Source organism: Pygocentrus nattereri, chromosome 3, assembly GCF_015220715.1.
Source record: "Pygocentrus nattereri isolate fPygNat1 chromosome 3, fPygNat1.pri, whole genome shotgun sequence".
Lineage (NCBI taxonomy): Eukaryota > Metazoa > Chordata > Actinopteri > Characiformes > Serrasalmidae > Pygocentrus > Pygocentrus nattereri.
Genome location: NC_051213.1, coordinates 14905899 through 15471096, shown reverse-complemented (window position 1 = coordinate 15471096; position 565198 = coordinate 14905899). Strand labels below are relative to the sequence as shown.

The window sequence follows — 565198 nt, the reverse complement described above, 5'->3', positions numbered from 1 at the left end:
TGGAAGTCATAATTCATTTTGGACGTTCTGATAAGGAGCAACTTCTAAGACTTGAAGAAAAGAAATACAGCTCCACCAGAGCAGCTGAAATGCTCCTGAGGCCGAGCAAGGTGCAGAGGCATTATTGCATTGACAAGGCCATTCATTCAGACTCAGTCTCACACCCACAGAATGCCCAAATTTCACCTCTTCAGGAATAGATTTGGATCTTCCATCCAAAGGAATGATGGCTTCAGTGACTGGGCTAAATTTTCTCACTTCCTTTCACCTCTCTTTTAACTTAATTTCATAATTAACCTAATTTCATTTTGTTCTGTTGGTTCAGTGCCTGTTGCTCACATATCTCACTAGTTTAAGAATTTTGTTCTAGACCAAAAGGACTGCTTCACAAAACTAAGTTCCTCTGCTAAAAGATGCTGATTGAACAAAGACGTTCCACTGCAGTTCTATAGGAACCCAATACTCAAGTCTTTTTGACCTGATGCATTTTACTCAAGCCACAACATTTGAGGCTGTTGATACACACTATAGGCTAAAAGCAACACTAAACTTTGTAAAAGTTTACATTGGACTTATATCTCATATTCACATGCTAATGAAGGAATGATGACCTGAATTAGAGGTTTTAAATTAAGAGTTTGTAAGTTGAAAACTGGTCAACATAAAGAATTGTTAAAATGTCCACTGAGTTTTCCAAATTTATGCATAATTCAGTCTTGATCAATTTAACCCCTTAAATGGCCAGGATCTACCAGTAAGCACAAAGTTTTATTACACGCTTCTATAACCTAAGAATAGCTCAAAAGCCCCTGAAGCCCCTGTAGGTACTAAATAATAAGCATTACAATGCAACAAGCCTGAGGTTAACAAAGGCTGTGAAATAAGTTTGAGTAAGAGTACAGATCAATGGTTCAAATCAATGGTTCCTTTGATTAAACTAGTCATTAGTAAACATGTTGTACTGTGCTGCTTTGTTTGCAAGTTGATTTCAACATTTTAGAAATATATTTTTGCCACTGTATACAATAACCATTGGTAACAATGAGCGAAAAACAGTATTCTTACATTGTCTGTCTTAAAGATGGGGCCTAAACTAAACTGGTAAACCCTGAAGAACAAAGAAGTCCAGGTTAGACAGCAAATAACTTTCTGTCAGGTTTACTTCCAATGGGCAATGCTTTACTACCTTTTGGATTCTTGAGCTTGCATTTCTCCTGTGGGCTTCAAATTTCTCTCAGCTTCCTCACTGACCCCAAAGCCATCACAGGGGAAACACACAACTAATCGCAGCAAAACACAGCTTCAACCCCCACTGTGACATCAATCCAGCCTCGCTAACTCTTAGTGCAACTCAAACAATCTGCTGGACTGTTTACTGTTATACACAAGCCAAAACAACATAGGAGAGAAACACGCCCAAATGAGCTAATACTCAGATATCTTGGCAAGTAAGATAGATAGATAGATAGATAAGGCTATCTGAAGAACAAAGAAGGCTATAGATAGATTAAGATCATCTTAAACTGAGTCAACATATGTAGCATTTTTCTTTTTTAAGTATTTTAAGAATATTATTTTGATGTCAATTATTTCTTATTATCTCGAGCAAGCCAGTTTAGCTGCCAATAAGGCCAAAAAACCTATTGCCTCTAGGCTTATAGTTAGAGGCAACCACATACAATGTTTTTCTTTAAATAAGCTTAACTTGAGTAAGGTCAATGTAAACTGTATTGCATATTGAGAAGCAGGTGATGACCAGATTTGAGATGATTTTACTTAATAAAAAATTTTTTAGTGTGAAAGAGAAATGTGAAGAGAATGGGAGGGCATGTGTATGTGTGCTTTTTGTGTATGTGTTTATGCATTACTGCGAGTGTGTGTAGTGTATGTTTGAGGGTGTTCGTACATGTAGAAAAACACAGCCCTGTTTCCGTCTGCCACTTCATTTTCTGCTTGCAGAAAGCCTGTTTCCTGAGCATCAGCCCAAACAAGCCTTCTCCCACAGGGAAGTAGAAAAGGATCAATTGCACTTGTTATATCCAAAGTTTTCCTCTGGAGCTAAACCTCCCCTCAACAGCCCTGCTTCAGTCACTCTGGAGCAAATTCTCAGCTGCAAGCAATTACTGTGAGGACTCACTGACTAACACTTTCCAGATTGCTGCACAATGGCTCCCAAATTAAGAGGGACAGTTTGGAGTATGGACAATGTAAGTCCATTTCTGGTTTTGTCAGTTCCAGGCAGTTGGTCACAGAGAGACAACCAAAGGCTACAGCTTTGAGGACTCAAAGGACCAAAAATCTCAACAAATAAGGACAAATACTGAGTAACCTTGCAGTATTTGAAAAAGGTCACTGCCTTCTGTTTCTCACATCTACAAATGCACTGACTCAAGAGAATGTTTGAATGTTCCTTCTCAGTAGTTCACAGTCAGCAATGCATAAAATTAGAAACAAATAGCTTGAATGCCTTTCAGTGTCTCCCATTTACTTTAAGATTTAACTCACAAAACGTTTAAAAGTAAAATACCAAAACGTTTAACTCCACAACTTGTTTTTAGTAGCTGCTTTTACATCTACTTGAATCATTATTTCATTGAAGTAAGAAGTAACACTTGAGGTTTGGTTTGAGATTTTCTAAACAAGCAGTCCAAAAGTTTGGAAGCAACACAAATTTTCGGCAAAAATAATCATGAAAAATTATGCATTTTATTCCAGACCTAATGTATACACCTGCTTCTTTCATCCAGATGCTCTTGATGTTACGATTAGATGTGTTAAATAAGGAGTTTGTAAATTACCCTTTAAAAGGCAGTTAAAGCATTCAATCAGTGTTCAGTCAGCTAATCAGGATTTGATTTTGTTCAGAGATTCAAGAATGTAGAAACAGGATCTGAAGAAGTGAAACCCTAAACATGAAATCATTTGTTTTTTAACATGTTTAATTTGCTTTAATTGCCCACTAAAGTCTTAACAAGCCAGAAAAATGAACAACAGATCCTTTTTATTTTTTTTAAGCTTAACAGATTGGACAGAGTTTAATTAGCTAGCTTGAAAGACTGAAGCTCTCCACTAACAAATTCAAGACTACTTTTTTAAGAATGTAATGTTAGACTACTATTCTTAAACTATGTAAAGTTGTCTTGAATCTTTATCCCTTTATACTAGAAAGCCTTTCTTATTTCATTTTAAGAAGTCTATATAATTAGTTTGTCTGTGTAAGATAATTGTTGATCAAGGTCCATGAAAACTGGTTGATTAATTGTAAACATTCACATCTAGTCTAGTCTGATAATCCCCTAAATCCCAGGCTTATTACACATTACGGTTTATTGTTCAGTAACTTAGTAACTTTAATGCAAACTGGCTGAGTTATTCTTAGGTTATATAAGAGTGTAATAAAACTTTGTTGGTAGGACCTGGCCATTTAAGGGGTTAAATAAAAAAGCAAGGCCATTTGCTCATTTTTTTTTGGTTCGTTAAGATTTCATTTCTTGTAGAGTAATATTTCTATTTTCACTGTATTTTTCTCTCTTTTGTCTCCTCTTTCTTATTTTTTAAAAACATTATGTTTCATTGTTTGCCGAGCAATCTACTCAGTCCTGAAGTTAGGCTTTCTGAGGTATTGTGAAATTTAAAATCCCTAGCACTTGTGAAATTTTTCCAAAGAAAAAAAAAAGAACTAAAAACAAATAAAAAAGCATTGCCATATTTGTTTACATACTCTAGTGAGACTGCAAAGAAAACAAGTCACAACACTGACAATGCGATGACTGGAGTCATGCCATAGTGCTAGAAGCAATCAAGGCAAAGAAGTGGTACGAGTGAAAGAGCATCAGAGGGTGAATGGCAGGCAGCTGAGGCCTGTCTTACTCAATTAGTGAGCTGTCAAAAGAGAGGGGACTGGTGCTTGGCTTTCATAAACAGAGGGGCCTGCTTTCCTGGTTCTACTGGAGTAAAAATGTTGTGTAGGGAGGCCAACAACTTTGTTCGTCGTTCACACTATTAGAAAAAACAGCACTATTCAAGTCTATTTTATCTTTGTAGGACTATTTATACTGTCTGAGAAATACTCAAAAGTTAATTTGTGGAGATCTATGTTAAAGATATATATCTAGTTGCGTAGAATAAATCTCATCATCTTGAATGAGTTATTCATTTTTCAGTTCTAAAGAATACAATAATGCATACACCATACATATCCTATACATATCCTAGAACAGTACATTACTCTTGCTCTAAAGTGGTTAATAAATGTCTCTTAGGGGACTTAGGTGACTATTCATGATGCATTTAATTGAGTAACTATTTTGTGTAAGTGAAATAGGTTCAAATACTCTTTATTTTGTAGGTTCATGAAAGCTGGTTGATTAATTGTAAACATTCACACCTAGTCTAGTCTGGTAATCTCCTAAATCCCAGGCTTATTACACATTATGGTTATTTAAGAGTGTAATAAAACTTTGTTTGTATATATATATATATATATATATATATATATATATATATATTTCCTTTAGAACTTCTTAAAGCAGCACACAGCACAGAGTACCAGCTGGTAACTGCAAAAACAGACAAAATGAACACTAAAAGCTCAATTCAGCTTTGTGACATTTTTGCCTGATAAATCTACATAGTACAGTTTGTTGCTATTGTTCATTCAGGGTCAATTTTACATTTCACTGTGTTTTATTAGGAGAAACGTGCTAGACATTACACATTTCGCACCAAACACCTTATGATCTGTACTCTCTTTGACATGATAATGACTCTAAAGCCTAAGTACAGGCTGAGAAACAAAATGAGGCTGACTGTGGCTCAGCCACGCATGTGAACTGTCTCATTTTCACACACCGTATCTGATCTCATTGCCTAGAGAAAGCAAGATCGCTCAGAACAGCTTGTGAGGCCTTGGGTTGGGGGGTTGTTTGGGAGGGGGCATTGAGAACAGCATTTGGCCCAGGCAGCTTTTAATACACCGATTGAGAGTTCAAAGCTGCACAGCTGTGAGGGAGAAAGGGAGCATGAAGCTCAGAGGGTCAACAGACTGTGTATGCGGGACTGGAGCGGAGTGAAGGCCGGGGGGGGCAGACAGCAGCTGCAGGGTGACAGTGAGGCCTAGCAGGGCTGTACTCCTCTCTACTGCACAAAGACATCATGCCCCAGCGCTGTCAGCTCTGTCAGCATGCCGACCTGCTTGTTAACAAAGGGAAGTCCAATCAGAGCCATCATACACCCAATATTGACAAGAGCTCTGAGGCGGAGTCATATGGTGGCCAGTACACACGTCGAAAGTTTAATTGACCAGTCTCTCCATGAATGAAAGATAGGAACCAGACTTCTGATTAGACTGGACAACCTGGCAAAAATGTAACACCACAATAATTAAAAATATTTTCAAAATACATGACGTATATTACAACATTTATCTGGTTTTAATTTTTCAATATTTAGTCTTGAACATGTTAAAATGTGTGGAATGCATGAGTAAAACAGCATCATCCACTGTAAAAAATTAGAGGTCAGCTCAACTCAAAATGATATAGTAACTGAATACATGGCTTTTCTTGAGTTGACTCAACTTGAGGATACACAACTCAAATTTTTTAGTTGAGTCAAAGGTTCTCTTAATGCTTTTAGTACTGGATCTCAGTTATGTAAATAAAATGAACTTGTTTTTAATACTCAACTTCCTCACCAGCCAAGACTCTCTCCATCATGCCATTCTGCAAGACATTGAGTACACACTCATGGATGGCTATGGCATCACTTTGGCTCAAACTCACAACCTCCTGTTTGGTAGATGGCTCAGTCCACTGCACCACTGTAACGCCGGGGAGCGATGAGGCGGATGCACGTGTGAGTAAAGTGAGTTTTATTACGGGCAAATCCAAAATCAGGGTCAAGACGGTCCACATTCATGTAGCCAACACAGAGAGATTGGGGTTCAGACATGACAAAAGAAACACAGACTGAAATACACAATGTAAAAACACACCAAACAAATCAAACACCAAACATATCAAACAAAGACCAGCAAACACAAGGGGTAAAACACCCGACTTAAATACAAAACAAGGACAACGAGGGACAGGTGTAAAACAGGTGGCAATGATCAGGGGCAGAGTCAGACAACAAGGGGGCAGGACTTAGACTCAAAACAAAGAAGAACGTGGAAGATAAAAAGTAAACAAAAAGCACATGGAGGAGAGGGAGGAGCCAATCGTGACAACAACTCAGGAACACATGAAGTACCTTATATTTTGTGTCTACACATTTTTAATACACTGTAGAAAATATTTGTTGTTTTGACTTTGAAGCGTGGCATCATCTCGTGGTGCAGCTGTGTAATAATTCATCCCAACATCAGGAAATTGTGAGTTTAAATCCCAGCAATACCACAGTGGTCCATTTTCCGGAAACACAAGAGGATAATATGCCAGATGGGACTGTGTGATAGAAGTAGCGCCAGCTAGTGGAGAAACTGAGTTAAAAAAAAACACACACACATTCCGTTTAGTTTATCTAACCAAGATGCAGATCTAGAAACAGTAACCTGGAGAATTTTTGACTCAACTAAGGCCTTTGAGTTGGGTGAACTCTGGTGTCCTCAAGTTGACTCAACTCAAGAAAAGCCATGTAATTAGTTACTTAATCATTTTAAGTTGAACTGACCTCTCATTTTTTATAGTGTAACTACACAAAAAAAGACTAAGAAAAACTGAGTGCAAATATATATTATTATTTAATTATGAATTAAATAATGAAGAAAGAACAAACAATATGAAACAACAAACTAATAAGCCTTCAGTTTGGGCCATAATGTCAAAACATGGTCATAAATGGGGGACAAACAACTCTGTATTAAAGCTATCTTCTGCTAGCACCACTGTGGAATTCTAATTGTATATTAGTGCTAGGCTAACAGTGATTCACATTATTTTTGGCCATTCTAGATTAAACACTGACCAATACAGCTTGTAAAATACATTCAATGCTACATTTAAGTCTTTGAAACAACACATTAACATATACACTGTTCAGGCATTACATTATGACCACCTCCTTGTTTCTACGCTCACTGTCCATTTTATCAGCTCCACTTACTATATAGCTGCACTTTGTAGTTCTACAATTACAGACTGTAGTTCATTTGTTTCCCTGCATACTTTGTTAGCCCCCTTTTACTCTGTTCTTCAGTAATCAGGACCCCCAAGGACCCTCATAGGGCAAGTACTATTTGGGTGGCGGAGCACTGCAGTAACACTAATGTGGTAGTGGTGTGTTAGTGTGTGGTGTGCTGGTCTGAGAGGATCAGTCACAGCAGTGCTGCTGGAGTTTTTTAACACCTCAGTGTCACTGCTGGACTAAGATTAGTCCACCAACCAAAAATATCCAGCCAACAGCATCCTTTGGGCATTGTCCTGTGACCACTGATGAAGGACTAGAGGCTGATCAACACAAACTGTGCAGCAGCAGATAAGCTACTGCCTCTGACTTTACATCTACAAGGTGGACTGACAAGGTAGGAGTGTCTAATAGGGTGGATAGTGAGTGGACACAGTGTTTAAAAACTCCAGCAGCCCTGCCATGTCTGACCCACTCTTACCAGCACAACACACACTAACACATCACCACCACATCAGTGTTATTGCAGTGCTAAAAATGATCCACCACCCAAATACTACCTGCTCTGTGAGGGTCCATGGGGGTCCTGACCACTGAAGAGTAAAAGAATTATGTTCAGGGTAAAATAATTATGTTCCCTGACTAAGGTACTGAGATGTACAATTGAGGGTACCACCCCAGTGACAAGCATTTTCTTTCATTGCAACTGCTGTTGCTTAGTTGGGCAAGCTTTACAGAAGACTGGCAAAAAAGGAGAGTGTGTTATTAAATTCTGGCCTAATTATCCACAAAACATGATCCATCTCAGAAGTGATGCTTTTTAAATTGTAAACTCAGCATTATGTAGGTGCTATAAATAACCATTGGCCCAAACATAGGCCCAAAATAAATCATTTACATTTTCTGACAAAAGGTTCGCAACTACAGTTTCTCATTATGGTTTCAGGGATTTTTACCAATATTCTGTAAAGTATGCCCAACACTGCAAGCCATTACTTTGAATTATTGCATTTGTGGATGGAACATGAACCGGCCAATCAAATAGACAAATCTGTATTTTTAACAATACACGCAATTCAGTCTTCTGAAAGTACATAACACTTTTGTTGTCATGTCACAACATAATGTCTCATGTAACAAAATATTAATAAAGATAACATAACATTGTATTGCCTACCTGAATTTCAGATTAAGCTGTAGTACAATATTAGTTTGCTGGCCAATTTACTTATGAAAGAAGTGCACAATGAAGCACAGTATATCACTGCAAAGTTTCAAAGCAAATAGCAAAACGTTTTGCTTTCTGAATTCACATTTTTACATGCTAGCAATTTTATGCTTCCATAACCATAAAGCATACACAAATTAATCTAATTCACTTGTTGGCCTTTCTCTCCATAGACATTCCCAGGTTGAGGGCACTCAGAGTTCAGGCACTTTCAGATTGAAGGTGTTGTTTTTTCCTACAGTGGGATGGGAGCATGTAGTCACTGTGGAGTCTTGGAGACACACCGTGTATTTATTTGTTGAGGGAAACGGCTGCCATTAGTAGACGTTCAGCTCTTTAAAACAACTCACTTGAGTCTCTCCTCAGTTAAGTATGGTCAGTCATGCAGTCTTTGACGTAAATTCAGTCTGACAATACCAATGAAGAAATATATGAATCATTGTACGGTAAACATTACCTTTAGCACTGCGTTAAATATCACCTCTGTACAAGATACAGACATGCACTCTGTTTTTCACATTTCTACTTTTAGTCAACATACCACAAAAACAAAGACGAAAGATGTAATTTTGCAGACTTCAGAATGACGTTCAGTTGGACCCAAAGAGCCCCTGAGTAAACCTGTCTAGCACCACCAATTCACTGCTCATGTATACAAATCTGACAGAAACAACAGAGCACTACCAGTGTAGTCTTCTGAAGGTCCTACCTTATACTCAAAGGATAAACTAACTGAATTGTATTTATGGACTCTTAACAGAGGTACGAGTTTGAGTTTACTGGGGATATTTAATGTCTCTTAGCAACACTGAAAGGGCTGTCAATTCATTTTGTTAAGCTGTTTATGCTTTTGGCCATAGGGCTCTTGAAGAATTTACTATTAATTAAATAAAGAACAATGTATGTCATTTCAGTGGAGACAAACTCTTGGATTGAATCTATGTCTCTGTTGAATTTAACTTGGACAGAACTATGTAGAAAGAGACTGACATCAAGTCTTTCCTCCTACTAAACAGAATTATGACATTTTTTGCCAGTCATTCTTTGCCACAATTGCCCAACACAAATCAAAGTTTCTTTGGTTGTGCCTAAACTACAACCAGGGAGATGCAAGCTGCCATTTTAAGTATTATGTCTAAAACACCCTTTTAGCCCCTGCAAATGATAGCTCAATTAAGAAAAGTTCTTGCTTTGCTTGAAAATGCTCATATTTGTTTACATGATTTGTTGCCTATCATAGCCACTTGTCCACATAACTACATTTCAACAAATACTAAGTTGCTTGCATGAAATTCCTATTTGAGTTAGTGAAAAAAACATTTACCAGCATAGTTACTATAGTCACTCCTACACAAACTTAAAATTACCTCTACAGTCCAGAGATTTAAAGTCAGATTCCTACCAGAAAATAAAAGCTTAAAGTCAACCTGTAATCACAATGTACATTTTACCTTAGATTGCTCATGTGCCTGGTTAAATTAAGCCACATTCATCATTTAACAGCCACAGTTATTGTTTTCCCATAAGGTTCCATGATATAGTAATAGTTCTATCCACCTCCAAAGCATCTTCTGAATTTTTATTACATTACTGTGCACTAGCAGCCAGAGAAAAAATATTTTAACCAATAATATCATGTTTTACCTCTCCCTCCCACCTCCCCCACCCATTTCTGAGAGAAAACATTGTACTTTTGCAGAGACCCTCCCTGACACAGTGTTTCCCTCAGGAATACATACAAATCCATAAGAAAAATGATTTCTGATTAATGTTAATTTTAACAGAGTTGATTTTAAACTGTGTGCTGGTATGGGACAGTTTATACTGACTTGGCTATACCACTGATAACCACTGTAATCACTGATCTGGCTGAGAAGTGAGCTTTTCTAGGTTTTATTTCCATATGAATCCTGATTTAGTTTTTATTTTTGTCTGAGTCACACAGATATTGTATCAGTAAGATTTTTAATATTTCTAATCAAGTTGATAGCACCTTTAAAAACCTTTATATACTATTCTAAACCCATCATAAAGGCATTCTATAAATGCTTAAACAATGAGTATGGCCTCTTTGCAAACTGCAAAATACATTAAAACAATAAATGCCTTAAAAATACCTGACTGAAACATACACAATTTGCACATTCATTTTAATAAGATAAATTTCATCCTATAAAAAGTATATTTTTATTTCCAAAAGAAATTGAAAGACAAAAGTGTATTGAGGTAATAATTTCAGTTGGAAACGATGTACATATGTGAATGAGGTCATTTTAACACATCACTTTTTTATAATTTTATAATTTCCATTGCGTACTTTAGGATTGTGATCTCCAACGCTGAGCAAGAGATAAGAAGGGGTTTCCTTCTCCTGTCTTGGATTACATTTGCTTCCCCGAGACTGAGAAGCACTTGAGTTGCAGAGTCACGCATGCAGCCCATACGCTGAGAGGCCACAGAACTCACCCATTCCCAGGGTTTATTATTACAAATAAGCACTTCCATCTGCAGGCCGACACTCATTGAGGCACAGAGCCAGGGCAGATGCATGCCAGCCTCCAGCTCAGCCCCGGCCTGGAGAGAGGCTCTGTCAGCAAACCCCTCCCTTCAGTTCCTCACTATCAAACCACTGGGGCCATTGGGTATACACTGATGAAAGATGGGTGTACAGTATGTCCATGAAGGCAGGACTGGAAAAAATGCTTTGAATTTACTTGATTCAAATAAGTACATAATTTCCATGTGAATTAAACATATTAATATAAAATTGTCTTTCAGTTTCAATATATCTGGCAATAAATGTATTGATGTTGTACGTTTTCTTTTTTCACTTAAAACAGAAGAAGAAATCTGACATAAAAGGGTACATGGCAGATACAAGTTTGCCTGTAAGGTACAAAATGGTCTTTTAGGTCCAGTTGTGTACCTTAGATGAGTTACACTATGTTCACTTTCACGTTAACATCAATAAGGAACATATTTGTATTTTCATAACCTTAATTAAATACAAGAATAAAATACACTGGAGTGAAGACAGAGTGTAAAATTATATGTGGTAGTTATGTTAGTTATATTCCCTAACTAAGCATTTGTATCCCGAAGAATTTGGGCAAAATATTTAATTGCAAATTTTCTGATCAATATTGAGACTGTAATTTAAATTATGATTATTTTCTATCATTTGTCCAAGTTCCTTTGTTTTGGCCAAGAAACACAAAGTAGCCACCTTATCTGGTTATAGGCTTGAACATTGAACATACTCTGTTGGACTGCCAGTTTGTTGTGGTTGTGATGCCACAGGACATACATGTATGGTTGTTTCTTAACGGTCTAACTCATCACAAGCTCAGAGTAATTAACTTCAATTTCCCACTAAAAATGTCTTAAGACAACATTGTTAATATAAGCTGTTATTAAACTTGCACCTCTCTCTGACATGCAGATTTTCATACCTTGTTTTTCAAGTCAAGTCAAAGTTTAATTATATAGCACTTTTTCCTTTGTCACAAAGCAGCTTTACAGAAAAACAATCCAGATCCGAGCCCCCATGAGCAAGCCAATGACGACAGTGACAAGGAAAAAACCCTCAGAGCAAGAGGAAGAAACCTTGATGCCAACCCATCCTCCTCTGGTCGACACCAACAATGGTCAAACAATAACAGCAGAGAATAAGGTTTCAGTATATGATACAGAAAAGAGAAAAGCAGGAGAAACGATGCCTATAGTTTAAAAAAAAGCAATATGATAATTTTTCTTAGAGCATAAGGTCTTCATTAACATAAAACAGCTTTTATTCCCCCTATTACTTAGGGTATACTTTTCACCACCCATTTGTGTTTATCTGAACATCTTTTCTAAGCTGTTATAGAAAACATACATTGGAAGATTTTGCCCAAGAAGCAGCTTAAATGCCTGAAAGTTGAAACTATATGTGTTGGGCCTTATTTCCAAAGTAGTACTGTGACCTATATTTAAAGGTGCTTTTTTCTCAGACCTCTTTAGTCTCTAACATGTGATATGTAAGCCATTTTTGTAGGCAGTACATATCACCTTAACATTGACTTTAGAGACTTGATTATGCACATGCAGGACCACTTTATGATACTGTTTCACAGTTAGTAGATTCTACAGGAAATTTGTAAGACTCATTAATTGTTGCTCAGTTGACAGTGAACTACCCCAATCATTTGCAATTACATACCAAATAATTAGCCAGTATTTTTGCTAGTTAACAATGGTGATTTCATTCATTTGTCCCTGCTGAATCCACACCACAAACTATGAAATGGTATTATATAGCGTTAGCATAAAATCCTATGCATCCTCGTCCACTCAGCCTACCCTGACCCTAACCTTCTACCCTTAGCCCCTGCAGGGAGGGGAGCTGTCAGAGAGTGCTCCTTCTGCTCAGCTGTGATTGGCACTCTTTAAAGGAAGCTCTTCAGGCGGAGTGGAGGAGGCTTTACTACAAAAAGGAGTCACCCCAAAGCAAACAGGCTGATAGAAGCACACAGTGCTCCTCCAGCCAATAGCTCAATACACAAGAGAGCAGAGGGGATTTGGCAAGGCAGCACTTTCAGAGAGAGTTTTTTTTTTATACGTTTTCTAGTTTGGTGTACCATGAGGAATTTCAACCCAAAAAATGACTGCAGGTTTAAATATTTGAGAGCAATATTGTTTTGCACTCCTTACTTATCACACATTGACATTTACATTGTAGATTAGGTAAATGGCATTTAGCAAACAAAACTGGGGCTTAACACACAGAACTCAACCTACAGTTGCTGTAGGTTGCTGGGAAGGTATAGGTTGAACACCCTTGGTGCAATTGTGTGTTTCATCGATTTCCTAAGTGAAAATAAGTTAACACATCCTCAACGGAGAATAAATGTAAATGTGGTATTTTCCTGCAAATTTTAGTGGACTATTTCTGTTTATTTGCTGGGTTTGAATAAAAAACAATATGTGCCATTACATTTACACAGGTTACATTTTATTTTCCCTCCCAAAATATTAAATTCAGCAGTTATTATTAAATAAACAGTAATTGTGCATTAAAATGTGCATAAATGTGTTCTCTGTGGGGGATGTGTTAACTTCTTTTCTAAAGTTTTGCAAATGACAGTATATTGATCCTGGAACTATGTGGACATTATTTAATTAAAAATGTAACTTTTGGGAAAACATTTCTAAAAATATTTTAAAATAATTTTTAATCATTTTAAAATTTAAAACTCAATTTTAAGTTTAATCATTTTAAATCATAGATAGAGAATTTACAGCAGGGCTGTTGAACCTTTGTGAAATGATGAAATAGTTCAGAGTGGCCTGTGAGTGACCCTGCGGTGGGTCAAGGGGATGGAGGTGTGGAGAGGTAGCTGGGAGGACTATACGAGAGCTCTCTCGACTTCTGTATATAGAGTGTGTGTCTCCCTCTTTCTATCCCCTTCTTTCTCTTCTCTTCCCACCCACTTTACCTCTCTCTTGTCTCTCAAGCTTTCCCTCTCTCTCATTCTCTTTTTCTATCTTCCTCGCTCCCTTTCTTGTTCTATTCCTTCTCCTCTCTCTATCACTTTCTCTCATTCTTCTTCCCTTTTCTTTCTTTCTTTCTTTCATCGAGAGGGCCATTCACTGACTACAAAGCGAAGGCCACGTAAGTAGCGCCAAAAATAGTAACGCTACATCTAATAATGCTAGTGTTACTGCTGAAAATAAGGCGATTGCTAGCACTTCTACTGTAAATAAGGCACATGCTAATACAAATATTCTATAAATACAAATGCTCATATCACAAACTGCCTTGAGATGCCACTTAGGTTCCTCCCAAATGAGACTGCGTCTGTTCCCCGAATAACACAAAGCATCAAAAAGCCTTGAAAAGTTTGCTCTAGCAACCTGATTAATATCAGACCAGTTATACAAGTTTGCAATGACTGCACCTACAGCTATGTGCATAGCCCTCATTTAAGCGGCCGGGGTGGAGGTATAGAAACCATCCATACTAAAGCTTTAGGCGTGAGCCAGAAAGTAAGCTATAAATTGTCTTCTTTTGAAGTTCTTTTACTTAGTATACTTGATCGAGGAACAAATAAAAATTCTTTTTTTTAACTACACCTCGCCTGGGCCATATTCGCAGTTCTTATAGGAATTATCTGAGTTTCTATCAAGCTTAATAACGTTTTCAAGTAAAATAATAATTTTCTGAGATTTTAATATCCACTTTGACAATCCTCACGATGCACTAAGTAAGGCATTTATATCTATCATAGACTCCATAGGTTTCACCCAAGTTATAAAAGGACCCACACACTACCTCAACCACACTCTAGATTAATACTGACCTTTGGTGTAGACACAGATAACTTAGCCGTTCTCCCCCAGAGCACAGCCGTCTCAGACCATTACTTAATCTCATACGAAATTCAGTTTAGTGGTAATGTGAGTTCATCACCATGTTATCATATTAAGTGGACTATAACTTCCCCCACAGCTGGCAGCTTTATCAGAAACCTTCCGCAGTTATCAGCTTCTGTCAGCTGTCCATCTAAGCCTACCGAGTTAGATATTATGACCAAGTTCTTAGAGGGTACTTTTCAATCTACTCTAGATAGTGTGGTTCCATTAAAAAATAAAATAGCAAGGCAGAAAAAACTTGCCCCTTGGTATAATGATCATACTCGAGCTTTAAAAAATACTGCCAGACAGCTAGAGCGAAAATGGTGCCTGACTAAAGTGGAAGTGTTCCAAAAAGCCTGGAAGGAGAGCCTTATAGACTATAGAAGAGCGCTTGCTACAGCACGCTCAGCCTATCTTTCCTCTCTCATAGAAAACAATAACGATAATCCTAGATTACTAGCACAATTTCTAAAATAACAGAAAACAAAACAGTTAGTGAACCCCAGATGATAGCAGCAATGACTTTATGAATTTCTTTAGTGATAAAATTGAAAGAATTAGGCAGAAAATTCAGAACACACAGTTAAACTCTACAAACCATCTGCCTTATAATGCCAGTCTAGATCCTGAGAATATTATTATCACTGCAGAAAGGCTGGAATCATTTACCTTACTTCAAGAAAATGAACTAGTTAAAATTGTTTCTTCTGCCAAATTTCTCTACTTGTATTTTGGATCCAATTCCTACAGGTTTAGTCAAGGATATTTTACCAGAAATAACCAAACCAATTCTGTCAATAATAAACTGCTCTCTTAGCCTTGGATACATCCCAAAAACTTTTAAACTTGCAGTAATTAGACCACTGATTAAGAAAGCTAACCTTGATCTCTGCGAACTATGAAACTTCAGTCCTATCTCGAATCTCCCCTTTATATCTAGATCTTGGAAAAAGTGGTAGCAAAACAATTAAGCTCCTATTTGTATAGGAAATATATACATGAAAAATTTCAGTCTGGTTTTAGGCCACATCACAATACAGAAACAGAACTAGCACAAATTCTAAATGATCTTTTATTATTCTCTGACCAAGGAAATGTATCTTTGCTAGTCCTCCTTGATTGTGCAGCATTTGACACAATAGACCATGGTATCTTACTAGATAGACTAGAAAACCTTGTAGGGGTAACAGGAATAGTTCTTTCCTGGTTCAGGTCCTACCTCACTGATTGTAATCAGTTTGTTAATGTAAAGGGTTCTTCCTGCATCTCCACAATATTGCTAAGAAACGCATTATCTCTACAGGATGCAGAAAATTTAGTTCATGCATTTATTACTTCAAGGCTAGATTACTGTAATGGCCTGCTATCTGGATGTCCCAGCCAAAGCCTTAACAAGCTTCACTTAGTCCAGAACGCTGCAGCCAGAGTCCTCACAAGAGCCAGAAAGTTTGACCATATCAGCCCAGTTTTATCAACCCCACACTGGTTACCAGTGAAATTTCACATTGATTATAAAATTCTATTACTGACCTATAAAGCTCTAAACGGACTCGCTCCTCAGTACCTGAGTGAACGTCTTTCCTACTATGAACCATCACGCCTACTCAGATCACAAGGTGCTGGCTTACTACTAGTACCTAGAATTAATAAAATTACATTAGGGGGAGAGCCTTCTCATACAAAGCCCCCAAGGTTTGGAACAATCTTCCTGTTAATGTTCGGGACTCAGACACAGCCTCAGTCTTTAAGTCTAGGCTAAAAACTTATTGTATAGTCAAGTCTTTGGTAATTAATCTTCCCTATCAGATCTAGACCTGACAGAGTCTCTGCTGCTCTGTTAACACTGTAATCTGTGGTCAGTCACTCATTGCAGAACTGACTCTCTGTTTTTCTTTACTTTCTTTGCCGAGTGGAATAGCTGCCCATCCTGTGCGTCTGATGCTGTTGCCTCTTTTGCCTTGATCGGGTGCCACTGCTCACCAGCCTTCTGGACCGGCCTGACCACCACTGAGCTTCTTGCTGTACAATGCTGTACAATCCTCACCCTCAGATGCTGGTGCTGCCGCTGCATAATCATAAACTAATCAAATTAACCACTGCCCCACATGTTTTTTCCCACTTTGTACTATAATACTTTATACTAACAATGTTTGCTATCCGGTGTAGACCAGAGGAGGATGGGTTCCCCTTCTGAGTCTTGGTTCCTCTCAAGGTTTCTTCCTCTTTTAGGGAGTTTTTCCTTGTCACTGTCGCCACTGGCTTGTTCATGGGGCCTTGGACCCAGATTTTTCTTTTTCTTTCTGTAATACTGCTTGTTCTGTAAAGCTGCTTTGTGACAACACCCGTTGTAAAAAGCACTATATAAATAAACTTTGCTTGCTTGCTTGCTTTCCATTTTGCTCACTTCCTCCATGACTTTCTTCTCTCCTCTGTATCACTTGTCTCATCCACCCTCTCTCTGTCTCTTTCTCCTTATACCCTCTGTCTCTCTTTTTACTTCTATCTCTTTTTCTATTTAATTCTTTCTCTCTCCCTACCTACTCCTTCTTCTTTCTCTTTCTCAGCTCTCTCGCTCCATCTCTCTCTCTGTTTCTCTTTCTCCACGCCTCAGTTTTTTCCTCTCCCTGTTCCAGCAGGGCTGACAGATCCAAACAACACAGGGCCAATAAGCTGACTGACGCGTTGCGCTGGTGAAAGGCGAGCATTTAACACGCCTGACTCTCCCTCCACTCTGCCCACCACCACACACACCCACTGAAACAAAACGCCGCAGAGGAGAAAGGAGCGCAGCGGCTAGGAGGTCAGGGGGAACGTGCACCTTGAGGAGAGAAAGAGGGAGAAAAGGGCTGAGAGAGAGGGAGGAAAAAGATTCTTTTCAGGTTCAAAGGCGGCCCATTCTCCCGCCCGCACCCTGTCACTCACTGCCAGCCGGCTTGGCCTGCAGGATAGTGGGCCATTCTCATTGGTGTCATTCACCCGTCTGTCAGCCTGATGGCAGCTCCAATGGGCTTCGTGTTGTGCTACGGAAACTTCCTGTCAGCCACTGCCATGGGATCAACACCTGTTGGAGTGAAAGAGGACTCAGTGTTTCCCACTAGTGCACTCCTTTCCACAGCCAATTCCTTTCACACACACATACACATACCTAAAAATATTTTAACTTTAGTACATTACTTTTTTCTTGTTTTTTCAACCCCTCAATCACTATATTTAAGGTATTACGTATGGCACAAAACCAAGAATATCTTGGACTTCAGTCATCCACATACTGCTTATTACAAATAATGAATTAACCTTCAGTCAGTGTTTCCAAGGATCTAGCTTTCCTTACTAAAAATTCCATCTTTTAGCATATCAGTGAGTAGTAGATTGACCTAAACAGAACAATGACAGTAAAGTAAGACACTGCTGTATGTGTTGACTTGTTTCCACCTACATGCAGCACTGGGCTGAGCAAAACGTTTTCTTTCCTATTGTTTAAGAACAAGATTAACAAGATAAAAGAATTTTTATTTCTGTTACACAATTTTTTATAATCCATAGCGAGAGCCTGATGGAAGAAGGTGAAACTTTACATTTTTGCTTTTTCACATTTTCATGCAAATTACAAGGACAGTCATATAGTATGGTTATTAATTCAGCTTTATTTAAGGTGTGTCTCTGAAAAGGCTCTATGACACATGTTATAAGCTGTAAGTGCAACAGTCATCCACACTCTTCTTACAGATTTTGCAAAGCATCAAGCCAGCATCCTTCTGACATTATCATTTGACACATAAATCACAGTGTTCAATTCTATGACTGGATTGGTGAAAATGATGACAGTTCCCAGATTTTATTTGTAGCTTAGCCCCATGTCTCAAAACTATTCAAGTGTTTTTCTTTGCATGGCAGTAGAAGACAGAGCAGTGTATGACAGAAGTCCTTTCAAATGATGGGGACAGATTTGATGACACAGCTGTATACAGGTTTGGAAAATACTTAGATGATTGTTTTTGATTCTAGTTTTATTTGTCAAATTTGTACTTTACTCAAGTACTAATGAAACTGAATACTGGTCCTTCTACTCAATTACATTTCCAAGATAAACTATTTTTACACATTCATTTAGACATTACACATACTCATCAAAGGCCTGCAGTTTTTTTTGTCACATTCCTGTGCATTTTAACTTTTATTTTTATAAAACATCCAATTAAATGCATATTAGTATAAAATTAAACAGTCCATAACTTTGCTTATTTATGTGTGAGCAAGGAGCTAGTACCAGTCTTTTGTCCAAGGACTACAAACCACTGCATCACACACCACCATACAAAGAAAGCCTTTTTACTTTTTTACTGAAGTATAGTACTGTGCAGAAATAAGACACCACATTTTAATTTATGTAATGTCCAGTCAAAAGAGTTACATTTTTCAGCCAAAAAACAAAACAAAACAATACACAAAACATAGCAGAAAATTAGACATAAGGCTGAAGAGCTAAATATAACATTTAAAAAAGTCAGTATCTAGTGTGCCCACCCTTTGCCTTTATTACAGCTTCGGTTATTTTCAGGAGACTTACTTTCAGTTTTTTAAAGAAACAGCAGGTATATTTTTCTACATCTCCAAAGTTCAGTCTTAGAAGTTAGTTGCATTTTCTGCTTCTTACAATCCAAATAATCACAAACACATTCAGTGATGTTGAAGTCTGGACTCTTGAATGGTCAGCTAATTGTTCTAAGAAACCCAGCAGCTTCTTTAGCTGATCTCCTCAGCAATGTGCTTGGGCTTGTCATCTTGATGTAGAATTAATTTCTTTCCAATCAAACATTTTCAAGAGGATATTTCATACTGCCCTGTGTTTTAACAAAGATCTCAAATGTAGGAGTACTTAAACTCACAGTGGAAACTGGGCAGAAACACCTATGGATTTTTTCAGATCTGAAGCAAAAGTGGAGCTTGATTTTCTACTCTCTTGCAAAGATGAAAACTTTAAGTACTGCTTATCTGATACGATGGCTTTGGTGGTCTACCAGGTTTTGTACTTTTGTTAGGAGTCTCACTCTCTTTGTCTTCTATTCCAGTTAAAGTCCAGTATGAAGCTTATTAGTCACTAATTCCTCATCCTTTAGGAAGAAGATTATCTTATGTCACCAATGTAACCATTATCCATTTTAGATTCACATAAGAAAGAAAATTTGCAAGGCAGCTAAGATGTGTTTGGGTAGTTGCTTGTGTTAATGTTAGTACACTGTAAAAATCTTCATTTACTGCTTTTAACATTATGGTTGTGTAACACAAATGTAACACAAAGTATATTCTTAACTGGTCACACAGATGTATAGAAAGTGTACATACATTTTGTTCTGTTTTGATCACTAGAAGCAAAAAATGATTAATTCAGAATAACAATTCCACCCTTTGCACTGATGACTCATAACATTTTAAAATCTGTTACAGAACCGCAAAGATGACACTGATGTCAAACAAAGCTCGATTAACACTAAAATCACAACAGTGTACTCTGCCCTTTAGTCTTGATTCATTCATAATTCACAATGATATTCACATAACCTCCACCTTAACCATGCTAAACATTATACTTCCTGTATTTGTGACCCATGAAACGTGAACCGTGTGAGTTGTCATGCAGCAGAATGCCACAGGTGATGTGAAGATTAATGTGCATAGTGACCGCAGTGGTCCGGTCAGGTGCTTTCAGAGAGACCATTAAGCAGCCTATCCCTGGGGCAAGACTGTGAATAATGCAGGCCATGTGGGAGCAGATCCTGACAGACCCCGGCTCTGGTTTCCACTCCAGAATATCCTGCAGTCACAGGTCAATACACCATCCTGTCCTGCATGACAATGTTGTGCACTGCATACATGACCACACATATCATGGCTTCAAAGCAGAGAACACTTACAGAAAGTAATCATGGACCCCGTGGAACAGATTGGAAAAGGAAAAGATAATTGTTGACTCAATATGTATTTGGTCCTTCCTTCTTCTTTTAACTCTCTCCCCCTAGTCACCTCTTTCATTTTCTATTTCTGCCAGTCTGTCTCTGTCCAGCTTCCTCTTGGTCCCATTACTGCTACACTACTGCGTGCATACTCAAACACACTCATGCATAAACAGGTTTATTTTTATGCAATGTCATAAGGTGGGGTAATATTTATGTTATATTTAGAATGTATCGCTGTTGTCAGAAAAAAATCTTGTATCTTGTATCTTGTATTTTTTTGTCAATTTTCAGTTTTTGACATAATGATGCAGCGATATATAATTAATGTACCATGTAAGAACTGATGCTGATAATAATGTCTCATATGTATTATATACATTTCTGTTCAAAAGTTTTAGGTTCCTAAAGACATCACATTTAAAATTTTTTTATCTAGGCAGTAAGCAGTTATTTTTATTTAAAACACTAATAGGTATACCCAATAAGCACAAATAACATTAAAGCAGTAAGTAGTGATTTTAAGTATGTCACTGTGTCAATTTAACAATGTTCAAACCTCTCCCCAGTGAAGGCCAGTGTTCCTTATTGTTGTCATCCAGAAACTACATCAGCAAATCAATCCTTCTTTAAGTTAAATGCTGATGATGGATTTAAATGCATACGTGAGGTGTCTTGTTACTTTTTACTGCATTCTGTGTTTGTTATTTTTTGCGGACAGGAAGAACCTAGGGGATATGTTGAGTTGAGGATGAGAGCGGAGATGCAAGTTTCAGTTTTGAGAGCAAATTCTTCATAAAGGTTTTTGTGTGCTGCGTGGCTGGGACCAACTTCAGCCTGTTAATAAATATAAAATAAAGCACAACAACTTCTGCATACGCTGTGTCCTGTTACATTCATTGACATACATTAAATGTTAAGACTGTAAAGTTTTCTATTTCTATTTTTTTATTCAATCAGTCTAACTCTAAAACAAATCCGAATCTTTATCACTAACAAAAAAAAATCTAACTTAGTCATATCTCTCTATAGTTTTCCTACAAAATCAGGATGAGTGCATCATAAAATATACAAAGCACACACACACACACACACACACACACACACACACACAGTTGTGTCTTAATTAGAGTGATTGAGGGGCTTGTGTGTGGCCTGGAGGGGGAAATAGGTGGAGTGCTGTGTTGAATGTGATCCCTGTCAGACGCAGGATGTCTGCACACTCTCTCACAGCCAACAACCACCCACCACCCCACCCCCCATTCATACAGCATAGCCTTAGTACCTCCTTGTAACTAATATTGAGTACCTGCACCAACTGAGAATACTGCTAGAGAGAGAGAGAGAGAGAGAGAGAGAGAGAGAGAGAGAGAGAGAGAGAGAGAGAGAGAGAGAGGTAAATAAGATAAGGAGAGAAACAGAAAGAAAAGACAGGGAAATCAACAGAGAATGATGATAAGAGACAGAAATATTGAGTGAAAGAGGGGATATAGTGAAAGAAGAAAAATAGAGAAAGGGGGGGGGGTTGATTCCCACTGGCTCTATTCTGTATTGAATGATCTTCCATTCATGTATGTTAAGTGCCTTGTGGTCTGTTTGAGTGAGCAGAAAACTCTATTAGTCTGCAGTCACACCAACACATCACTCTTTGTTAGTGTTTTCACACTCATCTACACACACTGCTGTGACTGAATTGCTAGAGAGGCCCCAACTGTCAAAGACAGAAACAACCATTCACACATGCACATACACACGCATGCATTCACACAGGACTCTCGAAAAACAGCACAGGAACAATCAACAAACCTTTCACCAGTGGCCACAACTTGTCAGCTATGATGACAAAAATGCTTTGACCTTTCAAGTGAATGCAAATTTTTAGCGCTGACTGATATGACACACTAAAAATGGACTTTTTATTGGACTCAATATTTTTACTACATAAATCTGAAGCATGTTACACTGAAGTAAAGAATGTTTTTGTCTTTCACTCCTTTTGGTTTATAAAGCATTTGTTAAGGAAGTTAACAAATGCTTTATAAACCAAGTTAAGGAAGTGTTTCCTGAACAGTCTTTCACTTTTAACTCAGGGTTGTGGTCAATATGAACCCCAAAATATTTAAGTCATAATATTGCTTTTAGGTAATAATTTGGCAATCAAGACATCAATCGACTGAATTTGCACTGTAAGTGAAACCTTCTGAATCTACATCACATTCATATTAGCAGGCCAATTTAGAAGACACATTCATTTTAGAAATGTAAGGATTTTCATAGGAGAATCCCCTTTAATATTGTAATTGGCTTTGTGACTAAGTTTAATGTACAGTTGCTGTGTCTCCTGTAACAGAGTAAGCAAGAGACATGGTAATAAGCAGAACGTTGCAAGCCTAAAAATAAAGTTTCTTTGACAGAAAATAACACTAAACAACCTTTAAAGTGTCCTTTTTTACAAGATGCAAGAGTGTGAAGAACTTTTCTAACCTTCCCATAATGTAATGGTTTTATAACAATTAAAGGTTTTTCCTAGAGTATAAGCCAAAAACCTTTTAGATACCATTATTTTAAGACCATATGAGTACATGGTGCTGGGCTGCAGGAGACGTCTGTTTGAAAGCTAACTTCGGTGGTCTCTCTTCATCCACTCCCTCCCTTTCCCTCCAGGATGTCAGTTCCAATCTAAACCAATTCCCCGGCCCCCGACCCAAATCATCGCCCAAGCCGCAGATTGCACGAATATGGGCCTGAAAATCTGATACTCTGTTGGGTTTGGGGCTCAACAAAGGTGCTGAGCGTTAGGTGATGAGGGGGCCCAGCCGGCCGCCATATTGCCGCCCAGTATGCAGTGTCATGTTCGCCCAACAATCACCCGTGTCCCTGAAGCAGGGTAAACAACAGAGGCTGTCAGCCGGTGTCAGGTTCGGCCTTTTCAAAGCAAAGCGGGGCAGAATGACAGATGAGTGCTCTAAGTGTGGCTGACATGCCGCTGATAATGGCGATTTGAGTGCTGATATGGAAAGGCAAAGTGAGATGTGTGAGGGAGATATTCTCCCCCAAAACACACACAGCCCACGGTTATTACAAACACACTGCTGCGAGGACTGCGAGGTGCTTTCACTGAGAGCCGCCCGCGCACTGGATTCTGCAATTCAGGTGGAATTTTACAGCCATTAAATTCGCTCCATGTTGAAAGTGCAAGGTTGCAGTAATAACACGAATACTGCCTAATTGTTGGACTGGGAAATCTAAACAAATAACTTTCTGTGACATAGCAAAACACTGCATTTTGTTGTAAAATGTTTGATTTGAAAATTATCAAAACATTCAAATGGAACATTCAGCTATAAAACAGTGATTACTTAGCAACATTTTTGTGGTCAATTTATGTGACTCTTATATCAAGTGTTTTAACTGCCTTGACTTTTTTGGCATTTTTTTATTTGCATGTAACTTTGGATGCGTTTAGAATATTGAATTTGACAGATGCTGAATGTCCCATCTTATAAAGTCTTGGTTGGCTGACCAACCTAAATAAAGTGACATACTGCACTGGGCAAAAGTCTTATGCAACCAAAGGAATTGTTTAAACTATTTGTCTTGGCAGTAAGTGTGTTTGCCACATCATATAAGATAAAAACACAAACAAAAGACAAATGCAGTAAGGTTTTCAGCAAAGTTCTTAATATCTTGGTTAGAAGCACGCAGTTAGAGGAACACAGGTTTGGTTCCTGACATCTCTGTAAACTCCTGTCATGCATGGATTTGTTAAATACTATCAGCAGCACACCTGATTAAATTTGATGAAGGACTAGTTAGATGAACTAAGTAGTGAGTGGGACCGGAAATATTTAAGCGAACACACTGACAGACATCAAATTACAGTGTGTTGTTTTTGAACAAATAAATGCACATTGCCCATATATGTGGTACATACCATTTTCTCTGGCCTAATACTTTTGCACAGTACTGTATTTAATTTGTTTTTCTCATGCAGAATGACATTAATATGCATTATATTACTATTATGCACTCTTTGCTCCATACACATCAATTCATAGTGAGTAAATCCTCTCTGAATCTTCTCATTCCATGGCATTAATCAGTAAGTCTTTCTGCATAACTTTGACAGCAATCAATTGACTCAATTCATGAGCAAAGTAATGCATAATTTCAGTGGAAATCTACTGAGCATGACATATGTATATATGAGAAGAAACAGCAGAATGTACTGTATGAGATCTCAACCACCCTTAGGATCTGCTCACTGTAAATCAGTTGACCCTTTCAGAAACCTCTCCATGAATTAAGATAGCCTGCAACACACTCATTAAATCAACTCTGGCTAATCTGGCCACGGGTTCATGGGGGCTGACATGCTGCAAAAACAACATGTCTGACACGGACGGCACGAGTGTACCTGTAACCTGAGCTGAGCGGTTCTGGCCTGCCAGGGTTCGTGAGCCCTGCACGGAGAGGGAAAGAAAAAGCTCCAGTCAGAGCAGACCCCCAGCCTAAGGATCAACTCTCTGGACCCCCAGGGTGCCAGCCAGCCACGCACAGCAGGGCCCTTCCATCTGGACACATTTCCAGGATGACAGGGCCCATGGCTGCAAGTAAAGAACACATTCACCCATGGCACGCTGCAAAACTGCCACTAGATACACAGCAGACTGAGGGAGAGGGGACTGCAGGGAAAGAGCTGAGACTGGACTCTTAAACACAGAAGCACTTATACACCACAGCCCATCTGTCAGCTATTATGCACACAGCTTTTAGGCTGACAAACACTTCCATAGTGCACAGGAAGAATGCACGTGCTTTATTAGGCACAATATATCCCATCAGGCTGAGGTGAACCAAGCAGCCTAAACTCACACTTAAGTAAATGTATTGTTCCTTTGGTGAAATAATGACTTCACTGCAAGTAAAATAAGTCAAGAAAAAATAACTACAGCAGGACTGAATAGATACCCCATACAAAAAACTTCTCAGGTATTGAGTTGCTTATATCACTGCAGTCAAACTTTTCAACACATCCAGCTACAGTACAGGAGCTAAAGTTGGAAAGTTTGATGATGTTACTGGGCAAAGATGTAAATGTAAATGGGCAGCTGTAATCATTTACTACCCATCTCCACCATCAGAGTAACTAAAAGATTAACTAGTTAGTGCTGTGTGAGAAATTGCTAAAGGAATCACACATGTTCTGTGATACAGAAATGCCTTAAATCAAACAATAAGCTGTGACCTAACCCTGGACACCTTCTGTAAATAAACTAAATCAGTAAAACACAGCCAAAGTTATATGCTAAAGACATCTAGATTCTACCTGATCTCTTATCTGATATGGTCCTACCTAACAGCTTTACTTCAAGCTCATGTAAAATGCATTCAGAATGGACACATTCATGCAAAACTGTCATTTGATAAAATAAATGTCTTTGAATTCAAAAATGTGAAAAAAAGACTGGATTTGCACTGATTTTGTTCAAGTAAAAGAATTCCTGTGTCTGGAGTTTGTCATGAATGTAACAGATTTAAACATATTAGACTAAAACAAATGTTTTTTTTTACACAACTGTTTTCTATTTATTCAGTTTTAGAACTAGCTTTAGTATTTTATTATGCTTGCTATTTGCTGGGTTGCTGTAGAGTGTTTCATAAGTATAATGACAAATCTGAACTCTTATGAACAGGATTTACAATCCAGTACACGTGAAAAGCCACTGAATTACGGCAAAGATTACCCTCTTGTGGACCAAATGTAGAATTACAATATGAGTGATCTAAATAAGATTATGGAGTTTCATAATTGTCTATTAGTTTGTAAATATCTATTGACTTCTTTTTGTAACTGTGATAAGCAGTTATATTAAGTATGCCAATAATAAGGTGATCTACTTATTGATACTGGGGAAAATAATAAATGAAAGCCTTAAAAAGTTACTTAAAGGAAACACTGAACTTAAGAACACAGTGCCTCATTCTCCAAAACTTCTTATTTGGCATTTATTCTTAGAAAAGAACAGAATTTACACACTCAACAGCACGAATGTGAGAACAATGATTTAAGAACACATCACAAATCCGATGTAGACTTTTTCTTGGGATCTTTCTCAAGAACAAATTTAAGAAACTTATGAAGATATTGGTGTTTGAGGTCCATAGCTGTCGTGCCTGATTAAATACCAGTGCAGGTGATGTTAAGAGATAAATGTTATGGAGAATCATAAAGATCTGCTTTGACTTTTTCATTTTGAATGTCTTCATTTTGGGGCTTTGATGCAGCTACATTAATGGCAACTATTGTGAATCTACTGTTTAATACTGGGGACACTGGTGATGAAGCATTTTTTTCTTTTTTTGTCTTTTTATTTTTTTTTTTAAGAATACAGTTTTGCCATTGGCTAAACACTGAAACCAATCAGATGCACTGTTCTCTCTGATTGGATGCTGAGAGACCGTCAATCATGTTTTGAGGTCACCATTAGGGAGGAGCCACAACCTAACACAAAATTTCCTGGTCAGTTGTAGCAGGGAGAGCTGAGAGAAGGAGCTCTGCACTGACAGCCAACCTGACATGACAACACTTCAGCACAAAGATTAAAGAAACTCACTGTGTTGCAGACTATGATGAACAGTTATATTAATTATAATAATTTTGAAGTGGTCAATTGGTTAAAACTATAGGGAAACTGATTATTTGGTATTATTATTATTATTAATAATAATACTTTTTATTGTAGTTATGTATTTCGTAATACAGTTTTGCAACTGATTATTAACAAAATACAAATTAACAAATACAAAATACAATATAGGTCAGCAGGGATGACAACACAGTTTGTGCAGTTAAACAGAATGATATTAAACAGAATGAAAAAATAATATGGAACACAAATAGAAAGCATGAATATCTATTTGATTTTTAAAATAAAATTACAGATTAAGAATCAGAAAAGCCAAGTGCTCATCTCATAATTCAATACTCACATAAGCATAATTTAAAAAATGATATATAATAAAAATATTTAAAATCTAACAGAAAAAAAGATGTCATCTGCCCAAACTGCCTTTAAGTGAGCTGAGAGTCACTGAATGAAAATCTACTCTTTGTTTAGTGTTTTGTTTAATGTAAATTTCTCAGTAAAAGGAAATGCATTAGTTATCTAGTAGAGAACCAAACAAAATCAAGGGGCTTAAACTGAAACTGAACAACTGATTCCCCTCTAGTGGTCACCTGGTAATACTGCCAGCTACAGTTTGTTGTGGTCTGTTGAGACTCAGTGCTCTGAGAGCTCTTCAAATGGACAGACTCCAAATAGTAGACATGAGAGATTTATGGACCCAGAGTGGCTACTGAAACGAAGTTCTCCAAAGGAAGGAACCAGACGAACTGTGCTCTGTAGAGTTCTGGGCACTTACACAATCTGCATCACAAGAAATGAAATTACTGGACATCCTGGTAACAGTAAAGTATTGTCTCTGTGACCACCCTGGTTTCTTCCTGCTGAGCTGAGATGCGGAGCTGGAAGGTGAAGAAGTACAGTTCGCATCAGTTCCACACCCTACACATAATCCAGTCACTATGCACAGGGACACTGTAATATCATCTTAATATATTACAGAAACGCTCTATATAAAGTATATTATTAATGAGTTTCTTAACTAACTCAGAAAACTACACTCATTCACCTATTTATCATTGACTCACTGCTATGATCACTAACTTTCATAATATTTAATATTTCAATACTTAGGATATTTAGGAGGATATTTCCATCCTACTTCTTATGTTCAGGTTTTAATTGAAGTTCTATTATATTCTTTAACATATTTATCTTTTTACATTATTTATCCTGTTGATTTTAAATTAGATATTTTATACTTTCCTTGTGTTTATCATATTATTATTATTAGTAGTAATAACTCTTAATTGTAAAACACTGAGCTCTTACCTGGTGCTCAGTAAAGTGTAGTATTATAGAAACATTTAGCTGATGATTGAAGCTGACTGAATACTTTTTGCCTAATGACAACATAAAAGTTTTTTTTCCCTTTTCTTTGGAATACCTAAGGCTTCATGTACAGTGTAGTACACTTTTTTCCTAGTCATGTGCCTTCCTGCTGTAGTCAGTACTTCAGTACCTTCCCCCCTTTACATGGTGAGGCCTGGCTGATGCAGTGCTCTCAAACTTGGTGTAAAATTCATTATTTGTGCTACTTCAAAAAAAAAAAAAAAAAAAAATGTAAAAAAAAAAAATCCATGGGACTTTCTGGGAATGAAGTAATTTACATGCTAAGGATTTTTTTTAAATGTAAAACTATAAATATGGCAACAAGGATGTGTTGAACTTGTTTTCATCTGACTAAGAGTCACCTGTGCCACCTGTTTGTGTGCGATATATAAATAACGTGGACTGTTAAGCTACACAATTCAAAAAGATGGCTCTTCAAGGGTTCTTTACTAAAACATAAAACCACGAGGTCTATATAGAACTGTTTCATGTGTAAATGGTTCTTCGCATGGTAAAGCGTTCTTCAGATTGAAGGAGCATGTGTTGTATAGGACTGTATATAACCTGTGTACAAGAACGTTTTGCCCATGCAGAACCATTTTAGCACGACACCGTTCTACATAGAACTCATGGTCCTAAACAGAAGCATTGCCTTTAATAAAGAACCCTTGGAGAACCACCTTCTGTAAGTGTGTAGGCTACAGTGAGTAACTGGACCTAAAAGTGAATCGTTACTGTGATCTTCCAGCCAGATCAGTGAACTCGCGCCGTGTTGTGCTGAGCTGAGCTCTCCTGCCGCTTTAAGGCCCCCGCCTCCCCCCGCACTTCCGCCGCCGCCTCTCCCAATCGGCCATTTTTAATTTCACTCATTCATGAAAAGTTATGTAAACACAACAAAAGCCGTTAAAGCCACGGTGGCGGCGCCGACAAGGAAGCGGACACACTGCGAGTGCTGAGAGCACAGCGGCAGACAGCGTTACCCTGCCGGAGCGGTCACTCTCTGTTTAAAGTCCTCAGCTGCTCTGGGAATAAGAGAGAGAGACGGAGAGAGAGAGAGACAGAGAGAGAGAAAGCCTGCTGTGAAATAAGAGCGACAGTCAGGTGGGCTAGCAAGTAACGTTAGCTCCCAGATACTTCTTCTTTCCGTTTAGCCGTGCCCTTCGTTTACCCTCTGTCACAGAAACCAGCCCTGAAAACCTGCAGAGGCTCGTATCGCACTTTCTCCGCGCACCGCGCTGTCCGTGTAATGACCTCCGAGGCTGTGTTCGAAATGAAGCTGAAGTTAGCTTCTTACTCGGATTTTCCGTTCCACCTTAAGTGGTGCACCAGTTGTACTCAGTCGCTCGCCAAGGCTCTCGCTCGCAACTAATAAATATTGGAAGGCGACTATCTGCAGATTTTTTCTATGGTGACCACGTTGCTACTCCTGTGTAACTCTTGAGCAGAGGGTATTTCACAAAGCTGGATAAAACAAGACAGGAGTGAGGACTACACTACCATAGTCCTGGTCCTGGAGATCCACCTCCAGCCCTAATCAAACACACCTGATTCAGGCAATGAAGGCCTACAGGGGCATCTGAATATTAGACCCCGGAGTGTTGAATCTGCACTCTCTGGGTGGTGGATCTCCTGGATCTGGAGGACTGAGCTCCCCTGTTAGAGAAAGATGCCTTACGTCTACTGGATCCAGTTATTTGACAAATCCCTACTGCTGTTTTGTGTGCAAGCAAGTGGGATAACAGAACCTTTTAGAGCAGAAAAATCTAATAAACATAATCAACTATCAACCAAGACACTTTTGGCACCCAAAGTTTAATTCCTTATTTTAACAGTGGAGCCAAAAGATAATATAATAGAAGTCTCAATAGAACTCAAATTATTTTGGGTGACCGACCTTCATTATTTTTTAGCTACATTGCCCAGCTTCATAGCTCCAGTGCAAAATTAAAAACAAAAGGGAAACTATGTTTGGTATAAGGAAAAATTTCAAGTTTCTTAATTCTTTAAGCAAGCTGTGACACACTTTTACAGTAATGTTTCAAAGTTTGGAGCATGGGGATCTCCAGTATTTCAGCTCACTGTTGTTGTGCATAAGCATCATCCTTGTTTTACCCAGCCTCACATGGTGATTAAGACCAGGAAGTTTCTGTTGTTGCAATCCATACATCTTGAGACTAGGAAGTTCCAGATTTTTTGACTGTACAAAATAGGATCTTCAATTTATGTCTTAAAGCGCAGCCCTGAAATGAGTCAAAAATACAATACTGTTGAAAATGTGGCTTGACATCTTACATATAATCAGATCTACCAAGGGTTCACAGCGTTTTGAAATAACTCTTGACACGTGTTTCAGGAAAATATGAGGAAAAAACAGAATGTGAAAAACAGGAAGGCGGAGGAGACGACAGTTGTCCAGGAGTTTGCTGTGGAAAAAATTATCCGGAGAAGAGTCAACGATGGAAAAGTGGAGTACTATCTGAAGTGGAAAGGCTTCACTGAGTGAGTGTCAAGGAACATTTGACAGTGTGGCCATTTACACCCATGTCTTTTTTCCAGTATATAAATCTTTTAGGCTCCTGGCAGGTTTGATTGGATCTGTTAGGCCCTGGTCAGGTGATTTACAAACGGCTGTATTGTCTCTGATTTGTATATGAAATATGTGAACTGAAAGTTCTTGCTCAGTAAATAAATAAAATCTGCAGTCCAAGAGGTGTATTTATAAAGGGTCTCTCTGTGCTGTGCTGTCCAGCCTAACATTTTTCCCCTTTTCTTGTTGATTGCTGTTCAGGTCAACAACATTAACTCAGACTGCTGTCATTTGTGGTTCACAGAAGGCTGAAGGTATGGTGCAAACAATGACGTTGGTTCTACTACTACTTTGTTTCCTCAGTGCTGAAAACACTTGGGAGCCAGAAGATAATCTGGACTGCCCTGAGCTGATTGAGGAGTTTCTCAGAAACATGGCGGTTTCAGGAGAGAGAGAGGACAGCAACTCTCTAGAGCCTGTTATCCAACCCAAAGAAGAACTAACTGAGCTGGATGCTGACACAGTAAGTGTCTATGCCTGTTTGGTCACATTAGGCCAAATAATGAACTTTGGTAAATAAAAATGCTCTCTCTGTGCATAACTTTCCTCTGTTATATTAGCAACATTAGGCTGGAAACATACACACAATAACATCAAGGGACGATAATGGGGATGATAACATGGTTTAATAACATACTAATTATATTATTCAAAGTATTTATAAAATAAGACACAGTGAAGGTTTTTCCATTTCAAAGTTATATATTTCTGACAACCTTGTCTATTAGTGTGTGTTAAAAAAGACAATAGAATAATTACTGCTGCAATGTTGGGGTGGTCACTCAAAAAAGGAATCTGTTACAAGTCACTAAGTATTTGACTCTCAGAATGTAATCTGATTCCTTTTTTCACGAAGTACTAAGTAATGTAATCTCATTGCTTCTGCTCTACTCTGTGAAACCCACTTGTACCAGCTCTACAAGGGAAAATCATGCATTCTTTTCAGTATTTTTTAAAGAAAGAAAGAATAAATTAGTCATCATTTAAAATACATGTCAGTATCAAGTTGCATTGTTATGGCCTTTTTTCATAGAAACTAATCAGAACAAACTAAACAGTAGAAAAGCAGCTGCCGCCAAATAAAATCTTTATATATATTATGTATAGCTTACAGAGCTGTTTCTGAAAGAAAGATTGTTTATGAGCCTTGTGCGTTTATGCTGTGTCCCTTATATTCACAGTTATAGTCAAGCAGTTAGCAGATGCAGGCTGTATATATAGAGGTAATCTTTGATTAAAAAGCATTTAACGTAATTTTTGTTCTCTTAAAGACATACAAGTAAGGCAGTTCTTATTGATTGGGTAATTGAAACTGGATTACAAAAATTTAAACTGTAGTGGCTTACAGTACTTTACTGTAGAAAAAAGTAATCACATTACTGTAATTACATTACTTTCTACCGCATTACCTCCAACACAGTACTGGTGAAATGATTTCCTTATCCATTAATAATTCTTAAACATTTATCTTTTAACAAGACTGAAGTAATAATAATAATAATAATAATAGCAAAACAACTGATATTCCTAATCAGACAATACTCCACCAGGTCCATCTATTCAAAAACTTGGTGTAAACCTCGGCATGTTTATTAACTATTAACTGCTATATTTTTGCTTGTAACTGGCAGGTCCATCAGCAGCAGTGTCAGAGTAAGCAGACAGAGAGCAAGACTGGCCAACCAGGTGATCACGACACGGCGACTGCCGATAACCGGTCCACTTCCCCAGAGCCAGAGCGCATCATCGGCTCTACTGACCGACATGGAGAGCTCATGTTTCTCATCAAATGGCACTGCTTTTCTGTTATATCTTTTCTTGACATTGTTTTGTAGACTGCTTGTAAGCTGCTTTTCTTTTAACCTTTATGGTAATATTACCTCCATACTAATCCCTTCTCTTAAATGATTGTGGCTTTGCAGGAAAGACACAGACGATGTGGCCCTGCTGTCAGCCAGGGAGGCCAGTGCAAGATGGCCCCAGATGGTTATTGGTTTCTATGAGGATAAACTGACGTGGCATGGAGAAGAGGAACCGTAAAAATGAAAGAGGACAATGCCTCGTGCAAGCTTTTAACATTTCCCCTCATTCGCACTTAAGATGTGTTTTACTGTGTGACTTACCATGTTGTGAAAGTGTGTGAATCCCTACACCACTGTGAAACTTGTCTTAGCACACTGAATTTGTAGAAGTACTGAATTATTTGTTGAGATGCACTGTAAGTCATTGTTTTGCAAACCAGATGACATAGATATCAACCGGTTAAACAATACTGTATTTTAACTGTAGACTGCTGTTTAGAAAAGTATGTCATATAATCAGTTTAATGTGTCTGAAATTTGACTGCACTTGAAAAGACTAAGGGGAGCACAGCATGTGCTGTGCCCCAGTCTGATTGAATGCTGGTGATAAATGGTACATGAGGACTAGTCACTCATATTGTCTGTCTTGGTGATCTCCCGGTTTTAGCACTTACTATACTGTGATTAAGACCAATAATCTGTGAGCTTAGAGCTGTAGTTTTCTTCATTTGCACATACAAATGAAAATGTAGCCTTTAAAACCAGTTTTTCTCGAAAAGTTCCAATAATATGTTGTGCATAATGTTCTATTCCATCTTGAGAAAGGCGTTTATGTGTTGCTGTCAGGATGATAGTGTTTTTAGTCTGTTTTTCTTTCATGTTCTCATGGTAGTCCATGAATGGGCAACTCCAGGTGCTTTAATAAATGTCAGATTACCTCAAAAAATCATCTCTTTCCTTTCACTTAATTACTTCTGCACAATTTCACTGAATTTTAGATATGTTGCTACATCACATCAAGAAATGAGTTTGTGTCATCAACTGAATGTAGTGTAAAAGTGGGTTCTCTGAAGCTTTACAGCTTTATTATATTAATGATGGGAGTCATCAAAGTGCTCCAGTTTTTTATACCTTACTTTCTAATCTATATTAATCTTAAACTTGCACAGTTGACAGTTGGAGTCCCAAATTGAGAAGTCTTTCTCCATGAACGGAAACTCCAGTGACAGCCCAAATGAGCCCACAGTTGCTATTAAACTTCCCTATAACTTGTCAACTTCTCATTTTCCCAGTCAGACATTCTGATCTTTTCTCCACATCAGCTACATAACGCTGTTGCTCCTTTTCACTCTGTAGTCCTATGCAGGAGTTCATCAGTGTTTGGGTGCGGGATCCTCGCATTCAGAAAGAGGACTTCTGGCATGCCTATATGGATTATGAAATCTGCGTACATGTAAGTGTATTTTGCATATGAGATCGCAATTGCTATTCAGGATTGGAATTAGCACATACACAACTGTTTGCTAGTGCAATGGTAGAATTTGACTCTCACCTTTCTCATAGACAAACAGTTTGGCCTTTACTAAGAAGAGCTCTTGCGTGCGGAGGAGATACAGTGAGTTTGTGTGGCTGAGGCAGAAGCTGCAGGATAATGCCCTGCTCCTGTATGTACGCACAAAATAACCCTTTAAAATTTGAATGTATTGTTACATGTTGCCAGCATATTCCAAATATTAAGAAAATACATTGTAATATATTTTCAGTATATTATTTTTAAATAGGAGGTGCCCTTGATTTGGGCTCTCGCAACTCTAATGAGGTGTTTGTGAAAAAAATGTGGTATTCACTGTGAAGCACTATTCTTATGTATTTACATTGTGATCTGTAATTTATTTCTACCTAGCCATTTTTTGCTGATTTACCTCCAAGATGCTTGCAGAAACATGTATTTATAACCTTATGATATTGACATGAGATAGTAGTTATATCATTATTAAAAACACTGCCTGACACAGCTGTCTGACTTCTACTGACTTAGCAGTATAAAACTCTGGTATGTCAAAACAGTATTTCACAGTCTACTACACTACCACCATGGAAAACACACCTGATTTACTGTGTACATGGTTGCATATGACATGGATAACATGGTAAATGTAAACCATGCTGCTAACTGTTGGTTGGACTGCGATGTGTCTTTCAGAGTGCATCTACCTGAGCTTCCCCCAAAGAACCCCTTCTTCAGCCTCAACAATGCCAGACAGATTTCTGCCCGCATGGAGGGATTGAGGCACTTCCTGGAGGAGTAAGTGTCTGAGAAAAGCAGACAACATAGGTATTTTCAAGACTGTTAAATGCCAAACTGTGCCAGCTCCCACTGTTGGTATGACATAGCTTGAGGTGTTTCCCCATGGAGCTTGAGTTTCTTTGAGAGAAATCAATGACACCTTGGGAGATTGATTTAATAGTTTGACTGTCTACCATATCCTTGCACTGTTGTTAGTGTCCCATTTTCTCAATATCTATTAATAATTTTTTTTAATGCTAGTTTTGGACACTCCTGTTGTCCCTTTGACTTTCCCCTCTCTGAATACTATGATCAAAATCTATTTAAAGAACCATCCATTCCACAGTTATTTAGGAAATTTTTTCTGGCATCACTAGAAACCCTGTTTGGCCTCTAGATTTTGGCACCTAAATTTTTTGTAAGACTTTCCTAACATTCTAATGGGCTTTATTGTATAGAACTGGCAATCAGTTATGGACAGTAACTTTCATTCCTGTGTGTGGTCTGCAGGATTGTGGGCAGTCCAGTGCTGCTGTCCGACAGTTGCCTGCACCTGTTTCTTCAGTCTCAGCTGAGTGTGAAGAAGATTGAGGCATGTGCTGAAGGCAGAAGCCGATACACCGTCGCTCAGGCCATTCAGAACTCCAGTTCCCAGGCCCAGCGTTTTGGCTCTGATGAAAACACACAGGAGGAGGGAGAGACTGACTCAGGGTGACTGGGTTTATGTCACATTCATTCTGGGCCATAGCTTTTAAATATACTCTTGACTAAAAGCTCATAGTAGCACATTCAATCATACTGCAATCTATTTGCAGCTGCCTGAGTTTAGGCCAAATGTGAAGAAAGCAAGAATGTACATGCAAGGAATGAATGATAAATGATAGTTTTTAAATTGTGTGTTCTTTTCCAGAGCTGCTTCTTCTCTTTCCTACTCATGTCAAGATGTATCAGAATAACATATAATGTAATTACTTATTACGTTGGCTTAAAAGGCTGAGTTTATGTAGGAATACTCAGAATGCAGTCTCACTCAGAACAGCAGACAGTGGTTTATTGGTTTATTTATTGGAAATAATTTACAGACTATGCTTGAAAATAATGTCCCTAAACTGCAATGTGCTGAATTAAGTGAGGCATCTGAGAACCAACACCTAATTCGTTTTGCAGATCATGTGTTAATTGCAGATCACATGTTTATTGCAGAGCTAAAAGATCATACCTTAGATGTCTAAAATGCAATTTGTCCATTGTTAAATTTGATGATTATTTAAAACGATGTACATTTTTGACCAGCAGATGGCGCTTCTGCTATGCTTGTTTCTGTACGGCCAGCCCACTGGTCTTCAGTCATTTGTTTTTGTTCAGTTTGTACAAGCATCCAACATGTTATGTTATGTTGATGTGAGTGTAAATGTTTTACATGTAGAATGATCTGACAAGTTTTAGAATAAATAAATATATAAAAATGTGTGTTTTATCTTTGTGACAAAGTTTGGTGGTTTTGTAAAATATTCAGAAGCCGAATGATACACAAAATAGACAATTAAAAATAATCTTCAACATCCATACCTTATGGTTGATTACCACAGACATATATATTCTACATATTTCCCTGTACTTAGACAAGAACGGAAACCTATTGAGTTGCTTAAACACCTGCCTATTTACGTCCATTATAAGAACATATTTAAAAATGCTGTACTTTTGCTTTAAAGTCAAACCCAGTCCTGTTCTCTTTTGTTTTACTCCCCTCTTTTGTAAGCAGATTCAGTTTGAGAGAAGTGGCCCTTGTCTTAACTGTCTTGTCCTGCACTGTCCTATTCAGATAAAGACTTGTATGTTCAGGTTTGCCCAACAGGTTGAGATGACTTCCTAATCTCCTGTCTTCCTGAGCATCTCTCCCACTCCCAGTCACTCCAGTAAGGAGGTGTCACTGCCCGCTGCTGCCTCTCTAACGATGGAGAGTGTCTTAATAGTGTCCCCATGCAGTCAGCTGCCTCTTAGCAAAACTGGCAGCTCTGAGACCCAGCAGCTCCCAGTGGAATACCCCCACAGCTGTGTATGTCTGTAGATTGTATGAAAGCTGTGAGATTTGCGTGAGTTGTATGTTTGTTTGTTTTTTTTACATTTTGAGGACAAAAATGTCTAACAAAAAATGGTTACTGTAATTACAGTAAGATTCAGACTTAAAGAAACATTCAAAGTAACTAAATATCGTACTTATTCATTATTTGGTGTGTCCACTCTTTATTACAACTGTTCTTTTCGGGTAAACTTGCTTTCAGTTTTTAAGGAATATTTTTCTACACTTCCAAAGTTTAGTCTTGGTCGCATTTTCAGCTTCTCACAATCAACATAATCTCAAACATATTCAGTGATCTTGAGGTCTGGACTGAGAACATCAACAGCTTCTTTGTTTAATCTATAAATGGTCTTCTTTTGGTCTATTTATTTTTCTCAGTAACAGCTTCTTGACAGCTCCACATCCTTTTAGACCCATACTGTTGAGTTGTCTTCTCACAGTAGAAGGATGGACACTTAATATTTGTTTATTTGATGGCGACAGTTTTGGTGGTCTACCAGGTCTTGCATGGCTGTTAGGAGTCCTATTTAATCTATATCTTTCAAAAGCTTTTTTGACTCTTCTTCCTTATGCAAGTAGACTTTTTATCTTACATCTAACCTCTTCACAGAGATCTCCTAAAAATGGGTAACTTAAGCTTAATGGCCATTTTTACTGGAAATTGAATAACTGAAGGACAGTCTCAGACTTTTGCACAGTTCTGTAGTTCACTGTGTTAGGAAATAAAATGTCAAAACTGGTCATTATTTTTAACAGACATTTTCAACACTAGTTTCCTTTTTGGCAAGGTACTTTTAAAAGGTGTCTGGCATGTTTCAGATCGTTATTGTTTGAGCAGTTTTTTGCAGACTTCCAAAATTCCTTAGTACACTTCTGAGTTCATGATCCTATCAATGAACAAAAGCTCAAAGACGCCACTGGAAGAAAAAACAGCCATTGAACAGTCACTGAAGTTTCCACCTCTATGTTTTACAGCACTCAGTGCAGTACGGTTAAAATTCTTCTCTAGGCCTTCACCACACAAAGCGTCTACCATCAGTTTGAGCTTGTGCTAAAAGTGTTTTTTTTTCTCCTGAAACAAAAATCAGTTTGTTTAACATTTCAAGTGTAACCTAAAGAACTTGATTACAGTTTACCAATGGTTAACTAATTACTCTTCAAATGCCTCACAGGCAACTACATTTCTAACTTCATCTTGGCATTGTACAAGCGTGTGTGTGTGTGAGAGAGTGAGAGAGAGAGAGAGACAGAGAGAGTGAGAGAGAGAGTGAGAGTGAGAGAGAGTGTCAGACAGTTCAGCAGCTCTAGCGGCAGTGTGAGTGGTCTGCCACACTGACAGGCCTGCTCCCTGTGCGGTTACGGTGTGTGTTGGTTAATGTCATTAAGCTGTCATTCTGTCCACCTACCAGGCTGACACAGTCGGCCCTTCCACCGACTCCTTCACGAGCTGAATTAGTCATTCTGCAGCCCAGTCAGAGCAGGTGACATTTGAGTCATGCTGCAACATCCACAGCATTCGTTTTTCCCCTGAGTTCTCTCCAGTGTTCAGTGCAGCTACAACTCATACTGACGAAAGGACAGAAAAACAAGAAAGTGAGATGTTTAGTTTACAATGAGCTTTGCATGAGTTAAGACTCCTTACACTGCAAGAAACTGAGAAGGTGATTCATTCTTTTGTTTTTCACCACTAATTTTCTTGGATTACATCAAACTACTGACAAATTACAGCTTGTTTTGACATCTGAAAAATATAGATAGAAAATTAATTTGTTTTTATTTATCTGTTGATTTAGACTCCTCAAAGACATCCAGGAACATCACAAATTATGTTCTATAATGTAAAAGAACAAGTCAAGGTGAAATCCAGTGAAATGTCAAAAAGTGAGGAATTAAAAATTTTTTGGGACCCACATTTGAAACTTATGACCCTCCTGCTTTCAAACTGCTGTGCTCTACTTCAAAAATTCTAAATCCTATTACCAGAAGATGTCTTCTCTGTTTATTTGCCTGTTTTTCCTGCTCCAACGCACCTCATTCAACTTATCAGCTAATTAACAAGACCTTCCTGATTTGAAGTTGGTGTGTTAGAGGTGAGAACGACTGATAAATGCAGAGCAGGCGTCTTCCAGCACCAGGATTGAGCGCTGCGGTAGTAGAGCAAAACAAATTGAAAACAGGGGGACTTGCCTGATTAGAATCATAATCAGCTATTTACCTTTTTTTGTTATAGTTTTCATTTCACTAGATTAAATACATACAAATGTTTCCACTTCTTAAATTTACAGTCAAAACAACCTTTTAATTTATGTTATTCATTTTCAGCACCAGGAAAAAGCAGAAAACACACTTAAAAGAAAATTAACCAGAAGCCTCAATGACTATGACATATTTTTGTTCAGTATCTAGTTTGTCACCCTTTAACTTTATTATCTGTTGTAAAGTTCAGTCTTAGAAGGTATTTGCATTCCTTACAATCCAAGTAATCCAAATTACAAATCTAGACTCATCAGTCCATGAAACCTTCCTCCATTTCTCAGCTGTCCAGTTTCAGTGATCTAGTGCAGTGCAAAGTCTATTTCTTTTTCAGTGTCACAGCTTCTTAACCTCCACACATTCTATCAGACTCACAACATTCAGTTGTTCTCTCAGAGTGGAAGGATGGACAGATTTTTTTTTTCAGATTTGGGCTTGATTTTCTCCTCTCTCTCAAAGATTAAGTGCTGTTTATCTAAATGGTAAAATTTTCAATGGTCTGTCAGGTTTTGAACAGTAGTTAAAATCCCATTTTGTCTTTTTAATCTTAATCATTTTTTGAACTCAAGTTTAGGAAACTCCTGAGTTTTTTTCCCCACTTATTTTCCTCTGATTTCCTTTTGACCCTTCCTGCAAGTGGATTATTTGATCTTCTCAGAAATATCTCCTTTCACCATTTTAGATGCCTGTGAAAAAGATGTGTGGCATCTAAGGTGAGCTTGGGTTGCTTATGAGAATGTTAGTGTTTTCTTCCTCTTTGAAGGGGAACACATTGTAGGTGACACCTTTGGGAACAGTTTTTACTGGGAGGACACAGCTGTTGGTTTTAAGATTGGAAGGATGAAAAAAAATGTATCTGGATGATGATAATGGATTGAGCTGAACTAAACAATTAGGAGAGAACTAGTAGTGTCGTTACAACACTACTACTGTCCATTAATGATGTTGACTTATTGTCAAAAAAAGCATTGAGCAGTTGGATGTAATATTTTTTTTTTGTTTAACTCTTAGGTGCTGCACTGCCAATGAAAGCTCTGTATATGGGTGTGGGTGGTAGCAGAGACTACACTGTGTAATGTCACACGCCACAAGCTTTAACACGTCTGACACATTGGCTACATTAATTAGATTATTGTGTCGTCCTGAGGTGATGGTGATATTCATTATAAATTCATAATGAGGAGAAATAAAGGGCTCCTCGCTCCATGACGGACAGGTAAAGGCACTTCTGGCCCTCCTCTGCTCACTATGGACTAACGGGGCAGGGGCGAGCGCACCAAATTGGAAATAGGAGGATTCTCTACTGAAGCTGTCTTATTAATCCTCTCAGGGTCTGTCGACTTGCTCATAAAGAGCATGTGAGTGTGTGTCTGAGCGCGAGTGTGTGTGCTGCTTACATTACCCCTCCCGTCCCTCTTCACACGCAGTGGTAATGAAGATGTCATGGCTGCTGCTGTGTGGACGTGGCTGATATTCAAATGGGAGAGCCGTCATCTGCCCGTGACAGCACTGTCCAATTAGAGGCAGAGGGCAGAGACCAGGGCCAGGCACAGGGCCGCCTACTATAACCATCACCCAGAACAGCACACATGCTCTGACACTGTCTCAGGGTTCACTGTGGACTAACACAATGGTCCACGGCCAGCACTAACAGCATAACTGCTTTCCTATGGTGTGTAGAATGTGTGGCTATTACAGACTGTGGACTGTAAATCTGTCTTAGAGCTCAGATACTCTCCCTGGGATGCAGGCATGTGGACATATGGTTGGAACAGAATGCCAGTGGCTGTTAAGTCAATGTCTTGAATGCACATATACGTTGGTATTATTTTTAATTTAACATCCTTTGGTCACTCTGGTGTTGCGTGCCAAGACTAAGCACAATGAATATAAAGCAATGCGGTAAACTTACGTAATTCAAGTGTGTAGGCCAGGTATTTTGGGACATTTTAAAGGCAAACTCTCTCAAATGTTCTATCAAAATGTAGTGACTTTTATCAGCCACTGAACCATCTTGAGCTTTGACTCTGTCACTGACAGAAAACAACATTCAGAAAGGAATGAAAGGAAAAATTCATTGTGATTTACAATTCCCACTGATTTTTACTTACAATTTAAGTGCCTTTACATGAGCAAAAGAAAAAAAAATCTAAATAAATAAAGTGAAATAATTAGTTTATCATTCAGGTCTGCACTGTGCTACCTGCAATAGCTGATTGCATAACTTTGATTGTGAATGAGAGCAGCATGATCCATGTTCAAAAAACCTTACACCACAGTACACTTGACACACAGTACACCCAAATTATAAAGGGGACCACACACTACCACAACCACACTCCAGACTTAATTCTGACATTTGGTGTAGACATAGATAACTTAGCCGTTCTCCCCAGAGCACAGCAGTTTCAGACCATTACTTAATCTCATACGAAATTCACTTTAGTGGTAATGTGCATTCATCACCATACTATTGTGTTAAGTGGATTATAACTTGCTCCACAGCTGGCAGCTTTATCAGAAACCTTCCTCAATTACTAGTTTCTGTCAGCTGCCCAACTAATCCTACCGAGTTAGATATTATGACCAAGTTCTTAGAGGGTACTTTTCGAATTACTCTAGATAGTGTGGTTCCATTAAAAAGTAAAATAGTTAGGCAGAAAATTTTAGCCTATAGCAGCAATGATTTTATTCATTTCTTCAGTGATAAAATCGAAAAAATTAGGCAGAAAATTCAGAACACGCAGTTAAACTCTACAAATCTGCTGCCTTATAATGCCAGTCTAGATCCTGAGAATATTATCACTGCAGAGAGGCTGGAATCATTTACCTTACTTCAAGACAATTGACTAGTTAAAACTGTTTGTTTCGCACAATCTTCTACCTTTTATTTACTCAAGGAAATTTTGCCAGAAATAACCAAGCCTATTCTGTGAATAATAAACTTAAGATTAACTTAACAAAATTAAGCTTCTATTTGTATAGGAATCATATACAACCCCAATTCCAATGAAGTTGGGACGTTGTGTAAAACATAAATAAAAACAGAATACGATGACTTGCAAACCCTTTTCAACTTATATTCAATTGAATACACTACAAAGACAAGATATTTAATGTTGAAACGGATAAACTTTGTTTTTTGCAAATATTCACTCATTTTGAATTTGATGCCTGCAACACGTTGCAAAGAAGTTGGGACAGGGGCAACAAAAGACAGGGAAAGTTGAGGAATGCTCAAAAAACACCTGTTTGGAACATTGCACAGGTAAACAGGTTAATTGGAAACAGGTGAGTGTCATGATTGGGTATAAAGGGAGCATCACTGAAAGGCTCAGTCGTTCACAAGCAAGGATGGGGCGAGGTTCACCACTTTGTGAACTGCGTCAGCAAATAGACCAACAGTTTAAGAACAACATTTCTCAACATGCAATTGCAAGGAATTTAGGGATTTCATCATCTACAGTCCATAATGTCATCAAAAGATTCAGATAATCTGGAGAAATCTCTGCAAGTAAGCACCAAGGCAGAAAACCAACATTGAATCCCTGTGACCTTCGATCCCTCAGGCAGCACTGAATTAAAAACCGACATCATTCTGTAACGGATATTACCACATGGGCTCAGGAACACTTCAGAAAACCACTGTCAGTGAACACAGTTCGTCACTCCATCTACAAGTGCAAGTTAAAACTCTGCCATGCAAAACGAAAGCCATATAACATATAACTTGTGCCAAAACTATCATGCGGATCACAAATATGATTGCCATACCGGAACGGTCGAGGCCCGGGTTAACGACGACCACCTCCGGTGCTGTTGACCAGCAGGGTGCCGGTGGAAATTGGACTACTGTAGGTCGAAGACCATCAAAGAGGAGAGGAGGAAGGCGGGTTAGAAGGCAGCGAGAGAGAAGGAAAGGCAGGAGTGTGGAGGTTAGAGTAGGGACTCTGAACATAGGGACAAGTGAGAGCTTGCAGACATGATGGAGAGAAGGAAGGTAGATATTCTGTGTGTCCAGGAGACCAGATGGAAAGGAAGCAAGGCCAGGAACATTGGAGGTGGATTCAAACTGTTCTATCATGGTGTAGAGAGGAAGAGAAATGGAGTAGGGATAATCCTAAAGGAACAGCTTGTGAAAAGTGTTCTGGATGTAAAGAGAGTGTCAGATAGGATCATGAGCCTGAAGTTGGAGGTTGATGGTGTAATTTTGAATGTGGTCAATTCATATGCACCACAGGTTGGTTGTCAGAGGAGAAAGAGGAATTTTGGAGTAAGATGGATGAAGTGGTAGATGGTGTCCCTAGAGAGGAGAGATTAGTGATTGGTGCAGACTTCAATGGACATTTGGTGAAGGAAACAGAGGGGATGAAGAGGTGCTGGGTATGTATGGTGTGAATGACAGAAATGCGGAAGGTCAGATGGTTGTAGATTTTGCAAAGAGAATGGAAATGGCTGTGGTGAACACATATTTTTAGAAGAGGGAAGAACACAGGGTGACATACAAGAGTGGAGGGAGGTGCACATGAGATTAGAAACAAAGAAGAGGAAGAGAGTGAAGACAGAGCCAAAGATTACATGGTGGAAGCTGAAGGAGGAGGATGGTTGCAGGCAGTTCAGGGAAAAATTGCAACAGACCCTTGGGGCAGTGAGGAGCTACCTGAGGACTGGGAAACTACAGCTAAGGTGGTGAGAGAAACTGACAAAAATGTATTGGGTGTTTCCTCTGGTCAGAGGAAAGAAGACAAGGAAAGTTGGTGGTGGAATGAGGATGTCCAGGAGAGTATTCAGAAGAAGAAGGCAGCTAAGAAAGAGTGGGATAACCAGAGAGATGAAGGAAGTATGCAGGAGTACTGTGAGGCTAGTCGCATAGCGAAAAGAATGGTGGCAAAGGCAAAGGCTCAGGCCTGTGATGAGCTGTATGAGAGGCTGGACAGTAAAGAAGGAGTAAAGGACTTGTATCATTTGGCTAAACAGAGAGATAGAGCTGGAAAGGATGTACAGCAGGCTAGGCTGATAAACGAAGAGAGGGAAATGTACTAGTGAGTGAACAGAGAGTGTTGAGTAGATGGAAGGAGTACTTTGAAGAACTAATGAATGAGGAAAACGAGAGAGGAGGACAACGGGGGGAGAGATAGTGGATCAGGAAGTGCAGACAATTAGTAAGGTGGAAGTGAGGGCAGCTTTAAAAAGTATGAAGAATGGAAAGGCAGTTGGTCCAGATATACCTGTGGAGGTATGGAGATGTTTAGGAGAGAAGGCAGTAGACTTTTTTAACCAGGTTGTTTAACAAAATCCTGGAGAGTGCGAGGATGCCTGATGAGTGGAGAAGCAGTGTACTGGTCCCCATTTTTAAGAACAAGGGTGATGTGCAGAGCTGCAGCAACTACAGAGGTATAAAGTTGATGAGCCACACCATGAAGGTATGGGAAAGAGTTGTTGAAGCAAGGCTAAGGCGAGAGGTTCAGATCAGTGAGCAGCAGTTTGGTTTCATGCCCAGAAAGAGTACAACAGATGCAATTTTTGCGTTGAGAATGTTGGTAGAGAAGTACAGAGAAGGTCAGAAGGAGCTACATTGTGTCTTTGTGGATCTAGAGAAGGCATATAATAGGGTGCCAAGAGAGGAACTGTGGTACTATATGAGGAAGTCAGGTGTAGCTGAAAAGTATGTTAGGGTGGTGCAGGACATTTATGAGGATAGTGAGACAGTGGTGAAGTGTGCAGTTGGAGTGAAAAATGGTTTCAAGGTGAAGGTAGGGTTACATCAGGAATCAGCTTTGAGCCCCTTCTTGTTTGCAATGGTGATGGAAAGGCTGACAGATGAAGTCAGGCAGGAGGCTCCATGGACCATGATGTTTGCAGATGACATTGTAATCTGTGGTGAGAGTAGAGGGCAGGTGGAAGAGAATCTGGAGAGGTGGAGGTTTGCACTGGAGAGGAGAGGAATGAAGGTCAGTAGAGATAAGACGTGTGTGAATGAGAGGGAGGCAGGTGGAAAGGTAAAGATGCAAGGAGTAGAGGTCGTAAAGGTGGATGACTTCAAATATCTTGGGTCAACCATCCAGAGCAATGGACAGTGTAGAAAAGAGGTGAAGAAGAGGGTGCAGGCAGGATGGAGTGGGTGGAGACTGGTGTCAGGGCTGATGTGTGACAGAAGGATAGCAGCAAGAGTGAAAGGGAAGGTTTACAAGACAGTAGTGCATCCTGCTATGATGTATGGTTTGGAGACTGTGGCTCTGTCTAAAAGACAGGAGGCTGAGCTGGAGGTGGCAGAGATGAAGATGCTGAGATTTTCGTTGGGAGTGACAAGGATGGACAAGATTAGAAATGAGCAGATCAGAGGGACAGTGAAGGTGGAGCAGTTTGGAGATAAAGCCAGAGAGGCCAGGTTGAGATGGTTTGGACATGTGTTGAGGAGGAATACTGGATATATTGGTCAAAGAATGTTGGAGATGGAGCTGCCGGGTAGAAGGAGAAGAGGTAGACCTCAGAGAAGGTTTATGGATGTAGTGAAGGTGAACATGGAGATGGTTGGTGTAAAAGTAGAGGAGGCAGTGGATAGGGCAGGATGGAGGCAGATGATCCACTGTGGCGACCCCTAAAGGGAGCAGCCGAAAGAAGAAGATTATCTCTACAGGACGTAGAAAAGTTAGTTCATGCATTTATTACTTCAAGGCTAGATTACTGTAATGCCCTGCTGTCTGGATGTCCCAGCAAAAGCCTTAACAAGCTTCAGTTAGTCCAGAATGCTGCAGACAGAGTCCTCACAAGAACCACATATCAGCCCAGTTTTATCAACCCTACACTGGTTACCAGTTAAATTTTGCATTGATTATAAAATTCTATTACTGACCTAAAGCTCTAAATGGACTCGCCCCTCAGTACCTGAGTACCTGAGTGAACTTCTCTCCTACTATGAACCATCACACCTACACTTAGATCACAAGGTGCTGGTTTACTACTAGTACCTAGAATTACATAAGGGGGGGGGCTTCTCATACAAAGCCCCCCAGCTTTGGAATAATTTTCCTGTTAATATTTGGGACTCAGACTCAGTCTTTAAGCCTAGGCTAAAAACTTACTTGTATACTCAAGCTTCTGGCAGTTTGTTTTCCCCGTTAGATCTAGATTTGACAGAGTCTCTGCTGCTCTGTAATCTGTGGTCAGTCACTCATTACAGAACTCTGTTTTTTTTCTCTCTTTGCCGAGTTGAACAGCTGCCCATCCTGTGCTTCTGATGCTGTTGCCTCTTCTACCTTAATCGGGTGCCCACTGTTCGCCAGCCTTCTGGACTGGCTTAACCACCATTAAGCTTCATGCTGTACAATGCTGCGAAATCCTCACCCTCAGATGCTGCTGCTGCCACTGCTAATCATAAACTAATCAAATTAACCATTGCCCCACCTGTTTTTCCCACTTTATACTATAACACTATAATACTTCGTACTAACAATGTTTGCAATTTGGTGTTGACCACAGGAGGATGGGTTCCCCTTCTGAGCCATTGGCTTGCTCATGGGGGCTTGGACCTGGATTTTCTTTCTGTAATGTTGATTTTTCTGTAAAGCTGCTTTGTGAAGTCAAGTCAAGAGTCAAGTCAAAGTTCTATGAAGCAACCAGATGTAAATGGGTCAAAGTGAAGGGTGCAGTTGAGGTAGAAGAGACCTTGCTACCACAAGGCTCTTCTTTGGTGTTCACTCACTCATATTCGAGATCAACTGAGCAGGATGTACCAATGCATCATGGCTTACTAACATAAGCAACACAGGACCTTAAAATATTACAATTAAAAACATTAAATTGAGTTTTTTACATGTCATTATATTTCTGTATTCGCCAATTTTGAAGGTTTTTGGGTTGTGAGTGAAAGACTGCAGGTGATTGAAGGTTAGAAAGATAAACCAGCTTTTGAATTCTTTAATATCATTTGAAGCATCCTACAAACCAGCAAGCCTTCAGGTCTGTAATGTTAGAGAAACACAATCTTCCTTGGCTGCATCCTTGTCTTTGAGACATGGCTAATACATATTCACCAATAAATGTGTTCATGATGTTTGTTACGCTATGCCTTAATTATCTTGAAAGTTGGCAGCTATCAACCTAAAATTAATTGTCTTACAGATATTTGGGTGGTTCCTAGTTTCAGCCTCAGACACTCTGCCAACATACTCTGCTTCTGATATCTTCTGCACACATAGCTGGTCACCACTATCTGGGTTTTTTCAGGCACATTCTAATGGGCACATCTGTGTATCATTCAGACAGGAAAAAAGTTTTGTTTTTCTTTAGCTAAATTCTAGACAGAAATAGTGAACGGTTGCCTGTAGTGGACATTATTATGACAAATATACCTTTCAGATGAAGATACAAATTTCATAATTGTCTCCCTCTACATGCCACACCAAAACAGTGGGCTGTAATTTTTCACTTTACATGTCAATGAAAAAAAGATATCTACATCAAGTAAATTCAGTGTATTATTTTTTCACTTCTTAACATTTACAGTTTGTCACTGTTCTCAGATTAATAGCATCATTACAATCACATATTACAAAACTTCAACCATTCAGTAAGTCAGAGAACTCGGTCATACCTTCGATTCAAAAATAAGATCAGACCTTCCACAGGAGGAGATTCTGCCCCTCAGGATGTTCCGCTAATCTAAACTTTTACGCTAGCAGTATATTTCACAGGACAGTGGAGAACTATTGACTGCTCTGTAATTGTCTGCTTCATTTGTCTATAGACAGTTAACCTTGAGCTGTCTGGAGAGAAGCAGAGAGCAGCTGAGACCTCGTCTGTTAACGCCAATCAGCTGCCATGACAACACTAAAAATCCTCCATCAATCGATGAAGGAGAAAGCCTGGCCAAGGACCAGACCACAGAACTTAAACAATGTCCAGAACAACTGTTCCATGTATGGATGAGCGAAGGCCAACTTTACAACATAGGTGAATTAGGCAGCTCTAGTTCAGCATTTTACAGGGTTTTTCAGGGTTTGGGATGTGCCTCTGAGCAGGGATGGCAGAGTAGTGCTAAATAGTGCGCTACTTTTTGTACTTTTTTACTTTTTCAAATATTTGTAGCTGTAGCCGATACAGTTGTATGAAATGTAGCTAGCAGCTGTAGCGCCTACAAATGTTTTCGCTACAGGCTTCAGTCAATCTGCGCAAAATGAACCACAGAACACGGTCATTTACTGGGCTGGTGGCAACTGTGCAATTTTGACTGAGCCACGGACAGTTGGGGTAAACGGGTACGCGTGTGCCCCACGTGCTGATCACCCCTTACTAGTAGGGTTATCTCAGGGGTCACAACCGAAATGTTAAGAAGAGCCCCCCACCTTGGGAGGCACATTTTTTCTGTTTTACTTTCCTGGCTATAAGTATGTTTCAGTATGTGCTGACAGTAAAGGCTAAACATCAGACTCACTTTTCTCTGCTTTAACCTTCAGTTCAGCTGTAGTCGCTTTTCTCACATCTCAGGAAATTTCTCCACAACTTTCTTGTAAAATGTCTTTCAGTGTTTGACTTTTTACGAGGCTGAAGTCACTCCTCATCCTCCAGCTCCTCGTTCAATTCTCCCGTTCCACTTTAAATGGTGCCGGAGGCATCAAGACTGTCCTGCTGGGCCATTTAAGGTGGAACAGAAGAATTGGAACAAGAAGCTGGAGAAAGAGAAACTGATTTCAGTTTTGCGAGTTGCTGCAAATTAAACATATCAGGAAACCAGAGTGATTTATAAATGTAAATAAGTCCATTTATCTCCAAATTATTGATGTCTGACTCAAATCTGTCTTGTCCATTTCGTTATCTGCATTGATGTGTCCAGCAGTCTGCGTGTCAGTCTTCAGCATTAAACTCAAGTTAGGCATTAACTCCAGCGTTTAAGACCATTTATTGTGACAACTGTGTTAGAACTAGGTGTTATAGCGATTTTACAGCAAAGGAGGATTATTATGTTATTTTACTTAGAAATCTAGTTCTGTTGTGGAGCTGCTGCAGCTCTGCAGCAGTGGAGAGACTATTCAGGCCTGATTCTCACCCCAAACAGAGCCAGAATCACTGATGAGGATTTTGAGGATAAAGTATTGTTGAAGTTTAATAAAGACTCTGAATGTGAATGTCTGTCTGTACACACACCGATCAGACATACCATTGTGACCACCTCCTTGTATCTATGCTCACTGTCCATTTTATCAGCTCCACTTACTATATAGGTGCACTTTGTAGTTCTACAATTACAGACTGTAGTCCATCTATTTCTCTGCATACTTTGTTACCCCCCTTTTACCCTGTTCTTCAGTGGTCAGGACTCCCATGGACCCTCACAGAGCAGGTACTATTTGGGTGGTGGATCATTCTCAGCACTACAGTAACACTGATGTGGTGGTGGTGTGTTAGTGTGGGTTGTGCTGAATGTGAAGGCCTGATTGGTGTGTCTTGCTGAAATGTTTAAATTGGAGCAGTTTTATTTTAACAGTTGACAACGCTTTGCACAAAATTCTTTTTGCTGATTTTTGCTAGGAAGAACCTGGAATGACTGACTTTGCCTTTAGTCTTAACTTTTGTTGGATATCACGCCTTTGGTTGTGTAACTTTGATTGTTGGTTACACTTTTTGGTGATCTTGTATATTTGCAGTTTTTCAGTTGTAGGTTTCTTTCTGGCACAGGATTAAATGTCTTGCTCACACTATCAGCTGGGCTGGTTTGGTGCGTCAGGTGGAGATTAATAAACGTTCTGATAATTGCGCTTTTCAAAGTAGCTAAAAAGTAGTGTACTACTCTTCAAAAAGTAGCTAAAAGAGTAGCCACTACTTTTTCTGGAAAAGTAGCTAAAGTGTAGCTAGCTACAAATTTTTGGAAAGTAGCTACAAAGTAGCTAACTACTAATTTTTCAGTAGCTATCCCAACCCTGCCTCTGAGTTACAGTGAAGGGAAATGTTAATGCTGCAGCATACAAAGACATTCCAGAGAACTATGTGCTTCCAACTTCATTGCAGCAGTTTGGAGAAAGAGCTTTTTCTATACCAGCATGACAGTGCCCCTTAACACAAAGTGAAATCCCTACAGACTGAAGGCCTCATTTACCAACCATTTTTAAGAAAACAATTCTTCTTAAAATCAACTTACACAGTTTTTACAAAGAATAAGACATTTACCAGATGTTTTCTTATTTGGGATTTACAGCATCTACGCACACACAAGAGCACAAAGGTGTGAACAATTCTGCTCTTTAAGAACATGTCATGAATCTGACAGTTATTCTTCGAAACTTTCTTAAGACCAAATTTAAGAAAAACCTTATGAGGCCTAGAGTTTTCTAACGTTTGGTGCTCTAAACTCATCCAATACCTTTGGGATGAACTGGAATGCAATGTTCCCTGCACTCATGTTCCAAAATGCAGCAGAAAGAGAGCGCAGACTGCAAAATAGGACCAACTCTTTCTTAACGCCCATCGTTTTGGAGTGAAATGTTCAGCAAGCAGACTTAGTTGTGATGTTCAGGTAATCACATACTTTTGGACAAACACTGTATTGTAGACAAGCAAACTCCATAAGTGGGGCAGACAGCTGAAATACATCTAGGAAATACATCCTAGAAATATCAAGGAATGAGGCTAGGGCAGAACAACCTGCATTCATTCAATATAGATGGGGTGAAAAATCCCATTAAAAGATATTGAGGTGTATGTGTGTGTGGAGGTCATTGGTTAGTGCTGAATGAGCGTAATGCTTCTCCCACAGAAGCTACAGAAGGTGAGAGAGAAGAGAAAGACTCCACAGGGGACTCAACCATCTGCTGCAGGGCACATCAGCACTGTAGTCCATTCCAATCACAAATCAGCACACCAGCACACACACACACACACACACACACACACACACACACACACACACACACACACACCCTTTGTATCTGACCTTTACTTTGTCATAAGCTGTAAAGTTGGTATAAAACATGCCATCTTTTTGTGCTTTAAGATCAGTATCTTGACATCTTTCCTGAATAATCAGAATCAATGTCAATTTTTCTTTTGACCCAGAGAATATAGTGTTCATTATTTCCATAAGGATCTGAAATGTTGACTTGTCAGATCACAGCACACTTTGCCATGATACATCAGTCCACTTCAGATGAGCTTGAGCCCAGAGAAGCTGCAGGCGTTTCTGGATATTGTTGACATTTGGCTTCCACTGTGAAAAGTATTGCATTTGTGGAGGCAGACAACAAATTTATTCAAAGTCCAAGTATTTCAAAGTCCATGTGGTAATGTCCATCATAGAAATATGTTGTTTTTTAATGCAGTGCCATCTGAGGGATCAAAGGTCACAGGTGTTCAACTGTAGTTTATGGCCTTTTCATTTATGAATGGAGATTTCTGGATTCTGGGTTCCCTGAACTGATCTTGTAATTGTACTTTTTTATTCAAGCACTGGTCAAGGTAGATTCACAAATCACTGATTTCTGTTTTATTTGCATTTTACCTTCATTAATCAATAAGTGTTAATTGTTTGAACATTAATAGCCGTTTTGGAGACTCACATTTCAGTTTTTTTCTCTAATAACTACGTAACTTATATGCCTGCTTTATAAAGTTACCAAAATTTGAGGTGGACTAGCTAAATTGGCATTAATGTCCTTCTAAAAAAATAATAATAATAAAAAAAATTACCACTCACTTTTCTCTACATCTGCCAACTCCAATTTCCAGCAGGCTATTAATTGTGTGTAAATACATTTCTTGTTAATTCTGCCATCACTGACTTAATAAGTGGTCGTGTAAATGGTGGCATAATTCACAGTGACCAAATCACAGTTATGATGTTATTTGCAATAACTCATGACCTCAAATGTTCTACTTTTAAAATTAATAGTAATTACTAAAACAAAAACAATTTGTCAAAAGTGCTAGATGTTTCAGAACACTAAGCTAAAAATCAGCTATTTCCATAAAAACAGTAGTTCAAAAAGTCAATGGCTAAATCAAACTAGTTATGGTGAGGTTGCAAATCACTTGGAGAATTAGATGGAAAGCATACACACGTGTCTGAATATGCACACAGAGATACTCACTCACACACAAGTTAGATGCAAATAGAGTTAAGAAAAATGATCTACAAGCAGAGTCCTTTACATCACCTCCCTATCTTTTACACAAAATATATGCTGGCCTGATGCGATAACTCATTTGTCTTTCATCAGAAGCGAGACTCCACTGCTTCCACTGGTGTGAGGGGGGGTTGAGGGGGTGTGCTGTCTCTATGTGTCCTGTCTCTACATTCAGCTCAGTCTGAGAAACAGCTCTCTCTGCCACTGCTACCGCATCCAGACATTTTCCCGCTGTCAATCACATGTCGGGTGGAAAATGAATCTGGATGTAGCTTGTCCCTCGTTCATCAAAGTCTGACAGGCTACCTTTGCCTGGTTCCGCTTGGGTGGGACCGCAGTAGAAGGCAGCGATGCTGCCTGAGATGAAGAAATTATGGAGAAATGATGTAGGGCAGATCATGGCTGCAGTGTCGTTTGGTTGGGTGTTAAATGTCATCAGCAGCTGCATTTTACAGCCCATAGATTATCCTAGATAGTGACTCATCCACACACACAGGCTGCATCTTTGTATTGCAGACTTCTATCTGAGCATAGCATAGACTTTTAGATGTAGGTGAGGCATTGTTATAACCTTTGAAAGTTTAAGAACAACTATATTTGTAGATAGCTTAACCTCTCATAAGTCACTATTATTGTCAGCAACAAGAAAATAATGGTATTATTCAATTTTTTTTTTCCAACTTCCAACAAAGTCTATCAGGGCTCTCAAACTGCAGCCCATGGACATCTGATTATGTCTGCCATTTCCTCACCCAATGAGATAAACATATTTTACATTTTATATAGCTTATTAAAATCTAGGTTTTATTTTAAAATAGCATTTTAGTATTTAATAACAAAATATAGTGAAATGTTATAAAATCAAAAAACCTCAATTTAAAATCTTGCTTTGTCATTCTGGTCCCTGGCCCACCACAAACATTGCACAAGACAAAAGGTTTGGGCAATCCTGCTTTACATTAATACCACATTTGAGTCTGAATTGTAATTTAATGAAAAGTTATTGTTTTGTCTTGTTTTGCCAAAAGTTGTTCTGGCACTACATTATTGCTGTATTTTGTCATTTCTTGGGGAGATCCAAAGCTGCATTCATCCCTTACTCGTGTAACTGAATATATTTCTACATGTATTACATTCTACATATATTTCTACACATATTACATTCACTACATATATGTACATAAATGATAAGTTACTAGATAATAAGCCCTAAAATGAGCTGGATTTAAAGAGTTAAATGTCACCATCAAACGGCTGCTGATTACTAAGGGGACAATGAGGAAATACAGCATTGGATAGAGAAGTCTCAAGGTCATGTCTACTGCACATACTCATAAGCAAGTCATAAACTTAAAGCCCTTCTCCTCCAGGGTCTGTCCTCTTTACATGATAAGGGAAAAACTGAATTGGACACAGCTGCCTTGCTGCCTTATCAACAGATCCAGTCTCTCCCTCGCTAGGTTTTGTCCTGAATTACATTTTTTATCAGCACACTGATAGTCATCTCTTCTCAGTATTTAACTTGAGCCTTATGAAACCACAGATTGCTACACTGTTGAGGACAAAGATCTCTTCAGAAGCAAGCGCAACACACAAAAAGGGCTTCATTATACCCTGAGTTTGAATCAGCGGGTGTCTGTGATTTCCTTTGGCACATTTTAAATGGGTTTGTGTGCAGGCCTTTAAGGAGCACTGTTTCCTGCAGGTCCTCACCCAGGGCTGAATAACAGCGCTACGCTAATATCTTGTTAGAGGCGGGAAATACGGAACAAGGCTGGGGGGTGAAGGTAGGTGCACACTAGGTGAGACCTCTGTGTGTGTATGTGTATGTGAGGGGAGGGGGTGCCTGGGAGAGGGCTCGGTCTCTCGAGGGCCCCTTGTATCCCTGCCAGGTCATATAAATCAGCATGCAGCTTGCGGCCGCAATGAGCTAGAAAATAAAAAAAGCATAAAAGTGTCGGAGTGAAATAGAGGGAGGGAGAATTCTTTTATGATGAGACTAAATTCTCCTTACTCGGCAATAGATCCACTGCCTTGGTCTGATTGTTTACTCCAGACACCATTCATCATCTCGCTGCCACAAATGACTCAAATTACCACACCTGCTCCTCGTATAATACTCTTACTATGAGTACTTCACACTCAGGTAATTGTTTAGGCTGAAATTCCTAAAGGACAGCCTAATGTTACATGGCACACATGGGCAGAAAAAGAAGTGTAATAATATGTTGAGGCACCAGCATTGAATATGACTGATGCAAGATTCCTAATGGTTGTTGTCTTGAATGTATGGTTCTAGAAAAAATCTTTCATTGCTATAGAGTCTTTGATTGCTTTACATTACGTGGAGTTCCATTAAGTTTTAAAAAGGTTCTTTGCACTCACAAATACCACTTATAAGAACCATCCATTTAAAGGATATTTAGGGGACCAAATGTGGTTCATCCAGTGCATTACTTCAAATACCTCTTCTGTTCCTAAGACTGTATTGTTGAATTATTAAGAGAATTTATCTAATTAAAGTAATATTAAGGCCATATCTGGGGTTAAAAATGGTCTTTGTCTATGTTCACATTTTAATTGAATTGCTCTCTATGCATTATCTACAGATAATAGAGTTCACGTTATTAACAAGCTATATGGTAAACTATGAACTGTGTTGGTATTGGGGTTAGGATTTGCATCAGGGTTAGGGTTTGGATTAGGTTTTGGGCTATGGCTAGGGCTGTGCTAGGCATAATTTGTTTGCAAAAATGGAAAGAAATAGCATTAGGAGAGAAAAGGAAAAAACATGCTAAAATATGTCATTTGTGTGCTGCTGCGAGTCGGATTTCACAGGAGTTTTTTGGACACGTCATGTCTATGTATTAACGTTATGCTCACAGGCTTAAAAATGGTCAGGCTCAATGTTTGGATCTCAAATGTAACATCAACATTATACTGAAGATCTGATAAGAATAGTAGATCATTTACTTTCATCCTCTGAAGATATGTCCTTCACCAGTTTTTGACTGAGTTCTCCTTAAATACCCTTTTAATCTGCTCGCAATCATCAGATTCATTTGCTTGAGGGAGGGGTCTAGGCAACAACAGAATGTTCATCCATTTTCTGTGCAATTACAACAGAGAGGTCTCCAAATCCCCAAAACTTACTTAGTGTAGGTTTTAGGGTTAGATGGAGTGCTATGTTTATGGCAAGGTAAAATTAAAGTGAATTTAATAAATATTTAGTTAAATGCAAGCTAATGACCAGGTAAGCATTTACAAAGCATCTGCAGTGGGCGGTTTAAGTAAAGCATTACCCTAAATTGCCCATCCATAAAACAATTCCAACTTCTACTGTGTGGACAGTAAAAAAGTTGCTGGCCCAATCACTTGAGTGTTTCCTACATGGCAAAATTAGAAGAGTACTACAGGGCAAGAGGCCTGGCTGCTAGCCCTTACTTGGAGAGACTCTGTGCCTGTCACTCATACCAGATCGTACATCAAAGCCATTGCTTGTCCTCTAGCCTCGTTGAATTTTGACCTGGCCATGGCCTGAGTCGGCACCCAGCACCTTCCCAGCGACCTCCAGCAGATGCTAGCTTCCCTGGCTTTGGGGTGCTAAATCACCTCAGGGCACTTGGCAGCTACTCAGAGGAACCCACCCTGGCCGTGAATGAAGCATGAACCTGGCAATGATGCTGCTAAGCTCAGTGCTTCCATCCTAAACACGACTGAAGGTTTCTGCATTTCCGTTCAATACATGGGATTTTTACACGGCTATATCGAGAAGGACGACGCTGAGCTTGAATTTGGACTTGGGGTCAGTTTGAATTTGACACCCAGAGGCATTTGTGACAGTGTGAGCATGCACACATGTGTGAGTTTTACAGCCATACCAGCTAAGAGCGAGGTAGGCAGTTGATCACCTGTCTCAAAGAGCTCTAATATCATCTGACATTTTAGGCTACTCCTCACATTGGCAAGCTTCACCCCATGGGCATGCAAGACCATCAGTCATCTGCTAACAAGCACTAGGCCTCTAAGCTGGACAGCTGGCATGCAATCAGATTTGGGGACTCCATAAGAGTAAACAGGATCATAGCCCAGTAAATAATCACACCATGATGGGCCAGCCGAGTGCATGGGCGAGATGTTTATAGCAGGTGGACAAACACCTGTCATACTTATAGCTCTGATTTATTCTGGGAGAAACTTCTGCACATATGTCTCCTTTGACTGCCAAGTCAATTTCTTTCTCTCTCTCTCTGGTTTCTCTCCTAGTCGTTGTTAGGAGTTTATCAAGTATGGGATTGATGAGATGGCCTTCTAAGAAAATGATTCTCTTTTAGTTTAAATTTGAAACTGAAACCTTTTATTTTAACCATATTATACTTCAGCTGCATGCCTTCAGTGTAATATGTCACATGCAGGATGAAATTGGCATGAAGAATCTCGTCTCTATTTCAAAGTACAGCACTGTGCAAAAGTGAGAAGTCAGACTTCATTCAATTTCCAGTCAAAATGGTAAATTTTTATTGTTCCCTCAAAAACAAAAGAAAATTAAACAGAATTTTCCAAAATTTTATCTTTATTAGCTTTATGCAAGTTGGTTGCTGCTTCTTACAATCCCAGTAATATCAAACACATTCAGTCAAGTTTTGTTTGACTTACAAATGTTATTTTTTGTCTATTTCTTTTATCAGTAACAGTTTCTTGACAGCTACACATCCTATCAGACTCATATTGTTGAACTGCCTTCTGATAGTGGAAGGATGGACAGAAACACCTGTGTTTTTTCTCAGATTTGAAGCAAGAGTGGAGTTTGATTTTCTGCTCTCTCAAAAAGTTTAGTACTGGTTATCTGATGGTGACAATTTTGGTGTTCTTTGTCTTTCTCTTTGTTTGTAAAAATGAATCATTTTACTTCTAATCTCCTTAGAAATATCTCCTGAAAAATGAATAGCCTGTACATAGTTATGCCTGAAGTTACTTTTGACTGGAAATTACATAAATTAATAGTAGTATCTGACTTGTGCACACTTGCAAGATGATTTGGGCCTGCCAGACTTGGATGACTATTCCAAAAGCTGAGGCATTGGTCAGGTCTCTCAGTCAGCGTGACAAATGTGGTACTGCTAAGATCTGGCGGTCTGCTGCTTCCACTGGCAAATTAACAAGCGGCAATTAATAACTACCAGCGACCAGTGGGAGCAGTACTTTTAACAAATTGCTCATCCATTCCCTCAGCATCACTGCCCAGAGAGGAGACGAGTCCTTGATTTGAAACAAAGGAGCTGACCGTAGACAATGGCTTATGAAATGATTACTCGCCAAAGCTCTGTGAACATTAGGAGCTGTGGAAGTTAGATTTAACCTTACTGCCTTCATATACTTTGTTTTTTTCAGGCCTTGGTCCACACAACAGAAAACCTCATGAGATAGTAGTTCAACGATCACTGGGGTTAAAGGCCAGTTGATGCCAGTTTAAAATTTTACTGCCTTAAAATGAACAGGCAATATAATAGACAAGTCACACCAAGTCTAAAGTTAAAGGCTTCAAATCACAAGAACACCCCCCCACACACATACCTCCAGCATTTCTTCTTAATTGATAAAACACTCAGCAGGTAAAATATGAAGGTGGAGTTCAGTGGTCACTATGAATCATCACAGCTGTGGCCAGCATTCATGTGAAATGTAATGCATCAGCATCCCTGTCTGCATCGCTGTGGCCCTAATAAGATATTTTACATTAGTCTCCTGCATGAGTTGCGTCTACAGATGATGACCCCAATTAATATTTGCTTACATTTCTGCAGTGTCTGCGTCAGATTTAGTGGGGAAAAATGAAGACGTGCCTTAATGGTATGCTGATAGAAGGCCAGTTAGAAAAGTAACATATTTCCCTGAGGAATGCCTCAATATACCAACATAAATACACTCCTGATATCCCTGAGAGGGGCAGAGAGTGAGTCACAAAAAAATAAAAAGGCAGCTCAAAGAAATGAAAAAAGTAAAAAGTGAAGATGAAAATAATTAGAAAATGTGATGAGCAGAGGTATGTTATTTCTTACAAAGAACAATAGATCACAATTTTATCGACTGTGTCTTCTCTAAGAGTCATAGCCATGCTGCTTTATTCTAGTTGTTCAGTATCACAAGCGACTGCAGAAAATAAATACACAACAAAAAAACTATTCTAAGTGGCCATCTGCTCTAAACTTGCTGTTCTTAGCCTTTCTGTCACCCTTCTTTCTTTACCTGTAACTCTCTCTTCTTTCCTGACAGATCAAACTTATCCTTTTATAGTTTCCCGGGTTTTAATCAATGGTGTTTCAGAATCATTAATGGGATTTAGTGGTCGCAAGATTAATAGTTTAATGGCATTTATCTATGAAACCTTATATTTTAGGATAAAATTGTAATAAAAGAGTCAGAGAAAGAGCTGTCCAAAGCTGGGCACAGGACAGGGTGCGAATCCATTAACAAAATCATTTATTAGCATCATAAAACCGAGGGGCAATATTTAGCCAAACGGCTCTTGACAGCATAGTTCTCGCAGCATCAAGCAAAGTTTGCCGAGGGAGTACAGGAATAAGTGAGTAACACTGCCCCCTGCACACAGGCTCTACACAGATGACCACAATAAAACTAAACATAAAAACAACCTCTTTCAAGTCAAATTTTTAACATTTATTGTGATTCAGATGTTTTTTAAGACCTGCTGAATGGCAAACTGCATTGCAGTCTGAAATCTGAAAGCACCTAATCAGTGACTACCCATTTAGTATTCTGGCCTGAAGTTCAAATCAGATTACACATGATCAATATCAATGTAAAGATATTTCTAATGTACATATATACGGATTACAGAAAAAGAAAAGCCTGCTTAATCCGAAACCTGAACCAAATGAATCTTTAGAGAGAAAACAAAGCTTATATCAGATCAGCAGGTTGGGTCAAATTCCTCCAATACCTCTATAATGTGGGCACACAGCACTTGCTCTGCCATGATAGAGTAGTCCCTGCGGCACACACACCCTCCTTTTAATGTAATATCGCCTATGACTAATTATGGTAATTCATTACACCTCCAATTAGACTTTGGGATTTATGGCAAGCTGGACCCATAAAGAACGGGATTTATAGAGGCTTTGAATGTCACCCAGAGAACAGCGGGCTGGCTCCTCATCATTCAGCCCCCAAGCCTGGAGCTCCGTATATCATCAAAGAAAGACACAAAGACGCCCCATCCTGCTCCACACAATCCCAAACTTGTCCGTTCCTACCACGGACACAGTATAGACCTACCCATCAGGTCATATGTATGTATATCTGACTAGTGAAACCATAGATATTATGGAATCACTGCTCAAAAGTTGGTAATCATTTTCAATGAATTAAAACCAATTTTGTTGCAGATACACATACAAGATTTGTTCATTCGTGAGTACTTTAGTGCTTCACTGGTTTGTAGGACAGTGATAAGCATGGCCAGAATGTCCAGAATGATGGATGGAGCTGTAGAGGATTCTAATGGATAAAGATTTAACTGCTAAGAACTAATAAATTACACACACACACAATCTTTGATCATTTCTTCACTACCTAACCTTTAGTTAAAGTACAATGAAATATCTTATGAATACCAATTATGAAAGAAGTAGTTCTCTCAAGTCTGTGTGCCACAATTGGTGGCAGCCCTTAATTTAATTTGTGTAGTTAACAGCTCTGAGACTTTTCCTGTATTGCTTAATTAGACTGGAGAATACATGGCAAGTGATCATAGACCATTCCTTCATTAAAAAAAAAAAAAAAAAAAAGTAAAAAAAGATCTCTCCAGATTCTTCCAATTCTCATGTCCACCCTTGTGGAGACTCCTCTATGGGGTTAAGGTCAGGGGACTAGGATGCCTGTGACAAGACTTTAATTCTGTGGTCAGTGAACCATTTTTGTGTTGATTTTGAGGTGTGCTCTGAATCATTATCCCGCTGGAAGATCCAACCATAACCAGTTTCAACTGTTTTCAGCAGTTTTCTTGCTGCCACTTCTTGATTAGAATTAGAATTTACAACCATTTGTCACTGTGTTTGCACACTGTGAAATTAGACCTCTGTTTTTAACCCCAACCGTGCAGTGAAACACCCACATACATGCACACTAGTGAACACACACTAGGGGGCAGTGAGCACACTTGCCTGGAGCAGCGTGCAGCCCTATCCACGGCGCCCGGGGCGCAATAGGGGTTAGGTGCCCTGCTCAAGGGCACTTCAGTCATGGACTGTCAGCCAAGGGGATCAAATCGGCAACCTTCTGGTCACAGGGCTGGTTCCCTAACCTCCAGCCCACGACTTCCTCCAACCTCCAGCCCCCAACTGCCCTGATTGGTGCATTTACCAGGGATGCCAACATTTTTTTTTGAGTGCACCATGTATGTATGCATATTATTTAACATATTTTTTATTATTCAAGTCTTACTATATTTACATCTTTGTTCAAACTTGTATTTGACTATTGAACGAATTAATAAAAGCTATTAAAATAATTAAATAATAACTCTATCTAAATAATATCTTTTTTGCAATGCTATGTGTACAGATGTACCTGATACACCTCTATCAGTGTGATGCATATGTGAGGTCTATGAAGGCTTAGGTTGTGACATATCCAATAAAGGCTCAACCAAGGCAGCAAGCAGGTTTGTAAATGCTGCTGGATTCATTGGGCAGGGCTCAAATGAGCAGGCCTTTGCTGCCCCTGACAGAGGCCAGCTCTGTGCAGCAGAGCCCCTGGGAAGCTGATTTGTTTCCCCACCTTTGCTGGTGCTGACAGGAGCTGGGGACTGTGTTAGGAGTTCGCTCCAGCTCTAGCATTTCAATCAGGCACACAGCAGGGCAGCCCATCTGCTGCCTCAAACCCTCCCAGGTCCTATAAAACAAGACCAGTGCAGTCAGAGAGAGAGAGAGAGAGACAGAGAGCGAAAGAGAGAGAGAGAGAGAAAGAAAGAGATGGATGATACAACTGTACTATGCCAAGTAATAATAATAGTAATGCTTTTCTAAAACTCTTCTTAAAAACACCCCGACTGTATAACGTGAATGATTTACATCATGTTTGTTATATAACGTTGCTTTGTAATGCCAAGGTTATACAACAATAAGTCAAAAGGTAATTTTAATGTTTTAATACCAAAACCAAGCAATAACAGTACTAGCATTCCGATACCAAGTAATACCAATGCTGGCTTTCCCATAGAAAGTAATAGCAACACTAGCATTATAATGCCAGATTAAACCATTACTAGCATTACTATGACAAGCAGCATTCCAACATAAAGTAATACTAATGCTTGCATCCCCATGCGTGGTAATAACAACAATAATGGCAATGACATCTCAATACCAAGTAATACCAATGGCAGAATTTAGTTACCAAATGTGGTGCAGAGTGAATCCAAATGTTTAAGTTTACTTTTCTATAAATTTTTAAACATGGTAGTGTGTTTATTTGAGCTATTTGCCCCTTTGTGGATAAGTTAGGGAATGCTAGACTGCAACATAAAATAAACATAAGTGTTTAAAACCTCAGTATCATGTGATTATTAAATTATTTTTGAAAATAAATGTCCTCTTCTTTAACACTGAAGTTTTGTCCATGATAAAGTCAAGCTGTCTCAAACATTACCAAATAGTTACCAAATAGTGGCAACATCTCAACTAAACACTGTTCCAGAAAAAAAAGAGGTCACAGAAAAGTTACAAGAGAAAACACTTGGACCTTAATTCTTCAAAAAAATAGAACCTTTATTGTAGTCATCCGCCCATCTTTAAGGCTGAGCTTTCTCGTCAATTCAAAGAAGACAGCGACAGCAGACACAGGATCAGCAATTGTTGTAACCTTGACTAATGCATGATGCTCATAATAAAACTTTTACTTATACTTGGAAAAGGAATCTGCTTTCCTGCCTTTCTGATACTACTACTCAACATTCTATAGAGCTACTCAATATTCTACAGAATTTCTCTATATGATGTTCCATATAATAGCACTATTCTCTCCTTTGTTTTAGTCCTTTATGTCAAAATGCAGAGCCAGTTGGGGAGGACAGATGATTCCCCCCTCATCTCCCGCCTCTTTCTGTCTCCAGGAACTGGAGAGAAATATATAACGCATACTAATGAACCCCCACCTCCCACCACAGGTGTCTTACAGCCTCTCTGCTACTCTCTCTTGCTCTCTGTGACATTCAGAAGTAAGCTGCTGAAAGGTACAGACCGTTTTTCTTAGTGGTCATGGGGCATTTCTCTAAACCAAGTTTTACTGTGTTCTCCAAAAAACATTTCAACAGCTGTTTATAGAATTCAGTCTGGCACATAAAATGCAAATTAAATATTTCTTACATTTTTCCTAACATCTGTTAACATCAAGTTTGCATGAGATCTACATTCTGCATTTTGCTTGATACTGTACATTTACAACATACAGCGCCACAAAATAAGAAAAGAAATAATAAATACAAAGATATATCTTTATATCTACAAAAACGTATATAAGGTGTTTTGTTTTGGAGGTTGTGATGATCCAGCATGAAGAATTCAGAGCTGTGCAGGAAAGAACATAACCTAGTATTGGCTGGAAAATCAACAACAACCAGGTGAACCAAGGAAAATTCCAGATAGCAGAACAACTGTTACTGTAATTAATAACAACCACTGGTGCAGAGACAGCAGAGACTCTGTTGTGTTGACAGAAGTATAGACTACATTGCAAATTTAAATCCTAACAGTAAAGCCAGATTAGGGTCAGCAGAGACAAATAATCTTTAATGTAATAGAAACGTTAAGTTTTGAAGATCAAAACTCCAAATCAGACCATGCGATACCTGATTAATACAACACAATGCATGCATTAAAGGGCTTCAGGCATGTGTCCATGCCACGACATTGGATCACTCATTATTAATGATACTGTGTTAAAATGACTGAAGCAAAACATGTTCAGAACTAAACATCTTGTCTGGGATGAAACTGCCTTCTGACTTTATAGCTTGCACAAAAACACTGCCAAGAGAACCAAGAAGGCCATTAAGGAAAAAGTGAAATGTTTTGTACTTAGTCAATGTCCTGATTTAAATTGTGCACACATTTCGCTAACATCAGAAACAGAACGTGGCAGCAGCACAGATTTGGCAAACTGTTACAAAGCAACATGGTGTAATGAAGGTGCTGTGAGTTATTCACAGGCTTTATGCAGTTAGTGCGTGGAAGTGATGAATTGCCAAAATACATTTATCCTCATTTTCATGAATCTGTCCAGTTAAAAAAAATGATCTCACTGACTTAATTCTTATTAACGGTTGAAGTGCCTTTAGTTTGGCAAATACATCGTTGTTTGAGGTCCTGACAGGTGTGTTGTGTGTTTTAGGGTCTTTAACTCAGAGTAGAGCCCTCAGCTTTCAGAACTGCTCTAAAGCACTTAAAATGTGCCACTGGAATGCAGCCAGGTTCCAACGTATAGACTAAACACCCATTCTTCCATTACAGCTACTCTTCCAAACACACAGGCCAGATAAGCATTAGATGTGTAGTCATTATTATCTTAATGTAACCCAACTATGGTCAATCCTGAAAGCATAAGCAGCAATGGAATGTGTGAATGACCAACGTTACCAGAGCCTACACTAATAGGTTCCTTCTTGGTCACAGCCCTGCAGAATTTAGCATTCCTCCTCATCAAAGACACACGATTTAACTCATCAACTAATCAAAAAAATCTTCATAAGGTGAATTCAAAGTGCTAGAAAAACAAACACTAACATCTGCGGTACACGAGCCTGGAAAGACCCTGTTTGAAACCCTAATGCTTGTAGCACACTGGCACTGCCAATTTGTCGGTTGGAAAAGTTGTTTTTCTCTGGAGCTACAAGGCTAATAAGACGGCAGCTAACTAAACTAGCTAACGTAGCTATTAGTTCCTAAACTAAAAAAAGTATAAAGCCGTTAGTTCTCTAGACACACAGCTACTTATCGGTTTGTATAGGTAATGGGGCCAAAACCCCAGGTAGCTAAGTCTGGAGTACTACAGCCAAAAACTTGAATAAGTGACGGTAGTGTACAGTCAGCGACGGTAACCAGCGTTCAAATACTTGTTGGGAAGCAGGTAAATTGTCCATGTAGCGTCAGTAAAAGGTTAAAAATCAAACTTCTCGCTGCTTGACCACATTTTTACATTTGATTTTTGTCAAACGAATGCGTTTTACTAGCCGGCTGACCCGTTTAACACTATGGTCAGCTTGCTAGCTAGCTAGCTAACTTGATAGCTATTTCACCATTTGGGGTTTTATTTTACGCTTTTCTACCGTAATTCGCGAGCGAAAAGAATTTTAAAAAGAGCTCGTGTCTAACGTATATTAATTAATTTCACTAAACGTAATATGACACAGCACCAGACACTGATAATTTATCAGTCACTTACTTTCTTCAGCTCACTCTACTGCCACGGCCTCCTCAAACGAGCGGTAAGCCGCTGTTGAGACGTGACGTTACGTGCATGTTCCCTTTCAGATCCGCCGTGCCAGCCGGGCAGCACTGGGTTTTCTGAACCCGTCCAACAAATTACAACATTGCCAATATATTTGACCCAATTTTAGTAACATAGTTATAGTTTTAGTTGTGGTAATAACCCAGGATTTTTTAGAGTATAGGACTGAAAATGCTACATATAATTTGAAACCCAGAATTGGCCTTTATTTTTCATATCATATTGAAGATGTTTACAGACACAGAGTAAGACTGGTCCTGAATGAGAACTCTTTCTGTTTCTCTGATCTAATCTATTGAGTTGCCAGATTATTAGCTTAGGTCTACAGACTGTTGCTCATCTCAGCCCTCTATCCTATCCACCTAAAAAAAAGGGACTACCATAGGGCCCACTACTGACCAGTTCTTATTGGAGTGGTACTGCCCACTTTATTACACCTTCTACCTTGTTGGTGTACCTGACAGGTGTACAGTTAGACTAAAGCTTGTTCATGCACAATTTATTTTAGTTATCCTCTTGGCTTTCGTCGGTGGTCAGGTCCTGACCCCAGGATTGCTGTTAACCATATTTTTGTTTCTCCAACAGGGATACTAAAGTGTTTAAAAACACCAGCAAAGCTGACATATTTGTGCTATGTTAGTGTCGCGGCTGTGCAGAAAATGGTCCAGCACCAAAACAATAACTGGTCAGCAGTGGTCCTATGGTGGCACATTTCCATTGATAGATGGGGTGGAGTTAAGGGGGCCAGGTGATAAACTGTGCAACAAATGGGCTACAGTCAGTAACTGTATACCTACACAGGGTACCTATACAGAAGGTACCTCAAAAAAACTTGCCAATGAGTGTATATTAGGTATATACCTAATAAACTGGCAAGTCAGTATGCATACGGGCCCAGAGTAATCAAGGAGAACTTAAGGATGGCAGACTATCCACACAAGTGGAGGTATATATTAAGTAATACTTAAAGTTATTCAATTTTAGTGGAATTTTAGTGAGTAATTCCTTGTTTTAATGTTGTTTACTGTTGTTGAATTCAAGCAGTCATGGAAGGATAAAGGTCAGTTGGATACACAGGCTTGAAGACCTGCATTAGTATACATCACAGCATTATGTAATCAGCCATTTAAAACGTCTTCAGTATTTATTGCATGCAGCCTGGCTGAATGAGTTAATATGCTAATAGAAACAATTCATTTGGGAACATTCTGAGAAGGTAACGGTCTGACTCGTGTTGTTAATTAAGTTTTTCACTCCAGTGCCCAGACATTCTGTGGATGTCAGTGCAGTGGTGCGTGTGGACCATGAAGATACAATCCAATATACCAAGCAATTCCTCCACACAAGATAATCAATCCAGAAGCTAAATAAGTGCTGTTTGATTTGTTTGTATGTTTGAGCATAAAAAGGTCAGACGCTTCCTTCAACGTATGTTAATTTTAGTACATATCAAAAGCATGAATGGAGAAAATAGAATAGATCTGATAAAACTTGATTTCATGCATCAGAGACAAAGAGGGACAAACAATCACTGAGCCAAGTTTTCGCTGGTGTTATTACATTTATTAAATTAAGGCATTTATCTGGAATTCAAAACAAAGAGCCTGCCTGAAATTCTTAAAAATAAATCTCTACTGCCACCTGGTGGCTGAAATACAAAATCTTCATTATACAGACACTTCATAGCCAGAGCCAAACATGAAAACCCTCAAAAATTAACACATCTCTCAAACTTGATTTTATACAATTCTTAAACACCACATTTAACTTTGAAAAATACTGTTTGAATATAAAATACAAAAACGAACGCAAACAGTCTCTTCAAATCATTTTAATACAGCAGAGCCTATTTGAATGAATGAACTTGGAGAGTCTTAATTCTTCCATTTCACATAAATGGGTTTTATCTGTACTGTTGAGATTTGGTAATTATAGATACAGTCAGCAGTAAAACTGCCACGAAACAAAAAGGAATTAACATGAAATGCAATAACTTGAGAGGAGATATATATAAATATATATGATGCACATCTGCCCTGCGATGTTCTGGTGACCTGTCCAGAGTGTATCCTGCCTTCCACCCAATGACTGCTGGGAAAGGCTCCAGCACCCCACCTGCGACCCTGAGGGAGAAGAGGCTTAGAAAATGTGTGTGTGTGTGAGATGCACATCTTGCATTGTGAAAAGGTCCTGAAGTATCATAATGTTTTATTTTGCCATATACCCTATTAATGTTTCTTTGTATCTTCAGTAAGAATGTTGTAATGAACACTCCTCTCACTTACTTCAAGCTCTTCAGAGAATGTACAGCTCTGTCAGGTAGTTTTTGGGCACTATGCCAATCACACCTCTCATCTCCCCCACCCACCAGCCAAAGGTATCGTACTCCTGAGGAAAAGAACACACAAAAAAACAACATTTAATTTCTCTTCATTTCATGTGAGTAAAGCCTGTTTGTTCATTGAACCCAGGCTCCAGTGTGACTCAACCATCAGAGCTATGATACAGCTGTGACCAGACACAAGGGCAAATCTTCAAGGTGGTCAGAAAGCTAGTGGCTGTCAATGTTTTAGAATTCATGGATTTGTTCACCTCCAATTTATTTTGTCTTCCCTCCTGTCATCCTTCAGCCCCTTAACTCTGTCTTTCAAAGAGCATCTCAGGGACACATCTTAACATTCTACCATTGTGGTGGCAAATGGCATTACACAACTTTGAAGCAATGAAAATGAGCTAAAAATAAAATGAAATCACAAAGTTGATGCCTGTGTATTCTTTGGAATATTCCTAATTTAACTAAAAGGTTTTCATAACTTTTTTTTTTTTTGTCATATTGTGCATGAAAACCAGCTTCTCATGCACTGAAATATTATTTTATGAAATAAAACTTTAAATGATTGTTTTAATTGTAAAAAAAATGCATTTAATTGATTGTGTATGTTCAAATTAGTTTATATAATTTTGTTTTGATGAAATATCTGATGGATTTCTCAAAGCAAAAAAGTCAGTTAGTGAAATCTTAAATTAATTCTTAAATCTCTAAAATATAGCTTCACGTGTCGCAAAATATTGTGAGTGGTGTTACTCGCGAAACGTTGACAAACTGAAATAAAACACAAATGTAATTTTCTATATACAATAGGACTTTGAAACTAAAGTGGCAGAAGACGAAGTTTAAGGAAAGCTCAGATTTTAGTAATGTCAGTAGTGTTACAGTCAGCAGTGTTACAACTTTACCGACATTGTTCAGCATAACTGATTGTTTTACACTTGACATATCAACATTTATTCAGCCCTATGTATCTCCAACAACAAAAAGCAGTACCTTATCATGGCACCACTTTCAGTTACAAGGTTCCGCTATGACATCGCTAATGTAACTTTGTGAACAACCTAAGGTTTGGCGAGAGGCCTGCTTTTCCTATGGGGAGCCTCTATTAAGATGGATGCTTGGCACTGTACAATCTCATGGTATAGAAGAGCACAAAGATAAAAACACTGGTGTCTCTCACACACTGCATCACTTTTATGAAGAGCAGGTTTTGGGCTGACATCATTGGCTATGCGTGTCTGACAAACGTTTTGCTGTCTGAGGAAAAGTAGTGCAGCACAAATTAGAGACATCAGAAGAGGAGTCAGCCAAAAAGAAGAGAAGTGGGGTAGTAGCAGATTAATTGTGTGAGTGCCCAAGGAAGAGCTTACGACGAATGGAGGACCATGGGAAGGTTCGCTTAGACATGAATCAAAACTCCATCTCCTAGCAGACAGTTTGAGGGAACTGGTCAGTATCAGTCTCATTAAATACGAAGGGCTGGTGGCCAGGCCAACATAGTCAGTGCACAGGGAATGTCTCACTACTGTAGTGAACAGCTGCACTCAAATCTTTCAGCCATTTAATCCACCTTTGGGCTAAAACACCATCGATGCATCTACAAAATTTGGGAAAATAAACAGTCAAAACAAAAACATTAGGCAAAACTTGCTCTTCATGTAAGGAAGACACTTTGGTGAACACGAAGCTGAACAAAAAGCAAGTCCATAAATATTTGTTAAGGGTTATAAATAACAGTTGTTTTAGCTGTCCAGTACAGCATATTAGAATTGAAATTAAATAATAAACAGGAGCTCAAAGTGCAGACTTTCAGCTTTGAGGGTACATCCAAATCAGGAGACTGGGGTTGGAAATACAACCAATTACAAGAATTTTTCTGTCATCCATCACAGTTGCTTTCCATTGTTTTGTTTCTTAGCTTTTTCTTTTGAAGAACGTATCAAATAGTTGATTTGACCACACCTAATGTTTTTACTATATTTCTGATGGATTTATTTAGTTTTTATCAGCCTAATAACATCTCTTTGGACTCTTTGGAGCCATTTTTCCAAATATTTCTCCCAATCAATTCCTAAACGTAACACTAATCCAGGCAGACCTGGATTCTACACTTGATCAATTCTTATGAATGGGCATCTGCAGATATACACATGAAAAATATCAGATATTGGCATTGGCCCACAATACCCATATCAGTGCATACCTGTAGATTTGTTAGAAGGTGACCATACAAAACTATTTAAAGCTTTCATGCATGGTTTAGATAAGCCTTTTTAACTAGGTTAGACTTCAATTGGAAAACCTGTCCCAAAAAAAGCTAAAATGAACATCTCTATCTTGCGTTTTCCATCCCCAGCAGCCGGTTCTTTGTGGTGCTGACTGACTTTTATAGCCTTTCTGCTCTTTGACACAGCAGGCTTTGATCTCCACTCGGCCGTGGAGATTCTTGCCCTTCATCCATCCTCTTCCTCTGACTCACTGCTTTTCTGTCTGCATGGCATGGAACAAGGGATGTGGTTTGCATCATACAGACCCAGAAGTTAAATATGAATTTCTGTGGCCCTCTGCTTGACCCATATGGACTTAAGTAGTTCAGGGTGTGCTGTAGGGACATATGTAAAGATTTCGGGTCCAGCCAGCGAAACTCTTTGTGCCTCTGTACACAGATCAATCTATAAAACACACAGCTGCCTAATGCTGCTGCTGACAGCTCCCACAGACGTGCTGTAATGGAGGGGTACTGTGCAGCACTGTGCTTTGTCTTTCTGCTGAAAGCAGGAACAGACCATTCTTCCTTCATTAAACTCAGAAAAAACAGCAGAAATAACAAGGTAGAGTAAAAGAGGTGTAATGAGAAAACAGGCTTTTTAAAAATCCTATTCGATAAGGAAGCTCCATCTGATCCGATTCTGATTTCTTTACAACTATACTAGCCTACCAATTTTAATTGGCCATATTTTTAACCAAAAGCTCACACTGTGTGGGCCAAAAAAAAACATACTAGCACTGCAGTATTTTCTATTAGTCAAAGTTGCAATATAAATATAATTAAAATACCATTCAAATACAGTACAAGTGTACTTACCTGCCTCACAGTATTTACATAATGTTCAGCTAAAATAAAAATAATAAACTGATAAAATGTTTGGAACAAAAATTTGCCCATTCCAATTGTGCATTCCAAATTTGAGTGCATTTAGACATACTTTAAATGTAGTCCCAAAAAATACGTCATATTATTTAATATATTTTATTTATTATTTAGTGAATTCAGTCTAAGAGGTGAAGAAGTCTACATTAGAGAGGTCAGTTTGATAATTCTTTAGGAGATACATCATGAAACCTCAAATTATATGACTTATTTTGGTACAATACAGAAAAAAAAAAACCCCACAAAACCTACAAATGTGCCTGGATTTTACAGTAGAACACAGACAACAAAAACAATACATCATTTTAAAAAAGGTTAGTAAATGGTTCTTTGCTTAGGCTTTAGGTTCTAGGAAAATTAGCAACCTTTACATGTGGAGGTTCTTAAACTTTAAAAAGGTTCTTCACACGTATCTCACTGAAATTTTCAAGTCTTGAAAATAGCCAGAGAATTTTAAGCTGGCCAAAAAAAGAACGGGCATATACTTCAAATGAGTGATATTATTTTAAAAAATCTATAATTGATTCTGATCTTTTTTCACCCCTAGTTTACGTGAGACCTCACACAGAGTGGCATTTAACAGAACAGCACAGTTGTGCAGGCCATGTGAACCAGCTCAGGAAGTAAATGTGGACCGTGGGAAGGGAAAGCTTCCTGTGGCTGTCGTTTGAAACAGCCACACCTCATTGACAGGGGCATCAGCCGGTGCCTCGGATCGCCCCCACTGATCAAGGCCCTGTGGGTGTGCGAGTGTGTGTCTCGGTGTGCAGGAGCGGCCGCACTCACAGATTAGCAGGCGTGTGTGACGAGAGAGACAGCAACAGGAAAAGAGAACAGGCCTCACACTCCACCAAAACAGCTCCGCAAGTCCAGATACACACCATCACACACACATACACAAACACACTCACGCACCTAATACTTAGTAAAGACCAATTATTTTTATTTCTATCAAGAGGAGCCAATCTTAGAGTGCTGGATTATGGTTTATGGTCACTGTATGAACTGTAGAACTGTAATATTTAGTTTTGATTATAGAATATGTATAAATATGGGGCACACGGTTTCAACTGCAATGTCCTGTTAGTGTGGAATAACTTTCAACTGGGTGCTTAAGTACAATATATTTTTTTTCTTAATTAGTTTGAACTACTTTTAAATATAAATCATGAGAGCTTTTTTCTTGTTTTTAAATTTTAAATTGTTTTTAATTCCCAACTCAACATTTATTTATGCTGTATTTTTTTTATTGTGTATATTATGTAAATGCTTTATTTTTTGCACGTACCTCGCAATGAATTAAAAACACAACAAACAAACAAGTAAATAAGCAAATAAACAGTAGTATGCACTAGTTTGGGTGCCCCTTGTCGAATGACATGTTTTACCAGTTTTCTAAGTGAAAACATATGAACACATTTAAGTTAAAATTAAAGTAACCTATATTTAAAAACACACTTAAATATGTCCTTATTACGCAATTGTAGTGCAAACTTCCTTTTATTTGCTAAACTGAACCTTTTATATATTATTTTCTTCATCAATATGGTATTTCAGGAAATAAACAGTAATTCTTTAAAAGAGTGCAAGTGTGTTCTCTGTAGATTTATTTTCACTTAAAACATGTAATTTGACCAGGGCACCCAATCTTTTGCATACAGCAGCAAATAAATAAATATTTGTCTCTTTTAAAAGCTTGCATGCTGCATATATTTGTTCTCTTTTCAAACAAGATCGGAATCTGATGAGCCTTTGTAACTTGAAGCAGTTATTACGGTCATAATATGCAAGGCAAGCATTCCTCTAGTAGGTCACCTAATACAGTATTTACAAAGTCTTTACAGAGAGTGACTTATTGTACTGCACAGCTTGTCATCAAACTCACTTTAACACATGGTTTTGCTTTGAAAAGAGAAGAGTGTGTGTGTGTGTGTGTGTGTGTGTGTGTGTGTGTGTGTGTGTGTGTGTGTGTGTGTGTGTGCGCGTGTGTGTGCAGCAATGTCTGTCTGTGTGATTTAGGGTCCTGACACCTCCCCATGGTCTGATGGTCAATACCCTTTCAGAGTGGCTGTGGGTCTGACTGGGTAATGGTGGGGAAAGTGGGGGGGTTCTGCAGCTGCTGCATGGCCAAGGAGAAGCAGCCTGGCCACTAATAGCCCCACTAGTCTGCTCTCCAGACTGTGCTCAATTGGCTGTAAGCCACAGCTGGACACTAAACCCAGACCAGCTTTATGGTCATCCTGGCTGGAGTAGGGGAGTAAGGGGGGGGGAAGGGGCTTCAGTACAAAGAGCTGTAACAACAAACCACACTCACAGAATGACCAGCAACAACAAACTCTACACTACACATGTACACGTTATATTAACAGAAAAATAATACTGAAATAATATTAATAAATGTTTAGGTAAATCATAATGTTTCAATGTATTTATTCTTAATTGTGGACATATGAAATAATGAAATCCAGAGGGGTCTTCATTTACTGAAATGCTTCATCATTTGCAGCCACAAGGTGGCAGACTTGTTCTTAAAAAGACAGGCACTACTGACTCATTTAGTCTTCCATTCTGTCATTTTCTGACAGCTTGCTGACTTCTAACAGAATGTCCTGATTTCCCCACTGCCATGATATGATATGATATATGATATGATATATATACATACGTATCACACACACATACATACATACATACATACATACATACATACATACATACATACATACATACACACACACATACACACACACACACACACAGAATTATGGATTTTTTTTTTTTTTACATTTCTGAAAAAGGGGGACCATCTGCACTTCTTCTAATGATACATTATCTAGTTTTACAGAGATGGCTAATGTATGCTTTCTTTGTATGCCTCAGAGTGTTTAGAGAATGCGAATGAACTGAGGAAAATCCACAAGCATAATGCACCCACTGTCTCCTTTTCACCTCTTTCTTCATGTCTAAAAGGCAATGGGTTAGAAAACAGCCCAAGATATTAGACTGCTATAATACCTTAGTCATGATCCATTCAGACTCAAAAGATGAGGCACAAAAAAAGAGGGAACTGACATATGATAATGAAAGGAAATGAGAATGATAATGCAAAAAAAAAAAAAACTTAAGTTTTTTTTTTAATAATATAGATCAAGGTCCCAAAGACAGGAGTGCAATGTTAAGAATCAAAAAGTCAGCCTTATATTATGTTAACCTGAAGGTTATCTAGCTAATGCTTTTAGCCAGGTCCAGACCTCAGTGCTGGGCTCTGCACAGCTGGCCTGCACATCACAGCTGACAGGTTATTCTCCAACACACCTGGTGCAAATCTAGAGCTGAATTCAGAGCTTACTGAGAACACAAACTGGCATTAAAGGCATAAACAGTGAGAGGGAGCGACACAGCCCTGCTAAAGGTCTACGGACAGCGGTCCTAACCTAACATGGCACTGAGCTTCTCAGCACAACACTGCTGAAAAACGTGTGCGCGCACACACACACACAGATGATGGAAGGAGAAGTGGAGGTGGCAGAATGCTACAGGCTGCCAGCCCACTAGACTCTAGGCCAAAAGCACTAAAATGGTTTCCGCAGTGACAAGACTAATCCCATCACTGCACACTGGGAGAAGGTTCATCTCAGTCTGACACTCTGACTGTAGCTCAGTACCACTGACAGAGTCACTAATCCTTAGATTAACATGCAAAACACTGCAGTTTATGAAGCTGCACATTTACTATCATCATATCCCAATAAATTGATAGTTATAACCAGAAATACAGAAGAGGAAATACAGGGAGCATATGTCCCCCTTTAAGAACATTCACTGTGAATCTAAACCATAGCTGTGCATAAGTGTAGTACAGGATGATGATGATGATGATGTATAAACCTACGCAGAGTTAAAGAAAAAAAAACTAGAACAGGAGTAAATTTTGGTTTCATAGCCTAAAAAAAGATAATTCGGGGCACTACTGAGGCAAGCAATGATAAGTTATTAGACAACGCAAATTAGATGTGTGCAACGGCAAAAGTCGCATACAAACTTGGCTTCAGCAAGACGACAAAAAATGTTTTGTAATTTTAGCTAACAATTACCATAGCTAGCATGTAACATGATTGCCAATAATATTTTTGGGGCAATATGCTAAAGCGGGCATAGGGGGCTTTTACCTCCCACAGAAGAACCCTTCAAACACGCAGACACACACTTCATTTAAATAAAAACTGATGTTTATGCTGTCATACCTTGCTGAGGATGTAGATGGTATCTCCTCTCTTGAATGATAGCTCATCAGGTTGGTCTCCACTGCAGTCCCACAAACCTTGGAAGTAGTTCTTGTAGTCAGTGTTCTTATTTACCACTAAAGAGTGAGGGAAATAGAAGTTATAAACTAAATCATTTTAAGTACTCATGTTAATACAACAATTAAAAAAAATCGAAATAAGATTATTGGCTTTTATGTGAGGTTAAAGGACAAGAAATAAATCAACCGAATGAAATTTTAAGGCCTAGAACATTTAGCCAAATAGCAAGGACAGTCCCATTACTACAAGTGTCCAGCAGTGGGCAGCAGAGAGCAAGAATTGATCTGAGCCTGCGGAAGTAACTAAATACAAGCAGCATGCTTCCCTGGCGCAGCAGATGCTGTTATCAGACTGCCTACCAAAAGAGACTACTTAGGATTTTTTTATGAGACAACTTTATAGATCATAACAGATTAACTATATAAACTAGAAATAAAAAATTCAAACTCAAAACACTTCACAATTCTACAGAGCGTTAATCATTGTTCAGAACATTGATAAGCTTAAACAAGATGGAGTCAAAATGTTCGCACTATGACTATGTTTGGTTATGTGATAGTTATCTAACATTTAACCATTCAAGTATAAGATACCAAAAGCTGATTGTGCACTTCCTTTCCCATTCTTGCCCATTTTCACTACAAGGGAACTTTCCTCATCTTGTGTTTTGAAAGACTGTTAAAGACAGCCATACTAGTATTTGTGTTTTAGTAACTGATGCAATGTGCTCTTCCAAATGCGCTTAGTAAACAGTAAATAACAAAAACAAAACAAAAACAAAGCTAGCGGTTCACTAATGGCAAAACTTGGAGAGAGATGCCTTGCTGTCAAGCTCTGATCCATATCAAACTGATTAAAATGAATTCATGCTTTGCCAAAGATAGGAGAGATCCCACTGATTGTAGTTTATGGCGGTAGCTGTAAGCCTTTTTTTGTTTTACCAACACCATGCTTGTCTCTGCTGCCTTAGCTGGCCTCCTTTCCTAAGCATCTGTCATGAGATCCTGCCTGAGCCATGGCTCCTGTCAGCAGGACTTCCTGTGCTGTGAGCCGAGAGCAGAGGGCCAGGGAGGGCCACAGCGCGCCACTGGCAGCCCCTCCACTCCACTTCCTGTCAGTGCCTACCCAGCCCTGCCCAGCGGCCAACACTCGCCAGGGCACACGCTGCTCTCAGACAAGGCCACCAAACCCCAGAAAAACTGCCTATAAACCAGTATGCACCACAGCAGAGCACAGCTCTAAAACATGTAGATCATATTTTATAGGACCCACCGCATGGAGAAACAAACATTCCTCAATTTTATAAAATAAGGGTTTAATTCAGTATGTGAACATATTGCTAAAGTTTTTAAACATTTAAATACTATTCACTTCCCAGTCCAAACAGTCCGAATACAGAAACTAAGCTGAGAAAACAGTCTGTGTTGTATTCATTGTTTTGTGATGTCATGAAAACCAACACATTTACATACATCCATCTATCCAGCCTACAGCAGTTCAGCCCCATTCAGCTAAGCTCATAAGAAGTATTTCAGCCTAGACTGCTTTTTGAATGAGGCACAGCCAATCAGAATGGTGCTTCTTTGCATATATCAGTCTTAAAGGCAGAGCAACTAAAACAGCTTTTTTGTCTCCAAGGAATAAATAGTGGCTGGAAAATTGCCAAGAAAAAATAAATAATGACTGTTCCTGGAACATAAAACCACACAAACATTACAAGATGGCCTTAGGAAAGAAAACTAAAATGCAAGAAAACCTAGGATATGGGCTCTTTAAAGTAAATCAGTTTATAACCAAAATGTAGAAGAAACTGCTCTATGATGCAGTAAATGAGAAGGGAAGGCAGCATTTACAGTTCTGAGAGCAATCCAATGCTGCTGAACCTCAAAGAGCTTCCTAAGGGGCCATATCTTCCTCCAGCTGGTTCCTGTAGTCCAGACAACACTCCTACTAATGTCATCATCAATGTTCATTTCACCCAATCCTCTACCTCTCTCAAACCAATCATCTACTCATCGTTTCTACCTCTCATCTCTCAGTTCACCTCCCTCACTCTTCCCTCCACTACCTCAATCACTCATTCTCTGGCTCATGCCCCTCCCCATTTCCAGCACTCATACATCCACCTCTTTTCCAACATCTCTTTCTACCTTTTAATGAAGCACTGAATTAAAAACCCACAAGTACAGGCAAAGCAGGCAAAGGCCAGGGTAAATCTGTGATGGCCAGCATACACAAGTGGACAGTGGGACGGCACCACAGCAAAGGTCTGCAGGGCAGAGAGAGTATGGAGAGGCTTGGCGGCCTCAGCTTAATTACCTGTCACTGGTGCTGCTACAGGGGGTTTGCTGACTGGCTGCAGTACTGGTTTCTTTGGAAGAGGTATCTCGTCCTCTACAATAGACAAGAGATTAAATTTTATGCAAAAGTCGAAGGAGAACAATAAAACATTGAATTTGTTCTAAATTTTACATTTAGGTAATGGACATGCTAATGTCATCTATGAAAGAGGGGGATTCATATTAAATCATACAAGCCAGTACAACTATCAGGAACTGCAGTACTTTCCTTTGTAGGCTCATGGTCCTAAATCTCCATATACAGTCAAATCAGCCTTTTGTACTGGTTATCTAGGGTCCTTTCTTCCTCTTAAACTAAACTTTAACAGAATGAGTTTTATAAAATGGCAAACCAGGAAGTTCCTCATAGATGTCCTCATCAATTGGTTCAGGCATGGTTGCTGCACTCAAAGTTAAGCAATCATCATAGGTTTCTCCCTCTTCCTCCAAAGGAATGATGCCTTCCATATCTGTGCCACAATACAGATATATTTACTGGCTGACCCATAGTGTACTATGAGAGCAAATGCCTAACAACAGAGTTAATCAAAATAAGAAACAATCCTACCTTTTATGACGAAGCCTATCTGCTCCACCCACTCTTCTGCTTCTTTTTGTGAGCCAGCACAGAACTAGAGGAGGCAAGAGCAGGGTGGGGTAATGATAAGCTACAATAACAAAAGCCCCAAACATACATTAGAAACCTCCATATTACTGTTTACACAGGTAGAGTCAAGTTGACATTAGCAGATCATATCTACCTGGTAAACACGTTTGTCGGGAGCGGATATCTCAAAGCAGCAGTCTTTCTTAGAGTCCTTGCGAAGGGTGTTGTTCAGTTTGACAGTGTAGCCATCAATATTAAAATCTCCCTTCTGCTGCTTATCTAACAAGATAATATCAGATTTGTTGTTCGTTACATTGTTAATCTTACACATCTAAATTCTGCTGTGCAAATATCTGAAACCTCCCTTAATGTATTTCATTTCTAGTCAAAATGGCCAGTAATTACAATTTTCAAGCATCAGGAAAAACAGAAAACACAGTGAACAGAATTACACAAATGCCAAAAAAGTTCAAAAATGAATTATAATTAAAACAAACATATAAAACATGTTTCACAATTTACTGTTTTCTTCCTGTACCTTTGTTATAACTTAAGGAAACATGCTTTCAGCTTTTCAAAGAAATCTGCGGAGAGACTTTTCTACAACTCGCTCTTAGAAGTTGGTTGAATTTTCTGCTTCTCAAGATCCAAATAATCCCAAACAGATTCAAGCATCCCAAACACCAGCAGCAAATTTTCTTCTTTTTTGTCTATTTTAGTAGCTCAGTAATAGCTGTGTGACAGCTACACATCCCTCAAATGGGAACTTGCACTTTTAAGGCTGTTTTGAATGGAAATAAAATCAACGAACGCAGTCTCTGATTTCTGCACAGTACCGTATGTCGACAGTAAAATTGGAGAAAAAAAAAATCAATTTATCAGTGTGAAAATGTCATGTTTGCACCTTTCTCACTGCCATAATAATAGAATGTGCGGTTGCTCAAAGCACACCATCTCTTCTGCCACTCCGTGCCAAAAAAGCTGTGATCTGCAAAAAGGCGAAAGTTATAGGTTACAGTACATGAAAAGACACTGTCTGACATGCAATATGTTTACAAAATTCCTGGTTCCTCCCACCTTTTCTGCGTTTCTCTAGGTAGCCACTCTTGAAGACAGCTTGGAGATCTTGAGCTGCCACAGGAGGTGCCTGCTGAACTCCTGAACAAACCCAACACACAGGGTCTTAAAATACAGTGTGCTGTATGAGTACTGGTCTCACAGCTTTAGTCACTGAATACGGTAAATCAAAAAAGCATTAAAAAGCTGTAAAACAAGGTTGCTCAATCATGCCTGCTGGTTTGCTCTGTTTGAGCAGAATGGCAAGGCCTATACTCTCTATACTCAAAGATTCATCGGAATACAGTGCAGATGCATCCCACCTTTGCATTGCAAAATTGGGCAATCCACCTAACCCAGTTGTTTATTCCTCTATTTGCATGACTGAGTGAGCATGAGAGAGCGGGTGACGTATGAATGACCTTTGAGATACACCTCCCATATCACCATCACTACTGTTGACAAAGAGGCAGGAAATACAAAATGGAGAGAAGGAACTAGACAAGTGGGCCTTGGTGTAAGCATGCTCAGAAACAAGCTCAACAAACAGTCAGTAAGACATGCATGAAAATGTAATCATTTTAACATCATACATTCAAGCAAGCATTTTCATTTACGGCATTCAAGGTTCATCAAAGATAAAGTTTCATCGCAGTGTATTCTACTACTTTTCTAATGATCTAGAGACAAGCCTGGAGAGAATATACATAAGAAAAGCGTGTACTGTCATTATCAGAGCTGTAGAGTGGAGACATTTTGAGAGTAAGCTGATAGCCACATCCTAATTTAGCTGCTTCTACAGTCACATAAAAAAAAAAAATAGCTCTATTAGCTGCACACAGAAAATAGCAACAGCAATGTGTGAGTACTCACACAATCTTGTGCAGGAACAAGAAAAGGGGAAAAAAAAAAAAAAAAAAAAAAAAAAAAAAAAAAAAGACAAGCAGCAGTACATTGCCTCTTGGTGATAATGTGACTAACCTTGGCAGTTGTGAACGTTCTCACAACACATTTTTGCTTTAAGAACGTCCAAAAAGAGATATTTTAGTCTGTTTATGTTTAATCAGGAAAAACAGTTGTTCATTTTAATAGGAGAGAAGCCAATTGAAAACATTTTTCCCTCCCTAGTTTGATCTGTACGTTTGCTTATTCTCATCCCTCAAAAGCAGCACTAGTTCATGTGTGCAAGAGCAGCTGTGCTATCAGGCAGGCTGAGGGCAAAAAGCCCTATAAAACACCTTAATGCTCCAGAGCAGTAAAACTCATAGCACACCAGCACAGCCACACAGCTACACAAAGACAGACACACATACACAAAATACACACAGAGAAAACATACATGCTGCAACGTCCATCTGCATGCTCTAACAAAGCAGACAGAGCCTACAAGTGGCTCATGTGATAAGAAATGCATCCCGATTTGAAACATTAGATTTACTGGTTGTTTTCTTTGGTTTAGACTCATCCAATAGCGTTCTCTGAGATGTGCCCAATAAAACCAGGCGACTGAAATGACATTGGCTGTGGGCGGCATTGTCTGAGGTTCATGTCATAAAGCATTGGTGCCTGGACAAAAGGAGCACTCAGTGTCGCCAGTGCTTTTAAGTCATTCCCAGGCCTGTTGCTGGGCTACAACACCCATTGTTTCAGCTCATGTACTTTTCTACAACTCCCTGAGAGAGTGTTTAATAGAGCACTATACTGAAATACAGTCTTTTCAGCTGGGTTAGAAATGTTGACATAAATTGGAATTTGTGCTGAACTAGATTCTACTGGTGGACTATTTTGGTGGTAATGAAAGCAACCGTGTTCATTCCGCAGTGTCCTGTGTCCAACCAGTCATCATAGAAACAGTCAGTGTTGGGTAGATTACTTAAAACATGCATTCCAGTACAGATAACCAATTACATGACCAAAACTGTAAATAGGAAAATAACTGTATATATATTATACAAAAGGTCCTATATTCTACATCCTAGAATCCTAATTTCCCTCACTTTTTTGGATGAAACCGTTTTGACATAGTATGGAAATGTTGCCCTTGTCTAAAAACATATAATTTAAACAAATGTCTCTATGATGTGATAAAAATTATTTACAGCCTGCAGCCATAAGGGGACAGTAATGAAAAAGAGCATGGTTAATTCTACATGTTAATCTTAAAGTGAATTCCGACTGTTTTTGGTACAGCAAAAGTTTAAACACTCCAAGTCTGTTTCCATTATGTTGATTTTCTAAGTAAAACTAAGTTAATACATTCTCTACAGAACATAAACTTACATATAACACTTCTGCACATATTAGTGCACAGTTTCTATTTATTTGTGAGTTAAACATATTTTTAAAAAATGCTATAACTTTTGCACAGACTATGTTTTATTCATCAAATAATCAGTAATAATGCCTTAGAGTGTGCAGCAGCATGTTCTCTGTAGAGGATGTGTTAACTTAGTTTCACTCAGAAAGGCAACATAAAATGCAGCATTGGCCAACTGAAAAATACAGGAAAAAGCAAATCCAATCAGAATGTTTTTAACTCTTTTTGAAATACTTATTTGTAAACTGCTTATGTAAACATTTAAGCAATTGAAGATATTGTACAGCTAATATCCAATGCTGTAAACAACACTTCTCTGACAACAAAAATGAAAGCATTTCATCTCATGTATGCCATGTGCTATCTGGGGCCAAGAGTATTTGCCTTTCAACCTGTGTACAGACATCACCGCTGTACCCACCATCATATGCCGTGTCTTCATCTCTATCCGTTCGCTCTGAGTGCAGTGATCCGCCATCGTTGTTGCTGTCTGCTTCATCAAGATCATCCCACTCTTCATCTCCTACATGACAAAGCCCTCATCAGTCCACAAAGCAGCAGGCATACCACACGATCAACTCACAGTGGAGAGGATGTTTAACAACAAGCTGCACCTTCTCCATTGCTATGAAAAGTTGCGAGACGGATAGTCGTAAATCAGATCACCTTCAGAATTTAAAGTCATGCCTGAAAAGCACACAGCAATGATTTTCTTAAACAGGTATTGTGTGAACAATAGCGATCAACCAAACAATGCAGATTACAGAAGACACAACACTTTGCATAGAGTTTGGATAGCCAAATGTAGGCTATGGGTAAATAGTGCACCTGTTACACCAGCCTTGTCATACTATTACAACTAAAGGAATATATAGGTTAACTATGATAATCTATTTAGGGAAATATGTGCAAATAGCACAACCCTTGGGGAAGTGGCTTCAACGTCACATTTCTAACATCCACCACTCTACCAGCACGGGGAAAAGTCTATGAAAATGCTTTTGTTTTAGCACAGCTGTTGCAAAAGACAAACTGGAAACATGTAAACCTTTAAGCAGATTTCTAAGGCCAACAGAAGACTGACCTCTGCTTGTAGGAACAGAAGTTATATCTTTTGAACAGAGCTTAGTGAAGGCAAAAGTGCAAGCACTTGGGCTCTGGGGTTTCGGTGACAATGAAAGTACATATCAGCTTCCTCTATCAAGCTTGACAGAGAATCACCAAATATGTTTTCTTCTCATGTATGTTACTACTGAATAGCTCTGAATAGGGACTTTTCTAACAGTACACATGTAATCTGTATAATGGCCAACATGTTTCAAATTCTTTACAAAGCATTTGGTTGATAACGTCTACATGGACAATGGACAATCTGGTTAAAAATAGACAGTCCTCCACTTCCCTATTCCTGTAATACCCACCAGTCCATCAAGCACAAACGCCCAAAAACTTACGTTTATCCTTGAAATCCTGAGGGTAACTGGGGGAAAAATGGATATTTTAAAACTTAATTAATACATCAACAAGGCAGAAATCGTTATACACTATTACATGCCATACTTTAGCATGTTCCTCATACCTGGCTTTGATATCCTTGATCCTCTTGATAAAAGCGTCCTTTTTCTCTTTTGCCTTCTTACTCAAATTCTCACCTTTCAGGACGTCTGCCAGAAAGGTTTCCAAATCTGAAAACAGTTTATCTTTAAAATATAGCTGAAATATAGCTGCATCTTTACTAATGTCAGTTGTGCTAAAGGACTGTGTGGCCTTAGACTATCAACTAAGTATATACGCCACCAAAAAGGGTCACATTTACAGCATATAAATCAACAGAGCATCTCAGCACACCTGCTCCTCTGATACCGAGCCATGCAGAGCTGATACGCAGCCACTGACTGCTGATTCTAGGTTAACCTACATACATACAACATAAACATCAATGCTATTGCAATGAAATTGTTTTTAGCCGCTGGCTCTCCTCAGGCACTACAACAGTTCACTCAGGAGTCAGAATAACAAAACTGAACGCTAGCCGGGTTAGCAGACAAGCACTTTCCAATTCATTCGGGCTCGCTTTGCGTTTTAGCACTTCTCTCACACATCGTCCAGTACTTGGTCTCAACTTCCTCTTTTCTGCCAAGTAAACGTGAACAAAAGTTTCGGCGCTGTGTCTACAGCCTTAGCTTAAAGGTTTCTGGTAGCTGCTACATTCAGAGTCATCACCGAGTCGCTACCTGAGACGAGTGCAGCTAAATCTTCGGGGATGGACCGCATATCTCCACAGCTCTCCGGCCACGATAGCCTTCGAAACACGGAAGCTTCAAGTAGCCAGACTGCCTGAGGGACACGGAAGTAACCATGCATGTAAAGTGCGACTTCGGGGAGAAATTGCTGCGAGCATCAATACAGAGGTCAAAAACGGAACTGTGGCTACATGCGCTCACTTCCACGGTTTGGCAACCAACAGTGCAGAAGCCTCTGGGGGCCATAATTTAGGATTCATGTCTCACTAGATTACTCAGCTGTGATGACTGAGGTCATTCATATTAATTTGTCCACGAAATCTGTTTATCTTCTTCAGTGTCCGTGATTGTCAGTGGCTTTGGTTGGAAACATGACACCAGAGGGTTTGGATCACTGCTGAGAAAGATATATAGGTTTGTTCTGAGTGGAAAGAAATCTGAGAATATTTTGTTCGTTCATAATTATTTTGCCTTTACTCTGCATACATTGTGTGTCCAAAAGTATCCAGAATTCAGCTACTTTAGAACACCTTTCTGAAGAGTTTGTGACATCCTACCATCTCTCAACCATCTCAGTCTTACTACTTTGTATGCAAGAAATTATTTCTGACCAGGAAGGAAATGTGGTAAAATTCTAAAATAGACACATATACAGAGCTGTGTAAGTGTCAGAGATTACAGTTGTATTTATTTGTTTATTGGAATTACACAAAACCCTCAGCAACTATATCACATTAACGTTTTCCACTCTTTGCCTTTATTATAGCCTCCATTATTTCCAGGAGGCTTGCTTTTAGTTTTTCATCTAAATCTGCAGGGAAACTTTTTATCAAATCCGCAGGCAAACCTTTCCGCTCCTCCAAAGTCCAGTCTTAGAAGTTGGTTGAATTTTCTGCTTCTCAAAATGCAAGTAATCCCAAACAGGTTTAGTGATGTTGAGGTCTGGATTCCGGGATGGTTTAATTTGCCAATGTTCTATTTTTGTCTAAGTAACAACTTCTTGACAGTTGCACATCCTTACAGACAGTGTTGTTTTCTTACAGTGAATCTCTACATACTCTTTATCTGATGGTGACAGTTTTGGTCTACTAGGTCTTGCACAGTTGGTAGAAATTCCATATTCATTATATCTCTTAAATGTTTTTGTTTTTTTATTTGCATTTATTTTCCTTTGGCTTCCCCTTTCCTTATACAAGTGCATTATCTTGTATCTAATATCCTTAGAAATATTTCCAGAAAAATCCATAACTTGTCCTTAAAGGCCATTTTGGCTGGAAAATAAACAGATGAGAGGTGGTCTCTGACTTTTGCGCAGTACTATATTCAGTGGAGAGCGGATAAAGAAATAGTAAATAATATGAAATAGATTGAAAACAAGAAATGGCCCTGTATCCTTTACTGCCACAGGCATTAGGATACCGTCTCTATAGTAAAGTATTTGCAATAGAATGGTACGCACTGGAGCAGCTACACTAAGTTCACTGTGTCCAGTGCCATAAGAGAGATATAAAGCCCCCCCAGCATTGGGCTGTGGCGCAGTGGTGTGATCGAGCTTCATCCAATAACTTGCATTGGGGTTTGTGATCCAGATCTAATCATACAACATCAGTAGCTGACCTCACTTGTGCTTTTGTGGCTGAAGGCAATCAAATCAGGTCAGCAAGCTGGAGACCTGCTGTTTATGGAGAGGTCCCAATGAGAGAGGCAGGTGAAGGCTCAAGGTGATGTAGAGCTTCCACAGCAAAACACACACATAGCTGTCCAGCTCCATCTGGCTCTGGCTCGGTCTTGCTCCCTCTCTTTGGTCCTGCACTTATTCAGAAAGATTACTGCAGTGTACAGAACCCTGGCGACCTTCCAGGAGACCTGCACTGTGTCATTACCCAATACCAATACTCTCTCTCTCTCTCTCTCTCTCTCTCTCTCTCTCTCTCTCTCTGAGAAGACAGAAGAATTTCCAGAATTGCTATCTCATTCTGTTCATGGACAGATGCATTTTATTAAGAAAAGCCATCATGAAACATTATCACATTTCATTCATCACTGATAAATCTGGCAGCAGAAAGAAGAATTTTGGATATGATTTTGCTATGTAAGCATATAGTTAGAAGAGAATCTTAGCACACTATTAAAGTAGCTTCCTACAAAGACAAAAGTTGCACAGTATATAAGTGTGACAACAAAGCACAAAAGTGTAGCAGAGTTAATGTGTTCCTAAAAGTGCTCTTGTGCCATATGCACTGAGAGTCGGTACTCCCTCTGCTTTATTACTGTTCAGCAGTGCTTGAACCTCAGTTGACCTGGCTACAGCTCCATCCGGCATGCAGGGGGAGAGGAGAGGTGGAGTGACCTTTAACCTTTTGAAGAAGAGGGCCGCACATTCGTGTCTCATCCCCTCTGAGACAGCCTTGTTTGATCTGGACTCACCTCAGTTCACGCGTCTTAGCTTCTGGCACCAACCTTCAGTGGAGGAATGTGTGTGTATATGTGCATTGTAGTTTCCCGGAATTATCATAGGCAGTGCAGTTATGGTGCTTGATTGTATCAGAATGTTTTTTTAAGTTCTGCATCACCTTTTTCCCTCAGTGCACCAGTACTTCACTATAAATAGCTGCACATATACAGTACTGTGCAAAAGTCAGGGTGTCCAGTCTTATCTGCAAACGGCTGGTGAGGCTGCAGGCTTTTATTCCAAACAAGCCAGAGCACACCTGACTTGATTACTTGATTAATTAGTTGGTTACAATCTTCAAACAATGTATCATGTGTGCTCCTGCTGTTGGAATGAAACCTGTAGCTTCAATGGCCTTTTGTAGATAAGATTGTAAACTTCTGTCTTAATAGGCAATCTGAGAAAATGATACATAAGTCTGTTCATCAGGGCAGCAAGCATTTATTTATTTTTTTCAATAACATTAGTACAAATACAGATAAACAATGCATTGTGATTTAATGTCTGTCAGTGTGTTATTTTAATCATTTCTAAAAATGTTCTCGAAAAACTGCAGTTACAATCGAGTGCCTGGTTTGCCTAATCAATCCCTCGTTTAATTAAATCAGATGCAATTTAACAAATACATGTATATCATCAGGAATATCATCTTTGAAACAGGAAATCAGATTTGAAACAGAAATCAATTCATCACAATTTATTAAGGACATTACACATTTTCCTACTCTAGCATGCCTTATTCAGCTCATTGGCTAATTAATAAGCTTTTCCTGGATCAGCTAGGTTAACAGTTGGGATAAAAAAAAACAAAAACAAGTTTAGTAGCCAAAACAGCATAGCCTCACAGCATTGAAGGGTATTGAAGCAAGTAGTGTGTAAAAAATAATCTGTCATTAGTTAAAACCCTCACTACCAAGTTCCAAACTGCTTCTGGAAAAGTCTCAAAAACTGAATCCGAGCTTATGACTGAAGGACACTGCCTGCCAAAGTGTCCAAGTTTGGTAAAGGAAGAATAATGACATGGGGCTGTTTTCATGGACTGGGCTACATACTAGAAGGTGTTGTTCTAGTGAAAGAAATATTGATGCTTCAGCATACATTCACATTCGAAGAACTGTATACTTCCAACTTTTAGCTTGGAGAAGGTGTTGTCCTGTTTGAGCATGATAAAGACCCTATGTGCAATGCAAAAACGAGTTTGGTGTGGAAGGATTTGACTGGATACACAGAATACAACCTCAATATGTATACACAGCCCTGTTTCTACAAAGTAAATACAAAATGTGCAAAGAAGTGCAAATAATATAAAACTCATGTTTAATTGTGTCAAAAGATTTTAAAAAACCTGAGATATATTATTGTTTTTTTTTTTAATTGTTTTCTTTTGTTTTTAATTTGATGCCAGCAACATGTTTCAAAAATGTTGGGACAGTGGCCTTGTCTATCCAAAAGTAAATTTGTGTAGTGCTAAAAAGATTTGGTGGAACATCATAACATGTAATCAGTAATATGATTGGGTATAAAAACAGCATTCCAGAAACTGTCTTTCGGAAGATGGGGAGAGGTTCACCACTGTGAACCACTGCACGGGCAAATAGTGTAACAATTCAAGAATAATGTTTCTCAATGTAAAATAGCAAAGAACTTGGGGATTTCATCATCTACATTTCATAATATCATTTAAAATTTTTAAGAAGCTGGAGAAAGCTCTTGTATGCAAGGCCGCAAACCAATATTGGATGGCCATGATCTTTGAGCCCTCAGGCAGCACTGCATTCAAAACAGAGTCAATGAATTCAAAACAGATTTGATTCTGTAGTGGTAATCACTGTATGGGCTCAGGAACACTTCCAAAAACCACTGTCTGTTAACACAGTTCACATGCAAAGAAGAAACCATATGTAAACTGGGTCCAAAAATGCAGCTGCATTCTCTGGGCCTGAGCTTATTTAAGGTGGACTAAGGTGAAATGGAAAAGTGTCCTGTAGTCTGACGTATCAAAATTTGTTGTTCTTGGAAATCATCACCAGGTTCAAGAGGAGAGGACCATGAGGCATGTAATCAGCACATAGTTCAAAACCTAGCATTCGTGATGATACGGATGCATTAGTGCACATGGCATGGGTGACTTGCAGAACTTTGAAGGCACCATAAATACTGATTGATATATACAGATTTTGGAGCAACACGAGTTGCCATCCAGACAATGTCTTTTTCAGGGAAGGCCTTGCATCTTCAGCAAGACAATGCAAAACCACATTCTGTACATATTACAACAGTATGGCTCCGTAAGAGAGTCCAGGTGCTAAACTGGTCTGCCTGCTGTTCAGACCTGTCACCCATTGAAAACATTAGACAAAGGAGCCTAAAATGGGCATATATTTTTCAAAAAACAATAGCAGTCTTTGTACTATTTTCAATTAAATATAGGGTTGTAATGATCTGCACATAATTGCATATATATATATATGTGTGTGTGTGTGTGTAAATTCAATGAGAGAGAGGGAGAGATCCTGAAAGAATGTATGAGGTTCTTTTCTTTCCTCTGTAGGCAGGGATCTTTTAGTTTTATTTGGCAAGAGATAAAAGATTTTCATAGAGTATTTATTAGGCACCATTAAGGAAGGCCTCTACCTGGCAGTTAACAGTTTGTCATATCATCATGCTTTATTCAAAGGTCTAATGAGAGTGGATTTTAGGACCTTCAGGTCTCTGACATTAAATCTTATTTCTTTAGTGTAGCATGAATAGATTTGAACCTGTGACCTGTGCAGATATAACCATGACCACATAATAACAAGTATTTCTTTGTATGACCTTGCATAATCTTTTAAATATTGTTATCATTAAGTTGTCATGATTCTAGACTGAAAAGAAGTGTTAATGAAAAATCCAAAATGGTATATAAACTTTGAGATAATTTTTAACTGTGTAGACTTTGAAAGCATTCTGCCCAGAAACACTCGACTGAGATGCATGAGGTCACTAACATTGGCTTCAGAATTCTATACAAAGCTCATACCAGTATCACAACATCTGAGCAGCCTCCAAAGCCTTGAGGCAGCACATGTGATGATCTGTGCTTCCCACTGTAATTAACCCTACCTGGAAGGTACAGTGGTACCTGTGAAGTGAAGACTGTGGTGGAAATGAGGGCCCTTTGGCCCTTTGGCCTTTAAAGGATTAGGCTGCTCAGGTGTTGTTTTCAAATAGCTTAGAATTAGCTTACATGGAACATTCGGCTTTTTCTTTTGATGCTAAAAAAGCAGAAGAGCCAGGTGAAGAAAGGGGCAAGTTGACCTTGTATGGACACTATTTTAAGTGAAAAAATCACTTTTGTTCACTTCTGGACTGATACTAATATGCCTAAGGTTACTACTCTGTGGTGTTTTGAGATTCACACTCCCTCACTGTCTGGATTTGCTTGTGACACCTCTTCAGAGGGTGGCGATGAACTCAGCTCAGTCCTGCAGGGTGCATGCAGCTGTGAGCGACTTTCCATCCAGCTGTCATGCTCTAAAGTCTTTGAGGTGAATTCTCTCTATGGTGTCTACCATTAACTTCAATGTGAATGATAACATGACATAGCTCAAAACTAGTAACTCAGTACATTTTTCAAAACTTCTGTATAAGCAAATGGTTAAGATGTAAACAAGACAATTCAGAGTGGGTTAATGGGAACTTTTTTCTACTTTATCTATTTATGTTGCTACATACAGCTTTTACATGAAATGGTTATGAATACGCTGCCTGAGGCCTGAAATACTGTTCTGCCATAGAGTTAGGAGTTTGACCTAAAATATCTATCTATCTATCTATCTATCTATCTATCTATCTATCTATCTATCTATCTATCTATCTATCTATCTATCTATCTATCTATCTATCTATCTATCTATCTATCTATCTATCTATCTATCTATCTATATCGAACCCAGACCCTCCTTGCTGTGAGGCAACAGCACTACCCACCACGCCACCGCACCGCCATTTGCTACAATATACGCGGTGGCGTGGTGGGGTCTGGAGGGTCTGGGTTCGATTCCCCTGTCGGGTGACCGGGGTCCTCTCTGTGTGGAGTTTGCATGTTCTCCCCGTGTCTGCGTGGGTTTACTCCGGGTTCTCCGGTTTCCTCCCACAGTCCAAAGACATGCAGTCAGGCCAGGTGGACGTGCTAAATTGCCCCTGTGTGTGAGTGACTGTCTGTGTCTGTCTGTCTGCCCTGCGATGGACTCTCACTGAGAAGTGGCTTAGAAAATGGATGGATGGATATTGTAGCAGATAGATATAGGCAGGGCGTGGCAAGATAGTTCACAAAGAAAACCACCACTATTTTACCATCATCATTTATGTATAAACCTATGGCCATTGCATGAACATATAAAACACTAGTGATTTTGGATAGTAAATAAAAATTACTATATATGTGTTGTAGACATTGTAAGCTCTGGTTCCTCTCACCATCACTACCATCACTATAACAAAACACTCAAAAAGGTTCTCTATAATCCATTTACATCAAATGACTCTACACTCTCAGAAAAAACAAAACTGTCACAGAGGTGGTGCCCTCAAGGGTACATCTCAGTACATTTAGTAAGGAAACATAATTGTACTATAATTAATTGAAATGATATTTTCTATGTTGTTGTATTGACTCCACACACACCATCTCGTTGCCAGGCTTTTTATTTTATTGTTCTGTTTTTTTTTTTTGTTATTTTTTAAAAAGGTACCTTTTTAAAGAAAATATGTAGTTCTTCACTGGAAAAAAAAATTAAGGTACATACACTTTGAGGTACATGTACATTGTTTGTGCCTTGATGAACAAAATAATTTACCTTTATTTCTAACAGTTTAAATGAGTTTGGCAATGATTAACCATTAATGAAATTTTGAGAAATTGGTGGAATTCCCCTTTAACACAAACAATGCAATAGAAAGGCCATTGCTAATTCATTCTGCAAATGTTACCAAGGAGTCTGTTCCTGCAGTATTTCTGGGTAAGATGTTTATACACCTAATGCTTTTATGATTACTTACTGTTGTACTGATCCCTGCATTATATAATAATCATAAAGGCTCCTCCTATGCTTTCAATGCAGGATCATTCCTTTACTCATCATACGAATAGTCTAAAATATGCTAACAACAGCCACTGCATATGTGCATGCAGCTAACCTGGGCCGTGCTACCCTAAAGCCTCACTGCATGATCATCCCTATGCTAAGAATTTAAAGTGCGACTTGCTCTATTATATACTGAAGGTCGTTTTTTGTGATGCCTTTGGGAAGCCAAGCTCTGCATAGGAATGACGAAAGGGACTGCAAAAGCAAATGCTGTGTTTCCATGGAAACCAGCTGAAGGCTGACCACACACACTTTAAATGGCTGCATAGGCATAAGAGCCCACGTCAGTGGAACATTGGTGGGGTTTTCCCTTCTGTCAACAGAATATTGCGAATAACTATCTACTGTTCTTTACATCCTCTGCGCATAAAGCAAAGTCTCAGTGATGAGTTTTGCTTTTTATTGTCATCAAAGATTGTTACACCCATACACCAGCCACTGATGATGTCACACTGATCAGAAGATGCTCTTTTAGAGATCAATCACAGGGTTAGCTGCAGACTCACAGAAGCTCCAAACTATAGGCTCAGGAAATGCAAGTGAAGTACTGTGCAAATGTCAGAGACCGCCCTTAATTTTTATATATTTTTTTTCTTTGTCAAAATTCAGTTCATTCAGTACCTGCTATTTATTTTTCAGGAGACATTTCTAAGGAGGTTAGTTACAAGAAGAACCATGCATAAGCAAGCTGAAAGTCAAATGAAAATAATCTAAATAAACAGAGTTTTCCAGAACTAGATTTGAAAATGTGTTTAAAAATATAAAGAAAACAGGACTAACAACTGTGCAAGAACTGGTAGACCATTGAAACGGTCACCATCAGATAAGCAGCCCTTAAAGCTTTCATTTTGAGAGAGAGGAGAAAATCAACATCTACTTTTGCTTCAGATCGGAAAGAAAAGTGTTTCTGTCCATGCTTTCACTGTGAGAAGACATCTCAACCCTAGGTGAGTCTGAAAGGATGTGTAGCTGTCATGAAGCCATTACTGATTAAAAGAAGTAAATTAAGAGACCCTTATTAGTCCCACAACAGGGAAATTTCACCTCTACATTTAACTCATCCGTGAAGTGAAACACCACATACACTCTAGTGAGCAGACACACCAGTGGGCAGTGAGCACACTTGCCTGGAGCGGTGGGCAGCCCAATCCGCAGCGCCCAGGGAGCAGTTGGGGCTTAGGTGTCTTGCTCAAGGACACCTCAACACCTTCCGGTCATGAGGCTGGTTTCCTAACCTCCAGCCTATGACTGCCCCACAAAAAAGTAGGCAAAAAAAAGAACATTTGCACTAGAATGCTGAAAGTGGACCTCTGAGATGTTGAATAAGGTTTTATGGACTGAATCTACAGTTTAAACTGGCATCACTTTGACAATGAGAAATGGAAAATGCAACCATGTCTGAACTTTGAAAGTGTGAAAAAATATCCCTACAGATTTCTGAAAGCAAGTCTTCTGAAAATAAGAGAAACTGTAATACAGGCAAAGAGTGGACACACTGAATACAGAAAAAGTTGATATTTTGTGGTTGAGGTGTTTTGTGATTTTATGTTTAATATTCACTTTCTGCTTTTCTTCACACTGAAAAAACCCAAAATGTACTTAATATTCATTTGGACTTAAAATAAAATAAATAAATCTCTGACATTTGCATAGTACTGTTTGTCATATTCACTGATCAAATGTGCCAAGATGAAATTAGAATTTGTGTCATTTGTTATGACTTTTACAGGGCTGTAAATCACTGTCTTTGACTACATTGCACAGCTGCTTGTCCATCCAAGTGAGATGGTGCATGGGATGTGACCATCAAACTTTATGGCTAGTCCTAATAGGTATGACTGGAGCATTACATAGTTGAAAGTGTCAACATAATATATCATGAGTGAAAAACAATATAGCTAGAAAGATCAATGTGAGGGGTATACACTACTGCTACAGCTTGCATTTGACAGGATTATAACTTTCAGAATCCATTCAGTGTTATAGGCAAAAGCAAAAGAATGTCTTACAACGTAGATTCTATTCCAATGAATGGCCAGAATGTAAGTATTTCTGCCTGTCTGTGCTTTAGACTTCTCACTAGCCCCTATGGCATATCATATTTAGCTGTTGTAGAGCTGAAGCCACCTCCTGCTTCCTCTCGCCACCTTTTCCAGAATACTGTGCAAATCTGTGAAACTATTTTGGTCAATTTTTGTGCTTATTAGCATTGTTAAGGCATTTATTACAGCATAGATCAAAAATCTGAAAAATCAATAGGTATAGAGTATGTGTGATGGTTTGAGGCTTGACTGTTCTGTTAAGCCCAAGTAATAAATACATTATAAAAGTAAAACTTTTTTTTCTTTACATTAAGTGCTAAAGCTGAATGAAAACCAAGAACATCATCCAAGAAGCCAGAAATATGTTCAGTTAATATACCTTAGTAGATCAACTATTAACAGCTTTACTGAATTATGCTTAACACTAAATGAAATTGTTTTACATCCGTTCTTATTGTACATTCTACCCAGCGTAAGACATGATTGTAACCTAAATACAGCATGTCTTCTGCTGTCCAAGCACGTCAGTCACGTTGTTCTGCCTCAATCTGGCTCTATGCCGAGCGGGCTGCTTGTGATTACTCCAGTTTGATCTTCCATAACTTTGAAGATTCTTCCAAAAACAAGGACAGTTAATATGCCACCTATGATCTTCATTTCTGCATTTTATTATGCTTAAACATTTCTTTAGGACACTTGAGTGCATGCAAGCAGTGACCTGAAAAACAGCTTCTGGCTATAAACAAAAGCTTGCACTACCTACTAAACTCTGACAATGAGTCCTATACAAAGGAAATTTTAGGGGTGCAGAGTTAAATGGGACATATCAATGTCAACACAGATTCACATCATGCTTTGGAAGCTTAACCTGTAATTGCATCACTGAGGTCAAACGGAGTATCATCAACAGAAAAGACACTGTGAATATAGATTTCAAGTGTATTTAACAAAAAGCAAGTGGGCCACATGGGTATTTTAAATGTGCTAATTTTGGGACACATTACACAAATTAAAATATGATATAATTCTGAAAACAGCAGAGTAGAAGCGTCCTCTACAGCCCTTCATTTGCTAGTCTTCATTTGCCCGTTGTGTATCGCAGGAGGTGTTATGCTCCATGTGAGTCTGTTGATGCAAATAACTTATTCAAAATTTTGCAATCGCTGCAAGCAGTGGCTGCATCCCAGTGGTTGAAGAAAACTTCCTTTCCTGTTCAGCTTGCCCTCATTTTGCCTGATCTGTAGCCCATACAGTCTCACTGCTTATAAATCACTAGAGCTGACTAGCCTGTGGATCCACATGGCTACCAGATCAGGCAAAACCAAGGAGAGCAGATAGGGAGGGAAGTTCTGTTTAACTATTTGGAGGCAGCCCATCAGGTGGGGGTGAGTAATGGCATCTCCACAGGTCACACCTCTTGTGTTCAGCCAAACCCTGAATAGGCCTCGCTTTGAGCACTTTGAGCACAACCAACATCAACAACGGCTTAAAACATTTAATAGCTTGCATCATCAACCAGTGAACGCCATTTCGAAATGTGTTGAGCCTCCATGTGACTCCAGCATGATCAATCAATGATGGTTCACAGTCAAAGTAATCTGTTCTTTAGTGCTTAATTAAGACTGTAGGAAAATTGGTCGTGGTGAATTCTCCCTCAGACGAGGTTCATTAGTAGCTCCCACTAAAAGCCTGGAGCCAGAGCACTGGCTGGTAGAGCTCATTTCCATTTTAATACTTACCTCGGGACTGCGACGTGGCGTCAGCTGTGGGGAAATGATTAGGTCAACGGCCCACTGTTGAACATGACGTGCAAATAACTCCATATAACAACATAGGCCTGCATATGCTATTAATTGTTTCGGCAGGCCAACGTTAGGCCAAAACTGACATGTGGCTACGTTTATTTCACTCTCGCGACACGAGAACCGAACGACTGCGTTCACAGCTAGCGTTAAGTTACATTGTCTTTTCAAACCCAGCTTTATCAAACCAACTATGCTAATAAAAACGTGAGCAAACTCACTACAGAGGCCTTCACAGATCAACAATGGCCATACTAACTGAAAGGGCAAACCACGCAGCCCACAGCGCTCCACTCAAGCGTTTTAAATGCGAATGTGAAAAGAATCGTTTCTCTCAGATCTAGCTAACACTGAGGACTGTAAGAAAACGCCAGACATTAGGTGGTAAACCAAATGAGGCATTCCTCACGCTTGGGCCTACAGCACTGGCGCGGACAACGCTCGGAGTGGCTTTATGTCAGACTAAAGAGCTTTTTAACATGCTTTAATATGAACCTACACAGACTGGCCTCAGCTGACAAATGGTGGTTCCCATAAATGTTCCTTATTGATTTGATTAGTATAATATCTGTTTCTGGCTGCCCCTGGCGAAATCATATTTATTGTGGTGGGATGTAGTAGACATGGGGGGCTACAAGAAAACACGAAACATTAAATCAGGAGAAATCTAGGCAGATTCTCATTTCTCGTGTTTGGGAAAGAACATAAGTACCAGTATGGTACAAGCGTGGCTAGTAAATGTAGCCTAAAGAAAGCTTTTTTGGACAAAAACTCGTCTCAGCTGTTTCCTAAATTATTAATTCTTGGAGCAATAGGCAAAATATGTGGTTCCTATGCGCATATATATATATATATATATATATATATATATATATATATATATATATATATATATATATATATATATAGTTTGTGTATGTGTGTGTGTACATAAGGTGTGTGTTTCTATAATAGCTAATAGCTAATCTACTCCAACTTTAAAAATCGAGAAGTCTACGAATTTTGATTTCCCGAACAAATTGTAAACCACGTGAATATAAGCTGAATAATGCTGACTGGTTTGAAGCTGAAGTCTGTGCACATTCTCGGGAGCAGATTGAATTAGACTGCTGCCTCAACACTAGGCCCGTGTCGAAGGTTTAATAGGCTATAAAATTTAATTGCTAAACTCCTAAACGTTACAGCTCTTGGCCAGGGAACTCCCCGCGTTTTCCGATACACTCAGAGTTTATTTTCTATAGGCTGTGCACCAGCAGGGACATCCATCTCTCCGGACGCTTTCCTTAAAATGATTTCTCTGCGCATTTAAATGCATCTAAATACCCAGCGCAACAGTTAAGGCCTCTGCCGATCTCATTAAAGGCAAGTAATATATATTTCGGCCTATGTTTTGCTTATATAAAACTGCTCAGCCCGTGTGGAGGTTACTTGCAATAAGCTTGTATTTGGGAATATATGTACAGAGGGTCTGGATGTGCACTTTATAATAGCTCAACAACACCTGCTTTAAAAAAGTTCTCGTAACTGCAAAAAAATGTATGAAATATTATTATCACCTACATAACTTAATAATATTATGTTAGCACCTGCCAATGTATCCATTCACCTCTCTCTCTCTCTCTTTAAATTAATAACACAAAATTACATTTACGGTTGACCAAAGCCCTTTGGCCTGACCCAGCATATACTACAAATGGGTTATTCAAATTAATGCAAAACACAGCGGCCTGCTTTCTCTTCGATAACAGGTAAAAATTTATTCTAGGAAAATACGGCGCAGACGGCCGAGGGGTGGAAATGATACAAAAATAAAAACGAGAAAAATATCATTTTTTTAACGTTGTAAACACAAACGATCTTTCAATTTCGAACAATTAAACTGAACACATCGTAAGCTAACGGTCTAGGTCTAGTTTTTATTAGTTTGAAAGTCATAATTAAAACACACTGACCATCAACGTGAGAAAGATAGCGACTCCTGTTTTTGCGATTGAAACTTTTTTTTTTAGAGTTAGTAGCTCAAGTGTTGCAGGTCGATAGTTGTGAGCGTCTCGGAGAAGAAGTCAAAAGTCTCCGCTGATAAACCAATTGGAGAGTCTGACAAACTCGGGGATATGGCATCTGAAAGATGAAGGCAGGAATCCGAGGAGAAGACGTGAAAGTCCAGGGCCGGGGGAGAGCCATTGTCCGGGGCAGATGCGCTGTCCGAGGCCATTGTTGCTGGGCAGAGAGGAACAGTGGGTGACGGGTTGGGAAAATGTTTCAGATTTTTCTCATTGCTGTTCAAAGAAGAAACAGTAGAGCCTTGTGCATCCCCATTGTGTCCATTCTGCGAATGCTGGAGAGGCGATGCGTTGTGCTGGAACGCGTAGCCCTCCCTCTCCGAGAGAGCTCCAGAAGAGGCTTGCGGCAGAAGCGCTTTCCCGTCAGCCGAGGCCTCCAGGCTGGCCTGCCGGCCCTCGCCGTGGTGGTTCTCCTTGCACTGCGTCTGGCGCTTGTGCTTCATCCTGCGGTTCTGGAACCACACCTTCACCTGCCTCTCGGTCAGGTCGAGTAGCGCGGCGATCTCCACCCGCCTCGGCCTGCACAGGTACTTGTTGAAGTGGAACTCTTTCTCCAGCTCCAGCAGCTGCGTGTTGGTGTAGGCCGTGCGCAGCCTGCGGGTCGTAGCCCCGCCGCCTCCATCCGAGAGCTCCGGCGATCCTGTAAAGCAGGAGGAGGTGGAGGAGGGGGGTGAGGATTGTTGGAGGAGAAATCACATCACTGCGTTATATATTACAGAGATGCCACTAATTACAACACAGCGCAGTGGGCTCTACAGCTCACCTCGCAAACTTGTCAAATATATGGCGCTTCTCGGGGGGGCATAAATTGTTTGTGGGACTCGAGCCACGGCGCTGGGAGTAATTTGTGTCCTCGGCCTCCCCAAAAGCCAGAGCGCAGCGATGTGTCTGGTGTGACCAGCCCGAGAGGAGATTAATGAACACGGCAGCTGCCGACTTGAGGAATACCTCAATCTATCACTCTTCATTACTGTCAAATATTAAAATTCACGCCCCGAGGAGCGCGAGTGAAGTTGAGGAGGCAACACCAAACTCGATCCCTTTGTAAAAATGAATGGTTGCGCAGTTAATTTCAGTTCTTTTTTTTTTTTAAACAAACTACTGTTTAATAAAGTCAGCTTCAGTTGCAAAAATGACACCTTAAAATAGACCCCATAATCATTATTTCGACTTTAGACCGAGTAACAAACCTTAGTTGAATAATATCAGCTTAAAATGGACTTAATCAGACATTGGTTGGAAAAGTCATACCTTAAAATTGATCTACTGGTCATTAATTGCTAAATTGTCAACTTTAAATTGACTTAGCAAACGTTAGTTGAATGATGTCAGACTAAGATTCTTAAAAACAACAAAAAAGTCAAATAAACAAGCAACATTAAAGTGGGCAGAACTCTCATTTTACCTTGAGGAGAGAAATAGACCGGAGAAGGTTCAGTGGTGGCTGCAGCCGAGCTCTGGTTCTTCTTTGAAGCTTTTTTCTCCTTCATCCACGGGTATTCCGGCGGTAAGGAGGCGGCGGGCAGCGGGCAGGAGCCATTGGGGTTCTGCTTGGGGCGGCTGTGGCGAGGGTGGCTGCCCGGGTTCAGGCTCGGGATGGTCTGCTCGAAAGGAGGAGGAATCAGTGTCGAGCGTGAAAGCGTCGAGCTCTTGATTGATGAACTTTGAAATGCATCAGCGACAGGGGGAAAGGACGTCAGGCACTCAGCGAGCGACGGCTGACTGTTGATAAAACCCGTCTCTCGCTCGAATTCGTAATTCATCTCCGAGGAGTCTTCACAAGTCACCGCTCACGGATTTATGGCTCGAGAAGAAATAATGAAATACAGTGTGTGTGGTGGGGGGAAAATAATAAATAAAAAAAAATAAAAAAATAAAAAAAATAAAAAAAACTATATTGCTGATTACGGCCGTGTGGGAACGGCGATACCATTAAACTATTGCTTTCATGGAGACAAGGTTGAAATTGGACCGTATTGCTTGTCACATGATTACCTCTGTCCAATGACAATTTGGGGTTTAATCAAAAGAAGCCACTGTCTGTGTGATTGATCGAGAGAAGTCTGAGAGGAACGCCTCGCGCTCGGGGACGGGCCAGTTTATTCGCGCATTTATGGCCAGTTTGTCCGCCGCTCGGTAGATCATAAGAAGCTCTGGCTCTTTCCGCAGACAGCTCTATCTGAGCCACAGCGTGTCCGTCTCCTCGCCCCCACTCGTCGTCTCCCACTGCAGCCGGACTGCGGGCCAGCCCGTCTGCTCACTCTCTGCACCAGCAGCACGCGACGACCGTCCCGACCAAAGAAACGTGCTCATCCTGCTCACGGGTTTTACCGCAACTTTGCTTAGAAAAGTGCGCGCTCTCGTACGGGGCACGCGCGCGGGGCAGAAACGTAGAGGCGCGTGAACGCGCATTGGGAAAGGGAGGAGCGCGTGGACTCGCGCAGTTCTCACTACAGCAGTTCATGCCGGTTGGAAATGTTGACGCGCGCATGCGCATCTGCATGGGCTTTGTCCCAAATCGATGCCTTTAACTGTGTGTAAAACTCAAATGTGTGTGGCTTTTATAATTCAATAAAAAAGCTCAAAAATGGGATATAGCCCCTCCCGTCACGTGCACATCCATGTGTGCACAAATATATGTATATTATGCATAAATATATATTTAGTTGATATAGTGTATATTATATACATTTATATCTGGGATATATTTGGGTATCTATCTATCTATCTATCTATCTATCTATCTATCTATCTATCTATCTATCTATCTATCTATCTATCATTATGAGCTCATTTTCATAAGACCTTTATTTTGTTATTTAATTTAAAAATCTCCCTTTTTTCATTTTCAATCTAATAGTGCCAAACTCCCTTTAAGCTTCACTCCTACACTAAAGGCCATGTAAACAGCATGTAAAATAGCTTATATACTGTCTTCTTCTCTGACCTTACAGTGACTTTGAGAATTTGAAGCAATGCTTACTGGACGCCCTGTCTGCTCTCTATAGCTCATATTTATGAATGCCTGATAAACGTATAAATCCAGAGCTGTTTTCAGCTGTGATGTGGGTTTTTTTCCCCTTCCTTTTGCCTTGAGAAGAGCTCAGCTAAGCGGGTGTAGGCCATGAGCACTTTATTGCTTATATTCCAAACAAAGAGCCCTGGAAGCCTGCACGCTATCAATCTTACTCGCCAAAAGGTCTGACAGCTTCGTGCCCTAAGAACACATTTAAACCATCTAACACTCTCTTAGATCATATGTGGCCAGGGAGAAGGGAACAACATAGAACTCACCGTGAAGAGTTTCTGTCCATGTATAAATACGTTTATAAAAAATATTTTGTTTGGGGGAATACATGGACTGACCTTAACAAGAATTTCAGACCGGATATGCTCGAGGACGACACTGGGGATCAAATATTCGTTCACTCTGCATTATTTTCGCTTTTCGAAAAGGGAGACTTTGTGGAGGAGAGGATTTAAAAATGAATAAGGCTGCGAGACACAAACCGAAAGGTTCTGCCGTTGCACAGGAGCTTTGTATATAGAGCATGTGGGTGTTGGCATTCTTCAAAAATACCCACTCCGTCCTACACATTTTTCTACAAAAAGGCAGAACTGCTGTTTTTTCTCACTATTTGAGCGCGCAGAAGAACATGGACTCATTAAATGTAACGAATCAGTGCTTATTCCGTTTCCTCCACATTCATCGGTTGCCTCGTTACTCTCCGTTTGTTTCCAGACAGTTTATTCTAACTGTGTATTATTTACATTTTTATTGCTGTGTTGTTTAAATGCTATTTTAGGCTGTGTGTGCTGGAGATTCGTGTACAGGGCAGTCTGTGTAAATTATGTGCTTATTCATAGAATAGCTCAGTGGAAGTCGTTACGATTCAGTATAAACACACATTTAACGTTATTAACTGTTTCCATTGAACGTCACTTTCATTAATTTCAGTCAGAATTACTGAATGTAAATTTGTACTGTAAATGTTTTGATTGTGTTGTAAATGTATGAATTGCTTTATGAAGGGACGCCTCGATTGCAACTGGATTTATTAATCAGAAATAGGCAACAATAACAATAATAATAAAAAAATGCTTCTTTGTCATCAAAAAATATAACGTGTTCTCCTGCAGAGCTAAATTGAAATAAATCCCATATGTTGATTTAAATGTATTAATGGAGCTGCATCTGTTTTAAAGAGGGAGCCAAATGTGAGCCATACATTGTGTGATAAAGTACAGCGTTTCCATTGAATTCGGTGACTCTGCTATCTTTCTGTTTATGATCTCATATTGAGAAGGTTGCTTGTTCATGCAGTTTCGGGTCTAAAAGCAGTCTATGGTTATCGGCCTTTCTCTCTGATGAAGCTTCCAGCGCCGTGTCTTTGTGAACGTGTCTGGCACGATGCAAAGCCTCGCTCACCGTCTGTTACACTTAAGACTGAATGCTGATCGCTGACATTTATAAACTCCTGCAACATAAAAAAAACGGGAGAAAACTTGGACCACAGTTTTACTCAAAAAAACGAATAAAACTAGTCAACGAATTTTGATGAACACAGATCATCTTCCGAATGCTGGACATGCATTATTAAATTTATCAGTTCTTTTCATAAATTAAACTTAAATATATAAGCATATATTATGCACAGAGTTTATTATTATATTATTATTGTTGTTTTGTTGTTGTTGTTGTTGTTGTTGTTGTTGTTAAGCGTATGCTGCATTTGTCCATATTCTGACCAAGAACAAGCTAAACTTTATAAAATCAACATGGGACTATTTTATTCGTGGATGTTATAGAAATAAAAAGACGGTGGCCTACCCAAACAACATGTCCATCTCAACCAACAGCAGAGGAAAAACAACAACAACAAAAAAGTCAGGCCCGTGCCTCCTGCGCAAAACAAAGCCACCACCAAGGTGAGACCACTGTCTGACTCCGAATCCAGCACCTGGTACACTACAAATCCTACCCGTGCACACTGTTATCATTTTAAACGCTCGTTGGGATTCTGTTGATGGAGCTATTCGACACTCTTGTTGGGTTTTTCCTCTGCGCATGCAGTGTGAATGAGCGCGGCTGAGGCGTATATTGGGTGTTTATGGTGTCTGCAGAGGCAGCAGCCCACAGTAGCACAAGCACGCTGGCGTTTGATGGATGACCCTCTACCCACACACACACACACTGCTCTGGGTTGTAAATGAGCTCCATACTGCCATTGTTCATTTGGAGGTGTGTGTGTGTGTGTGTGTGTGTGTCATTTCCGGCCATATCAGCTATAAGACACGGAGACAGAGCTGTGCACAGTCCTGTTCAGGACGTGATGTTGCGCAAGTAGCCCTTACTGAAGAGATATGATGTTAGCAAAATGCTCAGTTCTCGTGGCTAAAACGAGGTATCCCCATATTTATGTAAGTGGTATGAATTGATAGGACCCCCGTTTGATCTTTCACAGTTTGTATCCAGCAGAGCTCTTTCATTTCCTCCTTATTCACTGCTTTATCGGAATTTTATCACATTTGTGAAATTTTGTATGTATTCTGTTTCATGCTATGTTTATTCCTGCGACTTTCTATCTATCTATCTATCTATCTATCTATCTATCTATCTATCTATCTATCTATCTATCTATCTATCTATCTATCTATCTATCTATCTATCTATCTATCAGCGGTCTAAGAAACCACAGCTGTATGCTTTCAAACCATATGTCCCAAAACACGATGCATTCTTATTGAAGAATAGACAAATGTACATTAAACTTAAAGGGCTCATTTCATGCTGAATATATGTATGTATATTTCCATGATGTCCATATATGACGTTTGTACATATTTCGTGCTGAAATTGCCATCATTTTACATTTCTCCATTTCTACATGGCCGTTTTCCAACCTGTCTTTATCCCTTAGAATTAAACATGCTCTTTTTGTAACTGTGCCTTTAAGAATGATTTATGTAAATGAGACGTGTTCTGAGTGGCTGCCCTGCATTGTACTTTATTTAATGTTTTTATGTACCTTATTTAAAAAGCAGATCAGGCTGAAACACTCCTTAAAACGTCAATGTGCATGGTCAATATTAAGCTGCTGAAAGCTGAATATAGTCTGATGTAAGTGTGTTTGTCAGACAACACAATTCAATATAGGCTGTTTTGCAGCTCCATATATGAACTGTATGAACTTAAGAGTTGGTGATATACCATGACATGAACCCTTTAGTGCAGTGCAGATAAACGAGTGCTAGGCATATTAGGAAGCTGAATGATTGCATTCATTGTTCACTGAAAAATTATGCTCTGAATGTATATTATGCAGATGTGTCAGTGGGGTTGAACACGAAAAAATGCATTACATCAACACAGTTCTTGCCAAAAAAGTCAAATGAAAGGCAATAATTGTGTTGGTGTAGCATTTGTTATTAACGTGCAACTGATTTACACGACTGAATCATAAGACATTTTTTCCAGCATACTTGATCAATGTTGAGTTATATAAATGCTTCTCCACGTTATGCCAGCATGTACCATTGAAGATTTGTGGTTTCTGGCTCATTTGCTAGTTCAACGCTATGTCTAACTGTACCAGAACGCTTTTGGGTCAGTGGTTTGCACCAAAACCATAAATAAAAGCAAAAATTGACCAGCAAATGGCCATGGCTTTCTGGAATGGGATGTGTTGGCGGTGTCACTAAACCTCCTGAACCCAGGTGCTGATCCTTATAGGCACCACTTGAACATCTTGCACTAGACCACAAAAAATGGCCCTGCTTGTCTGGAGTTGACCTCGGGTTTGATGTATTGCGGGTCGTGGGGTCAGGAAAGAGCACTGAAAACCAGCCCTCACGGAAGTCTCCTGTATGCTGCAAGGCTTTTGAATGTGAGCGTCTTTTCTAAAGCCCTGACTTGGAAACATGAGCCTATTTGACATGAACCATTGCGAGACAGAAGGAAATAAAACTAATCACCAGTTTCAATGTACAAATGTGCACGGAGAATATTCCAGACAACGCCTCATTCCTCAGAACGAGACCATAGAATGGGACTACGTTTGTTCTGCTGTAATGCAGTGCAGAGTTATTTCTGTGTGAGACCCACTGTGGTAGTAGCGGACTCCTTTCTACATAAATCTGAGGTCAGTTTGGTCGTTGATCCAGTAATAGCTTTGATTATTTAGGCAGACGGGGTGTTCACCTCAGCGGGGAGTGGAGATAATGGAAGCTGGGTTAAAATGAAAAGGCTCAGTACTGCCCCTAGCGGCAGCAGAGACTCGATCATTTTTGCATGGGATTTCTTAAAGTCACAGTGGGAATGTTAAGTGATTAGGTTCTTTTGGACATTACTAAATACAAACATTTACTTTCTCACTCTTTTAATCCAAGAAGTACTGAAAACGTAACATAAATACAGATTGACGACTTGTAAACAGTGGAAAATCTTCAAATCTCAGCTCGACAGCTCCAGAAAATGCAGTGATAACGCAAACATAACATAGAGTATAAAAACAGGATCTGAACTTCATCAGGATACGGAGTAGCGCTTGCGACGTCATGGCGAACTGAGGTTTATTCACGCTCTATTCTTCCATTTTTGGAATTATTTTGGTCTGAAATGAAATGCTAAAGGTCCAAAGTCAGAGGTGTGACCAATAGTAAAACTGCGTTGTCATCAACAAAAATTTCCACACAAAAAGGAATTACTTACTTAAAATGAATAGCTAAAATGCAACTGAATAATATCCTTTGCTCACAAATATACTTGAGTGATTCCTCACAATACTCAGGAGGGAACAAATCATCAATATTTTACTTGAGAAAATAATGACTATTGCTACCCACCTCTGATTGTACTCAAATACAATAACGTCAAATGCACTTTTAGAAACAAAGCTGTGAAACTGTCACTGGGATAGCACCCTCAATGGTACTTCTCAGTACCTTTAGTCAGAGAACATAATTGTACCATAATCCATTAAAAATATATTTTCTAAGTTGTTTTGACTCAACACACATCGTCTCCTCTCCAGGCTTTTTGTTTTATTGTATCGTCTTAAAACGGTACAAATATGTATATTTTACCTGTGAAAAACTCATTTAAGGTACACAGTTGGACTTTAAAACCACTCTTGTACCTTTGAGAGAACATTTACATTGTTTGTATACCTTGAGGAACAAAACATATACCAGCACAGAACCTTCATTTCTAGAAGTGTAAAAGTTTAATTAAGTTTAATAGTAATATTTAAATAGGTTGAAAACTCTTTTCAAGCTAAAACAATGCATGTTTCTAAAGTGACCAAGATAGTAACTGCATTTAATGGATGAACATTGAACTGTAGCTTGTCTGTAATTATACAGTAAGAACAGCCAGTTAATGCAACAACTCTTGTCTTTAAGTAAACAGTGTACACCGTGAAAGGTGATTCTACAAGTGTTCTTTAAGGCAATGGTTATACATAGAGCTGTAATAACGCAATGAACCATGAATGCATGGTTCTGTGCATAGTTAGATTGATATTGTGTATCACACACAACATGATGTATATGCTTCTTTAAAGAATAGTTAAAGCAACAAAATGGTTCTGTTACACTTACAAGTCAAAGAACCTTTTTTGAACGCTTTTGTAGTCTACAGTAAGTGAGGGGTACTGTTAAAGTGGGCTTTATGAGCTTTATGAAGACTCGAGTTGGCCTGAATCATGTTTTATTCATTTATACTGTGGTACAGTGCGGTGTAGATAAAGAACGTAAGTTTTTTTTGCCTTTACGGTTTAAGTCAAAGCTGGAAAACTTCAGAAATATATGCCTGGGCAGGTTTAACTTAACCACTGCAGACACTGATTGAAGGCCTCAACGTTTCGTTCAGTATCTCTTGGACAGGTTGGTCTGATCACTGATTATGCATAAGGGAAATTTGATTGATTATGTATGTGAGTGCATTAAGCACACTAGACTTAAACGGTTATTAAACTGTTATAATGAATAAACACAGGCCTACTGAAGAAGTTTCTTGTTCCTACTCGAGTCCACTGATGGAGGATAAGGTCGTAGTAATCTCTTCCTTCGAAACGGGGCAGTTCTTTATAGAAGAAATCTCCTTTGGCCTATAGTAATGGTCAGCAGACGAGACATCCCCTCTTGCTTAAATTTGCTGTAAAGCAGCGAGCCCTGCGGTCAGTCAGATTGCTCTAGGATCGATGACCCATTCAGTGGTGTTAATTAGTTTCATTGCTGAAGGTTCACGTAGGCGTGGCATTGGAAGTTTTAGTCGGAACACTGCCTCCGCCTGCTGGATACTAGTGGTCACAGCAGCACCGCTGCTCTTCTGTTGACAATCACTTCCTCTATGCGGATACCAGCTTATGTTACACACATTCCACATTGGCAGACTGCCATCAAGCTGTTAGTTTTGAAGCATCATTACGCGCAATATTATTTTGTTATTATGCTGGTGTAGTCTATTTATCTGTCTGCTTGAACTAATTAAGAACAGCTCTGAAATCGAAATGTTTTTAGCTAGCCTCGCGGTACGTATAAAGACTGCGGTTCAAAGTAAAATAAGCTTCACATACTGCCATGTAACTGAGCCTGTGTGGGCATCAAATCCAGGATATTCTTGTTTTATATTTTAAACCGATTGCTTGTGTTCCCTTCATTTCCTTACGAGGCGAATTGTTGATGAAACTTGAAATTCAACTGAGCGCGATTAAAGAGATTCACAGGGCCAATGGCAAGAAGTAGTCCAATGGCTGGATTTGTGGCTTTCCGCTGCGTCTTTGTGCTTGCCCTGGCAACAAATGGGTGGTCTGGGCTGAAACGCCGGAATTGTTGCAGTAATAAAGTAATTAGTGCAGAAATCCAGACAGTTTGCGCATTTTATTGCACTGTCTGCGACGGGACCCTGGAAAACAGGCCTATTATAGTCGACCAAGCAAGCAAGACATTCCAGCCCCCCAAAAAATCACCATATTACCATGATCTAAACGTCAGATACTGAAATCATCAAATATGTGTTTTTGTCTTTTATTCTTTTTCTTTAATTTTCCATTTTTTCTATTTTTTTTTCTTTTTTTTGCAACTAAAGAATTAAATATATTTTATTGGAAAAACGAAGAGCCATATTTTATGGCGCTGCCTATGACGGGTCCCTTAAAAACAAACACATCATGGTCGACCACGCAAGCAAAACAGCCCCTCAAATAAAAGCTGCAACTGCCAAAGATAGAATGATCACCGACAGACCATTATCTAAAATATGCATATACATAAAATATTTATTATCATTTTTTGGTTGGGTTTTTTAGATTTTCTTTAAAAATAAGAGCCAAAATTTTATGCCCTTGTCTGTAACGGGGCCCCTGCAAACAACAACCTAGGCAAGAAAACAACCCACGCCCCCTACACACACACACACACACACACACACACACACACACACACACACACACACACACACACACACACACACACACACACACACAATAAAATAAAATGAAAAAAAAAAAAACTGCCAAAAACAGAATGCGCACCATCTTACCACCATCTTAAAGTATCATTGAGAAAACTTTTCTAGCTTAAATTTAGATTTTATTTGAAAAATTAAGATCCAAAACATTTGTATGTTCACTGAGGCTAGACTTTGGATTCAGGCACAGCAGCACTTCCATACAGCAACCCTACAAAGATAAAAATACACAAGCAAGAGGCGCGCGCGCACATGTTTTGTGTGTTAAAGTTTTATGGTGTGTGCGGTAGACCAGCGTTCCTGTAATTGCCCACCTCCTATGTTTGTCACACGGAGAAACCCGTGTTGTTATATTGATGTTGATAAGGGAGGGTGGCGTCGGAAAAAAAGTCCCACCAGGTCGACCCTCAATCGCACCCCATAAACAGTTAAGACTATGATTGTGGTTTATTGCCGTATGGTCACCAATATCATTTGCGAGGGCGCGTACATATAACACACACAGGCCCGTCCACAAGCAGCGCACTCCAGCTTATTTATGCAGGCAGTTAACGGGACACTGTGCAGTCCGGAGGAAGAGCTTGAGAAGAAGACTCAACGGTGGACAGGCACAGTCTGAACTCTAATTCCCAGCACACTTTATTTTCTCTCCGAAGGTCTCCTCCTCACGATAAACGGGCAGTTTTTCTGACAGAACGTCTGTCGTGGCTATTATTAATCACAGCGCTGGAATAGTGTAAAACAAACGTGAGAACTTGCGCTATAGATAGAAACACAAATAATATCTTAAGATTTAATCTGGCAAATGAACAGAAACATCAGTGTTGTGCACTGAACCTCTGTACGAGTCTACTGTTAGCAGTCAGGAATGCAACAATAACAAATCTCACATTTTCACAACTTTTATTTTGTCATCTACACAGATGATCTCTCATTGGGAGACGGCTGATCTGATCATTTGAGGTATTTGTCGTACAGGCTTTTTCTTGTTTTCTCTAATTCACAAAACAAAACATAACAAATTCAAGCATGTTTACGATACAAAATTCACTGATGTCTTCACGACAAAACACGAATATTCTCAATGCAAATAGGTAGTTTAAATACATCTAGGTAGTTACATAAAACATCGATATCGTGAGCTGACACTCATGCAAACGAAACTAGCTAGCCTAGAACATTTCAGAGCATTTCAGTACAGATCCCTGAAATCAGTAGCCTACGTGGACAATTCCCCCAGAACTGAAAAAAGCTCAAAATGTACACAAAGAAGTAAACATTTAGACCTAAACAACAAGCAAACACAAGACAAGAGGACTGGCAAACAGTCTAACACAAAAACGCCACTAATATTATTATTCTATTCTTGTTATTACACGGGCACATTCTCAGTCCGAGAGACTGTGCCCAGGAAATTGTTGTTTTTGTTGTTGTTGTTGTTGTCGTTGCTTTACGTCAAAGCAGATGCATAAGTCCGTGTGTGCAGGAAAGAAAAGCGGTTCAGACCACTGCAGTGCACGTATCCTATTCGCAGCTGTCTTTTGGTCGATTTTTGTTGCACTTCTTCATCTTCATCCTACGGTTTTGGAACCAAATTTTGACTTGTCTCTCGGTGAGATTTAGAAGTCTTGCCACTTCGTATCTACGGTCTCGGGACAGGTACATATTAAAGAGAAACTCCTTTTCCAGCTCGAGAGTCTGGTGCTTAGTATAAGGGCAGCGTTTTTTTCGGCCGGACTTCGCGTGTAGCCAGTTGGACGCGGGGTTATCTGCAAGAGGGGTCGAAAAGGGAGAGACAGAGGCTAGTCATATTGCCCTGAGGATTACACACTGCGGCCATTTTATGACCATTTTATGATGGTTGGACTGTTGCTGGCCTGTAGGCCTGGAAGCAAAAATATGTGCAGCCAAACAAACGTCTTTTCAACTTAAATGCAGTTCTTACATTATTTTCAGACTATAAATCCGCGCGTGAAGCAATGCATATTGTCAGTGTTACATGAGCAAACAATTCGCCTTTTTCTCACTGCTTATTTGCCATCTACAAGATGTGAAAACGGGGGCGTATGAGCACTTAGCTCTCTCAGGCAGTCCAGTGTGGCCATGTGTCTGTTATTGTTACAGTTATAAGGCCTTTATATTGGATCTTTTTGCGTCAATAGACGACCAGGTCGAAAGACTTTATAGGAAAATAGAAGACAACTATCAGCCAATTGGTGTTGCAGCTAAACTGTGACAGACAACACACTAATTATTTATTTTTCCGAATTGTCTGGATTAAAATTCACGCAGGGAGACCACCTTGGTAAATCCAAAAATCAGTTCGACGAAGCGCGAAAGGAAATATTATTTGGAGAATATGAATCACTGACATTTTGACCCCAGAGTTCAGGAGTAAACGAAGAAATTCTGACATTTTTACTTTGAATTATCTAAAAAAATTAGATGCTGTTTTATAATTAATTACCCAGAGAGCGCTCTGTTTTTATTTATACAGTCATATGTTTGTTTGAAATACTGTTTCACCCTTTCTGGTCTGTGAATAAACTACAGCCTACGTCGTTTGCGTAAAAAGTCCGGAACATGCTTCAACAAACAGCCGCACTTACTTGGGTCCAGCTCTGGTTTGGCGTCTGTTGACGTTTTCTCGTCGTTCGGCTGGGCAGGATCCGCCTGGCCGGACACCTTCTTCACCGCGAGAGTCGCGTCGTGCTGCTCCATCTCAGCGCCCCCGAGCGCCGCGCACTCCCCGGGCCGGAGCAGCGGCTCCAGCTTGATGTCGTGCTGCGTATCCGTGGGAAGCCCCGCGAAAGGCAGGGAGGCGGACAGCGACTCGGGTGCCCAGGGTCGGGCGCACGCCACCTCAGGTTCCGCTGTGGGGCATGCGGGGTGGACGTAAGGCTGGTAAGCGACGGACGCGCTTCCCGGCGGCTGCACGGGAACGGGACTCCATGAGGCGCCGAAAATAGCCGACCTGGCCTGGAAAGGGTAGGACTCCTGCTCGCCATAGTCGCACAGCGTCAGCTCTCGCGCGTGCTGGAGCGCCGGCGCTGCAGAGAAGCTCGCTGCCAGGGGGTGATGATGGTGATGATGATCCTCCTCGTCGTCATCCTCGTGTGGAATGTGCGAGTCAGCGTAATACGCCAGAGTGCCCAGCGTGGACATCACAAAACAGCGACCCTGGCGTCCGCTCCCACCACCAAATGGCCACAAACGCAGAATCAGTGCAAATGTACAATTGCAGTAACTCCTTGACTTCGCGGTGAACTACAGACCTGGGATAAGTTGAACCGTGGCCGAGACTGGATTGGAGGACGCAGACACGTGACCATGGAAGAGAACAATAAAGGGGCACGCAGTGACATAGCCTCCATTTTGCAGTAAAACTGTTAATGGAAGAACCGTATGCTTTTACGAACGAGGCTTTGATTTTATCCTCGCAATTAAGTTCATTCCTCCTCGTGAGGTGGATGCGTGCCGCCCTGTGTTTGATAAACCCTGGTATTATGTGTGCACCAGCACATCAACGAAACCAAGCCTGAACTAACAAATATTTAAAGCTTATTCTTTAAACTAAAGACTAAGTCTTGCAGCCAGCGCATGATGTTTATAGCAGGCGCGAGGTGACATAAAATATTACAGACATATTTAAGAAATCAAGTCAATCGTTACGTGAGCCTTATGCAAGCTTTATACGGCAATAAGTGCCATGGAATAGTTGAGATATGATCTACTAGCAGTGACCAGTCATTCAGCAGCGTGTCCAGAGGTGTGTGCTGCTGCTGTACTGCATTTAAAGTAAATTAAATCAAGCCTCTAATGTGTCATTTTTAAGAGAGGTTCAAATGATTACAACTTGTTTGACCCCCTCAACAAACCCTTCAGCGTTTGTTTTCATGGTTTAGATTTCAGAATGAAATTCATTCAGCAGATTTTGAAGTGTCATTGATGGCAACTAGTAGCCTAATGAGCTAGTGTTACTGCAGGGAACTAGAGGCGATGCAGCAGCAGCCCACACAAGAACACAGAGAGAGAGAAAGAAACTGTAATACCTTCATAACTTTAATCGATCTCATTATTAGGATATCAGAATAAGCGAGCTGTCTGTTCCTCTACTGTGGCTGCACAAAGGGAGAGGTTCTCACAAACAAACTGCATAAAGATCTTAGTGAGACGTGAGAACAAGCATTTATTTTATTTTATTTTTGTGGATTCCTTAAAGGCATCAGAGTAGATACACAGTCATGGGCACGGGCTATTCCGTATAAGATGATCTGTAATTCATTTGGGTAACCTGGCTCAGGACTCGAGCTCCATTGCAAGCCATGAGATTCAAATTGTTATAGAAGACACAATGAAGTATTTGTGTTAATAACGTCTCCACAGGGCAAATGATGTCCGAAGATCATGGGATGTAAACGGGTTTGGCTGCTTAGTAAGCATTTAGTTGTTCGAAAAGCACCAACTTTTTAGTGAATATAAAACAAACTAATGCACAAGATCATTTCTACTTGTATGTTTGTCAGTGTGTTATCTTAACTGTTTCCAAATCTCCTATATCCATTATTTACAATTACCATCTAATATCCGCGTTATGTAATCAGCCTTTATACAATTGCATCAGAAGAGCTATTGTTTAAATCTACAAACGCTATATAAACTGAACTAAACAGTTTTTATTGTTTTTCAAACAAACTTTGTATGTAACGGTGTATTAAATACAAATAAATATAAATGCAGTAAACCTTTTTGTTTTAAATGTTATTGATATGTCAATATTGATATTTTACACATATAAATAATAGTTGGTGGTTTTATATAGTGGTGTATATTAGTAATATGCATAATCTTTGTTTAAAAAAGTCCTAGCTGTACAAGTGGGTATATATATATATATATATATATATATATATATATATATATATATATATATATATATATATATATATATATGCTTTTTTGTCCATTGCATATCACTAATGTTAAAACACAAACATAATATAATTAATATAATAATATAATTAATAAATAAGGATGTAAATACAGTATAAATCATGTATAAAGAATGTAATTATGTATAAATTACCTTTTAGATGGTCTTCCGTGTATAGATTAACTACAGCAGGCTAAACTAAAACTACATATAATCAGATCTAGAACAATCTAAATTAAAACTACATAGAGCAAATCATGGTCTTTTACTGGCTCCTGCGTCTTTTTTCTTTCTAACCTTGTCCTGTTGAGAGTGCGGACTGCTGAGTGCAATAGCAGGCTGCGTTTATAAGAGGGCTATTAGGCTGTTTTCCTGCAGGTTATTGCTCGGCTGTCTGGACTGAATATCACCAATAAAGCTTTTGTGTTGCTCCTCCAGAGAGGTAGAAACATCCGGGCGGTGTGGGCTCTATACAGGCTGCAGCGCGCACACGGCTTTGGCCAAAGTGCTTTGATCGTAACCGAGGCCTTGCGGTGGCTTGGCTGCATCCACGGCACATCCAATCAAAACGTTTCCCTTTCTTTTCCTCTCCGCTAGTGTTTATACACGGATCCCCCTATAAAGTTCTCAGCTAAGGCCGGGCACTAAACAAAGTTAGCATCAGGCTATTCTAGTAATTGGAATCGCCAAATTGCGCTGAACTGTGATGAGCGAACTCCTACAACACAGCGTACTGAGATAACTCAGCGTGTAATGATGCGTTGTGCTGTTGAATTTACTAAAGGAATTTAAAACGCCCAAAGACGACCGTTAAGACTGACTGAGTTATTTCCAGTTCTGTTGTTGATGAGGTCGATGTCGAGTCGAAATTCACTGCGAGGCAATTCAGACAGTTTCGTGTTGTGGGGGATACAAAACAGAGCCCAACAACATAAAACTACCTAAATCACTCAGCAGTCCTCTCTCTTCCTTCAGAGCTAAACAAGAGAAAAACAGAACTAAATAAAATTTTTAAAAAAAGTTTATCAGCGTCCAAAAATTGAAATTCTATTTATTTTTTTCTCCAGACACACATTTCACAGACGGCTGAACACGCCTTCGCTTTTATCAACGTATAAACAAGTTTTTTAAAGCTGTTTTCAAATATATATTCACTTCAACAGAATTCACAGGGTTTTCATACAACAGAGTATTTCATCTAAAGTACCAGAAGACCGAGAGAATGTGATGACATTACTAATCCAGTCGATCAGTGAGGGCTGTTTATTTTTCAAAGATTTGCGCAAACAGGTCTTTGGAAGCAAATTAGACCATTTGAAAATCAGCATATTGCACCCATACTGTCTGTTTGGACCGAGAAGGCTATTTCTACCCCCTTCTTTATGAACACAGACTCCAATAAAATGGACCGACCACAAACATTCACTGTAAGAGACAGGGGGCTATGTGGTCTTTAAACTGCGTGGATCGTTTTAAAGTAGGATAACCTGCCACGCAGTTTAAATGTATATATATTCTGTTTTATCCTTACATTAATGATTCATTCACAGTTAATTCCAGCGCTCCATCTGCTGCACTGCATGTCTAACTTATATTGCAATGCTGTAAAAACATAAAACGAGTGGGACTCGTCTGGTGCTTCTAATAGTAAACTGGATACAGATACAGATCTAGTTTGGTGCCGTTTTTTTGTTTATTAGGTTTTTTTTTAATAAGAATTCCCTCTTTTTTACCCCCACCGCGGCCACCAAAGTAAAACAAAAAGGCTGAGCGAATGTTTTTTTTTAACAGGGACATAATACTTCCGCATTTTTAATTGCTGATTGTAAATGTAATTAATATTACATCATGCAAATATTGCAAATATGTACAGTTAATATATACCACTGTCTGCCTATTTACAATTGTCAACATTTTACGCTTGGCGTTGACTACGGCAAAAGTCCAAGCGGCATTTTATAAATAATGACGTGTTACCACGAAAAAAAAGTGAAGTGAAATAAAAGCTGATTCACTGACGGATAAAAATCTCCAACGACACAATAACTTATCAATAGTATCCTGCACACGTGGAATATGCACGGTTTGCATCTGGTACCCCTTCAAGTGGTTGGAGGGCGCCAAAGATCTCCTAGAGGCCTTCACGAAAAGCTGAAGTTCGCCGACAGCTCTCGAATGCGGTTTTCCCGAGTCATTTTCTTTAGCTTCATGCGGCGGTTCTGAAACCAGATTTTCACTTGTCTGTCCGTTAAGTGAACGCTGCGGCTGATCTCCAGACGACGCTCCCGAGTCAGGTACATGTTGAAGAGGAACTCTTTCTCCAGCTCCAGGGTCTGGTGTTTGGTGTAGGGACAGCGCTTCTTCCGACCACTCTTTGCAGTCAACCAGTTTGCCGTGTTCTCACTTTTGGATTCTGCTGTAAAAAAAACAACGTAGAGGAAGCGTGAGTCCAGTAGCTCAACCCACATTTAACCGTTTAGCATTGCTATCTATTAAGTAACAATAACACGGTTTCAAAGAGGAACGCGTCTTTGGGATTTCATTGCCAAGCACAAGGCTATTTCTGTAGCCGCAGCTCTTAAAAAGAACCGCAATAAATAATTCGTGAGTAAGTGGCTTTATTTTAGCTCAGTATTTCAGTAGAGTAAAAAGTACTGGTTTCCAGAACCATAATTACTTACTGTAAAAGTGATAATCGTACGTTGTAACTGATTCTTAGCAAATGCTATGTTTTGCATTCCATATAAATGGGTTCTGTAACCTACAGGCTTCCTAACAAATTCCCCAACAGACACAGCTTGACTTGTTAGTTCAAATGAGCAAAAGCCAAGAGTCAGTACAGTCCTTAATAAAGCAGTGTGTGACAGTTCAGGAAATTCTTAGGTCGTTATCAAAAGCGTGATAGCACGCACCTTTCCTCTTTATGGCAGGATCAGGTTAGCCTCCGGCCGTAAAGGTTTACAGGATGACTTCAAACATTGTAGTGAAGAACTGGATTGGGCGTGCGATCCCTCGTCATATAATAATAAAACCGGCGAGAGTAAGCTCGCCCCGGGATTGTAGAGTCAAGCAGGCTAACTGCAGCTAACACTACTGCAGAGGGAGCGGTGGAAATTCCAGACAGATAGATTATTCTGCCCTAAAGGAGAGTCCGGTTTTATCCAGCAATCGCCTGCAAACAGAACCAGTAATTAAGACGACACTTACCTTTATTCGCTTTCTCCGGGCTGTCCGCGCCGCTCTCCGGAGGTTCTGGGGATGAAGCGGGGCCGCTCGGCGACCTCCGGCTCTCCTTGTCTGTTACCGGGGCGCACGGCGTGCAGACGGGCTGCTCGCGACTCTCTATTCCGCGCGCCTCCGCGGGGATGGTCGCGTTCGCACCGTCCAGCCGAGCCACAGCGAACTGGACCGAATCGGGCCGTTCGTCGCTAGGATAACCTTTAGCAGCCGAGTACGCCTGAGACAGTCGGAAGTAGCCAGGCACGGGGACACTGCCGTCGTTACCACTCGGGCACGAGCTCGGCGTGAGCCTCGAGTACGAGATGTCCTCCCTTACCGTGTCCTTTTGAGCTTTCTCCGACTCGTACAAACAGTATGAGTTCTCCTCTTTTATGGCCGGGGAGAAGGACCTTTGGCCAATTTGGTGGCCAGGTGGCTCGACGCGACACGATCTTGAGGTCTCCAGCCAGGACTCCATGCCCTGCACGTAGGGGCTGGACGTAGGTACCATGTTTTGGCTCTCGTTTCGTTTGAGTCCGGGAAAATAGCCACAATTAGACAGTCCATAGGAATACTCGGAGCTGGGGGGCATGTACACCCCACTGCTTTGGTAGTAGTGAGCACTACCCTCGGCCCTACCATTGATCAGCGAGTCCACCAGGAATGAATGTCCAGATGGGCTATCGGAGCATGACATCTTCGTGGTATAATTTGACGGGCGAAGAAGATAGCCCTTTCTGGATGACATTTCTTGTGCAAAACATGCTGAATATAATTACTGATAACCGTACAACTCAGGGCGAGCTAACAGCCAATTAAAACGCAACCAAGCAGGAGACTCCTCCCACTGCGCGAACGTAGCTGCTGTGTGCTCATGTCCATTTCTGGCTACCAGATTGTTTAAAAGAAGGCAAAATAGTTTAAACTGCATCCGTTTTTCTTTATATTATCACTTTTCTTTATTTTGCTGAGAGCTCAAAGAGATTTTCCTCACTTTTCTTGCCACTGCTATGTCAAGTCAGGCGGGGAGTCCCCCAAGCTTTTAAACCACACAAAAATAAAGAGCAGTCTGTCTATAAAGACGACTAGTGTTAAAATGGTAAACCCTAATGATACTGCGGGCTGTAATTGAACGGCAAATTACACTTTGTGTTGAGGGTTCCAAACTTGTAGCTATAAAAGAAGACTACCATTGCAGAAATCATCCAAATAAATTTTAGCTACGTTTTTTTTATTAATAAAACTCGTAATCTGATAAACATGTTGGGAATTTACCTCCATGATAGCAGCACATCCGTCCAACACGTTTTTGGGGGTCTGCACTTTGTACGCTTACCATTTACATTATTCATACTATTCTGGCTTTTATATGAAAAGAAAGTCCAACTTGGAGTCCAATCTATAAATAAATAATGAATGCAAATAAATACATTTTCGGCCATCTGGTGTACTAAAAATACTAAAAAGTATTTATGATACAAGATATGTGTAATATGTGTCGAATTCTACTTCACAGACAACCACTGCAGCATGGACGTTTGTGTTTGTGTGAGTGTTGATTCGGTGATCAATTCATTTAGAGAAAATTAACATGTGTTCGAGGTTGCGTTCATGTGTGAAGTTTGATTGTAAATTTGAATGAAATCTGAATAAAAGAACTTCTGAATGTCACTTTGTGTTGTGAAAGTAAAATATGTAAATAATATGCACTGCAGTGAAATGCTTAAATCTCTCTCTCTCTCTCTCTCTCTCTCTCTCTCTCTCTCTCTCTATATATATATATATATATATATATATATATATATATATATATATATATATATTGCAATTGAATTAATGTATTATTTTAAGTTTATGTGCATCATTTTATTAATATATTAATATTTAACCATATTACATTTTGCTTCATTACCGAGAGCAGAACAGAACTGTACTGCACTCTTATTTGGCCTGTATATAAAACAGTTTTTTTAAAATACAAGTATTATAATAATTTCCTATAGGAAAACTGGTGGGAGATAAACGCGCTAGTCTGTTGGCTCTAATTGTGGCCTGCATGTATGGTACATGGTGTTGCATCTTTATTTCAAAATGAGTTTCAACATAATTTGGTTGATGAAATCAGCTGTAAGAATCCGCGCGCTGATGTATTATTACATTTCAATAAGGGTCTGTTTTCGCCCCCAGCTCGTGCTTTCGGCCACAGTGTTATATTCACAAGGAGTTCACCATTATTTTGACATCCAGTGCTCTTCCCCTTCCTTTTCTCTGTGCTCTTTGACTCGGATTATTTTTGCATGTTCAGAGCGGAGTGGCGTTCCGTCCTGAAAAATATTTTTCTCGCAAATTAAAAAGTATAAGATTTTGCTTCTAAGAATCCAGTATGTGCTGGTTGACATCCACACAGGGCCTGCGAGTTTATCCTCTCAGCTGAAGAGAATTACATTCAGATTTTTAAAAGCAAGAATAAAAGTAATTATAAACCTTCCATATTATTTGTAGGCCACATTGTACAACATAATGAGCCACAGCTCAACATAAAACACTCCGACTGAGAAACATCATCATCATGTAGGCAAAATGGTCATGAATGGGCGCAGCAGATGAACATCTTATAGCTGAACAACGATTGGATATTTACCTTTTAGTATCACGAGGAGAGGTCCCTCTCCGGAACACAACGCAGATTGCATGTGGCATTATGTTTTTTTCTTAAATCCACGGCAATGACATTGATCTGAAGGGCGCCACCGTGTGGAGGAAGCGTCACGTGTCAGAACTTCTAAGCCGTCCAGCCGAGCAGCCTGCGCTGAGACAAATGCCGGAAAAGTCAGAGAACAACAAGCTTTCAGTGGTTCCAGTGGCCGTTTTCAAGCTCTTAGTCACAGTTAATAACCTTGGTTCTCAGACAGTTTATTGCACCCGCACTCCAATTGTACAAATGCTCCAGACTAAGTCGGGTTTTATGGCCGGGCTGCTACAGCAGAGCTGGTGGGGGTTGGGGTGCGTGTATGTGCCGCAATGAGCTCGGGAATTCCGCAGAGCCTCAAAAGGATGCGCAACGCAGGGCGATCGAGTAAAAAAGCAGCCCTTATTAAACTTGTGGTTGCCTTTATTTATTAGACCTGAGAGCCGTTAGTGGGTTTCTGACCCCTCCCGCCACGGATAGTCCATTTGATACAGGGATACAGTGAATCTGCAAAACGGTGTTTTGAGGCTACAATGGAAAACCAGTTGCAGATAAATGTCTTTTCCTAGATTTCATAGATTTCTTAGATTTCACGATGAATATTAGAGCTTTGAAAGTCCTGTCAGCCCCGCATTAAGTTATCTGGGAGGTGGAAACTGGAGCAAGTGTTTTTAAGAACCCATTTGATTCACTGGGCCATCCATCGCCATGTTTTGGGCAGTTCCGTAATGGATACGAGGCATTAATGATGGCAGCTATCTGATCCCCGAATCAATTTAAACTCTCGCCGGGCAATAAAAATATCCATCAGACATCTGATCCTACATAAGGGGAGAGAGAAGGAAAAAAAAGAGAAAAACAGGTTTTTTAAGAGGTCGATTTATACAACGAGATGTCAACGTCCTTCAGAGTCATACACACCAAATGTTTCTGCAGCATTACGCGTCACATGTTTTGGAAAAATGAGAAGGGATATGACAGTTCAGAGACTGGCCGATAGGATTTGGGGATCTTGGCTATTGATTTTGAGTCAGAAACAGTTCTAATTTGTATACGTAAAACCACCCCAACACCAAATAACACCCATCAATAGGCCTCTCTGTGAAAGCCTTTCATAGAAAAACACTCAGAAAATTCAAGTAAAATCTTATCTAAAAGCTGATAAATTCCAGTCCCTTCTCGAAAAAACAAACATATATTGCTTATAGGTTTCTCATGAGTTGTGCGTGCATTATTTAAACAAATGCGACGGCTGTAATGTACAAAAAGAAGAAGATAAATGAGACTAAATAACACTTTTTGGTGGTGTAATTATTGCCCTTCTCCACGAAGAATTTACACTTTTAAAGAGCAGGTCTTCAGATATATTGCCACATTTATAAATATGCACAAAGTACACGCCTTGGTCAGAAAACAAGATCAGCAAAAACACCAAAAGACAAAAGTAAAAACTTAAAACCCTGTAACATTAATCTGAGATTGATTGACAATAATAATAATAATAATAATAATAATAATAATAATAATAATAATAGAATATACATGGTGAAAATGAGGTTCGTTGAAGATATCTGTGAGATGAAAGGGGCCTCAGATCCGCTCTCGCTCCGGGAATGTGATTTGCACCGGCGAACTTGAAATTAAGCATGCCTGGGTTCTTCTCACGGACGGTCGAGTCCAGGGCCTCTACAGCAAAGGGTTCGTAGAATAGTACTGTAAGCGGTCCCTGTTTAACTTCTTTTCTTTCATTCTTCTGTTCTGAAACCAGATCTTGACTTGGCGGTCGGTGAGGTTGAGCATCCTGGAGAGCTGCAGCCGTTTCTCTTTGTTGATGTAAACACTGAAGAAAAATTCTCTTTCCAGTTCCCTGATTTGGTACTTGGAGTAGGGGCATCTCTTTTTGCGAGTTTTCTGTCCAGCTGAAAAAAAAATGGCACATTGAAACATTTATAGAGTAAATAATCCAACCTCGAAAATATGTGAACTGCACGTAAACTGTAAATTTGTGGATTACTTAAGTTTACAATTCACCCTTTTAACATTTCAACATAAATTGCCATCTCATTTGTTATTTTACCTTTAATTGGTTAAATTTGGAGAGGTCGAGGTTACTGAAGTCTTTTGCATTACGCATCATGGAGTTTATACAGCATATAAACTCAAATATGAGCAATCATTTCATTTAAGATGACAAATGAACTTGTAACTTCCACTGCTTTAGTATTTTTCTTTTGTTTTGCCCCCTGCAGTTGTTTGTCTTTGTAGATGTAATAAAATAAAAATGTTTTATTAAAGGAATTGCCAAGTATTATTCTACTCTAAATAGGTTTTGGAAAATGCTAAACAAAGACTTACAAACTTGATACAGTTCACTCTGCGCCTGGAGAGAAATCTGTATTTAGCATTTCTATGCTGAGTAAATATCTGGAGACATAACATGCATCGCGTGTTGTTTGTGAAGCAACAGATTGGGGAGTTTTAGCAAAGCCGTTTGAATAACTAACAGCTCCAGCAGACTTGTTATTCGATCAGAGCTGGAACTGTACGCTAAACGTAGTGAGAATCCCGCCAAACGAATCGCAAATGTGACAGACAGTCAAAGCAGAACATCTCACCACCGAGCAAATCTGAACCTTAACTACAGCCGCGCGTCGAGCTGCATTAGTTCGGTTAGCCGCTGCTATTTCTACATAATTCAACTGCAAAGGAAGACTTCAAAGTCTGTCGGGAGGAAATGCCCTATCATTCATGGCCAATTTCAACCTTAGGCACGTGATCTCGCTTTTATAACAAAGTTTTGTTGGGGTAAATCTACAGGCCCTCTATAAACCTTATATGCTTATAAAACAGCATATAAAACCTTTAACGGCGGCGTGCGAGATTGGAAACTCTCTCTCTCGCACTCTCGTGGCCGGCTCGGGGTCTTTTCTTACGTACTGGCGTTGGTGTTGAATTTTTCCTCGATGTTACCGGAAGACGACTCCGGGCTGCTGGTCTCCTCGCGGCGCTCCGTCTCCTCCTCGTCGCGGTCGGGATGGGACCCCGGGGCTGGCGCTGGTGGCGCCTTGCTCGCGGCGCCGTTGGCCGCGTGCTCGGCGCTTTGGTTCTCCGCGCTCCCGTAGGCCGTTTCGAAGAACTGGTCGAAGGCTTGGGGCAGCACGCCGTTCCTTCCCACGCTGCCGTAGACGCCGGGTGCGTGGCCGGACCCCGAGTGGTGCACCAGAGAGCTGCTTTTTGAGAACAAGTCCCCCATGTTGGGCAAGCATTCTCTGTGCACCACGTCCTCCGCCGCGTAGCAGTGAGGCACGCTGTTGCTCCGATGGTGGTGGTGGTGGTGGTGATGGTGCCACTTGCCGGACGGGTCAATGGCATAGTCCCTAAACGTCACCTCCCTCACGGACTGGACCTGGGGCAGATTGGACGAGGGGTACGAGTAGGGCATGGGACAAGAAGACGGGGTCTGGGGAAGAAAGGGGGGAAGGCTAGAGAAGTCCGTTCCCGAAACATAATAAGTGCAGCTAGGCAAATACATATTGGACCCAACGGGCACCCTCTCATCATAATCCATCATCTGTCTGGCCGCTCCACCAGGGCAGTCCCTGCTTTCACATCGTTGTGCCGAGCTGAGCCCTAGTGGGTTTCACGAGCTGAATCGCCGAGCAGAAATTTTGAGACGTGAGGTGACGTGGAGATCCATCTCCATCCATTCCAGAGAGCGCCAGTCATGTGACCGTGGGCAGAAATTGACATCTACTTGTGAGAGTGGGCCACAGTGTGCCAGCGCGGTGTGAGTGTTCGAGTGTAGCGCAGTAAGAAACATTTTATTGATTTACGCTGGACTCCTCTCTTCTGGACGAGTCTCTCTCATTTGCAATTCCCCGCCTATCATTTGTGTTGATCCGTCCTTAATCCAGTCAGTCCGTGAAGGCTTGAGGAATTGCTCCATCTCTTCAAATGCACATCATCGTATATCACGTTATGTATTATTTATTACTTGTTTATTTATTTGTTTGTTTATTTATTTATTCATTCACCTTTTTCAATAGCCTGGTTGGTAGTGCGCAACTACTTGTACAGCGTAGGACTTGCTCAAAGGGAAGCTCTGTCATTAAATCCGTTCTACAACCTCGTATATGATTTTTATGACTTAATTATACGAATTAATGAATCCAGCTCAATTTATTATCGAACGTAACAGAGTATGAACGTGTATGGGGGTGGGGCGCAGTCTGGGTGTACTTTTAAAAGCTAAGTGGGGTAAAATGCACACGGGGTTCATGTTCAGTGGTGTAACTTTTTTATTTGGTTTGTTTAATTATTCTTATAGAAGTTTTTTTTTTGTTTGGATGGTTTCTATTGAAGGGTTTTTGCAAGGGTTTAGGGTTCAGGCTTACCGTGTATTTTCGAGTATTCTGTGGAATAGTAATAGTAATAGTAATAGTAATAGTAATAGTAATAGTAATAGTAATAGTAATAGTAATAGTAATAGTAATAGTACTGCTTTGAATGTACATATGAGCAAAATGTAACACACCAACTCAAATTTTGCCAGAAAGAAAAAAGCCAACTAAGACAGCAACTGTGTTTTCCACTGCAGTGTGTAAAACAGAACAAAAACAACAAAAAGCAAACCTCACTTCGCCTCTGTGCACATCTATTAATAGCAGGAAAGGCTAAATGAATAACATTACATAACCAGGCAAATGCAGCTAAGTAAGAATACATAAACAAGCAGACGTAAGTGGATAATATTACAGCTGCACTAAAAACACACTGGGTTCAAATGTGGTTTCAAATGAATAAAGCGTGCTACATCAGCACAATACTGCCCAATCAAGAAAAGGTATAGAAAGCAATTGTGCTGAAAGTATTGTATACGTCAGCAACCACATTTTAATAATGAAGCATATTTTTCAGTGCGCGCGTTTCACTCTTTACATCTGCACCAGGGTTGCATTAGTTAAATCTGCATTAGCTACATACTTTATTGAGGGCCGTTCGATTTAATCTGAGAAAGCCACCGACATTTTCAAGCCCTTTGTTATATCTTTAACAAAAACGAGATTCAGGTGGTGCAGGAGCCTACCAACTGCGGAATAGCTGGCCTCAAGCTGCAGTGAAGAATCCGAGTGGTCTAAACACGGTTTAGGGCCATAAAGTTTTAACTTGGACTGTGGCCCTTTTAAAATTACATTGGCCTCCATAGGACGGCTGCTAGGGTGCTCGCGCAGACGTTCGGGCCTACGGAGAGGGATGTGGACTGCTTAAACACGACCCCCGGAAAAAGGAGGTGACAAACTCTCCAAACCGGTGGGTTTTCGCTGGATGAATGATCGGACTGCCCTATTATGGGTCTCATTTTGCCGCACCGTCTTTCCACACCGTCCACTGTCTCATCTTGGAGACAACAGCCAAATCCATTTACTGTTATTGTGTCTAAAGCCTGAATGAGTGCTAAAGGAGCACTAAAGGCAGTCTGAGATAGGGTTTATGGGCGTCTTTGTAGCTCACTCCAGTTGCTCCAGCTATTGTCTGCACAGACGAACCTCGGCTGATCATGAGACGCCACTTACTCGCACTTCGTGAACTTCAATTAGACCTGAAGTCCTGAAGTCACGGGTAACGGGAGAGTGAAAAGAGTGAAGAGAGCAGATCTTGCGCACCGGTAAGATGCACAGCACCTTATAGCGATCTCAAACCTTTAAAGGTCAAATATGCTGCAGAACAGACGTAGCCCCCATTCTGCAATGCTCTAATGACTGTATGTGTAGATGAATGATGTTCTAGTAATGTGTAAAGCGTATAATGGCCCTTTTAATATAGAATTTGTGTAGTGGGAGAGCCAGGCCCGTTGGGGTGTGGGTGTTGATCATGCTCTACAGATTACCTCAAGTTCGGGGGAGGGTTCAGGATCACTTGGACGGAGCTTACAAATATCTTGTGCCCCGGATGAAGTCCGCGTCTATACCGTGAAGAATGCGCCGCTTTTCTGTTACTTCTATTATTTCTCTGTGCCATTGCATTCATGCTGAATTTAATAGTGTTTTTGGATGGCATTTTCTAATTGTCAGCTTACAGTCTGGACCAATTTGCCAAATCGCATGAAAGAATAGAAGCAAATTTCCTTCACCTTTACAAAGCCCCCCTCAACAAGAATGCCAAGTAAACTAGATTACTAATTACCTAATGCATCTCAAAATCCATCCTTCAAAACGTCCTGCATACGTTCTTTAATGAAGACAAAGCTTCTGTAATCATTTGAATGCTTAAATGGTTTTGCACGTAGTCAACTGGTTCCTCTCTATAAACAGAAAAACAGTTGCATGGGTCTTTAAAGAACACCATAAAAGAATGGTTCTATCTGGTGGCAAAACGGGTTCCACTATTGTTACCAGTCGAAGAGTCGGAACTATGTAGAACTCTTTTTGCTAAGACTGCAGGTGTAGCACTCAACTGTTATTTTTGAACTATGGTATTTACAAAATATCTCATATCAAACTGAAAATCTTACAGTGTCTCTTTAAATAATAAACTTATAAACCTACGTGCAATAAAACCACACCAGAGACTTCGTGTGGCCTGAATAAACCTGTAGCCCGCATAAACATCCAGAAATGGCCTATAACATCCCCCACAAAGATGGATAAAAAATCTATTTTTCTTTTTCATTTTTTTAGACATTTTAAACAGGATAATCAGTCTGATTTACTGATTAATTGCTTTCAATTTTTCGTGAATAGTATATTTGAGAAACAACAGAGAAAATGTTAATAGCAGGTTTTGAAATCTGCTCTGTTATTAGACGGAAGGAAACACTAGCCGATGATCTCTTCACGCTCTTTAAGGAACACTTTTTAAGCGGCTCGACTCGGTGCCTTTTCTCCATATTTCCCGCCGCAGGGCTTTTTAACAGATGTGCACAGTAAGTGTTCAGGTGTTTTCTTCTGTCCCGCACACTGAAAAAAAAACCTTTAAATGTATAAAAATGTTTAAATATCACAGCAACACAGTTGCTTTCGTTGAGCTTATTTGTTGTTGGTGCAGCGAATTTCATTGATTCGACCACTCGAGCCACTCCACATATTTGAATCCTTAAAAAATCTGAACATTTTTTCGTGCGTCTGTAACTCATCATAAAGGAATATGACGTTATACTGAAAGGTTGACCGAAAACCATATTTTTAAGATACCAATCATGTGAAAAGAGATATACTGAGGGCTGGATCGGCCCTCAGAGTGTGGAGGAGCAGAGCTGGAGGTGGGGGATGTGGTGCTGGGGCCACGGACACTCCCTGAACCCAAACCCAACCTTTGCCTTGCACTTGCTCTGGCTCCACTAATGCGGACAGTACGATAATGGAAAATAGAATAACATGGAAATTCGGTAGGTAGACAAACAGCTTGACTTATTTTCCCTTTTGCTTTCCTTTTTCATTTTCATTTGATTTGCAGGAAAAGACGTCCAGTTATGAAGATTAGCTAAAACCACAATACTGTTCAAACAGTAACTTTACCACTCGTTCATTTAGTAAGTCCGATGGAATACAACGCTAAGCTATTTGGCATTGAAATGAATATGTATAGTAACAACAACAATAATCATAATCTAAGAAACGCAGACTCTGTTAGATTAGCATATTAACTAATAGTAAGCAGCGATGAACGTTGACTACTGGTTCATAACATTTGGATTCCTCTTGATTCAGTTACCTGGAAAAATTGCGCTTTGGATTTATATTTATAGAAGTGTGTGGAGTAGTTTTACACAGTTATGTCACAGTTTAATCATGAAGCATTATTTTTTCCTTCCACCAGTGTTGTACTTACACAACCATCAGTGCTGTACTTGTGCAATCAAACAGAGAATCCCACATTATGAAGCCCCCGAAATAAATTCCCATTTGAAGACCCAGTTTATACAGTCCCCGTACAGGAAGCTGGAAGGTGTCAGGGTCTGAGATGTCTGAATGGAACTGTCTCTCAGTTTGTTGTGATGATACTTGGCCTGGAGAGGGAGGGCATTGGGGGTGTGTGTGTGTGGCGGGGGGTTATAAAAATGGCTTCGTGCTTTTGAGTTTTATTTGCTGTAATTGTTGACCGCTGCTGTCATTATTCCAGCCAATAATAATTATAATAATAATAATAATAATAAATAAAATGCTATGTAAATGCCAAGACTAGGATGCTAACTCCTGATCCTCGCCACGACAAGGGATTAATGCGGCTGGAAACAGACATTTCTGAGATTTTAGGAAGGTATTTTAATAAGAAACGGATTAGAATGTAAGAATTCAGCTCTTAAAGCCAGAGCGCAGCAGTGAAAGCCGAACGTCTCTGAAACAGAATGAATGAAAGAAAATTCGCTGTCGTTTCTGTCTGTTTGTCTCTGTGTGTTTGTTTTTTACTCTGTAGCTTTTCTTTCGCTGTTGTTATGTTTTGCAAATGTCGTCTGCGTCATGTGATTTTACAGTGATTTTACAATTGAATTCAAGAGCAAGTGACTGTACTAAACTAGACTTTAAATGTAATGGGGAAAATGACTAGCAGATCAGGAAGACGTGGTGATTAAAACTTTGAAATTCCCCGCTGGTCTATTAACTGCAATGCGGTTATTCTCAGGATCCAGTGAATGTAATATTTAATACCCAATTCCATTTTGTCAGCAGAGTGAGATGCTGAGTCATTTAAAACCTACGTAAGCCCGCACAGCAGCTCTGATCAGATATACGAGGTCACAGCTGGAGTCGTGTGACAGTAGAATAAATATAGTAGTTATTAATGTGGCGGCGGGAAAAGCAGTAACATAATTACCAGCACCAGCTAAAAAAATCACACTGATGATATTCAATAACTGATAATAAACCAACTCCACACATACGTGCATGTGATCTGTTCGTTTGAAGCCGTTCATTACACTATAGCCTCGTTATATATGTAATATAAGTTTTTGTCTCTGGTCGTAATAATATGGATTATATAGTTTGTATCATTTGGTTTTATCTGAGTCAAGGGGAAAACTGTAACTGTGAGCAACTGAGCCTTATTTCCCCAGCAACACTGTTCAAAAAGCGCGATGCAGTGTCTAATCGTGCCTTTAGGTGGCAGCAAATGCCACATTTTCTTCCCATCCGGGCATTTTCTTACGGCCTCACTAATTGGCTGATTCTGAAAGCCACTCAGGCTGTGCAGACATTGGTGCGTTTCAGTGGATCATCAGTGTGGCGTCAGTTAGATCTGACCCTCCACCCGACGCTGAAGGATGTCATCACAAGTATGGCCTTTATGGAAATCTGATGCATGTCAGTATATGAATATATTTCCGGCGTATACACATGCATGGGCATATATGTCAACCTATCTGAAATGAAATTGACACATGTATTTAACAATAATATTAACAATATTAACAATAATAGTATGGATAACATTTATTACTCATACATAAAGCTTCATGTTTTATAATGCGAGATTTCCATGCATCTTCTTTGTTCCTTCCAAATACGTCCTAATGAAGTGAAAATGTGCTATTGCTGAGTAACTGATGGTGCGCGGTGAACGCTAAGCAACACAATCACAAAGACATGAAATAAATGAAAACACCGTTCTCTGACATATTTAAATAATCTAACAGACAAGTAGCAGCTGTACTTGGATGTATTTAACCATAGTTAAAACATATAATATCCATATATTATGCATATATGTTCTATATTTGATACTTACAAATATGTACATAACGTGTGTTGAAATTATATGCCGGATCCTTTATGATATATATGTGCATATATGGTCATATATCTGATTAAGGGCTCTTCTAAAAGAGTGTCTCGTGAAATCACCTACAACACTATACAAACAGGCTACTCGGAAGCTGTTGACGCCTCATGTGACGCTGATTGTATCAGTTTATGAATTCTGAGAGCTGTTGGTTATAAAGAGCAGACTCTGGATAGGCAGGCGGATTAATTGCGTGCCATATTTTGACCATAAAGATGCTTATTAACCCTTGGACGTCCAACAACGGCATGTTTCTTACTACATTTCTTTGTTGCATCTTTATAACAATGTTATTAATGTGTTGCATTTTCATATTTTTGTTCGCTTTAAATTAAATTAGGATTGTCTTTTGTTTTGTTGAAAATCACATTCATTTGACCAAAACACTAGAATTGTCCTGATTTCCTACATTTTGTGATAAATGCTCACTTTTAAGCTTCATGTTCATAATTGAATATTTTGTTTTCTGCAAGAGACGAAACATTGAAGAAATAATCAAATAAAGGAACATAAAGGAAAATTCAGATAAATACATTACTGAGTCCAGTGCCTCTCGACCTTCAGTTTAAACCACAGTTTCTACCTCATCATGTATTTGGGAAAAGTCATTTTTATTTGCGACCACAGACCAAAAAAAAGACGTTCTGCTATATTTCTGTATTTGCTGCTTTGGAGCCTTTTGATCTGCACCATCTTCATCCACGGCTATGAACGTCTTTAACATCTCCACAATTAAAACTACTTAAACAAAAGTTTCTGCGTCTTAGCCAGTGTGGTGACTGAATGTCCACTGTGGCTTGCTGGACTGTGCTCAATCCTAGATGTTCAATATCTTTAAAAATGCTTTAAACCCACAGATCAGTAACTTTCCCAAAACAGTTCCAGCGCTTGCCTTTCTCTTCATCTTTAATCTTTCACGTGATAACACAGCATTGATGTGTTGATTCCACATCAGTCAGACTGTGTTGGATTTGTTTTCTTGATTGTTTTTTATTTTTTATTCAGTTATTTATTTTTTACTTTGTAAAAAGCTCTTCTGCATTCAGCTCTGCACAATACGTTCTTTATTCAGTCCACTTTTGTCCTTCATCTTTAGTTTTTGTAATTTGTTTGTGTTTAATTTCGGTTATGTTGGTTCAGCAGTTTGTATTTTCAATAAATGGATCCTAAAATGAGGAGAGGAGTGCCTGACGAACCTCAGCTCGTCTGGATGTATCAGGAAGTTCCAGGGCAGTTCTATGGGGAACTGAGTACTTTGGAAGTTTCAGACTTCTGATTCAGTCGTATGTGAAAGTTTGGGAGCTCCTGGTCTGACGACATTATTTATTTATTTATTTATTTATTTATTTATTTATTCATTTATTTATTTATTTATTTTCCTATGTGTAAATAAGTTAAGAGAGAACACATCTCTGAACATCTAAATGCACAATCACTGTTTATTTGCTGAATTTAACATGTTGGAAAAACATTTAAAACATAAAACGTGCAAAAGCACATTTTCTGTTTAATCTTATATAAAATGCAATATGTTCCTGTAAACTTTGTGTTCTCTAGAGGATGTGTTCATTTAAATCTTATCTTATCTTAACTTATCTTATCTTATCTTATCTTATCTTATCTTATCTTATCTTATCTTATCTTATCTTATCTTATCTTATCTTATCTTATCTTATCTAACTGTCCTGTAAGATGATTACAACTTTAGACACGCTTATATACATTTTTCCTGATTTTGGTTTATGTTATTTTTCATTTTTAAAAGTACCTGGGGAAATCCAAATTCCGAGTCCTAGACGTTCTGTAGCTGAGATAAAAGAATGAAAAAATCTGACCCTGTTTTTATTCTTAATCTTAACTCTTATCTTCTTTATGTATAACTGAAAATGATATGATGGCAGTTTAATGCCTCTAATTAACACTTTCTCCTTCTGGATGAAAGAATAATGAATGAATGAATGAAAGAACGAACAAAAAATAATCTGGTGTGCAAATTACAAAACATCTTTCCTGCAGCGCGCATAGCGACACATTTATTGTCCTGCTCGCGAGTTCTCTTCTCTTTCATCACTTTCATTAATGCTCCCCTTAATTCCATTAACGTGCTGCTTTTAAAAAGACAGACTAGACTGACCGCTTTCCCTTCCCACTAGTGTGACCACTAGTGTGAACACAGATGAAACGGCTCAGGCTGTGTTATGTGTAAACAGACAAACTGATCATCATTATATTCTATTCTAACAAAAGGTCTTCTGTAACTGAGTCTAATTACTGTCTCATTTTAATCATCTTAATAGTCGGACTTGTCTTTCTCACCAGTCATTCTAACTGAAATTTGAATCTCAGAGTTTCTAAAAGTGCCCCGGATGTTGGCCCTCGTTGAAGAAAACGGTGTTTTGAATAGTCATAGCTCGATTATGTTAAGTGGCTGCGAATGAATCAAACGTGCTTTATCAATTATTGCCAAAACAAAAAAATTGAAGTGAGCAACTGTGTTGATGTGGAATATTTTACTCGTGAGCGTTTTACTTGCTACCTTTAATTAAAGAGCCACTTTTGGTGCAGAATGTCTATATGTTGTTTAACCTAAACAATTTGGTAAGTTAACAGAACAAGAATCTGTGCCTTATAAACGTATTATTTCAAGTTCAAATAACTCAGATGTTTAGGCAACCCGGACACTAACTCATATCTTAAAACAACTACTTTTTGTAGTGCAACACGTGTTTTCTAGTTTCATACCCATATACTACATATTTAAATACATAAATTAGTTGCTGTAAAAAAAGTCAATGAGTGAGCATTATGTGCAAAAGCACTAGTGCAAAAGCAAGTTTCTCAATACATTCTCACTTAAATAGGTTACCAAAACAAATATTAATTCTAAATTAATGAATCGTTAAATTAAGCTGACAGTGTGACAGACTGCCAACACAGGCCCGGTAAGACCCATGTTCATTATCCCCTGATAAACAGATGAAATGAAGGTATAGTCTCTTGCTAATGAACATCCTACATAGTCTGTAGAGAACTGAAAACTGTAGCAAAGTTATTGTATGATAATAAATTAACTTATACCCTGTCAGACATCATCATCTATCATTTCCTCTTAACAGGAGCCAAATAAACCAGCGAGTGTAAGAGACACCGGTTAGATTTGGGCTGGAGGATGGAACACCAGAGGGACTGCAACGAATGAAGTCCGTCGCTAGATGGCGACATTGTGGCGTTCACTGGGAAAAAGGAGCCTTTTAGACTTTCCAGTGGAAAAGACTTTTTAAAAGAGCTTTTACAGAAAGAAAGAAAGAAAGAAAGAAAGAAAGAAAGAAAGAAAGAAAGAAAGAAAGAAAGAAAGAAAGAACTTTTGCTATTAGCAACACAGTTTTCTTATTAAATCCATTTTCTTTTCAATTAAATGAATTAATATTCAAAGAAAACCGCGGTTGCTTTGTCTTTTTTGTCATTTTTTTCTTCTAGTCTCATCAGCTTCGCGATACTTAAGTACTGTAGGCCTGTTTCAAATATAGCACCTTAAAACTGTGCTCAAGCAACGTGGGTTTAGGGATGAACACTTACAAGGCATTAAGAAATCGGATTTGAATAAAAAAAATCATTTCATTTGGGGTGTTTTATTGGAATATCGTTGGCAGTAACAGATGGGAGTTTAAGATTTCTCCTCCAGGCGCTCCGGCCACAGTTCCAGCTGTACAAAGTGTACAAAAAAAGTGTGAATAAGAACATTTTCTACATAAAACGTTTAAAATGCCATATAGTCGTAGCTAAGAAGAGAAATCTTTATTTACACAGTATCTGAAGAGGATCTGCCGCCTCCGCCGCATGTTCGGGGTCGGGAAGGATGTGATCTGCTGTCTACAGTTTCATATAATTTAGCTTTTTTAATTACTTTTGCTAAATACACTCGCTGCCACACTTCAATTACAATTAAACGAATAGTCTTGCGTTTCACTGTGAATTACGTCGAGGGTGTTTGTTTATGTGTTGCCTCAAAAACAAACAAACATCAAACAAAAACAAAATAAAGGAATGGAGGATAATGGTGGATTTCTAGGCATAATTTTTAGGCGAATGTTTATGGTCGCCCTGTGTCTCGGTATAAATCCGTGTGCCCACAGAGTTCAGCAGAAATGTTTCTTTTCGCCTCCACGGAGCTTTAGGGCTACATATCTCGCAGTCACTCCAGGCGGCCTATAATAAATAACCATGTGGGTCCTTCCATCTGTACATGTATGTCTTCTTCAGTGGCTCCGCGCTCGAGCTCGTTTAAGTGATGCTCTTGAACTTGTTGACCACTTTCTTCTCCTTCACCCGCCGGTTCTGAAACCAGATGGTGACCTGGCGCTCGGTCAGGTTGGTGTGCGCTGATATCCGCCTCCTCTTGTCTTTGGTGATGAACTTGTTGGCCGCGTACTCGCGCTCGAGCTCCTTCAGCTGCACCTTGGTGTAGGGCACCCGCTTCTTCCTGCCGCGGCGCGCGGAGCCGCCGTCTGCCGCGGACACGCTGTCTGAGGGACAGAAGCGGAGAGAAACACAGAGCGTCAGGCCCAGAGGTAGACCCATCCATTCAAATGACCGCTCATCTGCCCACAACAGCCCCCTAGAGCAGTGTGTTTGTGTGATTTCACCTCTCTGCTTAATTCGCTCTGTTTTCAGTTAAAATCTTCAGTATATATCATACTTGAGCGCGGTCCTGCTTCCCAGACCCAGACTAATCCCAATCCTAGAGTAAAAAAGAATTCCCAATAGCAATTCCCCGCTGACTCAGAGATTAGGTTTAATCCAGCACTTTCAGATTTTGATTCATGTGTCCGGTGGGCAGCACTTTGGTCCACATGTGGTGCCTTAAAAGTGCTGTCTAAACATCCTGAATTCACCAAATAAAGGCAGCCTGCCTATAATCACTTGCATAATCCACAAAGGTCACGTTTGGGTGGAAAAGAGTTGGTTTAGTGTACAAAAATGTTCAGGGTTTACATGTAACGAAGCATAACAAAGACGTTTGTATTTACTTTTACACCACCGTATAATTTCTCTTCGTCTTAAATGATAAACAAGAGTTTATAATTACATCCTACAGATTCACTGGAAATATGGTTCATCATTCAAATGTGTCGATGTATGAAATGTAGCAGTTAAAAACAAAACACGGTCTCTCTTCACATTTACCTGTTTGGGCAACAGCTGTGTTGATGCAGCTCATTTTATTCGTTTGCAAACAGTCGACACGTTTAAATCACGACGGTTTAAAGCACTATTTTTTCATTCAAGTGACCTAAAAGGAAAGACCAGGCACGTTTACCTTGTTGTGTAGTAAAATACACTTTAATTATTATCGTGTTTGTTAAACGTAGCTGATCTTTCTTTTTACGTCATGTGAAAGATCGGGCACGTTTGCTTTGTAATAATACAGTAAGATGATCATCATGTACACTGAAAAAATGGTGCTTTAAATTTTCATGATTTAAATGTGTTGACTGTTTGCAAATCAACCAAATGTGTTACATCAGCACAATTGCGGGCCAAAAGGTAAACTTAAAGAATGATTGTGTTTTGTGTTGATCTACTGTATTTTATACATTGTCACGTTTGAATACTGTTAAATAACGACCCCCTCTGCTTTTGTCTGTGCTGTATTACAGAGAGAATATAGTTTTCTTTTTTTCTCGCTTGATGGTTAAACGATCAGGACAGTCCATATCCGGAGCTTACTGTCAACAACTGGGCCTATTATCCAGTTATATATCTGAGTTATTGTTCACTACCATGAAACTACTAATGGAACTGAAGCCTGGGCCCACATACGGGCTTTTTAAAGGGTCGTTTAAACAATAATCCACTCATTTCTTCCAACACGTCACAATTCTCAATCACAGATTAACTGAAAAGCCCCCCAAAACAGTAATGTAGCACATAGTATGCCCACCTTGGAGGCTGGTCTTCCACAGATGACCGGGCTGGCTCTGCTCCTTGGGGCAGTACACGGGGCTGTTCCAGCTGTTGGTGATGGCCCAGGGCTGGTAGCTCTCCACGGGCAGGATGGGCTCGTGTCTGGGCTCGGCGGGCACCACGGGCATGTCCAGATAGCCTGGCACGTGCTGGTAGTGTCCGGCTGAGTAACTCGGGTAAAAGGCGAGCTCCTTGGCCCTGGAGGAGAATTCTGCCTCTCCGGAGACGGACGCGTCCGCAGAGAAGGCAGTCACGGGCTGCGCGCACGGCTTGGCCATCCGGCACGGGTAGTATCCACCGCCGAAGTAGCCGTAAGGCAGCGCGGGCTGCGGCGGAGGGCACGGTGGCTTGGCCGCCTCGGCCGCAGAGGACGCAGGCGCCTCGCTGGGCGCGTAGCCGAAGTGTGCTGCCGCTCCTCCTCCGCCTCCTACGGCTCCTGCTCCTGCTCCTCCACCTCCTCCCGCTCCCCCTGCCCCGAAGCCCTCCATGCCCGCGCCCACGTCCTCCGACCCGCCGTCGTACAGGAACATGACCGGCTCAGTCCAGCGCGAGGGAAGGAGCACGGACGCTGTCATAGCACGCGCAGCGGCGAGCCCCCTGCTTTCCCCCAGCTCTCCTAGAAAATGCCCCGCCACTGGGGGGAAGAAAAAAAACAGAAAGAGAGTGGGAATGTGGGAGCGACAGCGATGCCCGTGCGTGAGAGTTGATTGGACGAAGGACAGGCACGTGATATGTAAAGAGGACGCGATGGGTGTCCAGAGTGGAGATAACTCCAAAAAAAAGGCTGAAGGGGTCAGTTTATTTAGACTGCAGAGCACGTGCTGGTCCAGCGGAGGGAGCTGATTTTTTACATTCAGCGCAAAAACACAGAGATTGGTTGAATTAAGTAAACAGAGAGATTCGTTACTTCAGCCTTCACAACAGTCTGCGCGTGTTAATGAAATCCAGCAAAACCCCGTCACAGTGTTCAGCTGTATTTCAGGTGTGAATGTGTTCTCATCCTCGTGCTTTCGCCTTTAGCTGCCCTGTTGTTGGAGATCGCTTCCGCTGGTTAATCTGAAGAAATTGGCGGTGAAACTTCTTCTGAAACAGAAAAAGATGCTCTCCGTCCGTTAAATCTGTACAAGCTTAAGCAAATGTTTAAAACGCACCCCTGGTCAAAATATATATTTTTTGTCTATTTTGAAGTGAAACTAAGTTAACGCCCACTCCACCACACACGCCTGTACGTGTTAATGCACAATTGCTATTTATTTGCTGAATTTACAATATTGGATAAGGTAAAATATGGCGTGGTCTGCGCCAAAGTTCTGGCACATTCTGTATTGTGTGCTTCATTTTTTCCCGTTAAACTCAGCAAATAAAAAAGAAACTGTGGAACAAATTCAATGTGTTAAGTTTTCACTTAGTAAATCAACGAAACATGTCATTTCACTTGGGATGCTCAGAATTTTGCCTACGACTGTAGCAAGTAGCTACAGTGACTGCTCCCCAACGACGTCGCGACCAAACAGAGGACAAAACGACAGCGCATCCGAGAAGGCAGGGATAGAGAAGTATGAGCTGGTCGAATCCAGTCAGTCTCACCCTGAGAGTGGCCCAGTGTAAACACTGAGGTGTCCAGCAACAGGTCCAGCCCCCCGCTCCGGCTCGGCTGGAGGCCAAGGTCAAGGTGAAAGAGCTGCAGTCCAGCACTGGTGACACTGCAGACCTCGACCGTCTGGCAGGAAGCGATCACATATCTCCCCCTGCGCTGTAAAAAAGAAAAAAGAAAGAAAAGACATCAGGCATCAGTTCAGGCGCTGCAGGGCTCATTTTCATCAGAGGATGCCGATTTTGTACGTTTCTGGTTTCTGGAGCTCCACAGCTCTGAGGAGCTTATGATGCAGTGATTGTGTAAAAAACTGTAATTACAGAGGGAGCAGATAAAAGAGAGACGGGGATTTCGCTCTGACGTGACAGGAGAGGGATTTTTACGAGCTGTAGTCGCATGCGAAAAAACCTAGACACATCATTACAGATACGATTTCAATTTAAATTCAAGTCAACTCGATCTTAACGGTTCGGTATTTCTAACACGAAGCTGAAAGGAAGACCTCAGCGAGTCTCGACGGCTGCTTTTGTTTCTTTGATGAGACTTGAAGCTGAAGATGAGCCTCAAACTCTCTCCAGCAGCGCTTTCATCAATGATTCATCATAACAGCTACTGCTGTACGCTTCAAACTGCTGACGGTGAAGGGGGTTAATTAATCCGTCTGTTATAAAAGTTAATAAGGCGACAGAAATAACGAGGAGACAGCACAGCTTGCTGAGGCACTAAGACGAGCTATTTTCATCGGTCTGCTTATTTTCTTTATTTAAATAGATAAACAGCAACATCTTCAGAAATTATCATTAATATGAACTAATGAAACATCATGTGAATTACCATTACTATAAGAATAAGAATAAAAATAAGAATGTATAAACTATATAATTGATAGCAAAATTTACAGAATATGTAGTTTATTGATTACCTTGTTGTGTTATAATAATAATAATAATAATAATATATATATATTTTTTTTTTTATTAGTAGTAGTAGTAGTCGTAGCAATACTCTTTAAAAGATTATTCAAGAGGTTTTCAGTAAAAGCAACGGTTCTGTAAAGAACCACGAACACTGAAAGAATAAATGGTTCTTTGCATGGTCATGTGGTTCTGATGGAAAATCACTTGTATTAGCTCTTTTAAAAATCCTTTTAATGGTTCTAGTACTGAAACAAGGGTCTTTGACTCGTAACAATAATAACCTTTGGTGCTATATGGAACCATTTAAATGGTTCTTTGCACGGCCATGTGGTTCTTCTCTATAACAGAAAAACACTTGTATGCAGCTCTTTAAAGAACCCTTTTTAAATGGTTCTGTACATCCCCAACAGCTGTTCCGTGGTGTACTGTTGTTACGAGTCTAAGAACCTTTTTTTCAGTACTGTACAGAACCCTGCTGCTAAGAGTGTAATAGTGATAATAGGTAATAGGAATAGAAGTCGTGCTTCCTCAAACCACGAGGGTAAATATCAATTGCAATACGCAGCTCATTGCATGTTGTTCAGGCTCAGCTTCGTCTTTTCATTTGCCAAAGTCTAGACTTGTTCGCCACCCAGGAGATCGGAGGAAAGTTCTCCCGCAGACACACACGAGGAGCCAGGGCGCTGTCTGCTCCACTACCAGCCTCTCCGAAGGTAACGACTCACACATTTTTCTGAAATGTAGCAGAAAAAAAGCTCATTTGCAGAAATGAGATTAGATGCGCTGCCCGAAACATCTGGGTTTGGCGCAGTTTTTTTCTATATTCGCAGAGTGTTCGGTTTAATTCCATGTGCAATTATCTCGCTTTGCTTCTGGCTAGCAGCTTAAAGCAGACTGGGAACAGGCCTATAATAATGCGAAAGGTAGAGCCAGAGGAGCTCAGAACAGCATTCAGATAAAAGTGTTCTAGAAACGCAGAATCAATCCAAGGAGATAAGCAGTAGATATTACAAACATTTTGAGCAGAGGAGTGAAAAAGTAGCAGGTCAAAAACCTCCTCAAGTCCTGGGTTCCCTGCAGAAATGCAGCCACACCTCTCAATATGTAAAGCATCGGTCTGTCAGGCGAAGTGTAAACAAGAACAGAGTGAAAATAATAACAAAGAAAAAAGCAGATTCCTTACACATGGATATCTAAAAGTATTATCGTCTGCACTCAAGTCCATCCGCTTATTACTTGAAGATAATGCATTTAGTAAATGTAACCATACACTATAAAAAAACCTGTTCGTCAGTTCAACCTAAGGAAAGGCTCTTCATGTGGTAACAAGCAGTTTAATAATTTCTTCAGCTCAACTCATTTTTATTTAGATGAATATAAGTAATAATTAAAATCAGTTTTAAGCTTTAAAACATTTAATATCAACTTCTGGCCTCCTCCGCTTTCACCCACCTCTAAGCCGAAGGTAGTAGTTGTGGTATGTGTCAGTACATTATTGTAATATGTCTCAAGGACACTCATGTTTATGGTCCAATCAGCACGGACGGTGCAGGACACTATAAGCGAAACGGAAAGGAGCGTGAGGGTCGGTCTTAAACGGGTGACTTTAGGAAGCGTTCTGAAGAAAAAAGCAGAACAATTAAAAAATATATGCCAAATTTGTCAATTATGTGAAGACTCATTCTGCGGTTATCAGAGAATGAAGTCAGCACAGCTGTAGTGCAGTGTGGCTTGGTGTAATGAAGAGGTTTAACTATGGGTTGAAGGGACAGCCACGCTGCTCTTCTGCGTTTATGTACCATAAATGGATATGAGTAACTGACTGTACGGGTGTAGTGTGCATGATATGAGGCAAGTGTGGCTCGTTTCCCTTTGGGTCCGTTCTGGCTCCGACAGGGTGCATCCGCTTCGTCTGTTTTTTAATAGATTAAAATTTATATTTGTGTTCTGTGATCCGACGCCTTTAATGTTGAAGTGTGCAAAATGACTAAATGACTAAAATGACTGTGCATTAAGATTTCGTATTGACATACAATTAAAAGTAGCTCATTTATAAATAGTTGATCCCAAATTCATGTATTTAGTAAATAAAACATGCCCAATGATCTCCTTGGTGTTTATTTTTGACAACCTGCACATTTTGGTTTACAATTCACTGGAGGAATGTGTTGATCTGTGTACTTGGATCCGAAACTGGAAGCAAATCACTGTTTATTGTTCTGTTTACTTACAATTAAAGTTAAATTAAAAGTTTTAAGGCATCAAGATTGCTTCATTTTAATAGTAAAAACATTGCATTTTTCACAGTGAAGAGCTTTATGGTTTATTTTAAAGACAATTTGCAGCACTGAGTATCTATTTGTCCCTTGCCAAAATTCAAAGGAGCACTCATGAGTTTGGAAGGAGACTAACAGTAATGCTTACATGGAATAAACAAAAATGAATTAACGGTTTGGAACTTTAAAACTACTTATAATCATGATCATTATAAATATTACCGACAAAAAACAAATCGATTAATTAATCGATTAGTTTATCAGGCTGCAGTGCGAGTAACAATTGTTGTGAGGGACTGTTAAATACGACCATCAGCTACCTCTAAATACTCTGAACACACGTCTTCAATTCTTTTATTCGCGGAGTTTACTCTGGATTAGCTTTCATTTTCCCGTTTTCATTAAGTGCAGTTTCACTAGCGTCTCAAAGAGGGAACGCAATAAAATTGTGACCGTCTTTAATTTTAGGCTGATCGGTTTAACGATACTGATACTAAGGTATTATTTGTCGCTTTTAAATTAAGCCATAGTTTACCATTCTTCCCGTTGGTACCCTGATATCAAGCTTAATTGTAAGAGACACAGAGCAAAATTTCCCGTGTTAATGATCTGTTACGTATAAAGCCTGTTACATAAGGAAAACCTAACCCATACACATCTATAACCTGCATTTTATTTATTTATTTATTCATTCATTCATTCATTCATTCATTTATCTCCTTTCACGAATCTAAACCTCAGTGCATCCATTTACAGCGAGCTTAGTTCAGCCTGCCGCCGTACTGATAAACGCTGATGATCTATCAAACAACTGTCTGAATGTGTGGGTTTTGGTGACGTAGCCTCAATAAACTTAAATCAAATATTTTAACATTGTCCAAACCTGTGTAAATTAAATAATTAAAAAATGCACATTTTTTAAATTACTAAGATTAAATGTCAAGTTTCAGTTTGAAGTTTCTGCAATATATTTGAGAGTCGCTACAGTCTGCTCGGCTTGAACATTCATTTTTGTACAACTTTTTTTTACATTTTTGTAGAACTTTAGCATTGCATTTATACAAAATTTGGTTGACAGTGTACGGGGCAAAGTGTTTTTAGCTGTCTCTTAAAGAGGTCGAACTCGATAACCCGCTGTACTTTTAACCAGGAGATCAGGTAGTGGACAACCAGTCTGGTCCTGAGCCCAGACCCACCCAGTTAAAGGCTGGCTGATACAGAAACGCTGACAAAACTACTGCATGATGCGTCTAACTGCTGAATGACCACGAGGGTTTGTTTTTGACACACAGCAAGTGTTACTGCACCAACGCAAAAAATCCAGTCAGTAATAATTTAGTCAGATTTGACTGAAATTCCAAACATTTTTGATGACAGTCACTAATCCTTAGACTAAAGTTGCTATTTCAGTTCATGCAGTCAGAAGCAACTGAGGAGAGATACCTTCAAATAAATTCAGTTGTTAGTCAGCCACAAATAACGAGCTAGTTCAGTGGTCTGCTCTGTTTAAACAACTATTTCATGGAAACTGAGTCATTGCAGTATTTTGTACCAGCATGCTTGTTGGCAGTGCGCATGTTAATCATCAACAAGTAAATATCCCTTACAGAGCATAAAAAACACAGATCAAAACTACAGTCCTACAAAATGGTTTTAAAGTAACCACAAAAATATGGCCAATTCAATGAGATAAACGAGATGCCAGGAATTGAGGAAAATCTTTTATTTAAAGACTGAATTCTGCATTTTAAGCAAGGCAGCGCAGGTGTGAAAAATAGGTAATCGTAAGTAATCCTGAGTCTATGAAGAATGCATGCCATCTGGTGACAAGCTGACTTGCAGAGGAAAACGTAAAGAAAAGAGCTAGAAATTAACGAACCAAATGTCTGAGAGCAGACCAGCTACGTCACAGCAGTGCTCTGTTTGGAAGAGCTGTCAGCCAGATAACCCAGCACTTAGGCCTCCTAGCTTAATGGACTTTTTATGGGTTTGTCTTGTGATCATGTGACATCTGGCATTATAGCCTCTGTGTGGGTCTTTGCAGATCTTAACCATACAGCCACTTCAGTTTCTCTACTTTTTCCTAATAGAGAGAGAGAGAGAGATAGAGAGAGAGAAAGAGTGGCTGTGTTGTAACTAATGTAACTGAAGCTGAATTGCTGTGCACTAAATGAAGTGTCACTAAGGATAATATTTTCTACAAGTTTTGGGATCAAGTAATAAATAAATAAATTTAGGGGAGCACAAAATTGCTTTAGATGGACATTCATTGCTTCAGCGGTATCAGCGGCTTTCGCCTTTGGAATCACTGGCCTTAAATCAAAGTTGAGGACCTAAGAGCTGTCTTTAGGAGACAAGCCAGCTATCTGAACGGTGAGAGAGAACAACTAAATCAGAAGTCTAGCTATGGCTCAAATCAATAAAATTTATTTTTTTCAAAAAGAAAAAAAGAAATACACTGACAAAAAGCTGCCTTGATGTTATATCATTCAAATGTGTCGTTGCACTTGAATAAAGGATGTTACATCAACTCAATACTTGCCCATATATATCAACTGAAAGACAGCAAATATGTTGATGTAACACCTCTTTGTTGTTCTAAAAAAAAACACGTATTTCCAGAAGAGTAGCTTTTCAGAAGACAAAACCATCCTCAACTTTCAGTGTAAGCTAATAGCAAGAATGTATTCAAAGTCATTTTTGGTCCCTCCATCAATTTTTTGGACAGCATGTGCGACTGCTTAACACATTTGAATCATGTAAATTTCTAGCACCTTTTTTCAGTGTTGCATGGCTGTGGAATACAGCTGTGGTTGTGGGCAGAAAGCTCACTGAAGCAATGAGGAAAACATCCCAGTAGTGGTCAGTTCAGTCACAAACACAATAAACTGAACATTCACATATCTTTCTCATTTACAAATACAGAGGCTGCATTGTAAGATGTATGCCTCAGAATGTTTTGTTTGTCTAATATTTATCCGCAGCTTCTTTTATAGGACTGCTGTGTTGGGAAGAGGAGAGTGCCTTGCTTGAGGCTACAACAAAGGAAGGATACTTGTGCATTAAAAGTCTCTTGAGCTTGGTTAACATTCATGCCCACCCACTGATCTAAGCAGGAACCCTTCAGCTCCACTATAGTCCATTTTCTCACATTCCATCTCACTTCACCAACACCACATCACAACATGCTGAAAACAACAGAAAAAACAGCCCAAAAAGCTCTAGAATTATCTTTTATGGAAAGATAATGTGAAGATAAAGTTGTTTTCATGTAACAGAAAGGTAGGAGAGTATAACAAAAAAATAATGAGACAGTTCAAAACACAATTTCTTCATTGCATGGCAGAAGTAGTGCTCCGGTTTAGTGTGAGAGCCGTATGGTCACTACAGCAGGGTAGAGAAACATCTCATATGCCTGCTTACCTCAAACTGCCTTCACACTCATTAGGCAGTGGTTTAGGCTACTATGCAGAAAAACAAAAGACACTGCTAAGGAAACCAAGGACAACAATGGACAGTTTGGAACATATGAGTCTCTAAGTATAAATATCCAATCAAGCTTGTCTTTAACTAGCTAATGTCAGGAAACCTTGAACACAAACAAGAAAAATGTACAGCACAAAAACATCCCAGAAACAACAGTGACAAGATGGTGATTTGACTAGTCCACAGTTTAATGAGGTGCCTGGAATGAGCTCCTTCTCTGTTCAGTTGCAGTGGTGGCGATAAAGGAAAGGAATTTTAGAGGTCTCAAAATAACGCAAAGAAAAACCACGAAAAAGTTGAGTAAATTATGTTGATGTTATGATGTTTTGTGAAAATAAATGTACAAAACCTAAATATGTCATTTGTCTGCTAATTCTCTCCTTACTTGCTGAGTTTAACATATTGGAGAAAAAATAAAACATAAAATTAAACATGCGCCATAACCTCTGCGCAGTTTTTATTCTTCCAGTATGTTAAATACAGCAAATAAAGTTTTGTGTGTTAAAACCTGCAGAAGTATGCTTTCTGCACACTCTCAGGAAAAAGGTCTTCAACTGTCACTGGGGCATCAGGTTCTGAAAAGGTACAAATATGAACTTTTCACCTAGCAAAACCTATTTAAGGTGCACAGCTGAACCTTAAAACTGCTGGAACATTTACAAAGTTTGTACCTTAATGAATGAAAGATGCACCTGCACAGTACCTTTATTTCAAGCAGTGTACATAATTTGACCAGGGATGCTTAAACTGTAAGAAAAAATATATAAATAATAATACAACATTATATCTTATGTATGTTTACACCAAAGGTATAAAATTGAAAAATTCCATTTAACTAAAAGGAGTTGATTGTGTGCATAACATTTGAGGCAAAATTCAAATGTTAGTGCTACCTTAATTCACTTGCGCTCACTAAGAATTTGGGGGATTAACATGATAAATGCTACAATTGCAAAACAATAACAAATGACATTCTTCACTTTTGCCTTTTCATGTTTACTCACATTCACAACAAAAGACAACCAGATAAACAATACAGCATTTCACCGTTAAGTAGCATTACAAATCTTTACAGTAAGTAACCAATTTCAACAGATGTTTTCATTGTGATCTTGTTAATCCTCACTGTTGGGTAAAATAACATTCACCATCATATTACAGTGAACAATGTGTACGAAGGTGATAATGAGAGAGGAGGGTAGGAGTTCCTGTTCAGCCTGTTTGGATTTGTCATTCAAAGAGCTTCATAAGTGTTTCATTTGACAGCACACTTGCTCTATGGAACACATCCAAGTACAAGTTCGTAACAACAAAAATATGAAAAAAGCAAACATCACATAGCAGTCAGGTCACCAAATTTGCAGTATGTCTACAGGCCTACACAGTTTTAAATTTATATGTACATATTTAAAGCTTCAATTAAACAATTGCTCCTCTTATTGCAATGATTCTCTTTCTTAACCCATGACTCACATAAGCCAGTGGAAACATGGTTACACCACTGAGAATATAAGACGAAGATTTTAGTAGTGGGACGATTGGTCACACTTTTATTGGTTTCATTTGCAACCAATTCATTTGAGTTTTCTCAGCTGCTCATGTTCATGGTTTTTGTAATTCTAGTTTGTTATTATTTACTCTGCATTGTGGCTGTGTTCAATCAGTTGTACTTTCTAATAAATGTTAATATTTCTTTCTGTTTCTGTAAATGGAAAAAGTGGCCATCATTAAAAGCTACAAGAAAAAACTTTTATTCATTCTATTTAGATGAAGAGGGGAATATTGGAATATGGATGGAATATTTCCCTTAAAAAAGGTGATGCACAAGTTTACTTGATTCAAATTGGTCCATTATTTCCATAGTAACAAAATATAAACAATAAACACAAATATTTTTCAGTTACTTTGATACGTATTATGCCATCTCATGCTTTTAATTCATGTGGAAATTATGTATATATTTAATTTTTTTGATGCAGCACTTTTTCAGTGTTTGAACCAGTGATGAAGAAAAAACAACATCAAAAAAAAATTTTGGAAGCAAAAAATCAACAGGAAATTTTTGGCACTCAAAAAGCAGCACTTTGACAGAGATAATTAACTCCATACATTTCACACTAGCATGACTTTCTGCACAGCTCAGTTGTGAAATTTGTGTTTTCAGCTCTTAGACAATGGGGTTATTTATTTCACTAAAGCTCTTTTCTGATGTTCTAAATAAACTGTTAAATGTTGCATTTTAAAATGTTATTAAGCTATAATTGAAAATAAAAGTGTGAATGCCCTTTCTTTCAATATATTTCAGAATTTATGGCGAAAACCACTGGGTTGCTAAAATTGCTCATAAATTTTTACATCCCAATCATGCCTGAAGCATGTGAAAGTTGTCACATTTACACTGAACCGTACACATATGGGCTTATTATCCACAGATCATTTAATCCAAAGCCCTGTGATCATGGCAGGACGTGGTACGGACTGAATAGCCTGCTTCATTTCCACAATGTTTGTTTGAGAGCTAGTGAGCGCCCCACTAGAAAAATCACCATAGACAAGTGTGGCTGGTCACCTGCAAAACCACTTTACACACCTCTAGCCGTAGCTGATCCTCCCTTTCTACATCTGCATCATGAGGAGACACTGCCAAATCACTTCTCACAGAACTGTGTGATGATCCCCAATGATGAAAACAACTCCAAAGTTTGTATTTGATCTAGATTAATCAAATTATCATCATAATTTACATGTACACAATACTAGTAATATATCACAATAGGAATGATTTAAGATTAGGCTTTTTTCCTTGCTACAGAGCAGGGGAGCACAAATCTGGTTCTGTAGCGCTGGTGCCCAGCACAGTCTGGTGATTTTCATGCTCAAGCACACCTCAAAAACTCATTCACACATCAAAACCATATTCACGTCCTCCATGTTTGAGTAGGTGAATTACCAAATTGTGGACACCAGCCCTTCAGGACCCTTGGTCTAAAGCAATGGACTCCAAGCCTGGTCCTGGAGAGCTATTTTGCTGCAGAGTGTAGTTCTAACCCTTGATGAATAAACTGTGCAGCCCTTTACTTAATTCTAATGCATCTGATCCAGCCAATCAGTGAAGAGATTGATAAGCCTGAGCAGGTGTGGCAAGTTGTGGTGGGATACTAGGCTCAGCAGGATCAGGGTTGAAGACCACTGGTCTAGACTTGAACACCAACCTTTCTTAAGCTTGAACCATAATCCACAACACCTTACCCACCCAATTAACCTCTGTAGAAAACTTTGGTCACCTGGATAAAGTGTGTAAAATACCATTAGGGCCAAACTCTGCAGGTAGGTAAATCTCCAGGAGGAGGGTTAGTGTCTTCACTGGTGTTTACATCGGCAAGCAAGAAGAAACTCTTGTAGACATCTTTCTTTCAGCACACTCCAATATAATCAGTACAATTACTCAACCTGTTGACCCCATGCTCTGCACATTTTGTGTTCTCCCTAGTCTACCTACCTGACTGGAGGAGCTTGTTAATCAGTTAATGAGTTGAATCAGGTGTGCCAGATGAGACACTGCACAAAAAATGCAGATTGGGAAAGTCTGCTTTAAAATAAAACTTGTATTTCAGTCCCTAGTTTACACATAACTATAACATGTAAAACATTATAATAAACCTACAATAAAGGTAAGCGTAGCCTACAAGTAAGTGCTTATATAAAAAATCAATCGGGAATACTACCTTTGGCTATATGTGAGAAAACACCTCAAAAATCCGCAAAAAATAAAAGTCACCACGTTCTGACCACCTACTGCACCTTTCCAAAGAATCCCATTAGAAACTAGAAAGGGAAAGTTTGTGAACGAACTTCATGTTGGCTTGAAAAAGCCAGTTAATTTTGTTAAAACAAGACAAAGTGTGTGAGTATTTGTGTTGTGGGGTGTGTTGACTGTGAACTGTGTGTTAATTGTGTGTGTGGTGTGTTGAGTGTGTGCTGTTTGATTATTATGTGTTGAGTGTGTATTGTGTGCTTACTGTGTGGGGTGTGTTGTGTGTTTATTGTGAGGGGTGAGTTGAGCATTTATTTTGTGTGGTGTGTTGAGTGTGTGTTGTGTGTTAAATTCTGTGCCACCTTAAAGAAAGTTCCCCCTTAAATTCTATGCCACTGTAATTTTACATTTTTTATGGCATTTTTTGCTGACACTCTTATCCAGAGCGACTTACAATTTGATCATTTTACACAGGTAGGCCAAGGTGGTGTTAGGAGTCTTGCCCAAGGACCCTTACTGGTATAGTGTAGGGTGCTTGCCCTGGTGGGGGATTGAACCCCAGTCTACAGTGTAAAAGGCAAAGGTGTTAACCACTACACTAACCAACCACCATTTTAGTTCCACCTTGAAGAGATTTCCACCTAAAATTCTGTGCCACCTTAAATTTAGTGCTATATTAATTGCAGTGCCACCTTAAAAGAAGTTCTACCTTAAATTCTGTGCCACCTTAATTTTAGTTCTACCTTAAAGAGGGTTTCACTTTAAATTCTGTGCCATCTTAAATTTAGTGCTATTTTAATTGTAATTCCACCTTAAATTCTGTTCCTCCTTAAATTTAGTGATATGTTGATTGTAGTTCCACCTTAAATTTAGTGTTACCTAAAAGCAGTTCCACCTTTAAAAAATTATAATGTGTGCTGATACTGCTGAGCATGAGGCTGTGAGCATGTGAGACTGTGCTCCGTGTGTGTGTGTGTGTGTGAGAGAGAGAGAGAGAGAGAGAGAGAGAGAGAGAGAGAGAGAGAGAGAGAGAGAGAGAAGGGCCCAGTGTGACGTCACGTGTGACTTGCTGCCAACATTCCGCCCATTCATTCTCTATGGGAAAAAAAATCGATGATTATCTTGAACGATAATTTTAAAAAGTCGGATCTCTTAGAAAAGCACAAGCAGCCTAATCTGGTGTAGGTGCTAGATCCCACAAAGTTTCGTGGTTCTAGCTCGAAAACTGTGGGACGAGAAACATTTTATATTTTGAGCGTAGAATAATAAGAAGAAGAAGATTACGAAGAACAGCACGCTGGATGCTGAGGACAAGCCAGCAGTGAGGACAAGCTCGGAGTGACCCTCAACCTTCCTAGGCCAATTTTAGCGACTCTGTAAGGAAGCGACATGATCTCGATCTGCTCCAGGCGAGATTTCCGCTTCTTCACGTATTGGATTCAGTTCGGGTTGAGCGCTCTAATCGGAACGATCTTTACCTTCCTGTCCCCGTTCACTAACATTGGTTTTCGTTGCAATTTCCGTTTAGGAAGTTGGTATTTGTACCTTTTCATAACCGAATGTTTTAAATCAGAACAATAAAATAAAAAGCCTGGAGACGAGACGGGGTGTGCTGGAAAATAGCAGTTCAGAAAATGTCAGTTCTGGTATGTTCCCTGACTAAAGGCACTGGGATGTACCCCTGAGGGTACCACCACAGTGACAAGAGGGGCTACCGACCCAGTGACAGTGTCATACCCTTTTTTATGAGAGTGTATATTATTTATTAACAGTGATACATTTATTACTTATTACATAATATGTAGTTATGGTCATTTTTTTGAGTCTAATATTTTCTTCTAATTTGTAAATTGTAAAAAAACTTCTAAATTGACAACAACTCTAAACGTTACAACCCCCCTTTCTCCACGGTATTGGTTTCTTCTAAAATCTGTTCGCAGCGGCAGGTACAGACACACACGGCACTCTGAGCACGTTAGTTGACCAGTGTGTTGCCGAAGTAGTTAATAGAGCATCAGTCCCCCTTCCAGGCGCGTGAAAATTAAGTGCAATTAGTTAAACACGCTTAAGTGCATCTGACAAACATTAGCAGTTTGCTTTCCAAGATAGTTGGCTATGGCTAATACCGGTGTTTGCAGCCATCCCTCAGTCTGGTTGTTCAGCCGTTCTGGCTCGCAAGCCAATCCTGACTTGTGATAGCATAGCACCCTATATGATAGTGGTAAAGTACTGTGTTTGAAAATACAGCTATTTACTATGTTGGCAGGTTCCTTTCATCTGTGGCTCTATTATCTATGTTCTCTAAATTGATTTGGATTGTGGATATAATTTTTGTGTGAATTTATGTCCCTTAATTAAGTAAAACACATGATTTAGTGGCAGCAGTGTAAGGTAGTGAATGAGCGTTAATGTGAAAAACTCCAAATATACAGTTTTGTTTCCCTAATATAAGGGGGTGGTCGCCGAGTACTGAGGCACATAGTGTATAAAAGTCACCAATGGTCTGCAGGGTTCCAAACCTCCTCTGGCATTAACATCAGCGCAAAGCATGTGCACCGGAAGCTTCAGGCCGTGCAAGCCGTAGATCATCAAGCACAACGTCAAACGTCAGATGGAGTGGTGTTAAGCACGCTGCCCCTGGACTCTGGAGCAGTGGAAGCGTATTCTGTGGAGTAACGAATCTGGCAGTCTTGATAGACAAGTCTGGGTTTGGCGAATTCCAGGTGAATGTTACCTGCCTGATTGCATTGGTGGAGGAGGGATAATGCTATGGGGCTGTTTTCCGTGGGTTGGCATAGGCCTCTTCCAGTGAAGGGAAATCTTAACACGTCAGGATACCAAGACATTTTGGACAATTGTATTCCAACTTTGTCAGAACAATTGAGGAAGACCCTTCTCTGTTCCAGCATGACTAGGCCCAGTGCACAAGGTCCATAAAGGAATGGTTGGCTGAGTTTGGTACGAAAGAACTTGACTGGCCAGCACAGAGTCCTGACATCAACCCCATCAAACACCTGTGGGATGAATTAGAACAGAGATTGCAAGCCAGGCCCTCTCCTCCAGTGTCAGTGTCTGACCTCAAAAAGGCTCTTCTGGATGAATGGGCAAAAATTCCAGACACAATCTTGTAGAAAGCTTCCCAGAAGAGTGGACGCTGGTATAAAGGACGCTTAACAAGCTGCTTAGATAACACCTCACACCCCCTGCATGCTACACTGAGTGGTATGAGATTTGTTACCCACTGCTTTAAGGCTCTACGAGCCTCCTTACTGCAGAGACAGTACCGATCTCCTGCTGTCTGATCTTTGCTAAACCACATAACTATCACCTCTCCTGTAAATACTCACTGTGCAATATATCATAACCTGCTGCTGTAATGACTTTCACTATGCACTTTACTGTAATACTGCTGCAACTCCTAGTTGTCTATATACTCATTGTGCTTTTAGTTTACTCATACCACTCAGTACCTGCCATCATGTAAATATAATAACTGTCTCATATGCTATGTAAAGATGCAAATAGATATATTTTATTTACACTGTAATACTTAAGTCTATTCTTTTATTTTCTGCATAGTATATGTAAGTTCATTTGAAATTATGTCTTGCTACTGAAACACTGCAATTTCACTTCAGGATCAGTAAAATTCTCTCTTTCTCTCGTCTCATTCTCTATCTCTCTCTCTCTCGGAGGGAGGGGGCAACCCTATATTAGTGCCTATTGATTTAGAATGGGATGTCAAAAGCACCTGTAGGCGTAATGTGTATCCAACTACTGGTAATGTGCATGCAACTACTAGCTGTAATTTCTAGTTTTGGCTTGCATGACACCCCTGCCTGTAGATACCACTGCAAAGTTAAAGCTGTCAAGATACATAAAAAACTAAACTCTGTAGGCAGAACACTTGAACACAAAAACATGGAACACTACCAATGTTTAGAAAAGACTAAAACAAATGAGAAGAGAAAAAGATGAGCAGTGTCGTTTACTGAAACAAGTTAAGGTGAACCGTGGCTCACTTGCAGGTGTACTGAGTGAGATTTTAGTGGACTCTAAAAGGTGTGACTATCTCATTGCAGTTCTCACTGCCAGTTCCTTTGGCATAAACCATCAGAACAGTTGTAACAATGATTATACTCATAATAGTAAAGTCAGTCTACAAAACAGACAACAAACAGTAAAAAAAAAAGAAAGAAAAAGAAAAAAAAAAAAAAAAACAAGGCAACCACTGCCTCAGCTTCACAGTGTCTAGAGTCAAATATTGGAGTGTGGTTTGCACAGGGCAGGCCCAAACAGGTAACATGATTCAAAAACAAGTTATTACAGACTTGAAACTTGACATAAAACTTTACAGACTTAAAACTTTAATTTTAAACATTCACACTTTCTACCCATTCACTCATTAGATGAGTCTTCCAGAACACACATTTCAATGCTGCACAAACAGTGTGCAAACATTACGCTCGCCAAGTCCTGGAAAGGCAGGCTGAGTAGGATAAGGCTATGTACAGGGATGGAAAGTGTCGTCCCTACTGGCCCTCCTCCTCTCGCAGGAACTGGAAGACGGAGGAGAAGTCTTTATTGGCATAGCCACGTGCACACATCATGCGATATATCTGATGAGCCACTGAGCCCAGTATCACTGGAGTCTTCGTGTTAGTTGCTGTGTTCTGTGCAAGTCCCAGATCCTGTGGCAAAACAGTATGTTAAACATTATTTTGAACCAAATATTATTTTAACAATATAAGAAAAGCTCATAATTGGATGTACTGCTGCCATAGTGAATAGACTAAATCAATAATGTCAGTAATAAAAGTTGGCTGGCATTAAATTTTATCAGTTGACAATGCTTATGCTGATTAAAACAGCATTTCACAGGCCAATGCAGATCTGTTGCTATGTCTTTGATAAGTCTTGCAATTCTGTAAATGTGACTTCAAGTGAATGTTATGTTTGAAAGAGCATTGTGCAAAAGAGAAAGTGCTACAGGCTAAAGCAAATTTGTTGGTCCTCGTGGCATCACGAAAACAAATTCAAAACACTGTTTTCGCAGCTTAGTTTCTGTCTCTTACTCTCTTTTATACTCTGTGGATCTTGTAGGGAATGGTACATTTTGAAACTTTAACAAGGTTTACATACTACTCATATTCAAAATATGCAATGTTTTAATTGACAAAATAATAATGGTACATTTCCTTATCACAATTTACAATCCTAATTCAATCCACTATAGGTTAGGTCGAAGGGAAATTACCTTGGCAGAGTATTAAAGAGCATAGGAGACCGAACAAGAGAAAAGACAATGGAAAATTCTTACCTTGGTCATTAGAGTGGTTGCAAACCCTCCCTGGTAGTTGTTTACTGATGGCACTCCCTCCATCACTCCTGGCACTGGATTATAGGTGTCACTAGACCAGCAGCGGCCCGAACTCATGTTAAGAATCTTTGCCAGCAGCTTAGGATCTAGCCCAAGTCTGCTCATATAGATCAGAATAGAAGTTACTTAAATCATTCAATAGGAACATAACATTTTATCAACAATATCTGCAGAAGAAATTCTGACTCCAAAACATTCACATCCAAAAGGAAAACATCAGTTTTCTGGAAAAGTTTGGACACTTTGGAAAATGCAATAAAATTAAGAATGTCATGTGTTAATTCTCTTGAACAAAGTAATTATATATATATATATATTATATATATATAAACTGACGTCTAATGTTTTAGCTGGCCAATTTGTAAATCTAAACAAAATCTCAATTGATGCCTGCAACACACGAGACAGGGGCTTAATACGAGTGAAAAGTTCACAGAATATTGAATATTCAAGTTATACCATTCACAATAAGCAGATGAACTGGTAACAAGTGAGTGTATCATGACTCGGTATAAACGTGTGTCCACCAAAGGCTTAGTCTTTGCAGGCAAAGATGGCTCCTGGCTCACCACTTTCTGCCAGACTCTGTAGGAAAATTGTCAACCAGTTCAAAAAGAACATTTATCAATGCACAACTGCAAAGAATTTAAGTCTTTCACATATACTGTACATAAGTGAGTGTGTATACATTCACTTAATCCAATAATTTGACTTTTTGTCAGTAATCCACTAAAACTTACAGCATTGCTCATGCATTTTGTTGGAATCTTGAGGGTGCTGTATCAAACACTTCTTGCATTATTTCCACATGCACAGACTGAGAAAACAAAGAAATCAGAATAAGGGTATATATGTGATGAAAATCGTGTTACGCAGCAACATGGGCTCTACACAGAAACGCTGCTGAGTACTCTGGGGCTGTCGAGATGACATCTTTTCTGGGGAAGTCCATGATTATTTCAGCAAAAAAATCCTAGGCCTCATTTTGTACATGCTACAACAGCATACCTTCATAGACACAAGAGTGATTGTACTTGACTCGCCTGCCCACAGTACAGATAGGTCTCTTGTATGGCACATCATGATGAGTATCAGACAATGACAGCCACAGACCTTTGAGCAACTGTAGTCTTGTATCAAGCAAGAATGGACAAAATTCCATTTGAAATTGTGCAACAATTACAATTAGTATTCAGTTCACAAATTATTAAAAAGTATATTTAAAAAGAAAGGTGATGTAACACTAGTAAACATTCCTCTGCCCTAACTTCTTGTTGAGTGTGCTACAAGCATCAAATTCTTATTATTTATATTTATATTTAATACCATTAAGTTGGCCAAGGAACACTGGAACTCTTTTCTTTGTACTTTTGTCATTTCGATAAAACGTTCAAGAGAATTAACAAAATCACAGATTCTTGTTTTTGTTTTTTATAAAAGCTCCAACTTTTCTGAAAACAAGGTTTGTTGATTAAATGCAATCAAAGTGAGAAAAATCTTAATAAATGTGATTGGACTACCATGCCTTATTAAGTCACTTTTACTGGAAAATAACTTTTGTCAGCAATACCTGATGCCCAAGTTCATGGTCTCAGCAGTCCCAATCATTCCTATTGCCAACAGCATGTTGTTGCAGATCTTGGCAGCCTACAAGAAGAACGTGAGAAATGCAAGATTACACAAGAAGAATCAGTAATTCATAAGTTGTGTGTGAAGCACAGCAGAAAAATTAATGCACTGTCACAGGCATACCTGCCCTGTTCCAACCTGACCGCAGTACACCACGTTGGCACCCATGCAGCTCAACAGTTCCTTGGCTGCTGTGAACTCCTCCTCTGCTCCGCCCACCATGAAGGTTAGCTTACCAGAAGTGGCAGCTCCCACACCTCAGAAAATCAGGTAAATAAAAAGGTGGTATCAAACACACACACACACACACACACACACACACACACACACACACACATTATATTATATATGTATGTATAATAGGGTGATGTACACACACACACACACACACACCACCCTATATAGGGTGATATATACACTGCTCAAAAAAATAAAGGGAACACTCAAATAACACATCCTAGATCTGAATGAATGAAATATTCTCATTGAATACTTTGTTCTGTACAAAGTTGAATGTGCTGACAAGAAAATCACACAAAAATCATCAATGGAAATCAAATTTATTAACCAAATGAGGCCTGGATTTGGAGTCACACACAAAATTAAAGTGGAAAAACACACTACAGGCTGATCCAACTTTGATGTAATGTCCTTAAAACAGGTCAAAATGAGGCTCAGTATTGTGTGTGGCCTCCACACGCCTTTATGACCTCCCTACAACGCCTGGGCATGCTCCTGATGAGGTGGCGTATGGTCTCCTGAGGGATCTCCTCCCAGACCTGGACTAAAGCATCCGCCAACTCCTGGACAGTCTGTGGCGCAACGTGGCATTGGTGGATGGAGCGAGACATGATGTCCCAAATGTACTCAATTGGATTCAGGTCTGGGGAACGGACGGGCCAGTCTATAGCTTCAATGCCTTCATCTTGCAGGAACTGCTGACACACTCCAGCCACATGAGGTCTAGCATTGTCCTGCATTAGGAGGAACCCAGGGCCAACCGCATAAGCATATGGTCTCACAAGGGGTCTGAGGATCTCATCTCGGTACCTAATGGCAGTCAGGCTACCTCTGGCGAGCACATGGAGGGCTGTGCGGGCCTCCAAAAAAATGCCACCACACACCATTACTGACCCATTGCCAAACCGGTCATGCTGAAGGATGTTGCAGGCAGCAGATTGCTCTCCACAGCGTCTCCAGACTCTGTCACATCTGTCACATGTGCTCAGTGTGAACCTGCTTTCATCTGTGAAGACCACAGGGCACCAGTGGCGAATTTGCCAACCCTGGTGTTCTCTGGCAAATGCCAAGCATCCTGCACGGTGTTGGGCTGTGAGCACAACCCCCATCTGTGGACGTCGGGCCCTCATACCATCCTCATGGAGTCGGTTTCTAACCGTTTGTGCAGACACATGCACATTTGTGGCCTGCTGGAGGTCATTTTGCAGGGCTCTGGCAGTGCTCCTCCTGTTCCTCCTTGCACAAAGGCGGAAGTAGCGGTCCTGCTGCTGGGTTGTTGCCCTCCTACGGCCTCCTCCATGTCTCCTGGTGTACTGGCCTGTCTCCTGGTAGCGCCTCCAGGCTCTGGACACTACGCTGACAGACACAGCAAACCTGCTTGCCACAGCTCGCATTGATGTGCCATCCTGAATGAGCTGCATTACCTAAGCCACTTGTGTGGGTTGTAGAGTCCGTCTCATGCTACCACAAGTGTGAAAGCACCACCAACATTCAAAAGTGACCAAAACATCAGCCAGAAAGCATAGGTACTGAGAAGTGGTCTGTGGTCCCCACCTGCAGAACCACTCCTTTATTGAGTGTGTCTTGCTAATTGCCAATAATTTCCACCTGTTGTCTATTCCATTTGCACAACAGCATGTGAAATTGATTGTCAATCAGTGTTGCTTCCTAAGTGGACAGTTTGATTTCACAGAAGTTTGATTTACTTGGAGTTATATTGTGTTGTTTACGTGTTCCCTTTATTTTTTTGAGCAGTGTGTGTGTGTGTGTGTGTGTGTGTGTGTGTGTGTGTGTGTATGTAGGTATATATATATATATATATATACACACACACACACACACACACACACACACACACACACACACTCACACACTCACACACACACACACGAGCTTCACCTAAATGTGGTCCTAAATGGCCACAAATTTTGTGTTCTCCTGCTACAATGTCAGCTTATACATTAATTCTGACAAACAGAATGTTATTGCATGCTGTAAGTGAGAAAACACCTGTGCATTGTTCAGAAAAACTGAATGGGTAACTACTTAGGTTAACATTCTAGAACTGAGAGCAGTGCAATTTTAACTGGGCTGAAGTTCAGGACAGGTTAGACAGTGTTCAAGCCTATTTACTGTTAAGTTTCTTTCCAAGGAGGACAACTGTCAGTAAAATAAGTAAGACACCTTTTTCTGATGTTACAGTACAAAATGACCTGCAAATCTCAGTCCATAGAGGTCAATGCACATTCAATGAAATCCATATATCCTGACAAGATATGCAAAAACAAATAAGATAAACAAATGTATATAAACAGGAAAGCTTAAAGCTCGTTAGAGCTTAGAACTCCATTGCAAGCCCCTAATTACACAGGCAGGGGAAAGTTCTATAATTACCACAGCATAGCTCCATCTGCTTTCACACATGGACAACAGTGACGTCAGGCTCGGTTTTGTTGTGGCTCGATTTTCATTACAGCGTGTTCGCAGGCGGCGCGACCCAAGCTGAGAATAATACTTACCGGAGCGAGTAAGTACAGAGATCGAGCAGGTCTGTGGAATTCTTATGACTATTTTGCAAACCCAAAAGCCATTTCAGCGGCACTTATGCCAAACCAAGCTGACGCAGTCTAGTTGGGAGAGGCAACAATTTAAGGAAAGAGAACTAGTAGCACGTTGCTGTTTACGTCCCCAAAAGCCAGAGGCAACAACGTCCTGATTAAAAGAGAATATTGGCTATAAAGCAGAGTGGGTGCTGGCTGAGTATAATATACTAGGCTGCTTTAGAACATGAGGTTTACCTCACGCACTCAGCCAAGCCTACATGAAAGGACGGCTGGGTGTCCACAGTAAATTTCTGTTTAGGAACAACTGTAAATCTGCAGAGATTACTTTTTGCTACAAATTCTACAGCACAATGTTATGATTCTTTTTTTTCCCTAGCCACACAATGGCTAGATGTGTACAGAGGGTCTCGATGTCAGTGCTGTTGGTGGCCTACATTTGCCACTGCACAAACCTGACACCTTTGTGGCCAAAGCAACTTTCAAAGACAAAATCAAGAACAAAGAGGGTCCATATATCTTTGTAATGGCAGAAAACAGTGGTGTATTGTGTTAATTAACCAGCTGATCCTGGAATCACCGCTTTGTCAATCAGGCTGCAGATCCTGAAGCTGATGACACAAGAACTGCAGAGGCGGCACTTCAAATCAGAAGCTAATGTAGACACTGCAGCACTTAGAGCAGTGTTGTTTCAAATACCCTATAGCAATTAACCTGCCCCCCCAGTCAAGCTGAGTGTGGGAAGCTAGACAGCTTTAATCCCACTGTAGTGGGAAGGGAAGAAAAGGCATAAATCTCCATTAATCTGCTGGGGCTGGATAGTAAAACCTGGCTAAGGAGCTCAAAGAAAGTGGGCCATATTAGGTTGAGAGGTGGAGAACAAACAGAAAACATGCTTGAAGGATGTGAGTATATACTGTACAGTTATATATGTGTGTGCACATGTGCTTAGACTCCAGGAGTCAGTCCATGTGTGGGAAATTAGCTGCCTTCCACCCTATTTCTCCTATGACAGCTATGCAATTTTCTGGACTGAAGTGTTAGACAGTGCTCTCTACCACTACCATCAAAACACCGCCAGTTAATATCTTTTGGAAGAATGGGGCTCCATCTCTCCAGTATAGTCCTGGAGACTTGTAGAATCTATACCAAAGCACTGAATATGTTCTGGCTGTTGATGATGGTCCAACACCTTGATATGTTGTTTTTACCTTTATTACCCAGCTTTATGCATTAATGCTGTTTTTTCCTGACGTCACATACTAGGTTCACATTCCAAACCTCACTGCTCAAATCAGACTTTTTTTGCTCAGATCCAATCTCTCTGACATGATGGTTCACATTTGCCTATCTAAGTGACTCAAATCTGTGTATTGAAATGACCCACATGTGCAAATCATAATCAGTAACAACATGTGAATGAACCACATGAATCATGAACAGCAAACAAACCAGCAGAGCAAGCCTTCGCTGTGAAGATAATCAGCTCATTACTAGAGTGAGACATAGATGAAAAAGGGATCAGATTTGTTGCTTTTCCACCTTTTACTGCCAATTGACTTCATGAACTAGCTGCTGCCACGTTGACACTGAATGACAGTGCACATGCAGTGGAAAAGAAATACATGAATTCTGATCTAAGCACTCTCACAAATTGGATGTGTATCCCATCTAGGACAACCATATGAAAGCGCCTCAGATCTGATTTAAAAAGATCAGATGTGTGTCCCCACCCTGCTCTGGAAACATCAGGTCTGTGTCACAGTAAGGCAAAAAACCTCACTGTATAAGTTTAAATGTGTTCTCAGCACATGACTGAATCTCCATGTGTAGGTCACAGGATCACTTCCCAGATGCTGCACACTGGTCTTAACCATAACTCAACTACTCAACACCAAGGGCTGGATTTAGGAAATGGAAACACAAGATGAAGTATAAAAAGCTCATTCCTTTCTCCAGAACTGTGCATCACTGACTGAGGACTGAGAAAGAAAGACCTGAGAGAGATTGCTTTAAGCTTGCAAAACTCCATGTAAATTGTACTCTGCCCTTAGTTTACTTTTGAAAGGTAAGCAAATCTCATGGTTAGCAAATCTCAAAAAAATATGCCATGATGTAAAAATATTATTCCATTTTAGGAAAGCCTAACGAAATCTAGGGATTGAACAGGTTAACACTTAACAAAATATAAAAGTATAGCAGACCATTAAAAAGACTGAAAAATGATTTAATAAAGTTATGAAGAAACTGTTGCAATGCACGTTTTGCACACCCTTACCCTGCTTTTTATGTCATTTTATTCGTAAAAAACTGCCAGTATAGCAGGGCTATCCAATGACACAGCAGCACATCCAATCATCAGACAAGACGTCTAATATGAATAAATCCTGCCCAGTCTTCGTTTTGGATTACCAGTTAAAAAAACAAGAGCTCTAAATTCTGATACCAGGTTGTTTAAAAAAAAACACCTGAAATACATATATGACTGCATGCATGGATTGACTTCTTATTAATGTGCCAAGTTATTAAAGCAAAAAACATCTTAGACCATTATGTTCCTCAGCAAATATTGCCTGCTAGCAAACACTGCTTTGCAACAGAACTGTTTATTGCTATTATTAATAATAACCTTGTTTTTATTTATAATCTTTTGTCAACTGATACATTATTGTTATACCATAGTCACAATTTTACAGAAGAAAATAGCTACACAAGGCTGTGTTTTATAGCAGCTGTACCATGGTTAAATGGGCTTCACATCATACCTAACAATACCCCTTAACCATATATATTCCTGTAGCGCATAACTTCTCATGGCTTTTTGCCTTATTTGGCACCTCAGTGCGCCTTGAGCAAAATGCTAAACATTCATCTACACTCACTGGCCAATTTATTAGGTACATCTTGCTAGTAAAAGGTTGGACCCCCTTCTGCCTTCAGAACTGCCTTAATTCTTCATGGCATAATTTCATCAAGGTGTTGGAAACATTTCTCAGAGATTTTGGTCCATATTGACATGATAGCACCACGCAGTTGCTGCAGATTTCTTGGATGCACATCTATGATGCGAATCTCCTGTTCCACCACATCCCAAAGGTGCTCTATTGGATTGAGATCTGGTGACTGTGGAGGCCGTTGGAGTACAGTGAACTCATTGTCACGTTCAAGAAACCAGTTTTGTAGCCCATCTTCTTCAAGGTTCGACGTGTTGTACATTCAGCAATGGTATTCTGCATTCCTTGGTTGTAACAAATGGTTATTTGAGTCACTGTTGACTTTCTATCATCTCGAGCCAGTCTGCCCATTCTCCACTGACCTCTCATATCAACAAGGCATTTTCATCCACACAACTGCCGCTCACTGGATATTTTCTCTTTTTCTGACCATTCTCTGTAAACCCTAGAGATGGGTCTGCATGAAAATCCCAGTAGATCAGCAGTTTCTGAAATACTCAGGCCAGCCCGTCTAGCACCAAGAACCACGCCACGTTCAAGGTCACTTAAATCACATTTCTTCCCCATTCTGATGCTCAGTTTGCACTTCAGCAAGTTGTCTCGACAACCTCTACATGCCTAAATGCATTGAGTTGTGGCCATGTGATTGGCTGAGTAGCTATGTGTGTTAACAAGCAACTGAACAGTTGAACTGAACTGTACCCACTAAAGTGGCCAGTGAATGTATGTGTCAAAGCGAAAACACTACAGCTGAACAAACAGGCCTGTCTTTTTCTGCTTTGATTATTCATGTTAGTGCACAGGCTTGTACCTCCAGATACTGGGGCATCCATGAACACCGCCCCCATTTTCTCTGCAGCAATGGCCATCTCCTTGGACACAGCAGGATCAATGGTGCTGGAGTCAATCAGTAATGAGCCTTTCTTTACTTTTCTGGGGAACAAGAGCAAAGACTTTTAAGATATTGGTGTTACATCTAAACAGTCAAGACAATAATACACCTGTCCATTCTGTCCCTATTAGCTATAGTTGTTGTATAGTTTCAGACAGAACTAGAGTTTAACAAAGCTACCAGTCGGAATGCCAGGCTATGAATACATAAGGCTGAAGTAGGAATTTTCTGTAAAACTGCTGTGTGACAATATCTGTCGTAAAAAGTAATATTTAAATGAACCAAATTACTTCAGAATGCCGTTTGGGCCGGTGTACACATCCATAACATTAGGACTGGAGGGCAACATTGTGATGATGCGGTCTGCTTTGTCAGCCACATCTGCAGGGGTGTCCAGAATCTAAGACCAAAAATGTGAAACAACAGTAAAAAAAAAAAAAAGGAAAAAAAAAAAAGAAAAGAAACGCTGTGCTGTTCAGTTGAGTTGTGTACTGATAATTGTGGACTGGCTCAGTTAGAAAAAGACATGAAGGATACATGAAGAGCTTTGTTTCTAAAACATAATACTAACAACTTTTAAGATTTGTTTTATACTTTAATGACAGAAATTGTTGGGGGTGGCCTTTACACATACCATAAATATCAATGTTACATTACTTCCAAAATGGTTGCAAATGAATATACAGCATCTTCATATTTCACCTATACTGGTGTATTGTAATTCTGTTTTCCAGCTGTAGTGATTTTTTTACTGATATTTGATAAAATGTAATACAACGTAATGCAAATTAATTCCCATAAAATAGCATTGTTTCTGCTGCCAAGCAGTTTGGTTTTAGTTTTAAATTCTATTGTATTCTGTACTTACTAATGTTACCACTGTCCTTACAGTCAACTGCAATGCATGGCACTTTTGCGGGGCGACTGATATTATTTTGGAGAAGCAGGTTAAAATTCATAAATCTCAGTAAAACAGTAGGTTTTCTATCTGGAAATATACTCTGGCATGGATACAAGGAGGTGTTTTAAGTTGGAGGTGCTGAAACAGCATATACATATGCATACACAGTAGGGCTGGGTGATTAATCGAATTTTATTTTGAATTATTTTGGCTTCTGACAATTAAAAAAACAGGATAACTGAAAAAAGATTACTGTGCCACATTCCATTACGCAGCAAGGCTTTTTTACTTCTCCACTGGGAGATTTAGCTTTTAATAGCTAGTCCTCTATAGAGTGTCCTGGATTCTGGAATTTACTTGGGTGTGACTTGGCCATAACAAATCCCTTCTCTCATTTACTTCAAACAAAAGGAAAGAGCCACACTTCATATACTGAAACACAAGACCTGGAAGTAAATGAATTTGTAATGCTCAGTTAGTTTAATACTGAGATGTAGCCTAGATGTAGCCCACAGATTCTTTTATTTACTTTTAGTATTATGAGCCATGATAACACCCATGTTTTGTGAAACGCACAAGTGCAACCTGCTATTTAGCCTACCTATGGCTCTTTTGTATTATTTTATATAATTTTTATTTTATGTGTTTTAAGAAAGATACTTGTGACACGTGTTTCTTCAAGAAACACTTGTCTTTTTTTTTTTTTGAGGGGGAGGGTTTGGATTTGCCAATCAATTGATAAATAATTATTGATTATTTATATATATATAAATAAATAAATAAATAAATAAAAGTGAATTGTGTTAGCCTTCTATTTTATTCTTGTATGGAGAAGGTATTGTAATGAGTTCCAAAATGGCAATACGTATCGTATCGTGAAATTTGAGTACTGTCCCCTATAAGGACAGTAAAACCAATTCTGCTGTTTGGAAACACTTTGGTTTCAAGAAGTCAACAAAGTACAGGAAATAATGTGTAAGGTTTGTTACATGGTGGTGTGTAATCATCTGAAATTCAAGTTCAGGAAATGACTGACGTTTCTAAAGTCATGATGTCAGGTATGTACAGCATTCCTTCAGCAGAGAGGCCCAACACTAAAGAAGCATGGGTTCATTAACTTTATAGATACAAGCCAAAATATCAGATACTGTGATCTTTTAGGAAGTTATCATAATTTCAAATTTTACCAATATCGTCCAGGCCAAATAACAGATAATAAAGGGTTCTGTCAATATAATGATGGCTGATTTGTCCCCACCTGAGCACCTAGTTCCTGAAGCTCTTTACAAGACTCGGGAAAAACATCAGAGGCAATCACAGGATAACCGTGCTTGATGAGGTTCTTTGCCATTGGGTTTCCCATATTTCCCAGGCCAATGAATCCCACCTGGGTCTTGGAGGCCATGGACCTGGAGACTGAGACCGAACAGCTAACTGTAAAAACATGCATGCAAGCCCTTGTGCAGTAGTGCTGACCTTCAGGTAATCTCAAGGTGAATGAATGAAACCAATGTTTATTCAAGATTTCCACTTGCAGAAGCTGACAAAGCTGAGTGAGATGAAGGGGAACTTAACTTTAACTTTTCTATTTACGCATAACTAAATAGTTAATATGTCAGCAAACCCATTCAAAGTGGTTTGGTGTGAAATGCTTCGTTCTAGAGAAAGCTGCAGAGTCAGAATCATTTACAGTGGTTGCAATGGGAACCAGACCTCTGAGTTTAATACCTCTAAAAGCTCATTACCAAAAAGTTACTACATAAAATGCTTATGAATACACTGCCTGATATCTGAAACACAGTTTTACAGTAATTTTGGTGTAAAACACATTTCAGTCCATTTGCTTTAATCCATTCATTGCGGGGGTATATGACGTGTGTTCTAAGGCAAAATATATTTTTTAGATTAGCCATTATTTTACCATCATCAACGTTAGAAAAACTCAAAAACCACATGCAGGTTCACTGATGGTTGTGGATAGTAAATAAAATTACTATATCTGCATTGTAGACATCAGGGCTTCTAGTGCCCATCACAGTCACTGTAAAGAAATCTGAGTTGGCAAGTTTTTGATTTTTTTTTTCTGAAAATCCATTTATCAAACCAATCTGAACGACTTTGTTCATGAGTCACTGAACTACACTGATATGTTAAACTTTTGAAAATCGGTGGAATTCCCCTTTAACGCTGGACATTCTGCAGGCTTTGAACCACTGCTCGCTTCTCTACAGCTAAACAAGCTAGACATCGTTTAACCCGATATATCATCTCTGAAACTCACTCGTCACTCTGAAGTGACGGACAGAACTGACCGCCCCGCGACGTTAGTCGTCGGAATAGCCAATAAACTAACAAAACGTTAGCCAAAAAGTCTTAGCTAGCTAACCTAGCTAGTCGATTGGCCATAGGCACCACAGCTTACAGCACTACCGAATAGCTGTCATTTACTTTAGAGCTGTGGTCCCAAACAGGGCACACATGCACAGTGTCTCTGCAGAAGAGGCGACTCAGATAAATGTGAGACTGCATAGCTTTACCCTGCACCGAGACGACATTGCCGTGCCACCTTCCCAAAAGATTCCGAGACCCCCTTAACAGCGCGGCCATGCTGCTGAGCTGCTAACCTCCGACTTCCAGAGCGAGCATTGGGTGGGAAATGACTGACGGCTCTTCTGGCCAGTACAGTGTGGAGATTACTGTCTCCACCTCCAACAGCACTGAAGTGAAGGCGGGACATCCTTCGAGATCTCAGTCCGATTGGCTGGATATATTAGACCGAGTGAGCAGATACAGAAATAGCTTATATTTATTACACGCACATATAGGGCTTGAAATGTGATGTCATAACGCGGTGTGTTATGGATTTAAAATACCTTAACTTTTCAAGGCGGTACATCCCTTAAAGTCATACACGACGACACAAACCTCATACATATATTACCACATACTACTAGAAGTCTTATTCTGAAGGTGGGGCTAGTCCACTTTTTTCTTTTTTTTCCCTGTTCGGCGTTTGTGTTTGTTTGGGTAAGTCAGAGCAAAGATTATACACAAGCACCCTCTCTGTATTAATTACTTTTGTAAATAAGAAATTTTGCAAAAAGTATAAGATGGCTGAATGGAAAATGCTGTTTTTCTCTTCCTTTACAGATACTGTAAAACAAAGTTTTTGTGAGGTCTATTCCAAAAGAGATAAGATACAGTTTCTATACCAGCATCACAAAATAAACATCCAGTAGTTAACATTCAAGATTTAAGAGTTTGTTGTCAGATGCACAGTGAAAGACAGTTGCACTGTGTCTGCACTACCTCTCGGAACACAAGTTCCAAGTACCATCTATCTAAATGCACAGTGCTAACAATAAAGTTTGGTTAATGGTCTTGGGCTGTTTCCACGGTTTGGGCTTGGCCCCTTAGATCTAATGATGGGTTGTGTTTATGCTACAAAATATAAAGACATTTTGCACAATTACATGCTTCTAATTTTGTGGTAGCAGTTTGGAGAAGGCCCAGCATGAGTCCAGCATGAGTGTGCCCCTGTGCATAAAGTGAGGCCCATAAAGAAGGTATGATGAGTTTGGTATAGAGGAACACCAGTGGCCTGCACGGAGCCCTGACCTCAACCCCACTGAACACCTTTGGGATGAACTGGAACACTGACTGTGAGCCAGACCCTCTTGTCCAATATCAGTGTTTGAACTCACACATGCTCTTTTGATTGAATGAGTAGAAATTCCCACAGATACACTCCAAAATGTTGTGGAAAGCCTTCCCAGAAGAGTTGAGGCTGTTATAGCCGCAAGGGAGGGGGGCAACTACATATTAATCCCCATGGTTTTGGAATGGGATGTCCAACAAGTTCATATGGGTGCAGTGTAGAGGTGTCCACACACTCTATATAGGGTGTGTGTATCTGGGTCTGTCTGTTTAGAAAAACAGAACACATGTTCACAACAGCTGAAGACAAATTCAGATGTCCATAAATATATACATACATACACATACATACATACATAAACATTATATATATATATATATATATATATATATAGTTCACTACTAGTGGAATGAGGGTGCCGATCCAGGGAAGGTCAGTTTAAATTTCAGGCTCACTTTGAGAGACGTAGCCATGTTTTTATTTGGCTGACCCTTGCAATTCTGTATGAAGTCTTTCAGAAGTTGAAGGAAGTTCCTGACTATGGTCTATGCAGATGAAGTAGCAAGCTAAACCTCTAAGAGAACAGAACAGTGTTCACAAGCTTTTCCAGTCTTTTCAGACTTTCAGACTTCAGCATTTACAGAATCCAAACAAATCCCGAAACCGAACTACACCCTGTGACATTAACCTCTTTTGTTAGAAATATGACACTTGACACGAAGAACTAACTGGGCTTTCCCCCTTTTCTACATCTTGTCTATAACAGTATTCTAATACTGCTTTCGAAGAAGCGGCATATTTGCTTTCTGTAAACTGCCCTAAAAAATTCCCATGTTTTCAATTCAAAACATTGAAGGTCAGCGTTTCCAGTGCGTGTGCGGAAATGACGCCTCTTCTTCGCTCACTGTTGACTGTGCGGAGTAAAGTGCGTCAACAGCAAAGTGGAGGATTTCTGACTGCTGAACGTACAGCATGAGGTAGGCCGGCGTTTATTTACCTCTACAGTAACACCGTGTCCATTCTCCACAGCACAAAAATATGTCTCTGTAGTACAGAATGGATTTCAGAATGTGTTTGGATGGAGCCGAATTCGCTGTTAATAAGAGCAAACAACTAACCAAAACAATAGATCGCTAGCAAAAGCTAACGCTAATGCTAGCGGCGTAATTCGAGTTTTAGCTCTCAGTAAACCAGGTTATTCAATATTTCCCAACCACAGTGTCGAGATATTGGGGTCCTTCACGAGTTTAATAGTCATTTTCATCTGTGTATAGATTGTGTCACGTCTCTGGTTTTCACTGACTGCTGTCTGTTCGTTTGTTATTGTTTAGCTAACGCCAGCTAAGTTAGCCAAGCTAGCTAGCCCACTTTAGCAGCTAGGTTTGCGAGGTACTTTGTACTTTAGTAGATATGAGTTAACTACTTAACTAACTAACTGTTACCTACAGCGATAAATAATTGGCTAGATACGTTGTTCGACACCGTTCATTAGAATTAAAAAATAGAGAAGTCACTTGTTAATTAGAATAATTAACCCATAGCTCCGGTGTTAACTGTTTTTTAAACTTTGTTGACCATTAAGCCACTTTTTTCTGCACACGTTACTGTTTTTGGCTGTCCCGTAGTGAGCTACACTCTTAAAAAGGTGGCTCTTCAAGTGTTATTTGGGAAGGTGAGGTTCTATTTAGAACCACTAGCTCCATAAAGAACCATTTCATGCTTAAATGGTTCTTTGCATGGTGAAATTCAGATTGTTCTTCAGCTTGATGGCGAATGTGTTGTATATGGTTCTATGTAGCATCCAAAAAGAGTTAATCTATTGTTACGATGTCAAGTTTGTAACAATAGATGATCTCTATTTGGTGCTATATAGAGCCATTTTCAAGAAGGAAAAAATAGAAAATAGAATAGAAAAAAATCACATTCAACACATACATCGATCAGAAGAACCATTTCACCATGTAAAAAACCATTTAAACATGACATGATTCTATATTGAACTCATGGTTCTAACTACAACTGTTGCTTTTACTAAAGAATCCTTAAAGAATCATCTTTTTCAAGAGTGTATATAAGGAAATTTCATGTTAGTAGGTAAATCAATTTAGTTGTCTAATATTAAGTTTAAGCAGACTGCAGGATTGCATCAGTTATTCATTATTGTTAAATCTAGCAAAGCTAAATTGTGAGTGGTTAATCTCATTTGTTTTTAAATTATCAATACTTCTGAATGCAAACAGAGTTATGACACATGTCATAGCACTGATGTGTATTTAAAGGAGATACATAGAGAGAAAGAAATCTAAAAACATCCATGACATCTTGTCTATGTGCTCTTGTTAGTAACCAACAGGAAGTTCCTGTTTCAACAGTGTGGATATTCACAGTGATGCTATCAGTTAATCAAATGCATGTTAGACATGGGAACTGTTTTTTTATCTGCTGTGATACACAGTCACGTTACTTGTGGTTGTTGCTCAATTGATAAAACCAGCACAAGTGGTATTTTTAAAATTTAATTTTCATTAAAATTATCTTTAGAACAGCAGTGTGTTGATTGCCAACAGAGCGTGTTTATGTCTGCCATAAGTCATCCTATCTTCCTGAAAATTTCCCCTGGCTGTGGATTACCATGATGACAAAATAAAGTGCATATCTCTGCTTCTTCAACGGTTCACAACTAGATAGGCCCGAAAAAAAAACTCCTTAAGAAATCCTGTGCTCACCCCTCCCAAACATCAGTAACTGCTGAGTCACCAACATGTGAACGTGTTTCCATTTAAATTTGAACCTTTCATTGTCTTATCTGTTAGAATGTTTTTACACTTGTGTAGTATCAGCTGTCTTCACAAAAAAGGGAGCGTCTTTGTCACTTTGTCAAGGGAGAGTCAATTTCTTGACTTTGACATGTAGGCCGTTCTTGTTGTAAAACCAGTAAAGAGAAAGTAAGTCCCTGCCATGAATTGAAACATTGAAACATGGTATATAAAACTAAATGCATTTTAACAAATTTACTCATGAGAAAAATTTCAGGGAAGTCTGTTGTGTTTATGGCCATGGCCTGCTTCATGGTGTAATATGGGGAAGTGCTAAGCTTGAAATTAACCTCTGTGCTCTTTCATTTCTCCTGATTGGTGTTGTTCTCTCACAGGCCCAGCTGCTGACTGACAGATGGCCTTATTCCAGGAAGGGACATTAGTAAGCAGCGCCATGGAAACATCTAACTTTGCCCACGTCATCTTCCAGAATGTGGGGAAGAGCTATCTGCCCCATGCTGCTCTGGAGTGCCACTACACGCTCACGCAGTTCATTAAACCCCATCCCAAGGACTGGGTTGGTATATTCAAGGTAAACCCCAGTGTTTTTTAATAAAATATTTGTCTGATTGACACCATCATCAGTGGTATGGCTTATAAATGTTAAACACGGATATGAATCTTGAAATCAGTCTTCATTCAGTACAGTACTGAAACTGCTTTATGCCCACTTTGGAACTCATCATGGACAATTCGTCTAAATTCAACCAAAATTCAGTTAAGGTGGTGTCTTTGCCTGCCATGTTGCTTGTCCACACCGTATATATTGGCATGGTGTAAATTGGTTGTAAAAATGGCAGAGAAAATAATTCCAAAATAGTTCCACCTCTTCTTTTGATTCCTTGCACTGCCAGACAAACTAAGAAAAATGAAAGAACTGAAAGTGATTTGAAAGTGGCTGATCTAGACCAGCAACTTTATCCAAGATTGAACATAGTTGTGGTTTTCCAGAGCTGGAATGTGAAGATATAGAAGACTGATGCATATTAATGTTCACGGTTTAGGAATGGTACGTCCAATAAGCTCATACAGGTTTGTTGGTCAGGTGTCCACATACCTTTGGCCAGACAGTGTACATAGTAGTGTATAAGGAGACAGAAATGGAGTTTGACAGATTGATTGATTAACCTAACTACTGCAAGTGAATCCCTTATGACAGGAAAGAAAGCATGCTCAATAAAGTGACTGTAAGCCAGAGGTCCTATTAGATGCCTGTATGTAATGAACAATTTCTGCTGTTGTTTCAGTCAGTTAGTTAGCATAGTGCTGAAGTGGGTTTGAGGGAGTCAGTCCAACAATGGCAATGTTAGGCACACAGTCAAGGAAAAAAGGCACTGTGCAGGTACATTTTTCATTCATCAAGAAAAGGGTTCCGTATAGCACCAAGATGGGTTCTTCTATTGTTATAAGCTCGACATAGTAGTAATAATAGAAGAACCCTTTTTGATGCTATATAAAACCCTTTTCAAAAAGGTTCTTTGCAGAACCATATACAGTATGTTCTCTATCAGTCTCAAAAATCATTTCATGATGTAAAGAACCCTTTAAGCATACAGGCGGTTGGTTCTTTAAGTGTTTTTGGCTCTATATAGAACCATTGTCTTTACTAAAGAACCCTTGAAGAACCATCTTTTTTAAACATGTAGCTTTCTCTGCTTCAGTCTGTCTTTTGGAATGCAGCTAACATTCGTCCATAACAGTCGTTCATTCCAGCTAAGTTAGCCTCATCAATTGGGCGTTCCAGCCTAGTCTGTTTTGGGGACAAAGATTTTGATGGAAAAGCTAAGGGAGTCCTGAATTTGTCTGGCTGTTGAGTTTGAAAACAACAAGCTTCAGCTACACTATATTGCCAAAAGTATTCGCTCATCTGCCTTCACACGGATATAAACTTGACATCCCATTTTAAATCCATAGGGTTTAATATGATGTCGGCCCACCTTTTGCAGCTATAGCAGCTTCAACTCTTCTAGGAAGGCTTTCCACAAGGGAAGGAGTGTGTTTATGGGAATTTTTGACCATTGTTCCAGAAGCGCATTTGTGAGGTCAGACACTGTTGGACGAGAAGGCCTGGCTCGCAGTCTCCACTCTAATTCACACCAAAGGTGTTCTGTCGGGTTAAGGTCGGGTTGAGCTCTGCGCAGGTCAGTCAAGTTCTTCCACCTCAAACTTGCTCATCCATGTCTTTATGGACCTTGTTTCATACACGGGTGCGTAGTCATGTTGGAACAGGAAGGGGCCATCCCCAAAATGTTCCCACAAATTTGGGAGCATGAAATTGTCCAAAATCTCTAAGGGGCTGAGCCCAACTCTTGAAAAACAACCCCACACCATAATCCTCCCCTCCACCAGGCTGTACACTTGGCACAATGCAGTCAGACAAGTACTGTTCTCCTGGCAACCGCCAAACCTAGACTCGTCCATCAGATTGTCAGACGGAGAAGCATGATTCATCACTCCAGAGAATTTGTCTCCAGTGCTCCAGTGGGGACATGCTTTACCCCACTGAATTCAACGCTTTGCATTGTGCTTGGTGATGCAAGCCTAGGATGCAGCTGCTCAGCCATGGAAACCCATTCCATGAAGCTCTGTATGCTCTTTTCTTGAGCTAATCTGAAGGCCATATGAAGTTTGGAGGTCTATAGCAATTGTTGGCAACCTCTGTGCACTATTCACCCAGCATCCATCATTTAACGTGGCCTACCACTTTGTGGCTGAGTTGCTATTCGTTCCCAATCTATTCCGCTTTATTATAATACCACTGACAGTTGACTGTGGAATATTTAGTAGCGAGGAAATTTCACAACTGGACTTGCACAGGTGGCATCCTATCACGGTACTACGCTGGAATTCACTGAGCTCCTGAGAGCGACCTATTCTTTCACAAATGTTTGTAGAAGCAGTCTGCATGGTTTGATTGGAACACCTGAAGTCAGTGATTTGGATGGGTGAGTGAATACTTTTGGCAATATATTTAACTTTTGGCAGAATTACTCTTTGGTGCTCATTTTTTACCTTTGATGCATGTGTGGCAGTTTGCAGTGCATCATTTTAGACTGCTGTTGGAGCAAGTGAGTGACACAGGGAGACACAGGGAGACATAGAGAGACACAGGGAGAGAGACACGGAGAGACACCAAGAGACACAGAGAGCCGAGCTACTGTAGCTTGAAGGCCGTGGGAGCATGTTGGAGTGAGTTATGAGTGTTGGAATTGTGGGTGTTTTGGCTTGCTTTGCCTGTTGGAGTTCCCCCTGCCATTGCTGTTTAAGGCCAAAAAAACAAAAGAAACGACATCAGCAATATTAAGGGGACCACTGCTTGAGAGAAAAGAGCTTAATAGTTGCTGAAGTGGAAGGAAGAATGGTGACTGTCAAGATTTGGTGTCTGGGTTGTGGTCTCAAGAGATCAAAGATCCATTTTAAGGGCTCTTGGGGTGTGTATGTGTGTCTGTTTGGTGAAACTGTTTTACAACGAGCTGTCAGGCGGGCTTCTGGTTCTTTGCAGCTATGTTGTGAGGCAGGCAGTGTTCTTTATTAAGAGTCATGGGATTAACCCACTGTGAAACACAGTGCAGGATCCAGCCCTTTAGAATTAAGCTAAACGGCTTCAAAGAAAATTGATGCTGAAAAATTTTGATTAATGGAAAGACTTTTATGATCACTGAAATTGCTTTCCTGTCGTTCTTTATAGGCCAGAGTAGTTTAAGAAATGAGCAAAAAAGATGGAGACAAATTGCTTTGAAAAAAGGTTTATTAAAAAAAAAAGCAATTGATTTATTTTCCTGTGGAGAAGTTATTTTGATGACTTTGGAACAGCTACTTTGTCTTGAAGTGATTAAGCACTATGAAGAATCGTGATTCGAGTTGCCCTTGAAGCCTGTTCTTGGCTTACAGTGTTCTGCAATGGCCTGGAGGGAGATATGTTCCTCTGTTCCTCTACAGTGAACACAGACTGCCTGACGCAGGAGCTAAACCTGGGGAGGAAGAGCCCACAGCCCGTAAATCCTTCACATGGCCACAGCTTTGCTGACAGACGAGCGGGTGCCATGCCAAACACCCTAGACAATGGCAAGATGGATACCTGATCCATGAGTCACTTGCCTGAAGCTATGTTATGGTTGTGGGCTGCCAGTAGGGTGTTGTTGCCACCTGGTGTTCAGGGGAGGAGTTGAAACTACCTGTGCTTCAGTGAAATCACTGATGAGACATTTCCATGGTGGTAGCATTGTACTTGCTTTGCGGCACCTGAAGAGAACTTTCCATCTTTTTCTTACTGTTGTGTGGCACAAACAGTTCAAACCTCAAATTCAAAAGTGTCATGTCACATTTTCATGTCAAGATTTTTGATATTGATATGCACTTGGCAATGTAATGCCACTTTTCCTCCCAGTAGTGCAGTTAGTGTTATTCAGTTACTAATCTGAATCCAGATCTAATTTATGTGCATGTTTCCCATGGTAAAATGTACCATTGAAAGTAGGAGGAGTTTTGTGGCACACCTAGTACTGTTGGGAAGAGGGGTAACCAAATTCAGCATTAGCACGTAAGCCGCTTTTTCACTGCATGGTAATGGCTCGGCTCTACTCCTCTCTCCTCTCTTTTTGGCTTTCCATTAGGCAAAGCTGGTACCTGCCACCTGGTACTAAGTACTGTTTTTGGTATCACCTCTGTTGAGGTTCCAGGCAACTGAGCCAATACTTTAAGGTGAAGTAGAAACGCTGCAGACTACTGTCTAGTTGGAGAGAATCGAGCAACCAGAATCGTCTCATCGCCTTTACACTGATGTAGTATTTCCCAAACTCTTTTTTTAAGCAGTGTTTTGTCTTGCTGCTACCTTTTCTGAACAAAATTTGTCTCCACATCTTAGCAGTTTCATGAGGCATCACTATGACGATCAGCTGCACTGAGAGAGTGCTATATCTGCAGTGAAAAACAAAGTAGATGGTACCAAAAGTGAGTAGAGTTGAGCCGTACAATGCAGTTCAAAGGCAGCTTTAGTTGTGTTGTTGGTCACTTGGCAGTGAAATTAATGACAGAATATAGGATCACATATTTGTCACCCTACTGTGTCATGCCACATTGTCCACTGGCAAAATGCCAAGGAAATATTTATGTTTGAGCTTGCACAATGCAGCCTGTAGCTGTTTGAAAATGGATTGCTTGCAGAAGACCTAATTTGAAAAGCTGAGAACGTCATGTTTGGAGTGTTGGGACACGCCATGAGAGTGAAGAAGGCGGACAGTGCTTTATAATTATGCTGTCAGAGTGGAAACGGTGATCAGTAGTGTGCCCTGATATATGTTCTTCCCACTGCTGCAGATAGATAGCTCTGATGTATGTGTGCATGTGACTGAGGGCTAGAAACTTTCCCTCAGTTGTGTAGCTGTTCCCAGGTGATTACCCTCAAAGAGTTTACTTTGCAGCCAACATTCTGTTTACCACATCCTTTCAGTCAGTAACAGAATAACAGTAACTGTTTGTGTTCATCTTTCTGGGAGTTTTCATATATGAAATTCATTTCCCTGATTTGGTTCCCTTAAACATTTGCAAAGGTAATAAAGAACAAGTGTGTCTTTTACAGTCAAACTTAAGGGCGGCAGCTGTGATGTATTTCAAAATTCATGCACACCAAGCTAGCTTGGAAGGGACTGATGTTTCTTTGGGCTTTGATTGCACTTCACATATACGTATTGAAGTCACCCCCAAAGCCTCCAGGACGCATGTCTAACGTAAAAAGGGATGGTTTATAGGGACATTAAGTCTCTACAGATAACATCTGAATATGTTAGGGGTGCCACAATACACATACTTCAAGATATATGTACTGTGATTCATGATTCATGTTTTCATGCTTCAATGTTATAAAAACACATTTTTCCTATAGCCTGCCAGTTGGCAGCCATTAAGGATTGTGTTGAGATTACATCATCTTGTAACAAAGGAAAAGGGCTGGAATTCCAACGAGGCGTTTCAGGCAGAGGAGAAAAGTGGTTTCTGTGGGAGAGTTACTCCCTCTGGTGTGTACCTGGAGCTTTGTAACTTTGCAGACTGTTTACATGCATAAAAGGCTGTATAATATATTAAAGGAAAAGGGAGAACCAAGGGAAGCATAATAGATCCCCCATAATACTGTATATTTGCTCAATACAACTAAACTATCTTATAGCCCTATTAAAACAATGACATTTCACAGATTTTTTTTTTTTTTTTTACTTATTTAATTTTTTTAACTCTAATTTTCATTGATGCAGTATAGTGAATATCTGATGAGATTTCAGTGTTCGAATACTGGCAGTTGCAGACTGGAAAGTTCCAGTACCCATGGATTTCCCTAATGTCCCATTGCCAAAACAAGGCCATGCTGGCTGATAAAAGCATAATTAACTAAAGTCATTTTTAGAGGGCAAATAAAGTTAACTTTATTTATTTAAATTTATTTAAAAACATACAGCATAAATGAATTTTGGCACAGTGCAAGGGAGTTTTTCTTTTTCTTTTTGTGGCTGTCTGTTTTAGGAATGCCATAAATTGTTTTTGTTATTAGAACGGTGGAACCGCTCCACTTTGTCAGTATGACTCGTATAAGAATCTTTTTTTTCTAACGTGAAATCCCAGGGTATTGAATTTACAATAAATGTTGTCTCACAGCCCCCTATATTGGAAGAAAAAGAGTATAAATGTACATAACACCTCTTATAGTTAATTATATTTTGCATACTTCCTTGTTCTACAGCTAGTTTGTAATGGGTACCAGTTCATAAGTAAGGCTACACAAAATACCCCTCATGGACTTCGCAGTCTTCATTTGAAGGGGATTTCCCCCTCTTGGAAGAAATGTGATTTAAGCCTAATCTGCTTTATTAACCTATAGTAACTTGCTCTTGTTACTTTATGTTACTTACATTGAAAGTTAGTGTGTATTTTTTTTCCCCTTATCCTCTAAAGTTTCTTTTATGGAGATGCAAGGTTTTGTTCTATTAACAACATAATGTTAGTACATCATAATCTGAAGCAATGCCTGTGCTTAGTATTTAATATTAGATTCTCTTCTTGCATGCCTGCTGATCAGCCATTTTAGTTCTCCTTGGCTGCGAGGCCTAAATGAGAAGCATGGAGGGGTTTGGTTCCGCCCTCCTTAACTCCAAAAAGGCCTAATGAGTGAGCTGTGTCCAGTGTGCAGTAATGACACTGCCTTTAATGACTTCCTGCTCTTTATAGCTCCAGTACCCCAGGCTACGCTCCTGCACACAGTTCAGGAATTACAGCAACATTCTCAGTATTGTGGAGAAGGGCAGAGTGAGAGTGGATTTTAAATATGACTGTTCAGCACTAACTGTATTTTTGAATTTGTGTGTGTATGTTCAGATTTGTTGCCTCACCACTTCTGCTGTTGGTTTTCTTTGTGAACTGTGATAGTAGAGAGCAGGCTTGTTTAGAGTGTGTGCGTGTGCACGTTCCAAAACACAGTCAGTCCAAAGTGAGGCTGATTTTGTTTGACAGCTTTATGGCAGAGTGCTGAAGTTATGGCTGTATTTTCTGTACACCCCCTCATCAGCCATCAGTTAACAACACATAAAATTCATATAATTACATTTTTGTTTCCATTTTGAAGTATGTGTAAAATTTTCACCTATTTTCTTCTTCCTGTCAAGGCTGAGTTGTAGCCATGCTTCCTCAACCGAACATATTCATGAGGGTTTGGCACAACAGTGGCAGCCAGGAAGAGCTATGTTTCATTCATTTCACTGTAACTCTTACAGAGTTCATGCATGTGCGCACATTTTGGAACGTTTCCCTTTGGTTTTGGTGCTGAAAAGCCTAACAGCAATGTAAACAAGCGAGTCTGGCAGTGGGTTAGACCATGACCATCTGAACACTGAATTTATCGTCTTTGAATTAGACTGCATCTGTGTGCAGCAGCGTATATAAACACTTAAATCACTTTATAGAATTAGGTTGTCAAATCCTGTTCTCTTTATGGGCTTTGTAGTGGGAAGGAACAGTTGATAAAACTGTTGTAAGGTATTTCTTTGAATTGCAGATTTCCTGAACGGATTGCGTTGAATGTCATACCCAGACAACATTGTAGAATTATACCATTTGCATACCCATTTCAGTTTGGTTTGTTGTGTGCTTGCTTGTTTATGAAACCTGTCCTTAATAGGTTGGCTGGAGCACAGCTCGTGACTACTACACCTTCTTGTGGTCTCCTCTACCAGACAGCTATTCAGAGGGCACTGCAGTCAACAGATCAGTGGTCTTTCAAGGTAACACAACATTCAAACAGAAAAAACCTTCCTTCAAGTTTTAATAGCCAAATGACAAATGCAGTAAAATATGAAACACTGGGGGCCCCCTATTAAAGAGCCCAAGTGTTCATGGGCCAGTTTTAATGCAGTAGTTTATGTCTTTGGAAAAAAGCATGAGAGGAAGTTCACTTAACTGCTGTGCCCAAAAAGTATTAGGGTAAAAGAAAACTAAAATTATGCAACTAAAGTTTGCACATGTGGATTATAAAATGGGGTGTTGTTTGGAAGCTACTAAAATGTTTCATATGATAATCATTGTTTGACACAGCAGTGAATTTTTTTTTATACCCTAGTGCATCATTTCTTAATCCTGCTTCTGGAGACTTACAGTACTGCACAGTTTTGATGATTCCATGCCTTAACACACCTAGTCCAACACAATAATTGACTGGGCTATTTTCACAAACACATCGAATACTGGGATCCAAGAAACACAAAAATGACTAAACTTTTTTTTTTGTACAAAACAATGATCCCTAATTGAATAACTAAAGGACGTGAGTGGTTTTTAAATGAATATTTTAGTAATATTTTCCAGTTCAAGTGTCTAAAATCTCATTACAGCAACTCAGTCAGGTTTGGAGATGTATCTATGTGCATGTTTTTCTTTCTTATTACAATGAAAAACAGCAGTTTTTTCTTTTCTTTTTATAATTATTAAATATATGTACTTTGCAAAATATAGAGTTCTGCAAATTTATCTCATGACCACAACACATTGATGGCTATCAAAGTGTGTCTTTGTACTTCATAAGTTTGTTGTTTTGGTTCACATAATTACAGTTTGCAAGGAAAACAATACAGAAAAGAGATTCAACAGTAATACAAATATATATTAAAAAAACTTAACGCAAAAAAGTCAGTAAGGTCTGTACGTATTTAGCAAAATCATAATCGGCCTAAACTTCCCTTCTCTGACTATAATGTTTTAAAAACATATTATTACAGGCTACTATGTTCCCAACGATGATGGAGAGTTCTACCAGTTCTGTTATGTAACTCATAAAGGAGAGATCCGTGGGGCCAGTACCCCATTTCAGTTCCGTGCTAAAAGCCCCACTGAAGAAGAGCTGCTGACTGTGGAGGATGAGGGTGGATCAGACATCCTGGTCGTCACCACCAAGGCTAGCTACCTGGAGGTGAATTACTGTTTTGGTTATCTAGAGAACACTTGGCTATGCTATCGGAAAGCAAATACTGCTTGGCACCTGCTCATAACTCTTGTTAGTGTCTCAGGCAGCATTCATACTAACCTGAGTGCAGCGTCTCACTGTACAACTAAGTGTTGTGCAGTGTCTACATTGAACAAAGTGTATGTTAAGTCACCATGTCTGCTCAGATGGAATTATTAGCCACCTTCTGAGTTTTATTTTGCGTTGTTTGTCAGCAAAAGATGGAGGAGGTACGTCTTGAGAAGGAGGAACTCCTGAAGAGCATGGAGCTCTTGCAGAAGGAGAGAGATGATCTGCTGAAGGAAAAGGACAGACTGCAGAAGGAGTATGAGCAGGAACGAGAGAGTGGTGCCCAGCTTAGGAGAGAAGTGCAGGTGAGACATCAAATCCCTTTATTTGTCCTCCTCCAAAGATAGTAGAACTCCAACTTGTATGAATATTGATGGACACCAAGGGGACAGTTAAATGACCAAATTTCACATTCTGTTTATTGTGTTATGTTAAGGTAGGCTCACTTTGTTTTGCCAAGAGTTGTTGTACATAGTGTGTCAAATCTTTGATTAGGGCCTTTTCACAGCTTTACATCATACTAGGTTTTGTCACATCAGATCAAGAAGTGATTGGCTTGTGCATTTGCACCAATTATTGTTCATTTTCCCTCTTGTGGAATTTATGTACAAGTGTTGAGTACAAATCTAGTGCAGTCTGTCAGCACCCCCTAGTGTGAGGCTTTACACAGTCTGCAGGGTCTCCTCCACATCATAAAAAAGCATAATTCATGAGTGACACGAATGCCATTAGTATCACTGCTGTTGGGTGGCTTTCTGAATGGAAGAGTTTTTTAGAAGGATGTGTATGAGCACTGGGGGAAAACTGAGTTAAGATGAGTGTGCCTACCCGTTTGCGGCTGTTAATTTTATGACTGCACTTTTATATGTTGTTTTATGTGCTGCTACAATAATTCCAAAAAAAAATTGCTCATAAAAGCATACTGTAGAGGGGAATTTGGCAGGAATGGCTTTTTGGGAGATCTTACTGCTAAATCTGATAGGTCTTTCCCCAGGTTTGTGTAGGAGCTAAAAAGATTCAGCTCCTTACAGTTTAGTGTTATTCTCTGGTTATGTTTTTAAAATATAGTGTTTAAAAAGAGTTTAAAAAATGGCTTTTGATATTGCATTTGCATCAAGGAAAACATTGGTATGTTTTCTAGTTTGGTTTCCTAGATTTTTTTTTTTTTTTTTTTTTTACTGGATGATCTGCATTAGCTTTTTCTCTGTTGGTATTTAACTTAGGAATTGCAGCTCTCCTCTCAGAGCCTGCAGGAGGAAAGAGAAGAGGTGAAGAAGAGGATGGAAGAAAACACAGCACGGCTGCTGCAGCTGGAAGAGGACTTGATTGGGGTCACTCAGAAAGGATTGCAAAAAGAGACTGAGCTGGACTGGTACGTTTTTTCCTCCCCATAGAGTTGGAGACATGCTGCCATTATTATCTGCCTCACAGCAATTTTCAGCATGGTCTTCAATCTGTGTTCCTATTTTTTTGTTTTTGCTCAAATTACCAAAAATTACTTGAAGTTTTATTGGGTGATATAAGCATGCATGATAAATTTCTTGATGTTCTGATGGACAGCCTCAAAGATCGGGTGAAGAAGCTCACTCTAGAGAAGGAGGCACTGGAGTCTCAGCTGAAGAATGAGAAGGATGAGAAAGAGCTTTACAAGGTACCACCACTTCCTTTATTTTTAAATGTGAAGTGTTAAGGCCCCACTTAAAATCACTATCTGTGTTTAATAGATTGATTTGATTATTTGGAATTATTTTCAGGTGAACAAAAGGGAACATAGTAATCCATTTCACTCAAATGTAATAAATTCAACCTGTTATATTCTTTGAACAGACCTTTGTATAGGTTGTGCATCCCCTCCCTTTAAAAAAAAAAAACTGCTCTCTGTGAACAGGCCAGGCTCTGTGCACTCAGGAAGCTCTCCCTGTCTCTCCTGCGTTTTTGTGGTAGGCCCAGAAACTAGGTGTGACATGGAGCTGTAACTACGGAAGTAGAGGCTGCCCCACACCTCCTTTCTTTTGCCTCTGGCAGTGGGGGTTAGCCTAGCGCTGCTGTTTCTCTCTTATTGCTGTTATAATTAGAGTTAGGCAGCACATTTCCCAGCAAAGCGGAAATGCAGGCTGGTGATAATTACTGAGTGTTTCTGCTCAAGTGCCAGGACAGTGAAGTCTTGTGAACCCAGTGGGTCTCTTATAATGATTTGTCTGTTCGTGAGTATGTGTGTATATGTTTGTGTATCACTTAGATTCACCTGAAGAACCGGGAGCTGGAGAACACTAAGTTGAGTGCAGAGCTGCAAATGTTGAGATCAGTGGACGTGAATAAAGAGAACACCATTGCCCAGCTAAAAGAGGAGCTGGCTCGGGCCAAAGCTTGCCTGGCAGAGAAAGAAAAGCAGCACCGCCAGCTTTTGGCCAACAGCTCCCCATCGGTAATATACGCTGACCACTTATCCTAAATATCGTGCTGTGTATTAGGAGCTACACTGTTTGTCCAAAAGTGTCCAGACACCCTTTCAAATGAGTGTGTTCAGCTACTTACGAGTTACCCATTATTGACCCAGGTGTTTAAATGCACACATGGGTTGAGTCCTCTCCATAGAAAAGCATTGCTAATAGAATGAGATGCTCTGGAGCAGCTGCGCCTAAGCCTAAGGTCCAAATCAAGTGCTAACTAGAGGCATACAAGTTTCTCAGCACTGCGCTGTGGAGCAGAGGGACTGCAGTCTCTGGAGTGGTAGATCCCTATCCAATACCTTTTGGGATGAGCTAAAGTGCTGTTTCATGTTTTGTGAGCCAAAACTAACCTTCCAGTGTCAGTACCTGACCCCACTAATTCTCAGGTGACGGAATGCAATCAAATCTTCACAGCAGAAACATGCTTTGTAAAGCATTCCAATTAGAGTAAGGGCTATTACTGCTGTAAAGACCCTTGATTTTGTAAGAAACTTTAGATGAACAAGTGTCTGCAGACATACAGTGTAGATTGTAGACTTTCTGAAATTATTAAATAATCAAGAATAATCAAGGCATTAAAAGTAGTTTGGTAGTAGTGATTATGGAAGACCCTAAGTGCAAAATAAATTAATGAACAAAAAAAATGCATTTGTCTCCAAATGTTCGTCTTAAATCTGTCTCTTTGCCTTTTCGTTAGATACTAGCTAGGCGAGATGATCTGAATTGTTATGTGACCTGCAGTCTGCAAGCCATCCTATAGGGTTATAAGTTGTGAATTAACAGCATTTAAGATGATTTACTGTGAAAATGGTGTTGAATGATCAGCAGAGCTTTATTTTACTGCAAAAGAGGATTGTTTTATCTGTACCTAAACATCCAAGTCCCCTGAGCTAGCGTATGGAAGCACTTTGGCTTCTATTAAGTTGAAGGGAAGAGGACCTGGACAAGAGCCACACAATATGAATATGTTAAGTTGCGTCACCTTAAACTAAAGTATTTTGGAAATGATAAACATGAGAAACCATATTATATGTTTCCACCCATTTTCGGAAGTGAATTACAAACACTTGCATTTTTATTGCCAAGGATTTGCATCCATACTCGGTCATCGAGAACCAGGGCTTTTGTTCTGTATTGGACACTCTGGAACCAAGATACAGCGTCCTGTCTCAAAGATATTTTACTGGCACAGTACCTAGAGATGCCCACCCCTAATGTATGTTCATATCTGCGTGTGTTTGTATACGCTCATAGGGAGAAAGCAAGACCTTGCGAGAGCAACTGAGGCAAAAAGAAGAGCAGTTGCAGGCCACTCAGCAGCAAGTTGCCATGCTATCTGCAGAGTTGCGGGATTCATCCAGTGCGCGGGACCGGGGCATGGCCGAGCTGTATCGGGCCCGGCTTGAGGCTGACTCTCTTAGGCAGGGCCAGGCTGAAGCGCGAGCTGAGTGTAACCATCTGGAAAAACAGCTGGAGGAGATGAGGAACTCTGCCAAGCAAGAAGCTGTAAGTGTACTAGAGGATCTTGTTTAATATCTATCAACACTCTGGATCACTTGCTAATACCAGTATCTGAGAACTATATAAGACAGCGTAACACACTGTTAACAGTGACCCAAGTAATACTGGAATCTCATTATATCTCATTCTCCATCTCCATTTAGTGAGGTTATTGAATCTGAATGCATGTACAGTAAGGTGAAGTGTCTGTATTTCAGCAGTGTAAGGAATCTGAGGTTTTGGCTGTGGCTGAGCTGCAGAGGGAAGTAGAAGATCTGAAGCTCAGACTGCAGATGGCTGCAGAACATTATAAAGAAAAATACAAGGACTGTCAGAAACTGCAGAAACAGGTGGTCAAGCTCTCTGAGCAGCAAGGGGTGAGCTAACCTACGTCTTCACTATGCTGTCTAACTTGGTTTTGTCTAACCTGACTCTGGAGATCTGCCGTTTCCAACTCTAATTTAATCAACCTGTCTTGGCTAATGAAGATCTTTAGAGGTATTGTGTTGTTTGTGTAGTTTAAAAATATTGTATAAAATTTGTAAAAGTACAAATATTCTCCGTAAAGTAGGGCAGTAAATTTCCAGAGAAAGCGTCAGGCAATGCTTATTTAGTGGCAGTGATGCTCATTGCTCAAAGAATGTACTGTATTACTGTGTTTTTACATTTCACCTACATTTCTCCTGAAATATTTATGAGTACTCCAGTGCCACATTGCTTACATTAATATACAGTTCTATGCAAAAGTTTGAACCCCCTAGTCAAGTTATATGTATTGTCGATTTTCTAAGTGAAAAAAATGTAACGTTTTATACAGAGAACAAATTTGTGGCATTGTACTGCAAATTTTAGTGCACACTTTCTGCTTTTTGCTGAGTTTAAAGTATTGAAAAAAATTAAACATGGGCTGTGTTTAAAAAAAGAAATGGAGTCACGCTACTTATTATTCAGTCAAACTAGCTCATATTACTAACTACGAATATAATTAAAAGAAAGTGACTGGCCTATAGAAAGAGGAAAACAGGTGTGTTTGGAAGGCACAGAGACTAACCCAAAGCTGTCATTTTTTAAAAAGTATTTTTGGCTTTAAAGATGGGAAGAAAGCAAAACTCTCCGCTCTGTCATGTTATCTTTCGGAAATCAGGAGGCATCTCTTGACCAAAATATATCCACACATGTTGCTAAAGATTTGACCTTAAAAAAAGCTTGCTAGGCTGAGGAAAATAGGGCGGGTTTTGAGATCAGTCTAAATGGCTCAGGCCTGAACGTTAACAGTTTAGTCGCACCCATTTCATGTAGTATGGCACAAAGATTTTGTCGTATACTGGATACTGTGCTTTTTATACTACTTTGAAGACTAACATGCAGTATGCAATATATACACAGATTTTGTTGTATGCTGGTGTTACGTTCCCACAAAAGGCTACAGTTCAGGGGAGAGTGTGAGGACAGTAACATGTGCGGTGTGATTGGGTGGAGATGGCCAACCAGTGAGGAAACCGGAGTATACAGAAAACAGATTTAATTCAAGGACATCAACATTCATACACAACCGTATAAAATGGACACAAATGATTACAAAACACCAAGACAACAAACTAGGATGTTGAAGAACTGGACCAGCCTGGGGGAGAACACAGACAGCACCAAAGAAAAGAAAATAACAAAAGAACTACACTAGCTTGTATTTTTGTATCTTGTCTAACTAGCAAAATAAAAGAGCTGACTACTACTCTAGCTAAACTAGACCAAAAGTACAGGGGGTGGTACCCGCCTCTAAACTAGTGTGTCTAGACACTCAGACTACCTGCGTGTGGCAGTGTAAGTGCGTGCACGTTCTAAACCGTTTTTTCCTCCCAGCAGGAAACCAGCTCAAACACAGTGGGGAGAAAGGGGAGACAAGTAAAAACAACCAATACCAAACGGTTAAAAATGACAACAGCAATACATATAACGATAACATATACATGTAATAGCAAAGAGCTAAACTGGGGCACAAGCGACTTCACAAAACAGCGTTATCTAATCAAGCAGCACAGCATGAACACAACAACAAGTGAGCCAAAGGCTCACGAACAAGTGCCGCCATGCAGCTTTTGAACTCGAATTCCCGCCTCTCTCTTGGTCTGGACATGCCCTCTGATTGGTCAGTAAGTGATGAGCATCGTAGGATGATGAATAACACCCCGATCCACCTATAAGGTGAAAGATAGACTGACTGGTGCAGAAAAGAGGAGAGAAAAGAGAGCTAACGAGCGAGAGGGGGAGAGAGAAAACACGCACAAGGTGCTCACACGTAACAGCTGGATACTGTTCTTTATACAACTATGAAGACATAACATGTGATGCACAGTATGTAATGCAGTTTTTGCAGTATGTAGTATAGTAGGATGCTATTTTTATTGCACTAATTAAATATAGTGTGCTATAAATCCCCACCCCCAATAGGTTAATTTGAGAAAATAAACATATGTACCAAATATATACCTATAAATGTACCAAAGTGTGTTCTAGGTAGAGGATATGTTTTCTTAATTTCACTTAGAATATCAACGAAACACATCATTTGACCAGGGATGCCCTAACGTTTGCATGTAACTATAATACAAAAGGTTTCACTCACAGTAGATTGTCACATGGTAACTGGAAAGCCCTCCTTTATATTATTTCAGATAAAAAGAAGTCCTGGTTCAGATGGAGCAGCTGGTCCTCTGTCTGCAAGCCCTGAGGCATCTGTGCCAGGTAAGCATTCTTTTAGCCAAGCTAAACACCTTCTGTTTGATCCCAGTAAGCATTTGGATCTATGACTTAGTAATTTATTGGTCTATGTGTTTGCACTTTTGATTGCTGCCCTTGAATCAGTGTAATCAGTGTAAGTTTTTTTTTGGCCCATAGTCCTGACTGACTCCTGACTGGAATTTAAAAATTAGGCCTAGTAATGACTAGAAAACTGCAACTCTTTTGGTCTCTGTGTGACAGGAAGCCCAGGTTCATCAGACAGTGTTTTGGATGCCATCATCCATGGCAAGCTGAAGGGGGTTAATAAGGAGATGTCTGACAAGAGTGACAAGTACAGGAAGTGCAAACAGATGTTGAGTGTAAGTTGGTATTTTCTGTATGAATTAGCTGATCACGTGATTTCCTGTAATTAGATTCAATCTTGAATTCATGTTCAATACGTGACATGCACGGTGTGGGGAAATGTGGGTTATGAAGCATTTGCTGCTAAATGTAGAAAAAAAATTGTTTAGTCACTTTTTTATTTTGCAGCAATGCACCTGTGATGCTGAGAGTAGCAGTAATCAGAGTATATTTCTGCTACTGTTTTATTTTTTTGTAGTTTTTCTAGTCTACAATCTCACTAAGTGTAATGAGGTAGGCCTTTGCAAGTTTTATTATTTTATCATGGCATGCTATTCTGTTTGTTGATTGAAAGAACAATAATATTGAGTAAAGGTGGACTGAAAGCTTAAGGAAACAAGGACTTTTTGGTGGGTCTCAAGACCAACAAAGTTTCTACATATTGGTCTTGTCATGAAAAAGTTTGCCAACCCCTTAGCTAGTGCATCAAGCTACATTGAATTAAAACCACAGATTTACGATCATAGTCAAACAAGAAGCAACTTGTGTTATGAATGTGGCCTGTAAGCTGTAGTGCCGTATAAAGATTCTGTACTCTCCTCCAGGAGGAGAAGGAGCGCAACAGCATGTTGATGGATGAGCTGGCCAAACTGGAGCTGAAGTGGAAGGAGCAGGTGAAGATAAACGAGGGCTTGAAACTGCAGCTGGCTGCCGAGGAGGATCGTTACAAGGTCAGCACCTACTACTGTTCCTGTGTCTAAGTTGACCACTCCGGAAAGAAGAAAAAAAAACACAATACATTAAAATCTTTGTGTTCTCGTTTTGCCAGTTTCCTTGTTATTTCTTATTCCAGCATTTAACAATCAGCTTTGAAAAGCTTTCTTTAGTATGAATTATTTTATAGAGGTATAGTTTGGTGACCAGTTCTACAAATTCATGTAGGCTTTTTACATTGTAAAGTTGACACAGACATGGCAAACTGCATCTGGTATCTCCATAAAGTTATGCAACAGCACAGCGCAACAGGGTGAATTCTGGTGACAACTGCCAACATCAGTAGCCTGATGTGACTTTGTGAGAATGTATTTTGGAATGTAGACAGGCTTGCTGTAGTTTCATGAGACGTTCCCAAACAGCAGCTCAATCAAAGATCAATGAATAAGCTGAAAGTGCTGTTCAGAGAAGGCTTCCCTTGCAGTGTGTTTGTGTAGAGCAGCACTCTAGGCAAAGAACAACATCATGGCATATATAATGAGAGAATGAGCATCTGAGACAATAGCTTTTTTTTTTGTTTTTTAATTGACCAGTTCTTTTGTGTAAAGCGACTGTCACTTTTACTGACCAGTAGAAATAGAAACCAATAGAAAAGTCTTACTCTTAGTTGGCTTGTTAATACAAAGTGTTGGGGCAGTTCAGCCTTGACTTCTTCTCTTGGCTGTTTATATCTGCTGTGACTCAGGGCTCTTCCAGTGCTCTTATGAGGTAGGAGACAGGCTTTTACTGCTGTTTACATGAGCGATGAAGACAGCTGAACAAGGAATGAGAGAAATAGTCAAGGCAAGGCCATGTCCAGGTTTGATCTGCCTTCACAGACTGGAAAAAATGCTGCTTAGTATTTCTCCGCTGATATTTCTACTCCCCAACCAAATGTGAAGCCCATGTGATATGCTCTTTACTAATGCATTTCCATTCTTTTCATCACACAGAGCCAGTTAGCAGCCAAGGGCCGGGAGCTGAAGGAGCTAAAGGACAGTCTTGCCGCTTTATCCAAAGAGAAGGAGAAATTGGAAGGGGTGCGGATTTTTCCTTCATAGAGTTGTGCCAATCTAAAAATGCCCCTGGAATGCTTGGCTTTTTTTCCCCCCTCCCAGGGTCTGGTTTGGGTTTAACGTATCTCTCTAATTGGGCCAGCAGAGCCAGCAAGGCCTTATTTTCCATTCAATTACTCTGGACCACAGAGGGATGCACAGCAGCCTGGAAAAAAAAATTTAAAAACTGCTGAGAGGTACCTAGAGTGTAGAGCTTGACGCTTCAGCAAGCAAAATGATCCAATTTGAGGTTGCGACTGTAAATGAAATTGGCGCCTGCTGAAAACTTCAATAAAAGGCCGAGTTCTGCATCCCTTTGAACAGGCAGAGGAGTTTTTAATTAAGAGGCTAATTAAACTGTTTGTGTGAGGGTGGCTAGTACGTCCACGCTGCTGTAGCTAAAATACTGTGGCGGATGATGTATTGTCTGGCGCTAAAGATGGAGAGAGGAGGGAAACAAAGGAAATCGGAACAACTGTCAGTAAAAAGCTCTCGGCCTTATCTTAAGCTTTTCTTTAGCTGTTTTATTGCCTGGCTGTACTAAGTAAAAGAATAATTAACATTTGAGTGGTGTGTTAAGATGTATTGTCTTGGCAAGAGTTGCTGAGTAATACTTTTGATGTAATTCTTTGTCAAACGTTTAATGAAAGTGTCTTTTTGTATTAGGAGATGCAGAGAAGTGCTAGCCGTGAGGAAGAAGAGGATGATGGTGGTAGTTTGGATGTGCAACCAGTTTTTCTGCAGTACCCCTTGCCATATCAGCAAGATGCCCCCTCTCCTCTCCTGGTGGCCCAGCGTCCTACTGATCTGATGTTTGGGAATCCTTACTCATCTGAAACCAGGGGTCAGTGTCTTGTCCACATACGTCACAGCTCAATACATTTCTAAATGGGAAAGACTTTAGATCGGGATACATCACTCATTTTCATATTCATGTTTCTCAATTCAGACAGTGCAGATGGGGAGTTCTCTGATGAGCAGGCACCGAGATTGCCCCCTGCAGGGCCTCCGTCCTGGGATAGTAATGTGGTCTGCAGCCAGCCCGCACGCAACCTTAGCCGACCTGATGGTCTGGAAGAGCCCGAGGAACAGCCAAGCACAGTGAGTTCATCCCAGTCATGTGACAGTTTAAACTTTTGCATTGTTCATTCTTTTATTGTGGTATGGTACTGAGCTTGTTGATGGAAAATATGTTGAGTAAAAGTGGAATGGCAGCTTAAAAACTTTAAGAATATTTTGACCAGTTATTGTATTTTGATACAAACACAACCTCAATGCATATGTCCTGGAAAGAAGGCACTTGGGGAGCACTGTTACAAAGCATGGTAGAGTGGAAGGTAAAGGTAATGGCAGTCCTGCTAATGGCAGAAACTGCTAAGTTTAAAGGAATGAAAATGATTAACACTGGAGATTACATGTGTATCAGTACATGGGTGAGAAGTGATATGTACTGATACGTAGGACATTAAATAATCAGTTCTAATTATCTGCAATATTCCAAGAATACTTTCCATTTTCCTGTTTCCTATCATTTTGGCTATCAGAACATTTGTGTACTCATCCTACTAAGGGCATGTGTGACATGCTACAGCTAGGCAATAGTGTGTCACTGAAGGAACACTTTCACATTCTGCAGGTTTCCGTTAAAAAAACATTGGTGGTGTGTTCATTTCCTATGTGCTCTCATTTCAGCAAGCTAATGACCAGTCTACAGTCAGCGACCCACCCACTAACTTCCTCAATGACGGACAAATGCCCTTCTGCTTTGACTCCAGGTATGGTGCGCACCCGTTACCTCACACACCCTTCTCTACTGCTTTTGTATCGCATAGAAAGTGAGGAATTCTGTCATGCTGCTGAGGTCTGCAGAAGATTTGTTTGTAATTGGATTAACTACAGAGGCCACCCACATCGCCTAACACACAGATGCTCTTTTACTGCTTCACTCGCCTGGTGCTTCAGCATCATCAAAACAGCTTACTACACACAAACACCCCTTTCTGTTTTACGTTGCTCTTTTCTCTGGTTCCCTTTCCATGTCCTTTTTATCTTTTTCAGTTATATGAATTTTTTTCATGTCAACTTTGTTTTTTTTTTTATAAATGTTTACAGTCAGGAGCTGCAGAAGCGCTGTCCGCTGTGCGAGGTGATCTTCCCGCCACATTATGACCAGTCAAAGTTTGAAGAGCATGTGGAGAGTCACTGGAAGGTGTGCCCCATGTGCAGTGAGCAGTTCCCCCTCGACTGTGATCAGCAACTTTTTGAGAAGCACGTGCTCACCCATTTTGACGGCAACGTGCTCAACTTTGACTAGATCCAGCAAGAGAGGAAGAAATACTCACCTCTGTTCCATTTAATCTAATTTTCTTGCCTCTCACCTCATAACCGCTGCCGTTAACTCTTAGCCACATGTGAGCATCTATCTGTAGGCAATCAGTTAAATAGCTCTTCACTATCTCTGCGCTAAGGACATTTAAAGCTCACATTACCCATAAGCAATGACAAGAGCAGATGATAGTCATTAAAATGACATTACATGAGGTTAGAGTCAAAGCAGAGTGACTGATTGCTTTTGGGATTACTATTTATTTGTTCTAAGTTTGCTTCTCTGAAGAGCTTTGCACAGACTCACTGTCACTTCACCAAGCTGGTCACAGCCAGCAAGGTGTAATAGTTTTATGAACATTTTAACGCAACGAATCGCCAGGCTTTATGGAATATGTCAGGTATTGCCTATTTTTCCTCTGTGCCGAACTAGCACAGTTCTGTACTGTCAGGGCAAAATATTAGTTTATACGCAATGAACTGATGAGCTGATCCTATATCATAAAATAATCTATTTTAGAATAAGCTTTTAAGATCAATGAGTAAGTACAGTAAGGCTTTAACAGGCAAATTAATGGTTTGATAAGTTTCTTTTTGTTTATCTAAATCAACACGCAGACAAACCATTATTATGATTTAGTTGCATGCCTTTCCTCTGTTACTGTGCACTGATTTTAAGACCTCTCCGTTTGGTTTTCTTGATACAAAGTAAGCCTGGTCTTGGGACTAAAAAGAATGTTTGATGGAAAACCACAGCTTGATGCAAGTGATTTAGATCCAGGGTTAAGTTCAGGAGGATTTTAGGATACAGTGAGGGCTGACCAAGCAACCTTTTTTATATAGTTGAGCTGTAGAAATCTTAGGGGTGGGCAATATGGCAGAAACATCACAATACTCAACTTTTGTTGAAGTTGGAACAGACAAAAAGCACTAGTAGTGCAACAGCTATCAAAAAGTTACTTAATGTCTCATACTGCACTGCACTAAATCCAGTTAAACAGCACTAGGTTGCACTGTCTTTGTAACATCATGCAGTTGGTCAATATTCTTTGGGTACTGAAGACATCTACACTATACTTAAAAGAGCAGATACAATAACAATAGTCATATTGCCTACCCTTATTTAATCTCACCCAAGAGTTCACATTCACTGGTGTAATGGTGCCAGACTTAATCTGTATCAGTTATCCCAACTCCTCATTTTTCATGATTTATGTTCACGATGTATGGTCCTCTTGATATTTTTTTCTTGGTATGTATGTGTGTGTCTTCTATATCTGATCTACCAATAAAGATTTTGTTTGGAAAAATAACTAGTTGAATTGAGTTGACAGCACCTTGCATCCAAGAGAGGCTGCAGCAAACTGAATTGCTCCTTTTGCTACTCATGAGCAGTTTACAGTGATGCTTAGTTTAGTTTCAGCTAAAACATGCTAACGTTTTGCAAATTGTGATAAACACACACACACACACACACACACACACAACTCTCCAAACACATCAGAGGCAATTTATTATTTAAATTGGAACCAAGTTTACATTGATGGAGCAGCTCTTTTTTTTGTCAGTTTTTTCCTACTTTTGTTGAAGGTTACCAATTTTAAAACAACCTCTGTTGTCAGCTTCATTACACGTAGGAACACCTTTCTCCAGAAACATACGAAAATATAATTTAATGCACTTACACAGAGACATAATACATAAACTATGCACAACATGTCAAATACTTCCCTCCAGACCGGCAGTATAATACTGTCACAATGTTCATCTAAACAGATAATGCAGTTCCATTACAACAGTGACGTCCATGCAGTGATGTCATGATGGGTGATTGGCAGGTCCATGATCTGGCTGCTCTCTGGATTCTTCGTTAATGTCTTTTTTGCCTTTTCCTTGAGAAATGCAGCAAATATTTAATCAGTCCTCCCAGAACAGAACTACTGCTTAGGATCAGGCCACCTCTTGATGTAACTGCATTTAATAAAATGCAAAAGCAAAAACTGAGCTGAGATCATCATCATTACTCTGAGATGTTTGGTAACCTTGCTCCTGAAGACAAACTGTTCTGCAGTTTACAGGCAGAAAAATTGAAGCTCCAGCACTAGGGTTGGGTTTCCCTGAGTTACCCCAATCAGTTGATAACTCCTACAAAATCAAAACTCTGTTGCTCCAAAAAACACAGCACTGAGATCACACTAATGGACGACTGCTCCACTATCAAGAACTGTATTAATTTACTTGTTTATATGGGCACAAGTCCATCCAGAAGGCCACTCAAATTACACCAGAGGTCAGCCAGAGTCAGAGGATAAACACATCTGGATCAATTCATCATACCAACACCTGGCTACACATGAAGTTAAACAAGTCTACTGTACTGGAATGCTGTGGTCTACCACAATTCAAGGCAACCAGTCTTGATAATTGCAACCAACTTGCACTTTGGGAGTCTAATAAAAATAAAAATCAATTCTCTTGGGTGGAAAGACAAAACTCCTACAGGTATTCCGACCCCCAGAGTGGCATGCTAGTCTTTAAACTTTACTCTGTCACTTGCAGGTTGGACTCTACAACCCCTGAATTATTGGCAATGGAAACCTCCAAACTCTGTTGGCAACTAGTCACTACAAAGTGCTTTAGTTATTTTGCCAGGCAATTAATTCAGCTGTGGAGTTCTAGAAGGCTCCAGAGATTCTAGAACACACCAGCCACAGCCGGCCTGGAAACCGTAACAGTTGACTTAAAAAATGGCGTCGGAGTACGTGGGCAGGTTAATGGTTCTCAAATGCTGGCAATTTTTCACCTGAGAGGGTTGTTATTAGGTGTGGAAACAGGACCTGCCCAAGGATAACAGAAACGGGCCAAAACATTCCCAAAATGAATTTTTATACTCAATATCTTGCTTGGTATAGGTTTTTAAATGGAAATGTAAAAAAAAAAAAAAAACTTGGGAATAAAGCATAGATTTAATATCTGAATATGAAAGTCTATATATAATTTATATACAATCTATAACTAAAAATGTCACTTATATAAGTATTGGGTAGTTGAAACATTAACATTCAGGCTTTCTTTGCCCTTCCTCTATGAGTATCCAAGAACTTCAGAGAATCTTAGGAGCCATGGCAAAAAGCACCAGAGTTGTGGTCAGGATTGATGAGTTCTGACAGCCTGGCTTTGACTCTGAAGCTTCTACACATAATGCACCACCTCTAGTGACAACAACTTTTGGGACCTCCTCCCACAATGACACCAAGCCATCCTCTCCAAGCATACCATAATTATTTTACAATAAGCACCTTATGTCAATAGTAATACAAGACAAAAAAAGAATGATAGTTGAATGTGCAAAAGTACAAAACTGTGAACTCTAATACGATACATCATCTCAGATAGGCAGAGAACAGATAACAGGATACAAATAATGGAAAAAAATGCATGCATTTAAAAGTGTAGTGTAATAAGAACACAGATGCTCCTTGAAGAGGCGTGGAATTAAAAGGGGCATAAAAAATGTCCTCTTCATGAAGAGATGGAATGAGAGAGGGATAAAGAGAACCTCCTAATGGAAGTATGAAACGATGGGCAGATAGAGGGAGTCTTCCTCATGGAAGAGTTAAATGAAAGGGTACAGGATTCCTCATGGAGGGGTGGAAAGAAGGGACAGAGTCTTCCTTGTGGAAGAGTAAAATGGAGATAAGGAATGAGAGCATAGAGAACTTCCTCAAGTAGGAGGTCAGAATTATTAGACACAGCAACAGCTCCTGGTGATGGTGAGTGAGTGTGCAATAAGGTGTGTGAGAATTTGTTGGCACAGAGGCCCGCTCTACTGCTGCATCTTGCGGATGATGTCAGCTGAGACGGGTGGGTGGAAGTTGATGGTGTGGTGGCGGAGACCCTGCGAGCTCTTGTAGCTCTTCCCACAACGGCACTTAAAGGGCTTACGCACACGGATCTGAGTGCGATGGCCGTTCTTGGCATGGTACTTAATACCATTCACATTCTGCAACACACAAATTCAGTACAGTGACTTTCTAGTACAGTGTCATTCAGGGATATTCAAGCAGTCCATAATAGCAAGTTTATCACATTCGGATACCAACATACAGACTAATATAAGTATATATGGTATTTCTGGACATCTTGAACGAAAGGGTTAATAAGTCTGCTAGGCCTTAATAAGCACTGCTTATGTTTATAATAGTTAATGACTTCTGAAAGAAAAGTTACACTGCAACATCAAACTTCTGCATTGTGGTTGGCCCAATGGCACGTTTACTGAGAAAAATCGACATCAGTTAAGGCTATTATACAACTAATCCGGCTTAGCTAAACTAGTTTTGGCTCATGAGTCATAATTATTTAAAACATTAACTACAAGTTTGCTCATTTTTCTAAAAATTATCATTTGATGAAAAGAATAAATGAATTTTGACCTGACATTACAGTGTATTGTTAAGTTGAACTAGTTGTTAGCTACAGACCATCAAGCTAGATTTAACCTCAAAGAACCTATTGTGAGCTAGTTTTTAGCTACACTGAGCACAACATCAATTTCTCAAGACATGTACAGTAGAACACACTGCACCTAATAAACTTGTCACTCAACTGGAGGCAAGACCAGGTATGTGGGGAAGCAGCCCAGTCTAAATTAAATCCACATCTAACGGCCTATCTGAACATGGAAAGTCTCGCTTGTGACTGTCACCAGCCACTTCCTGTGCCTCTTAATGAATACGGTTCACTCAAGCTGTACATAATTCATCGCGGCAGCGTGCGCCAGATGCCAGCGGAAAAACCCATAAAACCGTGCAGCCCTTTAAGAGGACTGCATGGCCATATTTACATTCACTCGCATGCAAAAACGTTCCCACTAAAAAATGCCTCACAGGAGTCTGTTCTCAGAGCTTTCATCAACCTCGAGTCTACTCTATCAATAGCTTCAAAAAAGCCCCCCGCTGTGTCTCAGTCTGCAGCATTACTGTTTTCAGAATATGCTCCCAAACAGATGGTTTTGGTCTGTTGCTATTGTCTAAATTACTGATAGTCATTCCCTTTCCCAATATCACTTACAGGCCTCAGACCCACAGCATGTCTGGATCAGCTCTTTACCTTGTATCTCTTTTTGCAGCCAGGAACGGGGCAGGCAAAGGGTTTCTCGTCGCCTCCATTCATGCACATGGAGCTTAGGATGGACTCGGAGCTAATGGCACTTTCGGTGGTCCAGGATTCATCACTGTCTGACTCCTCATAGTCTGCTTCCTCCTCATCGTACTCACTACCTGCAGGGTGCACAGAGCCAAAGCACTATATTTCCTATGGGTCCCCAGCTATGCAAAAGAATGGGTATTATTATCTTTTTTGCAGACCTTCATTGCTTTGTCATTATCATAGCTTCTAATCCCCCAGGACAGACTGCCATTGTACTTTTAAGGAAAAGAATCTGAGCTTCCCGTGAGGGGTTATGGGTTAATGCGCAGTAAGGGTATGATGCCAGCAACTAGAGGCTATTCGGGTTGCGCTCCAAACCCACACAAATAAAATGCCCTGAAAACTTCTAATTGTGGTGGAAAGAGAAGAAATGACGCACCAGTAAGGACCATGGGAAAACAGAGCCATGGTTTCAGCAAAGCAAGAGTAGATGCACAAATCAGAGTAATTTTTCACTCAGTTCCAATAGTAAATAACTGAAACTGAACTGCTGACAGTCCTGGAGAATTGAGCAAAGGATTTTACTTGATCGACACAAGAGGGGGGGAGGCAACGTAATATGATCATGAAGACAGGTGTGTGCTGTAGCAACAGCCAGTGTGTAAGTTTGTACCTGTAGGAGTACTGCTCCTGAATGAGGAAGAGGGTGTGATGGGCGGGGTCACAGGTGGAGTGAGGTTGCCGCTGTTGTTTCGGGGGGGCGTGGATACATTGTTTCGTGCTAGGCTGCCTGTCAGAGACAAGGACAACTTCGGCTGGACTTTCTTCTTCAAAGACTCATGCTCTCTCCTTGCTGCATCCGTCATGAACCTAGGCAGAAAGACAGAGACAGAAAGAAGGATTAAGAAAATGATGAGAATTTCTTAGTGAATGAATGCAACAGTTCCAAATCAGTTAATCTGTTGTGGTCGCTCCAATGTCAAATGGCATCATTCAGCACAAGCTGTTTTGTTACACTGTAAATGCTTTAATAAATGTATGTCATAAAAATAAAAGGTTCACACAGACATTATTAAGACTGGTGTGGAATTAACAGATTACAGTCTGAAACCACATCAAGTGCAGACAGAAGCGACTCCTTTGTTACATAAGCTGTCAGTCCAAAAGCTTATGAAGCCCTAAGAGGCTCCTGGCCAAGAGGATTCTTGCAGAAACCACACTCCACACAGAATGTCATGACACAGGCCAATGCAGTCTGAGGCGCATATGTAGTCTCCAATGCTAGTTTGGAGTCACTAATAGAGCCATAAACAGACTGGAGCCATTCAGGAAAATCTAAACCACTACAATGCACAGCAATATTGTTGTGGTCTCCAACCCTGGTCATGAAGTTACCTTCCTACAGAATTCAGTTCTAACCTTTGTCCAGTACGCTGCCAAGCCCCTGACTCTAATGCATCTGATCCAGCCAATCAAGGACACTGGAAGGGATTAATTAGTGGGAGCAGGTGTGGTAAATTGTGGTTGTTACTAGGCTCTGCAGAAAGGTAGCTCTCCAGGACCAGCACTGGAGACCACTCCTGTAGCGTATATTACTATAAACATAAAAAAGTAACACAGGCCATTTTCAGCATGAACATGCACTTGGCAAAAGTAATTAAGAATAAAAAATTATGAAAGGTAAAAATCACCATGAAATGTGAATAAGGCAGGGCAGTGAGTTGATCCCAGGGAGCGAATTCTCTGATTTCAAGCATTTGGGAATCAAGAGTAGACTTTGAACTCAATTCCACACCATGAGGTTCATGACGGCACCCAGGTACACACTGACCCCATTTACACCTGGTAATTTCACTTCATGAGTATTAGGATTATATCTGGATGAGGCTGAGCCACATAAAAATACAAATGTAAAACACACCCAAAACACATTTAAAACGGATACAAATCTGACCACTCAAACCACTTCAGGTGGGCCGAGACGCGGCGTCAAACACTTCCATCTCTCCAAAACACAATTGACAGCCAAAATCCCTCCCTGTACAACCAAAACTATTCCTCCTGCAGTCCTACTCCTCATTGGGCATGTGATTTGTGTCAGCAATCTGTCTTATGACCCAAATGTTAAGGTGACCATGGGGTTGGGGATAGGATGAAATTAAATGCTTAAAAGCAACACAGACAGACGCTACTGTGCAAACTGCAGATGAAGAGGCTGCACGGATAAACAACTAGTAACTGGTTGCCGCATAACCAGCAGATTTGCATTTTTCGTCAAACACCATTGAGTGTGAGATATTCCGTGTATCAGAGCATATCTGAAAAAAAAAATCCTTCCACAACATACACAGCAGTAGACTGGCTGTAGTAGACTGACAAATATATAAACTAAATGTGAAATTTGTAACCAAAAGTGTTTGACAGGTGATTTGTTCCTTTGTGGTAAAATCAAAAGCCTCACAGAAATATTCTGCTTTGCTGGGTACACTGTGTATTCACACATGCTCAAGGGGCAGATTTTGCTATTTCTATTTAAGTGGTATGCAACAGGAATCGTATACAACATACACTTTCACTCATGAAACCTGAAAAATCGACACAAGCAACAAAGTCACAAAAACATTCAATTTTTCTAACCACACTTAATCACTGTTTTTTTCTTTTTGAAATTGATAGCATTTTGTACTTTTCGCAATCCAAACAATCTCAACTACAAATGTAGACTTTACTATACATCTCAGCTGTCCAGTTGCAGTATTCTAGTGCAAATGCTTTTCTTGTTCATCTGTGACAGCTACACATCCTTTCAGACCCACGTTGTCTTGAGTTGTCTTCTCACAGTGGTAGGGCAGGCAGACACACTTGTGGACTTTTTCAGATCTAAAGCAAGTGTGCAGCTTGATTTTCTCCTGTCTCTTGTTTTGACTTGAAATAAAATAAATTGTGGTCTCTGACAGCATGTATTACATGTATGTTAACACCTATATGTAATAAGACTTATTTAAACGTAGTTAGTCTAACTCTAATCTTAACCTCCATGACCAAAATAGTTTCCTCTTTAATTGTATTCAAAATTACATGCATCTTTTGTGAAGGATGGACATAAATGTGTGGATTTTTAAAGATCTGAAGCAAGAGTGGAGATTTCATCGTCTCTCTCAAAGAAGAAAGTTTCCATTTGCTATGTATCTTTCAGTTTTTTGAACTCCTGCTTCAGAAACTGTTTTTCACTTATTTTTCTTTGACTTTCCCAGTGTTTATGCAAATGAATTCTCTCATTCTAATCTCCTCAGAAATATCTTCAGAAAAATTAATAACATACTTAATTTTATAATTATTTTATTATTATTTTATAATAAAGACTGGAATTGAATTATGTTTTGTACAGTATTGTACATTATGTTGATTTTGTGTGTGGTGGTGTGTGTCACCTGTTGATGTAGCTGAGGGCTACATATGTAGGCTGCTGCAGCTCCTGTTTCTCCAGCACACGAGGGTCCGTGTCTGAGGTGGTGAGGGAGATGTGAGAGGGAGGGAGGGAGGAAGGGAAGGAGATGTGAGAGGGAGGGAGGGAGGGAGGGAGAGAGAAAGAGAGAGAGTCACTGACTGGTAAAACATGAAACAGCACTGTATGAGCAGCCCTTAATTTTGTGTTCATACATAATTACAGTTTCTAAGATGGCAGTGCTGCAACCTCAATGCCCAACCACTCCAAAAATCACCTTCGTGCTAAAGTCTAAGAGTGTAAGAAGCCCACTGTCTAAATAATTTTCAACATCTTGTTCTGAGCCTGTGCTGAAGCATCATCTCTAAAGGGCCCTCATTCCATATACATGAAAAAACTGCTTGGATTTTGAGCACTTTGCAAAAAAGATTTTCCTTAAAAGTGAAAGATGAACGTAATCATCCTACTGGTTTAACTCAAAAACAGCTTGATAGAAGTTTACTGTTACCTTGATATTTGTCAAGTTCATTTTGATCTGAAACAGAAATTAAAAATGTATTTGCTGTTTGTGTGTGTGTGTGTATATATATATATATATACACACACACACACATATATACATATATACATATACACACACACATGGGGAAAAAAGCATTTAGTCAGTCACCAATTGTGCAAGTTCTCCCACTTAAAAAGATGAGAGAGGCCTGTAATTGACATCATAGCTGCACTTCAACTATGAGAGACAAAATGAGGAAAAAAAATTCAGAAAATCACATTGTCTGATTTTTAAAGAATTTATTTGCAAATAATGGTGGAAAATAAGTATTTGGTCAAATAACAAAAGTTCATCTCAATACTTTGTTATATATCCTTTGTTGGCAATGACAGAGGTCAAACATTTTCTGTAAGTCTTTACAAGGTTGGCACACACCGTTGCTGGTATGTTGGCCCATTCCTCCATGCAGATCTCCTCTAGAGCAGTGATGTTTTGGGGCTGTCGGTGGGCAACACGGACTTTCAACTCCCTCCAAAGGTTTTCTATGGGGTTGAGATCTGGAGACTGGCTAGGCCACTCCAGGACCTTGAAATGCTTCTTACAAAGCCACTCCTTTGTTGCCCTGGCAGGGTGCTTGGGATCATTGTCATGCTGAAAGACCCAGCCATGTTTCATCTTCAATGCCCTTACTAATGGAAGGAGGTTTGCACTCAAAATCTCACAATACATGGCCCCATTCATTCTTTCATGTACACGGACCAGTGATCCTGGTCCCTTTGCAGAGAAACAGACCCAAAGCATGATGTTGCCACCCCCATGCTTCACAGTTGGTATGGTGTTCTTTGGATACAACTCGGCATTCACTCGCCTCCAAACACGACGAGTTGTGTTTGTATCAAACAGTTCTACTTTGGTTTCATCTGACCATATGATATTCTCCCAATACTCTTCCAGAACATCCAAATGCTCTGCAAACTTCATCCAAATGCTCTGCAAACTTCAGACGCACCCAGATATGTACTGGCTTAAGCAGGGGGACACGTCTGGCACTGCAAGATCTGAGTCCCTGGCAGCGTAGTGTGTTACTGACAGTAGCCTTTGTAACATCGGTCCCAGCTTTCTGCAGGTCATTCACTAGGCCCCCCCGTGTGGTTCTGGGATTTCTGCTCACCGTTCTTGTGATCATTTTGACCCCACAGGCTGAGAACTTGTTTGGAGCCCCTGATCGAGGGAGATTAGCAGTGGTCTTGTAGGTCTTCCATTTTCTGATTATTGCTTCCACAGTTGCTTCACACCAAGCTGCTTGCCTATTGCAGATCCAAACGAGGTCAAACAGGTGCCATTAATACAGGTAACGAGTGGAGGACAGAAGAGCCTCTTAAAGAAGAAGTTACAGGTCTGTGACAGCCAGAAATCTTGCTTGTTTGTAGATGACCAAATACTTAATTTTACAAAAACTTAATTTGCAAATAAATTCTTTAAAAATCAGACAATGTGATTTTCTGAATTTTTTTTCCTCATTTTGTCTCTCATAGTTGAGGTCTACCTATGATGTCAATTACAGGCCTCTCTCATCTTTTTAAGTGGGAGAACTTGCACAATTGGTGACTGACTAAATACTTTTTTCCCCCACTGTATATATATATATATATATATATATATATATATATATATATATATATATATATATATATATATATATATATATATATATACACACACACACACACACACACACACACACACACAGATCATAAATAACATTATGACCACCTCATTGTTTTTACACTGACTGTCCATTTTATCAGCTCCATTTACTACAGGGGTGTCCAAACTTTTTGCAAAGGGGGCCAGATTTGGTTAGATGAAAATGTATAGGGGCCGACCATTCGGACTGACATTCCTCGAACCATTACCTTTGTAAATTAACTTGTAAATATGTAACTATATCCTTTGCTGTCTGCAGATAGGTTGATATTGTAAATGGGAATCTATTGTCAATTGCATTACCAGGATAGTTAAAGATTAAAATAATAATAAATTAAATATAGATGAACGATTTTATGAAAGTTGAATGAATTTTTTTATTACATGTATTGAGTTTGTTTTATTATTGTTATTGTTGTATTAATGAGAAGGGTGATATTGGTGTTTGATATTGGACCTGCAGTAAACAGGCCAGGTCTGGCTCAAAAGCAGTGGTTTTGATGCGCAAGATGAAAGTTGCGCAGGTGAGAGTCACTTAGTCTTGTCCTCACGCGGTTCTTGTTAATGTTAAGCAAGACACAGTTGTTTCGTATGTCAGTGAAAAATTACTCCGACTTCCACTTGTCCTGGAAACGGCGGCCCTCGTTATCAACTTTCCTCTTTTTACTCGGTTTCGCACCAGTCGCCATTTTAGAAATGCGTTAAAAAAATACCACAGGGGTGAAAGTTCACACAGGGCTCACGTTATGAGAGTTAAATAAAAAATTGCTTTTTTGTGTGTGCATGCCTGTGTATTGTTTACTGTGGGAAATTCACATTGTGCCAGCGGTCCACATATTATTGATTTTATGACACATGCTTCGGGCCGGTCTAAATTTAGACACGGGCCGGACTTTGGGCATGTCTGACTTACTACATAGGCGTACTTTGTAGTTCTACTGTAAAACTCCAGCAGCACTGCTGTGTCTGATCCACTCGTGCCAGCACAACATTCACTAACTCACCAGTGTTACTGCTGAGAATGATCCACCACCCAAATAGTATCTGCTCTGTGAGAGTTCATGGGAGTCCTGACCACTGAAGAATAGGGTAAAAGGGGGCCAGCAAAGTATGCAGTAAAACAGATGGACTACAGTCTGTAATTGTAGAAGTACAAAGTGGTTAGAAAACTCGATTCTTATATGCGTCGCAAAGTGGCATGGACGATTCGAAATTGATTCACAAATGTCCAAAATCGATTACTTGAAAATCTATTTTCTGAATTCATAAAGTAATGCTGACAGAAAGCAAAAGGTGGAACTTGGAAATGCAGCACCCAGACAGCCTGTGGCGACACATAACAAAGACACAAATAGAGGAGCGAGAAATCCCACCGGCACCCTCTGCATTAAAAGCCAGGTTAGGTCAGGAGTCACAACCCAAATGTTAAAGAGAGCCATTTTGTCCTTTCCGCACTTTCAAATCGCACCTTTTGTGTTCTGTCAATATTATGTTATGAATGAAATATTGAGAAAATAAATTTTTGAATCAATTCAGAATCGACCATGCCCGCACCATGACGCATCCAAGAATCAAGTTGTCACCCCACCCCTAATATTACACACACACACACACACACACACACACACACACACACACACACATATATATATATATATATATATATATATATATATATATATATATATATATATATATATATATATATATAAATATAATTTATAATTTTTCAGTTTTTGACATAATTTCAAAGGAACTGTTGCCCTTTGCATTGTGTAAATTTCATGATGAATGGACCAACAGAAACGGCCCAAAATTACTTGGAAAGACGTGTGGTTACACTGACTTACATTAAAAGTACAGTATGTTTTTTCTTGGTGGTCGATGTGGTTGCAGTCAGGGCTCTGTGTGGACCTGTCAAGTTCTTCCACACCACACTCACCCAACCATGGACCTTGCTTTTTGTACTGGAGCTCAGTCATGCTACAAAAGAATAGGGTCTTCCTCAAACTGTTTCCAGAAAGGTGGACGCATTCAATGGTCCAAATAGTTTTGGTATGCTGTAACATTAAGATTTCCCTTCACGGGAACTAAAGGGCCTGTCAACCCATGAAAAACAACCCCATAGCATTATCCCTCCTCCACCAAACTTTACAATTGGCACAATGCAGTCAGGCAGGTAACATTCTCCTGGTATTTGCCAAACCCAGACTTGTTCATCAGACTGCCATATAGAGAAGTGTGATTCATCACTCCACAGAATACGTTTCCACTGCTCCAGAGTCCAGGGGCAGCATGCTTAACACCAGTCCATCCAATGCTCGGCATTGTGCTTTGTTATGTAAGGTTCGCATGCAGCTGCTCAGAGATGGAAAAATCATGACAAATCATGACATTGTGCTGATGTTAATGCCAGAAGAGGTTTGAAACTGCAGTTATTGAGTCAGCAGAGCGTTGATGACTTTTGCACTATGCGCCTCAGCGCTCTGCGACCCCGCTGTTAAACTTTATGAGGTCTGACACTTCGTGGCTGAGTTGCTGTGGTTCCCGAACGTTTCAACGAATATATGTTTTTGTATTACATTGTCTCGTATGTACATTTCAAGCATCTTCAAATACTTTTTGCTGTACAAATCAAATTCTTTCTGTGGCAAAGCTTAAAGTTCACACCCCTAATGTGTACCATCCCCAAAGCGAATATAAAGTGAAATTATTACTCATTTCACTGTCTCTGTGGTTCTCTAAAACTACAGAGAATTCCCACCACTCACCAATGCCCAATCACTCCCAGATGGCAATTACCTCCATTAATGAAGTTTTTGTCATTAAATGTAAATTAACAGGGGAATTAGTCAGAGGTCCTGACTAAATATGTGGAAAGTGGAGTAACATGGTTGGTCTTTCCAAGCATTTTGGTTTCATTTCAACTTAATTGTGAAAAAGTTAGTCATTTGGGTTCATGTTAGACCACATTAGACACACTCTTTCTGCATTCTCCATTGTGTTCCAGCCATCTGTTCTATTACACTGTAGTGCAGCTCTTCATGGGCAGTCTCTGCTTCCAGGAGCCAAATGCTGTACCCTTTTAGACATCTAACCCCATTGACTTGAGTCTGAGTAAGAGATACTTAGGAATGCTAGCCTGAAATCAGTCCAACCTCCTCGCTCCTCACACAGAGAGTGCAGCACTGATCCAGGATCAGAGCTGTGGAGAAAAATGTTTTTAAAAGTGCCCTTTGAATGAAACGTGCTGGAACTGTATGGAGCAGGCTGTGCTGGGCTGTGTGCATCTACTGCCCCCTAGTGTGAACAAAGTTAAAACATTCATCAGCTCCTTTGGGGAATAGTTCACAAAACAGGATTGCTAAAGTAGCTGAATACAGTCTCAGGGTCTGTCCAATAGGAATGTATCTTACCTGCTGTTCTTTGGGACAGGTTTGAGTCTGTGTGTTAAATTAATACTCAGGGTGTTCTTCAACACAGTGCCTTTCTGCTGCATCTGTAGTGCATAACTGATTACCACAAAATGACAATGTTTATTGTTATTGTGAAAAATTACATCACAATTATGTCAAAATATACATCATGTACATTTGTACAATGTACATCATGCTCATCCTCAGTACATAAACACTGTAGGCTTCATAACAAAGAAAGCATTATTAGGGCATTATTAAGAACAGTACAGTCCAGTATTTTATTACATGTGGCACCAGTGGTTCTTATTTATATGTACACACACACACACACACACACACACACACACACACACACACACATTATATATATATATATATATATATATATATATATATATATATATATATATATATACACACACACACACACACACACACACACACACACACACATACATACATTTTTTTTATTACATAAGCCTCCAGAGAACGTCCTCCTTCTGCTCAGTTTTGCCCATATTTTTTCTGGGTAATCACTTTCAGATGCCCACCTTTCCGGGCATTCTCCAACACCATTAACATAAACGCTGCACAAAAAGGACTTCATCTAATGAGGCTTTGCCTTCACCTAGACACACACTCACATACGCGCACCCCACGATGCATCTCAATGCCTCTCTTTATGCTTCTACTGTGAATAAACACATTTCTTTCTGCCCCGTTTAAACTAAACCATATTTGTCTCAGTTCTCCAGAAACCACACAACACCCCTGGAGAGAGAGCAAGAGTGTGTGTGCGTGTGTTTGTGTCTATCTGCAGCGCAATTCCGGCCAGCATGGCATCACACACTCTCCAGCACCTCATAATTACGCAGGCATGCAGATGCTACCACCTGGTAGTCGCCTGGGCAACCGCTGCCAAACAGAGTGCTCTTTACACTGCGCCTGTAGGCAGGACAGTCGCTCATACCACTGGAGTTTCTGTCTGCCCCAGGTAGCAGGAGGATAAAAATGCAAAAATGCAAGTATCATGAAGCAGCAATCTGAAGGTGGCTTCAACTTCAGAATGTTAGAACTGACTATAATATAATAAAATTGTAATATTACATAAATAACATAAGTTAGTTACATACTACATGTATAAATAACATAATACATACAATACAGTAAAGTTCAGTAAATAGTGGGCTAATTATTAGGGCCTAACTAATATTCTCAAGTTATTTTCGAATGTAAAAAGTCACTTTATATATATATATATATATATATATATATATATATATATATATATATATATATAAAAACACGTTTTTTTTAACAATAATTCTGAATCTATGGCTTGCATTTTTACTACTATTGCAATATGATGAAATGATGTAATAAACACATTGTTATAGGCCATGATGACAGAACAGATCAAAATGCACAAATGCAGGTAGATTGGTGGGAATGTAGCATTAACAGCTATGTCTAATATTAGAGGAGCAGCTTGAAACCCAGTTACCAACATTTAAAACAAGTGACTTAACCACTCAGCTAATATGCCAAAGTAGTAACAGCAAGGCCTACTGTCACTGCAAACAATAAGGACCATTATAAGTATTTAAATACATTTTGAGCATTTTTGTAGGCCTAAGTACAAGGAAAAAGAATAAATGAATAAATAAATAAATATATATGTATATAGAAAAGGTTAGTAAGGGAAAACAGCCTTACAGTGTCCAAAAATATTATTGCAAATTTCATAGTAGTTATTGGTATTTAATTTTTATTCTGCACTTTGCACAACAGTGAAGTCTATACTTGTTCCACAGCCACTCAGAGACACATTATTTTAATTATAATGTATTGCTCCTCATTTAGTCTTTGCAATTTCCAACAGCTTTATTTTATGTTAATATCATGCAGCCCTATCTGAATGGCACCAAAACAATAAAAAAAAATTAATGATACCTTAGATTTCATTATGTACTAAATTGTTTCCTAAAGAATCACAACTGAATCAAATCGTGAGGTCAGAGATTTACAGCCAGGCAGTGTGCTGTTCAAATCTACATGCACTCCTACTGAAGTGTTTCATTAGAGACATCTGACACTTTTCAGTACCACACACACATACGCAGAGGCATTAAGATCAGCACTATTCTTCTACTGAAGAACAGAGGGTGGTATGTCTGGATGTCTGAGAGACCCCAGACGCAGAGGGGGAAAATCCCTGGTCCTCCTGCACTCTTACAAGTACAAACGATTAGAGCTACAAAAAAAGCCAGTGCACACACAGACAGACACACACACAGACTTTTGCTCAACAGCCATGCAATTAGCAGTGGATCAATCCCCCGCGCACTCTGTAAATCACAAGCCAGCGTCCGGAGGCCCTACAAGACTCCCCCAGGGCCAGCTGCCAATCAGGGGCCTGCAGCCAGAACCAGCACAGGAGAAAGGTGGTCCAGCACACAGACAGGTGGTCCACCACGGTGGTCTCTTCCCCTTTTCTCTCTCTTTCTCACTTTAACACAGACTCACATATTTTGCTCCTTAAAGGAATGTTTCAGCCAAAAATCTAATTGGCAAAGCTTAAGTTCTGTACTGGAGCTATAAGAACAGAGTAGCTAACAAGTAACAGCAGCTTGTAACTAACTAACTAATTAACATCATGCAAATTATAAGGCTAAATCAACACACCTGCCTGTAAGTACATGGTGTTGTTAAGTAAGCCTTGATTTTAATCAACTTCATCTTTCTCAAAAGTCGACACTTCTTACTGCCTGGTGCTCCGGGTATATTTTACATTTTGGCCAGTAAACATGCAAAGATTGTGGCATGACCGGCCATTTTCCTATTAGAATTATTTTTTTTCCCCCTTTTAATAAAACACAAGGTATTTACAAATATCCACCATTAATAACAAAACCACTTGGACACAGCGCCTGGTCAGACACTGAACTAACTACATCAAATCACCACAATATATGAACCACCATAATAGCTAACGTGAAGGAAGTGGTTTTATTAATGTAAAGCAATATTTCCTTTTTCAGTTGAACATCTGACTGCTTTTTGGTACTAAAGTATGTTTGCTAATTACAACTACAATTAATATGAGCATGTCTCTATAGTTATGGCCACAAAATTCATTGCCCTGGTGGCGCTGAAGACCAGTCCGAATATTATACCACTGGACTGCTTTCTCACACGTCATTGCATTACCCTGTAGCTCCAGTGCAAAACTAGTGAGAAACCGATTTTAGACATCAAAAACGCTTGACTACATTTAAGGTAAGGGGGAAATCAGCCATAAGTAGGAGTGAATGAGTGACGATGACAGACGGAGAAAGGTACATTTTGACCGTGGGAAAGGCACACAGGAGGGAGTGAGACACCAACAAATGTTTTCTGGTCTTGTTTGGCTGCAACTAGTTTCGCTTTCAAAATGGTGTTCTTACAGTCATAATGATACTAGAACCAATATCATCACAGTATAAACATGTCATTCACTATGACAGCTAAGGGACTTGTGTTAAATGTAACCATACTCCCCTCATCTTATAATTCCTTTGATTTCTGTTAATCACCTTGCATTAATTTTCTTATAGAAAAAAGTTTCTTGTGTAATGTTATCCTTGTGCTAAACATTATGTGTTTCATATATGTTGTTCATGATTTTAATCATGGTCACGTTTTGTGTTCAAATTAGGGGTGGATGATCAGGCAAAAACACAATGATACTTGACATTCTCATGATACTTAATTCTTCTTTATAAGTTGGAACAAAAAAGCCCCAGTGATGCCACACACAAAAATACTATAAAATAATTTTTATTTAAAGTTTTACTTTGTTGCCCTAAATCCAATTCACTAGGCATATTTATGCCCTCTTTGTAATGAAACGTGCAGCTGTTCTACAAGTACTGACCTATATAATATATACAGAAGAGGAAACTGTGACGTAACTCATCACTTTAACAATAAAACATCATCACATTGCCCACCCCTCGTTCAAATGAACCACTTCAGCCAGTATTGCTTTGATAGAGACTGGCAAGTGAGCAATAAAGAAACTGCTAACTTTTTAAAACTGAAGGGTGTTTTGACATTTCATTCATATTCGAGGTTCTTTTAGTGATGCTAACAAAAATTATTCGAACCTTTTAAGCCAAATGACACAACTGCTCCAATCTGATCTGAAGTTTGAAAACCTGGGTTTTTTCACATGGCCCGCTTATATATCAGCCATGCAAACTGACAGTTTGGACGGCCACATACTAATATTTTCCATGTGAAATGACATCCCTGTTAGAAATTGTGTGTGTTGAGTTACAGAAGCATAAAAATTAAAACAACTGTAAAAAATAATGTGCACTTTGAGTGGTTTCAAAACTTCTGCCTTGAGTACAAGTTTCAAAAAGAATCCAAAATTTTGAGGATTGTGACATTATAATACAAGATAAACCATTAAGCAGCAGTTCATTATTGGTAGGAATTTTGCCTTTTTTTTTTTTTTTTTTACAGACTTTTAAGTCTGTCTGACCTCAATATTCACCAACATTATCAACCACTGGCTTTACTCTTCATGTACCTCAAATAGTTTTTCTCTCTCAGGATCCTTCCATGTCTGCATGTGGCCCCTGTCATGGTGATATGTTTACAGGAAGGCCTGTGTGGGGGAATAAGAGCCTATGATTGTTCAGAAACAAGACGTTCAAAACCGACATGGAGTCAGACTAGTGGACTAAGTTCGTGAAAGTCTAAATTATTCACAACTGCTGAAAAACACATTTATGCAGTGTATCACCGTGATACATTACCACAAACATCAAATAAACAGGCTCACTCAAACCACTTCAGTAAAGTAGGCCTACCAGCACCTAAATAAGAGGAAACCGCCCACTTCAACCAGTAGAGGTAATCCAAGGCCTTCCAGTCATTAGCTGATGCTGACTGATAACCATTGCGGACTGGACTGGAGTAACCAGACAGGGGGGGACATGGGGTAGCGATAATTAGCTCCACCAGGTGCAACTCTGGGAGCACCAGTAACTGCTCCTCAAATTTATTATTTCCGCAGAGATTTCGGGGATGCATTCCAGGTGCCCTAAATGAGACCCCAGTGCACCGAGGCTGAAAAAGGCTCATTATTCCAGAAGACTGAAGATACAGTTTGGAGAAAGCAAGCCATCATTGCATACTGTGAGAGCAGCACATCTCTGCCCTGCATGTACTATAAATAGAGGTTAGGGCTTAAAACATGACATTATCAAGCCAAGCCAGTAAAGCAACTATCAAACATTTTCATTTACAAACACACTATCTTGAATTTTCCATATATACAAGACAAACTCTTTAGATGTGTTTCATTTCAAAGATTGCACAAGAAACAAAAGAAAATAATTAAAAAAAAGATTAATACTTATTTCATACATTATCACTGCTGTCTTTATTTTTTACATGGTATAGCTATATTTTTTATGTTGGCATTTTTACATAGCAAAACAAAGCCAAATTTATTTATATAGCACTTTTTACAACAGATGTCACAAAGCAGCTTTACAGAACAATCAGTATTACAGAAAGAAAAGAAAAGAAAAGAAAAGAAAAGAAAAGAAAAGAAAATCCGGGTCCAAGCCCCCATGAGCAAGCCAGCAGTGACGGTAGCAAGGAAAAACTCCCTAAAGAGGAAGAAAGCTTGAGAGGAACCAAGACTCAGAAGGGGAACCCATCCTCCTACGGTCGACACCGGATAGCAAACATTAGTAGTATAGAGTATTATAGTACAAAGGGGGAAAAAGAAAAGCAGTGGTTAACTTGATTAATTTATGATTATGCAGCAGCAGCATCTGAGGGGAGAACTGCACAGCGCTGTAAAGCAAGAAGCTCAGTGGTGGTCAAGCTGGTCCAGCTATGTGCTTTTGAATGAAGCTTAACTGAAAAATTATTTGAAAACATAGAAAAACATTGATGGGCCTCATTCACCAACTGTTCTTAAGAAGAAATTTCTTCTTTAAACCCACTTTACACAGTTTTCACAAGGATTCTAGCATTCTCCAAAGAGAACATTCACCAGTGTTTTCTTGTTTAGGATTTGTTCGTAGGTAAGAATCTGAATCTGCACACACTCAAGAGCACAAAGGTGAGAACAATTCTATGGTTTGAGAACATGAATCTTACAGACTTTTTTCTTAAGACTTTTCTTAAAAACAAATTTAAGAAAAAAACATAAGACAATATTGATGAATAAAGCCCATTGTTTTCATAGTAAATTTCATAAGATGCTATGGGGATCCTAGCAACACTGAACAAGTTGCTAGCACAGTTTAAACGCGTCAGAAACAGCATCATTTTGGCAACTTTTACAGTTAGTGATCTGGCAAGTGAGCATGTTTCTATATCCTTAATAAGCAGCTCAAATACTGCTTTTATCAGTGTCAGCACATGATAAACAAAATTGGCTCACAAAGAACTCTAACATCATTTATATTTGGGGTTTTTGTTTCAAATGCTCAGCTTCTAGACGACAGTATCACCTGCACCATCAAGCTAAAAAGTCTTTTAAATTTGTGGATGTGGAGAACATTTTGAACGCTTAAGCCTTTCTGTCTAGCACAGAGGTGTCAGATTCCAGTCCTGGACAACCAAAGCATGTCACAGTTTAGTGCTTATCCTGATTTAACATCTCTCACTTAACTCACCATGTATTTCACGAGGGCTGCATGAACAGAATAAAATGACTCGGAGCTCTTTAGGGCTGTGGCCCTCCTGGAGTGTGATCATGCTGAGTCATCAATAATGAAGCATATAGCATCTCATATCAATAGAGTTCAATTTGATTACAATTTTTAAAAAGGGTTCAAAGCATCATGACATCTCAGACTTCATCATGGCTCAATTCAATTAAACACTCAACACATAATGGAACCTCCAGTCATACTTAACATAAAAGTGGAAAACTGGCAACAGAAAAATATCTAAAATTTACCATTACTCAGCAAAAGTTGCAACTGATATTGGAAAGTTGCCATTGAAAGGTTGATTTTTGAAAAGCCATATTCATTTTTTTTATTTCAAATTTAACACATATATATGCAAAAAATTCACTGCAGTTCAATTGGTACCTTCAAATTTTTGGTCAGAATGCATCAATGTGTTTTTATGCCCTTAGACATTATCTAATGCAATAAGTTGGACAGTAAAGGCTTAAGTTCATCTAGAACGCAAACTCTGAAAATCATCTTTGTTTGTACATTTTACCCATGCAGCAAACCACTTTTTGAAATGCTTGATTTTGCCACTTTTTAAAAATTATACTCTGCTGGAATTTTAGTACAATAATTAGCAACAGACATCTGTTAAGAGACAGAAGCTAATCGTTAGGTGCGTACAGCTGTTACTTAGCTAGGTGCATTAAGCCTCCATTATAATTTACAGTGACCACTTTGTGATTTCTACTGACACTTCACTCAGATGCACTGCAAAACTGTACCAGATCCAGAAATGAAAACTAGGGTCAAGCTGTATTAATGTAAAATATAGCACTATCTGATACATGGAGCCCCATAAGATCTCTGAACTAACAGACGTCTCATCAGGGCTGAAGAGCTGATAAGACATTGGCCAGTTAGACTTAGTGCTCTTAACCAAAACCATTTTATGGTCCATTAAAGCCCAGATCATGAATTATTGCAATGGCTCCAACGTCAGAGGCATTACAGAACTGATTTACTCTTAGTGCTGTTACAGTTAGCTCTGAGACCAAGAGCTCTTCTGGCAGTTCCTGACTCCAGTCACTTTAACATCTACACATTGAATCACACTGTAATGCTTTAATCTAAAATGCCTTCGAGGGCAAACGCCAAAGGCAAGCCATCAAAAATAACCAACTCTAAGAGCAGCTGGATGACATTGAGTCACTTCTGGTTTCTAACCCTGTTTCACCCTCACTCCTACAGATGAATATGATTCACACACAGAGAGCAAGTCTCAACGTGAGCATGTCTCTACACTTACAGCTTTACCATTATTTCCCCCATTTGCCTTTTGGTTCATTCAACTACCATTCCAGAGTTTTGTTACGGAAACCACTAAAATGAAATTGTTTTCAAAATATTTTGTTATACATTAAGCGTGAATAAAATATTACAGCCTAAAAATTTAATGAGCTTGTTTGCTGTATGTAATGAGACCTGTCAGCATCACTGCTACAGCTAACAAAGAAACAGTGGAAGGTCCAAAACTGCTTTGAAAGTGAGGCAGCATCACCTACTGGCCCTGTACCACCACTGCACCTGAGCAGAGAGGAGCTCGCTGCTAGAATGTGGGCCTTGTTTAGCCTGGTACTAATTAAAGCAGAGAATGTGTTTTAGCAGCAGGTCCCCAGATGAGGAGAGAGGAAGAGAGGCCAGAATCTGCCATCGCTCTCTGTAATTAGGCTTCCCTGGTGCTATGCAGGGCGTGCCAGATTTCGCACTTCACTAGGATTGAGGCGGGAGGAAGGAGTGGTTCCAGGAGAATTTTTTTTTCCACTCCAGGGCCCACTAATTACGTCGTTACTGACCAATAAGGCCGATCTCTCCTTTAACTCACACCTCTGACCCATACAAGCCACCTCATCTAGGAGACAGAGCACAACAGGCAACTAGGAAGAATCCAGACAGAGGGAGTGACAGGTAGAAAGGAAGCCTTTAGCAGCTTCTATTACATTTAACAAACACATCACAGAGAATAGTCACATTAAAGAGGAATTCCACCAGTTTTTCTAAATTTCCAAAAATTTGCAAAATTAGATCATTAGTATGTAAACAAAGTCACTCAGAATGGCCTGATGTGAAATCCTTTGTTCAAGAGAAATGTGCTGAGTCAGAAGTGATCACAGTGGTGGTGATAGGAACCAGATGTCTGAAGTGTTTAATGCCTTTAAAAGCTTACGACACAGGACGTTATAACATTAAATGATTGCAATTATGTTGCCTGATGTCTAAGACACTGTTTTACAATATTGTTAAGATCAGGTTTTGACCTAAAATATATTTTCAAAATACATACAAAATGTGCCTTACAACGCAGAGCACTCTAAGGCTGACTCAAACTGAAATTATTCAATGAGCTAATGGTAAAGACAGGGCTGAAAGTGGAGCATCAGTAGCCTCATTCCATTTATATGTTAGAAATAACATCTTTTATGTCCAAAATAATGGAGACCGTCCTTTCTTTTAAGCGCATCTTAAAAGAGATGGAGATTTTGACAATGTGTGTATGACATCATACACTCATCATAATTTCTATCCAGAACAAAAACAGTAACTATATGTACAGAGATCAGTCAGGTAATTAATAAATAGTGTAAATATGCCAAAACCAAGCCTATGTTTTTGTGTCCCTCCATAAAATTCCAAATATTCCAAACAGCTGTTTTCTGAGTAAAGGTGTAAAAGACATTTCCAGTTACACTCAGTGACTGGGCCGGAGCAGCAGGGGCCTAAACATAAGTAAGTATCCCCCTCTGTTGGCCAGAAATGGGTCAGCGCAACTGAATCTTAAGGACTGCAGACCCATTTCCATGACCACACACAGATGCAAACTGAGATGCAAACTGATTATGATTGTGTAGTAAACTGTAAAATTGAAATAGCATATTTCATTATAAATTTGATCATTTTGGGACAATTTAAATGTATTTTCAATATGACACATCAAATACGTGACTGGAAGAACTGTTTACACTTATGGAAAATACACAAAGCTTTTTTTAAGATGTTTGAATGTAGCCTGAAAATTCTGTTGTGATCATTTTAACATGTAAAACGTGCATACTTCAAATGCACAACAGTATATTTTATATAATTGTCTATTATGTTAACGACATGATTTATAATTGATTATAACAATTATATCATTCTACAAACAAGGCAATTGACTCACCAGCTTGAGATGCTGGCAGTTTGCCTCCTGTTTAACAAATCTTCAACTTAATTTTAGTTTTCTGGGATGAGGCTTAACAGCATTAGAATGCATTAGCAGCATCAGCTATAATGCTGATGCACATTTGGGGTGAAATAACAGTTCTGCTAAAATAAATACTGACTGCTATGCTACATCACTCTTCACTGAAAGGATACTGCTGACCTTCACCTTAAAACAACAGCGGCAGATGGCCAGTGTCTCTTTAAAAGGCCACATCTACACATGACTCATGGCTTCACAATCTGTTGCTGAGACCTGAAGTGCTGAAGCCCACAGAAGTCCACATTACCTTTGACATGAGGCAAGCAAAAATCCTGCAAATGCGTCTTCTGCATACAACTAACAGCAGCATAGTAAGCAATGCAGGGACACACTGTAACATAATCCAGACACTGGAGCAGGCGTTTCTTAACTTCTTAGGTGAGCAGTCTTACATGGAAAAAAAACATTTGAGACCCCAAACCTGTGGACCACCCTGTGTGTAGTTTTTTTTTTTTCCCAGATGTATGATTTACATCTACTATCATGTACTATATAAGAGAACTAACAACCACAATAACCTTTCAACTGTCACACTTGTTAATCTTTGATTAAGACGGCAAATTAATTTATAATTAACAATTTAATTGTCTTTCTTGTTCATCATATGCAACACTCAAAGCACAAGGCTTTAGTGGTTAAAATTGGCTGATTAGCCATCTTGCTAACTGCTGATACTTAGTAGCTCCAACTGAAGACTGGCACAGCTGAATGTCAAATAAACCGACCTTTTAATGTGTTATAGCAACTATCAGAAGTTAGAACTTTCTTGTTTTCACCAATGTAGCTTAATCAAACATGTTCTCTGCTGTCTTTAATTTACACGCCCTTGCCTCAAGTAAATACACACTAATGAACTTTCTGTGTGTTGCAAACATATGATTGCAAAAGCTAAAAACTGCAGAATAATCTCTGTGATCAGCTAAAATAAAAGTGATTATTTTGCTATTATGCAACAACTACAACAGTCCTATTTCTGTGCTGATTAGTTTTTTAGTTTTTTTTCGCTCTGTATTTGGCATGTGACCCACTTGATGCTGTTGAGCAACTTGTGGAGGAAGAACACAAAGAAAATTGTTTTTTATTTCCTGAAGAATTCCTCAAGTACATGTAAGGATAGTGAAAGACTACTGCCCAGTGAAACAAGGTATCACAAAGAATCTCTGGGATAGCTTAGGAGTCTCTCCTGATGATAAGCAGGGGTGAGAGTGAGAAACATGATGTTATTTGTTAATTTTACTTTTTTACTCCACCTGCCAGTGCACGGTGACAAAAATCTGATGCTTTACAGGCAGCAAAAGTCATTACACTTCGATCAAACAAGAAGTTCATTTTCTAAATGATATGCTTAAATGATTAAGGAACCCTTTTTAGTTCCACAATGGGGAAATTTTACCTCGGCATTTAACCTATCCATGCAGTGAAACACACATGCACACTAGTGAATACACATACTAGTGGGCAGTGAGCACAGTTGCCCAGAGCGGTGCCACGGCGCCCGTGGAGCAGTTGGGTACTTTGCTAAAGGGCACTTCAGTCACGTAGTGTCGGCTTATGGGATCGAACCAAGGACCTTCAGGTCACAAGGCTGGTTCCCTAACCTCCAACCCATGACTGCCTCTTAATATGGCCCATATGAAATATCCCCCTTAATATGGCCAGTTACATTACCTACAAAGTTTATTCAAGTCCATTCAATTTCAGATTAACTTTATGTACATATTTGCAGAATTCAGGAGTAACTCTGTTTCTTTCATGACTGAATTTGTAAATCAAGTGCCCCCTCAATTTAGTAAAGTAACACACATCATGGGTCACAACCTCTAGTGTAAGAACCCATGCTCTAGTGTGCAACACAGGAAGTTGCAAAACTGTAATGAAGCACTGCAGAAAATTGCAGTCTGTGTTTAGAGAGTGCCTGACCAAAAGTAAACGCTTCAAGCTAAGATGGATGACTGAGATGAGAAACAACAAAAGCCCTCCAGCTGCCTCCCTCTGGCTAGGTCCATTCTGACTGGTTGAGGAACATGCCAATCAGCCAGAAAAGATTTCAGCTTCTTCCTGTAAGTGGGTTTCTCTTTACAAAGCCCTTCACATTCACTCACCAGTTTAAACTCTCCAGGAGACCGACAGCCTGGTAGTCACATTACTGCAGCAGGGATTAAAGAATCAGGGCCCACACCTCACATATCAAATCCACACAGCATGAACTTGGTGATAATTAAATACTGAAGTTAAGAGCCTGAGGTGAAACGGTGATCTGTCACTACTTGGAGAAGTGATAAGCCACGACAACGAAACACAATGGCACAGCTTCAAAATGTAATGCATAATTGTTACTCATTATCATAATATTGGTCTTTGCAGTACTGATACTGCAGAAGTCTGCAACACGCAAATGAGGCCTAAGGCTGTCACGATCATTAAACTAATCATTCTCATATAAATCATTGTGAGTAAATATCCAATTGGCTTTTCTTGTTAATTGTTGGAAACTAGTAAAATCCTGTAGTTGCCAAATTTGCTGATTAGCCACCTTACTTGTTAGTTACATTTACTTAGTAGCAAACAGCGGTTGCACTGTAGAATCAATAATGTGTAGAGTTAAGCAAAGCTACATGTTGTTCAAGAGAGTAAAAATATGAGCGAAAAAAAACATTCATTCTGCCAGCATACAAACAGCATACCCTTCATTTAACAAACAATTTGTTAGCTGCAACATAAAGTGATTGTGAAATCTAATGACTGTGGACGATTATTACAGTCAGCTTAAACAACTGATCATCTCAAATAACAGCAATAAGGCGATTATGTAATAATTTTGACAGACCTACTAAATGCCTACAACAAATCGCTCAATTATGTGTTCTGTGGGTGTTCTGTGGGAAGCCATTCACATGATCAGATCACTTTGTCAAAATGTACCATAAAATGCCCATTTTTTTAATAGTCTTCTGCAATGCGTTTTTAATATTATTGCTGCAGCATAAACCCTTCATTTTTTTAATACAACGTAAAAGCACCAGCTGCCGTTTACACTATGTCAAAATTCCATGATGAACAGACCAAAATAAATGGCCCAAAAACTTCTGGAGACCTGAGATTTTGTTCCAACAGCAAAGATATGCTGCACTCACAGAACACAACACTTGATCGCACAGACCCTTGCAACGGTTTAAATAACCTACATCAAAAGAAACGTTATTAAAGGATCAACTTCAATTATTTGTATTATCCTCGGTTTGACTGCACCTGCATTGCTTTAAGAGTTCTATACTTGGCTTACAAAGCAACAAGTTGCAACCTGTTACCTAATGACTGCAGCACCTCTGTTGCACTACAGTGAGATATGTTTGATTAATATATCATTTTGCCTCACACAACAGCATGCTATATGACAAAAGTCCCTCTACAGTGAGCCATTAATAGGAATTTTGCTGAGAATTAACTATCAGCATATAACATACTTACAATTCAGCCTGGAAACAGAATCTCATTCACTTTCATTTGATTTCATTCAGTTTCATAGGGTGACAGCTGTGGGATTTGTATTTTTACTACTGTTGGAATCCTTCCTCTGTCTTCTCTGGGAGCATTCTGGCTCCTTGTTTGCATAAAAACCTTGAACTATAGTGATATTTGATTGTTCATTTGAATACTTCATTTTCACCTGATATTACTGCAAATTTACAACTAGTTGGTGTAGTATAGTGCGAGGGTCAGCAATCATATATCCAATAGGCCACTGTGGCTGCAAGCTTTGCCAAAATGACAACCTGCAGCCACACTGGCCCTTTGCAGCTAAGACTGGTGAACCATGGCATACTGTATACTCACTCTCACACCAACACCTCTTGACATAGCACCACTGTAAGCGCGCCAAGAACTCTAGCTGTAGCTTTATGACTCTTGGCTATTCTGGATTAGACAGATGATGCCTGCAGCATGACCCCAAATGTGACCTAGTCCATAGGGAGAAACAGTATAATTCAGCCTTTACACAGCTCCAGGGAGAGACTCTGGCCTTATCAACCCTAGTAAACATGGAACCACTTACAAAAGCTCCAGCAGCTTAACCACCTGCACTGCAATCAAACAAACAATGTAAGTAGAGAACCGCGGGAGGATGTAGCAGACACTCAGCAAGAGAAAGGGTCAGTTCTTCTCAAGGCCCAACTATAAACAAACTAGAAATTGTAAGAACTGTTACGTATTGTAAATAAGATTTTTTACGTATTGTAAATAAGATCATTTTTTAAGTTTAAGAATATGGATTATGGGGTTTATGTATTTTTTAATACTTTGAATGTATTAATGATTAATATCTTACATGCATTAAGACAACTGGCAGAATAAGTAGGATACCAAAACACCAGGTTAAAACAACAAGTGTGTTTACATGCACTCAATAATCCAATCATAATCAGATTTCTGCAGTTAACTGATTGTGGTCATGCAAACAGCATACTCTCATTTCTTAGACTGGAGCATGGTCTAGAAGTCCAATTAATTAATCTGACAAAGAGAGCTGGATTTTAGCTCAGTAATTAGATTTCTCTGTGAATGTATACTCTTACTCAGATTTCTTTCGATTTTCTCAGTCAACAGACCGGGCACTGGAAATAAGCAAGCAGCAACACTTTTGTAGCAACACTGAGACCAACTATGTGCTTGATGGAATAAAGGATTTAAACATTCTTCATCTTCTAGATGATGTATGTTCACAATTTATTGTAAAGTTCGTGCGTGAAAAAAGCCAGGGCATGAAGTTTTACATTACATTTCTGCCACGTCTTATTCTGTGAGTTTATTAGCTGGTTGCAAACCAGAAATCCGATTGCTGCCCGAGATTCCCAATATCTGATCACTCAAATGTATGTGAACGCAATGATCAGATTTCTGACAAAATCTGATTTCCTGCATTATCGAATTATTAAATGCATGTAAACGTGCTCAATAAGCTTTGTAAACAACTCTGTGCAAAATCACTGACTAAACACGTGAATGCAGGGAGGATTTGTCTTCATGACATTTCTGTCTCTCTTCATCAGACAAAAGAGAACATTTTCTCCTGAAGGCATGATTTGCATTTGAATGTAATATCTTCAAAACATATCGCAATACCTAGTATAACGCAAATGGTAACAGAACCGTATAGCAGCTCGCGTATCGTGATATTATCGGATCGTAAGGCCTCTATGATTCCCAACGATTATCACCTCAGTGATTTTCACCAGGATAAGTGAGTTGTCTTTTATCAAACATACTAAATCAAGCTACAACCTCTGAATAACGCAGCTGAAACTCTGGTGGGGCTTAATTGTTTACAGTAAAGCGGTTCGATGTGAAGTAGTGACCGTGTCAGTCTCAGTTCATGACTGATCGTGGAGATTGGTCACTTCCAGCTAGTTAGCCCTCAGCTGCTCTACCGCTATAGGAACTAACGGGAGCTAATACCTAGCCAGCTAACCGAGCTATTTCCTAAACTTTTCGAGAACGATAAAATTACATCTCACCGCCGACCATCGCCCATGTTAATGGTCTAAATTAGAGTAATAACCGCTGCTGAAGCTGCTCTGAGCAGTATGACTGCAGTGAAACAGAGGAGGTGGCAGTGTAAGCGGCTGTTGCTGCAGCAGCCGTGCGCGAACCCGGGCCTAGCATATAGCGCTAATGTAGCATAGCGCAGAAGTTACAGCCAAACCAGCGGCGGAGAGAGACGGTGCAGTAGAACTACACCAGGCTCTCACGGCAAAGAAACGGAGGAGCCGTGGTAAACCGCCGTGAAATGAAGCCCTGGAAACGACGACACCACACCTAGCGCAGCTGCAGTAACTGGGACGCAGGAGGAGGCAGAAGAGCGGCAGCCCGGTCGGAGCGGAGCGCTCCCTGCTTGAGCGGCAGGGCGGCCATAGCCGGAGAACGAGAAGCGGAGGAGGGTTTAACAGACACCTACCGATGTGATTATCCTCGATGTGCACGATGAGTTCGGCCAGGGACTCGAAGTGCAGCCCGCAGCCTCCGAATCGGCAAGTGTTGGAGAAGAAGGAGGCGGCAGCGATGCCTGTCATGATCTTCGCTACATTGAACGACAAGCGGGGGCGAGCGGAAAGGAGCTGGAGCAGGCACGTACGTACGTATACACACACACACACACACACACACACACACACACCCGCCGGCAGGCAGCCAGCCAGACAGACAGCGGCGGCGGCAGCTGGAGCAGCTGCAGCGGGAGAGAGAGAGCGAGGCGAGGGGACAGGGGGCGGTTCGGCAGGGCCGGCTGACGTCACGCCTACCTGACCTGATGATGATGGTGGTGATGATGAACGGGAGTGATCTATATCTATTGCAAGTTTTCTGGAACGATAAACTGTTTAGAAGAGTAACTTGTTCCAGTTTATTTAGAAAATGTGTTTTTTTATTGTTAAATTGCTTTATGTTAAAAAAACAGATCTTGGATGCGTTTACACGACCTAAACAGTTCAAAGAAGGCTGTTTTGCACCACTCATAAATTACTTCGTATGTACATCATACATTGTTCAAGCAAGCCAAAAATGACGAAAATAGTTAAGAGATCAGATTGTGCAGGAGCTCAAGTGGGCTCTTTGCGAGTGTTCAATCATGTTTTTTCATGCTTTTACTGATTGATGACAGAAAGGTTAGGCTTAGATATCTTAGAAATGAAATTCAGTTTGAATTACAAAAATAAATGTATGCTCTTATTGTAAATACATTTTGTTTATATATATATATATATCGACCCACCACCAATGGGAGGGGCAGTAGCAGGGGTTCGGTGCGTTGTGGATCGGGCAGTGTCCGAAGGCGTGGGCCTTGGCGTTCTGATCCTCGGTTGCTGAAACTGGCTTTTGGAACTTGGAACGTTACCTCATTGGCGGGGAAGGAGCTTGAGTTGGTGCGCGAGGTTGAGAGATACCGGCTAGATATAGTCGGGCTCACCTCAACACACAGCTTGGGCTCTGGGCCCAATCTCCTTGAGAGGGGCTGGACTTTATTCTTTTCTGGAGTTGCCTATGGTGAGAGGCGGCGGGCAGGTGTGGGCTTTCTCATAGCCCCTCGACTCGGTGCCTGTATGTTGGGGTTTTCTCCGGTGGACGAGAGGGTAGCTTCCCTACGCCTTCGGGTTGGGGAACGGGTCCTGACTGTTGTCTGTGCTTATGCACCGAACAGCAGTTCAGAGTACCCAGCCTTCTTAGAGTCCTTGGGAAGGGTGCTTGAAAGTGCTCCTCCTGGAGACTCTATTGTCCTACTGGGGGACTTCAACGCTCACGTGGGCAATGACAGTGAGACCTGGAGGGGTGTGATTGGGAGGAATGGCCTCTCTGATCTGAACCCGAGTGGTGTTCAGTTTTTGGACTTCTGCGCAAACCACAGTTTGTCCATCACGAACACCATGTTTGAACACAAGGATGTCCATAAGTGCACATGGCACCAGGACACCCTAGGCCGCAGTTCAATGATTGACTTTGTAGTCGTGTCATCGGACTTGCGGCCATGTGTTTTGGACACTCGGGTAAAGAGAGGAGCTGAGCTGTCAACTGATCACCACCTGGTGGTGAGTTGGATCAGGTGGTGGGGGAAGATGCCGGTCAGACCAGGCAAGCCCAAACGTATAGTGAGGGTTTTCTGGGAACGTCTAGCAGAAGAACCTGTCAGATTGATCTTCAACTCACACCTCCGTCAGAACTTTGACCAGATATCGGGGGAGGTGGGGGACATTGACTCAGAATGGGCCATGTTCCGTTCCTCCATTGCTGAAGCGGCTGACTGTAGCTGTGGCCGTAAGGTAGTTGGTGCCTGTTGGGGCGGTAATCCTCGAACCCGGTGGTGGACACCCCAGGTGAGAGATGCTGTCAAGCTGAAGAAGGAGTCCTACCGGGCATGGTTGGCCTGTGGGACACCAGAGGCAGCTGGCAGGTATCGACAGGCCAAGCGATCTGCGGCTTCAGTTGTCGCCAAGGCAAAAACCCGTGTATGGGAGGAGTTTGGTGCGGCCTTGGAAAGTGACTTTAAGTCGGCTCCGAAAAGATTCTGGCAAACCGTCAGGCGACTCAGAAGGGGAAAGCAGTGTGCCACTAGCACTGTATATAGTGGAGATGGTGTGCTGCTGACTTCGACTGAAGACGTCATTGGGCGGTGGAAGGAATACTTTGAGGACCTTCTCAATCCCACCGACACGTTCTCCAGTGAGGAGGCTGAGTCTGGGGACATGGGAATAGGCTTGTCCATTACTGAGGCCGAAGTCGCTAAGGTAGTTAAGAAGCTCCTTGGTGGCAAGGCTCCAGGGGTGGATGAGATCCGCCCTGAGTTCCTCAAGGCTCTGGATGTTGTGGGGCTGTCTTGGCTGACACGCCTTTTCAACATTGCGTGGACATCGGGGGCGGTGCCACTGTATTGGCAGACTGGGGTGGTGGTGCCTCTTTTTAAAAAAGGGGACCGGAGGGTGTGTTCCAACTACAGGCAAGGTCTATGCAGGGGTACTCGAGGAGAGACTCCGGCTTATAGTCGAACCTCGGATCCAGGAGGAACAGTGCGGGTTCCGCCCTGGTCGTGGAACACTGGACCAACTCTTCACCCTCTCCAGGATTCTGGAGGGTTCATGGGAGTTTGCCCAACCAGTCCACATGTGCTTTGTGGATCTGGAGAAGGCATTCGACTGTGTTCCCCGGGGTATTCTGTGGGAGGTGCTTCGGGAGTACGGGGTACATGGCTCTTTGCTACGAGCCATTCAGGCCCTGTACAAACAAAGCTGGAGTTTGGTTCGCATAGCCGGCAGTAAGTCAGACTCGTTCCCAGTGAGAGTTGGACTCCGTCAGGGCTGCCCTTTGTCACCGATTCTATTCATAATTTTTATAGATAGAATTTCTAGGCGCAGTCAAGGGATGGAGGGTGTCCGCTTTGGTGACCTCAGGGTCACATCGCTGCTGTTTGCAGATGATGTGGTCCTATTGGGGACATCAGGCCGCGAACTTCAGCTTTCGCTGGATCGGTTTGCAGCCGAGTGTGAAGCGGCTGGGATGAGAATCAGTACCTCTAAATCCGAGACCATGGTTCTCAGGCGGAAAAGGGTGGAGAGCCCTCTCTGGGTCGGGGATAGGCTCTTGCCTCAAGTGGAGGAGTTCAAGTATCGGGGTCTTGTTCACGAGTGATGGTACAAGGGAGCGGGAGATTGACAGGCGGATTGGTGCTGGGTCAGCAGTGATGCGGGCTCTTTACCGGTCTGTTGTGGTAAAGAAAGAGCTGAGCCATAAGGCAAGGCTCTCGATTTACCGGTCGATCTACGTTCCCACCCTCACCTATGGTCATGAGCTTTGGGTAATGACCGAAAGAATAAGATTGCGAATACAAGCGGCCGAAATGAGTTTCCTCCGCAGGGTGTCTGGACTCTCCCTTAGAGATAGGGTGAGAAGTTCAGTCATTCGGGAGGAGTAGAGCCGCTGCTTCTTCACGTCGAGAGGAGCCAGCTGAGGTGGTTCGGGCATCTGGTTAGGATGCCTCCTGGACGCCTCCCTCGGCAGGTGTCACAGGCGAGTCCACCTGGGAGGAGACCCCGGGGAAGACCCAGGACACGCTGGCGCGACTATATCACCCAGCTGGCCTGGGAGCGCCTCGGAATCCCCCTTGGAGAGCTGGTGGAAGTGGCTGGGGAAAGGGAGGTCTGGGCTTCATTGCTTAGGATGCTGCCCCCGCGACCCGAACCCCGGAGAAGCGGAAGATAATGGATGGATGGATGGATGGATATATATATATATATATAAACATAGATATAACAAATACAGACAAGCAAGGCACGTATTTATGTCTTTTTCAACAAATAATATCAGGTGAGCAGGAGAAATAAAGGAGAGGATAAAGGGGAAAAGATAGAAAAAAATTAAATAGGAGGCTATTCCAAGTTAATTTAAGCAAATCTAACAAAGAATAGCGTTAAGGGCTATGCTGTCTATAACACTTTTTAGAGACTTCCTCAAAAGGTTTAACTGATTCTTTCAGTGTTTCAAATTGGGCATAGCCTTAAAATATCCACATTTACACATAAACACATTCCTCAAACACTTACGTTATATTGGGTTGCCCATTACTTACAGACAATGCAGTGCATTATGGGTACCCCCTGTCCACCAGAGTACATCGGTTGTGTGGTGGAATTGTTTGAGTGCACTGGATCTTCTGCACTATGTTGCCGGATGTCACCACAAAATGGTGTAACCCCAAAATAGTGCACTATATAGTGAATAGGGCACAGTTTCAGACACAGCTCTCCAGTTTGACATGCTGAAAACAGAGTGTTTCACTATTTGACCATTTGCAAAATTATGATTTCTCCCCCTTCCACAGAGCTCCTCAGAACAAACCTGCAGTGAGAATGGCGGTAGTAGTAAATTAGGTTGCATTACTAAGAAATGGTGGAAAAGTTGTTACTCAGGAGCATTTAATATCTGACGCGCTATCCTGATCATCTGGAGGGTGATGTTTTTGTTTCATTCCTTAAGTTAGATTAAAGTGTGGAGGACCACCCTCACCCACCCTCAGACATATGCTGGCTCCAAAGCAAGCTAAACTTGGGTTGATGTGTTTGCTAAAATAATGCTACAGAGACATGTGAAGTCCGTTAGCAAAGTATGTAGCTTTTCTTACCTTAGCTGTTGACAGTTACCTTGATAAATCAGTTTAAACAGGGCTGTTCAGCGCTCACATTTGTAATTATAATATTGTGTGTAAAGATAAACATACATACACTCCTACGGATGCCATTTTTTATACTGTTTCATTAAAGTTTGCTGAAAGAACTTATAGAATATGTGTAATAGACAACTAGTCCTCCTCAGCATGTAACATTGCTCTGACTAGCTTCAGTGTTAACTTTAGCATTAGCTCATCTGAAGGAGTAGCTTTCATTCCAAAACCTCCTGCTTCTTAGGCATGAATCAACTGTGATTGTCAAGTGATTAAACTGATTTGACTAAAGTAAACTTGGTTTTCATAGCCCTTTTTTGCTAGATTTAAATTGGCCTACGTTTATATTTTGTCAGTATTTTGTTGTGTATCTACACTGAACATTTTGCAAACCCAGTTTATTTTAAAATACAAAAATATTTTTAAATGTACTCCTCTGTGTGCTTCTTTCTTTTGTATGGCTATTGAACGTTTTATTCTATCAGTACAAGTTTTATAAATGCTACCAGGTAGCCCAAACTGTAAGTTTGATGGACATGGCAATAGTAACTAAGAGAGGTGCTATCACTAGTGTAACGCAATGATGAGGCAGATGCATGTGCGAAGAGAAGCGAGATTTATTTCGGGCAAATCCAGAGTCAGGGTCAAAATGGTCCAGGATCAGAGAGCCAACACAGAGAGATCAGGAAACAGATATGACGAAAGAAATACAGATGAAACGCACAATGGAAGTCAGAAGAACAAACACCAATTGATACAATACACTACAAAGAATATACTACAATACAAAGACCAGCAAACTAACAGGGGAAAACGCAGGGCTTAAATACAGAAACAATGAGGGTTAACACTACACAGGTGGATAACACAGGTGAGAACAATCAAAGGCGGAGTCTAGAAACAAGGGGGCAGAGCAGGGAAGAAACAAAACAAGGAAGCACATGGACAAGACCAAAAGGGTAAACAAAAGCACATGGAAGACTGGGAGGGGCCAATCGTGACAACCTATCAGAATTCATGACTTTTACCAATTTATTTTAACGGAAGGAACTTTTTTTTTTTAGTATAAAATGAATATTAATAAATATCAAAAGTCAAATATTGCTAGTAAGTAATCAAAATCAGCATGTACTAATTAGAATTTCAATATTTCAAAGTTTAGTTTGTACTTGTGAGCATGTGTGTGTGTGAGAATTATTGCTTTGGCACTCATGCTGGAAAGGTGCGGCAAGGTTTTTACTGCTACTTTTGTAATTTTAACCTCACTTTCCCAAAAAAGGAAGTGTAGTTAAAAAAAAAGAAGGCATTTGCCTATATGCACTATGTTTCCTGAGTCTTCTTCTACACCAACACAATACTCTAAAGAGTTTTGGGCATTGAAATTAGTCCATTTGTGCCCAAATATTTGCAAATTGAATGCACCCTGATTCTACTAGTACTGATAGTACTTGGTACTACTAGTGACCCATTTACACAGATTTAACAGTGATTTTTAACATTTTATATGTATAAAACTCTTTGTACATTTTGTGCTCTTTAATGTATGAATAGTTAATTAAATGAATAGATGCTGTATGTTAAGCATAAGGTTAGTCTTAGCTGTAGGTTATGGTAAAGTTTAGAGTAGTAATGTCAGGCTTTGGTTAGAGTCATGTTGAGGTTAGGCTTAATTTCATTTTAGGGTTAGCCAACAGTGGAAACCTTTAGTCAAGACAGCCAAGTATTTGTAGTTATCATTCAGCATCTGGTTTGGCTAATTATTTTGAAGTTATACTTCATAAAGTGCCCAAATGTGGAGTTTAACAAATCCATGAAAAGAGGAACCAAAAAGCTTGCATTTGTTTCTTACTGCTTATTCAGAAAATATCAGTAATGCTTATGAAAACAAGAAATTCGTCTTACTCTTTCCAAAATGGATGAAAATTTCTTTTGTTATTATAATGGTACATAGGAGAAAAACACACTTATTACCCAGATAGTCTTAAGCAATTTTCTGAGGACTCCTAAGATTTATGCACAGTACCTGTATGTATGTGTGTACTCTATAAAGATCTCCCAGGGTGGTGTATGTGGCAGTGATTGGGTTACAGATGTTCATTGCTGTTGCTGCACATTTTCAAGTTGCTTTTGTGATGCCCAAATGGGAATACAGTGCAGTTCTGCACTTGAGCCACTTGTGGGCAGTATTTGATATTAAAAACTCCACTGCAAAGGCTCTTGGTATCTTTCACCTTTACTGGTCAGTAGTTTAGGTACATTTCTTTAAACCCAGTTCAGTACTGTAAGATTACCATAGAAAACAAAGTAGAAATCAAACCAGGTATGTTTACACAAGCCATAGACTGGGTTTTTGCTGTGTAGTCTAAGTGTTTGAATTTGTGCTCTTGTTACAGATCTAGCCTAGTGGGACCAACCTCTAGAAGTCTGAAGAGGTCTAGGAACAGAACTCCATCACTCATGCGACAGTGAATGGTAGGCCAGACAGTGATCAGGTATCAGACCCCAGTATTTCATCCGACACCAACTTTTACTGCACACTGAAAACCACCTGTCGTGTCTTTTCGTCTCCATGTGTAACTTCATAAGTACATTAATTTCAGTTGGCTCTTGAATCCAAAACAGTTAATCAACATCTTAAGTTTAGGGTTTGAAGAGTTCCAAAGGTAAGGTGTATGAAGTGTGATGGTGTCTGAGGTGATGTCAGAGTTAGTTTGTGTGACATCCTATATTGAATTAAATGTAACTAGTTTGTATCATTATTTGACAAGCCTTCTACAGGCATGTTTAGACCCTTTGTTATACAGTTACTCTAACTTTGCAGGTCCAAAGAAAAGTGAGGGAAACAATATAATAAAAATAATAAACTGTTGAGTTGCCCGTTTATACGGTTCAACATTATGTCTACGTTGTACCTGCAATCATTTATTTTCAGGTACACCTACCATAAACGTTGTAGCTGTACAACTACTGACAGCAGTTCATTGGATGGAATTCCATCAATGGAATATTGTTTGGGTAGTGGACCATTCTCAGTACAGCAGTGACGCTGACATCAGACATAGCAGCTCTGCTGTGATTTTTAAGCACCTCAGCGACACTGCTGGGTTGTGAATTGTCCACCATGCAAAAAATATCCTCCCAACACTGAGGCCACTGATGTGCATGAATAACAAGAAGAGCTATAGTCTCTACATGTCTGTAATGCTACCTGAGCCAACAAGGTAGATATGTCTAATAAATTTGCCTGTAAGTGTTCACAGTTTAATAACCTGAGTAACACTGTTGTTCTTGATACACTTGTACCAGCATAACACACACTAACATGATACTGTCATGTCAGTGTCACTGCTATGTTAAGAATGGCCCACCACCTGTATAATAACTGGTCAAAGGTGGTGGTACAGTGGTTCCTTTCCGTTGACGGATGGGGTAGAGCAGGACTGATAAATTGTGCAATAACAGATAGGCTACAGATTATGAGATATTATTTTCATCATCAGTGTGTCCACGCTTTACCTTTATTATTGCTTTCATTCCTTTCTTGAGACTTATTTTTGCACACTTCAATTTGTAGTTCAGTTCAGTTGTAGAAGTTGATTGCATTTTCTGCTTCGGACAATAAAAGTTATCTCAAATACAAATGCATTAGTGATTTTGAGGTCTGAGCTCTAAGGTGATCTGAGAACACTAATGGCTTCTTTGAGTCCTTGCAGATTTTCTTCAGTTGTGTGGTTTCATTTGAGTTCTTTAAAGAGTCATCAATCAAAGGGATCCAAAAAGCTGATGCACCAAAGAACCTTCTTTGGCACTTTCATTTTGAAAAACAGCTTGCAAGGAGATTTTTTGGCATAGCAGTTCCAGGGTCGCATGCCAGTTACAAGATCAATTCCAGAAAGACTCACTTCTTGTTCACATCCATACAGTTCACTACAACCTACCTCCCCACTCATACCCACACTCCTCCTCTGTTTTTCCATGATTTCCTCTTCACGTTTGTTGGCTCAGTTCATCGGAGCTGGTGTTGTGCCCGGGTGGTGTGTAATGGGGACCTTGCTGGGTTGGGCCTAATTCAGGCACCACAGCAGGCCCCAGCTCAGCTCAGTGCAGCACAGCCAACCTCTCCCCCCTCAATCCACCCGCTTTTTCCAGCATTGCTGGAGCACGCTGTGGGACATGCCTATGAAAGCATTACCTCACTAGCACACTCGTGGCTTTTGAGGCGCTCCAGAGCTTCAGGGCAGCTTCCTCCAGCACAGCCTCCAGCCCCATCTCCCCTAGCATTACTGATGCATTGGCTGGCCAATGCAAAAAGCTACCACTAATCACACAGAAGTGCTCTTTCAATTAATTTATACTTGGGAAATTAAGATGAGGTAATACACTATGAAGTGCTGTTTATTAGTGCATTTGTGTGTACCATTCTGAGTTTCAGCCCTGCTAATGTGGTGAACAGTTTTACACGGATGGCATTTAGTATTTCTAAATGTAGAGTTTATTGCTTTAATTCTAGTTGTGGGCAATGGTGTTAATAAGGCTCTGTAACTGATAATAGAGCTCCAATTACAGCATTGTTGAAATACAATAAGTCACTCTATAGCGTTATGATTCCTAGGACAAGAAGCATGTAGTTGCATGTCTCTAATGCTCTGCTGTTCTGCAAAAGCAGTTTGAACATTCACTTTTCTATGAGAAAACAGATCTCAGTGTCATCCCACCACATCAGAAGTCCTTCATAAGGCTATACAAATTTATATATTTGCTCAGTAGTTTTGCTCAATCAATTTCTTAATAATAAAAAAGCAAGGTAATCAACGCAAAAGATGATGAAAATACCTAGGCTGTCAATCTAGTAGACACAAAGTTATGTACTATAAAGTATGACCAGAAATATCTAGACAATCTTTCATTGCTGTCAGAGGTGCATACTTGTATAATCTCCATAGAAACACATTGCCAATAGAATGAGACACTTTATTGCAATCACACAAGTCTATGGTCACAATACCTTATGCTAAGCAATAACTAGAGAGGTATAAAGCCCACCTGTGGGGCTGGGAAGTAGTGAAACTGTGTTCTGTAGTGTGATAGAGCTCCATCGAATACTGTTAGAATGGATTGGAGTGGTGTTCATGGGGATCCAAAATTGGACATATGATGTCTGTATCTGACCACACTAATGCTTTTATGGCTGAATGTTATCAAATCCTCACTGCAGTGTTCCAAGATTTAGTGAAAAGCCTTCCTGGAACTGTAGAGACTGTTACTGCAGAAAAGCGGGAATTAATACCCTTGATTACAGAAGAAACTTTGAAATGGCTGATATCTACAAACTTTTCAACATATAATTTATTTAGTGCCTTTAGAACTAATTAGTATGAAATATTTTGAATTGCCTGTCCAGGGTGTATCCTGCCTTCTGCCCGATGACCGCTGGGATAGGCTCCAGCCTATTTGCATCTTACATTGACTTTGCATTTAAACTTTTCATTTAAAACAGTAATCATACAGCACAGACTGAATCAGGGAAAGTTCCTACTTTCTTCTTTACTTATATTACTCAAACATAAAGCTTTTATAATAATTGGTTTATAATTTATTTCTTTTTAAATTCAGCCAGTCCTCTTACTTTTTCATGCTGTATAACATGATATGTATAAATGCTAGTGTAGTTAGGCAAACGTGTCATTTTCAGTAGTCTAAGAAAACCCTATTGGCTATTCTTATTCACATCTGGATTTTTCTTAGCATATTGTTTGTAATCTGCCCAGCAGCCAGTGCAGGAGCTTGTGCTGAGATGAGAGATAGCAGAAAGACCCTGGATTAAAACCCTGGACGTGTTAAAGTGTTCCATTGGTGCAATCTGATCTTTTAGCACAGCCAAAAGCAAACCCTCAGACCAATTAAGGACTCATGCACACAACCTATATGCACACGGGTCCTCCTTCTCTGGCAGTGTGGAGGATATCATACCCCCACCATGGTAAATACTCATACTTCAACCTCTCTAGCCAACAATGTTGTCACTTATTTTATTTATTTTTTGCATGCTCCAAGTCTGTCTGTGTAATAATTATTCCACACTTCATGACCTTTCACAATAGTTATGACCTGCTGATGGCAGTCTGGTGGAACATGAGCCATAATGCAACAGCGAATAATACACTTAAGTTTACTTTGGAAAAATAGCCCTTAGATTTTGTTTTGGCTAAGAACTGTTTACTTATGGAATTTCAGACTGAATGGAATTTGAGCTTGTCCAAATGCAGTAGGCGGCAAACTAAAGGGTGAATAGTGCACTTGTTTCACGATTACACCATGTAGTCTATGTAGTTAGAAAAAATCTGAAAAAGATTGTTGTATTTTTTTACTGCTCTCAGTAAAACATCCTTGATTTATTCAGTACCTGAAAATGGTGTATGTATGTATTGAAGTAGAATATCTATTTCCTCCAAACCTCCTTTGACTGCCTTATGTGCCATGAAGAACAGGCATGCAGTATTACATAAAACCTTACCCTTCAACATTTCCATCCCTGCAGGCATTTCAAGACATGGAAAGAAATTGACAGAGCGAGAGTGGAACATTCCGTTAACAAGATCAAACAGACAGACCCATAGACAGACAGACAGACTATCAGCAGCTGTACCCTGAACTCACTCTGTATTGCAAACATCCAATACTACAATCCTAAAGCTATATATAGGTTCGGTTTTAATACATCAGGAAAACCTGGGTTCTTTTCTAGTATATGTGTAGTATTCAAGAATTTTGTCACTGATTTTTGTTGAGATTCACAGAGAATTGTTGAGAGTTAAACAAAATGAATCAGAGTAGTTTGTTGCAAAATGGTGCATTTTTGATTAACTTACTGACTGGAGAATCCTTTTAGGGATGAACTGATACTTATTTTTCTCTTTCTGGTAACGATACCCGATACTTGATACCTATACCTATGGTATGTACATGTAAGCATGCAGCAGTTTCTCAGGTTCTGCAAAAACGGTGCTGAATGTTGTTTCACTTAGGAATTTCTTAAGTCATATGTTGCATACTTGCATGCTGTATACTCTTGCTACGAAACGAGTGTCAGACTCTGCCGGAGTTCAGTACAATATTAGATTGCACAGATTGCTCTATGAACATTTTTACTGATGCTTGTAAACTCACACTGGCAGCATGTTGTTAAGTTCCATTCACTGGCACGCATGCATGACATCAGTGCTGATATCAATAGTGTCAGTATTGGTGCAACTCTATTTCCTTTACAGTAGTTGCAGTAAGAACCACGGGTTGCAATGTCTATAATGCAAATATAGACATTCTATTCACTATCCAAAAATCTTCTTATCTCCACACTAAAATAAAACTGAATATCTCAGGCATCACTCAGAGTATTGCTAATCATTTAGTGTAATTGCTTTCTGTGAGATAGCTTTTAGAGGCATTAAACTCTTCAGACATCTGGTTCCTATCACCACCACTGTGAACAATTGTGACTTGGTTAGTCTTTTGAATGAGCATTACATATCAAATCACTCTGAATGAATCTGTTTACATTTTTATCATTTATTTATGCAGAAATTTAAAAACATAGGCAGAATATACATTTAAATGCTTCAGTACTGTAATAAACCCAATGCACAAGATCAAGGCCAAAAATGAAACTCAGCTCAGCCTCAATGCCTGGTGATATTTAGGCTTTTTTTTCCAGTTTAGTCTCAGTGAGCTTCTCTGAGACATGTTAACCTCTCCTGTGCATTAGAGACAAAAATTCTCTAAAGTGAGGGGTCAGTGACCCACCCCTGGCTGTGCACTTATGCCACTTATCGCACAGCTCTCCCGCCAAATGATGTTTGGATCAGCAGAGGAAATATATAGGCCATAAAGGCACAAAAGACTGTCATAAAGCTTTGATTAAGGCGCGGGTTAAAAGACAGAGGCAGAGGAGGAGGCTGAGTTATGGTGGCGGATGGGGCCGCTGTTATTGTTCCCGTGACGGGGCTCTTAGTGCGGACGGCTCACTGTAAACAGCCTCCTTTCCCCCGGAGCAGACGGTCATTAATTGCTGCAGCCATCCCAGACTCCTCCAGCGAGCCTCCAGTCTCAGAAATCACTGCGCTGCCACCAGTAGAGCCACTAAAGCGCTAAATGGCCATGACTCTGTCTCCCGCCTCCTGGGTGGGCCTCTTCTTCATTTTTACCTGCAAATGGCTGGGGTGTCAATTTAATGGTCATGATGAGGCACATGCCTCTCGCCCCTGCTCTTGCATGTAGTGGTAAATTTTGCTTAAGTGTAGAAGTGTTATATAGCTAAGATTAATAGTTCAAGCCATTTTTACCAGCTCTGATTCATTGTTCAGATGCTGAATACTGAAAATTGCCCCATATTGTTTTATGTTGTGGTGACATCTGCCTTCTCTTTACATACTACGTACAGTCCTTTATGTTAAAGATATATATTAATACTACATGAATTTCTACAGGATTCCTATAAGAATCTTACAGTAAATTTGGGTTAATAGTTCTCATGCCATTTTTAGCAGCTGTGAGCTGTGCATTCATCGTTCTGATATTGAATGCAGAAAATTGTGCCATATTACTTCAAGTTGACAGTAATATCCTTTCTTTAACCTTGTGCAAACTATACCTGTGTGAGTTAAAAAAAGTGCTACAGACTGTTTTTTACATTATCAGGTTACAGCAGTATCACTGTTGCAGTGACCTTTAAGATCAGTATCAAAACTAGACATATTACTTTACCTCAGTGCACTACTGGTATTTAGATCATTGTGAAATATGAATAAGTTGTGAAATGTTTTTTCTTTTATCAGCAGCAACACCTACCATCAACTTATTTTAACTGCATGCCCCATGTTATCAAATAAATATGAAACATACTCATTATTGCAGTTTGTCTGCATATTTGCTCTGTATTCATATAGCATTGATAGTAAGAGTAGGGAACCCTTGGTCCATATACTTTTGGCCATATAGTGTATAATCAGCATGCTTGTTGCTTTTGCAAGTATTGTAATAATAGTCTTATTTGTATTATTTATTATTAGGTTTTGGTGGGAAACAAAATAATTACATTCTTGAAATGCCCACTGGAAAATGATTGGCAATTGTACACAGTCAAGTGAGCTCTCCTGTCGATTAAGAGTTTAGGAGCTGAACATAATGCCCAAACTGTCAGAGTAACTATTAACTTAATGAGGAATTGACAGTGGAATTAACCAAACATGCTGATGTCCAATGGGTGATACCAATGGGAGTAGAAAAAGGTCACTCTAGGCCTTCTGGAAGTCCTGAATATGTCATGGACTGCAAGTACGAGTGGTAGACTCAACAATATGTTTTATTCAGTTGCTACAAATCAAAAACACCAGCAGCAGCTCAATGCCAGGGCTCTGAATAACTCACTGTCAACCTCTGACAAGGTAAAATATATATTAGTTTGTTGCAAACTTCAAATAAAGCATGAAATATCTTTTACAAGCTTCATCTTTTACAAGCTTTATATGAATGGCCATTAGCTTAGTGCAAAAATACAACTAGGATCCTGAAGGAACACTGGCAGAAATGAGCATTATCATAGGCAGGTTTCTTCCTAGTGATGAACAATATTCAGAGGAATATTCTTGACTATGAACAGAATAGGCTTCAATAAGCATTTCTTCTTCAGAAATTAGGAACTGGGCTGTTCTACGTTGTTACCTGCATCATATTACGTCTGCTTGGAAATAATCTCCGGGCAAAGAAGTCACAGCTTTGATTCTGTAACACCATCTTCTAAATCCAACACTTGCGGGCAGACATAATCCTGCCAATAATTTATTTACCCCTTGGCACTTCCATTATTTAGTATGAACTGAGACACTGGTGAGCCTGGCACAATTAGTCATGCTGGCTCTGCTGACCAAGGAGCAAAACCAAAAAGTGCCCCAAGAGTTATGGTGTGTGCATGTATAGAATAAATCATATTGGCTTGTTTTAGTTTGTCTAATAGTTAGACATATGTACTGACCGGACACTTCATTAGATGCCCCTGCCTTGTAGTTCCACCTTGTTGCCCATCTGTTGATACATAGGTAACATTAGCCATCCTCCAGCTGTTCATCAATAATCAGTTTCTGACAACAGTGCTGCTCGTGGCTGTGTATGTTTGAGTGGTAGGCCACTCTCAATTAGCAGTGACACAACATGTGCAAAAACACCAGCAACACTGGTGTTACTCTCATATCAGCACCACACACATGACCATGTTAAGGGTCCTGTGGTCAGAAACTGACAAACGATGAGTGGGATAGAAGGTGACAAATCATGCATAACAACAGATGGGCTACAGTGTGCTATTGTACACCAATATACTGGACCTATAAGACCGCTGGATCTATAAGGTAAGCCTTCCCAACAAAGTGGACTCCCAAGTGTAATCTCAGACTCTAATAATGATTATGGATAAAGTCATAGAAGACAGAGTATGTGCACATCCAAAATATTTGGTAAAAATAACATCAAATAATAACACACAACATAGCCAAGTAGAATGTATTGTTGCACCTGACTTCTCTATGCATACTAGATGCATTCTCTGATCATAAAGATCTTTAATAATATTACAGGAATTTCTACAGACTTTTTAATAGACTCTGATTGTAAAGTTGGATAATTATTGAGGTTTACTACAGAATACAAATCAACTATTGAATATTACAAGAGTATTATAATAATAATTGATAAACAGCAAAAACATTGTCTGATCACTATGACAAAGCCATGCAGAGGAAGTCTGTAGCTGTACTGAGTGATGCCTGCCATCCACTCTTTAAATAGCACCAGCAGCCGAAAAAGAATCTCTATAAAAGATATTTTGTTCTAGTGGCAGTTGGTCAGCTGAACAAAATGAGATGAGTCTGATTGTGTGTTCTTTTGCATGACTGAGTATATTTTTATGTTTAAATGTGAATGAAATTTAAATTTTGGGGTATGACTGGTTGTGTGAACTTGTTTTTATTATTGTGGTGAGACCATAGAAAACTTTCCAGCTTTGGTTAGACAATAAAGTTTATTCTATTCTATTCAAAATGGCAGTAATAAAGGGATTTTATATGGACGTGACAGTATTCTGGCAGCTGCCACTTGCTTCGGTTTGCAGAAAGGACTTGAGAGGTGTGGTTTGCAAAACTACGCTGTGCACTCCTCCTCCCCCTCCTTGAAGGGACATGTGTTGTTTTGTTGCTGTTAATGCTGTTGTTGTTGGGTTTGAGTGGTGTTTGTGTTATTATGTGTTGGTCTGTGGTGAGATATGGGGGGGGGGGGGGGGGGTTATGTGCCTTTTTTGCCAGTGTAAATAAAAGAGCACTTCTCATGCCAGAAATAATGTCCTGCATCTCCTTCTATGCCACAATATTATATATTATCAAAGTGTTGTATGCAGCATATAGTTTCTTATACTATACTATGGATTATTTTTGTAAGGGGTGAGTTCTAATAGCACAAATATGGTCCTTAATATGAAGGCTTTTAGTTTTTTTTTTTTTATTCCTTTCATTGAACGTATTCCAAGTGAGCTGACATTTGTGATCTGTTGATTAATGTGTAATATCTTTAATCCTTCACTTTGACATCACTCCCTAACTGAGAGCCCCTTTTGATTTAAAACATTTCTGTGACTTGCAGTCCTGCAAAAGTCTATAACCCAGCTTGAAGCCGGCCAGCTGTGCGTGTTGTTATACTCCACCCTCCTCCCGCGGTCACGCCCACGCCTCGCTGGCACCGCCTAGTTTTGGCCAAGCCCCGCCTCTCAGAGCGGACCGCAATGATTTAGAAGTTCAGGAATCCCACGTGACGTCACCAGAGGGTGATGTAATGCTTCTCTAAATAGCTCGTATTGTAATCTCTCCTCAGTCCAACGTGGTTCCTTCAGAAAGGGCGCTGCATCTTCTCTGCACTTCTGTGGTAAGTCGTTTGGCTTCTGCTGAATCCAGATTTGTAGGTTTTCTGCTGCAAAAAAGAACAAAAAGAAGCTACAAGGAAAAAAGCTACTCGCAGGCTGTGTGAACTTGTGCTCGTGCCGCTGGCGGTGATGGCCGTCCGGGCTGAAGCTCTAGCTCAAACGAGTGACAAGTTGCTTTTGTGCTGGTCGTCCTGCGGGCTTTGAGGTGCTCTGTCGGAATGTGTGGGTGAAAAGAAAGTCGTGCTTTGGTCTTTAGCTCAAGTTCGGAGTGTCAGTCTAGAAGTTAGCTGCATGTAACAGGTCTGGCCGTGTGCGTGTTCGCCTGAGGAGCAGCAGCAGGGGCGGCTCGTGCTGCGAGTTTCTGACTGAACTCCGCGCGCCGTGCTGCACGCTGAACGTTGCAGTAAGTTGCTACCTCACTGCTCTGCCTCGCGAACCTGTCACGCGCTTTGCTGTGGCGCGCAGAAGAAGACCCCGGTGAGCTCCGTGTCTCTGTCTCTCGCGTGCGCGCGTGTGGCTGTTTTCCTGCGCGCGCTCCTCTGCGAGGGTGACAGCAGCGTTGCATTGAGCCCCGCGGAGCCACATGCAAGCGGTGCGCGCGGGTTTTGTTTGGGACATGACGCTCGCGCTGCCCCTTTCACTCGCATGCACACGCTCCCTTGCTTCTGCTGCTTGGCTGTTTCCCCCCAGCAGCTTTGATGGGAGGCACACTCTTTCTGCTGCCCCGTCCCGCAGGAGAGCCCCCCTCTGCCCCACAGCATCCCACTCATATTAGAGAGAGAAAGATGCAGCAGATATGGTCACCATGGCTAGTTCCAGTTAGCACTGCACTCAATATCACGTTTGAAATTTTATCTTTTTTCTTCAGTAAAAGCAAAGCTGTGAGCTGAAGCATTACGTCATGCTGCAGGCCAGTCCGTGTGTTTGATTAACCGCCGAGATACTGAAGGATTCAGGGGCTTTAGTGCTGACCAAGCACACTGGGGTGGGGGGGGTTTAAAAAGCCTACAGGCTGCAACGGTGTATAATCTACGACCGCAAAGTCTCTGTAATGACATTTAGTAGAATGAACAAATTACTTAGTACTTAAGAAATTAATTAATACTATTAACACTCCCAGCCTAACAGTAATAGTTATTGTTATTATTATTATTATTGACAACAACAACAACAATAATCATAATAATAATAATAATAATAACAACAAAAGAAATCAATTGTCAGTTGTCAATCTGAAAATTCCTAACTATAAAATGCTGTAAAAATATATTATTATTAAGTTACTACTTGTTAAAAAATAGACCTGTTATGTTGTAACTGTGTCAGGATTGAGCTGTCATTCACAGAAATTTTATAGTTTTTTGTGTTTTTTTAAATATGTATACTCTAAAAACAAACAACCACAGAATAAAATATTCCTTTTGATAGTTAAAAGTAATCCTTTGGCTTTTTGCCAGCTTATTCACTTGGTCTTTTTTGTCAGCAAAATATTGATCAGTTTTGCAAGTATTTGGCTTTAAAATAAATCTATTTAGTATTTGATCTCATGAGTTACTGAGTAACTAACATTAACTAAGGGAAAAGTTTTTTTTTGTTTGATTAATTCGTCATTATGTCAACAGTATCCTTAAGTTTGACACAAGATCAAAATATAATTTCCTAAATTGAAGACTTTTGAAGAAAGTATGAAATCAAAGCAAAACATCTTACTTAATCCATGACATAAGGACTGCCTTATGTCATGGTGGGACTGGAAGTGTAACTACCTTTGGCAATAGAAGCGTCACATCCTTCAACTTTGTCACTGTCGCCAAAGGTAGCTCTCACACATTCTTCTTCCAGCTTTGGAGCTTTGGCTTAAAACATTTCACTTCATTGGATGCAGTTGTGTTCAAATAAAGTACCATCAGGGTTAACAGCAGAGAATTATAAAGTCTGCCCTGTTTGCTCTGCAGACATTTGTGCAGATAGAAGGTGATCACACCGTGCATGCTGTTGAGTCCATGTATAAGTTTTAGATCTGAGTTCCCTGAATTTCTGTAAGTTCATGTCTGAGGAGGTGCTATGATTGGCAATAGTTGGAAGTTGCCTTTGTGGGGCCCCTTCGTCTGTTCATTATGAGGGGTTCATGACATTCAGTGCATTGTCAATGTGAGGCTTATTCCTTGCCTCAGGCCCTGCGCTGATCCAACCTTGAACTTGTGCTGTCAAGGGCCCAGGGATCAGTGTGTGTGTATGTACGTGTGTGTTGGGGGGGACTTGAATTGCAGCACAAGTTTGTGCTTGCAGTAACCTTCGCTCGTCTCCTCCCTTGCCATACTGTTTGAATTCTCTGCCGAAGCTGGAGAGGCATGAGTTCCTGATGAAACTGTACTCCGCTCCCCTAACTCTCATGTGCTAAAACACATCGGGACCCACTTACTGCGAAATGTAACCGAGTTTCCTCTGCTAAATGAAAACATATCACCGAAAGGAAAGTCGAGTGCCCCCTCTTGCTCTGAAGGGTGCAGTCAAGCCGCCAACAACCGGACATCACATGCAGACCCGTGCCATCTGCTGAGGTCAAACTGTCTACACTCTTAAAAATAAAAGTTCCTCAAAGGATCTTGGATTGAACTTAAGGTTAAAAAAAACTTAAATTGATGTAGAACCTCCCAAAGCATAAAAAATGAACATTTGAATATCTCATTTATCCTGTAATGTTTTATTATGTGGTTACTGCATGTAAGAAAAAAACAAACAAAAAATAACACAAAACAAGCCAGTTATGATGGATCTGTTTCAGGATTTATCATTTGTATTAATTGTTGTTTCTGTCAATTTCAATGTCTTTTTAAATTCTGATTTTGTTTGTAGATAGTTCATTATTTTGCCTTGCCTTTTTGTTCCCCTTTACAACATATGAAAATGTCATTACATATAGACCAATAAAATTAATTTACATAAAATGACATTAAAAGACTGTTATCTCCTTCACATGTAAAGTTTTTGAAGATACAAGGTTTTGGTCTGATAGCATCAGTTTACTCTAAAAACATCGGGGTATGGTACTCATATATCTCATTTGCAAAAATGATCCTTTAAAGAACTATCCATTGTAATGCCTATAATCCAACACGAAGTTGTTCTTCAACCAAGAACCCCCAAAAAACTTTTTGGCACATTTATTTTAAGACTGTAAAGCATGTAAAATTGTGGCTGAGAAAGGAGAACAAGCTTGTTCTTTTTGAGGCCGTATAAAATCAGCAAGACACACAATCATACTTCAGCCTGAACAGCTGTGATGACAGGCTTCAGAGTGTATGCGGGACATGCTTGGTTTGTGGTCACACACATGAGAGTTTGCATGCGGCGTGAGAAGAGTGTGTATGTGGAGTGGACCGGAGGGGTCTGATCAGGTTGCACCATGAGTTCTGCTGTTTAGGCCAGCCGTGGTATTTCAGCACCAGAATAACTAGCAAAGGCTTGTTTACGCCACTTGTGAAAGCGTGAAACCTCATGCAGTCTGTATGTGTACTGGGGGGTGTTGGGGGTACGGGGGACACTGTAGTTCACCCATCTTAAACTTCTCAGTTTAGTGTTTTCTCCTAACTCACATTTTCTAGTTCTGCCTAAAAATAAAATAAATAGAGTAGAATTTGCCTTGTAAGTTTCCCTAGCTGGGGCTCTTACATCAGGCCCACAAGGCCTTTTCTCCTCTTGAGGTCCTTGCTATGGATGGCAGTTTAAACTGGGGAAATTGAGCAAAAGCTGAGTAAAAGCTCTCTTTTTAGCTAATTTACACCCAGAACTAAACTGTGACTTAGGATAGCTTGAGTGAATGTTAGTGTTCTCAAGTTAACTTAAGAAAAGCAGTGTGATAAGTTATCTTATAATTTTTTAGTTGAGCTGTTTTTTTTTTTTCATTTTCTATAAATTACCACAATACAGCTGCTCACATTCAAGGGGCTTCATGTATTTATGTACAGCCAAACATGATAGACTTTCACAGTATTAAGGTGTAATTTTAGCTAGATTTTTCACAAGGCTTGTGATTTATTTATCAGCCAATTTATCAAACTGTCTGAGTCTAAGATTTCCAGGATGAGCAAACAGGCTGGGCACAGTCTTGTGTGTCAGACTGATCTTAACGCCATAAGCTTCTTATTAAGTGTGTATCATATACTCTTAAAAATAAAGGTGCCAGAAGAGGTTTTTTGTGCAATGCCGTAGATAGCCCTAATAATGTTACATGGATGGATCTTGAGATACCAGTTCTTTAGAGAATTATATGTGTGAATGTGAAGATCCTTTTTAAAGTTCAAAGAACATCCATACTTGCTATAGGAAGAAGTCTTAAATTGGTACATAACCTTGATGTTAGGTGTGAGTTATTTAAACCTTTAAAATGTTTTTCACACACATAAATCTGTTTTATAAATTTGGTTCTTTATGGAACTAAATGTGTTTATTTTATGGAATTGCTCAAAGAACTTTTTGTGGCACTTTTTTTGTTTAAAAAAAAAAAAAAAAGTCCAGGCTGCCCAAAGTGTGGCCCACATGACTAAGTTGCCCATCATTTGTTTTGGCTTACAAGAAAGTTACGCTAACAGCTCTCCCATCCCACCCCTTCGCACCCAATGAGAAGTAATTTTTGTCCGATATGTTACTGAATTTTTATGTACCCATCAAAAATGTATTTTGCTTTTACTAACAAAATACCATTAAATGCAAAAATGTAAGCACCCCCAGTCAAATTTTCTTAGCAAAACTAAGTAACACATGCTCTACTGAGAAGAGATTTAAATATGACATTTTGCTGTACATTTTAGTGCACTATTTCTTTTTTATTTTCCTGTTTAATATATTGGGGGAAATACACATAAAATGTAAAATTTGCCACATTTTATGTTTTTCCCCTATATGTTACATTCAGCAAATAAACAGATATTGCACATCAATTTATGCAGTTTGGTGCCGTTAACTTATTCTCACCTAGAAAATCAATTAAATATGTAATTTAAACAGGGGTGCCCAAATGTTTGCATACTGCTGTCTGCCAATGTTATAATTTTTTTTTTTTACTTTAAACCTACCTATTTTCTTTATACATACATTTGTATTTTTTCTTTTTTGGCCCACAGCCCAACTTTGCATTTTGACAAAACAAGACAAAACATTTTGGCACCCTGGGTCAAAGGCTTATTACTCAGTAACTACATGGAAAAACATGTAAAATGATTGAGTTACTTTTAAGTTGTATAAGTGAGAAATGGCTGAACCTACTGATGTGCTCATTATGCTAAAGGGGTTAAAATGTGCACAGGTGTAAAAGCTCAGGTCCCTGTTGTCTTGGCATGTAATGATGAGAGAATCACGGCTATAGAAAGAAGTGGAGTGGGTGAATCTGTATTTATAGTCCTAAGAGCAAGTGCATGAAAAAGGACCTTTTCAATTTATGACAAGACAGAGGTTTAAGCTCAAGACAAGAGAAAAGAAAAAGAAAGATGCAGAGAGCGCATGAGAGAAAAAGAATTCTTATTGTTGGCTCTTGTCACTCTGGTTCTCTGTCAGAGGCACCCAGTCCAGACCACACCAATGTGTCCCAGAAGGCTGGGTGTTGGGGCCTGGTCTGAGGGGTTCTGTCCAAAGGCCTGCCAGTAAGGAAAAACTGCTCTGGCTAACATAACGCCAAATTCGAATGTTTTGACTGCACGAGAGGAAACAGTTGGCTAGACTGATCAAGGAAAAAAATCACATGCAAATTGTGTATGAAAGCGTTCATGCAGTGGAACCCAAGTGCGTCTCCAGAGAGGACTAACCTGAAGAGGTCTGAAGAGAGCTCTATGTTCCTCCTTTTTCATCTCTCAAAGCTCCTAACATTTATTTTCCACATATTTGGAAAGAGAAGTGTTTGTTAGCTGTCTAACCAGCGTGTCAATACACACCGCAGCCCACGGCCATTAGTCTGGCTTCACTGTTGTACATGGACTCAGGTCGGGCTTTCATGCGCTATTAAGACGGCTACTCATTAGACAGCTGTGTGGTTACTGACATAGAGTGCCATTATAAAGTCTGAATTTCAGTCCTGCTAAACACCAAAATGACTTTTTGTGATGGGTTTTGACAATACTGTGTGAATAGGTGACATTATATCTTACACCATGGTGTGATAAATTCATATAAACATTCACCATTCAACATATGGCTACCTCAGCTCTACTTCAACATGAACTTGACCTCAGGATCTAATCATAGATATGTAGTCATTGAGTTACATAAGACAGCATAGGCACTAACTGGGCCAGTCAGTCAGAGTTACACATCAAGTGTCTTTAATATCATCATCTCTGGAAATAGAAGTAACCTCTGGAGCCCTGAAGAGCATATGTTGGCGTTTATGTTCCACAGCCTCAGGGCCTGATCCCAAAACATGACAACTGTGAAAAATGGCCTGCAAACTAGCTCCCATCATCACCAGTGGAACAGCCCAGTTACACACTGTGTGAGGGAAACAGAATAGCTGGCATGCCATTCCATTGTCAGGCTGTCACTAGTGGCATTTAGCGGCATCATGACACTGAACAAGGGATCTCACTGGAAAGAGAGATAGATATAGGGACACGAGAGAGAGAAAGAGATTCTTCAGCATTGATGGGGGAAATGTATTGCCTACTTGTAAGATGATTGCAAGAAATTCCTGAAAGTTTTGCCAGTGTTTTGAGACATATTTTTCCTCTATGTCCCACTCTTTAAATTATTACTATCCATCTGAGTCTGTCTTTCTCATTATCACCCTAATGAATAGAGCCTCTAACATTTGCCATTATTAGCAGTCAGCCTCAAAACTGACCTCATCTCCACAACTAGAGGTATGAGTGGTTGGATACTGAGAGGACAGCGGGGTTGAGGGGTCAAGAGAGCAGCTACTGAATGGCAGTTTGTTGACGTCTAGCCCTTGCTGCTATGGCCATGTTGTGCACCGGAGGGGGTAATTTACACCTTGCACTGTGGTCAGCGGCAGCACCATGGAGACGCAGGGGCAGGGTGACACCTCAGGCCAGTAAATACGCTCTCTTCCTTCTCTCAGCGCTATCCCAACATGAACTTAACCACAAGAGCTAAGGACAGCTGTTCTCAGGGCACAGGCAACTAAATACCTTGAGATTCCAACAAAGTCTTACCAGGCAGTTCAGAATATTACCGGCACACGATACAGACGCAACACAATGCTAAACTGAACATCTGCCACTGTGTCCTGCAGGCAAATCAGTTGTGGGTTCTCTTTCTGTGTCTTTACATGCAGGTTTATGAGGAGCCAGTGACAGTGATGAACTCCGATCAGGAACGGCCGTTCGTGTGCAGCGCTCCAGGCTGCTCTCAGGTGAGTCCGACATGACAATGGCAGTGATGAACGCATCGGTAACCCGAGAGAGTGTCTCTCAAAGACAAACGCTGCTGCACAGAAAACAGTGAAATGGTACCCTGCTAAGAAAACTCTTATCCCTCTGGGACCGCCTTTATAAAAGCTTTCCGAAGAAAAAACATACGAAGAACTGTAAGACAAACACTAAGAAGCTTGTGAGAAGCTGTTTTAAAATGCAGCTGTTGGAAGAAATTCTCAGAATTTGCTTAAGAAAGTTTTAATTCAATTATCTCATCAACTTCATCCACTACTACAGTGTCAAAATCATCAGAATTGTACAGTTGAGAGGTTTACCTTGTCAGCTTTTTTCACTGTAAGACAAGTAAGTATGAGCCAACTGTAGATATGAACAGCACCTGTTCTTTTGATTGGTATTAAAAGGGAATTCTGATTTAATGCATAACTAAATAATTGAACTGTAAACAAATTAATTCAGAGTGATTTACTGTAAAGAAACTTACTGACTCAGATTTCTTTACAGTGGTGGTGACAGAAACCTGGACTTTCAACACAAATGTAGCTATTTTATTTATTATCCAAAATAACCAGGCCAACATTTTATCTCAGATCTATTGTGAAACAATGTCTCTGGCATCAGGCACTGTGTTCACAACCAGTTTATGTAGTAGCTCTCTGTGAGATGGCCGTAAGTGATTTTGAACTTTTTACATGCCTTTTTCTGTCATGAACACTGTGGACAATTCTAACTCAGTACGTTTCTATAGCATTTCACATCACACTACTTTGTCTTACCTTGTTTAACTAATTAAGAAAAATAATGAAATATAAACAAGAAGAACATAAAGAAGCAATATTTTTACTGTGATTTTTGTTTATTTGTTTATAAAGTTTTGTAAAATGTGTGTTAAAAATGAAAATAAAAGTTGAATTATTATATGAATTAAGTATTAGACCAGTGTAATGGGACTGTAAGCTTTAAAGTCATTAAGAATTAAAGGTTTTTCTAAACATTATCTACTGCTCTTTGTCCTACAGGCACACTCTCATGCTATAGATGATAGTGCAAGATAAGAGCAAAGTGAAAACATCTGCCTTCAATTTTCTCAGACTGAATCAGCTAAATGCGAGAATGGACTTTTGCACAGTGACTAATGGAAGACTCTTTGCAAAGTGAAGTCTTAAATCACACATGCTATAAACTCTCTGAATATTTTTCTAAATGATTATTTTTTAGAATGTTATTATAACAGCTTCTGCCAAACTATAAAAACAAACAAAGCCTGTTAGTTATTTTTAATCATGACTGAGACCACAGAGTGCTTTCAGATTGACTGTTTCTGTGTCCAACAGCGTTTCCCCACTGAGGACCATCTAATGATTCACCGCCACAAGCATGAAATGACCCTCAAATTCCCCTCTATCAAAAGCGACAACATGCTATCAGGTGAGAAGGGGCTATGACCCATCGCATGCACAGATGTAGGCACATATATACACAAGAATTACCGCCTTCATTGAGGTTTTCCGGTGAACTATTTTTTACTTTTTTGTTCTCGAAACTATATCTAACTCTAACCCAAACCTTAGCCTCAATAACCAGAAGGAAGTCTCTGGCTCTTTTGGTTTTTCAAAAGAAGTCTGAATTCTTCATAGAAATATGCGTTACATACTGACACTAGTGATATTTTGATGTTTTTCTCCAAAAAAGGAGATATTCTAGCCTTCATGGAGATATAAAGAAAGCAGTATTTACAACATATACATTATTTAATAAAGACTTACACTGTCTTTATTAAAGCTTCAATTATTTTCAAGAGACTCACTTTTTTCAAAGAAATCTGCAAGTTTCTTCGACACCTATGAATGTTCAGTGTCAGCCACGTCACCCCACTGCTGCGCTCCCTTCAGTGGCTCGATGTAGCTGCACGCATCAGATTTAAAACCCTAATGCTCGCCTACAAAGCCAAAAATGGACCAGCCCCTACCAACTTGATGGCAATGGTGAAATCTCGAACTGTACCAGTTGAATGAACTCCCACTGGCTGTCCGAACAGCAGAGTCTCTTGCTGTCTTCAAACGTAGACTGAAGACTAATCTCTTTAACCAGCACTTAAATGAGCACTGAATTATAAGCTGCACTATTGTATTGTATTGTATTGCACTGTGTATTGTAGTTAATTGTATTGTATTTTATTGTAATTTTATTGCATTGAATGGCACAGAGTTCTGCGTTCAACTCTTCCTTTTTCTCTCGGTGTCTGCAGTGGCATTTTGCTTCAAGCAGGACCTGAGCTCAGGGCTTTTTTCTCTAAACTATTGGTAGCTAGCAAAGATACTTTCTCTTGATTGACAAAGCACTTCTTGTAAGTCGCTCTGGATAAGAGCATCTGCTAAATGCTGTAAATGTAAATGTAGAAGTTAGTTGCATTTTCTGTTTCTCATAATTTAAATAATCCCAAACACATTCAATGTTGTTGAGGACTGGTCTGGACTCTGATGCAGGCAGTCCATTGTTCTAAAAACATTAGCAAATTTCAGTACGGTTTACAGTTTTGGTCTGGCAGGTCTTGCACAGTTGTTAAGAGTCCCATCTTCTCTGTGTCTTTTAATCTTTACATTTTCACTTATTTCCTTAGTTTCCCTTCCTTAAGCATGTGGATTATCTTATATGTCCTCAACAATGTCTCCTGAAAAGTAAACAACATGTGCATAATGGGCCATTTTAAATGAAATTAAATAAATGGAGGGTGGTCTCTGACTTTTGCCCAGTACAGTACATGATCACACCTGCATACACAAGGATTCAAGCACGGAGACCAGCTCTGTAGGAAATCTGAGGCTTGACTTGACGTCTGTCTTTGATTAGAAAGCATTAGGCTGGCCATTATGCACTGGGAGTGTGTAGATGAAGTTTTAAATGCAGAACTATGTGGTTAAAATAATATTTGCGCTGCCCTCTAGCTCACTCCTCTAATCCCCCCTATCACTCGTGCACACTCGGCCCCATATCAATTAGAGGGCTGGCTGTCTCAGGACAAAACTAAACAAACCCCAAAACCACAATCGGTGTGATGAAAACGTGGAGAAATCCAGAGTACAAATTTAGAGACAAATTCCACATCTGACTCCAACCATACACATATTACACTACTTTAGCTGAAGAAATGTAAGCGCTTAGTTACCTTCTATAACTTTTGGAATTTCTGAATTGCAATAGTAAAAATTTGTCAGCCAACTTTGCAAAACAACAACAAAAAAAGAAAACAGCACATTGTCTTTGTGTATTTTCTTTTGAGAATGCTGTCAGATTGAGGTTTTTTTTTAGACGCGGCTGTTATTCTGCTGGCTTTTAAGGAGGAGTTCCAAAATGTATGCAAAATTAAATGATTAAGTTGTAAACATGAGCATTCGGGGGGCTTGGTATAAAATGCTCCATTCTAGATGAATATACAGAATTTAAGTCAGAATTTTTCAGTGGTGGTGATAGGAACCAGACATCTGAAAAATTTGCAAAGACAACATGCGTTGATAAACAGTTACAGTTGGATTTTGTTATGTGTGAAAATCTAAATGAGAGATAGCGATTTCTGTAGTTCTATTTAATGCAATCCATTTATATCCCTAAAAGTGATAACCACATAATACCATAACTAAATAGATACAAATATGCTGCCTGATGCCTGAGACAGTTAAGCTTTATTTCAATATTATTTAAAAACAGTTTTCTTTTTATCTATTCATGGTAATAGTTACATGCAAGGCATCATAAAGATAGTATTCAAAATAGTACTCAAGGAAAATATATATTTTTGGACTTACCATTATTTTCCCATTATTAACATGTATTAAAATATGGGTATTAAAGTGAGCAAATGATACGGTGGTGTAAAGGAGTTGGATGGTGTGCCATTTGGGCTGAAGTAGAGTGTGTTCTATGTTCTGTGTGTGTGTGTGTGTGTGTGTGTGTGTGTGTGTGTGTGTGTGTGTGTGTGTGTGTGTGTGTGTGTGTGTGTGTGTGTGTGCGCAGCAGCACAGTGATTCTCTCCTCTTCATTATTTACCCTTGTCAGAGTACCAGATCATGTTTCTGGGCTGAGCAGGCCTGCAGCTTTAGGTTTCTCACTAGGAGCGCATTCTTTTACACTCTCTGACTCCATCTCTTCTCTTCAGTCATTCAGTCACTCACACATTCCCTACATTTCCTCTCTTTACTCATTCACTCACTTGCTCACTCACTCACTTGCTCACTCACTAACTCTCTGTTTCACTTACTCACTCACTCTCTCTTTGTTCACTCACTCATTCATTGACTCACTGTGTCATTCTCTCACAGATGTATTAACTCTAATGTTCACTCTCTCATTTCACCTACTGACTCACTCTCTCACATACTTACTCACTCTCTCCAACTCCTCTGTTCACTCACTCACTCACTCACTCACTCACTCACTCACTCACTCACTCACTCACTCACTCAATCAGTGACTCGTCATCACACACTTATTCCTGCCACTCCTTTCAATATTCACTCACTTTCTCATGCACTTGTTTACATATTCGCTCACTAATTCACTCATTTATCCATTTACACACTCACTCACTCATTCACTCACTGTTTCACTTACTTGCTCTCTCTTTGTTCACTCACTCATTCATTGACTCACTGTGTCATTCACTCACAGATGTATTAACTCTAATGTTCACTCTCTCATTTCACCTACTGACTCACTCTCTCACACACTTACTCTCTCCAACTCCTCTGTTCACTCACTCACTCACTCACTCACTCACTCACTCACTCACTCACTCACTCACTCAATCAGTGACTCTTCATCACACACTTATTCCTGCCACTCCTTTCAATATTCACTCACTTTCTCTTGCACTTGTTTACATATTCGCTCACTAATTCACTCATTTATCCATTTACACACTCACTCAATCATTCTCACTCCATTTCCTGTATTCACTCACTCACTTACTCACACTCACTCACTCACTCACTCACTCCATTTATTCACTTACTCATTACCTCATTCACATTAACTTACTATCTCATTTACTGACTCTCTCCTTCCTTATTCCCTTCTTCCTTCCCTCCCTTATTCTGTTCCAGTTGCACAGTCCTTCTCTCTCTCACACACCCACAGACAGATGATCACAGACAAATAAACAACGAAAAACTCAAGCATACACCTCATTGAGTTTGTCAAAGATGGCAGTTTCTAACCATCATTAAAACCACACAACTTATTATCATATACTTTATCTTGCCCACAAGGAAAATTGCAGTTTAAACCTGACCGCAACTCAAATGCTCACAGAGTTTGAGAATGGGTTTGGTGCCAAGATCACTGTTGGCTCTGAGTACCATAACATCTATGTTACTGTATGAAATGAGCATAGATTGTGAATTATATGGCTGCCTCCATAATGCTGAAAATATTAGTATTATGATAGTATTATGATAAAAAAAATGTCAGAGAAAGGCAAATTAACCCATTGCACATACAAAACGTCATACAAAACAAGTGCTGCTGAACATTGCATTGTTTATAGACAATATATACTGTAGCGTGTACAGGGGAATGGAAAGAAGTTCAAAAATATGCCTGAGCAAGGTCTGGGGGTTTTAGATCTTGTTTTTGCTTCATTCCCTAGAGGTGTAATACTCATTGGTAGTGGTTTGCCACTATCAGTTTTGGAAGTTAGAATTGATTATATTTGATTAGAATAATTTTCAGTGAGGTATGCACTCATGTTTTGTCCAGTGTAAAATTCTTGGGATATATTAATATGTAAAAATTTAACGAAAGACTTGGTGTATTATCTTTATCATCACTTTGATGTTTTCAGATTATTTTTTAAAAATAATTCTGCCCCGTTATCAGATAATCAAATCAAAATAAGGTGAAACTTGAGATTTCATTGTATATTCAAACATTTTGTAAACAATTGCTGTGGAATGAAATGAGGTCACATGAGATTTACACCTCTGTTGTCCACAGACCAGACACCTACACCGACACGCTTCCTGAAGAACTGTGAGGAGGTGGGACTGTTCAGTGAGCTTGACTGCTCCATTGAGCAGGAGTTCTGCAAGGCCCAAGAGGAGGAGGACAGCAAACAGGTCAGAGAGTGGGGCTAATCATGCAGATGCACCATGGAGCTCGTCTCACATCAATCATTTTCATCAAACCCACACCTTACACACAGATATGCATAGTCAGATATGCACAGATAGTCCACAGAGCATGCACAGCATAAATCACATGCACAGTTGAAGAAAGCACCTGAAGAGATGCCTCCTTTTAGTATTTACTAAGGATGCATAGAATTCTCAGCCAGTTCCGAACCCAATATTTTTCATGTTTACATATGCCAATGCCAATGCTAACATATAAAATAAATAAATAAAATCTAGAAACTGGGACTAATCTATCTATCTATCTATCTATCTATCTATCTATCTATCTATCTATCTATCTATCTATCTGTTTGTCTATCTGTTTGTCTGTCTGTCTGTGTCCGTCCATCCATCCATCCATCCATCCATCCATCCATCCATCCAATCTATTGTTAATGGTATATTATTTAATAATGTGTCAATAATATTTTGTGTGGTGAGCCAATCTTATTTTAAGGGTCTACTGTTTTTTTTTTAAAGTTGATCACATTCTGAACTTAAAATACTTGACCAAATGTGTGTCCAGTTGTTACAAAGTCACAACCTTACTGACACACAGATGCACACACATACTTTCATACATGCGCACATAAATAAACACACTGCTAGAGGCAATGCCAGCCAACTTGCAAAGGCAGACAACCTTATCAATGTATTCTGTCTGAGTCTGGAGCAGGCCAAGACAGAGATTTTTTTTTCTTCACTAAATTAGATTCAGATCTAATAGATGTGGCATTTAAACCACAGCATGCAAAAGTCAAACCCTCAAAGTCGACCATTGTCTGTGTCTCACAGAGTAAGAAGTGATTATTTTGATGTCTGTTAAGTAATCGCACAGTCATTGTCAACCATTGTGTCTGCTTCACATCATTGTATCAGTGGATGTGACTATCTATAACTGGACCTGTCGTGGTCCCCTAATATGAGACAGACCATAGCCGTGCACTTTAAGACCGTCTTAAGCTTTGTTGGCCAGACTTGCTATAGATCAGCTGATGTCTGGGAGGTGTGAGGAGTTTACCTGTTTGGCTTACAGTTTGCACCCAATGCTAAGTCATAAGTCAGCTTAGCTAAGATATTGCCCAAAGCTGAAGAGGGGAATTCTATATGATTGTCTGGAATCCCCTAACCCAAAACAGCAGCAAGAAGCTTTTCTCAAGAGGTTTAAGAACAGAACTTCTATGAATCACCCAGAAATTGCAAGATGAAGTCTGCCTGGGCAAGCATTTCCAGGTTATTTTTTTTTAATGTTCATTGAAACTTTTTGTTCTTGGACATACAGTTTATTCTTGTACATTGCTGAGTGGTGTTTCTTAAGCCTGCTCCTGACCCACAGTACTGCACCTAAATTTCAACCTGGACATTAGCTTAGTTTTAAGAAACAGTGTTGAGATTCAAAGAAACAGATGCCGTCTTCCTTTCAGTGGGAGTGTCCCTCAGTGGAACACATCTCTGCTGACTTCCCCATTCCCGCTTCCACTTCTCAGATTTATACTATTAAGAGAAAACCTCCAAAAAGCACCTTCTCAGGAAATGGACAAAGTATGTATGTGTAGTGTACAATGTTGTGACCACAGCACTGTTTATTTGTATTGTATATCATGTAACAGAAATATGTGTAAAGTCAGAGCATGCTTTTGGAAAATGATCAGAGAATCTACAGCAAATGGATTTGTAGGGATCAGAACAGTTGCCATCCATAATTCTTTAACATTTTCTAGTACTACTATTACTATGTTTTTCAGTTCTTTTAAAATTACCATTGGTCAGATGTTATTTAGTGCTATAGAGTAACATCTTGGCACAGCCTTTTGCCCATTATTTAACAACATGATAATTACAGTTGTTTCTCCTATTTACAATTGAAGCAATTACAAACTGATGTAATGTTATCAGATTATTAAATGCACCACACAGCTATGAACAAATATGAATATAGATATAAAGCTATGAATAAAAGAGCACTTTTCATCAATATCAATCTATCAATAACAACATAACCACAGATGAAAACTGAAAGGAAGCAGCTCCTTCAAAAAAAAAAAAACAGTGTAGAGAAACAACATTGTAGGGGCCTCTGAACAGGGATTACTAAAACACTCACATTATTAGAGGGTTTGAAAAAGCACTCTATTGTTATCTCTCATACTTCTTCTTATTCTTCTTCCACACTTTTCTACGATTAATACAGCCTGAACTGCTTAACATACAGACTCCATTCAAACTGCGCTTCCACCTTTCACAACTTTCACCTAGAAACTCTGTTTCAGTTTTAAATGGTAGAGAAACTTGTCATTTCTGAAACCTCCTAATATCTCATCATTTTATCAATTAGCTTTAGAGTTATGAGCATTTGTTTGGCACTAGGCACAGAAAACTGACAAATTCACTCCCATGTAAATTTCTCAAAATCAGAATCTGCTTATTTCAAGATTTTCTCTGTGTTTAACTTGTCATACCTCAGACATTTTCTTCTCAATACACACAACATATTCATCAATACACTAAAATAATCCTCAAAGGGTCTTATCTCACACCATCTATCCGGTTAAGCGATAGAGTAAACATTTCCCGAGTTATGACTGTTCAGAGGGTGCAAATCGGACTCAAACAAGGCTTCTCCACTAAGAGCTGCATAATAACAGAGTGACAGTTAATTTGAATGACTCCGCACACAAAAACAGACAAATACCAAAGGAGGTGTTGTTTACCTACACAGAAACACACACAAACACACACACACTTGCAGCTCTTTTCAAGCACCCTCGCAGTTCCTTCAGGAAATGCACATCTAGTTTGTAAGGCTTATCCAACACCTGGTTTTGCTAACCCATACTTTATTCAATTTAATCAGGTGCACTGATGATAGATAATGCATTTTAACGTCTATGCATTTAAATGTCTGCAATGTAATTGAGGTCTTGAGTTGTTCTAACTCATAAGATATTAACTACCTTTTTAAAGCAAGACATTCTTGTTACTTTTTACATAGGCTTTTGCACAGTACTGTATTTCAAAATCCCCAAGGTCTATCAGTAGCTTCAGTGGCTTTCATTATGAATGAATCATAACAATATAAATTTGTCTGAAATAGTCTTGATATCCGGTGTTTGGTCGCATCGGATTTTCTGTTACCTATCCATGGCTTTGTGCCCTTCTCTACAAATTTTCAGCAATTGATACATTTGTCACACATTTCTCATTTTAGCATCAAAAGTTAAGAAATTAGTTTAGAATTAGAAAGTAGAAATTCATTTAGAAAATGTTTTTTTATTTCAAGTTGAATTAATGCTGACTAAGTGCTATTACAAACAAGTTGATGTGCATCTTTTCTCTCTTCTCTGCAGAACATTGCTCTTCATGGGCAGGCAAACAGCCAGCACCAGCAATCACATGGCAGAATGGCCAACCATGACAGCAGCATAGTGATACAGCAGGCCTTGCCTTCACCTCAGTCCAGCTCCGTCATCACTCAGGCACCCTCCACCAACAGACAGATCGGGTGAGTGCTAGACAACTTCATTCTCATCCCAAAAGCCCTGCCACTCTTCTGCAGGAGGCTGATCTGAAATAATAAAAGTGTGGTGTCATTCACTATGAATTAGTTCTTGCTCTTAGCTCATTAAAACAGGCTTCTGTGAGAAATGCAAATTCTAAATTTCAGTCTATACCACTTTTGTGTTAGTAAGTACACTGTAAAATAATTAGTATCTTTTAAAAGGAAGTAAACTTGCTCATTGAACTTCTAAAAAATAGATTAGCAGAACAAAAAGCTGTCTTATATTTAGTTGGTTTACTATTTGAAGTTCAGTGAATTTTTATTATTGAAATTTTATTGCAGTTAGTTGACTTACATTGAAAGGGGATATTTTATTAGAATTTGAAATCAACATGTCTGCAATTCTGACATTTTTACAATTGTTTCAAAATCAAGAAATAACCAATTTCTTTTTTTTTATTTCTAAATAAAATTTTATTTCCATATAATAGTTCCTTCCATTAAACAACAATAACTTTTCATTAAGTTGAAATCATAAAGGTTCTATTATGTTTCTGGCAAAGTTTTGAATGAGCATGTTTGACACTTGTTTCAGTAAGCAACAAGAGAAATAATATTAAATTATACATTTTTTACACGCTTATGTTATCAATGAAAATAACTGTAACTTCTACTACTACTACTCTACTACTACTAGTGATAATCATTTAAGAACACAAATAAATTATTGCTCATGTAAATGTTTTAAACTATGCTCTCAACTAGTGGAAGAAATCAGACTAGTTATACAGGTGTGGGTTGGAGTTTACACAGCAGGTGAAGTTGAATGAGTTTAGTTTACTTATGCTAAGCTGTGCAGCTGATTGCTTTGCTTTTTTTAGGGTGGACTTTTTTTCCGGTATGAATGGTGCAGTACTGTTAGTTTAGGGACCAACTTGTCGCTGTTAGCAGCAAGTTGAATGTGTTGAATGTGTTTCTTTAAAGCCTTTTAATGGCCAAAGTTGGATAAAATACCTTTGTTACTCCAAACAGGCAGAGATTATTGAAAAATGTCAATATTTAATTTAAAAGACTCCATATGATATTGACATTCTTATGATATGGCTACAGTGGAATATATTTTTATTAGACTCTTCTGGTCGTCATGGCAATAACACGTTGTTCTGTGCTTCCTTGTGCATTTTTGAAAGGTTCAATCTCAGTTTATGTCATTTAAAACTTCTGTATGATCTCATTGAAACTGAGCGTTTTCCTTTTCTTACTGTAGTTGTGCTGCTGCTCTTTGTCAAGTTCTCTGTATTGGTGCGTTGCTGTCTGTAATGTTGTGCATGGTGCTGGTGGGACAGTCTGTTTGTGTTTGTTTGGGGGGATTGACTCTTATGCATTGTCTTCTATGGTGTGTGAGGTAATCGTAGCACTGTGCCATGGTCTGTGCTGTGTGTGTGTCTTGTGTTAGCAGGCCATTGTCACACAGCCCTGCATGTCAGAGGGTCTCCCTAGGGACGGGATTAGGTCACTGTGAAGATGTTAAGCATTTCACACACATTCACAATAAACACAGACAGAGTCATATTGGCTAGCCAGTTGAGAAATGAGAGGTTTTCAGAGTAAAAACATTCTGCCTTATTCAAATGTATTATCTGGAAAATATAGTTAATCAGCTTGGCCAAGGGTAAGATGTCTCTGAGCGACATTCCTCAAGAGTCAAAGAATGCAGCATTCATTTTGAGTTTAGGCACTTTGTAAGCTCCTGATTTTCTCAGCATATTTCTTAAACTCATTGTAACTGAAGTGTTAAAAAGTGGTGCTGAAGCAAGGGACAAGAGAGAGAAAACAAACCTCAGCACTGAATCTTTTTTAAACTAAAAAAACAAAACTATTTCTTTTTGGTTACTGAAGTTGATGTTGGGGTTAGGTTTATTCTCATGCATAGATAGTTACAAATAATACATATGGGACATAGTATTGCATATAGTAAAATTGTATCTTTTTTGGAAAGGAACACAATTTAAAATGAGAATTGCGTCAATCTTCATTCAGATGTAAACAAAGTCATTGTTGTCAAATATACCAAGTCAGTATTGCTCACAGTGGTGGTGATTGACATCTGAACTGCTTGTTATTACACTAAGTGGTTACAGTTAAATTGTCTGATTGTTTTACAATGGTCTTAAGATAGGATTTTAGTTTAAAACATATTTCATTCATTAAGATATATTTCATATAATTCAGTTCATGGCAGAGCAGCACATGCAGAGTGTTGTAAGGCAGAATTGTTCCTCTAAGGAAACGTCTTATTTTACCAGATTTAACACTATTTTACTATTAGCTTTTTTTCAACATTACATATAAAATCTCAGAAGACACATGTAGGTTCACTGGTCTTACCTGTAAAAAAATCTTCAGATTCTGAGTTGTTCCTCCACACGTACCATTTTAAATCAAACTACTCTAAATTACCTTGTTTGAATTTCAGGAACTAAATTATGTAGAAACTCTTAATGCCATTAATTTATTTGTAAATAAAAATGTATTTTATGTGTATAAATATATATATATATATGTGTGTGCGTGTATGCGTGTGTGCGTGTGTGTGTGTGTATATATTATTTCTGATATGCTTATAGCCCAGATAAATAGCTTTTAAATTCTAAATTTCTCACGCGCCTATCTATATGTATGCAATATAAATATGCAACAGTGTTGTATAAAAACAAGTGTGTGTGTGTGTGTGTGTGTGTGTGTGTGTGTGTGTGTGTCTGTCTGTCTCTCAGTGGTCTCGGTTGTTGAGGGGTCTGTCGTGTGGCCAGCTTGGGTGTGTCCCACACTTATGACATCAGTAGTGCTCCTCTGGTGGGGATATCGACTTTTTGGGGCTGACGCCCTTCTTGCGCAAGCACACTCTCCACACTGCTGATCTCTCTCTCTCCTTCTCTCTGTCTCTCTCTTTCACTCTGTGCGTCAGAATATGCCCTGTCTGCAACATAATCATCACCTGAGAGCACACACGCAAACACACAAATAATGTGCAGCAGGAATAGCACAGTGTCATTTCCAGCTCAGTGCGCGTGGTTTAGTGTTTTTGAGTGGGATTAGAGGGTCAGGACAGATGCAGTGGAGGTGAGGCAGCCAGCAACCATCCCCGATTTAATTTTGTTTTTTTTCCTTTACATAGAATAGCAATGTAGATTTAAATATTCTAAGCTAAATTATATATATTTTTGTGTTTTATAGGTTTTGGGAACAGAATAGGTAAATGATAAATAATATGCTGTAAATATTTATTTACAATCACTTTTGCTTAAGTAATCTGTCTAATGATGTCATCAGTAGTTTTAACATTTGAGGCATTTTGCATATTAATATTATTACTTCATTCTTAATGCTGTGCAGCTTTCAGACTTAGTGTTATCTGCAGCTCTCTTCATCATTCTCAAATGTTTTAATTTTTTCTACAGCTTCCCAGCTCTCTACTGATTATTTGAGGTCTGTGAAGCACAGGATTAGCATATTCTAATAATTTTATACCTTTATCTGCTAACTAAATTGTTTCATAATATTGAAAATCTTGATTGCAAACTTTTGATTCCATGCCAGTTACAGTGTTTCACATTAGCAAGCTTTTGATTCACCTACAGTACTTTTGGCTCCCTTTAAACACAGCAATGAAGAAAGTCTGTGCAGATTTAAAAGTGCATCAAAAGGCAAAACTGTTTTCATTACCAGGATAACAAATTAGGTTTTTTTTCCAGCACTCAGTGTACTAGTGTGGCCCCTGAAGTACTGTGGCTGTACATATCTGTCAAACAGGCTGTTCTCCTCCATCCTTACTGCTCCCAAACAATCACTGTCACACACACTCACAAACACACATGGTCTGGGGGAGGGTCGGAGTTACAGTTAGCGATTGTCATGTATGTGTGTTGCAGCATGTCGGGCCGTTTTGCGAGGTTAGCGGAGTGCACAATGTGTTCTCTGTGTCAGTGTCGAGACATCACGGGGGCAGATGCCCAGATGGGACAGCTTGTGAATATTGGATGGGAGGTCTGTCAGTCAGCTTGATTGACGGGGCGACACTGGCTTTTGTTCACTGGCTGAGATGGAATTTCATCCAGAGAAAAGAACAGAGAGAGAGAAAGAGAAAGAAATCAGTCACAACAGCAATAAAAATGCTGTTTGTTAGCTCCATTTTAATGTACAACTTAATTTAAGATTCACATCTGCCTCCTCATTCACTTGCTTTAGACACATAATAATAATATTACAAGCTATAATTTAAGTCCCAAGGAAATAATTAAGTTAGTCACTGAATGATTTGTGGAAATAAAAATCCTCTGGATGCTCTTATAATGTTACAGACCTTTTAACCCAAACCTGAAGGCCCTGTATGTAGGCCTATATGTACAGGCAGGTCCATAAGTATTTTGACAATGACACAATATATGTAACTTTGCCTCTTTACACCTGAAGTGTAACACGTTGCATTAACCGTTTAGGAATTACAAACATTTTTTCTGTTGTCCCTCCTTTTTCACAGGCTCAAAAGTAATTGGGTAGTTGACTAATAAGCAGTTACTAATATGATTTTTTTGAATATTCAGTATTTAATCTTTCAGGACGCTTGCTTTAAGTTTTTCAAAGAAATCTGCGCTATTTTTCCACAGTTCAGTTGGTTGTATTTTCTGCTTCTTATAACCCATGGAATCCCAAACACATTCAGTGGTACTGAGGTCTGGGCTCTGGGGTGGCATTTGGAGAACTACACATCCTTTCAGGCTCATAGCATTGAGTTATCTTCTCACAGAAGGATGAACAGAAACACCTGTGGATTTTTTCAGATCTGGAAGGAAAAGATGAGCTTAGTTTTCTGCTATGCCTGAAAAAATGAAAGCTTTTTGTGGTTGTTGTGGTTAGGAGTTTTGGAAACCTTTTTTCCTTTGAGTTTTCCAACTGCCAGTGGATCATCTTATATCTAATCTAAAATTAATCAAATTAAATAAATGACTGGTGGTCTAGCATTAGGTATGATGAGAGGGCTGTAACAGTGCTGTTAGTTGTAGTGTCTGTAAAAATGTCTTGCTGTTTGTCTGAAAGTTGTAACAGCAAAAGCAGAAGCTAAATGTATGTGGAGAGTTTATGAAGTGACAGAACAGGCTCCAGTTTATAGCATGCACAGAGGATGAGATTTGTCAGTACTAAGCAGGAAAAGACTTGAAGTCAAGTCTTACGCTGCTATTTTGAATGTATTAGAGGAATCACAATTATCATTTTGTAAGTGTTGGTAGTAGCACTGAGTTTGATTAAATGAGCTTTAGCATAGCATGTTTCATAAGTGTTTCATTCACTCATTGGGTCGAAACATTGAGCTGCAGTGTTGAGAGTGAAGCACTTCCAACAGGTCAGAGGGAGTGTGACCCAGGAACAGGGCCACTGTTCTGATGAACAGGAAGAGCTAGAGGAGCATGCCATGATCAGGGATGTTCACTGACCCCCCCCCCCCCCCATCCTGGACAGGCCTTTAGGTCACAGGAAGTAACGTTTGAGTGTTGAGGGGTTTCCTTGCTGGGCATTTCCTGCTGAGGTGGACATTTCCACAGACATGGCTACCTGCCTGCCGGTATGTCTACAGACCTTCACAGCCTTGTTTTTTGGGCTCATATGCCTGTGCTTTCTGCCACTTTCTCACACAAGGTTTTGTGTGATGCTGCTATTTACACTAAATAGCTTGAATATGTGTGTGAGCTGATACATACTTAGCACTGTCAAAATGACACCTACTCCTGATCTCATTAAAGTACCGTGTCTGGGACCACACTTCAATTCCACAGTCACCAACCTGGATGATTTATATATTATTGTTTTAGTAGTCACTTTTGATTATTAATTTTGGTCAGGTTTAACCATTTAAACTGCAGGCTTCTTTTTGACTTATTAATCTTAAAGGATATGCGGGGATACTTTGAGCTTTGTAGTTCTGTGGATCTGTTGCTTGACAGACCTGCACCCTGTTATCATCAACTGAGTATAAATCAACTGAGCTTAATCAGATTGAAAGCAGTGGTAAATACCACTAATCCATGTAATGGATGAATAATCATCAAATTTTCTATTTGACTCCGATCAGTCTCACAAGCAGCATCTTTGTACATGTTCTGGGATGTGCTTTCATGTCACAACAAAATGACCCTTTTGTTGACACTAAATACTGTTCTGTACATGCACATAAATTTTGTTTGGATTACATGTGATGTACATGCAGATGTCTTTGTTCCTCAGACTGGCCTTTTGACCCTTTTTTCAATGAGGACATTATCATCTATATACTCACTAATGGCTGCAGTGGACTAATGCTTACTCCATCTGGTTTCTGGCTTTTCTGGGCTGTGGACACCAAGTGAAGTAAAGAGCCTCCACTGAATTAGGAGAACAAGTCATTTTCACTGCTCCACCATGTTTACTAAAGAGTTTTTCAGGCTTGGAATCAATTAAGATTGGCTTTCCTTAAAGCAGCCTGCTTAGGCAGGAGGCCTGCAGCTGTGAAACCAAGGATCCCCATCCCCCCTCACATTTTCCATACGGTTCACCTATATTCCCCCAGCGGTTCCTATCACAGCATACACCAGCGCTGTCCCTGAACAAGAGAACCCTCAGAGACGCATGCTGACACAAACCAGCAGAAAACACAGGAAAATCAAAGAAAAGAACACAACACAGAGGATCTGAGCGTCATGGCTATCGTTATCATCCAGCGTGGGGGGAAAAGGGGTGTCCAAATGATTTGAATGCTCTCGACTTTTCGAATTGCAAACATCTGTTTCTGAGTTGTGTCAGCGCTAAATATGTTAGACATAGCCAGTCAACCGTATGAGATAAAACACTGTACGAGGCCCTCAACCTCTCTTGCCACTTCAGGAGGGGGTTGCGTTGTATAGAAACATGAACCAGTGCCATATGCAATGTAAAAGAGATTTGGAAGAAGCATATGAATGACTTGTAATGGACAAAGTGAGTATGATTAATGCCTTAAAACACTCGAGGTTAAGGAGGCTTTGACAGCTTACTTATAGTCTTTGAATAAGGCTTATTCAACCACATAGCACATAATCTGGTTAGCACACATAACAGCAGTAAAATAAGTAGTGGCTGGTCCTGGACAAACCTTTTACCTAATCACAAATTGCACTTTTATAAAAGCCTGTGTGCTTGTAGATTAAAGAAGTTAGACCCTTCATTTTAGATGTATTGATGGCATTGATGCGTCTCTGAGATGGCACGCCAGACACTGCCACTTCAGTATGTACCAGCTGAAGCCTGACTACAGCATGTCTGAAATTTCTGAAATCTTTTTTTTGGCATATATTCAGCAGCCCACTCCACAAGTTGCTTCATCAAAAGTAAACACTTTTGCTCCATCTCTAACCTGAGTTGGCTTTTTGACACTGCAGTGACTCTGCTCTCTACTGGTTCCCATAGCTTAAATTCTTTTCTCCTTATTTTTATAGTTCTCAATTTAATTTATCTTCCCAGATCCACTCATAATATTTCTGAAGTTTTATGTGCCAAAAATTGGTCACAAATTATGGTTACAAGCTCATTTTCAAACCTGTCTTTATCCCTTAGAATTAAACAGGCTGTTTTACTGTGCCTTTAAGTCAAGAGACCACAGGATGTGAATACAGTATACTACTTTTTTTTTTAAAACAACAGGTATCATACTGAATCTTTTGTCTGTAGATTTTTGATATTTAAACTTCAAATAAATGGTAAATGACAGTTAGATAGGAAGTGATACATTTTCTAATTAAAAATCTACTCATTTACTTACTTATAGAAACCAAACATCTACCTTTTCAATGACGTTAGAATTAAAATATTCAATTGTGAACACAGATCATGGAGAATCATAGAGGAACAGATTGTTGGAATCTCATTGATTTATTGTTTAATTATGACCAAATCCAGTGAAATGAAGAAATCTTTCTGTGAAGTTGTTCATCCTAGTTATGTTCTATAGGACACAAGCTTTTAAGTGATATAAAACATGACATGGTTGTCCCAAGTGATTGAATAGGCAAAGCAAGCTAAGCGATGGAGATCGAGCTAAATAGATGGGCATAAATTCACAAAACTTGCTTTGGACTCTTTAAGACTTCAAATATACATGTACGGAATAGATGAGGAGATATTTTGCTTTTGTGTTTTGGCATTTTTATGGTTACAGTTTAGGAGTTTAATTATTTTCAAACCACTCCTTGTTGCAGCTCAGTGTTAATTGTAGTGATTATCCAGTGTGGGGCTTGGCTTACCAATCCTTCATTAAAATAAATTGTGTGCTGGTGATGGAATTTAACCAATCTTTGATCTTTGTAATGGCTGGGAGAATTGAGGAGACTGGAACCAATATATATTACCAATCTATATATGGAACCAATATATATTACTTTTTAGAGTATTTTTGTATATTTGCATGTATTCTAATATCAGAAATTACACGCAAAAACACACCCAGATTTTGATCCCTTAAGGCAGCAGCAAGCCTAAAGTTTTATTACACACTTCTGTAACTCAAGAATAGCTCAGCCAGTTTGCACTGAAGTCCCTGTAGTTACTGAATTGTAAGCCTAAGTATGTAGTAAGTCCTGGATTTAAATGGATTAAATGATGTGCTTAGGTGCCTGACTTTTGCACAGTGAAATTACAAAAGTAAATATTTTTAAAAAGGCTCTTTTTGCTTGATTTCTCAATGGGTACGGGATTGAACAGTGCATTTTAAAACTTTAAAACTAACAGTGTTTGACTATCACATCAAACTGTTTTCCATGGTATCGGCTCTTTAAGACTTTTTTATGCAGAACTCTACCTAAAAGTTCTTCACCGCTGCTAAAATATGAAGGCAATTATTTGCACAGGAGCTCTACCAGCAGCATGTGCAGTTTAGCAGAGTTCAGAGGTGATGGTAAGGTCAGATCAGCATGTACGGTACAGTTGCTTTCTGTAAGAGAGTGTGTGTGTGTTTGTATGTGTGAGTGTGTGCTACAAACACTCAGCTGTAAAGCTTCTTTAACACCATGAACCATAGAGTGGAGTTATCACTTCAAATACCCAACATTCTAAAGCTCCTTTATACAAAATAGTGTAATACTACTATAACTGCTAATGTAATTTACTGTTTACATATATTACAAAATAATGTAAGGGAGGTTTACAGCTTGTTGATTGGAACCCTTTAGGAAGCTAATGAGTGTAGCACCATGTGTGAAGTTGTTCAAGTACAGCTCCTATTTATTACTCACTCACTGAAATCACACAATTGTTTCTTTCTTTCTCTGTGTGTGTGTGTGTGTGTGTGTGTGTGTGTGTGTGTGTTTGAGTGTGTGTGACTCTGCATACAACTCTGCGTGCATGCTTGTTTTCACACCTCCAGAGACAGAAAACATCCTGAGGTGCTTTTGATGAGTAAAGAGGAAGTGCTGAAATAGCACAGCAGCCAGAGAAAGAGAGAGAGAGAGAGAGAGAGAGAGAGAGAGAGAGAGAGAGAGAGAAAGAGGGAGAGAGCCATCAGAGAGAATGAGGAACAATACTTTGCTTACAGTTTTGACCTAAAAAGAAAGAGAAACATTTGTCATTCCCAGTAGTTTTCTCCCACTAAATGTGTGTTCTCTAGTTTCATTCTCCCAACCTGTCGATGTGTGATTGCTCGTCACTCTTAGTAACTCAGACAGTTTGCTTTGTTGGCCATACCTTAGGATTCAAGCCCTTGGATTTCAAGGGGTTAATTTTCTAATTTCCTTAACTAATGCAGGGAGCAGTCATGCTTTTTTGCTTCTCCCACCTTTTCCCACTCCTTCTGATTAAGGGCTAAAACATGAATATTGTAGATTTAAGTAGAATTTTTTCGTTGATGACAACAATTAATTGATGAAGTAGATTTCCATTGTGGGTTTTCACTGCTGAAAAACAGACTTTGTTCATTTGTATAGTTAATCATGTAATCTTGTGATGGTGATTATAATGACTTATGATTAAGAAGGTATATTCACTTCCCAGGTTAATCAACATTAGGTGTACAATGGCATATCTTGTATGAGAAAGAGGAAGAGGGAGTGTGAGAGAGAGGGAGAAGGAGGAGAAGAAGAAGAAGAAGAAGAAGAAGAAGAAGAAGAAGAGATTGCAGGCGGGCAGGATGTACATCTGAGCTGAATTAGGGTGAGCTCATTGTGTACAGCGCAGGCTTTAATAGTGCGTTTGGAGAGGAACGCCCAGGCCCTGCTCCTTTCATTCCTCCACCGCTGTGTCATCCACAACCCTGAGGCCGCCCACCATGAGAAAGACAGAGAGAGGGGAAGACAGGGATCAAGAGTAGATTGGTGGAAGGCATTACAGGGTGGGGAAGTGAGGAACAGAGTGCTAAAGGTGTATGAAGATGCAAAGGTATGAAGGCATGATGAAAAGAGTGGATGGATGGAGAAAGATAAGAAAAGAGAGACTGATGAAAGAGAGGAGAGGGTCTGGTCAGGTGGAACTGGGTGAATAGGTGGGTGAATAAATGGAAATGTCTAGCAGATCATCATGTCCAATGCTAAGCATCAGCAGTAATTGATGGAGCTCCATCCATGGCATTTGTGATCCAGAACCAACATCAGTACCTGACCTCACTAATGCTCTTGTGGCTGAATGCTATTAAGTCCTACCAGCAATGTTCATGTAGACTAAGGTATTCTCTGAAGAATAGAGCCTGTTACTGCAACAAAGGAGGAATAAACTCAAAAAATACCTTTTTGAAGAAACATTAAATAAACAGGGTTCTACACACTTTTGACATACAGTGTAATGTAAATAGGCTCATCTTACTTATAATGAAAATGCTGCCAAATACTGAGTGCTCTATCCTTAAAGGTAGTAAATTGCATATAGTGCGCTCTAGAAAGATTGCCAAACTTCTATGCCAATAATTCTGGGAGTAAGTAAATAAGTAAGTAAGAATGCATGCTTACGTACTGGATTGATATTCAGGTTAGAAGTGCAGTTAAGGTACTGGCAAACTTACAGAGAAGAATGTGTCCATGTTTTTTTTTTAAGTATCACTCTGTTGAAACTGAAAAACAGGTTTTGGCCATCTGTACTAAACTATAGTCTATTTTCAACAGCTCTGCAACTCTTAGCTTCATGGGCCACCTGGCTCACTGTACCAGCCAGTTGGACAAAAGTGTCACCTTAGTCTGATTGGCTCCGATTTTGATCAACGTGGCTGGTGGGCGGAGTGACTGAGAGTGATGAGTGAAGCTCTTGGGCTGATACACACGCAGCAGTTTTGATTGACAGGTCAGGGCAGTGCTCCTGGGCCAGTTTCAATCACATGAGGACTGAGAGGCTGGCACTGTGCCAGATCATTCTTTCATTTTTTTCAGCATGGAGTGGCCTCCAACTCAGACAGCTGTGCAGAAGTATGTTTCAGAGTGTAATTAGGGGTTTGTTGTAGACTGCAGCAACTGCAGGATACCGCCTTTGGCCAGAGGATTCACTAAAAAAAATGCATTGAATTTACTTGATCAGTTCCGCATAAAATTATGTCTTACATTAATTGGTAAAAGTAGCCTAAACTGAAAGACAAAATGTTGTTTAATGGTGTGTATTTAAATGGGGAATATTATATACATTTGAATCAAGTACATTTTTCTACCTGTTTGTTACTCACAAATGTGTTTTTCCATAAGTTTCCATTGCAGAAACTTTGTTTTAGCTTTGAGATTAAAATGCTATGCTGCCAAGCTGGACTACATTGTTGTTTCTGATTAAAACTAGTCAAGTTGGAAATGACATTGACAAATTTACGAATTCTCATTAGGTTAAAAGGGATTTTTGCAAAGTGTTCTGTAAAGATTGTCCTACCTAGCAACTGTTGCAAAAGAACATATGTGATAGAGGATCAATAGGTCAGTTCAGTCAGTTCATCACTTTTATTTAGGTGAAATACTAAGTGTGGCTAATACTAAAATATGTGTGGCTCTTCAGTCTCCTTTCACACATGCACAGCTTTAACTGTAACTCGTCAAGCTCCAGGACAAAAATACGCCAGGAGTACCCCCCACCACCACCAGCACCTTTACTCACTAATTGTCAGCGCATTTAATAAGGCTCAGACTCTCTCACAAAACATTAGGACTTGATTTATTTGATCAGATTCTCATGATGCCTCCCCAAGCCCTCCCCACCCTCAACACTCTACCAGTTGCAGAAATTGTGGCATTCTCTTTACCCATACTCTCCCCTTTATATCACAACCTCTCTCTCTCTCTCTCTCTCTCTCTCTCTCTCTCTCTCTGTGTTATTAAAGTGGTAAATCAGGAGCAGGTCCTGTGCTGTGTTTACTTGGAGCACCAGGCAGCTGCAAGCTGTTTGGACTCTCTCTGTTTCTCTGGCTGTTTAGGCCCGTTGCCGTGGAGACCGCACCACCGTCTCCCAGCGGCTGGAAGCAGGCCCGGGGCTGTTTTGGTTACATTCACACAGAGTGAAAAAAAGGGAAAAGAGAAAAGTTTCTTGCACCACTAGCTGCTGCCGTGTCTGCTCGAGTTAGCGCTGACCTCACCAACACAACATGGAGAGAGAGAGAGAGAGAGAGAGAGAGAGAGAGAGATAGTGAGAGAGAGCAGAGAATGCAGAGAGTAGCAAAAGAGTGCAAAGAGCTTCAATTGAAGAAAGAGAGAAAAAAGGGAATGAGAGAGAGAGAGAGAGAGAGAGAGAGAGAGAGAGAGAGAGAGGGGCAGGCAGGCAGGCAGGCAGGCAGGCAGGCAAGCAGGGGGTGGGGGGGAGGGCAAGAAGCCAAGAGCATTACATCATTGCTAGAAGGAGGGAAGGAGGGAAGGATATGAGTCAGTGGGCTGACTGTGCCTCTCTCTCTCCCTCTCTCTTCTTCTCTCTCACTGTGGCCTGCAGCCAGGCTGCTAGTGTTGAAGTCACTGAGTTTGAGCCTTGAGATCTGGCTGCATGTGCTCCTTTTAGTTTACATACATGCAGAGACCTTCAGGAAGCTTTACACAGCAGATGGTACCAATGTCAGTGCCTACAGTACAATCCTGAAGATCATGTCAGAAGCTCAGAAAATTACTTCTGTGTTCCATACTGATTAGTCTGACTCATAAATGCCAATATATGTTGAGATTGTTTTATTACATGTACCTGAAAACTGTACTGTGTGTATTAAAAATTAGACTAGATCATATACACTTCTAAAATTAAAGATTTCTTGGCTTAGATGTATAGTCTTAGGAAAAAAAACAAACGGGTGTAGAACTTGTGCTGATGTTGCGTCCAGTTTGGAACACTGTATTGAGTCTTGCAACAGAAGACCAAGTAATTTTACATGCTCCATACTTCATCATTCGACAGTCCATCCTGTGAGCTTTACAGTTGAGTTGATAGTGCTCCTAGACATTTACACTTCAAAATAACAGCACTTACAGTTGACTGGAGCAGCTCTAGCTATACAGAAATTTGTCTAACTTAGGAAGGTGGGGCGTCCTGTGACAATGACACATCAATACACTCTTCGAATGACTCGTTCTACTGCCAATGATTGTCTATAGAGATTGTATGGCTTGGGTTTTATGTACCTGTTGGTGACTAAAAATGGTGTTCACATACTTTTGGCCATGTACTGAGTCCATGACTTGGATAAGGAAAAGAAAAGACTACATTGGAGGGGATGAGAACATAGGGAAATATAAAGAAAGAAATGAGAGTGATGTCAATTCAAGTGAGGAGGCTGTATGTCTAATCTGAGCAGCAAGGGTCATGACTGCAGTGTCTATATGTGTTTAGCGCCACCAGGCCTCTGATTACAATCCCGCAAATCTGCACTCTGTCATTTTGGACATACAGTACACACCTACACCAACACACAAATGCATAGGCTCCCTTTTTCTAGGGCTTTCAAGGAGAACTTCTCAGTGTGTGTTAAATAGTTTGTGTCTGTGTCTCTCCTCCCCCTGGCTCTCTCTGGAGCAGGTGAGTGGTGCTGACAGCAGGACCTGTACAGCTTCAAAAGCTGCTTTCTTTCTCTGCAGCCAAGCTCAGCTGCAATTAGGAGGCCTTCCTGCCCTGGGCGCCTTCATAAGCACAGAGACGGGCCCGTGGAGAGCTGTCTCTAAATCTCTTTCTCTCTCACCCCTTGAAACCTCCCCCCTTTCTTTTTCTCTCATTCTCTCCACCCTATGGCTAGCTAACTGGCCAACCTTGTTTTTTTCAGCACTATGTTGCCCTGGTTGAGGCCCAGAGTCAAGTTAAACTGAGTTATACTGCTGGTTTCTGCCAGTGTAATGCTAATGCTAGTTACTCTGCTGCTGAATTCCACGTACTTCATTACAGTATTGCAAAGTTTAGTTTGCCTTACACCTACTAGCGAAAAATAGGGTCAGACTTGAAGTATTAAGTTAAATTCTGTAGAACCTTTTTTAATTTTCTTAACTTACTTTAGTCAAAAGTTTTGTACAAATTCACACAGTGCCCACAGCCTGGGGAAGATGAGGTCTTCCTGCTCTCAGACTTCTGCCCATGGAGGACGGTGGTGTCACCAGGATTCATACTCATGATCTCTTGATGAGTTGGCAGTTAGAGAGTTGCACCACTCAGGAGCCACACAGTGTTCAAGAAGGAATGAAAAGGTGAATTAACTCAGAGCAGTGTGACCTATGCTTGAATAGTTGCTCATGCCCAGATAAAGAGCACTGTATGTACTAATACAAAGAACAGTTACCTGTCTCACAGATATCCAACTGCCTGATCATCAGGAGCCAAGAGATTGTGAATATGAAACCTGGTAATGCCTCAGCTCTCTGCGGTCAGAGCCTTCACACCTATCACAATCTGCGGGTGATGATCAGACAATGATAAAACTTAGGAAACAAATGAGGAAGAATCCAACCCAAATACAAGCAATGTCAGCTTATAAGTGGGCAGCCACATTCACTGTTTATTCTGAGTGATTGCAACTTAAACTGTATTTTGTAGACTTAAGTAATGGCATTTTCCAGTGGGCAGTGCACTACAGTGTGCGACCATGCATTTTGTTAAGGTGTACCATAACATTTGCTGAATTCGGTTACCCTTCTTGCTGGACTACCAATCATGGCAATAGGGTGAGCTAGTAATGGTGCACAGAATCATCATGTGGTGTCCAAAAAAAAGCTAACCAGAATGACTGTCTGTGACTCTTTGCATAAACCAGAGCTCCTTCGTTGTTGCTTCTGTTGTTTCAGTTTACTTTCGATCACATGAAAAATCGGGTGGCCACACCAGATAAAAAGAACACTGCTCGCATTACATTCAGTTCTATAAATAAGGAGAACTTTTGTAAATAAAAGCTATGCAGAAGATTGGCCTAAAATTTAATGTTGACCTATTTTTGAATTTTTACATTGCATAATATTCATTAGTGTGGGTTACTTAAGAATGCATAGTCTTTGGCGAGGTGCAGGCTAGTACTTTCAGACACTGGTGAGGTACATGTTTGTGCAGACAAATATGTGGCCAAAATATGGCTAAAATATGACTAAAAGTGTGTTCAATTGAAGTTCAAATTCTGTGTCCATTCTGTGAGAGAGAGAGAGAGAGAGAGAGAGGGAGAGAGAGAGAGAGAGAGAGAGAGAGAGAGAGGGAGGGAGGCAGAAAGAAGAGGGGAGCTGTTTCAATCATGTAGTTAGCATGTCATACAAGTTTGTGAGGGGCCCTAGCATGGATTGTGATGGATTGGAGTGCTGGACACAAATGACAATATGTCAGAATGCTAATGGCTATGTGTGTATATGCATGCATGTACGTGTGTGTGCACGTCAGCAGTGCAATTGCTGCCATTTAGCCTGTATAAATACATGTATTTGTTCAGGTGAGGAAAGTTTCCCTCTTTTGCCCCTCACCCTCCTCCGCTCTGCTGTCCGTCATCTCTCTCCTCTGGACTTAATGACGTTTGCCATCTCCAGACATTGATTATTTAGGCTTGCTAAACACATTCCTGTTATAAAATTAGCATGCATGCTAAAATCTAAGCATCCACAAAGCCTGTTGCCTAATGAACTGTAATTGTATTGCCTGTAGCAGGGCAGCTGTAAAGCTTTGGTTTTACCAGCCAAATAATTGATGGCAGTTGCTTAAATGACATCATCTGAGCGCCTGTGCTCTATAGTGCAGCTTAAGCAGGGCAAGACATGCCAGAATTCGATGTGATTGACTCGAAAGTATAGGCTGTGCAGAAGCCTACTTTGAGTGGCTTATTGATGTGGGGAACTAAGTGGAATGGTCTGCCAGTCAGGAAGAAAGCGAAAGAAAGATGCTAGCAATCTGAGGTCATGCTCTATTACATATTAACATATCTGTAGGATCAGATTAAAAACTAAATTTCTGAGGCCTGAAGTGTGTCTTCTCAGCATATTGTGCTGATTGTATGGAGAGCATGTGCCCACAGCTGTTTAATTGCATGTAGGAAAGGGATTGGGGCCAACCTGCTATAGTTTAAAAAATGAAATTACATTAAAAGTGCATAATAGCAGTCCAAGTTTGTTTGGATTTTTGGATTATATACAGAATTTGCTTGATGATAGCCTAGAAGATGTACATCCCTTCACTTGTGAAAAATAAAGAATCCTAAATTGTTTATGGCTTGGACATGTGGTTCTAGGGAAAAATATCAACTGTCATTGAACCTTTATTATGTGGAAATTCTTTAAACATTTAGAAAGTTCTTCACATTCGCAGATCGCAAAGTTGTTCTTTAAAGACCCAAACTTTTCTAATAGGGAATCAAAAGTGGATATTCTGTAGCATTGCTCTAAAGAACTCTTTTTGGCAACTTTATTTTTAAGAATGTGGTTTTAAATTTTGTTGGCTGTCTTGAGATAAAGTTCCTTTTAACCCAAAATAATCAAATAAGTATTATTAATGAATTGGTTCTAGGGTAGACATAGGCTTTTGGGCTAGGCTTACGTGTCAAATTACATGTTTTGTTTTGTTTTTCTTTTGTTTGTTCATTTGTTTTCTTCTAAGTGAAATTAACTCCAGTTAACACATACATTGAGCTAGTCAGAAAAACAAAATTAGTTTCCAGATTTTCCCTTGATGTTTTCCAGTCATTGCATAGATTTGTTCAGCTCCATCAGCAGCACACCTGATTCAATTAATGAAGGATTAAAAACCGGATACTGGATGATAACACTGGTACACACATAACACACATAACACTGGTCTTCATCAAGGAGAGATTTGGAGATGTTTAAGTAAATGTGCTCAGATTCTTAAAAACACAGTGCATAGTTTATTTGTTTATTTGTACTCAGTAGTGTTTGTTTGAAAACTCACCAGATCCTTACTGCTTTACATGTTTTCTCAGATGCCTAAAATTTTTGCACGGTACTGTATATGTAAGAATAGAAACATATGAGAGTAGGAAAAAAAATAACGGTGTGTTTTCTGTGCATTGTGCGTGTGCCTGTAATATGCATTATGTAAATGAATGGATATTCCGAAACGTTCTCATACGTGTGGAGACCATGTTATGAGGAAACAGTGGAGCAGAATGATGTATCATAAATATCATATCATTTTTAGCACCTCAAACCACAAACCACTAAAGCTAAAGATAGGGAGTGGTAGGCTACCTCTAAACAATCAACAATCTAAGACCTTAAGAATTGAGGAGAGACCTCAAGAATTGCAGTTGACAGCAAAACATACTTTGATATTATTACTCATATTAAATGTGTAGCTTCTAAGTGTGGGTTAAAGCAACAGTGCTGTCTCCAAGACACTACAGTGGAAATCAATATTTATCATCACAGCTTACAGTTGAATGAGAAGTTGCTAGACAGAGGATTGTGACAAAGTGAGGGAGTGGAAGTGGAGGGAGTGACTTCTTAGAAAGGCCAACAAAAATGGGAACTCGCACTTACTGTGAAAATATGGCCTAAATTCCCTTACGTTAACGGAAGTTTACATCATTGGCATCTATTAAGAGTGACAATAAATATGTCTTTTGTAGCATCATTTCACACCTCTGTACATCTGTCTGTCTGTCTGTCTGTCTCTGTTTCAGCCCAGTCCCTGGTTCTCTGTCATCGCTGCTGCACTTGAGAAACAGACAGCGACAGCCTCTGCCTGCCTCCATGCCTGGCACACTGCCAGACCCCACCATGCAGGGATCCTCCGCTGTGCTCATGCCCGTTAGTACACAAATGCACATTCACTCACATTACCATTCAGTAGTTTGGATGTCACTTCTCATTGTCATTTTTCTTGTTTTATATACAATAACAATCGTTATTCGTCACTGTCCAAAAAAACTATGTTGCTCCAAATGGTAACTTTACAGGAGCAGACAAAAACATTCCTTACTGTTAATGTACATTGTAAAATTGTTGGTTTTTAACAGGTTATTCCTGTGTATAATTTAAACAGAATTTTTCAGTTTCTGCATGTCACTGTTACTTTTCTGAATTTCCAAGCATGTGTTGCATGCCGGATAGTTTACCTGTTACTCCACTACAGCTGCAGCAGAGTTTGCACCAGTCAAATAAGATTAGAGGAGAAATGCTCCTTCATACTAAGAGCGAGTATGTAGCTACTTATTAACCATAGTGATGAATTTAAAAGTGTTGTTAATAAGATTGTAACTATGAAAATGTTAGATATAGTAGTAACTTATACATGTGGCTACAGCATTGAACATTAGTTGAAGTTAGAATAATTTAAGTATATGTTAAGTTAGTGGGCCAACTGGCTCAAATGAGAAAATAAAAAAAACATTTAATTATAATGAATCTGTTTTATCTTTCATTTGCAATGACAGAGAGTTTTTAATGTAACGATGAGGGCAGGGTTTTCAGAGGTTTCAGATCCTTTTAATTACCTCTTATTTTCTTATTTTTAAATCAGTTTTCTTCATAGTAAATATTTTTTTGTGTATTTGTTAACTTATTTTAACTTATTTAAAATTTTGTTATTTGATCAGGGGTGCCGATACCTTTCCATGCAACTGTATGTACTGCTGTATGTTACAATATGATATTCTAGAATTATCTGTTTATATTTTTGCCAAGTTATTTGCCTCAAGTTTTGGTCAGCACTTTTGAATCAAGCAAGTTCAATTCAGCGCTTTTTTCTGCATAATGTGTGTTTTACGTCCTACAGAAAGCTACTTTCCATAATAAATTTTAAATCATTTATATTTGTTTTGTTAAACCATGTTGTACTACTTTCTCTGTCATTTTAGAATCATTTCTAACTCAGTGTGTCATTCTGGGCACATTTAAAGTTTCTAAAACATTTATCCATCTTCCTACTGTTTATTAATTGTTAACTAAAGGTTAAGTTATGAAGTTGCATAATTTCAAACCTACATAGTTTCAAAATATCATCATACTATAATCATTTTATGATTCTAACATTTTGACTGGTGAACATTTGAACAGCAGCATAGATCAGTCTATGTACACAAAGCCACATTTACATATTGACACATATGGTCTGTCACAGTCAGACGTGTTACAGTATAATTCAACCAAAAGTGTTAGAAACCAGTGTATTAGTAGAGATATGCTATTTGGAAGGTAGCAGATGTGATTGACTAGCAGATGTAAGCCACACTAACTTCCATTCCTTAATATCAAGGTGACACAGATATGATGCTTCTCACATTCATTCTAGCTATTAGTATCACTACATTTGTGATCTAATTGTTCAAATTATAATATATTATTCATTCAGAAGGTGATTTTTTTTTTCATTTTACTGATTTATACTCTATATTGTAATCTAAACACAGTGACATTGGTGTGTAAAAATAAAATTCAGTCTTAAAATGGCATGATTTAAGCTTCCATGCACAAATATAAGTATACACACACATACCATTCTCTCAGTCTTTTTTGAAAGCTGTAAAAGATTTGAGGCTCTTTTTCCCAGGGCCTAGCACATATCAGTGACTGTTTTTAAGAGGAAGCTCTCCTGGAGTATAGATTTCTACCCCAGCACCTCCTATATTAATTCTTTTCTAGTAAAGTCAATAAAAGTTGGATGTACATATAGTGCTAGAGCGAGAGTCTGTGTGTGAAAGTGCTGAAAGTGCCTGTATCATGGCTCTAATGACACATGTTCTCATTGTAATTGAAGACAGCCCATTCTGACAGAAGGGGAGGATAGAATCTTGGAGCTAATTGAATTAAACCGGGACAGTTTTTCAGCCCAAGACTGACATCCCAGGAAAGGGGTGCAGTGCAGGGAAGATATTTTTATACCAAATATTCCTCAAGTCATTACTACAGGCCACCCAGGCCAGGATAATGTTGACCAGAGGAGGTTGTGAGGGGGTTGAACCAAAAAGGAGGGAGGACACACATACAAATGTACATTAATACAATGTCAGAGCCTTTAAATACAAGTTATTCATTTTTTTTAGCATCAGGAAAAATCAGAACATACATTTAACAGAAAATACACAGAAGCCTTAACAACTAAACATAATAACTTATTTAGAAGAGGTTTTTTTCAGTATTTAGTCTTGTCAGGAGACTACATTTTTGAAGAAATCTGTAGGGATATTCTTTTCCACTCCTCCAAAGTTCAGTCTTAGAAGTTAGTTGCATTTTCTGCTTCTCACGATCTAAGTTATCTCAATTACAAATTTAGACTCATCAGTCCTTAAAACCACATCTCAGACATCTAGTTTCGGTGGTACAGGCCAAAGTTCTTTCTTTTTGTTTATTTCCTTTTCTCAGTAACAGCTTCCTGACACCTACACATGCTTTCAGACCCATAGGGTTCATTTATGTTTCCACAATGGGAGAACAGACAGAAACACTTGTGAAGCAAGAGTGGAGCTTGATTTCTTGTTGGGGATGGTCTCTAACTTTCGCACAGCACTGAACACAAATATATGTGTCTTACATGTATTTCATATATGTTGTTATCTATATATGATAAAACTTTTTTTCAAACCCTAATCTTAACTTCCACAAACAAAAAATTCTTTATGAAAATTAAACATTTCTTTGGTTTTCCTAGAAAGTCAGAACATTTTCGTCCTACAAGAGTAAGCAACACACACACACACATCCCCCCGCATCTCCCCCCCCCCCACACACACACACACACACACATACACACACACACACACACACACACGCATACACAAACACGCATGCACCCTTAGTGGACTCACAGTTAACTGTTCACACCCATAAGCTGCCCAACACCACCACCAGACCACATCATGCACCTCAGGCTCGTGCAAAAGCCAGAAGACCAGGTGCTATTTTGTGCCTCACACCCCTGCAGCATCAGACTTCCTGTGCTATTTTCCCTTTGACTGCTGGTCTGTTCACATAGCTCAAGTGTTGTGAAATCAAGAACACACTAAATGCACCCTCACATACACACACACGCACACACACACAATATGCAGTCAGTGATGCATTGAACTTGCTTGATTCAAATGTGCACATCATTTACAGGTTAAAAAATATAAAATGACATCAACACAATGATTGTCAAAAGTAAGTAAAATGAAAGAAACAGTGTTATTGTGGTATTGGCCTTTGTCAAACTAATACCACACAAAGCTACAACATGCAAATCACTCTCTAAGTGTTCTTGTTTTTTTGCATGCTAGGAGCATCATGAGCTCAGATGTTAGAGTTTTTGTCTTCGAATAGCTCTAGACATTCACATGATCCAACAAATGTAAATCTTGATCAAAAATAATACACGCTGAGTTTTAGCCAGGTCATGTCAAAGGTTCATCTGTGTGCTTTAATATATTGCAAGGTGTTATGCTTGCAGTATGTAGCAGTGAAATCACAACATGGTATGTCCTTCAAATATGGTACAGCTTTGATACAGGACACTCATATAGACACATATACACATATAAACACTTGCAAATCTCATAGAGGCCTGTCCTTCATCATGCTTTGCAAAAATTATAGCTCCATTCCATTTCAGTATTAAAATTTTGTCTGCATTCTGAAAATGTGTGACATTAGCCTCACTGAGATGGGTAGGAGATAAGCACTGACAGGTGTTATATGTGTCCTCTGTTCATGTTGTTCTGCTTTACTGTTCACACAGATGGAGAGACAAATGTCCATGGGCTCCAACATGATGGGCATGCAAGGCCCTACCCACAGCAGTTCCTGCTCCTCCCCCCACGTCCCTACCATGCACTCAGAGGCAAAGCTGGTAAGTCATTCAATTCATGCATGCATACTCACACAGATATATGTATGCAGAACACACAGAGCCTTTCCTTTTTGCCATTTGTGCTAAAAAAGATCCACTGCTTGAAGTTGCGTTGAGTTCTTAAAGGGCTTTGATTATCACAAGTATACATATACTGTTGATGGCTGTGTTGCCTGATGTGTATCTTCATGCAAAGAGCACATACCAGTGTTTCTACAACTTGTTAGCACTAGTTTAACTGTGCTGTGATATAATATGCAGCATAGCAGCCAGAGTGACAAGACAGAGGAAAAGAATTAGAAGGACACACAACAGAGCTTTGCAGCATTGTGTTTTTGTGTCGTGAAAGCTTATTGGACGATTTTAGTGCAAAGTGTCTTACTGTGCTCAAACGCTTCCAACTGCTGTGATTGATAGAGTATAAACGTACCATTCCTTAACATATAAATATCTTGTTCTTTTGATGATGTTTAATTTTTAAACTAAAACCTTTATTCATATTTTAACATAATTTGAGAACACCAGTTGCTGTTTACACTGGGTCAAAATGCTACAATGGTCGAAAATGACAAGAAATAAAATATTTGTAAATTAAGTTTGATTGAAATGTTTACAAGATTTTGTTCCAACAGCTACAAAATGACCGTATTAATATCTGTATGTAGAAAAGGAGATATTATTTTTTTATCTGAATTTGAAGAAAAGTTATAATTTTACATACAGTTCTGTTTTCTGTTTTTGACATGCTTTTGTCATTTATTGACATATATAGGAAACATACTGAAAAAGTCAGAAGTAACAGCCAAAATATGCCAATACATGTATAATTCATAGTTTAACTATACAATTGTAAGTAATTAATATGAAAATTCTACTCATACATGGAATAGTATACCCAAAAAACAGAAATAGCTTCACTTCTAAGAGTTAAAGTTTCCACAATGCACAGGCACATTTTCACTTAAAAACCCTGGATTACCTTGTGCTTCATTCATATTCACACTGAGTTCAATGATATTTTCCAGTCTGCCCTAAGGGCCAAGCATGTGCACCTGTAATTTCACTTCAAATACATCCACATGCATATATCATTCTCTAAGGCAGCCAGGGAAGTTTAAATTTCAGTATCACAGGGGAAGCAACAGAAATAAACCGCCCATTCATTATTATTGTAATAAAGAGGATCTTTTCAGTTTGTCCAAACTAAGCACTGTCACTTTTGCGTGGAGAACTACAGTAGAAACAAAATATGGAAAATTCAGGTGTGAATTTATGTACATATGTCTTTCGACCTAATTAGGACAAATTTTACAAATCAAATAACACTTTAGGTTTCGTCAAACCTACTCAAGTTTAAGGATGTTGGGCCTCATTCATTCTCAGAAATTTCTTCTTAAGACCCACTAATGCAGTTTTCATGAAGATTCTGACATTCACCAGTGTTTTCTTATCTGGAAATTTTAAGTGTGTGTGTAAGATCACAGTCTACACACACTCAAGAGCACAAAAGTGTGAACAGTTCTGTGGTATAACAACATGCCATGAATCTGTCATAGACTTTTCTTAGAACCTTTCTTAAGGACAAAACTAAGAAAACATATTTAAGATATTAGTGAATGAGGTCCATTGAGTGTATTGCAAATTTTTAATTGCAAACAGTTCAGTTAGTTTCTTCTGACAGCTTTTATGAGGAAATGTAAAACAACCACAGCTGCAGTTACACTACAAATTTGTTGAACATGAATTAAAATTTGAGTAGCTTCACTCTACATTGACCTAGTTGCTGTTTTTGCTCTATTGCTTGCAGTGAGTGGATCATACTTGGCATACTTGGTAATTAGATTATAATCTGGGAATTGTAAGACTATTTAATACTCCTGTAATCATTGTAGATTATGAAATCTGGCGGAGAAAAGAGATAATTACTTTCCACAGCAAGGAAAAGCATTATGGAGCACATTTAAACAGACTGGGATTGAAAAGGGGGCAAAGAAGCGATGAGAGAAATAAAGAGAGAGAAAGGCAATGCAAGTGGAAACAAAAGACCAAGGACAGAATCCATTTGCGTGTGTGTGTGTGTGTGTGAGACAGAGAGAGAGAGAGAGCCCTAACCACTCACATTCTGACCTCTCTCTCTCTCTCTCTCTCTCTCTCTCTATATATATATATATATATATATATATATATATATATATATATACATATATATATATATATATATATATCCTTCTCTCTCTCTCTCTTGTTCTGTCTCTCTCACTCATATTTTGTCTCTCTCTCTCTCTCTCTCTCTCTCTCTCTCTCTCTTTCTCTCTTACTTACTCTGTCCTTCTCTCTCATGTTCTCAAGATTGATTGCCCTGTGTATTTTTTAAAACCCTTCTCTTGTCCCCATGGTAACCGGCAGGGGGAACATAATATTAGTCTAATGTGCTGTCTTATCGCTCCCCTGGCTCAGAGCCAGGCACATCCTCAGAGCTCCCCCTCTGATTTTAATTCAGCTAGAAATGTGCATCTCTTCCTCTAACAAACACACCAGTGCTAAGAGTTCCCCTCACTTTGAGTGTTTTTTTGATGTATAAACTTACTGCACTAGTTATCAATAGGTCTTCTGGAATTAGTCTTCTTAGTTTGTGCTCTGCTGGTCAGCAGAAGATCTTTCAGGGGCAGTAATACGGGTCCCTTTAGTAGCTCACACATTCATTAGAAGAAGATTGAATCATTAGAAGAAGATCTGTGAAGTGTGCATGCAATATGCATACCACAGAGTCAGTTTTCCAGACAGAGATTAAGTTTAATTGTCTTGTAAACCTGATTGACAGAGTAATTTAGGCTGAGACTAGGCTTAATCTCTCTATTGCTGTGTAATCACAATGTGCAATCAAAATACTTTATTTCTGAGACCTTTATTTCAGTATTATCTAATATGGAAAAAAGTAAAGCATCATAATACTTGAAGGCATTTTCACAATAAAGAGTTTACAGACTGTATAATTGGTTCTAATATGTATTAATGGTACATGCATTTGTTTATAAGTGCTGATGATACTCAGAAAAGTGTACTGTGACATTATTTATCTCAATAATGATAACATATCTTCATATAGCCCACCCGTCAATACTAATCACTATTGTCTGTACGTTTTGATGCACTGCTATAATAATTTAAATAAAACATTACAGGTGTCTTTGATTTTGCTTTTTTTTATTTTAGGTTTCACTGAGTTCATAAACTTGACTGCACAAAAGTACACAATAGTCCTTTTTTTACACTTCACACATAAAGCACTGCAATTCAAAGATAACAGAAAGCAACATACTATTGCTAATTATCTTGCCCTTTTTTAAAATCCGTTTCTTGTGTAATGAATCATTTTTCTGCACCCATCTGGGTTGGATGGTGGCGGTGGGTGCTATCGAATGACCCCCGCACTGATCAGAGCCATGTGTCCCCCAGCAGCCCAGCCCAGTCCAATCGAGCGCTGCACACAGCCCAGATCTGCCTTAATCTCATTATCCAGAGATGTTGACTTACTCCAAATGGGAAATATCTCCCCTCCACTGTAACCCCATACTCTGCCCCCCTGGCCACCAGAGAGGGAGAGGGAGAGGGAGAGAGAGTCAGAGACAGACAAAGAGAGAGAGAGTCAGAGAGAGAGAGATGGTGGGAGGCACAGAGCAAGAGAGGGAGAGAGTAAAATGTGGAAGGTGCAGACAGTGAGGGGGCATATATACATTTGTCATGCAAGAAAACCTGGAGTTTTTATAATAATATATATATAAACAGTTACCTGTTTGTACAAAATAATAATATTATGTTCCATTAATCATGACATTTTACTCACTGAAAAGGACGTCTGCAATGTTTACATGAAAAAATAGAGATACCTCTTTTTATGGAGAGTAATGACTTATATTACAATAAATACAAATAGCAATATTTAACTACCTGTTTTAATTTAGTATAATGTTACGTTGTGTTTTTACAAGCTAAAACATGCTGACTGCCAAGATAAATAGTTTAAAACACTTTGTGTAGCTGCATATGGGATGCATGTAAATGTATGACTCCACATTCTGAGATGTGTGTGTGTGTGAGTCTGTGAGTGTGTGTGTGATTGTGTGATTGTGTGTGTATACCTCTACTGCTGTACAGTGAGCTCTGCTCCAAGGTTGATGAGGCTAAATTGATTTCGCGGTGGGTTGGGGGGTTTCAGGCCTAAATACTGCATGAGCTGCTGCTGTCCTCATGGGTCGGCTATCAGGGCATTAAGCACACACACACGCGCACACATGGGCATGCAAAATATTGCAGCATATCCACGTGCACATTTATCATCAGGCATGCGTACAACACTCACAAACAAATGCCATGTTGTATTAATATACCAAACAGTGATGTTACATTGTGATATCAGTGTGTTTGTGTGTGTGTGTGTATATGTAGGAGAGAATGTGTTTTGTTTTTGGGAATCTGAGCTCAGAGAGGAAGTTCAGTTGGGAATGCTCATTCAACTCCAAACATGACATCACACACCGGGCCATCTAACACCACACACGAGTCAACATCTCCTCACAGCAAGACATACTCACACACATGTACAGGTTTGCACAATCACTGCTGCAACGCTTTCTCCAGCATCTGTCACGTACGCTGCTTTTGTGTGCGCGCCTGGCGCCGTGTGTCTGCTTGTGTGTGTGTGTGTGTGTGTGTGTGTGTGTGTGTGTGTGTGTGTGTGTGTGTGTGTGTGTGTGTGTGTGTGTGTGTGTGTGCGCTTCAGGATGCGAGTGGTGTTTTTGTTCACCTCTGCGCTGGCTCAGTCTGGCTTGTTTGGAGAAATGAATGCCTGTGTGTTTCTGTGGAGAGGGAAGCCCAAACACTCTCTTATCTGTGGGAGTAGAAAGTCTGTGTGTCTGTGTGTGTCTGTGCCAACTGTATAACGTCAGGCTGGAGGCAGATCGAGTTTCAAGTCTTCTCTGCTCACAATCTATCTCTGCTCTGAGGGGCTTCGCTCTTTAACAGCCACAATCACCACTAGCGCTAAGGACTGGGTGTAGTGGTTCTGTGCCACAACTGTTTCCACAGTCATGTGCTTTTCTTTTAAAACCCTTTAACATTCACTGACCTACAGGTCCAGACTTCTATTATCCTAATGTTTAATAATAAATCAGTAATTTTACTTTGTTTTTCATGTAAATGTTAAGGCTTATAATATAGATGTCTGAGAATGTAATGGGGTTAAGATCTAGACTGTTTAATTGTTAAACCTTTGAAGTCACCGCCATTGCAGGCAAAAGTAGCATGCCATAATTCAATATTAATATTTCATAATACTATTTGATGTTATTTCTCATTAACCCCTTAAATGGCTAGGGCTCAACAGTTGGCCCAAAGTTTTATTACACACTGCTGTAATGCTGTAATCTAGGAATAATTTATAGCCAATTTGTTCTGAAGTCCCTGTAGTAACTGAATAATAAGCCTAAGTATGAAATGATCCTGGGATTTAAAGGGTTAATGGCTCTTTGAAACAAGCAAAAAGATTCTAATAGAATTTAAACTAAGTCGAGGAGTTGTTAAATTATGATTTAAACTTGATTTGATGAAAAGTTACAGTGGACTATCTTGTTTTGCTGAAAGATTTTTTTTTTCCATATTTGGCATTTATTGACATTAAAACAAATGAAATAAAAAGTCTTAAGACCCAAATTCAAACCTGTTTATCCAGATTGCGAAGTGAAGGTAAATTTAATTCCTTATGTGATTACTGATGTATTAATCTTGTAATTGTGTACTTGCATTTAAAGAGTTTAGCAAAATGACAGAGTGAGGTAAGGAAGTCTGAAGCTGGCAGTAATTATTTAGAGTTTTGTTGGTTAAAGGGGAATTCCACCAATTTTTTTCAAAATGTCTGCATAATAATATAATAGTGTTGACAACGTCATTCTGAGTGGTTTGATGTGAAAGCCACAACTGTTCACAGCAGTGGCGAAAGGAACCAGATGTCCGAAGCTTTTAATGCTTCTAAAAGTCACCTCACAGAAAGGTATTATATCAAATGACTACAAACATGCTGCTTGATGCCTGAAACAGTGTTTTTCAAAACTTTTGTAAAACAACTATCTTATCATTATTAGCTTTACATAAAAACAGGTAGGTTCACCTGTTACATTGGACTGTAAATAAAATGGTACATTGTATGTGTAAAATGTGTAAAATGGTGGCATTGTAGACATTATACCACATGGTTCCTATCACCACATCCACGGTAAAGAAATCCAAGTCAGTAAGTTTCTCTACAATGAATCGTTTCACATCAAAACACTTTAAATGAATTTGTTTACATCTCAACAATACATGTTGAATCATGTTGAAAATTTGAAAAAAGGAGTTCCCTTTTATGGACCTACAGGACATATACAAGTGCAAATATGTCCTTTAGTGCATCTGCAAGTGTGATCTTTAAAATGATTAAAGCTCCACTTTCTTAGTTCTCCAAGAATGCAACAGAACAGCTCTCTAATCTAGAACTGTGAATTTCAAACACACACACTTCATGGCTATTTTCCATGAAGCTTCTTTCAAACAGGGCCTCGCTGGAACACCAGCCTCAAGAGCTATGTCAGTGTAAATGTGTTATTTGTTATCAGGGGGTAATTATCTATTGTTTACATTGTTACTAGGGACAATAAATTTGTCACTAAGCATCAGGCTAGGAGGTGAGCTTTTCTTTTTATGAGGTAAACAATGCTATATGTTCCTGCACCATTCCTCCACTAGCTCGAGAGCTGGCACATGCCGCGCTGGGTGACATCATTCTTGGCATGCTCTAAATGTACTCCTTTTTACTTGGAGAGAGGGAAAAAAATGAACCTCTCTTAAAGAAACATCTTACTGAGGGATACTGCCTTCAAAGTGATGTAAAGGCTTTATATGATAGCTGGAGCTTTGGATTTACGTAATCACACCCTCATTCAGCCATGGAAGATCAGGGCTGGCCTGGGACCTGTTCACCAGCGCACAGGAGGGGCTGCACTGTAGTGGAAAGTTTAGTTTACTTTCTTGCAACATGTTTTAAAATAGTTCTTTATGTAATTTGGTAGAGCTAATATTTTATCTCTGTACTCTACCTAAAAAAAGCTTTCAGTAGTTTTTTGAAGTATCTCATTTGTTTATGAGATGTGCAAAGTTTAAAGAACCTCCACATAATGTGACAGTTCTATGACACAGATTTGTCCTTCAATCATGTTGCTGCTGTCGGGACGAAACCTTGTATCTCCATTTTTTTTCGTTTTTTACATAATTTGAAAATGCATGATGTTCTTTACATTGTGTGTAAATTTCATGATGAATGGGCCAAAAGAAATGACCCAAAATGACTGGCAAAAACACTGGGAAAAAGTATGGCAGGTTTTTTCCTTCTCCTATAAAGTTACCATTTTGGAGATACAAGGTTCTGTTCTGACAACAGCGATATGTTCCATGAAAATGTGTCCTACTTTTATGGAAATGGGGGGGGGGTGTAAAAACGTGTAAAAAAACGTGTAAAAATCTTTCCGCTGTGTCATGTTATCTTCATTACATCACTGTGATATACACTGAGCTGTCAACGTCTGTCATTTCACCCCAGAAAGTAACTCAACCTAATATCACATAAAAAGTTTGATAAGAAAAAAAAAAAAAATATCTACATTGTACTAAACATGTAAAAACAGTTCCAGCCCACGACCCCACTTGATTATTTTTTTTACAAATTGAGCACTGCAAGCACTGTAGCAGCACCTGCAGCCGGAGGACAAGTTATGGGGGTTGGAATCCAGGTTTTTGGAGCTACATCTGTATGAATGGTGGCATTGTCAGGGGATGATGTCATCCAAGAGTGACAGTGAGCTCAGGCGCAGCTGAAATATGTAGTTCCACTCAGCTGAACACATACAGTTAACATTACAGAGCTGAACACATAAGGTTAAAATTACTGAGCTGAATACGTACAGTTAACATTACAGAGCCAAACATGTACAGTTAACATTGCAGAGCTGATCACATAAAGTTAAAATTAGAGAGCTGAACACACAGAGTTAACACTACAGACACTGAACACATACAGTTAACATTACAGAGCTGAACACACAAAGTTAAAACTACAGACACTGAACACATACAGTTAACACAACAGACATTGAACACACCGTTAACACTACTGAGATTGACCATACAGAGTTAACACTACAAACACTGAACAAATACAGTTAACATTACTGAGACTGAACACATACAGTTAACACTACTGAGACTGAACACACAGTTAACACTACAGACACTGAAAACATACAGTTAACATTACTGAGACTGAACGAACACTGTTTACTGAGACTGAACACATACAGTTAACACTACAGACACTGAACACCTACAGTTAACATTACTGAGACTGAACGTACACAGTTAATACTACAGACACTGAACACATACAGTTAACATTACTGAGACTGAACGCACACAGTTAATACTACAGACACTGAACACATACAGTTAACATTACTAAGACTGAACGAACACTGTTTACTGAGACTGAACACATACAGTTAACACTACAGACACTGAACACCTACAGTTAACATTACTGAGACTGAACGAACACTGTTTACTGAGATTGAACACACACAGTTAACACTACAGACACTGAACACCTACAGTTAACATTACTGAGACTGAACACATACAGTTAACACTACAGACACTGAACACCTACAGTTAACATTACTGAGACTGAACGCACACAGTTAATACTACAGACACTGAATACATACAGTTAGCATTACTGAGACTGAACGAACACTGTTTACTGAGACTGAACACATACAGTTAACACTACAGACACTGAACACCTACAGTTAACATTACTGAGACTGAACGAACACTGTTTACTGAGACTGAACACATACAGTTAACACTACAGACACTGAACACCTACAGTTAACATTACTGAGACTGAACGCACACAGTTAATATTACAGACACTGAACACATACAGTTAACATTACTGAGACTGAACGCACACAGTTAATACTACAGACACTGAACACATACAGTTAACATTACTGAGACTGAAAATACATAGTTAACACTACAGACACTGAACACATACAGTTAACATTACTGAGACTGAACACATACAATTAACATTACTGAGACCGAACACACACAGTTAACACTACAGACATTGAACACATACAGTTAACACTACAGACACTGAACACACACAGTTAACATTACTGAGACTGAACACACAGTTAACATTACTGAGACTGAACACACTCAGTTAATACTACAGAAATTGAACACAGTTAACACTAAAGACATTGAACACACACAGTTAACACTACAGACATTGAACACAGTTAATACTATAGACATTGAACACACACAGTTAACACTACAGACATTGAACACACACAGTTAACACTACAGACATTGAACACACACAGTTAACACTACAGACATTGAACACATACAGTCAACTCTACAGACACTGAACACATTCAGTTATCCTTACAGAGCTGAATATATTGCTGTTGTCGGAAGAGAACCTCATATTTCCATTTTTGACATTTTCCAGTTTTTAACATAATTTGAAAATGCCGGTTGTCCTTTACAATGTTTGTAAATTTCATGATGAAGAAATGGCCGAAAATGACTCTGAAAAAAGTCTGGTTCTATTGAGTTACATTAAAAGTTAAGTATGTTTTTTTCCTACTTCTGTAAAGTTATCATTTCAGAGGTACAAGGTTTTCTTCCAACAACAGCAATATACAGTTCACATTACAAGGAAACTGAACAAAGAAAGATAACATTACAGAGACTGAAAACTTGTAGTTAACATTGCAGAGTTGAACATATAAAATTAACCTTACAGAAAGACTGAACAAGTGCAATTAATTTTACAGAGAAGATGAACACCTACATTGCACAGATAACAGAAAATGTACAGTTTTAAAGAAACCAAACCATTTTTTTCATTCCAAAAGTCTTATATAGCTGTGTTGGTTATTGGCTCACCATGTGGCAGTACAACATGAAACCAAATGTTAACAATGTACAATTAAACCTTGATGTGAAACCAAGTTAAATTATATAAACAGTAGTAATCAGCCTTAAAAATGAGCTATAAGAACACATGTAACATACAGTTAATTATCATAAAACATTTTACAAATATGTGCTGTTTAATCTATGCATCATAATCATAACCCACCTCAACAGTTTACTGAACTGTAGTTAATGAAATTACTGAACTGTTCTTAGGTTTCTGGTTTAAGATGCTTCAAGTGTTCTCAGCCACTGACTGTGTCTAGTTGTCACTAGCAGTACGAATGCTGCTGATAGAGATTGTTTGACACACAGCTTTTAAACATTGTGCACCGCTAATATTGACTGGAGAGATAGCAGGAACACTTCAAGGATTTTCTCAAATATGTTATTTGTTCACATACTGCACAGTCCTTACTACAGAGGAAGAATCACACAGAACAAAAATATGAAAGGTTTAAAGATATTAGGATTCAAAGTACCTTGTTGAGATAACAGGGGTTCTATGCTTGGGTCACTTGTCTCACAACTGGCCGTAGGTTTATTTATTAAATGGAGTAGGAATGGAGAGAGCCTGCCATGTGTTTGTCTGAGTGTGGCAGCTTGTTGTTTTAGCTGCAATAACAGGCTGCGTGGGCATCCTGCTTTCAGGCACGCTTCACAGGCTGTCAATGTAGTCGACCCCAATAGAGCCTGGACTGAGTAAGCTTTTGTAATATTACAGGAAGACTGCAAACTCACTGTCCAACCTGAGACCCCAGAGTCCAGAAGCTGCTTACATGATGCATCTCAGTTGAGGTTTAACCTTAGTTTTTTACAAAAACATCATTTTATCTGAGGTTAGTACTTAAGTGGAAAATAAAATTTAAAAAACTTGAGGGGAAATTGAATTTTAGACATTTCATTTAGGTTTTGTCTCTTAATATTTTGACTGTCCTGATGAACAAAAGCATAACACTGTAAAATATTTCATTATAACCATTAACTAAAAGAAAGCAGAGCAGTTAAGTGAGATTGCCATCTATTTCTTTTAATTTCTACTCAGTTACACAGTTAAGATTCAAGCAAAGTCATTTAGAAGTAGTTCAATGTGAAATCGTCTGTTCTAGAGAAAGTTACTGCGTCAGTATTGTTCACAGTGATGGTGATAGAAACCAGATATCCAAAAACCCTCTAAAAGTTCCCCACAGAAAATGATTTGAAATGGTTACGAATGCAGATGAAAATGTCTGATGCCTGAGACATTGTTGTACAATAGTTTAGGGATAAGATTTTGTTTTAAAACACATTTTTACAATACATTCTTGGCAAAGAGGTACAAGCAGAGCATAAGTCCAAATAATTCCTACAGAAAATGAATTTTCTCAGATTTACCACCATTTTACAATGATTATCATAACATATAAACACTCAGAAGACACATATAGGTTCACTAATCATTTTGAATAGTAAATAAAATGGGTATATTTGTGTTATAGACATTGCAATGGTTTTTATCACGAGTGAGCTATTTCATTTAAATCGTTGGCTTTGTTTACACCTCAACAAATAAATTATGCAGACATTTCACCTTTAAGAAGTCTAATGCTAATAGCATTACATAATAACTTAATGAATTTAAGTGCATTATTAATTTAAATTAGGATAAATATGACGATTGTAGATCTATGTTTTATACCTTGTACCTCTTTTGTTTCCTCTGTTTAAAGGAGGCTCTTATTTCAGGTGTATTTGGCTAATTTGTTACTGTCCCTTTGAAACTAATCAAGAAACACACAACCTGCTCCATTGGCTCCCAATCCCAGGCTCTGGCATCTGTCCATGTTTAGTTTATTAGAGCATGGCACTGATTTCAAAGGTAAATGGATTGCTACATGGTTAAACACCTAGCAAGCTTCATGACTTCTGGACTCATGAATGGATTTGTTCATTAATAAGCTAATGGGTTGAATTAGGTTTGGCAGAGTAGAGAAAAACTTACCTAATAAACTTAGCTATCTTATGTCTAAGATAACTAACCCAGGGCCAGGTTTATTATCCAGAAATAAAATTTAAACTCACAACTGTTCATAGATCAGTATCAAATGTGACCTCCATAATCACAGGTAAAGTAAACCACTGATTGAACTTTTACTCAGTCTTTGAAGTCTAACATTCTTTCACTTACATTGTCACAGCAAAGCTGGCAACGATGGGTACAATCAGCCTTGTTTTTACAGTTATGTGATCCATGTGGTAGTAAACTGAGAGGCTCTTTTAAACTCTCACTTGTAACTAATATAGATGGACTGTGAGGTCTTGAACTTCTCGGATGTCATGCGCTACAGCATCTACAGTGTGCAGTGATGGATGATTGTGTCTATAGTGAGAGCAGCCCTGATTACAGCTGCTCAGCCTCAGTCAGTTCTGGAGGTCTATGTGTTTGTGCTTTTTGTTAACTGAGCCTGATTAGGCCTCTCCTGCATTACCCAGCCTGCCACCCTCAGGCACAACCTCTTTGTTTTTTTTGTTTTCTTTTTTTTTGGTAAGGGAAATGATGTTGCTTCCACTGAGAAGTCCAATCGAGAGTGAAGGAGAACATTGTTACTAAATGCATATGTATAAGTTACTGTATAATTATCTAAGTGAAAATAAGTTAAAACATCCTCTACAGATTCTGAATATTTTTATGCATAATTAGTGTTTATTTGCTGAATTAAACAAAATGGAAGGAAAAAAATAAGTTTCTATATGTTTTTTTTACTATATGTATATCTATATATCTACTATATATCTATCTTATAGAAGAAGTCCATAAGTTTGTAGAGGATCTATTACCTTATTTTCACTTAAAAAAATAACAAAATATATAATTAGACTGTGCATGTTCAAACTTATGTAAGCAACTGTATTTATTTTATTGATTCCATATTATTAACCCCCTAAACTCCCAAGCTTAATACATGCTAAAAATATTATTAAGGATATACATGAAAAGCAATGCAAATGAGAATTATGTTTTAAGTTGTAGAACTGTGTAATGGAAGTTAGAACCTACTGGCAGGTTTTTTTAAGGTTATTAATAGGAACAAATATATAATATTATGTATACATGATATACATAGGACAGTACATATAAATATGTAGTGCATAAAATTGTAAGGAATATGCCATATGTTTATAGCTAAACAGTGATCCACATTATTTGTCAAGGGATTGGTCCTTTTAAAAACTTTAAAATTTGTAAAGTGAACTTTTAGTTTTCTTGATTTTGATGTAATCAGTGTCTACAATCTGCCTTATGTTTAGTTTGTCTTCATGCTTTCTGTAACACAACAGAACGATGCAGACGCTCGTGGGTAAAAGTAGAATGAGAGCCTTTACTGATGAAAACACAATCCAAAATCAAAGTCAATAAACAGGAATAGGTCATATCCAAAAGGGGCAAAACACACAGAAGCACAAAGCAAACAATCCAAAAAGGGGCCAGGCAAAAGGCAAGTCAAAAACAGGGCAAAAAACGTCAGAACCAGCATCATACAAAAAGATATGAACACTCAGTAGCTCTGGAGACAGAAGCAATACCTCGTGAAAAACCTATCCTACAGGCCCGGGCTTTATGTTAGACTAATCAATGAAGTACAGGTGAACATGATCAGTACTCTGTAGAGTTAGAGCACTGATTGAAGTGCAAGAGTGAGACAGGAGTCATTTGATCCCCCAGGGGTTTATGGGAGATGGAATGTAAAGAGACCACAGAGCTGAAGGGAGTTGTGACTTTCACTTTTCTACATGCAGCTTCTGTAAAATAAGGATCTCCTCTGCCTATTTAGGGGTTAATTCATTGTGAATTTATCCTCTCTAAAGTCCCAAATGCAGTACAAATAAATGACACAAAATGTAAAATATTTTGACGCATTCTTTTTTTTTACATCAATGCTATTCACTGTCCAAAATATGATTTTTTTTTATCTTCATTGGGTTGTTTTGCTGCCAAAAAAAAGCAAAATAAAACCCCAACAAAACACAACAGCAACAAAAAAACAGACAGACAAATAGAAAATATATCCTTTGCTCTTTACAAAATTAGCAGACTGTTATCCATGCTACTGTCCATTTTGGAAAAGCAAAAAGAGCCCAAAAAAAGGTTAATCTTAATTCACAATCTAAAATTTTATAAGTGCTTTTACTTTATTTGAGCTGCTTCTGACAAAGCAAAAAACAAGCAAATACTTCTGACTTTTGTCAAAAAGTTTTTGTTGCTGGCACACAATCGATCCATCGGCTTGGTTGTCTACATGCCAACGCCAGGAGCAACAGAGGCAACCAGTCGTCTAGTAAGTTCATGTTGCCTGTGAAAGTTTGCAAAAGTGAAACTAAATTAAGGTAAATTAAGGTAAGGAAGGTAAATTAAGTCATGTTGCATTTTCACAACAGAAAATATCATATTTCAGCATCAGATTAATTTACTGACATCTGCATAAATTTGTGAAGGCCTTAAACCTGAACTTGTGTTTATCTAAAGTCTCATGGAAAGAATGTTGACCTGTCATATCCCAGTTGAAGCATTTTGATGGCAATCTGGAACTGATATAAGATGACCATGACAACCCTGAGATATTTTATTAACCCTTACAGAAGCTGTAAGCATACTTTGCCTATACTGTTGAAATGTAATTTCACAATAACTGATTACAAACATAAGAAATTACATTTACATTAAATTTACATTCTTTATTAACAGATTTAAGTCTTCCATCTTTCTTCTGTTTGTTCCAGTATCAATGACAAAAACACAGCTACAAAATTCTTTCAGGAATTCATCTTTCACACTCAACCAACTTTTCATCAAATTAATTAATTAATTAATTCATTCATTCATTCATTCATTCATTCATTCATTCTTTTAAGCCGCTCATCCTCCTGGTCATGGGCCTGCTGTTGCTTATCCCAGCAGTCATAGGGTGGAAGGCAGGAAATACCCTGGACAGGTCACCAGTCTCATCAAATTCAAATTGTAATAAAATTTGTTTTTCTGTTCAAAAACACAAACATGGTGTCCACTGAAATAGTAGAATCCGCTACTTTTGACAAAATTTCTCCACTTGTTTTATGGAGTAAATAATTAAAATAAAATTCACAATATGCTTTTGTTTTAGCTGTGACTTGTAAGGGTTAAAATAACTTTGCACTAGTTTAAGTCTGCTTTCATACCTGTTTTGTAACTGCTCTGCAAATCAAATTGGTTCCAGTAATTGGACATGGCACACATGGCCTCGGCAGAAAGATATGCAGTATGGCTGCAGCACTACCAGATTTTGTGCCTCTCCATCCATAAGAGCCTTCCCCATAAGAAATCAGTTAAGTGGTCCCCTGTTTGCAGCTGCTGGCAGAGCTTGGCTAAAGGGGGTGGTGGTGGGGGAGCTCGTAAAATGAGCTAATGGGGGTGCGGTGGAGTGCTTGGGCATGCGCATTGGCCGCACTCAGGCTGGCTTGAAGAGGGGTGGAGAAAGACCCTCTGTGTGTCTGGCATGGAGGTTTGTGAGATGCTGGGGAACCAGATGGGCATCACATCCCCTGGAGCCCACAGAGAGCAGGAAATAGTGCCAGGAAAGTTGGGGCTCAGATTTATGCAATGAGAAGGAGTATGTACATAAAGTCTGCTCTCCAAGGGCCTGGAATGGTTATGAGGCTATGAGTGAAATATCAAGACTCCAGGATCTCCTGCAGAGTTGCTTAACCTTCTCCTCTCAGCAAGATGATGCCAATTTAACCCTTAATTATTACTATTTGGTCAGTTATTATAGTCATTTTGCTAAACATTTGCATTGCATTATTATTTAATATGTCAGTTTGCCATACATTTACATTACAGTATTAGAAAGTATGTAATTAAATAATTTTGTAATAAATAGCACTGACGTGATTTTCATTCATTCATGATTTTCATGTTCACATGTCCCTCATCTTCCAGCATTTCCTGACTATTCTGCTACCAAACAATATGTAAATTACGTTTTTTTTCTTTTAGCAAAACACAGAATTACATAGATTAGGCTTTCTCTTATATTTATAAGTAACATATATATATATATTATATGAATTCATACTGCTGCTTATACTCATATAGTAAATTCACTACTGGTCTCTTGTTGTGTCGTGTTAGCTGGAAGGAACATTCCACACAAAGTCTTAATTATTAAGTTCATTTTTGAAATTGTAGTTTTGTGTTTTGCCACACTTTTTACTAAGAGCGGCATTGAGGATTTTACCCCATAGTGATGAAGTCACTACTGCATCACTTCTTGTTCATTTTGTCCAGCTATTGAGTGCCTGGATAATTTGAGCAATGTCCCTGACTATGGAGTGAGTTATATTCTGGATTCTAATTAATTGTCTAGTTTATTTAACATTTGTCAAAACGCCTATGTCTCTGTTCTCTTACTTTTGACAGCAATTGTGTTGATGCAATGCATTTTACTTTTTACTGTTGCTAGGTCTATTGGAAAAGATGTTCATATTTGAATGATGTAAAGTCATTGCAGTTAAGAGAGAAATAGAAACAAATAGAAGTCAGTGATGGAGATTGCAGGGCAAAATAAAGAAGGAAATGCAGCTAAACAGACTGCTAACAGGGAAGAAGATCTAAAGGATGGAGGATTCAGAGAAACTAACAGGCAGAATATTCAGTGACTAGACTGAGTGTAGATGGGAGAGCAATGAAGTCTGTCAGACAGTAGACTGCCCCCAGCCCCTCCCACCCCCACACTCACACTGTCTGCCCTGCTCCACTTCTACCCAGGGGCTCCCTTTTCCCTCTGACCTCATTCAGTCTGATTTATTCCTCCAGTAACGGGTGGGGCGCTGCCTCTCTCTTTACACTCTTTTATTGATATGAAGTCATCCCTTCATCCTGCGGAACCTGAGCCTGTTGGCAGGATGCACCCCAAAGCACTCACTGCAACATCACTCTAAAGGCACTGTATCACACTGGAAGTGCCAATAAATACCATTAAAGTGCCATTATATACCTGCACTGTGACTCCATCAGTGAGATAGCCTAGAAAGAGAGAAAGGCCAAAGGTCAGAGGCTGAAGGTGAGGGATGGAACAGTGTCATTTATACACTATTTCTACCACGAAACATCAAACAGACTTACATGTATATAAAGAATAATTCTTTTTACATTTGTCAACACAAAAGAGGATTCTGCACCATAATATCTTTATACTTTTACGCTCAGTTCTTTTTTCAGTTCTGTCTAATGTGTTATCCCTACATGATCAAAAATAAAGGCACCAAAAGGGGTTCTTTGAAGCCCTGCCATACAATAAGCATTTTTACAGTCCAATCCACAGCTTTTTTATGAATATAGTCCAACTGTTCAAGTGCTGGACAGTTTAGATAAATATGTACCATCATATTTATTTGATGCAAGCACAAGCCATTCTCTTTGTCATGAGTGACTTTTTGGTTTTAGCAATCTCTCTGCATGTAGTTTGGGATTGTGACGGGACCCAGTCAGATTTCCAACAAGTGTCCAGGGTTAGAATTAGCAAGTAATTTAGCGTTCAAGTGTTAAAGAGTGATGAGTGTTATGATGTTGTGACATATAGTAGGCCTTGGTACCTTTTTAAAGACAGAACACCATGTAGCAAAGGGAATGCTGTAGTGTTTGAGCTGTGGATAGTGATTAAGTGATATCAGTTTAGGCAATCAGTGATGTAACATCAGAATCAGGATACTGTTTTATTCATTGAATTTGCAGAAAATGGGTTTCTTTGAAAATGTTTTCTTTGGCACTGGCATATAAAACACATCATACACCATATATTGTAACACTAAATTACAGTATATTTCTGGATACTAATTGCATTGCTTTCACAGTAATTTTCATATTAATCATATTAACAGTAAATAACAGTAAATTAGCAAATGTATACGATGACTCTGGAGTCATTTGCACTACAGGATTATGGTAATGTTGCTGTTATTCTACTGTATACTTACATAATCTTTTATTAAATATTTTTGAATAACAATTCAAGTAATGCTGCCAAGTAGCCAGTAATTTACTGTAAAGTTACAAACAATAACTGACTTTTAATTTACTAGGCCTATAAATATGTTCATTAAAAATATATTAATTTAGCAGACATCTTAACTTTGCTATGAATTTGCATAAACATGTTCAAAAATGGCCTAGCAATATCATTAAACAGTAACCCTAACCCAGCACCTCAAAGTTCCAGCATTTAAACAAAAAAAAGTCTAAAGTTTTTAAAATTCCAAAACCTTAAGCTGTTTTTTGTTAAAACATTTACATCTTTTTAATTCTCACTTAATACTCCCTTGACCCATAATGATGTGCGATACAACTCAGCACCAACCTAAAAGTAATTCATTAAATTTCTTAAGAAGATTTCATAATAAATTAATACATTAATATGAATAAATTAATAAATACAGTGTTAAATATTGTTTACTCACAGGCCTTGAACATAATGAAGTGAAATGTAGCGAATTCAATGGTGTATGTACATGTAGAATGATGACAACAGGAAGAGTGATAAATTACTCATTATGCATTTAAAATAGGAGGCAAGTGACTTAAATGACTTAAAGGGCATCATTATGATTGTAAAGGGCATTATTATGATTGTTTTGTTTATTAGAAGTTAGAGAGTGATAGATTTCTTGTTTTTCTTTTTGCTGTTATTATGATTATAGTCTTTGGTGTCTTACTTAAACAAAAAAGAACATGTTTACATTTCTGTTTTTCTTAGTTTCTTTCACCCTGTGTTTTTACTGGGGCTTAAACTGACCTTACCTGTGCAGTCTAAATGGAAATACTGTATGCACTCCTGTAGTCTCAACACAGTCTAAAAATACTGTTATTTCCAGTGCAAGACTAAAAGTCTAAGCGAATGAGTATGGACATAGATGCACTTTTTTTTGTTTTGCCTCCGTTTGCTGTCGAGCATTACCTTTAGTGACTGAGTAAAGATGCCTGGGCCACGTTTCACTGTATGACACTGCAAAAGCGGGCTAGACAGTGACAAGAATAAAGAGCGAGAGTGGGCAGAATGCCGGTGCCCCACATGCCTCCACCTGCAGCAGGATAATGAGTGTTTAGTAGTGGCTGTGTCGTGACAGGGAGAGGCTGGACTGTCATTAGAGGCTCAGGCAGCTGCTGCTTCAGGTCTGTGTGAGCAGGCTAGTCAGCCTCGACTGTTCTAATGCCTATTTACACCTCATCATCATGCCTGATGAGGCTGCTGCGCTCAGTCCCAGCCATGCTGAGCTAGCCACTTGGCTAACGTCATAGAGGCTTTGGATGTACGTAATATGCACCGGATATATTAGAAGCTGTCCAGTGAAGTTCAGTATTACCAGACAGAGTTGGAAAAGGAAGTTCTTCTGCACCCAAATGTTGCTATTGGCTTGAGCTTGTATCTGGTGAGCGCCTTTGACTTTCTTGCATATGTCTGTGAGAATATTAAGTGTATTAGCTTTTTATACATTGTGCATCAGATGTTTCTTAGTCATAGATTTCCTGTTCTGGTGTTCAGCTAAATCTCTGTGCGAATAAGAATGGGGTATGTTTGATCAGTTTTACTTCTGATTGTTGGCATTTACTGAAAACTGAAATCCTGCACTCTGATGGTCAGTATCATTACTGCAGTTTGGTCTTTTCATATTGTTAAAATGTAAAATGTACTGTTTGTACTGTTTGTATGAGTATATAACTTGAAAGCATATAATATTTTTACAGCAGTGATTGTAAACAATACATGAATGAATTAGTCAGTTTAATTTTTTTTTTGGATTTACCACTAATTTTCATTATCAACATTATATATAAAAACTCACATGAAGGTTCACTGTTTGTTTTGGATAATAAAGAAAAAGGGGATATTTGCATTGTAGACTTTGTAACGCCTGCATATCACGGCCACTATATGTTTCAGTTTAAAGTTGACATTGAACAAATCTAGATAACTTTGTTTACATCTTAGCTTGGGAATTATTCAGATTTTTTTTAATCAATGGAATTCCTCATAAAACCACACTGGCCAAATTTCATATAATTGGTTGTTTGAAGATTTTTCAGTATTTTAGTTCTTGCTTTAGTATTTCTGAACCCCTTCTCCTGCTTTTAACCAGTTAGAACTAAATATTAGTTAATAACACTGAGCTTCATTCTCCAATCATTCTTAAGAAGAAATTTCTTAACATCCACTTGTGTAAGTTTTCATGAAGATTCTGTCATTCACAAACATTCTGTTGTTTGGGATTTGCTCTTTGGTAAGAACAGAACTACGCACACTCAAGAGCACAAAGGTGCAAACAGTTCTGCAGTTTAAGAACACGTCGTGAATCTGACATCGATTTTTTCTTAGGACCTTTCTGAAGAACACATGTAAAAAGAATTAAGAAGATATTGGTGAATAAGGCCCATTCTTCTGATATAGCATACTGTGTACACATTGGTCCTATTAAAATCACAATAGCACCAAATTAAACTGTATTTATTTATTTATTTACTAACTGGTTAATGAATTTTAAAATCATTTCATAGTTCTTCGCTCCTGCCTTTAGTTGCCTTCTGTGAAAAAAGTAGTTTTTCTGCTAACTGTTTCTAATCTGTGGTTCTCAGAGTGTGTGTTGTGGTATGAATGTGTGTGGTGTGTGTTCTTGCACACTGTCTGTAGTAGGGGAGAAGCTCTTATGGCCCCTGCCCTGAGCAATGCTCTGGGGGTCTGCTTTGGAGCTGGAGTAATTGCTGATTGCATTAGCACGCTGATAGCACCCACTCTTCCAATGCCATGCAAAATGATGAATGAATGGCTCTTCCTCAGAGGAAAGAGAGACACTGCACTACTCCCCCCTCTTTTTCTCTGTCCATCTCCCCCTCCATCCTACCCTCCCTTCCTTATGATTTGGCCTGCAGCCAAGTCAAGGCTAAGCACCGATGCTAGCCTGATGCTAGCCACCCTAGCAGGGCCCCAGACAGTGGCATTCCAGCGCGTGGGAACTAAAAGGAGCCTGCAGTGCAAGGGGGGTAGGGAGAGATAGGTGCACAGCTGTGCTGGTACAACTGCTGTAAGCGTTCTGCTGATTGACAGGTGGTCCAATCAGTCAGAGGTGTTTTTGTGCCCTCTGACCCCAATATGTCTGGTTTTGGGTTGAATGAATGATGGTCCCTCAGCTTTGGTGGTTTTGATGTTACCTGGCTTCTTTCAGACATGATAGAAGGCCTCACCTGCACACAAATTAACCCTATCTAACTTAAAGAATAATCTGAAATGCATTTAGAGACTTTAACTCGTTAAAATCTGCCCTCAGAGTAGTTGGGACATGTGCTTGTCCATACTGGCCATAGTAAAATGGAGCAGCATGTCGAACTGATGCTTTGCCACCGTGTTTTCTATTACTGTACAAAAGAAGTATGAAGCTGCCATTGCTAAAAACGAACACACATATGAGAAGGCTTTCAATCAGACTGCAAATCATTTTCTCAAATAGACATTTTTAAAAAGTTGTTCTCCTTTAGATTTGAGCAATTATTGGCTAGGGGAACCACTCCTGTTGCTTGTATTCCAAGAAAATAAGCTTACAGAAACCTCTAACTTGAGTTGTGTTTATTGCAGTCTAAAATCTGAGATTCTCAGAGAACAAACATCCCCGGGATATTTAACTGAGATGTAAACAAATCAATGAAATCAGGGATATGGTAAACATAGGGAAACTAAGTCAGTCACCGTTCAGTAAAAATCTCTAAGTGGTCTCTTTGGTAACCAAATAAACCAACACACGCACACACGCACACACACACACACACACACACACACACACACACACACACACACACACACACACAATAAGGCTGAGCGTATGTCAGAGAGGGAGAGAAATGGAAATACAGTGAAACTGTGCTTAAGTCATTGGCTCAGCTGTAAAGGGGCTGCTGAGGGAACTTTTGTTATTGGGTTCCTGACTGCAGAGTTGTGCGGTTATCTGGGGGTTTGTATTGTACTTTATGGTGTCATTAGTTATTACACTGTAAGCTAGTAGTTTTTGGATAGTGGTGTGGATCTTTCAGGTGCTGGTGTTTATTCAGGAGTAATACTGGTAGCTGATAGAGGCCACTGGTGAGAATGGGCTTTAGGAGGCAGGAATTGTTGGAGTGTGTAGTTAGCAGTGCTTAGTCAGTGGGCAGTTTGAAGTGTGAGGGTTATTGGCAGCACATGTTTGGTAAGAACAGAGGCCTTTAAGAGTTTTTTGCAGAATCAGTCATCATGACCAAAAAATATATAAGCTTGTTGAGGCATCGGTGGTGAAGAGGAGCCAGAGGAAGCCATTTATTCTACTTGAGAAAATACTTTCTAATTAAAGAAAATACAAAAGGCCACTGAATTACAGCAGGAATAGTGGGGAAGGTCATCACTTCTAGCCATACAATTAATATCTATGGTACACACTAAACTCACACAAAATAACTCATGGTATGACACAATAAAACACAGCCAACATTTAAAGACATCTCAAACTAACAACCAGCAACACAGACAATAACAAATGCAGAGAACCTGTCAGATGCCCCATTATTATAAATCTCATTATAATTTTAATTAGCCTCCAGGACAGCATCAATCATGAAGTAGCTTCAGTATAGCAAGTTTTTTTTTTGTTTTTTTTTGCCATGTAGCTAGTTCTATATTACTCTGGGTGTCTCTGAATGGTAGCTTTCACATAGCCCCACTCAACCAACATTTCTTCTAAAATCAAAGGTATTAGTAAGACGTTTATGCCTGCTTTGCTGCAGTAACAGCTTCTACTCTTCTGGTCGGATACTGATGTTGGATGGTTAATTCTGAATCACAAACATCACTCCAACTCATCCCAAAGATATTCAGTGGAGATCAATCACTCCAGAAAACACAGTTCCACTGCTCCACTGTTTTATACCCCTTTAACTAATGCTTGGCATTGGGCATGGTGATCTTAGGCTCCATGTTTCTTGTAAATATTTTCAAAGTAGAGTCTTAGAAGTTGGTTACATTTTCTGTTTCTCATTATGTGAGTAATCCCAATGACAAATTTAAACTCAGCAGTCCATAAAGCCTTTAATCACATCTCACATGTTCAGTTACAGAGTTCTAGCGTCAAGTTCCTAAATAAACAAAAGAGACTGGTCTTATATATGTATGGTCTTGTGAATATTAATATTTGTGATTGCTTTGGAATTTGATGGATGCAGTGTGCTCAGTAGTTAGTGGGCAGTTGAAGGTGTGAGATGTTTGGCTGGTATGGTTGGTAAGAGTGCTGTTAAGGATTTGAAATCAAGGATGTGAAATCATCCATTCTGAGTGTATTGTGTGGTTATTTTAAACACTTGGGTTTGATTGTGGATGCTTTCTGCAGTCCTGGTGAAGTTTTAGTGGATGCAGTGTTAAGGATGAATGCCAGGTCGGAGCAGGGGTGAAACGTGGGCGGGTAGGTGGTTATTCAGCTGGCAGAGGTACATGTGGAGGCACTGATGGCTGCTGGCAGCTCCAAAAGCGTGGGAATGGAAAGAGCTTGGGAGGCTCTGAGTGGCTTTCCTCAGCTGGCTATGAAGCAGTTGTCAGCAGTTGGAGTTGGAGGCCTTGGAAATTATCAAATTGATTCAGGCTTATTTTGGTAAATAGCAACCATGATGTGTCTGAGAAACAAAGAAAGAGTGTATGGATGGGTGACAAAAGTTCAGTATAAACTTTGATTTGGTGTTGTTGATTCATATTTTGTCCAAAGTGGGGTCATGTGCTTTAACTTTAAATCCATGGACCAACAGCATCAGACCCCTTTATGAGCCGTCATTTTTAGGTATCATTTAAAAAGGCATGTGCCCGACTCTGTTTTTCATCTAGCCTGAAGTAGTGAGAATGGAAGAGATAGAGTGAGGAAAAAAGATAGAGGAGAGGAAAAAAGAAGGGACGGGAGGAGGGAAGGATGGATGGATGAGGCCGTGCACTGATGCAGGCCAGCTGGCTGCAGCTCTTGGCCGGAGGAGTGAATGCACTGCCTGTCGCAGACATCCAGCTTCAGACACTGCCTCTGACTGACAGCAGCTGGAGTGAAAGAGAGAGAGAGAGAGAGAGAGAGAGAGAGAGAGAGAGAGAGAGAGATTGAAAAGCTAATTACAACCTACTTAACATCAAAGAACATTAAACATAGTTGGTGATTCATCCAATCTAAATCAAAATAAACAAAAATATTGCACTATAACACAAAAAATGGTTTAACTACAAAGTCTAACTTTGTAATTGGTATTATTTGTATTGTGAGAAGTGGAAAATGCAACCAATGTCTGCAACTAAACTTTGGAGATGAAAATATCCCTGTAGATTTTGAGAAACTGAAAGTCTTCTGAAAAGAATGGAAGTTGTAATAAAGGCAAAGTGGACACCTTAAATACTGAAAAATTCAGTGTTATATTTAGATGTTGAGGATTGTGGGTAATTCTCTGTTACTTATGTTTTCTGCTTTTTTCTTGATGCTGAAAAGTTAGTAACTTTTTTATTATGATTGTTTTGTTTATTGGACGTTAGAGAGTGATAGATTTCTTGTTTTACTTTTTGCTGTTATTATGATTATAGTCTTTGGTGTCTTACTTAAACAAAAAAGAACATGTTTACATTTCTGTTTTTCTTAGTTTCTTTTCACCCTGTGTTTTTACTGGGGCTTAAACTGACCTTACCTGCGCAGTCTAAATGGAAATACTGTATGCACTCCTGTAGTCTCAACACAGTCTAAAAATACTGTTATTTCCAGCACAAGACTAAAAGTCTAAGCGAATGAGTATGGACATAGATGCACTTTTTTTTGTTTTGCCTCCGTTTGCTGTCAAGCAGATCACACTGGCAGCCACGTTTTGGCAGTGCACCATTGGGTTTGTGGGTTTGGTAATAGTCCTCGGTTGTCTTATAGAGCTGCCCAGAAAAACAGCTCAGGGAGAGAGAGCGCAGGCAGGTAAACACACACCGAACACAGACACTTTGACTTACAACTCAAGAGCCGAGCACTCTCTTAAGTAGACCACACGGCTAAAGCAACAGAAAAGAGACAGAGAGGAAGTGGTGTACGGCCCACAGGGGCCCATCAGTGCCAGAGCATGCACTGAACAGGGCCCTGCCGGGATGGCCTTCTGAGAGAGTGACGACAGATAGTGGAAGAGTGTGTTTATGCACATGTAAGAAGCAGTGTAAATAGCAGCGAAGAGCATGTGTATTAGCGTGCTCTGAGTATAAATATTAGGGAGCGACTCCGCTGAAGAATTACAGCCGTATTTGTATTTTCAGTTTTATGTGCATTTACTCGGGAAGAAGAATCCTATTTATTCTCCTATCATGAGTCATGGTTGCACCCTCTGGCAGCTGTGAAGGTTGTTTTGGTCACGCTTCAATAAAAAACAGAGGTTTATGTGTAGCAGCTCAGGTGCAGCCTTATAGCATTCTGACAAAAGGTGCCTTTGATTAGAGAGGTTATTCTCAGTATTTGCTATGAAAGACATTGGGAGCAATACACAAAGCCAAATAGAAGATGTTTTTTTTTTAAATGGGAGAAAAAAATCAACATAACATGATTGTGCCACATTTTGAGTTTAAAAATAGCATCAGCCCATGGGGGCACTATATTTTATCATTTAGTTAATATTTTTATGTATATTTATTCTAATGTTGTGAAAATTAAAATGTTTTATTGCACCACAAGATGGTACTGAAAAAAGTTTTGTCTTCATTCTAGTGAAACTAAGTCTTCTGCCAATGGTATCATTATTAAGAATGGTTGGATAGCGTAGTGTATAATAGATAATGCACCTGGGAGAATTGGGTTTGATGTCAAAGAAGGAGCGGGAATACCTTAGAAAATACTAATACGAGTAACTCGGCAAGACTCAGAACTAGAGGTGGAAGTAATTGTACTCTGTTATGATTAAGCATTATTTTAGAAGATTTGTACTTTATTATTATTAATATTATTATGAATGCTGTTCTCATTTCAAAAACATTGAAGTGAGATGAGCAATGCATATACTTGGATAAAACAATGTTTTCTTTTGAGAATAAGTTCAATCAAGAGTAATAAATCACAATATGTCATATTGTAAAACTTAACATATCACAAATATCTAAAAGTCACATTTGTTTCGTGGCTTAGGTTTTGTGATAAAATCCCACGCCTAATCCTAATGTTACTCTCTTTTCTCTGTTCTTCCCTAAAGAGACTAAAAGCTGCTTTGGCTCACCATCCGGGCCCCATCGCCAATGGCAACATGAACACAATGGGCCACATGATGGAGATGATGTCATCGCGACAGGAGCAGAGTGGCCACCACCACCTGCACTCGCACCCTCACCAGCACATGCAGGCTCCGCCCCACGGCTACCCTCATCACACCCACCACCACAGCCACGCCCAGAGTGGCCACCACCACCCACAGAGCCATGGGCACCACAACTCTCATCCAGGTCACCTCCACCCCGCACATGGGCACCAGACCTCCCCTCACCCGCCCATGCACTCCGCTGCCTCTCAGGTACGCAGCACAGAAGACACATGGAGAAAATCTGACTGAACACCAGTTAACTTCTTGGTAAAGATGTAACTGGGGAAATTGTTGGTTAATGCTGTAACTAAAATATGTAGCAATTTTATAAAGTCCTAGTTTAAAAGGCAGTAGACAGTAACATTTGTTTCATGAAGAAAAGAGATGTAAAAAGACTGGAAATACAAAATGATTTAGAGATCAGTGATATGTAAACTAAAACCTGATAGATTTGCTTTTGAAAAACATAACCCCGGAGCAAATTTCATACCATGATAAACATTTTTGTTGTTTGTGGATGCACTGTGCACTTAGATGCAGATGAGATTTTATTGCTATAGACTACTGTTCAAAGGTTTAAAAGCATAACTGTAAGAAAAATTAAAGAATTTCAGGTCTTGACCCCTGTGCTGATCTGTTTGCGGAACTTTCCACCTCAGTCCATGTCTTTGTGATTCAGAAGTTCTGCCTGTAGCGTATTATTAAACCAAACAAGTGGCCCTGTATCCACACTACCCATCAAAGCCGCTGCATTTTCCATCACCCTAACACAACCTGCAATGATCTGAAGACTGCAAGTACCAGCCACTGCCAGGTCCACGTCAAAGGTTCTTTTTTGTGGCTATGGTGCACTGCTAGCAGGCCTGTTTCACCGGATGTCTGAGGGTGTTAGTGTGAGTGGAGCTGGCCGGTGGAAAACTGAGGCGTGACACCTCTTTATGAGGGTGGGGCAGCCTGTAAATCAGACTGTTTCTCATATGCACGAGTCCATCACAGGGCCGAGGGGGCACATGAACAGAGCAGATGTTGTTTTAAAGGAACCTCCCAGACAGGCTGCCGTTGGCTGAGAGTGGGGTGGCCCGTCTGCAGAACTCAGGGGCTGGGGGGATTTGTTACATTCGATGGGCCGACTGCCAGGATGTCTGGTACAGAGTGATGGAATTGTGGTGATGGATGGCAGGTTTTATTGTGTAAAGAGAATTTGTTTTACTCATATAAGAAACAAGAATATTCAATCAATCTTGCTGTTACCGTTTGTTATGTATGTTACTGTTGAAAAGTCTTCAATGTTTCTAGTAATTGAAAGGTAATTTAGTTACAGATAATCATTCTAAAATTCTAAAAGGTCTGGTGTAACTTCACTCCCTGGGTTACAAATAATTATTAGGAAGCTGTAAAATTATTTTTGTAGACATTTTAGATGTTTACAGAATGATGTACAGAGTTACAGACGATTGTAAGACTGAGAAAGTTATATGGCATTGAGAGTTTTGTGATTCACCAGAGATGTCTGGTGAATCAGGTGAAACGGTCTTATGGTTAGGAATGCATTACATTCAACTTAAAGTTCAAATGTATTATATTCGATATTTAGTTGAATATTAGTTAAAGGCAAGGTGAGCATCTACACAATATAATGTCAACTTTATGATCATTATTATTATTGTTATTGCAAATGGACATTACAGTATATATTATTTAATATTTTAAATAAGTTTGTGTTGCTTTCAAAACACAAATAGTTCAAATAAAACATAACTGTATGTAAAATAATAAAATTATTAATATAAAAATTAATTCCATACCTTTGAATGGAAGTGTTTGTGCCAGTATAACAATTAGTTCTTACACCATTGATTAGATAGTATTAGATCTGACTTTAATTCTAATTTGTCCCTGAAGGAGATTCTTATATTCTCTATATATTCTTATATGTCTCTGTCATTGTTATTTTACAGTTATCTCCAGCTGCACAGCAAATGCAGCCAACACAGACACTGCAGTCTCCGCCTCCCAGTGGGGGTCGGCGCAGGCGGGTGGTGGATGAGGACCCTGATGAGCGACGGAGGAAGTTTCTGGAGAGAAACCGGGCAGCCGCTACACGTTGCAGGCAGAAGAGGAAAGTATGGGTGATGTCTCTGGAGAAGAAAGCTGAGGAGCTCACCCAGACCAACATGCAGCTACAGGTACACCTGCTATGTCCCTATTCATATACAGCAATGCTTTCCAACGCGGGTCCTACAGTACAGTCGGAAGCACCCATGTGAACAGTGAACAGAGGATTAATGAGGCCTTGACAGGATCTTACTGTAGTCAACACTACTTCCCAGGGAAAAAATGACCATTGTTGAACTCCCCTCCAACTAAGATAACCACTCATGAGAGTCAACTCTTGAGTCACTGTGCTCTTTTTTTCACTTGCCGCCCTCACAGCACTATCCTTATGCTTGTTATTCTTCATTATCTAAAGTTTCCACAGACCATATGAAAAAAACATGTTTAAGTTGTTTGATTTCCTTCATCTCTGCATAATGGAGTGGGGTGTGACAAAAATATGTTCCCAAACACCCTGGCACTCCCATAGAAGTCCATTGTTTAGACTTGCTTTGGTTTTCACAAAGCATTCACTGTACACCGGCTCTACAATATGTGACGGCTGTCAAACGGAGGATTTCTTTCAGCCAAGGATCCCTGAAGTGGTTCTATCCAACCAGTAAAGATGTTCTTGAACATCAAATATTCAGATTCGTTGCTTGATAAGACGCCGGCGCTGGCGTAATTGCAGCCAGTGTTCTGTAAGCTCATTATGAGGTTTTGTAATGAGACTCATAACTACAGACAGTCTGGCTTTTTATGAAATGTGTCTGCTGTGAATTTCACTAGACACCCACAGAAGTTCATGTTCTAGATGTTGTTTATGATGATTATCATGGGAAAATGTTACAGCTATTGGGGAACCAAGATATTATCTTTTTGTAGTAAGTGCAAGACAAACATTATTTTAGATTTCATGTATCTACAGGTGCAGTATGCGTAAGGCTAAGAATTTCTTAATGCATTTTGTGGCAAAATTTGGCCGGTACGCTAGTGGTAGGAGAAGCGAGCCATCAACCCAACAGTTATGGGTTCAAGTCCTGCAACTAACTATGTATACCTGACACTTAACACCCCAATGCCCCAGGTGGCGCTGCTCTGCTGACGACGCTGTGCTGCTCTCAGATTGGGCATATTTATGCAGCAAAATGACATTTCCCTTGTAGGACCAATAAAGTACATAACATAACAATTTATTTATTTACTTATCTATTTTTTTATTTTTTCTTTGATATGGATGCACTGTGCACTTACATGCAGATGAGATTTTATTGCTATAGACTACTGTTCAAAGGTTTAAAATCATTGTTTTCAGTATGCAATTAAGTTGCAGATAAATGTATAAAATTATTCTAACATGCAAGTCCTGTGTAATTTCACAGGTTTCACACCATTCATAGAGAAGCTGTAAAAGAAGCTTTAAAAAGATTAAGTAAAAATAAATTTTAGATGTGTCCAGAATAATGAACAGAGCTGCAGATGAATTTTAAATGACTGAGAATACAGATCAAATCTGAAAGCAGATAACCTGACAAAAAAATCATGTGTTTTTTTGTCATTGTATTGAATTCTTCTTGAATAAAACATAAAAAAAAAAACTTTTGGTGAATTGTTTGTAATGCTTAAATGCACATTGTATAATTGTTATTATTATTATTGTATATAAAATAACAAAAAATTAAAACTGTGATGTTTATGAATCAAGAAGTATTCCCTTTTTGCACTATGCTGTAGTATATTTGTAGCTAACACACCAGCACACTCTTTATAATGTCCTTTCTGTGAGAGATGTCTGAAGTGGCTTTTGATGTTTATGTTGTTGGCAGAATGAGGTGACCATGCTGAAGAATGAGGTGACTCAGCTCAAGCAGCTTCTGCTGACCCACAAAGACTGTCCCATCACGGCCATGCAGAAAGAGTCGCAAGGTTACCTCAGTGAGTCCAGCACCTCTCAGACACACTCACACTTGGCCAGAGGGGACACTACTTAATGGGTGATGTATATTGTTGAGTCTATTTTTGGTACAGACACATGCACACGCAGGGACGCACCCAGTGATATGGATACTTATGACATTTCCTCATGTATACAGGCAACCCCTCCCTGCTTTTATTCTGAATGGAAAAACATGCTCTTTTTCTCAGTCAGGGAAAGACCCCTTTACGTCTCCAGTCAGGAACAGAAAGAACAAAACAGAAATATAAGAAACTATGGCTATTTTAAGGCATAGATACACAAAGTCAGTGTTGCTTGGATATGATAGTTTGGCATATGCTGTGAAGAGAACTCTCACTGATTTTTTAAACCATGGCAGCCTTAATAGGCTTAGATTTCCCAAGGGATGTATCATTATCCCACCAATATTAAGAAGAATCCACTGAAGATGTGATACTCAAAGTCAAAAATTGAATATGAATATTGCTGTGTTTTAATAATATGTGAAACTGTATGTGAAAATACAGAAAATGACAGTTCATACTGTGAAATACAGAAATAAAATGTAGATGGAAAAAGCATTTTGCTGTTCATATTGCTGTCGGTTGATGTTAATTGACAGTATTCATTTGTAATTTTGTTTGTTTTTCTACATTACTTATGAAGCTCATATTAGATATCCTTATATATCTCAGAAACTACATTAATTTCTCCAGTATGTCACAACAGTTACAAATTTAACAGGGATTAATATGATTTATTACTTTTTATTTGTTTTTACAGATGGCAGCCAATCCATAAATACAAATCTGTTTATAAAAAAAAAAAGTTTTTTGGATGAGTGATGTTTATGTGCTTACTGTGCTGCTGATGTTACTCACCTACTCATTTAAATGTTTCTGTACATTCATTTGGGCAAATCACATGGTAGCACAGTTACAGCTGAAGCATTATTACAGTTAATTGCTGTCTATATAAAATTCTTGAACCCTTTTTGTAACATCTTCATTTGATAGTTAATTCAGTTATAAAACAGTCGATGACAGATCATTCACAGCAAATGTTTATTTCAGTGTCAGTTTGCAGAAATACCCCATAGAATAACAGTCAGTATCATTAAAATAACACCTGCACCAGGATTACACTCCTGAGTGGTGCAAAGTAAAGATTCACTCCGTCATTGTTTGAATTTGAGTTTGAATCCCAGCAATGCCATCTGTGACCACGAGCCAATGTTATCATGTGTTAACAGCCTAGTGCAAAATGCAGAGGTTTTCTACTGCACCTTTAACAGTGCAGCAGACATTTCACAGCCTATTGTCATTGTACATTTTTAAAAACATGCCTATAAGAGCATCAGTTTCAGAATAGATGTTGATGGTAATTGGTCAGTTTAAATTCTATAAGAGCACACCGTATAGATCTATACAGAGATCATGGGGAGGTTTTCCATTAAATGTGTTCTCGCACTTTGACAGAACAAAATATATATAAAAAAAGAGGTAGGATTAGCAAATAGGAAACAGGCTTATCATGTAATGGGACTGCTATGGTTTAAAAAATAATACATTAAAAACACATTGCAAAATATGGCCATAGTTTAGAATGTTTTATATTTAGAGTCATGATTAGATAATAAGGTGACTTTTTATATATATGATTACACAAAGAACATTATAATGAGTAGGTGCATGTTTTCACTGTCGGGACAAAACCTTACGTAAGACCTTGCTCACCTAAGTGTGAAACCAGTTATTTGTCATTAGAACACCTTAGTCCATTTAGTTGTTCATATGTTAATTCTATTTTTTTGGCCTAATTATTAAGGTCTTTGAGCTTGACGCTGATAATTGCTTACACATTTTAATTTTAGGGCATTTTCACATTTTCACATAGCATTTTCTGAATTGTGTGTTATGCTCTTTCACATTCAAATTGAATCTTGGAAGAGGTAACTCCAAATCCAGAAAAAAAGGTGGTCTTCGCTTTTTTGTATGTGTAAGCATATGGACTGGACCAAACTACTGATTTTTAGTGCCTAATTAGAGGAAATTATTATCATTATTATCATTAATTTATTTTATAGTGTTGTGAGCTCAAGATTTATACCTGTGATGATCATACACATACATGTGCACAATGGACATAATGTAATAACTAATATATCCTGCTGTTTCTCAGGTCCAGAGAGCAGTCCGGCAGGAAGTCCCACTCCTGTGACCCAGCAGCAGGTCATCCAGCACAACACCATCACCACCTCCAGCACTGCGCCCAATCACCGCACAGACATCAACCCTATCCACTAGAGACACGACCTGGACAAGCCCCAGCAGTGGACACTCTTAACAGCTGCACCATGAGCTCCACAAACAGACGCACAGCTCTGTGCCTCTGCGGCAACTCTTTCTTCCATATGTGTTTAGTACAAGTAAAATCTCATGTTTCGTTTTTGTCCTTTTTTATCATTTGGAACTAGCTTCCAGATTCATCCAGTGCTGAGCTGGTAGCACGACTTGCAACATGTTCAGTCATTAGGTACAGAATGGAGGGGTTGCCGTGGTTTCACAGAAGAAGATGGAGCTCAGAGGCTCCTGCATTTCTGTATGTTTTACTGATTCACTGACTGGCCCTTTGTCAAATACTACTGCCTTCACACTTATGCAACACAGTCTGATTGTAGCCATGATGTGTGCTATCTCTTTGCTCTGAACTGTAATGCCAAAACAAAGCTGTTTCTTCTGAACTTTTCTACTAAGGATTCATAATAATTATTCTTCTATCCCCTTTTTGATCTTTTCTTTGATCCCCCTTCTGATCTCCAAAGCAATGAGCTAAGAAAGTTGCCTAATTAATAAGCCATTATGCATTGTAAATAATGCTAGATGGAAGCAATATACATCTCTCTGACGTATACTCAATATTGTGCCTGTCTTTACATTTACCCGAATCAATTAATCATCTCACTGCAGTGTTTTTTCTCTTAGCTGTTGTTTGGCTCTGCTGCTTTCAACTTTGATAAGTTATTTGTTAAAGCAGCAAGCCTCCATCATTTGAAAGGGATTTCTTCATAGGCACTACTCTGTTTATTAACCTGGTATGATCAGTCATTTATATGAAGTGGTGAGTGAGTCTGAGCTCTTGCCTTGTTGATCATGCGTTAGATTTCTGGTCATGCCCAGAGTGGATAAATTCACTGCTCTAGCATTATGCCCCCCTGCAGACATCTCTGTTTGCTTAAACTTCTAGATTTGAAGGCTTTCTCTGTAGGAAGAAAATGAGAACCAGCAATCAATGTCTGTCTAGGTCAGCTTGGTCATTGTCCAGTTGGTGTAGCTCCACTAAACACTCTACAAAATCTATGTATGGATTTACAGCTCTGAGCATGGCCAGAAGAGTCTGTCTCTGAGCTGCCCATTCCTGGACCTGCACTTGCATCCAGCCTAGTCTGAATGTCACTTTAACAACTAGAGATTTGGGGGAAACCTTAATGAACACAAAGGCCAAGAAGCTTGTTCAGTTTCCTACTTTGTCTTCAAGTAAGAGTCTCCCTCTGGCCATCATTCAGTATTTGACCCCAAAAGATGCTGATAACGCTGGTGTCTGGATTGAGACCCCTGCGTGTGCAGGAAAGCGCATGAGCAGCTCTGCCTTACATGGACCAAGCAAAACCTCAGTAGAAGTCTAAAGAAGATTCTGTAGGAGTCTATAGCAGATTCTGTAGAGGTCTATAAGAGGTTCTGGAAATGTGCTGCTGCACTGGAAATCTGAATAGCTAGCAGCTCATTCTTACTATAAGGACATTCCAATATCAAACTTTTTTTGACCTTTGTGTTCTTGTTTTGGGATGTTTGTGCAAAGGACCTCTTTACCTCAGGATTGCATAGTCAAAGACCCGTAGCTGGCCGTCGTGGCTTTAAGTGGCTGAATAGGGCTTGAAGCCCTGATGAGGTCGCATCTATTAGCTGGCTCCCTTTAACTTTGACTTATAATCTAGTGGTTTAGTTCAGTTGTCTGCCTCTAAAAGAATGTAGCATTTTACTATTTCTAAACAGGTACCTGTTTATACTATGCTTTCCAAATCTCACAATGTGCCTGAACTATTCTGTGTCTTACACATATACAGAAGAATGTCAGTCATTATTAACACATTAATGCATTATTCTGTTTATTATTTTCCAATCAGGTAGTAGTGTTGAAGCTTTGAGACATTTTTAGCCTCTTTTGTAAATGTTTAGACTAATTGCATGGTTGCATTGAGGTTCAGGGATTCATTTTGGGGTTGATGGACATTGGCTTATATCTCCAGACCATGGAGGCCTGTGATGAGAGCACCTTGATCTTCTTTGAGTTTTCTCAGGCTTCCATGGCCAAACGTGGACTAAGTCTTGTTTGCTCATGTAAGGAGAAGAAATCTTCCAAAACCCCCATTCAGCAAGAAAAAGGGCCTTTCTTCCAGCAGCTAAGCTCCAAACTCTGTTCCACGCATCTCACGGCTCACTGAGGACAATTCCCCCCTCCTAAACGGAACATGTTGATTCCCTTTGCCTTTCGACACAGCACTATGTCCGGAACAGGAGTATGCTAACCAACCTCCACATTGAGAGGAGAAATCATGTAGCTGTCTATGCACTTTTTACCTCTGTGAGTCCAGCAGAGGATGGAATAGCCATATTGAAGACTCAGCGATTATTCTGTTCCCACACCAGCGAGAGACAGCCACTGTCGTCCTCTGGAAACAATGGCACCACAGCCTTTTGTAGCCCCCCCCACCTCCCCACCAACCCTCTAAAAATAAACAAAATGACCCTTAATGAGTTATCCTACTAGAACAAAATGGAACATCCAGCTTGATTCTCATCCTTTGGCCTCACATCTTGGAACAGACTGGCTCAGACAGATGCTTATAGCTTTAAAACATTTCAGAGATCTGTCTTTCTATCTGCAAAAGTTTGTAGGTAACTTGTTTTTTATTCACACTGTGAATGTAGCTGATGGTAATAAAGTGAAAACAGGACAGAGTTTTGTACTGAGTGTTAAACTTCATCCACTATATTTGATCAGTTTCTGCAGTTTCCCCAATCTAACCATTAAACTATGTAGCTTAAACCAGCACCTGCCACATGTAGCTTTGAAATAAGGGGATTGGGGTTTCATTCTGTGATTATGGTTACAGCTGAGTGGGAACCTGCTACTTTGGTGTCATCTCAGTGTGATTTTCATTACTGCACTCTAACTTCTGGATAGTAAGCCAGTGAGCTACCAAGTTGGCCACTATTGCCATCCTATGCCAGAATAAAAAAATAAATGTGATACTTCTGCAAAAATTCTCACTCTTTACCTTCACATTCTCCAGAATGGAAAACAGGTTTTACTGGAGATTGAAATGGGTCTCCATGGAGGACCATATGGTTGTTATTGGATACAATTAGCACTGCTTGGATCTCAAGCTATCCTGGAGTAGCAAAGTTAAACAACTGTCAGAAGTCCTGCCATATTTTGTCTTTGTCTTTTCTTTGCAAACAACACCAGACTGTGTTAACGTCGGAAGCAGAGAGCAAACATTCAACTGGAATAATCTGTAACAGTGCTCTCAGAAAAATATTACATGTTTAATCTCAACTCTGTTTTAACAGCAGGACATTGGTCCTTTTTAATATGAGCAGATAGATTTGTCTTTTTGTATTCACATTCTGAGGCAAGAGAGGGAAAACTGTGTGCAAGTATGCTTGCGTTTATGTGTGCATGTGTGCGCGTGTTACTTTTCTTTTGTGAGGTGGTGGACTGAGTACACATTAATAAAAGTATAAATGTATCATTTGAAACATAAAACTATAAATATTGTATAGATTCTCATTAATTTCTGTAATCTTGCTCATGTAATGCAACCACCTTTCTTTTCGAAAGGAGTAAATGCTTGGTACATGTTTGTAAATAATGTTCGCGTAGCACTTGCAGTCTTCAAATGTACGTCTGTTCATTTCTGCGCTTAAACCTTCATTGTTTATTACAAATCATGAATTCAGACAAGCTTGCATAACTTTGTACATTTTATATATGTTCATTAATGCCTTGAATGTTTGTGTTTGTTCATTTGTTTGTTCATGCATATGTACAGATGTGAGATCACAGCAGCTATATTACAGTATGGAAATAAAGCACTTGTTCAGTAACAACGTGAGCTCAAGTTTCATTTACTGGAGGAGACTCTAAATAGAGATAAATGGAGCACCTTGTTTATTACTGTGCATTGCTGAATCAGTTATTACTGTGTAGTGTTTCCTCAGTAGCATAGAATGTTGTGTTGTTTGTGTAAGCAATTAAAAAAATGGTTTTCCAAATTAAAACTTATAGAAATTTAGCTCTTATTTTAACCATATACATATTTAAAATATAGTAATGATCTATCATATAATTATTTTTTTCAGTGAGTTGTAGAAATAATCTGATGATTATTTATCATATGTGTTCAAGAACATTCACAAGAACATGGAGTCATGGAACTCACTACCTCACTAATGCTCTTGTGACTGAATGCAGTCAAATATAGATTGATATTTGACAATATTTATCAACTATATTCATAATTCACCAGCTAAAGCACACACATACTTTGAAACCTCCTGATAGCCTTAGAGCTTGTCATTATGGGACATTTTTGGCTTGCTTGGTGTGTTTGTTCTTTCTGATGGTGCTCCATTACTCCACAGTGTTCTTGTGTGGTGTTCCAAGGCTCATGTGATGTAATCATCATAGTTTATTAGTGACACGTTCATCAGAGATTTGAAAGAATGTGTGGAATGAAGTTTTCTTTATGAAACTCAAAGAAAGTTTCAACAGTGTTCTTATTCCCAACTTATTCCCAACAGCGCCTGCAGTAGGTATTGTAGCTCTACAGAAGCGGGTCTGTCGCCACACTCAGCTTTATGTGTTTCTACTTTGTGTTTTTTATTAGTTGATCATGTAATATGTTTTCTTTTTCATCTTGTCTTAAACAAAAACAAACATGGCAGCTGGCGAGATTGACACCCCCTGCCTCAAAGTCAAATCAAACACTGTTTCTGAATGATCTGATTTAAAGGGAGAAGGGCCTTTTTTTTAATTAAAAAAGGGAATAATACACTGATTTCTACATACACAAATTTTGAGATCAACAGTAATGTCCAGTAATCTGGATGTTTGTGTAGTCAGTGTAGTACATTATGCTTTGATTAGTGTAATACTCTTCCGCATGACAAAACAATCATTCAAGATTTTTGTTTATTTTATTAAACATGGAATCGTATGTTTATTCAGTGACAGTTGATTGTGTTATATACATTTGGGGATAATACTGGTTTTTAGTGATTTCAATAAGTCTCACTGTTCAATATCCAGGACACTGGAATTAGGCTCATTAAATCTGCAATATTCTTAAAAGATGTCTTTTTTTATTATGATGTGAAAATTATTATGAAAATGATTTAATATTTTAGGAGGCAATTATGCAGACCTTCACTTAGTGCCAGGAGTTCAGAGACATTTTCATGGAGCTGTACAAAGAGTAAACACAGACAAAGTTCACTGATTGCTTTGTCTTATGTTGATGGTAATAAACATGTTCAGTTTTCTTACACATCGTGCACTTAAGTCCAAATGCCCAATACACCCATGATTTATCAGCGCTACTGATACAGAGAGTTTAAATGTTCTAGTTTTTAGGCTACATACACCCAGTGACTTCTCATCAGCTTCTTTGTAATTATTATTTTACTGTGTATTATTGCCCCCTGCAGGAGATATGGGGGAAATGCAATTAATCTCGCACGTGGTCACTCAGGTTTGTGGACGGTGGAGCGGAGGGATGCCAAACTGTTTCAGAGTGCTCTCATGTCTGTGTGTCCTTCTGGTTTTCTCCTTTTAGTTAAGCTGTCATAGTCAGATCTGCCGGAGTCGTTAGCCCTCTGGAAATGTTTACATTCCCTGTTTATGTACAAACGGATAGAATAAAACTAATTCCATCTCCCTGCTTTCTTTCCGATTATACAATCACCCATATGTCCAGCTGGACACTGAAGGACGACTGACTGCTGAGCCCTCCTGCTGCCCACTTCAGACCAGCTGCCCACGCCCCAGCTGCCACCACCTGCCTTGGACGAGCTGCCCACCCTACGCTGATGTTCTTATTCCTAATACCAATATTACTGCTATTAATATTAGTAGTATAATCACTTGTAGGTAGTTTGACCAGAGGAGGATGGGTCCCCCCTGGTGACCCTGGTTCCTCCCAAGGTTTCTTCCTCAGTTCTGAGGGAGTTTTTCCTTGCCACTGTTGCCCCTGGCTTGCCCACCAGGGTGTTTCTGTACATTCTTACAGTCCTGTTGAAACTTTGTCTTTTCCGAAATTCCGGAAAGCTGCTTTGTGACAACATCCGTTGTAAAAAGCGCTATACAAATAAATTTGATTTGATTTGATTAATGATTTAGCTTAAAAACTGGTTTAAAAAAGTTTTAGGTTTATTTAAGAATGTGAATCAAATTTATACCGGTTTCTTTTTATCTTAAATGTTGATTAGCTGAGACATGGTTTTTCTGGCTAGATTCTGCTTCTTTAGTTTTGTACTGAAGTTAACGTAGCCTAACAATGAAATCTTATCACCCCCCTCCACCACCACCACTCCAAAAAATACATAAACTTGAACAGATGGAAAAGTATTGTAAATTGAAAATACTCATTAAAAAATACATTCATTAAATATTTTACTTACTAATATGTAACTGAGTAAATGTAACTAATTACTTTATCTGATAAATTAAGGAATTTAGCTACTTTTGACAACTTTTTCATTTCAAGCACAAACAATGAAAGTTACAAAGTAGAGTTACAGATTCGCCATTAACTTTTAACTGAATAGGAAGTCTACAATTCCAGTTCAAGTTTTGGCACAGCTTTAGAATCCGCACTGAGAGACTGCTGAATAACTGCACTAAACCACTGGATGGCAGCACATTATGGTTTAACTACCACTGCTTCTTCTGTTGAACAAAATGTAGTTTTACTGCAGCTATGCTGGCCGTTGCACACCTCATTTGTGCATGAACACAACTTATTTGTAAGGTCCATATGGCCATTTCATTTTGGGATTCAACGTTGCGCTCACTTGCCTCTTAGTAAAGCCTGCATCGAGGCAGACTCCATTTGCAATACCTCAAAGATTGGATCAGTGGACTGGTGTATAGTTGCCTGATCAGTATAGCAGAGAGGATAATCAAGGGAGCTCACATGCATTCCTTTCTCAATGTACACCGTCACTGCACTGCACATTCAACTATAGAGAGCCATTATTGATGCAATGACTGCAATTAGCTTACTTAAAATCAGAGAAAGCCTGATAACTATTTCAATTCATATGTAACACCTGTCATTATGTCATGGGATCCTGTCCCAAATGCACACTTGGTACACTTGGTGCCATTTGGTACAGGCCCACAGAGGCATCAACACTAACCAGTGAAGATGTTTTTGGACATAATCTTTCTGAAATACTTTTTTGGTATAATAATGCAATTAAACTTTAATCCTAGTGTCAGGATTCAAATGTATACTTACTTAAATGCACCACGTGGGAGCTTAAATTAAAAGCACACAGCATGTTTTAGTTAAAATTTTGCTTTAATCAAAAAACTTATCAAGTACAACAAAAACAAAATCTGTAAGTTGCCAAATATACATACACTGAACTCTGATTCATTCAGTGGCAGTTATCAGTCACAGGAATAAACAGTCACTGCTGCAAAAGAATCCCAGACAGGGTGATTAAAACATCCAAAGTCTATGTGGAGAACATCAGACAGACAGAAATCCCTTTGTGGACAGGAATCTGTCAATCATGTCAAAAGACCTCTCTGGCTGGTCATAAGGCAAAATGTGTCCCCCACCTCTAACAATTACCTAGAAAAAATGGAAACGGGCATATGAGACATGAGATACTCAAGCTCATCAATTCACTAAGCATAAATGCAAAGCACAAACACAAAGAGGTAATATAATGGCAAAGTTACACTAACAACATTAAAGTTTTTATGCAAATACATTAATGTTCAAATTCATGTCAGTGTTCATTTCCTTAATCTAGTGCTTGAATTGCATGAATTTTGAAATGAAACAAAAGAAATGGAATTATCTGGATGCTTTTTTTTGTAGAACTGCAAAAACCTTTGTGATAAGCAGTCGACATTGTATCTAATGTTGAGTGAAATAGCAACATCTAAACTGAATAACACATGAAATTATTAAACAAAAGATAAATTTCTACAGTGAACATGTCAAATCACATGGCCTAAAATAAAGGATGAATCACTGTATAAACTGATCCATTAAATATGGATCACACCTCATGCTACACAAATAAAACTTGCTGCATTTCAACAATATAAAACAGTGCAATATTGATATAAAAGTAAATATAAATAGTCAGTATTAAATGAAATGAGTATTACATGTTCGTTTACAATCTGATCTTCTGTTTCTATATAGAGTGTGGATTTCACCTTCTGACTAAAAGGAGTGTGAGAGGGGATGGTCTAACACGGCTCAATCACCCCAAGCCAACTATGGACAACCAGATAGAGGAGGACTCCACAACCAGACGGAGGCACAGATCAGTAACCATTAACAGAGGGAGTTATTCGTTTCGACCATGTAGAATCAGCATTTAACAGCTGCTTGAATCCTGTGAGGGGAAGTAGCTGCTTGGTGTTGTGTTTTGTCCACAGACCAAAGTTGGCTTCCTATTCGCCTCTTCTTACTCAAATGTTCTGTTCCACATTTTACACATAACTGCTGCTCTATTCAAGGTGGAAGGGAAAATTTGAGCTGGCTAACCTTAGCTTTGCATTATCCCCTCTCTCTAGTAACTGACACATTTGGGTGATGTCTTCTCAAATGGGTTAACATATTAGACATTAGAATAGGTACTTGATCTTCATGTTGAGCAATTTAGAACCACTTTTTGCCCAAGATTACTGTACTTTACTGAAAAACCTTGCCATTTCTAACAGCTTGGCTAATCAGCCATCTGAACCAGGTTTTTTTTTTTTCAGTTTCAAAAGCTGTGCAGTTGAGTTTTTCTTTTTTTTTGTTTTTTACACATTTGTGGGTACCACTTTCTGAGGTTAAATAGCAACTATAGAAATTATTCCTGCTATGACATTTTATAACATGAAATCTAACTGTATTCACAGTGTGTATCATTTTGAGACCCTGATACTGAAAAACTAAATATTACTACACGTATCATGACATCCATATAAAGCATGTATAATTCTTTTATTTGAGCCCAAACTGTGAAAATACCCATCCCTAGTATTCAACAAGACATTATCAAAACGAATGATTATTTGAGAATTATAGCTCTGAATCACCCCTTCAAGAGGTTTTCTGGAACCATCTCTTGCTCACCTGGTAGAATTCTTCTACTTGCCGGACGTAGCCTGCTACCTCCTTGTCACTGGGGCGGACCTTCCAGTGAAAGCGTTCAGCAGTTTTGTACGCGTCAGCCCCAGTCCAATTCACTGTGGGCAGGAATCTCTCAGTCAGTGGAGCTGCCACAATCACATCCAGCTGCCCACTGTAGATTAGCACCTACACACAGAGAGATGGCAGTCACTTTCCTCTGCATTACAGAATCTAGAAGCACTGCAAGGCACTGCATGTTCACTGTAAGTGTAAATGAAACACTACATTTCTGCATCACCCAAAAGTAGAACTACTCTCACTCTGTAGTTGTCCATGAGGATACCCAGCCAGGGTTTGATGGACTTCATGACATCCTGGAGCAGGTGTTTCTCTACCTCAGAGCCATCATTGAATGTTAGGTTTCCAACATGGATGGAGCTTCTTACTGTTGGCAAATTCACAAACTTGCTAAAGTACTCTTGATCCACAGGCTCCTGTGAAAGACACATAAGAACATAGATCAGACAGTGAATGATGGCAGGGTGTGCAAAAGTCTTAGACATGTATTAATGAGACAAAGCCAATTGTCCAGTAAGTACTAATTTCTTTAAATAAAAAAAAAAAAAAAAAACAAGCAAGAAAACTTAACAATATTACAATAAATACAAAAACAAAGAAACAATACATGGTAATTTTATGTGTGTCAGTGTGTTAGCTATACAATGTCAGGGGAGCCCAGACAACAAAGTTATTATACAATACCTGCTTCAGCTGAACAGTCCTTCAATAAATTAAATCAGGTGGCACTTATGGAATTTAACAAATGCATGTGATGACTGGAGTGCAAGGACCAAACCTGTGTTCTTCCAACTGTATTCTAACCAACACATTAACCAACAAATCTAACCGCTGTACTAATAACTTTTTTTTTAAATGTTACATTTAACTGTAATTATGTTTATTTGTGTTTATTCTAATGTTATGGTGTTTTTCACTGGCAAAAACACTTTTACTGTCAAGATAAGCCATTTTAAGCCATTTTTGGATGGCTTTTCGCAAGTATTGTGTATAATAAATACTGTATATATAAAAATTCACAAAGTCCAATAGCAACAAATACATACCGAATACATAGAGATACAAAGAATTCTTCAACTAGTACTAGTACTCTGAGTACAGACCTGATAAGATGCAATATAATATCTAAACCATAATGTAAAGAAAATGCATGCCATAAACAAATGGATGTACCAGTTATATCTGCGCTAATGTATGAACATGCACACAGTCAGTTAGACAGATTTGTAACAGCTGGATGTTTGCAAATTGCAAATAGTTAAAATCTCTAAAAAACATGTTAGCACAGGTATTTATTCCTGGCACACATCTGACAATGTCAGGAGCCATCCAAAGCAACATTTTGTGAGATTTCGTTCTAATCTGACACCTCACATTTCTCGAAATATGTAAGCATCAAAGCAAAAACAAAGTGTCTCAGTACCTGGCACTGCATATAGTTGAAGTAGTTAGTGCAACCAGTAGCGTTTTGGAAGAATGATGGATAAGGGACAAGGTCTCCATTCAGTAAGCTGTCAAAAACCTAGAGGAGAGAGCAGACATATAATTATGGAACTAAGAAGCAACAACATACAAACACAGGTCCTTTTCTTTGGAGGCAATAATCTTACAGCTGTTTACATGAAGGCTTCTCTTTTACAAGCAGCACAAAGCATGCAATGAGAAAAATACAGACACACCACAGTATCAAGCATACCTCAAAGGCTTCTATCCACCTCTGCTGCTGGATCAGTCTGACGCCAGCATCTGTCTGCATCTTCACATATAGCCTCTGCTGCTCGTCTACCATGCCTGTCTGATACAGGAAATCAGCATAGCCACCCATCATCTGACGGGGGGTGGAGTTGGGAGAGGAAGGATATTTTTATTCATTTGAATTTCTGTGTTCATACAGTCACCAACACATATTTAAAACAAGATTGTCTTTAAAGGCTCTGCCCACTCACCAGCTCAGGGTCACACAGACCATCCCCAATAGCCACTCCCTTAAAGTTGATCTTCACTTTAGCTGAGGGATTATTCTTGTGGATGTAGTAGCCAATTGCTGGTACATATTTCCCTGCATAGGACTACAAAGGAAGGTAAAGTAAGATACTAATGCAACAAAGCCACATGACTTTATATGAGAAAGAAAAAATGCTGTAAAATTAATATCCCAGCATTTTCTAACCTAATCCCTATCTGGTACATCTGCAGCATATAGCACCATAGATAATAATTTCCTTATGCTTAGAAAAGAACAGCAAACCTGCTGAATTATTGTCTTCTTACCTGACAGTATGCTACAGAGGCAGCAGTTAAATATATAGTTGAAAAATGCTGTCTGTTCACTTCATAATGTGAATATTAATGGGAACAGATTTCCAGTTCTATTTATTCTAATTCTAAAATGATCTGTAATGAGATGATCATATAACGTAAGTGGCAGAAAGTGTTCCCAAAAAATAAAAGACAAAAACTGAATTTGACAGAAATTACATGCATGCAAATTAGGTATGGTTTAGACAAACGGCAGTACACTGTACTTGGCTGAAGAAGTAATAATAGTAACATTATTACTCTCGTATGGATAAAGGAATACTATAATTTTTCCTGTATGAGCAGATCAGAGACGAGCTCACTCACCTCTCCTGTGGCGTAGAACTCATTGGACTGAAACTCACTGAAGAGCTGGAAGAACTGAGTCAGTGCACTACAAAGAGAAAACAGCAAAATGCTTCATAAACATCTGAAATCAAAAAAGAAAACCACACATTATAGGCAAGACACAGCTTACTTGTACAGGTCCCGGCCAACATCATCCTGGTTTGTAGCAAAGCCTTTGTCATCATCAGTGAAACTCCATCCAGTACCTACCTAATGAGACAGATACAATTACTCAAATAGCTGACACAGAAAAAGAGGCGATAAAATCAGGTATTTCACACAAACTTGCACACTTTCTAACAACATAATACATATTTAATGACAATTGAACACCAAGTTACACACATTTTAAATGAAATGAAAACACAGCATTGTGATTATTGAAAGATCAATAAAAAAAAAAAATCAATTTGAAATTCTATTTCATTCCACATATTAGATTTACAAAATTCTGTTTTTCATATGACGCCATGTGACATTTCTTTACACTCTCATACATTGCTGCCTCAAGGAAAGGTAACTTCAGAAGGACCTCCGCACAAACAATTGTGAAGTGTTTTAATTTTAATGCGTCCATTTTAGGTCCAAGGAAAGAGAATCAAACATTTTTAAAACATTGCTCTGACAATGCATGCAATGAAGACCTAATGAACACGTTATGGTTTAAGTACCTAAGCATGGACAGAACCCAGAGGACAGACGGAAATATAAGTAAGCACTTACTGGATTGTCAATGTAAAGAACTGAGTATCTTGAGGTCCAGGGGATTTCCCTGTAGCCCACTAGGAACAGAATTGGAGAAGTGTTACACACGTACTAATATATTATATATATAACCTCTTGAATTAACATAAGATATAGGAAGCAGCAAAGTAAGATGGCTTTCTATTTCAGGTTATGTTCATCTTCCCCCTTTGAGAATTTGCACTTACATGTGAGATTCTGATACACAACATAGGGTCCATGTTCCACAAAAAGGCCGAACATGGAGGTGCCTCCAGGGCCTCCCTGCAGCCAAAGGAGAACTGGAGCAGTTTCTGGTTTAAACTGTAGAAACAAACTCACATTAGCTAAAAACAGAAACTTACATGTAGTTACAGACTGTTACAAAGGAACCTAAATGGTGGAAAACACACATGATACAAGCAAGAATAGCAAAGATTTCAAATTGAAGTGTTGATTCAATGAAGCAAGGGTAATCAGCGGGGGTAACTACGACTCCCTCAATTTGCTTTGTTCTTAAATGCAGTTGTCATAAAGGGGTAAATATGACACCATGAGTCCAAAGTGAAATACAACTTTTAGCTAAGAGCTGGGTCTTTACCTGTGCAGGAAAGAACCAGAAAAAGAGGTTGCTGTTGTAGCTCTTGTTGACGGTGAGATAGCCAGAGTAACTCTTCACATTGGCACCAGGCAGAGGGCCCACCAAGCTCAGCTTTCTAGCTGCAAATCAGCAAGAAAGACTATGGTTATTTTTTTACAGTGAAAGTTGGAATGACTCCTAACTGCTATTTATGGAAGCGTTTCCTAATCCTGCTCCATTCCCAAGGGGAAGGGGAAGGAATAAAAACAATGGCAATAAAAAAATCATTATGAGAGTTTTTTAATACCTCAAAAAGTTTTTCCCTGAGTGCTTACAAAGTAAAAACTAAGCATAACTATAAGTTCAAAACCATCCCTGGCCACAGTTTTATTGACTCCCCCCCCCGCCTCCTTAAAATGTTCCCTTTTATAACTCGGCCACTGCACTGTGACCTGTGCTGATTATAACTCTTAGCTTCTTAATGGCACAGCAATCATGTTTAATGAGCAGAACACTCTGAGACCTTAAAATAGCAACTTTTTGAAAGTCTTATTAAATCACTGAATTGTACCACCATTTTCCTTTTCTGTCTTGGTCTGGGTGCATCAGATAACATGCGTGCACAACTGCAAACAAACATTTGTTTGTTTGTTTTTTTAATTCACCAACCAGCTCCTCCTCATTTTTTGCTCCAGCTTAAATGATGCAGCAGTTACATGGAAGTGCTGCACCAGTTAAGGTGGAACAGAACATTTTAATAAGAACAAGAAACCAACTTCAGCCTTGTAACTTCACAAAGCACCTCACTGTTCTCAATCAAGGAGGCTGCCCCTGCTCCATACCTTCCTCTATCTTTCCTTGCTCCAGATATGGGGTTAGGAAGAGGGGTTTTCCGGGGTCTGCTCCGTATGAGTGACTGACACGGTGAGACTTCCGACAGAAGAATGAAGAGCAGCCCCTGGAGCTCACTGGCTCCACCACAGCCCAGGCCAAAAGGAGAAGACACAGCGTTTTCTTCGGCATTGTGAAACTTCAGCTATGGGGCGGACACATGATAGGAAAACTTAGCAGTTACAAGAAACTAACCAGCTTCCATTTCCCATCGCCAGGCAGGTCCATCAGCTGCCTGACCCTACTTGCCCAAGCATGCCTGCGGATTCTGCAGTACCGAATAAGAAAGCATGAGCTCGTTGAATTCACACTGAATGGCGCAGCGGCCTCGTGTCTCTGAGTAAAACGCGAAATAATATATTATATCGTCACAGTCAGGACACCCCCAATTACAGGAGAAGGGACAAACCTTCTTAACTAGTTAAGTAATTTAAGAGCATTTAATTGCTCTATTCACCATGAAATGTTAATACAACAATGTTTCTTTCTAGATTATTTAAGAAATGACAATATACAGACGCTCCGACTGTACCGCTGTGTAAATGGCGACTGGCGCTAGCTTTCTTCCAATAGCAAAAAAAAGAGAGAGAAACATGCTATGATTTCACCAAGTCTGCAGACCCATGCTATGATTTCACCAAGTCTGCAGACCCATACCTACCCTGGCGCTGGACGCTCGACACGGGGCCACCCGAGTCCCAGTTGGAGACTCGAAACAGAGTAAAGGAGACGGTCCGATGGTCTGAGGTGAGTTGGTCACGTTGTAGTCGGGCTTCAGTCATATGATCGCTGTCTGAACTTGGATCATGTGATCACTGCTGACCAATCAGCAACTCCGGCTTGAACTGAAAGTTCACAATCAGTGTGTCCAAATTCAGGGGCTGGATCCTCCAAAGGACGCGGATTCTTAGACCCGCGAAGGCTGAACCGAACCGAAACGAGACGGTCTGCCCTACGGCGGGTTTCCTGTTTGTCTTTAAAGACGGAGCCAGAACCTTTGATTGATTTTCTTTTTTATTTATGTGAGCTGGAGATGCTTCTCTCTTTCTGCTCATTGTTCCCTAAAACAAAACGAAATTTTAGCATAAGTTTTACTTCAGACCACATTTACTGGATTCTTTTAACATTTGTATTATTAGCTATTCGAATGAGTTTAAATCCAATACATTCATTTAAAAGTGTCTCCTCAGCCGCGGTTCGCTCCTCTGCTACATGAATCACGTTCACGCAGTGAACCTCTGTTGTCTGGCGAGGGATCCATCATTGCCGTGGAAAGGAAGGAGACATTTCTCGCCCTCGTATGAAGGAGCCATGCAAATCGGACAGTCTGATCTTCAAATGCAGCCTCCGAAGGACGCAGGCCCTGAAATGGGACGCAGCTAATGTGAAACGGTCTCTTATGAACTGACGAATTAAGAAATGTGATCTGACAAAAATAAGAGCAGTCTGTCAGCTAATGCTACTGGGTACAATCAGTTATGTACGGGGCCCCTCTGGTGACATCCTGTAGAAATAAAACTAATGCGTGGCCACGCCTTATTAACACGTGGGAACGAGATCCTAATGCATGGCCACGACTTAGTGAGGCATAGGGATGAAATTATTAAGTCATGGCCATGACTTAGTAAGGCGTGGGAACGAGATTGCGGCTTACTAAGTCTTGGATTCGCAATACGATCTCGTTCCTATGCTTTACTGAGTCATGGCCACGACTTAATCATCTCATTCCCACGCCTTACTAAATCGTAGCCATGCATTGTTTTTTTTATTTCTACAGGATGTCACCAGCGGGGCTCTGTAGTTATGCCTCGCGGTATCCTGTGAATATACCTCAGTAAACGGGACGTTCCAGCTCAGAGACATAATGTACCATAATGAGTGTGTGTAATAGACACAGCAGTACTTTTACTGGGTCATTCTGAAAAAAGTGTAAGAGAGCTTTCCAACATTTTTTAAGACTTAAATAACTGTCTATGGACATGGTTCCCAATCTGGCCCTCAGGGGCCCCAGACAGTACACATTTTTTCTTCATCCTATTCTCATGTGGTAAGCTCCTAAGGTGACAAAGTGATTATTTTTTAATACGATATGGTCACAAATTAACATATTGAAGTCACAAATTGCTGTACTGAGGTCACATATAAATATGTTGAACCCACAAGTTATGAGAAACTTAGCTTGTGGCCTCAGTATAGTAGTTTGTGGCAAGATCTTATTAATAAAACACCTTAGATCACCATGTCACCTTAGGGGTCCTGTATTGTGAGTTGGTTTAATAAAAATGTGGACAGTATGTGGGGGCCCTGAGGGCCAGGTTGGCAACCACAGGTCTATGGGATGCAATGAAAATCATTTGAACAGGAATTCTGAAGAAATGTAACCATTGCTGCTGCTGTGAATATACTGATTTGCATCCTTCAGTGGTGCCACATATCTAAAGTGAAATTTCTTGGTTTAAAGACTCAGCAAACCCATTTTTGATGGTGTATCTTGAAGGAGGGAGGATTTTTTGAACCCCCAACCAATGCAGAAGGAAACCATCACTAATGCTTCTGCTAAGAAACCAAATGTAGCCTGTAGTTATTAGCTTCTACATTAATGGCTACACTTGCAGTCAGGATTTATTTATTGCAGGGAGGAGATTCCCAACTTTTGAATAATGTATTTGCATAATGCATGCTGGTTATCGTAGGGAGAGAAAATTGATTAAATCAATTAAAATTAAGGATAGTAAATAATGGATAATATCAAACCAATGAGGTTGTGAGATGCAACATGAATACCACTGAATACATAAAATGACCACAAATATGTAGCCCTTTTAATAAAAGAGAAACTTGTACCTAACAGGTAACAGGATACAATAAGTAGAACAACAAAATGGTTATTATTATTATTGTTATTATTATTATTATTATTATGCATCCACCCACACTGACAACTGGAAGAGAAGAAAAAGAAAGTAAAGTAGAAAATGGTAGAATAGTTTACATATTCTCAAATGACACGGTCTGTCAATACAGTGCCTGCAGAATACAGGCTATTTAGAAGCATTGCAATGTAAATCAGACCCAGCAATCACAATATGTATGTTACTAAGTAAGCATTTTTTTATGTTGCTGATTACATTTTAACCAGGTGATTGGTGTTCTAAGACAGAGTTTCTCAATCCTGTCAGCCCCGCCCAGCGCAGTTTAGTGTTTCTCTGCTCCTCCCAGTTCAGTACTCAGAAAGGGCTTATTAATTAGCTAATGAATTGAATCAGTCATGTTGGCAGCAGACAGAGTGTTAAAATGTGCAGGAGAGGTTTACTTCAGGACCAGGATTGAGAAACAGATTGAGAAAAGAGTTAAAGAAAGTACTTGAGTAGATAAACTTTACTTTTACACACTTTAGTCTTGCATGTTTGTGCTGCAGTTACTGAGAGGAGAGAGCAATATGTAAATATCTGTGTAAATATGTGGAAGCATTTAATTTAAACTCTACTTAGTGTTATTAACAGCAATTTTAAGAAATACTATTGAATATGTAACTACAACCCCATTTCCAAAAAAGTTGGGATGCTGTGCACAATGTAAACAAAATTCAGAGATGTGTAATTATTAAATAATTTAAACCCTATATTTCATTGACCTTGTCCGTCACATATAGTGTTTTCTCCAGATACTCAGAATCTTTTAATGTTATTATGTATAGTAGCTTATAAAAAGCAAAAGCTCTTCAGTATTTTATGTTGAGAAATGTTATTTTTTAATTGTTGCACTATTGTTCATTGATCGTCCAGTCTTTTGAGTTGTTCTGAGCCTTGGTCCAGGTGTACCTGTATTGATCCATTTATCTGCTGCGTTTGCAAAATGGCTACAATGGGCTCATAAATGGAAACATTAATTTCTGATTAAGTCTAGATTTTCAGATCACTTTCTGAATACAGGAACCGAAGTAGCTTCCCTATTTTTTCTTTCCTGATTTATTGGCACAGTTTGGTATATAAGAGGGGATTTCAGAGCAGTCCTCAGAGAATCCCAGCAAGTCTGCAGGGTTGCTGTGTTTCATTTCCTAGCACAGGCCACTTGCATTATCCTGTTATTGATTACCTGGCTGAGCCAGAACAAAACAAAAATGTGGACTGGCTGGCAGTCCCACAAAGACTGGATTGAACTCAAGCGCTTTATTAAATTTACATAAAACAGGGGTGCACAACTCCGGTCCTGGAGGGCCATTGTGCAGCTCAGTTTGGTAGTTTCTCTACTCAAACACACCCATTAAACCTGGCAATTAACAGATGAGTGTAATCAGGTGTGTTTGAGGAGGTAAATAATTAAATTGAGCTGGACATCAGCCCTCCAGGACCCCTGCCATAAAAATGAATTGATATCTACAATTTATTTATTTATTTATTTGTTTTGTTTTTTCTCAATTAAACAACTTATGCTTTAGAGACTGTGGTGGCTGCTTGTCTTTTGACACATAATTACATGACTGTTCTGGAAAAAGACATGCCAGCCTAATCTCAACACTGTTGAGTTATTTTTTTCTTTTTTTTAATTTGTTTTAAAGCATTTAATACTGTACATAAGCGACTGCTTAACTTTATGCCACAAATTCTTCGAACACTGGACAATTCAAGACATGCCCTTGAGTGGTCCAGGGCCATGTAAACACCCCAAATGGACGGATATCATAACTTCTTGTTGTGATATATTACAGTAACTTAATGAAATTGGCACCTCACTTTTATTCTAAATTTCACCACAGAGGCCTGTATGATGAACATGTGCCTTACTGTCTGTTCAAGTGGCTTACTGTTTCAAGGGTATTAATAGGGAGCGTATCCCACTTTGCTGTAGTAATAGTCTCTACTCTTCTGCAAAGGCTTTTCACGAGATGTTCTAACATTGCTGTGAGAATATGATTGCATTCAGAAACAAGTCATTAAGGGGGGGGGGGGGGGGGGGGGGGGGGGGCATGGCTGCTCCAGAGCATCCGATTCTATTGTCCGTGGATTTCTGTGGAATCCACTAATTCCAGCTGATTGTGTACAACTGAACTCCTGTTCTAACGATGGGTGCATATTAAAGTAACTGAACTCACTATTAGGGAGTGTCCGGGCATTTTTATATAGTGTGTTCCAACAACTTTACAACTTCTCACATTTGGTAGCACTCTAATCATAAACCGCACCACAGTGGCCTGTATGGATACATGCTCTGCTGTAGCTGCTTAACTTTTCTAGCCCACGCGCGTGCGGGCGGCGTGCGCGTGCCTGGGTGCGCGTCCACAGCCACGCGGCGCGCTTCCACTTTAAGGAGGCGGACCCAGCCGCAGAGCGTGGTGTGTTTCTAGCCCGGAGTGGCACATGGAGACGGTACACCAGCGCTAGACTAATCTTCGACATGGCGAACGCAGGCGGGAATGTTACGGAATGAGCGAAAGTTTCAGCTCTTCACCTTCCAGCTGACAGGTTGCCGTATCTCCCCCTCACACGGTTCCAGAAAACGCGCCTCGACTATTTTTATCCCGCTCTGCTGCCGCTGAAGCGGCTGTAAATGCGGCAACGTTGGCGACTCCCGTCTGCTGTGGAGCGCCACTGAGCTCTGTGAGAGCTGGACAGCAGCGAGGACAGGAGCCCCTCTCACATCAGCACAGACTTCCTTGCCTGAGAGATACGAGGGAAAGAGGGAAGGTGGAAGACTGAGATGGACGAGGTAGCAGAAGGAGACTGACTGACTGGCTGACTGACTGAGATATGGCAGCTTCTAGTAACTCTAGTCTTTCAGGTTCCTCCGTCTCCTCTGGTGAGTACTGGTCAAAGTGGGCATGTTTATGGGACTGCAAGTCGCGCCCTGCCACTTTCAAGCTATAACCTCGATATTAGCTCGAGAATAAGCGTTTAGAGAAGCCGTTGTGTGGTCGTTTTAGCGTGCTATATCGTGGCTTTGGGTTTGGCGAGCAAATGCTATTAGTTACTCATTAAAGCAGGACAGAACATGCTGAGGTGTGTCATTCAGCTGAAGTCTGTTTTTCTCGTTCCTGAAAGAGAAACGTGTATTTTTTCCCCACAGGAGCGCATTACTGTGGCTTCAGTATACTTCATCAAAGGGTCTGGAGCTGTGATGTTGCCAGTAGTGGTGGGCGGGATTGATACGATGATATAACTGTGTACGATGTTTTCCAAATTTGTCGTGATATTACACACACACACACACACACACACACACATATATATATATATATATATATATATATATATATGTTTTTCCAAATTTGTCGTGATATTACACACACACACACACACACATACATCAGCTTGTTTCTACAGCCATTGTTCATTTTTTCATTTTTATCAGCTCCAGTAACCATGACCATCCATATAGGAGCAGTTTGTTTACTGTAGTCCATCTGTTTCTCTGCACACACATGACCACCACAGAACAGGTACTATTTGGGTGGTGGATCATTCTCGGCACTGCAGTGACACTGACGTGGTGGTGGTGTGTTAGTGTGTGTTTTGCTTATAAGAGTGGATCAGACACAGCAGTGCTGCTGGAGTTTTTAAACACTCACTGTCCACTCTATTAGACACAACCACCTTATTCACCTTATAGATGTAAAGTCAGTAGCTCTTCTGGTGCTACACAGTTTTTGTTGGTCATCTTCTAGTCATTCATCAGGGGTCACTGGATGCTGTTGGCTGGATATTTTTGTTGGTGGACTATTCTCAATCCAGCAGTGACACAAAAACTATACCTGCTCTGTGGTGGTCTTGTGGGATTCCTGACCATTGAAGAACAGGGTATAAGGGGCCAAACAAAGTGCTCAGAGAAATAGATGGATTGCAATCTGTAATTGTAGACCTACAAACTGCACCTATATAGTAAGTGGAATTGATAAAGTGGATGTTGAATGTAGAAACAAGAGGTGTGCTTAATGAAGTGACTGGAGTGGTGTATATAACACTGCTAAAATTTCATGATGAATGGATCAGAAATGGTCAAAAATGATTTGGGGGAAAAATAATTGTACATTAATAATTAACAAGTAAATTTTTTTCCTCCCTTCATTTTGGCCTTTTTAGACAGTGTGAAAATATGAGCTGCCTTTTACATTGTTTCAAAGTGTCAAGACAAATGGGTGAGCAGAAATTGATCCAAGGGAGGATAAAATCTTATTATGCAAACTTACATTGAAAGAATATTTTTCCTTCTCCTATAAAGTTACTTTTTTGGACCTATGTGTTATGATTTCTAAACTGCTCTTTCAAAACAATCTAAAGCACCCACTAAATCACATATGTAGCAGTTGTCAGGACCTAGTACCATGTGTTACGTGTGCAGAATAGAAATAAACTAAAAACCAACTGCTTGGCAATGGGGACACTGCTATTTTACAGGCATTATGTCATGGGTACAGCGCTCTATTTCACTAAAAATATTTCTAAAACTGGAAACTAGTGGTATTTCAAGGGTATGTCAGCATCCAGTATACTGGACTAGTTGCCAGTGCACAAACCACGTCTGTTCTCACTCATAACTGAAACAGAACTGTAATATGCTGGTGCTGGACTTCCATGATTGCCTCAGTGAGAGGTGCACGCCTTGTGGTTAGGGCAGTCACAGATTGCTTGGTTGTAATAAAGGATACAGGGAGCCACTCTGATGACCATTATTTAGTTTTAAGAGGGCACTTTCTGTTTTTAGACCAAATTGGCCACCCTGCCATGTGATTTGCTGCAAAGCCAAAGGTAAAGAATTACAGATAATCTGTCCCTTTTTCACTCAAGCCACAATTGCTTTTGCATACAGCATTACTGTTTAAAAACAGTGTAGTAAAGACATTTTAATTGTCTTATGTTATGACAAAGTTTCATTGCGATCTAGAGACTGGAGAAAAGTTAAATACGCAGTATATCTCACATAACAAGTCCTAACAATGGCTTGAAAAGTCACTGTGTGTGAGGAGTGAACAGTGTTTTGCTGTTTTAGTGTTAAAGAACCCATATCATATAAAAAAAACAAAGCTCCAAAAACAGTCCATTTTGAATTCATTATTTCTGTGATGTCATTAGAACCAAAACATTTACATTTATTTACTTATTTAGCCTACAGCAGGTTAGCCCTGCCCATTCACACTAAAGTCATAAGGAAATGTTTTCACCTGGACACACATAAACATAAGTGGACCTCTCCAGTAAAAAAGGTAAAATATGAGAAAAATGTAGGATATGGACTAAGAGAATAGGGATACTGGTATACCATGATATTGAGATACAGCTATGTCAGTTTTTTATTTTTTTATTAGAAAGAAGTATTAACTTCATTAATGCTATCTTACTAACTATGTATAATATGTTTAATATATTATACATTTAGAAAATGTGATGATACTGAATTTGAATTTGAATCATACTCTGCTCAAAACAATAAAGGGAACACTTAAACAACACAATATACCTCCAAGTACATCAAACTTCTGTGAAATCAAACTGTCCACTTAGGAAGCAACACTGATTGACAATCAATTTCACAGCTGTTGTGCAAATGGAATAGACAAGAGGTGGAAATAATTGGCAATTAGCAAGACACACTCAATAAAGGAGTGGTTCTGCAGGTGGGGACCACAGACCACTTCTCAGTACCTATGCTTTCTGACTGATGTTTTGGTCACTTTTGAATGTTGGTGGTGCTTTCATACTTGTGATAGCATGAGACGGACTCTACTCTGTGGGTTACACAAGTGGCTCAGGTAGTGCAGCTCATCCAGGATGGCACAACAATGCGAGCTGTGGCAAGAAGGTTTGCTGTGTCTGTCAGCGTAGTGTCCAGAGCCTGGAGGCGCTACCGGGAGACAGGCCAGTACACCAGGAGACGTGGAGGAGGCCGTAGGAGGGCAACAACCCAGCAGCAGGACTGCTACCTCTGCCTTTGTGCAAGGAGGAACAGGAGGAGCACTGCCAGAGCCCTGCAAAATGACCTCCAGCAGGCCACAAATGTGCATGTGTCTGCACAAACGGTTAGAAACTGACTCCATGAGGATGATATGAGGGCCCGACGTCCACAGATGGGGGTTGTGCTCACAGCCCAACACCGTGCAGGACACTTGGCATTTGCCAGAGAACACCAGGATTGGCAAATTTCCCACTGGTGCCCTGTGGTCTTCACAGATGAAAGCAGGTTCACACTGAGCACATGTGACAGACGTGACAGAGTCTGGAGACGCTGTGGAGAGCAATCTGCTGCCTGCAACATCCTTCAGCATGACTGGTTTGGCAGTGGGTCAGTAATGGTGTGGGGTGGCATTTCTTTTGAGGGCCGCACAGCCCTCCATGTGCTTGCCAGAGGTAGCCTGACTGCCATTAGGTACCAAGATGAGATCCTCAGACCCCTTTGTGAGACCATATGCTGGTGCGGTTAGCCCTGGGTTCCTCCTAATGCAGGACAATGCTAGACCTCATGTGGCTGGAGTGTGTCAGCAGTTCCTGCAAGATGAAGGCATTGAAGCTATGGACTGGCCCGCCCGTTCCCCAGACCTGAATCCAATTGAGCACATCTGGAACATCATGTCTCGCTTCATCCACCAACACTACATTGCACCACAGACTGTCCAGGAGTTGGCAGATGCTTTATTCCAGGTCTGGGAGGAGATCCCTCAGGAGACCATCCGCCACTTCATCAGGAGCATGCCCAGGCGTTGTAGGGAGGTCATACAGGCACGTGGAGGCCACACACAATACTGAGCCTCATTTTGACTTGTTTTAAGGACATTACATCAAAGTTGGATCAGCCTGTAGTGTGTTTTTCCACTTTAATTTTGTGTGTGACTCCAAATCCAGGCCTCCGTTGGTTAATAAATTTGATTTCCATTGATGATTTTTGTGTGATTTTGTTATTCCCTTTATTTTTTGAGCAGTGTATTTCGGTGTTGATGTATGTCGAGTGTAAAAAGATCTTCTCTGACCAGTTATTATCATAAACCATCTGATCACCCCAAAGTACCCTCAAAGAAAACTCCAGACAAAAACAGGAAAAAACTGTAACAAAAAATTGTTATACATGCAGTACCAGCTGACATAGAAACAGTGCCAATTCAACCAAATTTGGGCATGATTAGAGTCAAAAATGGAGGTATGATTACAGATTTAAACCAAGAAATCATAAACATGGTATCAAAATGCAGTTTTGGAAGGAAGGCTTCTACCAATTGTGCACATCTACCTCCCGTGCAAGGCCTTTGAGAGCACTAATATCTTGTTGTAGTTTACCTGAGACATTAGTATTAGAGCAAATTTCTCCTTGTCAAAGCCATATTTCTCAAAGGAGGGAAAGACATAATAATACATTTTGTGCACATTCTAAAGGTTATTAAATATGAACACGAAGTGGTACAAATGACTCAGGTAATAACTACAGTGAAGATTAAGTCATGAAGAGATTTCAAATGTGAGAGATGTTTTCCACTATGACTGAGTCATTAAGCCTTGTGCTGTGAGCCCAATGAAAGCTAATTACCCAAAGAGCACTGCTTCCCTTCATTTTATTCACTTGAGGTAGATTTTCTATTATCATGACCTTATTATCCTGAAAAAAATCATTGCAGTTGAAAATGAGCTTTTCAGATCCCTCGTCATTGTGAATGCTGAGAGGTTTGTGTACCAGATAACTGAGAGGCCAGTGATTTGCCATAATTTTGCACCTTATCTGTGCTTCAACTGCTCATAAAACATGCTTTGATCCATATACAGTTGTGAAGCACATGTTCTAAATGGTTATTGTGCACATTAGAGGTGTCTACATTATAGATTTAGATGGAACATTATCCATGCAATAGGCATATTAGGTGCAGAAGACCTTGGCTGACAATGAATTTTATTCACTTGGCACTGAATCTGGTTTTCAGACGTACAAATACCTCAGATATGCAATATTCATGTCTGTGCACTTTACAGTAATAAATGCTTCCCTGTGATGAGTGTAGTTTGGACCACTGAATAATTTTGCCTGAGGATCTAACATTTCCTAAAGCCATGATAAAGATGTTATATACGGCTCTTGCCTTGCGACGTGTGAAGAGCGAAAGAGTGTGCAGGTGTTTAAACACACAGAGCAAGAGTGTTTTGAGGGAGATAAGAGCTGGGTGGAAAAGTGGCAGGTCCAGCTCAGATTCACTCCCCCAGAAGAATGCTCTGCCTGTTCATCTGGGAGGACACAGGGAAGCTCTTTGAAGGCAGAAGAGTGGTATAGGTAGAACTAACCCTAACCTTAGTACAGATAACCAGAAATGCCAAAGCAAAGGCCTTGCTCAGTGGGTGTGCCAAGTGCAGGCATTTTCTATGGCAGTTAATCAGATTATCATGATAGTGTTGCTGTCGTAACAAAGCCATATCTCCAAAATGGAAACTTCAAGAGAAGAAAAAACATTCTTAACTTTTATGTTTGTTAAAGAATAGTGGAAATGTGACATGGCCAAAAATGAATGTCACAAAATAACAAAAATTGCTTGCTGTATATTATTAATCTGACAGTATATTGTATTTATTTTTTTAAACAAAAATTATTCAGATGCTTAGATAAAACGTACGTTTGCAGGTATACAGTGTTTTTTTTCTTGTGGGATGTCCTCTCACTTTTAATAGAAAAATTAAAAACTGAAGTAAATTTAAAATGTGGTAGAAAATAGTAAAAACAGAATTAACTAATATAAACCTATAACCTATAGCGCTTACACATAAGCACACAGCAGCTTCTCTTGACCTGAGGCTAAAACTTGTTTCATGTCCAAGTTGCTCAAGTCATTTGTCTAACATAAACATGTAATTACATTTATGACTGTCAGTCACTGCAGGAATTGAGTAAATATTACAAAATATTCACACCATCAGTAGCAAATAGGTCCAGGCCCCAAGACTGCGGCACTGCCTGATGCAGCTGACCAAGGGAGGTGGCACCACAGGCCATGTAAGAGAAAAGGCTTTATTTAAAGCACTGTTTGTATATTGTGTTATCATATTTATTCTTTAAAATTTTGCACATTTATTGTTATTGTCTGTTTAAGCATTATATAAATGTTGACTCAGTTATCAGGAGATCAGAGTTCAATCCCCAGTGATGCCACAGCCATCTGTGTTTGGGAGACCTTTTCCACCTAGCATGGTGCTGTCTAATGCAGGTGTCTGTTTGCTGACATAACAGAATTGACAGTTGGCATTCTTCTCCAAGTGTGTTGATGTGTTGAGCTGTTGCCATTTCTATTGGTCCATTCATCATGAAATGTAAACATGTAAAGGACAGCAGGCATTTTCAGAAGGTGTAAAAAAGAATAAAATGAAAGGAAAACGAACAAAAATGAGTTATTCAGTTGTTATTGATGTGACAGCAAATATATATTAATGTTGAGCAGGGTCATACCTTTTTTCAGCAGGGAGCCTGCACTTTAGGAGATTGTGGTATAAAAACTGTGGTTTAGGAGTTGTGGTATGAAACACTGTTGTATAGTAATGTAGTGTGGAATAAGATAAAGTTTCTCTGAGAAAAACGACTACTCAGGAGCTGAACAGAGTGAGCTGTGTTTGCACATGCTGGCCTCTCCTCAAGTTAGGGTTGGTTGTGTACACTGTGATTCACTCTGTGCTTCCTCTTAACTCCACTACCACCACACACACATACACACACACACACACACAAACTGAATCGCATTTTCTTCTGCAGGCCAATCCAAGAGAGGAGGAGGCCAAGCCAGCCCAGCTTTGTGGTCCCCTAAACATTCTCAAATAGATTATCTCATGTGTGTGTTGCTGAAGAAGCAGATTGGTGCTGCGACCACGAGCTGGGAGCAGAGGAAAGTCTCCTCGGCCTGTGGTGCGCAGGGCTGTCATTAACGCCGTGACCTCAGCCCAGTCATCAGACGCTGCTCGCCGCGCCTCTGCCAGGCTCCCAGACTCCCTCACAAGGGTATCATTATTTTCCTGGAATGCTTTTTGGCACAGCTAGAGGTTGAACGATCCTAACCCATTCACATGTGACTTTCAAGGGACATGAAGACATGTTCGTTCTGTACAAAACTGGCTGAAAACAAGCTGAGAGCAGCTCCAGCAAACTGGATGCTGCAGCGTTCAGCACTTCTGACATGAAAGGCCAGTCAGTGGCCTTTGAAGTTTCCCTTAAAGGAAAACATCCACTACAGGAGACAAAGCCAGCCCGAGGCTGTAAGCCTGTGAACGTTAAGTAGTACAAATCTAGTAGGATTTTGTACAACACAGCGAGAGATCATATGCTGAACTGTACGAACCCAACCATTCTCTTTTATTGTAATGTATCATGCAATTATGCCTTGTGTTGTGGGTATAGTGCTGTTCTGCTGTACTGCAGTTAGCCTGTCATTCCTGGACTGTTTAGTGCCTAGCCAACGTCATAAGGCAGTGAACCAGCATAAAAGCCCTCTTGGCCTTCCTACATGTTTGAGCTCTACACCAAGCAATAAAACCCATGAATGGAGACTTAATAGGCCTTCTGCCCACAGTGACAAAGCTGGAAAATAAAGGACATGTCCCTTTAACCCTTAGTCTATAGTCATTGTTGTCATTTTGTTATATAACTTACATGTAATTGCACAATTGCATGATTAATTACATAGTTTAATTTTGTAGGGATTTACATTTACATTAGGCATAGATTAAAAGCTTTTAATGAGCGCAAACTCATATTCATATGGAGGGTGGAGACACTATATTTTTGTTTATTTAAAGATATTTTGCACTGCCTATGTCCCATGATTCTGTCCAGAGCTTTAAGGCCAGTAAGGCAGAGTGAAATATGGTATTTATTTAAACCCGTATTATAGGTGTGTGGGGAAAGCCAGAGTTTTGGACAGGCTTTGTTTAAAACCCAGTGCATCCACTGTCTCTGCATTCATTATTCATTACAGTTGTAGACAGCCTTAGTGCCATCCATCACACAGTGCTGGAATCACATTACCAAACAATAGATCTTCATGCTAACATCAATGATCAATGTGTGTGTGTGTGTGTGTGTGTTTGTGTGTGTGTGTGTGTGTGTGTGTGTGTGTGTGTATGTGTGTGTGTATATGCACAAATTTTAAAACTGAGAGGAAAAACATTTCTTTTTGGTCACTGAGGTTACAGTTATCTTTAGGGTTAAGCTCAGGAAAATATATTATAAACACAGTGCTGTGCAAAAGCCATGAGCCACTTTAATTTATTTCCAGTGAAAACAGAAAAACTGAGAAAACTTTAATTTAACAGGAAACAACAGAGAAGCTTCAACAACAAACTATAATCTATATAAAATCTATTAAATGTCAAATATCAAATTTCACTTTTAAAATAGCAGTCAAATCTAATCATGTAGGTGAAATTTGTTCTTTTAAAGCAAATATCTGCTGATGCTGATATGATTCTACATCATTGTGCACCCCAGCTGTCTGTAGCACTTTGCAGCCTAGGCTTTTCAAGCATGCCTTGTCTAGAGTTGGTCATTGGTGTTTCCGAACGTAGACCAGAAATTCACTTCTCTTTATTATCACTTATTCAGATCCTTACCCTGTGCTAAGTAATATCCACATGTTGTGTAAACTGGAAAAACATATTGAGAGGTGTCTCATTAATGGGCTGTTTGTGACTAAGAGGGTACATAAAATTCTGTATCTGTGCATAATGTACTGCAGCACTTACAGAATTGTAGGATGTACAGATGGCCTCCCCACAGGAGACAGCACATGTCCACACAAATACTAGATCAGCAAGGGTGTGTGTGAGTGACTGTGTGTGTGTGGGGGTCGGGGATGAATAACATATGTGTGCACGTTAGATGGGGGGAGTGTGTGTAACAAATCTGTGTGGAGTTTAACTGTGGCTGTCTTCCTTTTTTGGCTGTGGCTGGGCTCAGATTAGGATGCATGGAATATGACTGAAGGAGTAGTCATTTTATATTGAAATCGCAATTTAACAGAGTGCAATTTTAATTGTGTGCCATGTTATTCATCATTGTCTAAACAATTTCTGAGAATTTTAATCTAGTGACAGAGCTTGTGAAGTAGCAGTCTGGCACTCCAGATTCAGTGTTCAAGCTTGAAACATGAAAAAATAGAAGCGCTGGTTTTCTTGGAGGAAAAAAACAGGCCTGGAGCTTAATTGATAAAAAATTATTAATCAGAATTGCAACATAAGTCAGAGAAAAAAATGATTAGATTTTTCCCAGTAATGTTCAGGCCTAGAATAGAAACTTTGTGTGTGTGTGTGTGTGTGTGTGTGTGTGTGTGTGTGTGCGTGTGTGCGCACAGTGTGGGTGTTCTGTGTTTGCTCTTATCCACATAAGTTTACAGTGTGTCAGAGATAAGAGTCAGCATCAAGGCGGAGGACATGGGATAGCTGTATGTATGAGAGAGAGGGAGAGAGAGAGACAGAAAATCAAGTGGGAAAGAGACACAGGCAGAGAGTGTGAAAAGGCAGATTCTGAGTGTGAGTGGGTGTAGAGTATTTGTACATTTCTGTGTGTGTGTGTGTGTGTGTTTGTGTGTATGTGTGTGTGTGTTGCAGATAGCAGCCAAAGCACTATGCTCAAAGCAGTCGTCACACATTGGTAATGCTCAGTGGAATCATTTCCTCTGCCAGCTTTCGGTGTTTGACAGACTGCTGCCTACGCAAGAAAATCCCATACACATCACTCAAACGAGATCTCCGACTCAACCTGCAAGAAAGACGCTTCAAATATTCACCTGGGCTGTTGCTATCAGCGAACACAACAAACATGGCAGCTTTTATCATGGCCTGGCTTTGGCGCAAACCATCTCAGCACAAGGATGTTGTCCTTGGCAGGCTCCCTCTGTACTATATTCATGTGTGGCTGCCTGTCTCTTTTTTCCCTAATAGCAAACACTCCTCAATGCTGTCCTCAAAAAGAAAGCCACACTGTCAGCATAGTGCAGAGCAGAACACAATTAATAGTTTTCTGTCCTTCTGGAGAAAATGCACTTCTTATATTCATATCTTCTTCTCCCACAAACGTAAAGACTTTTTGCACAGTGCTTATATAATGCATGATTTTTGGGCTTTTAGCAATCAATTATATTGTCTCATCCCAGTCTCATTGCCATTCATTTTATTTAGCGATGCTCTGACATGTAATTTCTAAGTTGATAACCGCCACTGAACATGATCATACTCTCATTTGTCAGAGAAATATATTTTTCATTATTTCTGGACCTAGCTAACATTAGCTAGAATAGTTAACCTAATTAGTTATAAAGCTAAAGCTGTACTCAAATATCGCTTTCGGTATTGAAAAACTGGCATCTCAGTTACCTTAAAAGGGGTTTGCACAGTCGCATATCAATAACTTGTATTTGTCTTCTTTTTTATTTAAAACAAATTCACACTGTAATCTATTTAGAGTGTAACAATTTCAATGCAACAGTCTTTCATGGAAACCACTGAGGCAGTTTTCCACTATGTGTAACGGGGAGCGAGGAGGCAGAGTCACATGCTGACATAAGCGAGATTATTAAGGGCAAATCCAGGGTCATCGGCGTAACAGTCCAGGTTCAAGTAGCCAATACGGAGAGATTGGGGGGCAGATATGACAGACACCAGAATGCAACAGAACAAGCAGAACAGAACAAACAGAACATCCAACACAGCATATAACAAACAAAGCAAACAAAGGTCAGCACACACAAAGGGCAAACACAGGGCTTAAATACACCGGAAAAACGAGGGACAGGTGGAAATCAGGTGGAGACAATTACGAAACTAGGGGGCTAAACCAAAACAAACGCGCATGGACAGGACTGGGAGGGGCCAATTGTGACACTATGCTATCCATTTGAATTGAAGACTACAAATGCTACGTAGTGGTGTCTATACATGTATAAGTGGAAACTAAATTTGTAACACTAAATTACTGGTTTTGATTAATAGCTGTATAATGATTAAAAAACTACTAATTAAATGTTCCCATTTATCAGCATATATGAGCCACCAATATAATGTGCACCTATTACTACAGTATTTAAAGCTGATTTTATAATGTAGACTTCAAAAGTCCTTTGTACACATCATATGCAATCATTGGGCACTTCATACTTCATACACATGGACATTGTGTAAAACATAAATAAAAACAGAATACGATGATTTGCAAATCCTTTTCAACCTATATTCAATTGAATACACTACAAAGACAAGCTTTTTAATGTTTAAATGGATAAACTATTGCTTTTTGCAAATATTCACTCATTTTGAATTTGATGCCTGCAACATGTTCCACAGAAGTTGGGACAGGGGCAACAAAAGACTGGGAAAATTGAGCAATACTCAAATCACCTGTTTGGAACATTCCACAGGTGAACAGGTTAATTGGAAATAGGTGTCATGATTGGGTATAAAGGGAGCATCCCTGAAAGGCTCACTTTGTGAACAACTGCATGAGCAAATAGACCAACAGTTTAAGAACAACGTTTCTTAACGTGTAATTGCAAGGAATTTAGGGATTTCATCATCTACAGTCCATAATATCATCAAAAGATTCAGAGAATCTGGATAAATCTCTGCAAGTAAGCGGCAAGGAAGAAAACCAACATTGAATGCCTGTGATCTTCGATCCCTCAGACGGCACTGCATTAAAAACCGACATCATTCTGTAACGGATATTACCACATGGGCTCAGGAACACTTCAGAAAACCACTGTCAGTGAACACAGTTCGTCATTCCATCTACAAGTGCAAGTTAAAACTCTGCCATGCAAAGCGAAAGCCATATATCAACAACACCCAGAAACACCGCCGGCTTCTCTGGGCCCGAGCTCATATGAGACGGACTGACGCAAAGTGGAAGTGTGTCCTGTGGTCTGGCGAGTTCACATTTCAAATTGTTTTTGGAAATCATGGACATTGTGTCCTCCAGGCCAAAGAGGAAAAGGACTGTCCAGATTGTTATCAGGGCAAAGTTCAAAAGCCAGCATCTCTGATGGTATGGTGGTGTGTTAGTGCCCATGGCATGGGTAACTTGCACATCTGTGAAGGCACCATTAATGCTGAAAGGTACATACAGGTTTTGGAGCAACATATGCTGCCATCCAAGCAACGTCTTTTTCAGGGACGTCCCTGCTTATTTCAGCAAGACAATGCCAAGCCACATTCTGCACGTGTTACAACAGCGTGGCTTCATAGTAAAAGAGTGCGGGTACTAGACTGGCCTGCCTGCAGTCCAGACCTGTCTCCCATTGAAAATGTGTGGCGCATTATGAAGCACCAAATACGACAACGGAGACCCCGGACTGTTGAGCAGCTGAAGTTGTACATCAAGCAAGAATGGGAAAGAATTCCACCTACAAAGCTTCAATAATTAGTGTCCTCAGTTCCCAAACGCTTTTTGAGTGTTGTTAAAAGGAAAGGTGATGTAACACAGTGGTAAACATGCCCCTGTCCCAACTTCTTTGGAACGTGTTGCAGGCATCAAATTCAAAATGAGTGAATATTTGCAAAAAACAAAAAAGTTTATCCGTTTGAACATTAAATATGTTGTTTTTGTAGTGTATTCTATTGACTATAGGTTGAAAAGGATTTGCAAATCATCATATTCTGTTTTATTTATGTTTTACACAATGTCCCAACTTCACTGGAATTGGGGTTGTACACCTACTTATACATAATGGACAGTGTGGCAGAGCATGTAATTGTACATTAGTAGCGCTATATTTGAGTATAAAATCACCATCCCTTGCAGTGCCACTACAAAATAACAGAGTCAGACGGCCCCTCTCATTAAAACCAATGGAAGAGGAAAGCGAGTGTCTGGCAAGTGACCAATATAAATCACATTTTCCAAATGGTTAGCAGTAAAATATCTAATTTTGATGGTTTGCCAGGGCTCAGATATCATGGCAGTGCCCTCCAGTCCACAATACATTCTCTCAAACCAGTCAAAATGCATGCTTATGTAAGGACATGTGGAAGGACAGTCCATTTGACGAGCATGTGTAAAGTGAAGGTAAAGCATGATCACTAATTTCCCTGTGATTCACTCCACCATCAGGAGAGGATGGGAGATAGAGAGATTAATTTCAAAAACTGTCCCTAACCGTAGTAGAGCATTTTTCAACATAAGCTTTTTCAGCCTACTGTGTCTGGAGCTGGAATTTTACAGTTACAGTTCTAGTTAATACTAGGGATGCAAAATTATAGGCATTGACAGATTTGATCTTGTATTTAATGTATTCCAGAAAAATGTATGCTATACTGGGCTGCTATGCTAAAATGTCTGCCTATTAATTCCACTGCCTTTGTATCCCTCCATTTACAAATATTACTGCAATGCTAATACAGGTAGATGTAGTCACAGTTTCTACATTTTATAAATGCTTATGAAAAATAAAAATATTGGATATCAGTATCAAACCATAAGTGCATCCCTAGTTAATGCTTATGGTACTAAAATAGCTTAGATTTGTGTTAGCATGGTCCAGTTAGCACATAATAGTCCAATGTAGTTTAGTTTGAAAACATGGCTGAAGAATTAAAATGCATTGCTCTCACAGACTGGTGATGTTGAGTGTGCCAAGTGCCTCAGAGACTTAAAGCATTAGTAATGGGAGATTATTATGATGACATTTGAAGCACAGAAGGAGAGAACACAGATTTTGTTATTCACAAAGAGAATTAATGTTTGAAGATGTTGTGGTGTGTTGGATGGGTTGTGATAAATCAGAGGTTCTGGATGAAGCTCAAGAGTGTGTCTGGTTTTGTGTGTGTGTGTGTGTGTGTCTGTGTGCTCTGTGTTTGAGTGTGTCGGCAGTACAAGGGAAAAGTGCTGACTGTCTGCAGGCTGAAAGTGCTGACAGACAGTGAGAAACCCAGCCTGAAATAAGACATGAATCCATAGAGACCAGCATACATGCACTCAAGATCAGAAAACATACACAAATACTTGTGTATTATTAGACATTTATACCCTCTCATGCCTCCTAAAAAACCTTGTTTTAAAAGCTGAATAATTAGTAACATTTTAGTTGAATCCTGCTACATAATTTTCATGATACATAATAAGTAACATAACATTTTGACACAGACACAATGCAATAGTAGTGCCACATTTAAAAACTGCCATCAAAACTCCACATTTTACCAACTGTACTTCACTAAATCGAATAAAACAGACCTAATAATGTTCTCTATTTGCAATGAAACATGTAGCTGGTCAGTGTTCTGTAAGTATGTAAGATATCCACAATATGCTCTGAAAAGCATGTTGTGTATTATGATAGTAATGATAATGAGCCCACCTCTATCCAATTATGTAACAGTATCATGTTATCAATACCAGTAATTGTCATGATGTATTTGATAACAACTAACTAGAGTAGCGTGTGATATAAGCCATCATGACATCAAACAGTAGTGGTAAAAATGATGAAATTTTATTAATGAGCAGAATTTATCATGGCATTTCATGGCAGCAAATTACATAAACCATGAGATGTTTATGGTATAGTTATGTAGTATTATGGTGCAGGACTCAAGTAAAGTGTTACAGAATAATTTTTGCTCACTGGCTAAATCTTATGTCTGTGTCCCATATCTATGTTGTCAGTTTATTAGGTAAATAACCCTAACAACCCTAATACCTGTCCTATTATTATGTTTGTATCTACATTAATTGGTTGTTTTCTCAAATATATCTACCATATAGGTGTACTTTTAGGTGTAGTTACTGGCTGGAGCTCATCTGTTGCTGCACAATATGTCAGCCCCACCTCTAGCCCATCCTTTAATGGAAAAAGACCTCATAGGACCGACACTGACCAGGTGTTATTTGGGTGATGGACCATTTTCAGCACAGCAGTGATAACATGATAGTAGCACATTAGTGGGTGTTGCACTTAAACAAGTGTCGGATAGTCTACTAGTAAAGATGGTTAAAAATCCAACCTTTAGGTGAAGTAAATTTAGTCTAAGAAAACAAAAAACCTTAACGATATTCTCAGTAGGACAGTGATGCAAAACTTATGTTTAAATCCACACATAAATGGTTTAGTGACCACAATATGAAGCTTTGAAAATGGATAAACCCTGAAAAATGCAGTGAACTGAAGCTAAGAGTCCAAAAATGGGGATCTAAGACCCTGGGGTAACTGATGTGATTCTTTGTTGAGGAGTGGTCTTTGTTGAGTAGTTTGCTCTGTGTTCTCCAAGCAAGCAGTGTGTGGATATGGGAGAACACACATTGCTATTGTGTTGGCAAAGGGAGACTGCACAAAGTAATGACTCCAGGAGGGCCAATAATTGTGAATTAATGATTTTGTTTTTCATTTGTTTTTGTTTGTTGTTTCATTTTCTTGGACTGAATATACTATACCCAAAACTCTGACATTTTCAGCATGAGGTTGATATAATATACAAATATAATATATAATATATTGATATAACCACAAAGACATGTTTCTTGACCTCTTTCACGCGCCTTTATCAGTAACTATAGAGTGACTGTACATAACACACCGATTTCAAAACAAAGTAGACCAAATACAGACACTTCAGTTCAGATTCTCATAGACCATAAGTGTTTTCATTTCAGACAACTTATCCTGCAGAACGTCTTAAAAGACAGTATTGATTATTTGATGATGCCCGGAAAGTCATGCACATACTTTAACTCCCAACTATCAAAAACATACTTACCTAATGTAATCTAATGCAATATTTCTCTGTCATATTTAAGGTTCTGCTGTTTTCCATAACATTTTCCATTTATGGGCTTATAGCAAGACATTCCTTTTTATGAGACTCCCCTGAAAAATGACTTGGAAAGGAAGGAAGCAGCATTTTGCGCTGCTGTTCCAAACTCACCGTATAGCTTCCAATGGACTTAATATTTTGAAGTTTATCATGAAATCTCTAGCTGTAACATGAGCTTGCAGTGACTTGCAGTCAAATGTCTCTGGACACGTGTGTGGCCAAAATCCAGTAAAACAGATTGAAACCTCAGCACAAAAGTACAGGATTCAAATCACACAGAAATTGGATGTCCACCGGCAGAGATTATAGTTATGTAATACAGATATAGAGCATTCTCTTTGAAATGTAAAATAGTAATTTATCTGACAAACTATTACTAGCTCATGGATGTTGTATTAACGTTTTTGGCATTACATATTACGGATTCTTGGCAGATTGATCCATTAGTGCTTGGCATGATAGAGATGAATCCCTTTAATATGACTGAATCTTCTGAATCTGAATCTAACCAAAAACTACTTGCAGAAAACCATTAGCAGATAATGTCTTTGATAGTGTTCTGGTAAAGAAGCACTAAGGGAAATTATTCATCTAATACCAAAGGTTTCTAAGTATAAAGTGGGGATATCTGTCATATCATATATCATATCATATAACTAACTAAATCCACCTTTAGCATTATGGAGAACATAGAGAAATGCAAATGCAGTAACAAACCCCATTTTCTGAAAAAAATGCAAAAATAGCAAGAATCTGGTATTTGTACTCTTGAACCTTTATTTTGAAACATTTCACAATAAGCATATGAATTAGTAACATGTAAGGATTTCATGATTGGCTGTGAAAGACCGTCCACCAAGATGGATCATGGCTCACCACTTTGTGCCAAATTGCCAAACAGTTCAAAAAGAACATTTCTCAACACATGATTGCAAAGAATGTAGGTGTTTCACCATTTACCATACATAATATTGTGAAAGGATTGAGTGGATCCAGAGAATTCTGTCTGTGCAGGACATGGCTGAAAGTTTGATAGTGCTGATATTTTAGAGTAGCAGCCCAGCACAACCTAAACTTTCTCCTCTACTGGAGGAGGAAAAAATATGTCATTGAATATTGGTTTGGTTTGAAGTAACAGTTGAATTTGTCAAATATTATTGTGCATGCCAAATAGAAATGGTGCAGTTTCCTTACATGAACATAAAATAAGTTGAAGAGCATTTCAGAGATACAGTTCTGTGCTTTATTCATGAGTGCTATGAAATAGTGCAGTGAGTACTAAACCTGCAGCTTTCTGATATTTGTCCATATATATCATTTAAGGGATATTGAAGCAGTGATTTTTTGTTTATGTCAGACATAAATCTTCCACCATGCAGGTGCCACAGCTTTGAAAGTTGTTATATTTAGTTGTTATATATATATATATATATATATATATATATATATATATATATATATATATATTTTTTTTTTTTTTTTTTTTTATAGCTGTATCCATAACCCCTTATTCTCATCAATGTTCATTTAACCCAGCAACCCTGTGTGTGTTTTGGTGAGTATAGGTGTAGGAGTGTGAGCTTGTAAGAGATAATGTGGATGTGTGTGTATTGATTCTCCTTGAGCATGGGGACTAAATAGAATCACATTAAAGGATGTGCCCCCTGCGGGGATTTTAAAGAGGATTGGCAGAAGCATGTGACTGTGTGCAAGATTCTGTTAGCAGAATAACTCTCACTAATAAAACAATGTTATAACCTTGAAACAGACTCCCTATTGCTTCAGTGACACTAAATAAGCCAACGACCTATTGAAAAAGGAATAAGCTTTTGATAGAATCATATTTCAGCACACAAGTACACAACCTCGGCTGGCAGTTGGGCTTGCAGCATATTGGCTTGACTTTTTTTTTGTGTGTGTGTTTTACAGATCCTGAAGACTACCAACCACCAATATGGAAATCCTACTGTAAGTATGAGTCTCTGTGTGCTTTTAGCCATTTTTAAACCTAATTTGGTTTTCAGTGTAAAACAGGATTGGCCAAATTTCAGCTTCCTCAGCTAACACTTGACCTGCATTGTGGAGGGGGGTCAGGATAAGCGATGCCTGATCCGTTATTGAGCCGTTAGACAGTTGGATGAATTTGTGACAGAAATTTTGGTCGCTTGTCTTGCTGTATGAGCAATCTCATGAACCAGCTTCCCAAAGTACACAAGTAACAGAACACAGGCAAAAAGTGGACATTCTGTGTTAACTCTGTATTTGTCAACGTTACTCTGTTTGACTGAGTGCAATTGTAAGGTGTAAAAGTTAGAACTTGATTTAAAAAAAAGAACATCTTGCTAAGTAGACTGCAGAGAGTCTGTATTATCTCATTTACGTCATTTCTTGGTTTTAGTTTCAGTACAGAGTGTGGGACAACTAAGCAAAACTGTTGTAGCACACTTTCTCAACATTTTTGCTTGGTACTCAGGCACGCAATGTGTTGTTTTAAATAAAACAACTTTGTTGGAAATTGTCCATAGACAGAGTTGTCCATAGGGGTTGTGTTTCCTATGCAGTGTGAGCACCCAAGTTGCAGAATGTCAGTTAGACTGAGCCTTTTCATGTCATGTGAGTTCATCTTATAACAAGATTACCAAAATTGCCAGTGTGTGCCTGGCTCTACAATGTAATTGACTCTATGCCAACATCCCAGTTCTGTAAATAACACCAGAAGGCTTTTCTATGTTTCCTGATTAAGTCACCTGAGAAGTAATGTGTGTATGTAACTTCTGCATTAAAGCAAGTGCTGCTAAACACAAGTCTGGACTATCACAATCATTCTTATCATACAAACATTTCATAATCGTCTTAGAGTTCCACTTCAGTTCTTTCAGGGGTCAGCTTTGGAATGTGACCTTCTGCACTTAAACATCATGTGTTGAAATTACTACTAATTCTACTCTGTACATAACTTCCACATTAATAAATTATATTACATCAGGACAGTTATTACCAAAGGTTATAAACACATTTTAATCAGCTGAATTCAGTGCAATAGTAATAATAATAATAATAATGTTTATTTGTGTAGCACTTTTCATGCTAGTAGTTCAAAGTGCTTTATTTAATTTTAAATAACGTAAGAAAATGACAGATTAAATTAAAAGATAAATATGTTAGATATTTTAAAGAAATTTCTTTAAAGTGTGCACTGAGCTTTTGCACTGAGAATTGTCTAATAAAAGGAAGAACTGAGTTCCACAGTTTAGAAGAATAATAAGCGATAGAGTTACTGTTCTTATTGTGGAGGATGGTTTTGCGATTGTGCCTTGACTGTGAACTTCTCTCTTTGACAGCTCACTTTTGGCCTGTCATTGTAGAGTTTAGTTCCCTATTCCCTCTTTGTGGTATTCCGGGGCCTGCCATATCCTTGTCGTGTTGGTGGATATTGTCCAGGCCTTGCTGCTTGTCCTGAGCGTCCCTGACAAAAACGCAGTATCGCCACTGGACGCCTTCCTGTTTCCCACATGGCAAATCTGCTGCAGGTCCCAGCGTCTCTCTGCATTTGCATCATGCTCCTCTCTGGGACAGCCTGCTATTCTAACTAAGTCATCAAGGGCAGTTCTAGTCGATGTCACCCTAAAGTGCCCCAGGACATCTGCTGTTGTTTTTGTGTTCTGATCAATCCATACAGCCATGCTGCTCTAAAGGCTTTGATCCATATGCCACTGTGAAACTTATGTTGTTTGGCAGGAGCTCAAACTGGTAATAATGGATATTGAATGAAAATTTGAATGTACTCATTGCTCCTGAGCTGAAATCTCAAAAATAGAAAACACTTATTTATAATGCGTAATCTATTGTCAGCAGCCAAAGATTTCCAAAACCCTGAGTGCCAGTAGCCTTAAAATACAGAAACTGTTTCTTTGTTTATTAATGAACTTTTTACAATCCTTATTATTTAGTGAATACAACTGTGGAACTAAGCTACACTATTATGTGGGTTAGGAATGGACATGCGGAATTGTCCATAATTCCTTTGAATTTTCAGGGATCAAACTAACATGTTTTGTAATTATTGACAGAAGCAGGTGCCTCCAAACCTGGCATTCCTAGAGGCCTTTTATCACTGAACCATAACCTCTGCAGCCGAACACCCCTGATCGCCTTCACTCTCATTGACTAATTGTTAGTGATGATTTATCAGCTCACCTCCTACAGAGCTCCGAATTAATTTTTTCAATGGCTTGAACCAGCACAGATGCATAATCCATAGCCATGCTTTGATGGCATATGCTAGTGCAGCCCTAGAGATTAGTCTACTGTTCAAATGTAGTAATGTGACATTCTCCTTTCTCAGTGATGCCTTTTGGTTTTTTAAAAGATCTTTCAAATGAGTGGTGTCAGTATTTAAACAATCATGAAAGATTTCTTATTGAGCCAAAAGTCACTTATTTTGAACATTGTTGTTTTTTTTCAGTGTAATGGGAAGCAGCACAATAATTAGATTGGCAACTAGACAACTTAGTTCGCTAAGTTGGAATTTCTGTTTTTCTTCAATTGTATTTGGACCAAACCAGGATCAGTAACCATTAAAAATGTCTCTCTGCACTGAAAATTACTTGAAAGGGTTTTGACTATTAATCCTATTCATGTGAACTGAATGAGTGAGGGATCTTTAAATCGAATGTCCAGATTGAATATATGCAGTTTATACTACAGAAAATTTCATAAGAAACTGAAACTGGAAATTTATACGTTTGTTTGTATTTTTCAGTGTACCAACTACAGCAGGAGGCCCCGAGACCAAAGAGAATCACTTGTCCACAGGAGGTCAGTAAAGGTGCATGTCACTGTACATTTCTGCATCTGGTTGATAAATTACTTGTGCTCTGTGATTATACCTTTAACATAGGGCAGATGTTCTCAGTGACCAGGCACTGTTACAGATGGCATATTAAGGTTACATTGAGTAACACATTTATTAGGTTAGATGAAGTGCATATACCTATATATTTCAGCACTGGTCAAATTGAATTCAGGGGGCATAATGGGCTATGTGTGATCTGTAATATGCCTGTACTTTTTTTTTTGGCTCAGGTGTCTGTTTTCTTATATTGTGATTAGACTGCCATTTGTTATTTGTTTACATAGAATAAAGCATAAGATTTTCTTAGATCTACTAGGATTTCTTGCTTTTATATCTATTGTTTTAGTCATGTTTTAATCACGTTTTTAATTACTATTCTCCTACATCTTTTTACATTTTAATCTAAATTATCTTTGTACTTTCTTATTTGTAAAGCACTTTGAGTGGCTGTGCTGAAATCCTGGGGCAGTCCCTTTCCATCGATAGAGTAGAGGGGGGCTGACCTGTTGTATGGCAACCAACAGGCTACAGTCAATAATTGTAAAGCTACAAAGGAAGGCTACACAATAACATCAGAATCATATTTGGTATTTGCAGATAATTGCTTTTGTAAAATTTTCAACAATAGACAGAGGTCTAGATTTGACCAAGATTTGACTGACAGAATATTAAGGTGCTGCTACTGTGCTAAATGTCTGCATTTTAATAGTCTTACTCCATTTGAAACTCTCTACAAGCAAATGTTTTATTTTTCTGTAATGCTAATACAGTTAGATTTGATTCCAAAAATGTATAACTGATTATGTATCAGTGTTGGTATCTGCATTAGCAGATATGTACGTGGAAGTGTCAGATATCTTTATCAACCCACAATTCTTGTATCGGTGCAGCCATACTACAAAGTGCACCTATATAGTAGGTCTAGACTTGTCACAATTAATACATAACCACCTAATCACAATTATCAAACATGGTTACAGTTATTTAAACTGACTGCAGTCATTTTACACAGTCCTTAGATTTTACAGTTGTATTATGCTGCAACAAGCAAATGTGAATTTGGGTGTGTTGGGTCAAGGCACATAAATATAAATATAGGAAAGCTGTAAATGCATTCATCAAGACCTCATGGGACTTATGAAAATAAACATGTAAACTGGTGCTGAATAATGATGGTTTATTTATTAGCAATGTTGCTTATTTTAATATTTTTAGCAGGTATGCTGGCAGAACGAGTGTTTTTTCCTTGTGTTTTCACTCTTGTGAAGAACATGTAGCTTTACTTGACTCTGCATGTGATTCTGTGTAACTGTAAATGTTTATGTAAGTGTGTGTGCACGGTACTGATTCAACAATACAACCAATGTTAGCTGCAAAGTGAACACAGCTAGCAAGTAAGCTGGCTAATCAGCCAGTTTGGCCACTGGCTGGTATTTTAATAGTTGCAATGAACAAAAAAAGGCTTAAATAGTTAAGTTTAGATATTTGTATGACAATCATCAGCTAAACTTTTAGGATTATGACAGCTCTTGGGAATTCTACTTCATTAAATAGTCATTGAGTGAAGGTAGATGTACCCAATAAACCGGCAACTCACTGTATATTCGTTCATTTAACACACCAATGTGCCCCTGGGGGTTCATCATTTTTAAATGTCAGTATGCCAAGCATGCTCCAAGAAGTAGAGCAGATTTGCACAGTTATTAAATAAGAAAGTGTCTGATTATTAGACTACGTTTTACTGGATAACATTAATATGTGTCTAAGTGTGTTTCTGGCTTAAAGCTCTCTAATTAAATATATTGCCTGCACTGAACTGGATTTATACAGAAGATGTGATTTGCGAAAATGCATATAATGGTTGATGCTAATTTGTATGCTTGCACTTGTTCTTATGTCTCTGTTTCTCTCTATCTTTCTCTTATTTTTAGATTGAGAGCAGGCCCAAGTACTACGGCAGAGAGTGAGTGTGTAACTTTATTATTATCAGCATCCTCAGTCTTTTTTTGCCTGCCTGATGTGCAGAGAATGGGAGAGATGTGTCATTTATGACTGGAATTAGATGCAGTGCAAGACTGTCAGATGTGTGGGTGTTAATAAGAGGGGATATGAATAAAGGAGAGCGCGAGAGTTGGAAATAGAAAGACAGTGATGTATGGGATGTGTCAAGTGTGTGATGGAGGGTGTGCACGTCCTTGAGTCTGTATTTCAGGAGTGAGTATGTAAGGAAGTGAGATGTGTATGTATATGTAAGCATGTATGAGTGTGCTGGTCTCAGTAGCACATTGGCTCTTGGTGCAGGTTCCATGGGCTGATCTCTAGAGAGCAGGCGGATGAACTGCTGGATGGAGCAGAGGGGGCTTACCTAATCAGAGAAAGCCAACGACAGCCTGGCACTTGCACACTCGCTTTGAGGTACACAGGCAGACACACATATGACGCACAATGTCATGTGTGCAAATGCATGCACAAGTGCCCATTTGAGAGTAAATTATTATATACAAATGTTGACAAATATTACTAACATGTGTTTTCTTTAACCAGTAATTTTAATATTTTGTTTTAATGATATTGAATGTTTAGTTGATGCTAGAAAATCAATTAATGGGAAAAATGGTAGTAATATACACCCACAGTGATAGGCCTAATATTAAGTTATTGTTTAGCACCTGTTATTTCTTGAGGAGCACAATTTTACAATACTAGTCTGATGAATAGACAGTTTAATTGCAGTGGATCAGCCAAGACATGTTTGTTTTTTGAGTTTAGCACTGGAGCTGTAAGGCTAATTTTGCTAACAAACAATATAAGTCAGTAGTGACCCAAATCTTTCCATTCATTTCCATTTCCATCCAGGTGTTCATTAATGAATGTATATATTTACTGATGTGGTGTAAGACACAGTAGAACTTACTGTAAACTTACGAATATGGAAACATTAATTTAACAGACACATGCTGGCTGACATGCACACACTTACACTTTCATTCGCAGTGGAATTTGTTTTCTCATTCCTTTATCCATTAATCTGTCTGTCCACTTATCCTCTTATCATCCTTGTTCTGTCTATCAGGTTTGGTATTCAGACTCTGAACTATAGGCTCTTCTATGATGGGAAACACTTTGTGGGAGAGAAGCGTTTTGAGTCAGTGCATGACCTGGTCACAGATGGCCTCATCACTCTCTACATTGAGACCAAAGCGTCCGAATACATTGCCAAGATGACCACTAACCCCATCTACCAGCACCTGGGCTACACCTCCTTACTGAGAGACAAGATTACCCACCGTCTCAACCGGGCACGATCCGAGCCCAAGAGAGTCACTTTCCAACAAGATGACAAGGTGAGTACTAGCTAGACCTTCATTAATGCATTTCATGGACATGGCAGACATGCTATGTGGTTCACCACCAGTGATCTTTGAGCAAGGGCTCACAGTGATGACTGTAACTTCGTTGTACAACCTAATAATGAGACTAATTCTGGGAGGTGGGATGGCTGGAACTAGGAATGTGATGAATGACATTGAATGTGTGTTAAGCTGACTCCAAGCATTGGTGTTCAGACAGCAGTTGCATTAGATGGCATAATTAACAGAACGTGCGCAGTTTTACGATGTAAATAATATGGGTTAAGTGGGTTAAGTGCTATTTTATTTGATTTACATAATTTGAATAGACTGATTTTTAGTTAATGTATTTATATTTGCCACTTTATGGAATATGTGCTGGAAATTAACAAATTTGGCTGTAAAGGAACAAGAATCGAAATTGGCCATTGAACAGTGCCTCTCTAATCAGCATTTACATTCAAAGCAACAGCTGCAATTTGTAAATGACTACCCATTTTATGCTTCCTGTGGGAGGAATCAATAAACAGACATACAGTCAATCACCTTAATTTCCATAATTTCCATAATTTCCTTTAATCAGTCAGGATATGTGTTTATCATGAACACATAATGCAGTGGGGGACTGTCTGCATCTGCACATGCATTTAATAAATATTTCACCATCTGTAGCAAATAATAAATATCAAAGTATAGACTCAAACATGCTGATATGTGTATTTATTAATTCAGGTCAAAGAAGCATTTCAATTAATCTGGCATATTAAGCTTTATTTTGGTTATCATGCATAGACCTGCTATGACAAACATTTGTCCTCCAGCAGAATAAGATAAATGGTAAAAAAGGTATGAATCTCAAAATTTGGACACTTCTGTGATGGAGTGTCCCGGGAGCAGGGTGCTTCTGTTCGCCTGAGTGGCTCTGATGGAAGATAATGGTGGCAAATGTGCCGTTGCCACTCTCATCTCTCATTCCCTTCGTCTGATTCAGTCTCTCATCTCTCAGACACACTGTCTGATTCTATGACAGATGAGTCTGAGCCCTCGCCACCAAAAGACTTGCAAGAGTCTGCCATGTGCTTTCTTATCTGAGAGGAATCCAAGAGGAATTATATCCTACTGAATGATTTTTTTAAATGAAATGTCAAAAGTAATGTCAACTGTGCAGTACACTTCACATGAGCCTCCTTTGATAACAGCAGTGTTGTGATACTCTGTGAAGGAGTTTTCTCAGCTACTCATCTGAAAGTTATTTTCTGCTAATGATGAATTCCAATTCAGAATTGGTAATGAACTGTGTGTGCTGCTTAGGGAGTTGGTGGCTTTGAAAATGATCAGTTATTTTCAACTAATTATTTTCACTCTTTGCTCTGCTAGACACCACCAGAGGGCAAAAAAGACCAAACAGGCTGATGCAGCATATTTAAGCGGGGTTGTGACTTCCATTGTGTGTTCCATTTCAAGGCCATTGTTTAGCAAATAGTAAGGCAATATGAATAGACATCTAAACCATATGCTGTACCTAATATGGCTCTGGATAGGACCAGTTTGGTTTGTATGCTGTATTCCTTCTTTTTTACTATGTTAATTGAAGTCAAAAAGAGTAGAGTGTCTAGGGTTGAAGTCTGTATATCCATAATCCTTAGTGTGCTGTGAGGCTTTCATATCAGTGGTCAAGCACTCAACCATTCCAGAACACCATGCTCTGAATAAAATGCAACCTCTGGAGGACTTCATCAACAGTAAACAGCTCAGAGATATCAAATTCAGCCCACTTCTTCTATAAAATGTAGCAAAAAATGAAATTGCAGGAATAGTCAAGTGATGTTGATCACGAATTGATTGTGGTGTTCTTGAACTGTCGATATGAAAACTCCAAGCAATTGTCCTCACAAAGAGAAAACAACACATTGGTGTTATGTAATAGTGTTGCTGCACACTCATGTCATTGCATGCAGTAATGCGTTACAGCTTTGTTGCATCCTCTAGGCTATGAGAAATGCAAATAAAATTCCTCTCAGTTGCTGCAGGCAGATGAAGCAATATGTAGGACTGATGTTCCCAGAACACTTTGATCTCAGTTTCAGAACATTTCCATCAGCCTGATGCGTGAAATGTTCCTCTTCTGTCCTGTATGCTTTAGATAAAGAGGTCTAAAGGAAGAATAAGCAAAATCCTAATTTAAATACTATATATTTATATTGTACAACGGTGGTCATATATGTGATAAACTATAATGCGGTAACATTTTTTCAATTGTAAGGCATGCCTCAGCACTTTAACAGTAATCAGTGATGAACACGTTGATGTTAATTAGATAAGATGGCCTATCGATATCAGGCTGATATCAGCAGAAAATCTGGATTGGATTTTGGAAGAAAAAAAGATTGAATTCAATCCTATCCTGTAACAGATCTATCCTGAAATAGCACACTTACACTCTGTAATGTGATGTTATTAGCTGTCTATTGCTTCCTGTGGGGTGATTTACTTTTAGATCTGAATCTTAAATGTAGTGCTGCAATTAAAATAGCTCATTTTAAGTCTTAGTTGTTTTTCTAGAAAAAATATATTGTATTGGTGTTGGCTGAAGTTTTCAGTATCATCATCAGAAAAGAATTAGAAAGGTACTATACATTATGATATGTATAGAACTTTCAATGAATATAAGACATATTAAAACTCCAAAGATTGAACACTGATTAATTTTACATAGACAAACCAGATATGGCAATTATTTTATGATAATATTTAACATTATGTAAAAGATGGTTCTATCCAAATCCACCTAGTTGGTAGTTGAATATAACATTAGAACTCCTGTCTAATTTCTTAGTCTTATGCGAACGTTTGAACATCCCTGGTCAAATGATATTTTTTGTTGATTTTCTAAGAGAAAAAATAGCAAATCCCCTACATATATAAATATGGTTTTGCCCATTTTTATTTACAATTTGTATTTATTTACCATTTTTTACCAATTGAGGAAGAAATAAAACACAAAATATACCATAACTTTTTCACATTTTATTTTTATTTTTTTTCCAATATAATTAGGAATGGCAAATAAATATTAGTTGAGCAGTAGAATATGCAGAAGTCTGTTCTCTGTAAATGTGCATTTATTTTCGCTTAGAACTTAAATCAACAAATATTTGCCCAGGAGTGCCCAAACTTTTACACGTGACTGTATTGGTGTCATAGTGGTGTTCCTATCTGAAGCCCAATCTCCTGTGTGTGGAGTGGTAGTGTTATTTATGATCTATCCGTTATCTATCTGTCTATCTGTTATCCATTTAAGTGATTACAAAAGAATGAAACTGCCCACCTCTAGTCGCTAAAAGTAGATTAATGTGTGTATAAGCTAAATTGCTCAATTATGGGGTGAAATTATTGACTGTCATTCCGATGTTTAAACAAAGGCACCCCTAATAATATGCAGTGGCAGGGTTTGTCCTTTCATTTTGACTGGCATATAGGTAGATAAATGACATTAGAGAGAGACCTATTGTACTATAATGGATCAGAGGCTGTCAAGCATTAATGATTCAAATATAATCACATTGCATAAGAATGTCTTTATCATGTATACTGAATGAGTCTTTAATCCTTTACACATTGTTCTCTCACTGGTGAATCTCACTGTTTTACTGTAGCTCCAGATTCACACACATCACGCACATGAGGCGTGATGCTCTATATGCGCTATCCTTCCTTATGATGGCTCATTGACTCACTCTACCTCTCCAGCCACCGGTTCTTAAAACTGTTCATACATTTAATTCTGTACATGTACTTGTTTATGTGTTCTGCCGGCCAAATTTCACTTAAAATCCATTTTCAAATGATGATTTGAAGCTGTTGCTGTTTGCTGTTTCAACACAGGGTCTCTTTGGCTTCTGGACTGGGTGAATTGTTGTTGGTCTTTTGCTGCAGTATTTGTTTCTCCCATAACATTACGTATTTTGGTTCAGTCCTGCTGCAGTCATGTTTTTCATTTCAGTTTCAGGTCAACATGACATGTCTGTCCACTGAATGTCTAGGAGGAAATAAAAATGTCAGTTTATTCCTCTGTAGATATTTGTGGACTCGGTTTTATAAAAGAACTCTATTTGTTTCATCCATCCTTTAATTAACACAGTAACTGATTAACTAATTAGGACCAAACTCTTATTTATAGTTACAGCCTTTCTCTCATAGGTCTTTGGTATCTTCATTGAACATTTTATGAGTTGTATATCCCTATAGAACCCCTATAAAGAGCCATTGACTGCACATTTTATTGAATTTTAGCCAGTCTTTTTAGAATATAAAAGCATAAAAGATTTTTAAATCACACAGTACTGTACTCTGTTTATGTTGTGCTTTGTATGCACCAACAGGGAAACACTTGTGTATTTTTATTTTATGCCATAGTGCCCTTGTATTGTGTGCGTGTTCAGCTGTCGTGACTGAGGAGAATAGAGCATGCTCTGAAAAGAGACCAGACCGCTTTGTCTGTCTGTTGTGCTATTTCTTCTCTCAGCCTTCTTTAACAGACAAGAAGCCATCTGCCTAAGGACAAAAAGTGCAAGTCCTGCTCTCTTTCTCTCCATATACACATACAAACACACACTCACACACATACACACACACACACACACACACACACCTTCTCACACATATACACTCATACAAAAATGACACATGTAGCTTTTATAAAAATGAACTTTACAAGGTCAGGATCATTTTATTGACAGCCCTGTAAGAAACTGTATGAAAACAAACACAGAGGGTCTACAAAATGTGTCTCATTTTTTCCTATTTTAAGTTTTGAATTCAAAGCTGAATTATTTTTTTCGAAATTATTTAGAACATTTTTGAAAATTGTTCTATATAGCTCCAAAAAGGATTCTTTTATTTTTACAAGCTTGACGAAATAGAGGGTTACTGAAGAATCCTTGAGCCATCTTTTTAAGTGTTTAGAAAGGTTTCTGTCATTAATGAAATATATAATTGTGTGAATTATTTTACAAGTCACACTCCCTGACTCTGTCACCTTTAGCAGGCTAAAATCTGCCAGAAGGGGCACTGTAAACGCACTCTATGTAAGCAGTCAAATGCAAAGCAGTCAGATGCTGCAGTGCTGAGCATGTCAACATTCACTCAATCAGACCAACAATATTTCAGATATTTCAGACAGGCTAAAGAAAGCCACAGTCAACCAGCTAAGCCAAGCATCTTCACTGACATGCAACACCTAGACACACCTGTGACAGAAACACAGCATTATTTCTACAATCCAGATGGTGTAAAGACAAATTACACAAAATGTTAACAGGATCAGAAACTTTGCAATAATTCAATTGATTTAATCTGTGTTCTGAAATTGTTAATCCCCACTCAACTTTTCTTTCCCTTTAATACACACCTTTCTTTGTAATGATCTTTCTATTTATGACTCACATTGGTTAGAATGTGTCATACAGTTCCTACGAAACGTCCCTGCTTATCTACATGGCCTGCAGTGCTGCTCTGCCAATGTAGATCTCTGTTGGGCTCACTGTAGGTGGCATCACCTGTTCTGCCCTGAGGCTGCAACCCAGCAGTGCAAGACTGAAAAGGTCACCAGCAATAAAACCACACAGCCAGTTTAACCTCACCACCCTACTCACCACCCTACTCAGCTCTGCTATGCCAAAAATCCACTGCTCTTCAGCTTTGGAATTATGTTCTTAACCATTTAATGCTGAGGAAAAAGCAGCTATTGCTGCCTGTTAATCTACTCTTTTGCTTTAATAACATGATTTCAAGAGCACATGTCATTTTGTCTGTGTCAAAAGCTACCATTCTGAGCAAGAGTGCACATGCATAGGGACATACTTCACACTTGAGTGTACTGGTTTAGGTGAGAGGTTTAAAAGAAAATGAGCCATTGTTCTCATGTTGTCATTTCATGGAGATTTCAAAGTGCTACGTAAAGCTTCAGCCAAAATTAGAAACCTGTTCTTCATTATTGGCCAGTCTACTAGGTTATATTAGCCTATTTCCTTAAATACAGCCCCTCTTGTGCACTGTTAGTTGTGCTGTTAGTAAATGGCAGTAAATTGAGGCCACATTGCCCTTTATAACTGTGCAGGATGTTTTAACAGAGGTTCAAACACTGCTTCTGACCTTGGCAACTGCCCCCTGCAGTGAAGTCAAGCCATAGTGTAAGATGGGTTGGGGTTTTAAGCACCAGGGGATTACATTGTGAGGTGAGATTATGGTTGTAATCTGATGGGTCATTTGGATTGGGGATGCTGTAGAGGGAGAGAATTGCTCAAAACTCTAAGATAAAGATTTTTGATAAACATGCCTTTGTTTACACAATGATCAATTGGCTGTTGTATTGGAATAAATTGTACTTTGTGCTGTGAAAAAACTTCAAGAAAGCAAAAAATAGCTATGTTTGAGGGAACTGGACTGGAAATGCTCTAACGGACACGTGCTTCCTCCTGTTCAGGAAGTCTGGAGTCTTGATCCTGGCTTTGAGAGCTACTCAGCTGTACAGAAAGGCACTGACAACCCCTCCTCTTCTCCTTTCTCCTCTCTTACATTTTACATTTGTGGTCTGCACAGTATTTTTAAAACAGGCACAAACATTGTCCTCATCTTGGGGGCAAAGGAGTGTTCATATTCATCTGAACTTTTATAGCCTATATTGAATTTTTGAGTTTGTTGTAGTCTGCCACTGCATTAACTGTTTGAGATGTGGTGTTTTTAGACATAATACTTGATTATTGCTTTTTTATGAGACTGTGTTGCTAATATTAATGTTATCTTACATAGCTAACATTCTGGCTGGTCTTATGGTATGTTCCTTTTACTTACCGCTAACAACAACTGATTAAAGGCATTATAACTTTTACTACAATTAACTAGGCTAATGTGTCTGTTTTCTAGCTATGCTAATTCTCAAAGCTCTCATGGATACCATACCTAAAGGGATATGTCACCTTGCCATGAGAAATCCGTCCACATTTTGGGTTAAAAGTGATAAATTAGCATGAACCACTGTCCTACACAGTATTCTCTTTCTGTTCCTTTGCCCTTCATTGGCAGTGTTGAATGAGTGCCGTTGTGTAAGGCACACTCCAGCCCTCAGGCAGCTTCTTCCCATTAACCCCTCCTTGCCACCCCCTCCCCTCCCCACAAACTGCCAGAGTGGGCAGTTCACCCTTCTTAGTCTAGCCCCCACAGCCGGTCAGTGGAGAAGCAGCACAGCCACAGCAGCCGTCTCCCTGCTGAGCAGCCACCTCATTTCTCACCTTTTCCTCTCCTCCCCAGAGGAGATGCAGACTCTTCGGGACCCTGGAGGCCTCCCAGTACCCACAGGGAGTGAGCTGGCTCCTCTTAGAGCCAAGCGACAGGATCGAAAGCGGCATGAGCTGCTCGCCCTAGCTTTAGGAGTGAGGCTGGGGGCTAAGGGCACATTGCTCTGGAAGCCACTAAAGCTTTTGGCTTGTCCACAGATATCCACATCTCCAGCAGGCAGACGCACAGCACTGAAGGACGGGCCTGAGAAACTCTGCAACTACGAAAAGGTCCATAACTTTAAGGTGAGTGCTGAGCAAGCTTGTGTTGCTTCATAATGTTACTTTGAATAAGTACTGTATATGCTAGCAGAGCATACTATGCTTTACTGTATGTCTGTATATCCGTCAGTAAACTATAATGTAGTGTTAGATGCAAATCATTGACAAAGCTTGTAATCAATTAACAGCAGTATTGATGAGTAGGTATTGATCACTGCACTCAGTAGCTCCCACGCTAACAGCACCTCTTTGGTGGATCTGTATGGCAGTATGGATTTATGTATCTACCCATTTTCTGTTGTTAAAGACTCCAGCTCACAGCGAGAAAGAAAAGGGACTACTAAATAATCCCTGTCATTTGCGGTCATTTCAAATCATAAGAATTTAACTACCCAGACATGCCACTTATAAGCCTTGTCTTTTCATATTGTGCTGCTCTCCAATGAGAAGGGCAGACGTGGATTATCACACACCCTACACTGACACTCCCTTGTACATTTCTCACACTGTTGCTCATTTCACAATAATGAAGAAGAGCATCATTACTGTCATCATCACAGGACTGGCTTTCTTAGAACATCACCGCAGCATGAACCAAGAATTGGATGTTTTTGCTCTGCGTGTTTCTTTTCCTCCTGGTCTGCATTGTGTCTTAGCTTGAGGGCATGTTTGAGAACATTTTTTTACATGTGACTTTCCTCTGCATTGGCAACAGATGCTAGGGTTGTTTCAGATTACAGAATTCAAGTGGCATGTTGAAAAATCAGGCCTGTGCCACAGCAGGGGGTTCACCCTGGCCTCCCCCTGTTATCCCCCCTGCTGGGAACACTGCTGTAATTTTTGTTTACTGACTGAATTGCTCAAAGTGGATGCCAGTGGCCTACTGTCCACTGAGATTCTTCTTGTTTGTTACTGATTACAGTTTGCCATCTGATTCAAACAGTATTTGTCTTTGAAATATAAACATATATAATATAAACATAATATAAACAGATGGAACATGGAAGAGTTTTAGTTTGTTAATGTTTATTTGCTGATTCATTTAGCTAAATGTATTGGCTTTTTTTCTTATTTTACATTTCTTAATCATTTGAACACTACAGCTGCCCTTTACATTAAATGTGTAATGAATGAATCAATAGAAATTCTCTGAATTTTCTTGGAATAAAAGCTCTTCACATGAACTTTTTTTGCCTTCTCCTGTGAAGTTTCTATTTTTAATTTTTTTGTGTTTATTTTTTATTGGACAGCATCAGTATGTTATTATTATTGTGTATAAGCCTGGATAGCTCCAAGCTATAGGGATGGATGCAATGTGTTACCAGTTTCATTTCAGTCTTTTTTGGTTTGTGTCATTTTATTTCCTAGTTCTTTGTATGTGCCACTGAAGAATCTCTGCAGAGTCATTATCAATCAGAACTGTTTTAGTGAGGATTAGATTATAGAACCTGTGTATCTGTTATGTGACTCATGGTCTGTGCTTTCTGTTGTGCAGGTACACACCTTCAGAGGACCACACTGGTGTGAATACTGTGCCAACTTCATGTGGGGTCTCATTGCCCAGGGAGTACGTTGCTCAGGTAAGCCACTGCATTGTGTGGAAGTTCATCTCTTAAAGGACCATCCATCAAAAGTTTTTTTAGGACAGTGGTCCTCAGGGACCACCAAACAGTCTACATTCCAGTTCACAACACAAGAATAGAGCAAAAATATGGACTGTCTGTGGGTCCCTGAAGACCAGTTTGAGAATCCCAAAGAGTGTTCTGTGTAGCACAGATGAACTCTACATTTGAGAAGCTATCACAGGATATTACTGCCTTAAAAAATAGTTCGTATTGAATTGCTTTATAAGAAAACTAGTTAAATCCGAATCATCCCATCAGATCGATCTCCCTGCTGCTATGGAAACTGAGTAAGTTTGGCTCTAGACCTGCACCCATTCACTTAATCCCAAGCTGAGGCTGTTAGGCCTGTACTAAGCAATTCAAAGCTGTAACTATGCTATTGCAATGTGGGTATATAGCATTCCTGACTGACACCTGGTTCAGACCAGTTCTACCTCCAGTTCACTGAGGAACTATTTATAGTGGCATGCACACTACACACAGATGAAAAGTGAGAGACACACCCATGTCACATGAGGACAGGCACAAACTGTATCAGTACAAAGTAAAAACTGTCTCTCTCAAATCTGTCTTTCGCACACACAGATCCTGTATGATTTCTTTTGATCCTTTACAGAGCTGGACTGTCTGCATGTATGTAAACAAAAAAAAATCCCAGACATTTCTGTCAAGTGCATATCTGTTTGTATGTTCTTCAAAAAAAATTTTTTCAACTGAAATTTGCATTTAAATTGACTAAATATCCACACTTTAAAAATAATGATGCTAGAAAAGGTTCTTTGTGTGATGTTCCCTAAAGAACAGTTCTATGGAAAAGCATTTTTGTAAATGACATATATGAGTGAGATACGTGAAACACTAACTAAAAAACATTCAGATAATGTAAAGGTTCTAAGAACCCTCAAATAGTTTTAGAACCTTTATCTTATAAAAGGTTCTTTGCTCTCACATATTTCATTTACAAACATGATACTTTATGGAACCACAGCAGTTCTTCTATAGCCTCACTCACTATATGGGACCTTTTTTAGTTTTGTAGAGTTTTGTGTCTTTCTTGTTGTCAATGATTTATCCATAAATGCTGTGTTGCTGATTTTCATCCTTTTTCTCTAGATCATGTTTCGGTTATTTGAAATCTATAGACTGTAAAATTGAAAGAGAAAATTTGGAGAGTTTGTGCAATAAATGCCTCCAAATTCCAAGATCATACTCTTAAACATGCAGTGGTTCATGTTAATAAGAGATTACTTGGGTTATTTGGTCTTAACAGACTGGGAAGCCATAAACCCTGTCCAGTCACAAGGCTTTATTTTGAGTTTTTCACACACGAATGGTTTTCAGCGATTTTAAACATAACTTGGGTCTTTATCCTCACACAAGAGCTACTCTTGTTGGTGCCTGGGCCCCAGGCAAGACTTGGTATCATCAGACATGCTAAGATGCAGAGCTGTTGTGAACGCAGCCCCAAACCAGAGCAGAGGGGCACAGAACACTTTTCTTTTCATTTTCTCTCAGACAGCATGTGTTTGTGAAGGCATACAGACAGATCAACAAACAAAGGTAAATATAGAGAGAAGGGCTGAAATGGTTAGCCAGTAAGGTCCATTAGTCGTCAGTGAAAATGATTATGCAGAAAGTTTTAACATATTATTTTCTTAAAGTGCTTTATATTGCTGTACAATGTTCATGTGATGCACATGGTTATTCAGACAGCTTAGAATGCGCTACACAAAATTGTGGGAGTGACATGGATTCTACTGTGAGAGGAAATAAAAATTTAATTAGTCAAGTGATCAGATATGAATCTATGCAGTTCATAAGTGATACGTTTTTAGTTAGTTCTTATTTACTTAGTTTTTATTTATGATCTTATGTACTTATTTATTGTCTTATGTATTTATTGTCAATGCATAGCGCAGCTGCAAGAGAATCGCGCACCAATGTAAGAAAATGTCACAAAAGACATTTTAAATCTTACTGACTTCTGACTTAACACTATCAGTGTAGCTGAAACCATGATGTCCCAAAATGCCTGACAAAGTTTCCTTTCTCACTGGTTATTGACGTTTCCATGTGTCTGGACAGAATTGTGCTGCGAGCTGTTATTTAAAGGATTTTCAACATATCATAATCTGGTTTAGTGATGATTGTGGAACTAATCATTAGTTGCACCCCTAATAGAAACAGAAATGAGCACTTCTGGTTCTAATATGCCAAAGTCATGTCTAGCCAGAGGGTATTTCACACAGAACACAGTCAGTAACACACCCACATACAGATAAAGATGAAAACACATTGGGTCACACCCACTCACACACATATACATGCGTACGCACAAAAGCATCTTGGTAAGCACTCATATCACTCACTGTCCCATGCCATCACTCTAATAAACACACTTGGTCATCCTTTCCCACACTCTCCTCTACCACCCAGTCTAGCTTAGGTAGTCATTCTGACTCACCTGTCTCCAACCCCCCCCCGCCAGTCAAAAAAAAAACCACACAAACACACACACATTATGCCCACATCCCCATTGTGATTCCCAGGACTGTCTGCTGGTCTGGAGACGTTAGGTTGATGGCCTCATGACCTTTTGACCTGTGACCCTTTGCAGACTGTGGGCTGAATGTGCATAAACAGTGCTCTAAGTTGGTGCCCAGCGACTGCCAGCCTGACCTGCGGCGCATCAAGAAGGTCTTCAGCTGTGACCTCACTACGCTGGTTAAAGCTCACAATACACCACGGCCCATGGTTCTGGACATGTGCATTCGAGAGATAGAGCAGAGAGGTAATGAGTTTTCCTCCACAACCGTCAGGCCCATTTCCTTCTTCACAAAAAAGGGTTAGATCAGGGTGTTGAACTGGGTTCTTTCTGGGCCACAGCTCTGCAGAGATAAGCATTTTTTCCCCTTCTAACACTCCTAATTTAACTCATGTACTTATGGAACTCATTAACTCCTTTAGTACATTAGCTGTGTATCTCACATTTGAAAAAATAAAAGCCCAGTAAATACTGTGTGTTTTGTTACTGTACAGTTTTGGTTTTAACATAGCCAACTAGTAAACAGATCTTGTAAACTCAATATATGTCTGAATCGGCTATGTCCTCGTTATATTTAATAATCATTAATGTTGTTTCCAAATACATAATAGGAGCATATTCCATGTCAAATAGTTATTTTTGTTTTAATAACATATGACATAGTAATATTTAGCTTCTGTTTACTTTATTTCAACACATCTCCTGCTTTTGTTTTCTTTTCACTTGCATTACTATAGTGCTGTTTAATGCATTATAGCAAAAATATTGTTCAAAAGTATTATGCTGAAGCATCATAAGATTATGGCTGTTGTAACATCATCAGTCATCACAAAGATTATCTGTTTTGTTTATTACTGAACTGCAGTAAATAGTTTTTCACACTGTCAGTGGCTTGTTCCCAGAGGTCCTGGCTAGTTATGTTACATATTGACTGCTGGCTTATACAGGAGTGAGACACTAGAGAAGTGTGGAAGCAGCCTTTTTATGCATTCTTCTTTCTTTTTCTTCTTTTTCTTTTTCTTTTTACATATTATAAAAACAAAATGTTGCAAGAAGAATCATCATTCAGAATCCCAAGCTTTAGCTTGTTTTCCCATCTGTTTTATCTTGTAGTTTCTCTGATTGAATGAAATATTAAACATGCAATATTATGCAATATGGTGTAACTATGTCCAATTTTTCTCAAACGTGACCTTATTTCTGGTTAGCGGCTAAGCTGTACTTTAATTCAGTTACATGGCTTTATTGTATGGAGTAAGTCTGTCCCATACATACGTATATATGATCTCTTTTTGTTGTGTTAAGGGCTGACGTCAGAGGGACTCTACAGAGTGTCAGGCTTCACAGAGCATATAGAAGATGTGAGGCTGGCCTTCGACAGAGGTGGCTGTGCAAAAAAAACCCTCAAATTTTACATCAGCATCTGATGCAACTACAATGAAACTACGCTTCCAGTATTTTCCAGATACTGCTGGAAATGTAGAATCAGAGCTGGATTGCAGCCAGATTTCCTGTGCATTTGAGCAAGGTTAATACACAGTACAGTCTGTGTATTCATTCTCAGTATGACAGGTGATTCTCCTCCACAGATGGTGAGAAGGCAGATATCAGTGCCAATGCTTATCCAGACATCAACACCATCACAGGAGCCATGAAACTCTACCTGCGTGATCTGCCCATTCCAGTCATCACTTATGACGTCTACTCCAAATTCATACAGGCAGCCAGTAAGAGCCATCAGACACCATCACCTTAACCTTGATTTCATTGACTATTCCATGTACATGATTATAACTGATGAGCTAAATACCGTGTGTTAGATGAGAAAATCATCCAAAATGTACAGCACTGGGAAACACTGATTTAATGGAATGGTTCACTGAAAAGGCAAATTTATAAAAAAAAATTCCCTTACCTCAAATGTTGTCAGGCAACAATGATGTTTAGTTTCTGAAGTTTTTTTAGTTTTGCACTGGAGATAAAATAAAAGAAGAATATATCACCAAAAATTATTTTCAACTACCATTCATTTTTAGCTACCTTATCCTTGTAGCTCCAGGGCAAAACAAAAGAAGTTCAGATGCTCTGACTTCAAATGTTTTAATTTTTTAATATTCAGAAACAAACACAACTTGTATGCAGTTTGTGTCTAAAGGAGTTCAGCAGAATTAGCAAAGCAGTGAACAAAAAGTCCCTGTGCAAATCATAAGTATAGCTATTGTACTCTTGTGCAGAAATAAATGACCCTGACGCCAGGCTAGAGGCAATCCATGACGGCCTTCTACAGCTTCCTCCGGCCCACTATGAAACTCTCCGCTACCTGATGACCCACCTGAAGAGGTGAGGCACACCTCAATTTTAGACTTGATTTTCTCAAGACATTACTTTCAACTTTACTTTCTTTAGTTTAATAAAATATTAACCATGTAAAAGTAGAATATTATGCAGTATGGTGTAGAGCCAAGATGCCCGATCCTGGTCCTGGAGATCCACCACCCTGCAGAGTTTAACTCTAAACACACTACTTCTGTCCAAAACTCCTCCAAACTGACTCATTACTCAAAGTTGCTGAATATAACATCATAAAATAGCACAGTTAAATTACTGTGCAGCAACATGTTATTAGATCATGAATAAATAAAAATTTTTAATATATAAAACAAATTAATATAATGAAATAATTGGCTGTCCAAATAGTCTAGATAAACTGTCCATAATGTGCTGTTCTTACTCTGTGCAGGATGTTAGCATGCTTCTGTTTAATCCTAAAGTTCTGATCCTTTACACTATTTTGGTCTGGTATAATGATCACATAGATATCTCAGGTCAGCCTCTTGTAAATGTTCATTTTGTAATTTAACATTGTATACTGGGAGTCCCTTTAATACCAATGATCAAGTAATTCGTCACAATAATTGTAATAAGATCAGAATTCTTTGCGTGCCTCTGTACTGTTGCTTCACCTTTGGATGTGTACGTGCTTGTCAGCTTTCTAAAAAGAAAACCTATAGCCTGGCCTTCTGGGCAATGGGCTTCACTGGTATGCTGTAACTTGTATAACTTCTTTTTGCACATTTACCGCTAAAACATTGTGCATTCTCTTTGCCTTTGCCATTAGGGTCACCATGTACGAAAAAGACAATCTAATGAATGCAGAGAATCTGGGAATCGTCTTTGGTCCAACTCTGATGCAGCCGCCAGACCAGAACACGCTGGCCAGCCTCAACGACATGAGGCACCAGAAACTCATCATACAGCTATTGATTGAGCATGAAGATATCCTGTTTTAAACACATCAACTGTAAAGATTTTTGTACTCAGTGGTCAGGGTGGCCATCCATCAAATCTGAAGACCCTGTTTTTGGTGGAGAATTGCATTAATACGGATGCATTACATTCTCAATTACACAGAATGTGTTGTAAACCGCCAATAACACTTGGTGGTCATGATGCTACGATGCTATCTTGATCAGTAGAAATGCTCTTACATTATTTTTTATATGTATTCTTATTTACTGTGATCCCATGCAGAGCAAATCATAAGATGAATAATGACAAAATCCTATTTTTTTTATTGTTTGTATGATATAGTAAAATTACAGTACTACTTCCCCAGAAGCCAAATAATGTAAATTACAGCCTGGCACATGACTGATGGGTCCATGTTCAGTGTGTTATACTGATGATTTCATAGTTCAATAAGATTTAAAAGTTGTTTGTTCTTTGTAAAAGGGTGGTATGTACAGAATATGTGCACATTTGATATGTGTTCTACAATGAGAAGACCTAATATGACGCACTTTTTTTTGCTTTTGCAAAGAGTGTAAATATTTTCATCCTTAATTTTTCTGCATTATGTGTTAATAACTATGAATATAAAGCCCAAAGTCCCTTTCATTTTTATTTTTTTGCCCGAAAAAGCAGAGGGAAATGCTCCGATAATGTTCAGTGTGGTTCCTTTGTGCTTGTATGTACTCCTGTAGCACACAACTTGTTCTTATCTTAAGGATGGTACCGATAAGGAGCATTTTGACCGTCTCTGACTGTGAGGATTGGGTGCTGGAAAAAAAATAATCACAGCTAGTTCTGTTGCCTTTGTCAATGTCTGTTGAAGTTGTTTATTTGATATGAGACCTTTCTACAAATTTGTTTCATGAAAAGTATTTTCTGTGAAGAATGTAATTATGATTGTAATTTATCAAATACTGATTTATTAAATTATGTAAACCGTTTTACTAATTTCAAAATTATATTTACTTTCTTAATTTGCCAAGAGTGTTCTTAAACAAACAGAATAGGGATTATAAAAATAAAAAGATACCATACTGTGTGAAATTCAGATACTACCCTTCATTCAATTTCTAATCAAAGCTGTATAGGATATGCTTTTCAAGATATTTTCAGGAGTTGTTTCTGAGGAGATTCCACACAATCCAATTGGAATGGGAAAGTCAAAAACAGGAGATTCTAGAGTTCATGAAGTAATAAAGAGAGGTAGAGAAAATGGAACTCCTAACAGCCATGCAAGAGCTGGCAGGCCACAAAAACTGTCACTACCAGACAAACAGTATGTAATGCTTTCATCATTGAGAGAGAGGAGAAAATCAAACTCCCATTTTGCTTCAAAAATAAAAATCTGCAGGTTTTATTGTCCATCCTTCCACTATGTGAAGACAGCACTGTAAGTCTGGAAGGATGTGTAGCTTTCAGGAAGCCATTACTGAGAAATGAAAATAGTCAAAAAGAAGAAAATCCAACAAAAAAGCTGCTAGTGTTCTCAGAGCAATGGACTGGCAACCCCAGAGTCCAGGCCTCAATGTCACTGAATATGTTTAGAAGTACTTTATTTGTGAGAAGTAGAAACTGCAACCAATTTCTAAGACTGAACTTTGGAGATGTGGAAAAATATCCCTGCAGATTTCTTTGAAAAACTAAAAGCAAGTCTCCTGAAAAGAATGGAAGCTGTAATAAAGGCAAAGGGTGAACACACTAAACACTGGAAAAAAATGTTCAGTCCTTGAGGCTTATGTGTAATTTTCTATAAAATATGTTTTTTCCTTGATGCTGAAAATTAATAAACCTTGTACTTAATGGCTGTTTTGCCAAGAAAATAAATGAGGGTGGTCCCTGACTTTTCGCACAGTACTGTACAATCTCAAAAGGTTTTTAGATTTTTAAACAACTGCACTCAAAAAAGACGGTGCTTCAAGATTTCTTTAGTAAGGAAATGGGAGTATATAGAACCATGAACACACAAAGAACCCCTTGCATGATTAAAGCATTTTTGCATTGATGGATAATGTGCAAGAATGTGCTACAGATGGTTCTAAATAGAACATTTTTGAAAATGGTTCTATGTAGCACCCAAAAGGGATTCTATTGTTACAAGCTTGACACTAACAAAAGAAGAAACTAAACAGAACAATTTGCAAAAAGGTTCTATGTAGAACCAATTTTAAAAAAACCTTTCATGAGGCACAGAACCCTTTAAACGTGCAAAGGGTTCTGTGAGTGTTCATGTTTCTATGTAGAACCATTTACTTTGCTAAAAAAACCCTTGAAGCACCATCTTTAGGAGTGCAGCTTGTTTTGATGACTGCCGGCAGCCTGGCAGTAAGGTAACAGATACTTGTCTACATTGATCATGATTCTTTCAGTTTACCTTGTCAATTAAATCATTTGAGTTAGCATTGCTGAATTCAGCCACACAGACAAGCGCAATGTCCCTGCTGCAGTGTGCTGGGCCCAGCTACCTGATTCAAATTGTTGGGGTGTGAAGCAGCTGACGTTGTTTTAATGTCAAACAGTTCAGCAGGTATGCCTGCAGGTGGCTTTTTTTGCCAGTTCACAGAGGACAGCAAGATAACATGAAACCAGTTTTCTGAGGGCAGTGTGAAGAGCTGCCAGAGGCTACGGACCAATGAAAGAGACAGTGGGAAACTCATCAGAGGTGTGTGGGCTGAAGGTATACAGTAAACTAAGTTTTCTTTGCTTGTCTAAACTCATTGTGTCACAGCTACAGCTCAGCGTTGTGTCATAAGGATTTCTCTTTGGGACACTGAAATGGTGGTCAAAGCCTGACACTTGACAACACTGCAAAGCTTTACCTACACTTAGAATCTTTGGTAAGTATTTTATGGAGAATAATCTTGTTTATTGCTTAATCTGATCTACGTTCCCTGCTTCTTTAGTATAGAAACTAATTGGAGTTTCTGTTGGTTCCTATAGATGCCCAATAAGTCACTAATGGTATTTCGTGTTTTCTGATGGGTTGATATCACATTGTAAAGGGTGCTAATGATTTAACAGATACTCTGGGACTGATTCCAGATTCATTTTATGGGTTTCTAAGGTGTCCTACAGGGCAGGGTTTAGCACGTTTTAGGCTAAATAAAGGTCAATACTGACCTGTTACAGGGTTTTAATCCTTATTATGTTTTATGTTAAAGTGAATTAGAGGCGAAAGATGGCAGAAAGATATCCCTGGTGGAAGTCCTTAACCGGCAAGACGAAAAACAACATCCTTAAAGAGACCATCGTTCCGCAAGAAGCAGAAAAAGAGGCCAAAGCTGCTGCCAAACAGAGCACAGAGAGCCAAAACTCCAACCTGCTCAGTAACGAGACTTACGATGACTCCCACCTCGAACCCGTGTTCAACGAGAACACCTGCAGGAGGAACCTGAGGGTTTCTCGGTCTGGCCGCTTTAAGGAGAAGAGGAGAGTTAGGGGGACTTTACCGGCCAACTGCAGCTTTTACGAGACCAACACCGCCGTGGCCAAGTAGCCCTGCTGGTGCTGAGAGAGCCGTGATGAAGATGGACTGGAGCGCAGCGCCAGACTGGCTGCAGCCCAGAGCCCAGCGGTACAGCTGAACTGCTGTTGAGCACACCGACCAAGTTCAGTTCAGAAGAAATATTAAAAGGTTTTTTTATTTCTGAATTTGGTACGCAGGTTTTGTTTGTTTGTCAGCTAATAAACTAGTTGATTTATGCAGAGGTTTAATGGCTTTTGCCCATATTCATAAGACACACTATTCTGTGTTTTACTTGTGAGGTTATGCTCTGAAGCATTTTGGTCAGTGAGGGTAAAGGTTTTAGATCAGAGACTATTGTACTGCTGCAAACATGGGGAGACTTGAGTGAACTGCATATATTACACACCTTTTCAAATTCAGTGGTTTAAAAATCCCCAATCATACCACGAACATGAAACTAGCTTAATTAGTTAGTCAGTAACAATTAATTAAATATATAATATATATTTATATTTATTATTTATTATCTAAATGGAATTTTACTACTTTTCAAAGTAATGATTTATATGCAGGTCACTTACAGTAGGGTCAATGTTTTTTGTCTGTGTCTGATTTAGATGTATGTAATGTTTTGTTGTGAGTTTGCTTAGTTTACATCCATAAGAACTGCACTTGTACATTGTAAGATATTCCTGTTAGTCCCTGGTTGTTTGTCTGTAAGGCCATGTAGCAGTGAATCTTTCATTTTCAGAATCTTTCATTTTCAGGAGTTCATCCCAACATTCATGTTAAAGTTCTCAATATCTTTGTAAAATAGTTGTTAAAGGCATTTGTTTTGGTTTTAGGACTACTCTGGTTATCAACGTTACGTTTTTGTATCCATGATAGCAAAGATTCCCAGCAGTCATCGTCTCATGCAGAATATTCAGACAACAAAGTTCATATAGTTTAGACTTTTCAGAGGCATGGCTGCTTACCATTACAGCAAGCACCCATATCCTTTAGCAGGAGTGTTGTGACAGGAAACTGTACTGTAAAGAGAGGTTGTGTAACATTGTCATATCAGATGGAATGTGATGAAGCATTAAGCCGAGAATAGCTTCATATGTTAAATGGAAGTGTTGTGTAGGCCTGTTAATCCAGATGCACAAGTAAGACATGCTGTCGTTTCATTTATTGTCCTGTTTGGGTGGGTGTGGACAGTGTTTTAAATAGGCTGATTAAGAAACAGAAACATTTAAACAAACTCTGTTTCTGGGCCTCATGCAGTCCAATATTAAAATGTATTTTGTCGCAGTCTAATTACAAAAGGGAAATATTGTCATTTTATTCATCTTTGTAGTTCACCACCTTTAACATCAACATGTGGTGAAGTTCATTAAACACATAAATCCAACAAACAAAAAGCTTCAGATTCATTATCTCTTTTTACCTGCATGCGATTTGTGTAGGTAAACCTGCTGGAGTGCTTATATTAGTGAAATTTGATAACACCCTTTTTGTACTTGAGGAAGACCTTACATGTTTTGCATAAAATGTAAATTGCAAAATGGAATAAAAATGACAAAACTGTCCTTTAAAATGTTTTTTGGCTTGTGTTTTTCTCAAAATTGTTGAGCATTCTGTTGCTTTTAAAAGGAACAGTCATTGAAGATGAGCATGTACTGAATGAAGAGCTCCTCCTGCTGGTGGTATCCTGGATTAGCACTCAATGATTCATCAAGCTACACTGCATACCCAAAGGTATCCAAACATCCCCTCTAATTGATGAATTCAGCTCCCCATTGCTGACACAGGTGTTCAGTTGGGCACACATAGCTTGCAGATCTCCTTACAAAAGCACTGTTAATAGAGCTGGATTAGAGGACTGTGAGCAGTCATGGGCTGAAGGGAAAGTTTGGGAACCAGCCTTGTGACCAGAAGGTTGCCGGATCGATTCCCCCGAGCTGACAGGACATGACTGAAGTACCTTTGAGCAAGGCACCTAACCCCTAACTGCAACCTGGGCGCTGTGGATAGGGTTGCTCACTGCTATGGGCAAATGTGCTCACTGTCCACTAGTGTGTGTGTTACTCCAGATAACATGTCTCCACTGCTCTAGAGTCCAGTGGCAGCGCTTTACCCATTCGGTGCTTTGTGTTGTGCTTGGTGATGTAAGGCTTGGATGCAGCTGCTTGGCCATGGAAACCCATTCCTTTAAGCTCTCTACGCTGTTCTGTAGAGCTGTAGAGCTAATCTGAAGTCATGAAGTTTGGAGGTCTGTAGTGATTGACGCTGCAGAAAGTTGGTGACCTCTGTGCGTTATGCTCCTCAGCATCCTCTGACCCCGCTCTGTCATTTTATGTGGCTTACCACTTCGTGGCTGAGTTGCTGTTGCTTCCGATCACTTCCACTTTGTTATAATACCACTGATAGTTGACTGTGGAATATTTAGTAGTGAGCAAATTTCACGACTGCACTTGTTGCACAGGTGGCATCCTATCATGGTACCATGCTGAAATTCACAGAGCTCTTGAGAGCGACCTATTCTTTCACAAATGTTTGTAGAAGCAATCTGCAGGCCTAGGTGCTTGGAAGTGATTGAAACACCTGAATTCAATGATTTGGATGGGTGAGTGAATATTTTGGCAATATAGTGTATGTGGGTGTTTTACTGCACAGACAGGTTAAACGTAGAGGTGAATTTCCCCATTGTAGGATTAATAAAGGGTAAGTTAATTTTAATTAACTAAGCATCCACTCTAAAGTAGCCACACATGAGTCTAAGCGCAACATGCACAACGCTATGTGTCAGCTAGAGGGGTATTAAGCCCCCCCAGCGCTGCATAGCAGTGAGACTGTGTTCTAAAGAATGATGGAGCACCATATTGTACCTCTGTGATGAGCTAAAGTGGCATTTGTTATGCAGAACCAGTTATCCAGCATGAGGAGATGTACTTTATTACTAGCCAAGTAGAAATTAGTCCCACGCTGAGATTGTTCCTACTCCTTATTACTAACCTTGATTTCAGAAAAATAATGACTGAGCAGACATCTATAAATTTAGGACACACAATGCGCATCCTGTCACTCACAGCAGTTCAACAGTTTGCTCAAAATGTACAACACTGATTTCACTGGTAAACATTTTTAATTTCTTATGAAAGTTAGTTCAGTCCTGAATTTCATAACACACTTTGTAGAAAAACACAGCAAAAAGTAGATCTATGTTTGAAATATCCCATGTGCTCCACATGTCAACAGGCACTTCAGAAAAAAACAAAGACAAACAAACTTTCCTCAGTGCATAGAGCCTAGAGAGCCTAGAGCCTGGTTGCCTTGTCTCTGAGAACAGAAACAGTTCACTGAAATGACCACATAACTGCTCCCAAATGCTTATTCATATTGACTGTAACAGGAATCTCCATTTTCAAATACAGCATCACAATTTAAACTGATACAAATAGACTGTGTGTTGAAGTCTCTCTGAATTTGAACATCGCTAAGGGAGTGAACTGTATTGCAGCAAAGTGAATGGCTTCTATAGTTCATCGTGCTTGTATGTGAATTCTCGGGCTGATATAAAGCCATCCTCATCCTCGTCTTCTTTCTTGAAGATGTCCTCCACCATGGCCTCGTGATGGGTATCGTTGGCAGGGTATCCGTGTCTCTCAAACTCCTTCCGCAGATACTCTTTCACCTGAAACAAGACATCTTTAGTAGATTACTTCTGAAACACAAAGTTTCATACAGTGTTTGTTGGTGTTCAGTTCATTTTGACTGAATATACTGATTTTTGGGGGGGCTGAATGAGTTGACTGCTCTAGTTACTGAAATACGAAATCAAGCATATGTATTTTGATATCACACACCTCAGCTTTGGAGAGCTTCCAGTCATCATTGAGATCCATCTCCTGGAAAGACTCGTGTGACCTGGGGCCGTTCCTTATTTCCATGACCTCGATGTCAAAAATCAGGGTGCTCTCTGGTGGGATTTTCCCTAAAAACGGGCAGCACACAGGGTCACAATGTTTATAAGCAAAGTTGCAGTTGTATCTTGCTTTCCCAAGCCATTCTTTTTGAACTGCATGATGACTAATGTATACTGACAGTGCATTACCAGAAATTCAAAGACACTCAAACAGCTTTGAGCACAAGCACCCTGGAAGCCCCACCTTTGCCCTCCTTGCCATATGCCAGAGCTGGGGGGATAGTTAGCTTCCTCTTCTCCCCTGCACACATGTTCTGGAGTCCCTTGTCCCAGCCCTTGATCACCTCTCGGATCCCCAATGTGAACCACACTGGGTTTTTATCTCCATGATGACGGCTTCCAAGAGCAGATCACATGTAACATGAAGAATCAGTGCTCGTTCACTGAACTGATTTTAGAAGCCCAAAACACTGCAATGAACATGCATTGCTTATTACATTACTGAGAATGTTATATACAGTATTCAAGTGACTGAAGCTCACTGCACTGCACAGTGTATGAATAACATGCATTAAAGTTATATAACTCAGACTAGTGCATCATGCAACAACTCGTTACCTGGAGTGGAACAAGGTGCCATTGCTCTCCAGAAATCCGTCATAGTGTACTAAAAGTATATCCCCGTATTTTGATTTTCGGTGACACAGAAAAGGCTTGTACAAAACTTCTATTTTCACCTCTGGCTCTGGGAGTTTTGCTCCATTGACACAGAAAAGGAATGCAGAGAGAAAGCACAGCTCCAGGATCATCTTCACTCAAATAACGGCCAAATATCTGACCTCCTGTAATGAGGGTGATGTCCTCTGAACTACCACGCTGAAAACAGTAATGTAACCAGCGAAACGTCGAAATGCCTGCAGCCAATCGCACCGACTACGTGGCATCGCAACTTTTCCTAAAGACTCCTTCTCAGTCCTAAATATTACTTTGCGTAAAAAAAAACAGATCCCCATTCGCCAAAACGTTCACTGCCATTGGCTGAATTCACTGGAGGATCCGCCTTAGAGCGGAATACTATGTGTTCATTGGAGCGTTGTTGGTGTTACCTAGGCAAGGCCACGCCCACAGAAACCGACCGCTTCCAATCAGAGAACAAGGTTCGACCAGCACGGGTTTAAACGGAGCCTGAGCACTTCATATTTCTCCCATTATTTCAAAAACATGACTGCAAAACGCCAGAGGGCGCCCGCGAGCGAGTCTTCAATGAATGACGGTGAATGGAGCAAAACGACTAAAAATGAAAAGATAAAATAGTTTCTAACCACATTTTCAGGACCTTCCTTGAATTTTAGAAAGTAGAAAGTATGTATTTCACACACGAAAAAAACATACCTGTGTTGTTTTAGGTAGCGGGACGCTACTGAGTGCTAATTGGTTGGCCATCTGATCAGCTCATTGGCTGAGTGAAGCTGTTTGCGCTCACTGACGCCACGATAATACATTAGAGCACCGATATACATTCCTTTAACTGGAGTTTAAAAGCGCTCAGTGGCGCTAACAATCGTGTTGAAATGTTCTGTGTTCAGGAAACGAATGGATTCTTCTATACCTAAAATATTTAAGCGTTATGATTTTGCTTAAAAGCTGCAGATTCACCCATTCATTTTGGACTCGCTTGGATGCGCCCTCTGGCGTCTGACAAAGCCGAAAGACGTTACTGAGTGGCGGATCTCCTCTCTCCACTTTCTCTGGTCAAACAACGAACAATCCGTATGACGTCACTCGGACGGGCTTATCCCTGTGTGATCATATGGATCGGTATTCTCGTACACTGTGTGCGCTCCGTGTAGCCGGAATCTAAAACTACGGACGAGCCTCTGCACATTTTCAGACTACGGGTTCGTGCTGAAGAATCGTCTAGCCGCACTTGTTGTGGAGCGTCTCGAAATGAGCCGTCCTTAGACACGCTGATATGGAGGGAGTTCTGTATAAATGGACCAATTATATAAGTGGTAAGTTGCACAGTTGGGTCTTAACTAAAGCCGAAATGTCAGACAGCCTTAATGTTTTCCAAAGTTGTCCACGGGCTAACGTAGCTAACGTAAACAGCTTCAGCGGAGGCGACTGCAGGCTTGGTAAGTCAGGCTTGGCTGTGTCACCACGTAAGAGCCTGCTGTCCGAGCAGCTAGCGAGTTTATTTACGGGTAGTTTATTGTTTCATTCTGCACTCCTGCCTTCTCCTCTTCTATTCAGTTGTTCTAAATATGCCGGTGTTTACGAGCCTGAAGTTGGCTTCCTGGTCGCCACCTTCTGGTTCGAATGTTCCCGTTCCACCTTAAGTGGTGCAGCGATTACAACGGTTGCACCATTTAAGGCGGAACGGGAAAATTCGAGTAAGGAGCAAACTTCAGCCTCGTCCGGTGTTCACGGCTTGCGAGGCGATGTAGTTAAGTAGGATTTTTAACACGTGTACCGGCCAGTATAGGCAGCTGCAGCTTTCTGTTTAGCTGGTCAACAAAGTTGGGAAGATTTGTTGAAGGTGCTAGTTAGGTTACCTGACACGAGCTGAATGAGAGGCCACATTAGCTAGCATGTAGTGCTAAATGTTCCCCTCTCGGATGAAGTTATTGATGAAGTTGTAGCTAAACCAGTCACATGAAACCTTCGTCAATGAGCTGTCACGACTGATGACTGATTCACGTCACACCGCTGGACTGAAAACTGATTTACTGAGAGCAAATAAAGCGGATCCGTTAACGTTAGCCTGCCGCCAGCACTGTGAAGCTCACAGCCAGCTATCATGACGCTTTCCGAACATATCACAGCATGTGGCGATCATTTAGACTACATTAATAAATCTAACGAGGCCTTGCTTTCATTATGAGTGCTAAAGAATGTCTGACACACCTGAAATGTTTTATGTTCTGCGTAAATGAAATGATGCCAAAGCAAACCTAACACATCACTGTAACCTGAGTTACTACCAGTCAGTGGATTTTCAGTTGTCCTTTCAAAACACCTTGAAGGTCCAGCAAATGACACAAATTGTAGTTAACTGCCAAGTCCTGGATACCATGAATTGCACAAAATAGGATTTAAAATGCTAAAACCAAACCTCTGGCCAACAGTAATAGGGCTGTTTAATGAGTTATTGATTTTATGCTCGTTGTCTATCAAACATATCACTAAAAAATAACTAAATTTGAAAAAAAAAATTATATTGCAGTATGTTAACATGAGGCACTGGTATAAAGAGTCTATTGCTAAGCACTATCAGTATCTAATTACTATTTATTACATTTGAGAACATAATAGTCATCAAATGTCGGTCGTCTTTCCTCTCTAGGTTGGCAGCCTCGCTGGTTTGTGTTGGCTGGAGGCACACTTTCATATTATGATTCCCAAGAAGATGCTTGGAAAGGATGCAAGGGCAGCATCAAGATTTCTGTGTGCGAAATACAAGGTAATATAAAGAGGTCAATCAACTTTTGCAGCAGAAATTCAAGGTTGATTTCGTCATCATTGATTGTCCATGTGTAGTTAAGACTAGGGTTCCCACCTACTGTAAACTCTAACATTGTTTGTTGTTGTGCAATGTAAAGTACAAGGTTTGCTATGACCTTAGATTATCTTGTACTACCCCTAACATCATTTCCTGACAGTTACCTGCTGCCTGTCTCTTCTCTTTTTACTCCGAAAACTCTTTACAGTGCACCCGTCAGATTTCACAAGAGTTGATTTGACCATACCAGGAGAGCAATACTTCTACCTCAGGGCAATCAATGCAGCAGAGAGACAGAAATGGCTGGTCGCTTTAGGAACTGCAAAAGCCTGTCTGACAGACAACCGGACCAAGAGAGAGAAAGGTAAGCCATAAAGAATCCTAGAATTTCTGAATCTTTATTACTTTGTTTGTTTTCTCTTGCTTGAGACTGCAAATGTTAGGTGAATGAAAACAGCAAAGCTGTGATAATTCTTGATGAGTCACATCTTCTGTTGTGACTGTGTACGACAGGAACAATGTTTATTTAAACATATTCTATCTCTCTTTTTACTCAGAGCTCCAGGAGAACACAGAGACACTAAAAACAAAGATGTGCGAGCTGAGATTATACTGTGACCTTCTTCTTGAGCAAGTGAACAAACTCAAGGAGGATCCTCTGGGTGAGGGAGCAGCTGGCTCTGCAGAGGTAAGTCAGTCTTTGTGAGTGGTTTTCCGCTTGGCAATGCAGAGGATTAGTGCTAGTAATGCTTTCTTTTCCAGTCCTTTAAGTTCTAGGTATTAATGAGGTAAGTGTGAGGTACAAATTCCAAAGTACTAGATAATTATTTTGAGTGAGATGATAGTAAGTTCCAGGGCAGTGTAACTAAATTATACTAAAATCAATCAAAATATTATCTATTTGTATTTTGTGCCTTTATGCCCTATAAGCAGTTTAGTAGCTGGAACCTGTTAATCATGTCGGTGTAAGTTTAGTTTGACAGTCTTGGTTCTTGTCATAATTTTACCTGAATTTATTACGTGGCACTTTGACGATTTCACCCCACACTTAATTAATATCTAGAACCTTTTAGTTATTTCAGTGTGATTTAGATAAACTGTCTAATAACACATGCTGACACCCTATCAGCTTCTTGTTACTGTGTAATTTCTGCAGGTGCTTATCACTGATTGTTGTTATTTACAGGCTCTTTATAATTAGTATAAATCTTTTTCGATGCGTTCAGTGTCTTGAAATACTGACGATAACCACAATAAAAAGCGTGCTGTTTTTCTAAAAACTGGTATCAAGAATTGTTTTTATTCCACATTTTTAACATGTAATGCCATAAAACTGCCTAAACAGCACTAATTGCACTCTCTTTTTAATGAAACATTCAATCGATTAGTGGTATTGACGTTATCCGTGATTATGCTTAGAAAACGTATTTGGTCATAATGTGATGGAATTTATCATTGATTAAATATCTACCCGTAACAATAACATAGAATAACACAATAATAACTGAGAGTATGTTAATATTCAGATGCATTAAACTACCTGTGTGTTTAATTCACCATTTAAATAGCTGTGTTTATTTTGTGTGGGGGGGCTCAGACAGGGGATGACACAGGTACTCTGGTAAAGTCTACATGCACCACTTTTCTGAAGACGCTGGAGGAATGCATGCAGATTGCCAGCCGAACCTTCAGTCCGGATCTACTGAGCCACAGTCCACCAGGGTCACCGCCTGTCGCTGCTGTCAAACCTCAGAAGGTGTTTATGAAGATGTCCATCAAAATCCTATTCAGTATGAAGTTATAGTCACCTGTTTAGAATATCTAGGATGAATATATATTTTAGCTGTGCTCTTTTATTTAAGTATTTATGACAACTCATCTCTGAAGGTGTCATTTTTTTTTTTTTATCTCTTGTTTTCTGTCCTGCAGATCAAACCTCTTAATCAAACAAGTCCCTATTCAGAGGAAAAGTAAGTTGAATGCCTGTCTGTTTTGGGTAAATATATTTGTACTGTATCTGGACTTTCCAGTATTCTCCAGTTTAAATTCACACAGCATTTCTGAACTGTTGAAAGGCTATTATTCTTTGTCTGATTTAATTTATTTTGCAGACAGAGAGGCTCAGTAAACAACTCATCTAGAGCATCAGCACAAGAGTGTGTGGAGAGTGGACCAGAGCAGGAACCCCCTTCACCTCCACCAGAGAACACATCAACAGGTAAACCACATGTTCAGTGCTCATATGAATCCTGGAATCAAAAGTCTTACTGATTATAAGATCACAGTGACCTCTTAGATTGTGTGCTCACATAGTTTATGTCTAAATTTCTGCAAAACCTGAGTTAGTTGCAGATGTCCTTGTAAGTCTTTATCAATGTTGAGTAATTCAATATATGATATTGAATGTTACTGTTGTGATAAATGTCACAAAACCCTTTTTATATATTGAGTATTGTCAGTACTTGTAAAAGCCTCAGTTATAGAGTACATATAAACAACAATAACCGCTGTATTATAACTGCAGTTGCTATACAGTTTATGCAGCTGTTATACATTGGTTTGTTGGTTATTTATTTATTTTATAATATTTTTCATTTCCTTTTTAAAAAAAATGTTATATTACTTTGCTGGTGCATTTGTTTTCCATTCTAGCTTGTTTATAAACAATATATCAATATTGTTATATATTGTTGTCATATCGACAACACACTTCACACTTCTCTACATCCCGCTTCTCCTATTGTTCTAGTTCTTTTTGTTCTACAGTTATATGCAAAAGTTTGGGCTTCCATGGTCACATTATGTTTTGTTGAATTTTTAAGTGAAAATAAGTTAACATATCCTCTCAAGAGAATGTATTTCTGCATATTTAAATATGGGGAAATATGTACAGTGTGGCATGCGCCACAGCAAATATATAGAAACTGTGTACTAAAGTTTGCTGAAAAATGAATTTTATGTTTGTTCCCTGAAAAGATCTGCTAACTTATTTTCACTTAGAAAATCAACCAAACATGTACAGTGGTGTGAAAAAGTGTTTGCCCCCTTCCTCATTTCCTGTTTTTTTGCATGTTTGTCACACTTAAGTGTTTCGGAACATCAAACCAATTTAAACAATAGTCAAGGACAACACAAGTAAACACAAAATGCAATTTGTAAATGAAGGTGTTTATTATTAAAGGAGAAAAAAAATCCAAACCATCATGGCCCTGTGTGAAAAAGTGATTGCCCCCCTCGTTAAAACATACTATAACTGTGGTTTTTAACACCTGAGTTCAATTTCTCTAGCCACACCCAGGCCTGATTATTGCCACACCTGTTCTCAATCAAGACATCACTTAAATAGGAGCTGCCTGACACAGTAAAGTCCACCAAAAGATCCTTAAAAGCTACACATCATGCCGAGATCCAAAGAAATTCAGGAACAATTGAGAAAGAAAGTAATTGAGATCTATCAGTCTGGAAAGGGCTATAAAGCCATTTCCAAAGCTTTGGGAATCCAGCGAACCACAGTGAGAGCCATTATCCACAAATTGCGAAGACATGAAACAGTGGTGAACCTTCCCAGGAGTGGCCGGCCGCCCAAAATTAGCCCAAGAGCGCAGCGACGACTCATCCAAGAGGTCACAAAAGACCCCACAACAACGTCCAAAGAACTGCAGGCCTCACTTGCCTCAGTTAAGGTCAGCGTTCATGCCTCCACCATCAGAAAAAGACTGGGCAAAAATGGCCTGCATGGCAGAGTTCCAAGAAGAAAACCACTGCTGAGCAAAAAGAACATTAAAGCTCGTCTCAATTTTTCCAAAACACATCTTGATGATCCCCAACACTTTTGGGAAAACATTCTGTGGACCGATGAGACAAAAGTGGAACTCTTTGGAAGGTGTGTGTCCCATTACATCTGGCGTAAAAGGAACACTGCATTTCAGAAAAAGAACATTATACCAACAGTAAAATATGGTGGTGGTAGTGTGATGGTCTGGGGCTGTTTTGCTGCGTCAGGACCTGGAAGACTTGCTGTGATAAATGGAACTATGAATTCTGCTGTCTACCAAAAGATCCTGAAGGAGAATGTCCGACCATCTGTTCGTGAACTCAAGCTGAAACGAACTTGGGTTCTGCAGCAGGACAATGATCACCAGCAAGTCCACCACTGAATGGCTGAAGAAAAACAAAATGAAGACTTTGGAGTGGCCTAGCCAAAGTCCTGACCTGAATCCTATTGAGATGTTGTGGTATGACCATAAAAAGGCCGTTCATGCTCGAAAACCCTCTAATGTAACTGAATTAGAACAATTCTGCAAAGATGAGTGGGCCAAAATTCCTCCAGAATGCTGTAAAAGACTCATTGCAAGTTATCGCAAACGCTTGGTTGCAGTTGTTGCTGCTAAGGGTGGCCCAACCAGTTATTAGGTTTAGGGGGCAATCACTTTTTCACACAGGGCCATGATGGTTTGGATTTTTTTTCTCCTTTAATAATAAACACCTTCATTTACAAATTGCATTTTGTGTTTACTTGTGTTGTCCTTGACTATTGTTTAAATTGGTTTGATGTTCCAAAACACTTAAGTGTGACAAACATGCAAAAAAGTAGGAAATGAGGAAGGGGGCAAACACTTTTTCACACCACTGTATTTGACCAGGGATTTTCAAACTTTTGCATACAACTGTATGTCTAATCACTATTTAACAGGGAACAGCCTTGTGGAGCAGGAGAATAAAGACATAGCGGAGGTCCAGGATGTTCTTCAATCTAGCACACAGGATCCTGCTGAGGATGAGCATCCCAGAGAGGAGGCTGGAGAGGATGCACATTCGGATGAAGTAGATCATGCCCAGGAGGAAGTCCTGTCTAGCTCCAGACAGAGCAAAGAACAACAGGCCAGTGATCAAAACAAAGCTGTCCCAGAAGCAAATGAGCTCGAGTCACAGGGTAAACAGGAAGAAGATCAGGTGGAAACATTCTTCAGTAGTATGAGCCACAGGTATGAGGAATCTCTGCCACTGTGAGCTAGAGAATTGACCTGTACTGACTAATTAACATATGCATATGTAGATTCAGGACCAAATTCAGGGCTTGCCATGTAGCATATATCATTTTCATGCAGTAAGAAGTAACATTCACCTTGCTGGGATTGGAAATTCATTTGCATCAAGACACCAGCCATTTATTTGTTGATGTAATGAATGCTGAATACTAAGGAAATGTATCACTACTACTGAAGAAGTAGTATAGATGTAATAGTTTAACATGGAATTGATCAGTCTTACAATTGTGTGAAAGCCTTCATTAGAAAAGCAACATTTCAGTGCAGCAGTTACAGAGATTAGTTTTTGGAGGATAGCGTGTGAATGATCAGGTGTTCATGTTAGTGTGTTTTCTCTCACATTACACTGAAAGCGAGGCCCTGCTTGTCGTAATGGGTTTGTAGAGCCTTTTTTATTACACTCTGCTCTTCCTTCTGCGATAATGAAATTGTCACCATTATACTCTTACAGTACTAAGAGTGAGTCTTAAGCAATATTTCACATATAGTTGTATGCAAAAGTTTAGACACACCAGTAAAATAATCTGTTTGGCTGATTTTCTAGGTAAAAATAAGTTAACGCGTAATCTACAGGAAACAAACTTAAATATGGCATTTCTTCTGTAAATTATTGTGCATGACTTTGCAAAAGTTATGGCACATGTAATATTTAATAAGTTTTCATTTTTTTCCCCTATTATGTTAAATCAGTGTTTCTCAACCTGGTCCTCAGGGCCCATCAGATGGTCCACATTTTTCCTTCATCCCTATGTGTTGAGTTAGATTGGAGCTCAAATGTAGACTGTCTGGGGGAGCTGAGGAACAGTTAGGGCACCTCTGTGTTAAGTTGAGCAATTAGTAATTGTGCATTAAAATGTACAGAAGTGTGCTCTCTGTAGAGCATTAACATATTTTCACTTAGGAAATCATCCAAATACAATTGTACCAGGATGTCTAAACTTTTGCATACACTGTATACTGTGAACTGTTACCAAAGCAGTGTTGCATTCATTCAATTTGGAGTACAGAACATCCATAAGCAATGTCAAAAAGTTATGTATTTCTAAGTGAGTAACTTATAAACATAGATTTTGGTGCAGATTTTCAGACATTCTTCCGAGTTGTAACTCAGATCAGAAAGGGCTGCATGGTTTTCTGCTTTTATGTTTCTTAAGTTTGCTTGAGTTACATGACTTTGCTTCAGCTGTATTCTTGTTGTCTTGAGTGTTGTGTTCATTAAATAAACCTCAATCAAATTGGATGTGCACTAATGCGCTGTCTTTTTCTGAATGTCTGGTTTTCCTTTCGTAGATTTAGTGATATAAGACTGGAGGACGGCAAAGGTATCCCCACACTGGCCTTTTTGGACTCTTGCTATGCTATAGTGCCAGTATTAGGTAGGACAGTTTCCTCCTTTCACTCTCTCCATCAGTCCCATTTTCTTTCTTACCATCAAAGATCATTACCTGTTCTACAGCGATTCCCTTGCTTTTTCTTTTTTCTGGCAGCATTTTTCTCTTCCTTTTGACTGTTTGCTTCTTCAGTCACTGCTGTCTTTGCTTCACTCTCTCAGTTTGCAGGGGGATCACGCATGCATTCTTGTTTCACACATTGAGTAGGTACAGATAATGTAGATGCGGGTGTATGTGCAGATAGAAGTATACAAAAGGCTAGAGGCACTTTCACTTTTTGCTCCAAATAAAGACTTCAGCTCCGCAGTGTTCACGGTCAGTCAGTGGACTTTTCAGCTTGCCATGGCCTGTTGCTTTGATGTGAATGGAGCCGTTCCTGTCCATCTGTGGGACCTTCATCAGCCTGCAAACTGATCATATATGTAGGTTTTTGATGTTCTAAATACTCAACAGCACAATGATCCAGACTTTTTCTTCTCAGACAAGCTGGGACCAACTGTCTTCGCTCCGGTTAAAATAGATTTTGTGGGCAACATTAAGGTGAGTAGCAACATCTATCGGTCATCAAGTATATTTCTTAAAAACTGCATTTAGTATTATAAGGAAACATGCCACAGAATTTGTTCAGATTGGTCTAATGATGTAATTTTGTGTAGACATCTAACAGCACTCTCACAGATTTTATTGATTACATGTAATTTTTGTACTTGTATTCACAATTTAATATTAAGTGTTTGTTTTATTTTAAAAAAATGTTTTTAAAGAATAAAATTAATATGATAACATGAAATCTGATGAGCATCTAATGATAACATGATAGTAATCTAACTTACTGCCCAATACCCACAAAATTGCTGTTAAGTTTCCCCAGAAATTCCCCAGTATTACTGTGGTACAGAAGGAAATCTCTTTATATCTTCAAAAACTGGTGTTCAGGATTGAAAAATATTCTTCTCCGCTTCATTGCAAAATACAAGAAACAGTTGAGCGTGTCGTCATCTGAGCGAATTATCATAATGGCCACTAGGTGGTCTTAATACTGTCATGACATTCTGTTAAAAAGGTTTTATTTGTGATCGGTCTTCCTCATTATAATATGTTTTTTGTGATGTGGACAAAGCAAAAATAAAAAAATTCAATGTTATGGTAATTTCACTTTGTTATACTGACTACAGCAAACAAAAAAATTAAATATGAACATGAGTTTTGGTCATGGGAGCTTTCAAATCTGTAAAGATCTTTAATTCCTCCCTCAGAAAGTCCAGCAGAAGTTTCTGTCAGACCCTGGCGCTTTTCCAACCCTGCAGAGCATTGTACTGCATGAAGTGGAGATGGAGGTGGCACAGGTGCGAAACTCGGCCACTGAAGCATTGCTGTGGCTCAAACGAGGACTGAAATTCCTCAAAGAGTTTCTCTCTGAGGTGAATGCAGGAGAGCAGGACATCCACGCAGCTCTGAGTGAGTGACGAGAGCAAATACAAAAGCTTATTGTCACAGATTAAGAACATTGGGAACATAAATCAGGCTTTTCTGATAAATTGATAAACCTGTATTTGGCTGACATTACGTTTTTTAATCACTGCTTTTTTTCAGAAGTTGTGTGTGTTACTTATTACAGTATTAATACACAATTGAATTATTAACAAACCTCATAAGACATGATTTTGTTTAGATTAAACAAGATAGATCAGTCTATGAGTGATAGGAAACAGCTTCTGTTTTCTGTGGGACAGAAATGACTTGCTATCTCCAAATAGGTTACTATGCAAGTGAACAAGCTATTGAATTGGCTTTGTTTTCAAACTTTATCTGGCCAAAATGTTTTAACATATCTTTCTGTAGCTTTTTTTGTAAAAGTTGAATTTGTCAATCCTGACTGAATTTAGACCTAATAATCTGTGCTTAATTTCTCAAAAGCATCTTGGCGCAAAGATGACTCTTAAAGGGTAGAGTAGAGTGAGCATCACACTGAATACTATTTAAACACTGACCAATTTAAAAGACCAAATAGACAAATTCCTGTTGGAACAATGGCCATTACAGTGGGATTCGTCCTGTCATTTTAAGTTTCAGGGAAAAAAATCTTGTTGTGTAAAGCAATGAGCCATGAGAGGTGACGGATTACAATGTTTAAGGGCTGATGTTAGGCAGGACTAAAACCCACTTAACCATGGTAAAATCTATGTAACTCATGTTTTTGTGCCTTTATGAACAGCACAATGGTTTTAATACCTTGGCACATAAACACAAAACTGAATTGATGTATGCTTTCATAGGTGTGTTTTGAGTATTTCACAACAGCTTTGAACATGGCTTAGCTAGTCAGATTTCAGAACTGAAATTGAGTAGTTCAAACCGTTGTTCTTTTTACCAGACAATGCCTATGGAAAGACACTACGCCAGTATCATGGATGGGTTGTCCGGGGAGTTTTTGCTGTAAGTACTATAAATATTTGATTTAATTTTCTACTTACACATACACAAACCTGAGCTCTAAACATACACCCTAACTGCTGTCTGCTGTGTGCAGCTGGCTCTGAGGGCTGCTCCCTCCTACAGTGGCTTCATGGCAGCATTGGTGTCTCATGAGGGTGATGAGCTGAAGGAGGGTTTTACCACAGGCATGCAACGGGACCTAGCCATCTATCTGCCTGCCATGGAGAAACAGCTGGCCATCCTGGATGCTCTGTATGAGGAGTATGGCCTGGAGTCTGATGAGGTGGTTTGAGCCACTCTCCAACACATGCAGACAGACAAAAACAAGACAGAGTTCATGGTAGTCTTGGCTAGGCGTTGTCTTTGGTGCAGGGATCAGTCTCTGGTGTTTGAGAGCCTGATTAGTGGATACTTACGCTGCTGAAAGAAGGCGCTTGGTCCATATGGATGAAGCAAGCACTGCAAGAATACTGGGCTTCTACAAGTAGCAATATTGCCCTGGTCCCGTACGCTTGAAGGTGCACTCACCTAAACTCTTAAGCGTGGCAGAAGGGCCAAGATTTGTACGTCTAATAGACTGTGATGATTTTTCAGGGAAGAGCGATGTTTCAGTAACCTCTATGGTGGTGGTTGAGTGTTCTGAAGTTTGGTCGCTGGATTCTTTTTGATATACCTACGACCATCAGAAGATGCTATGAAATGTCATTTTTAAAAACATTACAGCAAAAACATGCACATCTATGGTGAGTATGTAAATATACAAGCCACAATATTTGTATTTGTGTTTCACTTTAAGTTTTATCTTCAAAATACCCTTTTATATAATTTTGCTCTTATAAGATCATATTTTTCTTTGACCATCACTACATACCATATTCCATAGACAAGCACAAATTAAAAATATTTGACTGGTTTAAGGTCCAGCATTAATCTTAAGCAGCAGTTCAACATGACCTAAAAGACTGTAGATAGATTCTAAACTAAAAGCTGCAAACACTGGACAAAATAAAAGCATTATATTCTCAGAGCAGGTACACAGAAAATCTTTAAACCGGCCATAAGGACCAAAGAAAAAAAATGGAAAAAATACAGACCGTCTAAACCTTTCCAAAGTTACCTTAATCATACTTTTCCTTCTGCACATTTTCTTCTGTTTTTTTATTTTCTTGATAACTTTATTTATTAAATTATTTACATAATAATTAAGAGTAGATTTTATTGTCAGAATTATACCATGTTTACTCATTAATGTAGCCAGTTCTGTGCATGTTGTATTGCATGGGTTCGGTTCACTTTTGTGTCAACAAAAGATGAGCCCAAATTTAAATAACTTACTAATTATTAATGTAGCCGTTCACCCGATGACTGCAGGGATAGGCTCCAACTCACCCCGCAACCCAGAAGGATAAGGGGTTAGAAAATGTGTGCGTGTGTGTGTGATTATTAATGTATTGGCTAATTAGCCTTACAGTTTACATAAATGCCTGCCTGCCTTGGCTGTGCAGTGCCGAGTTAGAAATCAGAGCTCTGCCTGTTTCAGATGGGATGAACAAACAATTTCATGCTTCTTGCTCAAGAAATACAAAATTTTTCCAAAATGGATTTGTAAACATTAATTTTACAATATGTATTACATTCCATTTATATGTATACTTAGACTCAGTGGCCACTTTGTTAGGCATATCTACTTTATAGTGTATCTTATAGGCAACTATACTTTTTCTGTTTTGAGTTGGAATCCACACATTTTGGTACCACTGTTGTACTCTGAAGACGGCTCACCGGTGGTTGACATTGTTGGCATGTGTGTTTTTCCATGAATTACCTATTCTGATCATAGGGAATATTCTCCTTTGGTACATAGATATTTTTTTATAAATGCAAGTATAAAGCTACAGCATGTGATACAAAGCATTTCAATGTAGTCGGTGTTATACTTAATCAAAATACTTCTTACAGGATCAGGAAATTAAAAACGGTCCCTCTGAAGTAAATAAAGCCGTGCTCTCCCCTTAAATTGCTCATATACTTGATCCTTAGTCACTGGTCTACATTTTTAACAAGCACAAGGCACCACTGATTGATTTGTCTTTCACAGAATGGGGAGGTATATCTATTAAGGTGCCATTTAGTTCATACTTTAGCTATATTTGCTTGCATATATGTTTGCATAAATAGTATTTACAAATGCATTAAGAAGTTTATATTTAAATCAGGCCATTCATGAAAGAGTAAACCTTCTGAGTACATAATTTGTACCAAAATTTTGTGGATTAGAATTTTAGAACTTTCTCTTAAAAAGGACAGAAGCTTATATATTTGGTGGAGAAATGAAACTCTCAGTGGAGTCTACACGACATGTTGGTTGCTTTATGTTTTGTGAAATAGATCAAAGTACATTCCAGTAGAAAGGCACAATGACTGTGCACAAAAATGAATGACTATGAAAGGACATAGCCTTCACTCCTAAAACGTTAACGTTTATAAACATCTCAACAACATCATGGCCACTTGAATTATTTCCATGCATATTGAAAGGACAGAATGAAAGATGTCAAGTCAGCATTAAACAAGCACATTTCTTTCAAGCCTGTTGTTTTCCTTCAGTGCCAGTATAATGTCATCAGAGCGTCTCTATTCATGACATGCCATAGATCCCAGAGACTGTTGCATTTTTATTGGTCCTAAAGTGCACTTTTGGAATCTTTAGTAAAGATGAGAGAAAAGACTCAGCAGCTTGATCTTACATTGAAAGATTACATTTCTCCGATAATTTCAATGAGATAAACAAATTCAAAGTTCTTGCGTTTAGTAATTTGTGCATCCTTCCTTTGTCAGGGTAGCAGCACTGGGTCTTCTCTTGTAATGCTGCACGAGGAAGGAGAACACATGCAAAATGACCTGAGATTATACCTTGATGCAAAATCACTACAAGTGCTTTAAAAGACTTGGTCTTTACTTGTTGGTTCTCTGCTTCAGTCCCACTCACGGGTTTTCAATAGAAGACTCTGACGGTATGGTGGGACTTCTTGATTGTATGAATTGTAGATCCTCTGAAAAGAAAAAATCTTATCCATAGCAACACATTCACCACCACAGATATTCATAAAACATAGAACCTAATTAAATTTCTTTTAGCATGCCTTTTCAAAATGAATATAACTGAGGTGGCATCTATTTGGAGACTAGCATTTGATCATTATAGAAATCCTCAGTCCTCACTTCTCAAACAGTCTCCCTCATTTGTACATGAGAGCAAAATACACATTTGTCCTCTTCTATTCAGTCGTCTTAGCTCCTGCTTCGTCTTAATTAGTAACGGTGGAGATGGGTATTTCCAGGTATGAAGCTGTTTTCATAAACTCAGTCTGATTTTTGAAGATCAACGAACATGGTCTCATTTCATTCATGAATAATCTGCTCTTTACATTTATGGCATTTGGCAGACGCTCTTATGCAGAGCGAATTACAGTTTGATCACTTTACACAGGTAGGCGAAGGTGGTGTTAGGAGTCTTGCCCAAGGCCTCTTATTAGTGTAGTGTAGGGTACTTACCCAGGTGGGGATTGAACCCCAGTCTACAGCGTAGAAGGCAGAGGTGTTACCCACTACACTTTGCGTGCATAAGAATGTTGATGTAATGCTGATATTTTTATATGGATTTGATTTTTTCTGTTGATGGGTTACCTAATTGACCACTCCTAATATTTTCAGTGTAAGATTAAGCCGATAAACAACAAAGAAAATGATTCATTGCCCCATTATCATTATCAGAGACGCCAGTAGTTCTTGAGAGTGCTGTTACTCAGTGTTAAAACACTATGTTTATATATATATATATATATATATATAACAAACTTTCCTATTTATACTGCACACCCAGAAATGCATTTTTACATAAAACTGTATTAAAAGTTTAAAACACACCTGTTAGTACATTTCTCCTTTTTTTAATTAGTGGCAAAATTAAGGCAATTTTTTGCTTACTTTATTGATTTTATATTCAATAAGGAAATAAGAATCCTGTATTATCATACTTATGTTATTACTTTGATAAATTCCATTAAGGAGACCTGTGTGGCTGCAAACTTGAACTAACTATTGACTCTGAGTAGTTTTATTATTAAGTGCATTTTAAAGTAAATACTTTTTTCACACAAGATATCAAAATCTCATTGGTGTCTGTTAATAATAGCTTAAGAAACAAAACATCAGCATCAGACTGATGTTTCAATTAGATATTTTAAACTGATATTTGATCACATATTTATTGAACTCTAAGAACAGAACATTAGGTGATGCTGGGCTACTGAGCTAAAACATTTACTTCTTATTCATTTGTAACCCTACAGAGATAAACTTTATGAATCTGTTTGTAATGCTACTCCAGGTAGATCTAGTTCCAATTTCTACATTTTATAAATGCTAATGAATCAGGAAGGCACATTCATGAGGAATATTGGATATCAGCTGGGCCCACAATAGTATATTCAACATTGTAGAAAACAAAGTGCTATACTAAATTATCAGTAAAAATTAAAAAAGTTCAGTCGTTTAAAAGCCAAAAAAAATCAACATGACAAAAATATTATGTATCTGTTTACATTCTTATAGATGCAGTGTACGAGTGTGTTCCACTGTCACCATGACATTCAATCTTTGAATATGTATGCATGTGGTTGCCAGGATGCATAACAAACAAAAAGGGTCACTACCCCCAATAATGGGGTCCAGGAATAGAAGGTTTGTGTGTTTGTAAGGGTGAGAGAGATGCACAGCTGTTGCCCTGTGCACCTGTAGTAAAGATTATCACTTTTCTCTGCTTGACAATCAGGGAGAGGCCTCAGATGCAGCTCTGACAAAATTCAACAGAGTGAATAATTTGGTGGGGGGGTGGTGGCTGTGATTCCATTTGTTAAGGTCTTACATATAGCTCTGTTGTGACTAAATTTACTGTAGTTGTAAGACAAAAATAGTATGGACTTCACTGCTGGGCTTGAAGGTAAGTACATTACATTCCATACACAGTGGAAACACTTTTACTATGTGACCTTATTCTGCTCTGCGAGAATTCCTGAGTGTTCATCTATGGAGACAAGTTTGGAAACACTGTGGAGAATGAGCTGATGGAAGTGCATGGAATGAGCTCTAAAAAAAATCTGAATCAACATCTTCATTAAGAGTTTGGCTTGCATACTGATAGGGCCTTACTAAATGTTCTGAGGATATTCTGTGTGAACCATCACCTGCAGGCTGTGTGTAATGATCAAAGTCAAACTTAATGTAAAGGCTGTTTATTTGGGCATTATTTGCTCAGAAAAAGTAATAGAATAAAAACAAATAAATCAGTACATTTTGTATTAAATGTTATATAAGTCAGTGTTTTTAATGACCTATTTGAGACCTCTCCTCAAATAAGCCCAGTATTGTTTGTAGTTATCATTCAATTGCTTCTTTGGCTAATTAACACTTCTGTTAATTAAATCAAATTTGCTGGTGATTCTGGGGACATTGCAGAGAAATCTAGAACTAAACCTGTTAATGGTGTAGCATAGGGGTTCAAACTGCAGCTCTCAGTACAGCAGATGGGAGTATAATTCCCCACCCAGGTTAGCACACCATGGTATAGCTGTTAAGACTCCTGTTACACTTGCCTACGCCTAAAATGTTTAAATGGTAAGTTGCTTTGAATAAGAGCATCTCCCTTATTTATACATGTAAATGTTCTTCTTACTAGTTCAAAACATATCAACTACTTTTAATAAAAGAATGAGTTACTGGTCGGATATGTGATTTTAAACAGTTTGCTGAGGTGCCAAACTGGGCCCAGTTTCCCAAAAGCAGCTTGGTGTTAGGATCATTTTAAGTGGTAGAGAGAGTGTTTATTGTGATGCTCGCTCTACCATTTAAGAATCATCTCTGTGCTAATATGCGTTCAAGGAAACCCTGATCAGTAAACAGACGAATAATTGGTCTCTGAGAAACAGAGTAGGAAAAAAACATGTTAAATGTAAGTTAATATCCATTGGCACTTGAAATATTCATTTAATGCAAAGGTGGCAAAATGGAGTTAGTGTTCGCATATGCCAGCAATAATGGATAATACAGTGTCAACAGGCAAATAGAGAATTGAGAAAAGCTTTAACTAACTCCTACTCTGACCACTTCATATTTGGTTTGACAGGACTGACCTACTCATTACCAGTACATATGTGTGGTTTATGCGTGTGGCAGTGTGTCCTCTGTCGGGCCACTGCACCTTGCATGCCTGTTATTCCATCCAATAGGTCAAGGCCTTTTCACTGGCTTTAAGCCAACAGCTGGCCCTGCACGCTTCCTGTCTGTGAGGCTATCCGTTTTGGCAACCACCGAAACGCGACACCCCACCTCAGCCTGAACTAAAATAATCTGGCTCTACAAGCCAGAGGTGGCAGCTGCCTTCTCCTCTTTTAATTTTAAAAGCTATACCAGCTCATCCCTGAGTTTCCATTGTGCCTTTTCAGCTATAGCAAACAATAGTCAGCATCAAGACATGGATCACTTTACACAAAGTGCTAATCTTTGCTCTAAAGTTACATAAAGGTATTTTCCAAGTTCCAAATCACATTGCCTTGTGTTGTACAGTGAGCTGGAAAAGGCATGTGTAAGCTCTAACCCAGCTCATCTACAGACAAAATTACCCTGATATAATTAGAACAGGAGAGATATGGCTATGTAATACAGTTAGAGAGCAGCGCATAGCCTGCACAAAAAAAAAACAAAACAAAAAAAAAAACTCCTTTCGCCCAGCCCTCCGCCTTCCTCATACAGACACCAAGAGTAAGTCAAAAAGAAGCCATGACTCAGGTGTCTGTCCTGTGGCTGAGCACATCACAGCAGTGACAGCTGCTGACTGGCCCTTATTCAGCTTCTCCATCTCATTCTGCTTCAGAACACTGACATGGCACTTTAAACACTGCAGGTCCACCTGCCCATGTGCAGCCTTTCCATCAAAGCACCCATGCCCACTTGGCAGTTTCTAGCTAGCTAAGTGTAGAAGCAGCAGCCTCTTTATGCATCTATGAGAAACAGCAGAGTTGCAAAGCGCATTGTCGTTCTCATAGCAAAACCTTGTAACTCCATTTTTAACACCATTTAAAGCCACCTGCCCTTTGCATTATGTGAACATTTTATGATGAATAGACTAATATAGATGGACCAAGATTACTTGGAAATTTACATTCCATTCAAGCACAGTAAAATGAACTTTTTCTTAAGTTTCTTTTCTGAAGATTTCTGAAGAAAAAGGTTTTGTTACTACAATGAACAAAATGTCATGCAGTGCTGCCTCAACTCCCTACCATAATAAGTAGCATATAAACAATGTTTTTATATAAAAAGTGATGTTTGTGTTTTCATTGTACCTAAAATTATTTTTTTAAAACTGTACAATCTTAGCAAAAATAGTTCAGTGTAATGCCAAATAAAGGTTATATGACAACAGTGGAACCATTTTTCTTTGAAGAACTAGGTACAACACAGTCTCCACCATAGGAAATAATCATTTAACCATGCAAAGAACCACTGATACATTAAAACAGTTCTTTGAGTGGTTATGCTATATAGACTGGCAAGAAAATGATGTGTACGCCTTTTGTAATTATCTGCATTTATGTATACAGTCATCTTAAAATATGGTCTGGTCTGACTAGAGTTACAATAGATTCAATAAAGTTAGAATAAAGAACAAAATCTGTTAAACTAATAACACAAAATAGTGTTTCTTCTTGCACAAGCCACTTAAACAATTTGAGTTTGCTATTCACAAGACACATCAACTGATGTGAACTATACCTTCCAAAAAAGACTTCTCAGAAGACCTATAATCAATGATTCTTGATGTGCGAAAATCTGGAGGAGGTTAGAAAGTCTACATGTTATACAACCTGTCTGCAGACGTAGATGATGTAGTCTACTCTGCCTAGAAGTCCATATCACTCCAGAAGCAGAATGCTCAGTGACAAAGAACGTAAGAGTAACAGCTCAAGGCTTGAAAGAATCATTGGAATGGGTTAACGTGTCATTAGTTCATGAGTCTAACATACAAAAAACAAGAAAGCTACTGCACCCCTGAAGTTTTCCAAACAGCACCTTGACCTTCCAAAATGCAACCGGGAAAATGTACGAACTACATATAGCATAAAACACCATTTAGTATGGTGGAGGGAGCATCATGATTTGGGTCTGCTTTGCTGCCTCTGGGCTTGTTGCCATCATCAATAGCCACCATCAAGGGAAAAATTATTTCCCAAGTTTATCAAGGTATCCTAGAGGATCATGTTAGGGTCACTATCTGCTAGCTGAAGCTTAGTAGGAGCTGGGTGATGCAGCAAGACAGTGACCTTAAGCATCAAAGTAAATCACCTACAGAATACCTTAAATAAACATAATACACTCCGCCTTTTTGAGTGACCCAGTCAGTGCCCAGACCTTAACCCATTAGAAATACTGTGGAATGATGTTAAGAGTGCTAATCACATCAGACATCTGAAGAATATGGTTGAGCTGCAACACTTTTGTAAAGAATGGTCCAGTATTCCTCTTAAATGTTGTGCAGCTACCGGAAGCACCAGAACAACAAGGTTATTGCTGCCACAGGAGGTTCCACCAGTTATTATACCCAAAGTTTTTAAATCCACTGTGACTGTTTAATTGGTATGCACAATGAAGACATGAAAAATTAGTGTTCTTAGCTTTAGAGCATTGTGTTTGTCTATACTTGTGACTTAGATGAAGATAACATTGTATGACCAATGAAAGCAAAAAAATAAATAAATAAATTTCCACAGGGTTCATATACTTTTTCCTGGCACTGTAAAACCAGCATCTTTACTAAAGAACCCTTGAAGAACCTTTTTAAGGGTGTAATAAATGGGAAAATTTCATACAATATTATTTTAAGCTTTATTTTGACCTTATTACAGGACAGTATCAAACATTAGAATTTCATAAGAATTTGTTTACTCTCCACGTCACAATGGAACAGAACAGTCATTGAATTATGTCTCAACATGCAACTGCACCAGTGGATGCATACTGTGCCTTGGTGCCCTTTTCTGTATATAGTGCAATATACGATGTTAATATACTTCCTCAAATTGCTGGAGAAGAAGATAACAGTCCTTGAGAAAGCTAAAGCACTTTGCTAACAGTCATCCCTGCTTCAGCAAAAACAGTATTGAAAACACTGCCCAGTACACTGGCAATAAAAACTATACACATACATTTAGACCATTGCTGTACTGCATTCTTGATCTTTTCATTGAGAGTATACAGTAACAATACATGCACCAGAACAATTTCAAGATATACATTAGATCTGCAGACAGGTTAGGTGTATTACCCCCAGAAATCATTAAGTAAGGAGAGGTCTCCATAGCAAATGCTGCTTATAGCTTATGGAAATATGTAGCTTACTGTATACTGTATCAAAAATGTCATATACCACTTTAATACAAGAAAAGCAGACCAATAAGTACAATATATATTTATATATACACTACACTGACCACAGAGAGCGAAGGCATGCTACATGTCCAAAGTCCACTTTTAAGAAATAAATAGTCATTAACTGGTTTCCATTAACTATTTCAGGTTCATTCCAACAGTCTTTAGCCTACTAGGTAGCAGCAATAGACTTCCTCTGCCAAAGCTGACTGACAGTACAGAAATCCTTTATAACAGTTTGAAAGCCTTCACATGTGATACAGTTATCACCCGAAACAACCCTGGAGGCAAGATGGGGGCTTTTTTTCTTTGTCATATCTAGGAGCATTTACAGCATACACATAGTATACAAAAGACAGCAACGTCAGCAATACCAGAAGAATCAGCTTAAGAATACTGGAATATGCCAGCCTTGCTCCACCTAGGGATAGAGGTGAAGAGGCTCTAATGATGAGAGGACTCTCTTCACCGAGTTCCTGAGGTATGAATGCGAATGTCTGGCTAAAATCTAACCCTGACCTTTACGAGAGTGTAGTCAGAGCACCTACACATAACACTTCAGTCAAGAAGCATTAGTAGCCTAAGCTTGCTCAAATCTTTCTATTGTTTTCCATTGAGAGGGGCTTTTCTGACCTTGCAGCTCAGCTGATGTTTTTGCAGCCATGCACTTGGCTTAGCAGCCCACCTGTCTGTGGAAAAGATCAACCTGCTGAGCACTAGCATCATAGACTACGCTCTAAAAGAGCCAGCCTATTTAACCTAGAGCTTCTAACGTGATGCTTGGTTTCAGATTTGGTCAAGGTCCATCCACTAAACTTTATGTATGCAGCTTTAAGTGGTTTTCTTTTATTTTTTTTGACTTGGATACATACCATAAGTAGCCTGTTGCCATAGCTACACCATTTTCAGCCCCATGCAAAATTTCTACAGTAAATTGTTCACATTGCAGTCCAGATACACAGCACCCTGGGCAAAGGACAGTGGGGTTGGACCACAAGAAGATGGCCTTCTTGTGGAAAAGTTCTATGTTGAGGTATTGAAAGGTCTCTCCAGGTTCCTCTTAGCATGGCAAACCATCTAAGCAGAATGTTGAGCCAGGTGCCCAGCACCAAAGAGAGGAGGCTGATTGGAGAACGGTGTCTGAAATCCTGGTTGAGTTTTTAAGACAGAGAGCGACGGGTCCTGTGCGTTTGCTGTAACTGAGCAGACTGCTCTTTTCCCAGTGAGCTATGTGGCTTCTCAGCAGCTTTTCAACAAAGGAGCATAATATACATATTCCTATTACTTTCCCCATCAAATGTATTCTCATCAGACCCTTGGATTCTCGTTGTTTGCAATGTCTTGGGTTACCTGGATCTTTGTTCCCTGCTGCTCACATGAGACTGTGGGCTCCACTGTTGTTTTCCTCTTTTCTCATGTAAAATACTTGCAGTTTGTAGAGTCGATGAAGCAGTCGGATGTGCACTTAAGACGTCCATATGTTCTGGAGAGAAAAAGATCACTCAGTCTTTCTCTGGATATCTAAAACAGTGGTACTATCCATGGATCAGAGTGAAGAATGCTTGAACAGGCACTTACCCAGGCAGATAAGATTTGCAGGTCTGATATCCAAAATCTTTTCCATCACACTCCTCAGCTCCCTCATAGTGATAGCCATCTCCACAGTACGCATGTCTACACTCTGAGAAACATAAGCAAAGTTGAAGGAGGAAAGCAGACAGACTAGTTTCCTTGAAAGGAAAGTGTCATTGAGAGGCCATACTTACTGATGCATCCATCTGTGACCACTTTGTTTCCATCATCACACTCCTCTCCATTCTCAACCTGTACAATGCCATCCCCGCAGAAACCATCCATGTCTGGTGCATGCTCCATTGACTGGAATGGCGTTAGCTGCAATAACAAAGTCTTACAGACCTTAGAAACTCCCCAACTGTGAGCTCCAAATGCTCAAGTGAATGTTAGAAAAACAAGAAATAGGGTTGTACCTGAATTGGTAGCCATCCATCAATGTCCTTGAAATAAAGTGCTCTCTGGTCTTTGCGGAAAGCCAGTGCATTATCAGTGTGCAGACGGTCCAACTCCTGTTCATTATTCACCACAAAAATCTGCAGGCAAAACCCTTTAAATCAATAATTTATGGTTTTGCAACAAAGGTTGTGAAATGGGAATTTTGAAAAGCACTGCTGAAAGAAACAGACACACTGATTGAGTGAAAGTTTATATTATGTGAAACAGCGGAGTTGCAAACAATTTATAGATGGCTACTGACAAGTTTTTAAATCAGGATCTTATTTGTTCAGTAGCACTTTTGTAATGATTGTATTATACAGGGTGGGCCATTTATATGGATACACCCAAATAAAATGGGAATGGTTGGTGATATTAACTTCCTGTTTGTGGCACATTAGTATATGGGAGGGGGAAAAGTTTTCAAGATGGGAGGTGACCATTGACATTTTGAAGTCGGCCATTTTGGATCCAACTTTAGTTTTTTCAATGGGAAGAGGTTTCATGTGACACATCAAACTTGGTTTTAACGTAAATTTATTCTTTCATGAGTTATTTACAAGTTTATGACCACTTATAAAATGTGTTCAAAGTGCTGCCCATTGTGTTGGATTGTCAACCCTCCTCTCCCACTCTTCACACACTGATAGCAACACCGCAGAAGAAATGCTAGCACAGGCTTCCAGTGTCTGTAGTTTCAGGTGCTGCACATCTCGTATCTTCACAGCATAGACAATTGCCTTCAGATGACCCCAAAGATAAAAGTCTAAGGGGGTCAGATCGGGAGACCTTGGGGGCCATTCAACTGGCCCACGACGACCAATCCACTTTCCAGGAAACTGTTCATCTTGGAATGCTCTTAATGTGGTGGTGCACCATCTTGCTGGAAAAACTCAGGGAACGTGCCAGCTTCCAAAGTGGATTGGTCATCGTGGGCCAGTAAACTTGTAAACTTGTAAATAACTCATGAAAGAATAAAGTGACATTAAAACCAAGCACACCATTGTTTTTCTTGTGAAATTCTCAATAAGTCTGATGCGTCACACGACCCTCTTTCCACTGAAAAAACTGAAGTTGGATCCAAAATGGCTGACTTCAAAATGGCTGCGATGGTCACCTCCCATCTTGAAAAGTTTTCCCCCTCCCATATACTAATGTGCCACAAACAGGAAGTTAATATCACCAACCATTCCCATTTTATTTGGGTGTATCCATATAAACGGCCCACCCTGTACTGTGTTGGTATGTAGTTTTAAGTGGTTGTTGTAACCAGTTTAAGATATGCATTTGCTAGTAGTAATTAAAAACTATAATGAAAAATAAAGCAAAAACTGGCTTACTGCTGGCACTTTGGGGTAGTTGCTTCTGAACAAGTGCTTGTCATAAGGAGGGCTGTTGACATTCATGGGGGAGTTGCAGCTACAACGGCCTGGAATGCCTGGCTGTCCCTTCTCCCCTTTTGGCCCCACCATGTACAGTCCTGAAGAACAGACAGTCATTCACACTGAGTGGTCATATAAACACCTCTGTTTCTCTGAATATTCCTAACAGAATGGCAAGTCAAGACTATTCATAGAGTTTAGAGGTTGATTCAAAGAACCTAGAATAAGTAAATTATGTTTCAGCCCAGGACTTTTCCAGCCTGCTACAACCACAGTGACCTCCCCTAACAACCATGACCCACAAACAATGCTCGCTCCACCCAGTCATTGGGCTAGTTAATTAGCCATGAGATAGTACATAGTATATTAACATTAAGCTAGCCATCTGTAGCCTTAGCGTACAAATATACTGAACAAGCAGGCTAATTGACCTCTTCTTCACAACCCACTCTGATATCCAAACAAACCAGGTACTTTCCTCTCTACATTTCTTTGCATCTTATGTTTTTTTTTTGCTGTTTTTTGTTTTAGTTATTATCCCCCTTCCATCTTGTGCTTTTACAGTTGTTCTCCATCTCTGTTTCAAACAAGCCTATGTGGTTTAACTTTTTCCAGCTGTTATATTTTTGCTTTGTTCATTGGGGAGGGGGGGATTTGCGGGCTTAGCTTAGTACTATATTGTTTGCCCAACACTTCCCGTTTATCCCAGATTCTCTCCATTAATTTTATACAGGACCACGTGAAAAACGACCATGCATGTCTCTCACTCTCTGAGTGGCCCACACACATAGGGGCACACTGGCAACTGTCCCTAGCCTCCAATTGCCAGTCCTTCCCTGAACTATCATTCTGCTGTGCATCACAAAGAGTAAGAGTTTAAGAGAATTTGTGCAGAAATCAGAACAAGACAGCAACTGTCACATTAATAAAGTGATGACATAATGTTTGTGTATCTGTGAGGAGCCTGCTCTCTCTCTCGGCCAGTTTAAGGATGTGATGTCATGGCTCTGGGATCTAGTAGGGCAGATCAGGTTGCTCTGGGACTAAAATGATCCTTTGGTGTGACATCCTGTACTGATTTAAAGTCCTCTCACTTATGTGAGCTCTGCACACTGCAAGGCCAAATTCTCCATCACCATTCACACAGAACCAACAGATTCACAAGGTAATATGCAGTGCGGTCTATAACAGTTGTAACATAAGCAGGAGCATGACATAACTTTTGCTATGTTGTACTCCAGGAAACTGGATCTGAATGAGATACTGACTTGTAAGACAACTTTAATTCAAGGACAATGGCATCTATGTTGGGTGAGTTGTATAGTAATTAAAATCCTTTTTAAATCCAGTTCCAGTTTTAGGAGATTATAAACAGTGCAGTGTTCTTGCCTGGCCAAATCTGCCTGAATGCCCCTGAACTTGCATTTCACTTGTTGGAAGATTAGTCTGAAAGCAAAAAGCTCCTGAAATATGCAGGAACCCAAATTCTGAAACACAACAATTTCATTTGCGATTATGTTAATTTGTTCAATTTATATGTTGTAACAAACTCTAACCTGAGGCAGGCAGACCAGGAGGCCCTGGATGACCAGGAGGACCCTGAGGGCCTGCAGGTCCCATTGGTCCAATGAGACCAGTATCTCCCTTTGACCCCTGAAAGAGACATCAGACAAATATAAGCTCCAAATATAAATGAACGAATAGAAATCATATTATCGTTATTCTTGGGAAGTCCCTCACCTGTTTGCCTCTCTTTCCTGGTCTGCCAGTGGGCCCTCTGTTTCCTGCAATTCCAGGCTCTCCTTTTGGCCCCATTTCACCCTGACAAAAAGTCACATTTAACGTTAACATCGTTAACAACGTTAACAAAGATTATATTGCGTCCATAAACAATTGAACAGTGAGAGTTTATTATTATCAATTTTGTCTCTGTGCTATAGTACATTACAGTACACTTTTGAATGAACCAGGGATAAAACATAAATGAACAATGTTGTAATCTAAGCTTTTTAATAGGACCTTATAAAAAATTGGGCAACTGGCTGCTCAACTGTCATTTGGCCAGCTGTGTGGCTGCTTCAGTATGTCATATGCAAATGGTCTAGGGGTAATTCTACATGGTATCTGCATCTAAATACATTCCACAAATTCTTAATTTCCTTACCTTCTGGCCAAGCATTCCTGGCAGACCCATTGTGCCCTGAAACACAGAGTAGTTCCCCATTAGAAATAAAACATCAACAGTGTCACATTCCACTCCAGGCTTGGACCAAGAACAGCCTCACCTTCTCACCCCTCTGGCCAGCTTCACCTCTATCTCCTCTTGAACCCTAAAATGACAGCACATAAGACATCTTTATATACATCAAACACGATAGCAGTGAAAAAATATTTCCAGAGAGCATATACAGACAAATGTGCACAACAAACCAACCTTTTCTCCTTTATATCCAGGCAATCCCTGCATCAACAAACAATATTGTTGAGAAAAAAAGTTATCACAATGAAATATACAAGCACTGTATAATATGTACAACAATTATTGGATGGCTCATGTTTGGCTGGAATGGTAAATGAAGTTTCACAGCAACCATGTTCAGTTTGTTGAGACTTATTGAGTTCAGGCTGCCCAAACCTTGGGTCCTATTGGTCCTCTTGCTCCAGGCATTCCCATTAGTCCAGGGTCACCTTTCTCCCCCTGACAAACACATCAAATATCTGAATAGCATAACAAGATCAACATACTGAGAACATGGAATGTGTTACACTGCAAAAATAGCATATTGGTAGGTGAAATTATCTTAAATTCTAGTCTATATTTCTAATCATTTTTATGCTGAGATCATTGTAAGCTTAATATTAGAATATTTACCTTATTTCTAGACATTTATTTTACTTATTTTAAGTTGATCAAGAAAAATGTTCACACCATACTGGCAGATAATTTATCTGCAAAAATCTTCAAAAGTATCTGCAATGCAGTGAAACAATTTTACTCCATTAAAAAACTCCCTTAAAACATAAAAAATCTAGAAATAAGGTAAATGATCTTATAATAATCTTGCAACAATCTCAAAATTTGAAATTAGAGATAATGACTTGTTTTGCAGTGTGCTTTTAACTTTTGTGAGGTATGAAGGTTTGAAGGCTCTGATGGAGCCATACTGATGAGGCTCACTCACCTTGGACCCACTTGGTCCAGGCCATCCACTTGGTCCCTGTCGTCCTGGGAGACCAGGAGAACCAGTGCGTCCCTGGAAAAATGAACATCATGAAAAACAACACTCAGAAAATATTAAGACTTTTTGGTTTTGAAGATCAAAATGAAACATTCTAAAGTCTGAGCACACTGTAAGAGATTCACCCTCAATTATTATGTACATGTAAAGTAAGGGTTGGCATGTAGTAACAAAAAGACGTTTTTGTAAAGAAAGCTAAAGCAACACACAGCTTCAGATGGAGTGTCCGCTTGCCAGAGTAGCTTGATTACTTGCTCTCATTTTCTTTTTTATTACATTCCTAAAATCAATGTAGAGCAATCTCTGAATTTGCTCAAGAGTTCAAAGACAGGACAATAAACACAAGGTGAGGACAGTGTGTCTCCAGAGTGTTCCTGAAAGGCAGAGTAGCATTGAGCGAGAGAGAGCGAGAGCGAGAGAGAGAGCGAGAGAGAGAGAGAGAGAGAGAGAGAGAGAGAGAGAGAGAGAGAGAGAGAGAGAGAGAGAGCGAGCGATAGAAATTGAGAGGGAAAACTAGAACATGGCCCATCATTCTGCTGGCTTTAATTAAATGATGTGCAGGGGGCAGGAGCCAGGGCTTGTGGGAAAGCAAATGATTTATGGGGCAGCTTCAGCACTAAGCTAAATTGCACTGCAATGCTGCAATGCTTCCTCTACCAGTGCCACCATGCTCTTCTCTGCTCTCCTAGCCTGCACTGCACTAGCACTTCCTGTCTTATCTTCCATCTGTCCTCCATCCAACCCGGCTGATTACTGATGAAGCCTTCCAGGAAACCACACCTGCGCATCACTGGAATGGTGGGAAGGGGGCCATGGGGACGATTCCATGGAGGGCTGGATGTGGTTCAGACTCTAATAAGGGAGATCACCAGTGGTTTCTGTTGTTAAGCACACACTGGCTTCAGAGATGCAGTGCTCTGTCTGCACTCTGTGCCCGGAGAACGTGTGCCAAGGTTGCATTTGCTTAGAATTTCATTATGCTTGTATTGTGCGCATGGCTGCGGTGTGAAGGCGCCAGGCCAAGAACAGAGTGTGTGCGCATGTATTGAGCTTTCTCTTTTTTTTTTCTCGCAAATCCACTTATGTTAGAAAATGGAATGGTTAATGCAGTGTCTCACCTTTTGTCCTGGTCTCCCAATTTCTCCCTGGCAACATGAAGGGGGTGGGGGGGCAGAGGAGGAGAAGAGTGGAAAAGAAAGAAAAGATGAAAGGCAATGCTTCAATGTGCTTCATAATGAATGCGGCCTCATTTGTGTTTAAACACTGTGCGTCTCATTAGAAAGCATTTAATGGGACTTAAGCTTAAGTGGTTCAGGTTCAATGCAGAAAAAGAGACGGCAAAATTTTATTCAAGTGATTTAAAACTGAGCACAGTGTGATATAGGGGAGAGTGGGACACTACATTTTCGCTTCAGAATTTTTAAAAATATTTGAGCAAATTTAGCAAACTTTATACAAGCAACCCAAACATCTCTACTGCAAATGAAAACAAACAAGTCATATGTAAAAGTATGAGCACACCTGGTCAAATTATGTGAAAACCTTCAAAGTTAACACATCCTCTGCAGAGAACACACTTCTGCACTTTTTAATGTACAATGTAATGTACAACTGTTTATTTATTAAATATATTGAGAAAAAAAAACAAAATATAAAATGTGGCCTGTGCAAAAGTAATGGCACATTTTATAGTGTTTTTTTCCTGATATGTTAACTCAGCAAATAAACAGAAGTTGTGAAGTAAAATTTCTTGAGAAATAAAAGAAAAAGAAAAGAAAAAGTCATATTTAAGTTTGCTACCTGTAGAGGATGTGTTCACATAGAAATTATACACATGTAATTCGAACTTTTCCACACAGCTGTAAACTTTATTATTTTTAACAACTATCAGCCAATGTAACAGACTGTGGTCTGTAAAACATCTGGTAAACTGATATAAAACACAATGAATTAAATAAGAGTTCTAGGGTATTTGAACTACACAAGCTTTTCGACATAAATACATTAAAATGTATCTAAAAATAAATATGATTAGTGACAAGTATGTCGAACAACAAATTTAATTTTGACCATAAATGCACAATGAAACTGAAAATTCGGAGCCTGAATAGGTCTCACTGTAAGTTGTTTACAAGCTTCAAAACAATGTTATAATGTAGCTTCTAACAAGGTAAATAAAATAATATAGGTGTGAATTCTTACACACATAATTCAATAATCAAAACACTTTAGTTATAGGGTGAAATTCAACTGCTATATTGCTATGAGAAAATGACAAAGTACCTTCTACTGGAATCTATTTAACTACATAAAATATCCATGTAACATTTTACTCTGCTTTAGTTTGTGCCCCACTCTCTACTATTTGGCTCCTAATTACTCCATTTCCCTATGTGTGTGCATGTAGTACCTTTTCACCTTTTGGTCCCTTTGGTCCTGGTAATCCAGGAGGACCCTGTGAAAGACATTAACACTGTATTTGTAGAACTGATTTTTAAATGTGATTTAAGTAATTAGAGGTTCAGTCCTTATAAAGCTCTGACAAACATCAGTTGCAATGTTCTGTAGATAATCAGAAATGAACTCCACAGTTAAGGATGTTACAGAATATCTTACTTAGACTTGCTACAATGTCTTAGTCCCTTAAATTTTAGGCTTATAATTTAAATACTATTCTTATTACTTAGCACCCAGTAACTACTATAACTACTATGAAACTAATATGCAAGTTGTATGTGGTTACACAGCAAAAAATTATATCTTGGCAAGTGATTTAAATTTAGCCAGAATATCTAAGATTTTCCGTTATGAGATTATTGTACAACCCCAATTCCAGTGAAGTTGGGACGTTGTGTAAAACATAAATAAAAACAGAACATGATGATCTGCAAATCCTTTTCAAACTATATTCAACTGAATACACTACAAACACAAGATATTTAATGTTCAAATGGATAAACTTTATTGCAAATACTCACTCATTTTTAATTTGATGCCTGCAACATGTTCCAAAGAAGTTGGGACAGGGGCAACAAAAGACTGGGAAAGTTGAGGAATGCTCAAAAAACACCTGTTTGGAACATTCCACAGGTGAACAGGTTAATTGGAAACAGGTGAGTGTCATTATTGAGTATAAAGGGAGCGTCCCTGAAAGGCTCAGTCGTTTACAAGCAAGGATGGGGCGAGGTTCACCACTTTGTGAACTGCATCAGCAAATAGACCAACAGTTTAAGAACAACATTTCTCAACATGCAATTGCAAGAAATTTAGGGATTTCATCATCTACAGTCCATAATGTCACCAAAAGATTCAGAGAATCTGGAGAAATCTCTGCAAGTAAGCGGCAAGGCAGAAAACCAACATTGAATGCCCGTGACCTTTGATCCCTCAGGCGGCACTGCATTAAAAACCCACATCATTCTGTAACGGATATTACCACATGGGCTCAGGAACACTTCAGAAAACCACTGTCAGTGAACACAGTTCGTCACTCCATCTACAAGTGTAAAGGAAAAGCCATATATAAATAACACCCAGAAATGCCGCCGGCTTTTCTGGGTCCGAGCTCTTCTGAGATGGACTGACAAAAAGTGGAAAAGTGTCCTGTGGTCTGACGAGTCCACATTTAAATTGTTTTTGGAATTCATGGACATCGTGTCCTCCAGGCCAAAGAGGAAAAGGACTGTCTGGATTGTTATCAGCACAAAGTTCAAAAGCCAGCATCTCTGATGGTGTGGGGGTGTGTTAGTGCCCATGGGATGGGTACCTTGCACATCTGTGAAGGCCCCATTAATGCTGAAAGGTACATACAGGTTTTGGAGCAACATATGCTGCCATCCAAGCAACGTCTTTTTAGGGACGTCCCTGCTTATTTCAGCAAGACAATGCCAAGCCACATTCTGCATGTGTTACAACAGCGTGGCTTCATAGTAAAAGAGTGCAGGTACTAGACTGGCCCGCCTGCAGTCCAGACCTGTCTCCCATTGAAAATATGTGGCGCATTATGAAGCACAAAATACGACAACGGAGACCCCGGACTGTTGAGCAACTGAAGTTGTACATCAAGCAAGAATGGGAAAGAATTCCATCTACAAAGCTTCAACAATTAGTGACCTCAGTTCCCAAACGCTGATTGAGTGTTGTTAAAAGGAAAGGTGATGTAACACAGTGGTAAACATGCCCCTGTCCCAACTTCTTTGGAACATGTTGCAGGCATCAAATTCGAAATGAGTGAATATTTGCAAAAAACAATAAAGTTTATCCGTTTAAACATTAAATATTGTGTCTTTGTAGTGGATTCAATTGAATATAGGTTGAAAAGTATTTGCAAATCATCGTATTCTGTTTTTATTTGTTTTACACCATGTCCCAACTTCATTGGAATTGGGGTTGTAGGTATATCACAAGATTACTAAATTACTTGTTTGCATTTGCTAAGACAATGTTTTCTGTGTAAGAGTGAGGAATTGATACATGGACCCATATTTGGACGCAAAGTATTAAAAACATATTTCTTATTGAAATATGCCTTGTCTATGATGTTGAGAAGACAGTATATCACATTTCATGCAGACAAACAGCCTCTTCATTCTTGGTGAGATGATACTAGATCACATATCACGCAGACAAATAGCCTCTTTATTTAGTCTATGGGGCAGACTAGACTCAGGAAGCTGTCGTGAGCAGCAGGCTGTTTCTAAGAAAGGTGCGTGGAGCAGAGCTGGGCAGTGGAAAAAGGCTATTTCTGTCCACTCTAAATGTAGAGCGTTAATGGGTCGCCATGTAGCTGGGGGCCAAGCCCCGTGCATCCATGTCACTGCAGAAAGTGACCAGGGGAAGTCACATGGGTCTCACATGTTGAGAGGGGAAGCACCCTCGGAACAGAACTGACCACACATGCAGCTGACTCAGAACTCAACACCTCAGAGGAGCTTTCTGGGCAAAAGTCAATCCTGACAATGTGTTTTGGCCAAGGAGGCCAGACAGGGAAGGGCATACAAGGCTCATGGCATAAGGCAAAGGTTAAGCTATAAAATGAAAATCTAACAAAGCAGAAGGATCAAAATAATATGCAATATCACAAATTCAAACATGGGCATATATTTTTAAAAATATTCTCACTTTCAGCCTTTGATATTTTGTCTTTGTACTATTTTCAATTAAATATAAGGTTTAAATGATTTGCATATAATTGAATTCTGTTTTTATTTACATTTTGCACAGCCTCCCAACTTTTTTGAAAAAATGGTTGTATCGCAATATCAGATCATACTATCTAAGGATTAAATAAGTTAATGAAGACATGCCTCATGAGTGGTGCTCTACGCTTAAAGAATGACTTAACCTGATACACATTACGTATTTGACAATCACACTTACAGTTGACCAGAGCAAATCTAGTAGGGCAGAACTTTTACAAACTGTCATATGACAATGCCACATTTAAAGTGACTTAGTTCATTGATACGACCCATTCTACTGCCATCGTTCGTCTATACCAGTGCCTTCCAACCCTGATCCTGGAAAGCTATCTTCCAACAAAGTTTAGTTGCAATCTGTATTCAAAAAGCTCAACTCCTTACTTTAATACATCTGATCCAGCCAATTAGGAACTTGAGAAGAGGCTGATTAGTTGGAGCAGGTGTGGTAAACTGTGGTTGGAACTAGGCTGTGCAGGAAGGTAGCTCTCCAGGACCAGGGTTGAAGACCACAGGTCTATGGAAATTGCATGGCGTGCTTGATTTTATTCACCCATTAACAATGAGAATAGCTGAAACATCTAAACTCCAACGTGTAGCACTAGTGCAAGAGACACAGCCAACATAGCACTTATAGGACACTTATTTAATTTTGAAAAGCAGCCCCAGCCCCATGCTACCCCAACATGAAACACAGGGAGGGGGTAACATGGGAGGACATGTCATAGAAGGAGGGTAGACACTTCTAAACACCAGTTACACTGCAAACCCACCCTCCTCAGACATAATTACTCTGATACACGCAACCATATTAAGTATATACTATACTATAATATACTATTCTATAATATAATCATATACTTTCTCTATAATCTGATATTTTCTCTTTCTCTGACCATTCTCTGTAAACCCTAGAGATGGTTGTGCGTGAAAAATCCCAGTAGATCAGCAGTTTCTGAAATACTCAGACCAGCCCGTCTGGCACCAACAAACATACCACGTTGAAAGTCACTTAAATCTCCTTTCTTCCCCGTTCTGATGCTCGGTCTGCACTTCAGCAAGTTGTCTCGACCACCTCTACATGCCTAAATGCATTGAGTTGCGGCCATGTGATTGACTGATTCGTTATTGTGTTAACAAGCAATTCAACACCTACCTGATAGGTATCTAATAAAGTGGCCAGTGAGTATATACTATAATATTAAGAAATGTCTTAAAATTAATAACTGACTAATGGACCTAGAGCTTATGTAGTTAGTGCGTGCTTTGTATTTAGCATTTATTGGTAAAAGTAAAGACCATACCTGAGGACCTGCAGGGCCAGCTGGTCCGGGCGGTCCCACAGAGCAGGTCAACTTATGATCCTCTTCACCTGTATTCTTTTTTACCCATGTACTACCATCATCACTCTGTAAGAGAAGGCAGGTACTTGATCTTGGGGTTATTGTTCAGTTCATCCAACTGTGTCTTGGTTATTGAAAACATTACAAAACAGTACATTAACATTTTTTTTTTATTCTAGTTTAAGTTGGTATGTATTAGTTCCATACGCACACCTTAATAATTTTAATGACCAGTCCCATATACAAAAGGTATCTCTCCCATTCTAATGATTTTATGAGCATGATACATACATCCATCTCATCTAGTCATCAATATCAGCATTCATTTTTGCCCTTAGTCCAGTGGAGCACCTATGGGCCCCCCCATAGGAAGCATGAAACTTATCCAAGGACAAATCACAGTTACTGAAGCAAGGATCACATGTCATACCGGAGGCCTGCGCCACAGTGAGGGGGGTGGAGGAAACAAGGGGGGTGGAGGTGGAGCCAATAAACAGCATGGGTCGAATTTCTTCCTTGGTTCCAGCGCCTCCAGATCTGTGGTCAAGCGAAATAAAAGAACATGTCAACAAACATGCAGCAAACTAGTGCAACGGGGTAACCCTGCCATACAGTGCAAGCAGAGCGTGGGAGGGAGCACGACAGCTGCATCTAAGACTGGAAACACACAGTGGCACAGCCAGTCAGAGTCTAATGGATCTATTGCTCCTCTGCCAACTGCTGGATTTAAAGACCCAATCAGAAACTGCAGCACATGGAGAGCCAGTTTGTGAAAATGCAAGAACAGATGCTTTCAAACAATGTTACACTGTGGAACCACTAAAATTAGTTTAATAGGTTATATGGTTTTGGGAAGCTCACAGATCGTCCTTGAAAGCGTACAATATATAGTCATATGTAACAGTTTGGGCACCCCTTGCATAAATTACATGTTGGGTTTCAAAATAAGTTAGCACATCCTCTACAAAGAACACAGCAATACGATCATCACTGCTGTCTGATCCGCACGTACTAGCACAACACACCAACACATCACCACCACATCAGTGTTACTCCAGTGCTGAGAATGATCCTCCACCCAAATATTACCTGCTCTGTGAAGGAACTGGATAAAAGGGGCTAACAAAGTATGCAGAGAAACAGATGCACTACAGTATCTGCACCTACATAAAAAAGTGGAGCTGATAAAATGGACAATGAGCGTAGAAACATGGAGGTGGTCATGAGGTTATGCCTTAATTCTTCATGGCATACTTTCAACAAGGTGTTGGAAACATTCCTCAGAGATTTGGATATCTTCTCTTTTTCTGGCCATTCTCTGTAAACCCTAGAGATGGTTGTGCATGAAAATCCCAGTAGATCAGCAGTTTCTGAAATACTCAGACCAGCCCGTCTGGCACCAACAACCATACCACGTTGAAAGTCACTTAAATCTCCTTTCTTCCCCATTCTGATGCTCAGTCTGCACTTCAGCAAGTTGTCTCAACCACCTCTACATGCCTAAATGCATTGAGTTGTTTGTGTATACATACACACTAATATACATATATATATATATATATACACATATATATATATATATATATATATATATATATATATATATATATATATATATATATATATATATATATGTATGTGTGTGTGTGTGTGTGTGTGTGTGTGTGTGTGTGTACATATGTATCCTCGCAATGGCAAACTTTTGCATATAACTATCTTTTTTAAAAGGTTATCACAATAATTTCAGAAATCTGAAATACACAAATGACAAAAATGTTTTTTTTAATTATTATTATTATTATGATTCATTAATTATTACCGCTGTGAGCATTCTGATCAATAACAACTCCATATGAGTGTTTCTGTGGGTGGTTTGGGGGTGCAGATTATTCATGTGATCCATCAAAAGTAATTTATTCTGGTCATAATAATGCATAATGAGACCAATCTTTAATTTAACCACATCAAATTATATTCACCAGTGCATTGTTAGTAAACTGCAAGAGACAACACAATTGCTGTAAGCGGTGATCTAACTGTAATACTATAGCTCTAATATCATGGTAGGTCTGTATGATATGGAAAGATACTAGAATATTTTGTCTACATCATGCAGCTCTACCATGATTCTGCAATGGCAACTGTTTGATCTGGCATGATTTAAGTAAAGTGGCGTTTGGATAAACAATCACAATTTTAGCAGTACATTACAACGTGTTGGAGGTAAACATTCACTTGCACAGTACTGTCAGCAGAATAATTTATCTGGGCAATAAGCATTTCTTGGCTTAAAAATTATTCAAAATATATATATTGTGCGCTGACTATAAGAGCAAAGTTTGGTTCCAGACTTCTCCCCCCAGACATTGTATTGTTTTGTTAAGCACTGACTGGACAAAATGGGGATGATAACTACAAAACTATGAAGAGAGGTTTGGAAATGGTTACATAAAAACATTGACAAATATGAAACCACTACTTATTGTATTTCCAATATTTATATTCATTCTAATTTTAGTGTTTTTCTGAGCTAATAAACAGTTACTGCCCAATTAAACAGCATTTTAAATATATTTTTCTTGGGTATCTAAAACCTTTGCACAGTTCTCCATGTTGGTGCTATTTTGTTGCTAAATATTAAGACTACTCACTGAGTCAGTAGAACATATAGTAGTATGTACAGAACATGTTTAAACTGTAATGACTTTTGTTGTACTACAAATACAGACACAGAATTTACTACAACATAGTAGTGTATTTAGAGATTTATTGACAGTTTTTAAGGTGCAGCATCTTCATCAGGCACGGAAAAAATATGTATTGTATAATTGTACTGAACCACATGGGACAAGAAGCCAGTAACAGTACAAAAGCACTAATGGTCTCAAGATTCCAGTGAGGATTCATCTACATTCAGAATTTATAATCAGAACCTAAATCTACAAAATGAATTCATCAGATTTAACAAAATTAAATTACATTGAAAATAAATCATTATGAACCACAGTACATAGCAAATCAATAAAGAAAAAAGGCACAAAGAAATCTGACTACACCAGTAAAACACTGACTGCATCTGCAAATACAGTAAAGATTCAAGCACACGGCACCGCACAAGTTTTGAGTAATGCAGCTACCAAACGCAGGCATTAATCAAAATCTAAAACATTCACAGTAAATACCTCACATAGCTACTTCTGCCCTTGGTTTGAACCAATCTGAAAAAGAGCCCTTCTTACAGTTTGTTGTGGACAGATGTAACGTGTTGTTTTTGCAAGTCTGTTATGCAATTATATAGTATTGTATTAGTGGCCAGAACCTTAAAAAAATCTACTCAGGGTACATGTCTATACTTCTAACTGGACGTAACGGTACAAATATCTGGTGATGGTATTGTTTGACAAATGTCTTACAAAGTAAATAGAGTTTCATACAATGTGCAAACAGTGCAAGTCCTCTGTCAATGTCCAACATGTTGCATAATTCCATGTTGCAATTATTTTCATTTTCTTGATTCAACAAACCTTAACGTGTACAAAATGATGCAAAGCAAGCACAGTGAATGCAGACCTCAGATAAGAAACAGATACAGGAGTGACACGAGTTGACGTACCTGCTGGAAAGGTGAAGATGTTGTCGATAAAGGAGTATGATGAGGCATGGTGAAGGAGGAGAGGTAAGTAAAGTCCAAATGTAAGAAGGAACATGCTGTTGGCTGCAGTACACTCTATACCTCCAACCACTCTGGCTAGCAAACTGAGGCTTCACACCACAACACTCCCCCTTCTCTTTCTGTCTCACATGCACTCCCCTCCCTGCCTCTTTCAGTATCCCCACGCCTCCTACAGAAGGGAATGCCAGCCCATGCCACAGTTAAATTTCTCCCATGCATTAGCCCTATGCTAAATATATAGGGGTCAGCTGCTCTTTGTAGTCAATATTAGTTTCTTACTACTGGCACTGCCTTTGTTTTCCCGTTGCAAAAGGAGAGAGAAAAAACAACACAGACTGACATTGAGGTGTCAATGCGTCAATGCATCATTCATATGGACGCTTTACTATTGGCTTACACATATGTAGTATGTACACACCTCTCAGTGGTCATGTAGACATGTCATATGTACACGGAGTAAAATATGACCTTGCGTCTGTGATAACACAGGAACAGAATTACTAAAATTCATGTAACACCTAAATGCAATTTTATAGAAAGTAAAAATAAAATTATCACTTGAAATACCACCATTTAGAGTCTAAAATATATCATTTATTACAAATAGTAGCAACATTATCGGAATGGGACACAGTGGAATTTAGCTTCTCCTGTTCCCTTCCTCAGCTGTCCTTTAGGCACGGTGTATTGACCAGCACAGCAGAGAACTTACTGGCCTTTTCTTTCCCTTAGAATTAATGACACAGCAATTAAGGAGAGGGCCACTTAAGTCCTGTAGGGAGAACACTATTAATGTCGTCCACTGCAGCTGCCAATTCATCAGCATGAAGAAGAGAGAGACATTGCATTTTAATAATCCCATTTAAGTTACATCCTCCAGCAGAACACACAATAAAACCTGTACCACCCACAATCACCTACCTTGTAGAGATCAGTATAAAGTGTACATTCTCAAGAAAGACATGTTCTTCAAACAGCTCAGTGTTTTAATAGTACATGGGAAAGGGTTTCAAGCTGAAACTGACTGAAGTATTTAATTCAAACATCTACAGCTGTAACAGTAGAGTAAAATTCACTGAACTGTTCCACTCAACAACCTTATAAATTTGCACCAACAAGCAGTCTTGCTTTGCTCTACGGCTAAGGAAGATCAGTGTGGTAATGGTCTTTGACACAGAGGGGAAGCAGAGGACAGGAAGGCTTTAATTGACTGGAGGCTGTACTGAGCTTAACCAGAGCCCCATACTCCAACCCTACATTTTACCCCTGCCAATATAATGTCAACATATTACAACATTTACATACACAACAGCATAAACCAAGTATCGATCAAACATGGCAACATAATCTTAATGCTATTTCTGTAAAGTAAAAATATGTTCAACCCCTATAACATATTTGCAAAAATGTATAAAGTGCTGTGCAGAACTCAAGAGATTACTTTTGTTTATTTAATTTCCGGTTAATCAGTTTTTCGAGGTCAGAATAAAGCAGAAAACATATTTAACAAAAACTCATGAAGCCTCTATAACTAAATAAGAATCTTTTTTTTTCTTTCCAGTTTTAAGTGTGTCTGCCTTTTGCCTCTATTAAAGCTTCCATTCTCTTTAGGAGACTTGCTTTCAGTTGTTCAAAGAAATCTGCAGGGATATTTTCACACCTCCAAAGTTCAGTCTTAGAAGTTGGTTGCATTTTCTGCTTCTCAGGATCCACAAATTGTTATTCATCAGTTCATAAAACCAAAAAGTAAAGAGTGGATAAATTGGAAATTGGGTGGTTAGACTTATGCACAGTACTAAATTCCCAAAGCCTTTCATGATGATTTGTGTCTGGAGGCAGAACTGCAAACTAGATCGTTTATCACTGTTCCCTTAAAGCAGCAGATGGTGGTGGACAAAGAGTGGAATTGTGGCCATAAAAAGATGACCGATCAAGAATTCAATAACCACAAGCTAGGTCAACTATGTGGTAAACAAGAACAAAAGAGCCTCATGAAAGGATCAGAAAAATCATAGGGATAATAAAAAAAAAAGTCATAAAATCGAATTAATGGAGGCTTTCTAAAGTACAAAATGTTGCCACCTACAGTGTAGTGTGATTTTGATATAGGACACAGGTTTGCAATGCACTAACAGATTCAAACTGACAAACGATATAACATGTTGAGCTCTGTTAGGTGTGTCTGATAAGGGAACAGTTAAATGGTGCAGGATAAAGTCACTCCAGCACACAGACTGAAACACTGCTCTATACCAAGAATACTCAACCCCGTTCTTGCAAATTTATTCTTTTCAAACACTCAAAGGGGCTCTAAAATCCACATGGCCCACATTACCTTAATCCACTGGATTACGAAACTGCAGTAACAACTAAACAGATGCATCACCCCCAGTGCAGGGTTGGAGAGCCTGACAGTCTGGAACTGGACTGCCCAAAGCGTGAGGGCAGTGAGGTGAGCAATATGATATTTTATCATTATCGTGATACATTTTTATCATAATACACAACATGCTTTCCAGAGCACATTGTGGATATTGTCTGTATTTCAAGGTCACTAAGCAACTGCATGTTTCAAGAAAGCATATTTAGTCCTGTTTAACTGCAGTATGTAAAATGTTGAGCATAGAGTTTTGATAGCAAGTATGATCCTACAAGTACACTGTATCATGAAATTGTAACGTAACATATTTTTACTGCATCATCCACCGCTAATCTGGCCTTTCAGAAAGTTACTCTTAACCAAGGGTCACCAATATGAATCAATTGGGCTTCAAACAGCTAGTTATATGAGAAGTGCTCTTGCTTGGTTAGAATAAAAACTCCATACCACACTGACACTTTGTGAACAAGCCTGGTGACCCTTGCTCTAAACCATTTTAATTAAATATATTGATTTAAAAAATAGTTTCCTTTTAAAGTCGCACATTAGTAACAAAATATTACAACTGTTTTTTAAAACATGAAACCTACCTACCTACCTTCTTTAATTTATCAACTGATTTTTTTGTAGTTCATATTTAAATAATATAAACCAAACAGTAATTTGAGGTTTTATTTAGCATTTAAAGTAGTTCATAACAATAAGTTACAAAATTATTTACTGTATTTTAATTGCCTATTTACACCTGTTTATCAATCAAAGTACCCAACTTTGGATTTGATCCCTGCTTTGCAAATTTGAGACATTAACATTCTAAACAAAACATTCTAGATATTAAATTCATTACAAACTTGAATTAATATAAATTCATTATAAACTTTTCAGCTTTCATCCACAGTTCCATTCATCATCTTAAACAAATAGAAGTTACAATTTCCTACAAAATATCTGATGAAGCTGCATAGTATCAGATATATATCAGCAACATTGTTTTTTATTTTAAAACAATTATGATTCCAAAACTTTGAGAGGCAGCATTTGTGCATGATATGGCACCATTTTATGAAGATATTACACTAAAATTCAGGTTCTCACGTTCAAAGTACTACAAAGTAGATTCAACATACAGAGCACCTGACACAGTAGGCACTGCTGAAGCTCTGATCAGTCGTTAGTAATGAAAGAGCTGACCACTGACTGTAAGAGCAGAGTGGGAAAGTGATGGATGGTAAAATGTTCTGGCTTAATGCCTCTTTTAACTCTCTTACAGATTGGAGCGAGTGAGCCAGGGGAAATCCTAAAACAGATAGACAGACAGACAGGCAGACAGAAAAACAAACACAAATAGAAAAGAAAGGGTCAGAATGAAGAACAGACATTGTATTCAGAGCTTGTCCAGAAACCAGAGGTTCCAGTCTAGTTCCCAAGGATACAGATAGCATGTCTTTTTTTATATTTGGGAAACTTTTTTTTGGATTGCAACAAAAATATGGACAGACTGTTTGTCCTCTTGGTTTGACTGGTTGAACCTCTGCTTTTACTGTAACTGTAAAACACCATGGCAAACGTATCAGTATTTCTAAGCATAACAAAATGAAGAAATATTATCTTACAGAAAATTTCATTTGAAGTATCTAAAATGTGCTGAAGCACATTTGGCCTATTGTTTAAAATGTGGTCACTACACATGTAGAGTCTATTCATCTGCATAAGCCTGTTGCCCACACACACAGATTGAGGGTGTTCCACAGTCAATATGACACCCAATCCTTCAATTTGTGTTTGCCATGAACACACACAGCTTAACATAGCAGGTCACTCCTCTCAATAATAGGTCTACAAATAGCAAGGTTGCTGGGGTCAGAGGTGTTTATATGTGTTTGTGTGAGTGTGTATCTACTGGCCTGCAGTGCAATTAACACTTTACATTTGCCAGAGACCTTTAATACTACAGAGCCACTACAGAGAATAACAGAGAGTCCTTGTGTTGATTTCTGCATCAATAAAATTTTCAAATTAACAACTTACAGATTCAGACCAACAGATACAATCATGTACAAAAGTTTCGTCACGCCTGGTCAAATTACCATCTGTTGATTTTCTAAGTGAAAATAAAATAAAACGGCATCTACAGAGAACACACTTCTGTTCATTTTAATGTTTGATTACTTTTTATTTAATTTAACATATTGGGAAAAATAAAACATAAATGAGGTCTGTTTCTTTTCCAATATGTTAAACTCAATAAGTAGACATTTTGCCCTAAAATCTGAGGAACATTTGTTCCCTGTAAAACATAGCACACAACTCATTTTCACTTAGAAAATCAACAAAACAAAATCTGACAGAGAATTTTTTAAACTTTTGCATAAGACTGTACAGGATATTTCTTAAATTTTAAAGTCTATGCGACTGAATTAGGGGACTATTCAGGAGGGTCTCTGAGCTATTTCACTCGACTTTTTCTTGATAATGAGAATAAAGTTTTTATACTTGAGAATTGGTATACAAAGCAAAAAGGCCTAGTTTCTGACAAAGCAGCATTCTCTGAATTTTTGTACCATGCATCAGTATTTTAGTTTTTTTTTCTTGATTTACTTTGGTTGATGCCACAATTACTAGAATATCCTATAATACTCACTGTCACTTATTGCACATTTGCATCCTGATATATTGTGTCACAATTTACTGTTGTTGGGAAATCACCCAATTCTCAGTATCTTTTGTGTTTTTACCAGCTGCATTGATATAAGAAGTTTCAAATGATAAAAACAACAACTCTTGAATAATAAATAATGACTCCTATATAGACGTTTGCTTGAGATGTGTGCATATGTGTGCTGTAGGACACCTGTTGCTTGCGGTCGGCTGCTGGGTCTATAAGCACGTTGAGTAGGCTTGGCATGGCTGTGTCTCTCAGGCTTTGCTGTAGTGCACTGCGCAGCTCTTCCACTGTCCGCACCAAATACCCACAGCCTCCAAACGCACACATCACCTGTTCATACCGTGCCTCTGGCAGGAGCGTCACTGGAGGGGCTCTGAAACAAACATACACACTAAGCATGTAAAAATCATGCATCTGAAGGTGTCAAGTTAACTGCATCATTTTGTTCCATTATAACACTATTAAATAAAGTATGCACTCATCTGATCAAAAAATACAAAACTGTGTACCATTTTATTGTCTGTATTCCACTGATGTGTAAATAAGTTCCTCTGGTTACTATGCATCACAGTGCCTTTTTAAAAATAATTTGATGAAATCTGATGTTTTATGATTAACTGAATAGTTTTCTCAAATAACTTAATTAAAATGAATCACTATGAGGTCACATTTACACACTAATGCATATACCGCTAAAATACATATTGCTTTAAAAATGTCATATCATATATTTTATCATATGTTATAGAAAAAGTCACTTAGTGGCATAGTGTCCATGCTGCAATATTCCTGGAGTAATTCTGCCCTGAGTGCACAACCAGAATCAAACCTGCAATTATATGAATCCTAATCAGCAGCTTTAGCAGCAACCTGTCAGTCTGTCACAGAGGCACAAGACTCACACAGTGGTCATGTCTCCCATCTTCTCCATCTGCTTCCATGTCTCTGGATCCACCCCACTGTAGATGCCATTATTGTTGATGACGATTATGATAACTGGCAGCTTATATCTGTAAAAAGTAGTGTATCAAACATGCAAACTGTACAGTTTATACACACAACATACAAATACACAAATATAGGCAATCCTGTAAAAAAGTGATGGTACATATATTTAAGCACTTCTGAAGAACATTTGAATGTATATAAGCCTTTTGTGCAGCTCTAGGGATGCACCAATATGAGAATTATGTGCCAATGCTGATATGCAATATTTCTTGTACATATCTGCACAGGCTGATAAATAAACATTCATAAAATGTAGATTTTGCAACCAGATTTACCTGTACTGACACTGAAGAGAAATATAACATTTCTTTAGAGTTACAAAAAAGAAAAAAATAATAAAATAAAACACAGATGCTTTAGCACAGTGGCCCAGCATCACCTAAACATAGTGCTCTACAGTACAATAAATATGTTATGAAATACTCATTTAAAATATCATTGGTCTGATAGATTTTTAGTGTTTATCTGCCGACACCAATATTCAATATCACATGTTAACTGGGCCTGAAATTTTGGTTCTAATACAGACTAAGAATTTTTCAGTGCAATTGCAACCTGACTGAATGTTTGAGAAGCAGAAAGTATAAACATATGCCAGAATTTAAAGTGATAAGAAAGATGATGATTGCCGCTGAGTGGGTACCTGCACATGGTTTCTACTTCCATGCCTGAGAATCCAAAGGCACTGTCGCCCTCCACACACACCACTCTCCGTCCTGTCTCCTGGGATTTCTCCAGTACTGCTGATGCAATGGCAAAACCAGGCCCCACTCCCATAGTGCCAAAAGTCCCTGCATCCAATCTGAAGAAGAGCCCATAGCATGTCATTGTAGCCTTTAAGATTCAATATTTTTTTTTGCTTTACAGAGCCAAATCCACAACTATGAATATGTTCACAGCTGCAATGTCACTGAACTCAAAAAGCAGAGAGAGACCTGTGTCGGGGAAAGTGGTTGAGCAGCATGGTGCGGCCGATGTCCATGGTGTTGGCTCCCTCACTCACAATGATGCAGTCTTTGGGCAGGAGCTCAGCAATATTGTGGAATGCAGTGTAGTAGTTCATGGGCAGCGTGGCATGGAGAGCAAGAGCCTGCAAATAAGTGGGAAAAAAAAGAAGACTGTCATGCAAGCCAAAAAATAGATAACAGCATTTTATAGTAGCTACATATACATGAAGCCTTTATGGCAGATTCATTGGCATATGGCAGAACAAACCTGTGAAACTTCAATACATTACATAATCATTTTGAAACATTTCTTAAATACATTCATTCAAGAGTAACAAGTATATATTTTAATATATTGAAAAGTCATTCAGTGATGCATAGTGTATATGTCATGATATGTTCATGTAAAAAAAATACATTCTTTTCATGGAATACAATGCTAAGCAAAAACTCATTTAATGTACATACTGCTGGCAACACTGTTTTCTTAATATTGTTCATGCTTGACAGAAAAATGAAGAAAATTCATAACATTTCATATTCTTATACCTTACATTAACTTGTGCAAGGGTTTCACAAAATATTTACTGTTTAATAATCATTTTTAACACTTACATATATGATAATAATGAATGTAAGTTAGATATCTCCTGAGTAAGTTTGCTGTGTGTTCAGTATCAAATTATTCATGTAGATTTTAATTAGTTTATGAACATATCATGGTTTATATACTAAGCATCATTGAGTGAGTTTTCGATACAGTAAATACTCATTACGAATAAACGATTCAATGACAGTTTCAAAATCATTGTGTAATTGTGTTACTGAACTGTTTATGAATATGCCATGAATGCTTCACATACATGGAGTAACTGTAAAGCATTAATGAAAAGAAAAACTTCAATCTAGACCTGTGCTTTGTCAATTACATTAGTAGCTCAACTTACCTTTGATATCTGAGCATTGGAAGCCATCTTTTCTCTCAGTGTGATCCACCACTCGGTGTCTGATGGGTATCTCCATCTGTCTGACTTCAGGCTCTCTAACAACTAGAATTCAGTAGGATAAAATTACTCACTAAAGCTTAATTCATCATTAAAAGACACAAAGTGTACTGTCTATGTCTGTGTACCGAATGTATCATAAGGAGAGGGTATCAAAATATGCCCATATTGTCACTACCATAAGAAAACATTGTATCTCAACAGGTAACTGAAAATGAAAAAAAAATTTCTTAACTTCTATACATCAGCCTTCTTATTATTAACATGAAGGGTTATTTCATAATTAATTTTAGTCTATTCATCATGAAATGTTCACATAACATAAACGGCAGTTTGCATTTTCACAGGTGCAACAAAATAAAATGGAAAAAAAGGACTATATGAGTTTTTCCTGTGACAGCGATGTCATAAAGGATAATGTGATTTCTGCTGTAGTGTAGATACCTGGCCCACTACAGCCCTCACGTCTCCCAGCAGTGCTGCAGCAGCTCTTACGTTATTACTCAACTCCTCTGCACACACATCCACCTGCACACAGATCATGCATTTAATGCTTGATCTATGTTTGATTTAATGCATTCAAATTACATATACTTCATACACAACAGGTCCATCAAATCTTTTAATCCAGAATACAAGCAGAGACCAGAATGATACTCATGTAATGAGCTTGTAGTAAGACAGTTCACCAGTAATGGGTGTCACGTTTTCCTGTGCTCACAAAATAATCTGGATTAACTGAGAAAACCTGAAAACTGAGAATGACTATGCTGACTATATTGAAAAGTATGCAAAACTGCCCTTAATATAAATAAAAGTTTTATATAAACCATAACTGCACAAAAGGTGTTGGATTTCAGTACACCATTCCTCTATATAATGCTGAGTGCTACAAAAGGAGCAAGTTTAAAAGTTTGTTTTTTCAAATGTCTCCACAATTTAGTGAGTGGGTGAAGCTAAATCTACATGTACACTCTTAACTAGTGAGAAAGCCTGCAAAGAAGGCCTAATTATTTCTTGGAACTAAAAATATATGGCTTTTGTATTAACTTCTGCAAGTATTGTAAAGTGCTCATCACTGAAGGATTCAATGTAAAACTGCAAATACAATTAAATTAAATGTTAATATCCGTTACAGGCTTAAAATAAAAACTACAGAATCCAGAACAATCAAAAAAATGCTTTTGCATACCAGTGTTAACTCAGTGCTGACATACCGTTAGATACCTCATAGGGACACTAGCAGAAATTAGCATCATTGTAGATGTTTTTGTTTTACACTTATGGACTGAACTGAAGGCCTAGCGCTAACAATGGCTATTTGCCACTGCTCTTAACCTACCTGAATTACTTTTACATTAGGGCTGAATCTGGGTGGGAAGCCAAAGTGCAGGATCCAGTTGAGTCTGGCTCCCAGAAGCAACACCACATCTGCCTGCAGTAGAGCTCTGAAGACAGATGGAGTTTAAAGTAGGTTTTTAGAAAAGGTTAAATATGCAGAGCCACACATCTGAATGCAATGCAATATTTTAGATAGAGACAGACAGACATATATACTTTATTGATCTCTGAGGGGAAATTTATAAAAAAACATTTTACTTTTGTAAGACTGTATGAATATGGTGACTTATGAAAACCCTCACTTGAACCTGTAATTTCTGCAGATGTTTACTGCACACAGTAAGGAAACGTGTGACTGGTTGAGATTTTATCTGCACCTGGATCGAGCAGCAGACACACAGTTAGGGTGGTCATCAGGAAGCACTCCTTTCCCCATTGGTGTGGGCAGAAACGGTATCCCACTCAGTTCCACCAGTTCTTTAATCTCATTCTCTGCTCTGCCATATGCTGCACCTACATCAAGGATAACACACTATTCACACATTTAAATAAGGCAAAACTATTCGCAGTGCTGTAGCTGCACAAGACGACAATTCATTCAGTGCAGACAAGGATACCACCTCATGTTCCATTATGTGAAATATACTGTCCTACTAAAAATACAGTAATAATGCTTTAACTGTAAAATACAATGCCTCTATATACAACTTTGTTGAGAACAGGCATTAGAGACATTAGCTCTTTAGCACTTTCTGGTTTCGATAAACATGCACTTTTCTTTACTGCAGTACTGCCTTCAATGATCACTGCATAAAGGTGATTTTAGAATTTTTAGCTGCACTCCAGTAACATATGCTAAGATTCACCATGTCCTGCAGGCTCTTCCACAGTAACAATGGAAAACTTTTCAGACTGACCTTTTCTAAAATAAAAATAAAGTGGACATCTTCCAGTTCATTTTATCTGCAGTTAGAGATGATGTCTCAATACTTTAGATTATTTAGAATGTACATACAAGTGTCATAAGAGCAAGAAGAAAAGAACGAGAGAAGAAAAAAAACAAGTGGAAATTCATTTTTTTCTGTTACCTTTGCCAATGATGATCAGTGGTCTCTGAGCCTGTTTAAGAACTCCAACAGCCTCTGAGATTTCTTGACTGTTTGCCAGGCTCGCTGGTGGAGAGGGACAGCAGGATACAAACCTAAAGCAAAAGTAAAATTAAGAGGGTTCAATCAGTGTGGGAAACACAAACGCATCCCTCTCGCTACATACACAACTGTTTTTTTATTTACTGTTATTTTAAATTAACAACAGGCCATTATACATAGTCTGACGTGACAAGCAAAGTATGAAAAAGGCCCTGTTTATACAGACAGAGCTGGGGACACTGCACCACCTAGTGGTCAGAGCTTAAAATTGCTTTATAGAGTTATACAATAATAAATAATATTTGAAAGTTATTTTTCTTGGTAAAAGAGTGTGACTAAAAATATTTGATGATTATTTTCTTAACACACCAGATGTTTGGGTTATGTAATTACCTTTACTAGGGCACCTTTTCTTTCTACAGCAGGAATCATCAATTCTGGTCCTAGAAGGCTGGTGTCCAGCACAGTTTAGTCATTTTAAACACACCTACTGAAACTGATCATTAACCAGTGAGTTAAAGCAAGAGAGTCTGAGCAGAGAAATCACAAAACTGTGCTGGACACCAGCCCTCCAGAACCAGAACTGACAACCCCTCTCCTATATTCTCCTTTTGTCTCTGTTGCCTTAGAGCTCATCCCAGCAATATCTAGCTAATTTAAAAGACAACTTTTTATTTATTAAAACTAAAACATCAGTTATAGATATAGCTGGTAGTTGTGGCATGAAGGAAAAGCACAGTGGCGCATGTCTTTAATTGCAACGTGAATAATATTGGTGTCTGCTCATATCACTAGGCTACCAGTGTCTGCATTAATTACATCCCACCTAAGCCTATGCTTCTACAGCATGGTTCACCTGACATTGGTCCGGTCCACTTTGGCATTCACCATGTCTCCAGGAATGTCTATGTAGCATGCCCCTGGACGGCCATAAATGCTGCTCCTTACAGCCTAATGAAAATAGGTTTCAAATCTTTAGGAGCATGACGTTTATCATCTTTTTTTCTCCACAAGAGGAAAAAGGTATCATTAAGGGCAGACATTTATGTCTAGAAAAAGTACAATAAAGATAATAAAATAAGAAACATAATCTAACTTCACCTTTTCAACTACAGCTGGAATCATGGCCAGACTGCTTGGACGGGCAGAAAACTTGCTGTAAAGGCGACAGGCTTCCACCTGATCAAGAATAGGAGAGACTAATTGACTTTTGCTGAGACAAACTCAACATATAGAGCTCAAAATATGTGTGTAAATTACAAAACAAACCTGAGGGAACTCTTGAAATGCTCCAGTGGTCTCCTGGTTCTGATCAGAGGAACCTCCAATGACTATTACAGGCCTGTAATTAAACAAAGACACAGTATCAGTGATGTGAAAAAGTCCTAAAAGGAAACAAACAGACAAACTAAGTCTATATGTGTGACTTCTAAAGTCTCTAATCTGATCTGGTAAAAACGCTGAGTTTTTCAAGTGTATCTGCATTACCAGCAATTCATATTAGCGTTGGCCATTCCACCAAGTGCATGGATCAGTCCAGGCCCTGACACGACCAGACAAACTGCTGGACTGCCAGAGAGAGGCAAAGAGGAACCTATTAAATAAATCTAAGTCTTACATACAACAAAAAGCAAAAACATTTAGAGTGATGGGACATGAAGTAAACACATACCATCCAGTCAAATACCCAATTGCAGAAGCAGCATAGCAGGCCTGTTGAACAAGAAACAGTACCGGTAAAGAATTGGGACTGTGGTTTTAACTCAAAAAACAGAATCCCCAAATTAAAAGGCTGTGAGCTGAGGTGGTCTTACTGCTTGTTCGTTGCGCATTCCCACATACTTGATACCCGCAGCTTGAGCAGCCATGGCCACCTCAATGACGGGCACACCAACAACACCAAACATGTACTCCACATTCTGTAACAAAAACATTGCTATACAGTAGGCAAATAGCTTCAACAACTCTAAACAGTGATATTCAAAACAGTGCATCAAAATTTAAAACTCCTCTGTCTCTTCTAAAGGCTTTGTCGTCTTTCAGAAAAAACACGGTCAGTGAACAGAATAGGCATCTGGGTGCATCCTATCATAGAGTAAAGTGGGAGGGCTTATTTAATATATTATCAATAAAACATGAAAAAAATAATAAATTATTATTAATGGTCTCAAGACCATTAGTGAGGTCAGGTACTGACATTGGTGATTAGCTTTGGATCACAAATGCCACTCCAAGCCATACCAAAGTTATCAAATGGAGCTCCTTCACTCCAGAGAACATGGTGTAATGCTTCACAGGCCAATGCTGAGGGACTTTATACCCCTCTAGCTGACTCTTGGAACTGGACATGGTGACATTAGGCACATGTGCAGCTGGGTCTTATACAACCTGTGTGTGCACAACTGAACACCTATGTCAGTAACTGTGCACCTTTAAGTAGGGCTGAACAATTTCACTGATTTTCCGACCAGCATTGTGATGGCTTTGCATTAATTGAGGTTCTTGTTGCCAAGAAGAACAGCATATGCAGTTTTAATGGTTTAAGGCTTCAATGCTGAGTGTAGTGCACCAGACTGCTTCCTAGTTTTGGATGTGATGTCACAGCGCAGGACGTTACTTGGTCTAATTCATCTGCAAGCAGTTGAAAAGCTGTGTTATTAGCTTAGATTTCTTAAAGTAGCTGAATTCAGTAATCAGAAAGGCTGTTTGGATCCTTTTGGACTCATAAGCTGCGTCCAAAACCAAATACTACACCAATGGACTTCTACTGATGGTATAGCTAACTAGTTACACAGCCACAGTATAGAACCACGACGAAGCTCACATAGCGTGTGCACTGTAGTTGCATTTATAGCCTTAGATATCTTAGAAAGGCTAAAACTGGTAACTTCTAGTTTGCAGAGGTTCGCGTTGGCTGGTTAATGAGAGCACTGCAATGGACCTGGTTGAACCTGAGCACTGTGCCAAAGGTGAGTTGGCTAACGTTTTGTTCCAGTTGAATTTATCGAAGGACCTGACTAAACTGACGAGTTTATAGCATGTTCTGAGTTTATTAGCCAACGTTCCTTTCAGATTGAAAAAAAGTTGCAAGTTAACGTTAACTAGTAGTAGTTGAGCAGCTTTGGCGCTGATAAACAGTCACGAAGAACACATACAATGAACCAGTAAATCACTATGGCTGATCTTCTGTCTTAGCTAGCTAGCATTTAAAGCTAATTATTTCTCACATTCTCGGCTTAACTAGGTTAGTTAAACAGTCGCGAAACCGCGCCGGGTTAGGAATAAAAGATTTACAGTGTTATTACACTAACCTGAGACTTCAGCGCCTCAGCAATAATCTGAGCTCCTGTCACTGCTTCTGCCATCTTGCTTTTACCTCGGCGGTTAAACTAGCCACACGACAAATGTGGGTGCGCGGCTATTATACGCTTGGCGGTAAGAGCTAACGTTAACAGAGAGCTCAACTCGGAGAGAAAAGCACTCACTATAAACAGGCTTAAAGATTGGGTTATTAACTGTAACTAATAATTCTCTTTTAAATATACTGCAAAATCATTGTAATATCAGATGTTTACCATAATCATTTTTTCTGGCCTTCTTATTTCAAGCATATATATATATAATGTATATATGAATATGTATGTATATATATATATATATATATATATATATATATATATATATATATATATATATATATATATATATGTATGTGTAACAATCCTTACAGCCTTCACAGCCCAGAATAAACAAAACACACAATAAAAAAAAGAAGAGAGAAAAACAAGAAAAAGAATACTACTGGGATTTCAATAACATTGAAAAGCTTTAACATAGCAACGGATTTACAGTATTTATTATTTAGCTGCTGGTGCCATCTCACTAATGTAGAAATGCAATTACATGGATCTGTGCATACAGATGTGATGCATGTTTCACCTTATGTATATAAAATTTTGTTATTATTATGATCAGGTTTATTACAAAGCATTCATTTGGGTTAAAGTGTTGACAGTTGTAGGGCCAGTTCTGAACAGAAGGGACCCTACAGGAGCTCCATTCTTCGTCTTCGTCTTCGTATTCAAGAAATGTAAGAAAAGTAAGTTTCAGTAAATACATTATTAGTTATATGAAGGGCAACATTTACCACCAGTATAGTATCCAAAAAGCAGCAAAAAGTGTTCTGCTATTTGTTAAGTTTGTGCAACAATAGCAGAACCCTTTTTGGTGCTATATAGAGCTACAGATTCTCCATCAATCTTAAGAAACATTTCACCATGCAGAGAGCCATTCAAACATGAAATCATTCTATATAAAACTCAGTTTTAAATTTGATTTTTACACTGAGCAGTCTTTTTCATTTCTTCTTTTCATTTAGTGTAGACAGTATGAAGTCTATTTATTTGCCACAATATGGAATTGACAGTCTAATGTGTAGAGAATGTGTAGGAGAATGTTGTACGTATGTTATGTTTGTTACTATTTGTGTAATGCCTATTCTATTAATTTGCCTGTGTGTCAATTTCAGCTTTCAGTTGGTTTGCATGAAGTCTGTGCGTGTCTGAGACCCTGGAGTAAAGAACACTTTGGAAAAGTTGAAAAGATCTGCAGAATATTTTCATATCTCTTTATCTTTCTTTTGCCTCCTTGTCTAGAATAGCGAACCTAAATATATGCATTCTCTGGTAATTCTCATGATTATAGAAATATTTGGCAGACAATTAGTCACAGTGTTCAGTGTCCCAGTGCAGAGGGACGACCATCCCCTGAATAAGCCTTTAAAGATGATAGAAGCGCATAGTGTGAGGGGAACTACTCCTGTTGCTGTTGTTTTTTTTTTTTACTGACTGAGAAACATATTTCTTTCATTCGCACTACTCAGTGTGAGTCGAAAGAACACACTATTCCCAGGATAAAGAAGAAAGAAGAGAACAGAATTTTACCAGAAGTCCGTGGTTGACTTTGGCTCTAAGAGTTTGCTCCTGAGGGAAAACAGCAGTGTGGACAGACGCGTTTCATTTGTGGCAGTTATAAGGCATCGAAAAGAGCACTCATTCTCTCTTCTTGGTTTTTGTCCAAAGATTAGAGGAAAATGGAGCAAAATCTTAGCCTTAGAAGTCTTAAAAGACTGGTCTTCATTAGAAATCTCAAACGTTTTTTGAGTACCTCTATTGAACCTTACTTTTTCTCTGTGGAGTGTTCTTGGCATCAGAATGTCTGCCTTAGTTTAACATGTTGGTCTGAGCTTTTTGAAAAAAAATTATTTTTCTGGGGTCAAATCCGTGGTTGGTGTAGTGGGTAACACCTGTGCCTTCTATGCTGTAGACTAGGGTTCAATCCCTGCCTGGGTAACCACCCTACACTAAACCAATAAGAATCCTTGGGCAAGACTCCTAACACTACTTTTGCCTACCTGTGCAAAACGATCAAATTGTAAGTAGCTCTGTATAAGAGTGTCTGCCAAATGCTGTAAATGTCAAATCTATGATGCACCTTCAAAGCCAACACAAAGGATTTTAATGCACATAATATATTGATTGATTAAATGTGTATATGATTCTGTATTATATTGTACAATTTTAAAGATTTCTATGTTTTCTAATTCAGCAGAATGGTGTTAATAAGGGATTTTTCTCATTTTGTGTAGGCGAAATGGACAACAATATTAAACAACACCAAAAAAGCTGGATAAATAATACTGAAGCATCTTCTGTGAGTCCAGACACACAACATTTAGTTATTCAAGACAGAACGGTCTGCATAAACATAGAAACAATTAACCTTATTTAAAATCTTCTGTAGCTGAAGAGCAGCATATCCATAAGTTATGAACCCAAGTTATGAAGTCCAGACCCAAACCACATAAAACCACTAGAGCGCTGTTAGAGGCCTGAACACAGATTTTTCTTTCCTTTAATAATAAGACAGTACAAACCACAGCAGCCATGTCTACTTTGGAAGGGCTTTGGAGGAGCTTTGGAGAAACGTGATCCATTAGGTGGCATACAGAGTTTGGTGGAAGTTTTTGTCAACAGCAAGCTCCTGTATGACCCACTGACATGAGTATATGGCTCTCTGTGTTCTTCACAATGATCATATTCTGATTCTGCCAGGTGTCCTTTAACAGTATTCATTTATATGTAAAACATGTGAACACATATGATGCATATTTAAAGAGGTTCAAACCTTTTCCTCCAGCAGAATTCATGTGCAGTTCAGACCAGATGTTATGCAAAGCAAGCGAGCATTTGATTTACTTGATTTACTGAATGCTTTCACCAAAGTCATCTGTTTCAAAAGTCTAGCTATTGTTGTGGCTTCTCCTTTTCATACATTTGAAGCAATTCAATTTAAGATTTGAATTGGGTGTGTCGCTCAAGGAACCATATTTGGTATTGTATAATTTTAAAGTATAGACTGCACAATAAGAAGCATCTGGTGGTACATCCTCTGCCTGTGCTAAAGTTTGGTACCTGCAACATCATTCTGACTTATGAAGGTTTTCCAGATGTCCTAGAGGCCTAATGCTGAGATACATTTGATGGAGGATTGTAGTAGTGCCAACATGGAGCTAGTGAAATGCATTTAGAGCAGTTATACTGGTTGTAGAAGAGGAGGAATTTCTTGTATTTCTACATGCCTTCAGCGGCTAAGTGTCCACTAGACATTGTACTATTGGATTCTTGATTTTCTGTCTAATAGAAAGCAGGATGTTAAAACAAAAAGTGTGATTTCTACTCTCTACTGTAATTACCAATACTGGTGCCTCCCATGGCTGTCTCCTCTGTTATGCTCTTTGTATACCAGTAATTATATACCTGATTCTGATTCAGTCAAATTATACAAATTTACAGATGTACAACAGTGTGATTGGTGTCCACTGATGATAAACCGGAAACATGCACATGTACATGCACAAGTGGAGTGGAGCAGGGTGAATAACTTACATCTATATTGAAGACACAAAGGAGTTTGTGGTTGACTTCAGAGGATGGAAGGGGGACCTTCCATCTCTGACCATCAATGGCTAAGAGGTGGGGAGAGTTGACTTTTTAAGCTTCTGTAAACAACCATCAGCAAATCTCTTAAGTGAGAGTAAGAGAATACTACACTAAAATGTGCTAGTTTGTGCTATACTATGAAATAATTGTAAGAAATCTCGGTCATTTTCAGATCTCTGCTTCTCATGTGACTGTTCCTCCTTTCACATTCTACTTCCTTATACAAGTGTGCATTTTGGTATGTCTAATCTCCTCAGAACTTGTACTTAATGGTCATAAATTAATTAAATTAGTGACAGGATTAGGTCTATAAACTCATGTTGCCTCCTATCACCTACCTCTCTCTGAACTGTTGCCCTCAGCGCTCTGAAGATGGTTCTACTACTGCCTGGGAGAAAGACAGTTAATCTAAGCATCATTCAGGCACAGAGACCCAGGCCAGCTCAGTGATGTGTGCTGTGAAGAACATCCATTACAGGTATGTTGTGTTCATAGAAACTGCTATTATAGTTCCACACATTTGCGCTACAGGGAACCGTTCCTCACAGCAGATTCAGCTTTGGCTGAAGACTAGTAGACAGCAGCACTTACTAATATACAGCCAGCAGAGGGTGCAGTTAACATGCGATTATAATGTAGTTGGCCTGCAAAAAATGTCTGATCCAATATTTCATGGGAGTCAACTGGTGCTCCACAAAACTGCATTAGGATGCTCAAAACGACATGAGCATTCTGTGTGCATTCTTCAATAATTTAATGAGATTTACAATGTCTGAAACACAGTACAGTGTGCAATTGTCTGACTGTGCTAGGCTGTCTGTCCTATTTGCCATCTTACAATTTGAGTCTTATCAAAGTTGAATGTAGGCTAGTTGGTGCTTCTGTGAAGTGTGTGATCTTAAAATGCAGAGGAATTTAGTGTGTTGTATTTTATGATATAACATGTCCTGTTTGCCTTACCAATGACTGACTAACCCACTAAACTAGAGTATTTAGTAGTGAAAGAAGTTCTACAAACAAGACGTTTTCTAATACAAACAAGTATTTCCTGTGTGACAGAATTAATGAGGCATACTTATGTGATTTTAATGGAAGATCTTACCTGTTCTAAACAACTGACCACATCTCAATCAGACTCGGTCCTGATGAAATCATCGCCCACTTCATGGATTTTACTGGGAAGGCTAAGAGTCAGACATAAACTTCTAGCTGTATCTCCAACTGGAAATTTCTGCAAGTCAGAACAGCTAAGGTGTTGTGTTAGCAACCCAACTGGATGTTTAACATGATTTACACTCTTGGGCCTTCTATTTTCCAGGTGCAGATTAAGTAGAGTCTTGGACTAAATTGTGCCAATATGGATCTTCCACTGAAAAGGCTTTTTGGCTTTGACTGTGAGTTGTTTGTAGAAACCAGAAGTCCAAGGTGTACCAAAGGCCCTGTCTGGTTTCTTCTTTGGAAGTGCAGGGATGTGTTTTAAAGCTGTGAGCGCTGTAGGGTGGATTGGGGGGCTTGTCCTTAGATGATTTCCATCTTCTATTTTTCCTGTCATCCTCAGGCCTGTCCAGGTGCAGGAGCACTGGAATATCCCATTATGACTCTTCCTGTCCCATGAGGCTCCCTGCTCTCAGCCCTGATGACCCTTGCTGACCTCTAGCGACAACTCAGCTTCTGTCTCATTCTGCTTCCTTGCCAATTGTCTCACTCCCAGCCTCTGCTCTGTTCCATAGGAGTTGGGTGTATCAGTGTGCTTATTAGCACATTGCATGTTAAGCATGGAAAACTCTCCATAAATCTGTCTCTTCTGAGCAGCAGGTCCCATCTGGTGGACAGTTGTCCAAAAGCAGCAGTTTTTTCCCTGCGATAAAATCTTTTGGAAACCCATCCTCATTAAGGATAAAAAAATTTTTTTTTGGGGGGGGGGGGGGGGGGGGGGGGGTAAATCTTGTCTTGTCTTCTTGTCTTCTCATTTTTGCATGCTAATGATGTGGCATCTGAGGTTAGAAACTTGCACAAGGGAGAATTTGTCTATGCATGTGAATTTGATCTTGAGCCACTCAGACTAACCAAGGAAAATAAAATAAGGCCCTGTTATGTTTTTATGTGTTGTAGAGTGTTTTATCAGCTGTCAGCCTTGATTATCTACCCCCAAGTTTTCTACTCTTCATGCAGTATTGCTATAACATTGATCCTTGGGCAACAGTTGCAGAAAAATGGTAGTTGTGTGACTAAAGAATATTGAGAGCAACACAATGTATTTACTTTTTTCCTGTGGCAATTGTAATGCATGTACAGTATCCATTCTTGCAATCACAATACAGTTCCTGGTTTAATTAGAATTCCATTACTTGTGTAACACGCATGCCTGTTACAGAACAATATTGTTGGTAGATGGAGCTGCTGGGTAGAAGCAGAAGAGGTAGACCTCAGAGAAGGTTTATGGATGTAGTGAAGGTGGACATGGAGATGGTTGGTGTAAAAGTAGAGGAGGCAGTGGATAGGGCAAGATGGAGGCAGATGATCTGCTGTGGCGACCCCTAAAGGGAGCAGCCGAAAGAAGAAGATTAATTATGCATTTAAAAACTAAAATTTGCTCTTTGTAGGTTATTCGTACTTGTCCCTATATGTAATTTGTGCTTGTGTGTACTTTCTGCATCAACTAAATGTGTCACTCTTATTGTGATGAAAATCACAAGATTCCCACACTAAAGAAGAGAGAGACCCAACCTTATCCACACAGACCTGGCTTAATTTTCCTTCAGGAATAGCTCTGTAAGATGTTTTTAAAAAGCATTAGCTGTTCATAAGTCTAATGAAACATATCTAGCTGTCCTGTTTGGAGGCAGGGATAGTGGTAGTCCTTTTTAAATGACCTTTGCTGTGATTGGCTATTCCCTTATAGTAAGTCACTGATAGGACTGTTGTGCTTGTAGGTGGTACAGATTTGTGTGGGTTTTAGAGAGTAGCAAATGCTATGCTCACATTACCAAGCTTAAGTAGCACAAATCCATTTTTTAAAGTACTGAAAAGATTGTTGTGTTTACATTTGTACTTTTATATGTGGTAGAGATTTATGTTGGTTTTAGAGGGTAACCTAGACATAACGTAGAAGGATGACTTTCCAGAAATAATTAAATGAAGAAAGTTATCGAACTTATTTAAATAATTAAGTTATCACTCCATTGCAGTTTGAATAAAGTAATTAATCATTTGCAATGGATTACTTTTTGAATGACTACCCCAGCACGTCTGAAGAGTGTGCGTGTGTGTAACAAAGGACGTGTTCAGGCCTCAGCATCTTGCATGTGGAAGGCCAGCTCCTTCCAGTTCTTTTTCCACTGGCACACAGATCTTATCCTGTGCTCTTGCCGATCACTCGCAGCTCACAGTTTCCACAAATATTTGAGCCAGTACAGTAAAAAAATCCAATCTCGTGGAATTGTGTCTGCGAGATGGGAATGCTCGACTATTGCATGATACTTGGAGCAGTGATAACAATCTCACGTGTATTTTTTTCGCTCGCTCAGTGTGCTTCTCTTTCACTTTTCATCTCTTTGTCTTTTCCTCTCTCCCTCATTTACTCACACTCATTTTGTCACTTCTCATTCTCATTTAGTCTCTTTCCCTTCTTCCCTTGATCTAATACCTCTGCTGGTCAGTTGTCTGTGGTCACTTTAAGAGCCCTTGGCCTGTATCCTATGTCATTAAAGCAAGTGAAATGTTATTGCTTGCTGCCAAAACATGCGATAGTTAAATAACATTTGAGCTAATAAGTAAACACATTTAGAACCTGTATTAATCAAAGTTGAGATACAGAGATTCAGGAAAACATGAAACTCACAGTGTGTTATTGCACTAACTCATCTTTATTGTTTTCTTTGTACAATGTATTAAGATCCAGATTCAAAGTCATTTGTTTATACATGTAGAGGCATTACCATAAATCAAAGAATTGTGTATAAGACCCGTCATCACTTGTGAATTACTAAATAGAAATAAATAAAAAGAAAATCCTGATACATTATATGTTTTCAAAGGTTGTTTAAGTTTATTGTCCATTTCTATTGATCTTATATTAAGACAGCATAGTGATAAGGATGCTATGTTTCTGCTCATCTCTTCTGTGTCTCTTTCACATGACTTCCCACCCTCTGTGTTCTGTTCTGGGGACTTTCCAGTCTTTTCATCTAGTGAATTTCTCCCTTAAATACCCTTTTCACTGCATGGCAGTAAATAAACTGCAATATTGTTCAATGTGGAGACTTGCAAACCCTGTTTTGAGTGTGACTGTTCCTGAGCCAGTCAGGTAGTGCTTTTTACTGTCTCTTACAGTTCTAGGTGTTAGCCAGGTAAGTGCAAGTTACTAACTGCACAGTACCATGGAGTGAAAAATTGAGGGTAGTTATGAAAAGTAGTTATGAGTGAAAAGTATGGGGTAGTTACAAATAAAGTCTTACATAGCATGTACCTGTTTATTATATGTATGCTAAATTGAATCTGTCAAAGAAAGCAGCGATACTGTGGTTTTGCTGTGCCTTTACATCAATTTACATCAGACATCAGTCACTCAAGGTACCTGGTACGTGGAGGTGTTTCTGATTTACTTTGCTGCTTAAATGTGTGACATTACATTGATATTCAATGCATGTTTGTATTTACCAGCTATTAGAAGGTATTTTACAATGTCTTTATAGCTAGAACCTTTTAATTTCAGAGTGTTTAGTTAGACTGTTGAAATCATTTTACACAAAATAATTACACAGTGGTTTGGAGTTTGTACCCCACACTTGCTCAGTTAATCTCTACAACCTTTCCTCTGGTAGAATATTTAGGCCAATCAGCTATTTTCTGAGAGCTGTAGCTCTTATTGTCCACAGAGGACACTTCTCACTTTAAATGGCCAAAGTTTCATTACACCCTTCTATCACCTAAGAACAGTTCAGCCACTTTGCATTGAAGTCCCTGTAGTTAGAGTAATAAGCCTTAGTATGCAATACGCCTGGGATTTTGACGGGTTAAACCAACAAAACTCCCTTATAGTATTGCAGTTGACCTCCCCTGTAACACAATGCTAATTTGAACACCTTTACAGATATTGATTTTCACAAATGTTCATATCATCTTGTAATATGCTGTATGGAATAACTAGTACATTATATATCTGCTCAGATTGGCATTTGTATAGACATTCATCAGCTATTCTGATTCTGAAATGAAGTAAATATGTGCAATGTAGTTGTGATTATGATTTTTAAAATGTGAAATATAAATATAGCACCTCTACTTTTACCCAAGTAATATTTTACAAAGGGTATCTCTGTTTTTGCTCAAGTACAGGAGTGCATCACTGTTCATTACTAGCCAATGATCCAATATATGAAACATTCCTAATGTTTAAATGATTCAAAAATGCTATATTTATGTAGATTTGTTGTTTTGGTTACAATATTGGATTTCTTTTCTATTTAGTACTTTATTCTTTGAAACTATACACCTTTAACTTTTTTGTACCAACCATACTGCCATTTCCCCCTGGGATCAATAATGGAATCTGAATCTGAATCTTAATCTGAATCTGAATACCCTTAACATGTGCCAACGAACACCGTATTGGGACTGATTGTCACAAGTGCACAACTTGAATTTTATTAATGAAGGCACTATTTCCATGAAATCCTGCTTTCCCTTGCTCAGAGGAGGGTGAATGTAGCTGTAATCTTGACATGCAGCATTTCACACTGATCTGCTTGGGAACATTCCTTGTTTTACACACACAGACACTAAAACATTCAACAGCTTCCCATTCTGTTTAGTCAACCTTGACCTAGTAAACCCTGGACTGCAGTAGTTGGAATAAAAAGGGGGGGTTTTGGACCAGCCTAGAGCCAAAGAGGGTCTCACACCACAGTATGACTCATCACATCATCTGCAGCAGAGTCTGGCCTTTGGCTTATGTTTCCCCCTCAACAGCAAACTATTCTGATAGACGACTTGGTCATAGTTGGCTTTTATCCAGGAGTCCTACTTTGGTTTCCTGGTCATGTATTAACCTTATTCACATATGGTTTGTGTCAGAGCAAAAAACAGTAAGTCATGAGATGCAGTGCATTGCATTAATTTTACCAGTTAAGCAGTGTTGCTAACCATAATGCAGAAACACTATAAAACACACCTGTTTGATAAAAGTTTAAAAATGTATTATGAATAATAATATCAAGCAGTTTTGCAAAGCATTGTAGTTTTTTTACAGCAAAATAAAGTTGCCAAGCAGTAACTCCCATTAATACAGAATCAACTGATGTATGTACTCATAGGTGTGTGTATATATATTATACTATGCAAAACGTTTTATGCACCTGAGAAAATTCTATTTAAAAAGCTGTTTATCTGGGCAGTAAGCATATTGTGCTCAAAAAAATAATAATATTAGAATAAATACAAATAACATTAATTAAAACATTGATTTTATGCATTTCACTGTTCACAATTTCCAGACTTTTCCTCAAGGAACAAATCTATGTAATGGATGTGGGTGTTGAAGGGAAGTCCAAAATATCACTACTTTTTTTTACTGAATCAGTACATGTTTGCATTTATTTAGTGCTACATGGTGTTTTGCAAGCAAAAATGCAGTTATAGTCCAGATAAATTATTTTGAACAATTTATTCAGGTGCTTAAGACACACAGTACTGTATAAGTGTGTGTAGACACTGGCTTTGACTGTTGCTCCGCCAATCAGATTTTAAAACCTTATAATCTGCATTCTGTTTTTTTTTTTTTTTTAATTTTTATTTATTGACTACCATTACAAAGGTTTTGGGGTTCCATTCTCTCTCTCTCTCTCTCTCTCTCTCTCTCTCTCTCTCTCTCTCTCTCTCTCTCTCTCTCTCTCTCTCTCGCTCTCTCTCTCTCTCTCTCCCTCTCCCTCTCCCTCTCCCATTGAATATCTAACTTCCTTCTTACTTTCAGAAAGCAGTAATGCATCACTAGGCCTGGCTACTTGTGGGAGAGTTCTGGGCACTGGGGCTCCACTTTCCTCCCAATGGGCTGATAAGGTTACTGAGTAGAGGAGGAGTATCAGGAGAATGAGGTGTCCCCTACATTACCGCAGCATGCTCCAGTTCATGTAATAGCCTTCATGGAAGTGGAACTCCCTTATCTCTGTTGGCTTTTTCCATTAGCCATGCAATCTGGCCTAGAGAAAAACTAAAACCCATAAAGCAGGATTTAGAAAACACCAGGTATCTGTACCTTTGTTATATACCTTTGTTATATTGACAAACTACAGTACAGTGGTGTGGGTGCATTTGGATAGAGCTATGATAGCATGATAAGCTGAGAGGACGTTAACATCTTAAACCTAAAGGGCAACTCCTCATTCTCATAAATACATAACACACAGTTCATAATATTAGGGTTAAGGATTATAAGACTTGCTTATTGAGTCACTAATACAAACTGTTCTACTACACACTAACAGTTGAATCTGTTACAATGAAACTACACCCTTAGAGTATGAAGGTTCTCCTCTCCAGTTTGCTGAGCAAAGAACTCTAACATGCAACATTTCTGTTGCATAGTTTGCTGATGCTGTAATTTTATTCTCAATGCTCTTAATGAGGGTGAGTAAGGAGGAAGTGTTTGTGTTAGTCATTGTAAATTGCATTCCTCCACTTCTTTTCAGCCCATCTTTGGTCACGTTTGGTATCCAGTGTACAGCATACACACCAGTTCACACAAAGCATTCCCCTTCATCCTGTGACATGAAATACTTTTTAAAAAGAAAAGAAAGCAAAAGAAAATGAAGAAAAAACAGATCTAGAGCTTAATTAATTTATCAAATGTGCCTAAAGGTAAGACAGCAACATACAAGAGGAAGCATAATGTTGTTTTTATTGAGTGTATTGTTTTCATAGCCATTAGGTCAAAATGGTCTGTTTAATGCAGCTTGTAACTCACAGCATCTTGGGACTGCTTTTGGACTGCCTTCAATTGAAGGCCCATGTTTTATGGAGTTTCTTATTGTCTCAGGCTGTTAGTCTACTGTTTCAGTCATTCTAATCATATCAAGGCTGGAATGTTCACAGCTTGCATTTGCAGCTGAGGCTTTGTGCATCACTTGGCTGTTACACAAACCTAGGAGAGTGTAGTGTGGAGAAATGCAGTGAATGTGTCAGGGAGACTCCATCCTTGCAGACAATAGCCTAGGAGACTCCAACTTTTAATCTGACTTGGTTCCTTGATGATGACTAGTCCACACCACACAACTTTGGCTGCACATTGGCGCTTCATGATCATTATCACCTGCCTTTGTTCCTTGTTCATGGACTTCTGTATTTTCTTCATGAAGTCCTGCAAGAGTAAACTAGCATTTCTTAGCCATATTTCCCAGTTCATTGTTTCTCATGTCTTATTTCTACAGTTTTTTAGTGTTTGTTTTTGCCTGACAGTGTTTTTCATAACCTAATGTTTTAAAGCAGAGCAATAAAATAAAAAGCCTGGTGTGTGGAGTCAGTACAATAAGAACATATAATTTTAGTGGATTATGGCACAATTATGTTACCTGACTAAAGGTACTGAGACGTTCTCTTGAAGATACCACCCCAGTGACAGTTTCATACCTTTTTTTTCTCTGAGAGTACAGTGGTCAGGGCAATGACTGAAGTTTCTGAGACATGTGGCTGTTTTGTAGTCCAGTAAACTGTTTACAGCTAATCAAAGTACAGTCTATCAACAGGTATTCTAGTAGGTTAGGCCACTCTGTAACTAAGAACTACTTATTTTCAAAAGAGAGGCCCATTTGACTGATATGCAAACCAACCAACTGTTGTTTGTTTTTGTGTGATGTGTAGGGGGACCAAGCATTGTGCAGCCAATCAAAATGGCAGATAAATGTAGATGATCCTGCAACAGACTCATGAAACAAGGTGTTTAATGACAGGCAGAGGTGTGATGAAAGTCACTAACAATGTTTATCAAAATATACTCTGATTACATTACTTAGTACTACCTGAAAAAAAGTTATCTCATTACTTTTTACTTTACTTCTCCATACTTCTCCATGCCCACATTCTCCATCAGGGGCAGTCGTGGGTTGGAGGTTAGGAAACCAGCCTTGTGACCGGAAGGTTGCTGGTTCGATCCCCAGATCCAACAGCACATGACTGAGGTGTCCTTGAGCAGGACACCTAACCCCCAATTGCTCCCCAGGCACTGCGCGTTGGGCTGCCCACCGCTCCGGGCAAATGTGCTCACTGCCCCCTAGTGTGTATGTGCTCACTAGAGGGTATGTGGTGTTTCACTTCACGGATGGGTTAAATGCAGAGGTGAAATTTCCCTGTTGTGGGACTAATAAGGGTCACTTAAATTTAAAGTTGGTAAAACCCATTTGTACAGACTGTACAAGAAAATATGTTTCAAAAGAAATTTCAATTGCTGCCTTTTAACAAGACACGGGTAGTTTTGCTAAATTTGAATGGCTGGTGCTGTTAGAAAAGCAAGAAATTAGTCAGTAGAAACGGTTCAAAAACATCTGCCTCAAAAAAATTTAAAAGTATTTAAAGCTTACAGAGATGATTCTGAATGAAAATTAAATCTGGCCTTTAGGTGAGGTTGGGTATCTCTCTTCTTCATCATGGAAATCATATTAGTGTGACCGATTGTTCATTGAGTTGCGCTCTGCTGCAAGTCATGCAGTCAGCTGTCACAGGTTGTCATGATTGGCCCCTCCCAGTCCTGTCCAAGTGCTCTTGTTTTGTTTCTTCCTATTCCTGCCCCCTTGTTTTTAGACCCTGTCCCTGATTGTAACCACCTGTTTTCCTCCTGTGCCTTGTTAGCTGTCATTATCCTTGTTGTATTTAAACCCTGTGTTTTCCCCTGTGTGTTCGCTGGTCTTTGTATGTATTGTTTGTGCTGTTGGTATTGTTTGAGGTGTATTGTATTGTTTGAAGTGTTTGGCGTTTGTTTATTCCGACCTCTGTTGTTTGTTTATCCTGTGTTTCTTTTGTCATGTCTGTTCCCCATTCCATCCGTGTTGGCTCCATGACACTGGACTGTTTTGACCCTGAGTACGGATTTGCCCATAATAAATCTCGCTTGTCTTCGCACATGCGTCCGCCTCATCATCGCTCCCCTGTACAGGTAGCACATGCACAGATCAATGACATGCAAGGACAGGCGCAGATAATATACATAGGAAATTTATGTTTTATATTTTTCATGCATAATTAATAATGCTTTATTTGGATGTGAATAAGTAACTAAAGCCAGTAACTATAATGTGATTACAATAATTCCATTATTAATTAAGTCCATTACAATTACAATTAAGTCCATTATTAAATCAGTAACTGTAATGTGATTTATAAGAATTTTAACAATAATGCAAAACACTACTTCATTACAGAGAAAAGATGATTATGTCATTTAAATGAACTATTTCAGATCTCTTAGTTCTTGGCCTGAGCAGAATGGGGTTGGATGTCATAGAGGTGCATTGAACCTCCTGTTTAAGGATATGGCCTACTGCCTGTAAGTCCAGGAACAATCATGCTATTCCTGTAGGTCTGTTTCAAATAGTAGGCCTCTCTCTCTCATGGTCACTTTTTAAATGGTGATTTTGTATTTGTGAACCCCCTAAATCACCTCAGGAAGGAAACCAGCAAGAGGGAACTTCAAGCAACCCCACATGAATTGGTTTGGTTACAGTGCTTGATTGATTAAGCCGTCATATGTATTTCTCTAAAACTCCGGCAGCATATGCTGTCAAATACAAATTTTAGTTAGTTGAGATTCTGGGAGAGGTTTTTGTACTATTCACACTCAATTAATCTTGTTTTAATCAAGCAGCTATTTCACAAAATTCTTTTTTAATGCTAGGTTGGTGCTGTAGCCATTGCAGAGGTTTTGCATTTCCAACATATGCAGCATAAAAGACGAACATATTTTGTGTTTCACAAAGCCAAAAGATGAATGCTAATTTAGTCATGGAAGATTCCACCTGTTCCTTTCAGTGTTAGTCGCTTATATCAGTCTACCTGGCTTTAACCTTTCACCTGTGTGCAAGCTCAGGTTTCCCTCAGGAACAGAGACTGCTATTCAGAGGGATTCCACCACATCTTTTGAATGGCAGTCTTTATGTCCACCAACAGTGGATAAACCTTTAAGATGGATGTAAATCAGGCGTATGGGGGGCCACACTGATTTTAAACTGCTGTGCTCGGTCAAAGGCGCCTCTTCTGGACATTATGGACACAGTCGAGTCTTTGAGTATCACTGTCCTTAGCTGTGTAAATTTGTGAAACCAGAGAACATCTCAGCACTGCAGGGTTCTTTTAAAGTCACCTGTGAGTTTTCTGTGCATCCACTGAGCCTTATATGTTTAGGCTGTATGTAATGCTTACTGTACTGACAGTGTGTTGGGAAAGCATTCCTGCCCTACTTTTGACAGGAAGTCCTATGTGTGCCAATTATCTTCACTCTTTGTGGTGATGACTAGCAGTTCCTGTGCTTTTTTCTTCTTAATGGCCCTAAGCAGGCAGCAGGAACAAACAAGCCGCTTTCACTGGCCCTGATGAGCTCCACAAAGTCTTTAAAGAGTTTTGCACGTCCAGTTGTTACCTATTATTGTTAAATTACATCAACAATTTTCTAATTTAAAGTTGATCATTTAGGGCTTGTGCTTCATTTCTGAGAAAAGGAAGTGCATGATCCTTTCATCTTCTTCCCTCTTTGGGAAAAGCAGGGCTTGGGGCAGAGGAAATGATTCTACATTAACTGCGAGAGAGCTTTAGGAAAAGCCTAGAGAAACTGCTAGTTTTACTACACTGATGTTTCTACTCCAGACAGGTTTCTCCAGCTTCTTGCAGTGTACCCAATGGAGAGAACTCCTGCTGCTATTTTATTTTAGTGCAGCTTCACAGTTTATCCAACTCTGAGTCTTGCCACATGCTTTTGAAAGATTCTTCTCTCTTTTTAGAGAGTATAATCATGAAGTGGTAAAATGCATTAACTAAATATGCTGCCATCCAATTGAATAAACTCTATTGACAGAGTTGCTCAACAACAGCATTTTCCTGTCTTAACACTGAAGTGCTTCAGGCAGTACCTGTTTGTGTTTATCCAATGCACCTGATTCATCAGCTAATGATTAAGCTTTTCCTGTGGTTAAAATGAAGAAGAGAAAGCACTAAAATATTCAGTTTAGCAGTATCCTAGAACCCTACAAACAGTGCTATGCAAAAATGACTTAGATTAATGACACTGGATGTGAAGTATTTGAGTATAGTTTGCATATGGCTTTGCTTCATTGTGTAGAACATCCAGAAATCTGTCCTTTATTCTAACAATTTAGCATTTTACAGTGCTCTTTGATGTAGTGACACAGATCTCCCCTGTCTAATGTTGCTATTAGACTAGCATTCTGTCTGTAATGCACATCCTCAGTGCATTACACAAAATCATTATAATAAGCAGCAGTGCAATCTGAGAGTCACACAAATATCTCACCATTGTTGCTAGATTTGGCTATAGTCAGACACAGATAAGACATTTCACTGGATGCACTTTAAGTGAGCATGATCACAGCATTTAATGATTTGACAAAAGGCCCTTCAGTATAAGTCAGCTCTTCGACATAAGTAGGCTTTCAATGAAAGAGTCTGCTTAAAAAGTTGACTTGTTAGTGAACGGCATATCACTACCTCAGCATTGATAGGCCCAGCCTGTTTTTTAATTATCAGAGATCATGACCATGTCCAGTACTCATTAAGAACCTCAGTGAAGTGAAGTAATCTAGATGCAGAAATCTCCATGATCAAAGGCCATGAGCTTATAGTGGAACTCTACACCTAAAGGCCACGCAAAGACAAGACAACTTGTGGAGAGTATGTAAATATTACTTTGGTTGAATTCCATTTAGCTAAAACATACCCCCAGTGTGACCAGATGAGATCTGATTTGACTTTCCAATGTAAAAAGCACATTAACACTTACACTGTTTCCTCTTTACTTCATCTTGCTTTTTCTACCTGTTACCAAATGAATCAGTAAGTTTGGCTTGGCCTAGCAAGCACGATTTCACTTCTTTTCAACTCCAGCCTCAACATACTGTATCTATCACCTAATTGTACATGGATAATGAAAACACATTCCATTTAAGCTTGTGTAAAATTTGGTCAAGATCCGTCTTTCACCAGGTCTGAACTTGGTTTAAGTGATCCAATGGTAAAACAGTCTCACTGCATCCTGGGTGTGTTAACACCTGGCTTTTCATGTGGTCAAATGAATTTTTTATGTAATCCGATGGCTTAAAGTCATGTTGATGAAAGGTGTAAACAGCCTCTTACATCTACCTAAGTAAAGTTTTGATGGATTTGTACATCTCTGTGTACTTTAAATGCTAAGTCTCTACGTTTTACTTTTTTTTTTTTTTTTTTTTAGCTCATCACTGGCCATGCATGTTAAGGCCCTAATGGCTTTTTTTGTTTAATTTGGTTCTTTTCAGCAACACTAAAAATCTGCTGGAGTTCTGTTAGAAACACAATATTTAGACTACCTATGTGTTTAAGACCTGATAAGTCTAAACCTTTATTTGAGTGTGGGTTTAAGCTAATGTACTTAGCTCTGCTGTAAACAACATTAGACATTTCAAAATCTGTCTGCTGATGTTTATTCCCTTTCCATGCACATATGAGTTACAAAAAGAAAAGACGTTGCTTAAAGGGAGTTGAAAACCACATCCCAAACTATAATTTAAGCCAAATCTCTTATTGCTTTAAGTGAAATGAATTGATGATTGAGTGTTCATTGAGGTCTAGACAATGAATTGCAGTGGCACTACAAAAGCTTTTCATAGTGTTCCTTGTGACTGTGATCAATTAAGTGTCAGATGCTGTTTTAGGACATGCTTTCAAAGTCAAATGGAACACGCACACTCAAATTCACTTTCACACATATGCAGAGCCAGCATTTACTCTGCCTGTTATTCCAGATGATCAGTCCATCCCCCATCCTCAAACTTCACTATTCCTGGAGCTGCATCCCCGACTCTGTTGTTTTAACAATTGTCTGTTTGTGTGTGTGTGTGTGTGTGTCTGTCTGTCTGTCTGTGTTCACAAGCCTGCAAACAAAGATAAGTGCAATGTGTGATAGTTAATCCTGCCCTTTTGGTCCTGGGGGCTGTGTATATGTGTTTACATGGTGTGGGGGTGTTAACTCTGTTCTCCCAAAGAGGAGTTCTGTTTGTCTGCAGTAGCAGGCAGTCACCTAAATACCCCCCAAGGATCATAAAACAACCGCGTGCGAGAGAGCTGTTGGATTTACACATTAAGTTCTGCTCTGCTTTTCCCTCAAGAGTCTGCCCACGCTGGCTTGAATTCACTGAATCAGAGCAGGTTACAAAAAATACAAATAAGAGCTCTCCTGGTGCTGTACCACAGATCAGTTTGTGATTGTGACTGTGATTGTCATCTAATTGTATTCAAAAGTTTGCAATGAACATTTTCAGTAGTCTATAACTAATTAGGTTGCAGATAAAAAAACTATTATTCTACTTATATATTATTATACTTATAATATATATAGTATATATTATTATACTTATATATAAAACAAACCATCTCAGGGCAGCTGTAAAAACATGACAATAAAACAAATGCATCCAGTATTAAGTTATAATTAAATATCCAGAATGCCTTGTGTTGTAAAAGTGATCAAATCTTAAAGCAGATTCTTGGCAAAAAATTATCGTAAATGCAATGCTGTGCAGAAGTCACCCTTCATTTATTTAATTTTCAGTCAAAACTGCCACTAAGTAGACGTTATTCATTTTTCAGTGTCAGAGAAAAAGTAGAAAGAATACATTTAACAAAACTACACAGATGCCATGATAAATAAATATAATGTCTAATGTTTTTTCAGTATTTAGTCCACTCTTTGTCATTATTACAGCTTCCATTCCTTTCAATAGACTTGTTTTTAGTTTTTCAAAGAAATCTGCAGGGAAACTTTTCCACATCTGCAAAGTTCAGTCTTAGAAGTTGCATTTTCTGCTTCTCATGATCCAAGTAATCTGACACTTTCAGTGATGTTGAGATCACATCAATGATGAAAGCTTTAAGTACTGTATATCTTTCGACCTCACTAATGCTCTTGTGGGTGAATGCAATCAAATCCTCACAGCAATGTTCCAACATCTAGCATAAAGAGAAGAGAAATATTCGCTTAAAGTTTGGATGTCTACAAACTTTGGACATATAACAAATGATTTTGAACATTTTCAATGGCAGTCTATAGGGAGTGTACATGTGCTCAGTTATAGGAGAGTGAATATTTAAGTGTTTGTGTTTTTAAGTGATAAATGGGTGAATCTGGCTGGCATATGTATTGCCTGAATTGTGCAGTGTTGTTCTGGTTCAGGGTGGACAGACTCAAAGTTGAACTGGGAAAAAAAAACAAGGATCTCCTCCACAAACAGGCTGTTTTCCACTCTTCATACATTTATTCATTTTTATGCTTATTGTCTAATCATTTCCACTGTAAACAAATGCAAGACCTGCTTTGATCTGGTATATTAGCTGTTGCTTGAGGCTTAGTGGCAGGAACACTGCATCTGTGGCTGTAGACATAATGAGGAAGCCTGAAGCAGGAAAGGTCTGGAGAGCCAGATGAAGTGGTCAGAGAACCAGGTGCAGCAAATTCTGGATGGCATTTTCTCTGAGTTATTGGAAACAGTAAGAGTGGCACAGAGAGGTGGAGCAGAGCCTGTTCAGTTCTCGTAAGTCTAATTCAAGACAAGATAATATGATAACAAGAATAAGAATGGTCATTGTTGATATTATTAATGTTGTTATTATTAATGTAGTAAATAAACAATAACAAGCATAGCAATAATAATATAATGTTTTATTAAACGTTTAAGCCTAAAAATTATGATTGTATAAACTACTACTACTGCTACTACTACTAATAATAATAGTAGTAATATACTCCTCTCAAATACTGATGACCTTTTTCACTAGTGCTCCTGTTTCCATAATGAAGAATAAGAAGGACTGTAAAGGAAAAAAGAGCTAATCCAGCACACAATGCTCCAGCTCTGTTCCTGTCTGTTTTGGGATGCGTCCCACAGCACCACGCAGAGATCCTGGGCTCCAAACGCCCAGCTTCTCTCCAAAAACCAAGGGATTATTGTCCATGGAGACAAGGAAAGTTTTCATACTGCTTCATCTATTCTCATTCATTTCCTGTCCGCAAGTAACTTACAAGCCTGTGACAGCAGATTCTGCTACTGTCAAGCTTGTCAAAACTCACCCGGCTCCACATGATATGATCTGTGTTGTTTTGTTAAAAAGGCTGCAGCAGAAGATTAAAAAAGTCTATATAGAAGCCAAAGAAGCTCGCTTGCAGAGCTGGTCCTGACCTCCCTGGGTCTCTAAGCAAAATTTTACAAAGGGGCCCTCCTTCCTGACCTGTGAGCCATGTAAACCATTTGCAATTGTCCCACAATCACACCTGACACCTCAGAGCTCTCAGTACAAGCCTCCCTCCTTTAGAACAGTTTGCTCCATCTGTCAGTTTAAGAATAAATAGACCTATACAGAAAGCAGTGTTATATAAACACACAATATGTATTGAATTTATGGTACAGAATCTTGAAGAAAAGTGGATTTTAACATTAACAAAAATACTGACAAACCTAAGCATAGCACCTGAAAATAGATAAATCATTCAAACTGGCTCCCCCAGATTTACCTACATACATATGTATACATATATCTATGCATTTTTAAATATAAAAGCTTAATGCTTGTTGGTTATGATTTACTGATATATGTGCATTCATACTGCCCAGTATTGCCAGCTTATTAACATTTTGAGTTCAGTATTAATCAATTGTTAAGGTTAGTCTATTGCCTTCCATTTTGCATTAGTCCAGAGTTGTAACTAAACCTTGATAATCATTGTCTTGTTTTAAAACGATGTACGCCTATGAGTGTCCCATCACACCCATACATTGTCTGGATTGGACTCCACAGAAGTTGCTTTTGCAAAGTGCAAGTTTCATTTTGTGCATGTGTATATGGACAGATTTACACACAACATGGTTATCTTTCACAAACTGCAGTTTATAAACACTGTTGTCCGCCGTGTGGTTTCACTCTCACAGACTAGAGTGAGATGTGCTGCCCATCTAGGTTGGAGAGGCAGACAGACTAGAGAGAGATGCACTGACACTGATCATTAGAGGTTTAAATGTTTCTGTTATTTGCTGGCGTCAAACTTGGAGAGGAGAGAACATAAGGTTATGTGTTTGCTGTTCCTGCAATTCACTCTAACAGTGTAACTTCTTTTTGTGACCAGATGGAAAGTTCTGCTTCATCCTCTCGTTGAAGTTGTAAACAAAAAGCAGATTTGACACAAAGGAGAGGCGGGGCCCATGCAACATGTGTAGTGAGCGTATAGGGCTGACTGGCTCTAAAGCCAGTCAAAGACTCACTCTTTTCTCGTTTAAAGGCTTGAGTTTGTTTTCTGAACATTTGGTTTCTGGCTGGGTTTGGGCCAATTTTCATGTCAAGTTTGGGTCATGCTCAGGTTGGGCTCGGGTTAGGTTTGTGTTTGTTTTATAAAGAGCAAGTTTATTATATGTAATATTATATGTTATTGTATGTGTTATTTGTTTTCAATTAAGGGAATGTGCATACATACATTTCACACATTTTCCATCTTTCTCTACCTTTCTGTAAAAAAAAAAGAAAAACAGCTCACTAAAAAGAACTGTGTGTTACATTTCAAATGCCTTAAGAACATCTTCACTGTGAAAACATTATGATTTAGTCATTACGTTATAAACAAAAGTACACTGGTCACTGACAATGTAGACCTTGCGAAAGTGTTATGAGCTATGATGGTCTATTATCTCTTCCACGACACATCAAGAGTGGCTGCAGCCATTCTATAGCAGTGCAAGTGGATTCGGTCAGGTTAGGTTTCAAATGTTTCAAATGTGGGTCTGGTCTCGAAGTCTCAAGTACAGGTCAGATTCAAGCTTCAGTTTCAGGCCTGTGCAGACCTCTAATGATAAATATATTGTATTTAATCCTCCGTAATGTTCAGTGTAACTGAACTCTGTATGAAACAAACAGGGTTGACATAAACTTGAACTCTGGTGAATCTAACTTGTACTGTTGAATAAAGTACTCTTTAAAGCAATAGCTCTCAGCTGAAATGCATGAGTCTAGGAAATGCCTTTAATTGGTGTCATTACATTATGTGGAAGTTCTTTAAGCTTTAAAACATTTTTTTGCACTCACACATCTATTGTCAAAAATGATTATTTGAAGAACCATTGTTTGAAAGGTATTAGTGGTTCATTTGTCTCATCACTACAAAAATCCTTTTTGGCACCTTAATTTTAAAAGTATAGATAATGTTTCATTTACATTTAGCACTACCTGCCATCTCATTTTTCTTTTCTCAGAGTGGTTTCTGTCATAAAACAAGCCAGCATTTCTGATACCATGTTTTTGTTAGTTTTGCCTTAATTTTAAGATTCAGTTTGCCTGGTGGGAATAGCCCTTAAACCAGAGAGGGATAAAAGCAAGTTAATTCCACTTGTAAACATGCACATATGTGTGTGTGTTTATATGAAGGCTCTGTGTCATTTTATTGGAGGTAGCGTTGAATTGTTATGTTCTTACTGAGGCCACATGTGCCATGTCAGATGTCTGCAGGCTTAATCGCTGCTGACCAGCAGAAAGCAGGACAGCAGAACAGTGCGGGTCTGTCTCACTGCTGCTGGTTCACTGGATGAAATATTCACAAGAAACATGTACACAAGGTCGCACTCGGTTCATGTGTAGGATTTAACAGCACTTTTCACTTTTGCTCAAAGGCAGTGCTTTTTTGTGAAGATCCAGTGAGCTAGACAGCAGTGCTAAACTGAGGTGCCTTTATTTGTATGAAAAGATGTAGTAGAGAAAATTGGGGTGCAACCTAACACATTTTGTTAATAATTTAAAGCACATGCATAATGAAAAAACTAATTTTTTAATTTTTAATTTTTGTATTGTTTGTAAACACTGTTCATTTTCAAAGCAAAAATGCACTGTTTATTTCTGTGTCCATACAGTCCATATTTGAAAATGTATTTTTTTGTTCTTGTAACTTCACAAAACCTTTGCATTTACAAATATCCACCTATTCACCCTGCAGCAGGGTAGCCCCACCCATTCACATTGAAGTTATAAAGTGTATTTTAGCCTGCACTACTTTTTAAACGAGCCTCAATATAAGGCATCTAAACAGAATAGAGGTTCTTTACATATATCAGTCTTAAAGGCAAGTAACAAAACTAACCTGTTACATTTGGAGGGATAAAAGGAGATTGGAAGACACATTTCCAAAAGGAATAATGAAAAGCAAATGTAAACACAATTAAAATATTTTTCAAAAATATCTTAACATGATATCTATCTACATCTAATCTGTGCATAAAAACTTTAAAAAAATAACTGTTTTGAATTTGCAATGCAGGACATGATTTCTCTCATTGTTTTTCTTGGGAGGTCTTAATTGTAACACGGTGTTAAAACTAACCCTAACCATGTGGAGGCTGTAATTTAGCCTGGCTAGCTAGAGTTGTTTACATACTTCAAAATGGTATTATATTACAGCTACAGTCACTAACAAGGCAAATAAAACAATATTGATGTGAATTCTGTGTTATACACACCTATCTACCTGTAGCAATTTTGATCAAAAACACTTTATTGTTATTTTTGTTGGTTTAATCTTGAGAAGTATCTCTCTGAATGCTGTCAAAATGTTGCTCTGAGAATACCAGGACATGGTCAAATTCTAATTGAACCTGTTTAACTTCATTTTAAAATCCACATCCGTGAATAAGTTTGCGCTCCACTCTCCCCTACATGTAGTAAAGGGGTTGTGCATATAATTCACAGTACTCTCGTAGAATTAGGTGCCAAAAAGAGTGATGCCATAGAAGTTTGCATCACGTTTGGTCACCTATAAGGAAGTTCCACAGATTTTTCTAACTTATTGTGTAATTCACTTTTTGAGATACATTGTAGAGAAACTCACTGACTTTTATAGAGTGGCAGTGATAGCAGACAGGAGTCAAGACCTCTTCAGTGTAAATATAGCCACTTTATTACTATCAACAACGACTTGTGAATCCACACTTGTCTTTCAAAGACACACTTTACTGCTAAAGTGGTCCAAACTCAGTGCTTCTCTGATTGCTGAGTCTTAGGAACCTTGGAAATCAAAGATGGATGAACTCAGGGTGGATATTGGGCCCTCAATGTTTTAGGAGTTTAAATGTAATTGGTTCCATAATAAAGATTCAGTGTTGACAGAGTGTTGCAGCTTTCAGGTTTGACATCAGCGCAGAAGTAGTTTCCATACACTCATAAAGCAACCCAAAGAAGAGTGGGATGTAAAATGAGATGTCCTACTGCTGAGTTACTCAGATTATTTCCATGCCTCTGCTGAACATGAGAGAGAGAGAGAGTGATGGGTGATGGAATTTCATTAGAAGAGTCATTACTGCAGTCATTGGGGAAAGAGGAGCTCATTTACCCCTTACTGTTTCTATAACCATGAAGTTCTGCTGTCTGCACTTCCACAATATGTTGTCTGTATGTTGTCAAGGCTGCGCTTTGGCTGGCTAACTGGTGCTTCTGTGATTATATGTTTAAACATCTGATCTGGGTAATCTGCTTTTGTGAGCAATCACATAAGCCATATGAACTTGAACAACACATCTGGTCCTAGATCATTCTGAAGCCTGCTGCTTCATTACCACTCACTGCTTCTTGTGGTGTCATTCTTAGCTTCTGTGTACGTGAATATAACATCAATACAAATAGTCCAAAGATGGTACTGAGAATAAAACTTCTTTGCTGTAATGTAGCTACATTAATACTGTTTGTTTCTGTCTCCTATAAACTTACTATTTAGTAAAGTGACAGTATATGCACTACATGGCCAAAGGTATGTGGACAACCCTTCTAAATAGTAGATTCATCCTTACTATTGCCTACTGGTGCCAGTCCCAATAGACAAACATTGGCAGGAGAATGGGTCATAGAGCTCAGTGTAGAGCTCAGTGAATATCACTGAATCTGACACTACTCTAGGATGTCACAACAAATGAGGCATTAAAGGGGGGACCAGCATGGTATTGGACAGAGATGTTCAACAAGCACAGAAAGATGTGATGTTTGTGTGTTTTTGAGATGAACCAGATATTATTTGAGTGGTGGATCATTCTCAGCACATCTGTAGCACCAACAATGAACAAAGACATGAAACCTATATCAAATAATGAATTCTGTAAACCCCTTAAATGGCCAGGGCTAACTGGCAGGCCCAAAGTTTTATTACACTTGTCTATAACTTAAGAATAGCTTAGCCAGTTTGCATTGATGTGCCTGTAGTTACTGAATAATAAGCTTCAGTATGTAATAAGCTTGTAATAAGCTTTAAGAGCTTAAGGGGTTAAACATCTAACAGTTACTGCTGGATTGACAACAGTCCACCAACCAAAAGCATCCAGCCAGCAGTGTCCTGTAGCCAGACATTGACCACCGATGAAGGGCCAGAGGATGACTGTCACAAAATTACCTACAATCTATAATTGTACACCTACAAAATATATATTGACAAGGTGGATGTGTCTAATAAAGCAACACAGTACACAGCAATTAAAAGCCCTAACAACTCTAAAGTGCCTAATGTAGTCTAGCAGATCTGGTCACTTTTATAGAAGATAGAGTAATTGTAAACCAGCAAAGTGCACCTATGTGGTATTTGTAGCTGATGCAATGGCCAGTGAGTATGAATATTTCATACGGTGCTTCAGTTATTTTGTACACCCCATTCACATTTCAGTGATGACATACTCATCAATTACTTTTCTTACAGTGGGATTTTACAGATATACTGTAGATCTAGTTGTCTACAGTGAAAACTGACATTGTGTTATATTATTTACATGTGATACTCTCATGTACTCAGTAAGGATGTTACCCCCACCATTCTCTTTATTCTGTTAACCACACAGAAGACTACCACTAGACTACCTTTTTGCCTTTTCACCTGTGCAGTGCTGTAATAGCAGAAGAAAGAGCTGTGCTGTAAGAGCAGTCAGGGAACACATTTTCCACACTTCAGTGTGACAGCAGAGAATTCACCTGTATGTACCAGTACTCTGTTGCTGTCATCACTCCATCTGTCTGTCATTCCTCCCTTCTCTCTAGCAGCCTGTGTAGAGGTATGTATGCATGTGGACTGTTATTAGAAGGTCTAAATGGATCAGTTATTTTACATGCCTCTTCAGGAGCACAGCATATGCCAGGGCAGAGTTAAACTGCGCACTATTTCATGTAGATTAAATGGACAGGGAGTATAATTATCTCTGGCGGATTCCTAGAGAGAAAAGATGTAGATGTCTCCTAAGAATAGAAGCTGAACCATGTGGTTTTTGCATGTGAAAGAGAGACATAATGGGAATGTCCCATTGGCAATATGTAGAAGTTAGATGTAAATAAAATAGCATTTATTCTTCAGTCTTCTTTTGAAATTTGAATTTTTTCATTGATACTTTTCAGTTAAGTTTTGTTAACACAAATATGTTAAGAATATTTTCCACACCGAGCTTCATGTTCATCAAAGTGTCTTTTTTGGTCAGAATTTAGAGTTGAATATCTTCAAGAGTATAAAAGCTTCTACAGTATCATTGCTGTTAAAAAAACAAACAAAAAACAAACAAACAAAAAACAGCACAAATATCTCCAAAATAATAACTTTGGAGGAGAAGGCAAACTTTATTTATTTTGAATGTAAGGTAATGTAATTAAATTTTGTAAAATTAATTTTCGAGCATTTCTATCATTCCATTCATCATGAAATTTTGCAACTGCTGTGCTTAAATGATGTAGAAAACAACAAATTGACAAAAAATGACTTATTTCTTTGACATCAACAAAAATATTTGTTATTATGCAATATCCTGTAGCGCATCAATACATCTATTTGCTGTATTGGTTGAAAACAATTGATGATTTGATAGTTTTCATATTTTTGTTCATCAGTGTTCTGCCACTATGATATCTAGCATATATTACACAAATACATCATACAACCATTGGGAATCTCTGTGGTGTCAACCAATCCTGACTGCCAGCCTAGCTACTGATTTATAGGCCAATGAATGTAACCATGCAAGCATTGTTTGACCATCCCACTCTGGTCGTCAAATTGTAAAGACAACGGTGATTCTAACTTCACTCAGTGCACAATGGTTGCCAGAGACATGTTTCTTAGCCTTTAAGATATCTACATTTACAGACTCCTTGCTAACTTTAGGTTTTAATTTGATGTGCTCGTCATCTGATGAGTCATTTCTGTCATTTGATTAATCCATCCTTTGCATTGTAATGCTGATTTGACAACTATGCTTTTTTTCAATGTGTGTGTGTGTGTGTGTGTGTGTGTGTGTGTGTCTATATACATATATATATATATATATATATATATATATATATATATATATATATATAATATGTATCTATTATACACCATATTCCACCTTAATCTCGAATGGATTATTGTTATTGTTATTGTTATTGTTATTGTTAACTGATGTATGCTGAACCATCTGCAAGCTTATTTGTTTTAAAAATATTTTGAAAATATAGGTTCCCAAAATTTTTTGATGGACATGTATGATGAGGTAATTGTTTGTGTTTGAGAAAGTTCTATACTTGGACTACCAGAGAAGCAAGAACAGATTGTATGGGATGCCTGTGGAGAGTTTAAATGAAGAGAGACTCCTTCCACACTCTGCTTACAGAGATAAGACTGGAGATCATGTAGCTGGTGTTTGTCAGAGTGAGTGAAAGTGTCATTGTTGTTGTGTAGGTGGTAGTTGAAACTGATGTGTGCTGAACTTGCTTTTTCATTTAGTTCATAAAAAGGCATTTTCATGTAGCTGAAATACATAACTGTGAATGTTAGTGTTAGTAGAGTTAAGTGCTTCATCTATATGTATAGCAATAGCGTAACATGTGCAGAGTAATAGGCTTGTTAAAGGTTCTTTTTGCAGAGGGAAGGCAGAAGATGTGTGTGTGTGTATGTGTGTGTGTGTGTGTGTGTATGCATATAATCTGTATGGCATCAGAAATCCTACTAACTCAGCTTTTCTTAGGTGGTGTAATTTTTACACCATTTGTAAATGCCAGCCGCCAGAATCACTTTTTACACAAGTATAGCATACAGGACTTGGACCTTCCTCTCTGAACATCTCCACACAGACAGTGTAGGAGGAAAATGTACTTTGTTAGACCTTTTAAGAAATGCTCCATTATGGCATATTATCCATTATTATTACAAACAGACACCTTGTCTATTTGAGTCTCTTGGAACATTCTCTGGAGTGTTTCATGGTCTAACTCAACCCATGTTATCTCAGTGGGCTACAGTGGACAAAAAAAGCTACAGTCGACAACAGTACACAGAAATGGGATGCAATGGGTTACAATGAGCCAAAGTGGGCAACTGTGTACTACAAGGGGCTACAGTAGGCTAAAGGTGGTGTACTATAGTTTACTACAATGTGCTACACTGCAGTGGGCTACAGTGTGCTACAATCTACTACAGTGGGCTACAGAGGACTACAGTGTACTATAATAGCCTGCAGCATACTACAATGAACTATAAGGTATTACAATGGGCCAGAGAGAACTTTGGTGGGCCACAGTGTACTATAGTTTACTACAGTATGCTACAACAGACAACAGTTCTTCACTGTCTGGCCTGGACAAAAGGGTTATTTGGAAAAAAATTACTTGGAAAAATTCTGGTTCCATTGACTTACATTAATAGTAAAGTAGGTTTTTCCTTCTACTATAAAGTAACCATTTTGGAGATAATGGGTTTTGTTCCGACAGCAGAGAGAGAGATTTGGTCCGATTTGGTCATCTATGCTAGTCATTACATAAGACTAGTCAAAGAAAAACATTTTGCCTTTCCATGCAATTCCATGCCCTTTAAGGGTTCCAGCTGGAAAGAAAGACAGGAATGGAGGCAGCTTCTGCGATGGAAAATCACCTTAGAAAATTCACAGCACCACATCATACGCAATGATGAAGCTTTGATTTTCCAGCTTATTCCCTTTTGAATGTGAAATGACACGTTACACCTGAAGCTCATTACTGTAGTGCACTGTGCAGGTTTAAAGTCAGTTTTAAACCACAAATTCAACATAAGGCTTTCCTAAGACTATCTGGTTCATTTTAATTCCAGCTCAGATACTCCTCTGTAGCTTCATGGTCTCCAAATGCTGCCAACATGCCACTTAATGAAGATAACTCTGCGTGTTTAGAAAACTGATAAATCTTAGCTCAGAAGTCACACAGGAGCTTTGTATCTTTATATGTGTGTTTTCTCTTTTTCTCTTTTCTTTCTAATGTGTGTTATTGCTTGTTGCTTGGAAAATGTCTTGATAGCTCCCTATGCCTGAATTACAGAATATGGTGAGTGTGCAGGGGTTTTGACCCTCAGCACTGTAATTTACAGCACAGAGTGGCTCAGCTCATGCAAAGAGAAGCAAGTTATAGCAGCATTGTCTCTCTGTAGAGCTATCAGGAATAAATGTTTGGCACAGACACAGAAGGCAAAATCAAAGCCAGAGACAGCCTTTGGAAGAGAGAGGTGGTTAAAGAGGAGCTTGGTGGTGACAGACTGATGAGTTGGTGCAAGAGCATCTCTCAGAGGCCAGAGGTTCACTCAGGATGCAGTGATTTTTTATACTGCAATAAAATGAGCTTATCTACTTTTAGCTACAGATTTTGGCTTCTATTGATATGCATCAGATAGTCACTGTTATCAACCTTAAAATTATACCAGCTTTAAAGTTATGAGTGTAATGGGATTCCTGACCTGGCTGACCCCGGCCTGGCTCCGCCATATCTCCAAACTGATACTTTCTTACCTTAATGATTTTTACCTGTACCTTGTTTGTTTGATTGTGTTTGCAGTCTTTTGTTTATATTTGTTATTTGTGCATGTGTTGTGCTGGTGTGAGTGGATCAGACACAGCAGTGCTGCTGGAGTTTTTAAACACTGTGTCCACTCACTGTCCACTGTATTATACACTCCTACCTTGTTAGTCCACCTTGTAGATATAATGTTAGAGACGATAGCTCATCTGCTGCTGCTTGTGTTGGTCATCCTCTAGTCCTTCATCGGTGGTCACAGGACACTGCCCACAGAAGGCTGTTTGCTGGATATTTTTATTTGGTGGACTTCTCTCAGTCCAGCAGTGACACTGAGGTGTTTTAAAACTCCAGCAGCACTGCTGTGTCTGATAATGTTATGCCTGATCGGTGTCTCTTAGAGATTACTTATAATTGTGCTATTTCTCAGAAACAATACTTCAATCCCATTGAGAACAAAAAGAGATTTTTGCTAGACAATATTTATATTGCTGTGACTTTTATTTAGAATTCTGCTTGAATTGTGAGGAGGCACTGTTCTCCAAACAGATCCATTCAGTGGTTCTGAAAATCCATTCCTGGTGCTGCTGTGTTGTTTTGAATGTCCATATTGTGTCTGACATGTATGAAATCCAGGCAAACATAGATGTAGCAGTCATCTATGATTAGTTTTGCTATTGGTGTTGTATACATTATAATTCTGGGTTTGAGAATATGATGGTATTTATTGATTTACTGACCGCTCTCCAATGTCCTAAAGGCAGCTCAGTGTTTTCACCCTTGCAACATGCTTGTAAGATAAATATGTCTCCTCTCATGCTGACTTCACTCGGCACCCAAAACAAAAAAACTCAAACAGCCTTTTCACATCAAAGCTTGGCCCTGAGAGCTGCAGTGTTTTTCAAGCCATGAGATTGTTCCTTGAAGTAATTACTTCGTCATGTGGTCTTCAGAATGCGCTTGTCCAGGACAATTTTAACATTCCTCCAAGCAAACCATGTACATGGAGATTAACATGTAGATGTCTATGGACAAGTAAGGGCCAAAGAGCCTGTGTCAGCTTGTTTACCTTGACATTTCCGTTTACACTTTATGCATTTGGTCTATAATTTCTGTGTTCACTTGTGTCAGGAATGCAGTGAGTCTAAAGGGAAAGTATGTCCCTGTGATTGTAACCAGGACACAAACATAATTTAGAGATTGATTAAACTTGGTGTAATTGTGCTGGTCTCTGTGGTGTGTGAGCATGACATGGTCATTCACAAAAATGAATGGGTCCATAGACATAAATGGATACGCACAGAGAAGGGAGGGACTGGCAGATGGCTTAGTAATATAGTACATGTAATGCAGTGACGTATGTTTTAAAGTCATTCTGTGGATATGAAACATTACCACATTTTTCATTAGCTTTAGGCCATAATGTGGCACATACTGTATTCCAGTCTGAACGTGCACTCATTTGAAACTACTGTTCATTTTACTGCAAGCTTCATTTTCACTTCAAACACACTATGGACATGTTCATGTTCACCAGGTCTGCAAAATTAATGCAATCCAGACACTCATTCAACTCTTAACTGTGCTTCAATAACTGCTGCACCCTACTACCTCTCTCAGTTTGCACTCATGTTTGGACACTGTACTCTGCATCACTCTGTGATGTATATATGCTATATATGTAGTATTTTGGTGTTAGAATAGGGTAAAAATGATGCATGATGCCACTCGTCTTTGTCATTAAAGAAAATACTGTATATGCTGTAGAAGCAATATCATGTAGAATTCTGAATCAGTTTACTTGGTGAAAGAAAGAAAGAAAGAAAGAAAGAAAGAAAGAAAGAAAGAAAGAAAGAAAGAAAGAAAGAAAGACTAAATAAAAACTTGCCTGTGAAATTCAAGTAATTGGCCACAGTTTAGTGCCATTTACTTACAGTACTCATACTGCAATTCATAATAACTGCACATTGCTGTAATTTAAATACACAATTCATTACTTTTTATAAAAATGAACTACTTTTTATGGAAAGGTATACTGTAAAAAAATACTGTAATTACATAGTACAGTAGTCTACTGCATATATCCTATTATTGGCAAAGTTTTTGAATATTTTTGAATTGTTGAATTTCAGCTGTATTTATTTAAAGCTAACAAATCTGAAACTAACCCAATGCTTGTTTTAATGTGACATTGTATATGAAGAAATAGAGATGAACAGAAACTAACAAAACCACAGGGAATGCTCGAAAGCTCTGTTCCACCATTCTGATTTTTAGAGACAGGCTCTTCAGGACTGCACAAATTAATTTACTTTAATTAAGTTACTTTTCCAACATGCTTTGACTGTAAAATCCAACATTTTGACAAAAAGTTTGACCTGTGTCCTCCAAAATGCGCCACTGTGTTTAAAGCAATTTGCTGTGTTTAAGGAATACAAAAGATTACTACTCAATGCTTCTGCTGTGAACTAAAGGAAATTCTTCACAGTCACAGCTGACATTTATAAACACTTATTCCATTATTGACTTTTTCCTTTCTGGGAGGAAATTACAGACTTTGTTGATCAAAGTCACAGTGACACAATGCTGATAATATGGCATAACCCGCCATGTCAGGCTGGTTAAACAAAAGTAACCATTTTCTGTGGCCCTTACCTTCATTTAACCATTTTTAAGATTTAAGCCATGTCACATCATCAGCATTGTCTCACTGTGATAGTCACTAAGCTATAAAGTCTGTTGTTATAATAAGCTATGTCATTCCACCCCAAAAATGTGAGTGTCAGAAAAAAATTAATATCACCTCATAAAGGTGTTATACCAATCTGACAACAAAGGTGACAAAAGCAGCATAAGCAGCCTTTATGATAGACAGACTGTAAAGCCGGGGAGCGATGATGAGGTGGACGCATGTGCTGAGAGAAGCAAGATTTATTAGGGGCAAATCCATAATCAGGGACAAAAACGTCCAGGGTCAGAGAGCCAACACAGATAAATTGGGGAACAGACAAAAAGAAAACAGGCTAAACAAACAACGGAGGCCAGCAAAACAAACACCAAACAATACAATACACTACAATACAAAGACCAGCAAACTCACAGGGGAAAACACAGGGCTTAAATACAGGCACAGGTTAACAAGACACAGGTGGTTAACAAGATGGTTAACAAGAAACAGGTGAGGACCAATAAAGGGCAGAGTCTAGAAACAAGGGGGCAGGACAGGGAAGAATCAAAACAAAGAAAGCACATGGACAAGACCAGAAGGTAAACATAAGCACATGGAAGACTTGGAGGGGCTAATCATGACACAGACCCTATTAGAATAAGCCTTTATGAAGTTTACGCAGGTTTGTGTCAGTTGTCATGCAGCCTTATGTACACTGCCCTACAGTAAAGTGTTACTGGTGTTTCTCATTTTATCTTGTTAAATGGGACTTCAGTTTCATGGCAGGCTGTGCTTATGCATGCTTGTTTATGGGAAAGTAGGATCGGAAGTGAAACAGAGACATTAAACAGGAGATGTATTGTATATTGTGCTGTACATGAGGCTGAAGGAAAACTCCGGGTGTCCTCTCGTGGGTGTTTTGTGGTTGACTTTGATGTGTTTGTGTTTACAGTAGGCTCTCCAGTGGAGAAGTCCAACTCTCCCAACACTACACAAAGACCTTGGTGCCTATAGTATTGGCATTTCCCCAGTTTTCCTTCCCTCCATATGAGCAAGCTTTCTCGTCTCTAGAGCCTCTGTTCAGACGGCATAGCCAAAGCACCAGGCGTGCCAGGCTGACTGTAGTATGCCATTACACAGATTCCATTGCATCAGTGAGCAGCCACTTCTCTGATGTTAACCTGTGACAACACAAGGCTTCTGGCTGAGCAGAACTTCTAGATAGTCTTGGACCCAATTCAGTTTCTCATGGCACAACCACAAAAGTGAACTGGAAAATATTAGAAACCTTCTCCATGCCTGTCTATTAATAATGAATAACTGTTGGGTGGACTTTTCCCACATGTTAATGTTATGTAATTCATTTCTGTGACTTCACAATGACTCTTTGTGCTAAGACTGTTCTTCTTATGATTATTAAGTATAATTATATACTTGTTATTACAGTAATATATGCAGTTATATTGTAATTAATGTAAATTAATGTAATGTAGTAATACTTTTATAATAACTGTCAATAATAATATTAACATTAAGAATAATTAGCATGAAAAATGATGCAATAGAGAATGTAACAACTGACTGTCAACACTTTGTTAATGTGACCACAATTTAATTAGAATGCTACACATTAAATGACATTTGAAAAAAATGTATATATATATATATATATATATATATGTGTGTGTATATATATATATATATATATATATATATATATATATATATATATATATATATATATATATATATATATACACTACCGTTCAAAAGTTTGGGGTCACCCAAACAATTTTGTGTTTTCCATGAAAAGTCACACTTATTCACCACCATACGTTGTGAAATGAATAGAAAATAGAGTCAAGACATTGACAAGGTTAGAAATAATGATTTGTATTTGAAATAACATTGTTTTTACATCAAACTTTGCTTTCGTCAAAGAATCCTCCATTTGCAGCAATTACAGCATTGCACACCTTTGGCATTCTAGCTGTTAATTTGTTGAGGTAAGCTGGAGAAATTGCACCCCACGCTTCTAGAAGCAGCTCCCACAAGTTGGATTGGTTGGATGGGCACTTCTGGCGTACCATACGGTCAAGCTGCTCCCACAACAGCTCAATGGGGTTCAGATCTGGTGACTGCGCTGGCCACTCCATTACCGATAGAATACCAGCTGCCTGTTTCTGCTGTATAGTTCTTGCACAATTTGGAGGTGTGTTTAGGGTCATTGTCCTGTTGTAGGATGAAATTGGCTCCAATCAAGCGCTGTCCACTGGGTATGGCATGGCATTGCAAAATGGAGTGATAGCCTTCCTTATTCAGAATCCCTTTTACCCTGTACAAATCTCCCACCTTACCAGCACCAAAGCAACCCCAGACCATCACATTACCTCCACCATGCTTAACAGATGGCGTCAGGCATTCTTCCAGCATCTTTTCATTTGTTCTGCGTCTCACAAACGTTCTTCTTTGTGATCCAAACACCTCAAACTTGGATTCATCCGTCCACAACACTTTTTTCCAGTCTTCCTCTGTCCAATGTCTGTGTTCTTTTGCCCATCTTAATCTTTTTTTTATTGGCCAGTCTCAGATATGGCTTTTTCTTTGCCACTCTGCCCTCTTCACTGTAGATGTTGACATTGGTGTTTTGCGGGTACTATTTAATGAAGAAGCCAGTTGGGGACCTGTGAGGCGTCTGTTTCTCAAACTAGAGACTCTAATGTGCTTATCTTCTTGCTTAGTTGTGCAACGCGGCCTCCCACTTCTTTTTCTACTCTGGTTAGAGCCTGTTTGTGCTGTCCTCTGAAGGGAGTAGTACACACCGTTGTAGGAAATCTTCAATTTCTTAGCAATTTCTTGCATGGAATAGCCTTCATTTCTAAGAACAAGAATAGACTGTCGAGTTTCAGATGAAAGTTCTCTTTTTCTGGCCATTTTGAGCGTTTAATTGACCCCACAAATGTGATGCTCCAGAAACTCAATCTGCTCAAAGGAAGGTCAGTTTTGTAGCTTCTGTAATGAGCTAGACTGTTTTCAGATGTGTGAACATGATTGCACAAGGGTTTTCTAATAATCAATTAGCCTTCTACGCCAATGAGCAAACACATTGTACCATTAGAACACTGGAGTGATAGTTGCTGGAAATGGGCCTCTATACACCTATGTAGATATTGCACCAAAAACCAGACATTTGCAGCTAGAATAGTCATTTACCACATTAGCAATGTATAAAGTGTATTTGTTTAAAGTTAGGACTAGTTTAAAGTTATCTTCATTGAACCCCAAACTTTTGAACGGTAGTGTATATTATTAGTGTTGTTGTTGTCATTGTTACTACCGTTATTATCATCATGTGATAATATGTGGATGTTGTTGTTGATGTTGTAATAGCAACTATAATAAATTACTTATTTTATTTCAAAATTCTGTTTTACAATAGTACAATGAAAGCATAACAATAATAAGCAATAATGATAAAAGTAACATTTACTACATTAAGCATGTTGATTGAAACAGTGGATGATATAATAACTGATATGTTATTGCTATAATATTCATATGTTATTATTGTATTATTGAATCTTGGTAATGGCAAATATATCAGAATTACTCAGGAATCCTTGACGTGCCCACTTTTTTAAGAGTGTTGTGATAGACTTGCACTGAACATTAATAATCTACACCATGTAACAGACATACTGAGGCTGCTCACCTTTGACCACATAGAAGACACTTCAGTGCTTCAATGGACTGAATTGAATGTGTGGCAACAATATCTGAGATCAGCACTATACTGACTTTTCAGTTTAACATTATATATAGTGATTAATGTTGAACATATCTTCACTGTGATTATTAGAAGTCTGGAAATATTGGTGTGTGTTTTGCAGTGTGTAACATTAATGGAGTGTGTGGTCAGGAGAATGCAGATTATAAATGGCCTCTTTTAAAGGCTCAGGCTTATCACAGCTGCCAAAGATAACAAACTGCAGACTCCTTCCAGGAACTCCCACAGTGAGAGACACACCAAACACTTACATATTTGACTGTTTGTGTGTGTGTGTGTGTGTGTGTGTGTGTGTGTGTGTGTGCGTGCGTGCGTGCGTGCGTGTGTGTGCGTGCGTGCGTGTGTGTGTGTGTGGTGCACTAATTAACAGCAGCACAACAGCTCCTACTTTGAAGCTAATGAAAGCCACACCTTCCCCTGCCTATGCTTAGCTACCTTATCTTATATTCCCAAGACACTGTAGCCCAAGATTGCCTCTGACCTGAGTTGGCACTTTATCTGTTTGGTCCTCAGATGTGTTAATTACAAGTCATTAAGGAGAATACATACAGTAACATAACATTTACAGTACAAAAGTCCACCCTTCTTTTATTTCATTTCCAATCAAAAATGGCCAATAAGTATAAGTTATTAATTTTTTTCTGAGTTAGTTAATAGCAGATGAGATATATTATAATCCACCTGCATAAAAGAGAAAGTAAATGAAAAATAAAATGAAAAACAGGAGTTTCCAAAACTGGATTTCAATTTATTATTAAAAGTTATGGAGAAAGTGGTGTATCCTGCCTTCCGCCCGAAGACTGCTGGGATAGGCTCCAGCATCCCCCCGCGACCCTGATGGAGAAGCGGCTTAGAAAATGGATGGATGGATGGATGGATGGATGGATGGAGAAAGTGTTGTCATCAGATAAACAAAAAAGAAGAACATTTGCAAATCAATCAAAGAACCTGCTGAACAATGGGGAAGTTTCACAACTTTCTGTCAAGAACTGAAAACGAAATGAAGGCAAGTCTCCCAAAGAGAATGGAAACTGTAATAAAGGTAAAGAGTGTACACACTGAATATTGAAAATATGTTATTATATTTAGTTGTTGGAGGCTTTTGTGTAATGTTCTATTTAATAGGCCTCCGATTTCTTTTCTGATGCTGAAAAATTTGTACTTGGCCATTTTGACTGGAAATTAAATAAGTGATCTCTGCCTCTTATACAGTACTGTACACATATGGCATTTGGGAGATACATTTACCAGTTTACCGGTATACCACAGACCTAATACTGTATCATGTTTGAATCAATATACCCAGTGAAAGAAAGAAAGAATAAAATAAAATCACCCCCCCACTCTCTTTCTCTCTCTCTCTCTCTCTCTCTCTCTCACAGATGGAGAAAGGTAGTACGTTTGTGAAAACTGATGAGTAAACGTGGAAGCCTCTCTCTCTCAGAGAGTAAGTCAACATAACTTCCACTGATGTTCTCCCTCCTCCAAGCCTTACGCTGACAAACTGTAACCTTATGAGGCAAAGCCAAGGGAATTAGCTATTCTTAGCTTTATTTGGTTCTTTATTTCCTTTTTTCATGAAGGTCTGGGGAATTCAACCAGGGTCTGCAAAACACTGAAACCATGAATCTTTTTAACTTGAGCTCTGTGCGTTTTCCCGCAGAAGCTGCTGAATCCAAAACTGCTTGGCTGAATCCAAACAGTATTAATTGTGATTCTTATTTCTTTGTTGTTTTTCCACATTTTAATTCATCCCTTAGCGTTTGCTCGGCATCAGAGTCTAAGGCAAGGTTTCATAGTATTACAGCTACACATATCCGCTGGATTTATAATACCTACTGCTGTTTGAAGATGTTTGTAGTGAGTAAGTTTCAAACTTTTGAGGATAGTATTTAGAGGCCTTGTTGGGGGAGAGTGCTCAGTTGTGTTGGCAGGTTAGTGTTGAGTTCTATTCTTTGTGTCTCCACACACCATGAGCCCATGTTTACACACTGGTTTGATGCCAAAGGCATCTGATAGCACAAAGCCCTTCAAAGCTCTGTAGTAGTGGGTGGCCAAGAGACACAAGCATCAAAATCTACTTTTGGTCATGGTTGAAAATCTCAGCTGTTTTCATGTTTGCTTATGTCAATACTTATTTAGTTGTGAGGGTTTTTTTTGTAAGACAGAAGGAGTATTTCTAGTTTCAGGGTGTATCTTGTTCTAAGCTTCAGTTTCATTCAATGAACAGGTCCAACATACATAAATGCATCATTAACAGGGTAAACTTTGTAACTGCCAGTTGTTGCTGCACTTCCTACTAGAGAGCCTCAATATAGAAGGAGACCAGTGAAGGGTAAGAGCAAAGCCGGGCCTAACTGATCCGACTGAGTGGATCTTCCACTATACGAGTGGAAGAGACAAAGGACTGAAAAGTTCCTGCCTTATTTTGTAGGCTGAAAAGCTGAATGTTTTGTTTGAAACAATAAAAGAGAGCTCTCCACCTTCACCCCCTGCCCCCCCGACGTCTTTCCTTCACACACCGTTAAAAATCGTACACTGTATTAATGCTGAATGATATGTATGGGTTTGGATGCAACATATGCTGCCATCCAGACAACGTCTTTCTCAGAGAAGCCCTTACTTATTTCAGCAAGACAATGCCAAACTACATTCTATACAAATTATAACAGCATAGCTTGTAGTAAAAGAGTCTGGATGCTGAACAGGCCTGCCTGCAATCCAGGCCTATCACCATTAAAAAAATGTATGCATTGTGAAATGAAAAACAGACCCTAAAGTGTTCAGCAGCTGAAATTCCTATATCAAGCAAGAACAGGAGTTGGTCTCCTAAATACACAGATGCTTACAGAGTGTTGTTAAAAGAAGAGGTAATGAAACACAGGGGTAAACATGCCTCCGTCCCAATTTCTTGAACGTGTTGCTGGCATCAAATTCAAAACTGACATATTTTTTCAAAAACAAAAAATTCTCTGTTTTAACATTTGTACAATGATAAATAGGGTAGTCATGGGCTGGGGGTTAAGAAACCGGCCCTGTGACTGGAAGGTTGCCGCTTTGATCCCCAGAGCCGACAATACATGAATGAGGTGTCCTTGAGCAAGGCACCTGACTGCCAACTGCTCCCCGGGTGCTGCGGATAGGGCTGCCCACCGCTCCGGGCAAGTGTTCTCCATGCCCCCTAGTGTGTGTGCTCAATAGTGTGTATGTGGAGTTTCACTTCACAGATGGGCTAAATGTGGAGATGAAATTTTTCCACCGTGGGACTAATAAGGGTCACTTGATCTTAATCTTAAATCGTGCGACACAGTGAGCCTCCAACTTGGACCAAAGAACACTGCATTATAACAAGAATAAATACACTATATGTCCATAGTATCCAGACATGGCTGGATTGAGTTACTTTAAGCCACACCATTTGGTTGTATAGGTGTTCAGTCATGTGCTTACATCTATAGTGTCTGTAGAAACACAATATTGGTGGAATGGTGCGCTCTGGAGCAGCTTCCTATGAGTCCAAGGTCACCATGCTCAATGCCAAGCATCGGCTAGAGGGGTATAAAGCCCCCCTGCATTAGGCTGTAATCCAGAACTAATCGTCAGTTAGTACCTAACCTCACTTTTGCTCTTGTAGCTAAATGCAATTAAATCCTCACAGCAATGTTGCAACATCTAGTGTAAAGCGTTTTCAGTAGAGGCTGTTACTGCAGTAAAGTAGGGCAAACTCCCTCCATATCATTGATTTCAGAAGAAGCGCTGGATTTTAAACTTTTGGACATATAGGGTGGGTTTCCCAGACATGGATTATTCCTGGTATTGGAATAAATTGCATGGCAATGGTGAATCACCACTGGAATTATTTTTCGAGGCTTAATCCAGGTCTCGTAAATTGACCCACAGTGAACATGTAAAGTGATTAATTGGCATCCTGTTGATTATTGTATCCTTGTCCTTCTTATTCAGCTAATGCTTTTTTCCCCTTGGGACATTCTGCTTCTTCTCTCTGGAAAGGATGTGCTTTCAGACAGTTTTCTCTCTTGAGTTCTCACAAGCTGTGCTGACTCACTATAAACCTTGAGTTTCATTTGTAGTATGCCTCAGTTCTCCCACCCACAGTTTCTCTCTCCTCATCACTGACGCTACACTTCAACATTGCTGTTTTCCTACAACAACAGTGCATCACCATAGAGATCTTTTCACTAACCGTACAAGTGTTAGTAAATTTACGTACTATTCGACAAAGCAGTATACTCTCATATGGTTTTAAACTAGAAACATGTCAAACTGAGAGAAACTGGGTCTCAGCAACGCCCGTGAAAAAGGAGGAAAAACATTGAAGCTATTTAAGCAACAGGACTGTGATTAATGATTTAAGTGCATGGCTGTGGTTGTTATTATCTCTGACCCAAAAGTATGTCACCAATTTGAGAAAAATGAACATGAACATAACGGTGCTGCTAGAAGACATTATACTTGTTGAGTGACATACACACGTGAGACAGATGATTATTGCAAAAAGAGCACAGATGTTCCCACCACTGCCACCCTGTAAATCTCAGCCTGATTTATTGGGATTCTCAGATACATAGTGGGTGACTAGCAAGTTAACACCCAATTTCTATGATGACCCTGGATGGCAGTGCCACAGAGCAGCGAGGCACAAGAACCTCAGAGTGAGTCTGAGAGGAGAAAAGTGTAAATGTGGCATCACTCTCACATCACAGTCAGTGTGACAGCAAATGTCTGCAGTATTCATTCAATTCACCTCTGTATCATCAACACTTCAAAATTTCTGCCTTGCAAGAGCTTTTAGTGGCCATTTATGTCACCACAGCAATTTTACACTTAGTTTATCATCTTGTCACAATTTAAAAGGTAGTGATGACGTGAGTGATGAATGGAGTTGAACGGTAATATCAAACACATTTGGGAATAGTCATGTATCTTTGTATTGTTTTGGGTTATAAAATATGTATCTTAAGTGAGATATTGCTGTGATGTCAGAGGGTTTTCGTGTTTTTGGGATCTTATTCTCTTAGAGGACATACACTCATAAATACATATTTGTAATAGTTTTTGAAAGCTGTTGACTTTACATCCCAATGTGTACATTTTAAACACATTTCTGTAAAATTATAACACATCACAGGGTTTGGTTGAGCTGTTACTCTGCTCGAGAACAAATTGAGGAAAACCTGTCTGTAATATCCAAAAAACATTAGTTGTTCAAACCTATATATGTGATTATTTCTAAAAAATAAGATTTTTTTTTCACTGCACCACCAGGAAATGTGAACTTTGTCGTTTCCTTTGGCCTTCAGTCCAGTACCAAAGGTGCTAGTTTTATGTTTTTTTTTCCTTACCTAATGAAAATTGGTGCCAACAGGACTTAATGTTACTTGAGGATGTCCTTTTGTCTTTGGCAACACTTGTGGCTGAAGCCAATGACAGTTTAATGAAATCTTTATTCCTTGAAGCAAAGATAAAGTTATCAAGCACTTTTACATGGCCAAGTCCACAAGAATGGGACCTAGAATGGTGTGTTGATATGCTGATTGCTATTTTTACAATCATTACTTTGTAAAGAGTTTGCTATGGTGACATAAGTTGTGAGGCTAAAACTAACATTATTAGCATTCTAAGTAGCCTCCAAAGAATTAATGTTTTTGCTCATATTTTGCCAGTTGAGAGAAAAAATATAACATTTGCTTAATTATGTGTGATTGTAGACATGGTGAGAAAACCATGCTCAATCATTTCATGTCAGCACAATTAGTATTAAGCTATGCTGAGCGAGACAGCCAAAGTGTCAATTTACACTTGCTTATCTTTACACATGGTCTGTAGGTTCTTTTTTAATGTGAGGTGGAAAAACTCCAGCACACCTATTAAACCTACTCATAAACTTCTGAATCAGATATGTTTGAGCAGGGAAACTACCAATATGAGATAGTTTCCAGCCCTCCAGGACCAGACCTCAGGACCCCTGCTGTAAGTGTTCTTGATATTACAGTTAAGCCTTCTCCAAAGTGTTCTCAAATAACACAGTGTTAACACAGTGACTTGCTTGAAATGTGTAACAGAAAAGTGTTTAAAACCCATCATTACATTTACAGTGCATGTAAATGCTGACCTTAACTTGCTTTCATTTTAACCATGTTGATATTCTTGGATGAAATAGTCCCTTAAAAACTCAACAGTTAACAGTTTACAGTTAACAGTTTATTTTGCTAACACTCCAAGCTGTAGCATTCAGGCTCCTGTGAGCTCCTGTCTTACTTGTCCACAGCAGCACCCATTTGGGAATGAAAACATGGCAGAATGACAGAATCACTTCATCCTGCTGATGGCCTTTAAAAGCCATCTCAACAGTGGCTCCTAAGCCATGGCATGCCAGACACAAAACAATGTGCTTACAACAATGGAGGCATCAAGCTTGTCTTTGCCCCTTGTTGCTGTATCTCAAGGAACTCTGCTGAAGGTTCTTTGCTGGCTTTGCTGCTGGTCGCACACCATATCGGTGTATTTACAGATAGGAATTCCAATGTCCAACACTATCTTTTCTTGCTCTCCTTAGCACCTTTGAGACAGCCTTGGGGGAGTGGAGTCCATACCTAATCCAAGTGGAATACCTCTGTGGATGAATCATGACCTATACTCAAGGATCAGTTGTTCATAAGACGTTGCTGAATGCTTGATCACCGTCTCCCAGATGTTTCTGAAAGTGAAGTCATATGTTGCAGTGACCACCTTGTGGTGGCTGAGGTTCCCCATGGCTAGTGGACCATGGAAAGCTTCAGGGTTGTACAAATTCTAGTCTCTGAAGCTTTGAGTCTTGTTTTCACAATGAAAACCTGGTCTCATCTGAGTTTATGAACAGATAGCATTACCTAGGTTCTTTATTTTGTTAAGACTATAAGATCAGAAACAGTCTGGATTTATCGTCAGACCTTTCTGGGAAGTGAATTAAATGGTGCAGTTAAGCCAGGATGAAGTGAATTTGTACAGTGCAGTTTTCAACCTATAATAAAGCACACTAAGCATGTCTCATAACTTCTCTTTGTCACTACATATATTGCAGCTCACTGGACTATTTGGATTGTAATCCTAGCAAACTCCCTTCTGGTCTGTATCCAGATGTTCACTAGAGCTTATTAGACCACTTGTGTATTTCAGAAAGTGTTCTAAAACAGACATAAATTTAACAAGGTAGTTATCTAAGGCCTTTTATCTGGAGCTAGACTTTGTATCACTGTCTTTGCTCCTTTTTTCCTCATTTATTTCTAAGCAAATGGTTCTTAAAGGCCAACTCAACCTGACATCTCAACCTTACTTTGACCCATCCAGTGCATATCTGTAAATTGTTCACTGTGGGAAGCATAAATCACCCATTTATGAGCATTTTGTTTTGGATTTAATTCTGGGATTGAGCCATGATATGTCTTCTACGATTCATAAAAAGGTCATTAATGCTTCATGTCCAGATAATATTCAAATCTCATTTTGAAAATTTGTTATATCCGTTGTACACATATGTTATATGGCCAAAACCACGCAGACACCTGACCATTAAGCAATGCTGTTTCCAAAGAAGTTAAGATGCTGTACAATATGTAAATAAAAATAGACTGCAATGCTATTCAAATCATTTAAACACTATATTTAATTGAAAAAATACATCGTGGAACTGAGAAATTTTATTGTTTTTTGAAAAATGTATGCCCATTTGAATTTTAATGCCAGCAAAATGTTTCAAAAAAGACTGGTAACGTTGTGTAATGATAAAAAAACACCTGGTGAAACATGTAAATAACATGATTGGGTATAAAAAGAGCATCCCACAGAGTCTTTCAGAAATAAAGTTGCAGAGAGGTTCACCACTCTGTGAAAGAATGTGCAAGCAAATAGGGCAATAATTTAAGAATAACGTTTCCCGATGTAAAATAGCAAAGAACTTGATGATTTCATCATCTATATGTAATATCATTAAAAATTCTGAAAATCCAGAGAAATCTTTGTATGCAAGGGACAAGATCAAAACCGTTATTGGCTGGCCATGATCTTTGGGCCCTCAGGTTGCACTGCATTAAAAACAGACTTGATTCTGAAGTGGAAATCACTGCATGGGCTCAGGAACACTTCTGAAAACTTCTGTCTGTGAAAATGTTCTGTCACTGCATCCACAAATGCAAGTTAAAACTCTACCATGCAAAGAAGAAACCACAAATAAACAGGATCTAGAAACGCTGCTGCCTTCTCTGGGCCCGAGCTCATTTAAGATGGATTGGGGCAAAGTGGAAAAGTGTTCTGTGGTCCGACAAATAAAAATTTGACATTCTTTTTGGAATTCAAAAAGTTAAAAAAGCCAGCATCCATGATGCACCTTGGCATTGTACATAGCATAGATGACTTGCAGATCAATGAAGACACCATTAAAGCTGAACAATATATACATACATACATCCAGACAATTTTCAGGGAAGACCACCACATGCCAAATGCCAAACCACATTCTGTGTGTATTACAGCAGCATCGCCCGGTAGTAAAAGAGTCCAGGTGCTAAACTGGCCTGGTGAAATTCATCACTCCATGGTTTCCACACAGTACCATGTTTAAAGTCACTAAGCTTTTCATTACAACCCAGTTCTACAGCCAATGCTTGTCTTTGGAAATTAGTAGGGGCACATACTTTTAGCAATGCAGCTGACTGTGCCAACTCCATCTGATGGCAATCAGACATTTGTCTTTTACACTTTGTGTTAAACTTTTTATTAAATGTACATTAATAAAAGAAAAAAGTTTTTTTGGGCTTCCAGGAGGCATAGGTCAGTTCACTGAGTCTCAGGTCAATCCTTAAAGGTTGGCTAACTTAGCTGAGACTCCTGTAAAAACAAGTCTACATGACTCCAGCTCCTCTTTTTAGTCATCTTTCTCTGATATAGGTGTATTATAAGAGTGTATTTGTATCTGTATAGTAATGCATGAGGAATGAATGGGGTTTTTAACTAGAGGAAACGAAACATCCACCAACGTGTCAATGGCTTCTGAAATAGGAGTTTGGCCATCTTTAAGAGGGAGTCAGAGTGGGAGAGATCCTGTCTTATCGTAAATCTTTAAGGAGGAGACACGTCGTGCGTCGTCCTTCTGCCTGTGTGGAGTGAATAAAGCGCAGCTCCACAGCACGACTCAGGTTTCACTGTTTTTCCGTGGGCCGCTCGAGCTCGGCCGGACTGAGACCGCCTTTGTTCACGAGAGAGCGACGTGAAGGAGGAGAGAGAGAGCGGGAGAGAGAGAGAGGGAGAGAGAGAAGGGCAGCCGGGAGCGCGCTGCGGGACCGCTGAGACTGTGCCATGGCTCGGGGAGACACTGCGATACTGAGGTGAATTTAATGAATACTGCAGACATTCGCTGTCGCACTGACTGTGAGAGTGATGTGAGAGTGATGCCACCTTTAAACTTTTCTCCTCTCAGACTCACTCTGAGGTTCTTTTGCCTCGCTGCTCTGTGGCACTGCCATCCAGGGTCTGCCTTCCAGCTGCTGGAGGGTAAGTTGTGCTGCACTTTCTTTGCTGTGTGGTGAAAGTTGTGTGAATTACGCCGCGCTATTCAGAGAAACGCAGAGAAGCGTCAGCAGCGTTTTCTCCGGCTCGGTTCATTGACTGAGTGTCTGCGTGTTGGAGAGCCGAGAGCTGTGTGAGCTGAAGCTGGGAGAAAGTTTCAGAAAGTCCTGTGTGGAGGTTTAGCGGTATTTAAACCAGGCTGCTGCATACATGCTGCACCATCAGTGAAGGTCGTTGACCATTTTGCGTTTTCTGTGAGTTCTGTTCGTGTAGATCTGTGATTCTAGCGGAGGATGATGCACTGACGGGAGGGCGCCGTTATCTAGGACTCGGTCCATCACTTCAGACGCTCTGGGAAAGTCACTGCGGCTGCGCTCCACTCAGCACATCAGCTCTCTGATTAGCGTTCTGGAGTACTTGCGTTCTAACTAGAGTACTTGCGTTCTAAATAGACCACTAGTGTTCTAACTAGAATACTTGTGTTCTAACTAAAGTACTTGTGCTCTAATTTATGTCCTTGTGCTCTAATTTATGTCCTTGTGTTCTAACTCATGTCCTTGTGTTCTAACTAGAGTACTAGTGTTCTAGAGTACTTGTGTTCTAACTAGAGCACTTGTGCTCTAACTCATGCACTTGTGTTCTAACTAGAGTACTTGTGTTCTAGCTAGAGTACTTGTGTTCTCACTAGAATACTTGTGCTCTAACTAGTGTACTTGCGTTCTAAATAGAGTACTTGCATTCTAAATAGAGCACTAGTGTTTTAACTAGAATAATTGTGTTCTCACTAGAATACTTGTGTTCTAGCTAGAGTACTTGTTCTAACTAGAGTACTTGTGCTCTAACTCATGTACTTGTGTTCTAACTAGAGTACTTGTGTTCTAGCTAGAGTACTTGTGCTCTAACTAGCGTGCTGGCGTTTTTGCGTTCTAAGTGGTGTATTTTTTTTCATGGCTTGGTGTAACCAACTTATGGACCTAGGCTATGAAGAATGTGAGTCTCTAGGGCCTTTTATTTTTTGGCATAATTTGAAAATAACAATTGACCTTTGCATTGTGTAAAATTTTGGTGGTAAATGGACCAATAGAAATGGTCCAAAATCACTTGGAAGAAAACATCTCTTCATTTTACATTAGTTAATCAGTTAAGACTGTTTATTCCCTCTCCTGTTAAGTTACATTTTTGGAGACACAGGGTTTTGTCACAACAGTGACAGTATGCTACATAAAAAATGATGACAGCATAAAGACTAGCACCAATTAAATAATATGCTGTCACTCATTTCTTTACAACAAGAAAACAAAAAAATGAGTAGTATGCAACTGGATTATGGACTAACATTAACTAATTATCAATGAAAATTTAAATACTGAAATGCAGAAAATTAAGAAATAAAATTCATGACTGTGACTGTATTCAGTGCAAAGATTAATAATGATGCCTTCACACACATAAAGACCTTTCTGTTGTTATCACTGGGTTTAGCTAATCTAGTTTGGGAACCACACGTCATCTACTGGAGCATTGTAGAATCGCTGTTTGTGTGCTAGATAATGTTAGGTCACTTTCTTCCCCTCGTTGACCACTTCTGGTGTTTCAAGAGTTTTATCTATTATCAAGCTTGTTATTTTATAGCGTGCTTGCTCCCAATTTGATAGGGAATTGGTCTAATGGTTGCCATTTCAGACCACTAGTTTCCTGTAGAACAACTTTAGATCCCTTTAGGAAATCATGAAATGCATCTGGAATCAGACCCAGAGCATCTGTTAAACCATCAGAATGCAATGATGCAAGGCCCCAAGGGCCAAGGCTGGAGTCTGTATAGCCGATAGAGTTAATTTGGCTGTGCTGTTGTTCTATTTAGCTTACTTGTGTCCTAAATTGCATGCTGGTGTTCTAACTGTTGTACATGCGCTGTAACTGATGTGTTGTCATTCTAACTGACTTTTGTTCTAGTTTGCGTATTTGTGTGTGCTGATGTTCTAGCTAGCATACTTGTGTTCTAATTAGGCTACTGATGTGCTGTTGTGGTCTAAGTACAATGTTTATCTTAGTATCGTTTTATATGCACTTACTAAGTGTTATTCTTGGCCAGGCCATTGAATTATCTAGTGCAGGGGTTCCTACTTCTAGTCCTGGAGTACCATCACTCTGCACATTTCAGTATTTCCCCTGCTCAAACACACTCTCAAGAAAAGCTTGTTAATGAGGTGATGAGTTGAGTCAGGTGTGTTGGGAGTAGGGAAAACACTGAAATATGCCAGGCAGGTTATTTCAGGTCCAGGATTAAGAACGCTAGCAGTGTATTAGTGAATCAGGGCAACTGGGCTTGTGTGGTGAATGTTTTCTCTCTCATATGAGGAAATTTATCCGTTCAGAAGTTTAATGCAAGTCAGCTCTTTGAATTGCAGCCATCTTGTAACTTGCCCTATGCAGTAAGCTGAGGTATTAAAGCCAGTTCATTGTGCTTGGAAAGCAGTGAAGATGCTCATGATGCTCTGGCATCTGAACGCTGCTTCTTTATTTCTGGGGACTGAGGAGTTCCATGACCCGTCACTGCGCCATGATTTAGTATGCGCTCATGTAATCAGTAAAGTAAAGCAAGACGTTAGTAAGTTCTTCATTGCCGAGTCCAAGATATGTGGCACAGTATTAAGCATAGGGTCTGTTTTTTCTGCTGTAGGCAACAAAGAACAGTCATAACAAATGCAGTGGGGATTATTAAATGCAATCATGTAATTAAGCTTGAAAAATCCTTTCCTCATAATTATATATTTGTAGTATTTATCTTCCATTTTAATCCAATTTGTTTTCATAATGATAAGTTAATGACTTTAAACTTTTCAACTGCCAGAGCATTTTTCTTACCCTACATGGTGAAATACTCAATAGCTGATTTATCCTCCATTATTTACAAGCAATAATGACATAAACAAAACAATAACAGCAGAAACACATTTTCTTCAAATTCCTGCCTACTAATTATTGTGCCTAAGGGACATGCCATGAATCTGAGGTGTCTGGATACCTCATATTTCAGAAAATTAAATTAAATGAAATGTGGGCCTTTAATTTTTCCTGAGAACCAGTAAGAATGGTGTCAGCCTGATTGAAACTGTGACGGTGGTACATTTTGTTGCCAGGGTCAAGTGAGTACCTATGTAATGGCACTCAAGGTCAATGCTACTGAAGGACAAGCTCTGATTTTTACCCTAATTGGTCTAGTAATGAGTGATGGTTGGCCAGATGTAGTCTCCTTATCTATATGAATCACTAGCATATTGCAATTGTGTCAAGCAATGCAGACCATATAATAACCCCTTAAGGATGACATCATACACAAAGGCCATATTGTATTCAGTCTATAAAATAATGGACTGGGCAGCCGTGCTCCCTTTAAGACTGACCTGCTCCAGACATGAAGAATGCCTAAGAAACACTTGACTTCTCAAGTTAATTGTGAACTTAATATATTCTAAGATGACTTGGCTGTTTGGACTGGAGCACTGTAATTGGACAGATTTGTGAATGGAAAACTGTTTTATTACTTTTTGCATGCCAGGTGTGGAGAAATAGCTTTTGATTATGGAGCATTTGGAGCAGCAGTGTGTATGAGCTTCTGCCGTTAGTGCCTGATCTCTAATACTGTATAATGCTTCCTGAGGCTTGACTGAACGATGCGGTTGTACCGTTGCCATTTTCATGAGGACTTCTGTAATGCAGTGAGTCATCATGTAGGAGAACACAGCCAGCACTGTTGTGTATTTGCCAGGCAGACCATTTGGGGACAAATATTTCCAGCCCCAGCTGTAAACACAAAAGAAATAAAGCTGTTGTTATGGAAACAGCCCATGACTGTGTGTTAGCAGGAATGCAGGTTCTTTTCTAATTCAAATGTTTGTTTGATTCACAAGCTTGACATCTGCAGTAGTGTGTATGTTAATTCCCACAGTCTGCTTGGTGTCTTTGTGAAGAGGTGTTGATTAACGTTATGTAAACCTCTTTTGCAATCAGCTTACTGGAGAAACCTTTCACTGTCTTGCTTTCTGTTTTGTTGCTCTTGGCTTAAAATGGGTCCAGCACGAATGTCATGATTATCAGAAAAGGCTGCTTGATTTCTAACATGAATGTCCATCAGCATTGGGCCTCACACCAAATATTTCATTCTTTCATTAGTTTTCCACACAGTGGGAGTGGAACACTGAGAGAACACTGAGACCTAACCTCTAGCTCATGACTGCCCCAGGACAAGCAACAACTAGTGACCATGTTTACATAAGTACTTGGTCATGATGTCATGACTCCTCAGTCACCCTGGATCCACTAACAGCTCCCGACTTCCATTTTTCACTCTTAAAACTTAAAGGGCCACTTCCGCCCCTTCTGAGGGTGAGAGAAACTTTTGAAAAAACAACTGCTTTGGGTGGATTTATGGGACTGGGTATTTTAAATGTGTTTTGTAACTTCTCAGCCTTAGCATTAGCTATGGCTTCCATCTGCATTCATGTGTGCATGCACATGCTCCTTCAGCTCCTCCAGTACTGACCCTCTAAAAATTTGACCCAAAGTATTTATAGCTTTTCAATCATTCTGCCCACCTTCAGTATAGATCCTCAGAAGTGGGGGTTACCTAGCCTTTAAGGATAACAAAGCCAGTGTATGTTGTTTCCCACATAATTACTGAATAATACGCCTTACGATGCAATGAGCCTGGGAATGCATGGGGTGAATCAAATCCTATCTGCAGCTGGAGAGTTTTGGGGATATTCTATTTTTTTTTTTTTCAAATTGACAAATTGTAGAGAGTGTGTGGAATGCTCCTTTTAAGTAAGAGAGTCTGCCATAAAGTGTCTCGGGGTGGAAGCTGCCAGGCCCTGCCAGCCAGAAAAGTGATTTAAAATATCACATTAGCTGTTCTTGTGTGCACTTGCACTCAGCTGACTGAAGCTGTTTGATTATCATGTGCTGTATCTGGTTGCACTGATGGCACACTCAAACAGGGGGGCAGGTGGGGAAACAATCAGCCTTTTTCAAAAAAGAAAGACTCATGTGTCTCCACCAAAAAATGGCTTCTACCAAGTCTGTAGTCTTACATTCCTCAAAGACATGTGGAGAAGACAGTGGGGATCACCTTTCAGACAGAGAACTGGAGTCAGACCTCTGATCTGATTTGTTTTAGGTGCTGTTATATTACACTGACAGGACAAGATGGTCAGAACATGGTATGTGTGTATTGTTTGAAAGGTTTGTTTGTTTGTTTGTGGAGGTCTCTTGCTTGTGTTGATTTACAGTTTAATGTTCATCCTGCGTGTTGTGTATGCTGCCTGTGTGTGGGATAGGATATGTATAACCCACATGCAGACAAGATTTGTGGGTGATTGTAGGTTAAACATCATTGGGGTGACAAACACACAGAGATGAAAAAAAATTAAATGAAAAACAAATCAAATAAAATAAATCAAAGATATCTTGTATCTGCTTCTGTGACAGCTGTTGAAGCTGTTAAGTAGCTTAATACATGAAGGACAGCTGCAAACCTTACTTGCACAAATGCAGCATTATTCATCTGTGGGATTTGCAGAAGTGAGAAGATTTTTCCTTAGCAACACTGCCTCCAATTTCTGGAAAAAATAAAACAGAGGATGTCAAAGCATCAAGAGGAAGTCCTCGAAAGTGTCCAAACAAGTGCTGTAGTGACACGCCTTTCCCAGAATTACTTCAGGGAAAACTTTGGCAAATTCTGACTTTTTTTTTTTGTGTACTACAACTCTGGAGTCACTGTGGACTTGGACACTATATGTCTAAACGTATCTACACATACATTCTATTTAAAGTATTCAGCAACTTTAAAATGCACCCATTGCTCACACAGGCTTTGAGTTGTCTCTATAGAAGTCTGTATAAAAATGATTAAGGTATATTATGGTATGCTCTAGAGTAGCCACACATGGGTCAAAGACAGCCATGTCCATTGCCAGGCGTCAGCTAGATGGCATAATGCCCACAGCTTTAGGTTGCTGAGCTTTGGAACTGCATTCTCTGGAGTAAAGGCACTCCATCCAATACTGAGCAAAGGGGGACAGGCGCCCTATTGGAAATGTTGAATGAGCAAGTGTCTACAAACATTTGAACATATACGGCTTATTTTCTAGACGGGGTGGACCACATATGCCTTTGGATCAAGATTTCTCATTTGAAAGAAAATGTAATACATGTTTAGACTCAACCCAGCCCGTATTGTACTAATGAGGCTGTGTGAGCAAAGTAGTGAGCGTGATTGACTGAGACTCAACACTGGTAGATCTCATGGCTTTCGGATCTGGAGAACAGGTTCAGTTATCCTGGCAATTGTTGTCCAAACACACAGTCTTGGTTCATTGAGGCCAGAATGGTGCCCAACGTGCATCTGTTTAGCATCTGCGCTTTCAGCAGTGACAGTAACCTCCCAGCAGCTTCAGCCTCGTGCTCTTCCAAAGAATCATCTGTATCATCTCCAGCACATAATATATCTCACCGTTGCTGTGACAGTTCAAAAATCATTCACTGTAAACATTTTCCAAATAGTACATACCACCATTCTAAATCTTACCCATCTGAAATTCTTTCATTTTCTATTTTTCTACAATCTTTCATAAATCCATTAAAACTTATAGCTGTCAAACACAAATGGAGAATGTTTGTATTCCACCCACTGCTCACTGTGTGATCGCAAAGGAATGTCCAAACAGCAGATCTGGAAAACATAGCTCTATGTAAGAGGCATGGCAAAGGAAGTGACTGAGAAGGGCAACATATCTGTGATGAAATAACGATGGTAATGAAAAGGAAAACAGGAAAGTGTGGCAGGATGGTTCCACAGCTTCCATCACACATCACGGCCACTGGAAAAATAAACACTATAAGGTAGCTTTTACAATGACATACACTACTGAGCAGATTAATGGGGACGTGACCTCTCTTTTGCAGAGGCATGTGGTCCATGCGCTGAGTACTCCCTATGTGGGCTTTAATAGTGTCAGTCAGTCATTCCTTTTAAACATATAAATTGCTTGACCATATTAATTAATCACACTATGTCCCTATTAGTTTGAGCACAGCTATTTCAAATATGTGCAGTGTATTTTAAATGGTCAGTCTAAGTACAAGAAGAATAAACATGACTGTTATGGACCTATCAGGTTCATAGCAGCACTTTCTGAATATTGTTATATATTCTTAAGCTATTATTGTGAAATACATCTATCATCAGTGGTTTATTGCACACTTCATCTACTTTAAGCGAATGTTCCAAGACCAGGGCATTCAGGTTTTTAATACTGAGGCTATGGAAGTTAGAGAGAATAGAAGAGATTAATTGATATAAATTGGTCTGGTTTTCAAAAACTGTATTCACAACTACTAATAGCATTCATCGCAACTGACCAATTGAGACTCTGTTCTTAAATATTGAATTATTGCCAATCAGCACTCATCCATATAGAATACAGAGACATTTATGGGTTATTTTCATCTAGTCTGGATAGAGTGAATAATTGGAAAGTTCTTGTCAACACTGGACAATAGAACAGTGGGGACTTCCAGCAGGTGTGCATGTTTTCAGATTGCCAGAGAAACAGGATATGACCGCCTACGCTGAACCTGTGCACATGGTGCACATGGCTATACACTAAAGGCAGTAAAGTTTCTCTTAACTTTTATTGGGTAAGTTGCTACATGAAAGAAGTTACAACAGAACTATAGAGAACTGATAATGACAGAGAAAAGGGAGATGGTGTGAACAGATGTATTGAATCGACCTGCTTTGTAGGTTTCTTATGGCTGCTCCCACTTTAATTTCCCATACGGGCTAAACAGCTACCTGATTGTACCTGCAAGTCAAGTGCTGGCAAGAGATTCTCGTTGCCAGTGTCTTTTAAGGACATTTAAGTAGATCTATAGCAGCCAATTTTCCAGTAACAGATTAAACTTAGTCCTGGACAAAACGAACTCACAGTGGTGATTCTTCTCTAACAGTGCCCTGTTGTCCGCATTGCAAGATTGTAAGGCTAATCTTAATCTGTATCTGGAAAGTTGCCATGCACTGTCTTTGTTACCTGTGTCTGTGTTAACTGCACTAGATGTAACCAGTGTGTGGTAGGATCTGTGCTGTGCACTTGTGATGAAGACCAGGAATCTATCAACTTTAATTGATGTATTTTCTGATGATAAATCAATTTCATTACTGTCCTTAAAAGTAAAATATGTCTTATTATTATAAGTTTAACTATCTTATTATCAAAAAGGCATAACAGCAGAGATAACACTGATGTCATTTGAGTAACCTGTAGGCTACACAGTCATACATACATCAGTATATAGTTTTAATTATATTATAGATATAGATGTTGTTTCTATGTTGCAAAGTCAAAGTGAATTTCTTTAATACATAATGAAAATCAAGTTATGGATATATGCCAAGATATTGCATTTGTGTTGTTTTAGATCTAATTCTTTTTCCTCTTCTTCTTTCTGTTGTCTCCATATATTTACAGTTACAAAAAGGTAGATTGAACTTGATGTAAAGGTTTCAATGCATTAAATCCACAAAAACATCTACTGGGTTCAAAACGATCTCAAGACAACTAAACATTAATTAATTAACTAACTTTGTTTAACAAAACATTAAACTATACTTAAGTATAAAAAACACAATATTGCTTCTGAGGTTGTTTGCCCTGTGCACCAATACACCAGAGTGACATTCACTCACACCGTATCTTACAAGGCAACTCACTGCTGTGTGTGTAAGTGAAGTTAAACCAGGACTGGAGTTTTGCAGAGTGCTCATATTTATGAAATGGAAAGAAAAAATATTGAGTATCAGGTTCATGAACATTATCAATTCTTATATTGTGGCAGACCATTACTTTATCCCAAAGAACCCTACAACACAGGTAGTAAGGCTGTGATTAAAAAGTGTGAATAATTATATATCAATAATTCATATACCATGCTGTGTGACTGTTAGGTATGCATGGTAAAATATTTTGCAGAAACAGTGCCCTGCCAATAAGTTTATAGTTTAAGCACAACAGCAGTACACTGAATTTGAATATTCTCTCAAATGATTCAATCATTGACAACTGATTCTGTTTTATTGCCCCTTTTCTATCTTGATGGTCTGAGGTAAAGTGATGCCAATAAAGGAAAGATAAGTATGGACAGCTATGCAGATAGATGAAATCTGGCATGGGTGTCATCTCTCAGCTGTGCTGCAGCTGCGTCACATTTTTTAGGCGCGACATTACTGTAGGCCTGCAGGAGTGGCATGTAGGCTTTCCGCAAAGGCATCAACAGCCTGCTCTCAATCAGCCTTACTGCTCAGAGCCAGATCCATCATTCACCCACATGGAGCCAGAAACACTCCCTGACATTCCACCCCCTTTCTCGTTTTCTTTCATTTAACCAGTTTATTTACCCCCACTCTTCCTTTCCCAGACGGATTGTTTTAGTGGCTAATCGCCACTTTCTCCACTTGCTTGATTAAGCTGTTAAAAGCCTAATGGAGAAATCTGCTGCTACTTGCTTGTGTTTAGAGTATAGTTATGGCTTCTTCTCTCACTGAGCGGAGCAGTGTTTAATAATATGTCTATAGCTTACAAAATGCGGTCATGCTGCACACTGCCAAGTCATGAAATGATTAAAGCAGTGATTAGGCTAAAGTACATGTGGCCCTTTGGCAGACACAACACGCTTTGCAGAGGAGCACTGCGGCTCAGAAAGTTTATCATGCATGTTTTTCAAGAGGCAGAATTGTGTTTCAGCCTGTGCAACCAAAATTTATTCCGTGAGGGCTCGTTTAGTTGGGCTATTACATATAACTCAATGAGTTACAGTTACCAGCGCTACATTGTGTGGGCCAAGAAATCGCCTGCACTATTTTGAAAATGTTCTAGTTCTTTCCAGGCAGTTACCTCCCATGATATTTGGATTAAAGCTGATAATCAAATGTGGGTTTAGGATTTCTTTCAGTAAAGAAATACCTCTCAGCACTGAATTGTTCAGTGTGTGATACCTATGGGATGATGTTTTATCACGCAACGTTAATAGCACTGATCACGCTGCTTGACAATTCTACATTTGCTTCCCTTGGAAGAAACCATTTACTGGTTTGGATTAATTGATAAATTAGCATCACTCATGTTCTGTCTTTCCAAGTTAAATAAGCAGCCTGTGATGTCAATAGAATAAATTCAGTTATGACAAGCCAATTAAGGGAACATACTGAAAGTACTTTCTGCAACATTTAGGATTTAGTTAAATCACACAGAGTCAGTGTACAATTGCTTGATTCAAAGTGCAGAACCAATTCAGTTGGTTTATTTAACGTGATTTGTATGTCAGTACATTTTTCGCCATTGCTTATATCCAAAGCTTAAATATGCAAAATACTCTAGTAGTACTGAATGTTACTGATAAATATATTATGGCCTAGGATGATATTTTAGTTAGCATTAATAAAGTGAACTCAAGCACCCTTGCTTCCTGAGTATTGCTACTCTATGCTAAAATAATGTTTTACAAACCTAACATAGCTTGCTTTGATTGGACTGTTCTGTTCAATTTTCATATCTAAAATTACCTCAAAGTTTTGCACAGTAGACCTCATACAAACAGAAACCAGATTTCCAGAAATTTTGACTGTTCTTTCAAAACAATGTGAAGCACTAAGCTAATGTCATACATTGCCGTTATCTAACTGTTATCTATTAATACCATGCTTGAAAAGCCATCCTGGAAACCTTCCAGGTCGCCAACCACGTGTGGCACTATTATTTTAGCCGAACAATACTGTCAGCAGTCTGTCAATTGAAAGCTAACAGCCAGACGTCTGCCCTGGAGCTTCTTACATTCTAAATTTCCAAATGGATGAGTGGAGAACTTATCCCAAGCCACCATTTCTCTGGGAACAGTTCCTGCAGCCAAATTGGCACACAAAGCTAAAACCACAGGACTAGCTGCTTTGCATGATGTCCCTATTCTATTCAAACACTTTCATCGGCAGGGAGGACTTGCTGAGTCAAATGTAGAAAGCTTTGTGTGAGTTCAGTACACTGTTTTCACTCAATTTAAGAGAGCATCTGGCAAACTTACTACTATGAGTCTAGAATAGCAGAGCTCTCACTCCAGAGTCAGAGGGAACTGAAGACCGAGGAAGGGCAGTGGATGGAGTTGCTACTGTTACATAATTTGAACAAGTTAGAACGGAAAATAAGCACGTAAGACTGGTGAAAATAAGTCATTGTTTATGGAATTACCCTCTAACCTTCACATATTCTGCTCAGTGTAAGGTTGCTTAATTGTTCATAAATAAACCAATTTGTTCTAGTTCCATAAGGAATCAATCCTGTGATACCTGTATTAAATATCTCTAATGCTTGGCACTGGGCGTGGTGATCCTTAGGATCATGTGTGGCTTCTGCAGAGCATCCCATTTAATTGGCAGCATTTTTGTTGGAGATTTGTATGCACAACACCTGTATCAGTAAGGGGCATTTGAAAGTAGCAGAATTCACTAATTAAATGGGATCTGTCGATACTTTTGGACATACAGTGCAGTAGCTTTCCTAAACATTAAAATTGTACCCCTAATAAGCATTGCCCTGGGATATTTATCCCCACATGTTTTTGTCTCAAGAAGGGAAAGTTGGCTTTATGTAATAATGGACATTGGAGTCATGTGTCCAGAGCTATGTTGTTTGCATTTGGTTACTTCACTGAGCGCTTTTGTATTTGACAGAATGCTCTTATTTACAGAAAGGATTGGTTCCATTTTAGTAGGTAACTGTGTCCAAGTCATACATTTTCTTGGAAATCAAGGCTGTTTCATTATTCCAGAGGTGGCTTGCCAGTAACAAAGAAGAATGCAGGGCTCCCTTTTGCCAGTAAAGTCAGTGTCAAAGCCCAAACACTCTGAGACAGTAGCTTTTTCTAGTTAAATCAAACAAGCACACTGTTCCAAGAAGGAAGACCTAACGAGTAAAAAACAAATAATAGCAGTATGGAACACATTGTGCTTTATTTATAGGCTTTTATTATGAATGCAGCAAATGGTATGGATTTTTTGGTTGTATTATTTGAACATCCAGGGGTTTCATTTCCAATTGAACAAACAAATCAAGCTCCTGAGTTCCTGCAAATGAATCTTTCATTAATAATAAAGTTCTTCAGTCCCTGCTCAGTGGAGTCCTAGCCAGCTGGATTCTCAGAAAGCTGCAGATGAAATTCTTAAATATCCTCCAGCCCTGTGATGTCTCTGGCTGGCCTTCTAAAGGGTCATATTTGTCATGGCAACATAAAGGCCTTTTACTATATCAATGTGTCTCTCTCTTGTTTATTTTGACTTGTTCATTTCTGATGCTCCAGAAGGCCAAGGTCTTTGTTGATTTTCCATTGGGTGATGCTTCTTTCTTTATTTTGTGGGTAGCTGAGATGGAGAAAGAGGAAGGGAAGCAATCTGTCAACATGTGGTTGGATGGAAACTTGAAGAAACATTTAGAAATTACATGGTCACATATTAGTTACATGTGTTTTTACGTCTTTGCCAAGTACTGTGCATAATTTATATCAATTACTAGTTTATTCTTTACATTAAAGAGCTATAATGAGTATATCGCCTAAGCAGTTCTAGTGTAGGTCTAGTTTACTTCTCTTGGCTGAGAGAAGAGCAAATGAGAACTAAGAAGCTGGACAAGGTAAAGGCAGAGGAAACAGACGTCAGACAGCTGAAGAGATTGAGGGCAGCTAAGAGGCTAATTTGAAGGAAGGGGACAGGGAGTGAGATGAAGGATGGATAAAAAGCAAAGAGGCAGAATAAAGGGAGTCAAAGAGCAGAATAAATAGTTGGCTTAAAGTTTGGAAAGGAACTGGGGTCAGCTTTGAAATGTATTCTGATGTCTTCTCTGCAGTACATCTGTGATAAATCAGATAAATCATAGCTTTTCTTTCTGTGATTCATTCAGTATCAGATATCATGCATCACTATATCTGTCACATAATCTACAAAATGAACTATTTACTTTCAAAGGCAATTTTTTTGTGGTAGAAAGCAGCTCAAGAAATTACTCGAGAGCAGATAAAGAGCAGCCTCTTCTAATATGTATCTGAATGTTTTGTAATTTGTGGTCTACATGGATGGATTTAAGTGAAGGACACACCTTGCTTTGAACCTGTCAAAGCTTTTCTCAGCGCATTTTAGGACCATCATCTGTAGAATCATATGAGTGGAAGTGAATGTGGAGTTAAAACAAAGCACAGTGGTTCAGGATCAAAGAGCTACAAGTGCAGGCAATGGCATCAGATCTCCAGCATGTGGATTTATGAGCCTACTGGCTAGCTGCTAGTTTGCATTATACTTGCAAGATTTAACAGTAGAGCTAGGATTTTATGTACGCATCTATGAAATGTTACAAATATGGGCATTAATTCTAGAAAGGTGACTACAGTGGACTTTAAAAAGCCATTTAAAGTACACTGGACCTTAAAACTATGTTATACCCTTGAGGGTAGTAGTGGGTGCTATGGCCAAATTTGTATTTCACAGTATGATAAAAATGTCTTTTTTTCTTTGTAAATGTATTTTTATATTTTTTCTCATAAAGCTATTTTAGATACTTATTTTTGTAGGTTACATTGTAACTTCTTATTTTGAGATGTCATTCTGGGACCTCTACAGACGCATGAATGTATCTGCTGCACAAATTAAAGTGGAACAAGAAATTTGAATAATAAGCCAACTTCAGCCTTATAGTATCCATCCATCAGACACTGCTTGAATTTGGAAAATATTACAGCCATTCACACTTTTGAACCATGACTGTAACATCCCTGACACGTCCACTCAGCTAAAGGGCCTAACATTAGAATGGTTTGCACTGTTTGTTCATCACATTATCTGTGCTTATTTATGGCACACCAGTTTAATGATTATGACAAAACAAAAATGTAGCTGGATGATACACAATCACATACATTTTGTATTGGTATCATGCATACCTTGCACTGTGAGAGATGCAATATTCGGATCCTAAATCTCTCTTTCTGATGTGCAATTGCTGGTCTTGTGCTGTTACTCATCTCCCAAGCAATGCAAGAGCATGCACAGCATGAAAAAAAACTCACTGGATGCCACAGGCCACACAAAAACCTCAAGTGGATCCACAGAGCAGTGCTCAACAGATGGGTGACAGACAACAGAAGGTTTTGGATGAGCTTTGTAAAGGCACAGATTCAAAGCTGCAAGTGGTTGCTCCACTGGGAACAGACATAAATATGTAGTGTGTGTGCATGTGCATATGTTTGTGAGGGGCAGGGGTGGCTATGAGATGCATCAACGCAGTTCACAGGATGGATAATCAGTGAATATGAACATTTCATATAAAGACACAGCAATCAGGTCATCTTGCACATACAGCTTGGCAGGTACTACTGTTTATGTAGGTCATGTTTGTTATTCCCTCAAATGAGTTCCATGAATCAAGCATTCACACTTTTTGCCTGGGGTGTTTCCGTGTCCTGAAAACACTGCCATACCACATATACATTGGTGCAGTAGCAATATGCAGTCATTAGGAACAACTTTTTCTATGCCACCCTGAACTTTACTGTAAAACTCAACTGATCTGTAACATCTTAAAGAAGCCTTAGCTATTTTAAGTCTGTAGCCATGTTCTGCAAATACCTCAGGCCCAAATATTTATTAATGTTTCATTCCATCTGTATGAATCTGCCTACAGCTCTTCCTTTCGTTTACCTTACACTTGTACAGGGGAATTTCAGCAATTTGTAAATTTTTTTGCAGAATTTAGTGATTGAGGCGTAAACGAAGTAATCCTTAGTGTTTTCATGCAAAATGATGCATTGTAAGGCAAGACAAGTTTATATATGTAGTGGCTTTCATATATAGTAGTAATTCAAAGTGTTTCATGCAAACACAGAAAAAAAGCATTAGACCATAATGCATTAGACAACTAATGACATCTTGAGATCTAGCACCCCAAAAAGGCTTTTGCAAGCATAGTTACAAAGGCACATAAAATAGAAAGTAAAAGACAAAAATAGAATAGAAAAAATAGAGAGGCGTAAGTGTTTACAAAAGAATTGCAATTGCGATTTTAGAGGAACTTGATTGGAGCGAAACTTACCAACACAAGTTTCTTTACAGTGGTGATAGTGTTAGGAACCTGGGGCTGTTATGTCTACAGCACACATAAAGCTATAGCTTTGGCACTAAGATAGCTTTATTGGAGACTCAAAATGACCAGTGAGCCTACCTGTGTCTTCTGAGGTTTCATATATATATATATATATATATATATATATATATATATATATATATATATATATATATATATATATATATATATATATATATATATATATTAATCTTCCTGTCATTAAAAGATTAAAAAAAATGTTTTAGGCCTTATCTCAACACTATCATAATATAATGTATCTTTGTCAGGCATCATATTTGTAACCATTTGACGGAAATGTGTGAGAGGTTTTAAAGACATGAAACGCTTCAGACATCTGGTTTCTATCACCAAGATGAAGAAGAAGTCTCAGAATGCTGCAATTCATATCAAACCACCCTGAATGACTTTGCTTACATTTTCATAAAGGTTTTTAAGTGGTTCTTGGCTTGGAAATACCTTTAGTATAGAACTGTTACTGTTTTGTGGTAGTTATTTAAACTTTAAATTCATTCTTCACACACACATTTCATTTGGCATTGCTCTGAAGGACTCTTTTAGGGAAGTTATATTCCCTTTAGCATTCTTTCCTTTCAAACCTCTGTCTTCGCTGCATCTCATACATTTTTTCCCTGCATTTGGCATGGTCATTAAGACAATCTGAGACAGCATCTTTGTAAAGCCGAGTTGTGAAAACATTTATTGAGAAAAGTGCTGTAAAAATAACTTGGCCCAGTTCTGCTGTGATGTAAGTGTCCCATGTTAAAAGCTTGAGCAAACTCAGTCAACTAGTTTAAGTCATTGTGAAATCACATTGAATGTAGTGTTAAGAACAGCTGGTTTTACTCTTGAGTGCTCAGTATTACTCAGTCACATTAGGGGTATTTCTAACAAGTAGACTAGGAAATAGGCAGTTAAAGGACTATCTCAGCCCTTCATATAAATAATGGGCAGGAAACGTTCTTCTGGATGAGAAAAAAAGTGCTGCTGATGGCTTCAACTCAAGGATGACAGTGTGAAAGGAGTCAGTTCTGTACTGGAGCTTTTTTAGACTAGGAGGATCTGTGCTGTACTGGAGTATTTGAAGAAGAGTCATGAACCACAGAGTGACAGTGCACATACTGTAACTAGATCTATTTGTAAGACTCCACAGAAAATGTATACTTTGGTACATTTGTTCTATTTGTATTAAAGCAGTCTCTACCAATTATATCAGTAATCAAGTATTCTGAACAGTGCTGAACTGAGCAATAATAAATCATGCATAGGCGTTCAACAACTCCAAAACACTTTGGAGGAAAATGATTAATTAGGGTGTCATAGACATTAAGACCTTGAAATGGGTGCGTCCATCACACTCTGCTTCTTACTGCAAGAGACACAAGTAAGAGTGTATTGTCATCATGCAAAATGTCATTTATGATTCACCAAGAAATGAATTTCTTCTTATTGAAGAAAACTGATGATTTTTATCAAGTAATCATAGCATATCTAATCTGTATATTTCACTGATCAGCTGGCAACATGCAGGTTTACAACTAATGATATCTTTTTTTTTTTGAGAAGCAATGAGTGAAAACATCCTGATACAGTATATTAGATTGAATGTTACAGCGCTTATGTTGTTTTCAGTTTATAATTCACACAGTCTCTCTTTCTCTCTGTCTTTCTGTGCTTGACAATTGAAAGAACTCGCACCCACCCATCAAGTCTACACTACACATCAAAAGTCAACACTTTCCCCATTCTGTCTGTCACTTTGTAAATACGTTTAAATTGTCCCTCTCATATCCCCTCCACGTACTACCCCCCAACCTCCACCCCCAAAACTCCTAGCTTCCATGTTACTCAGAAAGCTTCACACTCAAACTCAAAGGTCGGTGCCTGAAAGGTTACATTTTGGAGGCAATCTGCCAAGAGTGCCAGCAATTTTAGCTACATTACAACTTAGTGTTTTTACTGCTTCACAGCTGCTCAAACACGGATGGAGGCTGTAGAGTGCCCAAGTGTACGCTCTATAAATCCTACACAAACTTCATAGGATTGCTGAGACAGCAAGAATATAGATGATACAAGGTAAGAACACACAACTCAAGTAAACTCAATGAAAAGAAAATCAAAAAGAGGTCTCCTAAATACAGTATCGCTGTTGTTCTTCTAGACAACACTGAGATCAGATGAAAAGACAGGGGAGAATTTTAAGTCTCCTGCAGATGCTTCTCCTGAGCAAAAGAGTCGAATCATCTCACGTGTCCTTTTGAGTTTTAATGACACATTGTGCTCAGATTTGCCTAGATAATAACTTTCAACTTTATCTGCTACTAAACTCTAATCTCTCCTATGGCTTTCCTGTATCTCATGTATCCTTTTTGTCTAAAGTTATTTTTCCTAACCATTAAAATCCCCTCAAGAGCAAGCAAAGAGCAATAAAATTTCCCTTTTTTCATAGATTCTGTCATATTTATGAACATTTCAGTGTTTTTACACTTTTATAGACTTTTAAAAACTTTGTGTAGTTCTGCTCTCATTTATCATATTTTTTTTTCTATGTAGTATTTTTGCCATATGATATTTGCCTTATGATCCAGATTGCATAAGGGCACTGGGCATTGCTCCAACAGGTTGGCTGTCCTGGGGATTCAATTGTATTTATACTAGTTATGAACAGAACAGCATACATTTCTGAGTATGTTTCATCCGTAATTTTATAACTGTTCAGCTTATTTCATTTATAAATATGAGAAATAGGATCCAAACCACCACATGAAAGGCGCTTAAATGGTTCTTGGCTTGGTTGCATGTTTCTAGGGAAAGCCTTTACTCATCATGGAAACCTTACATTATGTAGCTGTTCTTTACACTTTAAAACGGTCCTTCACGCTCTCTTCCCATTTACAAAAACTATTCTTCATTGAAATGTTCACTAAGAGGTTCTTAAAGAAACTAAAGATGGTTCTTGTGTGTCATCACTCTGATGAGCTCTTTTTTGCATTTTTAATGTTCAGACTGCAGAAAGCTGTAGGAGTAGAACACTGTGTCCAATACCCACAAATTTGCCTCTTAAACATTTCTCTCTCTCTCTCTCTCTCTCTCTCTCTCTCTCTCTTCCTTCCTCTTTCTTACACTGTTAGAAATAAAGGTACCATGCAGGTACATGATTCGTTCATCAAGGTACAAACAATGTAAGTGTACCCTCAAAGATACAAAAGCGGTTTTAAGGTCCAATTGTGCACCTTAAATAAGTTTTTCCTAGTGGAACAGTAGACATTTGTATCTATTTATGAACTACTGTTTTAAAACAGAACAATAAAATAAAAGCCTGGAGATGAGACGTGTGGAGTCGGCACAACTTAGATTAATTCAAATGGATTATGGTACAGTTATGTACCCTGACTAAAGGTACTGAGATGTACCCCTGAGGGTACCACCACAGTGACAAAAAAGGGTACTGCCCCAGTGACAGTGTCGTACCTTTTTTCTGAGAGTGTACTGATGAGAAAGTAGTCCTGGTCCTGTCTTAATGATAGCAAATTTCTGTCTTCTACCCTCCTGACCTCTTGTTCTTGGCACCAGACTCATACAGATGAGAATGTTCAGTTTAATTGTTGCTCTAAACAGCAGGCGTCACATCTCCTTGGGTAATTTTAAAATGGCTGTTTATTTCCCTTTGGAGTGCAAATACTATGAAATCTGTGACATTTTAGCTGATATATGATAGACTAGTACACTTAGCAGCCTCAAGAAATGCAGTTTGATCACTTTTAATCCAAAAGTTATCCTTCATCATTTATCCTTTAATAGACATCTGTGGATTTGTCAGTCTTCATCTCTGTGCATTATGATATATAGACCATCTGCAGGGAGTTCTTTAACCCTCTGTTATGGCTGTATATGCTATAATGAGTGATTTACACCAGTGACATCTCAAACCCTTTACCCAGCACTGAAAGCCACTGCGTGGTTTTGTGTGTCAAAAAAGCCATGATGTGGAATTCAGGACATATGTGATTATAAATCTTCTCATGACCAGATCCTGAAAGAAAACTTTATAAATCAGTTGCTCAGCCTCAAATAAGAACCCAGTGGTTTCTGAGAAAGACTATGACATGTTTATGTAGTTGTTTGATGAAAGAGTATTATAGTGACTACAGTATATATATATATATATATATATATATATATATATATATATATATATATATATATATATATATATATATATATATATAATGATTGTGTTAATGTTTTCATAGATCCTGAGTGATCTTCACTCTTCTGTACCTTCCATATCAATGAAGAATCACCGCACAGCAAAGATGAATATTTTTCCGGCTCTAATACCCCAGATTCAGTTGACTTATCCATAGTCCACCTTTAAATTCATTCTTTCTGTAAATGCAGCTACTGTTCGATTAAATCACATTCCTCCAACAGTCCAAAGACATGCAGGTCAATTGGACATGCTAAATTGCCCCTAAGTGTGAATGAATGTGATTTTATGTGTCTGCCTGTCTGCCCTGAGATGGACTAGCGACCTGTACAGGGTGTATCCCACTTTCCACCCAGTGACTGCTGGGATAGGCTCCAGCACCCCCCGAGCGACCCAGAAGGATAAGCGGTTTAGAAAATAATACACAGTTATTCTTGGAGAGTATTTGATTAATTGAAAGATAAACTATTTAAGTTATTTTATTAGGTTGCAAGTAGAGGTGGCATGATGTCACAGATATAGTATAGATTTTCTGCTGATATTGACCCAGTACAGTTACACATTAGGAATTATATGTGATCTCTAGTTGCAGGACACTGCAGTTTTGTCACAGAATTAGTGAGATATTTTGGTCCCACTAATCATGATCCAGAGCTGGAAATGTATAGAGGATGTGTAAGGGCTTCATTTCCTCTCTATGCTATAGAGGGTTTTAGAGAAGAACTAGCCCCTGTTCCCTAAGAATTGCAAGAATGTGCTCAGGGAAGACTCTTTCACTCCCTACCTATTACGTGTGTGTGTGTGTGTGTGTGTATGTGTTTATAAGGCGTATACGTGCTGTATCTACTTGAGAATGAAAATATGGATGTGAATATAAACCTTGCGTGTCTGCACACAGCATGAGTTTGTATATTTGTATTGTGTATTTGTTTGTACAGAAGCAGACAGACCATACAGTGCACATGGATGGTGTGGGGGTGAGAGTGGGGTATGTCTTGGCTGTAGCCTGATGCACTGACCACACACAGGGCTCTAAGCTGAGCCTTACAGAGGCATACACACTTTGTCCTGGCATGCATACACATCCAGGCTGGTTTGGAACATTTTCCTGAAAGCTGAAAAGCATGTTCATCTCTACACCTCAAGATTCTCTTTTGTGACTAACTTGAAAGTGTAATCATTGCCCTTAGATGCATTTTTTGTTGTCATTTCAAATCTTGTAATTCCAACACCAAAGGATTCGTTGAGAGATGGCATAGACCATGTTCCCTAAAAAGATGTTTCAAAAAGAGATTGTGAGTGTGACGAACCATTTGAAGGTTTAAAGAAACTTAATGTAATGTAAACATTACAGGGCTCTTCCTAGAACTTTCACATCATGCAAAAGTCTTTTAAACTTTAAAATGGACAAGAATTCAAAGGTCCTTTAAAGCCAAAAGTGGTTCTTCTGTGGCTTTGTGCAAAAAACAATTTTGGCACTTTTATTTTTTAAAAGGGCAAAGTTACCATTTTGCAGAGGAGGTTTTGTTACAGCAGCGGCCATTTGCTTGTCATTAAAGCTGTCAGTATTTGAAAGTGCTGAAATCTGCAGGCTCGTTTTGCTACTCAGCGTTTAGGTTAATAACCTCAGACATTAGCTTTCCCTATAAACTTGCCTAAATGTGGCAAGACTCCTTTTTCATGCCATCTTTGGCTACTGTGAGTTATGACCTCACCCTTGCAACTGCAACAGGCCTGAGTCAGGTCAAAAAATGATTTAGCTCAGAGGCTCGTAATATCAGCAGGCGCAGATGTTCATTAATGAGCTCTGAGCGACCTCCATCTCTCAGCACCACCTCATGTGATCCCTTAAATGTACTCCCCCTGACCCTACATGTCCTGCATTGTTGTGTTCTGTCAGTTCTACCTGCATTAGAGTAAGTTATTGCTTCTCCATGTGTCTCTGTGGATGAGCGTTTCACAGCAATTTCTCCACAGCCAGGCATTTATAATGATTTTACACCTCAAGGATTAAATAATGCCAACATGCTGAAAATATTCTCCTTTGACAAATGTGCTATTGCACCACCCATTCATATCTGAAACAATTGCTCTTTTTGGTCCTTCATTTATTTCTTCAGTCCTTTCTTTCATTAAGAGTCAAATTGTTCGCAGAACTACAGTGAAGTGGAACATCTAGCATCTTTCACTGACCTTTGGCATGAGCAAAATGTTTGTGTCAGTCTAAACAGATACCCATTAAGGTGCTGTGTTTAGACCTTCTTTAGCCCTGCTGTCACGTACTTTGCGTGATTTTTCACACCCTGTCGTTGTTGGACTGTTAGCCCACAGCCACTGAGCTGTTGAAGTGCCATAGGTCAGCCCCACCGTTTAGAGTGATCAAAGGCAAAGGCATAAATACTACACACTTCTGTTAGTTTGGGTTCTTGCTGCCGATCTGTCTCTCTCAGTCATGAAACCTTATGATGTGGCCAGCAATATGAAAGTATTTATACATACACACATGTGCATAATATATATATATATATATATATATATATATGGAGAAAAGATTTATGTCATCATACTTGAACAAGTGTCTATTTTTTATTACCATTTTATTTGTCCTATTAATTCTGTGAGGAAGACAGTACTAAGGCTTTTATGTCTCATTTGTTGCTCTTATACAGACACCATATGTTTCTTGTGTATGGAGGAATTCCAGATATTTAGCTTGTGATCTGTTCAACATATTGTCCCTTTATGTCCAGTGGAGCAGAACAGTAGTTGAATAATGAGGGAGGGGTTTATTTGAACTGGGAATACTGCATTCCCAACATTCCCCCTCCCAAATTCCTCTGCTGATTGTGAGGTTACTGCATCACAATACGGAGTGTGTACACACAGGTGAATGCCATTTCCTCTCATGGTTTCACAACACTGTGTCTACAAACTGAAGGCTGTATTAAAACATGTCACTTTTCAGCTCCAACATGCTTGTGGTTTGTAATCCACCTGCTGGTTGATTTGCATGTCTGTGTATACCTGGGATTGAAATTACTTGAAAATGTTTATTTGTGACAGGTGCAGAGATCAGCCATTGGCAAACGACAAAAACCTTCAAACTGTCCAAAGATCAGAGGAGTAGAGAAGGTTGGCCTCATGCTTAGTGTGTTAACTCGGAGTTCAATATGTGTTTGAGTTGATTTGGGGCTAAAATTGAACCTAAATAAACCTGTGCTATACTTCCATAGAACACTACATACTTTAATCACTTGCAGAGAAATTAGGAATTTGATTTGGTGATGTGTTATGCAACCCCCAGCATGGAAGAACATGCCAGGACATATGCAAAAAAGAAAAAATTTAGACATACATTCAGACATATTCTTTCGTTCTTTAGACTGGCTTCATTCTTTAGACAGACTGTTTAGGAACTGTGGAGATGCAGGTGAGCAGGATGCAATGGCCTTAAACAAACTCTGTGATGGTAGAGAAATGATTGTCAGGATGGTTGAGGTCTGTGTGTATCCCCCCAGCTCTTTCGCTTATTCTGAATAAATACAAGGCCTTGATTGAGGGATCCTTGCCAACAATGACTGACTGATCAGATTGAACCAGCCTTGAAATAAGTGGAAAAGCTGGTCAGGATAAATGTAGACATGTGTTCTGAGCTTAAAGTTTCTTTATCATTGGTGTAAGGGGAGCTAGCCTTTGGTCTTTGAGACTTAATTTGATAATTTTATGGAATGAGATACTTTAAAACATGCACTCTCGTGGCTATCCAGTCCAGACTTTACAAAAGTGGAATTAGAGAATTTGTTCTGCATGAATATGAGTACACATACCAGCCTCAAGAATCACTGACTGAAATTCTCTGGGTAAATATTATTCAGATTCAAGATTCAAGGGTTTTACAGCCATGTGCACAGCAGAACAGGCAATTACACTGTACAATGAAATTCTTACTTCGCTGTTCCTCCATTCACCAAATATAATCTTAATATAATCTTAGAAGAAAAAAGAAAAAAATAGACAATATAAGAATAACACTAAAAACAATAGTAAAAAAGTTAAAAAGTACAGTTTTATGTGCAAAGTTGAAAGAAAAATTAAAGTTACATGTGCATAGGTGCAAGTATGTAGAGCAGCTGTTCATAAAGTGCATGTTGCAAGTAAAAGATGTAAACAGTAGTGTTCTGACAACAACGTCCAGCGTATGTAAGGTGCAGTTATTGAGTGCAAGGTTGGCCAAACTTAAACGGTTCAGAGTGGGAGGGGGGAAGAGGTAGTGAGTGAGGTATAAGGGATGTGACAATACAATATATCATATTGTAATGAATTGTAATGCAAATCATATTGTATCATACTGTGCCACTATACTGTGTGGCTAGAACATCAGATTGGGACAATATAAAGTGCAGATTTTGTTTTAAATATTGTACTGTGATAATGTTGAGAGCTCTAATAAACAGAAAATGGAAATATTAACACATTAAGATGATGGATACTTTTAGCCACTCCTTACTTTTGCTTACTTTTTGCAAAGAAAAAATATTGTATTTAGACACCATAATTTTGTACATCTCCCATAGTAAATATAGTTGTAAGCAACTTTTGCTGTGTTTATAAAGAACAGAAAAAGACTCATAAACATGCATGATTCCACACTTCAAAGTTGTGGTCCAAATCAATGAACTAGTTGTCCAATAGATGTGCAACCTAGTCCATGATATTAGCATAAAACCACAATTCTGTGCGGCAGAAGTCAGGAATCAGTGTTTAATCAGAAACACCAGTCCATGCACTTTGTCCTTATGTGAACAAACTTTGGAGCTGAATGAATATCCTTCATCATACCTGCTGTCCTACACCAGCCAGCTCTAACTGTGTGACAATCCATTTAAAAACATCTGGTGATAATAAAAACAACACTGTGTACAAATAATAAGACACTGTCTCAACATTTGTTCATAAACTCCTCAAAAGTAAATTTAATCCATGCAGTGACTGAAAAGACATTTAATATGTAACAAACATACCCAAAGTACCCAAAGGCACCTGCGAGGATCAAGGCACTCCCTGGCATTGTAACGCTAAGATTACCTTGACTTGTTTGAAGTGATGCTTCCATCAACATATCGCGATATTTCATGCTGGTTTTGGAAAGTTCACCACTGGTTAGCATCATTACTCCTTTAGAGCACCCAAACATTGCCTCATTTGGTTAAGCTGAGTGCTCCCACAGCCTTGCCCTGTTGTGAATAAAGGCATTGAGTGCAAGTCAGCATGACTCGAGCACAACTCAGAAGATCAAACTCAGACTTCTCAGTAATTTACTGGTTGTGAGGCTTAGGCTGAAGCATAAACAAAAGTTGAAGCAGTTGCTTCCAAAACATTTATATTTACTGTTACAGAACATCCCGACTTCCGAAAATGAAAAAAATACTTTGGAAATAAAACAATAATGCAGATGAATTTGTAGTTGCCTACTGTAGAGAGACACTAGATAAATGTTTTTCTTCTTTGAACTGGCTTTACAGATATGAAAGCCATGAAACATCAGCAAAAGCAGGTGATGTTATTAAATATGATATAAAAATATGAAAATCCTGGATAATTTTTCATGCCCAACTAAGGCTCCATTGAGGTCTTGGCTGGAAAGGGGGCTAACTTCAAGGGGTATAAAACCACAGAAATGCAGGTCTGTATGCTTGTTCATGTCTAAAGCCCAGAAGTGAAAGCAGCGTGTGTGTTTATGTGCTCATGTAAGCATAATCGCAGCTTGCACATAAACCTAAGGGGGATTTGGAGAGCTAGACACACTTGAATTCAATATTGCAGGGCCGTGAGTTACATTAAAATATACTGAATGGCTCCTCAAACAGCCATGTATACTGCACATTTTTATGCATAACAAATTTAATAACACCTTTCATTGTCAACATTTTTACATTTATGTTTATGTTACATATTTATGTCTAGGTTTGGAATGTAACAGAATGCAAGTGTACAGACATTTTTGCAAGTTCGTACTAAATCATAAGTAGACTGATAAATCAATGTGATGCGCCATTTAGTTATTTCTAAGGGATGATTCATCTTATAATTGCCTTATAAAATACTAAATGTGTCATCGGTGTTGTACTGAGCTGGTGATTTTTGTCGTGCTATGATGTTACATAACTGAAAAGCACTTAGTTACCCACTTTGTAGCGACATTAGCAAGATTTTGTTGTTGAAATATGGCTAATTATTCATGGAATTTTGTTTAGTATAGTGGGTTTAGCAAAAGTTAAAATATTTTGTTTATACTACTTCCCAGGTTATATTTCATTATTTGACAAAGTGATTTTGAAGTACTATATATTAGACATGTTTTAAACTTGTTTTAAATTATGGTTTATTATGATAATTTCTTGTTATTGTCTGTATCGATTATGAAATAGGCACAGACTTTGCAGCATTCTTTGTAGCATGCCTTTGGTACAAAGCTCCCGAAAGTATAATATTCAGAAATCAAAAGCAGCATGTGGGGCAGGAGCGGAAGTTAAGTGTTTTGGCAGCACATTAGCAGATGTAGACAGGAAGTGGCAGTGAATGGCTAATTGTTTTTCTCTGGGTTGTTCAATGGGTGTGACTGTGAGACATAATTGGCTAGCTGTTTAGCCAAGAACGGCTAGCTCATACTTTGCTGAGTCTGATTTGGCCTCATTTCATTGTGTCCTGGACCTGAGGTCATTGTGTGATATACTTCAGCATAGAACAGGAATTAGCAGTTCCAACCCTGGAGGCCGATAGCACAGCACAGTGTCCTGATTTGCCTGAACTTACACATGAATGCTGATGAGTCGAATGTTATAGATGAGGATAATGATAATCTTTAATGCCAGACTTCTGACTTCTGTCACTGAATATTGTTATTTTCATCTGCTAATGTGCTGGCAACTTCTGCTCCTTCTCCTCAGACTGCCTTCTATTCTTAAGATTTCATCACTGAAAGTGACCAAGTACAGGTTTCTTTTACAGGAAAGGGCCATTTCACTGGCATGCAACCACAAACCGTTGTTTTAGTGATGACTAGCTAGCATTTGGATAGATAAACAAAAAGCTTGTCTGCCGCAATGATAAAAAACAGTGCACAAAATATGCACACAGCCAGTCCGGTTAGCCAATCAGAGTGTTTCTGACAAAGTCTGATAGCTGGTGTACAGTGTATGGATCATTCTACTGTACTGGTTCAAAGTCAGAGTTCAAAACATATTTCTGAATTTTCACTGATTTAGTCTTTATACTACATTCCTACATTTGCTTTGAGTGGCGCTATATCTTAATTATGATTATTCTATTCAAACAAATGATTGAATATCCCATTGTGTCACTAGCAAAACATTTTGTAAATTTTGAGTAATTTTATGATTGTTTTGTTAGTGACAAATTTTTAAGTGACAATTTTAGCCAAATGTGAGCAAAAATCAAAAACACTAGCCAGTACATGAGTAGTTAACACAACTTTGTACAGTTGCACACATATGAAATTATATTTTTCAAACAAAAAGTTTACTTAATTGCAGAGTATGTGTTTTAGTAGTGACCATTCTTAGTGTTACAAACTGATCTTCAGACTGGGACACATTTATTTCAAAACTGTGGGATCTAACTGCTCATTGTGTAACCATGTGGGACAGGAATCTTACTTCTTGTTCTAAAATGCTGGGGTGTGGCTAAAATAAGGCTCCAACTATGGAGTAAAACTGTGTTTCAGTAAAGACAGGAAAATATAACACACACACACAAAAAAATAGGTAATAGTTCAAATAGGTTTGCACTGATTACTTAATTGTGATGTGTGAATTTGATCTAATTAGGTAGAATGGTCCATATATCAGGGCCCATGTACCTTGCGTCTGAGGCTGAGACAAAAGTAATGCTAATCTACAATTCTGTGGTTTAAAATGCCCATCCCTACCTAAAGATTGACAATCACTTGTATGTTTGACATGATTACCTTTTAACTTTGTGCATACATTATATATCCAAAAGTATTTTCTCATCCGCCTTCACACGCATATGAAATTGAATGACATCCCATTCTTAATCCATAGGGTTTAATATGATGTTGGCCCACCCTTTGCAGCTATAACAGCTTCAACTCTTCTGGGAAGGCTTTCCACAGGGTTTAGGAGTGTGTTTATGGGAATTTTTGACCATTCTTCCACAAGCGCCTTTGTGAGGTCAGACACTGATGTTGGACATGAAAGCCTGGCTCTCGCTCATCCATGTTTTTATGGACCTTGCTTTGTGCACTGACCCCACTCTATCATTTTACATGGCCTAACACTTCATGGCTGAGTTGCTGTTGTTCCCAATTGCGTCCACTTTGTTATAATACCACTGACAGTTGACTGTGGAATATTTAGTAGTGAGGAAAGTGTGCAGGCCAGTCTAGTTGTTCTACACCCAACTTGCTCATCCATGTCTTTATGGACTTTGTGCACTTTGCAACAGGAAGGGGCCACCCACAAACTGTTCCCACAAAGTTGGGAGCATGAAATCATCCAAAATCTCTTGGTCTGCTGAAGCATTAAGAGTTCCTTTCACTGGAACTATGGGACTGAGCTCAACTCCTGAAAAACAACCCCACATCATAATCCCCCCTCCACCAAACTTTACATTCGGCACAATGCAGTCAGACAAGTACCGTTCTCCTGGCAACCACCAAACCCAGACTCATCTATCGTATTGCCAGACAGAGAAGTGTGATTTGTCACTGCAGAGAACATGTCTCCACTGCTCTAGAGTCCAGTGGCGGCGCTTTACATCACTGCATTCGAATCTTTGCATTGCGCTTGGTGATGTAAGGCTTGGATGCAGCTGCTCAGCCATGGAAACCTATTCCATGAAGCTCTCTACGCTGTTCTTGAGTTAATCTGAAGGCCACGTGAAGTTTGAAGGTCTGTAGCGATTGACTCTGCAGAAAGTTGGCAATCTCTGCACACTATACACCTCAGCATCCATTGACCCTGCTCTGTCATTTTACGTGGCCTACCACTTCGTGGCTGAGTTGCTGTCGTTCCCAATCGCTTCCACTTTGTTATAATACCACTGACATTTAACTTAACCTATTCTTTCACAAATGTTTGTAGAAGCAGTCTGAAGGCCTAGGTGCTTGGTTTTATACACCTTTGGCCATGGAAGTGATGGAACACCGGAATTCAATGATTTGGATGGGTGAGTGAATACTTTTGGAAATATAGTGCATCTCCCAAGCCTGACCTAAATCAGTCATCATGATAGTTACCCACAGCTGGAGTGCTCTTCGTGTTCCCAGATTATCCTTATCTAATCATATGATTTATTCTCAGTGTTTACAAATCTTAAATTCACATGGCAAAAGAAATGAAGGGCAATTAGATATTGGCTTGATGATCACGCAGTGAAAGATGATGAAGCCAGAGGGAGGTGGCCTGATTGCAGGAGCAGCTGTGCTGAAATAGGATTGCATGAGAAGCTGGTGCTAATGAAATCCTGCAGATTTCTGCTCTGGGTAAAATCTACACCCAGTCTCTTCAGGAGCCTTCAGCTATTGTGAGAAAATGACTGTAATCAAAATAGAGCAATAACTCTATAGAAACCTAACAAAAACACATTGAAACATTAAATATTTTACATCATGGTTTTTTATGTCCATTTTATTAGGCACCTAATACTAGGGATACTGTTTTAATGTCACTGCTCTGCTGGTCTACCACCCAATAATGTGTGGTCAGCAATAGTCCTGTGATTCTCGCTTTCTGTTGATGAGCAGGGTAGAGGGAGCTTATGAATTTTGCAACAACAGATGAGCCACAGTCACTAATTGTATATCTACAGCATGTGTTGATATGATTTACATCAAACAATTTCAATACTTTTTTCAGTGCACATAGGACGTTTGATATACACTTTAGTTGCATTTATTTGTGCACACTAAAATAATTCCCATAAATCCCTGATTCTGTTAATCGTGCTCTCAGCACAGGAGCTCAGCTAGGCTTTCACTTTCATCTAAACTGATTCCTCTACAAGCCACTGAAAAGCACAGTAAGACTTACAGTCCCCCCTGCTGTACCCCACTGTGTACCCTACTTGAGTACCCCTTGCACCAGTCCATGGGAATGGAATACATGCTGTTGCTGCTGTGTGATGAGCTAATGTTCTATATTGCCTCATTTGGCAAATAACATTCTCAGTGTGTGACAGTGACCCACTTGGACTCACTCACACACTCTTCATCTCTCTCTCTCACTCTCTCTCTCAGGCTATCCCTCACTACACAAATCCTCCTGGCCAAAAAAGTCACCAGTCCTCATTAAGAGCTAGATGATCTCATTTGGATGGTGCTGTTCACTGTAATGCTGTGAAGGTCATTTATGAATTCTATAGTTCAAACAGGGACCCGTGGCATCTGTGAACCAAGTCAATGCCTTTTAGTAGTACAATTCTTAATAATTTATTATACAGTGGCCCATTATACTTGCACTTGACTCTTTAAAAAGTTATAATATCAGGCTGTGTTTTTCTGTATTTTTAATCCAGATGAGAGCTACAGCAGATAACAAGCTGGCAATGTCTTACATTGTCACAGGTAGTCTGCTTATTTTGCCTCACTTTTATACATCCTTGAAGATTAGAAAGTACTCAGTCTAGCTCAGTCTACAGTAAAGGAACATGAGCAATATGGACTACTGCAAAGATGTGATGCAAAATATGGATCAAGCATCAATCAAATGCATCAATCAAATATATATATATATATATATATATATATATATATATATATATATTTGATTGATGCATGTGATTGATGCTTGATCCATATTTTGCATCACATCTTTGCAGTAGTTCAAATTTAACACATGAAAGCCACACAACACACTGTTAAATAGCCAAGTCTGGATGTGCTATAAATAAATAAATTATTGAGGTGGCTGGGACAAAAATCATTCACCCTAACCCTTAAACAAAAATATGAAACATTCAATTTATGTAGTGCCTTTCACAAACCAAATGGTACTTTGGGAAGCACAACAAAACAACACAAAACAACAGCAACAAAAAACAACACTAAAGCTTGGTGAAGGAAGAATAGTGGGCAGTAAAGAGGAAGGGTTTAAATTGAGCTTTAAAGGAAGAGAGGATAACACAGTCAGGAAGAGATTGTAACAGAATTCCAAAGTTCAGGAGCTGCAGTCCCAAAAGACCTTCTGCCATCAGGGATCACCTTCCCTCCACCCCTCTAAATCTACATCTATGTGTTATAATAATAACTGATAATGTTCCAGGGGATCAACATATTGTTCTAAAATGTCCACTGCAGTCCTCACAACCTGACTCACGATGCCTTGGTATGGCATATGGACCCTGTATGGTGCCCTGAGGACTGGGCAGAGTATTAACAGATTCATGTCAGGATTCATTGATGTTGAGAAAAAAGCTTTATTTATCACCAAGGTAACTAGCAGACATCACATTGTATTAGTAAGTGTGCCTGTGACATAAAAACAGTGGTGGACAAAGTACATAAATCATGTACTTGAGTTAAAGTAGAGATAACCAAGGTAAAATATTACTCCAGTAAAAGTAGAGGTTCCTCCCTCTAGACCTCCACATGAGTAAAAGTACAAAAGTCTTTGAGTTCAAATGTACTTAAGTATCGAAAGTAAAAGTACTAAAAGATTAATTATGACTCTAATGTCCCATTACCATTTTTGTAACAAGACTCTTCCTTCATGAATTCATTTTAGGTGAAAATACTTTAGTGTCACTCTTCGTAAACCAGTCTTTTAATAGAATGTCATTAATTAGTAATTGCTCATATGTTCAAAAACATAAACTAGCAAAAACCAATTTACTATAAAATGAAAGTGTTTAAATAAATTCTGAAAACAGACACGGTCACAACTGCATATGTGTACATATTTCTATATTGTGGTTTATTTACACAAAGTTAGGTTAGAGTCAGGAGTTAGTTACATCATTTATGTAGGCATAGGCACCCCCAAACATTTACACTGCTGCAGCGACATCGCGCAGGGTCAGTATGTCCAACAGGTCAAAAAACAAGTTCAAAACAAAGTGCTGTGCCCTGATTGGTGTTCTTGCTTTGTGCTTCTTTCGATTTGACTTTCCGTTTTTATACATACATAAACTGAAAGAAACAAAAGATTTCGCAAAATGTGGGGGAGTAAAAAGTACGATATTTGACTTTGAAATGTAGTGGACTGCAAGTGAAAAGTTGGCCAAAATGGAAAAACTTCAGTAAAGTACAGATACATGAAAAAAGTACTTAATTGCAGTAAAGAATTATATTTACTTAGTTACTGTCCACCACTGCATAAAAACAGTTTATCAACCCCTGTTATAGATACCGTGTTTGATCATTAAGCCAAGCTAATGATCCAGCAGGTGAGAAGTCAGAATATCCATATGTTAAGCAAGCATTTATATGACCTGATGTTTTCAATATGTTTCTGTCATGCTTTAGGCTTTTTAATACTTTCCAAATGTCACATTTGAATAGAGAGAGCATTTAGATAATTTGATCTGGTTCATTTTTGTAATGAGAGATGTGTAAAAGCAATACTCAAGCTGATGTCTTTGATAAACTTCATTAAAAACTAACTCACTCAATCATAATCATTTCGGATATAGTCATGGTATATCTTCATATGCCAAAAACAGTGATCTGAGAGTTCAAGAAACTATGCTTGGCTGAGCAGGAGCAGGCATGTGTAGACACCTTTCTGCTGGATGCCTGCAGCCATCTGGAACATGGTGCTGAGTAAAAACATAATGTTAATAAAAACACTGTGTTCTCTGTGTTAATCCAGCGCTTGAGTGTCACAGTACAGTTTCATTAGAGATGGGTTTTTAATGTGGAATTTATAGTGGAAAATGTCTCTATGTCTTCAGAGGTCTGTCAGAAGCTTCAGGTGTTAGAACTGTCAGCTGACAGCTGTTTTAATTTTTACTAGATTTGGCAATTGGCACTTGGCCTATTTGTTCTATTTGTTTTGGCCAATCAGTGCTGTAATTTTATGATTTGAATAATCATGTAAGTGCATTTGCACTGTATTTGAATGCTTCATGCTGCACCTTTGTCCAAATATCATGGCATAATTATGTTTGACTTATTATGCTATAGCCAGTCGCCTCTTACTTTCAGTGTAGTTGGCCAGTTTTGTCCATTAAAAAGCAAATTATGTTATTTATGTTTTTACTTTGTCCAACAGAAAGTACTGGAAAGGTGCTAATGAGTTTCATTAATGTATTCATTCACACAGTGTGAGCTTAAAAAATAGGATATTAAAATTTGTTCAGACAAAGACATAGCAATTTGACTGTAAAGAAAAACGTATTAATTTAAATCAGTCAAGACTACGTTGTTTGATGTGATCACAATTAACTTTGTCAGCATTTTTACTGGCTATTTCATGAAACTTGTTGAGACTGTTGCAAATGCTGCAGTTGAATTGCAGGAGGCTTAACAAGTGAAATTCAGATTTCATAGATTTCAAGCAACAAAACTTAGAATGGCCTTATCCACAGGCACATTTCACAACAGTTAAGGAAATCACACATCCAGCAATGATGCACCTCCAATGAGCATCTTTAAACATTTCACAATCTCTAGAACCTTTTTAAGCACTGGCATTCAAATATGCTGTTGGGTTTTGTAGTGTGACTTTTACTGTGAAACACTTCTCTTAAAGTTTCCTGTCATCTAGAAACAGGATCCATTTAAACATTAGTGGTTGATTTAACATAGTTGAGGCTCCTGTTCTGGTCACACACTTCCTGTGGCAACAAGCCTTCGGTTTCTTTCTTTCCACACAGTGGCTTCTGTTTTCTGTGGGCCAAACATAAAGACGTTCTCATTTTAGCAGTAAATCTGTAGTGTGGCTACAGATACATTGTATAGAATATCATGTAAAAGTCTATGTCTCTGAATAGTGGCTAAATTCACTATTTCTCTTGTGAATTTGGAAAGCTTAGATGTGAATTAGAAGCCAGCTGTTGTTATAATTGTGTCATCTTTTCTTTCTATTAAAACCTCAGCTTTATTTATTTAAACTCTTTTACTATTAGTTGATTGTCAGTGGTGTGCAATAGACGTGCATTGCTTTTCAGTCAATTCTTTAAAGGTGGCAAATGTTTTTTTTTCCCCTTTAGGCTAAGACTAGCTTTACTAAGATGCATAGTAGGTGAAAAATTGATACAACATGCAATTACAATACGTTGAGCGGTCCCAAATATCAGCATTTTCTTACTTTATTATAAATATGCTTTAACATGTATTTAGTCCTAAACACTGTCAACAAAATGCTGCAATTTTTCCTTTCTGATTAGACCAAAGCCTTTATTGGTGGTGGTAACAGAGTGGATAACCATCACCTCACATACCACAGACTGGTATTTGTTTACCTGGACAAGAGAAAACATCACTTCTATACTTATAACCTTACGATTTCTAGCCTCATGGTCAACAACTGCTGTGTTGCTCAGTGTGTCTGGTATGTACAGTCAAATGCAAAGGTATGTTACACTTCTAAATAAACAGTAATTGTGCAATAAAATGTGCAAAATGTGTTAAACAAAATGTAATTTAACCAGGGCATGCAAACTTTTGTATGTGACTGTACACATAGGAGAATGCGGAGGGAATGTTACTATGTCTAGTTCATAATTCTGTTTTGGTTCAATAAAAATGAAATGAATATATTAAACAATATATATAAAAGTGAAATGAATATATTGAAACATAAATTCTATTAATAATAAATCACAGTATATTGCAATATGTGGTGTCATAATGCACCTAAGAATATCACATATCTCAAACAAATTAAAGTAAAATCATATTCGTTATAATATCTTATTTTAAGAGCTTGTAGCTATTACCACCACAAATCCCCTAACACTATCAATTATAGCACCAATTTTACATTAAAAAGTTATGGGATTTTTTTTTTTTGGAAGAACTTGATTGCTCGTTGGGATATGGAGGGCTTGTCCATGCACATAATTGCTAATAAAGCCTTGTTAGGCAAAGTGGCAGGGGTAATACTACTATTTCTAATATCATTCTGAAACATCCCACCACTAAAAGAGTGATATTTTCCATAGTGAGCCTAATTTGAGGAGTGTCTCAGACATTCACCACAGTTTCACTCTTGCTGCAACATTCAACACTGTAGTTTCTGCCATGAGAATTAGAATTGCGTATTCTCTCTTGTTGTGCTCCTGTGTGTGGTTTGCTTCTCCAGTTATGGTGGTCTTTCTGCTGGACCTCATCCATGAGCTCCAACTGCTGAAACATTATTATTCAAAACAACATGAGACCGCAGGAACCAGCACAAATGAGCACTTAGCTTTTACAGGAATTCTGACCTAATGGCACTACAGGATGTTGTTTGTAGGAACAGAGCTGTGGTCACCTCCAGTGACCATACACGATATGTAGTTTTTTTTGTGAAGAGATTAGTAGTTCAAATCCTCTGGGTAAGGAACAGATGAATGAAAAATCTGTTTCATGTAATGTAATGCCCCCCTCATGTAGACTTAGCTGTACTTTAAACTATTACACCACGTATTGACCCACATAACTGAAGTATTTGAACAGTATAAAGATGTTGAATACACTTGCATGCAAATGACATGTTTAGTAAAAAAATAAAAATAATAAAATGTGGCCTGTGCAAAAGACATGGCACATTTTATGTTTGCATTTCTTCCAATATGTTAAACTCAGTAAATAAATAAAAATTGTGCAGTACATTTTTGAACTGTTTTATCTGTGCAGTATTTGGCCAGGATTTGCTAGCAAGTCATAGTGAAAAACAGTACAGGAACATAAAAGCATTTACTTTAAACTAAAGCTCTCTTTGTGAACACAGTTCCTGAGATATAGCATTTGTAAATTCCGCTTTGCAGTATCCTCACTGTCAATAGCACATATATTATTCCATAAAATTTGCCATTGGGATTCCAACATCCTAGGAAACTCTGAGGAGTGTCCAGAGCTACATCTGGTTATGAGTCGACCCCTGATTTTGTTGGTCTCTAGATGCTGTAGATATTTAGCTGAGGCAGATCATGCTGCAGATGGTATGAGTTTGGTCAACTGGGATTCAGAGCAGTGACCACTAACTAGATTGAAGATTGCACTGGAGTCTGTGGTTTTACTGCAGATGGCCGTGGAGCTGATGTATTAAGTAATTCTGGTCTGCAGGACTAGCTAGTTTGAAATTTTTTTGACCCAGATGTGGACCACCGTGAAAGTTTGTTGTGTTTCATGCTTTCTTTCGTTCTAATTAACATTAGTATCTTGTAAATACCGTAAATTGGCTTGAACATTTACTTAATTTACTTGAGTTAATGTTAATGTATTTAAATTAATATTAGACTTTCCTTATGGTGGTAATTTTTAATATGTTAGTGGTATCTTGTCTAGGTCTTTTTTTTACCCTATAAAGCCTGAATCAAGACAAAACACAAGGCGGGGCCAAATGTAATCGTGTATCCAGAACATCTGGTGGCAGGCATAAAATTTTTTGTCTACATTCAGAGGAGAACATAGATTTATTAGGGTGGGAACAAATTCAGTGTGAAATTTCTAAAACAATCCAACCAATCTGTGAAGGGGGAGCTCAAAGTAGAGGCGATGGTGTGCTCATCAACATTGGTGGACTAACATATAGCATTTTGCTCGCTAGCTTGTTTTGCTTGTGTTATCGATTGTACATTAAAAAAGCATGGAATAAAAGAATTTGAGGGTTGGTTTTAGAGGGGTTTACTCATGTTAGTTGCTGATTTTGCCACGATCCAGCACCAAAAGTTTGATGAGTTGTCCTCAGACATATATTCTCGACACAACATCAGATCTGGCCTATGTAGAGGTCTTCAAATTTGGAACTGCATCCAAATTGAAGACCTGTTTCAGTCTAACAGATATCTTGAGATGTTCAAATGTTGTCTTATCCACAAATTAAAATGCAACCACATTCAGGACTCTGATCATAAAACAAGCTCTTCTACTTTAAGAAAGTACAATAATGAAGCTATCCAGTCATAAGAACGAATGGCATAGCAGTTTGAACAGTACATGGACAGAGTGCACATTTTACTGCACACATAGCCACAGTAAATCTCACATGCTAAGATGATGACTCTATTTCTTCCTCATCCAAAGGACAATAGTGTTAAGTCAGAGCTTTTATTAGGAGGATGACAGTTGTCCTCGTTCTCCCACTCTATGCCGCTTACTCATTCAGGTAATAGGCAACATCTGGATCAGCAAAGATTCTTTGTTCCATTGTGCAAATGTGCTAATGAGGAATGATTGCTCCCAAATGGATCTCGTTCATGCTGGGCATTTCCAGCAACGGTTCAGTAAGGCAACATCTATAAAGCCTTTATTAGCACTTTTAGAAACATTGAAAGGTTTGTCGTTTACCTTGTAAAGCACGAATTAACATTCATGAAGAAATGTTTATATTGTTTCGTCATTGCGACCATGACCCCAAAATCAGTGGTCACTAGTCCATGTTTATGAAGACTTTTCTTGATATACAGTAGATATGTACTATTACTGTGTGAACAAATCTTAATATCTCCAAGAAAAATCCATTTTCAAAAGAAAAAAAAGAGCTTATTAACTTTCAGTGTAAGGTAATGTAATAAAATGTTATTCCAAGTCATTTAGAACCATACAAGCATAATTTCTAAGTTTGATTTGAACAATATAAAGCTGATTTGCTGTAGATACATGTGTGAAAAAAATTGTCCTGAGAATTGGTAGAAAGCTGTAAAAAATAAGAATCTTTTGATGATCACCAAACTGTAGATGATTCCATAATAAATGCGAAAGCTGCCCAGCATTAAGAGTAACCTTGTAATAAAATTAATATCCAGAATGCCTCTTATTAAAAAAAATGGTTATCAAATGTCACTGATGACTGTTTTATGTCATGGATTTACTATAAATACATTATTACAGTTTGTTGTTTAATAACATTTGCAATTGCCATGTTATAACCTCAAAATACTTCAGATTGTGACTAAACCATCACTTGCATAGTGTATAACATTCCAATCTACAAAGTATAAGTTACTGTTGAATAACAGTTTTTAATATGATTACAACTTTTGAACAGAAGTCCATGTTAGTAAACACCTAGTTTTGCTGCAGTTACAATATTTGCTTCCATAAATTACAGTGCATTAGAGGCAATAAGCAGTAATATTAATTATAGATCTACATTGCAAAGGTGTTGTCAAGGCATTGTGATGAACTGTTTATGAAACTGGAGGATTACTACTTTCAAAACACTCGTTAGTAACAGAATCATGGAAAGTCATGCTGTTCGTTACGTAAGCTTGCTCCAAACACATCTTCTTAATCATCTTTGTAAGATGAAGTTTTATAGCTAAGTTCTTTTGCAGCTGTGTGGGTCAGTGTTGCACTGGTGAACTTGGCAAGTGAGAAAGGCTGCTGTCCAAACAGTCATGTAGAACCCCTCCAGGCCAAACACAAAGTTACTGCTAACTCCTTCACATCTGCACAAAGCAGGGTCCTTCATTTCACTGGTAAGCATGGGAATTCAGGCCTGATCAAGGGGACATCAACTGTGCAGCTGCTCACTGACTGACCAAGCAGATGAGATAATGTTGCATACTGACTTTCAGACTTTACAAGAGAGTTGCAGTACAGTGGGTTCAGTAGGTTGGTGACTTGGTTGAAACTGCACACTGTCAGCTTTTGCATAAGGTCTTGCTGTCTGCTTTATGATCTTACTGGGCCTCACTGAACTGCTTTATGCCTCCATAGGAGTTTTGTGATCTGTGAGTCATTGATCGCTGCAGGAATTGAAATAATTCTGGCCACCAAATATATGATTGAGTGCAGCATGTCAAGCAAATATGTGTAATAATGTTGGGCTACAGTGTATCCTGGCAACACCAAAAGCATCTGTGAACAAACAAAATCTGACTGCTGATTTAAGTCAGAAAGGGGATTTGCTCTCCAAATGTCTTGATCCAGAATACAAATGTTACCATAGAGAATTCAGAAAAAGCTTTTACTTTGTGTAGGCTTATTTGATCTGGTAGTACACCAACAGTCTTGCTTAAATAGTGGAGTGGAAAAGTTTTCATGGAATTTCATGGAGTACAATTCTATGATTAATGAACAATTATGATTGATTCAATTTAATCGGTTTCTATGAATACCACTGGATATCACTGAATATCTCCAGTCACAGATGCACCGATATGATTTTAGGTGATTTTAGGCATTTGTAAACTCTTTGAAAAACCATTTATTTTCTGATTATTAGCATTAGTTTTTAATGTAATGTAATTCTTGCACTAAGGCAGGGGTGCACAACTCCAGTCCTGGTGGGCCAGTGTCCTTGCGTGGTTCTAAAGGGGTGGCCAAGGTGGCCAAGGCTTTCCCTGAAGTCTGATTGGCCAACCTGTATGCCACCCCTAAATTTCTGCCGGGTCAATGGCTTACACCTTGCTGTGGACACGAGTCTGCAATGCCTCCCTTTTGCACATTCTCATTGTGAGGATGTGTCTATTGGCAATCCGCAAAACATCTCTCCAACACTCCGCCTCTTACTTGCACTTTCTCTCGGTGAGTAGTATAGGCAAAGAGCAGAACTGCTGCCCCCACCGCCACTTGCAATGACAAACATGCCCCCTTACTTACTTAGTTACTTGTAATGACTTTTCTTAATTTTCAAAATGATCAGGCTTAAAGGACCACACTGTAAATGTAGCTCTCACTTAACTACTTCTTCAGTCTCATCAGTGTTTCTTGAACATTTCCAATGAAAATTTACAGTATAAGATCCAAAGAACTTCTTATATCAAAAACCCGCCCTCCAAGGTGGAGGCTGAGGTGCGTATGGCACGATTCACAGCAGCACTCTCAGCAGCATTGTGCATATTAGCCTAAGCTAATCTCTTCCAGATGATTCTGTCGCACGCCGGTCCACCTCATACAGAGCAAGCAATTGTTTCTACAGTTCTTTTCAGTCCTAATTAGGACCATATGTGTGGGGTTGGGATGCTGGGAGAGATGGGGAAATTTGGGCTGAACCATTGTCTCAAGGTTTCATTAGATTCTGCCTGAATGTGCTGATCTGAGACCAAGGTTGTCAAGCTGCGAGCAGGGGAAACTGCTCCGAGAGCAGAGCTGGTTTTGGGCGCGCTGGGCATATGGTAATGCTTTAGGAAATTGATGAATGGATGATGTTGGGAAGGTCTTTTCCAAAACAGAAGTTGATTGATGTGGGCAGGATTGAATATGTAGAGACCTGCAGAGTTACCTTGGATGTGTACAGGGGAAAGACATGAAATTGTGTGTGGCCCAAGGACAGCTGGAGAGTTGGCTCTTTTTTCAGGATGCAAGTATGACACAAAAGCTGTGGGGTAATTACAAAGAGTTATGACTAGGCCTTAACCCCTGCAACTACTGTACAAATAGCTGCTTATGATTCTTTATCACTAAACCATTATTCTTTATCACTAAAGATATTTTCGTGAAAGAATAACACAGCACACCTGCCATTTGTTATTCTGTTGATTCAACTGTCTGTCCTCCACATCACCCCAACTCTTAAATATGTTTAAAGATGTTGGGTCATGGAAAATCCAATTTCTTTGCTTTTTGAAATAAATCAATAGGTACAAAGAAAATGTATATTGTTACATCAAAGCATACCAGTCCATAAAAGCATGAACACCTTTACCCACCACTGCTCAGCCTATATCAGTTATACCTGCCCATCCAGGAGTGTTGCTACTGCACACAACAGCAGAGTTATTGTAGTGGAAGATGTGGTGGGAAACAGTTATATGCCAGCTGTCTAGAAGCAAATGTATCATTGCTGCAATCCAAATGATCCAGACATCAAAGACGAGTGGCTAAATCTTTTTTTAATTTTGGTGCCCCTTTGGGGATTTCAGGCCCAAAATAACAGCTTGCTCCAGATTTCAGCCTAGACTGCTTTTTTAATGGCTGAGTAGCCAGTAACCAGTGTACAGCTCATTTACATAAATCAATCTTAAAGTCACAGTAACAAAAATAGCTTTAATTCAAAAGGATGAAGAGGGTCTCTGAAAAGAAGTAAAAAATATGTTATATATATATAATATTTAATTACAGACTTTTTTAGAACATAAGCCCACAGAAATATTACAAGAAAAATATAAAATATATTAACATATTCTTTTCTTTCTCCTTTTTGTCAGAGAGGGGCTCGAGTGGGCAGCTGGATCTGACAGAGCTGATTGGTGTTCCTCTTCCTCCCTCTGTCTCCTTCATCACTGGCTTTGAGGGTTTCCCAGCCTATAGCTTTGGTCCGGATGCCAATGTGGGCCGCCTCACACGCTCCTTCATCCCTGACCCTTTCTTCCGGGATTTTGCCATCATCGTCACTGCCAAACCCACCACTCGTCGTGGAGGAGTCCTATTCGCCATCACTGATGCCCTACAGAAGATAGTGCACTTAGGAGTAGCATTAGCGCCAGTGGAAGATGGCTCACAGCAAGTGGTACTGTACTATACTGAGCCTGGTGCGTCCCGCACACAGGAGGCTGCTTCCTTTAAAATGGGAGACCTCACGGGCCGGTGGGCCAGGTTCACTCTGGCTGTTCAGGGTGAGGAGGTGAAGCTCTATATGGACTGTGAGGAGCACCACAGGGTGGCCTTCCACAGGAGCCAGGAGAGACTTACCTTTCAGCCCAGCTCAGGCATCTTTGTGGGCAATGCAGGAGGAACCAGGCTGGAGAGGTTTGTGGTGAGTAGAAAACGATGTGTTTACGGTTGTGTATCAGTAGTTTTTCTGTAGTGTGGTTGTTCAGGTAAGTGAGTTTATGTGACTTGCTTTGTGTTTATGCACCTGCACAGTGGCGTACTTTTATGTGGCTGTTCTGGCCTTTGCTTGTGAGTTTTGGTGGGGCCTTCAAATTTATTTTGGTAGCTATTGGTAGCTATTTCCTTTTGAGGAACCAAAATTAAAGAGTGAACGTTAAATACTTTCAGATTAACCCAATTAGACCAGAAATTATGTGGTTACAAGTGGTTGAGCTTTCTGTTTTGGGTCAGATTAGCAGGGGGCACTGAGAATTGGAATAGGAAAATAAGGACACTGAAAATAAGAACATACTGGTTCATAGATAAAGACTAAAGTGCAAGATGGTTGTGATGTGAAAACCATAAACATATTTACACATCACTGCCCATTCAGCCTACAGCAGTTTGGCCTGTACATTCATGATGAAGTGTTAAGGAGTGTTGTTACTGCACGCAATAGCAGAGTTATTGCAGAGAAGATGTGGTGGAATTAAACGCCAGCTGTATTGTGGTTGTACTTTGGCATCCACAAAGGATGTACTAAGTATTAGGTGTAATTGTTATATTTAAAAAACAATAAAACATTTTAATGTCAGTGAAGAAAACCTACAATAAACATTGTGCTTTAAAGGCGAATGCTCTTGTATTGTTCAGGAAGCAAGGTAGAACTGCTGCTTAATGCTAATCAGCCAGCCGTGATAGCAGGCAGGTCACTTCTAGCTGCACAGAACCCATCTGACCGAACAAAGTTGAGAAATGTGTTTTTAAGCAGTGATCTCATCCACAAAATACTCTGAAAAGCATTTTGTGACACATTGTGCTGTAGGTCAGCCCTGCCTGCAGGCTTGTGATATGATTGGTTACAAATAATTTTCACTTGAATTAAATGATAAAAAGCTGGTCAGTATAACACAATGTCCAGTGGTGGACAGTAACTAAGTAAATGTAATTCATTACTGTACTTAAGTAGTTTTTTGTGTATCTGTACTTTACTGAAGTTTTTCCATTTTGGGTGACTTTTTACTTTTACTCCACTACATTTCAAAGTCAAATGTCTGACTTTTTACTCCACTACATTATTCAATATCTGTTGTTCCTTTTGGTTTTTGTGTGTATAAAAAACGTAACATGTCAAAACAAAAGAAGTACAAAGCAAGAACACCAATCGGGGCACAGCGGTCACTTTGTCCTGAGCTTGTTTTGGTCAAATGATGAACTAACCTAACTCTGTGTAAATAGACCACAATATAGAAATATGTACACATATGCAGTCGTGACTGGCATGTTTCTTTTTTTCTGTATTCATACAAACACTTTCATTAGTTTGGGCTGGTTTATGTTTATGAACAGAGACCTACAGATCAATATAGTAAAGGAAGCTCATTTGTGATCCTGAGTTTAAAGCCAGTTTTTATTAAACTTAAATTTGGAACTAAGTTGTAAATAAATCTTAAACTAAACTTTGCTTGTTTGTAAAAGTGATTTCAGAGCCACTCGGTTCTACCTCATGGAAACTGTTTGCCTTCTGTGTTTTGTGCTTATGATCATTTTAATAGACGCCAGCATCACTAATTAATGACGTTCTATTAAAAGACTGTGCTGTTAGCTAATAATGCTGTGCAGTTTGGATGTTGATCAGTAATTTGACAGATGTGTGGTGTGAATCCTCAACAACAAGCAACAACAGCAGACTAATATCAGGGCTGTTAACGTGGCAGCCTTTTATTATGTCAGCATGACCAAAGATCAGCGTTGTATTATTGGAGTTATTGCAGTACTGGAGGAGTACTTCTTAAGAAGTCTGCACTGAATGACTCACTGTATGGATGGGAGCCTGTCAGTTGGCTGTGCTGCTCCTGTTGACAACCAATCACAAAAATGTGGCCTTAAAATACACAGCCTGAACTCAGTCTGATGCAAACGCCTGCTAAGCGCTAGGAAAATGGAGGAATGGATGTTTGCTGTAAATACATGTAAAAGACCTTTATGTGCTCATGAAAATGAAAAAAAGAATGCCACATCTGTCCTCACTCAGAGAAAGTGAATGTTCAGATTTACAGGACACCCTAAATAACACGCATGTTGATGTTCTGGAAGGAGTAACTGAAAATTGGCTCTAGCAGCCAGTAAATGGTTTGAGAGGCTTCCAAACATTAGGGTGACTGAACATTTACCAGGCATTATGGGAAAACAGAGAGAGAGAGAGAGAGAGAGGCTGAGAGAGTAAGAGAGAGAGAGAGAGAGAGAGAGAGAGGCTGAGAGAGTAAGAGAGGGAGAGAAGTAAAGAGTGAAAAGAGGAGAACCTGGAAGGAGATAGACAGAGAAGAAGCAAAAGAAAGTGATGCGAGGAGAGAATGAGAAACAGATAGATAGATAGATAGATAGATAGATAGATAGATAGATAGATAGATAGATAGAAGAGTTGAAAGAGAACAAAGTGAATATAGAGGGGAGAGAGAGTGAGAAGAGAGATATAGAAACTTGGTAGCGAGAGAAAGAGAACTTGTAGAGAAAGAAAGAAAGTCTGAGAGATAAAGCGAGAAAAGGAGAATGCACGGGGGAGAGAGAGAGAGAAAGAGAGAGAGAGAGAGAGAGAGAGAGAGAGAGAGAGAGAGAGAGATTGCAGTATGCAGTGTGCATTTGTGCTCATTTGGTTCTTAATGTTATATGATGCTGCGTAAACACACACACACACCAGCAGTCACCGCAGTCTCATTGCTGCTTAAAGCCAGTTAAATATGGATGTCAATTTGCACTTTACACTAACACACACAGAAACACACACACACACACACACACACACACACACACACACACACATATACATCTGTACCGGGGTGTGTGCACAGGCACACATGTGGCTTTGGCAGCATACCCAGTTTCATAAATATGAAGTGCAGTTGCAGTGTGCTGTGAGTCTTCTCTCTTTAATGGTTTCCTGGTTGTGCAGCAGTGATGCTGCACAGGGAGTATTTCCTCTGCTGCTCAGCTCCAAATCCCTCCACCCCACTGCCACATACACTATATTCTTTCAGTATGTAGCTCTAGACATTGCTCATGTACTTCTGCTACAGTGCTGCACTGAACCTGATTCTGCTGCTGAATTGTATTTCATTTCTGAAAGTTTGGTGCACTCAGAGTTCAGAGTTGAAAGACATAAAGAGTTCTTTGTAGTGCTGCCATAAAATAACTACCTTTGGTTCCATAAAGAGACTTTCCGAGAAGAGAAATACTCCTAAGTTTTTCAGTCTGCCCATTGACTTCTATTGCAGAATGATTGTCTGTTTTAATTAACATATGCTACAGATGTGGCAGCCAGCAGGTCATGATTAGGTTGAAGAACATCTGAAAATTTCTTTCAAACTGGGTTATAGATTTATATCATTACTATTTATTAAAGTATCCCCTAATTTTTGGTCCAGCATAAAATTCTCAGGGTTTGTAAAAATGGAAACCCAATAAAAGCTTGCATCACACTGCTATGTAAACAGTGCTTCCTGACATATTTTTAAATTTAGTCTATTTTTAAAAATAATTGTCTCTCTATTTCAGAATTGTACAAGTATAATTTAAAATTTCCTAAAGATTTGTACTCAAAATGAGGTCAGAGATTTAAACTGCTAGTAGAATAAGGTCCCCATAGAGTGACTTACACAAATTTACAAACCAACAGACACAATCACACACAAACACACACACACACACACACACACAGAAGGTGACCACCACTGCCGATGTGTGTGGCCTGCCCAGGTCAATGTGTTTACTGTTAGCAGCTGAAATTTGCATATGCTGAGTAAACAAATCTGCAAGTCTTAAAACTGCCCTTTGCATTGAATGAACCAGCAACGATTCATAAGTGTGGGATCACTGTGTTCAGTGATACAGAACTGGTTTGGTTGAGGATAAATGCATAAAATCATTCTAATATGATATTAGATATATACCCACTTAAAAATGATGGTTCTCCATGAGCTCTTTAGTAAAGAAAATGGTTCTATATAGAACATTGAACACTCAAAGCACCCTATATACATCTCTGTCTCTATGTATATATTGCTGTTGTCAGAAGAAAACCTCACATCTCCGGTTTTGTCTCCGAAGCCTATTCCAGCTATCATTGGGTGGAAGGCAGGATACACCCTAGACAGATCCATCACAGGGCTTTTCTTGTAAAGAAAATAGGTGAAAATATTTAATAAGTTATTATTATATAAAATAGAAATAATTCTGCTGTGTTTCCAGACATTTGAGCTGCAGTATAACAAAACAAATTCAAGCAATGAATCATTTTATGGGATGGGTTAGGGTCAGCAAGATCAGGGCACAATCTAATAAGATTGAAATGAATTGATACAATACTTACTTAACCCAGCCAGGAGAACAGCACTGTATTTTTTACATTTAACTTCATAGAGTGTATGTTTACTCACCTTGACTGTCATATTCTTACTTACTATCCTTTATGACCTGATTAAAACTCCTTCAAAAATATTTCATAATAAAACATCATTGGATAATTCAGCTATTAATTAAAACACAGGCTCAGTATCCAATTATTAAAATGTATTATTCAGAAAGTAGCACGAAACTAAAATGAGTTATGTAGTTATGAGAGTGACGAACTATGGGGTTTTAAGGGGTTAATTCCAAGCTGACAGAGGGTGATGGTGGGCACACATGCAGGATTGTGGGCAGAGTGCAGTGTTTCTCACTGGAAATCCCTGATTACTGTAAACAAGTGATGCAGTTGTTTGATGGTGTGGAGCTGGGCTTTCCCTACTGCAGCACAGATTACAGAGAACAGTCAGTAGAGCAGTCTGCCATAACATGCACAGCTTTGTTGAAACTTTCTGTTAGTCGCCTGTGTCCACATATAGGAAAGGCTATTACACTACAGCACACATGGAAGCGGGAGCGCCACTGATTTTTCTAAATTTCTGCATAATACAACTGTAGAGATGTAAACGATGTCAGCCAATTTCTTTTGATGTGCAAGGGTACATTGTAGAGTAAATTTACCTACTCTTCACAGTGGTGGTAATAGGAACCAGGAGATACAATGTTTACAATGCAAATACAGCATATTTACCATTCAGAAGGCTTGTTTGTGTCTTTTGAGTTTTTTGTGTGAAATGCTGATAGTGGTAAAAATAAGTTCTTATATACAGTGCCTTCCACAAATATTTGCACCCCTAGTAATCATGAGCAAAATGGGCAGTAAAATATTCTTAATTACTTATCATTTTGATCTTTCATTCAAAATATTAGCAAAAATCTAACCTTTTTTTAAAATATAACAATTGAAAGTACAGATTAAATCTTGTCATTTTTTTTTCTTAAATCTATGTGTGACATAATTGTTGGCATCTCTAGAAATTCTTAAGCATGAAGTCTACATTTCCCCTTGTATTTTCTGTTTTAAAGATCACCTGAGCAATAAAGGACACTTAAATGGCCACTCATGACTTCATATAGAAATATATATGAGATAACGCAGGCCAGATTTTCTCAGTCATCCATCACTATGAGAAAGACCACAGAATACAGCAATGATGTGTGGCAAAAGGTTATTGAGCTGCACAGGAAATACATCAGGAGATGGCTGCAAGATTTAATATAATGTTATTAAAAACAAGAAGGTATTATAATGTCCATTTCCACTATCAGGGCAAAAATCACAAAGTTTAAATAACTGGATCTATGAAGAACCTCCCAGGCAGAGGACATATATCTTTAGTGACCCCACGCACAGTGAGGAGCATAATATAAGTGGACAAAGAATCTCTAAGGATCACAGATGGGGGGGTTGCAGAAATTAGTAAGGTCTTGGGATCAGAATATCTCCCAAACCACAATCATACACCTTCTATATAACCACAAGTTCTTTTGGGGGGTTGCCAGATGGAGGCCTCTGCTGTCAAGGACCAACAGAGTCTAGCTCCAATAGTTTGCCAGACATTACTGAAACTTTCAGTTGGGCCATGTTCTATGGTCAGATGAGACCAAAATATAGGTTTTTAGCAACAAACACCGGAGGTGAGTTTAGCATGCACACAAACCCCATCCCCACTGTGAAATATGTTGGTGGATCTGTGATACCGTGGGGCTGTTTTTCTTCCAAAGGCACTGGGCAACTTGTTGCCCCAGTCCCCTGACATACATCCTGTGGGATGAGCTGAAGAGGAGAGTGCAAAGTGTGGACCTCAGAATCTGAAGAATCTGGAGAGGTTCTGTGTTGAGAAATGGTCTCAAATCCTTTGCCACATGTTCTTCAGTCTCATTAAACATTATAAGACAAGACTCAGAGCTGTTATCTTTGCAAAGTGAGGCTGCACATAACATTAAACGAAAAGGTGACAACAATTCTGGCACACATTTTTCAGAAAAAAATCAGTGTCATAATAAGTTTTTGTGTTTTCTTTTAGTCATGGTACTTCAAATAAAAGTTCGAATTTTGTTACTATTTTGAATGAAAGATCAAAAGGATTAACAATAAAGAATTTTTACAGCCTGTTTCATTGCCAGGGGCCCCAGTATATGTGGAGGACACTGTAAATATGACCAAAGTTTTAAAACATATTCACTCTTTGGTCCATGTGGTCCATTTAGGAAGCTAAGCTGCAAAAACAACAACTGATGTTACAAAAATCAACATTTACATATATCCTCCTAGTGGCCTACAGGAGGTTGGCTCCACCCACACTCAAAAAAATATTTAAGCCCAAAAGTTCAAAGTTATGTATTTTAATTACACGTCAATTTGCCATTCAATTTAAATAAATCCAATGTAAAACGGTATTATAAATTGTTTCTCCATCATGTTCAATAAACCTGAATAAATAAAATAACATTTATATTAGAAGTGTATATTAGTATTATAGTATATTGTAGTATTATAGTGTATTAGTACTTATATTTATATTAGTATTATATGTAGAAGAATTTATGTAATTCTTTTACATGACACGTATGTATTTCTAAAGAGTTTATAGTACCTTCTGTATTCACAGCACAATTACTTAGACTGCATAAATGTATTAAATGACAAAACATGTTAAATTCACAAACAGTTATTGTAATCCAAACTGTATTAAACAGAATTTACTGAAGTTCATTTTTAAACACATGTAAACTTGAAAGTCTAATGTGAAGGAAATAAACATAACTTTATGGATTTCCGATGTGATCAAATTCCCTGCTTTAGAATTTCTGTTCACTCGCAGTTTAAACTACTAATTAAAGCAAATGTTTATGCGCACAACATTCCTATTGAGGCGCAGCTCTCGTGCTAACCATCGTGCCAGTTAGCAGCTAACGCTATCAGTCACTTCATGCCACTCTAATTTGTCGAGGTCACCTCAGTTACAAAAACCTTGAACTGTTGATTTGAATATTAATGGAATACATCTTTATATACTGCACTTCACAATAAATGACTGCCACTGTTTATTTAATCTACGTTTTATACCCGTTAACATGGCAGCGGACCTGGCAAGGATGCTAGCTAGCTAGTTCGCTGGTGTTGTCCAGAGTATCTCTCAAAATAGGCGAAATGAAACATTAATATTTGGTCAAAAACATTAAAAACACAAATTAAGTTAATATGCATCACTGTTTCATTGCAGTTGCGCTGTATAACAAAGGATGGCAGGAGATTCTAAAAATAAAAAAAGCTATTTCATGTCCACCGTGCCAGCTGAAGCAATTTCCTGGTTGATGATGCGTCTCCTAATAAGTTTTAATGGAAATATCTAAAAGGTCTTATACAGTTCATTTAAATCCGTTTTGGATTTATCCAAATTGGGTTGCTTCTAATGAATATACATAAGTAAAGTATATTTTTATGTTTTTTAAATAAGTGTTATGTAAAATATTTAAATATTTAAAATGTAAATATTTAAAATGTGTTTATGATCGCCATAAATCATTTTTTTTGAGTGCATGGACACTAAGGAGCCCTAAGGAATGTTTCAGCCTGGACTGCTTTTGGAATGTAATTCAATACAGAGCAGCGAACCAGAACACAGGTCGTTTACATATTGCTGCTATTGGAACAAAACCTCATATCTCCAAAATAATAACCTTACCAGAGATGGAATAAAACATACTTTACTTTTAATGTAAGTCAATGGAACTGGACTTCTTTCCAAGTCATTCTGGTCCATTTCATTTGGTGCATTCTTCATGAAATTTACTCACAATGTAAAGAGCAGCAGGCAGAAAAACAACAGCAGCGATATGTTGGTCTTAAATGCACAGTAAGAAAAACAGACTATTTAATTCTAAGGGATAAAGAGACGTTGGAAAACAGTCATACGAAGAAGAATTATGACTGTTTTTGGTAGATACAGCCACATTAAATTTAAGAGAAGACCTCAAGAGGGAAAAATAACATAGAAAAAGGCAAATGTAGGATAGGAGCCATTTAAAAATGAATCCTATTTCCCCAGTTGAAGACCTGTTATTTATGCTATAAATACTCATCATTAAATACTTTATAAGCTTTGTTGTAGTTAGGGGTTGAAGTGTGGACCCACATACAGGCTCTGAGTATGAGAGGTTAAAATTCTCTAAGCTGAGAACACCTCCCAATGTCCAGTTCTACTCTCCGAGTGTCCTTGTGTTGTGAACTACATGTCTAATTAGAAAATTCATTCCCGATGCAAGTAACCCGGATGATTTAGCTGTGGTTAATGTAACGCTGTCTTCTCGCCTTTTGTCACGTCAGTGAAGATGGCACTGCATGTAAATAGATGAGTGAAATTTGCTTGGAGCGCCCGTTGGTTCCTCTCTAAGGTTTGTTTACTACTCAGACATGTGGAGCTAATTTAGCTTACCCTTGTTTGCAGGCAGACTCTCTCTGTCTCTCTCTGCATCACACTCTGTCTCTCTCCAAGCTTTTAAAAGGATTCAGTGAATGGAAAACAGGTGTTAGTCCTCTGGATGCTGTGTACAAATAATCTGCCAACTCCGCCCTGTGAGTTTGGATGAACTCCTCTGTGCAGGGAGGCACCGAGAGCTTCTCAGCTGTTGACTGTGCAGGTGGCACAAAGTCAAAGTCTAGCAGCGTGAGGGATTTAATGGCCTAGAACTTCAAGGAAAAGCCAAAAGGAAAAGGAGAGCGTAGCAAAATGTTGTGTGAAGCTCTCTGTGTCTCCCTTAAGCTGTTTTTCAGCTTGTGTTGAATGAGCTTAATAGTTGACACATTGTTGGGGGAATGTTGGAATGTTTTTGATTTGTATTTAAGTGCGGGTCATGTTTGTGAGTTGAGGTGTTGTTTTTTTTTTATCTGGAAAAAATGTGCATAAAGCTATTTCTTCAAAATTGGTTGCATAAACTCATTTTCATAATACTCTGTCTGTCTGTCTCTCGTTTTTCTTTTCATTTTCCTCTCTCACTCTTTCCCTGTCCTGCATTCTCCCTCTGTCCTCCTTTAATCTCTGTCTCTCTCATCTCATCTTTGTTCTCTCTCCATGTCTCTCCTCTATTCCTTTCTCCCTCTCTGTCTTCTATCTTTCATACTACTCACTCTTAATTTTGTTGTATTCTCTTTTTTCTTATTTCTCTCTTGTTTGATCTCTCTCTCTCTCTCTCTCTCTTTGCTCTCTCTGTCTTTTTCTCTCTACTTCTGCCCTTCCTTTGCCTCTCTTTTTCTCTTTTCTCTCTCTCTCCTTTTACACTTCTCTCTCTCTCTATCTCTCCTTCTGCTCTTCCTTCCTCTCTCTCTCTCTCTCTCTCTCTCTCTCTCTCTCTCTCTCTCTCTCTGTCTCTCCTTTCCCTCTCTCTGCATCTCTCTGTCTCTCTCTGCCTCTCTCTCTCTCTCTCTCTCTCTCTCTCTATACAGGGATCTATCCAGCAGTTGATGCTGACTCCAGACCCCCGGGCCCCTGATGAGCAGTGTGAGGAGGATGACCCCTATGTGAGTGTCCTGTGGGACGGCTCTGTTTTTTCTGTGTCCTCTCTCACATCCACTTCTTCCCTCTTTGATTTGCCTCCAGAGCTTTGAACTGCTAACATGAAAGTCCAATATGACAGTGTGGAAATGTCTCCCATAAGTTCCTATTAAAATCCTTATGAGTTCACTCTGTTTGCCTATAAAAACTAAAGCATGAACCAGCACGATATATGAAGAGATAATTGACTGATGAGTGGAATCAGATGCATTAGAGCAGGGAAAGTGCTGGAGTGGGTGCAGTGATGAGGTTTTGCTGTTCTTTTAGTACCACAGAGGAGTCCAAAATGGGGTTGTGGCTCCCCCTACTGGTTAAAGCTGAGCATCTCTGGATAATGTTTTTGAGTTTGGGTTTGCCACTGGACATGACAAGTGACTATGAAAAAATGAATTGTTTCAAATATTAAAAACATTCCAAATATTCAGTTACATTTCCTATATTTTACTAAAGCTTTTCATATGGCATTTCAGGGAATTCATATTAAAAACCAGCTCATACAGTGAGGATAGCTGCATATCCAGTTGTAACTGGAAGAGACTTAAGTATATCACCTAATGGAAGAAAGAACTTTTTTATGAATAGGTTAATTAGATTATATTTTTCTCTAATAAAGGTGGTGCTAAGGATGATATTGTACTGGTATTTATTGCACATGTAAGCCCACTTCCAACACCACACATCTCATACAACAAAAAATGAAAGGGCCATTTAATGCATGCCAGAATTGTTCACAACAACTGTGACATAAACCAGACGTTTAGCTTTTAATGCTCCTAAAAGCCCTCACAGAAAATGATTGCGTAAAATGGTTATAGAGAGATATCGAGGGAAAAGAGCAACTGTCACTGTGGTGGTAAAGGGTATGTTTTCAATGCCTTTAATTTGTGAACATAATTGTGCCATGTTCTCTTGCAGCTGCATTGTACATAAATCATGAGCCAGTAAGCTTCTCTGCAATGAACCACTTCACATTAAACCACTCTAAATGATGTTGTTTGCTCTAAACCACTGAAGTATGTTAAACTTTTAGATTTAATCCCTTTAAGTCTTTATAAATCAGCAAAAAAAACATATTTCTTCATTAAAAACATTTTCAAAAACATCAGTAAACATCACTACAGTTTACACAGGCAGTGTATATCCGTCAACCTCATACGTTTCCAAGCATATTACGTTGTGATGTTTATTATCCAGTAATTACAGTAAAATTACAGTAAAACAATGCAAAATAGTTATTCTTGAGTTATTGGGGTGATGAATGAAAGCCAGGGCATCTAGTTCAAGTCAACCTGAAATTAAAAATGTCTTTTTTGCTTTGTTAGTTCATGTCTCTAGCTATATTAACTAAAGTTCATCATATCAGTTAAAAGACATGGTTCTTGTTTTGTCTAGTTATTTTGTCCACCTCTGAAATGCCTTCTGATTTTTATTGCTATGTGTCAGCAAGTGGGAAAAATAGTATTAACTAATGACAGTGTGCTATCCTTTTTTCTACCACCCACACCAATCACCAAGAAAAACGCTCAGCTAGCACAGAGACCCCCCACAATACTGCATTTCACTCAGAAATACATCACAGTGAAGAAGAGAAATGCAGCATGGTTTCCAATTCATGTTGATTATTACAGGCGTCCGGGTATGGCAGTGGGGATGATGTATATGACGACACAGAGACGACGGACGAAGTGAAGAAAGTCGTGGAGGAGAGAAAATACCCCGTGGTGAGCAGCAACACACATGTTCACATATCTGAGCTCAGCCATCTTGGCTGAAAAACCGCAGAGACATCATAACATTTAAACAGTTCCGTCTTACAACCAGAACAGACAGTTACTGTGAGCCTGCACACACACTTTCACTCACACAGGCTCACACACTCTGCTTGGCCGCGCTCTCAGTGGGTCGTGCTGAAACTCTATCGAGCGTGCCAGCGCTCAGACTGCTGGAGTGTCAGAAGGAAAACATTTCCTTCACTGAAAGAGCTCTTTCTGACACATTGAGACATTCTGCGTTTCTTAATAGCTCCGCAGTCTGCCTTTAAAGATAAGAGCACAGAATTCACTCGCTATCAGCGTCCTGACCTCAGAAGTCTGCCTTGTCCTTGAATGACTCTGATGTGAAAGTCTTTGAAGGCATCCTGGGAGCCAAAGCATTGTGATAACATTGGCATTTCACCAGTACAAATACTTCTCCATTAAAGTGATTTTCTTGGAAATATATATTTGATGAATACTTAAATTTGACCTTCAGCAGATTTGCTTTGATGCTGGGATGAGCTCCACTTCAAACAGCAGTTTGACTTAGAACAGAAATACACACACATACTGACACCTTCCCATATCCTACATCTTCCACTAAACACACACACACACACACACACACACACACACACGCAGTGAGTTGTCTGCTCCAGCTTCGGTGACTATGTTCCTGTGCTTTGCTGCTGTGTGGTCTACTGGAGGCCAAAGCAAGACAAAGATCAAAATGACTGCTTAACTATAATCTTTATTCATGCAGCACTTTTGCTTTTAGATATAAAACCTGCAAGTGCTTTATGTGGGAAGATTAGCAAAACCTTGGAAAGATAAGACATCATGGTTCAGCTAAAATAATAGCACAGTTACAATAGTTACAATCTATACGGCACTTTTTTTAAAGCTGCTCTATGTGAGATTTGGAAAAATGTTTAAAAGCGTACAATGTGCAGTTTGTAACACTGGTTGTGTTGTGGACCCTTTCTCTGAGTGGATGAATCTGATGTTTGCGAGCAAATTTAAAGAGTATTCAAAGAAAACTTGAGACCTAAACATCAAGCCAGAACTTCTTTCTGAGCCTCTGCATGTGATATTGTGTAGAAGATGTATGGTGTGGTCTGAAAAATTCCCACAAAATCCAACAATTTCAGGCTTTACAGCGGAACTTGTTCAGGGCATTGACTTGCCAAGGCATATTTTTATTCTGTTGACTCTGTAATGGTACTTCTTTCAGTTTTAACAAGGTCATTTTACATAGTGCAGCTTTAAACTGGACTTTAGTGAGTCTAGGCTCCAATGAGCAAACCCTAACACAAAAGCAAGAATCAATATGTCAGTTAAAAAGCAGAGCAAGAAGGCTCATGAATACACCTTCCTGGGTCTGTATAAAGTATGTTTAGATCAAGAGTTACAGAGACTGATTGTCAATAAAACAACTTAGCAGACATTAAGGCATAACTTCTGGAAATAGGGCTGCATTGCTTACAGTTTGGGTGATACAGTGTGGATGATGTAAAGAGCTCCTGTCTCTGGAGGTCGACACCTATGCACATTGGCATTGTTAGATCTAACAAATAGCATATCATACTTGCACTGGAAAGACTCTCTGAGTGCATTATGGATTCAGAGCAAAATAAAGCAGTTATTTATGTTGTCATTGGTTAAGATCGAGCACATTTTTTAAAGACGCAGTGCAATCTTTTGATCAGTGCCTCAAAGATTCATTTGATCAAACAAGTTTTCTGCTCTTCCTCTCACAGCCTGAGGAAGACGAGACTATTCCTGTCAGAGCGCCCCCTACTGAAGCATCCTCTGAAGCTCCACTTGATGACGAGGACCTGGAGGAGGGGTCCTCTGGTCAGGAGATCGAGATCATCCCCGAGAAGAGTGAGTTAGCTCATCTTTAAGCATAAAGTGGCATGTAAAGAACTGCTCAAGTTTTCTACAGCTACATTCACTAATTGAGCAAATTGTCCAAGAACCTGTAGTTAAAGGAAACCTGGACAAATGAAAGTGATGTACTGGAGACATTGTTTAGAGTTTAAATATTCGTTGTATGTATGACCTTTTGTTTAGATGAGAGGCTTAATGGGCCTTACTCACCAACTGGTTTTAAGAGGAATCTTCTTCTTAAGCATTTTTGGCAAAGAATCTGACATTCACCAGTGTTTTCTTATTGGGGATTTGTTCTTAGGTAAGAACAGAATCTGTACACCCTCGAGATCAATCCTACATTTAAAGGACACGCCATGAATGTGTTGTAGACTTTTTCTTAGGGCCTTTCTAAAGAACACATTTAAGAAAAGACTTAGGAAGATATTGGTGAACAAGGCTCAATGTTTGCATGAGATGTAGTTCTTTATTTATCCAGAAGGGGAAGCTAAAGTGCTACTATAGCTACATTTTGTTTGGTAATTTTAATGCCTGGAGAGAATATTTTGATTTGGTCAGCATTTATTCTTTTGACTTGAATGAAAATATTTATTATAAAATAGGTAGAGGTAGAAAGGCTTTAGTTTTGGGCATCAATTTGGTGTACAATTGGTGACATTGAGCATGAGTTTGGATTACAATTTGGTTCTAGTTCTGATTAGCATTGAGTGAATTTTGGATTGGATTGGCATTGTTTATTATATAAATTAGCTTGTTGTAGGCTTCAATAATAATGTCTCGATGCTACCTTGACTGCTTCTTGTTTAGCTGCTGTGGCTCAGTGACTTTATTCATTTCTTGTTTGTGTGCAAGCCTGTTGTATAACAGCTATTAAATTAAGCACTTCCCGTTCAAGTCTGTTAAGAGATTACATTATTCTTTGTTTTTGTTTGAACGCACAGAGCCAACCAGGACAGAGGAAGCCGTATATGAAGAAGGCGACGTAAGGAGAAACACTCTGTTATTATGACTTACAGTTATTGTTGTGTTAATTTATTTCATGTGCAACAGAAACCGTATTTTTCAATTTATATTGTCACATTAATGTAATTTTGCTGTGTCAGTCTAGAAACTAGTGCTGTCTGCTTTTTTTGCATGTATGGAGTCCATTATTTGGTTTCTCCTTTGCTCATGAACAGGAATATCCACTGATGATCCCAGGCCAGAAAGGAGAGAAAGGAGATCCTGGACCTCCAGGACGTCCAGGACCACCAGGCACATCAAGCCCATCAAGCCCAAGAGGAGACAACTCAGCTTGGTTTGGACAGCCAGGTCCCTGGGGCCCTCAGGGACCACCAGGACCTCCTGGAGCTCCAGGGAAGGATGGCCTGCCTGTAAGTGCACTGTAACCTTGATTTGAACTGCCCTACTTATTGTGAAAATAGGCCTCATTCACTTATATTTACCTTAAATGTGTCCTAATAAAAAATCTTTTGTACACCTGAGTGTGTATAGATCCTGTACCTAACAACAAATTCCAAATAGGAAAACATTGGTAAATCTCAGAAGCTTCTTGTAAACTGCATAAGTGGGTTTCCATAAGAAATTTCGTCTTATGAACAGTTGGTGAATGAGGCCCAGTGTTTTAAGGGAGTTAAGAGATATTAAAACGAAGCACATCACAAAATAAATTGACACCCATTCAAATCGTTGTTGTGTTAAAAATGTCTCTCTTCCAGTAAATGCAGCTTGTTCTCGTAAATCTGAGGTGCAGAAATGATGCTTTCTTGTATCTTACCACATTGTCTTAGTACTGCTATCATGCCACACCACATCTGACTGTTTCTGCTTAGCTTTTCACCAAACATGCTGGAGTCTTTGGCAGATGATTAAACCTTTTCTGCTCTATTCATAACACCCATCTCTTCTGCTTCACTGGCTCATTTGGCAGCTCAGTCATCAACAAACTTAAAAGTTTTTGAGCAGTCTGTTGTTTTGAGAGTCATACAAGGATTAAGCCTGGTTTTGTTTCGTTGATCAGAGGGCATTCATCTCATTTAAGAGCTTGTCATTACCTTGTAAAGTAGATCTTTCTTTTTAACTGTTTGATAGTGGGTTTGCCAATCCCATGTTGCTTCATGATGTAAAACTGGGTTTAGCTCAGCTGTTTCGTTCTCAGCAAGAATTTGTTGGCAGCAATGTTAGCAGTGTGTTGTGGTGTTACACAATTACTTGCATTAATGTCCACGTACTGAGACAGTAACAATTAGCCATATCCTCCATTGCACCTGTTTATATTAAGTAACAGATGTGCAGTATCTTCTTCAAATTTTAGGCCTTTAGACTCTTGTCATAGCGGATCTCCTCTGACACATTCCAAAAAATAGATTGCTTTATTAACCTAATTTAATTATTAATGAGGCACCAAAATTCTTGGCAGAAACTGAAACTGAAATTTAGGACACATTTGGCACATTTAACAAATTAAACCAGTTCTATATAAAATTATTTTACTAAAATTAATACAGTATATAGGCTACACTAAGGCAGAGAATGGTTGTTTGTCCAAGGCAAATAATTCTATTATTATTTTGTTTATTTTGCATTGTTGTGCATTGTTGTGAATTCTTTTGTCTATCCAGCTGTCAGTTTATGCTAGCTGGGACTTTCCTTTCTGCTTCTGTTGTTTTGCTGTAGTCTGCATAGTGAACAGGAAGCTATGTTTTCAAATGGTTTTAAACCTGTAACCTAGAAATTCCTGCATGTTTTAACCCTCTTAATGCTTAGAATGAACAGAGATTATAACTCGCTTGTCTAATGTCCCTTATAGAAACTGGGAGACACTTCCACATGGCTGATATTTTCATTGTTAATCCACTGCACCTAAAGTTGTTTCAACTGGTCTGCACTGAGCAGCACAGCAACAGAAACAAACAGCACTTCTTCTCATTGTTCTCAAATCTGTACTTTTCAGCATGCCTCATTATGTCCTAGATTGTGTTTATCAGTCTGTTCATTTTCAATTTAGAATTAATGTGAAAATTGTTTGTTTTTCAGGGCAGCCGTGGAAATGACGGAGCACCGGTGAGTATTATTTGATCTCTTATTCCTGTCTTGTGATGTCAGTGTTGTGTTTGTACGTGATTGTGTTTATGTTTAGAAAAAAATATGAGGTATGGGGTGCCAGGCTGTGACTGAGTCATTACAGCTGTGTAAGAACAGAGTTCCACCAAAGTTTTACCACCATGATATTTTTACCACTTTCACCAACTTTTGATCGCCAGAATATGAGGACATATATGCATTACTCTGTGCACTATCAAATAAACTGTGTTTACTTGCACCATACCAACTAAACCAACTCCAACTTCACATATAGTTCCACACATGTGCAGCAGAGCTAACTTCCAAGCCAAAAAAGAGTGAAATTGCATGGAAATGTTTTGTGAAATGAGGGGAGCAGAATAACTCTGGATGCAGCCCCATTATTGGTCAGGCATGGCTGGTTGATTGGAGAGTAAAGTATAACCAAACAGCAGACACAGAAATGCAAGCAAGGCTTCAGTGGTGGTCTCAGAGCATTTCATCTGCGTGTAGGTTTGATTGGGAGTTAATAGCAGCACCTGCCTCCACACCTGTGTGCCTGATTAAACTGAAACCAGCACTGTGACCTGCCTTTCTCCCTTTTCAAAACAAGAGGTTCACTTCTCACATGTGGGGTACATCTGTGTGGTGTTGAACTGCTCAGTGGAATTAAATTGTGTAATATTTAAACATATATCTTTCTATTTCCCTGCAGGGTGAAACTGGAACTCAAGGATTTCCAGGCTTACCAGGTGATCCAGGCCTCAAAGGTGAAAAGGTAAAAACAACCACACTATACACTTTATACATTTGATCATGGCCATGCGCTATATCATGGCATGGTGATGTTCCAACTATAACCATACAACACTTAGAAGCTGTTTGTACTGTTTTATTGCACAGCTTATTACATAGTTATTTGCACAATGAATTATATTTACATTCAAGCATTCTGCATTGACAAGTTTGAGTGAACACTGTAAAGGATGGTTTTCTTCTTACAAAACACGACCATACACAGTAAAAACAACTTCTTCAAATCCAAATCATGATGAAACATCTCTTCTAGTTATGAAAATAAATTGTATCGATTGAGATGTTAGAATTCACATGTTCATCAGAATTTCTATACTTTTCAAATTTTGTAGAAAATAGTTAAAATCATGTTAAACCATGCTTTTGTTATTTCCAGTGATGATGGAGATTTTTAAGGTTTAAATGGGAAAAGCCAATGTACTGATAAGGTTTGATTTTAGGGTGATCCTGGAGTTGGCCTGCCTGGGCTTCCTGGACCTCCTGGACCACCAGGGCGATATGTGGTACGTTCTTGATCTTGTCTAAGGCCAGATATCAGGCAAGTCTGTGACAAAGGGAGTCTAAACAGTAACCTTGGCTTTTACATCAGATAGATACACAGACCACTGATGTTTTATACTAACCCTCAAAATATAACACTCTGTACTTACCCTCAAAACACCAAAGTTGTTCAAGCTGATATGTTCAAATAAAGTCAACTTTGAAATATTACATTAATACTGGAACTATTCAAAATTAATTTTATATGTATATAGACACCTGGCACCTTTTCTGGTAGTGCATGTTACTTTGCGTGCATGCTGGGAATTATAGCACAGCGCATTGTGAAAGGGTCTAATATCAATATAAAGCATAGCGGGTTGTATAGGATTGTGCCACGGGCCTGACGTAGCCTGCAGGCTTTGTATTTGGCACAGGAGATCTAGACAGCTGTTTTTTAATTGAGGATTGTCACTGATATTGGTATGTGTCTTGAGGTAAGATCATTGTCATATTTGTCTCTGCACAGGATGCTATTGATGGCTCAGGATTTGAGGACTTTGATGGTGACACTGAAGTCATCAGGGTGAGTTTTCTTTATCTTCAAAAATTAGTTTGCATCAAAAGACAAAAAAGTTGCATAATGTAAATATAAAATAAACCTATCAAGACATAATGCAAAAACAAAACACTAAAGTAAATTTGAAAATACTACCTGATAAGAAAAGAATTCAAGACTTGCAGGCCTAGTAAATATTTACCTTGGTGTGTCTTATCCAGGGTCCACCGGGTCCTCCAGGGCCTCCAGGAAAGCCTGGCCCTCCTGGCTCCACTGTAGGTCTCTCTCCAGGGCCAACAGGGCCTCCAGGAGCACCTGGAAAAGATGGGAAGGATGGGGAGATGGGTAAACCTGGAATTCCAGTGAGTATTCGTCTGCATGGGGTGTGGAAAATATAACACCTCTTTGTTTAAAACCTTTGCTGAAGTTCCTCAACTTAGCTATTGATATGCTGTTGATATTAAGCCTGTGTGGTGTAATTTCATCTCCTTTCTTCATTGCTCCCAACACTGCATTACATTACTCTCATTCTATATAAAATGTATGTCTCCTCAATTCAAAGACTATGTAAATATTTAAAAGAGGCGATGTATGCCTGTAGTGACCTGACAAACAGAAAAGACATTTGCACCTGAATTCACGCTCGGACTGACTCCAGTCACCTGAAACTGTTGCATATGACTGTAGAGCACATACAAAGTTTTCATCCAAAGAGGGCCTGAAATCTTTCATGGCCTAGGGCCACAAAAAGGCTTAATGTGGCTCTGGATATGAGCCTAGCAGTGTCATCAATGTAGGTAACATTAGGTAATATTACCTACATCAATGTAGGCAACAGTTACCACAGTTACTAAACACCATTACACACTATGTTTTTACCGTAGTTCACACATTGCAGTGACAGCTTTGATAAAGGTGAGTCAGCATGGGTTTGCACTGTTGAATAAGTGCTGTGTTGACCCTCTGTCTCAGCTGAAATAACGCTGTGTTTCAGGTAATTGAGGACTGGTTTAGTGGTTCTGGATTTGATGCTGATTCGGGATTTGATGCTGGTTCTGGAATTGATGCTGGTTCTGCATTTGATGTTGAGTCTGGAATTGGGGCTGGGTCTGCATTTGAGCTTGGCTCAGAGAAAGACTTGGCCGAGGTATAGCGTCTGGTCCTGGCTGCTAAATTAAAGCCAAAGGCCACGAAAGGCAGGATTTCCCCTCAACATGTTCCACTCGCATGCATCTTACAGTAACAGTGGTTGACTAACTGCTTTGGCTTCTATCTGTTGCTCGTGTGTGTGTGTGTGTGTGTGTGTGTGTGTGTGTGTGTGTGTGTGTGTGTGTGTGTGTGTGTGTGTGTGTGTGATGTCAGTTTTGTATGGATTAGTGGAACTGAAACAAAATAGAAGTTTCTGAATATACAGTATAAAGAAAGGATGAATATATACTGATTTTATTGCATTTGCAATAAAATAGCCAGTTACTGGTATCTGTATTGACCATAACATAAATTGGCTATTGTTACTGATCTAATTTTCATATATATTGCAGTCCTAGCATTAGTACACACATCGTCAACATGGGTTTGTCCAGGCTAGACTGTCTTCTAGAAAGGCTACACAATGACAGAACATCTCCAGAGCTGTTCCATCTCAGTGCCTGACACAGAGTCTGAATGGATAGATTCATCAGAGCAATAGAGAGGCCAGAATAGAATGCACATGGGGCCTTTAACAAGCTGTTCTTTGCTTTCTAAGAAAAAAAACCCACTTAGCAAGCCTGGGAACAAGGTTTATACTTTTTTATGTTTGTCATGATTCAAGATTGCCAATTTGACCTTGCGGAACACTCAAATTAGCGATACATTGACCAGAGCTCCACTAAGTACTGTGTGTAGTTTTCCCTGTTGGATGTTTTTACAGTGACTCATGTGACATGTGTAGTAGTTTTTCTTACAGCTGTCTCTGACAAATACAAAGGCACAAGTACATGTGCACTTATTGTCAAGTTCTCTCTAAATGTGGCTAAGGAAAATTCTAGTTGTGTGGTCTGTTCAGCAGGCACACCGGCTGCAACTGCCCGTTGAATGTTTACATAGTTTTGACATCTTAACTCCCAAGCCTGGCCATGGACCCTTCATGATTGAGGGTATCAGATTGACATCTTAAAATGTGTTTGGCTGTTTGCCTAGAGGGAAGGAGGTTGTGCTGTCTTGCTGCAGAGATATTCTGCCCATTTTTGTAAAAAGATGTGTATCCAGATGATTTTATGTTTGTTCAGTATGAAAATTTAGAGTAGCACCAGTTTGCACGAGATTAGTTTGCTATTTATTACTGCAGTTCCTTTAAAGATTTGAGGTTGAACTGCTTTTTATGTTTAGTTTGGGCTTACACTGTCTCAGAAACTGTTATTACAAGTGCTTTAAATACTGCACATGTAAGGGCTACATGTTAAGTAATGTGCATATTAATATTTTGCAAGTGTTAAAACAGACCAGATCAAAGTAATTGTTCCCAAATGTTTTACTTCTCGTGAGAGGGAGTGGAAAGGAGAGAAACTTTTCTTAAGCCAATCAGATACTGATTTAATCCTGTAAGCTTTTGTAAGATGTATGTTTGCCCACAAAGTGCTGAATCTACTGTAAACCTGTCAGCTGAAGGAACGTTGAGGAGACTGATCAAAAGATCAAACCTGGTGCTGAAAAAGGAACTGAAAGAGCTTCACTGCAATCTGATCAGTGAGTGTGTGTGGGTGTGTGTGTGAGCTGAGCTTACTGAAACCAAACATGTCTCAAGGAACATGAACGTTAGTGTGTCATTGAGGGGAAGCTGCCTTTTATGAATAAATTCTACTGAAACTACAACTAACTGCTCAGTCACATCTCAAGCAGTAATGCAAATACTTTTATTTACTTTTCTGATAATGTAAAAAGCAAAAGCAAAAATCTGTTTCATTCATGATGAAAAACCTTTTGGTCTTTTGAAAAATTGGAATATTTTAAAAATATTCCAAACTGGGCTTTTGGGCCTTTGCTCTCTGTATATTGTTCTAACAACACCATGGCAACCAATTCTAATACTGTAGCATCCACATAGCAACACCCTAGCACTCACCTGGGATAACATATAAATTACTTAGCAACCTCCTGAAACTCTATAGCAACTGCCTAGTAACACCTTAGCAACCATCTCAAATATCATAGCAACTGCTCAGTAACACCCTATTAACCATGTGTAATAATATAAGCTGCTTAGGCACATCCCATCAATCTTCTGGAATATGATTGAATATGAATAACTGTCACCTTGTACATCTTAGCAATCTCTTGGGAACACCCTAGCAACCATCTAAAATACCACAGCAACCACTTAACTACACCATGCCGATCTATACCACCTATGAGCATCTTAGCAATGCCCTAGCAAGCAGCAATAGCAACTGCATATCAGGTTTGGAATACCATAGCAGCTACCCAGAAATCATAGAAATCAACTAGCAACACTTTCACAACCACCTAGTAACACCTTGGCAATCACATTGTAATATAAAAGCTATTTAAACAATGAAACAGCAAAAATAACTTAACTTTAACTTAAAATAACCCCAAAACAGCCGTGTCGGCTCAGCATGAACATCCCACTACCTTCAAGCATTCAGTGCTATAAACACCCAAATAAGTTAAAAAAGGGCCACAACTGCTTTCATTTTTCACTGTTGTTAGTTGTCTTTGACAAGCTAATGTAAACATTCTACACACATTTTCCCTGTTTAGGAGTAGTTTTAATCTATTGTAGACATGTCATTGCTAAAAAGTAAAAGGAAAGATTTGTGTCATTTATATTAATTAAATGATCAGATATTGGTTATGTGAAGGAAAATGACTTTGACTACCTGCCTCCGAGTATTACACATCTCATTGTTCGCTTATCTTTGGGTGGCGAAATCTGATGAATAAAATAAAATATGGTTAATAATAATAGTTTAAAAATACTAATTATTTTTTAACTATGCACAACAGTGTCTTAAATTCCACTCTTTATTGCAGTGCTCACTGGAATCATACCATATCAGCAAAGTGACACATTTCAGATAGGGTCTTGGTGAAGGCCCGAGCTTTGCATGAGTGGAAGTGCTGATCTTGTTATGATGGCTCTCATAGGGTGCTGATGGCAGGAATGGCGAACCAGGAAAAGAGGGCCCAAAAGGCGATAAGGTAAAATGTACATGACAGTTGAGTCCTGGACTAATTCATGTTAATCCTGTTTTGTGATGGTTCCTTTGTATTATTATAAGATATAACTGATGGTTTTATTAATTACAGGGTGAGACAGGGTTGCCTGGACTAGCAGGACAAAAGGTGATGTCTGCATGCCATCCTTCTTAGTTCACTGTCTCTATTTGCATATAGTAAAGCATTTAACTGACCTTTTACTCTGATGTGACATATATTGACTGTCCAAAACAGTTTTGTTAAATGCTTTTTCTTTCTCTCAGGGTGACCCAGGCCAGCCAGGTGTTCCAGGACTGCCAGGGCCTGTAGGACCTGAAGGCCCAAAGGGGCAGCAAGGCCCTCCAGGACCTCCTGGGCCACCAGGGCTGCCTGCACGCTTCAGTTTTGATGCCATGGTAAATTTTAGACCGGGCTTAAGTTAAAATATATCCCATGGTCACATGTTGGAAGATACCATGTGTTACTTCTAGGATCCAGCAGAGGCCACCATTATCACTTTTCTTCTTTTTTTAATAACATCTCTGCCAAACAAACCCAGACACTTCAAAACACAACATTTAGCTTTCAAGACAGCTCATTAATCATTCCTTGTTGAATGTGCCTTCATCATTTGAACATTCGTAAAAATGTGCAGGAAACAATTCTTGGATTGGCCACAGCCTCAGAACTACGTCTAACTTTGCCTAAACCAAAATTATGGCATGTAATTAATGAATGCATCATGGCCAGAGACAAGGCATTTTACATTCATGTGTGTGTGTGTGTGTGTGTGTGTGTAAAGCAGGATTCTGAGGGTTCTGGAGTGGATGGAGGCAGTGGTTTTGGGACCATGCTCCCTAGAGGGCCACCTGTGAGTTATTTTACCATAGCTGGGTGAACTCTTTATTCTTGCCTGGAATTTGTAAAGTTTGATGTTTATAAAAATAAACGCAGCTTCAAATGTTCTCTTACTTACCATGCAGGGTCTTCCAGGTGTACCTGGCCCTCCAGGACCACAGGTGTGTATAAATACAATATATAATACAACTGGCCTAAAAAAGCATTTGATAGACTCCATATATGTTTTTTTGCATTAATATTTTGGCCATGCTGCTCTAGATGTCTGTCTTCAATCTGTCAAAGCATGTTTTTTTTTCATTTGCGTGCGAGTGGTGCACACATCCCATAGAAATCCAGTCAAATCGCCCATTTCCACTTTCTGTTGCATATTAAAAATAATAATTGACTAAAATATGCTGATTTTGTGGTAGTTGCAGATCAGCTCCTGAGCCGAGTACTAACTTAACTAAGTAAGAAAATGTATTGTGATTTTGTCACAATAAACAGATCTGCTGTACTATATTTGAGGTAGTGTACTAGTTTTAATTTATCAAACTTGCTGAGCATATTGGTGTCTTTTTGCAAAAAGTGCTCCCACTGTAGGTGTATTTAAATTATTCTGGCCAGCGCTAAGTGCTAACTGCCTTTCGTATTTTTCAGGGCAAAGATGGTGTGAATGGCCTTCCAGGAACTTCATTAAAGGTCAGATTCATTTTTGCATATCCATTTGCCATTTTTTATAACTTAGAAATAAACAGTCTTGTATTGCTAATGTTCCTTCCCAATTGTGCTCTGTTCTGATTGGATGCCTAGTATTGTACCCAATTCAAAAAGCAAACCAAGCTGAAACACTCCTCATAACCTCTGAGAGAGTGGGCAGAGGAAACTGTTGAAGCCTGAATAAAGGGGTAAATGTGTTGGTTTCTGTAAAATAACATAAATTAAACACAGGCGAACGTTGCAGCACAGTGTCCATATATGGACTGTAGGCGCTGGGGAGTGAACATTGAAATATTACCATATTTATGTTTAAATTACCTTATGTTACCATACTCCATAAAACAGATATTCTTAAGTGAACATTTAAATGGAAAAGGAATTCACTGTGAATCGTCATAATACAGATATATGAGTGTAATAATTCATTATTTTACAATCACTAACACACTCATCAAACACACTTAAATATGGAATTTTTTTGTCTGCTAATTTTAGTGCAAAATGTCTATTTTATCATATTAGAGAGAAACAAAATGTAAAATGTGCCATAACTTTTGCACAGGCCTCATTTTATGCTTAATTTTTCCTAATATATCAAATTCAGCAAATAAACAGAAGTTGTGCATCAAAATGTATGGAAGTGTGTTCTTTGTAGATTGATTTTCTCTCAAAAAATCAATAAAATGTAATTTTACAAGGGGCACCCAAACTTTTACATATGACTGTAAATAGACATATCGGTGTCCATTAATGCACACCTGCCTTTGCTATGCTGCCTGCTCGTTCAGTGATCTGCACAGCTTTGATAAATCTCACAGAAGATTTTCATTTGGCTCCTTCTTATGCTCAAACCTACAATAAGCTTGCGTTTGATCACATATGATGAATGAGGCCCACTGTTTCCCATTCCGGGTTGCCAGAGCAAGCCTGCTGTTTCCACCCATTTGCTTCCCATTAGGATTTAATTTACCAAATAATTTCTCCACTACACATCTGTTGTGGCCAGTGGAACTCACCACACACATCTTCCTTCATGTATGTGCAGTCTACCTTAATATGAGGGCACACTGTTTCTGACCCACAGTGCTTTAGTCTGGTGACGGTTGTAATGTAATACCAAAGACCTGACAAGCTCTTCATTTCATCTCATTTATGTCACCTGATCGAAAACGAAAGTAGTGTGTATAATCATCTCTAAAGTATCCCAGAAACCAGAACAGTCCAGATTTTCACACACAACACACAGATGTCCCACTATTTTTAGAGTTCCCACAGAGCATACACAGTGTTTCCTTTATATGCAATATTTTGCCACTCAATATTTTGTCAACATGTTTTCCTTATATGACTGCCAGCTACTAAAATTGACATCAATTTAATCCACAAGAAAAGCACAGGATGCATGTTTGAGATACTGTGAACTGACGGACATTCTTCCTTCAACCTGTAGGGGGATCCTGGGCCCAGAGGACCTGATGGGTTACCTGGACCACCTGGACTTCCTGGAAGAAATGTAAGTATTTCATGAACTGTTTAAACCCTTCAGTTCAACAGTTAAAGCCTTCATGTATCACAAATAGTTTGACTGCATGAATAGAAAGTATACAATTTTGATGCTTTAATAGCATTTAACACCATATTGTACCCCATTGAGTGGCTTTTCAGTCTCATCCACAGACCACCTGTCATAACATTAATAAGATAGCCAAACTGTGATTGTAGGTTTTACGGTCCCCTAAATTCTGGGTATTACCCAGGTAAGTGTGAGGTACAAGTGTGAAGTACTAGATAATTATATTGTGTAACATGACAAACTAAATTACAGTGAAATCAATAACATATCATAGAAAAATATCTCATAAATATTTAGAGTAACAAGGTGGTACATACAAACATACAGTAAATTTCAGTATAATATCACACATTCATGCAGGAAAGTAAATTAGAAATGCCACCAAGTATCAGGTAGTTATACGGACTAAAATGATGGCACAAAATATATAGAAGAACCCAGTAAAACTATACTAAAAGTATCATTGTTTTCTTCAACAGTGTAGATTTTGTTTAATGATAATAGGCAGATATGTGCCATTTAAGACTGTTTTAACTTAATCTGTGTATAATCTTTTTACAACTTACAAATATTTGATACTTTTTATCCAAAATAATTACACAGTACTGTGGAGATTGTACTTCACCTTTTTCGCTTACTGAATATCTAGAACTTGGTGGGCATTTCAGTCCAATTTAGTTAGACAGGCTTGGAACTTACTAACACCCAAATGAATGTAGTACTTTTGTATGTCACACTAACTTGGTTAATACCTACACTGTGAAGCTTAATGAAGTAAGTAAAATCAAACAGTTTAAGAGAAACCATCACCTACAGCATTTAAGTTTAAGGAAATGAATATGAACAAATATACTTAAGTATACATTTTATGTGTGTGTGTGTGTGTGTGTTTTATATCTTAAAATGATTATTTGGACATTCACAACATAAGTAATTGATTGTAACTCACAGAATTTACGTCTCAATGACTTAAATTGGCTGCCTTTACAAAAATTTTGCCACTCGAAAACTTAATTTAAAACTGCTCTGGATCATTTTGCCAAATGCTGACCGTTCAGCTCAGAGTGCAGAAGTAGTCACTGCATTGTCCAGCCATCATAGAACCATGCTCAGCATGTGAGAACCTGATAAATCAGCTCATTCAGCTCTTATTTTAATAAACCAATGTTTATAAATGTTTTAAACGTACCATCAGCTCAACTGCTGAATAAAAAACACTTAGAACATGTTTCACTTGTGCTGAGACAACTGGCTGCTCCATATAGGCAACAAGACTATTTCAGGTATGTGGCAGACATCACATATTATTGATAAATCTGAAAACACTAAAACCCGGACTAGTGCATGGAGTGAACATCCAACTCTCAGATTAAATGAGTTATGGTCTCCATAATTCATTGTTCAGCATAAGTAACAATTTCCTGTAGTAGAAATGTTCTGTAGATGTTAGGTAAAACATCCTGTAGATATTAGGTTTTACAGTACAGGACTTAAAGGGCTGCAGAAGAAATCATTACTGGATTTATTTGCAATTTAGTGAACTTTTACATCTAACACTAATACTGCATTTTCACCTGTTTCCCAAAGATAAAGTGATGTACTGTATTAAATATTCAAATATATTTCTATGCCTTTTGTTTTTCTTTCAGGGAGAGAAAGGTGAGCAAGGAGATCTGGGTCTGAAGGTGGGTACCTGAATGCATACATAGCCCAAATGTTACACTCTGTGGCTGCCAGTCACAGGCCTCTGAATGTGTAAAACGAAATGTCTGTGTTTGTGTGTTGGGATACAGGGAGAAAGAGGTCAAGATGGAGTCGGCCTTCCTGGTCCACCCGGACCGCCCGGACCACCAGGGCCTGTCATCAGCCTTCAGGATGTGAGTTAAACAGTGTTGGAATAGAAATTAGGAATAGAAAAGAGTACTACATTGCAGATTAATGATTACTTCTCTTAAACAGCAATAAAATGACTTTAGGTATTTCTCCCTGGAAAAAGAAATCTCACTGCACATTACTTTACTTCTGTGTTACTCTCTAAAGCCCACACAAACCTTTATGAACTAGAAAGGACAAGGGAAAACCCTTTTTCAGGCATTTATTTAGAAAGAGTTAATCAAAAGTTCTGTCAGTATCTCTGCCTTTACTATGAAAAAGGCACAATTAGTTATGCTTGGTTAAAACCATGAACAGCTAATTCTCTTTGAACACTCAGAAACATACTACAGGGAGATTCACTCGAAGGAGGCCGCAAATATTCTGTAATAACTCTTGGTAGGACGAAGCAACCTGAACAAAACAACATGCAATGTGCTCCTCAGTATATGGAGCTTCAAACAAACCTTGATGCCCCTGTGTCAGAGCAATAAGGTAGGCGCCAAATAGCCATTGCGACGTTTAACCTCTGTTTGGAACTTTTGGGTGCAAACCCCTGTACCCCTTCATGTTTCTGGCAGAATACGGAGATCACTTCCGTTTCCACATTGCATGTAATGCAATTGATTGCACATATGTACCATATGCACGTATGTACCATATTGCACGTATGTACCATATTTATTTGGTTCAGATTGCTTGATCCTAATGGGAGTAACAACAGAATATTCGGGGCCTCTTTCAAGTGAATCTCCCTCTAGTAGAAACACTTAAAAAAACAACAGAATACAAATAAAATATTTATGTAAAATATAAAATGCATAAAGATGTTCCTGAATGAAAAAAGGTGTGTTCATGGGAGACTGGGTAGCTCTCTTCTTCAGCGTGGGGTTCTATATGTATCAGTTTCATTTTAGTGTGATTAGATGCTTCTACTGTTGTTCACTGAATTTATATCTTCCTGCAGTTGTGCTGTGCTGCTTATATTCGCAATCAAAGTTGCATACAAAAACAGGACTCAGTAATCTGTATGGAGGAAATGTATGTTTTTAATGCATGGGCTCTCATCAATATTACTTTGTTAGAAACAACTGATTACGAGAATTTACACTGCAATGCTGCGTCACTCCCAACACTGAGAATGAATACATTTAGCATGGTTTAAGTAAGGCTATACATCTCTGACATCACAAGGATCTGATTCAGTTATTTTAGGAAATGATAAAAGGTTATTTAGGATTCTGAATTAGTTGAACAAATACACTGAATACACATATGTAACTGGAGGCACTGGAGGAGCAGGGATTCGGCCCAGTGTCCATCACATTTTTGATGACTCCCACTTGATTCAACTTTTCTATCTAATCTATTAATTGCTAGGTTTAGTGGGTGTGGTTAACTAGAGGAATAACTACCTTCATCTTTGGATCAATACACAGTGCATTTTTACAGCCCTTGCTTGTACACCTCAGTAAGCACACACAACTGTTTCCTAAATTAAATAGTGTTAACTTTTTACCTGCGTTGTTCACTTCCTAGTTAATGCTGAATGACACAGAAGGCCTCTTCAACTTCTCAGGGACTTATGAACCTCAGGGGCCATTGGTGAGTAAACGTGTTTATCATGAGTTATCTCCAGAATTCATTTTTAGGTCTGTGACACTTGAATAATGTGGTGTAATAGGCATTTAATGCACATCTAGCATCATTTTGTAGACTTTTGAGAACAAAACTCAGGCTTGCATCATCAGTTTTGTGTTGTGTTTAGGGGTCTGTGGTGTATCAGTGGTGCATATATTTTCACTGATGAAAAGGAAAATAATATTGGAATAATGGATCTGGAATTACAGCTGATAATCATAGATGATAAATGGGCTCTCACCCTGAAGCATGCATGGTCACTAATGGCTTTTCCATTCCTTTGAAAGATTTTTTTGAAGTTGACAAAAGTAAATCTATAAAATATAAAATATCCATGTCAGTCTCACATTGTGTTGGTACTAGGGCTGAACAATTTGGGACAAATGGACTAATATTCCAGTTTAAATGGGATTATGTTCCATACATTAAGCTCCAGGCTCTTTTTTCCTCATAATGTCAATGGCTTGAGTGTTGAATGCAGAATGTACAGTGACAGACTGCTAGTTGACAAGTCCTGTAATATTGGTTAAATTTCACCACTTGAAATTTTTAAGACGGTGTTGGTATAATGTAGTATGTAATTACAATTGCAGCTCTTTCAAATTGTGATTTTAATATAAATACAATTCAATGTTCAGCCCTAGTTAATGTTAGTCTGTGTAGCCTAAGTATTAATAAGTTAAATAAATATTGGGTTAGTATTGTTTGTTGTTATTGGTTAGTTTGCCTGTTCCCTTGTATAAAAGCCAAAAGGTTCCCATGTCTGATTTAAGATAAAGATTCTTTGTTCTGTATGCACTGTGGAGTCGTTTATATCTTGTCTCCAGTCTTTACAATTCATTTTTATCTTTTGAACTCCATTGAGAGATGAGATATAAAGCCTGGATATCCTGTAAACAGGCCCCCAACATAACTTTGTATTGAAAAAGAAATAGATGATGTAAAGTTTGTTTGCACTTTCCTGCCTAAATACAGTATTTATGTAGAACAATATCTGGAATTGAATGACAGGCTTTAAACAAACCACTCTTGCTGTTAAATAAAAGATACCAGCTAGATTTTCAGGCTATGCATGATTTTACAACCATACATTACGCATTACATGCAGGCTTTTTGAGTTTTCAACACATAGGCTATATGTTCTCAGTTAGGGATGCAAATCTGTGACCTCACAAATATTTAACATGATTTTGATTCTGTAGGAAACTATTCAGTGCATCAAGTTTAAATTCACCATGAATTAACACGCATTTTACACCCCTAAATATTATATAATTCGTTGACTGGTAGGTACTGAACTGGTGACTGATGGATAGTTCTTAACAGTTGTTTTCATATTTTCTCTCATTTTGTGTTTCTTTTAGGGGCCAAGAGGTCCAAAAGGTGATGCTGGAATCCCAGGCTTGCAGGGCCCCTCAGGGTTAAAGGTAAGGGGCATGTAGGAGAAAGCTGTCCCAAGTGGCGTGTGGCACTGAATCACAAATGAAATCCATTCTGGTCTGTTTGAAAATCCTAGACATTTGACTTTTAGTCACCCAGCTTGTTTTTCTGACATTGTTTGCTATCGGTCTGCTGATGTATCATAATCTCACTCTCCTGAGAATGCCATAATCTCAGTCTAAACCTGTTAGATTGTGATCGGTAAAGAGTGTGTGAAATGAACCACTTCGTTCAAGATTAAAGAGCACCTCCATATTGAGCTGCTGGCGAGTACAAAGCATTGATGTGTAAGAACTTAATGACTACCAGACAGACCCTCTACACACACACACACACACACACACACATCATACACCAGCAAATTCAGTCCAGACCAGCTCAAAAATGAGAATGAAACTGTTACCCAATGCTAACCCCTGTTAGAAGACCCTGGGGTGTTTTTGTGTCATATGGTTTGTATTAACCTGCAAGTGTGTGTGTGTGTGTGTGTGTGTGTGTGTATATGTGTGTACACGCTTGCATGTTTGTGTGTGTTTATTCAGGTTGCAGTGGGCTCTTGTACTGTATATTACCTTGTCTGCATATGTTTACAGACAACATACATGAAGCTTGGCAGGTTGTATGTGCCTGTTTTCATGTTTTTGTGTGCACACACATGTGTATAGGGTGAGAAAGGAGAGCCATGCATCAGCATCGCTACAGATGGATCGCTGTTGTCTGACGTGACTGGGCCACAGGGACCGAAAGGAATCAAGGTGACACAATAATAACTCTATTTTTGTTGATATCTACAGGGACGGCTTGGTCTGTTTTCTTGTAACTGAAGATCATTGTAATAGCATTTATGAATGCATATATGAATGCATTCTAGAATAATGAAATGAGTCTTATATCAGTTAGCCCCTTAAACTCATCAGCAGGTGCATGTGTTCATGCATGCCCTGTCTCTAAAAGGAGTGGTTAGACAAAAATCTCCACTTACCCCAGATGTAATCAATCAGCCAGAACATGTTTAGTGTTAATGTTTTTCTTCTTTAGTTTAGCGCTCAGGCAACAAGGTTAAGGTTGTTAACGATTTTCAGTTAATCGTCACCCAAATGTTTTCCATAAACACATCCCCAAAAATTCTGTCAATCCGCTCAAACTGCATACAGTAGTGTCTTGATGCAATACATTTTTCAGCACTGCAAATTTTTAACTTATAGTGCAAGTCAATGTAAAATACATCTCTTTTTGGTTTTATTGAAACTACCCATGAAGGATAAATAGCTACTAACACAAAATTAGATTCTTATTGTGTATAAGTGTTTATTACGTTGCCTGATTATACAGTAAAGTGAAATTCGACAGTCTACTACTTATTATTGTGTATATTTGCTTGCATGTGAAATTATTTGGCCACTTCTTGTGGGCCAGGAAAGCTTTTGTGGTCAGTTGAGCCATCCTGAGTTGTGAAAGTTTGGGAATCACTGCTCTGGACACAAGCTAAAGTTATAACCTCAAGCTAACACACTATTTACAAGCTAAAATGCTATTTACGATATCCCTAGTTTCTTTGCTTACTTCATCTTCATGTTCTGATTCTTAGATTATAATTGTCTGGTGGTCTTAGCTTGGTTCAGAAAAATTGCAATGCTAATATTTACAGGAGAGCATGTTGTTGTTTGGACGCTATAAATATGAACATCATTGTCTCCCTGCTGGAAATTCTGTCATGTATGTAGTCATAATTAGAGACCATGTCTTCCCAAAATAAACAGTAGGTAGTGGTGGAAAACTGTATTATACGTTAGTCTGTGTCCATATGGCCTCCAGGACCCACGTAATTTACTCACGTATTCTGTTTCTAGGGTGAATGTGGCGTTCCTGGACCTCCTGGAATTATGGTAGGTGCTTGTATCATCTGTATCTGCATATAATTTCAGTACTGGTGTCAAACAGCAATACTGATAGGTAGCTAATATTTCCTTAACAAAAATGTATGTAGTTTGCTATTAAAATACATAAGGAAGAAATAAACAGTATGTTTGCTTTCTGTTTAAATAACATTTTAAATACTGTCTAAAGCCCCCTTTAGTATAATTTTGAGGAAACAGAATAGACCTGTCCAATCAAAAATGGATATGCCAGTATCAGGACTCATGGATCAATTAACTTCATGCAAATGTAAATACTATCTGGTATAGAAAATATCTTGATATTGCATTTGATCAGTACCACCCAGCACTACATGGTGGTAATCCTGTTGTTAGTGGTTGTTATTGTGTTCTCCAGGCTCTAGTTTGAAGTCTTTTCCTCTTTTCCCAAGCTTTTGTTGTATGGCTACAGCTGCTTCTGTTCAAAATGTTTTGGAAAAAGTTAAGAGGCCAATGTTGCCCTGTACTGGAGCAACAGAGTGGAGTCAGTGTGGAGCAGTCGGCCTGTTTTCTGGCATGATCTTCTATCGCAGCTTGCCTTCATTTGGCTGTGCACCTGTTATAGACACTGTGGTGTTGATTAGAGTTTCAAGATCATCATATTTCTGTGTTTGGCTCAATCAAACAGGGCCCTGTCGGACCAATTGGACCTAAGGGGGAATTTGGGCTTCCTGGGCGTCCAGTAAGTTTCTTTAACATTCCATCACCTAAACTCAGACTTAATGGGGTGCCTGTTTAGTTTGTGGATGCTCTTCTTCCAAACCTGGTTCAATGTTATGACTAAAGTAGCTTGTACATTGAGATTTAGATGGCTTCCCTGTCTCATGGTAGGGTCGTCCAGGTTTAAACGGACGCAAGGGAGAAAAAGGAGACTCAGTTGGACTACTGGTGAGTATTCCATATACATGTCCCATATAGAGTATGTCTCATATACATTCCATATATCGTTGCTGTCAGAAGAAAACTTTGTATCTACATTTTTGGCATTTTTCAGTTTTTGACATAATTTGAAAGTATCTGTTACTCTTTACATTGTAAATTTTATGATGAATGGCATAAAAGAAATGACCAAAAATGACATGGGAAAAATTCTGGTTCCATTGACTTACATTGAAAGTAAAGTATGTTTTTTCCTTCTCCTGTAAAGTTACTATTTTGGAGATAAGGTTTTACTACAAGGTTTTCTTCTGACAGCAGCGATATAGTTTATATGCATGTAAGTGACCTATGCTAATTTTCACCTGTATGTTATAAGAATCTTATTACATGTGTCTTATATCTGACCCTGAACCCAACTTTAGCCTTAATCACGATAAGAACCAATAAGAAATGGGTTTACCCTTTCAGTTTTAAAAAACAAAGTGTGGGGCTTTAGCAAAAAGCACTTTACAAAATTCACTTTTCTGCTGCAAATTGCCCTGTTATTCTCTGATTTTCTCTGACTTTTGGCAGAGTCTAAACATGTAATGAATCTTAGTAGAATACTTTTGCCCAAACAACCACATGGACAAGCAACTCTACAACCACAACAGCCTGCCATCACATGCAGCTAGGAAACATCCTGTAAACAGAACTGTTTTGATGGCTTTTAACAAGCTGGTTGTAGCACATGTCTATGTGTCAATTAATAGCAGATATAAACTCACTACTCTCAGCTTCCTATTAAGTCTTTCTTAACCTGACATGTTGTTTGAACACTTTTTTTTGTTTTACTCTGGTCCTTAAAGGCATTTATGAAAGATCTGAGAATTATGGTGTCATATAAGACAGAAGCATTGAGGATATGAAAATATTTCTGTTTCTGTAAATGATTAGCTATTCAAAGCTTGGTATGTTCACACTGTCAGGGATAATCTATATATACTATTTATTCTGTGTTATAGAAATGTAGAAATTAGTATGTTGACTATTTTTGGTATCTAAAAGTAGTGAAAAGAAGTATTTTCCCATTTAAAATGCTTAATTTCAGAAAAATAGTTGTATAAACAGTACATAAAATAACAATTATAAAATGGATGGACAACATTCTACAGATTCTAGTGCCTTGAATCCTGCTTTAAATCACATTGTAAGCTAAATTATGTTTTCTCACACTCTTGTTCTTGTATTGCCTATCCATCCTTCTACCCTTGGGCTCTGAAAGGGACCACCTGGTCCTCCTGGCCCACCTGGACGTCCCGGAATATTTGCCTGTCCTAAAGGAGTAAGCGTGACTTCTTATATATTTCTGTCTCTTTATCTGGCTCATGTGGAAATGTAACTGTTCAGTGCTCAGTGTCTACTTTACCTTCACGTTTTTATAGACAGTGTTCCCGATTCCTCCTCGGCCGCACTGCAAAAAGCCCGTAAGTGACTGATTGTGTGTGGCACATGGACTGACCTCAGTCTCATCTTCAGAGAATGCCTCACAGTCACAGTTTGACCAGGCCCTATACGTGGCGCTTTTGTCAAAAAGGGTGCAGACGAGTCACTGAATTCAATTATTTCACAGTTAGTTACAACTGTCTTCATGATCAGACTCATTTTGTTTCTCCATGCTTGTTCATTTGACAAAAGCACCACATATTTGGAGCTTAATATGACATAGCTTTGTCTTTCAACCATTCATCTTCCCATTTAACTACTATTGCATGGATTCGTAAAACATCCAGTAGTTAGAGAATCCCAAGTCTGTCTGTGTCAGTTTAAGAAGTAAGTTTGATTTAAAATCTAACCACATCTTTGTCTCATGGACAATGGATGAGAACTTTATGTTTCCAACCCTCAAATGGCTGATTTAATTGATGGCATATTTGGACCACTCCCTTTATTTTATAGTGTGATGCAACATTCTTTGCGCCCGGTTTTAGCCAGCCACAGCACAAAGTTAAGGTTTTCCCTCACTCCAACACATCAGATTCAGCTCATTAAGGGCTTGTAAATACCTGATGAACTGAAACAGGTGTGGAAGAACAGGGAAAACACTAAATAGTGCCGTACTAAGGCTCTGCAAGAGTGAAAAGCACTAGTCTGAAGTAGTCCATGAAGTTGCTTTGAAAATATGGCCTTCCCTCTTCATAGTCCATACCCTGAAATGCATCAGTACTGATATGCTCCCAGCATGCTGCATGTCAGATACACATGGGTTTGATTCTCTTTTGGTGTCACTCTGTGAGATGAACTAACAAAATGTCATCCTTCTCTCAAGGAAACACTTATATAAACTAATGTTCTGGATATTGGTGTGTTCTTACATCATCGAACATTAACAAGAATATGTGGAAATCCTTTGTGGAAGTTTCCAATACTTGTATATCACTGTTGTCAGAAGAAAAGCACATATCTCCATTTTTGTCGTTTTTAAGGTTTTTGACATCATTTGAAAATGCCTGCTACCTTTCATGTTGTGTGTAAATTTCCTGATGAATGGACCAAAAGAAATGACCCAAAATGACTTGGAAAAAATTCTGGTTCCTTTGACTTATATTAAAATTAAGTGAGTTTTTTCCTTTTCCTGTAAAGTTATTGTTTTGGAGATTTTCTTCAGACAACAGCGATATATTTTGTATACACAATATTTGTGTTTATTTGTTTCTTTGTGGCCATTTAATATGTGTCTAACATTTGAGCAAAAATTTGGAAAGTGAATAAAGAAAAAATGTGCACGTGTATACAGTGCTATGAAGAAAACAGAGACCAAACTTTTCATTATTCAGTTTCCTCTGAGAATGACCGTAAAGTAAAAGTTATTTATTTTTCAATGTTAGAAAAAAGCAATTATGTGTTTATTTCGTGTCAAATCTATCAGTATTTCATTTTTGTCCACTCTTTACTTGTGTGCCCCCTACTGACACATTAACTCTACCGTCCTTCCAATCTTTAAACCAAACAATTACAACTGTGTCCCCCCAACAAAAACACAAAAGAGTGACTGACATTATGTTCCCCTACACATTCGCATAAGCAACTACCCAAACACACCTAAGCTGCCTACAAATTTCTGGGTAATCTTGTAAATATATGTTTTCAGCTGACTCTGAAAAACAAATAACTTGTACTTAATGGCTGTTTTGACTGAAAATGAAATGAAGTGGTGGTCTCTGACTTTTGCACAGCACTGTATTTATATTTATAGAGCAAATGTGTTTGTAGTTACAAATTCAAACAACAGAACAATGCCTCAGTAACTTCTCAGTTTCTCCAATATGTTTTCTACGCAAGACTTGGTACTACTACTGAAGAAATAACAACTCCATATTTTGTCTGATGAGAAACACAAGTGCACATAACGCAAGTGTTTCGCATTTCATAAGAACACATCTGTGCTTTTTCCTTTTCAGCTCAGTGAACTAAATATTCTGTTTGTCCAGTGCATGATTTCTGTCCCAGATGGGTTCACTCCAAAATCATTCTGTTCAGATTAACACCGCTTTGTTTACTACTGTTCAAACACTGCCATTCATCCTGACTCTCTGTGTTTTTCTCACTCACTGGGTTTGTACAGATCAATGGAGATTCTGCTACAGGTGAGTTCTAAAGTCTTATTGATTTACCTTCTCAGATCATTGTTTACAGATTCAGCTGTCACTAAATGTGTTGACTGAGTGAGTCAGTTCAAAAGAACTCTCTCTCTAATAATCTAATCAGGCAAAAAAATGCCAAAACAATGAAAAGATGCTGTCAGATATAGTTAACACTAATACCTCAAAACTAGTCAAATGGAAAAAGAAAAAAAAATCAGGCTTTTAGATTATCAGTGCTGTCAGATCAATATCAGTGCTTTCAAATCTTCTTAAAGAGTGGAATGTTGATGATTTTTTGCTTAGATGTTGCTTCTTCTGATTTTTTGCTTACCCCATTTTTCACCTAAAGAGGGAGCTAACTGTTCATCATCGGGAGTCAAAGGGGAGAAGGGCGAAAGGGGTCTCCCAGGGCCTCCTGGACCTACAAGTATGTCACTGCCTAAAGCCCTCAATCATATGAATCATATGGATTGTTACTGTCATAAGAAAATCTCATAGTTTGTTTTTATTTATTTATTTAGGTTTTTATTATTGATCCTGACTGGCTTTTAAATTGGGTGAACATTTTGTGATAAAAGGACTAATAGAAAATTTCAAAAACACACTTTTACATATTTCTATGAGTTGCAATAAAAGATCTTAAGAATGTTTTTTTTTTCCCTTTTGGCAGAACGTTCTGTTTCAAGGCTGATACAAAGTTTTTCTTATGACAGCAACAACTCTCAGTAGTGCATTACAATCACATTATTGCCAATGTTTCTCCTTCATGAAACTGCTTACAAGTCTCTCAGAACTCTGCTGTTATTATCGCTTGTTTATTGTAACTGATTGAGCCATCAGTTTGAATGTGTTTATGAGCTTTGGGTTTTTCCATCACAGTTCCGACGCTGGGAGCGGGGAGCACGGTGAGTCTAAAAGGTTTATCGCATTTGACTTTGATGCAAGTCACCAGACCGTGACTGAGTGAAATTGTGTTAGAAGTTTAAACCTGCATAGCGCCTTTTTGTTGTGTCTGCATTTATTTGGGGAGCACTTATGAGTGGTGTTGAACGCTGCATGTGTTCTTGTGTTTTGGCCCGTGTTTACATTCCTGCATGTGTATGACAGGGGCAGAAGGGTGACCTGGGCTTCCGGGGAGAGAAAGGGGAGAAGGGAGAGGCCGGCATGCCGGGGCCACCTGGACTACCTGGAAGATCCGGGTTGGTGGTGAGTAAACACACACATGCACGTAGCACCATTTCTGTATGACCTTATAGAGTATTTGCTTTTTAAATTGAGTAATCATAGAGATAAATCCAATCTGATAGAACTGACCTTTCTTAATAGATTTATTGCATATTCTCTCCCGCCTTTATTCTCCTGCACTCTATCTCTCTTTCTTATCTCTCTGATCTCTCCCATCTCCATTTCTTCTCCTTTTGTCTCTTCTCTCCTTTACACTTTTTTCCCCTCCCTTTTTGTCTATGTCTCCCACTTTCAATCATATTTTTTCTCTATCTCTGTTTCTCCTACTTGCACACACCCAGTCCCCCTCATCTCAAAGCGTGTTTGATCTGTCTTTCTGACTCAGGGAAAGTCATGTTTGATTTGCCTTTGTGAAAATTAATTGCCATGATGACAAACCGCCTTCTAATGTCTCACTGCCACGTTGCCTCATGTAATTATAAATGGATGGATTGGTGAGCCTTCGTTCAGAGATGAAAAAGAATCCATGCAGAAACAAAACTGAAAAATGAGGTGCAAAACTCTCTGGAAAATAATGATAGAGATTGGTTTGGTTTGTTCTTTTGCTTCACAAATACAAATTAAATGGTATGACATGCAACAAGTAAATAATTTCCATTTGTACGCTGAAAACTCATGACTGCATTTGAAGCATAAATAATGAAAGCTTGCCAGTCCACAGCGCAGTGGCAGCGGCTGACAATACATAAACCGATTATCATTCACAGGCTGTCTCAATATATGATTTATGACCTTGTTCAGATAGTTTATTGTTTATCTCTGAAGGGACCTAAAGGAGAAGCCATCATTGGGCCCCCTGGTCGTGCAGGGCCTCAGGGACCCCCTGGTACTCCTGGCATTGGGCGAGCAGGTGCCACTGGACCCCCTGGGCCTCCTGGACCTCCTGGACTACCTGGCTACAGTGGTAAATAATAAAACACTACAGCGTTTCTGCCTATGTCTCTTTTTCAGTTTTCACATGTGGTACATTTGAGGATCTGTAGGCACACACCTCAAAAGAAATTATAATTGTCCATCTGTTGGCCAGCTGAGCCATAAAGCCATCTGCTCAGAACTAAACATACTGCTAATGATTTTCATGCTTGATGTACCAAATCAGTGCCTCTATCAGCCAAAACGTCTTGATAATGATGATGGCTCTTGGAAGTGATCTTTATATTACTCTTTTAAACTCTCTTTATCTGCTGATAAAAGATGTCCCATTGATGAACGTCAGTGCTGAGAATGAATGTTTTCTTGTCATCTCAGCTCTTCCTGGCCCACCCGGTCCAAGAGGTCCTGCCGGTCCCCCAGGACAAGCTGCTGCTGTCTCTGGCTCAGTGAGTGACACCCATGTAATTAGATGTATTATATGTCAGTACTGTAAAACATTGTAGTACACATTACTGTATCTTCATTAAGCTGTGTTTCAGCCAAAAATCACACAATTTCCTCCTTACCACAGAAATATTCAGTGAGCCAAGACAGGTCCAAAGTTTGCATCTTGAGTTGTGCTCTAGAGCTATGAGGCTATTATAGCTAGCTGTAGTGAGCGCTTATAGTCGCCATGTATTATTTTGCACACTGCATTCTTAAATTATCACATACTTGCCTCAAAATCTCAAGTAGTCTTGCTTGTATGGCATGCGGTTATATATTTAAAAGAAGGAATAAACTTTCCTTGATGCTCACTTAAATCATTTGTCTGGATTCATGTACCAAAAATGGTTAGAATTCATTTTGACATGACATTTTTTCATCCTTATTTTGTCTCTTAGAATTGTACAGGCTGTTTTTGTTACTGTTCCTTTAAGACTGATATAAAATATTTTCTGATTGGCTTCCCTGTATTTTGGGGAGCTTAAACATTCTCTAGAGTTTAAACACTCCGGAATATCAGAGTGAAGAGGTGGGGCTAAACTGCTGTTGAATGAATATGTAAATAGATGAAAATGAGTTGGCTCTTCTGAGATCTCAAAAACATTGAATTCATAACAGGCTGTTTTTGCATATTCTTTGCCCTATATGGACTGTGGGGACTGGGTAGTGGAGGGTATGTTTTGAAACGTTAACAGTGTTTACATGTTACTTCAAACTCCTTTATTTCAAAAAAGCAAGTGAGGTTTGGTTTTCCATGATATGGACCCTTTAACTTTCCATGTTAAAAGTAAATAGAACAAGATTTATATGTAAGTAATTTTGTCATTCATCATAAAAATTTCACACAGTGTAAAGGGCAGCTGGTATTCACAAGTTATGTAAAAAAGACAACAAAAATGAAGACACAGACACATGCAGAAAAGAAGCTGCATAAATGGGGAAAAAGGACAACATGAACATGAATCACATGATTTTTAATTGACAGCATATTGCAAAAACTTTAATAAGGACAGTGAGTGTGATCATATTTCAAAGGAAACCAATTATAGGGGATGTAGTTTTTTCCAAGGCAACCTGAGTACAAGATTTACTGCCCAGGTGGGAATTTGAACCCCAATTTGCTGAAACCCCAAAACTATACACACTATGCTATCTTAGTGCTATAGGCTTTGTGCTTGAGCTCATTAGAGCCTTGTATAAATCTTTTTACAATAATAAAACTTAATTTATAGTCATTTAGTAGCACCTCCTCATTGTCATTGATTTGGTTGTTGATCAAAATGACCACATAAAACAGCCATACTTTCTTAAATAGATTTTAAATGCTTTATTATTTGGATTTCCAGCCACAGTGGTGAAGCATGCATCCCTGTCAAGTCAGAGTAATTAAGGTAAAATATTGGTGGCCAGTTCTGTACCAGAGGGGGCGCTCAAGAGTGATGAAGCTTGTGGAACATATAACTGACCAACAAGCTCTGTTCCCAGGACAAAGCCGAAGCAGGCTGTATAAAGGACAATTAAAATACACATCAACTAAAAGGGCACTCTGAGGGCAGTTTGAAGGCAAAGGCGCATGGGCTGAAGACCCCTCTGGTTGCTGTTATTGTTTTTTGCTATGTGACATACTTTTCCATTATTTAGATGACAACATGTGTGTAAGTGAGATTTTTGGCCTAAACATTGTTTTAAAGTTTATAGCACACTGACATATTCTTTTCCAGCTGTCCCTCCGCTGTTGGCTTTTGGATCTGGAATATTCATAAAACTAATCTGATGTTTTAGCTCTAATGTGGAGCTAAAGTTGGCAGCTGGAGGGTCAGATGGAGAATACCGTATCTAAATAGTGTGTCTACAATTAATGACATTCTGTTGAAATGACTGATTGGTCTTAATCCATTTGGTGATGATGGTGTTATTGCAGGTAAAGAAATACTCAAGTCTTGAAGCCATGAGGCGCGATTCATACTTGGATGAAGTTGGGACGTTCTCCTTGCTTACAGATACGGGAAAACTCTACCTCAAAGTTTCAGGAGGGTGGAGAGAGATTCAGGTAACCTTTTTTCATTACTCTATAGTATATATACTGTATCACTGAGTGGTTCCTTGGCTCAGAGTGGTGCAATGTTTGTGTGTGATCACTTTATTAGTAATAATGCTTTATATGTATTGAAATGAACAGTGATGGTATATTGAAACAAATATTGATGAAACAGAGATCCCAGTTGAAAACAGATCTAATGAAAAATATCAACAAATGCACCACATCATTCAGCAGTTTGGATTACTGTTCAGAATCAAAATTTTCAATAACATAAATCCAGTTTAGGTGCAAATGAACTTCACAGTTTTTAAATAATTAGAGTGAAATTTAAAAGCTTTAAAAAAAAAACAAGGATCCAGCGTGATGAACAGAGCTGTAGCTGACAATAAAATATCTGAGAAAGCTGTATAACATCAAGAATAACATTCTGATGAAATGAATCTTTAGAACGCCTAATTTCAAAACTGATGATCATATCTTGAAGTAGATCAATAGTGCAATTAAATGTGAATAGACAATTGAAATATATTTAATAACGTTTGTAAAATGCTTGAAATTTTGAATAAATCATTTAAAATTCCTTCTGATGTCTAGCTTATTATATCTATATTTGTGTTGTGTGAGCTACTATTCTGGATTTTAATAACCATAAACATTATTTAAAAAAACATATTATTATCAATTGTTAATATAACAATTTAATATAACGAAGTGATTTCAAACTGCTGAACCAATATATCAGAAGCTCTTCTCTTTTCTATCTCTCAAGCTCGGAGGGCTGATGGAGGTGTATCCTTCTCAAATCCTCTCACAAGATGATGTAAGTTCCATTATCCTGATTAAAAAGTTTATGCATGCAACTTGATAAAACAGTAGCTGTTTGTAATTATTAATAATACCGCATAGGGTTCAGCTGAATTGTGCATTGTCATTTTTCTAAGAAAATATATATAACTTTATAGAAGGAAGCAGAAACATTCTTAACTTTGAATGTAAGTTAATGTAAAAAGGTTTTACTCCAAGTCATTTTGGAGCATTTCTGTAGGTCCATTCATCATGAAATTGTCACACAATATAAAGAACACATGTCATGTTCAAATGACGTAATAAAATAAAAATCAACAAAAACAGACACACTTTTTGGTCAGTCTTCAAAAAAAAGGAAAGGAAATGGGTAAGCAGTGTTTTACAGCCCTTAATTAATTCGTTTAGCTGTGTTTTAAGGAATAATGACCTTTTAAATCCTGTCGTTAGGCAACATAACTGGTTCTGCTTAACTGGATGCAGTGATATGCAGTACCTGAAACATTAAAAATAAGAAAACAAATTGTGCCCATAGATTCTGGGACCATTCTTTACCTTCAAATTTAAGTGTCACACATTTGTATTGTGAAGATCTTCAGTATTTTTGCCATATTGACCACCCCTACTTGAAGACTTAATCCATCATGGACTGGAATATTTGCATGTCATGCAGGTTGTGAGATGTGTACACAAAGAGGAAGTGAGGAGAGCTGGCAAGGAACTGGGGTGTAATAATGTGTGTGTGTGTGTGCACTACAGTGACCTTGTCAGCTGTAAAAAATGCCTCTCTAATCCTCTATAGGCTGGCCCCTTAATGCTGACCCCTCGACTCAGCAATACTCCTACGATCCACACACGAAGTGCGGTAAGAATGGAAGTGTGTGCATGTCTGAATGCATGTGTTTCCACATGAGCCACACTGTTTTAATATGTGCAAAAGTCAGAGAGCACCCTTCATTTGTCATTTAGCCATTAAGTACACATTTTTCAGTATTCAGAGTATCCATTGTTTAAATTTATAACAGCTTCCTTTTTTCCTGGGAGGCCTGTTTTCGGTTTTGCAAAGAAATCTGCAGAAATATTTTCCCACACCTTCAAAGTTCAGTCTCAGAAGCTGGCTGTATTTTCTACTGATTTTCTCCTCTCTCTCAAATATGAAAGCCTTAAGTACTGTTTATCTGATAGTGACAGTTTTGGTGGTCTACCAGGTCTATTTTTAGGAGTCCCATTTTCTCCATATCTTATTTAATTGTTTTAACTACAGTTTTGAAATCTCTGTATGAAAGTGGAGTGTTATGTATGTACCCCTATTAGAAATATCTCCAGAGAAATGAATAGCTTATATTTGATGGCTGTTGTGACCGAAAATGAAATAAATTAAGGTGGTCTCTGACTTTTGCACAGTACCCTAATTCCTATTGATGAATTGATGCTACATTATCGCCAGTCACCTCTTGCCGTTGCAGAAATACTCAAATGACTGTGTTTTTGAATAGTTGTAAATCTGTGCCATGTGTGTACATGTACTGCCAAAATATTGTACCTTTCCCATGCTATTCTTTTCTTCTGCAAAGACTGAAATACATTATATTTAACATTTGTCATGGTTTTGTATGAAGGCTGTTGGGGAAAACCATTGGCTTAGTTCTAGCTTGTGTTCCTGTGGTTTTCAGAGATCCAGTTTTAGACTATAAATTACGGTGCTGTCCATCCAGCGCTGTTGAATGGGCATCCCAGCCAGTGTAGGTTTATGTTAGTGGTTTGCTGCAGGGCAAGTCCATGTTGAAAGATTGTGTCTGTAGAAGTCACTAAAGATGAGGACAGCAGGGTAAATAGGGACTTGCTCTATATAGACATGCAAGAGTTTGCCTGAGAACAATACAAGAACCAAACAAGCCTTTGTGTATGTCCAGATGTGGATATGTGTGATCAGTTTATCACCTAGTAAGGGGAAGTCACAGCCTAACATATTTTAGTTTACACTTAATCATTTTTTGAACACTTTTCAGCTACAAATGAAAACGATCTGTGTCTCGGGCACCTATCATTTTAGAACAATTCAGGTGAAAGTGGTAGGTGTGGAAATGTTACATCTTACTCCTCAGAGATTAAAAGAAAATTTCACAGATTTTTCAAAATGTCTGCATAGTTAGACTGTTCAGATGTGAACAGTTACTCAGCATGGCTTGATGTGAAATGTTCCATGCTAGCAAAACCTGCCTAGTCAAAACTCCTCAGAGTGGTGATGATAGGAACCAGACAGCTGAAGATTTCAATGCGGCTGAAAGCTACCTCACAGAAAGTTATCACGAGTTATTACATAAAATGGTTACAAAAACGCTGCCTGATGTCTGAAATATTCTTTTACAATAGTTTATGGAAAGGTTTCAGCCTAAAATCCCTTAATGGCAAAATATATTAGTATTACATATATAAACTCAGAAGCCAGCTCTAGCCTCACCCATTAGAATGGCTGTATTTGTGTTGTGAATATTGTAACTGCTGGTTCGTGTCACCATTATTGTAAAGAATTTTGAGTCAGTGTTAGCCCTGTCACAATTCCTACATCACCTGATTGCAGTTATTTGATATAATCACAATTATATAACCTGGCAGCAGTTATTTTCCACAGTCATTAGAATTCACAGTCAGTTGCGTAACATGACAAAACAGACAACTAAATCATTAATCACAATTATTTATGTGACAATTAATCATCAGCTAAAATTTCTGAATCATGACAGCTTTAGTCAATTTCTCTACAGTTAACTATTTCACGTCAAAGTGCCCTGAGTGACTTTTTTTTATATCACAGAAACTGAATTACACTGACACTGTGGAAAAATGGTATAATTGCCCTTTAAGGGCTAACAGTCTGAAAAGCCAGTTGTAACATTTACTAGATTTGGTAAGTTGATGCTAAAAGTTTTAATTCATGTGTAATTCTATGTTGCTTAAACAAAAAACAAAAAGGCACTTTCCAGCCTTAATGCATCAAAATATATGAATTGAAATAAGCATGATTAGTGAAAAGACCCTGTGAAAAAAAATGTACAGAACAGCAAATTCTAGCCTGATAAAACTGAAATATGTTTTATTAACATTATCTCTGTAGTACGCTTTTGATTAATCTGTGATTTAAAAATGTTCCTAAAAAAAAAAATGTTTGTATTTATGTGAGAAGGACGGCATTTATGGTTTGCTTTGGGCAGCTTAATTGTAATACTGTTAAAACTAACCCTGCTGTGTGGAGGCTGCACTTTAGCCTGGCTTGCTCTCACTGTATCAAGGCTTTTAAACAGCGCTGCGTTACAGGCACCAAGTGATTCATTAAAATAGTAAATGTGTGAATTTTGACTTACAATTGAAAAACACTTGATGAAAAAAAGTTATTTTCATGGCACAAAAACAATCTTCAGAGTGAATCTCGAGAGCTATCTGTCAGATAGCTGTGAAAACACGTAGACGATGTTGCTCTGGTAACATTATTACTGTTTTATTGCCACAAACATTTACTTGTGAAAACTTGAGCAAGTGGTCTGGCAGCATTTTAAGCAAGTTGAAGCCCTGTACACTACATGGGTTCCTCTTGGGCTCTTTTAGGAACCGCAGGCTCCAGTACTGCAATCTAATTTGCTTCCCATTTGCCTGACAACATTTGTGTGTTTTTACTAGGACAGCTTGTGATTATTTGCCAAAATGGCTGTTCAGCACATGATGAATGTGAGCCAAATCAAAATTTGAAAGATCTGGTTGGATGTGATTTCTCCGCCTGTTTAGACTTCAAGGAAAATGTCAGACATATCAGATATAGAAGAAAGAAAATACAAGCTTGATGGTGTGAAAATAAACCCGCATTTGGCTGCCTGTTTAAGACGAAGCCCTAGGATCTTCTAATCATTTGCATGCTGACCCCTCTCACAGCTCAGGCTGGTCGCCCTGAACACACCTCTGACTGGTGACCTGGGCTCCATCCACTCGGTGAATAGGCAGTGCCGGCTGCAGGCTCAGGCCATGGGGATACGGGATGAGTACAAAGCCTTCCTCTCTCACCACCTCCAGGACCTGATTGACGTGGTGCAGCCGCCTTACCGCACCAGCTTACCCATCGTTAACCTCAGGGTGGGCTATGCATCTTCTTTCTACTACAGATGTGGTAACTGTTGGACATTATTGCCAGTATTAACCAAACCATGCTGTAATTTAGTGCCATAATAGATAACTTTTAATCTGTATTATACATTTGTGTTTGTATGTAGAGCAGGAGATATTGTGTGATTTGAATTTGATGAAAAGTAGTGGTGTCAAAGTTAACATGATAATAATACTTTAACGTGATAAACTCTTAATGCCACTGATATACTTCAGCATCATTAATGCATTTTTCTTTTCTGACTTTTCACACCATTTGTAGCTGTGCAGGCTGAAGCCCAGTGGCATGTAGAATGTAAAAGCAATTCCTTACTATATATAAAACTAACTATATAATTCATCCTGTAATTGTGTAATTATATTTAACCACTTAAATGGCCAGGGCCCGTCAGTGGGTTCAAACTTCTGTTAAACTTCTACTTTTATTACCAAGGTGTGAAATACAGGATAAATTCAGGATTCAGGGAAAACTCATTGTTTAGCTGCTTCACCCACAAAACACTGAGCTTCTGTCTTTGATGTTCTTTACCAACTAGACTTGCAGCACTGGCCTGCCTCACTATGGCAATAGTTTGGTGCAAAGAGTGAATAGTTACTCATTTCCTAAACCAAAGACAAAGAACTAGATTAACAAACTAGAAAAGGGCATTTTCAGAAGAAGAATTGTTCAATCAAACATTTTGTCATCACATCAAAAACCAGTTGGATAAAGTTGAGAACATTCAAGTACTTGTGATGCTCATGGGACATAATACGTCGAGCTGCATGAAGTGATGTGCATTTCATTTTAGTATATCAGGCATAACTAACTTGGTGCAAACAAGTTTGAAGTGCAAGCATGGATGATTCAGTCACTGATGTTGAGTCTTCTTTCACAGGGTGAGGTTCTGTTTAAGAACTGGGAGAGCATCTTCTCCAACCACCTCCTCCCCTCTGGGATCCCCCTCTACTCCTTTGATGGCCGGGATGTGATGAGCGATCCTTTCTGGTCAGTTGCCTTTCCAAATTCAAATCGAAGATGGCGATCAGTTCAGAGTGACTCAGTGCATTTTTAACTTAATCACAGGGTCCGTACTTCACAGAGTGACACGCCAAGTCGGTGTATTAGCAAGAGAATCACTGAAGCTGTGCCCTAAAGAGAGATTTATTGGATTATATTAATACTCTATTATGGAAAATCATATGTCAGTGCTATTATGCCATGATATATGTGTCACTTATTATTTCTTTTATGCTTCATTGAAAAGGAACAATACAGTATGACTCACTAAAGCATTTGTGGCTCGTCTAGCGATGGTGATCAAAAGCAGTCCATTTAACTTATTTCAACAATGAAGCACAGCACTTGTTAGCTTTTACTGGTGTACAAGAACAGAAAGCTGTGATTGTGTCTTGGTAATTGTGAAGGTAGATTGGTCATCTATATAGGGTAAGCCATATAGGGTAGCCTCCTTTGATCTGATGCTATTTGTGGCATCCAATCACAATGATTGCCCCTGTATTTATGAAGAACCTGCACTGAACATCTAATGCAGTTCCAGCTTGCAAAAGCATTTCCCTGAAATAATGTTTAAAAGAAGCAGGGCTGCCCAACCACAAACCAGACTGAGGCTGCACCTATCTATTTCCATGAGCGTAGTTTTACAACAAGCTTTGCTCTTTCTTTCTCTGTTTATGTCTATTTATACCTCAGAGTAGTAAATATAGCTTCTCGTACTGTGTGGCGGGGGAAGCGGAGACAGTACAGCTGCAATTGGGGTTAGCGAGTGGGCTGTTTAGGGCTGTTTGTGAAGTCGGGCATGCCATGTGTTGAGCCATGTGGCAGCTCCCGTTTCAGCAGAGGTATGAATGAATGTAGCTGAAGGAGGTGGCCGATAAGGTCTACAGGTATCCTCAATATCTTTCAACAGCTAATATTACAGAATTGATGCTGTGTGGATCTTTGTGATGAATCTAATATGGCCTAGACCACATGTATGGTTTACTAGCCCAAAGTATTTTATATTGTTATCATACAGTGGTGCTTAAAAGCTTGTGAACCCATTCCAATGTTCTATATTTCTGCATAAATTTGACCTAAAACTTTATCAGATTGTCACGCACATTCTAATAGTAGATAAAGGGAACCAAATTTAACAAATGAGACAAAGATATTAGACTTGGTCATTTATTTATTGATGAAATGATCTGTGTTTGGATTTCAATTTGCTTTCAATATCTGGTGTGACCACCTTTAGCTGCAATAACTGCAACTAAGCATTATGTTGGTGGGTTTTGCTTCACATTTCTATTGGATTAAGGTCAGGACTTTGACTTGGCCATTCCAAAACATTAACTTTATTCTTCTTTAACCATTCTTTGATAGAACAACTCGTGTAGGGTCATTGTCTTGCTACGTGACCCACCAACATAACGCTTAGTTGCAGTTATTGCAGCACAAGGGGGTCACAAGAGATGTTGAAACAGCTCACAAACAGATATCCTGATATTTTCCTTTAGAATTTGCTTGTATAACTCATTGTTCATGGTTCCATCAAAGATGGCAAGCCATCCTGGCCCAAAAACCTCATATCTGCAACAACATAAGTTTACAGGGGAATGAAAAGACATTCTATACTTTTAATGTAACAATGTAAATTGATTTTGTTCAAAAGGTTTTGTTCAGACAGCAATGACTTGCTTAAATACATTTGAAACGCTGTGTCAAATTTGAACAGCTTATACAGGTATAGATGATATTGCTTCATATTGTATTACTCACACACTGACCTCCCAAGTCCCTTCATGAAAGTTTTCCAGTGAGTTTTGTTGTCATATGAGATGCCGGTGAACTTTTTTCCTTTGAGTTTTCATTACGTTCATATTAAGGCTGAATTTCAAAACTCTTATTAGAAGTGGCTTCCAGTTAAAGAAGTTCTCTGGAGGAGAGCCAGCTGATCTGTGCGGTCAGCTATTGGTGCAATAGTTGCTCTCCATGGTTTGGTGTGATAAGCAGCCGTTGGGGCTGAGTCTCTGAATGAGATTGATGAGCTTTATGAAAGCTTTGGCCTTGAGAGGGCAATGAGAACTATGCTGTTAGTTCAGATTATACACTTCGCCTGAGAATCAATCAAACCATGATAAATCGATTTCAGTTCGGTTGTGTTGACCAGATGGCTTGCACTTATGAAACGCCAACAAATGTAGGGAAACAAATTATACATTTCAAATTATTATATATATATATATTGTATATTAACTGTACATTTCTTATTTTACTGTAACTTAATGTTTCCTTCTTTTTTTGTAATACCGAATGAAACAAATAAAAATACCAATCAACACTCTAATCTTTGTGTCTGTGAACACATTGTCTTTTCACAGGCCGCAGAAGGCTGTATGGCATGGTTCCTCAGAGAGGGGCAGGCGTCTGGACGCTAAGAGCTGTGAGTCGTGGAGGGCAGGTGACATGGCCATCACCGGTCAGGCTTCCTTCCTCTACAGCGGCCTGCTGAGTCAGCAAACCCGCAGCTGCTCCAACCATTTCATCGTCCTGTGCGTCGAGACCAGCCCTGACCACAACACCATCGAAGAGCTCAGACGGGCACAGTATCGCCACAGACGCTGGCACTACAGATACTAATGCCTGTGCTAGACTACAGCCTCTGCCAGCAGAACGTCAACATTCCAGAAGGTGTAAATATACGTAAGTTGATCGAAGACCACATCGAGTCGTCCAGAAGCCAATAAGCCGACAAGTGTGCGGTTCATATATCAGGTTTTGATCGCATGGACATCAGTAGCAAGACCAAAGCCATTTTTCTCTGAATGTAAAGCAGCGTGATGTCCGTGTCTTAGCAGAGGGATGCGCCGGGCCTCAAATCCAAAACATGTCATTTTGATGCACTGTATTTTCATTTTCTCTTTTTTCCAGTTCTGATCCTCCAAATCCACAGATGTCTTTTTTTTTTCTACATCACATCATCTTTTCATCTTGAGTAACAAAAGATGTGTCAGTATTTAATTTAATTTCAGTGTTTTTATTTATACCTGACCGCACATAATCTAAATATGTCAAAAGATTGAGGATGAATATGTAATTTATAGTTCCAGTTGTTCAGATGAACTCCTGCTCCTGCTTTCTTTCCACTTTTTAATGAAAGAAAATATTTTCTGTAGCATCTCTCTTGACCAAATTATATTCCATTTTTGAAGCTGATGGAAATGTGACTGCAGATTTTTTTTCCCCAGAGAGCAAAAAAAAGTCCTCTTATTCTGGTATTTTTCTATTTCTTGGACAGAAAACTTGAGCAGTGTTTAGTGAGAAGGAGTATTTTTTATTTTAACTGGTGCCTATTGAATAAAATCTCTTTTTCAAATACTTTGTGCTGTCATATGTCTGCCATATGTATTTAATGTTTGAAAAGGGGAAGAAATTTCATTCAATATTCTCAAGCCAGCCTAGTTTATTAGCAGACTGCATGGTAATCACACTGTGTTTTAGTATGTTCTCATAGCAGTGCTGTTGTTGAAAGCCTTTTACAGCACTATAAACTGGCTTACCAGCTGCAATAAGTCTGAAGTTGAATGCTACAGCTTTGCGCTATCACGAGGTGAATATTTCAAAAACTATTTAACAGTCAGACAGGGAGAGTAAAGTAAACTGACAAAAATATAAAAATTAATGGGGGGAATTACTTATATATATATTACTATATATATGTAAATTCCCTGATGTAACAGCCACCTGTGAAAACACAGCTGGCCCTGCTACGCGGATGAACGCTTTTGGTTCACAAGGTGGTACAAAGTGTTGTTTTGATGCCATTGACAAAACATTAGTTCCCTAAGGCACCATGCTTGTGAATGTAAAGATGTGAAAAACCTTTTATAGGTACAGTTGTATACAAAAGAAAATGGTCAAATTAATTGGTTTTGTTGTTTTTCCAAGTGAAAATAAGTTTAATGCTGTTTATCATGTACATGAATAGAGCTGCACAATTTCTAGTTTCCATTTAACGTAACAAAACATAAAATATACAAACTTTTGCACAGGATACATTTTATGATTCATTCTTTCCTCAATCTGTTATATTCAGAAAATAAACACCTCTTGTGTATGAAAATATGCAGAAGTGTGTTCATTGTAGAAGATGTGTTAACATTTTTCATTTAGAAAATCAACAAAACAAAACAAAGGTCCACCACAAATTTAATGGTTCTTCTGAAAATCTTTACATTATGTGGAGGATTTTTTTTATTTGTTTTGTTTTGTTTTTTTACTTTTGATGAGTTCTTCACACTCATACATCTAATTTATGAAAATGGTTCTTTGAAAAGCCATTCACCTCTTAAGAGAACTGGACTGGCATCAGACAAGGAAACCTTTCTTGTACCTTCATTTCTAATGAATGACACTAAATGCATTCATTGCTGTCTGCTGTCCATCTACAGCTTGGTTCCTTTCTTTTGACCATCTAGTACT

The 565198-nt window shown here is 38.9% G+C and overlaps 20 protein-coding genes and 2 long non-coding RNA genes across 34 annotated transcripts; 9 read left to right on the top strand and 13 right to left on the bottom strand.

Moving 5' to 3' along the window:
• Nucleotides 1-29585: 29585 nt before the first annotated feature.
• Nucleotides 29586-34053, top strand: cbx3b (chromobox homolog 3b). Its single transcript, XM_017721087.2, has 5 exons — nt 29586-29819; nt 31072-31217; nt 31609-31768; nt 32937-33097; nt 33228-34053. Exons 2-5 carry the CDS (start codon nt 31078-31080, stop codon nt 33343-33345), a joined length of 579 nt encoding a protein of 192 aa, XP_017576576.1. The 5' UTR covers nt 29586-29819; nt 31072-31077; the 3' UTR covers nt 33346-34053.
• A 139-nt stretch (nt 34054-34192) lies between these two features.
• On the top strand, nt 34193-36871 carry snx10b (sorting nexin 10b). The gene is made up of 4 exons (XM_017721088.2): nt 34193-34560; nt 34671-34771; nt 35311-35412; nt 35905-36871. The coding sequence occupies exons 1-4, from the start codon at nt 34468-34470 to the stop codon at nt 36107-36109; spliced, it is 501 nt and encodes a 166-aa protein (XP_017576577.1). The 5' UTR covers nt 34193-34467; the 3' UTR covers nt 36110-36871.
• On the bottom strand, nt 35825-65391 carry LOC108441520. Its single transcript, XR_001858947.1, has 4 exons — nt 65305-65391; nt 61645-61758; nt 38884-39043; nt 35825-36065 (listed from the first exon to the last, which is right to left on the bottom strand). It is a non-coding gene; the product is annotated as an uncharacterized LOC108441520 (long non-coding RNA).
• A 1520-nt stretch (nt 65392-66911) lies between these two features.
• On the bottom strand, nt 66912-83859 carry skap2 (src kinase associated phosphoprotein 2). 2 transcript variants are annotated; one of them, XM_017721086.2, is made up of 13 exons: nt 83711-83859; nt 83056-83161; nt 82931-82956; nt 81898-81999; nt 79181-79261; nt 79008-79091; nt 78258-78382; nt 78065-78128; nt 77850-77966; nt 77477-77551; nt 75098-75213; nt 67656-67758; nt 66912-67508 (listed from the first exon to the last, which is right to left on the bottom strand). In XM_017721086.2, exons 1-12 carry the CDS (start codon nt 83838-83840, stop codon nt 67666-67668), a joined length of 1119 nt encoding a protein of 372 aa, XP_017576575.1. In that variant the 5' UTR covers nt 83841-83859; the 3' UTR covers nt 66912-67508; nt 67656-67665. The 2 variants fall into 2 exon arrangements, with proteins under 2 accessions (XP_017576575.1, XP_017576574.1); XM_017721085.2 differs by having other exon boundaries at nt 66912-67493; nt 83711-83858.
• Nucleotides 83860-96875: 13016 nt separating this feature from the next.
• On the bottom strand, nt 96876-99568 carry hoxa2b (homeobox A2b). The gene is made up of 2 exons (XM_017721101.2): nt 98613-99568; nt 96876-97847 (listed from the first exon to the last, which is right to left on the bottom strand). Exons 1-2 carry the CDS (start codon nt 98968-98970, stop codon nt 97156-97158), a joined length of 1050 nt encoding a protein of 349 aa, XP_017576590.1. The 5' UTR covers nt 98971-99568; the 3' UTR covers nt 96876-97155.
• Nucleotides 99569-108564: 8996 nt separating this feature from the next.
• On the bottom strand, nt 108565-111021 carry hoxa9b (homeobox A9b). The gene is made up of 2 exons (XM_017721099.2): nt 110288-111021; nt 108565-109447 (listed from the first exon to the last, which is right to left on the bottom strand). Exons 1-2 carry the CDS (start codon nt 110841-110843, stop codon nt 109203-109205), a joined length of 801 nt encoding a protein of 266 aa, XP_017576588.1. The 5' UTR covers nt 110844-111021; the 3' UTR covers nt 108565-109202.
• A 2664-nt stretch (nt 111022-113685) lies between these two features.
• On the bottom strand, nt 113686-116680 carry hoxa10b (homeobox A10b). Of its 2 annotated transcripts, none has more exons than XM_017721097.2 (2): nt 115819-116680; nt 113686-115027 (listed from the first exon to the last, which is right to left on the bottom strand). In XM_017721097.2, exons 1-2 carry the CDS (start codon nt 116576-116578, stop codon nt 114753-114755), a joined length of 1035 nt encoding a protein of 344 aa, XP_017576586.1. In that variant the 5' UTR covers nt 116579-116680; the 3' UTR covers nt 113686-114752. The 2 variants fall into 2 exon arrangements, with proteins under 2 accessions (XP_017576586.1, XP_017576587.1); XM_017721098.2 differs by having other exon boundaries at nt 113686-115024.
• Nucleotides 116681-120070: 3390 nt separating this feature from the next.
• hoxa11b (homeobox A11b) lies at nt 120071-122273 on the bottom strand. The gene is made up of 2 exons (XM_017721096.1): nt 121457-122273; nt 120071-120438 (listed from the first exon to the last, which is right to left on the bottom strand). Exons 1-2 carry the CDS (start codon nt 122088-122090, stop codon nt 120206-120208), a joined length of 867 nt encoding a protein of 288 aa, XP_017576585.1. The 5' UTR covers nt 122091-122273; the 3' UTR covers nt 120071-120205.
• A 9655-nt stretch (nt 122274-131928) lies between these two features.
• hoxa13b (homeobox A13b) lies at nt 131929-134835 on the bottom strand. Its single transcript, XM_017721095.1, has 2 exons — nt 134238-134835; nt 131929-132819 (listed from the first exon to the last, which is right to left on the bottom strand). Exons 1-2 carry the CDS (start codon nt 134833-134835, stop codon nt 132578-132580), a joined length of 840 nt encoding a protein of 279 aa, XP_017576584.1. The 3' UTR covers nt 131929-132577.
• A 15421-nt stretch (nt 134836-150256) lies between these two features.
• On the bottom strand, nt 150257-163515 carry hibadhb (3-hydroxyisobutyrate dehydrogenase b). Its single transcript, XM_017721084.2, has 8 exons — nt 163382-163515; nt 162103-162260; nt 160234-160343; nt 159863-159984; nt 153420-153553; nt 153238-153314; nt 151608-151764; nt 150257-150978 (listed from the first exon to the last, which is right to left on the bottom strand). Exons 1-8 carry the CDS (start codon nt 163449-163451, stop codon nt 150820-150822), a joined length of 987 nt encoding a protein of 328 aa, XP_017576573.1. The 5' UTR covers nt 163452-163515; the 3' UTR covers nt 150257-150819.
• A 1810-nt stretch (nt 163516-165325) lies between these two features.
• tax1bp1b (Tax1 (human T-cell leukemia virus type I) binding protein 1b) lies at nt 165326-189342 on the top strand. Of its 3 annotated transcripts, none has more exons than XM_017721078.2 (18): nt 165326-165479; nt 167654-167850; nt 175480-175582; nt 176573-176763; nt 177018-177170; nt 178089-178237; nt 178426-178516; nt 179105-179290; nt 180570-180821; nt 181034-181192; nt 183488-183557; nt 183795-183913; nt 184502-184627; nt 185603-185689; nt 186371-186548; nt 186654-186805; nt 187397-187479; nt 187817-189342. In XM_017721078.2, exons 2-18 carry the CDS (start codon nt 167674-167676, stop codon nt 188016-188018), a joined length of 2478 nt encoding a protein of 825 aa, XP_017576567.1. In that variant the 5' UTR covers nt 165326-165479; nt 167654-167673; the 3' UTR covers nt 188019-189342. The 3 variants fall into 3 exon arrangements, with proteins under 3 accessions (XP_017576567.1, XP_017576566.1, XP_017576565.1); XM_017721077.2 differs by having other exon boundaries at nt 177012-177170; nt 181037-181192; XM_017721076.2 differs by having other exon boundaries at nt 177012-177170.
• A 175-nt stretch (nt 189343-189517) lies between these two features.
• Nucleotides 189518-218351, bottom strand: jazf1b (JAZF zinc finger 1b). The gene is made up of 5 exons (XM_017721082.2): nt 218206-218351; nt 196612-196684; nt 193854-194050; nt 193142-193311; nt 189518-192032 (listed from the first exon to the last, which is right to left on the bottom strand). The coding sequence occupies exons 1-5, from the start codon at nt 218318-218320 to the stop codon at nt 191856-191858; spliced, it is 732 nt and encodes a 243-aa protein (XP_017576571.1). The 5' UTR covers nt 218321-218351; the 3' UTR covers nt 189518-191855.
• Nucleotides 218243-310822, top strand: creb5b (cAMP responsive element binding protein 5b). 3 transcript variants are annotated; one of them, XM_017721079.2, is made up of 12 exons: nt 218243-218382; nt 225345-225423; nt 242196-242273; nt 243627-243720; nt 248284-248405; nt 251810-251964; nt 270041-270167; nt 274072-274182; nt 300518-300832; nt 302581-302808; nt 304543-304651; nt 306834-310822. In XM_017721079.2, the coding sequence occupies exons 2-12, from the start codon at nt 225421-225423 to the stop codon at nt 306956-306958; spliced, it is 1467 nt and encodes a 488-aa protein (XP_017576568.1). In that variant the 5' UTR covers nt 218243-218382; nt 225345-225420; the 3' UTR covers nt 306959-310822. The 3 variants fall into 3 exon arrangements, with proteins under 3 accessions (XP_017576568.1, XP_037393065.1, XP_017576569.1); XM_037537168.1 differs by having other exon boundaries at nt 304543-304710; nt 306834-306968; XM_017721080.2 differs by lacking the exons at nt 218243-218382; nt 225345-225423 and adding an exon at nt 234819-234912 and having other exon boundaries at nt 306834-306958.
• Nucleotides 310823-314282: 3460 nt separating this feature from the next.
• cpvl (carboxypeptidase vitellogenic like) lies at nt 314283-321801 on the bottom strand. The gene is made up of 13 exons (XM_017721075.2): nt 321666-321801; nt 320956-321149; nt 320135-320253; nt 319743-319857; nt 319534-319592; nt 318941-319020; nt 318790-318856; nt 318111-318233; nt 317861-317992; nt 317588-317686; nt 316407-316580; nt 316090-316272; nt 314283-314580 (listed from the first exon to the last, which is right to left on the bottom strand). The coding sequence occupies exons 2-13, from the start codon at nt 321134-321136 to the stop codon at nt 314476-314478; spliced, it is 1437 nt and encodes a 478-aa protein (XP_017576564.1). The 5' UTR covers nt 321137-321149; nt 321666-321801; the 3' UTR covers nt 314283-314475.
• A 4519-nt stretch (nt 321802-326320) lies between these two features.
• Nucleotides 326321-366910, top strand: chn2 (chimerin 2). The gene is made up of 13 exons (XM_017721074.2): nt 326321-326800; nt 344677-344715; nt 347510-347565; nt 349534-349565; nt 349904-350017; nt 350676-350946; nt 358446-358532; nt 360004-360088; nt 362751-362924; nt 363984-364061; nt 364268-364405; nt 364913-365018; nt 365797-366910. The coding sequence occupies exons 1-13, from the start codon at nt 326752-326754 to the stop codon at nt 365966-365968; spliced, it is 1401 nt and encodes a 466-aa protein (XP_017576563.1). The 5' UTR covers nt 326321-326751; the 3' UTR covers nt 365969-366910.
• Nucleotides 366911-368817: 1907 nt separating this feature from the next.
• LOC119263045 (proline-rich protein 15-like) lies at nt 368818-371018 on the top strand. The gene has a single exon (XM_037536782.1). It carries the CDS (start codon nt 369145-369147, stop codon nt 369460-369462), a length of 318 nt encoding a protein of 105 aa, XP_037392679.1. The 5' UTR covers nt 368818-369144; the 3' UTR covers nt 369463-371018.
• A 1525-nt stretch (nt 371019-372543) lies between these two features.
• fkbp14 (FKBP prolyl isomerase 14) lies at nt 372544-374313 on the bottom strand. The gene is made up of 4 exons (XM_017721094.2): nt 373961-374313; nt 373587-373738; nt 373284-373411; nt 372544-373111 (listed from the first exon to the last, which is right to left on the bottom strand). Exons 1-4 carry the CDS (start codon nt 374149-374151, stop codon nt 372953-372955), a joined length of 630 nt encoding a protein of 209 aa, XP_017576583.1. The 5' UTR covers nt 374152-374313; the 3' UTR covers nt 372544-372952.
• An 810-nt stretch (nt 374314-375123) lies between these two features.
• Nucleotides 375124-389645, top strand: plekha8 (pleckstrin homology domain containing, family A (phosphoinositide binding specific) member 8). Of its 2 annotated transcripts, XR_005130103.1 has the most exons (14): nt 375124-375354; nt 376689-376805; nt 377053-377208; nt 377402-377532; nt 378442-378600; nt 378774-378814; nt 378956-379062; nt 381538-381829; nt 383183-383268; nt 383765-383823; nt 384540-384741; nt 385658-385719; nt 385814-386462; nt 388558-389645. XR_005130103.1 is itself a non-coding variant. In XM_017721073.1 (13 exons), exons 1-13 carry the CDS (start codon nt 375315-375317, stop codon nt 386009-386011), a joined length of 1650 nt encoding a protein of 549 aa, XP_017576562.1. In that variant the 5' UTR covers nt 375124-375314; the 3' UTR covers nt 386012-388307. The 2 variants fall into 2 exon arrangements, 1 of the variants encoding a protein (XP_017576562.1); XM_017721073.1 differs by lacking the exon at nt 388558-389645 and having other exon boundaries at nt 385814-388307.
• A 4998-nt stretch (nt 389646-394643) lies between these two features.
• colq (collagen-like tail subunit (single strand of homotrimer) of asymmetric acetylcholinesterase) lies at nt 394644-412582 on the bottom strand. Of its 2 annotated transcripts, XR_005130100.1 has the most exons (18): nt 411991-412582; nt 408808-408914; nt 408339-408443; nt 404247-404291; nt 402955-402981; nt 401780-401851; nt 401233-401295; nt 401032-401058; nt 400883-400927; nt 400762-400797; nt 400338-400418; nt 400154-400250; nt 398556-398695; nt 397194-397313; nt 396972-397098; nt 396784-396886; nt 396556-396688; nt 394644-396451 (listed from the first exon to the last, which is right to left on the bottom strand). XR_005130100.1 is itself a non-coding variant. In XM_017721072.2 (17 exons), the coding sequence occupies exons 1-17, from the start codon at nt 412082-412084 to the stop codon at nt 396619-396621; spliced, it is 1359 nt and encodes a 452-aa protein (XP_017576561.1). In that variant the 5' UTR covers nt 412085-412580; the 3' UTR covers nt 394644-396618. The 2 variants fall into 2 exon arrangements, 1 of the variants encoding a protein (XP_017576561.1); XM_017721072.2 differs by having other exon boundaries at nt 394644-396688; nt 411991-412580.
• A 2506-nt stretch (nt 412583-415088) lies between these two features.
• hacl1 (2-hydroxyacyl-CoA lyase 1) lies at nt 415089-425946 on the bottom strand. The gene is made up of 17 exons (XM_017721069.2): nt 425855-425946; nt 424358-424462; nt 424216-424256; nt 424032-424112; nt 423813-423885; nt 423645-423722; nt 423400-423494; nt 422484-422596; nt 421773-421908; nt 421397-421502; nt 420499-420582; nt 419998-420099; nt 419039-419193; nt 418747-418905; nt 417998-418105; nt 417282-417468; nt 415089-415727 (listed from the first exon to the last, which is right to left on the bottom strand). The coding sequence occupies exons 1-17, from the start codon at nt 425906-425908 to the stop codon at nt 415695-415697; spliced, it is 1710 nt and encodes a 569-aa protein (XP_017576558.1). The 5' UTR covers nt 425909-425946; the 3' UTR covers nt 415089-415694.
• On the top strand, nt 425120-431451 carry LOC108441507. 3 transcript variants are annotated; one of them, XR_005130101.1, is made up of 7 exons: nt 425120-425316; nt 425438-425512; nt 426550-428255; nt 429398-429577; nt 429717-429782; nt 429907-430022; nt 431103-431451. It is a non-coding gene; the product is annotated as an uncharacterized LOC108441507 (long non-coding RNA). The 3 variants fall into 3 exon arrangements; XR_005130102.1 differs by having other exon boundaries at nt 425120-425512; nt 426550-426642; nt 427072-428255; XR_001858945.2 differs by having other exon boundaries at nt 425120-425512.
• Nucleotides 431452-471158: 39707 nt separating this feature from the next.
• col15a1a (collagen, type XV, alpha 1a) lies at nt 471159-564839 on the top strand. Of its 3 annotated transcripts, none has more exons than XM_017721393.2 (43): nt 471159-471401; nt 471494-471567; nt 512305-512852; nt 522756-522830; nt 524493-524585; nt 526379-526505; nt 527453-527493; nt 527690-527884; nt 529548-529574; nt 530290-530352; nt 530831-530893; nt 531400-531456; nt 531651-531791; nt 532424-532576; nt 535579-535632; nt 535741-535776; nt 535914-536045; nt 536435-536500; nt 536613-536648; nt 537130-537171; nt 538640-538702; nt 540412-540447; nt 540556-540639; nt 542174-542239; nt 543640-543702; nt 544381-544470; nt 545566-545601; nt 546260-546313; nt 546463-546519; nt 547775-547834; nt 547935-547976; nt 550115-550136; nt 550483-550560; nt 551013-551038; nt 551241-551339; nt 552144-552282; nt 552627-552697; nt 554659-554787; nt 555548-555598; nt 556385-556447; nt 559507-559704; nt 560613-560722; nt 563098-564839. In XM_017721393.2, the coding sequence occupies exons 1-43, from the start codon at nt 471373-471375 to the stop codon at nt 563354-563356; spliced, it is 3948 nt and encodes a 1315-aa protein (XP_017576882.1). In that variant the 5' UTR covers nt 471159-471372; the 3' UTR covers nt 563357-564839. The 3 variants fall into 3 exon arrangements, with proteins under 3 accessions (XP_017576882.1, XP_017576881.1, XP_017576883.1); XM_017721392.2 differs by having other exon boundaries at nt 536432-536500; XM_017721394.2 differs by lacking the exon at nt 532424-532576 and having other exon boundaries at nt 471160-471401; nt 536432-536500.
• The last annotated feature ends 359 nt before the right edge of the window (nt 564840-565198 follow it).

Coding starts and splice junctions, on each gene's coding strand:
- cbx3b (XM_017721087.2), top strand. CDS start 31,078: ATGAGGAAAAAACAGAATGTGAAAAACAGGAAGGCGGAGGAGACGACA. Junction 31,218..31,608: donor AAGTGGAAAGGCTTCACTGA/GTGAGTGTCAAG, acceptor TTGTTTCCTCAG/TGCTGAAAACACTTGGGAGC. Junction 33,098..33,227: donor CTCATGTTTCTCATCAAATG/GCACTGCTTTTC, acceptor GTGGCTTTGCAG/GAAAGACACAGACGATGTGG.
- snx10b (XM_017721088.2), top strand. CDS start 34,468: ATGCAGGAGTTCATCAGTGTTTGGGTGCGGGATCCTCGCATTCAGAAA. Junction 34,561..34,670: donor ATTATGAAATCTGCGTACAT/GTAAGTGTATTT, acceptor CCTTTCTCATAG/ACAAACAGTTTGGCCTTTAC. Junction 34,772..35,310: donor CAGGATAATGCCCTGCTCCT/GTATGTACGCAC, acceptor TGTGTCTTTCAG/AGTGCATCTACCTGAGCTTC.
- skap2 (XM_017721086.2), bottom strand. CDS start 83,840: ATGCATGGTTACTTCCGTGTCCCTCAGGCAGTCTGGCTACTTGAAGCT. Junction 83,162..83,710: donor TTTAGCTGCACTCGTCTCAG/GTAGCGACTCGG, acceptor AACTGTTTTCAG/ATTTGGAAACCTTTCTGGCA. Junction 77,552..77,849: donor CATCTATGAGGAACTTCCTG/GTTTGCCATTTT, acceptor TGTCTATTGTAG/AGGACGAGATACCTCTTCCA.
- hoxa2b (XM_017721101.2), bottom strand. CDS start 98,970: ATGAATTACGAATTCGAGCGAGAGACGGGTTTTATCAACAGTCAGCCG. Junction 97,848..98,612: donor GGTCTATTTCTCTCCTCAAG/GTAAAATGAGAG, acceptor CCTGCTTTACAG/GATCGCCGGAGCTCTCGGAT.
- hoxa9b (XM_017721099.2), bottom strand. CDS start 110,843: ATGTCCACGCTGGGCACTCTGGCGTATTACGCTGACTCGCACATTCCA. Junction 109,448..110,287: donor CAAACCAGAGCTGGACCCAA/GTAAGTGCGGCT, acceptor CCCCTCTTGCAG/ATAACCCCGCGTCCAACTGG.
- hoxa10b (XM_017721097.2), bottom strand. CDS start 116,578: ATGTCATCCAGAAAGGGCTATCTTCTTCGCCCGTCAAATTATACCACG. Junction 115,028..115,818: donor CCCGGAGAAAGCGAATAAAG/GTAAGTGTCGTC, acceptor TTTTTTTTACAG/CAGAATCCAAAAGTGAGAAC.
- hoxa11b (XM_017721096.1), bottom strand. CDS start 122,090: ATGATGGATTATGATGAGAGGGTGCCCGTTGGGTCCAATATGTATTTG. Junction 120,439..121,456: donor AAAATTCAACACCAACGCCA/GTACGTAAGAAA, acceptor TTTTTTTTTCAG/CTGGACAGAAAACTCGCAAA.
- hoxa13b (XM_017721095.1), bottom strand. CDS start 134,835: ATGACAGCGTCCGTGCTCCTTCCCTCGCGCTGGACTGAGCCGGTCATG. Junction 132,820..134,237: donor GTGGAAGACCAGCCTCCAAG/GTGGGCATACTA, acceptor TCTGTCCCTCAG/ACAGCGTGTCCGCGGCAGAC.
- hibadhb (XM_017721084.2), bottom strand. CDS start 163,451: ATGGCCGCGCTGTTAAGGGGGTCTCGGAATCTTTTGGGAAGGTGGCAC. Junction 153,315..153,419: donor GTCAGGTTGGAACAGGGCAG/GTATGCCTGTGA, acceptor TTCTTCTTGTAG/GCTGCCAAGATCTGCAACAA. Junction 151,765..153,237: donor ACCATGAACTTGGGCATCAG/GTATTGCTGACA, acceptor CTATATGAGCAG/ACTTGGGCTAGATCCTAAGC.
- tax1bp1b (XM_017721076.2), top strand. CDS start 167,674: ATGGCCTTATTCCAGGAAGGGACATTAGTAAGCAGCGCCATGGAAACA. Junction 175,583..176,572: donor CAGATCAGTGGTCTTTCAAG/GTAACACAACAT, acceptor ATATTATTACAG/GCTACTATGTTCCCAACGAT. Junction 187,480..187,816: donor CCCTTCTGCTTTGACTCCAG/GTATGGTGCGCA, acceptor AAATGTTTACAG/TCAGGAGCTGCAGAAGCGCT.
- jazf1b (XM_017721082.2), bottom strand. CDS start 218,320: ATGACAGGCATCGCTGCCGCCTCCTTCTTCTCCAACACTTGCCGATTC. Junction 196,685..218,205: donor CATCGAGGATAATCACATCG/GTAGGTGTCTGT, acceptor TCACCACCTCAG/ACACGGACCCTCGTGTGCTG. Junction 192,033..193,141: donor GCTGCAAAAAGAGATACAAG/GTAAAGAGCTGA, acceptor TGTGTGTTGCAG/AATGTGAATGGTATTAAGTA.
- creb5b (XM_017721079.2), top strand. Junction 248,406..251,809: donor AGGAGGAGGACAGCAAACAG/GTCAGAGAGTGG, acceptor TCTTCTCTGCAG/AACATTGCTCTTCATGGGCA. Junction 300,833..302,580: donor TGCACTCCGCTGCCTCTCAG/GTACGCAGCACA, acceptor GTTATTTTACAG/TTATCTCCAGCTGCACAGCA.
- cpvl (XM_017721075.2), bottom strand. CDS start 321,136: ATGCCGAAGAAAACGCTGTGTCTTCTCCTTTTGGCCTGGGCTGTGGTG. Junction 319,021..319,533: donor TTCTTTACATTGACAATCCA/GTAAGTGCTTAC, acceptor CTGTCTCATTAG/GTAGGTACTGGATGGAGTTT. Junction 316,273..316,406: donor TCCTCATGGACAACTACAGA/GTGAGAGTAGTT, acceptor CTCTGTGTGTAG/GTGCTAATCTACAGTGGGCA.
- chn2 (XM_017721074.2), top strand. CDS start 326,752: ATGGCAGCTTCTAGTAACTCTAGTCTTTCAGGTTCCTCCGTCTCCTCT. Junction 362,925..363,983: donor TCGAGAGATAGAGCAGAGAG/GTAATGAGTTTT, acceptor TGTTGTGTTAAG/GGCTGACGTCAGAGGGACTC. Junction 364,062..364,267: donor GAGGCTGGCCTTCGACAGAG/GTGGCTGTGCAA, acceptor TCTCCTCCACAG/ATGGTGAGAAGGCAGATATC.
- LOC119263045 (XM_037536782.1), top strand. CDS start 369,145: ATGGCAGAAAGATATCCCTGGTGGAAGTCCTTAACCGGCAAGACGAAA.
- fkbp14 (XM_017721094.2), bottom strand. CDS start 374,151: ATGATCCTGGAGCTGTGCTTTCTCTCTGCATTCCTTTTCTGTGTCAAT. Junction 373,412..373,586: donor ATATGGCAAGGAGGGCAAAG/GTGGGGCTTCCA, acceptor GCCCGTTTTTAG/GGAAAATCCCACCAGAGAGC. Junction 373,112..373,283: donor GGAAGCTCTCCAAAGCTGAG/GTGTGTGATATC, acceptor GTCTTGTTTCAG/GTGAAAGAGTATCTGCGGAA.
- plekha8 (XM_017721073.1), top strand. CDS start 375,315: ATGGAGGGAGTTCTGTATAAATGGACCAATTATATAAGTG. Junction 378,601..378,773: donor CTGCTGTCAAACCTCAGAAG/GTGTTTATGAAG, acceptor TCTGTCCTGCAG/ATCAAACCTCTTAATCAAAC. Junction 378,815..378,955: donor AGTCCCTATTCAGAGGAAAA/GTAAGTTGAATG, acceptor TTTATTTTGCAG/ACAGAGAGGCTCAGTAAACA.
- colq (XM_017721072.2), bottom strand. CDS start 412,084: ATGTTCCTTCTTACATTTGGACTTTACTTACCTCTCCTCCTTCACCAT. Junction 404,292..408,338: donor CTGGCCCTGCAGGTCCTCAG/GTATGGTCTTTA, acceptor TGTCTTTCACAG/GGTCCTCCTGGATTACCAGG. Junction 400,251..400,337: donor CAGGAAAGAGAGGCAAACAG/GTGAGGGACTTC, acceptor TGTCTCTTTCAG/GGGTCAAAGGGAGATACTGG.
- hacl1 (XM_017721069.2), bottom strand. CDS start 425,908: ATGGCAGAAGCAGTGACAGGAGCTCAGATTATTGCTGAGGCGCTGAAG. Junction 423,495..423,644: donor TTCCAGCTGTAGTTGAAAAG/GTGAAGTTAGAT, acceptor TATTTTCATTAG/GCTGTAAGGAGCAGCATTTA. Junction 418,906..419,038: donor AACCACTTTCCCCGACACAG/GTCTCTCTCTGC, acceptor GCTCTTCTTCAG/ATTGGATGCAGGGACTTTTG.
- col15a1a (XM_017721392.2), top strand. CDS start 471,373: ATGGCTCGGGGAGACACTGCGATACTGAG. Junction 544,471..545,565: donor AGGGACCGAAAGGAATCAAG/GTGACACAATAA, acceptor TTCTGTTTCTAG/GGTGAATGTGGCGTTCCTGG. Junction 547,835..547,934: donor TATTTGCCTGTCCTAAAGGA/GTAAGCGTGACT, acceptor ACGTTTTTATAG/ACAGTGTTCCCGATTCCTCC.